The sequence below is a fragment of the Lonchura striata genome, chromosome Z, assembly GCF_050655825.1.
Source record: "Lonchura striata isolate lonStrDom1 chromosome Z, ASM5065582v1, whole genome shotgun sequence".
NCBI lineage: Eukaryota > Metazoa > Chordata > Aves > Passeriformes > Estrildidae > Lonchura > Lonchura striata.
In genome coordinates this window covers 85,746,721-86,194,838 of record NC_140740.1, presented here as the reverse complement: position 1 = coordinate 86,194,838, position 448,118 = coordinate 85,746,721, and the positions used below count along the sequence as shown (strand labels likewise).

At 44.3% G+C, this 448,118-nt stretch overlaps 6 protein-coding genes, 3 long non-coding RNA genes and 2 other non-coding genes across 31 annotated transcripts; 9 read left to right on the top strand and 2 right to left on the bottom strand.

The window, feature by feature from the left end:
* The first annotated feature begins 4,644 nt into the window (after positions 1 to 4,644).
* Positions 4,645 to 23,226, top strand: ACAA2 (acetyl-CoA acyltransferase 2). Of its 3 annotated transcripts, XM_085566996.1 has the most exons (11): positions 4,645 to 4,675; positions 6,842 to 6,984; positions 9,295 to 9,461; positions 11,019 to 11,147; positions 12,852 to 12,968; positions 14,314 to 14,461; positions 16,741 to 16,916; positions 17,861 to 17,990; positions 20,216 to 20,286; positions 21,164 to 21,318; positions 22,545 to 23,226. In XM_085566996.1, exons 3-11 carry the CDS (start codon positions 9,456 to 9,458, stop codon positions 22,627 to 22,629), a joined length of 1,017 nt encoding a protein of 338 aa, XP_085423122.1. In that variant the 5' UTR covers positions 4,645 to 4,675; positions 6,842 to 6,984; positions 9,295 to 9,455; the 3' UTR covers positions 22,630 to 23,226. The 3 variants fall into 3 exon arrangements, with proteins under 3 accessions (XP_085423122.1, XP_077646414.1, XP_085423123.1); XM_077790288.2 differs by lacking the exon at positions 6,842 to 6,984; XM_085566997.1 differs by lacking the exon at positions 6,842 to 6,984 and having other exon boundaries at positions 4,645 to 4,791.
* Positions 23,227 to 106,480: 83,254 nt separating this feature from the next.
* LIPG (lipase G, endothelial type) lies at positions 106,481 to 116,510 on the bottom strand. 2 transcript variants are annotated; one of them, XM_021545521.4, is made up of 10 exons: positions 116,229 to 116,510; positions 115,950 to 116,122; positions 114,782 to 114,961; positions 114,086 to 114,197; positions 112,744 to 112,968; positions 112,095 to 112,337; positions 111,561 to 111,681; positions 110,764 to 110,982; positions 109,615 to 109,707; positions 106,481 to 108,051 (listed from the first exon to the last, which is right to left on the bottom strand). In XM_021545521.4, exons 1-10 carry the CDS (start codon positions 116,314 to 116,316, stop codon positions 108,030 to 108,032), a joined length of 1,476 nt encoding a protein of 491 aa, XP_021401196.2. In that variant the 5' UTR covers positions 116,317 to 116,510; the 3' UTR covers positions 106,481 to 108,029. The 2 variants fall into 2 exon arrangements, with proteins under 2 accessions (XP_021401196.2, XP_085423958.1); XM_085567832.1 differs by lacking the exon at positions 106,481 to 108,051 and having other exon boundaries at positions 108,523 to 109,707; positions 116,229 to 116,485.
* LOC146763918 (uncharacterized) lies at positions 112,889 to 121,176 on the top strand. The gene is made up of 3 exons (XR_014951635.1): positions 112,889 to 112,999; positions 118,467 to 118,520; positions 119,001 to 121,176. It is a non-coding gene; the product is annotated as an uncharacterized LOC146763918 (long non-coding RNA).
* A 12,061-nt stretch (positions 121,177 to 133,237) lies between these two features.
* On the top strand, positions 133,238 to 137,782 carry RPL17 (ribosomal protein L17). 2 transcript variants are annotated; one of them, XM_021545524.3, is made up of 7 exons: positions 133,238 to 133,293; positions 133,639 to 133,691; positions 133,783 to 133,823; positions 135,026 to 135,160; positions 136,001 to 136,099; positions 137,040 to 137,231; positions 137,691 to 137,782. In XM_021545524.3, exons 2-7 carry the CDS (start codon positions 133,652 to 133,654, stop codon positions 137,736 to 137,738), a joined length of 555 nt encoding a protein of 184 aa, XP_021401199.1. In that variant the 5' UTR covers positions 133,238 to 133,293; positions 133,639 to 133,651; the 3' UTR covers positions 137,739 to 137,782. The 2 variants fall into 2 exon arrangements, with proteins under 2 accessions (XP_021401199.1, XP_085423966.1); XM_085567840.1 differs by lacking the exon at positions 137,691 to 137,782 and having other exon boundaries at positions 137,040 to 137,415.
* LOC116184651 (small nucleolar RNA SNORD58) lies at positions 133,493 to 133,561 on the top strand. The gene has a single exon (XR_004149402.1). It is a non-coding gene; the product is annotated as a small nucleolar RNA SNORD58 (small nucleolar RNA).
* Positions 137,299 to 137,368, top strand: LOC116184647 (small nucleolar RNA SNORD58). Its single transcript, XR_004149398.1, has one exon. It is a non-coding gene; the product is annotated as a small nucleolar RNA SNORD58 (small nucleolar RNA).
* Positions 137,783 to 138,154: 372 nt separating the features above from the next.
* On the top strand, positions 138,155 to 141,624 carry CZH18orf32 (chromosome Z C18orf32 homolog). Of its 3 annotated transcripts, none has more exons than XM_021545527.4 (4): positions 138,155 to 138,223; positions 138,609 to 138,695; positions 140,330 to 140,571; positions 141,255 to 141,624. In XM_021545527.4, the coding sequence occupies exons 3-4, from the start codon at positions 140,344 to 140,346 to the stop codon at positions 141,327 to 141,329; spliced, it is 303 nt and encodes a 100-aa protein (XP_021401202.1). In that variant the 5' UTR covers positions 138,155 to 138,223; positions 138,609 to 138,695; positions 140,330 to 140,343; the 3' UTR covers positions 141,330 to 141,624. The 3 variants fall into 3 exon arrangements, with proteins under 3 accessions (XP_021401202.1, XP_021401201.1, XP_077646366.1); XM_021545526.4 differs by having other exon boundaries at positions 138,171 to 138,223; positions 140,335 to 140,571; XM_077790240.2 differs by having other exon boundaries at positions 138,207 to 138,695; positions 140,335 to 140,571.
* A 4,836-nt stretch (positions 141,625 to 146,460) lies between these two features.
* DYM (dymeclin) lies at positions 146,461 to 356,178 on the top strand. 13 transcript variants are annotated; one of them, XM_085566102.1, is made up of 20 exons: positions 146,461 to 146,597; positions 167,442 to 167,494; positions 168,179 to 168,272; positions 169,025 to 169,249; positions 169,513 to 169,649; positions 176,238 to 176,310; positions 176,562 to 176,666; positions 187,947 to 188,072; positions 190,384 to 190,526; positions 223,753 to 223,935; positions 227,406 to 227,584; positions 233,644 to 233,769; positions 240,837 to 240,950; positions 242,237 to 242,331; positions 262,295 to 262,459; positions 289,926 to 290,028; positions 298,944 to 298,997; positions 312,196 to 312,378; positions 322,240 to 322,353; positions 353,688 to 356,178. In XM_085566102.1, exons 5-20 carry the CDS (start codon positions 169,586 to 169,588, stop codon positions 353,835 to 353,837), a joined length of 1,977 nt encoding a protein of 658 aa, XP_085422228.1. In that variant the 5' UTR covers positions 146,461 to 146,597; positions 167,442 to 167,494; positions 168,179 to 168,272; positions 169,025 to 169,249; positions 169,513 to 169,585; the 3' UTR covers positions 353,838 to 356,178. The 13 variants fall into 13 exon arrangements, with proteins under 13 accessions (XP_085422228.1, XP_085422219.1, XP_085422218.1 ...); XM_085566093.1 differs by lacking the exon at positions 169,025 to 169,249 and adding an exon at positions 157,524 to 157,701 and having other exon boundaries at positions 176,562 to 176,654; XM_085566092.1 differs by lacking the exon at positions 169,025 to 169,249 and adding an exon at positions 157,524 to 157,701.
* On the bottom strand, positions 152,484 to 163,589 carry LOC146763917 (uncharacterized). The gene is made up of 2 exons (XR_014951059.1): positions 163,335 to 163,589; positions 152,484 to 157,755 (listed from the first exon to the last, which is right to left on the bottom strand). It is a non-coding gene; the product is annotated as an uncharacterized LOC146763917 (long non-coding RNA).
* Positions 356,179 to 395,652: 39,474 nt separating the features above from the next.
* Positions 395,653 to 396,053, top strand: LOC144248199 (uncharacterized). Its single transcript, XR_013341593.2, has 2 exons — positions 395,653 to 395,794; positions 395,933 to 396,053. It is a non-coding gene; the product is annotated as an uncharacterized LOC144248199 (long non-coding RNA).
* Positions 396,054 to 396,674: 621 nt separating this feature from the next.
* SMAD7 (SMAD family member 7) lies at positions 396,675 to 423,180 on the top strand. 3 transcript variants are annotated; one of them, XM_021535540.4, is made up of 4 exons: positions 396,677 to 397,301; positions 398,209 to 398,262; positions 403,264 to 403,335; positions 421,905 to 423,180. In XM_021535540.4, the coding sequence occupies exons 1-4, from the start codon at positions 396,791 to 396,793 to the stop codon at positions 422,441 to 422,443; spliced, it is 1,176 nt and encodes a 391-aa protein (XP_021391215.1). In that variant the 5' UTR covers positions 396,677 to 396,790; the 3' UTR covers positions 422,444 to 423,180. The 3 variants fall into 3 exon arrangements, with proteins under 3 accessions (XP_085423315.1, XP_021391215.1, XP_021391214.1); XM_021535539.4 differs by having other exon boundaries at positions 403,261 to 403,335; XM_085567189.1 differs by lacking the exon at positions 403,264 to 403,335 and having other exon boundaries at positions 396,675 to 397,301.
* Positions 423,181 to 448,118: the final 24,938 nt, after the last annotated feature.

The window sequence follows — 448,118 nt, the reverse complement described above, 5'->3', positions numbered from 1 at the left end:
CACTCACCTGCAATATCTTTATTTGTTTTCACCTACCTCTTTTCACAATGAATGTCCTTGCAGTGCTCTGAATTTTGTTAGTTGTCACCTCTCCCTTCTTTCCATGCTCCAACGGTCATCATGGTTTAAGAATAAATAATTTAAAGCAGGATTCAGCCTTTCTGTGAGGTGGTTTAAACAGAGAGCTGTTGCTCAGGATTCATGTTAGGTCAGCACTTTCAGGCAGTTCAGGCCTCTACCTCTTTCTGATGTAAATTATTTGGAGTACAATTCCCAATGCATTGATTGAACCTATGCTTATCTCTCAGACTGACAGGTTGCTGCAGAATCCTCTTCTGCAGTGACTGTGTTGCTGATTACCACTGTAAAATGTGCTTAATGGTCTTCTAGGGGATAATGGTCCTTCACTGGCACTTTCAGGTTTGTAATTTATATGTTCTTTCTTAAAAACTCTTAGTATGTGTAGATGGGAACTGGGATTTAACATCTTGATCTGTGATCACCTAGTTTATCCACTGAGATCCATCTGAAAGAGAATTCTGTATGAAATACCTTTAATATATGTTATATTTTCTGTTAGCACTTTTTAAAATCTGTATTTAAATGTTAATTTAGTTAAATTGCTATGTTCAAGCATGCCTTCTTTCCTCAGATTTACACTTCTTTATTTAAAAAGCAAAATGAACACAAAGTATGGCTTAGAGAAAGCTGGCTCTTCTCCAGATCTGTCTTTATTTTTAAGTATTGATTATTATGTTTAGCATTTTCCCACTCTGTGCCTTCAGCTGTTTAATTCAACCACTCTTTCTCTGAAATAAGCATTAAAACAGTGGAATATATGTATTATTCTGTTATAGAAAAAGTTGTCTATGGATATAAAAGCCTACTCATAAAATCTTACATTGAGGAGGTCTGCAAAAACACTTTGAAGTTCTTGGGGAAAAAACCCAAACCATAGTGACCCACAGTGATTTTTGCAAATATGATGGCTTACATCTCAGAAAATCACTATTGGGAATAAAATAAATTAAACCATCAAAATGCCTGAATCATCAGCATTACAGAACCAACACTTCAAATATGAGTTGAGGCACATGCTGGCTGACCTACAAGAAGCATCCTGGACAATGTCCATGTTTCATTTTCACCAGAAAGTTCCTTTTCTTCTTCCTTTTTTTTTTTTTTTTAATTGGCATTTTGTAACTGAGGTTGCTTATCTGATGAACCTGCTGTAGGTGAATGTAGGAAAAGAACATTAGACCACAAGATTGAATTTTTGCAGTCTCACATTACAAACATTTTTTTGCTCATGCAGTTTATTCCACTGGAACTGCAAGAATTCCTTCATATTTGTGAAACAGTACCAAAGTGTGGGCATGTTTTAAGCACAGTGGCTGCTTTTCATCACCCTGCAGCTTGAACACTGAAGTCTTTGCAGGACATGATTCCTCATTTCTGTGATTTGCAAAAGGTGCAAATGAAAAAGCTGCACTTGAAATAATGTTGCTTTCCTCCATTTTCAATAGTAAATGAATAAAATTGTGCAAACTTATTAACTGAAAAAATAGCATTTTATTATTGAATATAAATAGAACGTAATTAAAACAAATTGCATGAACTTCCATGAAGCTTTTTCCTCAAACTTTATTGATTCACATATATATTACAATCATAAATTGATCTTTTTTTTTTTTCCTGAAAGAAATACTAGCAAGGTGTTAAGTAAAACAATCCACAAGACATAGCCCTGATAAGTATCCAAATTATTTCAAGGTGTGAATGCCAGTGGACAAAGACTTTCAGATTAATTTGAAATCAGAAATAAGTATATTAAAAAAGTGCTACTATATTGAAATCTTTGGGGATATTTTTATTTTTTATTTTTTGTGGCGTGAAGTGTCATTACCTTAAGGAGCAGAAGGTATAGCTGCTGTCAAATGATATACATGAGTGAATACTGTAGATTAAATACTACTGCTTATAAAATATTTTTCCATTTTGAACAAATCTGTAAACAACACCTTTGTATAAGAAAATGCTTGTAACAGTGACTGTAATATTCAGCTGGGGATAAAAAAATTTGTGAAATAAACACTTTTGAAGAAATTGTGGCTCTTGGTCAAAAATGGGAATGCAAAAAATAATCCCTTTCAATATATACTTCCATCCAATAGAAACATTTCTAGGTAATTTATAAAAAGAAATTAGGAGAATCACTTTTACTTATGACACTGGAGCTTTTAAAAGATATAACTTTATTTCAGAAGTGCTGAAATATTGGCAGCTAACAAGAAACTCATTGAGTGTGAAGTGTTATGGCCCTGAGAGCCATTATAAATGAGTGGAGAAAAGGAAAGGAAACTCCATCCATTGTGCATGTGCGTAAATCACAGAAACCCAGAATGGTTTGGGTTGGAAGGGACCTGAAAGCCCATCCACTTCCATCCCTGCCATGTGCAGGGACACATTCCACTGTCCCAGGTCACTCCATGACCCGTCCAGCCTGGCCTGGGACACTGCCAGGGATCCAGGGACAGCCACAGCTGCTCTGGGCACCCTGTGCCAGGGCCTGCCCACCCTCCCAGCCAGCAATTCCCAATTCCCAATGTCCCAATATCTTTGAGAGTCACAGAACCATGGAATGGTTTGGATGGGAAGGGACAGTAAAACTCATTTAGTACCACCCTCTGCCATGGCAGGGACACCTTCCACTGTCCCAGGTCACTCCAAAACCTATCCAGTCTGGCCTGGGACACTCCCAGGGATCCAGGGGCAGCCACAGCTGCTCTGGGTACCCTGTACCAGGGCCTGCCCACCCTCCCAGCCAGCAATTCCCAATTCCCAATCTCCCATCTGTGCCTGCCCTCTGGCAGTGGGAGCCATTCCCTGTGTGCTGTCCCTGCCTGCCTTGTCCCCAGTCCCTGTGCAGCTCTCCTGGAGCCCCTTGAGGCCCTGGCAGGGGCTCTGAGCTCTCCCTGGAGCTTCTCTTGTGCAGGGGAACAGCCCCAGCTCTGCCAGGCTGGCTCCAGAGCAGAGGGGCTCCAGCCTGGCAGCAGCTCCGTGGCCTCCTCTGGGCTGGCTCCAGCAGCTCCACGTCCTTGTGCTGCTGGAGCAGGGCTGGGGCAGCTCTGCAGGTGGGCTCTGAGCAGAGCACAGGGGCAGAGGGGCAGAATCCCTTCCCTCGACCTCAAATGAGGCTTAGATGAGGGAAGTCAATGGCAAAGGGAGAAAATACAGCAAAACCTAGACTCTTTTAGAAGGCAACTTTGCACGTTCACTGATTTATAGATTTATTAAATCATTGGAATTATGCAGAGAAAGTTGTTGAGAGATTATTTTAAATGAAAAATGGGAGTCTTCACAGGATAACATCTTTTTCTTCAAGAAAATTTATAGAACTTTAAGTATGTCCCTGAAGACATGGCAAATTTTATTTGTACACAAAATATTTTCACCGGCTTCCCTGTCTTCTGCCTGACAGCCAGGATGGTTCCACTGGAGCAATTATGCAGATAAATCATACCTCAATGTGCATTTCAACCATCAGAACTGTGGAGAGTGAGTTTTGTGGTGTAGCTTGGAGGTTCGGATTCCTGGCTGGGAGGGTGGGCAGGCCCTGGCACAGGTTCCCCAGAGCAGCTGTGGCTGCCCCTGGATCCCTGGAAGTGTCCAAGGCCAGGCTGGATGGGGCTTGGACCACTCTGGGATAGTGGAAGGTGTCCCTGCACATGGCAGAGAGTGGCACTGGATGAGCTTTAATGTCCCTTCTAATCCAAACCATTCTGGGATCCTAGGATATTCATACATGATTTTAACTATTTTATATTATCAGAGTAAACCATGGATCTGTCCTGCTGTCTGTTCTTGCAGCATCTATGGTGTTGCATCACCAAGACTGATAATGCGTTCAGTGCAGCCCACGGAGGGATCAGTTCTTCCCACTAGTGACCAGTATATGGCTGCAGGCTTTTTAGCCCTTTTATCCCCGTGTTTTTCTTGTCTGCTGTGCTGGAAAATGAGAGTATCCAAATGCTGGCAGGTTTCACCTCCATCCGTGTCCAGGGAAGCCAAAGCTTGGAATTAGGGGCAGCGCTGGGTCAGCCATGGATTGTGCACAAATTCAGGTGTGCGACCCTCCACAACCCCCTCAAGAAGGTTTATCGATCTCAGCTGCATCAGGGCAAGGTTAGGATGGACATCGGGAGGAATTTCCCCATGGAAAAGGAGGTCGGGAATTGGAGCTGCCCAGGGAGGTGCTGGAGTGCCCATCCCTGGAGGTGTCCAAGGAGGTGGCACTGAGTGCTGTGGGCTGGGTGACAAGGTGGGGATCGGGTGCCAGGTTGGACTCGATGATCTCGGAGGGAATCGATTCCATTATTATCTGCAATTAACCGTAACACGCTCTAATTACCTGCGAGGCGGGCGCAGGGCAGCCTCTCCCCTCAGCCACCACCGCCCGCCGCCGATTCGCCAAAACCGCCCGGGGGGGCCGAAGCAACATTTAAAAACAAACAAACAGAAGAACACCCACATTTAAAATAGATTTATTACAAAGCTAAAATGACGCGTAGGAAATAAATTTCAGTGAAGTGCCCGCCCCTCCCGGCGCAGCGTGGCGAATGTGCGGGCGGGCGGCACTCGGGCGGGCGCGGGGCGGCCATGGCGCTGCTGAGGGGTGAGGATCGCGTCCGCCGCGGCTCCTGAGGGCTCCTGAGGGCTCCTGAGGGCGGGCACACACGGCTTGCACGCTGTGGGGCTCCCAAAAGAGAGGCAGCTCCTGGGAATTACAAAGTAGAGCCCACCGAGAGGCGGTCCCGTGCCGGCCGGGCGGTCTCCCTGCCCGCTGCGCCGTCCGTGCCTGCGCGGGCAGAGGGCTGGGGGTGAAGAGGGAATTGCCAAAAACAGCGGGTTCAAAGAGTGGGAATGGGGTTCAGGGAATTGGAATGGGGTTCCGAGGGTGGGAGTGGGTTTTAGAGAATGGGAATGGGGTCAGGGAGTGGGAATGGGGGTACAGAGAGTGGGAATGGGGTACAGAGAGTGGAAAGGGGATTCAAAGAGTGGGAATGGGGTTCCGATGGTGGGAGTGGGTTTCAGAGAGTGGGAATGGGGTTCAGAGAGTGGGAGTGGGATTCAAAGAGTGGGAATGTGGTCAGGGAGTGGGCATGGGGTTCAGAGATTGGGAATGGGGTTCAGAGAGTAGGAATGGGGTTCAGAAAGTGGGAGTGGGGTTCAGAAGAGTGGGAATGTGGTTCAGAGAGTGGGAATGGGGTTCAGAGATTGGGAGCGGGGTTCAGAAGAGTGGGAATATGGTTGAGAGAGTGGGAATGTGGTCAGGGAGTGGGAGTGGGGTTCAGAGATTGTGAGTGGGGTTCAGAAGAGTGGGAATGTGGTTCAGAGAGTGGGAATGGGATTCCGAGGGTGGGAATGGGGTCAGGGAGTGGGAATGGGGTTCAGAGAGTGGGAATGTGGTCAGGGAGTGGGACTGGGGTTCAGAGATTGGGAATGTGGTCAGGGAGTGGGAATGGGGTTCAGAGTGTGGGAATGGGGTTCAGAGAGTGGGAATGGGGTTCAGAGAGTGGGAATGTGGTCAGGGAGTGGGACTGGGGTTCAGAGATTGGGAATGTGGTCAGGGAGTGGGGCTAGGGTTCAGAGATTGGGAATGTGATCAGGGAGTGGGAATGGGGTTCAGAGAGTGCGACTGGGGTTCAGAGAGTGGGAATGTGGTCAGGGAGTGGGACTGGGGTTCAGAGATTGGGAATGTGGTCAGGGAGTGGGATTGGGGTTCAGAGAGTGGGAATGGGGTCAGGGAGTGGGACTGGGGTTCAGAGATTGGGAATGTGGTCAGGGAGTGGGACTGGGGTTCAGAGAGTGGGAATGTGGTCAGGGAGTGGGAATGGGGAGCGCAGGATGAGGAGGGGGTGCAGAAGGTGAGGAGGGGGTCGGATGTGTCAGTCAGAGCCTCTGCGTTCAGCACTCTTTTCCGCAGTAATTCGGTTTTTGGCTCCCTGCATGCTCGGCTCAGTTGTGCTGCAAGCAAACTCATTGCATAGGGTGTGTGTCTGTCATGTAACTAGATATCTGAATTGTGTATCAGGAGCAATTTCTCCGTGGAAAGGGCTGTCCAGCCCTGGTACAGCTGTGCAGGGTAGTGGTGAAACCCCCATCCCTGGAGGGATTTAAAAGCCATGTGGATGTGGCACTGGGGGGACAGTGGTGGCCTTGGCAGTGCTGGGGACTGGTTGGACTTCATGGTCTTAGAAGTCTTAGAAATCTTTTACAACACAGATGATTCTGTAATTCTGTGATTCTCTGTTTATGTCCAGTGACTCTCAGTGACACCTGAACTGTCAGTGACAGGGAGTTTGTCACATTCACACCCTGCCTGATAGTGCAGGATAAACTCCTTAAGTTGCTACAGCTCCTAAGAGTGTTTGGTGCAAAGAAATAATTTATGCTCTACATTGTTTAAATTCTGTGACTCTAAAAAATGAGGTAAATACACCTTTTAATACTGCTCTTGTATGGAAACAAAATTAAAATTTATTGCAATAGGGCTTTTTATCTATTTGACAGCAGTTTGCTACTTGACAGACTGTACCTAAATAATAACATACATGTCAGTCATGGTGTGAGACTGCAGAGCTAAGGCCTGTGTAGTCAGCATTGTATTAATTCTGATGGTTTTGCTGAGCTGGGTAACAGAGAGGGCACTTTGCCCATAATAGTTTGATTTTAGTTTTCTGTGCCCACTGCAGGATTTTCTTTTATCTCAATCCATAACACTTTCATATACCATTCTTGCTTCTTGACTTCCTTTTTTATGTTATTGGTTGTTTTCTAGGCTTTCAAAATAGCATCTGATGAAGAATTATTTTCGTATCGAGTGCATTTGAGATATGTTGGAAGATTAAATAGTGTTTCAGTTCCCTGTTTGGCAGCAAGTTAACAAAACCAGTTTAAAAGATGTCTCAAATACAGTATTTGGTAAGGATTCAGAGTGATCTTGGCTTTCTTCCCTCATAAGTTTTCAGATCTCTCTGCGTTTGGTACTATTCTGCTCTCATGCAATGTTTATCACCTTGGAAAATTGCAGAGACTCTGGAATCTTTCTCTGATAATGTAGGACAGAGCTAATTAATGGAAATTTAGTAAGAGTTGTCAAAAGACAAAGAGTCCTTTTTCACTCAGGACTTCAGCCTCCCCTTGTTGCCTCTCCTGAAATTCTGGGGAGGGGGTAGCATCTGTAAGTGCCTCTCCAGTCAAGCAAAATTTGACAGGCTCTGGAGTTATGTACCCTAAGGGAGTGTCTGTGTCCAGGTTAATTCAACATAACAGACTGTGCTGCTGCTTCTTAATCTTCTTCTCGTACTGGTTCTGTCCAGTCTTCTCTCTGAGTCTTGAGTCACTGTACAGCAGCCAGAAGGTGATCTTGGGCACAGAACTGATCCAGGTGAAAATGTGGCCCTCATGTTCTGCTGAGTTAGTGTTCAGCTGCCTCTGTTGTGTGACCTGCCCTGGTTTATTGGCCCCGTGGTGCTGTTGGGAAGTGGGCAGAAGTGAGCAGCCTTCGTGAAAGAGAGAGAGGTGGTGTTGATGTGAAAGGAGTGTTTAAGGGCAAAGTTCCATCCTTGCCCCTGGACTGCTCGTGAGGCAATGTGACTGAACAAACAATGTGGATAACTGACAACCTGGCCAAAGAGGGAGGAGAAAGAATTCTTTTTGCTTGGTCAGGTCCCCAGGCTGGTCTGCAGCAAGGCTTTTTAATCAGTTTGGGTTGGCACAATTTGGAGTAGGCAGAGAATCAGTGGACGGGAGGAGTGGTGAAAAATGTGAGCATCAAGGCCTTTTTTGCTGCAGGAAAGATTTGGCAAGGAGGGAAGGTTTATGTTGGGTATTGGGAAGAAATGCTTTGCCATGATGTGAGCCACTGGCACAGGCTTCCCAGAGCAGCTGTGGCTGCCTCATCCCTGGAAGTGTCCAAGGCCAGGCTGGATGAGGCATGGAGCAGCCTGGGGTAGTGTCCCTGCCCATGGCAGGGGGGTTGGAACTGGATGATCCTTGAAGTCCCTTCCAAGCCAACCCATTCTGTGATACGAGTCTGAGCATCCTCCCTGCACATTTTAGATCTGTACACTGTGTTCAGGTCCTTGTCAGTGGGGAACCTTGACCTTGGCCAGTTTGGAATGTCCTTTCCTAGCAGTCATGCAGCCTGGGGAGCAAATACATGCGAGATGGAGGAGCACCCTCTCTCTGACAAAAATGCCAAGTAACACAGATCAGATGACCCAAAATCAGTGCTCAGGAGCAGCTTAATGAGCAGGCATTTTCATTTCTCTCCATTCTTTTATCTCTATGTATCCCTGCAGTGTTACCTAAAATAGCTGGGTGTTTGATGGGAGCTGTGGAAAAGGGGGTTGTGAGCAATACACGGTTCAACTGGGGGAAAGTTCACAGCCTGCCTCCCACTTGTTTTTCTGCACGTGGGAGCAGAGAGCCAGTGTGACAGGCAGCCAGGAGCTGGAATTTGTATTGACTGCTCCTGGCCCTTGCATTTGTACACAAGTGCTTGCACACGGTCTCCTGCCTAGTGAAAACTGGATTTTCTTCTCAGGAACCAGAAGATTCATACTAAAGCAGTGGCATATATATTTCTGGTGGCAGGAGCATGAATTTTTTGGTTAGGGAATGTTTTTCCTCTTAACCTAAAGTATTCAAAATTGAAATGCATATAAAAAACGTGTGGGGTGGGTTGTGCTTTATTGTTTGGTTTGAGTTTGATTTTCTTTTTTAATGGAAACTGTCTGCATATAAACCAAATATCTGCTGATTTTTCTAGGATGGGGGAATGGCCTCTGCTGAAAGCACTGTTCTTTGTCTGAGTTTTTCACAGGCATCTATTACAGGATATCCTAGATGTTTCTGTCATGCTTTTAGTGCATTAGCACTAATTTTTGATGCATGTGGCAGCCTACTCCGACTCCACATTTGTACCCAAGCTTACTTTGTTGTCAAACCTCACTGTGGAACAGGGGTATTTCAAGAATCTTCCCCGCTTTTCTTTCTGACTGTTAATTCTTCACTCCTTCCCTGTCTAAAGCACCATTGCATCATTCATCTGGAGCTTCCTGTGTTCATGTTGCCTAATACTTACAAAATTGTGTGTGAGTTCGGGGTGTCACCTGCTGGAGGCTGGCTCGGCGCTCTCCCGTGAGCGAGGCGCTGTGCCTGTGGGTAATTTCTGCCCCCGCTGTGGGTGTGTGAATTCACCGCGGGTCATTTCTGCCCCCGCCGCAGGTGTGTTCATCGTGGCAGCCAAGCGCACTCCCTTCGGCACCTACGGGGGGCTGCTCAAGGATTTCTCGGCCACCGACCTGACGGAACATGCCGCTCGAGCCGCGCTGGCCGCGGGCAAGGTCCCCCCCGAGATCATCGACAGCGTCGTCGTGGGCAACGTCATGCAGGTTGGTAGCCCAGAAATCTGCTGCTCGCTCGGGGCTGTTTTGGGCACCCTCGGTGTGGCCCGATAGACAGCCTCTTCTGGCTGGCAGCAAAAGGGCTGGAAGCAAAAGGAGTCAGTAGCAGTTTGCAGTCTGGTGTTTCTTGCTTGTGCTTGAGGGATCTATCCTGTGTGATTTGTGGTGATGTTGGGGCAAGGCGTAGCTTGTTTTTTTAGTGCCAGAGGTGGTTTAATCGAGGATGAACTGACCTCCTAGAAGTGTGTATCAATTGGTTAGTTGCTAATCCCAGGTATGTGTCCCTTGTTTTAATGGCTCAAGCTGTGTGACTTGGTGATCAGTGTTTTCTCACTGAGTTGCATAAATCCCTTTTAAGCCTGTAAGTGATTTGAGTCTACTTCTCTTGTGTTTTCTATAGAATTTTTTTTGAGTGAACGTGAGTTTCTTTTGAGCTGGAAGGATACATGCTTTGATTGGCAGAGACATTTGGACAATCATGTCTTTTCCAAAGAGCTTGTGAGGAGGATGCTGTTGTATGCATTGCAAAACTGCAGTTACCCACACATACAAATGAGGATCTTTGTTTTAGGCAAGACAGCAAAGAACATTCCTAGCTTTTGTTTTGGCTTTGTATTCTGATTTTGTGTTTCAAGGATGCACAAGAAACAGCTGACTGAGAACTTTGACAATAAGCAAAGAAACAGGCAGTATCCCTTCTTTGGATTTTCAGCCAAAAGAGTAATTTGAAATTATTTTGTTTCCTACAGCTACCATTTAAACTTCTTTTATTCAGCTTTTCAATTTTGTAAGACTTGTTTGTGGCCTAGGAAAGTATTGCTGCACTCAAATCACTTGTAGTCCTTTCACATAAGAAATAGCAATGTCATGATAAAGTTTCTTTTGGTTTTGAAAGTACATGTCTTTTCCTTTCCATCATACTTCCCCATCCCAGTAGGTTATTTTTTTTAATTCCAGTTTATTGATACTGTTTGATTAAGTTTAATTAACTCTGAATGTGTGACTATTTCAAACTCCCCTTCTTCAGCAGAAGTGGTTTGATTAATTTTAATTTTCTTTTCCTGAACTTGCATTAGTATTGTAGCATTATGCACGGAACTTTGTCTTTATAATATGTTTTAGCTTAGGGTATGTTCCCCAAGGGCATAGGTGTTCTCTCTGGTTTTGGAAGGGCCTTCCCCTGATGGTCTGAGCAATGTTAATTTACCTTAAAATAATTGCAGCTTGCCAGGCAGGATCTGCCCTTGCATCAGCCTGCTGTGTGGGTGCTGTGTTGAAAATAAGGGATACAGGGAAAAAAACCACAAAGCTGCTGACTTAATACACATTCTTTAAAATGCATATTAAGACAGTGGCACTTTCAGATCCTGTAGGATAGTGTTTTCTTGAACTGAATCAAAGTCTTCTGGTGAGTGGTAGGGTTTCTGCTGAACATACACCTTCTGTCAGGGATGTAGTTACACCATTCTGGCTTTCTATCAAGACTGTTTTTGCTTTCCAAACCAATGGGAGTGTGACAAAACCTCTTCCCTGTTCTTCCTACAGAGCTCCTCTGATGCCATCTACATTGCAAGGCACGTGGGTTTGCGTGTGGGAGTTCCCATGTCTGTTCCAGCCCTCACTGTCAACAGGCTCTGTGGCTCTGGCTTCCAGTCCATTGCCAATGGCTGTCAGGTACAAAGCTGTATTTCTGTGTCACTCCTAGCTTTTGTCACGCTGTTAACATGTAGAAACATGTCCTCTGTGTTTGGGATGAGTCTTGACATGGATTTTTGGTAGAGATTTTTATTGTCCAGCACAGCTTTTGCAGGAGTTCAGCCACCACAGTGCCACAACCATGTGGCTGGTTCTTAAAATCCAACTATTGTAGTAATTTTTAGTTTAATATGAGGACTGCAACATGTGTTAGCTAGTGAAATGGAGCTCAGATCCCACAATCCTGTTTGTATGGACTGGAATTACTGGACTCCAGGCATCTTTCATCTCTTGATCATTGTTTATATTCTTACCTGGCTAGCGGTGTAAGCAGCAGCCTGTGCTTTTTAAGTATTCTTTTGTTCAAAGATCCAAATCTCTTGTGGGTTAAGTAGTTTATTCTGTCACTTCTTTTAAAATAGAAGAGAATCAGCTTCTCTTTGAGGAGCTGGCCAAAACCATTGAGTCAGAGCACTGAGATTTTTATTTCATTTACTCATACGTTGATTTTATGAATACTTGAACAAGCAGATTGTTGATTTTGTGGGATTTTTTTTTTGTTTTGCTTGGCTAAAGAATTATTTTAGGTCTGATACTGTAGAAGGAAAAATGTGGAAAATGTAGAGTTAAGGTTATGTGTTTGCAATAATATCCACCCAACTGTTTTTCCTAGTGCTTTTTGCAAAGGCAATACACATGTTTTGTCCACACAGAAAAAATATGCTGCAGAATATGACCACTTTTATTGCAACTATGGTGGTGAGGTCCTTTTCAAAGATGCCAGTGCTGCTTAGGCGCTCTCGAAGTTTTTAATAACTGTAGGGAGCATCTCAGCACACATTGCTACACACAAGTTACTAACTAAAAATCTCAAATGCATATCAAGATCACAGAATCATGGAACTGTTTGGGTTGGATGGCACATCAAAGGAAACCCAGTTCCACCCCCCCTACCATGGGCAGGGACACCTTCCATTATCCCAGGTTGCTCCAAGCCCCATCCACCAACCTAGCCTTGGACACTTCCAGGGATGGAGCAGTCACAGTTTCTCTGGGGTAATTTAATTTTTTTTCATTCTAGTTCATATAACCTCAAAGTCCAGCTCAGTGAAGCATTTTAAGGAAGCAGTATTTTTGAATGCTCTGATGGTGCATTTAAGAATTGGGACTTTTAGGTTTCTTGTGCCATTGATGAATTAGTGTGTTTAGGGCACTTACTTTGGCAGCTAACTAGCTATTGTTTTCTAAAATTATTGTGTCCCATTTTTTTTAATTGTAAGGTCATATTTCAAGCTTTGAAATGTAATTTGTATTCCTTTTGAGAAGAGCGGGAGCTCAAAACCACAAGCACAACCATTTGTGAACCAAACCACACAAGCATGCAGATGCCTGATGTCTTTGTTTCTCTGCTCTGTCACGTGTGCACACCCATATTCTTTTCTTCCCTCGTGGTTACAATCATTCTTTGGTGAAAGGAAGAAAAAGGGACGTGGCACAAAGGAGACAGACCCCACCATTAACAGAAGGGTAAACCCTTCATGCATATGCACACATGGCTAAGTTTGGATTCATTCTAAGTTCGTTGCTTTGCAGGTGACAATTTCTTCTTTCAAAACAGTTGTTATTTTCTTACTGAAACAGCCAGCTAAATCCTAGATGTGTTTTGTTTTACTGTGTTAACAGGAAATTTGCCTGAATGAGTCAGAAGTTGTTCTGTGTGGCGGAGCTGAAAGCATGAGCCAGGCTCCTTACGCGGTTCGAAAGGTTCGGTTCGGAACCAGATTAGGAGCAGAACTCAAGGTACTTCCTTTGTTCTGTGGGAAAAGCATTGTTTATTATCAGGACTATAGGCACTAAATCCTTGCAAATGAAATTATGGAGATTAGATCCAGACTTTGTAGTTAAAAGCTTTTATCTAGTATTCAGACAGTATCAAAACAGTTGGTTCAGGCCATTTGGTGAAGTGTGCCAGTTTTCCAAAACCATTTTCGAGTTCCTGTTCCATGTTAAACATACCAATAAACTCTTGGAGACAAAATTTAGTTCACTTGGTACATCCTGTGCAAGTAGTATGTACAAAATGTCTGTAAGTGGAGGCACACACAGTTTAGGTAAGGCTAGTAATGTTGGCAGTAGGTAGATAGACTGGTAAAAAGCATGTATACCCCCAAGCTGTGAGCATATCTCAATTGCAAAGTAGAACCTTAAAGTTAAATCCATTGACAAGTAAGTTATCTTTACATTTTCTTCTGAAGATGAGTCCTGAGTGAATACTGTGGGAAATGTGCAGCAGGACAAATCACTGACATGCCACCACTTACTCAGTAGGTCATAACTGACATCAAAATGCAAAATTATGATATTTCAGTGTTTCAGGCCTTTGGGGTTTTTTCCCCACTCTGTATTTCCATTGTGAAGATGAGTGAATATGATGTCCTTGGTTCTGTTCTTGTGTGGCACAGGTCCTACAAGACAGCACCTTCACAAAGTTGCTGATACACCAAGTAGGTGCAGCTGTGTTCTTACCATAAAGATAACTGATTTACACAGTGGCAGTTGAATGAATGGTTTCTCTTGCAGAACTTTACTGCCAACACAGATAACAAAACCCATCTGAACTTGCCTTTATGAGGTTGAGTGAAGGTAGGCTTGGGCATCTTCTCCCCTGAGATGTTATATCCACAGAAACCTTTGACTCTAGTAAGGATCACTTTCTCACTAGTAAGGTGATTTTACCAGACAGCAGAGAAAGAGCTAAAGAATCAGTAGGCTGTTGTGTCCTCTCACAGTGCCTCCCATTTCCTTCCTGGCAACCAGGAAGTTTGCTCAGAGGGCTCTAATAAATAATTAATACAGAAGCTGAAATACTAAAAATCTATTTTTAAAGTTTTTCCCAAGCCTCTTGGGGCCACATGTGAAAGAATTGCACTAGAGCGCAATGGAGATTAATTAGAATAGCACACAAGAACTTGCACATTGTTTTTCAGTGTGTTCATTTTAATAAATCAGTAAATTATCTGTAGGTAACCTGAATTAATTCCACAAAGAGCCATTAATTTCTAAGAGATTGCTGAACAGTTAGGAGCTGTCAGGAATAAATACATTATTGCCCTGCTTTCTGATTTTCTTCTGTTGTTCTGTGCAGCTGGAAGACACGTTGTGGGAAGCCCTCACAGATACACATGTTAAAATACCTATGGCAGTGACAGCTGAGAACCTGGCTGCAAAATACAGCATCTCCCGGGAGGACTGTGACCGCTATGCGCTCAAAACCCAGCAGAGGTGCAAAGCTGGTGAGTGAGTTGAGGAGTGAAGTGTTTACATGACGCCAGTTTCAAGTCTAGTCAGTTTTGAGCATTGATACAAAGTGTTCTAAGGTTTTCTCTAGTCTGGTGTGCTTGTCCTTTTGTTTGCATGCTGTAATTTGTGGTTTTGTCGGCCCCCATGGTTCAAATGATGCACTCTTGTCGGGGTTGACTTCGAAAGTATGCTGTGAGGTGTTGCACTCCTCAGAAGCTTTAGTGGGAACCACTTTCCACTGCCTTGCTGTGCCTTCCTCAGGGACATTCCACAGCTGTTGAGGCAGAAAACACCGCTGCCCAGTAGCAGGTCAGCTCCTGCCTGAGCAGGATTCATGTTGGTGAATGTTATTTGTTGGTGTCCCTCTCGTGGGATGCAGCATTGTCCCAGGCATGGCTGACTGCACTCCTTTCTTTCCTCTGCATGGCAGAACAGTCTTCCAGAGTGACCCACATCCTCCTTGTGTGCCAGCATGTTCTGTAATTCATCGAAATCCTTCTACTTTCTTTTGCAAATTGAATGTTGTTCTTGAATGCTTGAACAGTTGGAGCACATGGAATCTGTAGAGGGGATGTTTGTTCAGGACCTGTGTTTTAAACTGTTCTCTGGCAGGTTAACATGCTCAAAACCATAATTCAGAGGCATTCAGCTCTGGGCCTCCAATGTAAGAAGGACATGGAGCTGCTGGAGTCCAGAGGAGGCCACGGAGCTGCTGCCAGGCTGGAGCCCCTCTGCTCTGGAGCCAGCCTGGCAGAGCTGGGGCTGTTCCCCTGCACAAGAGAAGCTCCAGGGAGAGCTCAGAGCCCCTGCCAGGGCCTCAAGGGGCTCCAGGAGAGCTGCACAGGGACTGGGGACAAGGCAGGCAGGGACAGCACACAGGGAATGGCTCCCACTGCCAGAGGGCAGGCACAGATGGGAGATTGGGAATTAGGAATTGCTGGCTGGGAGGGTGGGCAGGCCCTGGCACAGGGTGCCCAGAGCAGCTGTGGCTGCCCCTGGATCCCTGGAAGTGTCCCAGGCCAGGCTGGATGGGGCTTGGAGGGACCTGGGACAGTGGAAGGTGTCCCTGCCCATGGCAGGGTTGGAGCCAGATGGACTTTAGCATCCCTTCCAACCAAAAACATCCCAGGTTTCTGTGACTCAGTTACTGTGAAGTTTAGGCTAAAATCCAATAGAATGTGCACTGGCCATCCTGGGACTCAGCATACATTGCAGGCCAAAGGTGAACATAAGAAGGAAAGATCTAAGCATGGTTTTAGATTCTAATGATGGTGCATTTTAACAGCTGCACTCTTGAAGGAAGACTTCTTTATTTTTTCTAATGGCTGTAGAAGTGCTTTTTGTAAATTTTCTTCATCATTTGTTACCCTTCCTGCTTGTTCCTCTTGTTACCTAACTCCTGCCATTCTTGGAGCCTTTGCTAGAAAGTGTGTTCCTTGTTTTCTAGGATTTTTATATTGCTGGTTTTATTTTTACCTGTAGGACAAGGTCGTCTTATCCCACAGTAAAGAGAGAGCCCTGTGTATAATCAGGAAAGAAAAAAGTATTGAGAAGCCCAGAGGTAGCTAAACAACATCAGATCTGACAGTTTCAGTGTCTTAGTTTTAAATCTCTGTCTCATGTTATATTAGGCAATCTGGTTAGATTTTTTTTTGGGCATCTTAGATATCTACAGTGATTTGAATTGTTTTAGGTTGTTTAGGCAGCTGAATCCCATTCTGAGATCCTGGCTTGACAGTGAGAGCCTTTGGAGGATCACCTTGAACAGGATTTTGACTGATATACAGTATCTTATCAGCAGAAACAATGTGGCTCAAGAGGTTTTTTGCACATTCCTCTCTGAGTGAGATTTACATCTTGACCATCTGAGAAGTGACAGAGCTGTAAAATAAAGCACCAATAAAGGAAAATATGTATTAAAAATAAACCTTGCACTTTACACATACAAAAAAAACCTAAAAAACCAAAACCCCAAAAAAAACCCCAGAAAGAGTTCAGCTGTTTAAACCTGAAATAAAATTTCAATATTTCAGACTTTCGTTGGAGAAGTTTGAGAGTGTACTTCTACAGTTTTCACCCAATTTCTTAAAATAACAAAAACCACAAAAAAGCTCCAGCAATAACTAAGCAAAACAAAGCATAAGGGTTGCTGGCCCTGAACTTCTGGTTTGAATAGAGCAGGAAGCTGTGTGCACATGAAAATATGATTGTTGATCATGCTGGACAATCATCTTGATGTTTTTATCTTGATGTTTCCTTTTTGTGGTTGCAGCTAATGATGCTGGTTACTTTAAAGCTGAGATGGCACCAATTGAAGTGAAGACAAAAAAGGGCAAAGAAAGCATGCAAAAGGACGAGCACCCCAAACCCCAGACCACCATGGAACAGCTGACAAAACTCCCATGTGTCTTTAAAAAGGATGGAACAGTCACAGCTGGGAATGCTTCAGTGAGTGCATCAGACCCTTGGGTTGGGCATGTGTCCCCTCTGTGGTTCTCCAAATTTATTGCCACTGTTTTTACCTCTCACCGAGTTGGCTGTCAGTGGTGTCTCCTGACAAAAATGACTTCTAATTCTGCAGCTAAATGCCCCAGCTGACTCTCCCAGTCCTGTGCCAGGTGATCCTGGCAGGTGCCAGGGGATCCTTCACTCAGCTCCTAAGTCCTAAATTTGATTCTGTGGGTTGCCACTGATACTGCAGTGAGGCATTGGCATTTCCTCATCAGCCTCAAGTTGTGCAGTTGGTGGCTGCAGTGGCTGTGTAGCCACTCTACATTTTTTGGGGGGCAGTGGTAACTGAACTTACTTGCTTTAAACCTACTTTTTTTTTAGTGGGCATACTGCTGCTGTTTATCTTTGTACCACAACTACTGTCCCCTCTCCCCTAAACCACATTTTGCTCTTACCCAGAATATATTCAGTGTTTAGCAGCATGTCATTGTGGACTGCTCCTTTCACAGTCATTATCTTTATTAATTGATTAAAGTTCTTTGGGCCAGATGGAGTTCTGTGATCATACAGTCTGAATTCATGCCTAAAATAGATCATAGCACACAGTAAGTGTGCGTGTCTGTAAAGTACCTTTTATAATTAATAGCACATACATTATCCATTATTAATAGTGTTCTTGAAAGTCAGCAGAATCATATTTCCAATGCAGGAAAAAAATATTTTTCTTTTCTAACACATTGAAATTCATGAAACATATATCTATATTTAACTTTCTTTCCTCAAGATTGTTTTTTGTTGTTTTGAAGAAACATTGTTAAATGTTAATTATAGTACCTTAGACTCAAGCCCCTTTTGGGTGTTTAGATTAAGGAGTGTGAGGAATTTTTTTTTTTTTGTTTCTTTGTATTTTCTCACTAAGGAAGCTTCTCTCTTACTGCTAGGGTGTGTGTGATGGAGCTGGTGCAGTCATCATTGCCAGTGAATCAGCACTTAAAAAGCACAGCCTTACTCCTCTGGCAAGAGTAGTAGCTTATCACTCAGCTGGCTGTGACCCTTCCATCATGGGCATTGGTAAGTTGCAGTAAAGCACATCATTTTATGGCATCAAACAGCACCAAAATGTTCTTGTCATGGGCATTCTGAAGGAAAGGAAAGGATACTTCACTGAGCTCAGGCTGGTGGCTCTGATGGTGTTTGTGTGTCCTGCTGTCCATCCTGCTGCGCCAGTCCATCCCTGTTGTGCAGAGGGACAGATCTGCTCCTCGGTGTGGCTGGAAGGGTGTGTGCAGTGTCTGACCCACAGTAACAGCATGAGCAGAGTCCCCCAGGCTCTTCTTTCTGCCCCTTTTTTGCTGTCTCTTTTAGTCAAGAAAACAAACAGGCATTTTTTAAAAACCATTTTCTTGTAAAATTCACTTTCATTTGCTGTAAAAGCTAAATCCCTTTATAAAAGTGTAAAAGTGTAAAATCAGTTAAAAGTAAAAGTGTAAAATCAGTTAAAAGTGTAACTGAGTTGCTGATGGAGTAGTGTAACCTTTCAGCAGTTACTCAGTGGCTCAAGCTGCTTGGATCCCAGGATATGCATCTGTTCAGTTATTACTTGGAAAACCAAACCCTTTCTGGGTTCCTTTATTCCCATATTTTCAGTTTCCTCATTAGGTATCTCTTAGTGCAAACAGTCCCTCAAAGCCAATCCAGACACCACAGGATTTTTCCCTTCGCTTTAGTTTGCAGACTGCATTGTATCCCAGCACTGCTTTTCCTCTCTGTGTTCTGTTCAGAGGAGCTCTTGTTGGCAGGTTCTGTGTGTCAGTAGAAATGCAAATGAGGCATTGTCAGATTTGTTTTCCTGGTCAGACTGCCTCACTGACACAGCCTTCAAAGCAAATGTGGAGGGAGGGTTTTCTTCTCTGCACTTTGTGCTGGCATTGTGCTTCCTAAACCAGCCCATTCTCTCTAGTTCAGGCAGCTCTCCTAGCTTGTTTAAAAACTTCATAAATCATATATAGGATCACTTAGTATCCCAACTCCTTCACACCACAGCTTGTCCCCAGCAGCTCAGAGAGAAAAAGATGAGATTCATCGACATGGCAGCAGCAGATCTGACAAACAGGAGCTCAGTCTGAGCCACTGTTCTTTCACATACTGATAGAAAGTCCTGTCTCACAGTGTTCAGTGAGAGAATTAATTGTTTTTAAAAAGAGAGGGGGGGGGGAAAGTTTACTTGGCTGTCATTAGGGGTCTTTGTGTTGTCCACATGAGACCCTCCTGTTACTCTCATGTGTAACAGGCATACTAAAATCCTTCCCTAATAAGATGCACTTAGTCTGGTGTTAAGCTGCCTGGGGCTCCCTGAAACTCCACTGAGCTCTGAACTGGGCCCTCTCTTCTTTTAATTTTTCTGTCTCTTTGGTGATGTACTTATTTTTATGTTTTTATTCTTTGATGAAAGCTCTGTGTTTTCAACACCATTCGTTGGTGGAGTGATAGCATTTAGGACTGGTGTTTTAGAATTGAATGATCAGCCACCACCCAACATCTCAGTATTTTTCTCCTACAGGCACGTACCTGATTAACCCTTCCAAATTCTTTTTGAGTGTATGTTTCCTTAGGTAGCTGTGTTTGGGATTAATTTCCCTTAGTAGTTCATATTAGGTTATAGAAGGCAGCTTTCTTCCAGAGGACAGTATTGTTGCCAAACTCTTAATAGTCTGAAACCCAAAATCTTACTTTCTTCAGTTGTCCAAGGCCTGGGTCTGAGGGAGCATTTAATTGTTTGGAATAAACTAATTAAATGTTTGGCTTTTTACTAGAAGATTTTCAGATATGTTAAGAACACCAAAACAACATTACCCCTAACTAAGCACATGAACAGAAAATTCCAGAGCAGCCTGTATTTTTCCTATTTTATTTCCCTGGAGGCTGCAAGTTGTGAAGAAAGAATAAATGGAACCAAGAGTACTGGGAAGGAGAATGCCTCAAAACTATTGTGAAGTTGTTTTATTTACCTGGGGACTGTCACTTTTCTTGACTTGAAAGTTCTATGTGCAGCAATAGTGACACTCTTAATTTCGCTGGCTGTATGTTGGCAAGGAGACCAAGTAGTTGTGAGATTTAGGAGCTCTCTTACCACCTAATAAAGCAGGTGAGTGACATATCCAGAATTCACTGTCTGCACAGGGGCTCATGGGAGGGGTTCTCATGAGGCTTTATAAATTTATCCTATGTAAAACAAGTTTCTAATACTTAATATAAAATTTTTTAAATTTAACTAACTGCATATGATTTCCAAACAGGCCCTGTACCTGCAATTACAGAGGTTTTGAAGAAGGCAGGACTGACCCTGAAGGATATGGATTTGGTAGAGGTGAGATGCTTTTACAGGAGCAGTCCTTTTAGCAGAAGAGTTCCACTCATGCCATGTAGTGTTCTTGCCTGTCAGGAGCCTGCCTGACCTCTGTCCGTCCAGTTTCTGCTGCACAGTCACTACAAAAATCCCAGTCGTGTGGACACTGGAAATGGCGTGACTGCATTCCGTGGAACAAAAATACCCTCATGTGACATGACGTTTTGCTCTGTTGGCTGGACTGCTCACGTTTTTAATTATTAATACACGTGATCAGGGCCTTCTTCTGTCAGAGCAGCAGGCTCTTCATGGATCCACTGCCTCAGAACACACTCTACATTTTTTCAGAAAATACACCTCATATTTGCTTAGTATTTGAATTTAGTTGTGTTGGATTGACAGATGTGTGTTGGCTGAGCATGCTGTTATAAACATGGCATTTAACATTTTTCTCAGAAGGACCTGGAGGACCAGTTCACCTCTGTTGTTTTGAGTTTTAAAAGTTTGTTTGTTTTTTTTTAAGTTTAAAGGTTAAAAAGGAGAGTGTTTTATTTGAGTATCTGATATTTATAGAATTCTAGAGGTGGCTGTGGATTGGAGGATGGAATTACTACTTCTTCAGCTACACTGGTTAAACTAATAATCTATTAATATTCTCTCTTCTCACAAAGAATGTAAAACAATTATTATTTGCATGAACAGTGTGTGAGAACTCTAGTAGAAATATGTAAACAGATTAGAAGGTTGAAGAAGTTTTATGAGAACTTTAAGACTTTTAAAAAAACTATAAAAGAAAACACTTTTAAAAATCAGGACACCACGCCTCATTTGATCTTGTTTGCACACATACTGCTGAAAGCGGGTGTTAAAAGTTCTATGCTTTCTCTGGTGCTTTTAGGTAAATGAGGCATTTGCACCTCAGTATCTGGCTGTAGAAAAAGTGCTGGGCCTTGACCCTGAGAAAACCAACGTCAACGGAGGTGCCATCGCCATCGGCCACCCTCTGGGGGCCTCAGGCTCACGGATCACAGCTCACCTGGTGCATGAATTAAGGTATGCACACAGCAGCTGCTCAGCGTGTGTGCACTGCTGCTGGATGGATTCATGCCTGCTGGATGGATTTTGAGCACGGATACCGTGTGACTAAACTCTTCCAGTCAGCCAGCCTAAAACTCTTCTGGCTGGAATAGGTCATTTTCTATACGAATTTGCCACCTCTGTGCTGCAGGGGAGGTCCTGTACTCACCTCACATTCCATCCTGTTGTCATGACAGATTTGTTAGTTCACTTAGATCTGATCCAAGCCCACTGGAGTCTGTGGGAAGGCTTCCTTTTTTTGAAATGGCCTTTGAGCAAAGTCTCTTCTTAACATGGTGCATTTCATAGCATCATGGAGTCCTAGAATGGCCTGGGTTGGAAGAGACTTTAGAGCCCATCTCATCCCACCCCCTGCCACAGACACGCACACCTTCCACTGTCCCAGGTTGCTCCAAGCCCCATCCGGCCTGGCCTTGGACACTCCCAGGGATCCATGGACAGCCACAGCTGCTCTGGGCACCCTGTGCCAGGGCCTCACCAGCGTCACAGCCAGCAAATCCTTCCCAATAGCCCATCTTACCCTGTCCTCGGACAGTGACAGACATTCCCCCTTGCTCTTTCCCTCCAGGCCCTTGCGTGAAGTCCCTCTCCAGTCCTTCAGCTACTGGAAGGGGATGCTTTAAAAGACTTTGTTGTCACCTTCCCTCTCCTTTAGCCCATTTTCAGAAATTTTGGCTCTTTTGGCTTGCTTGATATGCTTATCACCATTTTAATCTGAATTTTCCTTTGTTTTTCCCTCTCAGGGCAGGGATCACTGTGTCTCTTTGCTTGTACTTGCAGCACTGTCTTAGTGCTCAGCCATGAAATTTGAGATCATTTGCACCTTGCAGAAATCTGTTCCTTGGAGTGTAGCTATAGGAAACCTAGCATTTAAAAACTACCTCAGCAGTGTTCAGGCAGATTAAAAACTATTCCAGAAATGTTCAGGTGGGGTCTAGTGGAAGATGTTTCTGCCTGTGGCAAGGACTGGAACCAGATGATGTCTAAAGTCATGGTTCAGAAATATTGCAACAGCACTTGAGACTTCATGGTATTTTGCTAGAAAAATAACAACCTACACATTCTAAAACGTCATCCTTACTGACACCCAGTTGGTAGCTGGTTTCCTCTCATAAAATCAGGATGGGAGCTGCTGTGGCTCTCTGCAGGTAACCAATCTTCCCTGTTGCTGTTTGTGACAGGCGCCGTGGTGGGAAGTACGCGGTTGGGTCGGCGTGCATCGGCGGTGGGCAAGGCATTGCTGTGCTCATTGAGAACACAGCCTGAAGCCTCCTGGAGCATTGCTGTGCTCATTGAGAACACAGCCTGAAGCCTCCTGGGCACACTGCAGCCTGGCCTGAGCTGCTGATTCCCCAAGAAACCTGCCTCCTCTGACAACACAGCATCGCTGCCTGCCTTTCCTGCAAGGTAAAGGAACAACTGAGAAGTCGGAATTCCGAACAAAAAAGATTCATTGATGTCTTTCTAACTAAAGGAAGTGCAGCATCAATGTAATTTCACACTGATGAAGTATTTTCTAAAAGCCTCTTTTCAATCAACGTATTTCTGTAGGCAAAATTATTTCCATTTCCTGAGGAAATTGCCTGACAAACTTTCACCCAACCTGCCTTAAAATAGCAGTCAGTGCAGCTTTTTAAGCAAGTATTGCTTAAACTTATTTCAGCTACTGACACTGTCTGGTACATGTGCCTCTTTTATTATCAGGAAATGTGAAAATGTAATCAGAGACTTTCTGAAGTATATATTGATTGTAGATTGATGGTTATTAACCTGTACCCTGCTGTTCTGCAAGGGAAAAGAACAGAAGCTGAAATTTTCATTGTGCCTACCAAAAGAATAATAAATACAACATATAAAGAAGAAGAGCTTGGTGTTCTGTTTGTTAGTTTATTTTAAAAGTGAATCACTGTGAGAATTGTTACTTTTGGGAGATCAGTGTTGGGTTTTGGAGAGAGTGTTTTTTCTGGTTGGAGAATAACTGATGTTTATTAGGTAGTTTCTAGAGAACTCCAGCAAATCTGCTAGCCCTCTGAGAAGAGGTGTGGCTGCATCTGGCCTGTTATCACACAGAAACTGCACACATTCAGCATCTCATTCTTAAACTTCCTCTGACATTATGACCCATATTTCTTGGGTCTGTTGGTGTGGGGCTGTTCTTGTCTAGTTTGGGAGGTGCAGCTCTGAGGAAGCTGCCTCAGAGGCAGTGGAGTTTGAGTCATGAATCATTTGACAGAACCAGCATGACATTGGGGTGAAATGAAATCTTTGTGCTCACTGGACTCCTCCAGGCTGCTGTGAACTGCTTGCAGCTTGCTCTGCTGGGCATGTCTGCATCAGGTACTCACTGGAGAGAGCCTTGTCAGAGACAGCACACACCTCTCCATAGCACTGGAACAGCAGCAGAGACTTCAGCCTTTAGTCTTGTTCATCCTCTGCCCACTGTCAAATATTCCTTACCTACAAGAGCTTCTTGCCACTCTGCTGGCATGAGAGGATTGTGGAAACCGGGCAGTTACTCAAACCTGTCTGCCTTGCCTAGCAGGAAATTCAGGTCAAGGCAAGTGTTGCTACAGCTAGTGGATAACAATTGAAGTATGCTGATCACCTTCCCAGGGGTTTTTATGGGTGCAATGATTTTAACAACTGTAGAGATATTTAGCACTGTTTATATGGATCAAGAAAAATCCCCAAGTAACCCAGCTGCCGTAGGGCAGAAAACCAGATGTTTATCTAATACAGTATCTCTTTCCCTCTCTCTGCTCTTACCGTAGTAAATTAGGATGACTGTGATTTCACCACTCAAAATACATTTGCCGTGTGGATTTTGCCACATCTTTTGCAGGAGGATTTTTATTTAATAACCCACAGTGCCTTCTGTAATAACCAAAAACTAATTCGTGTTCCTTTTTAGACTCATAGAAGCATGGAATAATCTGAGTTGGAAAGGATCCCCAAGGATCACCCAGTCCAGTTCCTGCCCTGCACAGACCCCCAGCAATCCCACCCCGTGTGGCAGCGCTGTCCAAAGGCTCCTGGAGCTCTGGCAGTGCCCATTCCCTGGGGAGCCTGGGCAGTGCCAGCCCCTCTGGAGAAGAGCCTTTCCCTGATCTCCAACCTAAACCTGCCCTTACAGAGCTTAATGTCATTCCCTCAAGTCTGGTCACTGGTCACAGAGATCATGGATGGCTGCTGCCCCTCTTGGAGGAATTTATGGGCAGTTCTTGACTGTGGATGATCACTGAATTCTCATTTTCAGAGAACTAGATAAGTTTTTCCAGGATCTCATCTCCATGCAATAACAGTTCTTTCTGAGCTCATAAATGTGTATTTACAGTAAATCCCCTTCATGTGCTTTATTTAGCGCATAATGTTTCATTTCCTCTTTTTATCACTCACATTTTTGAGATTCATGTGTAATTCTAGCCATGAGAGCTGCATTTGGTCATCCTGAATTATGGCATATTTCCTGCAAAATGCATCATCATGTCCACCTTATTTTCCAGAGAACTCTATGCATAAGCTACAGCTTTTAGATACCTTGACAGATGTGTTACCAGCACAGATGATGTGCATCCTCCTGCCAGTAACCTTTCTTTGCAGTGTGAGCCAACTGCTTATTCCCCTATCATTCCATTTTTATCCTGTTCATTTTCTGTGAAAACCTCTGCTGAGAGGCTTTGCCACATGTAAGTGAGGCAGTGAAAAATCCTTTCCCATGAACTTACTGGGACTTCAGGCAGTGCAGCTCTAACACTTGCAGCTTCTTCCACATCACCCAGCTGAGGTCAGCCAGGTCAGAGTGATGTATTTGTGGAATCATGGAATAGTTGGAAGGGACCTTGGAGACTATCCCATTCCAGCCTCTGCCATGGGCAGGGTCTCCTTCTGCCAGATGAGATTGTTCCAGCCTGGCCTTGGACACTTCCAGGGATCCAGGGGCAGCTCTGGACACCTTATGCCAGGGCCTCCCCACCCTCACAGCCAGCAATTCCTTCCCAATATCCCATCTAAATCTTCTTCGTGAAAATTAAACTGTTGGATGATTGAGATCAATGACAATCCCTCTGCATTCCTCTTCTGTAGTTCCTGATTTCACTTGTAAACCTAGAGCATGGCATTCCCAGAAGGCCAAAACCAGGTCCTGTGCTAGGCCCTGCACAAACATGGTTTGCTGTGGTTCAGAATACAGAAATACAGAATCACAGAACCACAGAATCACAGAAAGGTTTGGGTTGGAAGGGACGTTAAAGATCATCTGCTTTCAACCCCAGTGCCATGGGCAAGGATTCAAAATACCGGTTTTTTTTCTTGCTTAGTTATCATTAAAGATGAGCAGAAGCATTGATGTTTGATTCCTGAGCCAATCTTCCATATCACATAGGAGTGCTGAGCCTTGAGGCTTTGGTCTGAGCTTGTCTTTGCTAGTAAGCCCTATCATTTATTGCAGAATAACAACAGAAATACCTGATCCTTGTACTAATTCCCAACTATGTTCTCTGATTTCCTGGATCTAACAATGGTAGAACTGTGTTTCTGCCTTTGGGAAATTAAGGCATCTCTGCTGAGAGCAGTTGGGATTACGGGAATTTAAGTGTCCTGGAAGAAGCGGGAGATAAGAAATGTGTTAGATTTTAGAGGGATAATCACATACTTTTAGTGTACTGAGTGCATACTTTTTTTTTTTTTTGACCTTTTTAAGCTCAGTTGTATTCTTTGCGTGAATAGCCTCTATATGCAGTATAACGAAAATGTTAATTTCTTGCTTTTTTTTAACCGTGTGGGGAAAGAAAGGGCATGTGGGATTTATTGCCCATGTGGAACTGTGCAGGATTTACTTTTTCAGGCGGGTGTAGCTTTCTGCCACTGGGTGGAGCGTTTTAGGCACCCTGCAGCTGTCCCAGCCTCAAAGGCACCTGCACTCCTTGCAGTAGCACAGCCTTTCTCCTGAGTGCTTGATAGATTAAACCTTGAAACTGAAGCACTTTAAAATTCAGGCCCCGTTTCTCTTTTTGCGGTTTTTGAACAGGCAGCTGCCACAGCACCAACACTTCTGTGCTGCTCTGCACCCCGGTGCTGCTGGACTCCAAGGGCATTGGGAGGCATTTGGTGTTTCACAGGGTGGGTCCCCACTGCAGTTTGAGGGGAGATGACTGGAGTGCTGTGTCTGGCAGGAGACAAAGAGAATAGATTCTGTGGTTCCTTGGTCCAGAAAAAAGCTATTAAACCTTATTCCTAAACAACTGTATGTGAAAGAGGGAGAAGGTACAGAGGCCTGAGATAGATTTACCTGTTGCATTCCATTCTGGATTAGACATGAGTAGTTCTGCTGCACTGCTAGTGGAGCTCCAGGAATGAAGATGGGATGTTGTGTAGCATTCTATGTATAAAAAAGTTGCATGTTGAAGCTCCTAAAGTGCAGCTTTTTGGGGAAGTGTCACCTCATCGTGAGAGTATTTCTATTAAGCTCTTCCTCCATCTGCAAATCCAGACGTTTTCCATCTGGTGTGATGCTGTTAAGCTGGGCAGGGCTCTGTCTGGCCTTTCCACCTGCCAAAGTCTGTGCTGTCTGACTGGGATGCTGCAGGGGGATGCTGAGTGGGATCAGAAGGGAAATTAATCCTTCTGAGAGCTCAAAGCTAAGGGTTTTGTAACAGGGATGCACTTCCCCTCTTCTGGAAGCAGCTACAAGGAACCTAGTGCTGGTCATGTCTTTGCTGAACTTTGGTACATTTAAATGAAAAAGTAAATTCGGCAGGTGGGTTGGAGCATGAGTTAAATTTGAATTGCACATATGGTTGTTTGTTTAAGTTTTATACTGGATATTTCTCATGGAAGTGAGTTAAGATCAAAAGGTAATGTTTTTGGGCTTATTTGAGAGCACTCTTTGAGAGCAGGTCCAGCTCTAGAGCCAGTGATGCTTGGTCAAAATGCTGGAGCCATAGGAGTTGCAAGGCAGATCAGGTGTAATCTCAGGCTGCTAATCCACAGCTATTTGAAATTGCCATCATGATAGACTCCTCCTGGCAGGTACTAAACGAGAGCAGCTATTGATTTCCCTCTGCTGATCATGCTCTTGCTCTGATTCACCAGAAGCAGGGCTGCGTGTTCACACCCTACCTGGACTGGATGAGTTTTCTGTGAGATCAGGAATTGCCCAAATGTGGCATTAGTGATTGTGAAAGCAGAGCTTTAATCTCTGTGAAAATCAGTGAGACAGGGAGCTGTTGCACAGAAGCTGAAGGCAGCAAGCTCTGGGAGTGACCCTGCCAGTCGGGAGAGGTTGTGATGCCCAGCCTGGACACCAAGGACCAGGCACACCAAATTCCTTGCTGTCCCAAACACAAGACATCACACCAGGTCCTCCACATTAGCAGCGGGAGATTTAGAATTTAAAAAAAAAAAAAAAAAAAAAAAGAACAAAGTAAGTGTCTATGAGCCAAAACCTGAGCTATGTGGTTGTAGGAAGCAGGAGGAGGGGAAAGGCTTTGTGCCCTCATTTCTGTGTTGCTTCCTGATAACCTCTGTTAACCTATGAAATGTTTTTCATTCCTGTTGCTAACTAATCAGTTGATGGAGCTTGTAAGCACCATCTGAGCACATCTCAAAAGAAAATTCACACAAGTTTTACTTTGAGAGATTCGAGCAAGCTGGAAGCTCAGAATTTTTATGGTGTTTTTTAGATTCTTCTGTGAGTTCCTTACCATGTTGTAGCCAAACATGTTTCTTCAGTGTTGAGTGCATGTGTTCTACTTCACATATTTTCTCTAGCATTGTATTTAGCCTTTGACAGGGAGGGAAAAAAATTAATCCCTCTTTATAAACATTTAGCTCTAGTACAAGATACACATGATACAATCATTGGGCTTTTACTTTTTCTTGTAAGAGTATTTTACACAACAATGTTTTTCCCCTCTGATGTGGTTATTTATAAGTAGACATTTTTGAGGTCTTGCATTTGCAAAATCCAAGAGTGTGAAGCAGAAGACAATATAAGTTTAACACAGGAGGGAGAACTTAAGAGGTGGCAGAGCATTGAGAAGTTGTATTTACTGGAACACTAATTGTTGGATTGAGCATGAAAAAACTCATTTTCAGGACCCTCTTCTGACACTCACCAGGCTAAAGTTCCTTGCCCGTACAAACTAAAGATGTGCTCTTTTTAATAAAAGTATCCACCAGACTCCAGAAACTTCTAAATCACCTTAAAAATAATCATAAAACCATGTGATTCAGCAAATCTACAGTTGCTAGAATGGTAAAAAATATTACTAATTTGGAGAAAAGCATTGTGAGGTTGTGGTGAGCAAAAAGTAGAAAATTTATGACTACTTCTCTAACAGTGGCGAGTGTCAGTCTGCAAATAAGATCCAGGAGAGGTTGTAAGGAAATAGAATATGGAGTAGGCTGAGTATGGAGTAGAGTATGGAGTATAAATTGATATGGAGTAGTTTGAAGTTGAGGGAAAGGGCAAATGTGGATATGAGCCAAGAACTCACTGTAGCAGGTGTTGGATGCAGCTACACAAACAGCAGTATTTATTAATTAATGCTGTCTCTAAGGAAAGGGTGAGGTTCAAGTGCTGTGTGCCTTCACCAGGGGTGTCCTGCCTCTGTCAGCACCTGTAGCATTTTGTCCTGGGGATTAGGAGCCCCGGGTGCTGGTGGTCTGGGCAGGAGTGTGTGCTCCAGGGCTCTGTGCTGCTGTTTTCTCTCAGAACAGCTTCCAGGTGGAGGCCCATGACTCCTGCACTGCAAAGCAGGTGTGCCCCTTGCTCAGCTCTTCTTTCTTTGAGGGCTGGTCTCTGTCTTCAGCCTTTTCCTGCTCTGCCCAGCACTGGGGTGGAAGGAAGGGTCATGGAGTGCCATGGAAAAATGCAGTTGCAGGCCTAAAAATAGATTCCCTGAGGATGACTTGAGAACCAACCAAACCCAAGGAATTTGTGGTATGTTGCTGCCACCTGTGTAATTCCAGTCTAAATCACTGGCTTCAGAGGAGGATTTCACTGTGACTCCCCTGGGTAGGAAGGGGGGAGTGTCAGTGACTCCCATCCCTGCACATGTGGAGGATAAGCAGCTTGAGACTCTGACCATATAGAGATGTTCGCTTTTTCCTTTCTTTACACCTTTCCTTCCCTGCTCTCCCCTTATTCTCAGTGTGGTTTGAGCACTGGTGCAGTTATTTGGCACAAGGTTTGGAAGCAGCCAGAGTGACAGGGATGCCACTGCTGGAATGGGCCTCTCCATGAGATTGATGAAGGTGAACTTGCTCTCATCCCTCAGCCTGCTTCTCAGAGAGAGCAGGAGCCAGATTTTTGTGTATCAGGAGATACTTTGATTTGTTTTGACACTGCAGGTGGTCCCCTGTCATAAAATCAGGGAATGCGTGGGGTTGGAAGCAACCTTGAAGCCCACCTTGTTCCACCCTCTGCCACAGGCAGGGACACTTCCACTAGACCAGGTTGCTGTCTCCCACCCTGGACCTGAGGAATGTATTGCACCAAGTGCAAGAGACATTTGGAATTGAGGTGCAAAACTGCAGAGCCCAGCACAGGCACCCAAAGGCTGGGCTCTCCCCCTCCCCACTATCCCACTTCCTCATGCTCTCCTGGACACACTCCCCTTTGAGTCTGAGCTCAAGTCAGGAGGTTGTTTTTGCATCAAGCCCTGGATAGAATCTGAGAACAGAGCTATTAGGATGGGTAAAATCTGAACTTTAAAAACCACTGCTTTTCTGTGAAAAATAGGTAACAAAGTATGTTAAAATTCTGAAATGCCTCCCCTGTTTTAGATACCTCATCAAGCCATTATTTACCACTGCTTGTGCTGGAATAGACCATGGAATCACAGAACATTTTGGGTTGGCAGGGACTTTTGAAGGACACCTAATCCAACCCCCTGCAGTAAATTGGGGCACCTTCCACTAGATCAGGTTGGTCAGAACCCCTTCCAGCCTGGCTTTGGATGTTTCCAGGGATGGGGTATCAGGGATGTACCAAATGCCTGGTACAAAGCTGCATGCAGTGGATGTCAGAATTTGGTAGACCCTAGATAATGAGCCAAAACCTGGCTTTCAAGTTCATGGCCCTGATCTCATGTTCACCCCAACCCTGAGCCCATTCCTGGCTACATGACCCTTTCCCAAAGTGCTTCTGAGCAGATGAGTTCTCCTGTTGGCCCTGGCCACTACCAGGCTGCAGCTGGGGAGCTCCATGCTCAGCTCCTGACATTCCAGCCATTCACCTGCAGCATCCAGAGCTGAAGCAACTCCTGATCTGCGTCTGACAGGGATCCAGGCTGCCAAAAGAGGTGTTCAGTGCCCAGGTTTCTCATTTCCCAGGATTGGGGCTGGGGCTGTGCCAGGCAGGTAGCTCCTGTAGCTCTTCACTGTTCTGTGTTTGATTCATCTCTGAAAAACCTGGCACCTGAGCACCACAGTGCTTCTGGAGGAGCACAACTGCTGTGTGAGCACATAATCTGAGTCCCAGATGAGGGGAGATAAGGTTAAATTGGTGTGTGCTGCATCCACAGGGCCGGATTAGGAAATTAGTGTTCTCAGCAGTTGCTGAATGAGTGCATTTCACAGTCTGTTGTTTGTTCCAGGGGAAATTTTATTTATTACGTAAATTTATGATTTGTGAGCTCCTTTGAGGCCAGAAGAGGGGTCAGTCTGACATGTTTTGAAGTGCCTATCAGCTGCGTAAAGCGTGGATTTCATATAAATTAAACCCTTTAGGACATCAACCACCAGAAATATGCTGGAGTTCATCAAGGGTTTTGTTAATCTGCTAGTAAACTTGCAACTGGAGCTGCCTGTGCCCCTTTCAGCCATGAGAGTTTGAGATAGGAAAAAAAACCAAGGACTCTTCACAGGGAATATAACATTCTACAGTTATGGAAACTGTATTTCTAAAAATATTTTATGTGACTTAGGCAGCCTGTGCAGGTGTGTGCACAGTGCTGATAGCTTGGTGGCCATGTAGTGTGAGCTGAGGCACCACTGGCTTTTGCAGGTTGGTGGTGTTCTCCAAGCTCACCTTGTGCTGAGAAGTAAAAGAGGTCTTTCTCCTCCAAATTCTCCTCCAAACTGATGCCTGAATTAGAAGTTTTTGCAACTACTATTATGTTTTAATAATTACTATTATTACAGGTGCATGATTATGCACCTGTGTGAACATAGCTGCTGAGTGTGGTAGGACTCCTCCAGTCTCAACCCTAAGGTTACGTGGTAGCTGTGCAGTTCAGTGCTAGAATAAGGAAAATGACATGTGATTTTAAAGGGCAGTTTAGACTGAGCACCCTGCTCCTCCTGCCCTCCAGGGAGGTGTCAGAGGTAGTGGCTGTACTGCTAGAAGAAACCCTTTCCAGCCTGCTGCTTCCCCATGGGGCACGGTTCAGCCTGCTCATCTTCCTGTGGCACAGACAAGGAACCATCAGTAGTGAGGCTTGCACCCTTCCTGAGAGGCAGGGAGAGAAAAACCTGCGTTCCTTTTCCGTGTGAGACCCAAGTTATATCACTGTCAGTGCTCAGAGCTGGGTTTGTGTCAGTCCCTCCTCCCTGAGTGTGTGTAATAAAGACAACCAGAGCAAACATGTGTGACATGGGATCAGCCTGTGGCCTAAGGCAGCGCCTTCTCCTGGGCTTGATCTCTTTATTCCACTTTCCAGGTGTGCTTCAAGCCCTTGAGTGTGCACATCAGAGGTGCCTGCTGGGACAGGGCTGCTCTGCAGTAATCCTCGAGGTTTCAACAGCATGGACAAGCTGTTCCTTGGAGAAGTGGTTTCTGCTGCTGTTTGTTTTGGACTGTGCCCCTGGTCTTGCTCAGCAGCAAGCTCCCTGGCAGGTGGGGAGCACTGGTTCTACCTGCTCTGCTGCTCCCACAGCTCCCCTGCTGCAGGCTGCAGGAGGGATGGGGTGGAGCGTGCTCCTCCAGGCTCAGTGCCCTGGGGATGCTGCCCTCGCCCAAGCAGGGCAGCAGGAGTGCACTGCACTGCTGTCACAGCTGGCAGAGGTTCCCTGGGGTGACCTGGGAGAGGTGACACCTCTGTTTTATCCCTGAAATGCCCCAAATTTCCTGTGTAGCTGCTCTGGCAAGGCTGTTCATACCCGTGTTTGTCCACATGAGCACTCCCCAGGCCCCGAGTTGAGGCCCAGCTGTATTTGCAGAGCAGATGAGTATCTTGGGTGTACTTGGAGCTCAGGAACATGTCACATCTTGCATGGACACGAAAACTGTGCATGCCTGCACATGGCTGATCACTGACACAATTCCCTGAGACCCTCTTTAGGAGGGCTCCAGCATCTCCTCCAACAAAGAGATGGATCAAAGTCAGGCTGAGCTTTGCTGAGTTCTTGGGCAGCCAGGGACCATGCATAAAACCATCCTGGGATGAGGCTGTCCAACTCCTGAAGGCAACAGAAAGGGGTACCTGGCAAATAAAGTTTATAAGCCGTGGCTTTATAGTGTTTTGCCATGGTCTGGAGTTAATTTTTTTTCTGTACTCAATGGGACTGGGGTCGCATCCTTAGATAGCTTTTTGGAGTGAGTAGCTGCCTGTTGGGCCTTCAGGGCTCCCAGAGACTCATTGCTGTCCTTGAGATGATGTGTTTATGTTTGTTCCTAACTCCTTTTGAACAAGTTATGCAATGAATTCTGCAAATTTCATTTCCACTAATAGAAAGTCTCAAGAAGGGGAAATGAGGATGACAAGTGGGTCTTTGGGGATGGTGCTGTCAGGAGCTGAGAGACTCTGTGGTAATGTTGCAAGTAACAGTCCTGGGATGTCTGGTGCAAAATAAAGTGATAAGGGATTTTTACTCGTTGAAAAACTATGTTGTACAAGCCTGTTTTAAATTTTGTAGACAAGGAGTTTAGTGCTTGCATCAGGAAGTGGTAATACTTAAAGAACCCTTACTTATAAATGGCACTTATTTTAGTATTTATGTCGTTTATGCTGCAGCTCCCTTCTTTTTGCCCTTGCTCCTAGTTAAAGCAAGATCTTGGGGTTGGGAGGAGGAGAACAAAAGGCAAAGAGAAATATAAAGATTAAAGGATGTTACAGATCTCCCCAATACCACAAAGTATCTGTACCAAATCATACTTAATGCTTTACTCAACAAAGGCAAACGTGCCAACTCCTTCCAGCTGGCTCGCTGTGCTTGGCAGTGACACATCCACCCAGAGTAGGATTTTTTTGTGGATTACACCTCTCAGAAGACTGGACTGTGGTATTGTTGTCTGGCTTGGACTCTCTCCATCTGGGAGGACATGTCTGAGTTGTGGATTCAGCTCACAGCCTCCTTGCAACACGCAGCCAGCGCTCTGCAAGCCTGTCACTTTTGGTATGATTTCAGTTTGACCAGATTTATTCTGAAACACTGGCTGACAGAAAGGATTTCCCTTTGTGCTGCTGGTTGTATTGCACCAAGCTCAGACCTGGGTTGGGAAACTCGACGCCGCTCTTGTAAAGCAGCTTCCACTTGCCTCCGATTACAGCAGAAGATAAAACTCCTGCGAGCAACAGGAAGCGGAAAGCTCTGGTAACTGGGAGAGAAGAAAAGCAGAAACAGTAAGTCGTGACGAAATGTATATTAAAAAAAAAAAATTAAAAAAAAGGAAAATAAAATAAAATAAAATAAAATAAAATAAAATAAAATAAAATAAAATAAAATAAAATAAAATAAAATAAAATAAAATATAATAAAATAAAATAAAATAAAATAAAATAAAATAAAATAAAATAAAATAAAATAAAATAAAATAAAATAAAATAAAATAAAATAAAATAAAATAAAATAAAATAAAATACAAGGAAACGGTATGACTTTGCAGCTGAGCAGCATCCCCAGCAGGCCCAGGAGGACCGGGCAGCAGTGCCACGGCTCCGGTGCAGCTGAGGTCAGGCTCGCAGTGCCGCTCCCACGCAGCCCGTGGGTGCTGCTCCGTCTGGATGTGCTCATGCCTCCCTCCCTCCCTCCGGCACCATCCGCGCCTCCGACCGAGATTGGCTGCGGCGGAGTCAGCCCATATCTTACTAGAGGGAAACTTGAGACCCACCAAGCCCAAATGTCAAATGCTGCTTAGTCAGATGAATAGCAGCACTCACCAGCAGCCAGACCGGGCGCTTTCCACATTTCATCAGGGGCAGCGTTTTGCGTCGAAGCTTTGTTTCTCAGAGGAACGTGTCAGAAAAAAAAAAAAGAAAAAAAAAAAGCTTGTGTGGAGCTGGCAGCGTGCGTGGAAAACCAGCACCTGCCACGTAAAAAAAAAAAAAAAAAAAAAAAAAAAAAAAAAAATAGAATAAAAGCGGATAAGCATGGTCCCATCTCTGCTCCCACTCTGCTCCCCACGCACCTTCCCCCTGAGGCTGGATGTTCGAAATACGCTGAAAAAGGGCAGAGCCCTCGATATACAAGCCTTGCAGTGCAACAAAAATGGGAGCTCCTTTCCAGAAGTTCTCCCTCCCCTGCCTTGGATGCTCAGAGTCTCCTGGTGGTGCCTTTTGGGCAGCCAAGGGGGTTTCTCTTGCTGCTCTCCCGCTCCCTGGAACAGCCAGTGTGTTCCCCAGCACAGCTTTGGGTGGGACCCCTCGGCCTTGGCACCCAGCTGCGAGCGTGGGGTTCGTGTGGGTGCTGCTCAGGAGCAGGGGCTGCTTTGGTCAGGCTCTGCTCCCTCCTGGTCCTGTGCATGCACACAGACGTGCCTAAATTCTTTGTGTTTTATTTGTCTTCACCCTGTTAGACCCTCTCTGAGGATTTTGCTGTCGTTCCTGCCCTTGCACTCCAGAGATGCTCGTTCCAGTGCGTTCAGAGTGATGCTGCTCTGGCAGGGCTCAAGATATCTGACACTAAAAATATCACAGGAAAGCAATCTCAGCAGAGAGGTTGGGAGCACGAGCACCTTCTTCGCTTCCACTTCTGCCTTTCCATTTGAGCCCAGGCAAATGGGCATTGCTGGGCTGTCCTGAAGGGTGCTGGGTGCTGGCAGCCAGCAGGGCAGGTCACTCTCCGCGCTGACACAGCACCTCAGGTCAACCTGACCTCCCCAAATCCCTGAGCAGCAGCAGAAGGACTGAAACACCCTTCCAGGATTACAGCCGTGATTTTTCCAGGGATTCCAGTGTGCTTTGGATACAAGGCCGTGCATTCAGGAGTTGTGCTGAGGATGGGATACCTCTGGTTTAATTTCAGCCCCCTATTTAATTTTGGCACTTGAGTGCTTTCTGTAATCTCTGGGGAGAGAGCAGCGCAGACCTGCACATAGCAGCTATTTTCATCTGGGTTTAAAAAGAATCCAAGATGACTATCAGCATTTAATTTTTAGATGGCTTATGTTAGGGGAAATGAATCTCTTCCTTTGCATCTGCTACTTGCAGAATATAGATGCAAATATCTGCTAAATGCCTTCAGCTTCTCCTCTCTCCTCTGCAGGGGTGGGAGTGTGGGACGAGCTGTGCCTTTTGAAAATGTGAACTTCTTGAGTTAAAAATGAGCTTTCTAGACTTTTTTTTTCTGGTATTGTGTCTTATTTCTACAACTGTACACTCCAGAATTTAGTTTTTTCCTCATTTTATTCCTATATATTATTTTAGTGGGGTTGATTTACTGCAAGTTCTTGTTTTGTTTCTAAAAACTTGTGAGTGTGGAATATCAGCTCACGTGGTGTTTGATATTTAGTAACTGGCTTGCTTAAGGAGAAATGACCATGGATGCTTGCAGACTCCAGTGTTTCCAGGGTTAATGTCTCCCTAAAAGTGTGGCTCCCATTGGAAAGCAACTGGAAAGGGATGGATGTTGAGGATGGAATGAGAGCAGTGACAGACACTGGGGTCGCTGTCTGTGAGTGGGAGCAGGTGGCAATTTGGGATGTGTGGCTTTGGTGTTGGAGCACCAGTTTTAAAGAAAAAAAAAAAGAAAAAAAAAATAAAGAAAAGGAATTAATTTGCAGCTGAGCAGCATCTCCAGCAGCTCACCTCCCCTTCTATTCCTCAGCCTTCACCAGTCCTCCTTTCCAGCCTTGGAGAGCCCTGAAGGACTTCCACAGGGCAGCAGGACAGCAATGAGAAGTGCATTTTCGACCAGCTGGGGGCTAATCAACACATTCCCCTGGAAAAGTAGCATATTAAGGGACAGATATATCTTGTGCATCAAGAGAACATGAAATTCTAGGGCTGTGCCTTGAAATCCCAGTGAATTTATCAACCTAAGCCAGCAAAGAGCGTGGAATTTGTATTTGGCCTCCAGCTCTAACAGCATTGGAGCTATTTTCCTTCCCTGCAGTGTTCTTCTTGCCTTCAGGGTCTGTTTATGCAAAAAAAAAAAAAAAAAAAAAAAAAAAAAAAAAAAAGATTGGTGAAATTTGAGGGAGCTTTTACACAGAAAAGAAGTGTTGCAATTGGAAATGTAAATAACACAATGTGTTTCTGGAAATTCAAGTACAAACCGCTTGCACAGGGCTGCCAAATGATGCATGAGCTGTCCTTGTTTCAAGAAATCAAGAGAAAATATTTCTGTTTTGTTGGAAGAAAAAATAATTAAGATGTGATAGAAAGAGGCTGTAAAAATTATCCAACTGCAATCTTTAAAAATGAGGCACTTCATATGTGTTAAGTATGGACACGATGATGTATCCACAACTTTTTTAGTATAAAAATACTCTCTGCATCTCTTCAGGAAACTGACAGATCCTTTGCAACAACAGCAGTGACTTTACCAGCAGGTTTAAAAATGTGGAACAGACTTTCCAAAAGGGATTACACCTTCCCCAAAAATATCTTTAAGTTCTTAAATAAGTAAAATGATCTTTTTAAAAGCATTTGGTAGCTCTAATAAGTGCTGCATTTTATACTAGGAGGTTTAGGGGGTTTTTAAAATGATGTATAACCAGTTGCTTACAAAGGTGTGTGGCTTCTGATAACGGGTGGACGTGAGTTGTTGAGTGTTCTGGGATTCATTTACTCAAGGCAAGGTTTTCTAAATAGTTTCTGAAATCTGATTTTTTTTCTCTTGATAGCAAAATAAGTGGTCTTCAAGAAATTCTGCAATAATCTAAATAATTTTTAAATTTATTTTTTAAAAAAATATTGTCCTTGAAAACTCTTTTTGGAGAGTGAGGAGGATTATTTTTGGTGAAAACTGTACAAATATAACCTGTTTGATGCTGTGATCCCATAAAAAAATGCAGGGGCAGCTACCCTGATGGGCTATGACTGTCTAGTGGCTTTTTTGAGAAGGTTTTGAATACAGCAAACACAGCTTCTGCAGAGACAGGAAACACTGGGGAGTGTTCAGTGTGAATAAATGGGAACACATGGAGGAAAAAATAAGTTATTCATTTTCCATAGGTGCTCCAGCAGGAAATCTCCAAGTTTCATGGCATCACTGCCAAGCCAGGGCTTGTCTGTGCAGTTTGGCTTCCTCTGCCTCCAGGAGTGTGGGGTGTAGGGCTGGAGGGAAGGGGAGACCTCGGGAGGCTTTGAATGGGGCTTGGGGGCACTGTGATAATGTCTGAGGCATGACTGAGAAATCAGATTTTACATTGGGAGGGAGGATAAAGGAAAACTGAGCTCTGGCTACCAGCAGTCATAGATGGTTGAGTTACATCTAGGAGCAAGAAGCCAAAGAAATGGGTTGGTGGCATTCTGGAGTAGGAGCTCTTGGAGGTGACAGAGGCAGCGATGGGTGAATGGGAGGGAAGGAAAATGTCTCAAACAGAGGGAAAATGGAGAAATGGAGTCTGCATTTTAAAAGCTGGCAGAGCTGGGGCTGTTCCCCTGCACAAGAGAAGCTCCAGGGAGAGCTCAGAGCCCCTGCCAGGGCCTCAAGGGGCTCCAGGAGAGCTGCACAGGGACTGGGGACAAGGCAGGCAGGGACAGCACACAGGGAATGGCTCCCACTGCCAGAGGGCAGGCACAGATGGGAGATTGGGAATTAGGAATTGCTGGCTGGGAGGGTGGGCAGGCCCTGGCACAGGGTGCCCAGAGCAGCTGGGGCTGTCCCTGGATCCCTGGAAGTGTCCCAGGCCAGGCTGGATGGGGCTTGGAGCAGCTTGGGACAGTGGGAGGTGTCCCTGCCATGGAGTTGGATCATCATTGAAGTTCTTCCAACCCAAAACCTTGGGTTGGAATGATTCCGTGTTTCTATGATTTCAGTATCAAGCCTCCTTCCCTGGAGCATCTCAATTCTTACTCCACAGAGGGAGAGCCTCCACCAGCCCAGGGAGTGAGGGAGAGAGGAGCTGGGAGAGGCTGGACACAGAGGTGGGATTGGTTGCCTTTCGGCTGTGTATTGCTGAGGTACATGAGAAAAACACCTGGACCAGCAACTGCACCACAGGTACTTCCCTGCCCTGGTAGTAGAAGGGTCTTGCAGCACAGCCTAGAGCAGGTGGAAAGTGCTGAGCTGATTCCGGTGCCTTGTGCTGAGGGAGCTGCCACCAAAGCCACATTTTTGTGTTCAGGAAAGGGGTGGAGAGTTACAGCCAGGGGGAGGTGATAGAAAAACAGGCAGCAGTGTTGTGCTGGTTACCCTACTCTGGTCTCACCACGACGTGCCTGTGCTCTGACAGTGGCAGCTCAGGAGCCAACATAAAAGTTAAATCTAAGCAAGATGTCCCAGCTCACAGACTCGGGTCACACATAAATAGGTAGGTATTTTGAGTGTCAATCCCCCAGTCTTGGCCTAGAAACTGAGAGTCATTCTGGGCTCTTTCCTGCTCACTCATTAACAAGAATAATCCCATGGATGCTTCTTCATCCCTGCCTCTGGCAGAGGGAAATGAGGCCACGCATAAAATAGGAATGAAGATTAGCACTGGTTCTTTCCCACCAGTACAGATATGTGCTGCACTTGTATCTTTGCAGGAAGAAATTGCTGCTTATAACAAACATCTTTTTCTGATCCTATCAAAATTTTAGCACCTGGCCTTGGTCCTATGTTGGGCCAAGCCAAACCTCACTGTTGGTTTCAGAAAGTTCTTTGGGACAGCCAGGGATGCAAAAACAGTGTGGTCACAGCCACGTTGGATCGGGATCTAAGCTGCTCAATTCCTGCTCTCTGTGCCCTACTGCACAAGGTGTGCATAAAGTTGCTGGAAATGAGCTCTGGTCATGCAGGGAAGTAAGGGATGAGAGCCTAAATACATCTGTAAGGTAGGAAATATTATGTAAAAATACCTGAGCAGGGCTAGCTGAGACCAGCCCCTATCTGTGTTGGGCTGTAACCTCAAACATCTGCATTCATGGGCTAATCCAGCTGTTTACTAGCAGTAGCCAGGGACTAACTCTTTCTGGGCCTAAGAACCACTGCTTAGGCACATTTGGGCTTTGCCAAAGACTTCCCAGGCTTGGTTGTGTCACTGTGACCTGCACCCATCACACCTCACACCAGCTGAACCTGCCCCTGCTCCCCTCCTCCCCAGGGCCAGTCCCGAGGTTTATTCCCACAAAAGGCAACTGAGAGCTGTGATTGCCACGGAGCAGCCCCAGGCTATGCCAGGAATCTTCCTCTTTGGTGGCTGAAAATACCCAGGTTACTTTCCCAATGACAGCTGATTTCCTAGTTTAAATTTAGGGATTGAGATCACCGTGGGCAGGCAATGGGTGGATTTTTCCTAATGCAGCTTCAAGGGAAGAGGTTGTGCTTTGTGCTTTCCCTGGATAACCAAATTTTGCAGAGGTGTTTTTTGTTAATGCGGGTTTTACTCCAGATTTTGCCAAAACTGCTGCCCTCCTGGTATTAATAGGTGTTGATAAGACGGGGAAACCTGAGAGGGAGGTAATTTGTGTTCTTTGTGACATTTCTGTGATTCCCTTGCCACCTTACCCCTGACATCCCAGCCTGGGGATCTGCAGGAGAAGCTCTGCCCAAAGAGGCTGCAGTCTCCATCCTTGGAGGCTTCTGTGACTCAGCTGGATCCAGCCCTGAGCAAGCTGGTGTGAATTCATAGCTGACCTTGTCTGGAGCAGGAGGTCAGGCTGCAGACCTCCCCTGAGACCCATTCCAACCTGAATCATCCTACAAGCCTCACAAAGAGGTTGTTAGATGAGCTTGGTAATTAGCTCTAGGTCTCTCTCTGGTGAACAGCTGCTCACTTCAAATTTGTACAGTTTGGAAACAAGCTTTTTATTTCTTGTACCTTGTCCAAAAGAAAGGAAAAGAAAACCCTGTGAGTATTGCAGCTAGGATGCCTGATTTACCATGAGCTTGTGTCTTGATGTTGATTGACTTTGGTGTTGAAGAAATTAGGAGCTCTGATTAAAAGCTCTCTGATGGCCAATGCCTTTTAAGAGGTCTCTGGTGTGTGTGTTTCTCCAATATTTAATATAATGTGAACGCACAGATGGATTCTTACTCTGAATGGATACACTTACAGGGCCTTTTTCTCCCTCTGTTCTTCCCAACACAAACTTTCAGAAGCCTTGTAGAAAAACTGGTTCCTTGAGATCTCCTTTGTCCAATTTGCTTAAAAACTTGTCAGCCTGGGGCATGGTGGAAGGCGCTGGATCCTAAACTGCTCATCTACATTCACACAGCAAGCAGAGCTGCAGACAGACCCCAGAGCTTCTAGGCTGTCTTGTGTCCTCTGCTAAGACAGAATAGACACTGGCCTCTTTGGAAATGTGACCCTTGCTCAGGTTTGTGCGTGAGAGCCAATATCTGCCAGTTTCTGGTGTTGTATTTCTTTTTGTTGAGAAAAAAAACAAGCCATAATATGACCTCTGACTGTGCGAAAGTGGAATGGACCTTCATGATCAAGGACAAGATCAAAAGCAAAATGTTTTGTGTGAGGCTTGGGGCGCCCTTTAATCTCTGATCCCACTCCCCCTTTGTCTCCTCCTCTTCCTTTTTTCTTCTCTTTGCTGTCTTTGTTGCCTGGTAGCTCTGGTGTTCTGCTACCAAACGCAAAACTACAGTGTTGTGCACTGAAAAGGGGATGTGTAGAGCAAAGTCCCACCTTCCTTTTCCTGTGGTGGCTCCCCTCATCTGCACCCTGCCACAGGATAGGCTCTTAGTCACTAAAACACCATGGCAGGAGGGTCTGGTGTCTGTCTGGGAGCTCCCCTCATATGTGCTTGAAAGATTTTTGTGTCCCTCAGCCAAACCTTGATTTTTTTTTCCTGTTTATTGACTCTGTGGACTAAAATATGGGATGAGCCCTGGGCTTCATGTGGCGGGTCTGTGACTGAAATTCCCTGCTCCTGGGCCCATGGAGCTCCAGCCTGAGCCTGATAGTAGCAGTCTGTGTCTGGAAGGAGTGTTTTACCTCCCACCTCAGACACCAGGAGGTATCCAGACACCACTTTAGTGCCCCAAAGCGTGATGAGAGGATGATCTGTCAGCCTTCCCGTGAAGATTGCCAACCCATCGTCATGCAGGACAACACAGGACCCCACAGCGGAGGTAAAGGACAAAAGAACCTCAAGAAAGCGTGGACAAGGAGCAGGATAAGCTGGTTCTGGAGGCACTGCCAGCTTGCACCGTAGGCGTTGTGTTCTGTTCCAGATCCCCAAACCAGCTTAGTGGCAGTAATCTGCCAGGAGGAGGAGATGGCATGAAAACCCTATCTCAGAGAGGATGAAGTGCATTCTTGCCCTGTGAAATATCGAATGTTGGATGGCTTTATGTGAGGCATTCATGGTTCCTGCTGGGAAGGCTGGGAAGGAGGAATGCAGCTTGTGTTTCACCCTGGGCTTGGCCACGCTCTGGCTTCTGCCACTGGGGGAAGGCTCGTACCTGCTGATGGGCGCCAGGGCTGGAACAGCAACCTGCCCAATTTACATGTATTAGAAGAAGTATTGCAACAAAGGAGGCTGTGTTCTGGCTAATTCCTCATTCAGTGCCCTGGTCAGCCCCGAAATGCCATCGAGAAGATTGGCCTCGCCAGGGAGAGGTCACGACTACAAAGAGGCAGAGGCAAGGGAGAAGGAGCGAGCTCGACGGGATTTGTCTGAGTGCTGCACATCAAGGGCCCAGTCCCTCCGTGCTTCCCACGCTCTTTGTGTTTCACTCCCGAAAGAAATATGGTGCAGGAGGGTGGTGTGAGTCCAGTGACGTGGCCTGGAGCAGCAGTGGTGTGAGCAGGGCTCCTCTTGCTCTACCTCCTGCAAGCCATCAGGGAAAGCTCTCCGTGGAGGAGAAAAAGCCACGTTTAATATGGGAAATTATTATAATTGCTATGCAAGGGTACTTAGATGTTACATGCGGTAAGAGTTTCACTGTGAGAGACTTCAAAGCGCTGCTGGGCAAGTGCTGCTGGGCCCTGTAGCAGGTGGGGAAACTGAGGCACATGGGTTTGGTCCTTGCTGGAGGTGAGGAAACAGCTCAGTGCAGAAGGTGGAGATAGGTTTTCTGCCTTTGTCAGCCCCAGAGATCAGCCCAGGCACTGGGAGAGCCAGAGGAGTTGTCCCACTCTGCAGTGTGACCCAGCACAAAGCTCCAGTGCTCAACGTGAGATTTTGGTGTTAAGACCTGAACTTTAGCATTTCATTCCCCTTCCCATAGCTGCCCAGTGCTGTCTCCTGGCAGGGCCCTCACTACAGTGCATGGGGATTTGTGGAGCCCCTTCAGAGGCATTCCCAGCCCATTTGCCATGGCACAGCTCTGTCTCCAGACTGGTTTTGCAGGGAGCTTTTGGTGCCTGGCAGAAAGCCCAGGCTGAGATCTGAGCACCCCTGAGCTAAATCCAGTGAAATTCTCTCTTCTTCCGGGGCTGGACCCACACTTGATCTGATTTTTCCCTGGTTTTATGGGCTTGCTTGAATTTTATTGCAAACATAATGACTGCAAAAGGGCAGTCAGCAGCGTCTCCTGGAGCAGGTGGTGGCTTTCCAAAGAGTTCCAGAAATCGGCCCCACCTTGAAGAGCAAATAAACATATGGATCACAGAGTCCAGGTGGTGGGGGAAGTTAAAGGAGGCTAAAAGGACCTATCTGGCACCTCCTGCCTGGGGTGGGTTTGGGTCTTCCAGCCTGAATCCCACCAAAGCTTGCTGAGGTTTCTCCTGCTCTGAGTCAACAGGAAGACCTGAGACCAGGCAGAAAAATCCTCTGAGCTGGAAGATCTCTACCTGCTGCTCTCCTGACAAAGAAACCATCTGTGCTGCTTGCTGCTAGCTGGATCACTGCTTCTAAATTTGATCCTGGACTGTGGAAAAACTTGTCAACTCCTAAAGCAGCTGGCTGGAGAAGCTGGTTGGCAGCCTGCAGTGGGGAGCGGTGTCCAGCGCGCATCATGTTTTGGCATGTCCACCTCTCTTTCGAGCCGCCTTGGAAGGCTTCCAAAGATATTAGCTCTTTATGGAAAAGAAGAAAAAGGAAAGGAAAAAGAAAAAAAGGCAAACCCCAGTGGCTGTTTTGCAGCACATCCATAACCATCTCCCTGCAGTTCACGGGAGCAGCCCCACAGCACCACGTCGCAGCTCAGCGCGCTTGCCCTGGATTTCATCCAGCCTGTGCTTTCCTGCTCAGCCATGATTATTCCCCTCTGCCTTCTACAAACACCTTTAAAAAGAAGTGCTCTGACAACAAAATTACTGGAGCAGGCTTCTAGGAAAGCCTGCTGTGCACGGTGTCCTGGGGAGCCCCATGGCCTTACAGGGCAGGCAGCCTCGAGCGCTGGGAAGCCTGAGCTCAGTCAGGATATCTGCATGTGCCAGGTTTTCTGAAGAGAGTAGAGTGGTCTGTTCTTCTACCCTATATCTGATTGATCACTTTATCTCACAGGAGAATCGCAGGAAATCAAAGCCATGGCTTGGGTTCAGTGAATCCAGATGTTGGCACTGGCAATCGCTGACTGGAGCTGGGGTTTTTTGAGGCTTTCACAGCAGCTGGAGCCTGGTCCTATGGTCAGGTTGGCTTTTCACCTCTTTGCTTCCTGTATCAGCTCCTAGGAAGGCAGGCAGAGAGGTTCCAGGGCTGCCTGACATCATCTTGGACTGGCCAAGAGCAGGGGATGCTGGCTGGGGACCCAGGTTCTGGGAGTGTGACAGGTGAGGCACAGGGATGTGTCCCAGCATTTCCCAGTGTTGGGCACACAGGGATGGCTGCAATCACTCCTGCAAGCTGGATGACAAAGCTCCTGACCTCAGTGACCAAACAAGTGTATTTGTTTCTATTTCAGGCTGCTGCACTTTTTTTAGCCTTTTGACAGAGGAGGTCTACTAATCTGTGGTAAATAAGGATTTTCTCCAGTCCATGAGTATGTTGGTAAAATATCCATGTGCATAGAATTTTGCTCTGCTGACGTCTCAAGTATTTTAATGTGCATTTTAGTGCTGTTTGTTGAAGAAAAGGGTGTTTGCAAAAGATGTCAACACTGGAGTGAAGTTTGCCAATGCTGACGTGGTCACGGCTCATGGGGGAGCCAAATGTACTCTGCAAATAAAGAAGAAGTGGTGATATCAGAGACCTTTCCTGTGTGATAGGAATTCTAGGCTATTGCATCCGAGGTGGATGGAGAAGGGACTTCGATCCATTCATCCATCCATCCATCCATCCATCCATCCATCCATCCATCCATCATCCATCCATCCATCCATCCATCCATCCATCATCCATCCATCCACCCATCCATCATCCATCCATTCATCCATCCATCCATCCATCCATCCATCCATCCATCCATTCATCCATCCATCATCCATCCATCCATCCATCCATCCATCCAGCCATCATCCATCCATCCATCCATCCATCTGTTCATCCATCCATCCATCCATCCATCCATCCATCCATCCATCCATCCATTATCCATCCATCCATCCATCCATCCATCCATCCATCCATCCATCCATCATCCATCCATCCAGCCATCATCCATCCATCCATCCATCCATCCATCCATCCATCCATCATCCATCATCCATCATCCATCATCCATCCATCATCCATCCATCCATTATCCATCCATCCATCTGTTCATCCATCCATCCATCCATCCATCCATCCATCCATCCATTATCCATCCATCCATCCATCCATCCATCCATCCATCCATCCATCCATCCATTATCCATCCATCCATCCATCCATCCATCCATCCATCCATCCATCATCCATCCATCCAGCCATCATCCATCCATCCATCCATCCATCCATCCATCATCCATCATCCATCATCCATCATCCATCATCCATCCATCATCCATCCATCCATTCATCCATCCATCCATTATCCATCCATCCATCTGTTCATCCATCCATCCATCCATCCATCCATCCATCCATCCATTATCCATCCATCCATCCATCCATCCATCCATCCTTCCATCCTCAGGACTTTCTTCTCTCGCCTCTACTGACAATTTCCTTGTGCCAAATGGAGGAAAATTCTCCATACAGATGTTTGCTCTGGTAAGAAGTGTATGGTGACTGGAGTAACCAGCAGGATACACCAGGATACTGAAAGCACTTGAGAAATATGTAAAGCAAAAACCATGTTTGGAAATTAAAATTTAAAATTTAAAATTTAAATTTAATTTGAAATTAAAATGTGCAACAGAGTTCAGTGTTTTTTATTCAACATTTTAGTGTGTCTGGAATAAATTGGGAGGGAGAGGGGAAACAAGTACCTTTCAATAAAAGGAGGGTTGCTGAATATAATCAGCGTAGTCATATTTAGGGAACACCCTGGGGACCTGTAATTGGAAGGTAAGATAGCCCTGTATATAATGTTTTGGTAGGCTGTCAGCAAGTGGCTGTGCTCCAGACATTGGAGACATCCGAGACATTTTCTTTAGTGTGTGAGCCAGTGCTCAGTTTGGGGAGGACAAACTGTGGTGATATTAGCTTTTTATTATGTCCTGCTCTGCAGAGACTCCAGCGCCTTGGAGAAGACATTTAAGAATGCATTTACCTCTTGCCTGCCTGCTTTGCTCTGGGTTTTTCCAACGAGGCACTTTAACTGGTGTAAATGCGTCAGGGCAGGGAGCAGGTCCAGATTTGGGGGCTGATTTTTGCTGCTCTGGAAGGGCAGCCTGGGAGGTTGCCTGAGGGGCAGCCCTGGGTGGGAGATGGTCTGTACAGCGCTGTGAGTGCAGATGTACAAATAAACACACGCAAAGGAGGTGCCCACGGGCTCATGTGAATTGGTGAACTTGACAAACAGATGCTTGTTAAGAGGGTCAAATCCATAGGTCTCTGCAATGCCCCCCCTGTGAATAGTTTCCTCTTTAGCAGCTGAGCCCATCACCTGTGTTCAGGGTTTGAGTTTCACACCTCTGCCAAGCTGGACATTTCCTGGCTCTTTGTAAGCAGGAAATCTCTCCTTTCCGTTTTTCTGCACTAGCAGAGATTTGTGATGATGTGCATGAGCCTCTAATTGGCTCCGTGGATTATGTGTGCAGCACAGAGCCCGTGAGCCTGACCCGGGATCCCCCATCCATCTGCAGATCAGGGGAACAGGAACTTAAGAGATTTTTGTACAATACAGACATTCAATGGGTTTAAAATTGCAGCAACCCCAGCTCAGCTTAAATTGCCAGTGCTGAACTCTGCATCCATATTTATCAACTTTCTTCTTTATGAATCACTTGCCAAGCTCATATTTGACTGTAAAAATGTCACTAAAATGCATTCATCTCTGGCTGTACTACATTTTTCTGCAGGTCAGACACCAGCTCCTAAATGGGATCTGATACTGATTCAAAACACATTGAGGCTCTTCATCCAAATCCTTTTCTTTAAGTGCACCGTGGCAAATCTGGATGTTTAATATATTTGAGGAGAAAAATAATTTCTTTTTCTTTATCTTTCAGTCTTGCAGATAGCCTTACCCTGTAAAACATGTTGCAAAAGTAGGAAGTGTATCTGCACACATGGTAATTTCTGCTGAAGAGGGGGGATCAGTGTTTACTGTGAGGCTGCTCTGGGATGAATGAATGAGTATCAAATAATGTAATGCAAGTATCTGGGGTTACTGTGAGTCAGTGAACTTCAATTGCAGCATAGGTAACACCTCAGGCCCTCTCTTCCAATAGGAAAAAGAATTTCACAGGGCAAAATCAGGAGAGTCTGTCGACCAATGAACGTGTGCTCTGGGAGTGAGTCACATTCATAAAGAGTTTCAAGTTTGTGGTCTGGCAGATCCTGGGAGATGATTAAACCCACATAAAAGACCTTTATTAATACAGTTTCTATAGTTCTGCACCAATCTTAGTGCAGATGGAGCAAGAGCAGAAGGATGGAGGGGGGGAATTACTTACCCATGCTGGCAGTGTGAGTCACTGCCACGCTGGGTGAACACAATCCTAATGCTCCGTGGGCTCTGCATACTCTGTCTTATCTGAAAATTCCTATCTGGGCCACAAACAGAAGCTCTGGTAGCTGCAGTGATAGGCCCACAGGATTTTTAGCTGCAGTGTTTACCCTGGGTTGCTTGGAAGCAGGTTTTCACCTCCTGCTCCCGGGTACCCATGGCCCCAGCTGTGCTGCCTGTCTGGGATGGTGATCCCGGGACTCCATCACTGCTCAGCACTGGGATAAAGCAGAGGGGCAGGTCAGCCCCAAGATCTTATCCAGGGCTTTCCTGCAGTGGTGCCCACCTCTGCATGGACTCCTGACAAGATGCTTGTTGGCTCTCTCTTTCCCCCACTGGGAGCAATTCACAGGTTTATAGAATCCTTGTCCTGGGTTTGGAATAATTTGTCTTCATTTTTAATATTGATAAGATTTCTTCTCAACGTTTCTAGGCCTGGAAGTATTCTGTTAAAGAAAATGTCTCTCATTATCAGCTGTGAGATTGCTAGGTCTGGGAAATATTTCTGGTTTATATTACTGCCCTGGTGTACATGAGACGTCCCAGAACCATGAGATCCTTGTTCTATCTATAAGAACAAGATGTTACAGGGGGCTGCAGCCCCATCCAAATTTGTGTAGTCTGTCACTAGATCCTCTTCCCCTTGGGCACCCAGCATGGGGATGCCTGGGGGTGCCTGTCCCTGCAGTCCATGGTCTGCACCCTCCTGACCTGCCCAGCCCATTGCAGGAGAAAAATGGGTCTGATTCTGACACACCTTTGGTACTGCAGCAGCACCTGGCAGGGAAAGTGCAGGAATAATGATGGAGGCAAGGGGAAGAGGGGAAAATTACAGAATGACAACCTCTGGACATCAGGTCAGAAGTGGATTTGTGGTAAAGTACAGAGAGACCCACACGGTGTTTGGCTGAACCAGAGCACTTGTGGGGGGGGAGCTGCCTCCCTCATCTTGGAGAAAACTGCTTGAGATAATTCCCCAATGGAATCTGATGAAGACTTGGTCAGGGTGTGAAAGCATTTAGCAAGGTTTGTCCTGTCCCTGTATGTTTTTGAGGGGCTGTAAAACAGATTTACTCAGCAGCGTCTGTTTAGGTCTTCCAGGTGGGCTCTTCTCTACCTGAGGTGGATCTCCAGAAGGCAGAGATGTCTGTGGCTTCACACCTTCCTGGTGGAGCTGTGAGTAGGACAACCTTTCTCTACTAACAACTCTCGCCTTTGCCTGAAATCAGTGTTTTCCCCCCAATCCCACCCTACCGGGGATGTCACAGGACACTGGGCTCTTGCATGGCTGGGGGAAATGTGTCCTCTACAGCTGCTCACCCTGCTCAGGGGTTCCTCAGGGAGATGCTTTCACATTTCATCCTCTGGGGAAGGAGGGAAAAGGACCCTTTTATCACCCTCCCCATGGGCTGCTCTGCCAGGATAGTTGTTTTGCCAGTGACAGGAGCAGATCCCAGCTCAGGCCACATTATTCCTACCTGAGTACACCCTGCAATTTTCTGCCTAGATAAATAATCCCACACCAGCTTCAGGAAGGGCAGTCCCAGACTGAACTAAATATTTCTAAAAGCAAATACTGCTCCAGTATTTTTGGCATGAGACTTAATAAATAAGTGAATTTGCTGTTCCTCAGGATCTCGTCCACCTCTCTTCTGCAGCAGTGCCAGGTTGGATGTTATCCTGAGCTTTACCAGCACTGAAATAAGTAATTTCCCATCACATTTATATATTGAGAAGGATCTTCTCAGCTCTTTAGCTTCCTGCTAAAGAATCAAATTATGGCTGGTCTCAGCCATACTTGCTGGTTTCGCATTTTTAGGACTTTTCATATGGAAAGGAGCTAGAAAATAATTTTCCCAAATCTTCCTTGGAGGCAGAGCTGGTAGCAGTGACTGCTCATGGCTCTGCTCTGAAGAATGGAGGAATCCAGCTCATCCCACATCCAAGTGGAGCTCTGTACTGGTGTCCTTCAAGGTATATGACCTCCTCCCTGGACTGGGGGTCTCCTGCCTAAAGAGCTCCATGGATGGGGCCAGATGGGTTGACGCAGCTCACCATCAAAGCAAATGATGCATCCAATTCTTCTGCAAAGTACCTGGGTGGAGAAAGCCCTCTCTAATTACTGCTTGTGAGTAATAGCAGCAGCATTTGTGCTGAGCATCCTCTGCTCTGAAGGCACTCCTCATGTGCTGAGGAGAGAGGAAAACGGGCATCAAGCCAGCTCACAACTGCTTCCCTCTGTGGCTGGGCCAGCTGGGAGCACTTATCCAGCATGGATCAGCCGGTAGATTTGGCCAATCCCCCATTATTTGTCACTCTTCACGGTGGACAGTGACGGCGTGAAGCAGGGCCTGGTTGTTACACGTGGGGCTGGCAGGAGGGGCTCCAGGGGTTGGGAATGACCCCCAGGCACGCCAGGATCTCACTGGGGCACATCTCCTGTGGTCTGGGGACAGGAATGACCACCAGGAACAGCAGGACCTCACTGGGGAACATCTCCTCCTGTGGCCTGGGGGCAGGAATGACCACCAGGCATGCCAAGATCTCATTGGGGCACATCTCCTGTGGCGTGGGGACAGGAATGACCCCCTGTAACAGCAGGACCTCACTGGGGCACATCTCCTGTGGCCTGGGGACAGGAATGACCCCCTGGAACAGCAGGACCTCACTGGAGAATATCTCCTCCTGTGGCCTGGGGACAGGAATGACCCCCAGGAACAGGAATGACCCCCAGGAACAGCAGGACCTCACTGGAGAATATCTCCTCCTGTGGCCTGGGGACAGGAATGACCCCCAGGAACAGGAATGACCCCCAGGAACAGCAGGACCTCACTGGAGAATATCTCCTCCTGTGGTCTGGGGACAGGAATGACCACCAGGAACAGCAGGACCTCACTGGGGCACATCTCCTGTGGTCTGGGGACAGGAATGACCCCCTGGAACAGCAGGACCTCACTGGGGCACATCTCCTGTGGCCTGGGGACAGGAATGACCCCCTGGAACAGCAGGACCTCACTGGAGAACATCTCCTCCTGTGGCCTGGGGGCAGGAATGACCCCCAGGAACAGGAATGACCACCAGGAACAGCAGGACCTCACTGGAGAACATCTCCTCCTGTGGCCTGGGGGCAGGAATGACCACCAGGCATGCCAGGATCTCACTGGGGCACATCTCCTGTGGTCTGGGGACAGGAATGACCCCCTGGAACAGGAATGACCCCCAGGAACAGCAGGACCTCACTGGAGAACATCTCCTCCTGTGGCCTGGGGGCAGGAATGACCCCCAGGAACAGGAATGACCCCCAGGAACAGCAGGACCTCACTGGAGAACATCTCCTCCTGTGGCCTGGGGACAGGAATGACCCCCTGGAACAGCAGGACCTCACTGGAGAACATCTCCTCCTGTGGCCTGGGGACAGGAATGACCCCCTGGAACAGCAGGACCTCACTGGGGCACATCTCCTGTGGCCTGGGGACAGGAATGACCACCAGGAACAGCAGGACCTCACTGGGGCACATCTCCTCCTGTGGCCTGGGGATAGATTCCTCCCCACAGCTAAAAATAGCATGTTCCCATGCTTCTGTGTCCAAGAGAGGAAAAGGATTGCCCAGAGAGGCGGTGGGTGCCCCATCCTTGGAAACAGAATCCCAAAATCACTTGGAATGGAAAAGCCCTCTGAGGCCATCCAAGCTGTGCCAAATACCCACCTTGTCACCAAGCCCAGGGCACTTAGTGCCACATCCATTTCTTGGACACCTCCAGGGATGGGGACTCCAACACCTCCCTGGGGAGACATGTGCAGTTTTAAATCACCCTTTCTGTAAAAAAAAAAAAATCCACTGAATGTTCAACTTGGTCCTCCCCTGCTGCAGTTTGAGGCTGTGAAACATTCAAGGCCAGGTTGGATGGGGCTTGGAGCAACGTGGGATAGGTGGAAGGTGTCCCTGCCTATAGCAGGGGGTGGAATGGGATGAGATTTAAGGTCCCTTCTTGCCCAAACCATCCTGTGATCCTGTAAAGGAGGATGGTTGTTGAGGCACCCCATCAAGCCCCTCAGGACAGGGAGGGTCCCAGCGAGACCATGAACCAAATGTGCCATTTGGGAGGCCGGGCCTGCCTGCCCCAAGCCAGAACAAGCCATGTTTTACCCAACAGGTTGTTGCTGTTTGCATAAGGTGGGTGTTGCAGGAATGTACCTGGGATATTAAAGCATCCTGCCCTGCAAGCTGGAAAGGCTGGTGAGGTCCCCACTTCCTCCCCAGATCTTCAACTGGAGTTTATCTCCAGATCTTTGACTTTGATTTTATCGTTGCACAAGGATTCAAAAGGAAACCCCACTATGGAAACTTTCCCTAAGTAAATTCTGCTAAACTACATAACTGTTTTTCCTGGGAGACAGAGAGAAATTTCTCACTACAGAGAAATTTGCAGGGTTTCATCTTCTGGGAAGGTTTCAGAGCCCTCAATTGAGAGGGGGATTTTTGCAGAGAAAATTCAGCAGACATGGTCATGCTAAGCAGTGACAGAAGCTTTCAAAAAGTGCTGAGACACTTCTCATTTCCTTGAAATGTTAGCTGGGGAATTTGCTTTGCTGCCTTCAGCGGCTGCTCTTTGAAGGAAATCCCCAGTGCAATACCATATCAGTAAAACATGAAAAAAAAATCTCTTCTGGGCCCTGGTCCCATGCCTGGGCAGTGTGGGATGTGTGGCCTTGAGGAGAACCTGTCTTTCACATGCGTGTTCAGAAAACACATTTTTTAAAACCTATTAGTGTAATTTAGTTTTGCTGGTTGAAGCCTATTAAAACCCAACTTTAGTTTTGCCATTTCGAAGAAATCCACATCCTCAGTTATGATTTTTCCTCATTTTTCTTTTTTTTACCCCCTCTCTACACTTGTCTCTGTAGATGGACCATGTTTCTGGGTAGATGCTTTTTGGTTTTCAGCTGTAGCTGATTCATTGCCTAACAATACAAAATTGCCCATTCTAATGATCTACCTTAGAATTAATCCATTGTCTGATTAGAAACTCTGTAGCTTAATCTTCAACTAACGTGGCACCAGTACCTTTGTTGAAATAGACACTTTGCAATTATTTTGCCATCCCAAAAGTTAGAAAATTGCTTAATTTTGATATTTTGAAGACACAGAACCATTTTTTGGGGTGCTGGTGCTATTTTTCTCTGATTTTATGGAATTAGGAGAATTTAATCCTTAAAAAAAAATCCCTGGAAAAAAGTTCTTTTGATCTCAATTTGTTGGCCAGTTATTTTTCAGGGAGGTTACTGCTGCATGATAGTGTTCAAAAGAGAAACTGAAAATGTTCCTTCCCAATAGTACCTTTTGGTTTTTTGTGATAATATTATGTAAAAATACAGTAGAATGAGGACTACAGGAGCTTGTGGAGAAGGAAATTCGCTGAGGTAGTTCTTAGAGGTCTTGAACTTGGCCAGGACCCAGTTCAGAAACGAAAGTGCCACCTGAGGTGGCTCCTCCTCACTTTTATCTTTTAGAGGCATTTCAATTGTGTGTCATTTTTAGCCTTGGCTCTCTCTCCTATTAAATTAGATAAAAGTTAATCTCTTCCCTATCTCTTCTTCCCAACACAGAAAGCTGTTTGAAATCACCTGGCTTGTTTGAAACCCTGTATTCAGGGAGGCTTGTTTACTTTTTCACTTCCAAGCTGTTTGAGCACTGTTTCTAAGCACCCACTAGAAACAGCTTTTGCTTTTATGCTGGGGATAGATTTTTCCTGTTAGAACAGAAGCCCAAAACCTAAATTTTTAAAAAAACCACTGAACGCCATGAACCTGAGGGGGTGGTAAGAGTGAAGAAGACCGAGTCAACCCTGACCTGATTTATTTTGCCCTCATGGAAGGTGCCAGCCTGCTTTGGACATGCAGGGTTCAGCTTGTGGGTGGTTCCACCTCTTGCCTGTGCTTTCAGGTTATAAAGATGCACAAGGGAAACAGAGGTGTCTTCTTTACTGTCTGATGCCTGCTAAGTGATTGCAAAGGCCCCTTGGGACTGCTTCCAGCTCTGTAGGGGAATGTGATGCTGCTGATGGTTTTTAGCATCTGAAGCTGCAATGTGGGGTTTCTGTGTGGAGTGGGAACACTGCTGACATCCTGTCCAGGAGGGGGAAACCCCAGCCCCACACAGACCAGATATTCAGTGGTCCTGTACAACCTTTGTTGAACAAATAGGGAATAATTTTGGGGTTTAGTACATTTTAGTACTTTCAAAGGGAATCTCCAGCAGCACAAGGACGTGGAGCTGCTGGAGCCAGCCCAGAGGAGGCCACGGAGCTGCTGCCAGGCTGGAGCCCCTCTGCTCTGGAGCCAGCCTGGCAGAGCTGGGGCTGTTCCCCTGCACAAGAGAAGCTCCAGGGAGAGCTCAGAGCCCCTGCCAGGGCCTCAAGGGGCTCCAGGAGAGCTGCACAGGGACTGGGGACAAGGCAGGCAGGGACAGCACACAGGGAATGGCTCCCACTGCCAGAGGGCAGGCACAGATGGGAGATTGGGAATTAGGAATTGCTGGCTGGGAGGGTGGGCAGCCCTGGCACAGGGTGCCCAGAGCAGCTGTGGCTGTCCCTGCATCCCTGGGAGTGTCCCAGGCCAGGCTGGATGGGATTTGGAGCAGCCTGGGACATTGGAAGTTGTCCCTGCCCATGGCAGGGGTGTTAGAACAATATGGACTTTAAGCTTCCTTTCAACCCAAACTGTTTTAGATTTCTATTCTAAAGTGTCCCAAGCTATTATTTAGCTATAGTTTGACTTCCAGAACATATTGAAAATGTTAACATGTAAAATAACTTTCTACCCTGTTAAAACTTAAGGAATAATATTATTCTCTTAAAACTCACTGATTCATGCAGCTTGAACCCAACTATTGAAAAAGGAAATAGCAAGGGATGAAGGTATCAGAGAGGAAGGGTTTTATTGAATATGAATCTCTGGAGAACGTGCAGCAATTTGGAAATGGACCAGTGACATCTCTGTGTTGCCCAGTCCCATTCTGGCCTCTTGACCCAACTAGTAAACAGAAAAGGTGAGGGGTAGGTTACAGCCCTGAGTTGTTGAGTTGAAGACTAATAGATTTTTCTGGGCAGGAAATGAGGAATAGACCCAACAGGTGACATCCTAAGAACACACTGCTTCCTGGAGTTGCGTGTGAAAACCTTATGTTCTTTTGACTGTGTGATAAATAAGGTATTTTTGCATAAAATTATCTGCTGGGGCTTGGTGGAACTGAAAGACCTTTTGTGGGATAGGTGTTTCACATCAAGACAGATTGCAGGCAGGGAACTGAAACAGAAATAGCATTTAAAAGCTGAAAACTAGCTCTGAGCAGTATCAGCTGGTGCCACACACAAAATTAGCTGGTTTTTGACCTTTTCAGGGAGGCAGTCGAGCCCAGGAGTGCATGGGGGCATAGGTGGGCAAGGGTGATGTTCTTGCTGAGCAGTGTGAAGCACTGCACCTTTCTAAGGCTCATGTGCACATTCAACTGTCATGCTACAGGTCAGGCACCTTTTCTTGAGTTTTTTGGTCACTGGAGAGACCTTTTTCACTCCCATACCCGGTCAGCAGCAGCTCATGACCCAAGTGGTGTCTGACACGAATCATGGAACACCCTGAGCTGGAAGGGACCCCCAAGGATCACCCAGCCCAGCTCCTGCCCTGCACAGACATCCCAACAATCCCACCCTGTGCATCCCTGGCAGCGCTGTCCAAAGGCTCCTGGAGCTCTGGCAGTGCTCATTCCATGGCCCTGCACAGACATCCCAACAATCCCACCCTGTGCATCCCTGGCAGCGCTGTCCAAAGGCTCCTGGAGCTCTGGCAGTGCCCATTCCCTGGGGAGCCTGGGCAGTGCCAGCACCCTCTGGGGAAGAGCCTTTCCCTGATATCCCACCCAAACCTCCCTGGCACAGCTCCAGCCCTTCCCTGGGTGCTGTTCTGGTCACAAGGAGCAGAGATCAGAGCTGTTCCTCAGGGAGCTGTTGTAGACCTTGTTGAAGCCAGCCTCAATGCCCATCAAAGCAGTATTTTGGGGAGGTAGCACAGTGATTTCAAGCCCCCATAGCCCAGTTTGAAGAGCCTCCAACCCCAGGGCAGGAGAACACCTTGTTGTGTCTCAGCTCACACTGACACAGTTGTAGCTAGACAAGACAGATTAAAGGGTACATGAGGCTGAAAAAAATAGATTTGCAGTAAAGGAATGAGATAAAAGAAGAAAAACCAAGGACTCTTACTCATGTTATGGTTAATTACACAGATGGTGCTTAGCTGACTCATCTCTTCGACTGACATATGTTGCTCTTTTGCTGGAAAGAAGCTGGAATTGCCCTCTCCTTCCCTCAGTTACTAAGACAAATCCCACATCTTTGTTTCCTCTCATCTGAAAGAGGAAGAACATAAGCTTTCCCATTAATGAGCCCAAGTTCAGGCCCCCCTGGCTGTGTGTATTTGTTCAAAAAAAGCTTTACTCCTTATGCTCTGTGACAGCAGGACAGTGTATGGAATTGGGAGAGTGAAATCCTGTCATTTTTGAAGCTTTCTGCAAGCGTTTCTATCCTTGTTAGCACTTCACTGGCCTCTTTCTCCCTTTTCATCTGTGTACAGATGTGTCAGCAAGAATCCTTATATCTTGAGAATATCCCATCTTTTCCAGCCGAGCTATAACTTTTTTTGTTTGGGAGCACTCTATGGTGAAGTCCACAGTAGGGTCTGTGCAAAGTAAGGAGAGGAAACAGTGATGCCCAGAGGTGTTTCCATACACGAAGCCAAATATCCCATGGGAAGAAGTCACAGGCTCAGGAAGTCATGAGGGTTGAAAATGTCGGCCCTAGGGTTCAGCCCCATTAGGCTGAAAATTAACAGAGATGTGAAAACCTCAGCCCACATCTGCGCTAAGTGAAGGTTTCCAGCTGCACAAATTCCTGACGTGGTCTGGAGACTCCATGGGTTCACTTGAGGCCTGGTAGATGTGTTCAGAGCTGCTTTTCAGCACTCCCCCACATTATGTGAGACAAGCAACAACCCCACTGTCCTGTGGAACTCCAGGCTTGTCCTGTCCTGACATCCTCACGGCTAGCAAAACACGCGGCGCAGCCAGCCGGGGAGCTAAGGTATGAACTGTGAGTGTAAACTACTTGAAGAGCAGTGAGGTTTAAGATGGAAAACTCAGTGCTGGTGACACAGGTAGAGGCCAGCACAGGAACAGAAGTGCCTGGGATAACCTCCTGGTGATGGCTGTGTGCATCTGCTGGAGTTTACCCTGCATCCAAAGGCGAGCGCTCGTGGCTGTGTGCTGAGCCCTGTGTGCTCCCAGGAGATGGCCACTCAGCTGTCAGGTGGAGATGCTGTGAAAAAACCCATGAGCTTGTTTATAAGGCCTCATTTGGAAGTTTTTCCAGCAGAGTAAACACAGACAGGATGTCCTCAAAAGTCTTGACCCAGCTGTCCCCGAGGGCATCCTGCTGGAACATCCCCGTGCTGGAAGAGGGGGCTGGTTTGGGGAGGGAGCACCATGGCACTAAAATGGATTTTTTTCCATGTGAGAGGAAATATTTCACCCTTTCAATTTTTTGGTGATTAATCTGAAGAGGAAATTTTTTTTTTTTTTTGGTGCCACCTGCATTTCTAGGGAATTCCCAGAAGCATTCCAGTTTGCTGGAACCTGCCTAGCACCCAGAGCTGTTCTCACATCATGCCAGCTCCATTCTTTCCTCCTGCAATCCATTATCCTGTACGTGCCTAGCTGCCTTCATGCTTTGCCTCCCAACATCATTTACATGAGAGGAAAATTAGCAGCTTGAGTAATTATGAATAACTCACATGAGACAAAGGGGGCCTCGAGGCTGAATGTAGGCAGCCGGAACGTCTGGCATTTGCAAATCTTCTACGGCCAGGAAAGGATCCTTTTTCTTTCATTTGGAGTTTCTCAGAAATGCCCAGGGGTTTATGAACCCACATCCCATTGGTGTTCAGCAGGAGGCTGCTGTGGACGAGGGGAGTGCTGGGAGTGCAGATCTTCCTGGTGACCATGCGGGAATTTGGTCTGGCTCAGGTTTGTGGTTCCCTTTTTGGTGGGTTGGCCATGGGCAGAGCCCAGCCATAAGCTCACTGCCCACATCTCCAAGATATTCTAAGAGCAGGAAGCCTGCTCATCCCTGCTCGAGGGCTGGACAACCCTTGGATTAAAAGAAAAAAGATCAGAGACGGTGTTGGTGTTTCCCAGATTAAGGGGAAACGCACACATTGTGGAGATTGGTGCTGCTGGGATGAGCCAAGGATAGAAGCTGTTGCTAGTAAAAACAATCGTTGTTTTTACTAGGAAAAAACTACTTGCAGACAGCACAAAAAGGAGTTCTACTTGAGCAGAAGCTGCAGAGCCTGCCTCTGAGTACCCAAATATAAAAATAAATCTTAAAAGGACAACCTGTAAACACTTAGTGGTGCAGTCTGCAAGGCCTGAAGAAAATTAAGGAATCTATTTCAATTTTTGCATATATTTTCATCCCTACTTGCATAAAAATCAGCTTGCTGTTGCTTTAAAAATATACATGTAAAATACATTAGGCCTGTGGATGGTTTTTAAAGGGGTGTCACCACAACATCCCAGGAGGAACCATACCTGTGCCTTGGCAAATTCCTGTGCTGAAAAGCCTTAAGGAACAGAGCTGATATTTTTGTTTGTTTGTTTTTGTTTTTTTTTTAATGAGGTTCAATTTTGAGATGGAGAACCCAGAGATCACATCAGGACAAACATGCTGGCCCACGTAGAGTCATTGCCCAGGGTCCCAGCAGAGCCAGACTGATATGATCATCCTATTTTCACAGCAGCCCACAACAACCTCCACAGCTTCTTCTTTTTTCTCTTGCTACTTGTCATAAAAAGAGTGAAGTGCTTCTCCCACCATTTATGCATGGAAAAGGTCTGGTTCTGAAATTGTGCACTTCCCACTTGGAAACAGATGGCTGTTGAACAGCCTGCTGTTTTTCAGTGCTATTACCCCAAAACGTGTCATAGGGTGACACATTTCAAGAGCATGGTTTCTTTTCCTGCATCACAAGACCTATTTGAATTTAGTTTTCTCAAATCTATCTTCTGATTATTTCTTGGTCCTTCAGAAAACTTTTTTTTTTTTGTTTTGTTTTTTTTTTGTTTCGTTTTGTTTTGTTTTGTTTTGTTAATGTTTTCTTATCATTTTGATATGTTTCAAGGCCAGGTTGGACAGGGCTTGGAGCAGCCTGGGATAGTGGACCCTGCCCATGGCAGGGGTGAAATGAGATGAGATTTGAGGTCCCTTCCAACTCAGGACTTTCTGTGATTATGTTTTCTCCACCAGGATCACTATTTTATTCCAGCTGTCACATTTTTGGGGGGATTTTGGTCTGTCTGGCTGACTGCAGCATGCAGAGGCCAGAATAAAAGCTTTGCTTGGCAGAGGTAGATAGCTTCTCAGTGTACTTTACTGTACACAAAGACATCAGGGAGAAGAGATTTCCTTCTGCCTTTCTCTTTTTTCCTCCCTAATTCAGCCTCTTCTTCCATTAGACCTTGTACCCCAGTGCTGCAGCTTGATGTGTATTGGCTTAAAGATTTATGGTTTTGTGGCTAATTTGCTGGTTCTTCCATCCTTTTATGAGTTTGCTTCCTAAAAAGAGGTTTTAAACCTTTTTTTCTGAGGGCTTTTTAATTGATTGTAAGAAAGTGAAGGGATTTCCAGTATTTAATCACAGTTGCTTCCTTTTTACTTGCTAATTTGAGATGATATAAGAGGGCAGGGAGTTCCCCAGGTTATGCTCCATGAAGCACTGTGTGAAATCACTGCTGAACCCTTTGACTCACTTTCGTTTTGCTCTTCAATACTCCCTGTGAATTTTGCCCTCCTCATACCAGCTGCATAAAATCACCAAAAACATCCTCCTGTAATATTCGGGCTCCTTAACAAGTAAGGATTTGTCTGCTGTAAGTCCTTTGGTATATTTTACATTTTTTTCCCTGCAAAGATAATTTTAAGAAAAGTTGCAGTATTGCAGATACTGAAAGGTCATGGGAACTTCTGGCTAAGATTAGTCCAACTTCTTCCTATCAATGGCTGTAAGTGGCATTGGCTTTGTAAGAGGAGTACTGTGGGAGCATTAAAAGACATTTTTTTTCCCAAGTACACATTGAAAAGCACTTTTATCCCATGTCTAAGGCTAGGCACTAACAGGAGCTCTATCACTATGGGCTGATGTTTTCTATTCAGGGGCTCACAGAGAATGCATTGTTCCCCAGGGAGCTGAGCTGCAGAGGTTGGAACAATTTCATAAGCACAAAATTCCTGCAAGGTGTCTAGGAGGAGCCTTCAGATGGAAGAGAAACCCTACCATAGGGGCTGCTATGAGCTCTACTCTGTATAACTCTTAGAAAAGAAAAAATAAAGCAAAAACCAACCCAAAGTTGGCGTTCCCTTCATTCTGCTCATTTTGTAATTACCAGGAGCCAGGAAGAAACTTCGTACTGTACAGGGCAAGTCCTGTGTGGAGCAGCTGAGGGATCTGGGAAGGGAATGGAGAGTTCCTGAGGGAGCTGGGAAGGGAATGGAGAGTCCCTGAGGAGCTGGGAAGGGAATGGAGAGTTCCTGAGGAGCTGGGAAGGGGCTGGAGAGTTCCTGAGGAGCTGGGAAGGGAATGGAGAGTTCCTGAGGGAGCCGGGAAGGGAATGGAGAGTTCCTGAGGAGCTGGGAAGGGAATGGAGAGTTCCTGAGGAGCTGAGGGGACTCAGCCTGGAGAAAAGGAGGCTCAGGGGGACCTTGTGGCTCTCACAGCTCCTGCCAGGAGGGGACAGCCGGGGGGTCGGGCTCTGCTCCAGGAACAGGGACAGGAGGAGAGGGAACGGCCTCAGGCTGGGCCGGGGAAGGCTCAGGGTGGAACCAGCAGGAATTTCCCCATGGAAAGGACTGTCCAGCCCTGGCACTTGGCCCGGGGCAGTGGCGAGTCCCCATCCCTTGAACCGTGTGGATGTGGCACTTGGGGACATGGGGCTGTGGTGGCCCTGGCAGTGCTGGGGAGACAGTGGCATTCGATGGCCTCTGAAGGCTTTTCCAACCCAAATGATTCTATGATTCCATTAATTTCTCCAAGGATTTACCAACAAACCAACACCTTCCAGCTGGGACCATCCCTCTCTGGTGTGCTGGCCATTATCAGCTGGTCACAGCAGTGACACTGGCGGGACATGGACACATCTTTTTCTGAACCTTGAAAAGTACAATTCTAATTTGAGCCCCCTGCCCAAATGAATTTAATTTCTCAAAGGGGTACTTCTCTTTTTACTTTGCATCATCTGGAGCCTTTACAGGGGGAGGGTTGTAAGCTGGGAGCTCATCTCCAGGAGCTGCATCCAGGAGTGGCTGGGAGCCACCTCTTTAGATCTCCGTGGGTTGTCCTGGGCACACACACACTCCACACTGAGCAACTTGAGCACTCCTGGCAGATTATTACAGCTGGGTGAGTTTCTCCTAACACTGAGGGACAAATGTGTTTCTTGGTGTGTTTTCTGTTCCCTCCGGATGGTTGCTGGCAGCCCAAGCCACTGTTCTCATGCTTGCTCAGCCCTTACATGAGGAAACAGAAAGAACTTGGAAGGCACCGACTTGTGCAGGGGGAGGGTGAGAACATCAGGGAATTGCTGAGCATTCTGCTGGGCAGTGACGACAAACGTCCTGACACAACTGCAGTCAGACAAAGACATCCCTGACAGCATCAGGGCTGGTGCTGCAGGAAGAATAAGTTGTGCTTTGGGAGAGTTTTCTCTCCTGCAAAGGACAGGCCATTCTTCAGGGAATTCTTCTCGTCTTGCTTCCCAAGTGGTGCTTCCCGCTGAAAGGCTGGTTTGTGGTGCCAAAGGATTTCCTCAGCAGAAGAAAAGTGCCTGGTTCTTCCTTATTTCCCTTTCTTCCCTCCTGCCCCCCCATTACTATTCACACACAATAACTTGGGTTGGGCTGAAGGACACTTGAGGGAGGTGACGTCTGGAGCTGAGGACACCAAGAAATGCAGGTCTGTTTCCTCCCGTGGGGGTTGTCCCATGTGGTCAGTCAAGCCTTTGGAGAAAGGGAGATTTACTCTTACTTGCATTTGTCTGGCTTCAGGGCTGGGGGTTGATTAGTACCTGTTAATTATTTTCCCAGTCCAAGCACCCATAATCAGAGATCAAAGCACTCCTCAACCCTCCTTTGGCTCAGCTAGAGAAAACTGTGCCCTTGGACCACAAGATGGGTGGGATCTGCTGTGGGCAGGAATCCCAACTGGAAAATGCCTTCACTCAATGCAATAACTAAAAATATTACCACCCTCTCTGCCACGGGGATGCCCCAGCCCCAGCCAAAATTGTGAACTCAGAGTGGATATGGTGGATTGAATATGATTTTTATTCTCCCTTTTGATACAGAGACTTGAGAATACTTTTTCTGTCTTACACTAACTTCTCCAGTCCTATTTTTTTTTTTTTTTGGCATTGCTACCAGCTTCTTCAATATCACTGCAATTGTATCATCAATGCAATATCAATACAATACCATTGCATCTGCATTTTTTTTTCCAGCTGAAACCCTCCAGAACACATTTTCTCACCACACAGATAACAACTGCAGCTGCAACTTTCTATACAGCTCAGTGAAAATGGGGTTTGTCAGAACACCTCTGTCTGGCTCAAAGATCCCAGTGCAGTTGCCCTGCCCTCAGTGAGAGCTACCAGTGGCTGGTGCTTCCCACAGATTTTATCAGCAGGGCCATGCAGGTGTTTTTCAAAGGATCAATGATGGAAAATGTCAATTAGCATTGTAATATTTCCCACCTACAAGGTTAAAAAAAAATAAGAAAGTCGGGGGGGGGAGGGGGGGAGGGAGCGGGATTAATTCCAAATTCTTGAGATTCCAAAGCAGTGAGTGTCTTTCTTCAAAAGGAGAAAGGAGATGATGCTGCATGAGGGAAACTGCTTCTCAAGTTGGAAATTTTTATAATTTCCATCCACTCTGATACCTACAGGTATATACTCTCTCATCACAGTGCCTGTGGGCTAGATGCAGCCAGAGATGTGGATGAGGTTTTGGTTGCAGTGTTTCCTTTCTGTAGGATATTTTTTTCCCTGAGAGAAGCATGCCAGCCTCTGTAAGTGCTCAGTGGGCGTTCAACAGCTTTCTTGGTTTTTAGAACGTGTCAAAGGGCAAGAACAGACAAATTCATGCTTTAACAAATACAAAAGCTCTGGGAAATTCAAAGGTGGGTAGGTTTGAGGTTCTGCCCCAGGTCCATTTCTAGATCCTAACAGTTCATCCCTCAGCACTGTGGCTTCTCTTTGGAAAGTCTCCTGCTCCATCAGCCAGAGTGTGTGTGCAAGGCTTGTGTGCTCTCAGAAGGGTTGTGTTGCCAGTAAGAATATTTCCCACCCTGGGAGCCCAGGGTTGGTGGTGGGATATCTTCTGGCTGAGCCTCATGTGAGCTAACAAACCAGAGCAAATATTTAATTTATATTTAATATACACCCTCAGTGAAACTTTTGTGGGATGTGTGGCTGCTTGAAATGTAAACCTGAATTTCATTCTTCATTAATTTCATGCAAAAAAATTAGGAAACCACTCACAGTGTGATGTGTGTGACAAAAACATGGCACACCACAGGGTTGATATGGTATGGTATCCTGCAATGCTAGGTTTTTTTCCCCCATTAATTTCAGAGAGTGAACACTACACAGTTCTGGCAGTCTTGGTAGGAACCACCAATGAAGCGCCACTGCAACTGGTCTGGAGCATTTCTCAAAAGTATTTCTTAAACAGGCAGCAACAGGCCAAATACATTCACTCCTACGTATCAATAAAAACAACTTTGTGGCAACAGTGAAAAATCTGATGTTGTCTTGAGCTTTTATGGTGGGAGGATAAGATCATTTGTATGGAAAACAGAATGGATGAGGTTAGATGAAAGGAAATTAACTAGAACTCTCTTTCCATAGAGAGTGGGATACAGAAATTACTTGATTGCATTTTCTAAGGCAATGTTCTGCTTGGTTTTCTTTGCTTGTGTAGAGGGGACGAGAGAACTATGGCAAAACTAAGAGATTCTTCTGTCCATGGTGGCAAACTGACAGTTCTTGATCAGGAGGCTGATGGTGCAAATCAGTGGTCACGGTCAATCTGTTAAAATCATCACAGCATCCCAGGACAGCCTCACCTGGGCACCTCCTCTGTGCCTTAGGAAAATGTACATGGAGCAGGGTAGGAAAGGCCAGCTCCAAAACACTGGTGTGGCCCAGCCTGTGGAAGCAACAGCCCCAGGAAAGCTTCTGGTCTTTGCTGGCGTTTTGGGTGTTTTGGGAGCTGCAAACCCCAACAAACCCTGAACAGCAGAGAAGATGCTGCTTTGGCTGAGGGCACTGAAATAGTTGCATTCTTAGTGTGGCTGTGGTCCTCCAGGTTAACAATCCTGCTGTTTCCACCTTTTTGGAGGCTAAAGGCAGTGTTCTCTAGGTAATAAATGTGTGTTTCCCTACAGGAGCAAAAAGGGTCCTGGTAGCTCCCACATGGCTGTGGAACACCATTCCTGAACATCCTGTGCTGAACCCAGGGCTCCATTCCTGTCCCGAGGAGTCCAGAAAATGCCAAGGCCTGTCAGTATTTAAGACTTTGGCATAACCAAGAGGTAAGAAGCTTGATGGTCCTCACAAAAATAAAAAGTCCGATAGCAGAGGATTTGGCTCCCAAGGGGAGTCAGATTGAACATTAGGAAAATTTTCTTCACCAAAAGGGCTGTCCAGCCCTGGCACAGCTGCCCAGGGCAGTGGTGGAGTCCCCATCCCTGCAGGGTTTAAAGCTGTGCGGGTGTGACACCTGGGGACATGGGGCAGTGGTGGCCTTGGCACTGCTGGAAAATGGCTGGACCCAACGGCCTCTCAGGGCTTTTCCAACCCAAGTAATTCCTTGATTCTATGACCTGTAAATACATCCTGTTATTTCACTGTCATGCAGACCTTTCAACCTAAATATTGCACGTGTGAATACTTTAAGGACTCACGGGGTGCAGAGGCTGTGTCCACGCTTGCACTTATTCAGTGATCCTTTCAGGAGGATTTGAGCTGGGTGGCACCAGGAGCTGGTGCCCCTGGAGCCTGAGGGGCCAGGCACCATGCAGAGACCCCAAAGCCATGGTCCTGAGCAAAACCAAGCTCTGGTGAGGACCAAAGGTTGGACTGTGGTTGATGCAGATCCAGTGTGGGTGCACTGGGTCCCCCAGGTACTTGTCCTCCCCCTGGCCCGGGATCCCCAGCTCTGCTGCACGGGTGGTTAAGCTCCTGCACAGCAGCTGCTCAACAGCTGCAGGTTACACTTCATATATGAAAGAAACCCTAAATCTGTGTGAAATTTCCAGTGGTTTAACAGCTGCTGCCTGAGCCAGGCTGTCTGTGTCACACACACGGTGACACTGGAGGGGAAGGAGGCAGGACAGACAGCTGGGAGCAGTCATTTCTCTAGGCACTTAGTTTTAATATGCTTTTGCTCATGTCAGAGCCTTTTCAGTGAAAACTTGAGAATGGAGAAGCCTTTGGATTTATTCCCTCCCCCTTTTCTTACCCCCTGCCCCACAGTCACAGTGAGTTGAGTCAAACTCTGTCATTACAGGATTTTATTTTTAGGGGGACTTTTTAGTGGGATTCATTGCAACCTTAAATTCTCATTCTTGTGAATGGAGAGGAGTGGTTTCTCCATCCAGGAATTGGTAGTTCAGCTGAATTAGCGATTTGATTTAGACAAAGACAATTTGCTTTGAGACTTCTCTAACTCTAAAATTTTTTTTTTTTTTGGGGGGGGGTGGGGCAGCAGTGCTGGGGATAGATCCCACAATGTACTGGGTCTCTAGAGAGGAGAAGGTGCACTGGACAGATGAGAAAGTCCTGAAGAAGTGCCACTAAAGAACAGGAAATTTGTTGTGTGCATTGAAAATCCATGTGGAGCAATTTGAGAGAGGATCTGGAGGGTGATTAAAATATCTGCATATTAATAGGCTGTGGTATGACCAACTGACTAACATTGTTTGCCTGTGGAGAGGGAGGGTTTTATACCCAGGATGTAGCAGGGAAGAGTTTGGGTCACCAGAAGGGCCTCATTCACCTCAGTCAACAAAAAATTACAGGATAAAATCTGTGGTGTTGCTGGGATTTATTTCAGAAACACCTGATGCAAACAGTTGCTTTCATTTCCCAGTATTTTGTGTTCCCTCTGTGTTTACAAAAATAAAATGACCTATTAATTCATAACTAAAACCAGCCCTTAATTCCAGTTTTTACTGAAATTCTATTTATGCCAGGAATCCCTTATTTGCTCTCAAATGCAAACTCAGGTTAACCAAAAATGATATGATTTTTAGCTGTGGGAAGCCCTGCTCTCAGCAGAGGTGATGCCACAGAGTTTAAGCACTTAGGGCACATGCTGAGGATCTCCTGTCTTCCCCACGCTGCCTGCCTGGATTTTAGCTGGATTTCCCTGGATTCCTTGCCCAATTAACCTTTTGTGATGCCTCTTCATTCCATAACTATAGGAAGGAATTACCTCTGGCTGGAACAGGGTCTCCTGCTGAAGGGTTGGTGGTCAGCTCACCTCAGTGGGAGCTACAACTTGAGTTGGAGTTTTGGTGCAAGATCAAAACTGGGCCAAAATCAAAATCAATACTCTGGTTTGGGCCAGAGTATTCCTGCACCCCAAGTCTCCCTGCACATCAAATGGCTCCACAGGGATGTGGCATCAGGAAGGGAGAGGGACGGGGAGGTGCAGGGCAGACCTTGAGGTGGGTGTTGTACAATGGTTTGAGTCAGACAGGACCTTATGGATCAGGGCTCCCAAGGGTTTGCTGGTTCTTGTGAGTGAAAAGCTGGACATGAGCCAACAGCGTGCCAGAACCATAGCCTAGAAGGTCAAACACTCCCTGGCTGCATTGAAACAGCCATGGGAAGGCCAAGGGAGGTGATTTTTCCCCCTCTACTCTGCCTCAAGAGGACCCACCTGGAGCAATGCACCCAGCTCTGGGGTTCTCAGCACAAGAGAGACATGAGCCTGTTAGAGAAGGTCCAGAGGAGGCCACGGAGCTGCTGCCAGGCTGGAGCCCCTCTGCTCTGGAGCCAGCCTGGCAGAGCTGGGGCTGTTCCCCTGCACAAGAGAAGCTCCAGGGAGAGCTCAGAGCCCCTGCCAGGGCCTCAAGGGGCTCCAGGAGAGCTGCACAGGGACTGGGGACAAGGCAGGCAGGGACAGCACACAGGGAATGGCTCCCACTGCCAGAGGGCAGGCACAGATGGGAGATTGGGAATTAGGAATTGCTGGCTGGGAGGGTGGGCAGGCCCTGGCACAGGGTGCCCAGAGCAGCTGTGGCTGTCCCTGGATCCCTGGGAGTGTCCAAGGCCAGGCTGGACAGGGCTTGGAGCAGCCTGGGACAGTGGAAGTTGTCCCTGCCCATGGCAGGGGTGACACTGGATAAGCTTTGATGTCTCTTCCTACCCAAACCATTCTGTGATTCCACAATCACCTCATTCCACCCCCTGCCATGGACAGGGACACCTTCCCCTACCCTGGGCTGCTCGGTGTCACACCAGGAGAAACCCTGCATGCCCCATGTCCTTCCCAGCAGCTCGAACACAGCTTTAGTGACCACCACCAAATGCTCCAGCAGCAGCACAAACTCGGGTTCCTTGGTGCTGTCTGTGGGCTATGAGCTCCAGATCTCCTACCCAAGGGTGAGTGGGGCACCCAGGAAAGCTGGAGACCCCAAAACTGGTGAGAGTTGTGCTGGTGCCCAGCTGCTGTTGGACCCATGGATATGTTCCCCATGGAAGGGACGGGAGAAAACTGGGCTGATCATTCCAGACTGGGACATAGCTGGCAAGGAGCCTGTTTTTCCCTTCCCCAGCCCCTGCACAGGCTCTGGCCAGCCAAAGCCCTCTCCTTGGCACTACAGGGTAGAAAATAAGTTCCCATCATTGTTCCCTGCTTCCATGACATGGTCACTGTCCCACCAGGGAGCTCGGGGTGTACAGGACACCCCACTTTTGGGATGGTCCCACTGTGGGGCACAAGTGGATGCCCCCAGGCATGGCAGGGGACAAAATGAGCTGTTCACTCCCTCCCTTCCCCATCCCTGCATTATCCCTGCCCAGAAAAGGCTGAGCAGAAAATGCCAGGGCTGGATGGGCGATGGTTTGGTTTTGTTGTCTTCTTTTAAACAGCTCCTGTGAACAACTGTTGTGCTCAAGGGGCGGGAAGGGGGGTTACCATGGCAAAATGGGATTTGCTGGGAATGAATAGCTTTCTTTTTCTCCCCTGAAATGAATGGGTCGCTGAGACCTCCCTGCATATGAAGGCTGTAGGTGCTATGCTCGGTGGAATGGACAGTGAGCAATTATCCCCCCTAGCCTCACGTTATCCACAGGCTTCTTAATACAACTCAGTGTTATTGCACACAAAAAATGTGATCTCAAGTGTGGATTGAGAGAGACAAAATGTTCCCAGTGGGATCTATCCGTGTCTCTTCCCCAGTCCCCTCTGACAACAGGGATTAGCAGCAATGTTTGCACTGACTGTAACTAGGACATAAAGACCATGGTTCATTTCTTCCCATTCAGCTAATTCTTTACATTGCAGACACTACAGGATCCATTTAGGGGTTGGTTTTTTTTTTTTTTTTTGTCTCTTTTGTGGAAGTAGGTTGGGGTGGGAGGGGGTAAGGGGGAAAAATCTGCCGAAGAAACTGTTGGCATCTCCAAAGAAAAGTATCTTTTCAACCCTCAGGCTGCAGCCCTCAGCCCTCCTCTGCTGGGGATGAAAGAAGCCGCAGTGCACATCTGATGTGATGCCATTCACAGACAGCCTCACTTCTAGGTGAAGGCCACGATATATTTGCCAAGAATGGCAACTTTTAAGAAATAAAGTGATTTAAGCTGGCAGATTTGACCTCCCATATCAAGCTCTGGGATTTTTTTATCTTTTTAAACAAATGGGAGCACTTGCTCCCAGCCATCTCTCATTCCTGACACGTTCCCACCTCTAAAGCAAACTACAGCACCAACTTTAGGTATGTTTTTTTTCCAGGAGAGCTTTGGGAGGCAGAGTTTGAGCATGTGGGAGGAGCTGGGCCAGAACCCCATGGTGAATATTTTTGCCAGCTACACAATCCCTAATATGTACAAATGAGGAGTGTTCATGTTTTGGTCCTTTCTGGGAGAAAGCTTCACCAGCAGCCAAAACCTGAGTTGTGGGACACGAGATTTTTGCAAAGGAGATGTGAAATATACTTATGTGCTGCACAGTCACATCACTGCCTCAGTCTGTTCTGGGGAAGGGACAGCAGGGCAGTGGCCCTTGGAGCATCTCTGTGCAGGGTCTGGACTTGGTCCATCCCTCTTGTGGGTTAGGGGCGAGGGCAGAGATGGTTAATATGGTCAGCATGCCTCTGTTCCAGTGCCATCCATCAATCTTCCCTTAACAGACAAGTCCTGCTGACTCACAGCAGGTTCAGGGGAGGTTACGTGGCAAAACCGAAGGATTATGAGATGAAAGAGGGGCTCATAAATCTTTCTGAGGTAAGGGCAGGCAGGGCTGTGTGCCACAGGCGGTGCAAGGACACGGTGACCCACCTCTGCCCCGTGGTCTCTCCCTTCTCTCTGCTACAGGTAAATGCTGTAGAAATAAAAGCCCCAGAGCCAAATTCAGGCTTCAAAATACTGATTGTGGGGGTTTATTTCCTTATTTGATTTCAAACATTTAATCTTGGAGATGAAAAGTGTGCAGAGGAGACACATCTCTTGTCTGAAATTTGGTCAGCACCATCACAAGCCACAACCCATGCGAGGATTAACCCAGATCTGTGCACAGACAAGAGAGAGGAAAAATGACCTAAAATTGCACTGTGCTTCTCAGGTGACCCCAGATAATGCGCCCCAAATGTGTGTGATGATATATCTACTGCCTATCACCTCCATTCCTGGCGTGGGGAGGGAGAGCAGATGAATCTGAGCTGAATCTGAGCTGTCCTTGGGGGGAACACAGACTTGCCAAGGCCTTCAACACATGTTTTGGAGAGCAGTAATGCATGTGCTCAGAGTGCAGGATGATGCCTGACTATGTTTTCCTGCAGCACTAGAAATATCCTAGGAATGGGCAAGTACTTCTGTGAACGACATATTCCTGGGCTCCTTCCAGTAAAGGGAAGATGTGAATGATACCTTGGAGAAAGTCACCTCTCTGGCACCTCAGCTCTTCTCACAGATGGTGTTTTTTTTGGTCCAGACCTCCCAGGATATTGGTGTTGAGACCAATAGACAACACATGTTGCCTGCTGGTTTATATGGCGGGGAATAACAGAAGTTTCACAGAGTTCTACCTGAAATCTGCATGAGCAAAGTGGATCATACAAACACAGAATCATAAAATGGTTTGGGCTGGGAGGGACCTTAGAGACCACCTTGTTCCACCTCCTGCCTTGGGCAGGAACACCTTCCATTGGACCAGGTTGCTCCAAGCCCCATCAATGTGGCCTTGAAAACTTCCAGGGATGGGGCATCAGATCTCAGATGCTCTGGAGGGAGCTCAGATCTCTAGCACACATAAGGACACCTCCATTCAGGCCAGGGCTGAGCCTTGTTGGCACTCACACAGACTCCTTTTGTTCTGCTGGCTGTTACTCCCCAAAAAATACACAGGACACTTGGTCTGCTCATCCCAGGAATGGTTATGGGGGTGCCCACCATCACTTAATAGGGTGGCTGTCCTGGTGAGCTTTCCTGCCATGGAGGGATGTAGGTTTGGTAGGTCAAAGGATGTTATTTTGTCAAAATAAAGGCATTTCGGAGAGCGTGCACTCATACTGACATATCCATCTGATGCTAATTAATACAGACAGGAGATACGTTGTCAGGTTCAGAGCTGTGTGTTAGCTCTCCCCTCACAGCCCTGTGCTGCATGAATGATGTGTACCTTTAAACCTAAAGAATTTGGAAAGAGAGTTGTGTTTTCTTCGATGTGTACCTTTAAACCTAAAGAATTTGGAAAGACAGTCATGTTTTCTTCCCATGGGGTTACCACCAAACTCCACTTGTTCTAGTTTGGTTTCTTCTTCTAAAGCCTGAAATAAAGATGGTTTAAGTTCATTACTGTCAAGTGTAAATGATGCTCTGACTTCACAAAAATGAAGCATATTTCTAAAATTAGTGTCATCCTGTTAAACCTTCTTCATGGTCACATTGTGCAAGCAAAGAGATCAAATATTTTTGCTTGCCAAAACAGAAATGTTTCATGTTTGGGTTAAAGTTAGGTGGATGTGTATCCACACAGTGGATGAACTGCTTTGTGTTTAAAAATCTGGTGGGAAGAAGAGCATACTTTGATATTAAGAAATGTTTTGAACCTCAGAGGACTCCTGAAACATGCTGTGGAGGTCAAAAACCTTTGGGATTTTCTGTTGCAAAGCAGAAAGCCACAGTGTAGCCCGTAGCATAAGCGAAAAAGTAAAATATGCAGGACACGAAGTAACCTTTTTATTTATTTCAACCATCATCAGACTTCACCTGGGGCAAAGCTGAAGCATGGATTTAGGTACTACCTGTTCTTGTTTGGGCTGGAGGCATGGACTCAAAAATCCACCCTACCTGATTTTAAAAATTTTTTAATAGCGATTCTTTATTTGTTCAATGAATATCACCTAATGACCACAGGAAGGCAGCTGACAGTTAGTTCCAGGTGGACTCCTTCAGTTGTGAATTGACCTGGAGGAGTGAGCCAGAGTTTGTGCTTTCACTCAGCAGGCAAATCACCCAATTAATGCAATGACGAAGCTGCCGTGAGTGCTTGCAAGAACTTGGAGCAATTAATTACCTGTGTCTTTCCTCCTATGGCAGGAGCAGCACTGGCTGCTGGAATTATCTTAACTAACACCAGTTGCTGGAACTATCTTAACTAACACTAACAAATCTGGACAGTCTCAGCCGCCCAGAAATCACTGCTGGTTCCCACAGCTGTCAAAGTCAGTCACAGAATCATGGAATTAATCACAGAATTACGGAATAAGATGACCTGGAAGGGAACCATAGGGATTATTGAGTCATCTTACCTTGGTGTAAAGTATTTTCCATCTCCCTCCAGTGCAGTCTGGCTGCTGGTGGCCCTTGTCACTAAGAACATCTTCAGAATTGTCACCAGGAGGTGCAGCTCACCTGTAAGGAGAAATACTGCTGGCTTCTTTCTGAAATACCTGCTTTTTTTTATCCTTTTCTATTTTATATATCTTGTTATTCTCAGAGAATTCAGCATGAGTGTATGCCTGTCAGACAATATGGATGACCTACTTTGAAAAATAAGGGACTGTTCCATTTTAAATAATTTATGAAAAAAACTTTCATCACTACAGAATGAATTCTTCTAGTTTTCAAGAATATGGTTCACTTATCAATCTTTTCCTGGATAATTTAAAATCATGCTTACTGTAATTTTAAACAAGCTTAAACATATATAATGAATATACATCTTCAAATTTTGAATCAGTTCTTGAAATTATGACACATTAAAATCCACTTGAAGACCAGTTTTAATAGAATTATTTAAAGAAAAAAATTCATTGAGTTGTGTTTTTATAAAAGTAGAATTCTCTCCTCTCTGGGACAGGGAATGTAGACGGCAAATTCCATCAGTTTTACAGAACTGAAGAGATGGGATTTCTGAAGATGAAAAGATGAGCTCATTTCCTCACTCGGGGTCCCATGGCACTGCACATTAATGAATCTCCTGACATGCAGTGTTCTGCTTTCAGGCACACCCTTGCCTGAAATCCTTCCCGTATTTTTCCCATTTCTCAGCACTGTGTTATTGGATACACCTTCTATTTACAATAAATTAATCTCTGATCTATTTTCTGTTGTGAAGGTGAGCTGTGTCTCACTTGGCTGCTGAAGGAGGAACATTAGTCATCCCAAGTCTCTAGTTGCTGCAGCAAGACAGCTTCAGGAAGATAGTGGCTTTTGTTGCCTCTTTAGATTTTTGTCTCTGGGACAAGACTTCACAAAGTCATCTTCCCATGCATTTTCTTATGTCATGCTTTTTAAAGTGAGATCACCCTCCTTCTGGAAATACTCCTCTGCTGGCTCTAGAGGAGGTGCTTCCTCCACCAAACTCAAGGAATGAAAATGGGTGTTAGAGGGAGTTGAGTGGAGTTTCACCTCATGCTCAAGACCTGCATGAGCATTTACACCTGCAGCTTGGTGGGGGATTGCAGTAGCTGGGATGGGGACAAACTTTGAGGGGTAAAAGCCTCTGGTGATGGCTGGAGGGAGGTGAAGCACCCCTTTCTGTCCTGCTCACAGCACAGCACTGGCACCAGGAGCAGCACAGGTAGGGCTGCTCTGATTGTCCAGCCTGGACGTCCCTGTCCTGTCTCTTCCTGGAGATGGGCAGGGCAGAGGAGGTGGGGATGAGGGAGAGGGCAGCATGCTTAGGGCTTGGAGGATCAAAGTGATGCAGCAAGCCAGGAAGGCTTTCAAGGAGTGATCTCTCCATCCTGCTGTCTCAGCTCTGGGACTGGAGCTCTTTTGTCACTGCATTCTGATCTGGTTGTGCTTTTTATGCACAGACTCGAGCTGAGGATGAGCAGCCTTGTTCAGATGAACAGGCAGCTGGACATGGCCCAGGTGCCCTCCAGCAGGTTTGCCAGATCATACAGGGAGGGGAAAGGGAGGGTTGTATGGCTTGTGATATGAATGAACTTGGGGAAAGGAAGGAGAACATAACCCCAGATCCTGTGATTTTCTCTATTAGATTACATTTGAGGAGATGTGTTCTGCCACAGCTCCTCCATGATCAGACAGAAGTAGGAACTTGCTACTTCTGGCACATTTTGGGGGTCAGCAAGACCCTCTTTGGGGACTGTTTTTTTTTGCATGGGAGAGTGAGGGAAGCATTTATGCTCATTTTAAATCCCTTTTGTGGAATCCCGTGTGTCTTTCTTCTGCCAGAACCTTTTCCTTCAGCATTTTTCTTTCCAGGCATGTGGCTGGTGTGGACCAGGGACCAAGGACAGGAAGGACAGATGGACATGTGATACCTGGGTTGGGTTGGAAGCCAAGCATGAGAGCAGTGCAGTCCCTTTGCTGTGACTCCGCAGGGGCACCAGGGAGACTTCAGAGCTCCCAGACCTCCTTCTCCTCACATGATTGACCCAAATTCCCCCAGGATGGAGGTCTGTGAGAATTTCCTCCTTGCTGTCTATGAGCAAGAGTGTAGGTAGGTCCAGCTGCAGGGCAAGGTTGCCAAAAACAGATAAATTAAAATAATTCCTTACTGTTAGGGACATTATAAGTGGGTACTGATATGGTGATGCTCTGAAAAGCAGGGTGATGTCTTGGGCCATGTAGGGGGGACAGAAAACAGCCAGCAATGAGAGTGTTCCAGCACTCTCACATTTGGTCTCAGAAAATGCAGCTCAGTGTGTTTTTGGGGTTTGTTTTAGTTATCTTGAACAGTTGAACTTACTAGAGGTGAAACCACTTGTGGTTTCCTGTTTTCATAGTATGGCTTTTTTATTGTAGATCAAGGATGTTTCTTAGAAGCAGAGTCAAGTCTTCTGGCCCACTTCAGCAGGTTTGGGGCTACCATGTAGGTAGCATGGGCATCCGGGGCTCCTTTGTAAGTTTTGGCATCCTTTAAGAGGAAAGCAGCTCTTTAGGGTAAAGAAAAGGGCAAAGAGAAGTTGTGTGAAGCTCATCTTGTTACAAAGTCAAATAAAAATCTGGTTGTGTGTTTACTCCTGTTGTGGATATCCCCAACTCCTCAGCTAGAGATTGTCACCGAGTCATAATGCTGCAAACAAAGCAGGAAGTAAAAAAGCTGTATAAATGTACCAATTTTAAATTGTTAAGTGCTGAGCACTCTTACAGGAAGATGGTGCTTTTCCTCTTAGTATGTGTGTATAACTTAAATAACAAAGAGCATGTACTGGGCCAACTCTTCGACCACTTTTCCCAGAGTTGACTCTACAGGGAGGAACCAACCCTGTGCTTTTCCACCAAACCCCAGTTATACCCAGTACTAATATAATTGTTCAAAGCATCACAGATCACAGAATCCCAAGATGGTTTGTGTTGGAAGGGAACTTCAAGCTCATCCAGTTTCACCCCCTGCCATGTGCAGGGACAGCTTCCAGTGTCCCAGGTTGCTCCAAGCCCTTCCCAACCTGGCCTGGGACACTTTCAGGGACGAGGCAGCAACAACTGCTCTGGGCACGCTGTGCCAGGGCCTGCCCACCCTCACAGGAAACAATTTCTTCTTCCCAATATCGCATCTATCCCTGCCCTCTGGCAGGGGGAAGTCATTCCCCATTTGCCTCCCCTCTTACTTCTCTTCCAGATTCTTGAAATTTTCGAGAATTAGTGGGGGTTTTGCTGGTCCACATCATGAGGTAGAGGATGGCGCTCCTGATGGATTCTCTGTACAAACTTTGATGAAGCTGAGAGAAGCACAGTGTAGTGGGGCATTCTTGTCCCCGGGCTGGTTCAGCAGCAGTATTATCTATGTCCATGAGTTAAGAGAAATCTGAGAATGGGACAACATAGGCAAAAATTGTTCCAGCATTTGGAAAGGAGCCCCTGCTCCTGCAGCCAGTGCCACAGAGCTGAAAACATAGCAGTTAATGAAGTCTTACAAATGGTGTAATATCTTTCCATGCCCTGTTGGGTTCAGCAGGAGTTCTGCTGCTCTCTCGGGCTGATTCTGGGTTACGTCCTTGGAGCCTGTGAAGGCCAGGAAGGAGAGGAGTGCGCTGGTCTCCTCCTCATTTCCCCCCATCATCTGTCAACCCCTTCCCAAAACACCTTCTCGCGTTGCAGCGGCATCGCGATGTGCCGCGGGTGACCTTCTTCCCCAAACACCCACAGACAAACTCAGCTCTCCATCTCCTTTCATCCCCAGGGAAACTTCTCCTTTTCATGAGCTCTATAGCTGAGTCCTGGAGGTCAGCACCGACGGTGGGTTTTTGTCGTGTTTCCTGGAAAGTTTGGTAATTTATAGCACGAGATTTCTTTTAGGAGAGACGGAATAGTTCAAGTTGTGTAAACTTCTGCAAAGCACTTGGAGCTGTAAGTGCTGATAGAGCCACGCTGCACCAGTTTACATTCTGCAGATGGCTGATTTATGGAGGTGGCAAGTTGGTGGGGCTTTTTTCCCCTTCTAGATGCAAGGCAATTTCCTGAGGTTGAGTGTCTGTGACATGTGTCCTGCAAGAAAGATTTTTTTTTTAAAAAGACATCTCCAAAATGAGAGAATTTAATTCCCCCATTTGTACCAATTTTACAGAATTTGTACCATCATGTTCTCAGTCCTCAGGCTGTGGCTGAGGGAAGATGCTGATGGGAACAGGGTGACTCCCTCCTGGTTCCTGCAGACCAAAGGGCCATCACTGCAGGAACACTTCACCAAAAACCAGCTGAATAGCTGAGAGCTTTAAACAATTATTTTTCCCTTGACAAAAAGTTATTTCTGTGGAATTAGAGGTGTGTAAGCAGTGCTGGGTGGGAAATGCCACTGGTGCTCATTCTGTGGAGGTTTTTATGAACAGCCAGAGTAGCTCCCTGCAGCAGAAGACAGCTGAGTGCACTTGAGAATGCTTTTATTTATCTGTTCTACAGCTCAGCAACAGTAAACACTGTCTCCCCTTCACGAAAAATGGCTCATCCATGTTTATACCCATAATAACATGTCCATTTCCAAATGCTCCTTTGAAATTTCATCTGCTTGAAATGCCACAACTGGATTAAAAGGTTTGGGGATACATCTGAGCTGACCTTCCTTGCAAACATCAAACCTCCTTGGGTAAAGCAAGAAGAGCTGTCTGTGGGTTTGCTTTCTGGGAGCTGCAAGTGTCCCATTTATTTGGGTTACCCTTGTCTTTTTGCTACCAAATTCCAGGAATGAAACTGGGTGTTAGAAGGAGTTGAGTGGAGTTTCACCTCATGCTCAAGACCTGCATGAGCATTTATACCTGCAGCTTGGTGGGGGATTGCAGTAGCTGAGATGGGGACAAACTTGGAGGGGTAAAAGAGTTTTGCTGGAATTTCCTACCTTCTAGGTGATCCTCTTGCCCCAAAAAATCTGAAAAAAATTTCTCTAAACCACTTAGCAGTAGCAAGAGCTCAGCTTTGCCTATAGTGGATCACTTAACAGAGCTTTTCAGTGCTGTCCTGCCCTGTGGTCTCCTTCTGGTTCTGTTTCCCCTCTTTCTATGTATATCAGTACATGGATTATCTAGATTTAGATGTCCACCTGGCTGAGATCCTTAATAAGGAATCAGTGGCACTTCCCAGCTGTGCACAGGCCCCTGCATGTGTCTGCAAGTCCCCAGGAAGAAGCTCTGTAGGTATTTTCAGCTTTTTTAAGTGACTGAAATTTAGAAAGCTCTTTGTCACTGTCAGCAAATGACAACAGTAACACCTGAATGGCAGGAAGGAGAAAGGAAATGTGGTTTTTCTTTCACAGAAATACAAATTCCAAGAAATAGAAAAAAACAACGAGAATTTGACAGCAAATTAAAAACCCAAAATGAAATAAGCCCATTCTGGGGAGTTAAGATTCTCCCTTTACATCCAAAAATTGGTTTAAAAAAAAAAAAACAAACAAAAAAAAAAAAAAAAAAAAAAACAAAAAAAAAAAAACAAACTACACATCTTCCCCAGTGAGAGGGAGAATATTCCTGGCCATCCCTGCCCATCAGCTTTCCAGTAATCTGCATTATTTTGGCTTCCTTTATGCTCAAGCTGCAGCGTGCAGATTGCAGGGACAGCTGTCTGCAAACAGTTGATACTGGGACTAAAGCTGGTGAAATCTGGAATCGTGCCTGTTCTGCAGCTTCAGTGCTGTACTTCTGCAGATATGCCCTGATGGAAAACACAGGGAGCACTCCCAAACCATAAAAAACAACAACAAAAACCTCCAAAGCACCTGCAGCCTGTGTGCACCATCAGTGATGAGGCTTCACTTGCCACTGAAATCGTGGTCACATGTTGCTCAAAGACACACTGGTGATGGAACCAGTACAAAAGCTGCACTGAAAATTGTTTTGGAAACATCTTGGGCATGAAATGCTCTGATAAAGAAGAGTTTGTTCTAACATCCCTGACACTGAGTGGGGGAAACAAAACTGGCTAAGAAAAAATGTAAATATTAATTCAGATAAAAATTACTCCTTGCAGAGGACACATCTGGAAATAGAGCAGCTTCATGGTGTAGTCCCCTCATGTTTTCATGCAGATCCTCTCTGCAGGCAGCAGAGCCTGAGGGGTTCTTCAGGAGTGTCCATTCCTCCCTAGGAAAAAGGATAAATACGAGACAAGTGCCCATTATCTTCACTGACCATGAAAAGCCTCTGGCTGAAACTGTAATGTCAAAAGTTTTAGCAGCCTTAGAGCACCAAGGGGCCTTCTGCGTCCAGGCTGGATGGTCCAGCTGGCCCTCCTCTCTCTGTGCTGCTCCAAGTCGATGGAAATCTCAGAATAATTGAGAGGTTTAGGTTGGAAAAGCCCCCAGACCATGGAGTCCAGCCATTCCCCAGCCCTGTCCCATGCCCCCAGGTGCCACATAGACACGGCTTTTAAATCCTCCCAGAGATGGGGACTCTTACACTGCTCCAGGCAGTCTGTGCCAGGGCTGAACAGCCCTTTTCATAGAAAATTTTCCCCAGTATACAACCTGAACCTCCCCTGGCACACCTTGAGGCCGTTTCCCCTCGTCCTGTCACTTGTTCTGCAGAAGACACTGATCTCCACCTGGCTGCCCCCTCCTGTCAGGGAGCTGTGGAGAGCAAAAGATCTTAATTCTCCTTGCTGTGATGGCACCTGGGAGAGCTGGGTGAATGCAGATCCTTCTCCTTTAACAGGATCTGCCCGGGAAAGTGTTTGCTGCAGCTGCTGCCTGGATACTTGGGCAGGCTCAGATTTCAAGCCTTTTGTCTGCCCCAAATCGCATTGTTCTCTTATCCATGCACTCCTGCTCATGAGAGACATCCTCGTCAGGTTTGGCAGCGCATCTGGTGGGGCACCATGACTTTGCTGGTGGTTTTGGTGCAGTTTTAAGCGCTGGGGTGGAGTCCTGGGAGCGTGTGTCCTGTGGGAATGAGGTGGGCTGGGGTTCCTGCGCTCCATGGATGATCCCGTGAGTGAGGGATGGTGTCAGACCCACGAGTTACATCCCTGAATTACTGTGTGGTGCTGTGGAAACAGGAAGAGGAGAGGTCATCTTAATTACACGGCAAAATATGAGTGATTTTGTAACAGCTAGGAATGGATCTGGATAAAGCCTATTCATTCAGCTTTTGCAAGCATAGGAAGAACGGGTCCCTAAGTATCCTTCAGCAATTTATTTTGAGTAGTCTTCAACTGCTCTCTCAAAAAGTTTCTGCTGTCTTTAATCCCTTATTGCATTGAGAAGCATCTCCTCTGCCTTGGAAAGTGGCTTTTTAAAGGGGACAGATAGTGGTAGGACAAGGAGCAACAGTTTTAAACTTAGAGGGGGAATTTAGCATAGATGCCAGGAGGAAATTCTTCCCTGTGCGGGTGAGAGGCCCTGGCCCAGGGTGCCCAGAGCAGCTGTGGCTGTCCCTGGATCCCTGGAAGTGTCCAAGGCCAGGCTGGACGGGGCTTGGAGCACCCTGGGACAGTGGAAGGTGTCCCTGCCATGGCAGGGGCTGGGATGGGATGAGCTTTAAGGTCCTTCCAACCCAGACAATTCTGTGATTCCCTCTGAAATGCTCTCAAAACTCTCATTCATAAGAAAGGACCTTGACTTGCTGGTGATCTTTGGATCATCTTTTTCTCTTCTCAGCACCCTAATTATGTAATGACACGCCATCCTGTAGCCGTGGCAGCTTAATGCTGGTCCCCTCTGGTCATGGCAAAAGATGGTTTCATATTTGGGCTGGGAGCACAGAACTTTCTGACTCGCCCCTGGTCAGGGAGCTGTTGAAACATTTCCATGTTGGAGCAATTCTGTGGAAGTACGAGAGTGACTTGTAACCTGCCCTGTGTGGCCAGTGTGTATTCTGTTGAATTCTGTTGAATAGCCAGGAAGTTCTTCCTGCCATTTTGACTGGAATATGGGATTTTCCTGCCCTAGTTCCCTGTTAAACAGGTGCTTTGTATCATCTGGAAATAGCTGTGTTTCAACACGAGGATCAAGTGGATTTCACAGCGAGGCTGAGATTTGCTTTCAAGCCCGGCTCATGTGACATGAAAAGCTGCTCTGCATGTAATAACCACTAATATTATTAAAGTGTGCTTCAGGGTGGGCACTCTGACAAAAAATACCACTTTATCACCAATGCAAAAGAGAAGAGTGGGGATTTTTTCCAGTTTTGGGGGGATTTTTGTCTTTCATTATTGTTCCAAACCATGGTGCACTTGATCTAACCCACAGTAATAAAAAAAAAGATTATCTCATGGACAGTAAGCTCATCACCACCCTTTGCTGATAACAGAAAACAAACACCACTTGCATCTCAGTGTGTTGGAGGAACAGGCTGCACTCCCTCCCTCGCCTGGATCAAGTCAAAGCAGGAATCTTGGCTATGTCTGGGAAAGAAGGATGCCAAGAGATTTTTTTTTGTTTCACTTTTTAGTTGACTTATAACTCCACCTGCAAAATATTCCCAAACTGACATCTTTTTTTTTTCAGCATTGTCATGATACACAGTAAAATAGGATCATGATTCCCAGAGAATTAAGAGGTATGGTGTGCTTACCTTCTCTCTTTCTGTCTCCCTCCCCAGTTTTGGGCATTTTTTTTTGTGAAAAAGAGAAAGAAAAGTGAATTCCTATTTGGGATAGTTTCTTACAGAATGAGTTTTGTCAGTTGTGGTAGGAAAAAGGATCTGAAATTACAAAACACTTAATGTTTCCATCTAGCCCTTTTAATTTCTGTTCCTTTGCCTTGTCCTGGCTGTGTCAGTGTCCTCTGAAGCCTCGAGGAGCACGCTGGGTGAATGCACAGTGAGGGGAGGGTGTCACTGCCAGCATTACGTGGGCCTGTGGCATGTCTCCCAGCATCACGTAAACTGCAACAAATCCTTCATCTCCTGTGCATCTCACTCCTCCATGCTCAAAGGCTTTCATTAACTCTGGAGGCAGTAAATTTTTTGATAAATCCATCTGAAGGCCTTTTTCGGGTGCTACTGTCTGGTGCTTCTGCTTCCCAAACACACCTTCCTGCGTTTTGTAATCATGGTCTTTGAAAGATCCCCAGGGAATACAGAAACTGGGCACAAACACAAAACAAATGGAAGTAGGGAATTCACTCTTCCTCTCTCAGCTGCTGAGATTTTCCTTTCTTCCAGCTGTATTAGGTTTTAAAAGCTGATGTCAGTTGTACTCAATTTTGTGCAACAATCCAAAAACTGTGATAAAAAGTTTGTGAAGGCAGTCATACATTTTCAAATCCAAGTAATTTTCTTGCCTAAATGACAATAAGTAGAACAACTAACCAAATGAACTCAAGCATTCATAAGTAAACCTCTACCTACCACCATTCTTTCAATTATTTTGACCACTCCATATTTTTCCTGCTCAAAGTATAGACTTTTTTTTAAACTAAGGATATTTTATGCTGTTGATACAATGTCTGGATGAGTTCTGAGGAGGTGAAGAGGTATCTCACAGTGTAATAGTGGCATTGTTCTGTGGGTGATTTTCAGGGAAAATGAGGGGCTAAAGGCACTGAGGAGCTCAGGGAGGATTAGGAAACCTCTAGATGCAGGAGGTTGGACCCAGGATGCAGATGTTGGACCCAGGAGAGACCCTGGCATGGGAGAGCACTGGAGCTGTCAGAGCATCCTTCCAAGTGGAAGTCTGTCCCTTCTGCACATCGAGCAGATGCTGCAGGATCTCAAGAGTCTGCAGCCTCCATCAAACAACCCCCCTGCCTAACTGCCCCGCAAACGTCCTCTGGAAATTCCTGCACATTCCCTTTTCTTTTTGCACCATGGATCCGTTGCCAGGCTGCACACACCCAGGTTTGGCAGGGCTCCACCACCCACCACGCTCTGGCGACGAGTAAGAGCAGATTTCCCATCTACTCTGAGTGGCACCGATACTCAGAGCTGGAAGGGTTGGGTAAGGAGGTGCTCCTGGTTTCTCTCAGTTCCCCAGGAGCCACCAGGGCTCACATGAAATGAATTTTCCCTAAAGCACTAACGCTGCTGTGAAACTCATGGGATGCCGTGAAACTCATGGGGTGCCATGAAACTCACTCATGAAACTCATGGGGTGCTGTGAGTTTTGGTCTCTTGTTTCAGCTAGAACACCTGGATCTTTGGAGGACCAGGTTGCTTAGGAGACTGCTGAGGTCCCTGCCCTTCCTGCATCTCTGTTTCACCTTTGCAGCTACCAAGGCAGGTTAAAAAGTGCAGTTGTGGTTCTGAGGTGTCATTACTTCAATGCATTGAATGTCTCCTGCCTAGCAGGAAATACTCAATTTACTTTCTTAGACCTTTTCTATGAGGGTAGAAAAGGCTGAAAGAATTGGGATTGTTCAGTGTGAAGAAGAGAAGGCTCCAGCAAAACCTAATTGTGTCTGTCCAGTGCCTCAAGGAGCCAACAGAAAACATGAAGAGGGACTTTTCACAAGAGCATGTTGTGTCAGGACACAGGGAATGGCTCCCACTGCCAGAGGGCAGGGACAGATGGGAAATTGGGAATTAGGAATTGCTGGCTGGGAGGGTGGGCAGGCCCTGGCTCAGGGTGCCCAGAGCAGCTGTGGCTGTCCCTGGATCCCTGGAAGTGTCCCAGGCCAGGCTGGACAGGGCTTGGAGAAACCTCTGATAGTTCAAGGTGTCCATACCCATGGCAGGGGTTGGAATGGAATGAGTTTCAAGGTCCCTTCCATCCCCAGGCTACCCTTCCATGATTCTGTGATTCTGTGATTCCATGACCAGCTGTCAGACACACTAGGAAGGGCATTCCCAAGCCAGCAGCTTTCCTGTCCATGGGCAGGAAGCTTCCCTGTACATTCTGCACCTTCCTTGGCTGACAGCTGAGACACACCTCCCTCAATCCCCATGGATAACTTTGCCAGGAAGGCTGTGGGAAACACCTCTTGGAGGGAACCTGAGGAGCCATATCTCCTCTGGGAGCTGTTACACCTCCAGGCAATCTAGAAAACACCATTTATTATTTCCTAAGAAATAATAAATCTTCCAGGTCCCCTTTCTCATTTTGGTTTTGTTTGGTTTTTATTTTAACCTTACAATTAAGATGACCAGGAACTTGTTTATTTACTTAACAAAAGCTGAATTTCTCACAAACATAAGAAACTGGGATCTAGAAGAGCATCACAGAAGCAAAAAGAATTGTGAAACACACCCCATGGCCTGGCAACACTAGTTATATACAGGAATTATTGCATTTAAGAAATTAAGATTTTGGAAAACACATATATTCAGAAACCCTGTCTTTTAGAACCAGCTTTGAATCAAATGAAAAGTCAAATAGTTGAGCAGCAAATCTATTAGATACCAACTTTTTTGGCTTTCACCCTCACCGCATAAAAATACATATTGAACCTCCATATAATTAATTTTTCCTATCAGGTATTTGTCCTGTTTACAAGAAAAAATGACAAAATGCACTAAGAGAGTAACCCAAATCCTGGCTGTGCCATGCTTGCCCAAAGCAGCATGAGTCAACAGGCAGCAAACACTCTTGAGAAGGTTCTTGTTGGCACTTGTGACTTCAATTCCCATTTTCATGAGAATCAGCTGAACTGAGCTCATTCTTCCTCTTAACATCACGTGGCTTTTGCCAATCTTTAGCACTGGTATCAACAGCTACAAATATTCTCAAATGAGGCATCTGCTTGTGCTGGGTTTGAATTCCCACCATGATCCCTACACATCAGCCTCATAGCTGCTTAAAAAATGTGGCAAGGAAACAAGGAAACTGCCTTAAAAGAAAGAAGGGTGTTGTGGCTATGGCTGGGACCAGAGGTTTATAGTTATCATCTGCATGGATAATTAGGAAGCACATGTCTAAATACTCACTTTTTTGTACAGCATTAAAAAGCATGTTGCAGGTCCCATTTTGATGACCAGTCTGCCTATTTTGCATCCGCACTCTTGCAGCCCAGCTGCAGGAGCACAGAAAATTGAACCACCAGGTAGAAGCTTCAAGAATTGTGTCAAGAGAGTCTTTTATATCACAGAATGGGTTGGGTTGGAAGGGAGCTTTAAAGGTCATCAGGCACAATATTTTTTCATTGGTTGCCTCATGAAGCTGTAAAAAAAAACATGGACATGATGACATTGGCCTCAGTGGGGACAAGTTGGGCAGGATTAGAGGTTTTCAGGGCAAGATTAGAGAGTTTTAAAGCAGTAAAGTCTACCCAAGCTGCAGATGATATCTTGGGCTCAGGAAATCCCAGTGGTGCAGTTTGCAGCAGGACACGGCTGCAGAAATGTTTTTTTTTTTGTTTTGGACTTTCCTGGAGATCTGCTGCATCTGAGCACATCCATTTGCACCAGTGCCACAACCACACAGCGTATGAAATGCAGCATTTGCAAGCTGACAACACAATTACCAGCTGTTTGCTGCACACCCTGCCTTCCCAGCCGCCCTCCCTGCTGCTCACAGCTGCTGCCTCCCTGTTTATGGGGGTCGATATCCTACGTAAAAATGCCAAATTGGAGACTTAAAAAAGCCTTTTCAACAGGAACATGTCTCCTTTCTAACCCTCTCCCTGATGTGGGCTGGGAAGACCAATGCAAAGCAGGGAAACAGAAACAATAAAATATGTTAATCACTCTTTTGCCTACCAGAGAATCGAGCTGGGCCCCAAGGGGAAGTGACATTTTCAGTTTTATCTCAGCAGCACTATTCCCTTCAGCACTGAAAAAATCAGTGCTAGAAACTGCTTTTTCATTACAGATATCTGAATATTCAACATGTCATTTAAACTGGATCTGTTCCCATAGCCACTCCTGAGGAGTGAGGAGCCTGGTGAGGATAAACTGTCCAGCTGATATCTCACACCAGGTTGTTTTGTCTAAGCCCAAAAGTTTCTTTGCCTTGTGAAATTAAAACAAGCCTTCTTGTTTCGAGTGACTTTCACTTTTTCAAGGGAATTTCAAGCATAAGGATAATTCTGCAGAACTCTTGTTGTACATAATGACCCAGAGAGCAGTCTGCTTAACCACAAGAAAACCCTCTTTCCCCCCAGAATTTGGGAGGACTGGCTTTTCATTCTGTTTTGATGGCAAGTGCAGCATCACAAGTGGAGAAAGACTGGCATTTGTAGTCTGAGAGGGATTTTAATAGAAGTAAACATTCATTTTAAAAAGAAAGAAGAAAGACTTGGAGGGAAAATAAACTTTCTGGGCAAAGAACTCAAAGAAAGACAAAGAAAGGGCCTTTGAAATCTGCAGGGTGTCTGTGTCCCTTACCCTACCCCCAAAAGGTACCCGTGTCTCCCTCCTTTTTTACACCTCTCCCCCAGCCAAGTTAACACAAACCCAAACATAATTTGGATGTTTATACAGAGCATAATTCACACCATGTTCCCAAGGGCAGCCGGAATAGGACTGAGCCCAGCTGGGCATCTGCTATCCAAGGCTGGGCTCAGCAGGGTTTCCGCCCACAGGCACACGTGCTCAGGACACCCAAGTAACCAGCAACAGGAGGAAACGTCCTTGGGTTACAGCAGAGCAGGTTTGGTTTGGATATTAGGAAAAACTCTTCATTGAAAAGGTCGTCAAACCCTATAACAGGCTGCCAGGGGCAGTGATGGAGTCCCCAGTGTCACCTGAGGACATGGGTGACTGGTGGGCCTGGCAGTGTTTTGGGGAATGGTTGATCCGATGAACTTGAGGGCTTTTCCAACCTAAAGGACTCCATGGCAGTATCCATGACACTCCCAAAGCCCCAGCCACGCTGCTGCAGGATGTGCCTCCAAGCTCCCAGAGCACAGCCCAGCCCAGCCAGGAAGGATATATCCCTTTTGGCTCTGAGACCCTGGAACATTTCAAGTGGGTTGAGGAACCAGGCTCAAATCCACCCTGTCCAGGTTTGTGCTTTGTCCTCTGCCCTCAGCCAGTGCCTCCTGTAGGAACAGCTCTCATTTATATGAAAAATTGTGTATTGCTTGAAGAAGAGACTGCAAATCAGTGCTCTTTGATATTTCAGATGAGTGGTCTTTCCACCAGAGTACTAAATAGGAGACAGACCCTATCTTGACCCGTTTTCATTAAAAAATGACTATTACCACCTTGACTTAGTTCCACATCCCAAATGAGGAGAGTTTTTCCAACCTGATGGACTCCAAGAAATATTTCACCAGATTTTTTCCTCAGCTGAGCTCACCTCCAATAGACAGCCTTTCATCCTGGATAAATGGGAAGTCAATCTCCATATTATGAATTGTGAATATCCATTATCTCAATTCTGAATTTGAAAAAAGAGTACTGAATTGCTTCTTGTCTGACTGCCTTGGAACTTCTAATCTAAAATGTTTCTGGATCTTTTGCTTAGTTTTTTTCTTGCATTGCAGGATGAAATTACCATACTTTTACATAATGGATACTTAACTTTGGTATTGTTTGTCTGGAAACCCTTTCAGAACTGGAAATTTATTGCACTGGATGCTGAGGAACCAATTCAGAGATTCATATTTGGCACAAATAGCATCCCAGAGGTGATGAAAATGGCCTATATACTCAGGGAAATGCCTATGTACAGAGAATGGACAGAGATTTACATCACACATCTCTTGTGCTCCACTTGGTCAAATGGCTATCTGGAAATGTGATCCTGTGGCCTTGCTTGGGCCACCGTGTCCTTCTGCAGGACACCTGCCCAAGGCATGTGGTGGATTCAGAGCCTGAAGTTTGAAGAAGCATTTTTTAAGGAAAGGTTTGAGCTTGAAGTGATTAAAAACAATAAATATTTGCTGTGTTTCTGTTGGCATGAAACACTCACCATGCTAGGGGTGGGGGGGGTTAGTGGTCCAGCAGCAATTCTCCATTCCCTCTGATCTTTGATCCCAGCCCTAACGCATTTCTGGGGGCTCTGCTTTGGGCAATGTAAGGATTTGGCCCCCGTACAAAGGTGGCTGGATGGATTCAGCCTCCCAGAGTAGCTTCCAAATTGTGTGTAGGTCTGGCTCATGTTTGGATTTCATTGACTTTAGAAGTAAGAGCCACCCACGGAGATTTGGTCTAATTTTAAACTTTCCAGGAGTGTTGGGAAGATTTGACAGGGATTCTCAGCTGGGGGTTGAAGTAGGTGGATAGAATATACAGATGAGATCCATGGCCAGATAAATAAGATCCTAGCAGGGAAGGCCCATCATGACATAAACACATATGTTCCTTAACAACTAAATAGTCACTGGGGCTCTCGTTGTCTGTCTGATCATTGTTGCAATTATTGAAACACTCTGAGGTGTTGAAGGTGGTGAAGCAGAGTAAAGCAGAGATGCCTGGTTATCATGGCTCAAAATTACTTGAAGCATTCCCAGACAGCCAAGGAAAAGCTGGGGAGTGCCCACTGGAAATAGGCTTTTGGAAGGACCACAAGATGAAGGCTGGGTGAAGACAGACTTGTTGCTTTTGAGTTTCTGCAGGTTTCTCATAAACAGAACTTAGTGTTCCTGTTTATGTATCTACTCCTTGTGTATGCTTCAAACCCATAACTCACCACAAATTAACTTTTTGGCAGGAAAAAAGGAGCATCTTGACTGTTTCTAGGTTGTCAAAAACCCTTTCCTCAGGGTTAAGCTGTCTTCAGTATAATTGCCTGTAGAATTTTCAATGCTCAGAGACCTGCTAGGCAAAGTCCACCATGCAGCAAAAGAAGAGTCTCTGTCCCAAACAATTTACATCATGAATACAAGAAAAGGAAAGCAGGCAGAGAGGGAGTGCCAAAAAAAGTGAAGATATACCTCTAGAGACTGCAATAGCGAGCAATCCACATCTGCCAACTGCTAAACTCCCCTTGGCAAAGATTTCTGTAGCAGCTCTATCTGAAATATTTCTATCAATCCAAATTATTCTTCCCCCTTCCTCTCATGCAATCATTGTGATTTTATCTTTCTTTTTCCTCAGTTTTGCTGAATTTTGTCTGCTGTTCCATCTTTAGCATTCAGATTGCTTCCTCTGATCTTCACAGACCATATTTCTGGGTTTTTTTTCCCCAAGACTTTGAGAATGCAGGTTCCAACAGCTTAAAGTACATAGATGTCCAGACAAAGAATGGACATCTCTCAGCACAATTTCTGCAGAGTCTGTTGTGATCTGAGTCTTCAGCACAGATTCTGGATAACAAACTTTTTAGGGTGATGCTTTTAGATATGTGCAGAGCTGGGTAAGATAGCAAGTTCTTTAGCTCACTTATATGTAGTTCTAGTCTGGTTTGGGTTGGAAAGGATTTTAAGGATCATCCCACTCCACCGCCTGCCATGGGCAGGGACACATTCCACTGTCCCAGGCTGCTCCAAGCCCTGTCCTACCTGGCCTGGGACATTCCCAGGGATCCAGGGGCAGCCACAGCTGCTCTGGGCACCCTGTGCACCTCAGAGCCAGCAATTCCTTCCCAATATCCCATACACACCTCCTGTCTTTCCATTTAAAGCCATTCCCTCTTATCCTATCACAACAAACCCCGATAAAAAATTTGTCTTTGTAAGAGACAGACCCCTGCTTGTGACACGAGGTGGGCCGTGTTGGAAACCTCTCCCTCGGTCACCGCTGCCGTGGCAGGGTGCCCCAGGGAACAGAAAGCGAGGGAGACCCTAGGGAGGAGCAGTTTTGTTTGATGGGTTTAGCAGGGAGGCTGCCAGGTGGAGCCCAGCCAAGAGGCAGCAGACCATGACGGAGAGGCCCGCGCCATTTTAGACAGCAGCAGTGCCCAGGAGAAGGGCCGGGCTGAGGGAAATCCCCTCACCAACACACACAGAAACGTACAAATCCACACTCACACACACACACACACACAAACACACACACGGGCAGCACAGCCGAGGTCAGAGCGCAGTTTGGTACTTTATTACCCATGGAGGCCTTGTCTGGCTCTCAGGGCTGGGAGAATGGCGCTGTGCACACGCGAACCGCCGGCACCAAGAGCGATTTGCATTTGAAGCGAGTCACTGATCCCATTCCCAGGGGCTTTATTTGATGCATGGCTTAGCAGAGGGGCAGTTTGGTTTTATTTACAGCCGGGACTTGGCACAGGCTGGTGGCTCCACATTCGCCAGCAGCTCTGAGGGCATCAGCCTCGAGAGCCGCTCCTCGTTTCCAAACACCATCTAGAATGCTGGTCTGCATGGGAGTGTTAGTCCCTTAGGACTTCCTAGCCCCAAAACCCCAGCATCCCCTCTATATTTGCCACTCAAAAGCTGAAGGCTCTCCTGAGAAGCTCTGCCATTCTGAGCAGAGATTCCAGAATAGTTTGGGTTGGGAGGGACCTTAAATTTTACTCTGTTCCACCCCCTGCTCCAAGCCCTGTCCAATCTGTTCTTAAAAACTCCCAGGAATGGGGAATATCACCAATCTCAGTCAGTAGGAGCCAAGAAGACAGAAAATGATAGAACAGGTCAATCAAACAGTCCCAGGAGATGCAGCTCAGAGCTCACCAGTAGCAAGAGGCTGACTGAGAACAAGGGTGGAACCTGGATGTGGTCAATGCATGAAAAACCTCAACAGTAACAGGGAGCATAACAAGAGGGGGAGTGAGCGAGCGTAAAAATATAGGTTTATTGACTTCCTAAATATGTTTATGCTGAGTCAGATCCGTTCTCTCACCAGTCACCCTTGTGATAGAACAAATCAAGCACAGTCAAAATGTTGAGAAGGTGAGTTCAGCTAGGTGAACACTCAATATCTGGAAATACAAAGCTGTTTTTTTAGATGACTGAAAAGCCTGAAATAAGAGAGGGATACCAGGGGGAAAATAATCACTGATTCATCAGATGCCAAAGCATCATGGAAAAGTGGCCCCTAATACCAAATTCAGCTGCAAAGGGAAGTTACTTAGATACCAAAGTAAGGCTCTGAATCATGGGGGGAAGAAAAAAATACCAAAGGGAGCATAAAACTCTCTGCAAGGATGAAAATTAAGTTGCCTTCTCTTAGCAGCATAAACAGGACCTACACTTTTTAAAATCCATTCCAACTTGCAGTACTTGGGCAGCTGAAAATCCAGAAATCCAGGACTGGCTGTCACAAGGGGAAGGGCTTCTCCTCCCAAACCTAAAACCATGTGCAAATACAGAGGCAGAAACCTGATACACTCAGTCCTGGAGCCTGGCCAGCAGCACAGGCTCCAGGACTGAGCACATCTCCCTGATGGAGAGAGACCAGTCCCCTGAGCTTAAAAAATTATAAAGTGCTCTGTTAGCTTGCGGAATTTCTACCTGGAATGCTAATTTGGAATATTATCAGTTACACATGTTTGAGGGAGTCTGGTTGTTTAATAGACATCTGTTCTTTCTGGCATAGAGTCAGAGGTTTCCCACATCTAGCTGCCTCTTTCAGGATAGCATTGCTTGGGACAAGGTCTTAAGAACCATAACCTTGCACTAGCTCAAGCCCTGGCAAAACCAACCAGCTTCTCATATGGTGGACCACCTGATTCTGCAACTGGTGCAGCCCTAAAAATTGCTGCTTCGATCTATCCAACTGCTTAAATGCACGATGAGCTTTCTCTAAGTCTGACCTTCATTGCATATCCTCAGCATCTGAAAAATGCTGCCTGAACACACTCCAGAGTGACTGTGTCATAAAGGCTGGATCAGCATCCAGGAGCCTGAGTGCTCCAAATGTCATGAACCTGCAAAACTAGGCAGGAGAGCAGCCTTACTCCTTGTATCACTGATGTTCTCCAATTTTCCTTGGAATTGGCCCACAATGCAAAATATGGTTTCTGTACAGTTTTAGGTGTTTGGTAAATGCTGGCTGTGATACCCTCATCTCCATCTATTAATGTAATTACTGTCCAGTGTGTGTGTGTGTGTGTGTGTGTGTGTGTGTGTGCTACCATTAGGACAAGGGGCAATGACTTTCCACTGCCAGAGGACAGGGCTGGATGGGAAATTGGGAAGGAAGTGTTATCTGTGAGGGTGGTGGGGTCCCATCCCTGGAAGTGTCCAAGGTAAGTTTGGAGCTGGCTTGGAGCAACCTGAGATAGTGGAAGGTGTTCCTGTCCATGGCAGATGGTGGAATGAGGTGGGCTTTAAAGGTCCCTTCCAACCCAAACTATTCTACAATTTCATTCAACTTCTCAATCCCATCACAGTCCTTATTATGAGAAAAAATGTTTGCAGTGTTAGTGAATCCCACAGGGGATGTTTTGGAAGTGAAATTTCTTGATTCATATAGGCAGGGTAAAAAATTAGGTTAGGAAAGATGCCAGTGTTGGGTTGTGTGTCAATTTATTTGGTCTTTTGGGGTTTTTTTAAGGTTAAGAATCCCTAGGTGTACCTAACTTCTGTAGGATCTGCTGAGGGAGTTGTTTAGTCTCAAGAAAAGGAGGCTTAGAGGGGACCTCATCACCCTCCACAACTCCCTGACAGGAGAGTGAAGCCAGGTGGGGGCTGGTCTATTCTACTGTGGCTGAAGTGAGAGGACCAGAGGAAATGACCTTGAGACAGGGGAGATTCAGATTAGATATTAGAAAATATCTTTTCACTGTTAGAGCAGTAAGAGTGTTAGGGTGGCGTTGGATCAGTTTGCCCACAGGGCTGGTGGAGTCATCATCCCTGAAAGGTGTTTGAGGGGGAGCTAGGATCTGGTACTGGGAAATGTGGTTTGGGGGTTACAGTGTCAGTGCTGGGTGGGCAGCTGGGCTTAATGATCCTAGAGTGTCTTCCAACTCTGATGATTCTATGATTGTATGATTCTGTTTTGTTTAAAAAAATCACATAAATCTGGGGAAAGAAATGTGGCAAAGGCATTCTTCCTGGTGCCCACCAGTGAACATCCCAGGGGATCTCTGAAAGGAGCAGAGTCCCTCCAGATGAGTGCAGGTGTTGGCAGATGTTCAGCCTCTGCAGACCCCAAGGGATCAGCCCCTGGAGGCCTGGCTGTCAGCAGGGCAGCGTGAAGAAGCAGGTGCCTCACACACAGGGCTCATCACTCCAGCTCCACAACCAGCACTGAGTCCCACCAGGGGAATGAGCCTTCACTGACCCTGAGCTTGGAGCTGAAGGGAGCTTTTCCTAATAATTTCTGAGAACTTTGGTGGTTCAGGAACACTGTGTGGTGTACAAATGTTATATGGGGTTTTGGTTCAGGGAGAGACCTCAAGCTCTTGAGACTGCCTGGAGGGAAGCTGTGCTTCCTGGGGGTGCTAATTTATCCTGAGCACCTCTGCAGAGGTATTTAGTGGGTATGCAGAAATCTGGGAGCCACTGATGGGTATTGTGATCTGCCTAATTCACATTGCTGCTCTGGACCTTCATTTCCCTCCCCACATTCCTTACTGCTGGTTTATGCAGGGTGATCCCTGCCAGATCCCTGGCTCTTTATTTAGTGACTACCTGTACAGCACCTGAAAATATAAGACTCTGATCTATTTTAAGGTCTCCAAAATCTACTTTTTTTCCCATACCAAATAAATTTCTGGAATAAATTCTGCTCTATTATGCAAGGCAATCTACAGCCATCTCTTTATCTTCCCTTCACAGTGAGCAGCAGGAATAAAGAAAAACACAGAGAAAACAAATAAGCCCTGCCAGAGCCAAATGGGCTTCATATGGAGTTAATTCTTGTTTTGTTGTTGCACACACTGCAGTGATTTCTGCCCTCCTTTAATTTATCTGCCTCCCAGCCAAGCACGGGCTTGCACAGAGGCAGCTGAAAGTGGAACAAGGCCCATGGTCCATAAACACTTCACCCAAGATTAAAAGTACTCCATAAAGGCAGAGTATGTTGTTGTCAGCTGTTTCCAGATGAGGGGAAAAAATGGCTTATCCTTCAACTTGGTCAAGAAAAAGATCATATTGCACTGCCAGACTCTGGAAATCTGGTTTGAAACAAACCAAGACTGGTTTGAGGTACAAAGAAAAGTATGTTATCTTGTTATCTCTGGTAGCAAATAGGGTTCAGATGCTACAGTGTCTGACACAATTTATTCAGGATTTTTTTTTTTTTTTTTTTTAACCATGGAACATAGAGGTTTTATTAGCTATTTCCTTGTTAGGTCCCTGCCTGTTCTAAAAATTGAAAACGACTTTTACTCCCACTTCCAGTCTACTGCCAAGGCAGAGCAGTTCATTGTCCTAGTGAAGAGCTGGTCTTACCTGCAGGTGACAAATACCCGGCAGTGGCTAAAAAGTCAAGGGAAAAGTTGTCTTGTAATGGTGAAGTAGCCTTGGTCTAGGGAGCTGGGGAAGGGGCTGGAGCCCCAGGAGGGGCTGAGGAAGCTGGGAAGAGGCGGGAGGATCCCTGAGGGAGCTGGGAAGGGAATGGAGAGTTCCTGAGGGAGCTGGGAAGGGGCTGGAGAGTTCCTGAGGAGCTGGGAAGGGAATGGAGAGTTCCTGAGGAGCTGGGAAGGGAATGGAGAGTTCCTGAGGAGCTGGGAAGGGAATGGAGAGTTCCTGAGGAGCTGGGAAGGGAATGGAGAGTTCCTGAGGAGCTGGGAAGGGAATGGAGAGTTCCTGAGGAGCTGGGAAGGGAATGGAGAGTTCCTGAGGGAGCTGGGAAGGGAATGGAGAGTTCCTGAGGGAGCTGGGAAGGGAATGGAGAGTTCCTGAGGAGCTGGGAAGGGAATGGAGAGTTCCTGAGGGAGCTGGGAAGGGAATGGAGAGTTCCTGAGGGAGCTGGGAAGGGAATGGAGAGTTCCTGAGGAGCTGGGAAGGGGCTGGAGAGTTCCTGAGGAGCTGGGAAGGGGCTGGAGAGTTCCTGAGGAGCTGGGAAGGGAATGGAGAGTTCCTGAGGGAGCTGGGAAGGGAATGGAGAGTTCCTGAGGAGCTGGGAAGGGAATGGAGAGTTCCTGAGGAGCTGGGAAGGGAATGGAGAGTTCCTGAGGAGCTGGGAAGAGAATGGAGAGTTCCTGAGGGAGCTGGGAAGGGAATGGAGAGTTCCTGAGGAGCTGGGAAGGGAATGGAGAGTTCCTGAGGAGCTGGGAAGGGAATGGAGAGTTCCTGAGGAGCTGGGAAGGGAATGGAGAGTTCCTGAGGAGCTGGGAAGGGGCTGAGCCTGGAGCAAAGGAGGCTCAGGGGACCTTGTGGCTCTGCACAGCTCCTGCCAGGAGGGGACAGCCGGGGGGTCGGGCTCTGCTCCAGGAACAGGGGCAGGAGCAGAGGGAACGACTTCAGGCTGGGCCAGAGCAGGCTCAGGATGCATACTGAGGAAAATTTCCCCATGGAAAGGGCTGTCCAGTCATGACAGAGCTGATTAAGATGGTGGTGGAGTCCCTATCCCTGGCAGGACTTAAAAGCTGTGTGGATGTGACACTTGTGGAATGGGTCAGTGGTGGGTTTGGCACTGCTGGGGATGGTTGGATTTGGTCATCTCAAAGGGCTTTTTCATCCTAAACAATTATGTGGTTCCATAACCAAACCACTGGGGTGCAATTTGGGTGAGATGGAGAAGCCTCAGTTAAATTCCAAAAAGTTGGCTATTACATCCTCTGTGTTTAAGTTTGCACTAACTGATGCTTAAAATTTCATCTTGAGCATTTAAGTTGAATCTAAAATTTTGCTCTTATAAGAGCTGGAGAGTTGACTGTGATGGGTGGGGTTTTGTGAGGGTTATTTTTGTGGAGTTTTTGTTAAAAGACAAAAAACTTCAACACAGAAACTGCAGAGGGGTTATCAGGTGAACTGTTTTTATTTTTTCTTTTACTACTGGGTGTATCAATAGGTAGATAAATACTTCAGCTCCACAGCTCGCACTCCACAGGATACTGAAAACCTAGACAAGGATCTAAGTGCATGCATCTTCCCCTTTCTACCATGCCAGGTCTGAAAGCAGCCACACATTCCAAAATTCATCCCATGTTTTGCTTCTCTCACTTTTTGTCCCATATGCTGAGAGCCTGGGGCAGGACCTTTGTGGTGCATTACAAATGGGGTGGGAGGCACTCCCTGCTTTGTGAGGTACTTGGAAGGCCAAACACCTATTTAATAACCTGAAATCACTGATTTTCACACCCAAGGCAGTGCCAACAGTGGTTTGAGATCTGCCATAGTGTCCAGCTTTTCCAGGAGGTGCAAGGAAGTGATTGGGGAAGGGCTGGTTTTCAGTCCAAACCCTGTGCAGCAGGTGAGCACAGGTTAGAGACGAGGATTTATCTACAGATCTGGAAATGTGGAGTGCTCCAAGACAGAAATTCTTGAATATGTAGAAAGCCCTGTGCAAAACCTGTGTTTCTTGTCTCTTGAGAAGAGAAAGCATCCACCACAAAGTCCATAAAATGCTGAGTTCTAGCAGCAGTTCTTACAAACATGCTGGAGAACTGGTTTGGGGCCTTGGCTTTAGGTATGGTATGCTCTCCTCTGCTGTGGAACAGGCCTTTGTGCAGGGAGTATTACCACCTTAGACTTTTTTTCTGAGAGTTTTGAACAACAAGGGACACAGTAGCAGCAAATGATGAATACAAAGGAGATGCCATCAAGGGACAGGCAGGGAGGACACATCCCCTGCACAGCTAGGTGTGGCCTCTGAACAGCCCAGAAGAGCCCAGTCTGATCCCTTCTTCCTTGGGCACACAAACACCTTAGAAGTTCCTCAGGACCCTGAACTGCACCAATACAGCACTGCTCTAGTAGTACAATCATGGGCAGAGAAAAGCATTTTATCTGTGGTTTTACAAGCTCTTATTTTAGAGTTTCCTTTTTTTGTGTGTCTTTGTCCTCTCTGAGCTTTTTGTGTGATTAGGAAGTGGCTGAGCTGGAAATTTCCTTGCTTATTTTTCAGTGCTGCTGGTGCTCCAAGGACAGTTCAGGAACACCAATGGTCTGTGGAGAGCTACTCTGTCCCAAGTCTGTCATTGATCTTTGGCTTCCCCTTGCAATCTAACAGGAAATGGCTCCTCCAGTTTGATGCTCCACAGCCTGAGCACCACCAGACTTCTTGGGGATCACATCCCTGGGCTGCTGCCCAAGGAGTCTAGTCATGGATGAGTGGAGAGAGCTGGTTTTACTCCAGTGGCTGGTGGGAGGCTGTCCTGCAGCTGTGCAGGACTAATGAGAGACATCAGCAGCTTTCTGGTATGCTCCCTTGAGAGTGCAAGGAACATGCTGGGGACAAGATTTTGCCCAGAAACAGGGAATTTAAAGCCACCCCTTGGTGACCCATCATCAAGGACTGTTTATTCTGCAGATTCCAGTGAGGTGGGGGGTCTGATGTTCTACTGTTGAAAAAGGTTGCCATAATAAGCATGCCCCTTTCTTCACCCTTGGTCAACACTGGTCCTTGGCATTTTGCATGGAGTTAAGGGGCCTTTCTTCTTATTCTAACTTGTGCTTGCATTCAGCTGCATGCAGGATTGCCACATGGGTGGCTGGGGTCACTCTTGGCACATCATAAGACATCCCTTGGGAGCTTTCATACACTCTGCAACTGTCCTGAGTTTGCTGTGGATCTGCAATAGAATTGTCTCAGACCCACCAGCATTTCACTTGAAAGAAAAACCACAAGATCAAGATGGAGCCAGAATAAATGTTTGTCTTTAAATAGATTCCACCCTGGAAAACCACCTTCAGCCAGGCTGGGCAGCTGGTAAATGGCCTTTCCCACCTCTCACACATCAGCAAGCAGGTGATGTCCTAACCTGGAGCAGTTTCACCTCTCCTTTTGGGCAGCAGGTGCAGTGATCACAGTGAGTTATGGGGTTGCTGTTGAGGGATCTCTGGTCTCAGGACGTGGGTAGGCTTAAATCACCCTTCAGGAACAAAGACCAGCAACCTCATGGTCTGCTTTCAGCAGACTTCCAAGGGGTTTAAAGCACATTTGGTCTCTCCATGCCAGTCTGTGACCTTTGGGTTGTCCTTGAGTATCAGTGTTGATGACCAACCTTGGATCTACTTTCCAGTTCTGTGCTATAGCCAGAGACCCTTCTTGTGGTCAGCAACCCAGTCAAAACAATACTGAGCTGGGATTGCTACAGCATCATCTCCAGAGGCCCTGAAGAAGCAACAAGAGTCCAGTGGCCAGGAGAGGGCTGTTTGGGGTGCATTTTGCAATAGGTCAACTCCCACTGCAGTGGGTGCAGAGATCGTCTGCAGTTTAAAAAGCACTGGGAGTTTTTTGTTGGCTCTTGTGACTTTCCCTAGAACTTTCTGCCATGGAGCAGTGGATCAGTTCACAAAATTCAAGGTAACCTCTCCTAAAATCTGCAATCTTGTGGGCCCAACTGCTCTATCTTAGCAAATGTGTATGGGAGGACTACAAAAGCACTGGAGGGCGGCTTTGTACAAGGGTCTGAACAGACATGTCAAGGAGGAAAGGAGTCCCAGTGGCAGAGGCAGGGTTAGATGGGATATTGGGAAGGAATTCCTGGCTGTGAGGGTGGGCAGGTCCTGAAGTTGCTCAAAGCAGCTGCGGCTGCTCCATCCTTAGATGTGTCCAAGGCCAGGTTGGACAGGGATTGGAGCAACATGGGATAGTGGAAGGTGTCCCTGCCCATGGCAGGGGGATGGAATGAGATCCTTTTTAAACCTTTCTTGGATTCTACAATTTTTTCCCTGAAAGCAGGATGAAAAATGACATCAGTATATGCCAAAGCTTGGACTTGGTCCTTTGCTTTCTTGAGTATAGTCCCATTAAAACTACAGGATGGGGTGTTTTAGGCAAGGCAGTCTGGATAGGCTGGCACAAACAGCCTCCTGGCCATTGGAACAGCAAAATGCTGCTGAAACTGCATAAGGAGGTAACTCTGTTGGATTACAAAACAAATTTTGCTTCTTTTTAAAAGAATACTTTTTTTTTCCTAAATGGAAGTTAAAAGCTGATACAGCAAAACTGGGAGAAAACAACACAGCAGGAATTTATAAAAAAACAGCTTTTGTTTGTCAGCCAGAGTAGAACAATGTGCCTCTTTGTCTGCAGCATGGATTATGCAGGAATGAAATAATAAATAAAAGGGCTGCTGAATGGGGCTGACATTGTGTGCCTTCCGAAGGACACTGAATTACTAAGAGGAATAAATCATCCTTGGTTTACAAACAAACAGGCTTGCTGGTGTGCCCATCTCCCAAAGTGTAAATAGCCCCAGCTTGCCCCTGGCAGTGAGCAGCTGTTCCACCTCTCTGGCCAGGTCCACAGCTGGTGCTGCAGGTGGCTTCATCCTGGCTTTAAAGAAAAATCAGATTGATGGAATGATCGGAGACCACAGCCCTGCTGCAGTACAACCACTGCGGATCCCCACTGAGCTGGGGGATGACATGGTCCTTCAACCCAAATTCCCAAAGTGACCACAGATTTAGGTAAGGGCTCGATATGATCATATCCACCAGCTGATGGTGGCTCAGAAGAGCATGGGATGTACCTTGGGAGGATGCACCTTTCCAAGCTGCTGATACCAGAGCAGAGCACAGGAACCAGCACTGCAATCCCTGCCTAACTCAGCATTCTCCCAGGAATGGCTGATGCTGCCATGAGTAGTAGTTGCTTCTTCAGGATGCTCACTCCAGGATTCATAAAGATATCAAGGAGGGAACCCTGTAAATTCCTTTGAGGTTTGGAATGTGTTGTTTGGCTCCTGCAGCAACTTCCAGCAACAGGAGGGTTGATCCTTGGCAAAAAGCCTGGACTTCTGGTGGCCTCCAGCGTGGCTGGGTGCATCATGCCTGCTGCTGTTATCACAGCTCCTGGTGGGAAGTTCCACACTGCCTGGAGGGCTTTTGTTGTGCTGGGTTCACAGGTGACCTCTGTGGGCCAGCAGCAGCATGTCCCAGCCAAGAGGGACATCAATGCATGTGTGTAATGACCCACATGGGCCTTACACCTCTCTCTGGAAGCTCCACAGAGAGGGTTTCCTTTATGAGATACAGGTGAGGGGGGCCTGCCAGATGTGTTTCTCCTGAGAGGTCCTAGCAGAGGTGGAGATAGAGCTCTGAGTGCCTCTGCACTGGGGCTGCACCTCTTCCAGCATCGCCAGAACACAAAGGTTAAAGGCACCAGATAGTGGCCTGGCTGGAACAAGTTCTCCTCTATCCTTGTTTAACAAAAAAAAAAAAATGAAGTAATTTTCCTGATCTCAGCTGCTTTGATGCATGGATTTGCAGGGACACAGAAAGCCCATTCAGCTTTTTCTGTTTCTAAGGGAATATCAATTGCTCATCTTACCTTGGTGTGTTACAGGGGTTGTGAGCTCCTGGGGTTTCTGCTTCTGGGCAGGGCAAACTCATCCTCAGGTACTTCAAAGCTTGCTTCAATGCTCTGCTGTACCTCTCCACTGCCCAGGTGAGGATAGGCAGAATGCTTAGAGAATTCCAGGAGTTACATGTTCAGGAGGCTGCACACATGTGGGGGAAGAAGACAAGGAGGAGCTCAGGATTTGGGGGGGGTTGGGATGTGTGTTGCCTTTGGTCAAGCTCTGTGCTGTGAGATTGCTTCTCAGCAATTTTGGTGGTGGAGGGACCACCAAGCCCATCCTGTTCCAGCCCCCTGTCATGGGCAGGGACACCTTCCACTGTCCCAGGTTACTCCAAGCCCCATCCACCCTGGCCTGGGACACTCCCAGGGATCCAGGGACAGCCACAGCTGCTCTGGGCACCCTGTGCCAGGGCCTGCCCACCCTCCCAGCCAGCAATTCCCAATTCCCAATCTCCCATCTGTGCCTGCCCTCTGGCAGTGGGAGCCATTCCCTGTGTGCTGTCCCTGCCTGCCTTGTCCCCAGTCCCTGTGCAGCTCTCCTGGAGCCCCTTGAGGCCCTGGCAGGGGCTCTGAGCTCTCCCTGGAGCTTCTCTTGTGCAGGGGAACAGCCCCAGCTCTGCCAGGCTGGCTCCAGAGCAGAGGGGCTCCAGCCTGGCAGCAGCTCCGTGGCCTCCTCTGGGCTGGCTCCAGCAGCTCCACGTCCTTGTGCTGCTGGAGCAGGGCTGGGGCAGCTCTGCAGGTGGGCCCTGAGCTGAGAGGAGTAGCTCATATTTGGGTGCAGATATTGATCCTTTGGAGGACAAACATGAGCTCACTGATTCTCTAAATTAGGCAGCAGTGGAAAGGGATAGGCCAATTCTTCTAAAACTTGGTAGAAAAAGCAGTGAGGGACATGGATATGAATCTATGGGGAGAAGGAGTGGATCACGGATGGGAGCCAACCCAAGGATGCAAATGGAAAATATGGGTGCAGCATGTCTTCTTTCACAGATAATGATTATGCAGAATTACCTAAAAAAATCTGTCTTCTAAATGGCTTCTGGATATTAATGATGAAGAGCAGAACATGCCTTTGGCTCCAGTGATATGTAGAGGGTATGACTTGAATTAAAACAGTTTTCATTAAAATGTTTAGGGTTTCTTTAACATTCAATTTTAGTGTGAATGAAAGAGTGGAAAATTTTTTATAGTTACCTTTCCAGTTATTTCCAGTATTAATGATTATTATCTTAAGGAAACAGTATTTATTTAAATATCCTAAAACTATCTGGTTTTGTCCTTTTTCCCCCTCACTACTTAACCACTTGTTATAGAGCTAAAGGAAAGAAAAAACACTGATGGGCTTTTTGGTTGGTTTTTTGTTGTTGTTGTGTTTTTTTTTTTTTTTTTTTTTTGAAGTCTTTCCCTTTCTTCATTTTTTTCTTGATTTTTTGGCAGCATTTCATTTACACAATCAGATTTGTTGTTTTGCCCATCTAGCTGTCAGGTTTTCTCCACTTATTTCTTACAGTCTTCCAGTTGGGAAGGGCAAAAAACTTTAAAGAGCACCATTACAGGGCAGCAAAATTTAACTCAAGATCTTTGGATCAGACTGAAAAATGAGAGCCTCCTTTGGCTCATCCCTGTAAAGATGAACTGGATCTAAAGTTCATCGTGTCCTGTTGAGTAGCTGTTGGCCAGAACACAGGATTGGTCTAGGTCAGGGCTTTGATGTTGTTACTGGAGCTGGCTTGGAGGCAGCGTGTGACTTGGATTCCAGACAAGAATTTAGGTCAATAACTGAGGATGATGAGCAGAAGTAACAGGACAAAAGCAAGTACAGAGTTTTAATTTCCCTAAATTTATGCCTCTTTTAATACCAGCCTGGCACAGCACAGAGCATGCTCCTCACCTGGGTGTTTCAGCTCAGTTTCCTTCCCCTTCCTGCAATAGCATCTCATGTCTGCTGAGATCCAAGGGAAAACTCCTTCAGATGTCCAAGGTGGCCCAGCTGGAGCAATTGTGTGTGCCCTGAGGTGAGGTCCTGCCGGGCAGTGCCCCTCTGGATCACCCTGAGCCTGAGTGACAGCGGCTGCTCCATGCTCCCGACACAAGGAGGAAGCTCTGCAGACAAAACTCCCAGAGAAGCTGTCACATCCCTGCTTCTGCAACCTTGGCTTTGGTTATCAAAAACGAATCTTCAAGGGAAACTTGTCCAGTGTGTAAGTGTGCTGCTGCTCTCCTGGGGATGGATGCACCACCATGGCAGCCTTTGAGAGTTACAGAACCGTGGAATGGTTTGTGTAGGAAGAGACATCAAAGCTTATCCAGTGTCACCCCTGCCATGGACAGGGATAACTTCCACTGTCCCAGGCTGCTCCAAGCCCTGTCCACCCTGGCCTGGGACTCTTCCAGGGATCCAGGGGCAGCCACAGCTGCTCTGGGCACCCTGTGCCAGGGCCTGCCCACCCTCCCAGCCAGCAATTCCTAATTCCCAATCTCCCATCTGTGCCTGCCCTCTGGCAGTGGGAGCCATTCCCTGTGTGCTGTCCCTGCCTGCCTTGTCCCCAGTCCCTGTGCAGCTCTCCTGGAGCCCCTTGAGGCCCTGGCAGGGGCTCTGAGCTCTCCCTGGAGCTTCTCTTGTGCAGGGGAACAGCCCCAGCTCTGCCAGGCTGGCTCCAGAGCAGAGGGGCTCCAGCCTGGCAGCAGCTCCATGTGCTTTCTCTCCCTTTAAATTATCTGTTTCATTCCTCTTAATTTACCTTCATTTACCTTCATTAATCTAATGTGGATTAGGCCACATTAGACAAGACTAGACTAATAGAAGAAAACTCCTATAAGCAAAATAAACTCTTCAGCTATTTCTTTTTGCATGAAAACTGTTCAGAAATCTATTAACAGTTCTGGTTTGTGTGGAGAGCTGTTAACTAAGATGAAGGTATCTGAGTTTTCTCTCTCTCACTGACTCCTGGAGTGCTTTTAAGGCAAATCTGTTAATCTTATCCTGCTATCGGTCAATTTTAGTGACTTTGAATAGGTTGTTTTTCCTCAGCAAAAAGACAAAACTAATTAACACTTTATAAAGAGAGCAGCAAGGTTTTTGAACAAACTTAGTCTACTGCAAACCACCCAGATACAGCAGTCTGAAATTTAAAGATAAATTTGAAGCTTTACAACCCGATTCTGAGTTCATTGGGTATTCCCTCCATTGTTATGTGTGAATAAAATGTTGTCCAGCTTTTCCATTGAGTGTCTTTGGTGGGTTGTTCAGTTGCAGGTGTGGCTGTTTCACAGAGAGAGCAGAGCAAGGATCTTCTCATTAACATCTGCAGGTTTTAGGGCATGGGACTATGATTGTTTCAGTGCAGTTGCCTAGCTCCAGCCAAGCTGGTGTGGCCTTTCTCTTCATAACTTTGTACGATATGTCTGTTGTCAGCCAAAACAAGATACAGAAAGCCACATGGAAAGGTGGGGGAGAAAAATCAACCATATTTACTTAAATGTTTTGTCCGTCTTGTATCACTTCTTACTTTGTCTAAGCTGGTTTGCCTGTTTGCACAATGAGGAGAGGTGGAACAGCATGGCCTGGAAAGCCTTGTATTATTGATCCATCTTCCTCCTTTTTCAATGTTATTGCAAGTCAGGTCAGAAGAAGAGAATTTTGAATGTTTGCATTTTGTGTCGTCTTTATACAGATTGCATGAAATTATTTAGTTAACCTTTCCCTATGGAAAGCTCAGCAATGCCTGAATGGAACAACCTGGGACAGTGCAAGGTGTCTCTAGAGATGCCTCCAGTGGCAGGGAGTTGGAATCAGCTGGAATTCAAATGTCCTGAACCTTTGTGAAACAGCTGCAAAACAACCTGGAACAGAGAGGGCAGAGACAGGACAAAACCAATCATCAAGCAATAGAAATTATCTGATCTTTAGTTTTAAACCTGGTTTGGTTCTGAGCTGAGCTGCTTTACCCATCTCTCTGAGCAGTGTGAAGTCTCCAATGCCTTTGCATCAATGTGCAGAAGTTGCCAGACCCTTTGTGTTTGCTGCTGGGCTGGATGGGACTGCTGGGAAGGCAATGAGCTGTATAATTTATGTTGGAATGTCAGCATCAGAACAGGCATAAAATTACAACTCGCTTGCACAGGCAAAGGAGCAAGATCTTGGGTTTCCTGGACTGTCACAGCCATCTCTCGGTGAGGCTGCTCTTGGGGACCACTGGAAAGCTTTACTTGCTGGAGTGAGATTGGGTTATGGTTTCAGTTTGGGAAGCCAGCAAAAAACATGCTGTCCTTGGTTTTGGAAGGACAGGTTGGTCTTTTTCATCCCAGACAGATCTTTTGTGCCCAGAGCTCTTGTAGATTGGGAGAGAGATAGCTGCCACCACCTGCATTGGGGACCTCTGCTAAACCACCTCAGAGCACTGTCAAAGGGAGATATTACACTAGGAAATGAGGGAAAAGCACACTCCATATGGACTTTGTGCTCAAATCACCTCCAAAGAGGGATGCTGGGATGTGCTTGACAGGCTGGGTTTGTCCCAAGACCCTTTCCAGCTCTCCTGGAGCCCCTGCCAGGGCCTCAAGGGGCTCCAGCAGAGCTGCACAGGGACTGGGGACAAGGCAGGCAGGGACAGCACACAGGGAATGGCTCCCACTGCCAGAGGGCAGGCACAGATGGGAGATTGGGAATTAGGAATTGCTGGCTGGGAGGGTGGGCAGGCCCTGGCACAGGGTGCCCAGAGCAGCTGTGGCTGTCCCTGGATCCCTGGAAGTGTCCCAGGCCAGGCTGGATGAGGCTTGGAGCAGCCTGGGACAGTGGAAGGTGTCTCTAGAGATGCCTCCAGTGGCAGGGGTTTGGAATGAGATGGAGTTTAAGCTCCCAACCCAAACCATTTTGGGATTCTATGGTGCTCTGATTTTATGGTAATCGGTGAAACAGTGCTCAGCTGCTGCTGCTTGTGAGGCTGGGGCAGCCCTGGATGGGGGTTGAGGAAGGTTATAAAGCATTCCCCATGCCGGTCCTATTGTTCTTCAGAGAACAGCCTGACCTTTGTGGGGACCCAACTCTAGGGGCTGAATGCAGTGGCTGTGAAAAAGTGACCCCAAGGAAACCTGGGGGAGGGGTGCCAGGCAGCTGGGGGCACAGTTGTCCAACCTCAGCCCTGCCTGGCACTGATTTGGGTTGTGTCTACTCTGCCAGGCCTAAATTCCTTAGAGGTTAAAAAAAAAAAAAAATCTAAATTCATTGAAAACGTAAAAAAAAATACCCTCTTCTCTTTGTTTTCTCACTTGTCTAATCACAACCGAGCTCCCAGCTAGGGGAGCCATGCAGGGATCTTGGTGTGCCAGCAGGTGTGATCCCTCAAGGTGTGGAGCAGCAGGAGCGATGCATTTGGGAGCTAACATTTGGTGTGTGTGAAGGGCTAGACACCTGAAGAGGATGCCCACAGATGTGAAAGAGCTGCAGTCTATTTCTCCTCTCTTGTGAGCTTGTATTCTCCCATTTCCTTTAGGGCCAGCTCCTGCTTGTCCTTGCAGGAGACTCACCCTGCAAGAGGCACCAGCTCTTATGCTGCAGCTGTGTCCACGGGGTAGCAGCCAAAAAATGAGTTCCAGATATCTGGAATGACTTCTGGTGCTTGTTCCCCCCACACACTCGTTTCAGAGGGTGGAAGGGAGCCCCTGATGTGCACAGGAACACATCAGAAAACAGCTCCAGCTCTGGGGTGCAGAACAATCAGGGGCCCTACAAGTACCATATAGCTCTCTGCCAAATCCACCGAGGTAGTTTTCCTTACAGACAGGCAGTGCTGAGCTTTCCATAGGGAAAGGTTAACTAAGTAATTTCATGCAAATCTTCCTTAGCTCAGAGGTATTTACTATGTTTGCAAAGTCCTTCTGCTGCTGCTGGATTTGTGCCTCAATTTGTGTCAGGCACAGGCAGAGAACAATAAGAGGCTTCCCTTTAAATTCAGTGGTGTGGTTGCTGGGAAAAGCTGGGAAAACTCAGTTACTGATTAGATTTGGGTAAGTTTCCTTAGATGTGATCACCAATGGGTTTGTTAATAAAGTCAGGCAAAGGTGAATAATTTCAGGCAAAATATAAGTGACATTTAATGGAGGAAAAAATAATTAATGGAAGAAATCAAAGGAAAAGAGGGAGATTGAACTTGTCCTGACTGGCCTGGAACAGCAGCAATGGTCTTTCCAGAGCCCGCTGTGCTCACTGCAACCATAGAAAGTAACACAAAATTCTGCTGTTGCCCAGCCAAAAGCAGCAATGGTATTGCCATGTCTGAAAGAAAGAAGTACGGCAAGGAAAGGTTAATGGTTTTGGTAGAGCTCCCTGCTGAATGTGGCTTATGGTCCCTGTGGGGAAGGGGAAGCCAGAAAATCCCTCTACTGCAAACCGGAGAAGGATTTTGATTTTCTGATGCTCACTCTGCTGAAAAAAGATTATGGTACTGGTACTGTTGAAATCATGTCCTCACTGCTGAGCTAAAACTGAAATAAACCTGTAACCACAGAAGGGTTTGGCTTGAAAGGACCTTAAAGCCCATCCAGTCCCACCCTGCCATGGGCAGGGATAACTTCCACTGTCCCAGGTTGCTCCAAGCTTCATCCAGCCTGGCCTTGGACACTTCCAGGGATCCAGGGGCAGCCACAGCTGCTCTGGGCACCCTGTGCCAGGGCCTGCCCACCCTCCCAGCCAGCAATTCCCAATTCCCAATCTCCCATCTGTGCCTGCCCTCTGGCAGTGGGAGCCATTCCCTGTGTGCTGTCCCTGCCTGCCTTGTCCCCAGTCCCTGTGCAGCTCTCCTGGAGCCCCTTGAGGCCCTGGCAGGGGCTCTGAGCTCTCCCTGGAGCTTCTCTTGTGCAGGGGAACAGCCCCAGCTCTGCCAGGCTGGCTCCAGAGCAGAGGGGGTCCAGCCTGGCAGCAGCTCCATATCCCCCCATCTCCTAATGTTTTGTGAGGAGCATCTCTACAGGGCACTTGTAGATCCAGAGTGACTTTGCCCCATTCCCGAAGGCCCTCAGTGGTGGGAGCATGGAGAGAACAGCTTGGACTTGGCCACACAGAGGAGCTGGGAAGGAGGAGGAAGGAGGGTGCGTACCTGGCTGAAGGTCTCAGTGCAGGGAGGAACAGCTGTCATAACTGTTCTGGCAAGGGATGTCAAAGCTTTTGGTAGACTGCTCTGCACAGCTCCTGACAGGAGGGGACAGCCAGGGGGGTTGGTTTCTGCTCCCAGGGAACAGGGACGAGAGGAGAGGGAATGGCCTCAGGCTGGGCCAGGAGAAGTTTGGGCTCGAAATTAGGGAAAATTTCTTCATGGAAAGGACTGTCTTGCCCTGGCACAGCTGCCCAGGGTGGTGGTGTAGTCCCTGTACCTGGAGGTGTGTGGATGTGGCACTTGGGGCCAGGGCTCAGTGATGCTCTTGGTAGTGCTGGGGGCAGGGTTGGATCAGTGTTCTTGGAGGGTCTTTCCAACCTAAGTGATTCTGTGATCAATAATAAGACCTCACTGATTTTTACAAAGCCCTTTATTTTTGATCTCAAGGCTCATAAAAACTGCTACTCAAAACCAAAATGTTTTAAATTTTACATATGTACAATATGAGAAATAAATTATGCTTTAAGTCATACAAAAACCACAATATACAAATAGGGCTTTGAAACTTCTCTAAGTATGGCATGGCAACAACTCACCGATACTTACCAAAGGCTTCCGTTTTCAAAGTCTTTGCATAAAACCATGAAAAAAATATCCCCAAATGTGCTTGCTTTGGTTGGAATGAAGTTCTACAAAAACTGAAGAGATTTGCAGGCTTCAAAAGGACTTGCTAAGACTTCAGAACTCAGTGCACCACCATTTTTGAGATTGACTTTCTGCAAGCCAAAAGCTCAAGGGTGGCTATACCAATTCTCCTTCCAGAAAAAGGAAAAAAAAAAAAAAAAAAAGGGAAAAGCAATAAAAGAAAAAAGCAAGCAACCAAAACAAAACTTATTTCACCAGCTAACCAACTGACAAAGGCCCAATCTGCTGTAGCAAACAGGACAGCTGCGGAGTCTGTCCAACTCAAAGCCAAGCCAAGATCACCTGGGACCAAGGAATCCAGCTGGGGTGTTGTGACAATTGAGGGCAGGATGTTTGGCACTGAAAAATAAGGTCTCAATTAGGCATTGGTACTACAACAGCTCCTGAGCAGAGGGGAGCACATTCTCAGAGGTTAAAAGGAGTGGTGCAAAGCTCTCCTGAGGCAGCATGGTGTTTTGCCTTCCTCCATTCCTGTGGTCAGAACAGGGGCAGCTTCTCTCTGCCCCTTAAAAGGAGATCCCCAGGACAGCCCCACTGGGGACACTGACCACGCAGTGAGGAGCAGCTGCCACCACCACCTGCACCACGTCCTGCCCCAGGCACAGGGAGGACAGAGCTCTGCCTTCTCATCGGGCCATATGTCAGGCAAATAGACATTTCAGTATCAGAGCAGATTCTTTTTAAGGCAAGCAAAGGACAATTTGAAGTTAAGTGGCATTGTGCTTATCCCCAGCCCTTCCCTGGACAACCCCACACACCTGACCTGTGCTGGTCTCACCTTCCCACAGCCCACAGTGCTACAGGACCGTGGTAACCCCTACCCTAGGTGCTAATTTGTTCTTGGCAGCTCTGTCACCCACAGTCTGATGGGTAGTCAGCATGGTTATTTGTCTTCCCAACTCCACTGGCAGGCAGACCAGAAGATCATTGCTGAGGTCTCAGTCTGTGAAGATCTCATCCATAGTCCTGGTTAATGGGGAGCAGGGAAGGGAAAATGCAGCGTGTAACAGGTCATGGTAAGGTTAAATGCACAAACCAGGCTCCTTGGGAAAGGGAAAATAGAGTTTTAGTTATTCTAGGTCTAGGACCACAGTTCATCAATTGCTCCTCAGTTTCTTGCATCCAATTCAAGATGTTCTGTCCTGAAGAGCTAATTTCTTTAAGTGCTACCAAGCCAGGCTTCTCCCAGAGCATCTTGCCACCTGTGTGGTCTTCATGCATCTAGGTTGCTTGGTTGTGAGTCTTTAAGGAAGCCTTCAGAGCAGATTTGAGACAGACCTGGGGAAAACAGAGAGGAAAAAGACACCTAGTTAAATGCAGAAATTGATAGGAGTAATGAAGGATTTCTAAGAACTCATGGAATGCCAAGAACAGGTTTGGACAGCACAGGCTGGTGTTTTATTCTGCAAAAGCTGCCCTTTGCCCAGTAGCTACTCAGTGAGAGTGTGCAGCAGACATTATGCAGGCTGCAAGCAGAAATTACAGGGCTTGAGCTAGACCCTGCCTGTGCAGCTCCATTTGGGATGGACAGATGTTTGCAGACTCAATCTCTAAGGAGGAAGCTATAACATTGCACTGACTTGGCAGAAACAGCCGAACAACAAGTAATCACTCATGATTTCTGGAAGGAAGGCTCATTTCCTAGAAAAAATGGTGTGCTGGAACTGAGCTCAGCTCCTCTGCCTCATGCACAAGCTGCACTGCACGAGAAAGCAGGAAGGGCACATCTGCCAGCAATTCAGTTTTATGGGGGGTTACCAAGTAGCATATCAAAACAGCCTTTTATTGTACCTGCAGGAATGTTTACTCGATCTTTTGAGACTCATGGCAGAGCAACAAGTTCTTGCACAGGAGTTTCATTCACAGAATTGTTTACTACCGTGGATAGCACAGCTTGCTGGTTTCTGCCAAACCTGGAATGAGACCAGCTTGCATTTCTGAGCTGAGTTCTGCTGCCCAGGAAGGCTGTGCAAAGCTCGACTTCCACAAGGCTCTGCTAGCCCTAGCAAGCACTTTGTCCTCTGGATTAGAAGTGACAAAGCTCCAAGTCTACAAACTGAAATTTAAGAGAGGGCAAAAGGCTGGGCTGAATCCAAAGGAAAGTATCATTTAGTCAAATGAACAGGAATTCATTCAAAACATGACCAGAGGCAATCAGGTTGCCACTGCTGGGACCAGACTTTCTGGAAGTCATGCTCTGAGGGGTGTCCTTGTGTCAGGGAAATTCCCTAGAGGTTAGGCAAGGTTGAGCTGCTTTGGCAGTGTCAGTCAGCACTCTCCTGAACCGGGGGAGATCAGCAGGCCTGGAGAGGAAGCTGCAGGAGTCAGGGCTGTAGCACCATGGCAAGTCCTCGCTTGAGTCTTCCTCATGCAGTTGAGCTCAAACTTTAACCAGGTGATTTCTTGGCAGCCCAAGGTCTTCCACCAGAATTTGAGGCAATGCCCTGCACTTCTCCCAGCTTCCCCCTGTTTTACAGGGCACTTAATAAATGACTCTGAGTTACCTTTCCACTATTGCACAGATCTGGGGCATTGGTGGCACCTTAGTTTAGCACCTACCACAATTAGGAGCAAGGACAGTGATATACCCATTGTGCAGTAAACATGCAAAGGTACAAGATGACAATCCAAGGTCAGAAAGAAGAATAATATCACCTACTTAGCAGTAGATATGGCATACATGAAAGTTAAGTCTGATAGCTGTGAATCTTAGGCTAGGGTTTCTTATATTTTTTGAAAGAAAAAGAGCTATCAGGAGTCCAAAAACACAAAAAGAAGGTTCCACTTATCCCAGCCAAGCCACATGCATCATACAGACTTTCTCTTGACTGATTTCCATACCTTTTCTGCCATTCCTCTGTGCACTTCACAAACCAGAGCTCTTTGCCAGGAGATATACTGGTTAGCTGGGAGTCTTCCACACAGAAAGCAAACCTAGGAAGAGGAGGAATCAGAAGTCAAGGCACTTGTTGTCTCCTTGCTTAGCAACTAACAAGTAACAAGGACTGCAAGATTACTCTAGGACAAGTTATTTAATTAGACAACCATCCCACAGAACATCTTATACACCATCACCCCCTTGAGTCGCTGTTTTATTTTCTGCTTCAATATTTTACCTGGGGATCTTTGCTTCTACTACCCCTATGTTTCATAGACACCAGGATGCAAAGTACCTTACAGATGACAGGTGATGCTTATTTAAAGCACTGAGAAATGTGGGAAATTGTCAGATTTTGACACATCTGGGTTACCTTCAGAACAACATTAACAGAAGACATGGGAGTACTGTGCTACATGCCTGGGAATTTTAACAATTTTTGGATGCTCAGGTAACTTTCCATTTGCAGAGAATCATAAAATCAGAGAATGGTTTGGTTGGGATGGGACCTTAAAAATCATCCCTGCCATGGTAGAGAACCTTCCACTAGAATTTTATGGTCAATTCTATGTTCCAGGGGTATGGGCTGGATTTGGAAAGGCCCTTAAAAATCCAGCCCCACCGCCAGATTCCAGAATTAACAATGCAGTGCTTGAGGGGTTGGTGTCACCATGTTACTGGTTGCAGTTTTAGGTCCTGCTGGTTGTGCCAAACCAGCATATTAAGCCTGTAAATAATAGCCATGACCATCCATGTTTCAGTACTTTTGGTGCTCAGTACTTTAACGCTACATGTACAATCTAAACCAGCTTGAAGCACATTAATTTAGTCCCCAGTGGATCCCACAGTATCAAAATAAAGCATAAGAATACCCCAAATCTGCTCTGTGATGACCAGTTTTGCTTAAAGCCTGTTTGCAGTGCTGGACAGTAACCTGCTCTCCTACACCACGAGAGAGCAATAGCTGGTGACACCAAAAAGGAAAGCAGCTCAGGATACCAACTGGGGACCATCCTGGATACCAACTCAAGATTCAAAGCACTGCCTTTTTTTTTCTCAGCTCTGGGTTGAAGTTTCAGGGCAGTTCACATGCAGCCTAGGACAATTATTACCTCAGTTGTGTTTCCCCAGATTTCACACGTATTCGTCTGATGTGGAGCTCCTGAGAGGAATTCACAGGCCTGTACCAGTAGCTCCTCAGCTCTTTCCACAGATCATACCACGACTGAGATGTCCCTTCCCAGGTGAGCTTTATTTTCAGAAGTTCACCCATGTCCTCTTCAGTATAGACCAGGAAGGTGTTCGTAGCATTTAGGCCAATTAGATCAAGCCTGGAAGAGAGGCAGAGACTTGGCATTTTTTCCTCATAGAAGCATGCCAGATGCTCCTTTGCTCCATGCCAGGAGTTTAACAGAGCCCCTGCAGCTTATCAAGTGCTGCACATTCAACTGTCACCAGTTAATTACTGATTACACCGACGGGAGCTCAGATAGCTGGTTCCACACAACACAATGTGTACTTAGCTTCCATAGCTTAAAGGTGGGTTTTGTGCCTGGTCTTTCTTTTGGGAGAGGCTAAATGAGGTCAGCAGTGCCTCCAGAGACATTTCAGACTACGTCCAAATGGCAGGGGGCAAAAACAAACCAACCAACCAAATAAACCACACACACGAAAAAGCAATGAGCCATGAAGGCTAACAGGGGACTGGGCACATTAAAGTGTTCTCAATTCATCCAGTAATAAATTATAATTAAGCTACTGAATGAAAAGCTTTTTGGAAAGATGATGAAGTGAGGCTTCTAGGCTGGGATGCAATGCCAGTGTTAGCAGAAGAAAAAGAATTCTGCCATCCTGTGTAGTCCCTGTGACCTTCATACTTGGGTAAAAACACAAATGGCAGATTACTTACATTTCTAAGGAGAGGGGCTCAGAGTCTCCATTGGTGCCATGGAGAGTGACAGAGAAGGTGGGATCAACCTCTCCCAGGCCCTTATAGCTGAAGACGTGCATTTTCATCTGGTAGTGGTAGACTGGAGAGAAAGAGAGAGCAGAGATGGAACCAGCTGTGCAAAAGGAAATGTTGCTCAGCACTGCTCTGTGTGAAATAGTGCTAGCTAGCAAAGACCAGACCCTTCATTTAGTGAGGCAGCGCTGATCACTTTTTCCTGCCCTTACTGATTACAAATTTGAGTTTTACACAACACCAGCAGCCGGCCCACCCTGAGGACAGCTCCCCAGACCTTACATTGCTCTGAGGCTGAGTTTTGCAGGTGAAGCACAGCCCTGCTCAGAGGGCAGAGTGTTGTTGCGGGTGGATTCTGCAGAGAGGAAGGAGCACAGTGATGGCAGAGCACGGCTCTGGGGAGATGCTGCTCCTCCACCTCTGCCTCCTTCCCAGCACCGACTCTGGGAGGCTGTGCTCCTCCTGGGAGGGGAAGCGTACCTTTGAAGGGCATGTCAGCCCTGGTTTTCAGGTACATCTTGCTGTTCCTCTTGTGCCGGATCCTGCGGGCGTTGTAGCCGATGCCGTTGCAGCGGTTCTTGCGGCAGCTCAGGCAGATTCCCTTCTTGAAGCGGCTGGAATCGGTGCACTGAAACGCGAAGCTCTGCTTGTCCTGGTTCACCAGGGAGTCCACGAAGAGGTGCACAGACCGCTCGTGCTCGCATTTTACAACTTCTCCAATTGCTAGAGAAGCAGAGTTGTAAGGGATACACTTGATTTAAGCAGCTGTCTCCCCAGTAGCCCATAAGATAAAGTGAGCTACCCCTTTCTGCAGCCCGGTATGAGCTGAGCAGGCCAAACTTGAATAGTTTTCCAACAGCAGCAATTCAGGAGATCAGTGGGAGATGCTCATTTAGTCCCTCCCATTAAGAGCTTTAAGAGGATCCTAGTCCCAGCATAAGACCATAGACTATGATCAGGTGTTGGGATGGGAATGTGCTTCATTGTTAAAAGCATCTATAATTTCTAGCAACTATCTCCAGAAGTACAGACAGTTTAGAAGGACAAAATAGTTTTCTTTCCATCAACCCAAGTCTGTATGTGAGAAGTCTATGCTTTTGACCACAGGCAAAAGGTAAAGAGAACTTACTCCCATAGGCAATGGCTCCCAAGACATCACTTAGGCCACAACCAGGCTGGAAGTCTCCCCCGTTGGGGTAGATGTCAAGGTGTCCCACAGGCATCTGGATCCCAATGCTAACACCCAGTGTTTCCCTGGTGTAGGTGTGAAGGACATCCACAAAGTTGGCATCATCAGGGGAGAGGCGCCTGCTGGGGTCCACTCCTTCAAACATGGGGCCGGCAGGATCCAAGCCTGAAGTCAGAGACAGAACACAACGGGCCAGGTAAGAAATTGGGCTGTTTCATACAGAATATGGCCAGAAACCTGCTGCTGGCAAGTCTCCTCACCAGCTGATACACAGACAGTCCCAGCCTCATTGTTGGTAGTGTCCCTCAAGATGTCTTCACCACAGGCTCACTGAGGAACCAAATAAAGGTGTCTCACTCCACTTTTGGGACAATACAACCCAATAGCAGCACCATGATCAGATTGCCTGTTGGAAGCAAAGAGCCTTCACCAGGTGATGGTGAAGAGATGATTCAAGAGACAGCTCCAAACACCAGAGGAGGTTTAACACCCCAGGGACAGCTGGCAGGCCAAAGCTGTCTCAGTGACATTCAGTCTGTTTTCAGGCTGCACATATGAAGGGACTAACAATTTAAGCAGCAGCCAAGAAATACCTGCATCTGAGATCCCATGATGGGTTTGGGAATGCTCTGTTAACCCCTGAGCCTCACCCCTGACCAGAAGCTGTACTCCAGAGCATTTCTACCACTTGACTGTTAGGTGATTTTTTTTTTCCTCAATTAACTAAATACAGGTATTTATTGCTAGGCTGTGTGCAATTCTCACTCCCAGGGTCACATATAAATCCTTAATGTAACTCCTTGTACTATGCCCTAAGTTCTCACATATTGAAATCAGCTTTCCTCTGGAGCTGGAAGCAAACTCTTCAGATATTTCCAGAATGACTTGATTAGACTTGATTTTTTTTTTTTTTTTTTTTTTTTTTAATCAGACATCCTCTGGGACAAACAGCACCCAATAGCTCTCACTTCCATTAGCTTATAAGCTATAATTACAAAAACACTATCACCCAGAGGAATAGCATTTGGATAGTAAGAGCTTGAGCTGGGCTTGTTTTGAACCCGCATTTAAATTTAAACAAAGCCAGGACGAGTTTGTCCTGGGTAAAGTTTTTTCACCGAAGCCTTGCTATAACTGATGTGAAGAGAACTGTGCTTTCCACTGCTGCCCCAAGTAGAAAACTTATCATTTCTGGAAGAAAAACACCAAGACAACATTGTAGCAACACAAGAAACTCACTTCCAGGAAGGACAGGGGAGAAACTGCTTAAAAAGCCACTTGCCTGTAATTCTGCCTATAGTGCCATGGACGTGGTTACCAGCAAAGCCAGCCACATGGGCACCCAGGCTGTACCCAATCAGGTGGACATTCTCAAGCTTGAACAAGGGGTTTTCCTGCAAGGGAAAGAAAATGTGAGAGTTTGATCCCCTCTCTTTCACGGCAGCTGGTGCTGCTTCTGTCTGCAGGAATACAAAGTCTAGTTCTGAGAAGGGATTGGAGGGAGGGAGCAGATAAGGACGTTTCATTTTGTATTTCATCAAAACAAGTGGAACGGTTTGGATGGCACTCGTGGCTTACCCGTTTTCCAGCCCCGATTGTGATATTCTTTATCACCAAGATTAAAACTTTCCCGTGGGAGCTGCCCTGGCCTCAGGTGCCAAGTGCAGCACCATGGAGCTCTCCTCTTTCCCTGCCCTCCTGCCGGGCCAGTGCTGGCTCTGAACACCCAACTCCCGAGCCCACATTGCTCAGGCAGCACTCCCAAACCTGAATGCACTTCAGCACCACTGACCCAAGCACGCTGCAAGGCAGCATCTCCAGGAGGCAGGGCAGCAGCACTGCAGCTATGAGCCTTCGCCTGGCCAAGCCCTGGGCTGGGTGTTTCAGCACAGCCTGCCCTGCTGCTGAACGCTCTGCAGCCTTGTGCAACAGTCCCTCAGCGAGCATTACAACAGAGGCTGCTCTCAGCTTGCACTACCTGTAACCAGTCAAGCAACCTCGCTATGGTTTTTCCAACAATCTGCGTGTTGTTCACGGCATCGGTGTAGAGCTGGTGGGCAAGAGAAAGCCAGTCCACCACGACCACGTTGGCATCCTTCTCCCTCTCCCGCAGAGCGGACACCAAGCTGTCAAGCCAGGTTTCGAACATGCCACTCATCTAGAAAGAGATTCAGGTGTCAGTTTCCAGCTTGCAGGACCAAGAAGACACATCCACAGTCTCGTTATTTGCATGGCATTTACATTTGCTGCTCCAGCTGCATGCTGCTCCTCTGCAAGCCCCACTACCTCTCAGCAACGCAGTAAGAGCATGCATGCAATGGAGTAAGAAAAACAGGTTTTGAGAGACTCTGGCTGTAATTACCCAGTTGCCTTCTAGGGCAGAAGGGAGAGGCATTCGTTACGTGCCACCTTATCACACTTTTTCTCAAGAGTTTCAGAAATTCTGATGGATTGCAAAATTATTCACCAGACCTGGCAGTGCGGTTTGCATAAGCCCTGGCAGAGCTGATAAGCCCTTGTGCCACACACTCAGCCTCATCAAATTTAGAATTAAAACCTTGATAAAGTCTGTGTGCCCTCTTGCTTCTTTATCAAGGAGTGCACATAGCAGACGTCAGGACTGGGCACTCAGCTATGATTACAGAAGGGCTACACACATGCCTGTCAAGTCAAGTGTCACATTCATAGTGGTCAGTCAGTTGGATTTTAGTGCCATGTTCACATTATACAGCTAGGAAGTGATCTTGAGCAATTATGAATGAGTTGGGTGATTTCAGAGTTTCTAAGCCTGACCCCGAACACTTTGCTCCAGCAATCTCAATAGAGGTGCATCTTTTAAGAGACCATTGTGCTCAGAACATGAAAAGTTTTCCCAAATTCCTGTAGTCATAGAATTCTAAAATGGTTTGGGTAGGAAAAAGACCTTAAAGATTATCAAGTTTGAACTCCCCTGCCATCGACAGAGACATCTTCCACTAGACCAGGTTGTTCAAAGTGCCATCCAGCCCAGCCTTGAACACCTTCAGGGATGAGGCAGTCACAGAAATTCCTGAAAATAAATATTCTGGAGACACAGCACATTTACAGGGCAGTTTGTTCTCTCTGAGTGGGCAGACTAAGCATTGCCCAGGATTCTTCACACTTACCGTCCAGCCGTGAATGATGAAGAAGGTTTTAGCTGTCACGTTGAACTTGCAGTCCTCCAAGCACTGGTGCTGGCCGATGGCGAGCGTGCAACCATCCTCACCGGCGCCCGGCGAGGAGCGCAGACCGAACTTCACCCTCGCCTTCTGCGCCGGCACACGCTCCGCGCTGCCATCTGCGAGCCAGCGGGAGAGAAGGGTCAGCAAAGCGCCTCGGAGCCCGCCTGCCCCGCGGGGGGACCGGCGGCTCCGCCGGTCCCGCGTGGCACCGCGCTCACCCACCTCCAGCCGCGGGCAGCGCCGCCTCCGCGCCCCGCGCCGCGATGCACCAGGACACGGCGCTGCACAGCAGGAGGAAGAGCCTCCTCATGGCTCGGGAGGGCGGCCGGACAGGGAGGGCTGGAGCAGAGAAGGAAGGAAAGGATGGGTGGATGGATGGACGGACGGATGGATGGATGGATGGACGGATGGATGGGTGGACGGACGGACCGACGGACACACGCGCGCCGGCGGCGGCGGCGCCGCTTTAACAGTGGCACCATGGCGGGGCGGGGCCAGCGCGCCGCTCCGATTGGTCACGCCTTCCTGACGTCACGGATGGCATGAATGGGAGGCCACGCCCAGAGGGGGCGGGGCCACGGGGGTCCCCAAAGCTGGAACCGCGAGGGGCGCGGGGGACATGTGGGGGACACAGGGACCCCGAGGGGCACGGGGGACATGTGGGGGACATGTGGGGGACACAGGGACCCCGAGGGGCACGGGGGACATGTGGGGGGCTCGGTGGGGTCACAGGGACCCCGAGGGGCACAGGGGACATGTGGGGGACACAGGGACCCCGAGGGGCACGGGGGACATGTGGGGGACACAGGGACCCCGAGGGGCACGGGGGACATGTGGGGGGCTCGGTGGGGTCACTGGGACCCCGAGGGACACAGGGGACATGTGGGGGACACAGGGACCCCGAGGGGCACAGGGGACATGTGGGGGGCTCGGTGGGGTCACAGGGACCCCGAGGGGCGCGGGGGACATGTGGGGGGCTCGGTGGGGACACAGGGACCCCGAGGGGCGCGGGGGACATGTGGGGGACACAGGGATCCCGAGGGGCACAGGGGACATGTGGGGGACACAGGGATCCCGAGGGGCACAGGGGACATGTGGGGGACACAGGGACCCCGAGGGGCGCGGGGGACATGTGGGGGACACGTGGGGGACACAGGGACCCCGAGGGACACAGGGGACATGTGGGGGACACAGGGACCCCGAGGGACACAGGGGACATGTGGGGGACACAGGGACCCCGAGGGGCACGGGGGACATGTGGGGGACACAGGGATCCCGAGGGGCACAGGGGACATGTGGGGGGCTCGGTGGGGTCACTGGGACCCCGAGGGGCACGGGGAACATGTGGGGGGCTCGGTGGGGTCTCGGGGGACATGTGGGGGGCTCGGTGGGGTCACTGGGACCCTGAGGAGCACAGGGGACATGTGGGGGGCTCGGTGGGGTCACTGGGACCCCGAGGGACACAGGGGACATGTGGGGGGCACAGGGACCCCGAGGGGCACAGGGGACATGTGGGTGGCTCGGTGGGGTCACTGGGACCCCGAGGGGCACAGGGGACATGTGGGGGGCTCGGTGGGGTCACTGGGACCCCGAGGGGCGCGGGGGACATGTGGGGGACACAGGGACCCCGAGGGGCACAGGGGACATGTGGGGGGCTCGGTGGGGACACAGGGACCCCGAGGGGCACAGGGGACATGTGGGGGACACGTGGGGGACACAGGGACCCCGAGGGACACAGGGGACATGTGGGGGACACAGGGACCCCGAGGGGCACGGGGGACATGTGGGGGACACTGGGACCCCGAGGGGCACGGGGGACATGTGGGGGGCTCGGTGGGGTCACAGGGACCCCGAGGAGCACAAGGGACATGTGGGGGGCTCAGTGGGGTCTCGGGGGACATGTGTGGGGCTTGGTGGGGTCACTGGGACCCCGAGGGGCACGGGGAACGTGGGGGGCTCGGTGGGGTCTCGGGGGATATGTGGGGGGCTCGGTGGGGTCACTGGGACCCTGAGGAGCACAGGGGACATGTGGGTGCCTTGGTGGGGTCACTGGGACCCCGAGGGGCACGGGGGACATGTGGGGGGCTCGGTGGGGACACAGGGACCCCGAAGGGCATAGAGCACATGTGGGGGGGTCACAGGGAGTCACCCCGAGGGGCACAGGGGACATGCAGCCCTGTGTGGGGAGCTGGTGGGTTTTTGGGAAGGGTGCTCAGTTGTGCTGACCCCTCATGCTGCAGTCCCACATGCCTGTGGGGTCTCTGCTTTCCATCTCCACCCCCAGGGACCTCCAGATCTTCGCCACTTGGGCCCTCTGGACCTAACAGGCACAAGATGCTTCCCGAAGGGCATTGCTCGACTTGCAGCCCACTATATTCTGCAGTATGTTATTGATATCATAAATAATTTTGGACTCAAAAATTAACTGTTTATTTCTACTTTTTTATTACTTTTTACCAGTTGCTGATGTGTGATAAGTTATTTCACTTTATACTGCTGCTGTCTCACCACACTGTAAGATCATGCTCTGGGGACAGATGATTTTCCTGCTCTCTTTTTCATCCCCTTCCTCATCCCCGTGGCCCCTCTTTCTCTCCAAATTCACAGAAGAAATGAAAGACAGAGCAGCCGGGTAAAGAAAAAAGGTGTAGGGCAATGATGGGCAAAGATCAAAGATGTGTAGTGGAGCACCAGGATCTGTGGATGCTCATGGTCAAAAGGAGAAAGTCAGAGGATCTGCAAAAAGTTAAAAATTGCACACTTGACATGGGAACTGGTGTGTTTGTCTCTGGTTTTGGGAAGGAAGGAAGGAAGGAAGGAAGGAAGGAAGGAAGGAAGGAAGGAAGGAAGGAAGGAAGGAAGGAAGGAAGGAAGGAAGGAAGGAAGGAAGGAAGGAAGGAAGGAAGGAAGGAAGGAAGGAAGGAAGGAAGGAAGGAGAGAGGGAGGGCCTCTTTGGGGATCAGTCCTAGAGCCTCTTCATTTCTCACTTTGCAGCATGAATACATGTTCTGGAATCTCCTCAAGCATACCCTGATTCCAGAGGCTGGAGATGATGCTCATGGTCCACAGGGAGCATGGGATTGAGCAAAATGTCCTGAGGATGCAGCCTCTTCTCTGCAGCTGTGTGGTCCCTCTTGAGAAGCAGCATCCTGGCAGCACTGACCTAAAATAGAAAGGACCAAAATTTTTCATCTGCTGTCCACTACTGGACTTACTCCTACAGGAAATGAATCAGCCAAGCCTCATCACCAAACACCTCATCATTTAAAACATTTCTGGTGCCGACGAACCCCTTCCAGACTGCTGACCACCACGATATTATCATGGTTTAACCACGATGTCTTCTCATTCTCCTTCTGTTGTCTCTTGCTATTGTAAAGCTCCTGCTTTTGTCTGTGCAACTCCAGCCTCTGGGAGGGGAGTCTTGGTCTTTGGCTTCCAAGAATGACAGTAGCAGTGAGAATAGCTTAGCAACAGCAAGGAAAAAGTGCATCAAAATAATTCCTGGCTGCTTGGGCTGAAGGGTGATGATCACCTGGGGAGATGCTCAGGGTCTGTTGTATGGGCATTGTATCAACTCACAGAGTGTGGCTCGGCACTGACCCCTATGTAACCCTCGTGGCCTGGGGTGAAGGAGGCTCCCACCCAGAGCTGCTTGGAAAATAGCAGTCCATTAAGCCAAATAATTCTAAGGAAAAATTCCTAGTTTTGATTAATTTTGCACTGGAAAAGATGTCATGGCCCCCAGATGGAATTTCTGGATAATGTAGTAAGTAATAAATAATAAACCTGGGTGAAATGATAGTAATCCACTTTACAAGATATGGAAGCTCAGGAATTACAGCACTTGTAGGGACGTTGGAGATTTTACCTCAGCAGGTGTGAGGGGGCAATGCCTGCAGATATAGTGGCTGCTCTGGAGGTGTCTTTCTGGCTCTCTTCCTCTCTCCCTGGCTCCATTCCTATGTGATTTCCTAAAGGTCTCAATTCAGTCCAAAAGCAGAAGAGGAATGTTTTTGAAATCATGAGCATTTTCATAGGAAATAGAAAAGTGTTTCCACTCAGCTGTAGTCACAAGCTCTTTGCAGGTGGGTGCTGGGTGGCTGAGTCTGGTTTCTTCTTCAGCACCAGACATGGTGAGTCAGGGCAGAGTCATGAAATGTGGAGGTAGAAGGTACATGAGAGGAGTCAAGCTTCTTTTAGTAGCAAAAGCTAAAATCAGTATGGTAGGTAAATTAAGATGCCCAAATATTTAAAGGTCTGAAGTCTGCGGTGCTCTCAGAGAAAGATTAGACAGGTTTCACAGCAGCAGCATTTAATTTGAGAGGTTTCCACACCTATGCATCCATCAAGGAGATACTTTCAATGCTGTTTTTATACAAGAGCATCTCAAACCTGGGTTGTGGTCAGTGTCTTCTGCAGGAGCTCAGCGTCCCTAACAGAAAGGCTTTCAAGGAGACTGAAGTTAGAAGACTTCTGCAAAATAATTGTCATTAATGTCTCTTTTTCCCCGTCTTTAAAATTAGCATGCAGACACGTGCTTTCCTTGCTGAAATGACATCACCATTAAAAAGCTGAGCATTAAAGGAAAAGGGAAAACCCTTCATCATCATACCACCTCTTTAGAAACCTGCAGAGGTAGAGTAATTCTGATGTGAGTGGTTCTGGAGATAACACGGAAAACTCACAACAGCCTTTCGCATGAACAGCGCTGCCAACGTTGCACCCCTCATCCTCCCATGGATGACCTGCAGTGGAAGGAGCAGCAGGGAGAGAGTTTTGCAGCCCGGGACAGAGTACCCTGCTGATATGAGTGGCTGCAGGAGGGATTTGTACAGTATTCCTGTGGCTAGGGCTGCATCCTCTTGTGTTCACATTGCTGGGAAGGCACAAGTGGAACACCTGGCCACACCTGTCAGGGAAAAATTGTGACTCCTGGGCTTGTGAAGTGGTTAGGGACAACAATGGCATACCACCAGAGTTAAAGATGCTCCTATTAAAAATTTTTCATTTTGAACAAGCTAAAGAGAGATGTCACAACTTTAGGTCAGATCTTCAGTGTCGGGGTGTATTTAAATACCTGAGAGTGTTTTACCCACTCTCCATCCTTCCTGCCTGGTTCTTCTTTTCTCCAATAAAAGAGCAAGTACGATTTACAGGATAGGAGGAGGGGAGAGACAGGGATCTCTCCCTCTCTGTGTTTTTTTTTTTTTTTTAAAGTTATAAAACAGCTACTATGTTCAATTACAAAACACAGGCAGTATAATCCAATGGAACTAATGCTAGTTTCCCACATGGCTCCTTCTGTCTGATTTGTTTCTGAGATGACAGAGGAGGAGAAGTAGTGAACAGAGAGAGGGAAGGGCTGCTTGGATGGCAGCAGCCTTGGGGTGTGCTGAGCTGGGGCAAAGGCCTGGCAGGACCCCCACATCAGATGGGGATGCAGAGGTGACTGCACCCCCAGAGGTCTGATATTCTGGAGACGCAGCTCTCCAGTGAAATATCATCCTGTGTTAATCCTTGTATCACCCTGTGCCTGCTCAGCCCTGGAACTCTTGGTTTGTCATCATCCCATCACACCACAATAATTTTATGCTTAATGCTTGCTGCAGAGGGTAGGGGGACATATTATTTCTGCATCACAGTTTCTGCTCTGGTTGTTTTTTGTTCTGAGAGTGTCAAACTGGTGTGAAAACAGGCCATGGTATCTTTGTTTCACAGCCACCCCTTACCCCACAAAGTTTTGCCTTTCCTCCTCAGCCTTTCAAATATATCCCCTCTATGAACACACTTTATAGGACCAATACTTCATACCCCTGTGTAGGTTTGTTTGCTTACAGAAGAGGCTAATCTCCACCAGGTTATGAAATCAGCTCACATGCTTCAGTGGCCTTACCCACTATTGATATCCCAGTTCGATCCCCGTTGAGCTCTCTTTGTTGGAGGTAACCCCTTCTCCTACTTCTTCTAAGCTGATTTCTTAAGCCACCTCATTCAAGTCCCACATCCCCATGGTATTTAGATGTAGTAAAAATGACTGGGAGGAAAATAAATGGCAGCCAGCAAGCCCACTAAACTGTCTGACTATTAATGGTCCTGTTAGTTGCAAATTTACTTTACCACAAAGCCCCCAGCATGTAATCCTTAGATGAATGCCTTTGATTGTGAGGGAATATTTACAGCTGACCCTGCCAGCAGTCTGCAAACCTGCAATGGGCCTCCTGTCCCACATTAAATCCGCTGGCATCTGTTCCTGGGTTCTTATCAAACACATGCTCTGTTGGTGCAGTGTTTGGGCTGTAGTGCTCACGGATATGGTGGGCCTTGAAGAATAAATCCCCGCATTCCTGAGAAATGCTAATTCTTGTGAGCGTTGTCACACAGGGTTACAGTTTGTACCTGTCTCCAGGCATCGCCATCCACTGGGAGGTTTCCAGGAGGCTTTGATCCCTGCTGGCTGCCCCCTCCCCATGGCAGGATCCTGGTCCTGCCTCTGGACCACCCTTCACCAGAGACAAAATTCTTCTTCCTTCTTCAAAGTTCTGCCATTTTGCCAGACATATATATAAGCAACAGGAATGATTTTTATGATGGCTTTTATCTCTTTTAGCCCCTGACAATGTCTTGCATGAGTCCCTGGGATGCTGTGAGACTCTTCAAGTGATCTTGCCCTCCTTTAGCCCTGGCAGGGCTGTGCAGGAGCTCAGGCTGGAAGCCAGAGAGAGCTCTGTGTGTCCTGATGCCTGTTTGCTGTGTCCAAGCAGACAAGTGGAATTCAGCTTGTCATTCCCAGCATGTCTCATGGTCTGTGAGACAGATCCAGGCTGCTGGGCTGCTTTGTGTCAGACAGAAGGCCCGGTGGTGTGTGGTGGGCCTGCTCCATCCGCTCTGCAGACAAGGATGCCTTTAGGTCCGTGCTGAGGGATGACACATATTTCTCTCTTCTTACGCTTTTAAGCAAAATTCACAGTTTTTCATCTAAGCTGGATGAATGCTGAGCATGTCTGGGCTTGAACATGGACTTGGAGCCAAGTCCATTGGCAGTGCAGAGGTGTTGTGGATGGCCAGAGGGATATTTGTTTCTGCTGCTTTCTGAGGTCCTGTTTTGGTAGGCTTGAAGAAACATCTCAGAAGTTTGTGATTACTTGATCCTTCAGCTGGTGGATAGTGAGACCCCAGCAGAGCTTCTGCTTTAAGTCTCCTGCATCCAGCAAAGAAAAAATACTAAAATAAGAGGAGCCTGGGACAGCTAGAGAGTCCAGAGAGGAGTTTGTAGGGCAGCTGTTTGCTTTAGGGATGATTTTAGAGTGCATATCCTTATCCAAAAGCTTTTTCTTCAAATCTGCAGGAATGTTTGGTCCAAGTGTGGAGTGGATGTGGTAGCAGCACCAGTGAAGTACACAACACTCAGCTGGGCTGCAGCGCCAGCAGAGACTGTAAGAGCAGGCAGTGGCTCTCCTACCCACTGAGATGGGTCTGTTGGACGGCAGAACCCTGGATTTGGGATTAGTTCTCTAATTAGCAGGAAAAAAATCTTGGCATTTGGCATTTTGGCAGAATAATGAGTAAACTGACATCTCATTCTTTTCTGAAAACTCTCCAGACTAACTAACGCCCAAACCAGTTGTCTGGAGGCAGGTTGGAAAGGGCTTGGAGCAACCTCATCTAGTGTAAGATGTCCCTGCACATGGCAGGGGCTTTGCAAACAGATGGATCTTTAACTTACACTCAAACCCATTCTATTATTATATTATTAATTTTCAGCATTCTTAAATCTACTTTAAATCTATTTCAGGCTTTAAAAACTGATCCTGTAAATCTGGATGGACACCAAACTCCTGGATCTCTGAGCATGACACTCCAGTTCCAGTGGCTACTGGAAAGAAGTTTTTTATTAAAACCAATTAATTTGTTACTCACTTTAGCAAAGCCCCGTAAAAACATATGTTAGTTCTCACCATTATTGTTAATTTGTCCCCAGGCTTTATGGTTGCAAGTCTTAGATAATTGTTCCTTCCTGGGTGGTTGCTGTGTTAGCTCACAGAAGTTCTTAATCTATTTCTGGTCCTGATTGCTGATTCAGCTGGTGTTTAGAAGACCTTGTGGCAGTATTTCACCGTGATTCACACACTGAAGAAGAATCGTATTTTAAACCACAAACATAGACTTTACGCACTAGCTTTTGTGTGAAGAAAAAGGGTGACAAACAGCTTGAGGACAGGGATAAGCTGCACAAGATGTGGCTGTGTATCATCAAGGTCAGTGTCATTTGCTCTCCAGCACCCTTTTCTTCCTTTACCCTCCCCTTTGAACCATCTGTCTTCTCCAATCTGTGCAGAGTGTAGAGATGGGATCTGCCTGAGGTAGGGGAAAGCCTCAAGTGGAAATACATTGGAAATACAGGGAATCTCCTGCTTTCCTCAGAAGTTGGCTTTACACATCAACAGTATTACTCATTTAGGTTTTCACCAGGTTGCACATTTTACTTCGACAAATCATTGATTAGCCCGTTCCTGAATTCAGTCTTATTACTCAATGTCTCAATGAAAAGGACATTTACCACATCTGTTTGCAGACAGGATGATGGGATGCTGGTCCTCATCAGGTTCTGTTTCACCTTCTGGCCATTTATTCCCAATTGCCTAACTTCTCTCATTTATTGTGTATATTGAGTGTGTGGAGCTTATTAGGAAGAGTCAACAGCTCTGTAATTAATTAGGAAGAGTTTAGGGCATTTCTTAATGCCTTGAACTTATGTTGCTGTCTGTATTGTACAGATACTGCTGACATTCATCCCAGGACTTCCCAGTCCAAGGTCAGACAGGCAGAAAGACTGCAGTGAGGGCAGGGGAAAACCAAAAGGGCTTCCTCATACAGGTCAACTATACCCTGGGCTGCATCACCAGCAGTGTGACAGGCAGGGCATGGTGGGGCATGCTGCCCCTCTGCCCCTGTGCTCTGCTCAGAGCCCACCTGCAGAGCTGCCCCAGCCCTGCTCCAGCAGCACAAGGACGTGGAGCTGCTGGAGCCAGCCCAGAGGAGGCCACAGAGCTGCTGCCAGGCTGGAGCCCCTCTGCTCTGGAGCCAGCCTGGCAGAGCTGGGGCTGTTCCCCTGCACAAGAGAAGCTCCAGGGAGAGCTCAGAGCCCCTGCCAGGGCCTCAAGGGGCTCCAGGAGAGCTGCACAGGGACTGGGGACAAGGCAGGCAGGGACAGCACACAGGGAATGGCTCCCACTGCCAGAGGGCAGGCACAGATGGGAGATTGGGAATTAGGAATTGCTGGCTGGGAGGGTGGGCAGGCCCTGGCACAGGGTGCCCAGAGCAGCTGTGGCTGCCCCTGGATCCCTGGAAGTGCCCAAGGCCAGGTTGGAGCCACCAGGGATAGTGGAAGGTGTCCCCACCCCAATGGCAGGGGGGTGAAATGAGGGGATTTTTAAGATCCCTTCGAACCCAAATCATTCTGGGATTCTGCTTTATGGTACTTTAAAGAGGAAGGGTGGCATCCTCTAAGCAGAGGCCTGCTGGGCAGGTAGGACAGGTGAGCAGTAGCAGCACACGTCCCCAGTCTGGCATATGGGCGCAGTACCCATCCCAATAACCAGCTCCCTGAAGGGAACTCTCCTTGTGCAAGCCCTTATGCCTGGCCTTCCGTGCCTGAAGGATGCAGTCCAGCACCTGAGTGAGTCACGGGGCAGCTGATGGGTGTGCTGGGGGGCAGCTGGAGGTGCACTGCCTCCAGGGGCCCCCTGCCACTGCCTTGCCCGCCAGTCCCTACCCATCATATGACCTTCCCAAGCACCGCATGTGACTGGGCCACACTGCAAAAGACCAAGCAGAGCACAGGGGAGAGGCTGGAGAGGGGGAGGGCAGCGCAGCTAGAGAGGATTAATAAGCTGGAACAGATAGGGAAAGCTTTGAAAGAGGGAGCTTGTGTCAGAGTTGTTGCAATAGCAAAGAGGAAAATAGCTGGATGACTGGAAAACAGCCATGGAGCAAGCTGGGAGGGAGGGATGACCTCAGAGGTGACATTTGGGATCCAGGTTTGCGTCTTGTAGACAGGAAGACACTTCAATCGTCAGAGATGGAAGGATCAGAAACTCAGGAAGAATCTCTGACCAAAAGAATTGTAAGGAATGACCACAAAAGCCACGCACTGAGATGAAAAATGAAGATGCTGCAAAGATTGCTATGGATATGAAGTTTAGATATTCAGGGCTGTTGCTTCTTGCTGTGCCATGAACAGAAAACTGTCTGCTGGCTGAAACTCCGGCACAGGTTGTGTTAATAGGCATCATGCAAGCTCATCTCCCAGCTCTGAGCAGAACTGTGCAAAGCTGAGTCCTGTCTGTAAGGGCGCTCCTATCCCAGGTCCCTGCATGCTTTTTCTGCCAGAAGGGGGGTGGAGAAGCCCCTAGAAGAGAAAAGCGAGTTTGGTTGGGGTTTATAATTTGATCCAGAGGAGCTCATGAGCAGGGCAGCTGCAAAAACTGCCGACAGAGTTATAGAATCGTGGCATCACTTAAGGGTGGAAAATATCTCTAAGGTGATTGAGTCCAACTGCCAACCCAGCACAGCCACATTAATAATCATGACTGTAACAGAGGAGAGGAGGAGGAGGAGGATTCTTTGACCCATTTTGTTTAGGAGATGCAGTGCAACAAAGGGAGTCTGAGGCTCTGTTTCACAGTACAGGGCACACTCAGCTTTAGAAATATTGACAGGATTCACAGATCAAGAGAAGCTGAGACTGGAAGGAGCCAGAGGAGGCTTCCCAGAGCAACCCCCCTGCAGCTCAAGGCAGAGTCAGACAGAGCTGATTGCCCAGGATATTGCCCATGGCCCACCTGCTTCAGAGTTCAACCATTCTCTTTTATTTAAACAGATAATTCCCCATAGTTTAATTTGTGACTAAATTGTGGTCAATATTCCTGATTCCAGGGATAATTTAGGTTTCATTAATCAAAAGCACATTTAAAGCAGTACTTCTTGGTTATAAGCTAGACAGACTAGGATAAATATACACCCAAGATTTAATTTATCCCAGAAAGTGTCTGTGATCAGACACTTACATGATGACTTTATTCTCATAATGAAGATTGTCCATTCCTGGCCATCAAAGCGAGGAACAAGCAGTTATAGACCTCCACAACCTGCGTAAATGGGTTTGCTGTCAAAAACTGCACTGAATAAACACAAACTCTAGCTACAAGGTTATTTAATCACACAGCAGGTTTGTTTTACCAGTGATTCCGTTCTAGCTGGGTGTGTAGGGGGTGGATGAACCCATAGCTCTGTACAATATGCCAAAAAAGTTTAGTATTAAGACAACATCAGCGATTGCTGTGGTTTGTTTTTTTTTATTGTTTTGACTATGCTCCTGGCAGGCAGGTCACTAGCAGCATGGGGAAGGTGCTGTGGCTACTGCGTCACGTTCCAGCAGCGGTGATGGCGAGGACAGATATTCAGCTGATGCTGAGATCCCCAGCTCTTTCCTCACCCCTGCTCTAGGGGTGTAGGTACAGCATACACATGACGAAAATTATTTAAACAAGATGTGCAGCTACTCTCTCCTTGTAAAGAACTGCCTGTGTTTTAGGAAAGACCAATAGGGAATAAAAAACATTTCGGTTGTTCACACTTAGGATGAGTTATATATGTACATACAGATATAGGCACATAAATATATGCATATAAATAACTTATCTCCTTAAGTAAGATGCTCCCTATGGAAGCATCTCTTCTTGAAAGACACAGGGTGGAATAAGTAATGTAATTGAGCTCTCCAAGTGACCCAGACATAATTACTGATGCAGAGCAAATTTCTCATGTAGGTCAGTCCATCTTTTGGAGGTGTGTTTGCCCCTTTTCCATGGAGTGACACAGGGAATGGCTTCCCACTGCCAGAGGGCATAGATAAGGGATAGATAAGATTTTGGGAAGGAAATCTTCCCTGTGTGGGTGGGCAGGCCCTGGCACAGGCTGCCCAGAGCAGCTGTGGCTGCCCCTGGATCCCTGGAAGTGCCCAAGGCCAGGCTGGACAGGGCTTGGAACAGCCTGGGACAGTGGAAGATGTCCCTGCCCATGGCAGGGGTGGCACTGGATGGGTTTTCAAGTCCCTTGGAACCCAAACCATCCCATGACTCTGTGATTCTATGATCTTGCTCCTGTGATTCACTGCCTGGGTCAGTAGATTTTAAGATACTTGTGGAGAACCCTTTAACTGAATAACTTACCTACCATGTGTCCAAATGCTGCTGTTTTGCTGACTATGGGAGGAAAAGGCAAAGAGTGGGGGTGAGTTGTGCCTCTGGAGGCTGGTAGGCCGTAGGCTGGTCAGCAGAGAGGATTTCACAAAAGGAAGTACAGCTGGCTGTCTGATGGTTGGAAAGCCTCAGTGTTTGCAGCATTCAAGCTGGTTTCAATTTAAAATGTCTTTGTCTTCAAGATTTTCTGCTTAAATATTAGGACAAGGAACCATTTGTGTGTAATTTTGGGAATGACAGTTTAATATCCCCACATAACCCTTGGACTCTAAAAGCTGGGTCTCTAAGAGAAATGCCAAGATACCTACAAAAAGATTTGAGGAATTGCTGTGCAAAGAACAGGTCAGGCCTTCCCCTGTAGAAGAGCAGCTACAAGGTGTATTTTAGCGAGCTGGAGTTAAGCTTGGTCAGTCAGCCCCAGTGTTTCTGTGTTTTACATGGGGTTTAGCACAGCCCCTCCTGTGGCTATTAGCCCCTCTGCTAGAAGTGACAGCCCCAAGCCAGGTGTGTGCTTGAGATGAGTGTCAGGCTGGAAGGTGAGCAGGAAGGTCCCTTGGCTGGAAATTAACTCCATGTGGTTTTAGTGGTGCCACTAACCCCAGACCGTGACAAAATAACTCCAACTTAGAGCTCACCTGTCCTTCTGGTCAGGAGGGATAATGACTGTCAGGGACATTGCCTAATTGCCACATTTGGCTCCCAGTAGCACTGATAAGGCTGCTTGCTTACTCACAGCTAAAAAGGATTTACGTGAGGCAACTCTCCAGTATCTGAACATTCCCCATTGCCCACTGGGCCTTTCCACCCCAGGATAAGGAATATAGCCCTGTTCCAGCCCCAGGAACACAGTCATGCAAGAGAATAATGGGATCAATGAATGATTTGAGTTGGAAGGGACCTTAAAGCTCATCCAGTTTCACCTCTGCCATGAACAGGAACAACTTCCACTGTCCCATGCTGGTCCAAGTCCCATCCAACCTGGCCTTGGGCACGCCCAGGGTTGGGGCAGCCACAGCTGCTCTGGGCAGCCTGTGCCAGGGCCTCCCCACCCTCATAGCCAAGAATTCCTTCCCATCTATTCCTGCCCTTTGGGTGGGAGAAGCCATTCCCTCTTGTCCTGTCCCTCCAGCCCTTGCCCCAAGTCCCTCTCCAGCTCTCCTGGAGTCCCTTTAGAAGGCTTTGCTTGGAGCCTTCTCTTGTGCAGGTGAACACCTCCAGCTGTCCCAGCCTGGCTCCAGAGCAGAGGAGATGGCAGAAACCTCCGCTGCCTTTGTGATCAACCATTCACAGGAGGATGTTCCCACCAGGAGCTCCCAGAGCAGAAAGCAGAGGCTCTGCTCGGGTCCAAGCACAGCTGGGTGTTTGCTGTCCACACCTGCTGGGACAGCCAGGCCTCCCAGGGGATGCACAGCAGTGGCACTGTGGCTGGGCAGACCGAACAGGGCAGCAGTGGAGTCTGAAGTAAAGTCCTGTGTATTTCAGGTTCCAGTACAATTTGCAGGCAGCTGCTTCTGACACAGGAGTTTTCAATAATACAATTTTGGGTTTACCTGACTGAATTTTCTGCTTAGGATCTGAAAGCTCTCTTGGAGTCAGCTCATAAAACCCAAATATCCCAGGTAGGTGGTGCGGTGGGGGGAATAACATGGTGAAATCCCAACTAGGGCACAAGCTCAGCTGCCTCTGCCCTGATCCCAGCACCAGGAATGTGTTAGGCTGCCCATGAGAGCTCTTGTCAATCTCCCAACAAAGATGAAAATGTGCATCTCAGGGAAGGGGTCACAGTTCCAAGGGTGCCAGAGCTCCAGGAGTGCCTGGACAATGCTCTCAGGGATGCACAGGCTGGATTCCATGACCCTGGTGAGCCTTGTCCAGCTCAGGATATTCTGTGATTCTGTGCTAAGCTTCCACCACTGCAAACCCTTAGAAGCTGAGCATAACAGTTCCACCTGTAGGGAAAAAGAAAATTTGGGGTTTGGTTGGATTTTTGATATTTACTTCGGGCTTGATTGAGGAACACAGGTGATAATCCCCATCATGTGTCAAGTACTTGTGTTTCACACCTCTCCTCCAGCTTTCCTTGAATGTCTCCTTGCTTTTGTGCACTGCTGCCAAGAAGCAGCTGTGTGTAAAGACCCAGCAGAAAACAGAGGAAGGTGCAGAGGGAAGGGAAGAAAGGATAAAGAGCTGCATTCAAGTATGTTCAGAGAGGGGATTCCCACAATATGGTGGGTAAGGCTGTGGAAGTGTTTGAGGATCTCATCTTTTGCCAGTTTTAATTTATTGTACCTAAAGACTAATACTGTTCCCCACAGAAGCTGCAGTTGCCTCTGGATCCCTGGAAGTGTCCAAGTCCAGGATGGATGGGGCTTGGAGAAACCTGGGATAGTGGAAGGTGTCCCTGAAAATGGCAGGGGGTGGGATGAGATGATCTTTAAGGTTCCTTCCAAACCATTCTGTGTTTCTACAATAAAGAGAAGAAATATTTGCCCACACCCCAGCATATTTCAGTCTTTGAGATCAGTGCTTGAAAGTTGCTTGGAGACTTTGCAGAGAGCTTCCCCAAAAGCAAAGAAAAAGACACATTTTAAATGGAGAGCTGCAGTAACAACTAGACCTCTTACAGTTCTTAGCCATGTAAATATTTGTGATAGCTCAAATGTTTTCCTCTTCCCATCTGGGGGAAATCCTAGCTGCAGAGCTTTGGGGCTTTTTAGCCCTAAAAAAGAGATCCAAAACCAGCCTCCTGTTCATAGCATTTAGATGGGCAGCAAGTTCTTCCTCTGCTTATTTCTAAACTCAGAGTTAAACCCACACTCTAATGCTGGGGAGGTGCCTACACATCAGATTACTACCATCTGAGGAATATGTCTCTTCATTTTTTTCCGCCATTCTGTCATTTTTTTCTCAATGAGACTTTTGCTGTAGCTGGGCACCACTTTCAGGAAATATTTTGCTTTTATTGAGCTTCTTCCCCAGCAGTTCTAGTCACATATGCTGCGCCAAATAGGAAAAAAAATACTTTTATCACATAAAAGTCAGTATGTGATTATTTTGTAATGGTGCAGTTAATACCAATTGAGGTCTATAAATATGAATTTGAATGAATCTCTTCATTCTGGTCTCTGGAACACCTCTGTGAGCAATGTGCTGCTTTATTTCCATCCTGAGCTGCCATCTAATGGTGAACATGGTGGTGGCTGCTGGGATCAGAGTTAGACTCGGTTCTCTTAAAGGTCTTTTCCACACGTGACAATTCTGTGCTCCCACGGGTTGGGTTCTGCTCCCTGAGAGCAAGGGACAGGACAAGAAAAGGTCTCAGGTGATGCCAGGGGAGGTTCAGGCTGTACAGCAGGAGGAATTTCCTCATGGGAAGGACTTGGAAGGGGCTGCCCAGGGAGGTTTGGAGTCCCCATTCCTGGAGGTGTCCAAGGAATGCCTGGACATGGCACCGAGTGCTCTGGGCTGGTGACACGGTGAGAATCGGACGCAGCTGGGACTCGATGAAATCTTTTCCAACCTGAATGATCCTGACTGACTGAACCACCAGAATATCCTGGAAAGTACTCACAAAGACCAAGACCATTGAGTGCCCAACAATCCCACCCTGTGCATCCCTGGCAGCACTGTCCAAAGGTTCCTGGAGCTCTGGCAGTGCCCATTCTCTGGGGAGCCTGGGCATTGCCAGCACCCTCTGAGGGAAGGACCTTTCCCAAAATCCTGCTTGACCTTCCCTGTCCCAGTTCCAGGCGTTCCCTGTGTCCCATCAGTGGCCACCAGAGAGAAGAAATCAATGCCTGACCTTCCCCTTCCCTCGTGAGGAAGTTTTAAGTGCGATGTGTCTCCTGTCCATCCAGCTGAACAGACCAAGTGCCCTCAAGGCCCTTCACTGCTTCCGTAGCCATCGTTTCCATAATTTTGGCGCTAGCAGTTTAACATCTTTCTTATATTGCAGTGACCAACGCTGCTCACAGCATTCAAGGCGATCGGCGCGGGCAATCCCCTGCCCTGGGCGGGTGGTGCTGCTGTGCCAGATGCACGCTGATTTCCTCACTAAAAGCACCTGCACTGTGAAAAAACTCATACTTTATGATTGTTTTTTTGCAAATGTTACAATGAATATTATATGTGTAATGTTAGAAAGTTATGCTGTATTGATCCTCTTAAGTAGTGTGCGAAATACAGTTTTAGGTTACAACATAATGTTAAAATAGAAACTCTGTGGTATAGGATTTGTTACAAGTGAGAAGATGAGATAATCAAGAAACTTCACAAAGATGTCAGGGAAGTGGGCCCATAAAGAGTTACAGCCACCTTATCATAAAGACAAACATTCTTCCACCTTCTCTCTGTCTCTGTAGAACCACCAAGATTAAGGAGAAGAAATTGACAAAAACCAGAAAAGTCCTTAATTTTCAAGGAATTTATGCATCATGTATGAGATGTATGAATATGCAACAGGCTATTCTTTTTAAGGTTATTTCTTTGTTCACATGGTATGCTTTTTGTGACTTAGTGTCCAAGAGCATCTGGACACCTGTAATTCTTTGCTTTTTATTGTCCTGTAATTGTCCTAACTCTAAATTTTATTACTGTAATCGTATTACTAATTTTATAACCATTTATTTTTATTATTATTAAACTTTTACAAATTTTAAAAACCAAGTGATTGGCGTTTTCCACACGCACCATGAGCTGAGGGTGAATACCGCGGTGCGTTTCCCCACGGCACCGTGGCTACCGCGATGTTTTATTCACAGGATCAGCGAGGGAGCCGCTCCGCCCTCACACAGCGCCCTCACAGCGGCACCCGCCGCCATCTTGGGGGCGTGGCGGCCGCGGGGCCGTCCCCGCCGGAAATCTCGCGAGACGCGCGCGCGCTGGCGGCGCGCCCCGCCTTTCCACCCGCCGCCATCTTGGGGGCGTGGCGGCCGCGGGGCCGTCCCCGCCGGAAATCTCGCGAGACGCGCGCGCGCTGGCGGCGCGCCCCGCCTTTCCTCTTCCTCTGCGGCCGCCGCCCCGAGGTGAGGAGCCATGGTCGCGCCGCTCCCGCGCCATCCGCCGCCATCCGCCCCCACCCCGCCCCATCCCCGCTGCCAGCGGCGTCCCGGACACCGGGATCGCTACGACATGCCCCGCGCCCGCGGTATTCCCCGGGATGGCGCGGGGGAGGGCGGGCGCGGATGTGGGGGAGGCACAGGCCGCAAATCCAAAAATCTGTGGCTGCGATGATGACTTTCTTAGGACACCTTTGGATGTAACTGTGAAAAGAACGCGTAATTCCTGAGCAGCTTTGGCGGTAAGGGGAGTAGTTCAGGTCCTGTGTGGCAGTGTTAGAAGTTTAATATGTTTTAATTGGTGTTTTTCAGCTGAGCTCTCAAGATGGTGCGCTACTCCCTGGATCCGGAGAACCCCACGAAATGTGAGTTATTGTTTTAGGAGAGTTCGTGTGGGATTTCCCGGAAGCCAGAGATGTTTTGATTCTAAAACTTGATCTTTTTTCTCTCTTTCAGCATGCAAATCCCGGGGGTCTAACCTGCGTGTGCATTTCAAGGTAAGAAGTGTGTTTAGCAGAAATCGCAAATTCATTTCCTGGTTTACGTGGTTTTTGTTAGTTTTTGTTGTTACTTTTTAAAAGAAGCCCAGACTGGTTGGGATTTAAAGGTATTGTACGGATAATCTCTTCTCACCCTCTGCCGTGGTTAGGGACTAAGCTCCCGTCCAAGCGTGGCCCTGGAAACTTCCAGGGATCCAGGGGCAGCCACAGCTTCTCTGGGCATCCTGTGCCAGAGTTCCTCGCCCTCACAGCCAGGAATTTCTTCCTAATATCCTATCTGGCCCCTTTTTAAGGAAGGGTCTTTTGCTCTTTAACCACTGAAGGACTGCTGTTAGTTGCTTGTAATGGTCTTCATCCACAAAAAATTAGTCTTGATCCTAAAATTGTCCTTTTGTAATTCAGATGACAAAATACAGCAGCAAAACAGTTGGAATAAATTTATCAGACACCGGGCTGGTGTTTGGTGTGTAATTTGTTTAATTTCTCCTACTCTTTTTGATTGTGTGGTTTTTGGCACAAGGACCTCAGTTCCTTGGAAAAGGCAGAAAAAAATTTAGGAGTGTTATTTAATCATGAAACTACAACTTGCAGGTCATTTTCTGCTTAGTGTAATATGAAATTCGCACTTTGGTTTCCTTTTCTTTGATTATAGACAGGCAGGATTATAGTTAGAGCTGGCTGGCTTACACAATTTGTAAATGCTGTCTAGAAGACTGACCTTTTATCCTTAATTTTATTTCTGAGCCTTTTTTTCTGTTAAAATTTTTTCAGGGAAAACAACATTGTTAACAATTGTCCCAGTGTTTCTCCATCAGGTCCTGTGAGGTGCTGTATTTGACCTTTTAGTCAGAATTTATCCATCCAGATCTTGCTTTCTTAAGAGGAGCTATGAGCAGTATAAGTTCTTAAATTACAACTCCATTAAGAGCTACAAATTTTCGTGTTGGATTTAGCCACTGGGTTAAAAAAAAAAATAATAAAAACCTGTGCTGGAGTCACAAATTTAGTAGTGGCAGTCATACCGAGGGTTAAAAAAGTGGTAACAAAAAAAAGTGTTAGTTTTAGACTTGGGTCTTGTTTGGTGTTTCCTTTGTAGCAGAAAGAATTGTATCCAGGGAAGACAGAGTATTCAGGTTGTGCTCATGCTGCCTCCTGGAAGGATTTGCTCAGAGCATCTTTTCTGTGTCCTGTGTTGGCAGAACACCCGAGAGACGGCGCAGGCCATCAAGGGCATGCACATCCGCAAGGCCACCAAGTACCTGAAGGATGTCACCCTAAAGAAGCAGTGTGTCCCCTTCCGGCGCTACAACGGCGGCGTCGGGAGGTGTGCCCAGGTGAGCTCCTGGGAAACTTGCATTAAAACACATAACCACAGGGTGGTTTGGGTTGGAGGGGAGCCCAGAGCTTGTCTAACTCCCATCCTGCCATGGATAGGGACATCTTCCACCAGACCAGGTTGCTCAAGAGGGAGAAAAGAGTGGCTGTTAATTCCAGAAGATGCATCTACGTGGAGTGTTTGCATCTAATTGGCAGCATGGAGTCAAGCGATTAAATTTTGTTAAGTTCAGTGTGCACCAAAATAGAATATATTGTAATCCATTCTAATCCATATGATATGGAATCCTCAGCGCAGGATGGACATCAGCCTGTTGGATCCAGCCCAGAGGAGGCCACGGAGCTGCTGCCAGGCTGGAGCCCCTCTGCTCTGCAGCCAGCCTGGCAGAGCTGGGGCTGTTCCCCTGCACAAGAGAAGCTCCAGGGAGAGCTCAGAGCCCCTGCCAGGGCCTCAAGGGGCTCCAGGAGAGCTGCACAGGGACTGGGGACAAGGCAGGCAGGGACAGCACACAGGGAATGGCTCCCACTGCCAGAGGGCAGGCACAGATGGGAGATTGGGAATTAGGAATTGCTGGCTGGGAGGGTGGGCAGGCCCTGGCACAGGGTGCCCAGAGCTGTCCCTGGATCCCTGGAAGTGTCCCAGGCCAGGCTGGATGGGGCTTGGAATAACCTGGGACAGTTGAAGGTGTCCCTGCCATGGCAGGGGGTGTCACTGAATGAACTTCAGGGTCTCCTCCAGCCCAAGCCATTCTGTGATAATGGCAAGTTAAAGGTGTATAAAAGCTAACGGGAATGGACAGGCCAAAAGCAGGAGTCCCATTGTTGTCCTCTCATTCCAGGCCAAGCAGTGGGGCTGGACACAGGGCCGCTGGCCCAAGAAGAGCGCAGAGTTCTTGCTGCACATGCTGAAGAATGCAGAGAGCAATGCTGAGCTCAAGGTGGGTGTTACTGAGCATAAAGTGGTGTCATGCTCTCTGTCAGCACCCCTGGCTTGGGTATCACTGACCTGGGGAGCCACTTCCCACCTGCTTCCTCCACAAAACTGAAGTGCATGGAGGGTTTGGTGTGGCTCCCTGTTTAAAGCAGGCTATGTGTGTTCTTCAAGTTAAATGGCAGCAACAGTTTTTCACGGAAAAAAAATCTAAATTTCAGACAAAAGGGCTGTTAAGATATTGCAGAATCTGTGAAATTGACATCTGCAGACTTGGTCAGTCACTATCTTTGTTGTTATAGGCATAATTTGGTAGCTTTGTTGGCAGTGTTGGAGTAATACATGTCACCTTTGCATAACCATGAAATAACCATAGAAAATGAGCCGTCAGCACAGTTTTAAACTATTTGTGGTGTGTGAGGGCTGGTCTTTGTAATTTTAAATGGTGCTTGCTTTGGAAAGTGCTCATCTCCATGACACTGCCAAGCTCTGAACTGTCAAGTTCCATTGGTAGATCCTTGAAAAACCCTGAGCTCCATGGCATCACCAAGCCTGGCTGTGTCAGAGGTGAATCCTTGGGAAATGCTCGGGTTCGTGGCACAGCCAAGCCTGGCTGTGTCAGTAACAAATCTTTGGAAAACCCTGAGCTCCATGGCATCACCAAGCCTGGCTGTGTCAGAGGTGAATCCTTGGGAAATGCTCGGGTTCATGGCACAGCCAAGCCTGGCTGTGTCAGTAACAAATCCTTGGAAAACCCTGAGCTGCATGGCACAGCCAAGCCTGGCTGTATCAATGGCAAATCCTTGGAAAATGCCCAGCTCCGTGTCGCCACCAAGCCTGGCTGCTCCATTCACCATCAGCGGTGTCTGGGACGATTGCTCACGTTCTTGCTGCAGAAATTAATTCCTTTAAGATGCACATGGCTCACAGATTTTGTTCCTTGCCAGGGTCTTGATGTGGACTCCCTGGTGATCGAGCACATCCAGGTGAACAAGGCTCCCAAGATGCGCCGCCGCACGTACCGGGCGCACGGCAGGATCAACCCCTACATGAGCTCCCCGTGCCACATCGAGATGATCCTCACGGAGAAGGAGCAGATCGTGCCCAAGCCAGAGGAGGAAGTTGCCCAGAAGAAAAAGGTACCAGTGTCGTGTGCTTGCTTCTGTAACCCTGTTGGGAGAGCCGAGGGTCCGGCAGAGAGAGGGGTTGCTGTGATGACTATCTTAGGACACCTTTGGAATGCCCATGAAAAAATAGCATTATTTCTCTGAGCAATCCCTTTTCTTAATTTTAACACAAGTATTAAGCACTTGAGAACCCGGAGAACCATTTTTTAATTTCACAGAGAGTTGGTTCTTTCTTCTGTCAGAATGGTTACAGCATTCTCAGACAGTGCGAACCCTGGGCGTGTGCAATAAAATGAGTTTAGAGCCTGCAAGCAATGTAGTGCTTGCAGGGATTCCTGTTCATGTGCAGGTGTGATAAATGTATCATTTGTGAGAGAATTCCTGACAGTTTGCAGCACTTCTAAAAGATAACTTCAGGATGTTTTGGGAAGTCTCATTTCACTGTTTTTTCTTTCTTTCTGTGCTTCCCAGATCTCCCAGAAGAAGCTGAAGAAGCAAAAGCTAATGGCTCGGGAATAAATCTGCAAGGACAGATGTACATAAATAAAATTTTAAAGTTTCGATTGATTGTGTTGCTCTGCTACAACTTCTGACTTGGGGCTGGGCGTTGCTGTGGGACAGGGGCAGTAAATATTACAGAACCATGGGGTGGTTTGGCTGGGAAGGGGTTTTGAAGCCCATCCAGTGTTGCAGGGACACCACCCACTGTGTCGGGATGCTCCAAGCCCGATGCAGCATGGACTGGAACACTTCCAGGGATCCAGGGGCAGCCACAGCTGCTCTGGGCACCGTGTGCCAGGGCCTGCCCACCCTCCCAGCCAGCAATTCCTTCAGGTATTGCACCTTCAAACCGGGCCATCCCACAGTTCCCCCTCCTAAATCCGGGATAATCTGGAATCCTGTCGGCGGGGCGGGGCCTGGCGCGTCACGTGACGCGCGCTGCCGCCTGCCATTGGCCGGAAGCGCCGCCCCGGAAGCGCGGGGCCGTTCCGGTGCGGACGCAGGTGGGTGCGGAGCCTCGGGAGCGCCGGGAGCACCGGGAGCGCCGGGAGCGCCGGGAGCGCCGGGAGCAGGGAATGATCCCTTCCCCACATCCCTCCGCACCCCGCCCGGCCCGCGCCTGCCCGCCCCGCCGGTAGCTCACGGGCTGCACCGGCCCCAACCGCCCCCGGAGAGCAGAACGGCAGCGCCTGCCATTCGCCAGCCTCCTGGCTCGCTCGTCCTTTACGGAAAACAGGGAAAACCCGGCGGGTTTTCCTTGTGGCGCTTTCCGGGCGCTGGGAACAGAGCCGTGCCGTGCCCAGGATCGCCCGGCAGTCAGCGAGCTGCGAACCTGCCCGGCCACCTCCTCACCCCTCTCCCTTTTTGTCTCCCTTCCTTGCTAACCAGCTGGCGCAGCATCGCCAAGTCACCGAAGGAATCCATCGGGACGGTGCTTCTCGCTGATCCCGGGGGTCGCTGCTGCATCAGGCGGAGGTAGGGATGATTTTTTGGGGAGGGATCTTTGGCACGGAGCGGCTGCAGAGGCGACACAACCCGTGCTGTTTCGCTGGGAGGGAGCGTGGAGGGGCAGGACACAGGGAATGGCTCCCACTGCCAGAGGGCAGGCACAGATGGGAGATTGGGAATTAGGAATTGCTGGCTGGGAGGGTGGGCAGGCCCTGGCACAGGGTGCCCAGAGCAGCTGTGGCTGTCCCTGGATCCCTGGGAGTGTCCCAGGCCAGGTTGGATGGGGCTTGGAGCAACCTGGAATAGTGGAAAATGTCCCTGCCCATGGTAGGGGATGACACTGGATGAGCTTTAAATGTCCCTGCCTGTGGCAGGGGATAGAACGAAATTATTTTGAAGCTCTCTTGTGACACAAATTATTCCATAATTCTATAATGATTCTACAGCCTGAAGTGTTCCCTCCGGCAACTTTCTTCAGCTGCTGGATGAATCCACATTTTGCTGGAATTTTAATATTTAGGAAGTTCTGGTGGGGACACTATCTGAAATATTTTTTTTCTTTTTTAGTAAGTTTAAAGGATTAACTCACTTGTGTTGTCTCAATGTAAGTCTCTCAAACCTCAGAGAGTAGATTTAAACTGCATTTGAAGCAGCCTAAACAGAATCTGGAAGCAGTCTACTGGAAATTGATACTCTGCTTTTTTCACAGAGCTAAGAATTCTGAGGATAACATAAAATATAAAGCAAAACTGGTCCCTAGCAAGCTGTGCACATCTGCCTCTTCATTCTCCATCTTGGAAAGCTTTTGTTTTGCTTCTTGACATGAGAATTGAAATGTCAGCAGCCTAGAGAGGGGGACTGTGAAGGGCAAAGTTGTGTGGCAGCAGAGTGTGTCTAATATATTGCTTGTCAGCACTGGCAGGGACAGGTCTAGCCCTAAATAATTGCTTCCTCTCTGAGCTGAACCTCTCTGCCTCCTTGCTTTGCTTTTCTGCTTTTTTTTTCAGCATAGACTTCGAGATGTGAATTTTGAGGACTTGTGGGGTTTCAGAGAGTGGGCATGGTTCATTTTTTAATAGTTAATTGCATAGGGTTGGTGTGGGATCAAGTGAGGGCAGCAGGAAGAAAGTAACCCATATGCTAATTCTCTCAAACCCTCATTGGATTTTTTTTCCCCTTTCCTACTATCATGCCCTTCAGTGGTAGCAACCCATTGGATGGACTGGCTTTCTTCTGTCTATTTTCTCCTTAAATAAAAATGGATTGAGCAAAACAAGCCCTTTGGGCTCTTAATGTAGCAGGAACTGGGCTAATATTGGCGGCTTGCTGCTTAAACTCTTTTTGTGCGATTTAAGCAAAAAGTCTTCTTTCCTGAATTTCTTTTCCTTAGTTTCATCTGTAGGACTGATGAATTAATAGCAAATTGGTTTGGGTTTTTTGTTAAAATGGCAGGAATGTTTCCTTTGTTGGAAGCTTTATAACATTGGAACACAGAGCATTTTTGAAACCTTAGCAGATACTTTATAATTAAGGAATAATCTATGTTTGGATATCAGATACGGTTTTTATTTACTATGTAAATACTGCTTTTCTCAGCTGGTGGCATACAAATGCTGCCACCCCAAGCTATTTTTCCTCCCCCCACACCATCTCTGTGCCAGCACAGGAGGGAGCCATGGTCTGCATTCCCTGCATCGTGATCCCTGTTCTGCTCTGGGTCTACAAGAAGTTTGTGGAGCCCTACATCTACCCCATGATCGCGCCCTTCATCAAGCGCATCTGGCCCAAGAAGGCTGTGCAGGAGCCACCAGGCACCAAGCCGGGGCCAGGAGGCAGCACTGGGGACCCTCAGGGACCTGCAGCCGCCAAAAGAGACCAGGAGGATGGATCTGGAAGCCATAAAGTAAGATTAATTCACCCAGCCAAGCGGGGAAGCTCCGGGATGAGCCACCCAGTGATAGGTGGCTCAGGAGGGTGAGCAGTTGGGTGTGTTTACAGGTATTTTGGTGGCTACTTTCGTAGAAACAGCAACTACCACTACTGTGCCAGGTGGGAGTAGTTGCTTCGAGAAATAGTATAACAGTTGCTTCTTCTGGTCTTGGAGGAAGAGGAATTGGGCCTGTGTTCTAAAACAGTTTAATTCTTTTTTTTTTTTTTAACAACTGGCAGAGGCAACACAACACAAGTTTTTTCTTCTTTTTTCGAGAGGACAACAGTCAAATATTTGGCAAATCACAACAGATGTATGAAGCAGAAATTAAAAACAGCCCCTCTCTTCAGCCAGCTCTGCCACTTATAATGGGGGAGGATGCTTAGTGCATATAAATTATGGTTTTATTTTTTATCTTCTATCACAATGCAAAGACTTGTAAATGTTGTCACTGCCCTCATTCCTCTCTTCCCCCTGAAGCAATAATTATTTGTAAATCTACACTGACACCACCACATTTGGTTCGTGCTCTATATTTCTTCATAGATCTTTACTGGCCTTGCTTCTAAAAGCCATTTTTGTCACCAGCTGTTCCTGTTTTAGCTGTGAAGTTCTAATTTGACATCTCATTAATGATACTGTTTTTTTATTTGCAGTCTGAGAGCAATGGCATTGCAAATGGAAGTTCTGCAAAGAGATCCACTGCAGTCTATGAAAAGAAAACAGCTTAAAGGAGTTAATTCCTAAGGATTTTATTCCCTCATATGCAGTATGAACTGCTGATATTCCTCTCAATTTGAGACTTTTTTCTTTGCACATTTTAGCTGAATAAAAAACTTAATTGCTTGCAGGGCAGAGTCTCTTTTGCCACTAAAATGGCAGCTGGCACATTTGTTTATGTAAAATATTTGAAAGCTGATGTTCTTTTATTTTTCTCACTGGAACTACTTTTCATCTGCCATCTGCTTGGTGTGATTAGACTTTAGGTTAAATAATGTAAGAATAAATCTGTCTATGGAAGGTAAATGTATCTTAGCATCTTGATGTCATCCAATGCTAGTGCAGTACTTGAGGCTTTCACCTTAAAGGCTTTATCTGTTCTTGGTGAAGAACTGTGGACTGCATTGTGACAACAAAAGCTCATAATTTATTTAATTTAAGAATTTAATTTTTTCATGTCAAGTCTATGGATGAGCTAAAGGAGTTATGCTACTTACAAAATTTACTTAGCTTACTAAAAGCAGAAAGTCTTGATGTGATACTTCCCTTAATTATTTTCCTTGAAATACTATGCCTTTTTTTTTTTTTTCCTGAGGCATGATGCGAGAGAATGTTGCTTTATTTGCTGTTGTAGTGATTTATAATGGCGCAGTTCTGGCTTTAAAAAAAACCCAACATCCAACTAAAACCTCTTTATCATGCTTGTGGAATTTTCATTATAATAAACCAGGATTTTACTTAGAAATAAGTATCTTCATGCAATTATTACACAGAATCACTAAGGTGTTCAGAGCTGTATCAAGTGGTAGCGAAATCTTTGAAAACCTGGAGACAGGTCCCAGGCAGAAGGAGATCCTAGAATAACTGAGTTAATGATAAAGTGAACTGGGCAAACTTTGCCTCTTCCTGGGCAGATGGATTCTGCTGCTGACTTGCATCCCAACTATAAAAGGGTTTTAAGTGTTCCTGTGCTTAGTAAGGAATAAAAGTGGTATTTCCTGCTTTTTCCTTTCTGCCAAACCAGAAAGCTCTTTAAAAGATTCAACACAAAACCATCCCAGCAGTTTTTGATTGTTCTTTATGATTTGATTTCCCTGAAATCCTCCCTCAGGCAGGCCTAAAAATGCACCTTTTTATACAGGCAGTCCCTGAATTGTCACTGTGGCCCAGTGTTATTCTTGTGACTTGATTTCTCTCAGAAGTTAATTAATTACTCTGGTATCTAATTTTGCCCAGTGCCGCCGGTGAGGTGCTTCATTTCCTGCCAGGGCCTGGTTTGGTCAGACCTGGTGTGAGTTGCTCTGCAGCGCTCACAGATGTGCCCCTGCAGCACAGCCACGACTGCAATGAGCTCAGGCACAGACACCTCCGTGTCAGACCTTGGTTAATGCTGTTTGCTCTTCCTTAAGGAGCAGCTCTGTTCGGACCTGGGTTTGGAAGTGCTGTTTAACCAGCTCTTGCCTCATCTTTGGAACATAATCCCCCATCGATCACAGCTTCCTCCTAGATCACTGAATCCTAGGGTCATTTAGGTTGGAAAACACCACTGAGTCCCACCTGTGACCAATCCCCACCTTGTCACCAGCCCAGAGCACTGAGTGCCACATCCAGTCATACCATGGACTCCTCCAGGGATGGAAACTCCAACACCTCCCTGGGCAGCCCCTTCTAATTCCTGAGCACTCCTTCCATGGGGAAATTCTTCCTGATGTCCAGCTTGACCTTCTTCTGGCACAGCCTGAGGCCGTTTCATCTCCTGTCCCTGTTCCTGGAGCAGAGCTGTCCCCATGGCTGTCCCCTCCTGTCAGGAGCTGTGCAGAGCCACAAGGTCCCCCTGAGCCTCCTTTTCTCCAGGCTCAGCCCCTTCCCAGCTCCCTCAGGAACTCTCCAGCCCCTTCCCAGCTCCCTCAGCCACTCCTGGGGCTCAGCCCCTTCCCAGCTCCGTTCCCTGCCCTGGACACGCTGCAGCCCCTCAGTGTCCCTCTTGTTATGAAGGGCTCAAAACCCAAAACTGGACACAGGACTGGAGATGCCTCAGTCATGCCCAGTCCAATCTGCAGCTCTGCAGCTAAACAAGAATACATGTTCTGACATCCTGAGCATTGCTGAAGAGATTGTCCCTTCCATGCTGTTTTAATATGCTGGGCATATCATAAACAGGCCAGAGTTTTAGAGTATATCCACCTCTAAACAGCTGGGAACACAACAAGAAGTAGAGCAAGAGCTTTACTGGGTCTCCTTTAATTGGTAAATTTATTCAGTCAATTTGCGAAGTCTGTGTAATTTTTTTTTTTGGTTATTTAGGATATTATTCAGAAGATAATGCATTGAACAATAACACAGAAAATAAAGTGCATGGTAAATTAGACTGCAGGCTGCACCAGGCTTCCAGCTGTGTGCCAGCACCATATTTAAACACCAGCCCTTCTGAAAAAGCTGCAAAAACAAAAACAGGCAGATAATGCAAGTAAGATTACGTGTTTATGGCCTTTGGAATGGCGTTACACTGCTTTTATTAGCTGCAGTTAAACCCTAAAGGGAGCAATCTACATCACAAAACTTTCTGTATGGGGCACTTCACTAGAAGTCCTATCAGGAGATTTGTGCTATAACTCTTCTGCCCCTGTTCTTTTTCAGGAATAGGTCAATAATCCTGTTGTGTTGTGAATAGTTAAATAAAAATTGAGTGAAAGCAAAGGCCCAGGTCTGGGCTGGAGTGCATGAGATCATCTGCTGGGATGCAAAGGAGTGCACAAAGCCTTCTTTAAGAAAAACAAGCAGGCAGAAATTATGGAAATCCTCATGTGATGGAATAATATTGATCAAGTGAGTTGAATTTAACCGAGAAAATTCCCATGTGCTTGTTACTCCCTAAAAACAAGATTTACAAAAGGTTTAGGCACCTGATGGTGGCACATGGACATCTACCAGAATTTACTAGACCAAGTAGCAGCTTCATTTACACTGAAGGCTTTTAGAAAATTTCAGACTTGGCATCTTTAGGGGACCAAAGTACTGCAAATCTAGTCCTAAGTTCTCCAGCATTAAGCCTGTCTGTCTTAATTTAAATACTACTGAGGAAAGCTGAATAAATCAATATTTGGAAAACCCCCATTCAAATAAACTAATTCAAGTATTTTTTCTTAATGAAAAGTCTTAATGGGATGTGGCACCTTCTGTGTGTTGATTTGCACAAATTGCTGGGTGCCAAAAAGTTGGCTGAAAAACACATTTTAAAAAATGTAAGTAGATGCCTGAAAGACTTAAATAAAATTAATTCATTTTATGCTGCTGATTATTTTGATGGCCTGATCCTGAAAGGAAAAAAATTCTAGCATGTTAAATTGCACATGATCAGTTGCTAAGAATGTCTAAAACCAAAAATAAAGTTAAATTCTGATCTAATGACAGGAACACATTATGCTGTTATTACCCAGATGAAGCAATCATGTCCTAGTTCCTGGACATGCTGCTGAGGTTTGGTCCTTAGAGTAATTCCTTCATGATTTCTGTACAATGGAGAACATTACTGCTGAAAGAACAGTGGCTTCAGAGGTTGCAGGTAAAGGAAATGAAGAGAAATTTAATTTACACTTAGGTTAACTAAAATCTCCTTCAGTGAGAAATAACTGTTTCATTAAACTGCGTAAGTCATGAAAAAAAGGATTATCTTCTTTGTGCAGTTTTCTGATTGTTAGAGCAATGCTTGCTGATCCAAATCATATTTTGGTTGCAACAGACTGCCATTATTCCTGTTTTCAGTGAACTTGGCTGCAGTAATTTAATTGAAAATGTCTAGAAGGCCATGTTAGCTACGGTGATCCTTTTGTGTTAGAGATGCTTTTGGATAGCAGTGCTGTATCTTCCTTTCACTGTTGTTTTAGAATCACTGAATGGTTTGAGTTGGATGGGGCCTTAAACCTAATTCTGTCACACAGGCAGGGACAACGTCCACTATCCCTGGTTGCTCCAAGCCCTGCCCAACCTGGCCTAGGGATGCCAGCAAAATGTAAATCGACATGTTGTGAATAGATGTGTTTATACACCCACAGGCGTAGCAATGCTTGGTTTTGGCAGGGGTTTTGTCTCTATGAAACCTTTATTTTTTTGGCACACAGTGTTTCGCAGCCGTGCTGTTGACCACGCAGCAACCTCTGTGGCTGCAGCTGTTCCAGTCTGAGGCAAAGCCCCAGAGCAGGATGCTGCTGTAACGTGGCAGTGTTTACCCAGGGTTACACCCCACTGGTGCTGTTTGCAGACCTGCTGCTGGCATGCACAGCCCAGCGACAGGGATGGGCAAGAGCCCGGCTGGGGATGTGCTGTCATCACACACCAAGTGCAATGTGGGAATGAACTCAGGACTACACTGGGAAGAGTTTCCCTCTTAATGAGCCAGCAGGTAGCTTGGAAGCTGCTGCTGATGGCGCAAACCCCACTTGGGAAATTGCCCTTGGAGAAGCAATGCTTTATAGCAGCACAAGGGCAGGATGGGGCCGGGTAAATCCTCCTGCCCTCAGACATTCACTGTTGGTCCCATTTGCTGGGCTTGCCTCATGACCCACTGAAAATGTGGGATGCAGAGTAGAGAATCAGAATGAATCATGGAATAGTTTGGGTTGGAAAGAACCTTAAACCTAAACTAGTCCCACCCCCTGCCTTGGGCAGGGACACCTTCCACTGTCCCAGGCTGCTCCAAGCCCTGTCCAGCCTGGCCTGGGACACTTCCAGGGATCCAGGGACAGCCACAGCTGCTCTGGGCACCCTGTGCCAGGGCCTGCCCACCCTCCCAGCCAGCAATTCCCAATTCCCAATCTCCCATCTGTGCCTGCCCTCTGGCAGTGGGAGCCATTCCCTGTGTGCTGTCCCTGCCTGCCTTGTCCCCAGTCCCTGTGCAGCTCTCCTGGAGCCCCTTGAGGCCCTGGCAGGGGCTCTGAGCTCTCCCTGGAGCTTCTCTTGTGCAGGGGAACAGCCCTGAGCACAGGGGCAGAGGGGCAGAACCCCCCCTGCCCTGCTGCCCACGCTGGGGGATCAGCACAGGGCAGGGGGCTGTCATGGCCGCCCCGCCCGCCGGGAACTACAACTCCCGTGATGCCCTGCGCGCCGTCCCGCGCGGGCTTCGCGCACGCGCAGCGGGGCCGCGCCGGCGACGTGGAGGCGGGCGGGGACCGTGAGGGGCCGTGAGGGGACCCGGGAGCGGCGCGGGCCGAGGCACCCCGGCACCGACCGCCACCGACCCTGCCACCGACCCTGCCACCCACCGGCGTCCCAGGACGCGGACGGTAAGCGCGGCCTCGGCGGTGCATTCGAGGGGCATGGGCGACGGGTGGACCCGGCGGCCGCCGGCTCCCAGAGGGGCCCCCGAGATCCCCCGGTTGCCCCGACGTCACCGTCCCCTCGTGGCGCGGGCCTGTGTCGCGATAGCTGGAGCCGTGCCTTGCGTAATTCGACACCGGCGCTGCGGAGCGTTGCCGGCCCCCGCCCGGGCTGGGGCATCTCCCTCACAGGGCTCCCGGGCTGTACCTGGCTCCCTTCGGGATCCAGGGATCGATCCCGCGCTGGGTCCCATGCATGTCCTTGTGTCCCTTAGGGATCCAGGGATCCCTGCCAGCGTTCCCAGAATGTGCCTCTGTCCCTTTACCCAGACCTTGAGTGCTCTCTTACAGGGATCCTGCGATCCCTCAGGGTCCCTAGAATATCCCTGTGTCCCTTTAAATGCGCTCAGGACTGGAAAGACAGAGATCTAGACCTGTATTTTTCTTATGTGCTCTTAATGATATTTATTGTTCGTGGCTAAGTAATAAGTCGATTTATTTTTCCGTCTGGCTCTTGAGAAGCAGAGGCTTTTCTATTCCTCTGCAGCATCTCAGATCTCCTGGGGCTCACTCTGCCTTCTCCTACCACACTGTATTCACACTTATAAATGATCATATTTATCAAAAGTGAGGGATATTATAGTTTAAAATTGAATTGGTATCTCACCTTAGTCCCCAGGCTTTGCATTTCCCCATATGCCTTCATGCCAAGCACTGTTTGTTTATTTATTCATTCTTTTTAATCTCCTGTGCTGGAGAGCTCAGGGAGTTCATGGGGCCATAATCTAATTTTTTCCCTCTCCTGTGCTGACGGATAACGTGCTGGGCTGCAGTTCTAATCATTGTGGGTATTTGCAGAAGTAAGTAAGCTGTTGATATTTCCATTGTGGATCACTTTCGGAGTGCAGGGGAGTGGAAAGAGGCTCCTGGGTGGCTGGGTCCGGTGTCCCAACGCAGGGTTGTGTAATCCCACATTGTGTCAATTCCCAACTGACAGAAGTTCGAGGTGCTCCAGCTGGGTCGACTAGAAAATTGCCATTTCTCCTTAGGTTGCCAGGAGCTTGGGAGGGCCTCCTGCTGTCATTTCCATGGGCTGTTTTCTGTTTCCACTGCTGCTGCATCAGCAGAGGCCCATGGACAGCGCAGGGAATGATGGACCCAGCTCAGCACTGTCACCTGGCTGGAGCATCCCGCAGCTCCTCCTCTTGCAGTCCCATGCTGATGTTTTACTAGCAGAGCTTCTAATCCATCATATTTCCTGCTAAACCAGTAAAAAAAAGTACTTGTAACAAATTACTGCTAAACTCAGATGGATCTGGTGCTTCCTCCCAGTGATTTTATCAGATTTAAAGGAAGATTTGGAGATCGCGGAATCCCAGACTGGTTTGTGTGGGAAAGAACATTAAGGATCATCCTGTTCTATCCCCTGCCATGGGCAGGGATTCCTTCCCCTGTCCCAGATTGCTCCAAGCCCTGTCCAGCCTGGCCTTGGACACTTCCAGGGATCCAGGGGCAGCCACAGCTGCTCTGGGCACCCTGGGCCAGGACCTCCCCACCCTCACAGTCAGGAATTCCTTCCCAATATCTAATCCAAATCTGCCCTCTGGCATTTTCTGACATGCTGTGTTTTTAAGACCTTGAGATGTTTTTAGCATGCTGATGACTGACAAAAGTCACTAAAAGCAAGAAATCCTGTTTGGTGTCTTCTGAATGGATGCCACAGTAGATGATTTTAACAGTATTTTTCAAAGTGTATTCTCTAGAGTGGAAAGTCTATTGCATCTTGAAGTAATCCCACACCCTGGCAAGTATAACTGAATTTGCAGGAGATCCTGAAGATAGGTGATATAAATCACGGTGTGTAATATAGTATAAAATTATTACACATACAGAGCAGATGCTTCTTTCTGCATAGCATCATTTTTTATGCTGTAGTAAGACCTTCAGCTGTGAGAAACTTTAAAAGCAGAGACAAATAATTCTGTTGCAAAAATAGGGCTAATGCCCAAACTGTGGAATAGCACAGAAACCAAAATAGTTATATAAGCTTTTACATATAGCAAAATATACCAATATTGAAACAAATGCAGGCCTTTCAATGAACATCTGAGCATCTCTTTGAAGCTTAAATGGTGTTAGAATTATCTTTTTGAAACATCACTTTGGCCTTTATGCAGATGTTACTTATGTCTTAGAGTGAAATAGGGAGGAAATACTTGTGTGTAGCAGGAATTTTGGCATCCCTTCCATATAGAAGCTACTTGATTTACTAAATCAATCTGTGTTTAGTCTGACTTCTGTCATATCCAACCCACCTGTCCATTTCAATTATGGTAAAAACAGTTAATTACTGTAAATTGATTTTTTAGGTAAGTATACTGAGATTTTTTTTTTTTTTAAACAGAGGAAAGGGACAAAGTCATCAAAGCATTGTCATATTGAACAAAATTTCCAGCACTATAATCTATCATAGATTATCAGCGAGTTGGTGTAAAACTTTTTGAAAACCATTGCTGTATTTGTAGTAATAAAAGTTCCTTTTTGGCCACTGGAAGAAGACGATGTCAAACCAGCAGTGTTGGTTCTGATATGCTGTCTGTTCTTAATCTGTGAAGGCAGCTCTCAGTATGGGTTGTGTGCATTCTTGATTTGTCTTTATTTTTAAGCTCCATATCCCTTTGATATTCTTGTTTAAAGTTCAGTTTGTTGTTCACATTTTATAGTTCCAGCACACCTGTCCTGGCTGGGAGCAGGAATCTTACTGGTGAGAGCAAACAAAACCTGTACAGAAATACCTGCCCACTGCAGAGAGTGGAGATAGTATTTGAATTTTCACTTCTTGAAACTTTTGAAAAATGTGTTACTTCCCTGTAATAGTTTTGTAACAGGTGTTTTACACAGAAATTACAAGGTGTGCTTGACCCAGCCTTCTTCCCTTCTCACAGTGTTTACTAATTGGATTAAAGAATTTATTTCTGCATGTACTCCAAAAAACACTAGCTGTGTTTGAGTGCTGACCTTTTCTTGGGGTATTGGAATGTAAGAATAAGGATAGAGGTACCTTTCTTCATAATTAAATTTTTTCATAATTGCCTCCACACAACCTCTCCCTCCCCTCTGTGACAGGATGTTTTTGAAAAACTGATGCTGTCATTCTGCTCTCAGATTGGTAGGCTTGTTGCAGTATTCATTTAATAAGTTATTATGTAGGAATTTCAACAGAAAAGTGATCTTTATAGTTTTTGTAGCTTTAAATTTTGTTAACTCTTGCTAAATTTTATATAGAGAGAGGCTTTGAACCTTCAGGGAGATTTGGCCTCAAGTATTATGTTTTAGTATGGGAATGTAACTGCCTGCACTAAAAATGAACAAAATTGAAGACTATCTAATTGATCTTGTGGGATTTTGTATTAATGGACTAGAGATACATTTTGTTGCATAAATTGCTTTCTTTGTAAATTGGACAAAGAAGTCCTTAAAGGCTCTAAATGCTTATTTACCTGTGAAAGTTGAATAGGAGCTCTCTGAACTTCTTAACAGGAAGGCGTTTCACACGCAGGATTCAGCGAAAGCTTCCTCACGAGGTTTGGCACCTACCTGCTGCCCTGCCCTGACAGAACATGGTGACTGAGGGGATAGAGGACAAAAAGCTTCATATAGTTTAGCTGTGTCACTAATTGGTGTGTGCTAACAGAAAGGCCAATACGTGTTGGGTGGAAATATGATGATTTTGGGGTCTAGTTTGCCACAAGCCTGTATTTGCTTATTGGTGTTCAAGGCTATCATGTGAATTTTTAATATTTTTATGTATTAGAATATTCTGTTATGAAGTGAAAGGTCGGAGTGGCATTTCTGTGTAAATTATTTTTGATCTCTTGTAACTTTAGAGAAAAGCAACTTGAGCAAGGTGTTTTTATTCTCCTGTGCTTCAGTAGATCCAGTTCAGGACCTGGATTTGAAGGCGGCCTGTGAAGGTGACTAGTAGTTCACTTGAAGTAAGGTATTCTGAGATTAGTAAGTGGGCATCTGCTTAATAAAATTATTAGATTTGGTGATCAGAAATGAGTAGAGTGGATCACCAGTAACCTGGTGGTTAGAGATTATAGAGTGTATGAAAATGTGTTAGTTTTCTGAGATAGTGCTGAGAAATATGATCAGTATACCTCAGTCTCATTTATAGAATTTAGGTTTTCATTTTTCTGTCATCTTCTTTTAGAATACTTTATTAAAATGTGACAAACTGTGTAGGGTGAGCTGTCAAAGACAATAGCATCCCTTGTTGAGCAGTTTGGGGAAACACCGCAACATCTGGGCTCACTCACATCTGAATTCTTCTGCTTGAAATAGTCTGCCTCACCATGAAGGTTATGAGAAATCCCTTCTTCAGCTGTGAGTAGAACAACTGTCCCGTAGGTGGGGCATGAAGAAAGCAGATTGTGCTCTTCAGAATTAGGCTTTTATTGATGACTTACTCCCATGAAAGTGTTGTGGAAAAGGAACTGGAGCAGAAAACACAGCATCATCACTCATTTTTTCAGCTGCTTGCCTTCCCTGTGAGAGACCTTCTTTGCCTGCAGTAAATCTGTTGAGTTTGATCACTTCTGCTACGTTGAAGACTCTTCAGGCTTCAGTGGAACCCAGAAGGACCATTCTAATATCACTTCACTGCTCTTCGATTCAGGTTCTTGCTGTGGAAGGGGAAGGCACTAGAACAGAGCAGGAGAACCAAAAGAGATGCTGTGTTTGTTCATCCAGCTGAGTAAACAGTGAGCAAGTGAGATAATTTATGTTGAGAGCTGCTTAAAGACCTTAAGATTTTTTTTTTTTTTTATATTGTTCTTGTTCTTAGGCATTGTGGGGACCACTTTATAATTCTGTTGCATTTCTTACTGCCATCCAAAAATGTTTCTGTCCTGATGTGGTGAGCTTTACAGGAAGACGCTTTGGTGAATAGTTAGTGTGCTGGGCTACTGCAAAGCTAGGTTAGAGGGTTGTATCATGATCCCTGACAGTAGCCATCAAACTTGGCAGTGTCTGAAAAATAGTGGAGAAACAGAGGATTATTAAAATAGCTATGAGAGATGGCATTGGTGCCCCAGCTGCAAAGATAGACCCCGTCAGGGTCAACCAGGTTCTCTAAAAGAGCACTTTGTGTTTTTCACAAAAGCAGCTTGCCTATCTGCTACTTCTCATAAAACTGTGTTTTTTGTGATTTTGGTGGGGTTTTTCCTGGGGGGAAGGGGATTTGGTATGTATCTGAACAGTTTCAGCATGCAAAAGTAAAAGGTGTGAGTCAAGGGAACCGAAGAAAGGAGTGGCTGCCAAAAAGGCAGTAGAAAAGGGGAGGGAAATTACAGATCAATGTAAAGTGAGCAGAAACAGTCTTTCCTGCTTAACTCATTAACTTTAAAACAGTAGGAAGCTTTTCTAATTGGTCATGGAGGATGTGCTTATTCCATTCTGAAATCTCTCAGGCTGCTTGGTTGTGGCTGGTTTATCAGAGAAGGTGAATTTTTAATAGTGATTTGAAACTGTTTGAAGATTGCTAAGCATTAATAGCTGGAATATTATGCCTCATTAACATGCATTAAAAACAAAGGCTATTTCAATGTTCTTTTCTGATTTAAAATGGCAAAAATTCCTAAAGTCTGAGGATTGTAAAGATTTTTTTTTTTCTGAAGATCCCTTTTACTGGCATGAATTGTTATTACCAGGTACTTCTGCATCATTAGTTTTGCTTAACAAAATCTTACCAATTTAATTAGTAAAACTAAAATTCTTACAATTTTGGACCTTTTTGTATGAAAATTAGTGAGTGATTTCTGAGTATGACTGAAGTATTTGCATTACTGCTTTTTGTCTTTGTAGAAAGATAGAATCTCATTTCTTGGGGTTTTTTTTTTCAGACTTTTTAACAGCACCAAAACTTCCCCAAAACAATTCCCCGAGCAGCACAGATAAATAAACACTTAATGTGCCTGGAAAGCTGCAGAGTTGCTCAGAGAAATTGTGGCCCCATCTGTGGAAGTGTTCTGGCCAGGTTGGATGAGGCTTGGAGCAACCATGCATAGTGGAAGATGTCGATGCCCATGGAAGGGGTGGAATGGGATGGCCTTTAAAGGTCCCTTCCAAAATAAACCATTCTGTGAATCTGTGAAATATTACTGTAACATGAGTGAGTAATCAGAATTAAAATATATTGTGTGGACAGTAAAATCCAAATATTGGAGTTAAACAATACATACTGTTAATCTAATTTGTGTTTTCTCTTGTATAGAGAATTACGTGTAAGTATGTTGCAGTAGTCTCGTGCCTCTGTGGCAAGATTTAGTTTAGGATTTTGTGGGATGCGTTAATGTCTTATGGGTGAAAGATGGTCTGAAACCTGCTGTTCTTGGATACAAATAGGAATCAGCCAAAAACCTCAGTGCAGTGCTTTGGTAATACTGAATGAGCAGTGTTACATCTCATATTCTCATCTTTATAGTGATTGTGGCTCCTTTGCTTGGAAAGAAAACAATGTTCATTTTCTTTAGTTCATAAAGCTGCAAACTATGAAGATAACCAAATTCCTGCTATGTATAGAAGTTGGATTTTTGTTAGGTTTTAAAATGTTTTCAGTATTTTTATGTAGTTGTGTTGAAGACTCAATCTAGTGACCAGATTTCAGATGACATTGTAAAATCGTGTGCATGACCATCTCAAATTCTTACACTTCAAAGCAGTAATTTAAAAAAATTCCATAGCTATATGTAATCTATATTATTCAAGATGTCTGCAGACTAAGCCAGATGATCCTGGCAAGTGTAGTTTTGGAAGGTAGCAGTTGGCTGTGTTGGACAGATAAAATTCCAGTATTAGCAATTAAGTTGTGAGACCAGTAAGAGATGTAATCCTGAAAGGAGCTCTAACTAATTGTGTAAACTTTTAAAAATAGAAGATATATAGAAGATGACAAATTTTTCCCAAGTTCAACAGTATACATCTGTACCTTGAGTTACATTTAGGAGCTCATACATGGTACCTATCTACTGCTGATTTGCTTTTAACTTGCTTTCAGAGGAAAAATTATAGTCTTGTAAGCCTTGTTATAATTAATACTAAAATCTTTTAGAAGAAACAGTAAACTTGGGATTTATACCTACCCCTAGCAATTTGAGATTGGAATGAGTCCTGATGTGCAAAAAGACTCCCTTGTGTTGCTTTAAAACCTCTACTGCTGCATCATGGAGCCAACTTCTGGGACTAAACAGATGCTGGGTTTAATAGAGAATGACACTTGCAGACCAGGCTATGATTCTTTGGGGGTGTAATAACACTGAGTTAAACTAAATGAGTAGCTAATAAGTTGTGTCTGGTTTTTGGTTTGTCTTTTTTTTTCCAGGGGTTCGGGTGGCAAATAAGTAGATTAGCTTTTTGCAAAATCTTATTTTAATGAACCATGCATTTATTTATTTAGCATATTTCAAGAAAAATAAAAACAGATTTCATTGGTAATTTACTGCGAGAGTAAGGACTGAACTTCCTGGAGTGAAAGGGGATTTCCTGTGGTTTGCTGTTTGTTGGGGCTGTCCCACTTCAGCATGTGAGGAAGCAGAAACTGTTTAACCTTGTTTCTTGCAGTTTCTTTGGGATCCCCTTTCTGTGCAGTGGGGGCTGTTAGGAAATTCAAGTGCAGGAAAAATCATGGATAAATAAATAAATGTTTTAAATACTGCTTAAATCATACTGTTGTAAATCTGTTCCAAGTACTAATGAACCTTTTATATTTTCCAGTGACTTGAACCTCTACTGTCTTAACCGCATGCAGGCACAGAGGCAGTGCCTCTTAATCAAAAGCAGTGTGGACATTTAAGTGATTACATGTTTTATTTGAGTGATCTTTCCAGCTAAAGGCTGAAATGAAATTTCTGAAAGAAATACTTGATAGCGTGTTTGAAAATTATTTAAGGTGGTGACTGCCATTTAATTTAATATTGTTTGGTGGCAGCTGAATTGGAAATGTGTTTGAGATCATAACTAGCATGTAATCAGCTAAGTTAAAGCATTGGGGTTAATCTGTTATTATTATTAAAATGCCTGGAAATAAAAGATTGATTTTTTTGTTCCTGCTTAAATTATTTTTAGGCATTTTTCCAGGATATTCATGAACTCTGAAGAAGAAACTTGTTTTCTGGGTCACCTGATGGCTGGAGTTCCTCAGAAATGTCTTAGTTATGTAAAGCAGGGCCTGTGGTCAGACTGTGGGAACTGAAGGTGCTCAGGCTGCATCACGAAGTCATTGCACAGCACTTCATCAAGTTTTGGGATAACACAAGTTCCTGATGGAAGGGGTTAGCTTTGTGTGTCTGTAAGTGTAGTCATCTACAGGAAGGATCAGTAGAACTTACTGAGATTTTTGCTTCAGAGGGGTGTAGTGAGTGTAATCTACTCAGGAGAGGAAAGAAACCACCTGGGCTGTAGGAGAGAAAATATGTGTGTTTGTTTGATTTTTTTGGCTCTTGAATGAGTGGAAGTCAAAGCTTGCCAAGTCTCCTTATCTACAAACTACTGTCATGTATTTAAAGCTCAAGCAAACAAGATTATTTTGATATTTGGATGGCTGTATTTCATTTAGAGGAGAAAATAATCAACCAGTGCCTTATTTTTCTGTTGCTATGCGGAAGGATTGTGGAATGAAAAATGTTCTTTTCACTTTGGAGGGAGCCAGCTGGGCATTAGGGCAGGAGGGCTCACAAGGGGCTCCACAGCTGTCATGTTGCTTGGGAGCATGGCTGTGGAACTGGGCACATTCTTGGGCACTGTGATTTGACACTTTGAAAACAGACAATAAAATTTTGCTAAGACTTGCTGTTAAAGCCCTCTGGGTTTTGTCTTATGGTATTGAACCTGCTGGCATGCCAAAGGAGAAATCTGAAAAGCAAGCATGACTCCTTTTCAAGAATTAGCTTGAAACCTGTTCCAGTTGCTGTCATATTTCTGGGAAAGTGGTTTAAATCTGGGGGGCTTTGGGAACTGCAGTGATCTGTAAGAGTAGCTTGTAAATAGAGAATTGGGTGACTCAAGAGAACAGGCTAAGGGTTTTGGGTGCTGCCAGTGCTCTGGCATGGAGAACTCAAGAGTTCCAGGTGAAGGTGGAGGCATTTGAAGGCAGGGCTCCAGCTGCCTCTTGGTTCTCTTCACCATTAGCTATTTGTCTTGGAGCAAGTGAGCTGGAAAACATGAGCAGAGAATGGGAACTTGAAGCAGACAAGAGACTAGACTTGTTTTTTTCTCCAAGAAGTAAAGGTTTAAATGTAGGGCCTTTAAGTCATTTAAAGGCACAGGGATGGGACTTGTGTCAAAAAATAGGTCCAGGGCCAACAGCATCACTGTTGGCTTTTGCAGTATTTGAACATGTTGCAAACATGTCAGGTTGGATGAGGCTTGGAGCCACCTGGTCCACTTCAAAGTGTCCCTGCCTGTAGAGTCTCCTACAAATAAAACTTATAAAATAATCACCAATTTTAAATTTTTTTTTTTAGGATTCGTATTTTAAAGATCTCCTTATTACTTAATATATTTTATATTCTCCTGTATGACTGTGCTGGCTGTTTGTTGTTTCTGACATATTTGGGTACTTTGCAGTTGCTCTAAATCTCAAATATGAATTCTTCTGAGAATTTCCACAATGGCTGCTAATTTTGCAGCTTTTTGTTGCATCTACTGTTTGTTTTTAATAACCTTTCTTCCTATTCACACAGCTCTTTATTAATATTAATTGCTCTTATAAGTGTCTTTTCTGGAAGTCGTTGCTTCTGTGAAGTTGATGAGTTTAAGAGTATCACTGTAGTTGTGATTCTGGTATCTTGTATCTGACACTTCACATCTGAATCTTTGTAGAAACCAAGGGAAAAGTTGCTGCTGGGTAGTAGCTTACATCTTCTGATACAGCTGTGCCTGTTCTTACAGCTTAGGCCAGCTCAGGAGTGAGTATTTAGGTTACACTAAGTGTTGCACAACACTTTTTTATCTTGACAGCGATGCCTTTTTTCATACAAACTTTTAAACCAATCAGTCACAGTTATTTTGTCCCAAAAGGTAGAAGTTTGGGATCATACCTGGCACGTAGTTGATAGCATTGTGGTGTTTTTCTTAGTTAATTAAATTCTTTATAAAGATGAGAAGCAGCATGAAGAATTTAAAGCTTCCAATTCTTCATACAGATCAAGTACAACACATATAGTAAAGTTTGGAGTGCAAGCTTCTGCAGTGTTCCATCAAAAAGCAGTTGTATTTCTAATGTGTTCATTTTATGTCTTTCTCCCATTGAAGTAGTTACCTGGAAGGAACCATGTTATTTTACAGATGTCAGGAGATTCATGTATGGTCAATAGTACCTTTGCTTACTTGATAAAAGCATGATAAGAGCTGTGCTTACTCTGGAAAGGCAGGTGTAAATTGTTGGTGGCATGCAGGAATTAGCTGCATTTTTACAGAAGTAATAATTTTCTATCTGTGCATGTTCAGTTTGAAAACATATGGCTGAATAGTATGTCAGCTTGACACCCTCATTAAAATTGTGAATTCTGTGTAGTTTTTCCCACTGCTAGCAGCCTTGTCACTGATATAACTGAGAAGCAGTGTTTTTGCTGAGTGTAATTTATTAAAATATAAGTGAGATGATGACTGAAGGAATAGCACAAAAACTTTTATCTTTCTTGACCAAAGATATTATAGTCCAAAGTTTGTTGAAAGGAAATCTTTCCAATATATTCCTATGTGCCTGATTCCTACATCTCAGTAATTTTTCAAGAAGGTGATCAAAAGCTTTACTGATAACTCGGGGTCTGCATGTTCCTTATTTGTGCAAAAGAGTTAAAATATTTATTTCTTTTTTTTTTTCCCTCAAAGAAATGAAAATTTAGAAAAACATTTGCCAAATAAAGAAGATGGGAGCAAATAGCAGCAGCATCAGTGAGCTTCCAGAAAATGAGTACTTACAGAAACTGTCAGGATCAGAGCCCATCTCTGAGAATGACCCGTTCTGGAATCAGCTTCTGTCTTTTAGCTTCACCACTCCAACCAACAGGTAAGAGGGTGTTGAAGAGCTGGCTTTGATAATATGTTTATAGAAGTGACCAGTCTGAAAGCAAATGAGTGGTTATGTTAATTATTCCTGTTTTAGGTAGCAGAGGAGTAAATGCCTGTGTAAAATAGGCTGTTGTTTCTAAGTTTGGAAGTGTTTTCCAACACCTCTTCCATTCCTGTGGGTTTCTTTCTTCTTCATAATAGCTGTAATTGTTATTCATTCTCCTGGTAAAGATCAGAAATAGGGTCTGTAGTGTTGGGGAAACCTTTTTTCCTTGTTGTTTTAGGAAGCTTTTTCTTTATTTGTTATAGCCTTTGGGTGGACTGGATTTGCTGAAGATTCCAGTGTTTGATGTTTCCTCTCAATTTAGAGTCAATTGTACTTATTGCATGATTTAACTCTAAGTTAGCTTTTGAGTTGCTTAATCTATATGGCTTTTTTTCACCCTCTTTGCATCTTGAAAAGAAATTTGGTGTGTATTGTCATAAAAATATTTACTAAATACCTAAAATACAAGCTTTGATTCTAGAAAGTGGTGTGGGTATAAGTAAAATCAGTATTTTTTAGAGGATCCATAGCACATCTCCAGAAGTAGAGAATTTAAGTTCTTGTAACTTCTATTAACCCAGCTCCATTGCTAAATTCCTTGACCTGTGTGTTGATTATCAGTCTTACAAGAACAATCTGATATTAATACCTTCAGGTGTTACTTAAACTATTTTTACAGTTTTCAGCATAAAACTGGTGCTTCTCTTTAAGTGAAAGTTTAGCAACTGAAAAATGGAAATGGAAAATGGTTAAGCTAAATAACTGGGAAGCATTTACCAAGTGCTATTTTGTAAAGAGTGAGGAAGAGGAAGTATTTTGGCTTCTGCCTGGAGAGAATACCTAGAGATTAGGAAGAAAAGGGAGAGTGTTGTGGAGGGCTGGAAAGCTGGTAAAGGGCAGTAGGGAATTGGAATGTGTGAGCAGTTGTGTTTCTAAGATCCCTCAAGACAAGAATTATTTACAGCCTACACATGACTAATAAGATTGACAGTATTCTAAAAAAATATGTAATACTCTTGTTGTTTGAGTTAATAATAATTCCATATAAAATCCCACCAATTTATTTTGGTTGTTCTATTTTCCTTCATTCCCCCATAAAAGTTAAGGAGTTTTTGTTAGCTTGTTTTGGATCTTTTTTATGCCTGTTTCATGGAATTCAGATTCAGTGCAGAGTAAATTTGCTAAAAAAAAAATCCCAAATCAACAGAGCAAAAACCTAACCAAACAAAAAACCTCAAGAAAGAAAATAATTAAAAAGACAAGCAGTACAATAAAATTATCCAAATGCAGGTTGAAAGCTTTAATTAGCTGAACACCAGATGGTGCTCTTGCCTGGGAGCTAGAGAAGAAATATTTTTAGAATCATCTTTTCTGCAGCTTACTATTGGAAGGAAACAGAAATTTCCCATTTAGATGCATCTACCTGAGACAACCTTTGACAAGTGAAATCGGACTATGTTGGCTGCACAACACCCTTAGCATTTGTCTGTATCAGATAACCTTGCCTGCAGGAATGGAACAATGGAGGTCAATGTCAATTTCTGAGATTGAAATCTTCCAAATCACCAACTTAGCTCTTTTTTAAATGAGGCTTAAGTGCCAGGAGCAAGATGCTTGTTTGTGATTTGTGGAAGGGAACCAGTTTTCACCTGTCGTACAGGACAGAGTTTTGCAGTTTTCTTCTCTTTTTAATTCACTTCTTCTGTTTTTTTTGCTGTGAAACTAGTGACTGTTTGCAAGTGTTATTGGGAGCTGTATGTGTTTTATGTTGTTTTTTTCTGGAGACAGTTGGTGATACTTCAGAGTAGAAGATATATTTCCTGAAGTCTTTGCAAAGATGGGACTGATGTGACCCCAGAGAGAAGAGGGCTGTCTTCTCTGGTGCTTCTCTGGACATAATTCTGTTCTACTTATGTCAGTACCATAGGGGAGGAGGCAGAGAAAAGCATTAGAAGAGAACGTGATAGAAAACTTCATGTTGGTAGGAAAACAATCAGCCAAACCCAAGCAAAAGTGGTGGGGCTGGAGTAGATATTCTCCTTTCACAGATGCCCAACAAATTTCCCTTGTTGTCAAGCATTGGCCATAGCAAGGAAACAGTATCTGCAGGGAAGGGTTCCAAGGGAAATCTGAATCAGTGTGTGTAAGAAAGTTCGTGGGGTTTTTAATGCTTTTCCATGTATGCTTTTTCTGGTAGGAACTTATGACTAGTGCGTTGCTTTACAGAAGCTGTTCCAAGTTAGTCCAGATACAGTAGATCCCAGGTGTCAAACAGAGCTGGATCTTCTGTGAACAGCAGTCTTTGTGCCTTGGCTTGGGCGATGGGAAATACTGTCTTGTTACTCTGAGAAACATGAAGACATGATACCAGATCTTAAAATAGCACCACTTTCTGTGCTCTGCTGTCTTCATTTTCTTAATGCTTTGTGTCTTGGCACTTTGAATTTCTTTATTTGTCCTTGTTTTGCTTTTCTCTCTTTCTCTGTTCAGTTTGGTTGATCTCTTCCTCCTTTTATCCATGTCTCATTTTCATAGTTCTTTGGGTTTTTTTTCTGACCTCTACCCAACTGAATGAGTTAATCTCTCTTTTTCTGGTTCCATGTGAAATTGTTTAGCATTGCTCATTTCCTCAGCCATGCATTCTTTACTAGGTTTTATTTTTTCAGTCCTGTTGACTTTTTGGTCCGTGTCTGTAAAGAACACAAGGTAGTTTTCTGTATGGGATAGTTTGTTTCTGTATGGGAAAGTTTGCCAAATACCAGTGCTGCCGACTGCAATGTTGCTGTATCTCTGTCAGCAACATTGATGCAAGATGCTCTTGCCCTTGCACTATCTCTTCCAGTGTTTATATTGTTCGTCTGTAGGTTTAATTAGGAGCTAATCTATCTGGAAAACACTGCAGAAGTGTTTATTTTTTCAGCCAAGGTAATTCTCTACAATGATTCATAGCTTGGCCCCACAAAACAATTCTGGCATGATGAGGGATTGACTTTTTGGGGCACACCAGCCTATTGAGCTAAAAAGTAGGATTGCTTAAACCTGCTTTGCCATCCAAAAATGAACAGTAGAGTGTGGTCGAAGCAGAGCTGGTTATGATGAGCTAATATTCTGCCTTTCTGGGCTGCTTGTTCCTCCTCTCGTACTGTTGATTTTCTTAATAATTAGGCAAATACTGAGAGTCACTATCAGCTGTCAGTAATCAGAAATGAGCTGATGGTGAATCCCTGCTCGCTGCCTGGGTCTCCCCTGGCATGAGTGAATGGTAACAGCCAGAGCCAGCCTGGGTACATGGCACGTGAAGAAGGCCACCAAGGCATCTCACCATCTGGGAGTGGGAGCAGATGAGTGGTACAAACATAAGGGACAATCCAAGGAACAGCTTCCAGCAGTTTAGTTTTAGGTTGCCTCGTGCTTTTCACTGTAAAAAGTTTGTTGCTGTATCATCTTCTGTAAAGCAGGTCATGCATGCTAAGCAGGTACTGTTGAAGTGTCTACTGAGACATTTCTGGTTTCAGCCATTAGGAAGTACTTGGTACTCTAATTTCACAATCCTGCATGTTCATGTTTTTTTTTTTTCTTCATGGAAAGGAAGGAAAATTATTTGTTGCACAGAATGGACTTGTGGGACCTGAATTAAAATTGCATCAATCTGCCACTTCTATACTTCAGGTGACTACCGTATCAATCCAATAGTGTTTGGTTATTGCAAAAATTAAATACAGCTTTTCTGGATGACTTTTTAAGTTACTGTCAGGATTAAGAGCTATGAGGTTTGCTTTGGAGTGTTAGCTCTCAGTCTAGGCAGACTTTGTGTTTGTCTGACTTTTCTGTGATTTGCTACCAAAAATTCAACCTCCTCCTTAGTGGTGGTATTAGTTACAACTATTTTCTGATGGAAAGCTTAAAGTTAACTAAAGCAGAACTTGCTGAAAATCATGTGCTTAATATTTACTGTTCTGCTTTGTTCCTTCCCCAGAGTTATTAATGAGTTGGCAGTTCAAGAATAATGTGCATGGGCCTTTAATGGAAAGACATAAAGATGGGAAGCTTTTATGTTGCCTTAACATGGTACATTTTTTTAAACGGTACAATAAATCATATGCTGCTTTATATTCTTTGATGTCTGTCCTCCAACTAGTCCATTAAAATCAGCATTCCCACAGTATGAGTTTAGTAAATGGGCTGGTTCTTCTGTTTTGTGTTCAATGGCAAAGGAAAAAAAGCCTTACTATGAGGAAAAAAGCTGTCAGGAAAGCTGCTTGTTTTGTTTTTCCCCCCTCCTTTTTAGAGGGGTACTTGTCTGCTTTGGTTTGTGTCTTCTTCTTACCATACTAAGTGTGAGTATGTTTATATTTGCAGCTTTTAGACAGAATGCTTTCTCTTGTTATGTGGAGATACTTTAAGAGAAGCCACTGCAACTTTGAAATATCTTCTATTGTGGTGCTGTTAAAAGAAAAGTGGATAAGCCCACATTCTTCAAAATTGGCTGCTGTTAGGAAACAACCTTCACTGTCTTAATAATTATGGTTTTGCTGAAGACTGATTGTTACTAGATTTAAAGTAAGGCTGAATTGAACAATTTAAAAATAATCCTATTTTTAATGCCACTGTTTTGGTTTTTTTCCCCCTTTTTCTTTTTTTCCCCTTCCTTTCCTTTTTGGAAGTAATGTTTTTTACAAAAACATCCTGCTGACTGCAGAATCCTGCTATTGAGTTGTAAGAAGCCAGAAATAAAAATCTGCAGTCAATGAAAATGATGAAATTTTATTGATTAATAGACTGCTCAATTTGCCATTCTTTCCCATCTCTACTGAAAAGAGGTTTTCTTACAGAAAACTGACTTCCTGATGAAGAAACTCTTTGGGCTGTGATGAGTGATTGCAAACACAAAGTGATTAAATCCCAAAGAAATAATGATTATCCTTGATTACTCTTTATTTTCACCACTAATGTGTAATAGCTGCAGTCACACAGTTACTGCCCATGTCTAGAGCAGTTTTTAGTGACAATTGGCATGCAAAACATTCTTCATACATGGTGTTAAGATGTTAAAGAAAATAATCACTGCCACTGTAAAACTTCTCCAGTTTGGATACCTTTAAAATAAACAAAGACAAACCAATATTCTTAAACATGGCTGGCTGTGCTGTCAAGGAAGCAAATTGACTATTATTCATTTCGGTTTTACGCGTGTGGACTTAGCCTCTACATAAAAGAAAAGCAAATAAAATAATTTATTTTATTAAGTAATTTGAAAATGCTGACCATAAGATCACAAGATGAGGGAGGAACTCCTGTGAAGCCTGAATTTTTCCCTTAAGTATGTGGGAAGCAACCATGCACCTCAGAAATTAGCTTGTATCCAAGTGAGCTAGTAAAATCGGAATAGTTAAGAATATTCTGTTTTGAATCTATTCTGTTTGCCCCATATGTTCACAGCCTGTTTGAATCTCCACATCAGGTGGTACCTTTTGTTCATTTCTCAGAAAACTGTAGAACTGGTGAATATGTAAATATGTACTGCTCTGTGGAAGCGAGCTGGTTCAGTGCAGGTAGTGCCACTTGAAGTACACGTGCAAACTCACCTAGGTCACTGTGATCACGCTGTTAAAGGCCCATGGCTTGAAGCTGGTGTCACAGAAGCCCAGAACAGTTTGAGTTGGAAGGGATCTTAAAAATCATCCATTCCACACCCCTGCCATGGGCAAGGACACCTTCCACTATCCCAGGTTGCTCCAAGTCCTGTCCAGCCTGGCCTTGGACACTTCCATGGGTCGTGCAGCCACAGGTGCTCTGGGCACCCTTTGCAAGGGCCCTCCCACTCTCAGAGTTTGTTCCATATGCATGTGACTAGTTTCCATAGAAGTGTCTTGTCCAGGGCAGAGCTTCCTGGATGTTAGCAGAGTGCCTGGGTTTCTCCTGCTGATGCTCAGCAGAGCAATCAAGCAGCAGGCTGAGTTGACTTTTCATACTCACTGCCTGTTCATTATGAGCAACAGATAATCTGTTTCACGTTGTGAATATACCAAATGTTTCTCATAGAGCAGCAAATATTTTGCACTCTGTCCTTAACAAATCTGTCCTTTACTTTCATGTGTTCTAATGCATGTCACCAAGTGCCACACCCACACGGCTTTTAAATCCCTCCTATGATGGCAACTTCACCACCGCCCAGGGCAGCTGTGCCAGAGCTGGAAAGCCTTTTCCATGAAGGAATTTTCCCCAGTATCCATCCTGAGCCTGTCCTGGCCCAGCCTGAGGCCGTTCCCTCTCCTCCTGTCCCTGTTCCTGGAGCAGAGCCCGACCCCCCGGCTGTCCCCTCCTGTCAGGAGCTGTGCAGAGCCACAAGGTCCCCCTGAGCCTCCTTAGCTGCAGGCTCAGCCTCTTCCCAGCTCCCTCAGAGGCTTTTCATCAGACTTGTGATCCACACATGTATTTAACAGGTATTTGACAGCAAGGCAGTCCATATTCCTCAGGTGAGAGTTCCAATTCAGAGAGAATTGGAGCTTTTATTTGTGATCAGTGCAGTGAAGGAGCTTCACTTTATCAGTCCTTGCTCTTGTTAGAGCTGAAATACAATTCAAGTACTTATTAGCAATGTTCTCTGTGGCTTAATGAAAGGACAGATGTTTCAGTTTTGAGTTTCCAGTTTTACATTCATTCATTAACCAGATGTCATTTCCACAGGGACTGTAGAGAAAAGTTGGTACCACAGTTGGTTGTACCATTTCTGTTGTGCCACCTTGTGAATCTTGGCTCTGGCATCTTCAACCCAAATCTTAATGTAATTTACCTTCTGTCTCTTCACTGCACAGGAAAATACCCAGACAGCTTTTTCCATGTCTCTCAGTTCTCTTTCCTGCCCAATCAAAGGAAAGAAAGTCACTGCTAAGTTTGGCCCAAGGTACTTAGGAATGAGCTGCTATTTTTTTTTACCCCTTCACAATATTGTCTCCATGAGTCCATCCTTGGGGATGTATTTCACTGGTGTGTGTCTATTGGGGTGGTATTTCTGCTGCAATTCCCCTTCACTAGGTATTTCATTTGAGTGAGCTGAAATTTTGTAGTAGCTGTTGCCTAGTCTTGAGTGTGGCAAAATTCACTTTTGTGTTCTTCTTGTATGAATAAGAGGCTGTAGTTAATTTTTAAGCGTTAAACTTCATTTTAGTACCAAAAAAAATTACTGGAGTGTTAAAAGCTTTGCTGAAGATCTGAAAGCCTTGCTTGCTTGCCACTGGTTTTGATCCTGGCAACTTGTAGAAATGAAACAGCTCTGTGGAATTTTTTTGCGGACTTTGTGTGGGTTTTAGTAACTCAAAAGAGAAGAAAAAAGTCTGTAAGAATGCTATACTTTGAAACCTAAACTTAGAAATTAGGGAGAAAATGAACCATAATTCAAAGCTGAATGTCTGCATTTAGGATTTAAATCCTGGAGTAATTACAGTAACCACTCTGACTGTGTCCCCAGGATCTTTGGATAGTGGGAGGGGTCATGTTGTGTTGGATTATGATTTTTCAGTACCTAAAACTCTCTACTGAGTTGTTGTCCATTGTAATATTCACCCTCCCTGCCTGCCAGGTCTTGGGAAGGAATAAATCCTGATGACAAACAGCCAGCTGGGCAAGTTTAGAAGTTTTTGTTTTTTTTTAAAGTGTAAGGTCACACAGACCTAGAAAACTGTGTTGTTCATAGTTGCTGGTGGCGTGCTGGTAGTTCTTTTCTTGCTCAATACCATTTGTTTTTAATTACTCTGCATGTTTGTAGTACTGGAACAAGAGGCCACCTTTGAGACCAAGCCTAATGTTTTTAAAGTATATATCAAAGTATAAGTTTGTTCTTTCTGAGTCTTGTGTTTCAAAGCAGTTTGTAAGAGAAGAATGAATGCTGGTAATTGATATCAAGACAAGCCAATCTGTGTAATCTAAAATTGTCTTAGGATCTTCAGCTGTAGGTGAAGAGCTGTCTCAGCTGTCATCTCACTGCACAGTAAATTAGTCTGATATACAAGAAAATTTGCAGGCATCTTAAAACTTAATTTGACATCTCTATCTTGAATAATTTCCTGTTGAAGGGTTTTGAAATAATTTTTTTGACTGCTCTTTCTACAGTGTCTTCTAGTCCTCATGAGCTGGGGAACAGCTCAAACTCCACAGCTTCCAAGAGCATGGCTCTACAGGGTTTTCAGCACTGGAGCTGGTTTAGCAGCTTCCCACACAGCCCCACTGATAATCTCAGGTTGATGCAACAGTGTGCTGTAAACTGGATTACCATATAAATTTTAAAAGGATTGCAAGTGTTGAACTAAATTTTTTGACTGTCCTTTAATTTGTTGAACTTCATAAGTCCCTGAAGGTCTGGATATATGTTCAGTCTGTGTAGAGGCTCTACCATCTCTTCCAGAACACTGAGCAGAAGATATGATATGTTCATATGTTCATGATATGAGCAGTTCATCATATGACAAGAGGTGATAGTTTTAAACTAGGAGAGGGTGGACTCAGACAAGATAGAAGGAAAAAATTTTAATGACAGTGGTGGAACAGGGTGCCCTTTACTTATTAATATTCATATTGCTCAGTGTGTCACTGAACACGGTATCTGATGATTTGTCTTGTTTTCCCATCTGTTAAGGTTGTTTTTAAGGATCAGTTGCCCTACACTGGTAGGTCAGAAGTATGTGTTTGATGCAGCTGGTGTGGTTTCAGTGGTTGCTGTCAGGTTTTGCTTTAGTGCTTTATTGTTCTTTTCAGATGATGTTTTTCTGAGGCATATCACATGGCAATTAATGAAGTTGGGAACAATTTGCTGTATCTGATGTGATTGTTGCACTACTATAATAACATTGGTTAAAAGGAAAGAGCTGCTTAGTTTGAGATTGAGGTTTATTTTATTCATATTTTTAGAAGGGCATAATTTCATGTGAAATTTCTTGTAAAAAAAGATAAAGTTCTTTCTGGCAGGTGCTGTTCTATTTGTATTTTTGTGAACACCAAGCTGAGCATGGCAGCACTGAAGTTGCAAAACTAGCAGTAATAAAATGCTCATGGAATCACAAAATCCTTTAGGTTGGAAAAGCCCATGAAGACCATGGAGTCCAACCATACCCCAGCATTACCAAGGCCACTGCTGACCCATGTCCCCAGGTGCCACATCCACATGGCTTTTAATCCCTCCAGAGATGGGGGCTCCACCTCTGCCCGGGGCAGCTGTGCCAGGGCTGGACAGCCCTTTCCACAGAGGGATTTTCCCCAGTATATGACCTAAAACTCCCTTGGCATAGCTTGAGGCTGTTTTCTCTCATCCTGTCCCATGTTCCCTGGGAGAAGACACTGATATAATTTCATTCTAATAAACATTTCACTTTTGAATATTAGTCTCTTGTTTTATAGTTGCTGTGCTTCAAAAGGGTATTGCATTGCCTGATGTTAGGAAGACAGAGCATTGGAATGAGTTGCTCAGCGAGCTTGTAGGGATACTCAAAAGCCGCCTGGACACAGTCAGGGGCTGCTGGCTCTAGGAGATCCTGCTTGAGCAGGGAGGTTGGACAAACTGACTTCAATGAGCTAATGGATGACTAAAATTAAGTGCTTCATAGAAAGATGTTATTACTGTTTTGTAATGAACTTTCACTTCAAGTGCAGGAGCCCAATTGCTTGTGTAACCAGTTTTGTTTTTTTTTTCTCTTACCTAGTGCTGATTTAAAGCTCTTGGAAGAAGCCACAATCTCAGTCTGCAAGTCTTTAGGTGAGACCTTGTGCCATCTTTTTTCCATGTACTTTACCAGAAAAATTGGGAAACACCATCCCTTTGCACATTCATGATTTTAGCATTCTATTTGTATATGTTGCCCTACTAAAATTAAAGCAGTGTAAAGAGTGTGTTTATGTATACCCAAAACCTTTACTTCCATTGTCAACTCTTTTACAGAACCTGATATGACTGCAAAGTTTAAAACAAGTATTTCCATCTCTACTATATTTTTTTCCTTTTGCCCTTTAAGCTGATCAGTAAGGGGAAGGAATTAGAGGATGAAAGGAAGGGATGATACAAATGTGATCAGTGCTTTTGTGAGAACGTGAAATGTAGTTGTGAAGACTTGCCCAGTTTTCTGATGGGAGACAAGTCTTGGAAAGGAAGCAGTATGAGTATGAGTATCCCATGTTTGGGATATTTTAAATGTAGGATTAATAGTATTTAGAGAAAAATTGTGGACTAAATAAACCACATAACCCATGTACTAGAGAATCTTGAAAGAAGAATGCTCGTACAGAAAAACAAGACATATTGTGCTTTATTTAGAACTTTATTAGAACTTTATTTAGAATTTACTTAAGACATTGAAATTTGGGGGTTTTTTATATATTATTTGCACTAGATAGTGTCAGCTTATGCATACTTTGTAATTGTATCTTGTTTTTCCTCATCTAGTTGAGAAGAATCCTCGAACAGGAAACCTTGGATCTTTGATTAAAGTCTTTCTTTCTAGAACCAAAGAGTTGAAAATTTCAGCAGAATGTCAGAAGTAAGTGCCCAGAAAAGAGCTGTGTGTGCCGTTTAATTTTATACTGCTCCTTTTGAATTTTTTACATTGCTAATTAACATGCTCACAGACCGAACCTTAGAATTCTCTTAGACTGCTGTTTGAAACAGAACAAATGTCTAGTACTTCTCTAAACACAGAAATTAAGTGTAATAGGTAAGTAGATTACTGGGCAAAAATACATATTTTTGTGTTAGATGAACACATTTCTATATAAATGGTGTAAACTATGGGTACTACTGCCTTAGAAATTTTTAAGAATTGTCTGAACTTTTAGGCTGAACTTAATGTATGAGCCAGTATTCTGTCTTGAAATATTATAAATATCTATATCTATAAATATTTAAATAGGTATGAAAATTCTGCTTTCCGGTTATGTCATGCAGCTGCTATTGGTTTTGTTGCCCCTTTCAGCAGCAGGAGAGAACTCCCAAGAGGTTACTTGTGCAGACTGGGGTTTTTTTGCAGGAGGCTTTCTCTAGTTGTTCCCTTACACCCACAGATAAATGTCTAACTTTCATCAGATCTGGGGCTGGAATTCCTCCCTGTTCCGAGGACTGCCAAATTTTTTGTTGCATCTAAAGTAAGAAGTTATTTGTGCCCAGATAGCTGTTGCTGTTTTAATCCTAAGGTACCTTGAAAGTGCAGCTTTGGGCAATAGTTGCATGGGCTTCTCAACAGTTGTTTACTGGGACTCAAAAAATTTTATGCAGATGTATTTCCCTTTCATTCAGAAAGCTTGGAAAATATTTGTGTGTGTTGCATAAGAAAATCCCGCTGTATGGTGCTCATGAAGTCCATAAATGCCTACTGTCATCTGAAAGCTGTTCACCCGGGAAGAGGCTAAGGTTCAGGGAACCAGGAAGCTTTCAAGCCTAAACCTGTTGGAAATTTTCAAGTGTTTGTGTGCCTTGAGTCCATAGTTTCTAGAGATCTCTAGAAGTTTGCTGAACTGTTTGGTGAGTTCCTCAAAGAGTTCTGTCTGCTGCGGTGTTTTTAATGGCACAAATGTAGTTAGGGATAATTTTGTATTTTCTAAATGACTTTTGAATACATTCCCATTATGTTTTCTGTAGCATCAACTGCAGACTCCCTACTTAAACACTATGGCTTTTCCTTGCTTCAACTGTAGAACATTGTCTACTCTGACATTTATTTTCTTGTGGCTTTTGATGCATGTTTGCTGGTGAAGCATTACTGATTCTTGTTTGTTCTTTTCTAGCCACCTCTTTATCTGGCAGGCTCACAATGCACTATTCATTATTTGCTGTTTGCTGAAAGTATTCATCAGTCGAATGTCAGAAGAGGAGCTGCAACTTCATTTTACTTATGAAGAGAAAGCAGGACCAAGCTCATATGGTGGGTACACACAAGTGCAAGTGAAACAAACATCCCATTGGAAACTTAAATGTTGTAATGTCTGTAGATGTGGCATATGGGGTTTAGCGCTGGACTATTGAATTAGGTTAATGGTTGTACTTGATCATAAGGGTCTTTTCTCTCAGATGCTTTAGGTCTAAATACTTCTATGATTCTATGGGTTTTTTTGACTCACAATCCCAAACTTTGCTTTGAAACCAGAAATTAAGTGCTAGAGAGTTTGATTTAGCTTAATCTGTCTTTTTTGAGCAGTTGTTGTAATGTGGAGCTGTAGATCAGCCTGAGCTTTAGTGATTTTCATACAGATTAAAGGGTGGTAATGGTCCTATTCAGAGTAATTGTGGTGAAGGTGGCCATGTACTAACATTGGAATATTGATATTGCAATTTAATGCATCTTTTCACATTTTTTTTATAAACCAGCAGTGGCCACAGATTGGAATGAATACTATTTTTAGGGATCTAGTGATCAAAAGTAACAGTCCTATGGTTAGAATTGACCCCTTGAGAAAGCAACAGCTAAAATGTAATTTGGGGGCAAATTTTCCCCTCTGTTTTGTAACTACTTTTACTATACTATCTAACCCTTTGTGACTGCTTGTTTCACCTCCAAAGCTGGTAACTCATTCCATGGCTCAAACTCAAAATCACAGCTGTTTGCAGCTGCCTGCCAGGGTCTAAAATGCTTCTGACCAAGGCCTGGAACCTCTAAAAATGTCTGAGAGACATTCTGAGTTCCAACAAGAGTACAGAATTTAGGCAGAATTACTAAAATGGGCTCATGTCCAGGAAATGGAGTATGTGTTATACAAGATGGAAGATGGCAGGAGAGATGCTCTTTGAGTAAGAATAATACAAATGTGTTCAAAATTAGTTGCACTCTCTGCCACAAATCTTTGTGTAGCCCTATATCATGATGCTCTCACAAATGATGGATAAGGCTTTCACGGTAGCCTTGATTTCTTTTGCTTTGGGGTAAATCCTGGAATCATTTTGGCTGGAAAAGCCCTCTAAGGTAAGATGATCAAGTCAACCCAGCACTGCCAAATCCAAGTCAAAGTACTGTTCAGTGTTTAATTTTATGTTGTTCGCTGCATGAAATCCAAAAAGTCTCAGAATACTAGAGCAGTGTGAGTGGATGGTGTGAGAACAACCAAGAGTGCCTGACTGTGGATTTCCTGCAATGAGGACACATGTTGAGGGCACCGAGTCACTGCTTGCTCATCGAGCAGTGAAAACTGTTCATTAAAATCTGTTTAACTCCTTGGCACCTGCCAGTGCTCTGGGGAAATCAGAACTGTGGTGCCAAAGGATTAAGTGCTACATGTTGAAATTATTTAATGCATTTAAATTGTGATGAGTGATCTCCAGGAGGGAAGTCAGCTCACTGATACACTGGAAAGGAGTATCTGCTTGTGTGTAAGATATCCCTGCAGACTGCCTGTGGGTTTATTCTTGGATTAAAAAAATGGCTCACCTCTTGCTTCAATGTACAGCATGCCACAGGGGGATGGGTGGAAAAGCTGAGACTTTTATCAGCTGGAACCCCTGTGATCTTTATTCCTTGCACTGGGAGTTCCTCACAGTGTGGTATGGAAAGTGATTCTTGTCACTGGGGTAGACCCAAGTTTATCCCATGTCTAGTAGCACTTGACTGTAATTTACAGTGACATTTATTAGCAATAATTCTGTGCATATTAATAGCAAATGTACTTAGCAATTACCTCTGAGCAGATTGTTCATGGGATGTTGTTGATTAGGAAAGTAATTGTGTGTGGTCTGCTGGTGAGGCAGGAAATGAGCTGCTCCTTGCCTCCTCTTTGGGTTTCCAGTTGGAGATGGTTCCTGTGAACTTCTTCAGGGTGTTGAGGTTCATAACATGCTGAGGTTACATAGCCATTAGTTTTGATTCCTAAAAATCTTACTTTAAAATATCTACAGAAGGTGGTAATAAGACATATACCTTCCTATAGTTCTTGTGCTCAGCTATAGGAAGGTGAAGTATCATGAATGAATTGTATTAAACTGTAGTTGTGCTAGGGCCTGTTAAAAGTAAGCAGAAGAAAATGAAGTGTTTTGTTGTTTGTATTTTTATAATTAAGTGTAGCTTTCTTGAATTTTTGATGTCTACTTTTTGGAAAATAGAATATTCGTGTAATTATTATGTATAAATTATTATAATAATATTAATTTCTTATTATAATATTATTATTCCTATATTCATCTTAATTTTACATGGATTCATTAGTATGTTTACAGAAATTTCGCTATCTTTGGTGAACATGCTTTTTAAAAATTAAGTTCTTAGTCATCCATACTGTTTTTTCATTTGCCAGAGCTTGGCATTATTTATAATTCTTCAATTGTGAGCATAAAACAAAGCCTTATAAAAGACATTATTATATAAACTTTGTGATGTAAATAAAATATCCATATTAAAAGAAGTTTTAATGCAATGTCTGAATTTTGAAGTTTCTGTATTTCCTTACTCCCTGGTCAGTAGTCATTGGAAAGAACAGTGCAACACCCAACAACACAAACAGCTTCTTTATGCTGTGGTCCATTTTCATATGCTCTGTTCAGTCTCTTAGCCTTCTGAGAAAGGTTATTTTCTTTTCAGGATCATCTCACAACTCCTTTGGAAGTCACTCTGTGGTGGTGTTTGCTTCCCTATGAATATCACATTTTTATCCTTCTGGTTGGACATTATCTTCTGGTGCCATGCTCTCAGATTTAAGTACAGCACCTGGGAGCTCAGAGCACTTCACTGCAGTGCCAGCACATCAGCATGCTCACACTGCAGTCAGCACCTGCTCTGGGGTATTTGGTGTGTCAGGGAGAAGTGTATAATTATAATCTGGTGTATGGAAAGTGTCCCTGTCACTGGCTGTTCAGAAATACAGGCTGTATATGACATAGTCACGATTGTTCAGATAGCATGTTTTATAGTTGCCTTGTCTGGAAGAATTCTTCTCTCAGATTTTGCAGTTCATATGCTTTCACTTTTTCTGAATGTGCAGTTCATACTTTTTGCTGCAACACTGTGCTTTAAGCTCAGAAGAAAGCTGTGCAACTGTGCTTTGTGTCATAAAATTGGATTTTTTTGAGGTTTGAGTGCATGGGTGTACTTTAGCCTAACAAATAAATTGCCCTGGATTGAGTCCCTGCTAATAGTGCTGTTATTGATTTCCTTCAAAAGAAGGCCTACCATTAATAGAAATGTATTCTTTTTGAGGAGTTTCAGATGGTGCAGCCTTTGCCTCTTCATCCATAATTGGAATTTGCTTACAGTTTTTGAGAATATTGGAGAATTTTGATTGCAGGAAAGTCCACAGAGAGACTAAACCCATTTAGTTTAAGATTCAGTGAAAATGTCTTGATATGAATAAATCCTGAAGTGGGGTCAGCATCTGCTCAGCTGAAGTTGGAGTTAGTGTCACTAACACAAATCATTCATTTTTCCTATGTCTGTATGCTGTAATTTCTGCAAAGTCTTTAACTGTATTTTGACTCAAAGGTGCAGGAGAGCATGTGCTGAGTATTGTATTTTAAATCAGACTGTCAATTCATTTAAACTGTTCCCTGAGCTGTAGTAGGAAGCTTTATTAATTATCTGTACAGGAGTTTTTAAACACAAGGCTACTAAGGGCTGTTTGTGAAATATTAAAGCAAATAGGAGAACACAGCGAAGGGAAGAAATAAAACCACATTTACTGTGAGCCTTAAATGATTTCATGAGTGTTCAGCTATCACATAAAGGAAATGAGGGAAGGCAATCAATTTAAGTACTCATTATTATCAAGTAGAAGTTGTAAGTTTTTGAGGGTAATTAGAGCTGAAGATCAAACCACAAAACCTGTGGAAGCTCTAAGTCTGTTTTGCAAGGAATTATTTATTACTTGTATCCAGGTTCTGTATGAGCAACAGGGTAGAAAAACAAGTAGCATTTAAGATGAGGCTATACCTTGTTATGCCTGAATATCTTACTGATGTTGATCTTAAGCACATCCACCAGATCAGGTCTTACCAATGTAGTAGTTAGGTTCTTGAGAAGATGGAGCTGGACTGGTTTTAAAACTGGGGCCTCCTGGCATCTCTACGTTCCTCTGCATAAGCCATTTTAGCTGTGTAGTGTGTGCTAATCCAGTGGTGGGGGTAACTTTGAAAAAGTAAAAACAAATGAAAAAATTGCATTACAAAAAAATTTTAACAGTGTATATAAATATGTATATATATGCTTATATACATATATCTTTGTATATATATATGTATATAAATCTACACACACACACACACACACATACACACACACACACACACACACACACACACACATAAACCAAACCCAAAACAAACAAACCTCACCAAAAAGTCAAAATCCATTAAATTACTTGCAAAATAAAATAATCCACATTTGAGGACTTAAATATAGCTGATGAAAAAATGGTACTTCAGCATAACTGGACATTTTAAAACCTATGTAATAGCAGTCACATCTGCAGTGGAGTTCGGAAGATACACCTATGATTCCTCTCCCTTCTCTAATTTTATCTGGACAGGTTCACCCTGTACTTATTTTCCCCAAGGCTTTACAGGTCTTTGATCCAAGTATGTGATCTATTAATGTGAATGAGTCTTGTGTGTATTGTCTTTATCCTGCTATTGAAAGAGGCATTGTTTATGAAAACACAGAGTGTTCTGTGTTTATAGCTCTCTCTCACGTTATAGATTTGGCTTGCATCCTCCTCATTGTCTTGGCAAGATGAAAATTAAACAAGAATGCATGTTCTCCAATTGGGAAAAGGATACATTAATTACTGTAGCTGAACGACATTGATTACGGCAATTAAGCTTTTTTTTTTTTTTTTAATAACATCTTTCATTCTATGGGACTGTACTAACCCAGTCTTTTCTTCCGTTATTTTGAATATTGTCTTGAGGGAAAAGCCTTCTTTCATATTCAAATAACCTTATTCTCTGTTCAGATGAGTTGTGCATACAATGTGATGGAAAATAGTTATGTTTTAAAAATGCACTCACTTTACTTTTTTAACCTTTTTCTTATCTCTTTTTTCTGTTAGGAGGAAAAATAGGTAGTTGTTGGGAACTTCTAGCAGTCTTGCTTTATAAGCATTTTCTAGGTTCAGAAAGCCTTAGGAGAATGTCACATTCAAGTTACTTTAGAATATATTATCTGTGCTCCATTATTGGCTGTGGTTTCTGTCCAAGGTTAAATACCCTGAGCAGTTCTTGGTTTTACTCACAGGAGCTGCATTGTGTTACTCATGGGGGATTCTATATAAAGGAAACCATGTTTCCGTGATAAAAAACTGATTTCCTTTAGAATATGCAGTTCACTAGGTGACAATTTTTAATGTGTTTTTAATAAACTGATTGTGGAAAGAAATAATTTTGCTTTATAGTGAATATTCCCCCTGGTGTACTTCTTAAAATTGAGTTCTGTATTCAAGAACAAACTTGGGTTAAGCAGAGTAACACCTCTGTAACCTGGCTATAAAGCTGTGTTTATGGCAGGACTTATTTATTTGAAAATACAAAATAAACAGGCATTTGGGTAATTATTGTGCTGCAATGCTGTAATGCAGGGAATCAGCTATGCCACTTTTAAGTCATTCAGCACTATAAACCCCTCCACTTCTTTATGATGTTGTAGGTTTCTCATCATAATTTTATTTTGAAAGCAGAATAAATCCTGAGATGAGCCAAGAGATTTATCTTCTGGGGTTTTATATAACTTCAAGTGGTTTAATGCGTTTTTTCTCAATAAGTCTTGAAAGTCTTTTGTTACAATTGCTTTTAAAAATTACTGATGTAAAGTATGAACAGTTTTATTGCTTAGAATATTTGCAAGTTTTTAAATAATTCTTAATCACTGCATGCATTTTATCACATTATATATGACTAGAGAAAGATTTCTGTTCCCTTAAAATGTACCAACTTGTCATTGACAACTTCCCCAATGAATAAATGTATATCCATGAAAACATTGTATCTATATTACTCTAGAGCAGGGGCTACCTGTTTAGTAACCACATTCTTTTGATGTTCTTTTATAATGTTGCTCAGTCTATACTAGGCAAATGAAACTGTCTCTGATTATTCTGCGCTTGTGTTTGGAAAACAAAGTGGGAAAATATGTGAAGTGCAGGGAATTTTGAGAGGGCATTTAACTGTGGGACAGTGAGAAGTCACCGGTGATTTGTTCAGCTGTTAGTAATAACACTGTTTAATATGATCTTCTGTACTAGCAAAGGAAGGCTGGATGTGCTAAATATTAGCACATTCCCACAACAGCAACATCTCATTTAATTTATGCAGTTGTTATTGGTTACTTTTTTATGCAAAAAAGAGAAGGCATCACAATTTTCTCTGTTAATAATCTCAAGTGCTTTCTATTTCAGGAAAATGTCCTATCTCCTTTAACAGCTAGAACTTCTAATTTTTGTTCCTTAATTAAGATACTGATCATCTACACTTGTGTGTTTGAATCTTTGCTTTGTTTTGGTATTTGAAAATCCAGAAATTCTTTGCTGTGTTTCTTTTTTAGGAGCAGAGTGTGAAGACCTCATAGAAGAGTTGCTGTGTTGCCTTGTCCAGCTCATTGTTGAAATTCCCCTCTTGTAAGTAGGCTTTTTTCTTTTTTTTAACTTAGTCTTCTTTTATAAACTAAGCATTTGAGAGGATATGAAACTTGTAGTAATGAGTTTATAATATTTAAATAGTTGTATTTGAATGTTCCATGTGATGGAGCAGTACAGATAATGTTAAGCTGCTGCCAGTGCCAGCCCTGAATATTCTCTTGGAAGAAGTACATGATGAAGGTCTCACACGCAGTTCAAACCATCAACAGAAGTTATTCCGTTTGTTTCAGGTACCCCTGTCAGCACACAGACAGTAACTGGTGGAAATGGTTGTGCTCATGGTACAGGGGAAGGTACAGTGGAGGTGTCACTTCAGCTCTGGGGTATGCAGTAAGGTGAAAACTAAAGTTCTTCTGCAGTTCTGTGGGGGTTTAAATTGCAAAAATAAATCATACTGTGCTATTTAATACTGATTTCTAAAATTCCAGTGAATTGATGTGTGAAGAAGGGACAAGAGAAATTAATAAATGGAATGTTTCTGTAGATCTCCAGATTTGTTTACATGGCTTTTTTTCATGCATCTGTTGTATTTGAGAAATGTTTGATTCCACGTATTCCGCGTCTTTTTGGGAAATGTGTCATAAAACATACTTCAGTGTTTTATGTAGGAGAGCATGCTTTGTTCTTTGGGGAAAAAAGTGTTCTTTCACTTTTCTGGAAGTGTTCTGATGACTTTTGACTATTTTCCCCATGATAAACTTTACTAAAAGTAGAGTGAGCAGTGTTAAATTAGTTGTTAAATTGCATTGTAGTCTGTGTCTAAAATGTAGTGCCTGAGCTGAAGTGTGGCAGCTTTGGAGGAGTTTCAGATTGTCTGTTACAGTGTAGTGTAGAGCTCTGCTATCTTGTAGCTGGGATTGTTCTTTTTGCTGGAAAACTGACAAAGATGCCATGTTTTTTGAAACACTGCTGTTATTAGATGCAGCTCTGTCAACGTTAACGTGAGGGATTTGTGTAGGTAGAGTGTAATGAATTAGTGGTGTGATTCAAAGTGTCAGTTCACAGAGCTTGTCAGGACTTCCTGGAGCACATACAAGCTCTGTTTGGAGCGGATTAGAGGAAGTACAAAGGGCTTAGAGGACTGTGATACACGGGCAAGTTCATAAATCCTGCAGGGTTTTATTTTTCTTTCTTGGAAGTACCTGTGTGTGTGTGTAGTCTGGTATCCTTTATTCTGCCTTTCCAGCAGGAGAAATATGCCAACATGATATTCCTCACCCACTTTTACAACTGAACCTCTCAGCAGCTGTTTCTGTGTGATGTGGCTGCTGCAAGTAGAAGCAGCTGCTGAAAGCAGTTAGATTATTACAAAATCTAATTCTAAAATGGCTTATTTAAAAAGCAAATTATAAAGTCCATCCATAATTTGATATTCAGCTATATCAAAAACTTACATTTCATAAGAGAGAGATGTGGAAGACTTTTGTTTTGTGGTTGGTTGTTCTTTTTTTGTGAAATAAGTTATTTTAGCTAAACTTCTCCTGAAACAGCATGTTGCTGATTGCTAATAAATACTAACACTTACAAAAATATGTATTACTGTCTTGTTTATCACTAGAATATGTTTAACAATGTGATAATGCCTTAACTAAGAATTTTGTTCCCATATAATCAAAAGGGAAATAGATAGGGGAAAGGACATACTGGAAAACTTGTGCTCTCTAATACACAGTCCAGCTGTGTTCTTCAAAAAGGTGTTATAAGGTATTACTTTATTTTAAATTTTGTTCAAGAGAGTGATGAGGATGGTTTTCATAGTGAGTTTCCTTGCTTACCTCCCTCTCCCTGGTCAGGTATCACTAGAGATTCTTTGCCTGTTTTGTTTCAAGGGACTAGTCCATTTTTGTCTTTAGCTGGTACGAATCAAGAGAACTGCAAGCCTAGTATGTGAATTTGGGGAAGGAATTTATTGAGTGGAGTACATGAAATATTCAAAATTGTAATGATCAAACTTGTAGGATCACCTGTGAGAGAGCAGACAGTTCTGGCAGCTTGCAGTGGCACTGTAAGAGAGTGTCTATCTGTAAAGATACTATTAAAGATGATTTTTTTTTTTTTTGTGACAGATCATTAAAATCTCCATGCTTAGCTGGTCTTTGAAGCATATGTCAGAATAGCAAAGATTTTATTAGGAGCATTCAATAGCCTAAACAGAGGATTTTGACCATTAGTGTGTCCCTTGGGTTCTGTAGATGCAGTTTGGTAAAGGAACCGATACAGCTGGCAACTGCTGTCTGAATATATTACTTGCCTGCACCCGTTAAAGCTTGTATTTTTCATCTTCTCTGAAACTGTAACTTTTTTTAAAGCATGGAAAGCCATCTCCACCTTCAGAATGCAGCAACAGAGGTACCTATGCAGCTGTTTTGCACTGCTTCCTTTTGAACATGTTCTGAATGTCATGTCAGGTGCTTGGGTTACCTGTGTGTGGTATTTTGCAGACAGATGCACAGTTGTTCCAGGCTGGTTGTAGAGCAGCCTTGAGGAGAAGGATTTTGGTATATCCTGGTTATATCCCAGAGGTTGTGAGAGGCTGAACATGCCCCAGCCATGTGCACTAGGAGCCAGAAACCTCCTGTGCCCTGGGCTGATCCCCCAGCGTGGGCAGCAGGGCAGGGGGGATTCTGCCCCTCTGCCCCTGTGCTCTGCTCAGAGCCCACCTGCAGAGCTGCCCCAGCCCTGCTGCAGCAGCACAAGGACGTGGAGCTGCTGGAGCCAGCCCAGAGGAGGCCACGGAGCTGCTGCCAGGCTGGAGCCCCTCTGCTCTGGAGCCAGCCTGGCAGAGCTGGGGCTGTTCCCCTGCACAAGAGAAGCTCCAGGGAGAGCTCAGAGCCCCTGCCAGGGCCTCAAGGGGCTCCAGGAGAGCTGCACAGGGACTGGGGACAAGGCAGGCAGGGACAGCACACAGGGAATGGCTCCCACTGCCAGAGGGCAGGCACAGATGGGAGATTGGGAATTAGGAATTGCTGGCTGGGAGGGTGGGCAGGCCCTGGCACAGGGTGCCCAGAGCAGCTGTGGCTGTCCCTGGATCCCTGGAAGTGTCCAAGGCCAGGCTGGACAGGGTTTGGAACATCCTGGGACAGTGGAAGTTGTCCCTGCCCAAGGTAGGGGGTGGTACTGGATGAATTTTAAGGTCCTTTCCAAACCCAAACCATTCTGGGATTTTAATGGTAATAAGCTTGGGCTTGTCAGGGACACTGAATTCCTGAAGGCTCCAGTCTTTTCCTGAATATGGGCAGATGTCACTCACCCCTGAACTTGTTCTAGTTACCAGCCTTGGCAGAATAATCTCTGCGTACAAGTCAACTTAGAGCATATTTGGAAGTTGCAGTTGGACTGTCTTTCTCAAAATTAATAAGGAAGGTGTGGGATGTAGAATAAGATAAATGTCAAATTTCAGTCCCTTATTATGAAACTTTTTTTTTTTTTTTTTTTTTTTTTTTTTTTTTTTTTTTGTTAGGAAAGGCTGCAGAGCCTTTCTGGGAGGCAGAGTATTTCTGTAAGTGTCTGAGGTTTTTACAGGGAATTTAAGAAAATCTTTTGCAAAGTTGGTTTGTATTGGAAAAGGCAAATGTGCTTTAAGGCAGAAATAGGTTGCAGTAGGGGCTCTGGGACTCTGCAATATTGTGGTGCTGTGTATGAGAGTTAATAAAAATATCTTGAATTACCTTTCTGAAAAACAGGCTGTGCTGCATTGTACAAAATGCCAGGGATAAAGGTTTCAGGTTTAATTTTATAGGAAATACAGTTTTCAACAATTAGACTTGTGCAGTCCCTTATAACACTTGTGTTACTGAATGTTGATGTTTGATTTATGGTTCCTTTGGGTGTGCTATGGATACTCTGCTTTTTCTTTGGTTTTGCTAATGTTAGCACTCAAGAGTGTACATTAATGATTAGAACTGCATAGTTGGCAAAAAGATACAATGTTAGTATTTAATTGTATGACTTCTATGTAGAAAGTATTGGTAACATTTTGTTGCAGGATGGAGCTCCCGAAGCTTTAAATTATAAAGGCTTCTTTCAGCAGCTTGTTAAGAGCTGGTATCCATAACTGAACATCTGGTTGTTATCAGTGCATTTTCACTTCATTAAAAACTATAAATGCATGTGGAGGAAAAATGAAATACTGTGATCTAGTTACATCACTCCTAAGTAGCACCCTGTGGTGCCAGTACAATTTAGCTGGTATTTCTATTACATTCCCTTATTTTCTCTAGTTATGGTTTTTTTAGGGTGCAGTCTTAGTTGTTTGGAAATGTTGACACTGTTGACAAAGTTTTGACTCATTTACGGATGCTCGCTGCATTTTATGGGAGCTTAAAAGTCAAATGTAGGACAAAGAAAGGCAATACAATTGATTATAAAGCTCTACAAAATAACTGCAGTGTAGGATAGGTGCCGTGTATGGATGATGAGAAATGTTTAGATTTTCTTTTTCGCCAGTTGTGAACAGCAGAGTGATTAAGAAATGTTTTCTGTTCCAGCTAAGGAGTGGGATATTTTAATTATTTTTGTTCCTTTCAAAAGAACAGGTCAGAATAGTTCTTTTTATAAAGAGTCTATTCAAGGAATTTTTATCAAGATTGTAGTAGCTCCATTATTTGGAAAACATGTGACTTTTGCATTTTTGGCAACTTTGTCTAATCATCAAAGGCAAAATTCCATCTGTTGAAACTGAGGTTGAAGGTAGTGAAAACATCCAAACTGAGAGAGATTTGTGTTGCTTCACTTTGAAGAGCCTCGAAGTTTGAGACTATTGTGCTCTGTTTAGGAGGGAGCTGATTCATATAAAGGGAATTTTATTTTCTGCTGCACCTTGGGGTGGTAGGAGAACCTTTATCTGTATCACATATTCTCACTCTGTTCTAGTTTAATTTTTATTTTAGACCTAGATCAGTATTTTTCTATGACCTATCTGTTCACTAGGTGTGCTTTAATTTGTAGCAAACTTCCTCACCTCAAAGTGCAGTATCAGAGGTCTGTACAGTTTTTTCTACATTATACTGTGTATCATATTCCTAATAATCTGCTTTCATATATGGTTTTCAGCCTGTTTTCACAAAATATTATGGGTGTTTGAAAACCTCTGGTTGCAGGTATTTGTGTCTCAATAGTAAAGACAGGGAGAGGCTGTGAAGATGGTTTGCCTTTCACTTAGGCTGCATCACTGAAATGAAGGATGTGATTCCTGTGGTCTGGATTTGTGTAGAACTCTCTGATGGTCTAATGTAGTTGTTTGATCACCTGGGCCATCTCTTCTTTCCTAGGGGTTGGATGTTTCACCTGGGAGTCTCTGTGGCTGTCCATTTTTATAGGAATTTGGGCTGCTCTTTTGTGTTCTGTTTTTTGAAAAGTAATGTATTTTAATTCGTTTTAGTGGATATTGGTAACAAGACTTGGTGATATGAAAAGTAAATTGAGAATAATACAACTTCTCTGTGCAATATTTAGAAGTCCAGAATTTCTTCTAGTATTTTTAATCTGTAGAGAGAAGAAATAAGTATCAGTGAGGTGAAAATACACACAGTGACATAGTCTTAGATGCTTTAGGAACAGTCTGTGAAAAAAAGCTCCCAAGTTCAGCTCTCATGTTAATCCCTTACATACTACCTTTAGAATATTTCCGTATTGTTGATGCTTCAGGGGCTAAAGCCCCTCTGCTCTGGAGCCAGCCTGGCAGAGCTGGGGCTGTTCCCCTGCACAAGAGAAGCTCCAGGGAGAGCTCAGAGCCCCTGCCAGGGCCTCAAGGGGCTCCAGGAGAGCTGCACAGGGACTGGGGACAAGGCAGGCAGGGACAGCACACAGGGAATGGCTCCCACTGCCAGAGGGCAGGCACAGATGGGAGATTGGGAATTGGGAATTGCTGGCTGGGAGGGTGGGCAGCCCTGGTACAGGGTGCCCAGAGCAGTTGTGGCTGCCCCTGGATCCCTGGGAGTGTCCCAGGCCAGGCTGGACAGTGTTTGGAGGTTTAGTGGGAGGGGTCCCTGCCCATGGCAGGGGGTACAATGAGGTGATTTTTAAGGCCCCTTCCAAGACAAACCATTCTGGGATATTTTTTTCCTCACCCTATTCTCCAGTTCAGAATACCCAGCATGGGGAAGATGCAGTATGAAATATCAGAGATGTTTTCTGCTTCCAGTGAGTGTTCGCTGAGTGCCCCCTTGGAACATCTCCCAAATGTCTGGAGTCAGCTGTAATGAGTATAGAGCATTATCAGCTGCCACAGTGCATGTGTGCCATCAGTGAGTGTAAAATTAGGAATGTTTCCAAGAGGAAAGATTATGTTCTTTTTGAGTTGTTGTACTTGTATCCTGAGACTGATAGCCAGATATTGTATTTGCTTTTCAGTTTTCAAAACTGATCCTATTCTCTGTGGTGACTCCTCTTTCACCTTTCTGGTGGGCCCTCAGGAAGCAGGAAAATGAAACCTGGTTCCTGTATGATTTGAGACTTTTTGTATGAATCAGCCCTTTTGGCAACTCTCCTAAATTAGAAAATGGGTTACCTTTTAACCTTTTAATACTCGGAGTAGACAGCTCTGGCTGGGTGAAAGTTCAGGAAAATATTTGAACAGGGAGGGGGCTTGGTCTAGGGGTGGGAGCTGAAGTTTGGAGTTTGGTTTCTGACTGTTCAGGCTGTTTGCTCTGTAGGTGTGAAATAATTTATGAGCTCTCAGCCTCTGTGTGCTGATATAGAAATAGCTGCATTTCACTGACTAATTAAAGTGTTTACAACAGCATGTGCCTTCAGAGTGTTAATTGGAGTTTGCAGCTGAGATTTTGCTCTATGGTGCCTCTATGCTTCACCTCAGTTCCTCTGTCACAGACCTCTCTCTCACAGGCAGGGAACAAAGCTGAATGATTGGGAGCACAGAAAGCGCTTGTGAGCGGTGCTTGGCCCTGGAGAGAAGCCAGCAGCAGCAGGATGGTGACACATAGGTAGATTGTTGAAGTTCTTGGTAGGTGATGCTGATAGGAGGTCATCCACGTGGTTTTGAATGGATAAAGCAGATGCCAGGATACTGGGGAGCTGTGGTTTTAACAGGACCATAGTTCTTGTTCTGTGTGGGGTGATTGCATCATTTGGGAACAGTATTTGGGCTAAGGTTGGATGGGGCTTGAAGTGACCTGGACTAGTGGAAGGTGTTCCTGTCTGTGTCAGGGAGTGGAACTAGATGAGCTTTAAGGTCCTTTCTGACACAAACTAGTCTAGGATTTGATTATTCTAATTTACAAGTTTGCCACCAAAGTTAATATATAAAATAAATCAACTAAAATGTATGTTCTTGGTGGAAGACCAGAAGAGGAGTGATATTCTCTCCAGCCCATATCCTGGAAGAATTAGGTACTGCACCAATTTCTTCTAAAGCAGTACTACTGTATGTCTAAATACATAGAGCTGAAAAGAGACAAACAGCTGTAGAGGTCCCAGAGGAGCCCAGGATCTCTACCTGACAAAGCAGATTAAAATAGAATGTGGTCTGACTCAGTGGAATTTATTTCCCAGAGGTTGTGAACTTTTCATCCCTGGAAGTGTCCAAGGCCAGGTTGGGACACCATGGGATAGTGCAATGGGACTGGATGAGCTTCAAGGTGCCTCCCAACCCAAATAATTCTGTTATTCTAATTTTTGTCTTTTGATTTAATATGTTGTTATCAATGATTACTATAAATCATACAACTCCTTCATTGTTTAATTTAAAAGTTTTTATTGAAATGATCTGGCATCATTTGCTTTTGGAAGGAAAGAACTGATGTATGAGTTTTTCATTGAAATGTAGACACCAAACGTGTTATACACACACACATTTGTTCTGCTAGTATTGGGGAATCTTGGATTTTGGAGCTCTGCATTCTATGAAGAATCCATAATTTAACATAATATCAGATAGATATAATATGATGTGTCTTTTCTTCAGAGAATACATGTTTATGTATAAGGTTTGTTGCCAGAAATCAATTTTAGCTTGGGTGTCACATGGGAGAACCTGGCCTGCTCCATCTGGTCCAAGGATGTCACTGCATACAAGGTATGGTACCAGGAGGACAGCTGCCTGGGATAAGAGGAGAACCCAAATGCAGGAGAGAAATGATTCCTGTGAGTTCTGGACTTCAGTCTATCTCAGATTCTTTCTGTGTGAAAGATGTGTGTTTCTCAAGATGTCTTTTGAGACAGACCTGTAGTATCTGCCAACTTGTCTACCTGATATGGGAATGTATCTCCCTTTGGAAAGGAGAGAGAATAAAATGAAAACATTTAGAATAACTAATGAATATCCAAAAGAGAAAATCCAAAAGAAGAGAACGAAAAGACTTCTGCATGTTTGGGTACATTGCTTTATGAAGCCTATTTACACAGAATGTGAGCTCTATCTGTGGATTTTTTATTTGTTTTGCAAGACACTTGAGAAGTAAGAAAAAACCAAAAGCCACAGAAGCTCAAAACAACATGTAGTTGTTCTGACTTTCTGAGAGAAGTAGCTAAATAATTTTGACATGTAATTGATACATGAGTTCATTATTTCTAGTTTCCTCCTTATCTGCAAGCAAACAGTTTTCAGGGGAAGTTGAAGATCAGCATAAATTCCATGTAAAGTCATTCTGTATGACTGATAGCTTTGAATAAAAAAAAAAATCAAAACCAAGACCCTCTATTATATAGTCTCTCAATATAAATAAACAATGTGTTCTTTGAAGTTGAAAGAGGTGCTGGTAGTTCTTGTGATCCTTTAGAAATGCCTGAGTTTCAGAGAACCATATATTTGACCCATGGTGGATAAAATAATTTTGCTCTGAAGCTTTATCCTTGTGCGGATAAATTAAGGGCCACTGGATCTGGGGTGTTACTGCAGATATCAGGACCCTGCTTCTGATTATGACAGAACAGATTTAATTTGAACAGATTCTACATGTCTGAGTAGAGTGTTTCTACAGTTATATGTGTCCTGTCTGGGTTTTGAACTTAGAGAAAATGAGAATAACTCACTTCGTCGGACTGCTTGAATTTACCTTTCTGTTTTGGTTTTTTTTTTTAATCTGGGTTATATAAGGATATTGAAAGCAGACTTTTTTTCCTTAGTACAGTACAGTAATATCTTAGTTGGTTTTTAATGCTGATTCTTATCAAAACAGAAAATTATTTTGTAATGTTTCCTCAAATTTGCTATTCTACTTGTGTGGGTTGTAATAAGAATAAATGATTGAATGATTGAAATTGAGAAAAAGTGTACTAGACCCCGAAATTTGTTTCCTCTATGAATACTGACCCAGTGCATGCTGTAGTATGTCATGAAGTTATTACCCTTTTAATTAATCACCTTGGAGTAGGAGACATTGTTCTTGTATGCTCAGCCTTTGTCATAATAAGTTCCTGAATGTTTTTCTTATAATATCAAAAAAGTATTTCCCCAAACTGTTGCTTTTATTTTGATAGAAAAATATTTTTTTCTTTTTATTTTTTTTTTTTTTCTGGTGACTGAACTTTGATAATTGATATGTATGCATATAAGTCCTCTTTGCTTTGATTGGATGTGTGTGGGTGGCGGATTGCACAGCTCCTCTGGTTTGGAGAGGGAGCAGGCACTGTTCCTAGTGCAGGCTTGCTTCTGGCTCAGATGAATTTGCAGTGGAACTAGATCAGAGTGTAACCTCTGGCCTGATCTAATTATCAGCATTTACACTGGCGAACTTCCTCAGGAGTGGGCAAAAAGTCAGGTAACTTGCAGAGAGTAAAAATAATTCAAAAGGACATCATGATTTTCAGGAAAATGTTACTTAGGCAGTATGTCCTTTCCCAACCCTTCCCAAAACTTCAAATGTTTGGGATTCAAATACTCAAATGAAGTGAGAGAAAATAAAAAACAGTGAATATGCACAACCTTCATTTTTAAAAACATTTTTGTATGAGAGCTGGTGCAGTTCTATGGATTATGATCCAGGAAATTGTGATTCCAGTTTGCTGTTGGCTTTGGGTAAATAACTGCACTCTGGAGAAACTCTGGCCTGGAGCTGCTGCAGAAGAGCTTAACTTAAGCTGTCTGTGCATTGTGATGCGTGAAATTCTTATTTTCACACTTCACTGAAATGCATGCTGTTTACAACATATCTGGCAACACACTTGAGAGTATTAAGCCATTTGATTGTGTTAAAAATTAGACTGATTTAATCTAAATAGAATCCTGTGTATTTTAGTGAGGACCACAACAGCTGTGATCCTGAGACTAGTGAAAATCTAGTCTTTTCTGGGGTTAATTTGTTTTGCTTTGGGAAGTTGCACTGTAGTTTTCAAGTCATCATTTTTTCAAAGAAGCATTTAGTTTTATGCTTATACCTTTTCTAACTATTGATAATAAAACTTTTGGAAGGCAACATTGTAACAAAGAAAAATTTAGCACCACTGATTAAACAACATTGATGTTGATTTGTTCTTTGGTATTTTTATTTTTTAAAAAATCTTAAATAGAGGTACTATTAAATATTTACGTTTGACAGTATTAAACAGATTTTGAATTTTCAGTAGGTTCCAGGTCAGAAAATCTTGCTAACTGTTGCAGGGAAACCATAGCAATACTGGATTGTGAAGCATACTGTGAAAATTAAATAGTTACAGTGGGAGAAGCATTAAAAGGACTTGTGGTAACAATTACAATACTTCATAACAGTATTTCTGATAAACTGCAAGATGGTGCTGTTGCACCAAATGAAGTACCTCATTTTGGAGGATATAAAAATTATCTTTGGTTGAAAGTAAGAATGATAGTGGTTCATGTCCAAATCAGTTCATTGTGTTTTAAAAGGTTTCTTGCAGTCTGCAGTTTGTTACTGATTAAGGAGGCAAATGCCGTTTTTCTCTCTCTTTTAAAAAACAAGATTTATAACAAAGTCATTAGAGGCAGAGGTGGGAATGGAAAGCAAAAGATAATTTTAATAGTGTGCCTGTCATCTGTTCTGCTGCACAGCCTTTCCTAGTCAGCCTGTTCTAAATGAACTCTGCTGAACTGTCTTGATGTCTGTATTTAAGCATTGCACTCATTCTTTGTGATTATCTTAAATATCTTGTAATAGGTTGAAACTTTCTACTTCTGTGTTACCTCAGAAATCCCATTTAAAACTGGCCAATGTATGCGGTATCCTGATACCCTGAACATTTTGTACACTTGAGCTGGCATTTGTGTATTACATTCTTCTCAAAGGGATCCAGTTTTCTTGGCAGATGGAGCTGTGTTGGACTAGCTGGACATTCATCCCCTCACTTAGCATAATGGTTGTGTGACAGTTTTGTTTAATAGTACAAAGGACACACTTTTGAGAGATACTTATTATTTTGAGGAAGAAATACAATTTATCAATTGCAACTTGAGTGCTATGAGCAATACCTCTTTTTACATTGTTTTGTCCTTTGGTGTATGAAAAAAGTGCTTATTTCTAAGAAAAACACCCATTTTTGGTATGGAATTATTCTGAGTTTCTTGAATTCGCTGTTTACATGTTCCCAGTCGAAACTCTCTGTGTCACACAGTGTATAACTTCAGGTGAAGCTGCCAAGTATTCTTGGAAATCACCTTGTAAGCAACACAGTAGATTAATCTCTGTAATTTTCCCTTTATTCTGCAGAGATATTACATACAGCATTTCTTTGGAAGCCGTGACAACTCTCATTGTGTTCCTCTCCTGCCAATTATTCCACAAAGAGATTCTGCGAGAGAGCATCATTCACAGATACCTGATGCACGGTCGATGGTACGTCCTGCTCTGGGGTGCTGCCTATGGGCAAAGCAAACGCTGCTGGTGACTTCTTTAGGTTGTTTGTGCCTGAAAACAGAAGGCAGCAAAATGTTATCTTGATAGAAAATTTGTTCTGCTCAAAAGAAAAGAGATCACAAAAGCAAACATCTGTAAAGGCTCTTGGAGGGATTTGGGTGGAAATCTCACAGCCCAGACTTCAGTAAAACTAATTTGGAAATAGTTATTATATTTTGAGGGTAGTTTCACTAGCTTAAAACAGTGTTTACTTTTCAGGATGTTTTTTTGATTCAGCATTGAGTCTTGTAGCACTGTAGCCTAGAGAACTCAGGTCCCTCAGAAATGCTAGCACTTTCTTGCCATCAAGTCCTTGGAAAGATGAAGACACATGCTATGCTGAGCTGAAGGGAACACTTAGCCAGGGGTAGACTTGGTTCTGTGAGTAATACCACTTGTTCTGGCAAGTTGGTTGTTTGTGTTCAAGTGCTTTCACGGTGGCTTACATGCATTTTAGTCAGGCTCCCATTCATCCTCTTTCAGCTTCAAGTTCCATGTGGGCAGATTTCTCATAAATGTATTTATTCTCTGGTTTCCTGAAGTTTCTACTAGGTTTAAGAGACAGATACTACTCCGACATTTAGGGAAAGGAGGGACACCCAGCTTGGAGCACAGGGCAGACTTCAGCCTGAAACATCAGGAGGACAGAACCAGAACATCAGGATGTGTGGGGTGTCCTGGTACTTCAGTCTCTGGTCTGAGGAATCAAGGGTTTGGGGAAAAATGGGGAATGTTTGGAGGAAGACTTAGTATGTGGTCTAAGAGGTCTGATTTGGGAGTAGGAGGAGCCTGACCTCTGGAGAGAGATATGGGAATTTGGTGGCTGTGAATCAAGAGCAATGTGAGGGGTACTTGTGTGGCATCTCACCCCTAAGGAGAAGGAATCACCCAGGATTTGTAGATGTTAATGATGGAAAGAAATTACAAAAGTCAGAGGATCTGCCAAGTTTTATTAGTAAATTACACACTTGTCATGGAAAACAGTGTGTTTGTCCCTGATACCCCAGACTAAGCACAGTGGGGTTTGGATAAAGGTGGGGTGGCTGTAATGGAAGAAAGAGAGGGACACAGAAAGAATTGGATCAAAGAAGAGGAGAGAGAAAGGAAGGAAAAAAGAGAGAGATCTCTAGTCCTGCTTCCAGTGTCGGTCCAGTTAATGGGATGTCCTGGGGCCCTGGGCTTTGTGGGGCACATTTAAATCTTCCACTCCCTGGGGAGAAGTTTCCCACTTTTTGTGCAAGTCATTCTCATTCGCAGCAGTTCTTTCAGATCTGGAAATGGGTTGGAGGCTTTGGGGTCTCGGATGGGCTCGTTCCCCACTACAGTGCCCGATCCCTCTCAGTTCCATCCCTGCACCTGTGCTGAGCTGGGTTGTGCTTTTCTGCAGGAGCCACAACCAGTAGATGTGTCCCAGAAAAGGCTGCCCTGCCTCCATATGGCCCCTTCTCCATCCCATCTCTTGTGTTTTTACCAACAGGCCTTGTTTGTTATTCCCAAAAATCCTTGGTTGGCTCCACACCACGCAGCTCTTGGTATTTCAGACATACACATTAGCCCCTCACCTTCTGGGCTTCTGCAGATGGTCAGAGGGTCCATCCTAATAGATCTCCTTCTTTTCAGCTCTGAATCAAATGAGAATGGGAGCCAGCTGTTTGCTTTTGTGGAAATGCTACTCTGTTTTGGAAATACTGTAACCTTTTAGTTAAACCAAACAAATTCTACCGCCAATTTTCAGATTCACTGATGTGAGGTTGTTTGTTTCATTGGTCTTTGCAAATTCCTAGACTTATGGAATCCTTGAGGTATGAAAATTTGTTTAACATTAGTTCTGAGCTGCACACACAGACAAAAAAATTGTGTGTGTGGAGAGGTGCTGTTGTTACCTGTACTGTGTTACTAGAACATGAAGGAAAAACTGGAAAAATACAGAGTTTCTTTCCATTGCATAAATATTTTTTACCATTGGTGTATTGAGGTGAATACAATGATTCTACAAACTAAATGGTTTATTTAAAAGTAGTATTAAAAAAACAAAAACCAAAGGCAGTTTTCATTATCCTACTGTGGAAGATGCTCCTTCAGACCCCTGCTGGAGTCTGGGCAGCTTTGCATGGGCAAGACCTTGGTGTTCTTTCCCTTTCCAGTCTGGTCAGCACTGAGAGAGTTACTGACCATCTTTAATGCCAAACACTAGCTAATTTTTGTGAGTTGTGAGTCAACTGAAGTTTTTTGTATTTCTTTTTATTTCCAGTCTTCCATACACCAGCAGACTTGTGAAAACTTTACTGTATAATTTCATTAGACAAGAGAGAAGCCCTCCTCCAGGGACCCATGTCTTTCAGCAGCAAACAGATGGAGGAGGACTGCTCTATGGAATTGCATCTGGGGTGGCAAGTGAGTCTGATTTTCTATAAATTGTACTTCAGACCATATGAAGTATTGCCTTCTGTGTGCCCTCTCTTGCAGACACACCTGTAGCCCATTTCTTTTTCAGCAAGTGATACCAGTGTAAAAAAGCTGTCCACAGGCCTGCATGGCCCATCTTGAAATGTGTTAGAATCTGAAGTAATTATACCTGCAGGACAGCAGATGGTAAAAGCATCACCTAGCCCCTGTTTTTTTTCTTACTGACACATTAAAAAACCTTCAACCAACCAAGTAGTGCCCTATTTGATGAATCACATACTTCAAGTTACTTAAAATGTTGCAAGGAATAGTTTTATGTACAGATTTTATTCTTTACAATTACTCTGTGCATGTGGTGACCTGCTCTGTGACTCTGCTTGAGCAAAAGGCTGGGCTAGGTGGTCCCAAGGGGTCCCTCCTAGGAGGGTTCTTTGATGTAAGGGAGAAACCTATATAGGAATTTTTGTAAGATATTGTGCCTTTCCCAGTAAGTTGACTAATGTTTTTTCCTGATAAGCATGACTATATTCTGACCTTTCCCAGACTGTTTACTGTAGAGAAATATTGCCTGAAGAATAGCGAAGACTTGATGCCATTTGTTGTTCAGAAAAAGGTTTCTCATTTTTGTTGTACTATACACTCTGTTTTGGTTGGTGGCTGCTCCCTTCCCCACACCAGATGTGTTTTACTGGTGTATAAAAATCTGTCCTGGAGGTTTTTTCTTTTCCACTGAATGAGAATAAAACATAATACAGTGCTAACAGCAAAGGTAGATATTATTTTCTTACTCCCCGATAAACTAGAGAACACTTTGCAAGTCAGTTACTGTTAAAACCGATACTATTTATTTAGCTCTTTTGTGAAATCAATTCACTGGCAGCCTCCTGAGGGAATATTAAAGTTCAGGCCGCAAGGGGTCTGCCAGAATTTGCAGTCGGAGGCAGTGCCCGCGTCCCTCCTCACGGCGGCAGTAAAAGCGCACGGCTGCTGCACACAGCTCCTTCTGCGCTCCGGGCTACACCCTCCAGGGCCGTGCCTGGCTTGTGTCCCTAACCTAAACCCAGCAAAAAGTAGTGGCTTGCTTTGCGATTCACTTACACACACGCCTGATTAATTAAATTGTTCCTTGCAGGAGCAATTGTTTTATTCGAGAGTCCTATCAGGTATATTCTTTTCCTGCGTTTCAATTGCAAGGGGAAATTGCTCTTAACATGCTTTTCTGAAGCAGTTTCCAGAATCTGTTTTGTAGTTTTTTAGTTTTTACTGCATATTTTGGTACATATTAATACCTGAGTAATTGCTGTTACTTACGTTATTATTAGTTTTGATCTCTCTATTGTCTTTCTCTATTGTCTCAGTGATGCCACAGGCAAAACACTTCTTCCCCTCTTCTGGCTACTTAACTGATTTGTAAATCCATCCATATTGCCACCACTTGAGCCTCCGTCTGTAACACTTCTTACATGATATCTCCCATGACTTTTTACTCGTTGTATATTAAGTTTCCATTTCTTAATGCAAACTCTTAAGATTTCAGCCTACATCTGTTCTTGTCTCTTCCTACACTCCCACCTCCTTCACTGCTCTTGAACCATTCCCTTAGCAACTACCTTGGCATACGCCTACGCTTGTTTTCTTGCTTCTTTCATGAGTACCTGAAGTGCCATCTCTTAGCCCAGCAAATTAAGTGTCTTCATTTAAGGCTTTAAGAAGAGGAACCTTTTTAAAGAGCTTTCTAATTTCCTGCCTGGGAAAAGGGAAAACAGGAGTACCACATCCTGTTAAAAAACAGAAATATTTTTCTGTTTTTATCCATGCCCAGACAGTTGCTTGAGATTTTTTTTAAAATTGTTTGCCTATATATGATGTTGGACTATAGGGGAAACATGGGCACAGTAGGATTGTAGAGTAAATGGCATATTTGCCTGTCTTATCTCTGAATTAACTCTTATCAAATCAATACTTTGGTTCATGTAGCCTCAGGTACATACATGGAGCGCAGCACCAATGAAGATGCAGCAACACGAGGTGATAGTCTGTTAGGGAGCAAAAGGGAATTTTGAGCAATGAACAGCTGTGTGAAACTTTGATGTGATTTCTGTATTTTACTTCTGTGTGTTTTGTAATCTTTACATGATAGAGATTGAAAGAAGAATGGAAGAATTGAAAACTCACTTCTGTGTTGCTCAGTGCCTTTTAAATACCACATAATGCTTAAAGCAAGTTTACTGAAATAGTCTAAATACAATCTACTTGGGATGAAAGGAAATAGGAGCTTGGTTAAAAAAAAAAAAGTGGCTTTAATATGACATTTTGAGACTTAAAATAATTATTGTACTTGTTAATTATTTTACTTGATATCACAGTCATATAAATTATCATGTACAGTGTTATTCCTATTTTGTAGTCACTTGCACTGTAATAGGAGATCAGCAAACTCTTACAAGCATCGTATTTTAGATCCACCCTCCTTTTCCTTCCTTGTGATTCAGGAGGAGTCATAATTATACATGATATGAGCAGAATTTTACCCTTTCCCACAGTTAACCTTCTCCTGCTTCTCATCCTTCGTAGCCTGTTTTTCTTCCTCTCATGAGCTTCCTTAACTCTGAAACCACAAGCCAACATCCTTACACCAATTACTTCTGGGTTTGGCTTCTGACTGGATCCAGGTTACGTCTATGCAAGGACCTTTTTCTATCCTGGATATAAAATACCTGGATTGGATTGTCCTGCCAATTCTGTTATGCTCCAATAATTAAAGAAACAATGGTAGTTTTGGAAGGAGGGGAAAAATAATGGTATTTATTTTTGTGCCTTCATAAAGGAGATTTTTCTCTACTGAGTCAACTTTGCTTTGTCTTTGTGGTCTTTCAGTAGGTGTGCAAAGTAATTGTAAAGTGCTGCTAGATCTGGGGCAGTGTTGTGAAGCATAAATGACATTAATATGCATGGCAGTAGAATTTAGATATTAGAAACTCATTTATTGGAAACCAGAAATTAATTATTCTTGGTTCACAAAGCACATTGAACCAACTTACCCTCAAACCCTATTTTTTTTTTTGTTGGCTCTAAGTTCCCTCTTCTTTTTTGTTAAGATTTCTTAACATTTGCCAATTCATAGTCTACAGTCAACTAAGTTGAGACAACTTCTTGTGGACAAGAATTTTTTTTTTAATTAGTCATTTTATTGCTTGCAAAATAAAATCCTTGTTAGCGTGAGGAACTGCCAAGCAGATGATGTGCTAAGACAGGGAAATGATAGTGCTACTCAAGACTACTGAAAAAGAAGTCAGTTTATATAGTTTCCTTTGAAATAGTTGGTTCAGTTTATACTTTGCTATTAAAAACAACTCCAGGCACTAATGCATCTGGCAGAAGTAAGGAGTTACAGCAACAGTGGGATCTAATTGACTTGGTTTTTGCTGTTGGGGTGTTTATAGATGTGAGGGGTACAGTTCTGTATCTGTACGGAACTAAAGTGGAGTCAGTAACTAGATTCAGCTTCGTTAATCACCCAAGTCATCATCATAACTAATCTGCCACACAAACATACTGTTATAGCATTTTCAGTGTATAGAGGTCAGCGATGGCTTTTTTTCTCTCCTGTCTGTATTCTTTGGTTGGAACTGGTGAAATATTCCTGGCCATTAATGATGTTATATCAGGCAAGTATGTCTTTTACTCTGCATTATACTGTTCAGCATTAGGATACTTGAAGGTATCACACTCCTGTTGTTCATCTGTGATTTATATACACTATAACTTATTCTAATTTTTTGGTGCTAATTTCTGGTTAATAAAAGCATTTGAATGATAATTTTTAATTTTACAAGAAAACTGTTTATTAATATTTAGTGTTTTTTGTTAATACATTTTTCCTCTTCAATTTTGTGTAGCCTGATTTATAATATCTACATAAAAATATATCAAAGTAGAGAGACGCAAAAAGATAGTAACAATGTATCTGTTGTTTCTTATGATTTCACCAACCTTTACATCTGCTAACAAATGCTTCACTCTGCTTGCTTCTACTTTCTGGACTCTTTTTGTGATGTGTCACAGATCTGGTGTCTGTCTCTGGTACTTAGTCAATGCTTAATTGCCTGTTCATACCCACCACAATGGAAATGTACATTTGAGCTTTCTTTTCCAGTTCTGTCTGTTCATGTTCCTTCTTGCTTACAGTCTGTAAGTGTCATCCTCTTGATGCTGTAACTATGATATTTTCCCCTGTCTGAAAGGGAAGATTGAGGAAGTTTTGTGATCTTTAATCTTTTACTTAGTTCCTGTGACAATGTGCCTGACAGAGCAAAGTCTGTGACTGCAGTTCAAGCACAAGTACTTTGAGAATAAATAGTTGAGTGTTCTGGTCATGTAGCTGTGGCAGGGGCAGTCTACAAAAGCTGCACAGCAAATTGGTGCCAGAGTGGCTTCATCCTAGCCAAAATCTGTGCTTGGATGCTACCAGGACCACAGAAGCTGGTTTGAAATTGAGTTGCTGCTGCCTGAGCAGTGCCTCAGTATTGCCTTTGAGAGTTTTCAAGTTTTTATGACAAAAACTCACCTTCTGCCTTAAGCAGGTTGGTACAGAAATACATTGTGTCTGATTGGTATCTCTGCAGACCAGAGATGTACTAGATGTCAAGCTCTTAGACACTTCGTTTGACATACACGGTGTCATGTATGTTCTGTTTCTTGAAATGCAATTTATCTTTGCGTATTTGAATGATGTGAGAGTATAGAATGATTCTACAGCAGTAGTGCTTCTGGTGGCATTTGGCCCCAGCTCTACCAAACTCTTGGGACTTTGAATGACAAGGATCTGAAATCAGAACAATTGTAGTATAATTAAGAAATAATGCTCCAACGGCTGGAGCTCCTCTGCAGCTGGGGCTGTTCACATGCACAAGAGAAGCTCCAGGGAGAGCTCAGAGCCCCTGCCAGGGCCTCAAGGGGCTCCAGGAGAGCTGCACAGGGACTGGGGACAAGGCAGGCAGGGACAGCACACAGGGAATGGCTCCCACTGCCAGAGGGCAGGCACAGATGGGAGATTGGGAATTGGGAATTGCTGGCTGGGAGGGTGGGCAGGCCCTGGCACAGGGTGCCCAGAGCAGCTGTGGCTGTCCCTGGATCCCTGGGAGTGTCCCAGGCCAGGCTGGATAGGGTTTGGAGCAACCTGGGACAGTGGAAGGTGTCCCTGCCCATGGCAGGAGGGGATTGGAATGAGATGGTTTTTAAGGTCCCATTTCAACTCAAACCATCCTGAGATTCCACAAAATTCTTGATCAGTCCTGTTAGCTTCACCAACATTATTTTGATAAGTAAACCACCATTAATCAGAACTAGCTGTACAGATAGCATGGGCTTTGCTCTTTGAGCTTTGCTCTTTGCACATGCACTGATGGTAGTGACAGCAAAGCATTCTTTCCCAGAAGAGCAAATTATGCTGTCATTTCCTGGGCTTGATAGTTCTGAGAAATCTTTGATTGATTTTGAAGAGATTCATCAGTATCTGCAGGGAGGTGTCAGAGCATGGGTCAGACTCTGCTTTGTGGGATCCAGCAATGGCACCAGAGGAACTGATGCCCAGGCAGATCCACCTGGACTCCCTGTGCAGTGACTGAGCACTGAAACAGACCACAGAGAGTGTGGAGTCTCCCTTGCTGGGGGTATTCCAGACCCATCTGGACAACAATCCATTACTCTGGGATGACCCTGCTACAGGAGGGAGCTGGGACCAGATGATTCACTGTGGTCCCTTCCACTCTTACCTGTTCTGAGATTCAGTGAAACTGTAAATTTTTCTTTTATTTTTGGAGAGGCTGATGTTCCTGGTGACCCTTGACTGCCACCACTCCGCCCTTGTGACAGTGACAACATTTTTCGTACTTAACATTGTGGAGGCTTCTGTGTTTTTAAAGTCTGTAAAGCCTGTTTTCTGTGAGGTCTTCCTGGCACTGCCCAGGCTTGTGTTGTGCAGGGAGCTGTGCCGTAGCTCTCTGTAGCCTGTCAGCTGTTTGGAGCAGGGACCATCAGTGCACAGCACAGCGAGGCTGTGGTTCATGACTACAGCTTCTGATTTCTGTGGTCATACAAACCCTAATTGTAACCATATGCTTCAGCTTGTTTACTGAGAGTGCAGCAGCAAGTTTCACGAGGTGTGTTGGTGATTTATCTCCCTGACATTTATCCTGATATTCCAAAACCTGAGCAGCTTCAAATAACCCATTATAAAAGAGAAGAGAAAATCTATTGGCTCAAAAATGATTTTTCTTTAATTCTTTAAGGGAAATTGCTTGTTAAAGGAAACCAAGAAGCAAGCTGATGTATTGTAACAACGTTTTGAAAGTTGGTACTTTGCAAGTATTAGGGCTAGAAAAAAGGATTTTTATATGGCTGAGAAGGAGGTATTTCCTACTTTCCAAATTATTCTTGGCTCTAGAGAATTATGGAAATGGAAATTGAGATAGAAAATATTTATAATTAGAAAATCTCAATAATCAGCTATGTAAAAAAAAAAACTTGAGCAGCAAAACCAGCTATGTTTGACTGTTTCTTAAAGTCCTATAAATTTCAACTAGTGGATGGCAAGAAATCCATTACTTTTTACCTTATAATTGAGTGTCAACAGGAATGTTCATTTCCTACCTAATCTTTATTTTAGCTGTAAATGTGAAACAGCTTTAAAAAGTACCAGTATTTTTCAAGTTCATTTTTGAGCACTTTTCAAATGACAAAGATGCTTGACCATCCATGCTGTCTAAGAAACAGTCCAAAATCTGTGAGTTAAAGGTTCGGTACCTTCTTCCTATGGGCTGTTGCACTTCTTGTACAGTGTTCACAGATAACTGCGCTCAGCTGAGGGCCCACCTGCAGAGCTGCCCCAGCCCTGCTCCAGCAGCACAAGGACGTGGAGCTGCTGGAGCCAGCCCAGAGGAGGCCACGGAGCTGCTGCCAGGCTGGAGCCCCTCTGCTCTGGAGCCAGCCTGGCAGAGCTGGGGCTGTTCCCCTGCACAAGAGAAGCTCCAGGGAGAGCTCAGAGCCCCTGCCAGGGCCTCAAGGGGCTCCAGGAGAGCTGCACAGGGACTGGGGACAAGGCAGGCAGGGACAGCACACAGGGAATGGCTCCCACTGCCAGAGGGCAGGCACAGATGGGAGATTGGGAATTAGGAATTGCTGGCTGGGAGGGTGGGCAGGCCCTGGCACAGGGTGTCCAGAGCAGCTGTGGCTGTCCCTGGATCCCTGGAAGTGTCCAAGGCCAGGCTGGATGGAGCTTGGAGTACTCTGGGATAGTGGAAGGTGTTCCTACCCAAGGCAGTGGGTGGGACTGGATGACCTTTAAGCTTTTCCCTTCCAGCACAAACAATTCTGGGGTTTTTTGATCTTAAACTTTTTGATGGTCCTCCTTCTGGATGGCAGAGCAGAGTTTGTATCATTAATGACTCAAATGATTAGGGTTTTTTGCACTAATATGGGATGTTAAAATAACACCTACAACTTACAACTCCATAAGGGATTTATTCTTCATAGTTTTGAAAATACCTGCACTAAAGGGCTCAGGCTGTTGTGTTTTGCTGCATGATTTCTCATGAAAATGATTGGATACATCAGGAAAAAGGGTGATGTTTGTTTCCAGATACACTGGATGCCATGTTATGAAAGGTTTAAACTTGATGTCTGATAATTGACAGGTTGGAAAGTACATGGATAGGAGAAACTGAGCTGCATTGCAAGTTGGGATGAAGTGCATTGATAAAGCACAACAAATTCTTTGGCTTTCTATTGTTCTTTCTTAAAAACTGTTTTTCAGGTCTGCTCATGGATTAAATCCATCTGAAGCTGCATTTGTTAATAAATTACATGTTACTGAATAACACATTAACTGTTTCCCCTTCATTGTCCTGCCAGATGTCTGTGCCATATTTTGGAGTGGGAGTATTCAAACATCAGATCACTAATTTTAACCATTGTCCATGCTCAGCAGAGCAGGGGAGTTACATTGCTTGGCATGTGAAACTCCTTTTAACAGTTAAATTTTGTGGGTTGTTTTTGATTGGTTGTGTTTAAAGACTAAAGGAATGAAAAGGCAATGCTGTGCACTGCCTGTCTGGAAATATTGGTTAGCTAGCTCCATTTTCTGGGTGTTCTGTTTCCTCCAGCAGGCTACTAGAGTACCAGTTCTGTGAAGTTGTCATGTTTTTGTGCATTTTTCTTTAAGATTTTATATTTGTTTTATTATTGATACATTATAGGTAAAATAAGGGAAGGGGAAAGGGTGTCTGTGCTTTCTGTTTAGTTCCTTGTATCGTTTCACCTTTAGCTTCCTGCTCCTTCCCTGAAATAAATAGATTTTATTTAGTACATCTGCAAGGAAAATCTGTATTTTAACCCATTCACTAAGTAACTCCTGAAGTCTGGCAGACTTTTTGACCCATACAAGGTGAAAGAGAAATTTATGAAATATGTTCAGCATGGAATTGAATTCATTATAGGAGTGGCATATTTTATATGTGGATGTTCTATGTCATGATCAAATTAGTTCTGAAACAGTTTTATTTGCCTTTCAATATTTTTGTCAGGGGAGAAGCCATAATTTGTGATGTCAGTTTACTCAACTACAATGCTTAAATATAAAGAGTAGTTTACTTAAGGAGCCTATGGATGAATTTAGTTATAGTACTTATGAGACAAGAATATTCCCTGCAGAGTGGTTCCTGTCTTGCCAGTGCTAAACACCTGTCCAGATGGAGATGGGTAATTAACTACCTCCATAAACAAGTCATTAATGCAACTAGAAATTGTCATTCTGGCTTTTGAATGTGCCTAGTGTGAAGGAATACTGTGCTTCTAGGAGATTACTGTGGTGGGTTTTACTGGATCTCTGAGGGAAATGAAGGAAAACAAAAATGTGTTGTGGAAGCAAAACTTCGAAGAGCACCAAAACCCAGAATCAGATGAACACTTGACTCTCTTTAATCTGTAGTGAAAATATCTGTGTGCATTTCTGCAAAATTGCAGTCTTGTAGATCTGTACAGAAGCTTTGCTCCTTGACTCTTAAAAGCCTAAAACTCAAAACATCCTAAAACTGTGCTTTTCCTAAGCAACCTTGTTTTAAGTTGCTTATTTGCATTTTTTATTGTGGCTGGTATGCAAAGAATACATTGAATTTGCAGAATGTGAGACAAAAATATTTTGAAGGATAAGAGAAGTCCCATCCCTGGATGTGTTCAAGGCCAGGCTGGACAAGGCTTGGAGCAGCTTGGTCTAATGGAAGGCATCCCTGCCCTTGGCAGGGGGCTGAAACAAGAGGAGCTTTAAGGTCTTTTCCAACCCAAACCATTCTGTGATAAGAGGAAATACTGTGAAAATCTTGGTTATAATTAATTTTGTAATTTTGAGGTGCTACAACCTGACTGGAGGTTGTAGCATACACCACCTGGATGTGGCTCAGAGTATGTTTTCCCTTGAGCCATGTTGAGTATGTTCTTAAGAGCACAAACTTGCAGTATTGCTTATATGGACTGAAGTGTTTGACTCTGATTTTGAGGGTTGATTTCACAAATAAATTCATTTTCACAGCTATAGTTTCTAATGAATAATTTTTGTTAAAGAGGGGAAAATGTTCTTCTACTTTTAAGCATAAAAAAACTTGGAAGTCTTTCCATCTTTCTTTTATTTCTATGGATTATAGTTGTACTTCCTTGTTTTTGTAGACCCACAGTGGAGCTAAACTCTGCACAGAATGATCTAAGATTTAATGAGGCCTTTGACTAAAATCTTTGTCTTAAACCAACAAAGACAAACCCTTAATGCGATTATACCATCGTTATTTTTTACCTAATGTTCTAGAAGACCCAGTGGTAATTGAATGTGTTCTGCCAAACTGTAGTTTCCAACACAAGTATGAGATTTTTACATAACCTGATAAATGGCTATTTTTCCTTTTGAATAAGCCATCAAAAACTTTTTCCGTCTTTCTGCGAAAGACTTCCCAGCCAAAGCAGAGCAAAGCCAAACAGATCATGTGCTTAGCAGTGTATTAGTAGAAACGATTTTCACAGTTGCAGATTTAAGTTTTATTTCCTTGTCCTGAGGCCAGTTACTATTGTTGAGTAATTTGGTTCTTTCGTGATTGAGGTTTAAGTTATTGGTATGTGGTAGTTGTAGCACTGAGCATGAACATTCATTTCTGTGACAGTTGGGGTTGTTTGTCAATTTTTCTCTTTTAAGCGAATGGCATTTTCCAGAGTGACTCACTTTGGGGAAAGAAAAATACTATTAACAAGAAAAGAATGTGGCACCTAGGAATAGACATCCTGGTTGAAAAGAATGGATTTCCATTATTGAAAAATAAATTTCTGCATTACATGGAAATTCAGTTAGTATTCTTACAGGAAAGTGTGAATTTTTGCTTGCTTCTAAGTAATTAGATTTTTATTTGGATTTTGAATATATATGAAGCCCAGAGCTGTGCTGCTGTGAAGCTGTCAGTTGATGTCTGGGTGATGGTGATTGTCACAGATGAGGGGATGTGGCTCATGCTGGAGTGACATGCTGCTTTTGTGCAGACTGGCTGGGTGAAGGGCTGAAGCAAAAGGGAAGAAATGTTATCAGCACCATAGCTGGAATGTGACTTTATTAATTTTATCTTTCATCCAATATTGGATATTAATAACACTACACACTATAAACTTAAGAGCTGTGTGAAGTAAAAGGAAGCATGAAATAGATGAGAAGCTGGAGGGGCAGGCACAGAAGCAAATCCCTTGTTACCTGAGTGTCCCATATTGTCTCCTGGTCCTTTCTGTCTTTGTTGCTGTTCTGTAAGACAAAGAATTGGGGCGGGGGGGAGAATGTGGAGTAGCTGTATGTGGGAGGATGACTGACATCTCTAACCCAGGTATGACTTGGCTGGCTGATATGAAAGCTGGTGCTTATATGTAAATGGCTGTTGTGATGCAAACTCATTCCTGATGTGAATGTATATCCAAGAGATAATGTAAAAAAATTCCTTCACTGGACTGTTGTTAGGGGCCTGCTTATGCTCAGGGGAGAGCAAGCTGTTCTGATAGGTTCTCGCACGTTATTTTATTTAGCAAGTTAAGCAAATGCTTTCATATTTGGCCTTTCTAGATAGTATTTTGACCAGTATTTGTGCCAAGCACTGCTCTCTTTCCCCCTTAATTTTTGAACTTTTTGTGAGGTTTGAGGTAGACTATTACCGGTAGAAATGCTGCAGTACAATGGACAGATTTTTCTTGGCTGGGATCCAAACCCTGTATTCCTTTTGTGGATATTAATAATGACAGAGTTGAGACCTTGTCACTCTTACGCTGAATTGTGTAGGAAATAAATTTAAAACTAGGTTTCATAAGAGAATTGTGGTCAGGAACAGGATAATATTTTCTGTCTAAATGAAAAATTTCAGAATGAGTCTGACTCTGGAATGTAATTGTTAAAAGACTGAATTTCATAGCATTCCAGCTAGTATTTTGGATTTTTGTTCAGCAGTATGAGACTCTGTAGCTGATAAATACATAAGCCTATACTCTCAGCCTGAACTGAGAGTTTTTACTTTCCTATTGGTCTTAATTCACTGAAAACATGTCAGGAGGGTCGTCTGAGCTGGTCTTCCTGGTCCCTTACAACCCAAACCATTCTTTGATGTCTGTCATACAGCTAGGTTTGAACCTTTGGGGAAAGGTGGATTTATAGATTCATTTAAGCCTTTAGTACAAGCTAGGGCTTAAATGAACTAGGATTTTGGGGGCAAGAAATAGCTCTTAAACAACTAGTTCTTATTGTACCACCCATGTAATATCTGCCTGAATACATTGCTCTGTGTAGTGAGATTAAAAAAAAAGTGGGGAGAAGGTTAGCCAGTAGAATAAGAAAGAAGTGAATGATTTGTTGAGAACCATCTTTGTTCTTTTTTTCTGTGTTCTCAAGGAAGATCCTGTATGCAGTTATCAGGATTGCAAACTTCTTTTGGACTGGCAAAGATCTTAAACACAAATTTTACTAGAGGTTGCATGTCTAAAGAGTAATATTTTCTAAGTGCATAAGCTGGTCTTGCATTACTCTCTGAATACTTCTGAAGGTTTTGTGTAAACATATCAGAATCTCTACCATTCTTTGGAAAGAGGGCAAACCCCCAGGACTGCCATGAATCATAAAATCACAGAATCACAGAGTTGTGTTGTCAGGGACCTTAAAGTGCCACCTCTGCCAGGACACCTTCCTCGATCTAGGTTGCTCCAAGCCCTGTTCAGCTTGGTTTTGGACACTTCCAGGGATCCAGGGGCAGCCACAGCTGCTCTGGGCACCCTGTGCCAGGGCCTGCCCATCCTCACAGGCCATAATTTCTTCCTAAGTAAAGAATTTTTTTGGAGATGATGATAGCAGATTGTGTGGTATAAAAGTGTTCATATTCCTCTACGTGGCAAAAGATGTGTATTTATAGCTTTGCAGTGTGTGGTTCTGGGGTCTGGTTATGCACAGAGATATTGTGTGCTTGTGCAGAATCCCAGTAACTTCAGAGGAAATCTTGAGATGAGACCCTGAACTTCCAACCTGTTAGTTTTAGCAGTGGTACAAAATGCTCCAGGGAAAGAAGGGACACTTCTTGAGCGTGCTCTGAATTCATAGTGATGGAGGAAACAGAGGAGCATTTAATTTTTCATAGAGTAATGGGTGAACTATGTTGGGTTTTTTACACAGTTTATGCTGAAAACAATTAGAAAACCAGTTAGAAAAAGTGCATAGTTAACATATTTAACCATTTGAAGGAAAAAACATTGGTGCAACATTCCAGATGCAGACCAGGTATGTCATGTGGTACAGCACGCGCAGAGCACATTGATGTCTGGTGGGAGTGTTGAAATAAAATGTCCCCAACCACTTCCAGTCCTGAGGAAATACATCACATCTTTCAGATGAAAGAACTAAAACCTTAAGATATAATTTTAGAATTTCTTTATATCTAGTTATTTAAATAACATCACAAAGAACTTTCATTTCTGTGGTTAGCAACAAACACTCTTTTGTGTTAGGTGTTTTTTCACAGAAAAGTGTGGCAAGAGGAACAAAATAAGTATAAAGAAAATATTTTTACTCAACAGAGAACTGCATTATTTTCAAAATATAATATTTGGAACTACACTGGATTTCTGTAGTGCCAGGGCAAGCCAGAAATTCATAGGAAATTACCTATACAGGAAACCTATGTTTTAGAACCTCTGAAATTATAAAAGAACAACTCCTATAAAAACTCATCTGGAAAATCAAATAGTAATTGTCAGTTTTAACAATGTAATGAGTTTAACAATAAATTATATAAAGAGTACTTGCTAGGCTATAATAGTAAACTGTTTATGATCTTGGTGGTGGTGACAGTCAGACACAGCAGCTTGAATGTCTGTGACAGCTCTAATGGACAGAATTTGTCATCATACTTCTGAGACCTAGTGACTAGTCCAGAAATTATATGTATAACTGCAGGTGTCTAACCAGAAACACCACCTGTACTGTGGAATGGATTAAAGATTCCTTTGGGTTGGAAAGGCTCTCCTTGAAGAAAAAGTAGTATATCTATAAGTAAACTGCTAAAAACACGTATTCCAAGAAGGTTTTCTTGGAAGCCTTATGTCCTGCTATGGAATATATACTAAATTCTAGAAGGAGGGTTTGTTCCCAAACATCCAATCCAAACAGCTAATCAGTGGATGTGGAACAGATGCCCTCAAGTTCTATCACCTACAATGTCCTGGAGGAAAAAGTAAAAATAAAAGTTCCCTTTCCTAGTAATTGGTTTATTGGCCTATGGTCTCAAAGTCAGATAAATTGAAATTTCAAGTGGCTTGAACAATGATTTTGGACTTCTTGATATTAGGACCTGGTTGAAGTTGTGCAGGCTTGTTGGCCCAAGAGACCCTTTAGGCACTGGGAATGAAGCAAAGCCACTGCTTGCCTTGCTGAGCTTTTCCACATCACATATGGAGAACAAGACATGGACACACAGCATTCTGTCAAAACGTGTGTGACTGACTTCAGAACTTTTCAGACACTAGTCCAGACTTACCACTATGTTCTGTCTTCACCGAGGAATCTAATTTGGTGGAAATTATGGATGTTGGAAATAAGTTCTGTCCTCGAAAGCTGTTAACTTTCTGTGAAGAGAAACAGAATGGCTGATCTTCGTGGTGAGTCACTCTGAGTGTTAGTATGTGGCTGACCCCCCTGGAAGTGTCCAAAACCAAGCTGAACAGGGCTTGGAACAATCTGGTCTTGTGACAGTTGTCCCTGCCAGGGGCAGGGGTCGAACTGTCACAAGTGATGATGTGTGATCCTGAAGGCCCCCTCCAGCTCAAACCATTCTATGATTCTGTCTGTATCTCCATATAGGAAAATAATTTTTTGTGAGTTTCCTCAATGATCCAATCATTTAGTCTCAAGAAAAATGAACAGCAACAAATTCATGGTTGAACTTGACCTTAGAGTTCTTTCCAGCCACAGTGATTTGATGATCTGTGAAATCTGGAGCAGTTTTTTAAAGTTAAAAAGCCCACCTGATAAAGCAGAATCCTTAAAAGAATATGGCAAGTCTAGGACTATACCAAACAGACACATTCCCTTTCTTGACTAAATAGGGGACTTCATTGCTACTAAATCTGACCTTACTTGTGATTCTCCATGAACTTTCCTGTTGCCAAACATTTTGTGAAATGAATCAAATAGCTGTGTTGAGAAAGCTTTTGCGATGACTTCTAGTCAACCTCTTTAAATTGTCTTGTGACCAAGAACTGAGAGGTGGCAAGATGTTCTTCCATTGCCATTTCCAGAAGCAGCATTGGTCTTCCAAGGTTTCTCTCAAACAGCATCTGGAGCATCTGCTTCCAAAATCAAAGATCTGCACACAGCAAGTTCTAGTGGCAGGCCTGCTGTTTCAGCCAATCTCAGTAATAGCTTAGTGATCATCGAGTGGAGTTTGCCAAAATGCTTAAAGATAATCTGACTTCGCTATGGAGAAATCTTTAGTGGTTTCAGGCTTTTTTCCCTCTCCTTGACTTCCTCTCCCGTTTTTCAGTTCAGGGATTTTGTGTGCTGTCTTTTCTGTAAAAAGTTAAATTTGGGACTTGTTGCACAGCATCACCCTCAAGGTGGTGTTTGTTGTTTCTTGGTGCAAGCAGCCTGGGAGATGGACAGAAACTATAGAGCCTCTGATTGTTGTCACTGTTGTTTTTGGACAGGAATCACATGTAATCTAGGTTAGAGAACTGCTTGTTATGTAAAGGCTTTATGCAATTGGAAGTGCAGCATTTTACATTTTTGCAATTAAGAGAGTTGTCCTGAAATAGTCTTAGCCTAGATGGAAAATGTGCTCATTAGCCACGTTCCTATTCTTGCCCAATGTTCTGTTTAATTTTTCTACAACCTTTTAACATGCTGTGGCTGCTGTCAGTGCATTTTTTTGTATAATTGCTGTATTGGTTCAAATTGCTTATTAATGAAGATTTATATAAATTTTTCCTTTTTTGAGATACTTTTGCCTTCCCTATCCCCAGTTCGAAAACATTCTGAAACTTTGCAGAATTTGTACTGTTTCCCAAACAAACAATTTTAAACTGCTGTAGCAGTCAGAAAACAAAGTCCTGGTGACAGCACTTGGTAGAGACAAGTGATTTAATTGCAGCATTAAGATGAACAAATGCAGGGAAAGCTATTGTGTGTGGCTGGTCTGGGTGTGTTTGCCATTTATGCTGGTGCTGCTTTATGAGTAGAAAATACATTACATTTAATATGGACTCTCATGGGACTGTGGAAGTTTACTTCAAGTAAACTTGTGCATCAAGTGACACAAGGAAAATAAGCAGTTAACTATTACTCTTGTCTCTTCCTCCATGGTTGTCCTGTTCCCTTGGTGCACTCTGTTGACTTAAAAATGTTTTTTAGAACAGAAGGTAAACTTACTTTGAACAATGCATAGACAATAAAATTTAATAATTATTTTCCTGAGTAGTCAACTAAAATGATTTAAATGTAATCCTGTGTAGCTTGTCTAGTCAGGATAATGATTTGTCATATTATATGTAGCTACTTGGGGAATTTTTGTCCTTGCTAAATAGAAAATGTTTATCTTTGCCATTTGGCTTCTTAGTATTTTCACTGGAAGAACAAAAAATAACCTTATGAGCTTTTGCAGTTTGTGTATTGGAAAATAATGTGTTCTCAATCACTCTTACAGTGTTTCTCTTCCTGTCTTTTTAATAGTATCTTTTTTTCCCTTCTATGTTTTGCACTCTCTCTCCCCACCACAGCCACCACGAGTCTGCTGAAACTGATGGCATGCTCAAATATTTGGAGTAACTTTTTAAGTCATTCCAGCATCCTATTGGTATGTCAAGAACTGGCATATTTGCAAATTGTAGAAGTCAATTTTTAAAGGATAGAAGCTTTGTAGAAGTTAGCTTCGGCATGTATGTAGAGTTCTCCAGTTAATTAATTTTAAATTAGATTTTCACTGTGGTTTGGCACATATTTGAGACAAGCACAATGCAATTACTAACGATGGAAAATGAGTACTAAATAATCATTTCACCTTATGTACAAATCAATCCCTTTGTCTTGTCACTTTTTCTGCCTTAGGAGGCATGTTTTGAAAAGAAGTAATGACTGTGTAAATTAAAATATATAGTTCTGTCTGGTTAGTATGGGTATTGTGCTCGACAGAATTCTTCATGGAGTGTGGTGTCCATAGTGGAGCTGTCATTGTGTCCTTCCACAAGTGTAGGAAGAGATTTTTTAATAGGATAGAGTGCCAAATTCTTTCAGCTAGAATTAAAAGTGGTCCACTATGCATCAATTGCAATCATGTGTGTGTATGTGGGGGGGTGTCTTATCATTAAATTCTTATGTCTGTGTGAGAGGTGTGGGAGGAAATAAAAGCTTAGAATGCAATAGTTGATATATTGTACATTTTCTTTTTCCAATTTGTTCTGGATATATTTTGGAGTTCTTTAATTCATGCTTTCCTCAAACAAATCAGTGCTGTGCTTGCTTAAAAGTATATTAATTAAGCAGTATCTTTATTTTTGGTTTTTCTTTTGGGCTTGTTTCAGATGATAATTAATAATTAGTTAACAAAGTCCATAGATGCTGCTTGAATGGGTAAGGCATATTTACTCAAATTAATGCTGATTTTAGATGTTTGAGTTAAAACTAGAGCTTTTACTGTTATAACTAGGTTGGACTATTCCTTAATTTGGAGTTCAGGTGTTTCTGCAACTGCTGATGCTTCTTTTAATTACTCAAACTTCAGCAAGACAAGCTTGGCTTAACTATAGTTGTATTTGTGGTGAGGATTCTTAGGTGTGAAATTTTCAGGGCTTAATGTGGGTGTTGAGTCTAATGGGACAATATAAAAATACTGCATTTCTTAAAGAATTCTGCATTTCCCCCTGAATCTTATCCTGATCCTTCAGTTGAAGGCTGTTGCTCCAAAGGCAGCCTCTTGTTTGGCCTGTGATGTCTGATGCGTTAGGGGAAGGAGGCCCCAGATATTCGGGGTCAGAAGGAATGACAAAAGTCAGAGGGTCCACAAAAGTTTAGGAAGCTTTCCTCATGAATTACACACTTGGCATGGAAACTGGTGTGTTAGTCCCTGTTTTTCTAGTATAAGCACATGGTGGTGGATTTTGGATAAAGGAGTAGAGTGAAAGGGAAGAGGAAGAGAGGGGTGGATAAATGAGAGGGAAGGGAAGGGAAGGGAAGGGAAGGGAAGGGAAGGGAAGGGAAGGGAAGGGAAGGGAAGGGAAGGGAAGGGAAGGGAAGGGAAGGGAAGGGAAGGGAAGGGAAGGGAAGGGAAGGGAAGGGAAGGGAAGGGAAGGGAAGGGAAGGGAAGGGAAGGGAAGGGAAGGGAAGGGAAGGGAAGGGGCTATGTCCAAGAAAAGTGCTGCCCTTCTTCCGTATGGCCCCTTCTGCAGCCACATCCTGGTCATCTTTCTCATGCATGTTCTTACCAACAGCCCATTACTGTTCTTTCAAACAACTGACAACAATCTTGGTTCTTGGCTGGCTCCACAGCCATCCAGATATTGGTGTTTAGGACATACACATTTGCCCCTCACCTTCTGTGCTTCTGTGGAACCTTCAGCTGCTGGAGGGGACCTCTTGCCAAGGGAGGACAATGAAGCAGTTGGTGTTGTGTTTGCAGTTGCTTTCACTGGTCATCATGCATCAGATCTGTTGATGGAGTGTGCAGAAAGTGTTGGGAAATGCACCCAGAGTAGTTCATTTGCCAGAGCCTGACCTTCCCAGAGTGCTCCCTAAAGGCCTCTATGGCTTGTTGGCCTCTTTGAGGAGCTGTCAGATTGTTTGGAAAAGCTTTTACTGTTGATTTTTATACCTTTAGCAGGCTGTTCCCAAATTACTTTTGGCTCAACTTGGTCTGGTTTTGCATTGAACTTGCCAAAGCTTATATACCTTTTTTTTTCTCCTGATTTGGAAAAGACTTAATCTTTTTACATTTTGTAGTCTCCCTTCTCTGCAGTTGAGTCATGGTGCTTTTTTGTCTGTTCAGGGTCTTTAACAGAAACATCCCCTCTAAGCCCTAATGTGGTGACTTGAAGTTGTCTTGTTGCCACCTAGGAATTCATAAGCGGAACTGTTTTCTTACCTGTTTCTTAATCCTTAGGATAAATGCTAAAAAAGCTGCTAAATGGGAAAATAAATCCCATTTTGATATGAAACTTGGAAACTGGAAGAATCCTCTGAATGTTTTATAATTAAAATACTTGAATTATGAATTTTGGACAAATCTGTGTGGGAGACTGATGGGTCTTTTTGTTTTTAGGGAAAAAGTCAGCTCATAGAATTGTAGAAATCTGTAAGTGCTTGGGTTGGAAGAGACCTGAAGAATAATTTTGTTCCACCCTCCTGCCATGGTCAGGGACACCTTCCACTAGACCAGGTTGCTTCAGAGCTCCATCCAGCTTGATCTTGGACACTTCCAGGGATAGGGCAGCCACATCATGACCTTGGAACAAAGATTTTTTTCTTGTCTGCAAAAGAAAGGAAAGTAGATATATGGGAGGTTTCAGCAGTTTACTCTCAGCTGGAAGGTAAATCTGGATCCAGTTAATTCTGCCAAGAATGAGAGATGTTGTAGACACCACAGCACTTGACAGTTATTTGGTACTCACTAGTTCTGTGTGTGGATGTGTATGTATATAATCAAAGAACTATAAAATACAAATAAAATACAGACTATACAGAAACATATGAACATGCTTATGTTTAATAATAGAAATATATATGGCCCATTGTACTGTATCTATATATTTAGTGTATTTATACAAAAATGTACCATTTAAATATCAAAATACCTAGAGATATAAAAATAAAATCTGTAAGTTACATATGAGAATAAATTGTTTCATAAATCTAAAATATATTATATCAATATGACATTTAGTTAGGAGTCATGCTGTTTGCATGTGGTAATTTGTAAGATTCCCACTTAAACAATTTCAAGTGGTTTTATAAGATCTATATACAACATATACAAATATGACATGTAAATACATTAAAGCAAATGTATATGTAAAAATGTAGATAATACAAAATACAAAAATATTCCTAGGAAATAATATTTTGGCCTGCATAATTTCAAGTTTGGCATTAGGTTTATTTGTCTAATTCACTGCTGGCTTCTAATTTCAGCTTCAGTAGTTTATATTTATTGAACTGCTTCTCTCAGCAATTGTCATTCTGAGAGGGTCTGTCAAGCAAAGATCTGTCTTTTTATATATCTATATAATTATATCTGTATAATTGGACTTGTCCTATATATCTATATCATTAGCTAGCTGTGTGTAAATACACGAGTGTGTAATCAGTCCCAGTGTGTATATAATCTGCTCTGACTCTCTTCAGTGGGTCAGAGATCTCTTAGGAAATTGGAACATCAGCTCAGGAACAACGCACATTCAGGCCAAGGGCATCAGGATGTAAAGGCCCTTATTAAGTAGAAAATTCTAATTTTTATAGATGGGGGAAAAAGAGGAAATAACATGCTTGAAGCTTGGCTAAAATTACACAATCAGTTGACATTGCAGCTGGGAATAAAATTCCACTGTCCTGATATTTATCCCCATGTTTTAACTGCTGGACCTTGCTTCAAGGTTAATAAAACATGCTGTTTGCATGTGATAATGTGTGTAGGATTCCCACTTATCAAGCAATTTCAGGTGGTTTTATAAGATGTAAATACAGCACACAGAATATTTCTCATTGCCTTACCTTGCTAATTGTAATTGTTTTGCACAAGGCCTTCTCACAAGATTTTGCTGTCAGTTCTTGCCAGGCAGTTTGGTGGCATTTGTGATTTTCCATAAAGTTTACAGAGTAATTGTTGTGGGAATATTGAGTGAGTTTCATCCTGGAGGAGAGATGGCTCCATGGAGATCTCAGAGCCTTTTCCAGGGCCTCAAGGGGCTCCAGGAGAGCTGCAGAGGGACTGGGGACAAGGCAGGCAGGGACAGCACACAGGGAATGGCTCCCACTGCCAGAGGGCAGGCACAGATGGGAGATTGGGAATTGGGAATTGCTGGCTGGGAGGGTGGGCAGGCCCTGGCACAGGGTGCCCAGAGCAGCTGGGGCTGTCCCTGGAAGTGTCCAAGGCCAGGCTGGATGGAGCTTGGAGCAGCCTGGGACAGTGGAAGTTGTCCCTGCCCATGGCAGGCAGGGATTTGGAATGAGGTGGTCTTTAAGGTCCCTTTCCTCCCAAATCATTGTGTGATTTTGTGAATGTTTGGGATATCAGAAATGTTTTTTATGAAAAATACTATAATATTCAAATTATCTACTCCACACGTGTTAGCCTAAAAAGGATGTCTCTGCACAGGGAGCAGCAGCTAATGATGGAGGCCTACAAAGCTTGTGTGCATCATAGGGCTTGCCTGGGTTACCTTGGGATTGCCAAGGAGCTTCCACATAAGTGAGATCTACATGCAAATCTGGAGATGGTGGTACCAGGTGTCACCCTTGAGGGCAGTCATGCTGCTCAAATTTCATTTTTAACGTCATACTAACAAGTTATATTAACTCCTTTTTCTCAGGCATGGGCATAGTCCTATTGTAGGTGATGGCAGAGAGGCAGGAATGGCTTGTCCTCACTATTTCCTAACTGTGCTCCCAGCGAGCAAACTTCTTTTCCCTTTATGGCTTGGCGCTATTGCAAAATGCTTAGGAACAGGAAAAGCCCAGAGGAGTCCCTTGCCCTGTGGTAAAAACATTTTTGGGTACTGAAGATGAAATATTATGGAACTGAACGTGCATGCTAGAGAAGTGCCTCTAAATATATTTTTTCATATAAATGAAAATCTTTATGTAATTCATTCCATAAATTAGCAAACCAGTATTTGGAACAAAAACTTTCTCAATACTATATATGTAATTTTTGTCTTTAATAGTAAAGTTGATGAGTGTTAGCACATGTTTCTGTATAATTTCAATGTTAACTATCAGTTTTTGCTGGGAAAAAATATGCAGGCAGAGTCAGTAATACTTAGTCAGCCTTTTTCTCCCCCCATAGTATTCTGTTTTCATAGTCAGTAAATTTGACACACTAAAACACTATCCCCTCCACACTGGCCATCAACCCAAAAGAGAGGGAATTTGATTGGTGTTGGATCCATAAGAGGGCTTCAAACAGTGTTCCGTGTGTTGCAGCCCTGTTTAGTTGGTGTGGCTCCAGCCTTGGTGTCTGGTGACAGAAACGTGTTCCTGTCTGATGCCGCTGGAGTTGATGTCAGTGCGAGAGCAGAGCCAAAGGGCAGGTGCTGACATAAAACAGCTCGTCAGCCTTGGCAGGAGCTCACGCCCTGCTCCGAGAGGGAGCAGGGATGCTGGCTTCTTTCAGCTGAGGAGGCATTTTCTGCTAGTCAAGATAATGAAAAGTTTTGCCTGTGGCATGCTTGTTCTGGGGGTAGAACTTCATTCCTCAGCACTGCTGCTTTCCTCAATTCTTCATCATTAAAACTGCCACTTTAATAATGTTTGTATGGCTGGAGCTGGTATTGATGCCTCAAGATAAGCTTATCGAGCACTTTCTGTAGTGAAATCCAATTTTCAATTGCTTATAGTTTTTTGGTTTTTTTTGAGACTTCAGTTGTTTGTGGTGAAACTTTTCATGCTGAGTATCTTCCTTAGGCTCTTTTTTTAGATTTTTTTTTTTTTTTTTTTTTTTGGCATTGCTTTAATTGAAAACAGTTCTTCTGTTTCTGAGAATGAGGTTAGGGAAAAATGTTACTTAACCAATGCTGAATTCTTACATCTGTTTTATTGAGGAGTTTTAGAGCCTTCATGCCTTGGAACAGGCTCTTGAGATTTGGGAATCGGGGCTTAGGGGAGTGAAGCTGTGGATAGAGATGTGCCATTTACAATCCCTCTTAAAGTTTACTGAGTCTGGCCAAGTTACAAGGTCCCAAAACTTGCCGTTTGCATACATCGAGCTGAAACTTGTTGAAAAACTGGCAGCAAGATTGTCTGAATGTTGAGTTTTCATGAAGTGTGTTCCACAGAGTGTCGTGCCAGTGAAGCTTGGGATGCAGCACCCCTCATGAGGTCCATGAGGCTGTTCCAGTATCCTGGGGGAACTTTCCCTGCTCAGTGTGGTTGCTGGTGGACCAGGTTTCAAGCAAAAGAATTAACACTTTGAGTTTTCCTTGTCCTTGGAGTAGCAGGTAGTGTAGAGGAAGACTTACCTCACACAAACAAAATGTTACCTCTTAAAGGAAAAATAGGGGTTAAGAAATGCTTGCTGGGTTAAAAAGTAACATGCCCATTGTGCTGCAGAAAGGTGGCAGGCTCCAAGGAGTGTCAGCAGATTTCAGGAATACGGGTGGCAGCCAGAGCATTCCTAAGCTGTGGAACTCCAAGTTTTTCAGCTATATTAGGAGTTTTGTTTAATTGTTTTTGAATGCTCTCCTGAAGGCTGATAGAGAAGCTGACTGGAAGTGCTGAAGGTACCACTGGTGAAGTGCTTCACAATATCGGAGGAGTGAAACTTAGGTCTAGGAGGGAAGCAGCAGGTCTGTGCTGACTTTACTGTGCTGGCTATTCCTTGTTCCTCTTATAGGGAATATGAGTGAATTGAGTGCCTGCAGCCACAACAAACCAACAGAAGCAGTGTGCTAAACTCACTAACTGATACAAAAATCTAACTGCTCTGGAAAAGTAATTTCTTGGATGCCTTGACCTGTCTAGCAACTTTACAGGTCATTTCTTTCATTGGTTGTCTGGATTTCTTCTTCTCCCTTCTCTACTGTGTGTGAGGATGAAGTTCTCCCGAGGGTCCTACATAAAAAGCATTAGTTAATATCAATACCCTGATTAGCACTATTTAAAAATAATACTGCCAGGATGTTTATTTTATAATATGTTTCTGTGTTTGTTTCTGCCTCATATTTTGCTTGATAGAGTCAACAGATGTTACTGGAAGCTCCACAATTGGTTGAATTATACCCATTCACTGTGTTCCCTTGCATTCTGACAAGAACAGTTATATTACCAGGATGGTACCCTGGGGAGCAGCCAGAGGAGTTTTCTATTAAAAACAAAAATAATTAAATAAATAATAATTAAAAAATAAAAGTCTGAACAAAATCCCTCCAAGAACTAACCTTCTCTCCCCAAAATCCCATCAAAATAACCCAAACCAAAAGAAGCCCCTAAAGCCCACCATACAACAACTCCTTTTTAATGTCTGTATGTGAACTTGTTGTTGGCATGAGGTTTGCTATTCCAAGGTTGATAGATGATTGAGTCAGACAGTTCCTCTAAAATTAAATACAACGCTGGGTGGATTTGCAGTTTTTCCCACATTTCTCATTCGTTTTCCTCTCTCTCACTCTCTTCAGGCATGCACTTAGTTTCCCGGGTTCCAAGTAGTCATAATACTGTGGTATTTTGCTCTTGTATAATACCATAAAACCTTTATTTATTTTTTCCTGATATTGTGGTCACATTTGCAGCTTCAGTTATACTGGGCAGTCTTCAAATGTGCAGCAGGAATATTGTTCCATCTCAGAAGATGTATTATTTGTGTCCAAAGGAGCCAGCAACAGACCAGGACTTGGTTTAATAAAAATGTGAACATTCCTTGCTTTAGATGTTCTCCTCCTATAGTTATTTTTAATGTATTTCTAAAAGTGAATTAATGGTTTGTTAGAGTTATCCCCAGCCTTATTTGGCCTTTTGATTCTGAAGTATTTTATGTAATTTGCTTTGCTTAATTCTTCAAGGTGTCTGTCTCTGGGTATTTCTACTATTCATACTCCAACTACATATAATAAAAATGTCATCGGGGATTTCCAGCTAATGAAGCTAGTTTGTGCTTCAGCATCTCTGGACAAATAAAAGAAGTAGACCCCATCTGGAAATGTTAAATTTATCATAGACTCATGAAATCATCAAGTTTGGGAAAGACCTCGAAGATCATCAAGTCCAACTGTAAATAATATATAATATAATATAGTAATATAGTTATAGGTAATATTATTTTACTGAGTTTACTGGTACTTGCTTTGGTTTTGTATGCTTTTGTAATTTATCAGATTAAATACCTTTTGGGGGGATGTCTTCTACATTTCTGATTCCTCTGTGGTGTCAAAAGCTTTCATGAGAATGCAAGTCTGTAGCTGAGCTTCATGGTCTTGTCACTATATCCTGAGATATAATGATAAAAAGGGAGATGAGTGGTTTAAAGCTAAATAAACACTGTTTTTGCAGTGAAATGAGGGATATACTTATTTATCAATCTATGCAATTTAGTGTTTGGAATCTTTTTCAGTTCCATGACATTTGAAAGGTCGTGCAAAGTATTGGAGCTGGGATTAATTGCAGGAAGCAAACTGGAAAAGACTTTAAAAGAAAAGAAAGAAAAATGTGTGTATGTAATTTGGCTGGGCAACAAAGGAGACCTGACTGTGCCTTTTATTTAAGGGCTATAAACACTGAACTGGGGCAGAAATGTTTTATGGTATTACATAGAACCACTTAAAGGAATAAGTAGATGAAGCTGAATAAAGTAATGTTTAGCTGAATATTAGGAAAAAAATCTTAACATTGAGGTTTATTAGATTATGGAACATGCTTCCCAAAGGATGTGGTTCAAGCTCCATTACTAGTCCTTAAAATTAGTCTGGATAGAATAACAAGCTGTACTGGAGGGAACACTATTGCATGAATAGGGGATGGACACAGTTACCTAATACATCTTTGCATTTCACTTGCTTCCATGATTCATTTCCTGAAAAACTGCTTCCAGAATGTGTTAATGACATCACAGCCCTGGGCACCTCAGGCTCATCAGTGCTTCTCTGGCTTTAGAGGGTTTATGTAGAGATTTCCTGGTCTGTCTTTTCCCCAGTGCCTCCTCCACTTCACCCCAGCCATTCGCTGTGGCTTTCCTTTCCTGCTGCAGCACTGGGAGCAATGGTGACATCAAAAATTCAAATGCTTGGGATGTGTTTGAAATGTGTGGCTACAGAGACAGGAGCTTGGCTATTTCTGGAGAGGCTGTGCCCCGGAGTGGGGCAGGCAGGGAGCTGATGTTGCAGAGCTTGGCTCCACAGAAACAACTACCTTCTGCTGTTCTTGGCAGGGAGGATGAAATACTGGTCTCCTTTACAATAGTGTTATTAGGTGTGAAAACCCTCAAACAATTAAGTCATACTCAGTCATGTATTTCAATGAGCCAGTTGAAATCTATGAAATATAGAGCAGTTGTTCTGTTGCAGTGATTTGTTGAGAAGAAAATAACTTGGTTTTTAAATCACTTCTATAATTCTTTTTGACATTTAAAGAAGTAATCTAAAACATGCATTTAATCTTTCTATAGCATTTCAGTCACTTTCCTGTAGTATTTAGGAATTAAATACTTAAAATATAGTAGTAAAGCAACTGAAATATAACACAACACCTGAAATAAAGCCATGGCAATCATCTGTGTAAATTGTATGACTCTGACCTTGCACTAAGGACTAAGTCATAGTTCAGTGGGATTTTAAGCCTGAATATGGAGTTCCAAGTGATCACACATTTACTCTGACACACATCATATGCCATTCCTGTGTTCCAAACAAGAAATAGAGTCAAGATGGATTGGTACATAACTGTTGTCTCAAAAGGTGTTTAAATGTAGTGTCTCCCACTTGTGAATTCTTGCTGCAGCCTGCTGATGACTTAGAGAGCAGCTAGAAAACCACTATTTAAAATACAAATTTATTTTGCTACACTGTCTGACACCCAGAAACTATTCATTTATTGCTGTTTGTAGAACTTCTCCTATGTCTCATGCTAGTTTAGGTTAATCCTGTTAGTCCAATGCTGGACAATGAAGACCATGAAAAATATTGCTGAAACTTAAAAATTGTTACTTTTGCCATTTGTATTACCATGCCAGGTGAAATGTTTCAAAAAACCTATCATTTATGGGAACTTGGTCCAGTTGGAAAAGTTACTGCAATTTAAAAGTGACGGCAAACAAAAAGTTGCTGTAATATTTAGGACAGCCATTTTTGTGCTTCTGAGTTTTTACAATTTCCCTAGTTAAAAAGTCTACAGTCATCAGATTGACTTTTTCAATCACAGTTTGTAGTTTGTGTGTCAGTGTGTTTATGCTACAGATGAGTTTAATGTTGCTCAAGAGTGGAATATTTAACATGCAGATTCATAAACCATGTGAAAATGATTCCATATTTCCTATACTTCAGCTTTGCTAGTTTCTTTCTGTAATGAATCGTCCCGAGTCTGCAGTAGGACTTCCCCTAAAATTAATGTAGCTTCTGTTTTTATAGTCTCTTAAGCAAGTGTACTCCTGGTTCTTCACAGTTTGCAGATTAAGTTCCTTAACTAAAGATCTGAGATGTTGAAGATGTGCTTTATAAAGTATAAAATGCCCCTGATACAGCAGTTGCCTCACTGATCCCTATTCATGATTCCATGGACCTCTTTTTCCTCTCCCATTCATTATCACATAACATCCCCGTGGCAACTTGAGAAATTACTTGCATGGAAAAGTAATCGTAGGAAAGTATTTATGTATTTTTAGCTTTCTTCTAACACAATGTAGCAGCTGGAAACAAGGACAAGAGCCAGCACAATGTGAACTGCCAGCTCTCCATGGGCCACCAGAAAGTGTTCATCAGACCACAGTGTGAGAACTATTGAATTGACTTAAGAAAAGTGACACACATAATAAGCGTTAAAAAAACAACACTCAAGTTCCCAGTGCTGCTGCTTGAGTGTAATAAGAAATAAACAGTAATTGTAATGTTTTTTAATAATATGCTATTTGCTGGTTTTAGTGGAAGAACTATATGATGGTACAATTAGATGCAGTGAAAATCACTTTTGCTTTAATTCTTCATCATTTCTATTTAGTGATGCTTTGTATTGGACAATCTTTAAGCATTGCAAGGATTGGATAATCTTCTGGTTGCTAAAAGTTTCAGAAATAAGAAAGCAGAATGTGGAGCTAGGACTTGGATGTATTACTAACCATAAGTTAGATCTCTTCTGTTTTGGGCTTTTTTTCCTGTGGTTGAGTTTTCTTTCTGATATTTAACACTGGCTTTGCCAGCTTCTGTAGCCTCATCTATTTGTGTTCTTTCCATTTTTGCAACAAGGGAGCAGGATTGTTGTTTTGGAAATGTCAAAATGACAGGGAGAGATCAAGAGACTTTTTGAAAATCTTCATGTCTACTAAAACTCTTTATTTTGTTCTATTCAATCTCAAAAGCAGCCTGAGGGCAGCACCTCAAGTTGGTGCCCTCAGCAAAATACTGTCAAAAGCAATAAAAAACTCATTAGGAGGATGCTAAATATGTTTGAGAGGATGTGGGTTATGTGATGGGGAATGAGGGAAGGATCTGCCCTTTTACCAAGCTCCAGTGAGGAGAGACAGGCTCAAAAAGGCTTTGCCAGTATTAATTGCAATTTAATGCCTATATTTAAATGCAATGAAGGATGTTCAAAGGAAAGGTTGAAGTTCAGTGATTACTTTAATTGAATTTTTGAGCTACTATTAGATTAAAAAAAAACCCTAAACAATACTAATTTCCTAGAAAGAAACTTGGAAGTAAGTAACTCCAATTTCCTTGGCATTAATTTAATGCTCTGTCCAGCATAAGAAGTCAGAAAGTTTGTCTTCTGAGCCTTGACACTGAAGGTTGAAAGGTGAATAATACATTCTGCAGAAGAATTACAACTAGTTTAATAACTAATCCAGGAGAGCTCAAAAATCAATTATAGCTCACAGTCGGTTGATCTGCTGACTTCAATAATGGTAGACAGTGTTAGAAGTTGTTGACTGTAAGCTGCAATTCTTTATATGAGTGTGATAAATTTTTAGAGTATCTTCTGCACTCTTGGTTTCAAAGTCAAACTCTTAAAATTCTTTTTATTATTGTGAAACTATAAATAAGTATGTTTAAACTTTTTTGAAATAAGTACAAACATGAACCTTACTTGTATCTCATTGTGTAACAGAGACCAGGCATTAGGCTGAGATTTCTGCAGAGTTGTGTTTACATCAAATAACAGTCAGGTGAAAGAAAGTTCTATTTTGATGTCTGTGTCATAACTTCATTTTGCCATTAAGTGTTGTTTCACAGACTGTCAAACTAGATTAAAGTCCTGGGTTTGTTTTCAGGGCTGTAAACTGTGTTTCCAGCCATCTCACAGAAAATCTCAGCTTCACTGTTGGAAAATAATATATTTTGCTTTTATGACCTGCTTTTCTTGCTCTGCCTTACATAGAGTTGTATGAACAGGGAAAAAAAGCCTGTGGTTGCTTATTTAGTGGGAGAGAGGGGCAAAACGAATCTGTTAATTTGGTTTTAAAGGTTAAAACAGTTGGTTCCTTATTAAAGTATTTGAGTATTTTCCAGAAATAATTAGCAGAATTTTACAGTTCTCCAATTCACAAAACTTCTAGCAATGTGGTTCCATGTGGGACTGAGTCAAGAAATAACGTTAAATCAGTGTATCCCAGATCTGGTCAGGCTGGAAGGGGCTACAGTGGCACATCTGCTGCTCCACCTCCCTGCTCCAGCAGGGCCATCCCAGAGCACAGGGCACAGGATTGTGTCCAGAGGGCTCTGGAATATCTCTGGTGAGGGAGACTCCACCCCTGTCTGGTCTCTGTTCAGGGCAGAAGTTGTGCCTCCAGTGCAGGGGAATTGCTGGGCTCAGTCCCTGCCCGTGGCTCTGGTGCCATTGCTGGGCCTGGAGCAGAGCCTGGGTTCTGCTCTGCCCCTCCCTGCACCCAGGGACACCTAGGGACATACAGGGACACACAGGGACACCCAGGGACACATAGGAACACTCAGGGACACAGAGGGCTGAGGGCCCTCTCACAACCTGAACAGCCCCAGCTCCTTCCTCCTCCCCAGCCTGTCCTCCTTAGACGCTCCAGGCCCTTCAGTATATGTGTCACTTTTCACTGGACCTGCTCCAAGAGCTCCATGTGCCTCTTGTACTGGAGAGCCCAGAGCTGGACACAGTTATAAATTATGGACAAGTATTAGAGAAATGCAATTGAAAGTATTCTGCTGCAGAAAATAGTAAACCGTGTAAGTGAAGTTTGTGATCCAAATACCTAAATGTTTGTCTTGGTTTCAGCTTGGATACTGTTGCAGTGCTGGGCAATGTTGATACCACCCTGCTGTTTTAGTCCTTGTTAAATCATGCTTATGCTGCATCAAGGACTTGTCAGCTTCTCATAATTTCGGAAGAAATCCTTGTCTGTGAGGGTGGGAAGCCCTAGCACAGGTTTCCCAGAGCAGCTGTGGCTGGAAAACCCTGAAAGCGTTCCAGATCAGGTTGGACAGGGCTTGGAGTAACCTGGGATAGTGGAAGGTGTCCCTGCCCATGGCAGGGGTTAGGATGGGATGAGCTTCAAGGTTTCTTAAGGCACAAGAAACTGGGAGGGGACTCAGTCAGGACAGCTGACCCAACTGGTTGAAGGAATATCCCATATCCTGTCACGCTGAGCAATAAAACAGGGGGTGTTGCCTCAGGGTCTGCAGCAGGTGGTAAGCAACTGCACTGTGCATCACTTCCTCTGTATAATATTTTATCATTATTGTTATCATCATCATCACCATCATCACAATTTTCACTTCTTTTTCAGTTCTATTGAATTGCCTTCATCTCAACCCACGTGTTTTGTGTTTTCTCTCAGTTCTCTTCCCCATCTCACCAGAGAGGAGAGAATGATTGGTTGTGTGGTATTAAACCACAACAACATTGAAGAGACTGTTTCAGGGTTGTGGATTATTGACTTCATCAGACTTTTAATTGGGACCAGAAAGGTAGTATTTAGTACTGTAGAGCCTTTTGAAGATTTTATAAATCTTCAGAAGCAGTGTGCCTCATGACACTGTTGACCCTTCCCTCCTTTTTGCAGTTTAGTGGTTTGGTTTTGAGAACCCTAGCTTATCTTTGCCACCTCCCAGAGATGTAGAAAGCTTTACAAAAACATCTGGAATTTGTATTTCTCTTGTGGTGTATTAAAAAAATAACAAGAGGATAGAAGTAAAATAAAAGAAACCTCAATGTGAAAGAAATCCAGTTTATATGTTATAGCATTTAGGCAAATTTCACTTCATGCCTGTAATGATGCCAGGCAGAACTAATACTGTTGCAGTCATCTGTGGCTATCCTGTTGGCTTAAACAGGAATTTTCATGGAATCATGGAATCGTAGAATGGTTTGGTTTGGAAGGGATTTCAAAGCACATCTCATTCCCACCCCTTCCACTATCCCAGGTCACCCTAAGCCCTGTCCAGCCTGGCCTTCATCCCTTTTAAACATGAAATTTTCTTCCTTTTATCCTGTTGGTTTTTTTCCTGTGATGTTCTGAAGAAGCAGAATCTGAAATATTATTCTGTCCACACTGTATCAGTGTCTATTCTTCTGTGTTTTCTGTTAACTTCAGATCTGAAAAGAATATAGTAAGGAAAGCTTCTAAGAGAGTGCAGTATAAGTTACTTTGTTTTGCATGTTAAAGAAGTTAAATACAGTCTTGTAATTTGAAAATATGCATAAATATAAAATTAGGTTTAATTAAGTAATATTTCAGATATTGTGAACATACTGCTACATACAGCTAGAAACTTCCTGTTCCTCTATCTTCCCAGGCTCTTTACCTATTTAGCATTTTAGTGTGATGTTTATGATCAGAAGTAATATTTTCCTTTAAAATGTTTTTAACTTGAGTGTGTTGGAAACATCAGCCAATACTTAGCACCTAATGTGACACTGCCCTTGCAACGGAAAGGAATGTTATGAACCTGTTACATGGGGTTGGTTTTCTGGAGGACTTGCCAACAAACAAGAGAACTTCAGGAGGTCACTTGGGCCACATATTCATGTGCAGGTGTCTCTTGCACATTGTGACTTTGTTCTCCCTGGTGGAAGATTCAGATTAATCACTGATGTTTTGGCCATATCCCTCTTTTCCTAACTATTGAGGAAAGGTGTAATGGCAGATAGTAGCCACAGAAGGATGAGTTGGTAGAAAATTAAAAACAAGAACTACACTAAGAATGGAAATCTGATTAATTTTAATTTCTTTGACATGTAATGATAAATGTACAGTTGTTTCAGGTTTTTAAAACAGTTTCTTTGCATGTTACCTCTTTGGTTTCATGTGGAAAACTTAATGGCAAACATCATTCATTCTGGTAAGAACAGTGGATGAAAAACATGGTGATAAAGGGTTACTAATATAACATGAAATTCTTGCTAAGAAGGCTGCAGTCATAGTACTTTTTATTATAAGAACTCTCTCAAGCTGCTTAACACTGAGTGGCATTAGTCCCCTTGCCTATGACTTGGCAGTAATTGTCCTTCATTTGTCCTAATGAGGGAGCACTGGTTTGTTACATAATCTGACTGTATAATTACATTTGAAGAAAAATGCTCATTGGATGGCTTGAAATTTTATAGGGCTAAATGCTCATTGGATAGCTTGAAATTCTTTTAACTGGTTATACTGTAGTATTTTACATTCAAATGGCTTACTAGTTTTTATTATTCACACCTTGAATCTTAATGACAAAAAGACTGTTCTTAATTTTTCTGTTTTCTTTAGGAAGGTGTGTTGTATTTAATTTTTGATTTAGACATTTATTAAAAGAAGAAATAAGGATTTACCTTTCTTTAAGTAGAACTTACTATTTTTTAACTCAAAAGCTTTGACCTGTTAAATGAATATTTTGATGAAATGCTTAGTCTCTGCCATAAAATTTCAAGATACACTCAAAAAAATGAACTGTTAGCAGGCATTTGGGGATGAATCTAATACTATGTGTTTGGGAGGGGCTGCTTATTATCCCCTTGTAATGAATGTGTCAAGAGCCCAGATGTGATAAACATAGAGGTTTTATCCTTTCCTCTGACTCTGAACTCCAATAATGCTGAGTCTGCAGCATCTCTGTTTCAGTTTTGGTGTTTTTCTTAGTTTTTTTCAGTGCTGTAATACACTCTCTTGAGCAGTGGCAATGGTATAAGGACTAATGGACTTGCTATAGAGGGATGATGGGAGTCCTTTAATCCTTCTCTGAGGCTCCTTCTCCTCTAATCAGTATTTGGGCATGTAGTTGGTCATTTGGTTTCACCAACCCAGCTGTAATTACAACAGGAATTTCAAATGCAGTAGTTTGGTATTGTAGTTAATTATTTTTAGTGCTGTAAGTATGAAAATTACTCTGCATTTGGGGCCCAATCATTAAAGTTTAAGCGATGTGATAATGAGAGTTTTTTCAAGAAGCCTCTGGGGACACTGCATTGGCTTTATACATTATGCCTTACTATTGGAGCTGTATGTGCACAATGTAAAACTGTGTGGAATCAGAGAATGGTTTGGATGGAAGGACCTTAAAGCCCATCCAGTGCCACCCCCTGCCATGGGCAGGGACACCTTCCACTGTCCCAGGCTGCTCCAAGCCCCAGCCCGCCTGGCCTGGGACACACCCAGGGATCCAGGGGCAGCCACAGCTGCTCTGTGAAACCTGTGCCAGGGTCTCCCCACCCTCACAGGGAAGGATTTTGTTCCAATATCTAGTCTAAACCTACTCTCTAAAATAGCCTTGTTTATTAAAATATGACCAAGCCTGTTATTTGTTGGTTTTTTCTCTGCAGCTGGCCTGTGGACAGTGTTCACGCTGGGTGGGGTGGGCAGCAAAGCATCAGCCCAGCTGGAGCAGTGCTCCCCTCTGGCGAGCCAGAGCCTGCTGCTGCTGCTGGTCCTGGCCAACCTGACTGACACTCCAGACACCCCAAACCCCTACAGGCAAGCCATCATGTCCTTCAAGAACACGCAAGGTTTGTATCTGTTCTTACTTCTGAGCCTGAACTGATGAAGCAGAGTTTTAAGATGCTGTGATTGCTTAGAGGTTCTCTGTCCAAGATTTTTTGTCCTTCCAGCCCACCCATGGAAGAACAGTATTAACATGTTGTCGCATGGGAGTTTTGAGGTGCAGTTCCTCAGCTGCTGGAACTAGTGGTGGGGGCAGAGGAATGATACTTTATTCTTCTGACTTGAGAAATACTAGAAAGCTTCATAATCCTGATCCAGTTTGCTTCTGGACTAGAAGTCCTTGAAGGTTTCTACTGACCTTGATGATTCTGTGACTCTATAATTTCATAAAATATACATAAAACTAACGTATAAGTAGATTGGTTATCCAAGGGTCTGCAGAAGTCCCCTAAAAATGTGTAGCACTTTTTGCCCTGGAGTCATAGTCCTTAGAGAGAAGGTAAAAAATTAAATTGCTACTTGGGTTTGCTGACTGTATTCTTGTATTTCAAATGCAAGAAAAAAATGTTTAACATAAACATTGCCATGAGTTTTGTATATATATGAGAGGTTTCAGAGTTGTTTCGGTGCATGTCTGGGTCTTGAGAAGGCAGGTTCCAGTCTATGTGACAGGTAACTGCAGGTACCATGTAGCACTGATTCACAGAGGGTCATGTTTGGGACATGGGAGTGCTCTAACACAGCTTGTGCTATCTAGATAGCTCAGGATACAGCCTGTGCCTTTCACAGGATTATTTAGGTTGGAAAGGTCCTCCAAATCCAACAATTCCCCACCACTGCCAAGGCCACCACTACCCCTTGTCCCCTCGTGCCACATCCACACGGCTTTTAAATCCCTGCAGGGATGGGGACTCTACAATTTTCCATGTGTACTTTATCCATACTTAAATCTCTGAATCTGAGCCATGTGGTTTTACCTTTCATTGGCTTTGTGCAGGTTGGCACCACACACAGGGCTCAGGAGCTGTGTGACAACCTGTGAAGCCACAGTAATATCCTGAGTTATGCACTTTATTCTGGGGAATTTTTGTATTCCTTTATCCATTAAGTTTTAACCAGGTTGAGCTCTAAATTAATTCACCATCACCTAGGAAAATTTATTGGGTTGTGAAGGTGGAGGATTGTTCTCATAAGAAGAATTCTGAGTCCTAACATGCTTCTTTGATTTATTTGATACCATTTACAGGTGGTTGAGATCAAATTGTTGATAAAGTTTTTGTTTTGTTCTGTCTTTAAACTGCAAGCTTTCTTTAATGTTGCATTTTGTATGGCTTTGTTTCATGCCATCAGTAGCCAGTAATGTATTTCATTAAAGCGTGCTATACATATATCATTATAAAATTTTGAAATAACTTATTTTGTGTCAAATGTAGCATGAAAAGCTATATTTTCTCTACATGTGTGTGTTGATAGAATGACTTATTGTTTCCCAGAAACTTGTTCCCACTAGCAATACTCATAACTGAACTTAAATTTGATTTCTGTGAACATTCTAAGGGGTTTGTAAGAGGAAAGTAATGTGGAAAAAAAGAGGCTGTTTGCAGTCATAATATATATTATAAAAGTAAAATTGGCATTTTAAAAAAATAATTTCTATAATTTAATTGGGACAAAATGAGAAGAATTCAGGATATTTTTTTTTGTACATGGTTTAGAATAGTTTAATTTTTCTGTTAATCAGCTTAATGTTCTGCAGAATAATACAGCATATGCTGGTGTTGCTGGTAAGTTTCTTTAATTCTGTTTAGATTTTTATTTTACTGGGCTTTTTAGTATCCTTTAATAAAACTGATAGTGGCACAGCTTAAACATCCACAGAAATGAAGGTGCAAAGCCAAGGGGAGCTTCTCAGCTAATGAGCTGTGGCACCAAGGAACTAATTGTTCTGATTTTGCTGTCTACATCCAGGTTTTCCCTCCTGAAGGGAAATTCCTGCCCAAAGCAGGAAGGTTTTAAACCAACTGGTCCATGGTCACGGTCAGTAGTTGAGGTTGGAGTCTCTCCTGCCCCTGCGGGTGTGTGGTTTTGGGACAGGCAGGGCTGCAGGGCTGCATTGCTGCGAGGCTGCATCTCTGTGGTTCCCAGCTCCTGCAGGCAGGAGTTCTGTTTGCTCCAGGGCCTCCTGCTGCCTCCAACTCAATGGCTGGAGCTGTCCCCCCTTGCCCTGGCCAAGAGGATTGGTGACTCCCCAGCACGCTGTCTGCTGGGCCCCACAAAACCAATGGCAGCCAGGGCTCCTGCAGGGCTCCTGCAGCAATTCCAAGCACTTTTTCCATCCAAAGTGGGTGGAAATGTTGTTCAAAATACATGATGACTGCCATGCTCTTCTGTGCTGAAAGCTACTTAGCAAGCTTCAGTAAGAATATTGTCTTAAAATCATAGAACCACTGTGTGGTTTAGGTTGGAAGGGACCTTCAAAATCACCCAGTTTCAACTCTCTTGCCTTGGGCAGGGACACCTTCCACTATTCCAGGTTGCTACAAGCCTCATCCAGTCTGGCCTTAGAGTCTGCCAGGTATCCAAGGACAGCCACAGCTTCTCTGGGAAACCTGTGCCAGGGCCTCATCACACTCACAGGGAAGAATTTCTCCCTGATCTCTCATCTAAATGTCTTCTCTTTCAGTTTAAAACCCTTCCCCCTTGTCTTATGGCTATTTGCCCATGTAAAAATTCTCTCACTCTCCATCTTCTTCAAAAGCCCCCTGTAAGTATTAGCTTTTTCGTTTTCCACAGGGAATTTCTAGACCTTAGAGATCTGTGCAGATGGATGTTTTTATTGAGGCTGGTAAAAGTTCTGTGAGCAGAAATCTGTTTTATTTTCACTTCCAGCCCTGGCACAGAGTGTATTGTGATTATGAGCAAACTGCTGTTACTTTGAGGGTTTCAGACAACGTGATGTGATGTTTTACGTCACTTATTTGACCAAGCTCCCCACCACACACCTCTAAAGTCCTGACATATACGTTTCACTGAGATATCACAGTAATCTTGACCTGTGCACATCCACCCTTTATACCAAGAAAGGGATGGATAGGAGATACTCTGCCTTAATGCCAGAGAACTAAACCTGTATATTTGATGTGCAGGGTTTGGAAATTTATCATTGGTACATTGTTTCCAGAGAAGACCTTGTGGCTGCCCCCCTTCCCCAGCAGATCCTGGGATCACGTTCCTTCTTAGCAGAGGAAGCCATATGGAGGGACAAAATTGTTTTTTGAAAAAAGATGAATGTTCTGTGCAGGTACTGGGGCCTTGCTGAAACTCATATGGGAGTACAACCTCAGCTTTTTGGCACAACTGAAGCTTTATGAGACTCTATTGTGTTTATGACTACTGGTAATAAGAGTCATGGGTGACTTTTGTTTCCTACTTTCTGTGGTGTATTAAATATTTCCTCCAGAGATTTTATAAAATTAACAAATAAATGGATGATAAATGTATTTGTTAAAAACTTTATTTTATTTCTTTATTTCAGATAACACTGCTTTTTCATCATCAAATCCACACGCTTTCCAGATTAACTTTAACAGTTTATACACAGCTTTATGTGAGCAGCAGAGATCTGATCAAGCCACTCTTCTCTTATATATGCTTCTGCATCAGAACAGCAATGTGCGGACCTATGTGTTGGCACGGACAGACATAGAAAATCTGGTGAGTCTTGCTCTGCCTCCTTTATTCTCCTCACGAGGCACTGCCCTGCAAGCTTGGGTATCACCAGCTGCCAGTGTCCTCTCGTCTGCAGTGGGATCACTCATTTGCCAGTTCTAGCTCACTTACTCATTTTTGTTACATCACCTCAGGAGTGTGCTGCTGAACATGTCACTGCACTCAAGGGTGGTAGTGCTAAAGGTGCAAGACCATCTTGGATTCCCTCTTTCTCTGTGCCACTATCATGACCCAGGTCAAACCTGCCTACTTCTGATCATTCTGTAGAGAAACTGGTAGCAGATATCATTCCATTCATTATTTTATTTGTCTCTTTTGGATATTCAGGCCAAAAAGTTGCACAAGCTGTCTCTGTGCTTTCAGGAGTAATAGTTAACAAAATGAGCTGTAACTGGACTAACATGCCAGATGTCTTACAGGGTTGACCTAAGACTGAAACTCCTCAAGGAGCAGCTCACAGATTTTATAGAAATACAACTGTAGTGCCTTTTTAGCCACTTAAATAGGATTGTGGTTAATGGCCAATATAACAGACACCTGGTATGGTTTTGTAGGTTATAAATTAGCTTATGTTCCCCACTTTAGTAATGTCACAAACCACTTTAACAAATCTTACTTATTAAAAAGCATTCCTTTAATAAGATAATGGCTGTCTAGGGGAATTGGTAACAGAATAGAGGACCCATTCCATTTTAATATTTGAAATCTTGCCAGGTCATTAGATCCCTTGCCTGTTTGATGGCAGATATGGAGTGAGTTTGGTTTCAGTCCAAGTTCTAGCAGATGTATTGCTAAAATCGGAGTTGATAGACGGCACTGTTGGCAAACTGGGGTAAGGTGGTTGATACTGAATTGATTCAAGACTGAACTCCTGTGTCCACGGCAGATCTTACTGTAGGCAAGGGCTGAGTAATTTTGCATGAATTCTGTGAACAAATGGCCACATATAATTTTTGGGGCTGCTAGCGTGTGATATGACAAGTTAACAGCTGCTAACCATAACAATTTGCTGCATCTTTAGACTCACAGCATAGAATCCTAGAATGGGTTGGGTTGGAAGAGACCTTAAAGCCCATCTTGTTCCAACCCCTTGCATGTGCAGGGATGCCTTCTACTATCCCAATATTTACTTGCTCTAGAGAAGTAAATATTAGGTGTGTGCATTGTTTTATAATTATGTTGTCTGATACACTGTAAAGCTTCCAGAAAAACAGTGCAGTGCATCTGTCAAAACAAGTCAAGATGCAAGTACTCAGATACTCTGCAGTGTAGAATATTTTCGTCAATTATCACCTAAAAAAATCAGTCAGAAAATCCCAGAAATTATCAGCAACTTTAAACACTTCATGGGGAAAGCTGGAAAAATTCAGAAATGCATCACTGAAAAGCCAACAGTATGTTTTTGTGGGTATTTTGATTTTTTTTTTTCAATACCAACATTTGAAACTGCTCTTATTTTGCTCTTCATGCTGCTTCTTTGTGATCTCTACTGACATCTTTGTCCAACCCTCTCGTTTTTATTGGACCAGAAGATAAGGATAAGCAGCAGCCAACTGAGAAGAGCCATTTTAATTGCTCGTTAAGGCAAGCTGAGCCAGACCCAAAAAGAATTGGGATGGCCGGGAGGGCTACTGGACAAAGAAATCATGACCTCCTAACTATAGTCCTGCAGTGAAAAAGGGTAATTCAGTCTTAGACTTGATAATGAGATAAAGGGACTTGAGTACTGGAGCTGGCTGTCCTTCACTCTATGGCAAGAGTGGTGCTGATACACTGTGTACTATTCTGGTGTACTTCCAGACTGTACTTCCAACAGTCTGTAACTAAAAATAGTTACAGACTATTGAAAAATGCATCCATGTTGAGAAACATGGAAGGTTTTTTTGCTTTAAAGTTAACAATAAGACTGTGAGAGGCCTAGGAAGCTAACTCTGCCTGGTCAGAGGAGTTTGGGGAGCATCAGAATGTGTATGTGCCTTCGTAAAGGGGAATCCTTGAAAAAGCAGGAATCTCTGCTTGCAGAGAGGGATGATAAGAATGAAAGCCTGGAGGTTGATTCCCACCATCTGGAGATACAGGAGAAAACCAGAAAGGTCATTAATCTGGAATCAAAATTAGCTTTGAAGGAGGGTGGAGAAGGGTGGTGTAAATCAGTGGTCTCTTTGTACAGAGGCAGTTGGATGAATGGGGTGTAAGGTATACAGGTGCTGTGTGAGAGATCACATCCACAGGCAGCTCAGAGCTTATCCTAAACTTCAGAGGGTTTTGCAGGTTGTTCCTGTTTCACTGCACTCATTTCATCCCATATGTTGTGTTTTCCCCTATTTTAATTTGTCTCCATTTCTGTGCCCAGGAAGCATCACCAGAAGGTACTCTGTAACATTTCATAAGGATTTTTTGACATGTGTCTCTGCTCTTTTTCAACTTAAGAGTAACTTGTAAATTAAAAGTTTGTTTTTCTTAGCTGGTACAACAGATACTGTCTCAGCTCACGTCCTCATTTGTATGTATCTTCCTCTACCAGTTATAGCTAAATACCTTCACCTTCTGTTGGGCTTTGTGTTTTATTGTTAATAAAGAACCTTTTTTTGCTCTTAATGTAATTCTGCTTGGCAAAATGAATAGGATCTTTGTGTGTCCTTCATTACTTCATTTTTTAAAATAACTGGATTAAATATCTGATGCTAGAGAGAGAAGTTTACATCTAGTATTTCCCTGTCCTTTTCAAAGTGCTTGCAGGGATCCTCTAGAAAGTGAGGGGACAGATTAAATAGAGGGCAGTTAACACATTTTTTGATGGGAGACTATCAAGCCTTCTTCTGTTTGAAAGAGCAATTAGCACCAGTATTGCAAGTAAATATACCAGTCAGATTCCTGCGTGTAAGAAATGAGCTATTTGATGTGTTTTCTTTGGCTGCTGAGTTGAGATTTTGTTGCTGCTCAACGTGATTGGAATGAAATAACATACATGATGATGTATTTGTATCAGCTGATGCTACAGCAATGTTTTTTCCTGTAGTATAAATTTGTCTTAAGCAGGTTGCTGCTTGTATTTTGTTGAGTACTAAAGACAATCTATTTTTAAACTTTACTGGGGAAACCAATCTTGGACTGGATATAGCGCCTGCAATTTTCAGTGTCTGCTTTTACCTGCCACTTGTTTTGGGGATTAAAAGTAACTTGTTAATGGTGGCTGTTTCTTGCCAGCTGAAAGCTGCTCCTGAGGGAGGAGTGTTGGTAGTGGTGCAGTAGAGGTAGTATGATGGCTGTGAGAAAAGGTTCAGCAATGCAAAAGAAGTGGTGGCTGTCTTCTCAATAAAGGATTGCGTAAAACCATTGTGTAAGAAGATAGGTATAAAAGTTTTAATGTATGCATGCAGCACAGAAGTATAGAAACATATTTTGGTTGAAAGTCTAGATAAATTTTAATATAATTAAAATATTAATGGAGAAGATTCTTCTCTTTTGGAGGACTCTGTCTCTTCTAGAATCCTCCCAAGACTCCTTCCAGATATCTCTCAGGGATCAATTATCTTTGAATTCTTCTAGAGACCTGAGACCCAGGCTTCAGCCCCAGACTTCTTCAAGGAAATTACCTAAAAATCTTCCTCTTTTGAAGAAAACTGTCTCCTCCAGGTTCCACCCAAGACTCCTCACAGGCATCTCCCCACAGTATTTTGAATTTTATATTTTCATATGATTAGAGTTTTAATTGAATCTTTATTGTAACTTTTTTATAGAATGGTGGCTTTGTTAACTAGTTTTTGTTTAGAGAACAGTAATACTTGTCCTAAAGGTGTGTGTGCACCACAGCAATCAATATACATGTTGTAAGGAGGAAGGATTATGGAAAGTGTACTAATTGATTCTGGTTCTATCCAGAAACGGCACATAAGAGAGAATTAAGTTGCCATATGCCTCCCTGAGTTTTGTCCAGTGTGCAGGTGGCACAGAGCCTGCAAAAGGAGTGGAAAGGGAAACATGGCCAAAGGAATGGAGGTTTTGGAAGCAGCAGAGGTTTTTTTGGGGCAGGAGGACCGATTGTCATAATCTGGAGTGCCTGACTACTCTTCAGTAGCAAGTATGAAGCTTTAGTAACAGCACTTTCACATGCTGGCTTGTAGGGGAATGGCTGCAATGTCTCAGGATCATGTATTTTTAAATGTAGTTTGTAGCCATACACTTGAAGGACTTGGAGCACTTGAGACCCTGAATGGACTTTTTCAGTTACAATTAGCATTAATGTGTGTAGACAGAGGAGATATTTTGGGCTGTTCTGAAGGAGTATGTTTTGCTAGAGTGGTTTGTATGGTTTAACACAACCAGACTGAATCACAATTATCTTTAAAGGTACCTTCCAACCCAAGTCATCCTGTGCTTCCATCTGGGATCTGTCTGGAAAACTAAGAAGTTGTTCCAGTGGTTACCTTTAGCAAGGCTTTTGTTGTTCTCCCTGCAAAGTTGTAAATACAATTCTTCATTATTTTTATGTTGCTTCCAGCTCTATCCAGCTTATTATAATAACTCTTGGACTTGGAAATGACAGAGCTTTTACAGTACAAAGTACATGTAAGTGTTGGAGATGGAAACTATTTGAATGATGGACCAACACAGTGATGTTTGCCTCTCTTTCTCGCCAACCAACGAAAAGCACCATTTTTTAAAATCTATATGCTAATTGGAAGTTCTGGGGAAAACCTGGTATTTACTCAAGACTAATATTCAGAAAACACAAAGATGATACTCTAGTTTCCACTGGAGAGAGAAGTTTCTGAAGAACCCTTTGAGATGGCAAAGGATGTTTGCAATGTGTAATTTTTAAAAAATATTTTGTTTTAATATTTGTTTAATATTAATAAAAATATTACTGTAAGTATATTTTTCCTCTGCTTCTGTTGTCATCTTGTCTTGACCCTGACCAAAGCATGTGTCAAAATGTTTTGGTGGCCTGCAGCATTCAGATCAATCTCATTTCACTCTTAATAAAAACTGGTTTCATATGTCCCAACTGTTTTGAGGACAGTTGACTGTAAGAGAACATTTTGGTAACTTCAGAGGCTTGTGAAGCACTTGGTGTCCTGGCTGCTCACCAGAATAGGTTTCACATGATTCATCCAGCTGCATTTGGCCTGTTTTGAAAAACAGCAAATTTTTAGGTGTCTAGAAGCTTCTTGGAACTGAGGGCTTTCTCCAGTTCCTTTTTCCAGGGTTTTTTTTTTGTGATTTCAGCCTATTTCTGCAGCCCAGGGAAGCCACATTGTTCTGAGCCAGTAGAAAGCTAATTTTCATTTGGTAAAGAGACAGTGTTTGCATCTGGATTAACTTTAGACTAGCATTCAGGTATGCTTGCTGTTGCAATGAAATCTCATTTTCGTTATTATTGCAAGGCTTTGGCTTAAGCTGTTCATCCTGGTGGAAATGTTGCAAGACCTTGGGCTGAACTCTGATCATAATGATCAGTCAGTTCTCTTTGGCTGCATGTTATCTAAAATTGGAAAAACAGGCCTCTTCTAGTCTTAACCCAACCCAAACTGGTTTTTTTTTCTGGTGTTATCTCCACACACCAAAATAGGATTTAACTTTCATGTCTCAAAATGCCTCTGTTCACCTCAGCTTTGATGTGCTTGGCTAGGTTTGAGGAGGAAAGGCTTTTCAGAGAAGGCTTGTGGTAGCGCAGATGGGTAGAAACAACTGTCTTCCTGCTTGGACTGGTGAAAATCTTGTTTAACAATTCTCTTTTCCCTGTAGTGTAGAGAGGAGGACTGAAGTGTTTGGAGGTTATGGTAACTGGTATGGCTGGGAATCTCATTTATTAGAGATTGAAATTCCATTTCTGACCACAAGAAAACATTTGTTTAGACTCTCTTGTGACGCAAAATGAAGGAGATGGAAGGTGTTTGGACACTGTATGTCACTGCTCAGGGGTGGTTGTTTCAAGACGGAGGAATTGGTATGAATTGTCAAGGGCAGGGCAATACGTGGGACTTTTAGAGGCTGAGATATTTGAAGATGAAACTGATGCACCCATTTTTCCTTTCCTAAAGGTTCTGCCAATTCTTGAAATTCTGTATCATGTTGAAGAAAGGAATTCACACCACGTTTACATGGCCCTGATCATTTTGCTGATCCTCACAGAGGATGATGGCTTCAACCGATCCATTCATGAAGTGGTGAGTTGCCGTGTTGGTAAATAATCCTTTGGCTCTAAAGATAATATAAATATTTACTTCTGAGAAGATAGATCGGCAAATATGTTCCCTCAGCAGAGGCTGTATGAGCTCATCCAAATTTGATGGCATATACATCTTTCTTTTGTAAGAAGAAGGAACTTGAAGACTGCTTTCAAAACTTTTCCCCAGTGAAATGAAGGAACACACTCCCTCCTGTAGAAAAACTGCTACAAGTATCTCTTTTTCTGTCATTTTTGGTGTTCCCTGTTACAAATTAGCCTAGTAATAACTGGGCAGGCTGCCTCAAAGGTGCTGAATGTTTGCCATGGAAGTGGAGGGCCTTGAAAAGAGGAAAAAAAACACAGGAAACCTTTTTTTATTTCGCTTGAAAATCTTTGCTTAACTAGTGTGATGCAGCTTTTAGCTGGAGTTGTATTTTCCATACTAAATGTTACTTCCTTACTTGGCACTTCTTTTTCTGTCTCTCTGTTAGATTAATTTCTGTTTTATGTTGTCTATATAACAGGATCCAAATTTTTACTAGTTTTGATGGACCTTGACCATCTGTACAGAAGAGTACCTTGGACAATTATGTCCTAGTTTCCCAGCTTCTAAAACTAGGATACTCCATGAGATATTTGCACTGTTTTACTTTAATTTTTTGACTGGGACACAAATTCTCTTTTGGGGAAATTATTATCATTGTGAAATTATTGAAATGCAAAATGCCGAAAGCAAGTTTCAAGGTTCCTAAACAGAACTGTCTCCCAAGTGAATTTCCAGGTTTACATTATTTTTTCTCTGAAAATTCATATTATTTAGTATAGCTCTGTGTGTAGAAAGCAGGAAGAGATTATTTAAATGCAGTTTCCTGGGAATACCTGTTTGGAAGCAGCTTTTAAGAGCACCTATACTAACCATGCAGATGACTGAAATATTTTCTTGAAGCTTTTTCCCGCCTCAACTTTGTGTGCCTTGAACTTGTACATGTGAACCAGAGGTGTACATGTGTGATGTGTATTTTTAGGTTCCATGTCACTGAGTCATTTATCCTCTCTCATAAATTCGGCTTGTTGAAAGTCGGAATTCAACAGGCAAGGTGTCATTCCTGCCTCAGTCTCTTCCTCTATCACTCTTCGTTCATTTTAGAGGCTTTACACAATAAATAAATTCAATAAGTCTTCCAATAAATTCCTTACTGGATGAGTAAAAGTGGAAGATTTTCCTAAAATTCCTTAATGAGGATCCAGCTGTGGAATGAAAACATAAATCAAGTTTTCTTATCCGGTTTATCCTGCCTTTCAGCTGACCCTGCCAATAGAGTTGTAGTGTTCACTTGCAATGTGGATATTGGTTTACTACTTGTATCTTAATAAAAACACAAACCCCACCTTGTTCCTTTTACCCTGCACTGATATTTTTTTCAGTTGTGCCTTTGCTCCTGCCATTTTCTTCACAGTTCTTTTGATTTTACTTCAGATGTTCAGTAACTGCTTCTTTTCCTCTGTGGTTGTGTTTCCCTGCTCTGTAGTGCCTGGTTCCATTTGTTAATAGTGCTGTGTGTCCAGAGTTTTGCTGGATTTGGTTCTTAGGTAGATAATGAGAGGTGGCTGTGAGGTGCTGCAGGCCTGTCTGTGTGAGCTTCTCCTACACATTCCTGAGGAGGGAAATAAGTAAGGGAAAAAATGCTTCAAAGTCATACATATAAATGCATTCCCCTCACTCATATCTTTGAATTAATTAAATAGATGTTTTCAGGTATGAATGAACAAGTTACTGTTCAAAAACTCTAATATTAAGTATGAAATTAGTCTCATACTTGCTTAAGTATTGACTCCACATCTCCTAAAACCTAAGAGGGTATTGTAGGTCTGCAAAATGATGGGAGTCAGAAAATCTGTGTAGGCCTTTCTGTAAAATGTAAGCATCTAGCATCAGTTTCATTAAACCTCATGCATGCAAGTAAAAACCAAATTTTAGCAGCTACAGGCACCCCAAGATAGAGGGAATTTTTTTATTCCTTCTATCACCTGGGTAAAAGATGAAGAAAAAATGTGCTGCATTTTAGATCAACCTGGTTTTCTCTTTGCTGTGTATCCTGTACTGTTTTTATAAGAGCCATGACTACAGTTCATTTATAGGCTGTTTTCCTTTGTGGAATTTAACCCACATTTATTTATTGATTTTTAGGATTAATTTTAGTGTGCAAAGTTTTATAAATCTGGTGATTATACTAACTGGTAAGGAGCTCAGGAAACCACAGAAACTCTTTTTGACCGCTGTAGGATGCTGAAGCATTTTTTTATTTAAAATGAATGTGGTCTTAACTGCCTGGAAAGTATGATCAAGCTCACAGGTCCTGTCACTGCAATTGCTTTAATACATTTGGGTCACTGTACCCACACAGAACTCATTTTCTTTCACTAATAATAACAATAATTATAATAGCAGAGTAAACAAGTAAATGTTAGAATTCCCCAGAGGGACAAGTATTGGTGATCTTTTGTCTCTGATTTATGAAATTCTAAATAAAATTACATCAGACATCAAAATAACATCATATGGTATTTTATGTAGCAGTAACCTTATTGTGCTACTGTAGCACTTTATGCTATAGTAAATGGTGATACACTGTAAATCACAATTTAACTGTGTTTATTTTTAGTGTGTTAGAAAATATCTCATGAGCAAAGTTGTGGGAAACTGAGAATCTCACTGCTTGGTATATGTAGAACGGATCCCCTGCTCTTTGCACCTTTGCAGTTTGTGCTCCCTAAATTGGAATTATCCAAGGGCCTGGTATCAGAAGAATAATCAATCAAAACATTTTAATTTCTTTAAAATTATTCTTGCAAGACCACCCCAGGGACTAAGCTTTTTTTTTTTTACCTTTTTAATGTTAACTGCAAACCAATGAGATTAGTCAGTGGGGGCACTGGTTCCAGGTAAATGATTTTGAAATTTAAAGTATTCTCATGCTTCATGCCTCTGGAACCCAGAATGGATGGTGGTGGTTGCTGTTGTTGTTTTTGAAATGGCCATTTCACTGCCTACCAGCTCAGGCTGCTTTCCCTTGTGTAGAGGAGAGGTAACAGGTTCTGGTATGTAACTTTATAACAGTGAATTTATAGATTTTTTTAAGAGTAGTGTACTATTTCAAGGAATAGTTATCTCAGTAACTGTCTTTTTTCCCAGGTTGGTGAAAACACTCTGGTGTTTTCAGAATTTCAGAGAAGGTTTCACTGAAGGTTTCTGGAGTGAGACTGGAACATTAACATGTCTTTGTCCATGCTTTCAGTTGTCAGCATGTTATTCAGTGAGCCCTGGTAACTTCATGTCTTGCATTAGGAATCTGAAATTTGGCAGGTGGCCTTTGTGCCAGGGCTCTGCTGCTGATAATATGACTAAATGTGACCAAATTATCAGTCTCTGGGCACGGGGAGCAGTCTGTTTCCATCTGCACAGCAGAGACGTAGCCGGAGGTGGCCTGACGTCTGTGGAAACTGAATATTCTCATTTTGTTGCTTCCAGAGCCATCTGGGCTGTGTGCATCCTCCATGCCCGGGGATCACATTATCAGCTGAGATAGGCAGGGACGAGCTGCAGCTTGTGCAAGTGCAGCTCCCAGCTACCGTGGGATAGGACTGTGCTCCCAGGGATATTTCTGCTGCTGTTTGCCAGGGGTTGAAACAACTCAGAACCTTGGAAAAGCACTGCAAGGCTGTTGAGTCCAAGCATTTCCACAGCACTGCCAAGGCCACTAATGACCCAAGTCCCCACGTTGAAGAAAATGTGTAAGAATGGGGTCCCTGATGTGACAGCAGTTGGGAGAAATTTGAAACAGGTTGGGACTGGCTGTGCATGGAACATGGAATGGCGCAGTAGGGCAGAGGGACAAGAGTTAAACAAGAAGTAGGTAGGATTTTGGGATGCTGAGAAGAGAGATGAATAAAGAGGCAGGATAGGAACAGAGTGACAAAAGTTGAAGGTGAAGTCAGGCTTATTTTGGATGAGAGACTGTGATGGGCAGGGTAGGACAAAGGAGAGTAGCTTCACCCTGACAGAAGGCAGGATTAGATGGGATATTGGGAAGAAATTCTTCCCTGTGAAGGTGGTGAGGCCCTGGCACAGGGCGCCCAGAGCAGCTGTGGCTGCCCCTGGATCTCTGGAAGTGTCCAAGGCCAGCTTGGAACGGGCTTGGAGCAACCTGGGATGGAAGGTGGGTTGAGCTGTTGAGCACATGATGGAATCTGCTTTCAGTTCCAGCATAGAGTGAATAATGAACTTCCACTTTGGCTGGTGAAGTGCAGGGATGTGCCCCACAAAATAGGACCAAAGAGGGTGTGAGGAAACATGAGGATTGTTTTATTTGTGGGAGGAGGTTGCTTTGCTATTTCACTCATAAATCAGTGACTTCAAAAACTAATTTACTAGAAATTTAATCAGTTAAGTTGATGGTTATTTGGCCAGTATAAGTGTATTTTGTCTAAGAGGAAAATCAAAACAAAACAAAACAAAAAACCAAAAAAACCCCAAACCTAACCCAAACTCATGGGTATCATTTCAGAGCAAATTGAAATTATTTCTTCAATAGTCATCAGGAAATACATCCCTTTATGTACTATTGTTTTCAATTTACATTGTGTGTCATGTCAAAATAAATAGTATTTTATACTAGTCATTTTCATAGCTGTATTTTGTCTTTTAAAAAGTCTGTTGCATTTTCAATAAGCATTTAAAAGTCAGAAAATTACATGTGCAACCACAACTTATCCCTGCTATATTTATGTATTACTGAGAGTAACCATTATTTAATGATCATATACTGTATTCTTATATAACATATATAACAATATGTTTTTCTTCTGGAAAATTCCAATGCTGAGCTTGAGATATTTGTCAGAGTGATTAATTTATTTCTTTATATAAAATCTTCTCTTGAAAATAGGTATATTCACATAGTCATAAATAAGCTGTTATTAAGAAATTACAATTAAGGCAACCAGGATGAATGTCTACACTTAAGTTAGCATTTTGCATTTGTGAAGTAACCCATGAACTTGCTATATCTTACCATATGTTTATGCTTAGCAGCCTTGGGATGATCAAGTTCTCCACTAGCAGAGTATCTTCTTGCAGTGAAGTTCGTACGTGTGATTCATTAATTACAAAAGCTAACAGCTTTTGAAATTTTCAGTTGCCTTTTTTTGTGAGAATATGTGTAGATTTTTCTTTGTCTTTCAGGCATTTCCTGTTAATCATCTATGTTGTTCATCCTGACTAGTTCTCCTTGTTTACTGAAACTCCTTGGATTACTTGTTTTCATTTATACCATCATCACTTTGTCTTAAAATAGTATTAGTGACTTGTTATAACCAGAAATTATATTGGTTTCCACAGCCACTCATCGCCTGCTATTTGTGGAAACAGTTCTTGTAGTGATTTCATGTTTCCTATTCGTTCCACAGCCTTGACCATTCTCCCCTTAAATACCTCTCAAGTCTTTCCGTCTTCCCCGTATTCTGATTTTTGATCCTTTTAACAAAGTTGTTTACTACACCTCAGCCTGTACCTGGGGATGTTTTGTCACCCTTACCATAAAATAGTGTTTTCCCCATTCATAGGTTACAGTCACGGACTTCATTTTAGCTCCCTTATGGGAAATAGGAAGATGCTGACAAAGACACAGCATGTAATAATGGAGATGCTTTTAAAAAAAAAAAAATTTAATTTATTTCAGGGATTGGAATTTTTTTTATTCTCTTAATATATAATAAAAAATTATTTTTATATGTCAAACTTTAAGCTTGAATAATTCAATAAACATTAATCATAATAATGATGCTATTTCAAATGTTTCTTGTACTGTGAAAGAGCTTCCAGAGGTACAGACTCAGAGAATGGTTTGGGTTGGAAGAGACCCTAAAGTTCATCTTGGGGTTCCACCCACTGCCACGGGCAGGGACACCTTCCACTGTCCCAGGTTGCTCCAATCCCCATCCAACCTGGTCTTGGACACTGCCAGGGATCCAGGGGCAGCCACAGCTGCTCTGGGCACCCTGTGCCAGGGCCTGCCCACCCTCCCAGCCAGCAATTCCTAATTCCCAATCTCCCATCTGTGCCTGCCCTCTGGCAGTGGGAGCCATTCCCTGTGTGCTGTCCCTGCCTGCCTTGTCCCCAGTCCCTGTGCAGCTCTCCTGGAGTTTCTCTTCTCTCTCTGAAGTTACACAAGGCGATAGTTTGTGTGCAGTAGTCCTTGTTAAACATATTTATGTTTTGACTTAGAATAACGCTGAATTTATAGAGGATCTTTTCCATGTTTTTAGGACAGTTCCTGTTGAGTAATTTTTACCAGTCCTTCAAGGCAGGGTGTTGGGTACACGTGTTTCCTCCATGTAGGTTGGCTGGCTACAAGGAAAGAGGGGATTGATTTTCTTTCTGGAAATGGTGATTAACTTCATCCACCCTGATAGTGGAGAGCAGTGAAAAACACAAAACACTTAATCTAGTGGATGACTTTCTCTTAGTATCAGAGGAAGAGACTTCGTACTTTTCAGGGGAGAGGCCAACACACTCTTGATCTGCCCCTGACCTTCAGTGTGTGTGCTCTTGCCCATCAGTCAGGGCTCCTGTGTACCCCCTCTTGCCCAGACAGCAATGAAGGAAAATGGCAAGGCTTTGGCAGAATTATTAAGGTGTCTTGGATGTAAATGGAGACTTTACAAAGTGTCAAGGATAAAGATGAGTATATAAGTGTGGTGGCACAGAGCATAGAATTTAGCAAGGTGCCAAATATAATCATTTTTCTACGCTTGCTGTTTTTCTATATGACTTAAAGTTGATGAGATCTACTAGGTAATAATGCTGCAGAGGTCTGACTTTTTTTTTTTTCCCCTTTTTGTTAATTGTATTTTAATTATGCTTTGGGGTTCAAAAATTAAGTAACATTTGAGACTGGAAACTAATTTTAATGTCTGAAGAAATGTGAGACTCCAGACAGCTTCCTATGTTCTTATTCAGACCTAGGTGCTGAAGACCCTTTTTATTTTATTTTTTTCTTCTTGCAGATACTGAAAAACATTACATGGTATGCTGAGCGTGTCCTAACAGAGATCTCACTTGGGAGTCTTCTGATACTGGTTGTGATAAGAACCATCCAGTACAACATGACACGGACAAGGGTAAGAGTTGTGTTGAGCACTCGTGAATTCCTAACCTCAGCAGCTTGAATTCAACTTCAAGCAGGGAGTGGGATTTTATTAATTCTAGTGCAACCAGTTGATGTCTGGTTTTGCAGGAAGGAAGAAAATAGATCAGCTGAGTTAACTAAGTGTTTGTGAGCTTGGAACACAATTTCTGTGTTGTCTTCCAGTTCATTGAGTATGGTTCATTAAAGACCTTCATTCAGGCATCAAGTTCATCTTCAGATGAGAAGAAAGAGTTTGTTCGTTTCATGAGAATAAGTGATTCTTTATAGGCTATTTACCTCTCAGGTGACTTAAAAGTGGGAATTTCAGGTCTATTTATTGTCAGTTTTTTAGGAAGTGTGACAGGGACTGGTCCAGAAGACCTCTTTGAGCTCTGGCAATGCAAAACTGCTTTAACTTCAGAGCCTTATAGCCTAGATTGATACTGTGCATTTTTCAATGCAAAATAGGTTTTTCACATTTTTGCAAACACAAAGTGTCACACACTTCTGAATATTTTCAACAATTAAAGGCACAGAATTTTTTACTTTGAACAGTAGCCAAATATTAAATATATTTTAAACTGCAACAAATAAAGATGTTACTTTTATCATAGAAAGAATTAGAAGGAATGGTAACAAATTTGGCATATATTCATAGTATTTAGAATCTGTTATGTTATGTAAATGAATATTTTAGACTTGAATAGGGAAATTAATCCCCTTTGGATTGGATAAGTGGATAAGTTTCATTCTGTGAGAACCCTTGACTTTGAAAAGGCCACCAGTTAAATGCTTATCTGGCCAAATGATTTCAGGGATGCTGAAATGGGGACTAGTGCTCTGAAGTTAGGTATGGTTGTAGTTGTGGGATATATGGAATGGTATGAAAGAGTCAAGAGGGAGATGAGTTATGAAAGAGGAGATTTTAGGATTAGACTACAAAAGGGAGAGAGAGAAAGGTAGAGAGGAGGAAAATGTCTTTGTGTATATGTTAACAGCTGTGGTGCAACTGTAAATGAACACTGAAAGACAAATACAAACATATCTATACATATATGTATACTCTGAAATTTGTATGGAATCACTCTTTTATAAGCCTTATATTTTAAGAAAACACGTTTGAACATCACCGGGTATACACTCTTTGCATTTCTGCCTGTGCTTTAAAAACAACATATATTACTCAGTCTTTTGAATTACTCCTGCCAGAGGTGTCAGTGCCTATCCAATGAATAGTTTGATGTGTTGTTTTTTTTTCTTTCCTTTCCTTTCTGACAGGACAAATACCTTCATACAAATTGTCTGGCAGCCTTGGCAAATATGTCAGCACAGTTCCGCTCGCTTCATCAGTATGCTGCTCAGAGGATCATCAGGTAAATATAAAGACTGCTGGAAAATCATCTTTACTGAAACTCTTGAGTAGAGAAGTTTGAATTTTGTATGCCTTACTAGTACAGAAACATTAATTTTATATGCCTCAGTAGATATCAATGAACTAAACAGCAGAAATGATAATTGAGTAACTAAGTAATCCCAGAATAAATCTTACTTGCTCTATATTTGAACCTGCTCTGAATGGATAGTAAAAATACTAGTTTCTCTGTCTGAGAAGCTTCTGCCTTTTGATCATCATGACAGAACAGCTCAATAGCTGCCTTCAAAACAAAAGGTTTTGAGGGGTTTGTGTGAATTACAAATTCAGTCATGTATTCAGTTATTAAAAAAATGCACTGAGTGGTGGTTCTCAAGTACTATACAGCATGAATTCTCTGCTTATTTCTTCCTGCATATCTGGCAAAAGGTCTATTTTTAAAATCAGACATAATTAAATTATCATTTTGTGACAACACCCTGCAAATATGGGCAATAAAGCCTAAATCTATGCTTTCCAAAAGATTAAGTTTATTATCCTGTATAGTAGCCAGTAGTCAGTATCTGGTCTGACTCTAAAACAAGGCCATAACTTTGAAGAAGCAGATACTGAAGTTCGTCCTTCCTATTGTGTTTCTGTGCTGCAGAACACATTTTAAAGGCAGGTAACCCTGCGCCAGGCATCCTTCTCATCTTGGCAGCCAGCCCTACTCCACGCTCCAAGGGAAACTGGGAAGGTCCTTTTTAATGTGATCTGGAATAAATTGTTACAGGGCTTGTCAGGTACAGACTGCGTGCCAAAAATAATAATTGTGTACCTGAACACTTTGTCAAGGACTGGGTTAACATGACACACAGCTTGTTCTTAAGGATTTAATTCTCTCTAAGACACTTCTCCTTTGAAAATGGTTGGTGGCGTAAGTAGGACAGGTTACCAATGAATACATTGTGTTGGTGCCTTTCACCTGCCTTGTACTTGCCCTCTTTTCATACTCTTGGCAGAAGTAAAGAGGGTTCAGAGTTTGAAATGGAGCTATTTTCCCCTTACTTGCCACAGACATTGTCTCAAATATTTGCTTTGCTCATTTCTCAAATCACAGACGAGATGTCTGAGTTTTTCAAGCCTTTGAAATGTTCTGAAATCAGAGATCCTGGTGTGGTATGAGATACAATTCTCCAACTCAAAAACTTAGTCTGGTTCTTACTGGTTTGCCATTTTGGAGCTTGTTCGTAGAATCCTGGGTCCTGATTTTGTTCTGTTTTATTCTTTAGCTGTTTCTGCAGTCCACAGTGAGATGTGTTCCTCTGGGTATATTAGGGGCAGGAAGCAGTTACTTGCTCGTCTCAAGACCAAAGAACTTCTCTTTTACTCATTTCATACAGCATTTTATCAAGATCCTCTGACATTTGGGAGCCTTATTCCTAATGTCTCTCGACCTGCATAGTTACAACGTAACTTTAACATTACTGCTTGATTTTTGGCTGTGATATTCTTTTTGGAGGTAGACAGAATTGTTCTTTCTGCTGCTTGACACTGATGAATGTAGAAAGATGGCAAAGGGGTGAATGGCAGAATACGGGGACAGGAGATTCTGTCAGAGTGGAAGATCATCAAGTCCAGCTGTTGTAGTCCCCATCCTGGAGGTGTTTAAAAGCCATGAGGCATTTGGGGACATGATTCAATGGCAGCCTTGGGCAGTGCTGGGGGAATGGTTGAACTTATTGGTCTTCAAGAGCTTTTCCAACCTAAATGGTTCTGTAGGTCTATTCTATGATTCTATAAATCAGTCTGAGATCTCAGTGCATTTGGAGAATTGCAGATGTGTTAGTCTGGTAGCACAGCAGAGAGAAGGATGCTGGCTATTCCAGCCATTGGGTGTTGGCAGTGTTGGAGCTGTATTGTTCTGCCAGGAAGTAATGTAAGGGTTTGTAGAGAAAATGGTCATACTCATCAACTGAAGACGCAAAACAAAGGCAATAAGATCTGTATTATGTATACTATGGCATTCTTATGTAGTACAGAGGCATTCCTTGCTGTTGCTTTTAAGCTTCTGTCTTACTGTAGCCAGGCACTCCATATTATTATATGTGGAAATTGAAATTAAGGAGGTGACTTGAGATTTGAAACAGAACCAGCAAAACATGAGGAGTATTAGGGAAAGAGGATCTTATTCTGTGCATCTGGACAATAGGCTAAAATGACCACCAAGACTGGAATTCAGTTTGTCGCTGTGATCATGATTGATTGTAAATCAAAAGACAGGACCTTAAAAATGTATTAAAATCTGTTCTAAAGTGTCCTGTGGGACTAGGACATTGGCAGGCTGGAAGGAAGAGCCAGTTCCAGGAGCAGCCTGTCTCCTGTTAGACTTTACTGCATTTTCTTCTCAGAAACTTTACAGCCCTGGGTTCCTTGGCAGCTTAATCACAATCAGGGAAGTATTTTAACCTGATTTCCTCTCAAAATACACTAGATTTGCTGTGAAGTTTCAGTTACCAAGAAAAGCAGTACAAATACATGTGTTTCTTAAGGGGCTAGTTTTGAGTCATATATGGTCCTTCCTTTTTCTACCTGAGGAATTCTGTTATCCACAATTTCTCAATTTAACCAGCAGTGATGGACCCAGTTTTGTCCATGATGCTGAAGTATAATATATATATTTATGTTTTTATTCTGCTTCACCATCAGATACAAGCATCTTAATCGGAAGGTGTTTTCTGTGAAGGAAAAACAAAATAGTACTTTATATTACATTAAGTATTTCAGTTTTTTTTTCAGTACTGTAGGTTTCTAAATTAAGTAGCTCTGAAACACTTAAAATCTGCTTAGCAATACAACTGAATAGACAGTCATAATTTAAACCTCACCAGATGCTCTAATGACTCCTTCCTTAATGTGAGAATTAATTCCATTTCCATGCAGGCTTTTTCCTAATCCTATTCTGAGCAGAGACAGCCAATTGTTTTAAATTCTGAAGACTATTTTCTGTGAAAGAATGAGCTGGGAATATTCAATGTAGTGCACTTAAGAGCTCAGTAAAATACAACTTCATAATGTTGGGTAATTTGTATCATGTTCCAGCAAAGCATGAAAATTGTCAGATTTGTGTAAATCTATCACAAGCAGCTGCTGGAAGTTAAAAATAGAAGTAATAGATGTTTCCTAGTAAGATCCAGGGTTCACTTAGTGTTGGATGTCCTTTGTTGTAGATTGCCCTGACTTTGAAATAGTTGCTTTCTCTGATCCCTGTATGGGCCATTCACTGAAGAGTTGGACTCAATGATCCTTGTGGGTCCCTTCCAGCTCAGAATATTCTGAGATTCTCTCTGCACTGCTACCATGGGTTTGTGTTTAATTATTCAGAGCTTTTTTATCAGCAGATTTCTGAGGGTAATACTGCACTGCACTGTGGAGTGCTGCTGTTTGTAGTATTTTAAAACTATGTTTAAATGTACCTGCTTAGTAGTGCAGGTATTCAGTTTGTCACTTAGCACTGCAAATCAGTTGGCAGTAATTCCTTTAACCTATTTGGCAACATCTTTCATTCATGATACCTGGCTTTTCTGCAGCTTGCCCGACTGCTGTAGTATATGTAACACCTGGAGGGTCTTCCTCAGAAGATCTGTGTGATCTCCTCTCCATGTCATTCTAATAAAATTAGTGACCAGAGGAGGGCTGATCACTTCAGGCAAATGCTTTTCCTGTAGCTTCATGTGTTGGAATGTTTGCTATTTCCTAAGCAGGCATATGCCACTAGAGGTTGCCATGCACCTCACTAATTAGAAGAGGTCTTTTAACATCAAATGACTTCATGGGGCTAGAAACACCATCCAGTTCTCCTTTTTTTCTGCATTATCACCACAGCTGCTCATGTGCAGGGCTGTGTGAGACACTAAGAATTCTATTGTTTGCACTTGTGTTGATTTTCTTGGTAGTCACAGAGGTTTCAGTAAGATTCAGGGAATGACATGAGGAAAGAGGTTTGTGTAAATTCTCCTGATGCTGGTAGGAGTCAGATAGAATTAGAGAAGAATTTGTGCTTTAAAGGGGTACAGATCAGAGACCTGTGTAACTTGTGCGTGCTGTGGGATGCAGTAGGTTGTATTTGAGTGTCATCACAGCCCTGCTGTACTTGCTTGGAGAGCAAAGCTGGAGACCAGCTGTAGACATTGTTTTCTTCTTTTTTTAAGTAAGTTGTGAGTGGTGTCCTTAAACATCAATACTTGTAAAGTCTGATTGCATTGCTGTAGTTCCTCACATCTGAAAGGAGGATGAAGCCCTGAATTCCCTTTTTACTCTTCAGTAAAAAAAGTCTTCATCTTTTTCTAGGGTTGATGATGTTTCCTAAGCTGCTGTGAAAATTGCTATCCTTGATGATATATACTGCTGTATTTGAGACGTTTCAGCTCCCCAAGCAAACCATTTATTTGTTTTATGGTTTTCTGTGTTAGTAATTTAATTTCTTTGGTATGGTTTCCTCCTACAAAAGTCTAATGGGATTTTCTGAGCAAAAATGTTTATGACTGTTGTTTAGGAAAAAGAGTACAGGATGTTACTTTTAAAAGTGCTTTTAAAGCCTGTTTATGCTGAACTAAAAATTGTCTTTAAGTTGTAATGTGTGATTTTCTACAGGAATAATCTATTGCTACTGCAACGTATTTCATACAATCCCAGAAGAGTTTCAGTGGGAATGGACCCTAAAGCCCTTCTTGTTCCACCTTCTATTCCATGGTCAGGGATGCCTTCCATCAGACTGGGTTGCTCAAAACTTGGTCCAATGTTTTCCTTAAAGTAACTGTGAATAAAAATTTTCCTTATACCTAATAGAGCCCTGCCCTCTGGCAGTGGGAGCCATTCCCTGTGTGCTGTCCCTGCCTGCCTTGTCCCCAGTCCCTGTGCAGCTCTCCTGGAGCCCCTTGAGGCCCTGGCAGGGGCTCTGAGCTCTCCCTGGAGCTTCTCTTGTGCAGGTGAGCAGCCCTGAGCACAGGGGCAGAGGGGCAGAATCCCCCCTGCCCTGCTGCCCACGCTGGGGGATCAGCCCTGGGCAGGGGGGTTCAGGCTGGGGCAGGTCCAGCTCTCACCCACAGCACCCCCAGGTCCTTCTCCCTGGGCTGCTCTTGATCCATTCTCTGCTCAGAAAAATTTGTGTGAATCACTGTGTTTCAACAAAGAAAAATACTTACAGAGCAGCAAGACCTGTGTGATCTGACCCGTGTATTAGAGGCCACATTGAGCTGAAAAATCTGAAATTGTTATTGTGTGAGTGTGATGAAATTAAAATTTGCCAATTGTTTAATAATATAATTTAGTAGTGCCAATAATGAGATGCAATTGCTGGCTCAAAATTCTCTAGGCTGCTCACACAGGAAGATAAATAAATTTGTCTCCCACACAACTTCAGACTCTGTGAGCTTTCTGGTTTTCCTGCCTTTTTTTCTTTGATGTCCACAGTGCTTTTGGGAAGCTCTTTAGCAGAGAGCTTCCTCTGCCATTGGAGAATAGCAATTGGATAGAACTAGTGATATGGAGTTCATAAAATCAAAGGTGCATCTTAAGGGGAAAAACTTGGAAGCATAATCCAGGTTGCTGCATGAGTCCTTCAAACTTGTTTGCTTTCCAATTTAATTCTCATTTGGAAATGTGGTATGGAACAGAAGTGTTTCTTCTCATTCAGGAGTTGTAACTTTTAAATTATAAGATTTGAGCTAAATTGGCATTTTAGCTTTCAACTGAGATGTCTAAATTGAGCAAATAGAATTAGGTGAATAGAGTATGCTGTAATTTTGTTAAACTCATCATTCTGGCATCTTTCTTACAGCAGGGAAATGAAAGGGGTTAAATTAGAGCAGTTTTTCAGACTAAAAACTTCCTAGAATTGTTCCAGATTTGGGAGTTGAAGTCCTTTGACTCTAGGAAACCTTATTTTGAAAGTCTCTATAATTTCAGAAATGTCAGCTTTCAGTAATCAAAAAGCAAGGTAACGCTAGTAAGATGTTCAGCGATTGATTTATAACCTATACATTTATTAACACATAACATGAAAACTGATTCCACCCTCCTCTATTCCTTCTCCATTGGTAGTGTTGGAACATGGGGTTTGTGTTGCTTAGAGCTGCACAGCTCTGGGGATGAAACACAGGTTTATATCACACCGTGGACACCAGGAGCCTGGGCTTGGGTAGGCTGTAATGGTACTGCAGGAATGATCAGCAGGCAAGGGTTTTACAATCTGGGTTCAAACCTTCACCTCTTAATTGGGCCATTAAATTAAATCTCAGTTTACTGATCTCTTAATCATACCAAAGAAGTGTTCACAATGGCAGGCCTGGAGAAAAGAGACTGCTCCTGCTCCCATGGCAGCAGACATTGAGAGACTTCACAGGTTAAAGTATAACATAATAAATGATGAAGCTGCTTGGAATTAGTGCCCTGTGGCCAGTGCTTTTAAATACTGAACCCTCTAAGCATCAGCTTTGTACTGCTCAATAGTGAACCCTCTAAGCATCAGCTTTCCCGTTCCCTATTTAACCAAAAGAAAAGAAGAAATTGAGGGTAATGCCAGTTTCACTAAAGCAGTGAAATCTGCTCTGCAAATAACGTGAGGGGAATAGTAAAAAATCCCTGGTTTCTGATAGTGACCTCAGGTACCTCCAGTCTGAGCAGTTCAAGAGTAGAAGATAATTTTTGTCCTCTTTTGAATCACATATGTGTTGTTCTAGAAAGAAATTATTTCAATGATAGTTAATTACAAAGTATGGCTATTTTCTAAATTTTCTAAATGTGATTTTTAACCTCAGTCATATGTTAGTTTCACTGTCAGTGCAGGAAACCCCATAGCCCTACTCTTCAATTCTATGCTTCGGGGGAACCTGTTGATAGAAACAGTAGCTTTTAGTCATTCCTGTCCCTGATTATTTCCATGCAGTCATCATGTCACTGAGGTGAACAGGCAAAGAGCATTTCTGTGAATATGGCTTCAGGTTATTTATCTGCAACTTAACCAGCTTGTTTAATTTTCTGTGTTTGCTTTAAAGCAGTAGCTGATGACCTGTTCATCCCAACAAACTTTTGTTGCCTTACAGTACTTGGACTGGTGAATTTGTTACTTTGAAAAATCTGTATTGATTTTTCTCTCCATCCTTCACTTGGGTGGTATTTACCATGTGCTGGAAGATATAGGTTCTGGTAATAAATTCTCTTCAGAATGGAAGGCTGCTGAACTGACTAGTTGACTTTGCCTCAAAAATAAGAATTAAAATCCTCAATGACAATATAGTGCTTCTTGACTTTGAAATAGTTTGTAACATTTTTATTCAGAAAAGAAAGCATTTATTTTCTAGCCTGGATATAAAATGGCTTCCCACAGCTAGAGGACCAGGTTACATGGAATATTGGGAAGAAATTCCTGCCTGTGAGGGTGGGGAGTGCCCAGAGAAGCTGTGGTTCCTCCTGGGTCTCTGAAAGGGTTCCAAAGCCAGGCTGAATAAGGCTTTAAGCAACCTGGGATAGTAGAAGGTGTCCCTGCCTATGGCGGGTGATGGAATGAGATGATCCTGAAAATCCCTTACAACACAAGCCATTCTGTGATTCTATGATAAAATCATGCTCTGTTTATGAGAAACTGCTTTATAATGAGATTTTTTTTTACCCCTATGTAGTGCAGCAAAAGTGGTAATCCCATTTTTATTAAGCATTCCAAGCAGAGTGAAAACTAATGTCTTCTCAGAAAAAGAGCCTTCATGATATTCTCAAGCTCAGGCCATGTTTGAAAGAGGACACTGTGGAAATGGAAGATCAGGCAACTTCAAGCCCCTGAGCCTGAGCTTTGCTTTTCACCTGTGGGCTGCCAGTAGCCAAGGTTGTGTGTGCAGTAGGACTCCTGGAGACAAGATTTGAGTCACCTGGTGAAACCTGGGGAAGCTTTGCCTTCTCTTCCTTGAGCTCTCCACAGGCACAGGCTGTCTACTCTTTTTTATACCCCACATTCTATGCTCTGTCACTGTTACTTCTCAAACCCACAGAGGGTCTTGAATCCCTGGGGTGCCTTTTATTGAGAGACAGAAGCGATTTATAAAGGTCTCAATACCGTTAAATAAAAGAAACATATGCTGGCCTTATTAGTAGCTTGTTGACCTAGATTAACTGTGGGGAAGCTTATAAGCTGATCAGCCATTCCAAAATTGGGAGGTGTCATTGCAATTAGTGGGAAAGGCTGTGACAAAAGGGAAGACAACAATCGTTCTGACAAGGAAAAAGGGAATATTAGTAGCAAATGGGCTCTTGCTGGTATGACTTAGGGATGTAAATAGAATGAAGTTATTTTTTTAAGAGGAAAGAAGCATCCTTTGTTACTAAGAGTTGAGTGTATTTGTGGTCAAATGTACTAAAACGCTGCTTTAGCTATGTCAACAGCAAGAGCAGTACCCCATGTGTGCTTGCCTGTTTTTGCCTGTGTGTAACATATGGAGGTGAGGTTTTAGGCTGATATCAGCTGTTTCCAACATGGAAATGTCATTGAACTTGGTTTAAGCCTGGTTGAACCTGCTGGGGATTCTGAGTGGGCATCTGATGGGACAGTAATACCCTTGTCCCCCATCTGGCATGAGCAGTTGAGTGCCCCACGTGCCATTGGAAGTGTTTGCAACCAGGACACCCAGCTCACAGGTCATAGAAGCTCCCCACATGGACAGATTGGATCAGTGTGAGCCTTGGAGGGATACTGGGGGGGCAGTTTCTTCTCTCTGTGTCAGGGTTTTCTCACATGGAACAGAGCAGTTAAACTATCTTATCTTCTGCCAGTTAATGGCCACAGGACTCCTTAAAAATGACAGTTTGATTGCTGATTTGGCTTTAAAAGGTATTTAGTATCAAAAATATGCACCACTCTGAAATCTCACCTTTGTACAAGGTAGTTTGCTTTTCCATTGACCACTTTTTGTGTCTCTGCTGACAGAGTAGGCAGCAACCAGCAGGATAATTCTGTCATTTTTAAGGGGGCAAGACGCTACTAATTTGTCTTCCACCATCCAGAAAACTGTGTTGTATTTCAGTCTTACAAACTGCAAGTTGCTGCCTGGCAGGATGTGCAATTCAAATCAGCATAGAACTGAGGTGTGTTGAAGCCTTGATTCCTTTTTCAGGGCATCCAGAGCATCACACTTATCACACAGAGCTGGAGTTAGGAGGGAGAAGGCCCCACTGTGACATCTTTAATTATTATGAACGGCCCTTTCATCATTACTGTGCCACATAAGCTCTTTGGAAACAGTATAGATAAAGTGCTCAAACTGGGGAATCAAACTTTTATTTTTTGGTGTAACCTTGAAACTGTTGATCTTGTGAATCTCTTCTGTAAGCAAAGAAGAAATATCTGAGAAAATCTGTCAAGAAATAACTGTTTTTGTGGTAGACTTCCAGTGTGGTTATACAGATGAATTTGCAGAATAGATTGCTGAGGTTGTTCTGAGTTGTGTCACCTAAGTTTTCCTGCATGTTTAATGCTACAGGAAGCAAAAATGAGAAATCAAGTAGAATTATTCCAGTCCTGCTAATACAATTTTGATTTCTTTTAGCTGGAAAAAAAATTAAGGCCATTGAAATATTTGCTGGGTTGTGTCCCACTGTATTATTTAAGAGTTGGATGTCTAATGTGGGGGTCAAAGAATGGTTGAGTTAGAAGGGACCTTAGAAATATCTAGATATGATCTTTATAGCTTTCATGTTATGGAGACTGTTTTATACCAGTAAGTTGTCATGCATAAGATTTTTCTGAGATTTAAAAACCAAGGGAATTCTGATAGTCTTTTATGAACTATTATTTGCCATTCTGGTGGAATCCTAGAAACTGCAGTCTTGTCTTCTCAGTTTGTTTTGAATGGAACATACTTATAGGACAGTGTTCCTTAACAGAAATAGAGGTGACTCAAGATAATGACTTGCTTGAACCTGCAATTTACCCTCAGTTGCAGGGTATTTGGCTCATTAATGCTTTATTCTGGTACAACATGAACTCTTTCCTGTTTAGAAATTTTCCCTTTAGAAAAAACTGCACTGTGATCTGAAGAAAAGAATAATGAACTTTTAAGGATTTATCTGACAAACTAAAATGGTTCTAAGTAAACATTAGTATGGAACAAAAATGTAGCCAAAAATATAGCATTAATTATTTTTTTTTCCTTGTCAGGTTGCTGCGTATTTCACATTTTAACTGATGTCATTATATATGTCTAGTATTTTTCCAGCTCTGCACTTCAGTGAACTAATGTCCCTCTCCACTTGTGTGAATTTGGGATAGGTATGAGTAGCTACAGGAAGGGGAGCAGGGCTGTGTAATACCCAACTGACCTGCTAGGTCAGTGCCCTCCAAATGCTTCCTTCCTTTCCACCACATATGGAAATTTTCAGTTCAGTGAGGATTTTCAAATAGGCTTTCTAATGGATTTTGGGAATAGAAAATAACAAGCTATGAAATTTCTGAGTCTCTTAAGTACTCAAACCGAGGTGTTTCTTACCACCATGTATTTTCACTGGCATTTTTGTGGCTCTCAAAGACGATATTGCACATTGAATTGTCTGACATTTGTAAATGTAGGGTGAAACTATAGGTACAGGCAAAAGAATCAGGATTTAACAACTTTAATGTGCAGCAGGTCTTTATAACCATTGAATGACTCAGCCTATTTAATGGTAATGGCCTTCAGCGAGTTTAGGAAATAACAGGCTTTTAGGTAAAGTAAGTGCACTTAGCTTTGTAATGAATAAACAAATTTACTATGAAGTTTTGCAGAGGCATACTGCTTTGACTTGTTAGTTGTGTGCTGAGGTCTGTAAGTACCCCAGTTAGCAGGGGCTCGGATGGATGGATGGATGGATGGATGGATGGATGGATGGATGGATGGATGGATGGATGGATGGATGATGGATGGATGGATGATGGATGGATGATGGATGGATGTTGGATGGATGGATGGATGGATGGATGGATGGATGGATGGATGGATGATGGATGGATGGATGATGGATGGATGGATGGATGGATGGATGGATGGATGGATGGATGCTGGATGGATGGATGGATGGATGGATGGTGGGTGGGGCAGCAGGGCTCAGACACTGCTGCCCTTGCATGCCATGCCCTCTCTTGCTGCTGTCTCCTGTTGCAGGATTCTCCAGGTTCAGGCAGACGGAGATGCAAATGCCTGTGTTAATGAGGGTGTCGTAGCATCTCTGTAATCCCTTGCAGAGCCTGTGAATTATCACAAGTGTCTAGCCAAAGGATAAAAGCACAGGAGGTTTCCAAAACAACATTCCCATAGTAGCATCTCTTAAGCTGCTGGGGATATGTGCCTTCCAAGTAACCAGTGCATCTGGGTGATTAAAGCCTTTGCCTTTGTCTGAAACATCAGAACTGAATAGACACTTCCTCTGAGCTCTTTTAGATCTTTTTTGCTTATGGGTCATCAGTTATTTCTGTCTGCTTTTAATATATAAATCCTTTTGTTCTTTCTGATAGAACTTCATCTGTACAGAAGTAATTTGGCCTTTCTGTAGAAGAATCTCATATATTTCTCATTTTGTTTTCAGTCTATCGGACATCTCCAGAACTTGTTTGGCTTTCATTTCCTTGCCCTCCTTCGCTATAAATACTTTCATGCATAAAGATAATACTCCTCTTATAAGCCTGTTGTGTACATTTGGCCAGTACTGTGACAGAGTGCTGCTTCAGGGCATGGGAACTTACATCTGTAACACATTACCACAAATAATCGCTTCTTAAGCATTTAAATAATTTTCATCCTTTTCTATGTTGTTATGGCACCTTTAACCCCATGGTGACCCCTCGCCACCAAACTGCTGTTTTGCAGTAATGTAATTTAAAATCCTGTCATCACTTTATGATGTAAGATATAAATTTAAGGATACTTGTATCTGTAAAGAAGGCCTTCAGGAATTAAATATTTTTAGAAATCTATGAGAATGTTACTTAGAAGAGGACATTAGTTGGGGATCAGGGAAGAAGGAAAGTGTCAGCAGTGGAAAAGGATCAAGTCAGGATTACTTGAGAGCTGACATATCCATGTCCACAGGACCTGGTAAAACACATCCAAGAATGCCATGCGTGTTGACTTGTGCTCATACAAGATCACTGTGTTGGATTACATCTGAAAAACTGCATGCAGGTTTTGGGCCCCTAGGCATAGCAGAGGGTCTGCCAGACTGGAAGGAGTTCCATGGAGGGCTGCATGAGGGCTGGGAGCTGGCGTGGGAAGGTGGGCTGAGGGCACTGGGCTTGTTTAGCCTGGAGGAGAGAAAGCTTTGGAGCAAGGCTACAGTAGGAGGTTCACAGAAAGGGTAAGCAGCATTCACATGTGTAAGAGAAGGCTGCTGAGAAGATGGAGCCAGGCTTTTTGTACAGAAGGATGTGGCAGGAAGATGAGAGAGAGAGTGGTCAGGACATTCCAGGCTGAGGGGAAACTACAATTTTCATGATCATGGCAGAATTAGCAGAGTGTCTCTCCCTGATCACCTCTGAGACAACCAGATAAACCCCTGCTCAGGTCTATATATAGTTTTAACTTTGCTTTGAGCAGAATGTTGGGCTAGAGACCCCCTAAAGTCTCCTTCATATTAATTATTACTCTAAGAATAATAATTCAAAAATACTTAAAATGTGTGAAAAATGAGGAATTTTTTCAGTAGTTTAACTGTGCTAACACCACGGTGACAGAAACTTGCCCCAGAGAAGCCCAGACCATCTTGCCATTAACATAGGCATGTCGATCTTTCAAAGTGTTTTTGGTATAAAAACAAATAGATAATTAGATTTCTGCTGTGGTTCATCAGTACCATAGTTCATCATGCCATCAGTGGCAGTGTACTAAACAGAAATGAAAAGTTCAATCCAAAATTCTATTTTTGCCTGATGTATATGATGTATTTTACTGTTGCAAGAATCACTGAATCCTAGACTGGCCCATGGTAAGAAGGGATCTTAAAAATCATCTCATTCCAACCCCCCTGCCATGAGTAGAGGCACCTTCCAGCAGACCATATTTCTCCAAGCCCTGTCCAGCCTGGTTTTGATAGAGGCACAGAGATTATTTGCCTTTCAGCTCTTTATGCCATATGAAATAACAGTAATTGGTGATATTTCAGGCAGAATAGAAATCAATTCTCATGGAGTGGATGATCTAATAAGTTGTTGTTATCATCTACTTGGTGTTTGAGTACAGAATGTATTTCAGTTGGGCTTGGCTTTGGGAACAGAGGAGTAGTGACTAATAGGACTTCCTAGAACACAAGTTATCAAACATGAACAGTAATAAAATGCTCACTGCATGTCATGACGTTCTGCCCACGTGTACAGAGGTAGTTTAGTGTGTTGACTAACATGTACTAGTTTAATTAGCTTATACTTTGATTTATTTTTTCTCTTGAAGACTTTCATATTGGCTTTCCTGTAGAGTCGTGTTGTAACATAACTGCCTTTTGAAAATACAGTGATTAAGTCTTCAGGCTCAGGGAAAGATGGTATTTGCTGTGCGTTTATAAAATTCTGCCACAGAAACAATATGACCTAAATATTTAATCAGGCTTAGTAGAATTGGCTTTTTTTATTGCTGCAGATTAATCTAGTTTCTCTGAGCTAATACACATGGCATGTATGTCTTCAAAACCTTTCTTTTTCTCAATAACATTAAAGATTTATAGCTTTCATAAAATCTGGCATGTGCCAAGAGGAAGATTATTAATTACAATTACTTAAACATTAACACTGGGATTTTTTCTTTTGAATCCTCTATATTCTGTTTCAGCCTAGGTTGTATTTGTAGAGAGGTTAGTGAACACTGGTTTTATAGCACTTTTTTATACCCTGCCCAGTTTGCTTCCTTTCTGTGTCATTAAGATGTTGGCCTGGTGCTGTTTACATTTTTGCCTTTGATATACTTATTTTAAAATAACAGTTGATTTCACTAGAGAAAATATCAACATTCTAGTTTAAACAAATAAGTGGCTTTTCATGTTTTGCTTAGTGCTGTTGTCTTGTTAAAGTCTTAAATTTTGGATGAAGAAATGAATGTAAATGTATAATGAATTTCCACAGTTTTTATTTTCAAACTCTTATTTTTGTAGGTGTTTAGTCTGTGGCTGTAGCCTTATGTTCACTTCTTGAATTTATGTGGAATTTGAGTTAACTGTTGGAAGTGATATAATCACCTAAACCAAAATAATTTCACTGGCCAATTAGGGTGTTGAAATTTTCAGGGAAACTTCAGAAGAATCTTCAGCAAAGTCTTATTTATTGATTGATTTTGAATATCTGTTGGTTTCACACAAGGTGCTTGGAGGGCTTCCACATGAGCAGGGGGATAACTAAGCTGTGACATCCTTCTGTGCCATGTCATTTCCAGAGGGAAAACCGCATGGTGGCCTGCATCAAGCACAGCAAAACCAGTTGGTCAAGCAGTTGGGAGGGGATTGTCCCACTTTGCTCAGCTTTGTTGCAGTGCCGTTTTGGGCACTGTGTGCAGTTCTGGACACACCATCTGAGAGAGATGGGAAGGTCCGTGGATGCATCCAGAGAAAGGGAACAAAGCTGGTGAAAGGGCTGGAAGAAATGTTCTGTGAGGGGCAGCTGAAGAGTCTGGGCTGGCCTAGTTAGGAGAGAAGGAGGTACAACCTCAGTGCTCCCTGCAGCAGCTTCCTGAGAAAGGGAGTCACCTTTTCTCCCTGGGATCTAGTGATAGGATGCATGAGAATGGTTCAAAATTGTCCAGGGGAGGTTCAGACTGGACATTAGGAAGCATTTTTTTCCTGAGAGGTTGGTCAAACCCTGGAACAGCCTTCCTAGAGAGAGGTGGTCCATCACGAAATCCCAGAGTGTTTTGGGTTGGAAGGGACCTTTAGTCTTATATAATTTCAATGCCCTGCCATGGGCAGGGACACCTTCCACTAGCCTAGGTTGCTCCAAGCCCCACCCAAAGCCTGGGACACTTCCAGGGATCCAGGGGCAGCCACAGCTGCTCTGGGCACTCTGTGCCAGTGCTTTAGCATGATTTAACTTGGTCATCCCTGAACTGGTCAGGCAGTTGGACTAGAAAGCTGCAGGTCCCTTCCTACTGAAAGTATTCTATTCACATAGCAACCTCCACCTTCCCTCTGTCTCTCCACATCAAATTTCAATACATTTTAAAGTGTGTCTGATGCTTTTATTTAACTGCTGGCATTCTGGTAAAGAATACCTTTAGTGACTGGGGTAAGAAAAAGAAAAGAAAACTTTTCTTTGTATTCATCAAATCTGCGCTTAATTGCAAATATATGTAGATATACTGGGTTAATTTTTGTATGTGTGTAGAAATTGTGTTTCCCCTACATGTGCCTAGGTGTCAGGCAGTGAGCAGTGAGTACAGTAGTGGGTCTCAGCCTTCATTTTAACTACTTCTGGTTCAGAAAATTTAAAAAGCTCTCAGGCAGAGGACCAGAGCTTCAGGGTTACAGAAGATTTGGATAAATGGGTGAGAGAGTATTCTCACAGCAGTCAGATGAAGGCATTCACCTCTTGATGAGAACAGGCTGCCCTTGCAGAGTGGCAGAGGAAAGGACAGCTCAGAAGTTGGGGAGGCTTAAAAGCAGGACCAATTATCCCTTTAAGCAAATTAACTTTTTTTTTTTTTTTCCTCTAGGAGGTTGATACAGCTGACTGATGTGGTTTATTTGGGGTTTTTTTCCTTTTTTTTTTTTTTTCTTTTCTCTTCTTTTTTTCTTTTGTCAGCCAATACTGCAGCTTCCTCCTTTTCCCTCTCAATTTATACCAGCTGCTGGGCAAGATTAGACCATGCCATGATCAGAGAAGGAATCACTAATGGATGCCAGAAACACAAGTAGAAAAAATTCTCAAGTAGCAGGTAGTTTACAGGCTTCTTCACAGATGTCAGGTTCCCTGTGCTGTCTCTTACAGTATCAAATTACTTTAGATATATTTTTATTCCAAATTTCATATTATTGATAGTTAACAAGTGAGCATTTTTATGGTAGTTTTGGTGTTTTGTTCACTTTTTGTCTCTTCCAGTTCTCCATCCTCAATGTATAGTAGAGAAAGTAAAAAACAAACAAGAAACCTATAAAAATACCTATGGGATTAAATCCTTGGAGCTTTCTAAATGCTGCTTTCTGACTTTATAAAGACTGAATTTGGTGCTTTGCCATGATGCCTGTTAGTTTTGAGCATGTTCTGTTTTCTTAAAGAAGTTGTTTGGGTTTCCATGTTTACGTTTCCATCCAGCTGATATTCTGGAATCACAGAGGGTCCCAGCTGATCCAATACGAGAGATGGGAACTAACAGACAGAAAGGATCCTGGCACTTTCGTCTCCAAAATACTCATGCTGTTCTTTGTTGCTTTGGATCTAAAAGTTTTGCGGTTTGTGGCTTTCATGACAAATAACTTTAATAACTTGAAGTTTTAACAGAGCATATGGAATTTTTTCATAATTTAAACTTCTGTTGAATGTCGCTGTGTATTTTGTGTAGTAAGAAGGCAAGAGAGTAGTTTTATTATTTTCATTACCATGAGTAAAGAGAGTGATAACTTACTGTTATATATGAATAGTTACCTTTTTTTGATTGCAATAACTTAACTCCACCCTAATTTCCCTAACAGAGTTTTGTAACAGGGCACTCTGCTGTTTAGTTTTTAGAAATGGACACTGTCATGTTGTCATATCAGAATTCAAAACATTGATCAGATGGCTTTTTATATGAGGGGATTACAGTCTTTTGAAGTGGGATTTTAGTACATCATGAATTACAGTTGTGTCTTCCAAGTAAACAGGATACCTGGATAGTACACATGCACACACACACACACACACCTCTGAAATCAAGTATGATTGTCTTTGGTTTTTGCAGCAGTGCTTTTTCAAAAATTTCAGTACTGCATTGTAGTTGAAGATTGACTTTTGCTGTAAAGTAAAAGAAATGTACCCCATAAAACATGCAGAAAACAAAAATTCAGTACATGTAGCTGGAAACCTCATTTCTGGTGCATCAAATGAGCTTATTTCAAACTCACAAGTAGTCAGTGAAAATTGATGTCAATGTCTCTTAATGTACATTGTTTTAAATGAGTTCTGCTCTTAAGCCTAGATTTTATTCTGATTTACTTCAGAGAATTTAATAACAGAAATGCTTAGTCTTCAAATTCATGTAAGTTCTGCTGGTCAAAGTGGCTATGAACAGCCAGGGAGTTACAGATTGCTCTTATTGTGGATTTAATATCAAACTTCTCAGTAGACAAGCCCAGCTTTGGAAATAGGAATGGCCTATGAAGGGCAGTGCTGCTGGCACTTTGTCACGCTGGGTGCATCTCCAGAACCTCTGGATGATGTTTTGGCAAAACTTCTTTTCCTCCACTGCATGCTGTCACCTCATCTCACCTTAGGTCAGTTAAGCCTAAATATGGTGATGCTGATTAAGGGATGAAGTCTTGTTCTTCCCATTTATGGAGAATGTTGAAAGGGGTCAAAGGTAGTTGCTATCACTTTCCCTGTGGAGCCAGCCTGGCAGAGCTGGGGCTGTTCCCCTGCACAAGAGAAGCTCCAGGGAGAGCTCAGAGCCCCTGCCAGGGCCTCAAGGGGCTCCAGGAGATGCACAGGGACTGGGGACAAGGCAGGCAGGGACAGCACACAGGGAATGGCTCCCACTGCCAGAGGGCAGGCACAGATGGGAGATTGGGAATTGGGAATTGCTGGCTGGGAGGGTGGGCAGGCCCTGGCACAGGGTACCCAGAGCAGCTGTGGCTGTCCCTGGATCCCTGGGAGTGTCCAGGGCCGGGTTGGGTGGGGCTTGGAGCAACCTGGGACAGTGGAAGGTGTCCCTACCCATGGCAGGGGCTGGAACAGGATAACCTTTAAGGTCCCTTCCAACCCAAACCATCCAAACCATTGCAGAATCCTGGGATTCTACAATGGATGACTTGTTCAATTTCTTGATAAATCTAACAGGACTGAATAGCTGGAAAGAGTTTTCTAGTAAGAGGTCTGGTTAAATACAGCAAATGGTAACAGTGGACTTAGAACCACTTAAATCTTCAAAGCATAGTCATTCGAAATTATGCTATTTATTCTGGTTTCGGAAAAAATTATGTGGCCTCTCCGGGTAGCTGCAAGTGCAGGCTTGTGGGTTGAGGGTTTTCTTTAGTACAGGACCCTCTAAATCTTGTAAATGTTGTCCATCCCTGGCCTATGGATTGAATAGAATAGCCCACCTTGCTCACAGCTTGCTGTGGTCAGGAAAGCAGAAAAGGCATGAAAGCTTAGGAGGTGGTGTCCTTGAAGCTTCTTCATCTCCTGACAATTATCATGTCTGCAAATGAAGTGCCAAAAGAGATCTTGTGTTCTTAAATTTCCAGAGCAAAGATAGGACTGATTTAACTCAGTAGTGAGTGTTGTTTAAAGCAAAGCAGAGGGAGGTGTTGTTTTTGATGCAGTCTTGGGCTTAGAACCCCACTGATTGCACAAATTAGCTGTTGGTGGCACTCTTTTTTGTCCTGTTTTTTGCCCAAGGTATACAAATTTCTCAGGAAAGAGTATTTCAGCCACATATGACTATGTCACATAGGGATTCAAAGAGACACTAGCCTGTGAAATGCTTGTGGTTGGGTGCATAACCCCTGGGCCAAATTTCCACCTATGAAGCCATGAAACAATGGGGTTTTTTGATTTTGTGAGAATGTTGGAGCCTAGAGTTCAGGTGTTGTTGGTTCTTGCCAAAGTCAGCAGAAGAGACTTGATTTCATAAATTTCCATGGGAAATTTTCCCAGTTTAGCACTCCATGGGTATGTCTGTCCTGGAGAGAGCCATGTCGCCTGGCTGCAGATGAGAACAGCAGAGCCTGGTAGGACCATCATGAGCTGACCTTTTTGTCTCACAGTATACAGGGCTGGTTAAAGCACTTTATGGACAACTTAGAAGCACAGAATCATTAAGGTTGGAAAATACCTCCAGGATTACCAAGTCCAGCTGTAGGATCACTGGGACACATCATCACATCACATCATCATACTTGGCACACCCTAGGCTGTGCACCATTCTGCAGTGAAATACAAACCCTATAACAGAAAGTAGTTGAGGTTATATTTTCTATGTGCCTCAGAGTTTTCCAGTGATGCAGGTTGTTGCAGGTGAACTATGCTAATGAATTTATTTTGTTTTCCATTATGAGTGGGAGGATATCCTGTGCATAGGCATAGGCAATATATCTCTTACTCAGGTGCATTCAGGGTTGCTTAATATCAATTTTAAATGTTTTATTGCTTGCTCTGTAGTTACTTCACAGAAGTGACTGTAGTTCTTCATGGAAAGGCTGGCCAGGTCTTAATTGAGTAACCCTGTTATGATTAAGCATTGCATTTAAGCAACTTGAATTAAATGCAGGAGTGCTCTACCACTGGAACCCCAACTACAAGAGCAGTTCACACTGATCAATAATTCGGTGTGATTTTTTTTTTCCCTTTAAGTCAACTGTCAGTTTTCATGAAAGGCAGTTAAACTTTGTGAACGTTCTTAGGTCTTTTTTAAAGGTAGCCTTTGAAAATCAGGGGCCAGTCTCCTGCATTTATTGAGAGAGATAAAATATTTCTTAAAATGATACTGGGGACAAAAAGTGGGGGGAGGAGGGAGAGAAATGACACACACACCCAAAAGAAGCCCAAATTCTTGTGTTTAATGTGTGAGACTTGACGAATTCCCTGTGCAGCAGTGACAGAACCAGCGTGTGGGCACAGGGGCAAACAGATCCCTCTGTTTCTTGAAACTGTTTGTTTTATGTCAAACCGCTCCATTGCTTTCTTGGCATCTTCCATTGACTCTTGTCATAAAAGCTAGGGATGTTAAACCGTGACTTAGCTTTCTTAAAGGAAAACACCTCTTTTTTCTGTTTTGTCTCCCTCTACCCTTGTCTTTCAGTTATACCTGCCGCCACTTGCGGAGATATGTTTATGTCTTGGACAAACTGTATTTCCCCCACTCGCACTGCTCTACGCTGCAGCATTGCTTCTCGACCCTCAGTGACAATGGAGAGGAACTCTTGTCTTTAACTTGTTCTCACATTCTCAGATCCTATGCTTCCAGGTTATTAACCTCTCCTCTCCATTTACTGCATGCTGCATGCCCTGTGACTGCTCTGTGCATGTTTTCAGTTAACTGATGAATAATTTTAATTTCTAAGGGGATAGTTCGTGTCTTTTTGACATCCTTTATGTATATTCTAAAAAGTGTGATAGAAATGGGAGTCTACTAATGGTTTGGCTTGTCTTTTTAAATTTAGAATACAAATTCTTTGGCCTTTGGAAGCTTTAAATGCTTTTTATGTTAAAGTATTTTGATCCATTTCCAAAGCCTTTACATAAGAACTTGAGCTGTGATTCACAAAACTTCCATTGCAGTTGCATAGTTTGTTTGGAATTGGTGCAGAGGTTACATGCAAGTGTCTAATACTTCTTGACACCCATTGTTTTATTTGTAACATTGTCTATATAATTTGCTTTTCAAGAATAGAAATTATAGAGCTTTTGCCTCAAGTTCAGGAAGTTTTCGTGGAAGTTAATCACAGGATTGTTTGTGCTGGAAAAGCTGTCCAAAATCGAGTCCAAACATTACCCAGCATTGCCAAGGCCACCACTGACCCATGTCCCCAAGTGCCACATCCACTTTTAAATCCCTCCAGAGATGGGGAATCCACCTCTACCCTGGGCAGCTGTGCCAGTGCCTGGCCACCCTTGGGGTTAACAAATTTTTTCCAATATCCAATCTAAAACTCCCCTGACATGAGTCCATTTCCTCTTCCATTGATTGTTACTTGTGACAATTAAAGATCTCTCCTTTTTTGTATGTCTGATTACTTTTAATTATACATAATAAGAATTATGAGAATCCATCAGCCCCAAATCGTTGTTTGTGGTAGGGAATTATAGATGCTTTACAGAAACTGTCAAAAGGGTGAATTCAAAAGTACGTCCTACTTGCCATACCCAAAGGATTTCTCTTAGCTGTTTACTCCAAGTAAAAATTAAAGTTTTACTATTTCATTCTTGATGCTGTGGATAATTAAATATATTAACCTAATCCCTAGAAGCTTTGGGAAAACAAGGAAAAAATTGCGTGACAAAATTGATCAGAACATGGAAGGCATCCAGGGTGGAAATGCAGCTTCCCAGCTAAGCCGGCATACAATAGCAAGGGACCACACAGTAAACATAAGTAAAACCAGCTTGATTGTCAAGGGAAGAAAATCCGGCATGCAAGCTGAAATAGCTCTTTTTGTACAAAAGAAAAAAATTATAGTAGTACATAATGATGGAGAATTACTCTGAAGATCTCAACAGGACATGAAAATCTAGCTGTCCCAGGGGCATTCTCCAGATTAATTTGGAACAGGGGTATGCTATTAAAATAGTCAGAAGCCTGAGATTTCAAAGACTTATTTAAAAATGAATACTAATAAGTACAGTCTACACTACAGTCTTCTTTCAGATGTAATGTTTTACATGTAGACATGATATTCTGAAAATGTAAAATAAATAGTGCCTTTCTTCCAGCTTGTTTCCATGAAATTTTGGTAATTCTGTACAGCAACAGTGCTACACATTGAGCTGACAAAATCACCCTTGGGAGACTAAGTGCTTCTCCATGGATATTGTATCTTTCAGGTGTTCTGTAGATGAAAATGAACACTCATAACACTGTATGTGTTTTCATGCAACAAGCTTGTGAATTTTTAGAGCAAAAGCATTCATCTGGTTACTCCTCAGTTACCACAACTGATGGAGAAATTTTTTACTGCTATCACTTTCTGAAATGGGGCTTATGCATCAGTTGAGGTATATTAGAGTACATCAGTCTGAGAGATTGTAAAATCTCAAATTTTCATTGCAGGTTTTATTTTTCTGAGATAGGAGGAGAACAGAGGATTTGAAATAGAAATTACAGCTGTAAAAATATAGAGGTAGCATTTTTTATGGCTAATTCTCTATTGTTGTTTTGATATTGGATGATTAGAGAAGTATGCTCAGGAAATTTGCCTAAGTCTGTAAGTAGCATCTAATACAACAGCATAATTGAAGTGTCAGAAGCTTTTTGTTTGACTCCATGCATCCATCCTCTATTAAATACTACAGTGTTTTATTGTGTAATCAGCCTGTTTAGAGAAGAGATGGAATTTACAAATTACTAAAGGCAGAGGATAATTAATTACGGTGATTCATAAATCACCACCCCCTCATCCAGTATTTCTGGCAAAGAATATAAATTTTAGTCCAGAGCAGCAGGTCTCCAACGATGCTCTAATACCCACAGGTGGTGTTGCCTGTCTTTATACTTATCAAAGAATTACAGTTTTCATTACTATTTTGGAAGATTTTATGTGCAAATATATTAATGTTTGTATTAAACATGTTCAAAAGAGCATGGGCAACAGGGGAGAGGGGATTCTGCCCCTCTGCCCCTGTGCTCTGCTCAGAGCCCACCTGCAGAGCTGCCCCAGCCCTGCTCCAGCAGCACAAGGACGTGGAGCTGCTGGATCCAGCCCAGAGGAGGCCACGGAGCTGCTGCCAGGCTGGAGCCCCTCTGCTCTGGAGCCAGCCTGGCAGAGCTGGGGCTGTTCCCCTGCACAAGAGAAGCTCCAGGGAGAGCTCAGAGCCCCTGCCAGGGCCTCAAGGGGCTCCAGGAGAGCTGCAGAGGGACTGGGGACAAGGCAGGCAGGGACAGCACACAGGGAATGGCTCCCACTGCCAGAGGGCAGGCACAGATGGGAGATTGGGAATTAGGAATTGCTGGCTGGGAGGGTGGGCAGGCCCTGGCACAGGGTACCCAGAGCAGCTGTGGCTGTCCCTGGATCCCTGGAAGTGTCCAAGGTTGGGTAGGGCTTGGAGTCACCTGGGCTGGTGGAAGGTGTCCCTGCCCGTGGCAGGGGTGTGGTAATAGATGCTCCTGCAGATCCCTTCCAACACAAACCATTCTGCATTTCTCAGGTTTTCAGTGTACCATGAATGTGTGTGAGAACCTGGTGGTGATGTGGCACAAGCACACTGCACCCCACACTTACTGGGCAGCCAACACTGGTTAAAGCAGGGAGGAGGGAATGCAGAATAGCACATATTTTCTTATCCCACAGAGAGCAATCCCACAGCCCCAGTTTTCTAGGCAGCTTTCATTGGGATTTAGTGCCAGTGTTGCTTTCGGTCTCTTGCAAATTCTAAAAACATAGTGGATACAATACCCATTTTTTTATGCACAGCATTAGCATAGCATAAATATTGAGCCTGAGTTTGTAATGCAAAATTCCTAATATCTAATAATTCTGTTGTGACTGCACTATGTATTTTTTTATTTCAGCAACTGTGTTTTCTGATGTGAGATACATTTGCCACGATTACTGTTTCCTTTTGCGTTTCATATTCATCGTGTGATGTTTTAATGCTCATGTGTGTTCCCGTTTTGTTTTAAACCTCTTTGCGTTGCAGTCAAGCTCAGGAAAATTGCTTTTGAAGGCAGACTGGCTTAGGGCATGTACTGGCAAAGAGGCAGCTAACAAGCAATGATTAGTTCTGGGATGCTGAACAAATTATGGACAGTTTTGGTTTCATAGCAAGCTTGACACTGTGTGAAAGCAGGAAATACAGTTTTGCTGAGCCTTGTAAATTGGGTAAATATGTCTTAAAGTTGCAGAGGTAAAACTCATTGTGGATTAATTTAAATTAGGGAGTCTTTTCCTAGATAAAAAATACCAAGAAATACAATATCACATTGACATTCAGTTTACCCATTTTGCTTATCTTTTATTAGTTAATGCTATGTTTGTTTAAACAGCAGAGTGTATCTCATAAGATTATAATGCTCCCTTTCAGAAGTGTTCTGGCATTGTCTGCAGCATATGGAGAATGAGCTTTGCAGCCATCCTTCTCCCATGCCATCAGAGTCAATGGAATTACGCAATTAAATTAATTTAAGAATGTGCCGCCTTAGCAGGATCACTGCCTTGGAGGTTAGCTTTGAGGAATGCTGCTAATTTACTAGAAATGGTTCTGTTGTTGCAACCTGATGCTTAAAGCCAATTTGAATTTATTATTCAGTTTCCAGTTCTTTTTCCTTGGAGTGTAGCTGTTCTGGAGCACAGGACTTGGATCCCAGTCCTGTGTCCTGGTATGGATTACTGACCTGACAATGCAGGAAAGGTTTCTAGGTATCATCCTCAAAAACAGCTTAAGCATTTGCAACTCTGACATATTTTCTTTGGCTTTAGTCTGTGAAAGTAAAATGAGGAAAAACATGAGGCAAACATGTTTATTATTGAACCTTAAATGGCTTTTGCTTGGATTAATGCTATGTGGAGATGTACAGCAATTCATATTCTTTCAAATGAGGCTTGACAGATGTGAATTCTTTTTCTCAGATAATCCTGAGCATTTGTTGCTATTGAGTTTTTAAGCAGTTAAGTGTAAAAAACTCACCCTAAGTTAGTTCAAGTAAAATAGTCAATACATCAGCCTTGCTTAGAGTCATTAAATGCTTTGGGTTGGAAGGAACCCTAAAGTTCATCCCATTCCACCCTCTTCTAGGGACCAGGGGCACCTTCCACTATCCCAGGTTGCTCCAAGCCCTTCCAGCCTGGCCTGGAACACTTCCAGGGGTAGGACAAACATTGATCCTTACTTTGCTGTGAGCTTAACCTGTCAGAGCTTTCATAAAATGGCCCCTCATTTGTCATAGGGTTAAAAGTAGAGTGATGAAGATGGCAGAATCTGGATCTGTCACAGGCAAGAACCAGCTTCACTTCATTTATCACTAAAGCAAGCTATTTTTGGAATGGTAGATAGCATAGTTTAAAATATTTTTCCCCAAAGAAAAATTTATTTCTCCAATACATATTAAAAAATGGTAGATTTAAGCACTTTGCAGAAATAAACAAGCTTGGGTTTTTTGGGATTTTTAACAATACTGGGTAAAACATTATTTTTCTGCAGGATATTTAAATAAGATTCTGCACTTTGCTTCCAAAGCTGTCATTTTACCAATGATCTTTTTCCTTCTCTTTTTCCTTCCTGTTCCCACAAACACCATTCAGTGATCTCTGCTCAGCATCCTGGCAAGCTGAGAGGCTGATGGGAACTGGATTGGTACCATTCAGGGACTGCAGTGTCAAAGCATTAGCAGAAAGTACCATTATGGTTGAGCTGGGAAATTTTTCTTGTTATTGAAACATATGGCATAATATCTTCAGCTTTTAGTGTCAGAGTTGGAAATGGTACATTTTTTTGACAACAAACAATTTTTTTCGTCTTAATGCTGTGCCACTGATAAATTCTAACTGCTTCCATTACCAGTGTTAAACCTGACTTCTCAAAGGTGGTCTTTTTCCTACTGGGTTTAATATGCACAGTTTTACTTTTTATTTTCGATGCCTGTCCAGTGCTATGAGTGGTTGTAATAGTCAACCAATAGTCATTGAGTTCAGTGGTTATGGTGTATTTTGAACTTCAGTCTTAGGCAGACCATGGAACAGCTGACAGAATTTAAATAAGTCACTTAAGAAGTAAATAGAAGCAAGAACAATTGGAAAAAAAAAAAGATAAAAGAAACAAAGACAAACTGTATTAATATTTCTTCAAAGATTCAGGCTGATTTGTTAATACCCATATGCTGAGATTTCTCTAGAGTGGCCTGTAAATTTCTGTGGAAACTCTATTCTCTGAGCTTCCATGCAAGATGGTTTGTGGGACTCAGTTTCTCAGCTGGGGGCACAGCTCAGGAGATGAGGCTTTTTTTTTGGCTGCTGCATTGGTGTGGATGATTTCCCCAAAATCCAGCTCATTTGATACTTTTCCTTTGGGGTGGGAAATATAATTTTTAAAAAATAAAGGTCAGAGGTCTGTTGAATTAATATAATTTAATATGTTATTGCTTTGTGATTGTGATTTTTAGTCAGCTGCTCATAATTTTATTGAAGGCTCTGAGTTGTTTATTATGGAAGGATCACTTTACACCCAACATCAAGTGGCTTGGCAGAGCAGAATTGTTTATAAATAATTTATATTATTTATCTTTGTGCTGCACAGCATAGTGATCAAGGAACCAGTGAGATATAAAATCAATGGTGTGGGTATTCATTGGATGAAGAACTGCCTGGCTTGCAGGTCTCAAATACAGTTTAGCTGGATGCTTATCAGGTGGGTGCATGTCTATTGGAAATCCTCTGGACTGATTTGTTAAGTCCTACCCTATTTAAAATTAAGTATCAAAATTAGTTTTTAGGGAAGGAGTGATCAGTGAAGGGGAAAGATTGCTGATATAAAAATGTAATTGTCTCAGCTTTCTTGATGAAAGGAAGTTGTATTTTCATAAAGCTGGTGGAGTTCCACACACATAGATCATGCTACAAGATAAAAGGAGCAGGTTGACTTTGAAAGAAATCAGAAGTACTCTTTGGCATTTTTATGAGTTTGCTCCTTAAATTATTTGGAAGATTAAGGGTAAATAAATCCTTCAATAAGGGGGCTCTTTAATAAGATTTGTCAGGGAAGGTTTAGGTTGGAGATCAGGGAAAGGCTCTTCCCCAGAGGGTGCTGGCACTGCCCAGGCTCCCCAGGGAATGAGCACTGCCAGAGCTCCAGGAGCCTTTGGACAGCGCTGCCAGGGATGCACAGGGTGGGATTGTTGGGATGTCTGTGCAGGGCCATGGAATGAGCACTGCCAGAGCTCCAGGAGCCTTTGGACAGCACTGCCAGGGATGCACAGGGTGGGATTGTTGGGATGTCTGTGCAGGGCCATGGAATGAGCACTGCCAGAGCTCCAGGAGCCTTTGGACAGCGCTGCCAGGGATGCACAGGGTGGGATTGTTGGGATGTCTGTGCAGGGCCATGGAATGAGCACTGCCAGAGCTCCAGGAGCCTTTGGACAGCGCTGCCAGGGATGCACAGGGTGGGATTGTTGGGATGTCTGTTCGGGGCAGGAGCTGGACTGGGTGATCCTTGGAGGCCCCTTCCAGCTCAGGGCATTCTGTGATCCTATGCAAAAGTACAGTGCACTCCAGTAGCTGGAAAGCAAACCCAGCTGAGACTGGTCCATCTTTTTTTTACATGGTATATGAGTCACTGGAATAACAAGGGCTCTGGATTTCCCTAGATTGGAATTTTTAAATGAGATTGGATGTTCTCCTAAAAGATATGTCCAAATCCAAGCAATTGAAGGAGGAAGTAGCTGAGGGAATTCCTATGGCTTGTGTCAGATGAGGGGATCGAAGTGGCTTCTTTTGGCATAAAAAAATGGAAGTTACAGGCAGATTGCCATGCAGGATTTTGTTCATTTGTTTACCTTACAGACTGCTTTAAAAGGCTGCATTTTGATTTGGAATCTTCCCATTAAAAATGATATCTGCTCAGGTTCCCCAGGTGATTTGACCCAAATAGTACAAAACAGAACAGGTTGCCAAAACTCTATATTCTCACATACAGAGAATGAAATTAAAAGGGGGAAATTGCAAGAGTGAGGTTCTTTTTCTATAATAATCTTTATTCCTCCCACCCTGGTAAAAATCTATCACAGGCATGTTCTAGATGAATTCTCATGTGAAGCTAAAACACATCTCGATCAGTTGGAATTATTTTAAATTGGATGCTTATGAGCCCACATCCCATGAGATGAAACTGGAACAAAACGACTTTCACACATTTCCATTGTAGCAGTATGTTTAGAGACCGGGGGTTTTGTGTTCCTACGTAACGTCTGGCATTTAATCAGCATTGGGAGGGTGTCTTATTCTTTGGTAAGTATGTAAATGAGCTATTGTTTTGGGAGTAAAAGGAGAAAAATGCCATAACTTGTCTGAAGAGTTCAGGAGAACGCTAACAAAATGCATGTCAGTCTGAATATGCTGAAATGGCTTATAGCAGAAAGGAGAAAGAACTTACGCCCATCTCAGCCAGTTTTATCTTTAGACTAAAAAACCTTGCTGAGATCCAGTGCCTCTGTAGTTTCTGCTAACTTCCCTCCAGCAGCTTCCTTAAGTCAGTGCCACTGGCAGCTGGGAGTGCCCTGCAGGTATTCTTGGCTTCTGCATCTATGTGGTGCACTCGTGTCTGTTTTGATTTCGCAAACAGCATTGCATGAACTTTGACTAGTAAAAGCAGCTTAGTAAAATATTTAATTAATGCCTAAATATAGAAAATTATTCACTTAGAAAATAACAAACATATGTTACTGATTCAAAACGTCTTTCAATTTGTCAAATTAAAGAAAGTATCGACTGCAGCTAGAGTTGTCACAATTGATAATTTTGGTTAAGATGTTCCAGTCAGAATGCCTGAAGCATCAGAATGTATTTTTTCCCCTTTTAAGTAGGAGTATCTACATCTAGGTATCAGTTGAGAGCTAAATATTTAAACTACATTCATGGGTCTCTTGAGAGAGATCTGGGTGTCTACCCAGAACTGGGCAGTATCCTCAGTACTAAAATATCTCAAAGAATTTTGCAAACCTTGAGTAACAAATAATTCACAAGAAGAACAGTGCAGCAAATATCTTTGCAGGTGTCTCCTGGAGACAGAGATGGATGAGCTTAAGGGATTCAAATCATCCATATAAACAGTGGTGATGAGGAAAATTTTAAATTTTGATCCAGCACTCTGAAGAACAGAAGCAGCAAGAAATTAATCTTGTTAATGTAGAGGGTAAGAGGTTTAAAGTTTTGTGCTTTTAAGGTTGGATGCAAAGTGTTCCACTTCATAAAATATATAAAATTTTAGTTCAATAGTTATTTTTAGTCAATAACCTCAAGAATCAACAGTGTAGTTAAAAATAAGAGATCCACACAACATACTCATAGCTTCCTAGGAGGCTTTCACTTGAAACGTAATTTGGGTAGTGGGATGTTGTGCATAAGAAGGATACCTGAGTGGTCTGTTGATGTGGGGCTGGTATGTTAGTTTAAAAGTGATGAGTCCAGGAGATGAACCTTATACAGTGAAACCCAGGGTGCTTTTCAGTAAGCCCAAGTTGTCTCAAACCACATGTTCTGATATGTGCTGCAGAGATATTCTGCACAGGAGCCATAGAGGAGACCTGCTTAGTGAAAACACCTGAGAGTTTATTTTCTTGGAATTAACTGCAGCTGTAGATAGTGTGAATTTGAACTTTGGTTTCTTTTGATTTAAAAAAAAAAAACAAAAAACAACAGTATAAGTGATTAGAGGCATCATCCGCATGATCTTCATGGTTCTCCTTCTGAAGTAGTTCTGGGTAGTCTCCCAGCTGCTCAGCTGTTGAATCTAAATCAGTGATTCTCCATCAAAGAGGCAGGTACCACTAGTGAGGAGTCATAAGAACATTACAACAGAGGCTGCTGTGTCCTGCAGACCTGGCCTGGCTCCCTCCTGGAGAAGGATTGGGGGGAAAGGAATAGGGAACACTGCTGACCTGCTTATTGAAGGTGTAACACCTGAAAAATTGGAAACGGGCATCCAGATCCATTCAAACTGACCTAAGTGACCCAAACCATTCCAGATTTGCAGAATTAATGATTTACTATGTAAGAACAACTCTTTCTGTTGTTTTCATTTCTGGCTTCTATTGAGAACATCTGAAAACAACTATTATGTCCTCTCACATTTTGGTATCACCCTTCCTCACCACAGCCTATTTGACCAAGAAATGCAGAGAGAGGCTTGGGGGCAAGATTTAGTCATCTCTTTATTCCAATCCTCCAAAGGATTGATTTAAGTTGTGTAAGGAGTTTTTGGATCCCCACTCTGCAGCAGGATGTAGGGGGTGAGAGCTGTGAGCTATTCTTAAGTGGTTTTGTTCTTTCGTGTTTGTAAGCTGAATTTATGAGAAAACATTGATGAGAATGCTCCCACTGCAGCAGCCACAGATCAGAAAAAGCAGTGGGAGAGGAAAATAAGAACAACCACAACTGGTTTCCAAAGATGACTAATCCTCCAGCCTCAGTGTAACCTCCAGGACAATGATTAGCATTTGGCATTTCTTCTGCTGGAAAAGTTTTCTGGGGCGTCAGCCTAGCTGAAAAGTGGTTCAATACATGTAACTAATGAAAGATTTTAAAGTTCCCATTTAATGTTCCTGCCTTTTTCATTTGATTACTTTAAATACTTCTAGGTGCATGATGTGCATTATTACATTTTGCCTGTATTCTGTATTAATTGCCACAATATTTTAGAAATTAGAAAAATCTACTTTTATAGATAAGATATAGTAAGGTACATCTTAAGGACCTGTTAGCAGCAATGTGATAGAGTTTTTGACTTCCAGTTGGTGAAAATTCAGTGATTGCTCCTCAGTTTTGCAGAAGACCTTTAAGGGAATCCAACATGGATATTTCCCTTTTCCCCAGAGGCCAAAAAAGACAAAGTCCTTGCTTTTAGTGTCACATTCACTAGGCAAAAATTAAAAATTGGTGTCTATAAAAAACTTCCAACCTAATAAATAAAATCAGATTTTTCCAGTGGTGCATTCTTGTAATTAATCAACACTCCATCCTCTTGCTACTGCAGGATTTTACCCTGAAGTATGTGTTCTGTATTTCCCAGAGTGCTCTGTAGTGCATTTGTAGCTTTACAGGTCTCTACATTGACTTGGTATTCATTCCCAGCAGACAGTTTTCCTTGCATTTTGTTGTTCATTGAGTTGTGCTCAGTGTTGGTGTTCTGTGATTTCAGGGAATCATCAAAGTGCCTGGTTAGGAAGCACCTTTGGAGATTGTCATGTCCAAGGGCAGGGTCACAAAGAGCTGCATGCCCAAGGCTATGTCCAGTTGAAGTTTAATATCTCCAAGGGTGGTGACTCCACAAGCTCTCCGTGTAACTTGTGGTTTTTCTGTTACAGTTAAACACAATTTCCTGTATTGCAATTTGGGCCCATTTCCTTTTGTCCTTTCTCTAGGCATCAGTGTGTCTGGCTTCATCATCTCTAGACCTTCCCATCAGAATCACAGAATCATCTGGATTGGAAAAGACCTTTAGGTCATCAAGTCTTACCTATGATTTACCACAATCTCATTACCTACCAGATATTTGTATGTTCTGAGACCGCTGTGAGCCTTTTCTTCCCAGGCTAATCACAGGTCTCTCAGCTTCTCTTTGCATGTCAGACACTCCAGTCCCTTTATCATCTTTGTGGTGCTTTGCTGGACCTGCTGCAGTGTGCACATGTCCCTACTGCTGGGAGCCCAGTGCTCCAGGTGAGGCTTCCCAGTGCTGAGCAGAGAGGGGGATCATCCCCTCTTCAGTGGGCTGGTGCTGCTGTGCCTCACGCAGCCCAAAGTGCCCAGGGCTTTCTTTGCTATGAGGGACAGTTGCTGGTGTAACTTCAATTCTGTGTTCCCTAGGAACATGGGGGCCCTTGCTGCAAAGCTGCTTTGTATGTGGTTGACTCTCAACACCCAGGATCTCATGCATCCCTTCACAGCTTCACAAGGTTTCTCTTGGAGTGTTTATCCAGCCTGTCCTTGTCCCTCTAGCAGTGCAACCATCATGTGCCTAAGCTTCTCCTCACAGTTCTGTATCACCTGCAAATTGGCCAAGACTGCAGTCTGCCCCACCAGCTTGGACATCAGTAGAGGTGTTACAAAACACTGGTCTCTGAATCCCAGAGTGGTTGGAAACAATCTCTAAAGGGCGTCTTATTCCAACCACTGCCATGGGCAGAGACAACTTCCACTGTCCCAGGCTGCTCCAAGCCCCATCCAGCCTGGCCTGGGACACTTCCAGGGATCCAGGGGCAGCCACAGCTGCTCTGGGCACCCTGTGCCAGGGCCTGCCCACCCTCCCAGCCAGCAATTCCTAATTCCCAATCTCCCATCTGTGCCTGCCCTCTGGCAGTGGGAGCCATTCCCTGTGTGCTGTCCCTGCCTGCCTTGTCCCCAGTCCCTGTGCAGCTCTCCTGGAGCCCCTTGAGGCCCTGGCAGGGGCTCTGAGCTCTCCCTGGAGCTTCTCTTGTGCAGGGGAACAGCCCCAGCTCTGCCAGGCTGGTTCCAGAGCAGAGGGGCTCCAGCCTGGCAGCAGCTCCGTGGCCTCTTCCAGAATCAACACATGGGGTCCACCATTTCTGGCCGGGCTCCAGCTGGACTTTGTACTGCTGACTGTAGTTCTCTGACCCCTTGAGTTTAGCCAGGTTTCTGTCCATCTCACTGTTCATTTTTCTAGTCTCTACTTCATCACTCTGTTACAACTTGGCTTAATTGTAAAATACCATGGTCTGTGTAGTTGTTCACATTTACAAACTGCTTCAGTATCCGGGATAGTTTTGGCCTTACATTAAGATTTCAGATTATACCACTAGGGTTGGGAAAACTCATCTGTGATCTGTGCCAGCACTGCTGAGGCACCTCCAGTGCTGGGGACAGCTCTGGGCCCTCAGGACAAGAGAGACACGGAGGGGCTGCAGCATGTCCAGGGCAGGGAACGGAACTGGGAAGGGGCTGAGCCTGGAGAAAAGGAGGCTCAGGGGGACCTGGTGGCTCTGCACAGCTCCTGACAGGAGGGGACAGCTGGGGGATTGGGCTCTGCTCCAGGAACAGGGACAGGAGGAGAGGGAACGGCCTCAGGCTGGGCCAGGACAGACTCAGGTTGGACACCAGCAGGATTTTCCTGATAGAAAAGATGCTCAGGAATTAGAATGGGTTTCCCATGTAGTCCCCATCCCTGGAGGTGTCCAAGGAAGGCCTGGACATGGCACTCAATGCTCTGAGCTGGTGGACAAGGTCAGGCACAGCTTGGACACTGTGATCTCTCAGGTTTTTTCCAACCTAAATGATTCTGTGATTCTGTCTGTCACCTGGGTAAATTGAAATCCAGACAATGTTTGTACATGCCTAGAAAGACTCTTACTGTGTCTCTTCAGAATATCCCATTGCAATACAGTTTATGTTTGATCGTTTGATCCTATGGCCTAGCATGTGTTTCCCAAGTGGGAGCAGAATTAACATGCCAACCCATGGTGGTTGTACTTGGTTTTTGTGCAGTATAAAATATGAAATTTGTTAGTGTTTGCTTTATCATCATGAGGTCAGTTCCTGGAAGTGTTGTCTTAAGTTTGGGAAAAACAGAGAGTGACCTGGAACATCACAGAAATGTGCCTTTTTAAAAAGTGCATTTTGGGGAGGTCAATGTTTTGGAATTTAGGACGATTTCTGGATTGATAGAGGCAGAAAGAAGTACACAGCACAGTAAGATTTATAAAACTGAGTGGGAGGTAAAGCTCAACGTCTTTCTCTGTGGGAAGGAGGTTAATTTCCAAATAAATTGAAGACAATGTAAATTTAATTACTGTGCAGCTTGACGGACTGGGGCTTAAAAGCTATCATGTTAGTTTTTAAGATGGAAAAATATTGCACAACTTCAAGAACACTGAAATAAATAACTAAATCAAATCTGTGTTAGTTGTCCCACCAGTTCTGAGACTTGAGGATGTCTGAAGGCAATAAAATAATCTCTGTTCAGAATGACAGGTTCAGCAGTGGGCAAGGTAATTTCAGATGACAGTGTATTTGGGAAATAATGACATATTTCCTACTGAAAAGTAATGAACAATAGCTTTAAAGCTTTTTCTAAATAAAATTTGCTTTTTCTTAAGAAGGGTATTCATGCCCATGTAACATTTCTACATCTCATTGGTGTTGTCTGTAACACCTTTTTCACTGAAGAATAAAATTGAAAATATTGACAGGCAGACTAGAGTGAAGAAACAGGGTTTCATTTCAACTCTGTCAGGGTTGGATTGTGAAACTTGGGTAAGATGTGACTTTTGCTTGATATGGAAAATATTTTAATAGAAGATGTGGGGATGGTCCAAGCCGGGGATCCTTCAGGATGCTGACAAACCTTTTCCTGCTGTGAACTATGGTGATTTTGATCACACATGTTTGTTTGGGAGAAGAGTGGTGGTGATGGAGACAAAAGCTGGGAGAATCCAGTGCTCCAAACATTTTTTCCTTCCTTAAAGGCTTCCAGATTATCCATTCCAAGATTGTCATCTTCCGGCAACAATGAGTAGTTCAGAGAATTTCGAGCTGTAGTGTATTTCTAAGTGCTTTTGTACATGCTGGAGACCATGGTATATTCTTGATACCTATATGCTTTTACCTGGAGTTGTGTTTTAACCTTTCTAGGTCCTTGCTCTACATTTGATGGAATCATTTAGGCTGAAAAAATCCCTCTAAAAGCATCAAGTCCAACCATTTCCCCAGCACTGCCAATGTCACCACTAACCCATGTCCCAAAGTTTCACATTCACAGAGCTTTTAAATCCCTCCAGCAATGCTTCACATGTTGTTTCCCACCACCTTTGTTTGTTTGTTTTTTGTTTTGCTTAATTTTGTGTTTTCTTATGAGCTATAGAACAAGGGAGAGAAAATCATTAATCACTGTGAATTGAGATGTGATGTTACAGAGTTCAACTTTACTGTTCATAATAAAGAGACATAAATGGCAAAGGAAGAAAGTGAAAGGCCCTGGCACTATCTCTCAGACATACATAGGAAAGGACATGGGTTTTCTTGAGAGGCTGGAGCTACCAAGAAGAGAGAAATAAAGAAAATAAAGAGAAATGTTAAATAGCAGGGATTAAAAAAATGCCGTGGGCTGATTTCCCAAGAGGTTGGCACAGTATTTACACTGAACTGGGCAAGGGCAGGCTAGGACTTCCTAAAGCCAAGTTAACCTCCTTGTAGGTCATTAACTGTAGCTTTTTCCATAGTGACTTGCACTCTTACGAAATTCTTCATTATCCCTTGTTTTGTTCAGCATTCACTGCAGCTGGGTTCTGATTGGATATTAAAATCCCTTACCAAAAATTTAATATTCTTGATAAATATTTTCTTTCAGTGATGCAGTATTTTTCAGGATGAAAATACCTATCTTTAATTTCCTATCTATTTTAACCTCAATTTTCCTTTGAAAAGTGGTTTATTTATTACAGGCTACCTTTTGCAGGTTTATTTCTAAGAACAGAAATTCACAGAAATGCATCAAAGGGGATGATGTTGACATTACAGGGAAAGATATAAACAATTTTTGAGATACATATTTTTCAAGTACTGTGTTGTTACAGCATGTGTTTAGTAATAGATAATAAACTTGGTCTTGTATTGAAAAACACTTGATCTGTTACATTATTTGAAGTTATATTATTTGACATTATCCTGTTTTTTTATTGCATTTTTCCTTTTTTCAAGTACTACTATGCCTTCATGTGTTTCTGAAAATGTTTAAGCATTTAATCTCTTGGAAAGGGAATCAGTGTTGCTGTTAAGAGGAGAAGTATTTCCAAAAAATACCACAGGAGGAAGGTGTGGGTGTTTTATGTAGGTGCATACACTCGGTCATAGGATCCCGGAGTGGTTTGGGTTGGAAGGGACCTTAAAGCTCATCTCATTTCATCGCCTGCCATGGCAGGGACAACTTCCACTGTCCCAGGCTGCTCCAGGCCCCGTCCACCCTGGCCTTGGACACTTCCAGGGATCCAGGGGCAGCCACAGCTGCTCTGGGCACCCTGTGCCAGGGCCTGCCCACCCTCCCAGCCAGCAATTCCCAATTCCCAATCTCCCATCTGTGCCTGCCCTCTGGCAGTGGGAGCCATTCCCTGTGTGCTGTCCCTGCCTGCCTTGTCCCCAGTCCCTGTGCAGCTCTCCTGGAGCCCCTTGAGGCCCTGGCAGGGGCTCTGAGCTCTCCCTGGAGCTTCTCTTGTGCAGGGGAACAGCCCTGAGCACAGGGGCAGAGGGGCAGAATCCCCCCTGCCCTGCTGCCCACGCTGGGGGATCAGCCCAGGGCAGGGGGGTTCAGGCTGGGGCAGGTCCAGCTCTCACCCACAGCACCCCCAGGTCCTTCTCCCAGGGCTGCTCCCTCTGCTCATCCCCAGCCTGGGCTGATCCCGGGGGCTGCCCTGACCCCAGGACTGCCCTGACTGCAGCTCCAGCCCTTGGCCTTGTTAAACCTCAGATGTTTCTATGGGCCACTGCTCGAGCCTGTCTGGATAATGTGATACCAGATATTGTAGTGTGAATTTTGAGTTCATTATCAAGTACGATACCTAAAGTCCTCTTCTTTATTAACTTCAAAGGTATTTTGTGCCTGGCATGATTTATTCAGAAACGAATGCATGAGCAAAACTTGAAAATTGAAATTCTGTATGTACTGGTTTGAATACACATGCCTTGGAAATTGCAGTTTGTGTACCAAGATTGAACATCCTGTGTGAAATTCCTGGTGAAGGTGTAGGGGAAATGATTAAAATTCAGGTCCAGCTTCAGCATTATAGTAGTGCAGCTCAAACTATGTAATTTTTTATGTCTGGAAATTCAGTAAAATGAGATATTTGAGCCAAAATCACTAACATGAAATGGATGGAGGTATTCCATTGAAGGAGGTGCTTATACACTCAATATATTATGCTTTTTTCATATTTTATATTCAAGATTGACTTCATCAATACTGGAATTTGACTCAAAGTTCAGGAAATAATAGATTAAGGTTTTATGAGAAGTTTTAATTCACCATCTTGGTTTCAAAAGTGAAACACAATCTTTAACTAAGTGATTGTTCATTGTGCTTTGTTTTGAATGTAGAGTTATTCACTGGTTTGGCTTTTTTTAACATTGTCTTTTCTTTATTCTTTGTGTGGCCGCAGGCACACTGAATGCATGCCATCTAACTTTATCCAGAAGACAAAAAATGCTCATTTCCTTAATAACTGTTCTTTTTAGAGCCCGTGGTACTCATAAAAGTTCTCAGTGGTTCGTAAGTGTTCACAGTGAAAATACAAATTATTTATATATATGGATTTGGGACAAAAAAATTTCTACTATAAACAGTTATGGAAGTTATCCACAGATATAAATGTGCTATCTTTAAATTTTTTTTCCTTTATGGGACACTGGAAATTTAGAAATGGCCTTATTGCTATGCAAAAGAGAATCCTTGCATACAAAATTATGTTTGGGAGAGCATCTTAGTTGTGACACTTATGTCAGGTTTGAATTTTTGGTCATTTCTGCAGTGTCCTTAGCAATGGTTTTATTGTAAAGTTGATTGATTGAACTGATTTTCTTTATTTCTTTAAAATAAATGTTTCCAGTTTGTTAAAATTTTAGAGGTTTTATGTCAGTAGGATAACCAAACAAACCGTAGTGATGAGACAGAGACAGCTAGAGGCTTTCCATGCCCACTAGCAGAATCAGTATGGAGGGAGAAAGATGTGATCAGGAAGGACATCTGGACAAAGACATAGTCAGTCCATGAGGAAAGCAGTAAAGTCTTTCCTGTAGAGCAAACAGGTCAAAGAGACCTTCAGTTCATGGAATGAAAGAAAGGAGGGGGAAAGAAGACAAAGGCATAAGACAAAAATAGTGTTCTCTGCAGCATATTATGGGTCCTCCTTATTATGCCCTGCTTCAACACTGAAATTCAAGTTTTATGAAGTTAGGTCAAAGCCTGGAGAAGAGAAGCTCCAGGGAGAGCTCAGAGCCCCTACCAGGGCCTCAAGGGGCTCCAGGAGAGCTGCACAGGGACTGGGGACAAGGCAGGCAGGGACAGCACACAGGGAATGGCTCCCACTGCCAGAGGGCAGGCACAGATGGGAGATTGGGAATTAGGAATTGCTGGCTGGGAGGGTGGGCAGGCCCTGGCACAGGGTGCCCAGAGCAGCTGTGGCTGTCCCTGGATCCCTGGGAGTGTCCCAGGCCAGACTGGATGGGGCTTGGAGCCACCTGGGACACTAGAAGGTGTCCCTGCCCATGGCAGTGGCTGGGAGTGGGATGGGCTTTAAGATTCCTTCCAACCCAAACATTCTATGACTCTGTGATATTATTTCCAAGTTTCAGAGGCGACTGCAATTAATTCATTGTAACCGTGCCAGGCACTAAAAAGCCAAACTCACGGAGCCCACGGGGCTGTGTAAGGACAGGGTGGTGCCAGAGATGAGCGCCGTGAGGGCTCCAAACACTGAACCAGGGCTCCAGACTCATGTTCTGCTTATATCTTAGAACAAAGAGGGCTGTTAGCAACACCCATACCCTGTGACCTTCTGCCTGCAGAATGAGTCTGTTGTCTCCTGAAGTGGACCCAGATTCTTTCCTGTCAGAATGAGTGTAGAGGGCACAGCAATTCTCTTTCCAAGTGTAGCAAGCACCCAAATACATTCAAGTACATATAAATGTGCTTGCACCGCCAGAGTGTTGGAGCAAAGCTTTGCCAAATCTGAGCTGCTCAAAGGACAGGGATTTGGACCTGAGGTTGCATGACAGCAGTGTATTTTTAATTTTCATGTTGTTATTTCTTTGTTTGGAGTCTGTTGTTGGGGTTTTTGGTGAGAGTTTTTCTCATGATGCTTTCTCCAGCAATTTCATCTGATTCTCACCTACAGAGTCTTACCCTCATTCAAGGCAAATGTCATCTCTCAGCAGCTCTTAGTCACTTACCCTTGTTGAATTAAGTGCAAGTAGATAAAATGGAAATATTGTGGACTCTGCCCATTTGATAGTCTTACAAAATAGTAACAGGACAAACACAGGGATCATTGAGAGGAATTGCATGCATACCTTGAGACACCTAAAACAGGTTTGAGGATTTTTAGCACAGAATAGGCCTTGTATTTAATCTGAGCTTTGCAAATACATATTCTGTTTCTACTGGATTACACTGATTTTCCTCCCTTAGCTTTCAGCCTTTCAGAATTTAGTTTCCTGATTGCCACTCTCTTGAAAAGTACAGGAGAGAGATGGTGCTCAGCCCTGTCAAGTCAAAATCATCATGTTCTGTAGGATTTGCCTGTAGGAATTCAGTCCATGGTAGGTCACAGCCTGCTTATTGAGTTTCTACTTCAATACAACCTGGAGTTAGGTCCTAGCCCGCCTCTGACCTGTAAGAGGAATTACGAGGATGTTATTTGGTATGCCAGACAAAAGGGGAATAAAACAATTTGTACCAAGATACAGGGGAAGGAATTTACTGCTTTCTGTTCCTTTTACTTCTCTAGCAATAGGAGCATCCATTTCCCAACATTGGCTGGAAAGTAGCCATGAGATGCTGAACAATTTATGCCTTCAGTTGAAAAATACATTTCCTGGTCTCTGGAAATTAAACTCTTGGCTTATTTTGTAAATATTTACTTTTGTCTTGCCACATCAAATTCCTTTCTTCAATATTGTTTCTAGTGTCATTGTCTTTCTAACTCCATTTTGGCAGGAAATCCTGTTCGTTAATGCAAAGCCTCCCTTAATTGTTCTAAGTTGTTTCTGATTTTGCTTATATACCTACAAGTGTATTATGACTTCTTGTTTTTCTACTTAAAATAATAATATTCTAAATAATAATGTTATCCTCTGTGAGGCAGAATATAATATGGCTTTATAGCACATGACTGAACAGATCTCTGCTCATATGTAAGCAGCGGCAGATAAAAGGGCATTGTTTAAAATTAATGAGATGTTTTCTCATGAAGATATCTTGAAGTATATAATTTATTAGGATCAAGTTTAGGATTGTAGAATTAAAAGACTGGCCTTTTCTGTTTGCTGTTTAACAGGGAGATTAGATAGAAATAATTTTTTACCCACGCTGCACTAAAACTATTGGTGATGTCAGAGAGCAGCTCAGGTGAATAACTTTTTACATGGGCAGATACCAAGAAGACAGCTTTAAACAGATAGAGGGCAGGTTCAGATTGGATATTAAGAAGAAATTCTTTTTTTAGGAGGGGAGTGAGGCCCTGGCACAGGGTGCCCAGAGCAGCTGTGGCTGTCCCTGGATCCCTGGAAATGTCCAAGGCCAGGCTGAATGGGGCTTGAAGCAACCTGTGATAGTGAAATTGTCCCTGCCCATAGTAGGGGTTGGAACTGGGTGAGCTTTAAGATCTCTTTCAACTCAAATCACTCAGAGGCTCTATAGTTTGGGATTTGCCCTGAAATAGCTGTCAGCTGTGGCGCAGTGCTGTTTCCAGGGGACACAAATGTATATTTTTAAGAAGGCACAAGATAAGAAAAGCAGAAAAAGGTCTGATCACTGTCCAGCAAAATTGGAACATGGCAAAACCCTCCTCGTGTGAATGTTGTACTGTCTGAGAGTTCTTTTCATTCCCTGATCCCTTGAACCCTCTTTGTCCATCACTGTGGCCCATGCAAACCATGTTATTTACATCCATGATGTTTGTGGAGTCTGCACACTGTGAGTCTCTCGATTTCACATCATCTCCACAAGCCAGATGGACCTAACAGTAAATATAACAAATCTTGATTCAGCAGAATTTAGTCGTGTTTCAATTTACAAGATCAGAAAGAAAGATAAGAAGTGCATTCTTAATTTCTGCTTATTCTGTTATTTAATATTTTAATTGGGTAGGTTATGTTTCGTGGGGTCCTAAATGTCTCCCAGGCTTTAGATTTGATCTCCAATAAATAAGAGCAATGCCCCTCTATGGAGTAAATGGCCCTACAAAGGCCTTGGAGCTCTCCATGGCTGTTGTCTCTCTTTATTTCTATTTATGTGCCACTGTAGCTTGGATCATTTGAATGCAAAATGCCTCAAGGGCTCTTTAGTAGACATGAGCACAGGGGACTTAGGGATTTTTCTCTGCATTTATTGGTACTAAATGGATTTCTCCCAGTGCTGTGTTCCTTAAGTGCTCACAGAGCACTTCTCCATTGCCCACAGACAGGCACTTGCTTACAGCCTGTCCCCCATACAGGTCTATGGGACAGTGCATTTATTGTATTTCAAGTGGAGCGGCACAGTGTACTTATTTTGTTCTGATGTCTCGTAAGACCCTTCACAGACCCTTTATTTAACCAGATGGGCATTTCAGGTTGTCTGCTTGGAGATGTCTGTGCTGGGACATATCCATGTCTAGAGTTCTTGTGCCACAGCACACACTTTATTTGCTGTACTCCTTTTTAAAAAATAGGTCAAACCCGAGAAGTGTTCCTTATATTTACAGAAATCAAGGTATGGTTTTAACTTTTAGATGTCAGGTTCTGAAAATAAAGTATTTGTAGAGCTTTTTTCTAATCTGATTGTTACATTGTGAAATCCTTTTGTTTAAAAGGAGTATTTTTAGTGTAGCAAGGTTTTGATGTTTAGAGCTTTATATTTAAGTCTTTAAAATAGAGAACAATAGTACATTTGGCATGTATATAGGAAGATTGAGAAAAACCAGCATAGAGTATTGCTGAATTGTTTGAGAACATTCATCCTCAAATCTTTTGATCCATGGAACTGTTTTTTTCCATTACCAGATAGTGGTTTGTGTTTGGGTGCTGTTCAGTTTGTTGGCAGCACTTCTGAACTAGGAGTGTGAGAATAAAAAATTCAGAACATCTGAATTTCCAAACTTCAAATAAATTCTGTGAAGAGGCACTTTGGTCCTCAAGTATTCTTTACTCAGCACATATAGAATATTTCTAGATATTCGGATAAATGAAAATTCACCTTTAGAAGCTCAGTAATGATTTGAATTGTGAGAAATCCAATCCTTACCCTTTCTTGCTGCCATATAACATGATTTGATCTGACTTTGCTCTGCTAATGCCAACAGTTTGTTTCTATCTGTGCCTCTTTTTTTCAGACTTCCATCTTTTTCTTTGTATCACACCATCAGTCTAAGCTCATCTCATGCCCTAGGTATTAAGATTGTCTTCTTTCCTCACAGGTTTTACTTCCCTCTCTGCCATTGCTTTGACAGTGCAAATAGGAATTTATTGCACCTTGAGCCTTCCTCCAGCCTCCTTTGTAAGGGGGTCTGTGCCCATGTAATGATAGTTAAGTTTCTAATAACTCCTTTTTTTTATTATTCTGGTATCTTGTAAAATACTCTGTAAGCAAGCTTCCTTTCTCCATTTGCATATTTTTGGTATTTTGGTCAAATCACGCTTCTTTTCTCAAATCCATTGAATAAAATGAGTTTTCAAGGATTTTGTGGAGAAGTATGTTTTCTGGTTTAGAGCCTGTGCATTTTCATACAATTGTTTCAAAATCTTTCATGCAGGATGCCAGGGGTACTTGCTGCACAGCACAGTTTTACTGGATATAAAATCATAGAATTGTTTTGGTTGGAAAGGACATCTGAGTTTGAGTCCAATCCTGCTCCCCAGCACTGCCTGGCTCACCACTGCCCCATGTCCCCAGGTGCCACATGCACATGGCTTTTAAACACCACCAGGGATGGGGCCTCCACCACTGCTCTGGGCAGCAGTGCCGGGGCTGGACAGCCCTTTCCATGGAGAAACTTTTTCTAATATCCAAACTAAATGACCTGGCACAACCTGAGCAATTTCTGCTTCTCCTATCACTTGCTACCTGGAATAAGAGACACACACCCGCTTGGCACCAGCCACTTCTCAAGGTCTGTTACCTTCTCTGGACATTTTCAAGCGCCTCAATGTCTTTCTTGTCATGAAGTGCCATACTTTTCTTTAAACCAAAGGCAAGTACTCTTTCAGCAGCTTTGTTGCATTATAGGCAGCTGTTGCTGTCTGGTCATCCTTAGTTGCTGCTCCCAGGGTGAAATCCTTCATACTTAGGGAGCAGCTTGTGTTGCTTATTGCTGCATTAAATCTCAGCAAGTTTATTTTGTGTCCAGCTTCTTGAAAGGTAAAGAAAAATTTAATTAAAATGCTTTTTCTCTTTTTTTATCAATCCTGTAATGACCATGCCACTTGGAAAGTTTAATTGTAGTATTTAATGGAATCACAGAATACCCTGAGCTGGAAGAGACCCACTAGGATCACCGAATCCAACTCCTGGCCCTGCACAGACCCCCAACAATCCCACCCTGTGCATCCCTGGCAGCGCTGTCCAAAGGCTCCTGGAGCTCTGGCAGTGCTCATTCCATGGCCCTGCACAGACATCCCAACAATCCCACCCTGTGCATCCCTGGCAGTGCTGTCCAAAGGCTCCTGGAGCTCTGGCAGTGCTCATTCCATGGCCCTGCACAGACATCCCAACAATCCCACCCTGTGCATCCCTGGCAGCGCTGTCCAAAGGCTCCTGGAGTTCTGGCAGTGCTCATTCCCTGGGGAGCCTGGGCAGTGCCAGCACCCTCTGGGGAAGAGCCTTTCCCTGATATCCCACCCAAACCTCCCTGGCACAACTTCAGGCCATTGGCATTTGATTACTGTTGATGTGTATCGATATAAGTCACTTTATATATTCTCTCTGTATATTGAAAGTATTTTGATAGCTTGATCAAGTATTTATTAGCTTTTGGTATTTAGATGGCACAAAAATGTATTCCTGTTTGGCCCTCTGAAGAATATTTTTCAGACTGTTGGGATGTCTCACCTTCAGTTCATATAATGCATCCCATGTTACTTTTTATTATTCAACTGTATTAATTAAAAAAAAAACTCACACGGAACAAAGTAGTATAAATTATTTGTAGAAGCCTGTTACAACAAGGGTACTATTGTGCTTTATTTTACTTACAGTCTCATTGAAAGACCATCAACAAGGTATATTTTTAGCGTTGGTGATACTCTTATTGTAATGAGTTTCACGATCACTGTTCCAGTACTATGCTCAGGACAAACTAGCATGTCATTATTTTGGAGCATCCTATTCACTTCCTTAAAATAAAGTACACTGCTACCTGTCCTTCTCATTGTTAAAAGCTTTCAGAAAAGGTTTTGGAAAATTCTAACTTCCAATTTCCTTTCAGGTTCTAATTTTAATTCCCATATCTTTTTTTTCCCAGTTTTTTTAGTTATAAAAGCTGCATTTTAAACATTTGGGTTTTTTTATGTGAAATGTGGGCTTTATGAGCTGTTTCAAACTGATGTAAATTAGACTTTTTGAGGCACTTGCTAAATTATTCTCGTTATTAGCTTTTTTTTTCCTGTTGGGATCTACAGGCTTTGTGGAGCTGACTTTTTGAAAGTGTTAAGTTCATATATTACTGGTTTGCATTTTACTGTGTGTGCAAATAGCACTTAATCAATTCACTGATATAAGCAACCATTACTATTTAGTCAATATTAATTGTCATCCCTGAGTTAAATTAAAAGCTGCTGTGTAAAGGGAGGTAAGAAATCCATGTTGTTTTTAATTCCTTAAAAACAAACAACCACAGGACTTGAGATTGTTGTTCAGCCTTTAGTCTTCCTTGCTGGCTGAGCTCATCACTGATGTGATTTGATGGTCTGTAATGGTGTGGGTTGCAAAGACCTTAAAGATCACACTGTTTGTGGTCAGGAGCACCTTCCTCCAGACTAGGTTGTCCCAAGCAGGTTGCCCCAGCAGGTTGCCCTGTCCAGCCAGGCCTTGGACCCTGCCAGGGACCTGGAGACACAGGTTCACAGCTGCACACAGCTTCTCTGGGCACCCCATGTCAGGGACTCACCTCCTCACAGCCAGGAATTTCTCCTGATAATGCCAGCTGATCATTCCTAATCTTCCTAACAGATGCCAGCTGTTACCTCATCTTGCTCTTATTCCAACTTACTGTTTTGCTCACTATGCATTGGCCTGGATGTATTTCTGTGAGGGAGAGATGAGTTGAGATGAGGGGTACCAAGATGATTTCATTGCTCTAGACATAGCTCTTCATTATTATAAAAAATCCATAATGGTGAGATTGAAGGGATGTCAAGCTCCATAGCTTGCCTGAAAGTTAATGGAGACGAGAGGATGAACAAGGACAAATATTCCAGTAGAAAAATCCATATTCTTGTCAGCCTGTGCACACTGCCCTTGGTGACGACATACTACATGTATTTTTCTGTTTGATCTCAACTTGGCTTTTAGTTGGGCAAAAATAGATGTGTGATGAAGACACATGAGGGAAATTTGGGAGACAGTTGCAGCTTCCACTTCTGGACCTTGTACCTTGTTGTGAAGAGGGGAACAACCTTGTTGTAAAGGATCTTTGCTTTTTTAAAATTGCACTATCCATGCCTTGAAAATCAAAATCAAGCCTAAAACATTACATATACTGGAGATATGACTGCTGCAAAATCAAGAAACTCTTTTAGAATGCAGCATTTGTTGGTGATGAAAGGTATTTATGAGCTAAACTTCATACAAATGCCTTTTGAGGGTTGTAACTAACTCTGTGCTGAGACTTTAAAAATTAGTCTGATATTTATGAAGGTGGTTTTCAGAGCTAGAGATAGAGGCATAATAATAAGTGAATGACCTGGAATTGAAGCTTTGTGCCAATTTAGGGGATAACAGTATTACCTGGGAAGCTCCAAATCCATTTGTTAAGTATAATATCTGGCCTTGATTTTTTTTTTTTTCTTCTGTGTTTAGCTGTAATGTTTTTGTGGAACTCTTTGAGTTTGCCGTTCTATGCATCTTTATTATGAAAAATTCAGTATGAAAAATCCTGCCATGTCTCCCTGCCCTTGTGCTTATCTAAAGGATGGCCCTTGGGGAAGGATTACCAATGGATGGAGGAGAAAACTGTGTTGAGTTTTTTTTAAGCTGAATATCTGTGTTATGGGAAGTGGTCCCACAAAGAATTGTCCCAGCATGGTGTGAATGGCATGAGTTCATGGCTGGAAAGAACTTTGCAAGGGGGAAGACAAGAGTATCTGCACTACTGCTTTGTAACTAGAAATCATCCACCAAAATCTTGGTTATGCATAAACTCTAATTATAGTGAACTTAATCATAAAAAAAAAAAAAACTTAAGGAATATATAAAGAAATAATTTGTCCATTATTTTCCTTTCTGCTTTTCCCCAATTCTCTACATTTCTGTTGAAATAAACAAATTTATTTTTTGCTATTCTGCTTCTGTGCAGAATACCATTGTATGTTCATTTTCCTCTTCATATGCATTGAACTCATGCACTTTCCAAAATCTTGATCCTTCTTCATTGTTTATATTTAAATTTCCTTTAAAACTAAAATACTTTATGTATTTTAGAGAAGAATCTACTGGCTGGAAATCTGCTTTACTCCAGTTTTTTTTCTCTTTGTGAAATTATCTCTATCTTCTGGAGCAGACACCAGATTTAACCTGCTTTTGCTGCACCCGACCATAGGCATCTCCAACTTGGTTTTAACAGATTGTTTTGTCTCCACAGCACTAGATGGTGCTGATGACAGTATCTCTGAAATCTGAGTGTTCCAAGATACCCATGGTTGCGGAAGTAGTGCTGCTGTTTCCTACCAAGGACCAGTTTGCAGATCCAGTTATTAATCTAAACAAAAATTTCAGTCTATGAATGCAATAACAGAATATGGGAGGAGGAAAAAGGCAGAAAGCTACCAATATATCTTAATTTCTGTGTTGCTTCTTCCCCTTTCAACATGGAAACAGCTATTGACTAATAGCTGTGAGCTAGTGTAACTGATTCCTCATGGCTGTCAGGGGTGCTGGAAAAGCCTTTTCCTAAGGCTCTTGACTGGAATGGGGTGACAAGAGCTGGTGACAAGCTAGCCATACAACCCTCTGAAACACACACAGTCACCCTAGGAAAACCTTATAGGAGTCCTGTAATGCTCCAAAAAGAAGTAAATAAGTTCAAATTATGTGTTTAAATGCAGAAAGCCTAAAAACATCTGACACCGAACAAGAGGAAACGGCCTCAGGTTACACCAGAGTAGGTTTAGAATGGATGTTAGGAAAAAAATTCTCCATGGAAGGGGTTGTTCTTTCACAGGCTGCCCAGGGCACTGGTGGAGTCCCCATTCCTAGAGGGATTTAAAAGCCACTATTTAAAATTCGATGTGGCACTTGGGGACATGGGTCAGTGGTGGCCTTGGCAGTGCTGTGGAAATGGTTGGACTCAATGGCCTTAGAAGATCTTCCAGTATGGGGATGGGTTCATCTGTTAATTGATAGCTATATTTGAGCTATCCAGGGCTTCAGAGGAGTATCTGACTCCTAGCTGCTGCTGAGCATGGTGGCCTTGAGCTGGTGGCCCTTGCCCAGTGCTGCTACTTCCACCATTCTCCTTGTAAATCAGGTTACACCATCCTCTGTGAGTCTCATTGCCCTGCTTTTTTCCAGAATACAAAAAAAATAGTTTCTTTCTCTGTATGTCTATGTACCTCTGATTTAACAGATTATAAAGCTAAGGTAATCCTTTTTTCATTGACTTAGGCTAAAATAAATTAGAAAATAATATGTACTAGTAAAATGCAATAACTCACCCTCAAAATGCACAAAGCTTTGTCATATATTTGGATTTCTCCTGTCTAAGCAATACATTATTAAAATGGATAATATATGAGATACTTAAGTATACATTACAATGTATTGCATGGGGTGCTGCACTTAAAAATTGCATTCTAGTGAACACAAACTATTTATGAACTAAAATTGCATGTATGCCATTCCTTCTGTGACAGTTTGACTTCTAAGAATTTTATAATGAACAGAAAATGTTTTTCAGAGCATATATTGTGTGGAGTGTTTCTGATTCAAACTCTGCTGTTATTTACCCAGATGTTAAATAATTAAAAAAATAATACAACTATTGTATATTGCATTCTAAAAATTTTGTGTATATAATAAGACTTCTTTCCTTTCTGAACAACCTTAACTATTTCAGGACACTCTCGTGAAGTTATTTTAATTTCTTTTTCCCCCAGTCTATTTTCTCTGTTGTCTAAAAAACACAACAAAGTGCTGGAGCAAGCCACGCAGTCCTTGAGAGGTTCCTTGGGTTCAAACGACTCTCCACTTCCTGATTATGTGAGTATCAAAATGAATGTTGTAACGGGTACTTCGAAATTCAAGTCATACATCCCTAAATCTGCAAAGAATTCTCAGAGTGTGGCAGCTGAGCAACCACCAACATGAAAATACAGGAACCTGTATGAATGATGTCATGTCTGAAACATCTCTAAAAAACAAGAATTACACTTAGAAATGGCAGAACAAAACCACAGCTATGCAGAAGGAAGAGACTTACTGTCAACTCATGCTTTTCAAGCCATTTGTAATTCAGAATATTTAAATCACACAGTTGAAAACGTCATTTTTCAGAACTGGGCTTTAGCAGAAAAGTCCAGTTTTCTTTCGACAGAATCTTAAAATGCCTAAAAATAATTGAAAACAATTCCCAGTGAGCCTCTGAGGGAGTATTGGAGTCATGGGGTAAATGAGTATGTTCTGAATACATGGATACTTACAGTTACCTTCAGTTTTCTCAGCCAATGCCCACAAGCAGGCAACAATTTTGTATTTAATTGCATAGCTTGTTGGGAAATCTCTGCTTTGGGTGGAAGAAGGAGACGTCTTGAGGGGACTTGAATAATATATTTGTGCTGCTGAAGTATCTTTGGTATGTACTCATTGGAACCCTCACTGCAGTACTGTGTGCAGGAAAGAAAAGTTGATTTATCATTTGTTTGGGATTTCTGAGGATGAAAAGGTATCAGGTGTTTTATTTACAGGGCAAATACATGATTTAGAATATGCCTGTCTGAGAGTTTACAAATCCTATTACTCTAATAAATATAAAAATACCAAAAAAATATAATTTGATATAATATTAAATAAGGAAACAGCATGGTACACATGCCTGCAAAACACATAGGCACACATAGGCATGTGCTAACGTACATATGAAGATCTATATTTTAGGGTGTGTTAGAACACAATGCTTGAAAAATATTTTATAGGTTTTGAACTTTTGTAACTCGCTGGATGTAAACAGTACAGCAGTTAAGGAAAGGCCCAGGGAAAAGCTTTCTGTATGAAGCTGTCCCCTTACATACAGAGACAGCTGAACAACACAGCTGATAGAGCTGGGAAAGCTCCCTGGAGTACAGCCAAGAGGCTTAGATACTCCACTGAATTTTTTTTCTTTTTACTCTTGGTATGATGTAGGGATGGAAGGGAGAAAAATGAGCACTTGGAAAGATTAATGTAGGGGAGAGTAAATTAAGTTCATGGCCTGTATTTTAAAACAGTAAGGTAAACTATTAAGGCATGGCTTTCTGGTCCTTTCCTTTTTCTCTCCAAATTGCTCATGTTACAGTTCAGTCTGAAACATAGGCAATTGACTAGAAAAAGTTGAGGCCAGATTTCATCACTTCAGCATATTCTGCTTCTGAAAGCCTGTGTTTATGTTGTGTGTAAGAACAAGGAGGAGTGGAGGGGACTAAAATGTCAGAAGTCCTAAAGCATGTTCTCTGTATCCCAGCGTGGAACTAAGGAAAAGGGTGATTCTAATATTGCCTGCTCTGCGCAGGTTTGTTCATTGAGAGGTGGAGGTTTGCCTAATAAACAGTTCTCTTTGCAGGTTCTGTTTGGATCAAGTATGTATTTTAAAAAAATGCCTTTCTCACCATTTTTTATTCACTTTAATTTATACATTATTCATTTTCTCACTGTGCTCTGTAATCCAAATGGGAATTTGCATGGAACCTGAATCCAAGGGTTAAATGAAATGAAAGTAATCTAGGTGATGTTTTAAGATATTTGTCTTAAATTCTGGGTGTTTGAACCCAGTACTCTTTATATTCTAGTAAGTTTTTGACCCAATACACAGTACCTAAGCTTATACTCACTGATGGTGATTGGAATATACTGAGTTCTACCTTTACAATGTTTATTAATGTTCTTTTTTTGAATTATCTGCTGCAGTCTGCCATCAGGTATGTGGTGTAAAAGCAGAGATGGGAACTGGAGTAAGGAACTGACCCTGTTGGCCTTGATACTGTTCTTGCTGGGGTTTTCCTGGTTTTTACAAAATAAAACAGCAAGTTGTTTCATTTATTGAGGCTGGACCAGTGTCCAGGTCCTTTCCTGATAAACTCTTGTCAGTGTGGTGGATTCAGGAGCAGGATGGAGAAGGCAACAGGACAGAGACAACCAACCCCTGTCATTATTGCCTCAAACGCATGATCCTTTGTTAGACTAATTCTCATGCTAAGTAATTTACTTGTTGTTTCATAAGCCATAATATTATTTGTTGTTTTTTTTAGCAGCATTGACCTCTTTTGAAATACTACCTATGATCCAATTGGAAATGGGAAGAGTCCACTTAAGTTTATCTTTCTTGCTTTCTTGCATTCAATGAAAGCATATTTTCCAATGTTTTTAGCAAACGAGAAAACTGGTAATAAAATAATTGAGAATTTTGCTTCTTTCAGCTCAAATCAAGACATATTACTTAAGTAAACATACCAATGATTTTCTTGGTAATTTGATTACAGCCTAATGTAATTTATCAAATCAGAGGTACTTAAAGCATAACTAGAGACATGCTAACTTCTCTTGGGAAGTAGCACATCAGATGTGTTGTTTGAGCTACCATCTACCCCAAAAACCTCTCTTTTCAAGCATTTCATAGTACTCTTTATGTTTTTTGAGTGCTTCCCCTGCTTGTTGAACTACAGCTGGTAACAAGAGATTCTCCTTAGCTCTCACTATGGAAAAGAAGAGAGTAAATTTTGATTTTTGGCAAGTCTGTGTCATTTTCTTGCTGATGTGAGAAAAAAACTCAATTTCCTTAATGCAAAAATTGAGGAAATTAAAAAGCAAATGTATGTATAGTATTAGATTCAAGTAGTTCGGCAGACATCATCATTTAAGTCTCCTAAATTTTGGGTTTTAAACTAAATTGTTCTAGCCAGAAGCAGATTAAATGGGTTAGGAAAAATTCTAAAAATAATCCTACTTAGTGGCAATATATTCAGTTATTTAGTACATAGCATTGTCATTTAAACAGCACGTCAGTGGTGAATGAAATTTGGGATAGAAACCTTGTAGTGTAATATCAAACTTTTCATATTAATAGATACATTAATCCATATATGGAGGGCCATCCTTTAATCCTTTGTCCAGAATCTGTTGGGTTTTTAGCATAGGAATTAAAGCATGTTGGCAACTCAAAGGGAAAAATGTAAAAAATATAAATGTTGTGAGCTTTCTGTGTGCATTTATATGTATAAAAATATATGTTATAATATGTTGTTATATATATATAAAGTCTGCAGTAGCAAAGCCTGGTGGTACTGGGACAGTTTCCAATCAGAGCTGACTTTTCATGACTCCTTCCCAATCCAGTAAATTCACCCACTGTGCAAAGCTGGCTTTCATGGAGGGCTGGAATTCTGCAAATGTTGATGAGTTTTTCTCTCATCTTGATAACCAGAATTAAACTTCACATCTGGATGACGCGATTTCTGTATTATTTTCTTTTCCCCCTCAGTTTGTGCTCCATAATGGGCTAAATGAATTCCAATATTTAGATTCTTCTTTGATTTTTCCCTGATTTATATGGTAAATAGAAAGCAGCTGTCTGTTTAACCATCTAACTCTTGAAACTCCTAGGCCCCTCAAGCGTCATCTGGAAGTAATGTAGCTTGTAAAACAAAGCTAAGAAGAAAAAGCAATGTTTGTTTTATGTGGGATGAATGACTTCAGTTGGGGTCCCTCTAATTCGGCCATTATGGGGGTTATTAAAAAGCAGTATTACAAAAGTGGTTTCAACAAAAAAGAAATTTGGGGGGGTGGGAGCTTATATCTTGTTATTACATTTGATTATATTCAAACCTCCAAGTACTTCATAAATAGTCCTTCGTTTGAGTTTCCCCAAGAGAAAACAGCCCAGTCTCCCCCCTCTACGTCAGTAGATGTAAAAAGGTTCCCCTGCATCAATTACTTCCAAAGAAGAAGCTGTCTGTTATAATTAAGATATTTATCTTAGAAACATGAAAATGCTAAAGAGTAGGTAAAATCAGGTCTATGAACTGCAGTATTTGTTGTCTTTTAAACATAATGAAACAGATCTAAAATCTATTAATGTTCTAGTTTCAGTTATGTGCACAGAAGTTAATTTTTAATCCAGTATGTAGCAAACAAGTATTTTATTCACTAATCATGTGAACAATTTGGCCTTTAAATAAATGTTGTTATGTTTTGGGGCTTAGAAGGAGAAGATCTGTAAGCCCTTCCAGCCCAAATAATTCTAGAATTATATGAATCATAGAGCCATTTGGAGTGGAAAAGACCTCTAGGTTCATCAGGTCCTATAATATGTTCTGTGCTTGCATATCTAATATTACCTTAGGTATTCTGCATCTCTATCTGATTTTTTTAATTATCTAAAGAACAGTTTAATGCATAGCTCTGCCATCACATAGAAGTGTTCTCCTATAAACGTGTGCTATCACAAAGAAATGGGAAATCTTCCCCACAATCATCTGATGACTCCAGAAATGATGCAGAAATGAAATTAAACCTACTTCCAAATAAACTGGTCGGCCGTAATAGAGTTAGTGTGATGCAATTAATGTTGTTCAGCTGGTAGTCTGTAAAGTACTGCTTGGTGGTAACTGCTGAGAACACAAAAAATATGTAGAACTGGATCCAATGTTGCCAGAATGGGAAACTTTTGCCAAATTAAATCAAGACTGCTGACTGAGATATGTCCATATTTGTCAAATACTGGAGTGAGGAAAAAAACCTAAGGTAGTTCTGTTTTGTTGGGTTTTTTTTTTTTTTTTTGGTCATAATGTTTCTTTAAAATTCAGAAACCACCTACTTACCACCCAAAGCACTGCCTAGGTCTCGTCAGGAGCTTTCTTCCATTTCAAAATGTCAACAAGAAACCCATTTTAAGATTTTTTTTTTAATGACTTAGCCATGCATCATTAATGGTCTAAAAAACTTCATTTTTCTGTGTGAATTTTTTGTTTCTCATGTTGTCTAGAGGAATAAACTTAAAATGTTATAATACAAGAGAATTTTTATTAGGGTGTTATTTAATGAAAGCATATGGTAAAGCAATATAGTACTGGGTGGGTTTTGTAGAGTATGTGGATTCTAGCTGTTCAAGTTGCACTTAATAGGAGAGTCACCTTGTTTTGCACTATAATACCTTTTTTTGATTACTCTGACTTGATGGCTGATGAAGTAACATTTTCAATATCAGGTTATTCTTGGGTTTGCCTGTCTCCGATATTGAGCAGAGGGCCTAAAAATACTTTTTCTAAATATTAGTCATGCCCTCCTCCAGATGAATTATAGTTTATAGAATATTACTCCTACCTAATCCCCCTATTTTTATATCACAAAAAAATAGCTATTTCAGAATAGACTGAAATAGCCAACCTAACCCAAATCTAAAGCAAGCTTTTCTATTGAGTAATAGCTGAATTCTGCAGTTCTGTCTGAATTCTTAATCAGTTCTTTCCTTTAAATGAATTTAAACTTTCATAAGAAAATGCTGCATAAATTATCTTTAAACAGAAGAACTATCCTAAAATCCTTTTGAAAAGATGTCAGTAAAGTTCAGTCTTTTAAACTTCTGTATATTACTATGAAGTACTGATAGTTATTTGCAGCTGGTTTTTGCAACTATCAGTATAACTATATAACCAAGTTTTTTGGTGTCTTTACAAATACATTACTTGTGGTTGAAAGTTTTTTAGACAAATACATTGAAGAACATGAAGATAATATTCTCAGAATGATGATGGTCTTTCATCACCCAGGATTTCCACAAAATTTTCAATGTGTCTGGTATTTGTGTCACATAGATGGTGTTAAGCCTTATTTCACTTAGAAATTCTCATTATTTTGGGAAATAAGGATGAAAATTTATTTGGTTTGAAAGAACATTTATTATGGCAGAAGCATCTTATCATCACCTGATTGAAAATCTTTCATTCTTCAGGTTTATGGGAAAGGAGAACAAGTAAGTAAAAGAACTTCTGACATTAGCAGTGCAAACACCTACTAAAGTAATTTCATGACCTCTTGTTTTGCTTGTTAGAAACATTTGAAATAAACCAAACATGAACATCATAATTTTTTTTACTTCTTCTTCTTCTTTAATAGTTGTAGACCTTTAGGACATTGTCATTATTTAGCAGTAAAGTGTATGAATTATGGTATTTGTGCAATATCTGCACTCAAAACCCATGTTTTTTGAGAAGAATGCTTAAATGAACATTCTTAAAGGAGAGGATGATTAAACTGTCTTATAAAAGGGTGAGATCTTGGTGTTCCTTTGCACCTCTGTAAGTTAAACAGGAGAACTTTGTGTGCTGATTTTTCTCCTGCACAGCTGATTGGGGTGCATTTGAGAGAACTGGAAGCCTGGGAATGCTGGTGTTTTAGAAGGGTCTTAGGTGTAGCTGTAGATAGAAAATGTGATACATTATTAAGATAAAGCCCTCATAAGCCTCTCTATAAAACTGTTACTGCCATGTAAATCAACATTTGTTTTATTCACACTAATGGCAAGTATTGAAGTGTTTGGATGAAAAAAGGAGCAGTACTGATCCCCAAAGCACCCTTCTTTGCTGATTTGGTCATTAGATGCTTTTCCTGCTGCCTCTTTCACATGAGTGGGTTGTTCAGGGTTTCTCAGAAACTAATTACTCACCTGGATGGTTCATCTTGGTCAGACGTCCACAGACAAACAGAACAACCTAATGCAGTAGCTCTCCAAAGAGTAGGATTTATTTTTATAACAGCAATCTATTTCAACAATGCATTAAAACAATTTTCTGGTGTTCCTAACGCAAGGTTTTGATTGAAAAATGTAGTGCTTAAAAACCATAAGTATGTGACCATATGTTATAAACATCCCAGTAATTCTTTTTTTAAACATGCAGCCATATAAAGTAGAGGAAATGGATGAGGAAGAAAGTATGTACCAAACCTTTTAGGCTGTTTGGTACTAAATATCTAATTGTAATTGGAATTTCTGTGTGCTGCTTTTTCTCTATGAGATATTGGCGGAACATGTTGTACCTTTCATTTCCAATTTCTCCTCTTCATATTTTTCAGGGACATTTACAGACTAACCAGTGAGGTTTTCGTACATTTTTAGTTGTTTAAAAAAAAGCTATCCATTTCTATCAAAGGGTACTAAGAAATTATTTTAAAAGTAAACAAACAAAGATCTTTAAGCTCCTCCATTGCAGATATCTGTGATTTGGCACTGGAAAGACAAAGAAAATAATAGAAATTAGGGTAAACCAAGACCTGGTGATTTTGAGAAACATGCTCTAAGAGGAAGATGGTGTGTTTCACATTGGATAAAATAATGGAAGAAGTTATTCACCTGTGGAAATGCTGCTCAAACCTGTCTGAACTGAAACATCCACAACTTCAAATGCTGGGGACAGCTCTGGCCCCTCAGGACAAGAGAGACACGGAGGGGCTGCAGCGTGTCCAGGGCAGGGAATGGAGCTGGGAAGGGGCTGAGCCCCAGGAGTGGCTGAGGGAGCTGGGAAGGGAAAAAGAAAAGGAAGGGAAGAAGAAAGGGAGGCTCAGGGGGATCTTGTGGCTCTGCACAGCTCCTGACAGGAGGGTACAGCCAGGGGAAGAGTCAGGCTTTGCTCCCAGGGAACACGGACAGGAGGAGAGGGAACGTCCTCAGGTGAAGATGAGGTTGGATATTGGGAAAATTCCTTAATGGAAAGGGCTGTCCTGCCCTGGTACAGCTGCCCCGGGCAGGGGTGGAGTCCCTGTCCCTGGAGAGGTGTAAAAAGCATATGGATGTGGCACCTGGGGACATGGGTCAGTGGTGGTCACTACCCTTGGCAGTGCTGGGGTAATGGTTTGACTCCATCTTGGAGGGCTTTTCCAACCTAAACAGTTCTGTAATTCTATAAAATGTTGAAACAAGACCATTTTCTACCTCTGCAGAGCCACATTTATTACGAGTTGTGTCCATGTTACTGAAGCAAGTTAATCTCACCAGTTTACAATTTATCTTTTTGGAGAGGTCTTGTGCCCCCTGAGCAGCCTTTCACAGTGTCATGCTGAGGGCAATTCTCCTGCTGGTGGCTGTTGTTAATATTACCTATAATGTTACACAACTGCTGCTGATTGGCAGTGTGGGTGGCCAGGAGAATGAATGATGGGATGAAGGCAAGGAGAGTATTTTAAAGGGAATGAGTCAACCATATTAAAAGGCAGTCTTGGTATGAAGTGAAAAAGAAAAAAGTTTGGATAAAAAAAATTATTAATATAGACAGAAATCCAAAATCAAAAGTGGATTTTGAAAAAGGATTGGCTCCTCTCTGCTGCTCATATGAACTATCACACGGAGCAAAATAAGCCTCTTAATGAAAACTGATTTCCTCATCACCTGTCCTGAAAACAGCATTAAAGAAATGTAGAAGGGAGAATTTACATTTTGTTTATCCCCATTGATAGGAGTGGACTCTTGTTCTCTGTGAAATACCTTCCTGAAAAACCTCTCCGAAAAATTAGAGAATGTATTTAGAAGAAACAGAAATTTATAAGAGTCTGTTACTCATTTTTATTGAATCATATAGACACCCTAATGTTTATCACAAGTGTAATTGAAAAGATAAACTTTTAATTCCCTTTCATGTAATCAGCTATTTCTACTAATTTTCTAATTTCTTTGTTGATTAGGAAGTAAGTGAATTAGTGGAATACATTGCATAATTCATATGCTAAATCAGCTTTATAAATAGGAAATCTTCCACAGAATTGATTAATTATAGAAACAATGACCCAGAGTTTGGACAAAAAGTAGCAATCCTTAACAGTATCTGAATTAGAGGCAGAGAACTAAGGGATGTTCAGCCTGGGGAAGAGAAGGCTCTGGGGAAAAAAGCCTCTAATACATTGCCATTGTTTAATCATCCTATATTTGTTATCCCCAGCACTTCTGGGAGATGTCTGATTGCCTTCACTTCTCTGAAACAAAGTTGAGACACGTAAGATACTTTTTTTTTTTTTTTTTTTTTTCCCTTCAAATATGTCACTGGAATGTGGTGGAGCTCTTCCAGAGCTGCTCTTGTTCACATTCAGGCTGGAGCCCAAGCTGGGTGAGCCTTGGCCCACTACTGAACAACATATTCTCCAAAGACACTGTGTTCTGATGCATTTTTGTGTTGCTATCAAGCTGGCACGGTGTGTACAGAGCCTGTTCCACTCCAGCATTTGTGTGTGTGTTAACCCAAACCCTTGACCTCAAAGATAATGCTGGCTAATAACAAAAACCAGCCGTCCTGTTCTAGAGAAAATAAGATGTATTGTAACATTGCAGGTTCAATTTGCTTTATTCACTGCAATAGGACTCATTATCTGAAGTATATCTGTTCTCCCCAGATTAACTGAGGAGAAAATGGATGTTGCAGTTCCCAAAGGCAAGTCTTTCATCTACTCACTAGCAGATAATTTGTGGCACTTACAGAGAAGTAAGATGCTTACTCAATTCAGCCAAAAAAAGTTATCTCAACAAATAATGACAAGTTTTCCCATTCCAACACTAATCTTCTAGATTTTGATAAATTGAGTCAATAGGAAGAGTCATGTTACATTCCCATGGGAAAAACCTTTGTGGAATTTTTCTGATACATAAAATTATTTCTCTGCAATAAACTAGTCATCTTAACATGTGGTAAGTTAATTAAAGTTCGTTAGAAAACTTCATGTAAATTATAGGTAACCAGTTACAATCAGAAACAGGATTTTGGTGAGAGTTGAGGGACTCTGGGATGGTACAACATACCCAGGTGCTTCACTGTCTTTCAGCAGTAATCTCTCATCTTGTCCCTGTCTGAGCTTTATGAACCAGGCTAAACAAAAGTTTGATCCCAAAATAGACAAGTCTTCATAAATAGTTCAGGAAACTTTATTTAGTTGGATAATGCAGTTTTTACGTATTTCCATCAAGAGCATTTTGCCTCAAAATTTGAGAAAATACCATCTGCTGCTCATAGTTCATTTTGGAGCAAGTGCCTGTGTACATAGACTTCTATAATTATTTTCTGTGAGTTTTGGGTTTTCCACATCTCAGTTAAAGGTTTGTTTTTTGGCATTCAGGCTGCAGCTGCTCTGTGCTTCCAGAGCATTTAGCAGCATAGTGGTCAGCAACTTCTGTGTTTATCAGAACTGATGCAGTGTTCTTGTGACCAAATGTATTTCAGAAATAAGATGGAATGTAGTGAAAAGAGATTTAATCTAAAAGTTACCCCATTTATTTGGTTTGTTTGTTGTCAGCTTTCAGAAGGCTGTTTCTCATCTCCTTACAATTTCCATTTTATTCAGCTCAAGAGAGCAGTTCTTGAAATTTGTTCATGGAGGTTTTTCAGGCCCAGGTTAATAGAATAAATGATACTTTTACTGGCAGTGACCAGTTTTGAAGAATTGATAAGGTAAAAGGAAAACAAAACCACTTTCTTATATTTTATAATTTTAGAAGAATTTATCTGCTTTATACTGAAAATCACTTCAAAGCTCAGTAATGTGATTTTTCTGATAGGTTTCACATATCTTTGTTAAGCTATTCCCTTTAATTTTCAAAATATTTAACACCACTGACAGAATGAATATAGTACATGTGTTGAGTGGTGTCATAAAGAATTGCTTCTTTAACCATGCTGCTATCTTTTAATGTCTCATAAGAAATAAAATCTTTTTCCGTTATTTATCTTCAGCTCTGGTATAAAATCATGCCTGTAAAGAAACTTAATCCTGCTCACAGGAGTTTGGGAAGCTCATGCCATAACCCCTTGTCAGTCGTCAGCTATCTGGGACCTAACATTTTGTATCATGCACTGCTGCTGTTTAGTACTGAACCATCATATAAACTTTCCTGTGTGCACACTGTAACCTTCAATGTGAACAGCAACAAACTTGCTTAATATTGTTAAGAGGGTTTTTATTCTATTTTGTGGTGATTTTCTGTTGTTGTCTTACCCATCTCTGTGTCCCTTTGCAGGGATTTTTGGTGTTTGAGCAGAGCAGGAGTCTTGCTCTGTAGAAGCAGGGGCAGGGTGTGGCCTTAGCAGTAACATCATTCCCTTGCCTCCTTGGCATTCCCGGAATTGTAATGATGGATACGTCTGCTCTGCGAGCCCCTTCTGATTTTCTTATGGCTCCCTCAGAAATTTCAACAGCAATTCTCACCCCAAGGGCTGCAATACAAAATCTTTTGGCTGCTGGGTAGAGAGAAGCACTGACTTTTCCCACTGATATCCTGTGCATCATCAGGACTGGAAAATCTTCTACTTGGATAGTATGGAAATTATGGAAACTCTATTCAGTCTCTGTTTGTACTGAGGACTTGGATTACACAGTCTTGTGTGTGAGGTTTTTTCCCTTAGGTAGGGTTAAAATTATACAGATTCATACTTTCAGTGGGAGAGAACAGTTCCACAGCATTGATGGTTTTGCTGTGTCATAGCAGAGATGCTGAACCACAAGATCTGATCAGTGAGAAACCATACGAGAACCTGGAAATTCAGCTTCTGTGAAGGTGACATCTTTAGCCAGAGATCAGTATATATTCAGTTTGTTTTGGTACCTTCTCAATTAAAATCGCTTAGACACTGAAGGTGGGTCTGCAAGACCATAGAATTGTAGGATCATTTGCTTTGGAAAAGCCCTCTCAAGTCTGTGTTGGAAAAGTCATTGAGTCCAACCATTCCCTCAGCCTGCCAAAGCTCCACTGATCCATGTCCTTGAGTGCCACATCCACACAGCTTTTAAATCCCTCCAGGGGTGGGGACTCCACTCTGGGCAGCCTGTGCTGGGGCTGGACAGCCCTTTTATGAAAGAAATCTTCCCTAATATTCAATCTGAAGTTCCAGTGGCAGAGTCTGAAGCCATTCCCTCTCCTCCTGGGAGCAGAGCCCGACCCCCCGGCTGTCCCCTCCTGTCAGGAGCTGTGCAGAGCCACAAGGTCCCCCTGAGCCTCCTTTTCTCCAGGCTCAGGCCCTTCCCAGCTCCCTCAGCCCCTCCTGGGGCTCAGCCCCTTCACCAGCTCCATTCACTGTCCTGGATATGCTCCAGCCCCTCCATGTCCTTGTTGTCCTGAGGGGCCCAGAGCTGACTCCAGGATTAGTGTAGTCTGTAATTACTGAATGTTTTTCTTGAGTCACAGCAGGTGGTGCACAGGAAACATGCTAATAGTTGTATATATATTTTTGCAGACAGTGTCACAGTTGTTACTGCTAAACATAATATCAAGGATGAAGAAAATATTTGATAATAGAGTCAGGGATTATGCTGGGGTGATAGGGTACTGCTAGATAAATTACATTCCTGCAACTGTAGTGTATTGTATATAGTAAAGTTTGGGAGGTGTGAAGGAAAAACATGAAGAAAGCTGTTTTCAACTGCTAATTGGTGGGTTTTTTCTGGCCATTTGCAAGATGTGATGTTTTGCTATCTTACTCTTCTTCATTATAAAAATATGGGGTTCTGTACATTACTTAACATCACATAGGCTAAAAAGAATAAGAGCCCCAAAGAAGCATTAAAATACTGTACGTGTGCTTAAATCTGGAGTTAACTATGAACTGAAACACAAAACTGAATGCCTGTATTAGCAACTGTATCCTAGTAATTTGTTAAATTAGTTCCTTTTTGGAGAATCACGTAATTGCTTCAAAGAGGGTCACCAGAAATCATCTCTAAGATACACGTTAAGGTCTACAGATTTCATTAGGTACTATTTACATTGCTATTAATACTACTGTTAGGTTTAATGCATAAATTGGAAACTTTGTCTTATATGAGACCTGCATTGCTCCTGATGGGATCCTGCTAAGTGGAAAAGGACTTTTTACAAGAGAATGGAGTGACAGGACATGGGGAATGCCTTCCCAGGGCCACAGGGCAGGGAGAAATGGGATATTGGAAATTAGGAATTGCTGGCTGGGAGGGTGGGCAGGCCCTGGCCCAGGGTGCCCAGAGCAGCTGTGGCTGCCCCTGGATCCAAGTGTCCCAGGCCGGTTTGGATGGAGCTTGGAGCAGTCTGGGACAGTGGACGTTGTTCCTGTCCTTGCCAGAGGGGGTGGAGCAAGGTGGTCTCTCTCCCTTCCAGCACAAACCATCTGTGATGGTTATCTTTCCGTGATAATTATCAAGGTTTCCGTTCTTGCAGCATTTACTGCTGTGTAATTTCTCCAAACAGTTTTGCTGGTGACATTTTGCAGCTAAGCTGAGTGTGTAGGACTGGAATCAGAAGCTTTTTCACTTGAGGAATGTCTTTACACTCCTCGAACTCTCCTCAAGGTAGATTGGTTCTCTTAATTAAAGTCTGTATCATGATGATCTATTTTACTTTTGTATGGTGGAGTTGGGGTTGCATATAGAACTTGTTCTTTCTTGTTTTACCAGTCAAACTAAACAAAATCTTCCCATACCTCTAGGGAATGCTACTTGGTTTCATGGAGAAATGGAGAAATCTTCATTTCCTTGCAACAGCAAGAAAACCTCATTAATATTTCAAGTACAGTATGACTAAATACAAATTCACAGTTTTAATTTTCTTAGTAGGAATGCTGTCATCTTCTAGTAGCAGTTGCTTCCCAGGTTTTGTGGGATCTTAGACAATGATTGGGTTCAGCTTTACTAAATACGGTTTGCATTCTGTTGTCATTGTTGCATGTCATGTAGTTTGGGAATACTGTCTTGGAGGGTTTGAGTTCCCAGTTGGGCACTCAACTGGGCATTGTGGTGGATTCCCTTATGCTGAAGCTTCTTGGTGGGCTTAGACCAGCCTCTGAAGCTTGACCCTGGATAGATGTCTTCCAGAGTAATTGACCTTTTCTAAGGTAGTTTGGGTGAAAATCAGGTTATTTGATTTGATTCATGGAGTCGTGGACCAACCTGGTCTAGTGGAAGGTTTCCCTGCCAATAAATCTTCCAAACCAAACCATTTTTGGTTTCCGTGATTCTGGGAATTGCAAAATCCTCAGTAAACAGGTAAAAAGGATACAGGACTATGAGAGTGAAGCATCACCAAGAATCAGTAAAGCACTGAGGGAATCTAGGCAGTTTTATAGTAATTTTTGATTGATTCTGGAGGCTGACCTTGAAGGAGGTGAAGGATAAGTTAAAATATGTCAAAGTGAAGTGGTTTAGGATTGGAATTTCAAACACAGGAAGAGCATGGATGGAAGAAGAGATGAAAGTGGAGGGGTGACCAGGAGATGAGCAGTGGATTAGCTGTAGGTCAGGTGGATAATAAACACTGTATGGTGAAGTCATGTAAGAAGTGTCCATGAAGCACCTGCATCTTCCCTGGGTTATTCTCATGTCCTCAGAAGTGGCTCATTGTTTCCTGGGCCAGTGCAAGTTGAGAAAGCAAGGTTTTGGAGCAGGAAAGCAGTGGGCTTGCTGCCTTGGCAGGTGTCCCGTGGTGTGTTTTCCTTTGGAGCAGACTGCTCCTGGGCCTTTTCCTCTGGGACAGGACACATACTACGGCATTTCCTCTAGTGTAGCCTTGTCGTGGGCTGCGGTGGGTGTTGGCATTGGGATACAGGCTGGAAACCCTGTGTTCCTTGTGGGAAGTGTATTCCTTCATGGGCTGGCTCAGTGTGGGTGAAAAGCTGTACTCTCAGCTTGCCATTTGCTGCGAAGGCAGAGGAGGAGTCAGGATGGACAGTTTATTTAGCAAAGTGTCTAGCAACAAACTTTGGTTTTGTGTGACAGCTCTGCTTTCATTTCTAAGCAGTGGTCAGAGATGGCAGGGTTAATTCTTGAGCCTATAATCACTACAGGCCCTGCATTTTTTCACATGATACCTACTTTACCAAAAGTTGTCTGAGCTTGACATAGAACAGCCAAAGAGTATTGCCAGTAAAAGAGATAAAGATAAGATTCTGGTCACCAAAGGCTTGGCTTTGAAGTTGCTTTGCTCACTGAGTGTAAGAACAGCTTTCTTGTAAGCTTCCTTCATTCCTCTCCATTCTTCCACTCCTTTGGCAGAGCAAGTTTATTTTGTTGAAGGTTTTCTTTTCTGCTGAAAGTGCAGGAAATTCAGACAGCTCTCTTGGAAGCTCCCCAAAGCTAATACAAACAAGATACATATGCTTCTCTTAAATGAACTAAAAATAAAGTAAATTATTTGAAAATATTTTAACTATAGATATTCCCCTATAAAGACAAAAGGTAAATTTACATCATTACAATTGTAGATGTTGATAAATTATGTTATCAAGGTGAAATTCCCTATAGCATCTATTGTTTATTCCTCACCAAAGATTGAGTAGTACCACCCTGAAATCTGGAATAGTTGCATTACAGACAGAAGTAATAACTACTGCATGTCCAAAAGTATAATTCATTGAAGTATTCTTTACCATGTATGAACCCAGATAAAAAAAAATGTAATGTAAAATGAACTGAAACTGTCTATTCAGCTATCTATACTTTATGTGGCTGCAGCTCATAGATCTGGAACAGTTTACCAAATTTTTCTGCCAGTTTCTCCATGGTAAAAAAATCACAGAACTTTTCTGTTTGGGGTTAATTTGGCATTCTTAGTCCTTTTGATATCTGTTAATAGTGCAGGGTATGTATGCTTTCTTTTTCCCATTGCTGACAAAATTGCCTTTATAGTCATATCTGCGTCATGAAGGAAGTACTTGTTTATGACTATAATTTTTTATAATTTATGTTCGCAAATTGTTGAATCTCACTGAAAATATTACAGATGAAGAACTATAGTGAGTCATCATGGACAGGGGCTCAGCATGGAGAACAGCCATAATTACAGTTGCCTGTGCATACTCCACCCTCACCTGCTCTCTATTCCTACATCAATATGCGGCCTTCAGCCTCAACTCTGAAGATGATGGGTGGTCCCACAGTATGGATGCAGCAACACAGACATGGTGCCGCCCTCCCTGACATTCCAGTGCCTCAGGGGGCTCCAGGAGAGCTGCAGAGGGACTGGGGACAAGGCAGGCAGGGACAGCACACAGGGAATGGCTCCCACTGCCAGAGGGCAGGCACAGATGGGAGACTGGGAATTAGGAATTACTGGCTGGGAGGGTGGGCAGGCCCTGGCACAGGGTGCCCAGAGCAGCTGTGGCTGCCCCTGCATCCCTGGGAGTGTCCCAGGCCAGGCTGGACAGGGCTTGGAGCAGCCTGGGACAGTGGAAGGTGTCCCTGCCCATGGCAGAGGGTGGAACAAGGTGGGTTTTAAGGTTCCTTCCAGCCCAAACCATCCTGGGATTTTCTGAGTTGCAAAGAGAGGCAAAGGGAGCAAATGTCCTTAAGGGGTCACTCAGAACTAGCAGAGAGAGTGGTGAGTTCAAGATGGTTTTCCTTCTGTGAATTGTAGAGTTCCTGGGAAGGAAACTATTACATCATGTCCAGCTGTTTTAAGTAGCTGCTTCACAGCTTTTGCACACTGTGTGCACTCCTGGCTCTGCTGGAGAGGGACCAGAAGTTTTGGTCAGAATGAGCGAAAGCCACCAAGCTTTGACACAAAGCAACTTGCACTTTTGAAAATTCAAATGTCAAAGCATTTTAGTACAGGCAGCAAGTTTCCACTCACTAAAAGCCATTCATTGTCATAAGCAGTTAAGATCAGAACTGTGTTTCCACATGGTTTTTTGACAGCCTGCATTTCCGTCAAGTATTTCTTTTGCAGTTACATATGACATTTCCATTTTATTTCATCAGGTTTATTTTATTAAAATTTCAGCACAGTGTGTTGTCCCGTTGTCTTCTTTTACCCTATTTACATTGTGCAGTTGTAGCATATTCCCATACCAATCCCTGCTCAGGTTTTGCTTTTTTTAGGCAGATAAGCTTCTTCCTGCTTATTGTGCCAACTATATAATTAGCAGTTATTTAGCTGAATGTATAATTTGGCTGGAAAATTGCTGTGATGTGAATGCACAGTGAGAAATGTGGCTTTTTTTAGTACACACAAGTGACCTGGGTGTCTGTGTCCATTGTCATATGATGCATAGCACCATTCACATGGATCTTGCCACAAAGGAAAAGTTGCTTTGTTAGATCTCAATTTTTTTAAGAAGTTAGAAACTAGACCTCTTTAAGCTAACAATTATTCATTGCTTTGGATTAGGGTTTACTGTACATCCAGATAAAAGGGAGGAAAACCAAATCATTGCATTTAAGTGAACTTCAGCTTGCTATAAAGAAATACATAATCATATCTGTAATGTATAATCTGAAGCATGTAATTGTCATGTGGACATGACACAAGACTTAAGTTTGTTCACAAATGGTTCTTAGAATCATGGAATAGAATCCCTGAATAGTTTGGGTTGGAAAGGACCTTAGAGCTGATCTTGTTTCACCCCTGCCATGGGCTGGAACACCTTCCACAATCCCAGTGTCCCCATCCAGCCTGGCCTTCTACACTTCCGTGGATGGAGCAACCACAGCTGCTCTGAGAAACCTGTGCTAGCTGTGACTGAGTGTGCTGCATATCTTCCTGGGTTAATGATCAAAAATGCAAAATATCATTAAGAAACTTGTCACCATCCATTGCTGTGCAATACCCTGGGTTCCACTCTGAAAAAGGGCAGTGCTTGATTTCCAGTCAAAAAATGGGCTAATCAAGGAGCTAATTTCATCATGGAAGAGAAATTCATGTCTACCTTTGCTTATTGATGCCATTTCATAGCATCACAAGTCACAAAAATTCTGATTTTTCAACCAGCTATTATTTTCTAGATAAACTAACTTGAGAGGAAAGAAAACAGAAAGCTGAAAAATTTTGTCTCTGTTTATATTAGACAGTACAAACCACGAGGGATGGTTATGCAACACTAAGCTGAATTACACAAGACATGCCTCCCTTTATCTCCTCAGAATTGGTAAACATTTAGAGGGTGGAGATTTGCATTCATTCATGATAAAACTTTTCAAATCAGTTTTTTATGGTCACAATAATTAAAATAAATTCAATGACAAATTAAATTAAAAGGATGAGCACTCAGAATGTTCTGTTGTGAGAACCAGGAGATGTGGCACCATAAATTAAACAGGTGTTTGCTGACACTGAGTTTTTGCATCCTGTCCTGACAGTGATTTGTTTTTTGATGGGTAAATATTTCTGTAAGGAACTAACAGTGAGCAAATGCCTGGGGTTTCATGGTTAGGCTGCTTGACTTCTCTTGATATTTAAAAGCCATATACTTTCCAAGTGGTTTTACACATTAGGATGTAAGTATTGAATTCTGTGGACGTTTGCCCAGGAGGATACCATGCTAATTATTAATTGTATTGCAGTAAAGAAAGCAACAATATTCCAAGATGGTCAGATCCAGGAACATCCAGCTCTGCCCATCGTTTGCCTTGGCTTTGAACTTTTGTGTGTTTCTTGATCGTGTTTATCAAACTCAAATTGTTTTTCCCCAGATAATGTTCTCATTCATTGTGTTTTCCCCTGCATCCTCTCAGCTTATTTCCATTCTCTTTTTCCTGGCATGATTACTTGTTTTTTCCTTTTAACAAAAGACTACCCAGACATGTACCTGGCTGTCTTTTAGCTGTCATTGGCTGTTTTATCCCTTGTGCATCTAGAACAAAACCGAACATCTGGTTTTTTGTCTTAAAAGTTAGAATCTCTGCAAAAAAGCACCACATTTAACTTCTCTCCTGAGAAGGAACATAAAGTGACTACCTAGAATTACCCACAGTAATATGAGGGCTGTGCCTACATTCCCATCCCCTTTGCAGGCATGATTTGAGTCTCACAGAGTTGGTATTGAGCTTTTACCTTCCACTTTTCTTTTTAATGATGGTTGTAACTATTTCTATGAGAATAAACAAAAAAAAAAAAAATAGGTGGAGGAGGACTGGTACACGTCGATGTTGACAGAGGCATTATCTAAGCCCCGTTTTGTAAAGGAATATTGTAGTAATTTTAAATGTGAGTGCCACACTGAATTTGTCAATTGTAAGCAACAGGAAACTTTTAACTCCTCTCCTTTAAAAAATGTACTGTTCAATAGATTGAAGCATGTCTGTTTCACAAACCAATATTTGACTTCTATTTTCATATAACAGCTAATCCAGTAAAAGAAATATGGTCTTACAAGGCTGCTGAGGATGATGTGTTCATCCTTGCCTTGGCCACACACATTCAGCGTTTCAGCTGTGTTCAGCTGCTCTGAAAGTAATACACAAGGTGATAAACTTCAACAACAAAATGTTAATGTAACTGTATTTATACCTGTCTTGATACTATGTCTGCATGAAGTAGGTCTGTAGCTTGATACTGATGATACAGAGCAACAAAACCGCATGACATTTTATCAGCATTTATCCACTGTCTCATCCAAATTCTGTCCTTGGATTTATGCTTGTTTTTTCCTTTGTTTTGAAAACTTTTAAACCTTTAAAAATTATTCAATCTCTAATTACAGGAGCAGACAGTTCTGATAATGTATGTGCAATACAGAGATCAGTGCCACTTCTCTGTCTTTTATGGAGATAGTTCTTCTTATAAATTATTTTTTGTGTAGTCCATTGTGAGTAAAAATCTTCACTATATCTCCTGTTTTTCTTCATGGGGGGGTCTTAGGTTCTGCACCTGCAATATAGTAGCTGAAACACAGATCGTTGTTTCTGTCCATCAGCTCTTAAAAATGTTAAATTTAATTACTGTGCAATAACTGCTGAACCTTTTCATTGATTGAAGCTGACCACTAGCAGAGTCTGCAACCTATTGGAAGATGGTTAGCAATGCTTTCTGTTTCAATTAGCTGTATCCCTGGGGTTTAAGGTGAATATCTTTTATTAAAAACCATTTAGTTTTTGAAAAGTAGGTGCATGGTTTGTTACGTTTCTGGTAACTGGATAGATCTCACTTGATTCAGAACTGTAGTAGTTCTGTGAAAGTCATCTTGTCTGTATTTTAGGATAGTGTCTTGGTCACTAGCTCACCCTGCTGCACTGGAGTCAGAAGTATGCCAGTGCTCAGAGCTTTTAAAGATATACCATAATACAGCATATTCTGCAGTAAATCTGAATTGATAGGCAAGCACCATTCCCCAGGTGAGTTAGGTCTGGATTTTTCTTCAGATGCCAGCTGAAGCAGTTATTTCTATTTTTGTCTAATATTTTCCATTACCCTTGACAACACTTACCTGGGATGCTGTTTCATAGCACAATAACTAGGTAACTACAGGCAGAGGAACCACCTGTGTTTTGAAAGTAAAGATGATTTCTATCATAGAAGAATGTGATCCCATTGACAGCAGTCAGCTTTGTAAGGGTTTATGCCATCATTTTTAGCTATACTACCATGCTAATTTAGGTGGCAAAGTCATTAAAAAATAAGAGATACTTACATTCAGAAAAAAATCTGTAACCTTCACTGTCAGGTATCATTGCTAAAGAAGGAATTTTAATAGAACGTATGCACAAGATACTCCTCTTCAAACAAGAGCTCCAAAAAGCTTCCACTTAAATCTCCCTTGTACTCGTAGAAGACAAGGGGATAACCAGATTGTAGTGTGGGAATAATGATGGGATCTCACTTCTGCGTGGTCCTCAGTGTCACAAAAGAAATGGAGCAGTAGGTTAGAGGGATGGTGCTGCCTTCTGCAGAGCCACATCTAGGAGAGGGATTTGGGATGAGGGGCAGAGAGATTGAACAAGAGGGAATGGCTTCCACTGCCAGAGGGCAGGGACAGATGGGATATTGGGAATTAGGAATTGCTGGCTGGGAGGGTGGGCAGGCCCTGGCACAGGGTGCCCAGAGCAGCTGTGGCTGTCCCTGGATCTCTGGAAGTGTCCAAGGCCAGGCTGGACAGGGCTTGGAGCAGCCTGGGACAGTGGAAGGTGTCCCTGCCCACAGAAGGGGTGGAACAAGATGGGTTTTAAGGTTCCTTCCAACCCAAACCATTCTGGGATTCAGTGAGCTACACTCTTGGAAGAAATACACCTTGCCTTCCATGAAAGCAGCCAGAGCAAAGTAGTAGCAAATAATTTTACTCTTTTTGAATCTAAACAGGGTAATGAAAATTCCTCTGTTCTCTCCTGCCTTGGAGAGAGCATACATCTTCCATGTGACAATTCCTACAGTGCTGCTTAATAGTAGAAAATAACTGTGTGCAGATTGAATGACAGCCCAACAAAATGCTCTTAAGTACTGCCTTTTTGTGAAGAATTTAAGTGCCTTATCATAACTCAGAAAGTGAACTTTGTGGGCAGTCAGCAAAAGGAAATGTCAGTGGTTTCATTGTTCATACCTAGCAGAAAAACTCAAGCTGGCTTAGTATGGTTCACATTCTTGCTAGACCTGTAAAGTCTGACAGTCTAGTGTTTGCTGTGATGGAGACAACATAAATGATACAAACGAGGTAGAAGAGCCCTTTTTTTACCCTATTCCAAGGTAGGACAGACAGCTCTGCAGTCAGAATAACTGTATTGGAGATATCCTGATGGATATCTCAAGGAGATGGATATATCAAGGAGGGAAATCCAGGCAGCTGGCAGGAGCTCACATGCCAGCTTGTTCAGCTTAGGAAGCTGGAGCTGTCAAATGCACTGACAAAATGAAAAGCTCTACAAGTTAATCTTAGACTGAAGACTTAGTGCACTACAAAACAAGGTTCCTTTTTTCTTTTGTTATGAGTGATCTTCAATGCCAAGCAAATAATTTTAAAAAAGAGTCAAAGGAGAAAAGTCTGGTAACAGTGACAGATGTTGAAGGTGCAGTGATGTTTGATACAGTCAGTTTTCCTTCTCCTGTCTTTGCTTTTCTGTTTCACCCACTGTTTTTAATCTTTTTCTCTCTTTTCCCTATCCCTCCTTCCTGCATAGGGGCTCAACAGAAAAAGTAATAAATTAATTATATGCTTTTACTTAGAATAGGAAGGGTTGCAAAGACTGTGTTCACTTAACCCTGATGAATTTAACTGATTACAATAAGGTAATGCTTTATGTCATGGCTCCTGTTGGGAGAATCAAGCTATGAGGCTGAATACTAGTATGATGCGTTTCAATTAAAATTTTGGTGATTACTGGAGAAAACAGATTCCTTTCGAGACACATGGATGGAAGATTTGCTCACCATAGAGACATGACCAGCTAATAGCTTTATTAGTAATAATTACCTTTGCACTGCCTTTATTACTCATTTTACAATGGAAAAGGGCACACTGACCTTTCACTCCTTTCTTAAAGGCACAAGACCTGAATGTGATTGAGGAAGTGATCCGAATGATGCTAGAGATCATCAACTCCTGCCTGACCAACTCCCTCCATCACAACCCCAATCTGGTGTACGCTCTGCTCTACAAGCGCGATCTGTTCGAGCAGTTTCGGACTCACCCCTCCTTCCAGGACATCATGCAAAATATAGACCTGGTGAGTGATTCGTGACCTCAGAGATGGTTACACTTCCTTATGTGAGCTCTTCTTACTCTTGAGAGGTGGAAAATATTTATCACCTCTTAATAGTCTTTTTTTTTTTTACATGTTGAATTTTTCTTGTCTGTTTTTTGGGCCTGCACATGCCTTCTGGGCAGCATAGAAACACAGAGTGGTTTGGGTTAGAAGGGACCCTAAGGGTCATTTAGTTCCAACCCTCTAATTTCTTTAACAGCCCTTTCCCACATCTTTGACTAAAGAGAATCAGAGGGATTTTGAGATGCCTCTGGTAAGGAATTCCCAAGCTGTGACACATCTTTCACCCCCGAGAGGAGAACAATGTCAACTTCTCTTGATTGAGCTTTAAACAATGTCAGCTTCTCTTGACTGCCCCTAGAAATATACCTTTCAGGGGAGCAAAAGCTAATTTTCATCATTAAACAATCATTTTTCTTTTACTCCTCTCACCAGCCTATTAATGATTATAGGGAATTAATTTTAAATAACTGAAGAGCAGGCATTCAGCTAGCTGTCTTATTCCCTGTCTGCATCTGAATGTGTGTTGTTTCCACCTGCCAAGTGTTCTCTTCACAGCAACCTTCCCCTTGCATAGGGAAGGCAGTTTAGAAGAAAACAACTGTGGTTAAGAAGCAGTTACCAGTGTGACTCTTTGTGGAGTATGACTTTGGGAAACAATTGTTAATTATTTCTGCATCTAATAGTAGCTTTAATGTTCATATGGAGAGTCTGAGCTTCTGCTAGAAAAATTTGAAGCATTACAAATTTTTCTCTGTCTTCTAGTCAATATTTGCAGAGCTGAGCAATGTTTGAAGCCATACTATGACTACTGGGTGCAAAATGCTGGAAGGGAGGGCTGAGCAGGGTACTGAGTTTCTGAATGCAGTGAATGACATATTATTGTGCCTAATAATCTGCAGAGTTTTTTAATTACAGGAGAATGACAGCTACCTGATTGCCCATAAAGGAAAATAATTTAAAATGTTGAACTGAAATCCTGCTCTGTACCTCTTTGTTGCTCTTCTGTTCTCTCTCACATTTTCTGGTCAGGCAGGAGTTTGGGGAGTGGAGAACTTGAAGCTCAAAATTCTCCAAACTTTCAGCAGCTGCAGACTACAGGCAGCATGATACTGTCTGGATGATTAGAACAAGATGTCTTCAAGTTGTGTAAAGAGGCTTTGGTGCGCTGAAGATAACAGTTGTCTACATTCCTGACTGAGATAGGGACCTTCTCTGGTTACTTGCCCACATCCAGGATAACTGATGGTGGCCAGATCCTTCTGCTTGCAGCCCTGTGCCTCCCACAGACAGCAGCACGTCCTTTCCTTTGTAACAGTTAAATGTAGGTTTCCCTCAACAATTTAAACAATTCCTCCCCAAAACTATTTAATATTGGGTTACAGCATAATGCCAGTTACATTCAGAAACTATTTAAAGCTTTCCAAGGGAGCATGTTGAATTTTTAAATAACTCCTTTGTTAGAGAGGTGAGGACGTCAAAAAAAGAAATTTTAATTTTTTTTTTTTAAATGTACCTGTCACCATCTGGCAAGTGGTAAGAGCTGTCAGGCTTACAGATCTGAATAAAAGATGAGATTCATCTGACTTCTAGTCTACCCTGTCACGTCCTGCACTTCATACACAGTACTGGCAGCACCATAAACAGCCAGTCTTTGTTGTGTGTGCTACAGACAGAATGTTCTAATTGGTCTTGCTGTCCCTTGAAACAGTGGCAAATCTGTACACGTTGAAAGGAGCTTGCCTGGGAGCCATGTGGGCAGGATCTGAGAAAAACCAAAAGGAGTTTCTGTCTCCCAAAAACTTACCAGACTTTTCTCTGCAGTGGTGGAGCTGCGACCTCCATCCTCACAGCTGTATGGAACACTGTGGATGTCTGAAATATAGCTGTGCTCTGAAAGGAGTCAGAAAAAAATCTTAAAATATTTGTCTCAATAAATTTCTAAAGTGTATGTTGCTGAAAGCTGGAGGATATATGCCTGGGGAGGATCTCCCTATTCTTGGCCTACTCTTACATTCTTTCAGCATCCATCCCAGCCTGTTTTCAGACAGAATACTGAGTTGGCCAGGCTCTTTCTGTGGCCAAGGCTGGTTATTCAGAAGAAGATAGATCCACCAGCTTCCTGTATACTAGGGAGCTGTGTTGGCTTTCAGGCTGTTGTGATCAATTAAATTTTGTGGCCCCAAATTGTGTAAATTGTAGGTAGAAATGGTAAATGTTGCAACTTTTGGTAATGCAAGAGTGGTCAAGAGAAATTACCTTTCTGAGGCTCCCCAAGTATTTCTGCAAGGGCTCTGTAAAACCTGACTCTCCCTCTAGGTACTTTCTCTGGTCATAAACAGCAAAGTATGTTTGGATTATCTGTACCCATGCTGCAGTGGAACCAAGAGTGTAATTTTTGACAATGGCATGTAGTGACAGGACAGGACAAGGGGCAATGGCTTCCCACTGCCAAAGGGCAGGGATAGATGGGATATTGGGAAGTAATTCTTGGCTGGGTGGGAGGGTTCTGAGACCCTGGCACAAGGTGTCCCAAGTTGGATGGGGCTTGAAGTAAACTGGTCTAAGAGAAGGTGCATTGGGATAGGATAAGATAGCCTTTGAAGGTCCCTTCCAATCCACACCATTCTGGAATTCTATGATTCCAATAATCACATAGGCCTAGAGATTCACGTGAGCAGCAGGGGCCTGTTACACCGTGTGTCACTCTGACATCCCCCTGCTCCGGCAAATTCTGCCCACCAGCTGATGAAAGTTTCTCTGACTGGAAACTTTAATCCAGATTTGTATTTCATAGAGAAATACTAACAGTGTGGTAATGTTTAATGCTGCAGAAATCAGACCAAAATGCCGAGCATGTAAAGTCTGTAATGAGTTTTGGACACCAGAACAGTTGCCAGTTTGCCTTGTCAAGAATGTATAAAATAGATATGATGTGTAAATACTTAAATGCTTATTATTTTTACTCAATTGGACATAATGTACTCATCAACCAAAAGGAAGCATGGAAGAGGTGAAAAGGCTAAAAATTTGAAGAAGAATTAATTAGAGAGTGTACTGGGGATGTAATTGATGGTGCAAATAGAAAAAGGCATCTGCTGCAATTCTGTATGTGTATACAAGCAAAGAATAACCCAGATATGTCCTCTAAGCCCAACACGCTGGTGACATCTTAGCTGGATTATTCTGGGTTTAGAATCTCAGAACCATTTGGGCTGAAAAATACTTTCAAGACATTTCATTCCAACCATACCCCAGCAATGCCCAGGCTACCACCATCCCATGTCCACAAGTGCCACAGCCACACAGCTTTTAAACTCTTCCACAGACTGGGGACTCCACCACTGCCCTGGGCAGCTGTGCCAGGGCTGGACAAGCCTTTCCCTGGAGGGATTTTCCCCAGTATCCACCCTGAGCCTGCCCTGGCCCAGCCTGAGTCGTTCCCTCTCCTCCTGTCCCTGTTCCTGGAGCAGAGCTGTCCCCCCGGCTGTCCCCTCCTGTCAGGAGCTGTGCAGAGCCACAAGATCCCCCTGAGCCTCCCTTTCTTCTTCCCTTCCTTTTCTTTTTCCCTTCCCAGCTCCCTCAGCTGCTCCTGGGGCTCAGCCCCTTCCCAGCTCCGTTCCCTGCCCTGGACACGCTGCAGCCCCTCAGTGTCTCTCTTGTCCTGAGGGGCCAGAGCTGTCCCCAGCACTGGAGGTGTCTCAGCAGTGCCAGCACAGGGACGGGCACTGCCCTGGGGCTGTGTCACACCCTGGCTGGGACAGCCCAGGGGTCACTGCCCACCTGAGCACACCTCTGCTCATAATCAGCTGGCACCATGAAAGAAATTCCAGGTTTAAATAAGAGCTGTAGAAAACAACCTCTGAAGGTGCTGATTTGCTGAAGTGATGTGGTATTTTTCAAATAGAATGCTGCTTTGAAGGGAAATTGAATAATCTCTTTGACATATTTGTGGGTTTTCAGGTCATAAGGAAAGATTTTTTCCAAGGTTAGGAATAATGAAGCACTATGGTAGGTTTTCAGGGACTTCAGCATTGGAGACCTCTGGGGTTTGGCAGTGTGGCACCAGGGCAGAGGACAGACCAGCATAGATCTACAGGCACAGGTAGATGGGGATGCTTCTGCAGCAGAACAGGAATTGCCCGGGTTACCTTCAGTAGAGACCTAGTCACAATAGTTCTGGGCTGTTTCTCAAGATTTGGACCATTCCGTTTATTCTGGAGTTACATATAATCTCTGTGTGCTTCATCATGGCGCAAAAATAGGTGAATAAGGGTATCAGTGTGTAGGTATAATGGTCATCAGTATATTGATCACTTTTTATTGAAAACTACTTGTTTGCCTCTGTGTATTTATAAATAATCTAAAAATCACTATTGCCAGCTGAGTGGGAACATATGGGAACCATTAATGCTGAAATAAGAATAAACTGAAATCAAAATACCTTCTGCTTCCATTACTTTACCTTTCATTTTAAAAAGCCTTTTTAGTAGGAGATAGTGCATCTTGTTTATCTCAAATGGGATATTCTTATTCTGAATGGTGAACGAAGAGGAATGCTCTGGTTCCTCCTATGGCCTTGCGTAGACATATTTCATCTGGGAGCTGTCTATATGCCTCCACTTTAGAGGTGGTCTGTAATTTGGTCAGCTGCCTCAGATATGTCAGGAATTTGGTGGAGACTCTTCGCTTATCATTCCTAAAGATGTGTTTGGTTCATGGCCATGGTGAGAACTCCTTGGCTTTCACTGCTCTCATATTTCCTACAAGCGAGCAACTGATACCAGGTGGTGGAACAGGCCTAACTAGGAGCTGCTAGAATTTTGTTTGCTAAATAGTCTGATAGACATCAGGAGGTTGGGAGCAGTGACTTAGTGATGCAAAGGATTCAATTGATGCAATTTCCTACAAGGAATTTAATTCTTCAAAGACATTTCCCTATTGGATTTAAAATCAATCAAGTTATCTTCACTCTGGCATAGCAACCCCTGTTGTAAGACCTTCAGGACTTAAGAACTAAGTTTTTTATGGCTTTCCTTAAAATTAGAAAAACCTTGATCATGCTGATAACCAGAGCCTGGCTAAATACTCTTAAGATTTTGTGCGTTTGGGTTGGGGTTTTGTTGATTGTTGTTTGTTTGATTGGGGGGGCTCTTTTTGCCCATTTTTTTCTCCTCACTCCTAGAAGTGGAGAGCAGAATACCTGGAAAATCTCGTATGTCCTTGGACATGCTCCTCATTTCAAGGTGGTTCTGAAAAATACAGTACTTCAAGTTTCTGATTAATCTCGTGTTTCTCCTGCTATTGAATCACCTGAAGTGATTTTACCCCTTCTTAAATCAGCAAAGGTTGGCTTTGCCTCTCATTGGCTTCAGCTATGACTACTGGATACCAAATGTAGCTGTGATTTATGTTTCCCTATGGAAGTTAAGTAGTTGAAGTGCTAATCCTGTGGTACTTTACAGCAAGAGGTTTGTTTTCTTCTTTTCTTCATCATTCAGTTTGCCATCAGTATACCATATTACTCTCCCAGTAGTGAATGTGGCTGGAAATAAAATTCTCAAAGTGTTTCTTTCTATCACTTTCAAAGGGAAGCAAAATTGACAAAAACAGGTTCAAAACTTTTTGCCAAGTGATTTTACTCACTTTTTGCCAAGTGATTTTTTTCTGCTGTCTTTCAGAACTGACCTTTGCAGTTGCAGGCAGAGGAGGCAGCAATGTGTTGTACTGTTATTTTTAGCTGGAGGAGAAGGAGAGGAGTTGTCATGTTCATTAGGCAGCAGCACTGCCTGGGCTGCCGCCGGCCTCACAGCACTTCAGCATCTGCTGACAGAATCCAAGTGGAGAAAACATTTTGCCCTTGATAGCTCTGCTGTTGGCATGCTGTAAAGGGAAGTATTTTGTTACTTCAGCCTTGCAGCCCAATTGAAAACAATAGTTGGGTGAAATAAAAATCTCAAAAATAATCTCCAAAACCTAAAGTATTACCTTTAAGTGAAAAATGTTTCTAAATCATTCTAATTTTGTAGGACTTTTAATCTCTGGCAGTAACTTGTAAGTTTACTGTTCAGAAAACAAAAGGAGAAAGTATGAATTTCTCATGGAAAATTGATCTCTAGGAAAAAATTCTCACTGCAGGGGTGGGGAGGCCCTGGCCCAGGTTTCCCAGAGCAGCTGTGGCTGTCCCTGGGTCCTTGAAAGTGTCCAAGGCCAGGTTGGATGGGGCTGGGAGCACCCTGGGATAGTGGAAGGTGTCCCTGCCCATTGCAGGGATATGGTACTGGATGATCTTTAGGGTCCCTTCCCAACCAAACCATTCCATGAGTCTGTGATTAAAACCCAGTTTTATAAATCACTATGGAAAACTACAGGTTTTTTTTGTATAGAAAGATTAATGGTATTTTACAAGAAGCCCTGGCAAGGCCTGAGCTGGAGGTGGCCAAGCCAGGTCCCCTGTGCCCATCGTATGACAGGTCTGACTACCTTAGGATGGACTAAGGTACAGCCAGGATTAGACTCTGCACAGGCCAAGGCTCTCCATACGTTTTATCTAGACAGGGATCAGATATTCCTGATGAGGGGTTTTCTAATCCTGGATTAGATGTGCCTTTTAATCTCTGCTAATGTGGAAGCCAGACTGGAGAGAGAGCTCTTAGAATGGGTTATGTTGCTTCAAGGACAGGCCTTTCAGTGCTCAGCATGGCTAGAGGAGAGTAATTCACAGCAACTTGTGCAGTTTCTTCTTACTCTTCTTTTTAAGCAGTCTTTGCAGTTGTTTTCTTAGACCAGTTGCCCAAATAATTAAGAAGAAAGTTGATTTTCAGAGTATCAGAAATACTCTTTGATCATTGTTTATTTGCCCTAAGATCTGCGATTTTTCTACTCATACAGTCATATGCTCAGTTGGTTTTAAAACATGTACTAAAACCTGAAACTCATTTAATACTATTCAACCAGCTTATTTTTTTCTGGTTCATTTTACTTTCAATGGGACAAGGAGTGGAAATCTGTTAATTTTCATTTTTATTTTAAATTCACCTCTGTTATTGAAGTGTAGAAGATAATTAAAGCTCTTTCAAAGGAAAAGGCTACTCTTCCTTAATATGATGTTAAGCTTTTATATTTTTATATCTGACTACATTAGTAGGAAAAGTGTTGGACCCTGCTACAGAGGTGGGAGTTTGGGCATGAGAGATGTAATATGGATGCTTTTTGATTTTATTCCTGATCTGGAGTTAATAAGAAAATGCCTTCTTTAGGATCTCCTAATTAATCTTCTATTTTTTATTTTTGCTTCTGTTTTCTTACTTCATTGGGATACTCGTGGGTACCTCACTGTCTCATTGGGCTATTGTCCTCTCAGGATCCAGAAGAGAGGTACTTCATTTTTATTTTGTTTGAAGTAGCAAGGCAAATAACTCCTAGAGATAAGTACCATTATTAAAGTAGGTATTTTTAATTTTAGTCATCAACTACACATCAAAAATAGCCATTCTGAGTTCTCTAAAATGCTGACATAGCCTGAAAATACTGGAAGTCTGTCTTGCTTTTGTTCTTTTGAAATATAACCCAAAGAAAATTAGTACCTTTACCACAAAAACGTAAGCCTTTTAAAAACATGTTAAGATTGAAGGGTTTGACTTCCCAAAATAGGAAACATCATAATTCAGGGAGTATCTGTGAGCTTCATTCAGTTTTTTTTACATGTTTGCATTATGATAGTATTTTATCCTTTTGGTTAAAAGCTAAATATTAGATTTTGCTTTTATTGTGGTTTAGCAGAACTTGAGCTAACAAGGCAGTGCCACTGGGATGGATTCTCTGCAGGAGCCTGCCGTTGGCAAGGATGGGTTTCACCAGTGATTACTGACAACAGAGGAGTGTTGAATGCAGGAAGATGTTTTTTTCTTTCAAAGTCTGTGGGCAACTTGCTTGTTCCTCTGTGAGCCGTGTATCTTCCACCAGCAATTTCTCCTAAACTCTATGCCAAAACCGTGTCAGCTTCACTCCGAGGTCCTCATGCTCTTTGCACAAGCTGCTTCTTGCTGTTTTACTCTGTTATTTCTGGTCCCTCCCTCCAGCTCCTTTGCTTATGAACTCAGCACATCTTCCTACTCATTTTTTTCTAAGGATCAGAGATCACAGTGCTCAACAAGGTCCTTATCTGTAAAAGCCTACCTGCAGCATCTGCCAGAGGTAGTGAAATTCTCCCTTTCTGCTCAAGTATGGAGATAATCATAGGGATAACGCAGAAGATTAAACCTGAATTTTCTCTTGACTGGTTTGTGTACTTCTGTTGTTAGAAACAAAATAAAACAGAGAAAAAAAACAAACCAAACACCACAATCCCATGACAACCCCAAAAGCAACTTCCAGCAACTTTAGTCTGCCTCTGTCTCATTCACTTATTGCAAGATTTTCTAGAGATCCCAGCAAATCTTCCAGCTCAAAACAAGGGTTGGGCTTTCCGTGGGGGAAGTCACAAACAGGAACAACAAATTTGAATCTCACAGTAATCAAGCCATCAGCTGTCTTTGTTTTATGAACAGCAGCTGAGCTGGGAGGCATAATTAGGGTAATGGTTTCTGGCTCCAGCTGTGTCTCACTACAGAACAAAGAGAGCTCAGCAGAGATTTTGTAGTATAATACACTTTTCCCCCCTTCTACTTGAGAGAATTGTCGAAGATGACTCGATGGACTGGGACTGTGATTCAGATACAAGTGAACATCAGTATTTTTCCACAGTATGTTGAAAGCTCACAGGATTTTGCAGAATCTGTCATCAGCACTGTGCTTGACTCCAGCCCAGGAGTAGCCAGGTGCTCTGGTGTAGACAGACTCTACCAAGTGCCTCTTGTGGTACATCCAGAAGATTCTAAGTAGGTGTTGAAATTTTTCCCCAGACCCTTTTTTTGCTTTGATTTCTGGATGCCTTGTGAGACTAAGGAGTTTCCCTGGGATAAGGGATGGGATTTGCAAAGTGTGTTCTTTTTGGATGACAGGAGCTATAGAAATGGAAGTTTTCTGATGTCCCACATGGGTAACTGCCGGTGGGATGTCTGCTTCTGCTGTGACCCACTGAGCTTGGAGAGGGATAAAAGTTAAAGTCTGACCTGAGTTCTAGCTAACAAGGACCAGCTGTGTCACAGAAAAGGGGGTGGGAAGGGAAATATGGGGAAAATCAGCTTGGCTTTACCGGGGGGATGTCTGGAAGATGACAGGGAATTTGCAGGATTCCTTAGGCCTAGAGTCCAGGATGTAGAAGGTATGTGCAGCACTTGGGTGGATACTGGGTGGAAGAGGAGCTTTGTGAACTTCCTTCTCACCATCCACTTGCTCTGGCTTTGAGTGCTACACAACCCCCAGGAAATGTAGTCTTTCATACTGAGATACTTAATAGTTGTGTTGCCTTTTGTCCAGAAGTCAGTGGAACTATAATGATTTTACTTTAATACTTTACAGTGTAAGTAAATTTCTAGCTCAAATCATTGAAAGACTGGAAGAACTCAAAAGCCTGATGGGCAGAACTGACAGAAAGAAATATAAGCATATGTCAGTGCACAGTACTTGAAAATGTAAATTTATTAATTCAGCTGTGCGAGTTATGTTGTAAAATCATCTGTCTGTTAAAAATGACTGCAAGAGGATGCTGAGAGTTGTGCTAATTTGACATTAACAAAGTCTCCCTGGCTGTGACACAGGCAATAACGTGATTATTCTTTAAGAAGTACAGTGGTGCCAAAAAAGAAGATGACAGCTTTGTGTATAAATTGATCCGAAGATCTCTTCTATTTATTTATGTGCTGTGATGTTTCATTTCAGGTGATCAGCTTTTTCAGCTCCCGATTAGAGCAAGCTGGAGCTGAGCTGTCAGTGGAGCGAGTTCTGGAAATCATCAAGCAAGGAGCTGTTGCTTTGCCCAAAGACAGGCTGAGAGTAAGTGCTCAAGACCTCATCACTTAAAGTATACTCTTCCTATCAATTACACATATATGCCCTTTATATCTGTAACTTCAAAAATTCATCTCTCCTCTCAGTAGTGACTGATCAGTGATTACACTGTCGATTGCCATATGTGTATGTTTTCATTTCAATTCCTAATTTCTGCTAAGTGTTTGGGTGAGTTTTTGTGATTAGTTATTAAATTGAAGTGTGTGGAGGAATTAAAATTTGCTGAAGCTAAGGTTTTCATCATATCCTGAAGATGCAGGCTCCTCTCTCCATCTGTTGTTTAATTATGCTATAACCAAACACTGGTAATTCTCTCTTTTGATTAATTTCTTTTTCTGTCTCTAGTGTTCTAGTGCACCTCTGTCTCGGTCTATATTAAATACTATAAAGATAAATTTGGAGGGCTTTAGTTAAACCTAGTGAAAATCAGTTCAGGACCTGTAAGTCTGGTCAACATGATGATGAGCTTTCTGTATAATCCTGAGCAGTCCCTTGCATTCCTTTCTGAGAACCTCTCAAATCACTTGAGGGATTTACCAACTTGACAAGTTTTGTGAGGCTAAAATCCATTAATGGCTGTGTGATGTTTAAATACTGCAATAAAGAAATCTGTGTAAGTGGGTAAGTAAGCAAATGGGAGCTGTGTGTGTGTTTTTAAACACAATGAATCTTGTTTCTCCGTTATGCCAAGTGTATTTTAAATACTGTCTGTTTTCTGCAGAACTATTTTTGTTGCTACTCTGTGATTAGAGAATAAGAGCACCATTTCTTTGGTGGTAACTTTAGTAAAATATCCTCTGATAAAGTACACTGAGTCTTTACAGCCAGTGGCAATGGCTGGTAATTTATTTATATGCTGGTAATTTTAAAACACCCAGTGGGAATTTTCTAGCTGGCTGCGTATACTAATGTCTTTCCTGCAGTTCCCTGTGTCCCTGGGATGTCACATCTTCAGTCACTCAGACTGAATTCCTTCAGGAGAGGTTGGTCTAGGGTCTGAGTCCTGAGCCGCAGTACAGGAATAGCCTGAGTAACACCAGAGCAGTTGTTGGGTCCAAATCCATCCCTTCAGGTTGTCCTTTCAATGTGGCGATGCTGTGAATACAGAGGAACTTCGGCGGTTTCTATGACAACTTGTTCTGATGTGCATATAATTAAAAGCTCTTATGTTGAGGCTACACCCTTCTTGACATAGAGCCATCACTAAATCAATTCACTGCTTAGGAAAAAATGAAGGTTTTCTCAGTTGCTGAGTGTGCCACATTGACTGATATGTCAGGCCACAATTTACAGAAATGCTGTTTCTGGAGTGAGATCCCATCAAGTTTAAATTTTCTGCACTAAGAATATACAGTATTCAAAATTATATGTTTATATTGCCACTTAAAGCAACAAACCAGCAGTTTTTGGCATGTGCCAAGCTCTGTAATTCCTCACCAAACAGTCAAGTACTTGCAGTTTTAAGGATGCTTAGTGTTGCTTGGAGCACGTCCTTTTCCTGGAGCACTGGAGTTTTAGGACAGACTTACGAAGAGAATACAGCCAGCCTGGCACATCAGTCTTCTATACTGACCACTTACACCTACTGGGTTTTGTCTTTTTGTTTTCCTTTGGTTTCCTCTCTTTTTCTTTTTTTTTTTTTCACTTTTTTTCCTTTTATTTATCTTTTTTTTTTTTTCCTTTCTTTTTCTTTTCTTTCTTTTTTAATACTTCTGCTGAGCAGCAGTTTGGCCAGAGCAAGTTACTTTTCCATGTAGAAAAGGTGACACTGACCTTGGGATGTTTGTATATATATATAGATATATATGTTGTATTGTCATGCATCAATTTGTACATGTAAATAACATCCTTCCTTTGCACAGGTAGTGATGAGGAGTGGCACGTTTCCCTCCTACAGAAAGGGCATTGTGAGTCTTTGTGCCCTCTGTCTGTGTGCCTCTCTCTTGGGAGTCTCCCTGTTCCTCAGGTCTTCCCACTTAAGGCTGAGGTTTTCAGGGGAAGCTATTCTAAAGCTCGACAAACTCATATTAAGATCAGACTGAAGATATAGTTACACAATAACTCTGGCAACTCTGAGGCATTTCAGCAGCTAAATAAAGGAGAAAGCTTTAATCCTTAGGTCTTTAATGACACTCTCTGGGCAAGTCTGGATGGGTGGGAGCAGCCCTACCCTCTCTGGCTTTGATGGCACCTTTCAGGGAGCTCTGCAGAGCCACAAGGTCCCCCTGAGCCTCCTTTGCTCCAGGCTCAGCCCCTTCCCAGCTCCGTTCCCTGCCCTGGACACGCTGCAGCCCCTCAGTGTCTCTCTTGTCCTGAGGGCCCAGAGCTGTCCCCAGCACCAGGGACAGCTTGTGTTCAGCCAGTTTGGACAATGTCTGGAGGAATTGCGAATCTGGCACAACCTGACGTAATTCCAATGTGCAAAGCTGTGGAGTTCAATCCCCCCCCCCAAAAAAAAAAGGAAAAAAAAAAAATATGTATATATGTGTCAGCTTTGCTGTTAATTGCTAACTAATTTTCAAGCCATCCTTGCCTTTTGCCACAGCATTCTGAAGTGCTGTAAAGTACAAGAGACCCTGCAGAGATATTATTCCTGCCTCCTAGAAATAACCATCTTCAGCTGAAGCACTCTGGGGGAGGCAGTTGAAATATGGATATGATTTGGAAAATGAGGGCTGAGGCAGAGCTTTTACTCACTCACTTCCCTGCAGCTCAGACAATGGTGTTTTTTCTCATGTGTACCTAATGTATGCACAGATGTTTTCAAGTGAATGTTTTCAAGTTGCTTATCTTGGCCTTTGTCGAGGAAGTGAGCATTCAAGAGGTGCTACATGTATTCAGGTTCTGAGTCTGTTGCTTAGCCCATAGTTCAAACATGAATCAACGTCAACTAAAAATAACAGCACTTAGAGCCACGATCCTCATCTGCATAATGGAGTTTATCAGTTTGGGAGCACACCCTGGTACTCCTGCTCTCTTCCACTGTAGGAAGCATCATGGGATGCAAAGTGAGCATGTGTGGTAGCAGTAGGTCATGGATAAATATATATATGTATGTGTGTGTGTCTGTCTGTATTAGGAAAGATATCCTGCCCTTTCTTAGCAAATAATTATTGGGAAATGGGAGATCTAACTCAGATTTTCCTTCCAGTCCTGGAGCAGTCTGACTGGAGACAAACAATATAATTAACATTATTTTAAGCATATGCTTTTAGCTGTGTACTGTGGAAGGCCAAGAAAGTCCAAGCTGAGCAATTAGCCTTTTAGAAGACTTCTGCACAAACAGAGAGATAAAGGGCAGGTGCTGAAATCAAGAGCTGGTTATTTCTCCCTCAGTCTGTGGGAGGAGATAAATGAAGTTAATATGCCCAGGATGGAGGCAGAAGCCATGGCGTGGAGATAGAGCTGTCTCCTTTGGAGACGAGCAGCCCACAATCCAGGCTCCCTGCTATATTGCAGAGGCTTATTAAAGGCAATTTAGAGATCATAGTGATAGGTGAAAATTAGCCTCATTTTTTCTTTCTCTTTATTTTTTTGAAAGTTCTCAGGCTGCCTTCCTTCCCTTTGGTGACCTATCTGTACTTTCGGGACTAGGAGAGTGAGAGAAGCAGGACCATGTCTGGAGCCTGTGACTTATCTCAGGATTTCAAGGGGAGTTAGCCAGCAGATAGCAACAACTCTTCTGCAATAAGTGGGAAAACTTGTTTCAAATGCCAGCTAGTGCCTGGAAGCTGACATTTGGGTTCATGGAATGATCACACTTGGGAGGCCACGTTTAATGCTTTATAAAAGAAAAGTTCCCATTACCTAAGCCACTTAAGATGGAGATTTGTTTTTCATGTGCATTTTCTGATCTGCTTGTGTTTTTCCCCCACTCCTTTTCTCCCCATGTCAATGAGTATTTTGTCATCAGTGTGCACTCTGTCAGATGTTCTTTGTGTGCTATGCAGACATGCCATTATGCCATCAACTCTCACAATTTTGATATGGTACAAAATTTAATATTTATTGAAGTGCATTTGAGTTCGATAGGCATTAAAATTTCACAGAATATGTAAAAGGAGCAGAGGTAAAAGCCTTCAGTCTCTTGACAGAACAAGTTTCACTTTAGGTGTTAAAAGCACTTCTCATAGGTTTTCCCTTCTATTAACAATGTACTTCCAACTCCATCAGCTTCCATTTGTTTCACTGAAAAAAGCTGCTAATCACTGAAGCACCAGAGCACAGGGGAAGAGTAAATTGTCATGATGATGGCAGATACTGCCTGGGAGGTGGACCAGAGCAGCTTTATACCTCTGGCACATCACCCTGGGGAAGAAGCACCAGCACCACTAGAAGTTTAGCTACAAAAACATATCATAAAAATAAGATGGTTGTTGAGTGAGGTGGCAGTGAATTTGGCAGGGGATGTCAAGCACAGGTGCTTTGGTAGAATTACTGATTTATTTAGGCTGGAAAAGCCTTCCAAGAGCACCAACTTCCACCATTTCCCCAGCACTGCCCAGGTCACCACTAACCTGTGTCCCCTAGTGCCACATCCATATGGGTTTTAAATCCCTGCAGGGATGGGAACTACAACACTGTCCTTGGCAACAAGGGATTGACAGAGTTTTATGTAAAGAAATTACCCCTGATGTCCAGCCTGACTGTCTCCCCTGGCCCAGCCTGAGGCCATTCCCTCTCCTCCTGTCCCTGTTCCTGGAGCAGAGCCCGACCTCCTGGCTGTCCCCTCCTGGCAGGAGCTGTGAGAGCCACAAGGTCCCCCTGAGCCTCCTTTTCTCCAGGCTGAGCCCCTTTCCCATCTGCTTCAGCTGCTCCCCATCAGACTTGAACTCATGGCAAATCAGAAATCAGGAATGGCCATAAAAGAAAGTTCATGTCAAGTCCCCAAGACCAAAAGAACCTAAACTATTTCTTGGCTTGAGTACTGAGCTCTCTTTGGAAGAATTTTCTTGCTCCTGCAGATGCTCCTCCTAGGGAGGAGACATCATCTGTTGAGCAGTCAGTGGTGCCATCACACCTGCAGAGGGACAGGACACGGGCAACCCTGCATAGCACTCCAGGTGGCAAAGAAAATTGGTAGTATTCAATATATATGCACCCTGTTGATCCGAAACCATCCATTGCCCCATCTTCTTTAGAATTGCTCCTGATTACAATTTTTTTTCCCCCCACAGTCCTGCTGCTTGATATTTGGCCACAGCAAGATGCTGGATTCAGGATCCAGACCAGTGGTCTTTAATAATCCAAATTAAACCTTGGGGCAGATGTGTAATTGCTTTAAAAGCTATGTACAGCTTCCTTGCATTTGTTTTACTGTTGTGACACTTTTGCTATGGAATTTTTGGTGGAATAGTTCCCAAATTTAACTCTTGTGTGACACCTAAGGGGGTAGGGACAGCAGAGTTAAAGAGACCAGCAGCTCCATTATGGAGTTCTAGGACACAGCACTAAACAAGAGAGACCAAAAACTTCCTTAAAAATAAATTAATCCAGTTCTTCCTGATATTTATCTTTTCCTTCTTTTTTTTTTTTTTTTTTGGTCTAGCTCAAAGGTCAAAGGTCTTATTACAGTGGAAGTTGATTGTGTCTAATACATCCTTAGGTCTGACGCTAGGCAGGCGTCTACAACACAGACTTCCTTTTGCTGACCCTCAGCTGCTGTTAACCCTTACCCTGAAGAAGATCAGATTAGTGACAGAAGTGTAAGAAAGTCTTAAACAAAGTGCTTTTTGGGCCTTTCCAGAACACTGACCATATGCTAAGAATAAGAGTATTTATGGATTGTATATTTCCTTCTGACAATTTATAACCTCAATTAAGATGTCAGACTTCTCTGCTTCCGTGAGCTGACCTGTAAGTGATGGACAATAACTCATGTTTCTTTTGAAGGCATTTGTTTTAGAGGTCAGCTTCTCAGAGACCTCGAGTAGAGAAGAATATACTCTGCTTCCCTTGAGAAATATTATTTTGGGTAATCAAAATTCCAGGGGGAAAAAATGATCTTGAAAGTTTTGATGGGCTTTGTGGTCAGAAAATAACTTATCATTGTGAAACTGTGAGCAGTCAAAGACATGTCTGCACTCAGCTGACTCTGGCTAATCTTACAGTGGGATTATAAACCTGTCTGTCTGTCTGAGCCAGGGCAAACCCTTATGCAGGTGCTTTTCTATTAATGTAAGCCTCACTACTTAAATTGGTGAGAATGAGTTGAAACTAAACTGGATGACACCACTTTATAATAAGTATGTCCAAGCAGGAGTTTCTATCATTTAAATCTGTTTAATTAAATGGTGCAAACTTGTGTGTAGGCAAGATCTAAAGTATGTGAAAAATACTATGGAAAAACTGTGATTATTATAGTGCTTGAAGTTAGATACTTGCTGACATAATGCATTGTATGGTAACTCTTGGCTTTGTAGTTTGAAACCTTACAGGAAGAAAAATAACGGCATCGTCCCAGAAGGGAACAAAAGCTTTGGGGGTTTAGTTCAGAAATAAATACCACCCTCACTTTGAAGCATTAATGTGATAATCCACAGAAATGTGACTTTAGTAGGAAGTAGGGTTCAGTAGCTAGTTAGAATACATAGCATGTTAACAAAAAATTAGCTCATGTGCCTGGTTGCTTTAACACTGAATAAGCCAATGGCCAAATTCACTTTGCCACCCGTGGATTCAAAGTCGTGGAATCACAGAATTGTTTAGATCAGAAAAGCCTTCTAAAATAAATTCCCCCAAGGTGGCAAGGCTACCACTAATTCATGTCCGCAAGTGCCACATCTACATGGCTTTTGAGAATGTAAGTGTTTAGAAGTCTTTGAAACATGATGACTCCTGTTGTTCCATGATTAAAAGTGGATTTTAGCAGTCTTGTTTGTAGCCTTGTGTAATGCAAATACAGCTGATGAGTTGATTGAATCCCAACAACACTTCATTTTCAGAAGCATCCTTCAGGTAAAATGGAAGGAATCAGTTAACTTAGAGACTTTAAGGAAAGAGAAATAAATTCTACTGCGGTCCTTAGCAGTGTAGTTTGACTTGAAACTTGCTACCTACAAAACTTATATTCATATTGCTGAATTCAAGGTGTTTGAAATGTTGGCATAGGCTGGCAGTTATCAAGAATTTATCAAGCATATTTATTTATTTTTCGATGTTTGGTTTAATATTTTTATATGAAAAAGAAAACCTAACAAGAACTCTTCATACAGTTACCCATTCCCACAAGTGTTTGCATGGATTTTGACTGTCATACATGTCAAGATTTGGGTTTCTTTGATGTGGTGTAAGGCAAGTCCCTTTGCATACAAGATGTTAGTTACAGCTGAGTATTTTATCTGCTTGAGTGTTGCCAGGCCTAGCAGCAGTGGTGTGCACCATAGCACTGACAACCTCTCCCTGGCACTCCCAAAGAGAGTTCTCTCATGCTGTAACTGACACCATATTTACATGTTACTCTTAAGGCTGTTAGAAAAAGGGATGTGCTTTCCACCTTTCCCCAGTTGTCTTACAAGTGTGAAAATTATACAGTATCACATTCTTTAAATTATTTTTGTAGCATTATGGGGAAAGGAATAAAAAAAAACCAAAAACCACCTGTCAAATGATTCCAGGAAACTAAATTTTTCAAATGTGAATGCTTTTGAGAACCCAAACAAGTTAGGTTTGCTTTTACACAGCAGCTGTCAGTCAATTTTGGGATTAAAACCAGCTTTTTAACTTGAGTTTACTTCAGTGGTTATAAATTCTTTCATGGGGGCGGAGAAAAATAAACAGCAATTTTTGGCATTGTTGACTAGAACAAGAAAAAAAACACAGCTATTTTATTTTGCTTGTCTGCCTGGCACACAGTTAAAAACATATTAATGCTTTTCTGACACCTCCCTATTGAAGAGTAATATAAACATCACCGCAGCATCAACATAGGAAAAAAAGCATTAGCAAACTTTTGAATCTGATCTTTAAACTGTTTCTCATGTAATATCAGTTTCTTATTGTAAAGCACCCAAAAATCCCTTTGAACAGAAAATAGTAATCATGCTTTCAACTTAGACCATTTGTATAACAGCTTTTCTTCAGAGATGAAGAATAAACTGAGAACTTCAGTCTTGTTTTCTTCGTAGTCATTGAATCATTCATTTCCATGGGGAAAATCTTGCTTCCACTGGAAAGTTTTGCTGATAGCTCCAACGTTCTCAAGGTTGTCAGGCTGTATCTTCATGCTTAGGAGATGGTAGCAGGCATGACACAAGCAGGACACCAGGCAGGCCCCAAGGCTGTGTGTGTGTCCCATCGTGGAGAGTGTATGGTTCACAGTTTCATGTTCCCCTGCCCTGTCCCTCATTTCCCTGGCTGCTGCTCTTTGGGGATCGCACTGATTGCATGGTAGCTCAGAAAATGGAGCTGGTGCCATGGTCAGCAGCCTGGTGAGGATCTCGTGCCATGAGAGCTGTGTGTGAGCAGAGCACCAAAACTGCATCTGTGAGCTGCAGACCTTCAGCCACCTCAGCTGGAGTGGATTGAGAGAAGCAGCTCCAAGGAGCAATGGGGTGGATGAAGGTAGAGCTTTGTTAGCAGGTGCACAGTCAGCTCAAAGAAGCTGCTAATTACCCACATCAAATCCATCAGCTTTTGCTCACTCTCGTCCAGAATAATTTGAATTCTGTCACCGTTCTTGGTGAATAATTTCTCTTACACAGATTACAATTCAAATAAGACTCTGATGTCTGAATCCCTTCAATGTACCTTGATTGTTTGTTGTAAGTTTAGGTTAGATATTGGGAAGAGATTCTTGGCTGTGAGGCTGGTGAGGCCCTGGCAACAGGGTGCCCAGAGAAGCTGTGCCTGCCTCTGGATCCCTGGCTGTGTCCAAGGCCAGGTTGGATGCAGCTTGGAGCAGCCTGGGACAGTGGAAGGTGTGCCTCCCCATGGCAGGGGGTTGGAAAAGATGAGCTTTAAGATCCCTTGCAACTCAAATAGTTCTGCAATTCTATAATAGAAATATTAATCCTGTGCTGGGCTTTGCTTCTGTCAGCCAGTCTGTGGCACTCCATACCTGCAGTGTTATCCTCCACTTTAATGCCACGTCCTGAAGAGAGCAGGAGGAAGACTTTTTCTTGCTGCAGTGTTCCTTGCTCGTTATGCAATGCTGTGCACAGAATCATTGCAATCTTTGGTAGAAGCGTAGCAGCAGCCCGAAAAGGATCAAGGATGCTTTAAAGGCGGCAGAGTTGTGGATATCAAAATACCTGATTAGATACAAAAATCTTTTTTGTATCTCCTTCAGGTATTCCCACTGCTTTTCTCATTCAAGGTTTAAAGCATGTGTTAATTAACGCGAGGTAAAGTCAGGGAAGGAGCGGCAGGAACAGGGAGTTTGTTTGGTCTACGTGTGGGTGTTATGTCTGAAACAGTGCTCTGGTGTTCCTCCAAGGCCATGTACCTTCTTTGCAAACCTTTGCAAATAGAGAATGAAGAGAACTGTCATGTTTTTAGCTTGTATTTGCCACAGCCGTGAGCAGAAAGCGCCCGAGATCCCGCAAAGGAATGAGTAGTGATGCTGTGATAAAGGACAGACTTAACCAAGTCTCTGGCATTTTCTTTCAGAACAGGAAAGAATGTATCGTGGGCTTTCCAAAGAACTAGAACATGCAGTAAAACTAGATTCAGACACATTGAGAACAAGCATAATATTTCTTTAGTTTCCCTGCCTTCCCGTTTATTATTTTGTTTTTCAGTGATAGAATGTTGTGCATCCCCGTAACTCCAAACCCACAGTACTTTCTCCCTGTCACTGAGACATCTGGTTGTGCTGGGGGAGCTAATCAATTGCAGACATAGTTGCTATTATAAGCCTGCAAGCCGCCTGAAAACTTACCCAGGATTTTGGTAATGAAGGGCCTGAAGTTATTATTTGAGCTTTTTTTTTTTTTCTTTTTTTCTTTTAACTTCCCTTCAGGGGTCATCAGACTGGCAGTATTTTTATTCTTTTTTACAAGCTCAAATTTTAGACTTTTGAAAGTTCAATTCTGTGTATGTCAAGCTACTTGAATTTCCTGTAAAAATGTTGGAGTTGTGACTTGATTTGTAATAATATAAAAGTGAACAAACATCCAGGTTAACTGTCTGAAAAGTTGGCACATTTGTCATTTTGCTATTAGAACTGATATTTACTATTAACTTCCAGTAAGACTATTTGTTGCATTTATAGAGATAACTTTTAAAAAAGAATTTGTAGCTCAAAACAACAGTTTAGAACTTAAGAATGACGTTCAGCTCTCGAGGAGACGCACCCTATAGCTCCAACTGAAAACCCCTCCTTCACAGCCTCACTGATGCCAAAATCTAACCAATAATGAATGATTTATCATTCTGTATTTGGCTTTTTCCTGTTGGAAGGGTGGGGGCAAGATCCTCAACTCCAGAATACCGAGTCACTCCTAGCACTTGGCTCTGAAACACATAAACAATGCGGACGATTACAAGTTCCATCCCAACGCCCGTATTACACGGCCATGTGTTCTCGGAGTTCCTAGAGCCTGATGTCAGGCATGTGCAGGGGCTGGTGAATTTTCTGGGGGTCTCACGTGCGGCTGGAGCGGCTGTGCCGCGGCCTGGGCTCGCAGCGCGGTCTGGCAGCACCGGCGTTGCGCTGGTGCCGCTCGGCTGGGCGGCGATAAGCAAAGAGACAGTCTGGCTCCTTCCAGGAGCCTCTCGGTCATGTCTGAGCACTCGGCAGTTCCCAAAGCCTCTGGCTGACTTTCCCCTGTGGACCGTTCATTTATCAGGAAATGGAATTGGTTACAGGATTTCGCGCGCTGCCAAACCTCACTGACGAAATCGGCCCCGTTCCTGCTCTCAGAAGTAGGAAGAATGTGTTAACTCTTTGTGCTTTGTGCTTGTTTTTAGTGCTTTTGCTGAAAAAAAGCCAGGTTGCTTCCTAATTTTAAAGGTTTCTGGAAATTGCTGACACACTCTCACTCTTGATGAATGTACTACTAATGCAGGATAATTTTGCCTATTACATTTAGCTCTTTGCATCACAGTTACCACTGTATTTATAAATATTATTTTAGGGCAATTGAGTTATGTTAATGGGAGATTTGCCTACTGAATTCAGTGTATTCTTGCTTTAAAAAATGTCTTCTGAATTAGAGGAGTGAAAATTAAGATTTATTAAAAACATAAACAATGCTTTGTTGTCTAAGGGAGGCTTTAAAGCCTAAGTTACACATTTAACTTATACATAACTTGTAGGAGCTGAACCAGAATTGAATAGAAATATGTCTTTAATTATGTATGTAGAATGACAACAAAAAAACCAAGAGCAGTTCTTTTTTACTGTGTTGCTGTCTTTGCATATAGTTACAAACCCAGCTGTGTAATGGCAAGGTAAACACCACTCTGTTTAGATCCTATTTGGAGGTCATTGTCTTTCATTATGGATCAAGTTTTCAGCAAACTTTAAAAAACAAGTGCACCTTTAAAAATGCAAATGCATATTTTTTTGTGACTTACCAGAGTCCAGATTGCTCTGAAGTTTTCAGGGCAAAGCTGGTTGTCAATCACAGAATCATCTGGGTTGGAAAAGCCCTCTTAAGACCATCCAGCTGTTCCCCCAGCACTGCCAAGGCTACCATTAACCCATGCACCAAGTGCTGCATCCACACAGGTCTTAGCCCCCTCCAGGGATGGGGACTCCACCACTGCCCTGGAAAGCTGTGCCAGGCTGGTCAACCCTCTCAGTCAAGACACTTTGCCTAACGCTCAACCTAAACATGAGCAAATTCTCAGTTTTGCAAGTTGCATTAAGAAACAAAGAGCCAATTTAGTTTTATTAAATTATTTATATTGGTAGGAGGTACTCCTGGGTATTTTTCATTTCTGCAGTGGTCAACATATGTGTCTTAAGACCCCCTAATATTGTCCCTAATCAGCTGAGCACACTCCTTTTGCAATACTCTTTCTGTGTCACACACTGTGTGTGTTTTAGAGAGGATGGAGAAATGACTATTTGCGGGTTGTCTGCTGGTGGATGCAGGTGTCTGTTCCTGTGCCACTTAAATTATTTTAGTTTGTGCAATGGTGTGTTGCACTGGGAGCAAGTCTCTCATAGCACATCAGTCTGTTTTAATGCAATCAATAGTTGTAACCTCCCATGTATGAAATTACTAAGCCCAGAGGTAAAGCACAGTGCACATATGGTAATTATTATGTCTGGAAGTGGTTGCTGCATTAATTGATAACAGTAGCAAGTAATGCAGCCTCACTTAATTTCATCACTTCTTATACAAAAATCCTGTAAACAGAATCTTTGCAGTCTAACATGGCAGAGTGTTTTTGCTCCTTTTTATTATGAGCCAATCACTGTGAAAGTATTTAGAGCTCTCTTAGTTCATTTAGCTTCATGTCAATTTGTGTTCCATAAACAAAAAGTGACTGAAAAAAGCTCATCCACAACCTGTGAAAGCACCATGTAAACCTCATCTGCGCTTTCTGAGATGTGACTGGTGTTGCAGGAGCTGCCTGGGGCTGGTGCCAGCGAGGGACCCTGGTCATGGCCTGCACCCCGTGAGCCTGAGCCACTGCAGGGGAGGATAAGTGGGTGATTTGGCCTCGTTACCAACATAACTGAGGGCTCGTAAAATTCAGATGTTTTCCAAGCCGTGTCTGCAGCTCAAGTTAACGTAAAAATATTACAAATTGAGCATTCCTTGCTTTTAAAAAAATGTGATTTAGTAGTATAAATATGATTTTCCATTTTAAAGTAATATGTCATAAATACTTCTGAGAATCGTAAGAATGTTGGTCCTTTCCATTGTGAACAAGGAAAGCCACGATGGCTAAGGGCTGTGCATGCTTGGAGATCTCTCATTCTGTCAGTGAGAGGCTGATGATGATCAAGGCCATCAGAGTACCAGTAACATTATATGTTAAAAAATGAGTGAACTTGTCACAATCCCAAAAAGACCTTTACTGTCATCTGGGGAAGCTCCAAATCCTTTAGAACCATGGTTTGGGTTTAGAACCAAGCCAGTGGTTTGGGTTGAAAAGGCTTAAAGCCCATCCAGTGTCACCTTCTGCCATGGCAGGGACACCTTCCACTGTCTCAGGTTGCTCCAAGCCCTGTCCAGCCTGGCCTTGGACACTGCCAGGGATCCAGGGACAGCCAGAGCTTCTCTGGAAGATCTGAGCCAGAGCCTCGCCTTTCTTGAGTGCTTGCTTAAAATCTTCATTTTCTTGAATACTTACAAGAGAAGAGACTGGGTGAAAAAAGACAATTTTGGAATAATAGGTAGTAAAACTAAATCATATAAATGCAAATATGGAAAGCCTCCTTACATGTAGGGTTCTCAGAAGCACTGGTGAGGGTTTCATTGGTATCAGGGTTGTGTTGGCAGTTGTAGTTTTAAATCAAGTAGGTTGCCTGTTTTTATTCTCTCCTTTATGTTTTACTTGTAGTTAGATTATAGTTCTCTTGGAAAGATGCATCCTGTTCATACAGAATGCTTGTTTATCTTACTGAAGTCCAGGGAAGCACATTTCATTTGAGGATGAAGGAATGCATCAGAGGATGGGTATTGCACAAGAATCCAAGGTAGCTTGGGAGGGTGGTGCTTGGGTGAGTGACTGGAGTACAGTGATTCTGCAGTTCAGGAATGAGGTGCATTGGCCAAAATGAGGATGAAGGGTGGGCTAACACAGGACACTCCTATTCCCAAGCTGCTGTCTGCATGGAGACTAATATTTACATGGAGGCTTACTGTCTGTCCCCTCCACCCCTGAAGATTATTCCAGTTACCTTCTGGAAGCTGCCTTCTGGATTCAGTCACTTCATTCTCGAGTCATTGCTTTCTTTGCAAAGCCCAGCAATTGCACTGGAATGAAATTACCTTATCCTGGTTTTACTATAGCTGCTTCCAAAGAGCTATTCCATAATACTGTTATGCAGGTTAGTCTCCTGCAGAAGGCTGGGCAGTGTTTCGGCTATCCCAAAGCAGTTTAAAAAAAAAAATAAAGTTTAAACAAAAATGTGCAGATAACAAGGTCCTACCTGCCCAGCCAGTACTACCATGGACTAGGTAACAGTAACAATTGAATTGTATAAATGCAAATGTAATAATATCAATACAGTGATACCTACTGTGATTCTGAGACTTAATTCTTCAAACCAGTAAAAATGGGAAAGGAAAAATAAACCGATTCTGGCAGCAGGCTGATCAGCAGTGCAGGAGTTCACTGTTTCTCTCTCATGGTGCTCTTCACTTTGCCATGACTGGAGTTCATTGCTCTGCAGAGCTGTAACTGCAGTCACAGCCCTGTACTCAGCTGAGCTGAATAATGCCTCAGCCTTGGCTGTGGCACTCTGTGGGTTGTAATTAACTAGCTCCCATTAAGGCAACAGATGAAAAGTCATGCAGTTACATGCAAAAGCTTTAGAAGATGAAGTAGTGTAATGTAACAAGAGGTGTTAAAGGAGGCTTTGTTTCTTTTTTTTTTGCTCAGGATAAGGGTAAAAAATTTTAAACTAAAAGAGGGTAGATTCAGAGTAAGGTATAAGGAAGAAACTTTTTATAATGAGAGTGGTAAAATACTGGTTCACATTGCCTAGGGAGGTGAAGGATGCTCCATCCCTGAAAGTGTCCAAGGCCAGGTTGGGTGGGGCTTAGAGCAACATGGGACCTGTGTCCCTGCCCATGGCAGGGGGTGGTGCTGGATGAGCTTTGAAGGTCCCTCCCACACCATTCTGGGATTCTATGACTCTGTGAAATAATTATGTAATTCTTTATGCTACCTGTAGAGAGCAGAAAAATATTTCTGTAAGGGACACAAGGGAAGTCTACTGCAAAGACCTTCTCCTTCCTTGGATCAGAAGAATCTGGTTGTGCTCTACTGGTGACACAGTCAGGGTGCGAGGGACCCATTCAGCATCTTCATCTCACATCCAGTGAAAGGTGCTCCTGCTGGTTCTTAGCCATGAGAATGCTGTTGGGCTGTGATGAGTAGAAACCATTGTTAGGAGTGAAGTTTTGGAGGAGAAGGATGTAACTGGTAACATTTTCTAACTGTCATCCATGATTAGGAATGTATACCATCCTGTTGCTGTCCATGGAAGAGCATCCATGCACAAGGCAGTAAATGGTGAAGAGCTAATGTTAGGTGGTCTGCAGGCTTTGTGAAGGGGAAGGGTCAGGAGATGACACAAACTCCAGTCACCAAATGGATTGTGGCTTGCTGAAAGATATTAGTGAAATACTTCTTTATCCACAGCTGAACTCTGGCTTTTTATTGGAATGTGAAATAACCAGAGAGGGTAACAGTAAGCTCTTCATGTGAGCTCTTCAGACACTGCATTGGCAGTCCATGCATCTATTTTAACTTAATTGTGCAATTTAAAAATAAAAAAGTAGTCCCGAAATTTAATTTTTCAGTGGCTCTTAGAAAGGTAGGGTAATTTAGACTAGAAGAAGAATGTTTAGACTAGGTATTAGGAAGGAGTTCTTTACTATGAGTGTGGTGAGGGCCTGACACAAGGTTTCCCAAAGAAGCTGCTCCTAGATCGTGTCTCTGCCCATGGCACGTGGTTGGAATGGGATGAACTTTAAGGTCCCTTCAAATCCAAACCATTCTAAATTCTCTGATTCTCTTACTTTGTAGGAAGGGAGGGCACCAGTAAGAGGCTTTGAGCAGAAAAATTTAAACTTTACTCAGATTATAACATGAAACAGTCTGTGTATCTCTTGTTTGACACCAGATACATTAGATTGTCTGATTTCATTGGTTTGAGGAAACTGCTACAAGAAAGAGATACCAAGTACAAGGCAGAAAGCAAGCTCTGGAGAAACAGGAGGATGGGAAACCAGTGCAAGAGTTTCCAAGTCACTCCCCATGGCAACAGAGCTCTGACCTGGGTAAACAACTCTCTGCACGTGTATGTTTTTCAAAGCTACTTCCATTCTGCTAACTGCTGGCCTGCCACATCATTTGAACTCTCTTAACCTTCAAGGGTGATCCCATTTTTTCTGAAAGAGAGAACAGAAGAGCTTCCCTGCCCAAAGCTGCAGAGCTTTGGCTTTGCAGGAGATTGGCAGAAGCCCCACACTCATGAACTGCCCAAAATTCCCTGTCCAACACATCTTACAGGAGGGCTCCCAGCCAGAGCCCAGCCCCTGCTCACTTCAGAGCTGTACAATTGCTCAAGCTAAATAACATTCCCCAAGTTTTCCCTCCCTAGAAAGCCTCCCTATACTTTTATTGCGTTTTTTGCTGTGACTAAATCTGCTTCACATGTGTTGTGCAGCCTATCCTCACTCCATTGCATATGTTGTGAGTCCAATGAAAAGTACAGTGCCAAAGGCACTGCATTCACATGACGTGTTGTTTCCAAATATCTTGCAACTTTGGTCAAAATAAAGTAAAATTACACTGAAGTGCCCTGACCCCTTTCTTCCCCTGCTCAGTTGAAAGCTATTTCCAACCCATGTGTTCTTTCTCTACTGCAAACCTTCAGTGTAGGCAGAGTAGCTGAAAAGTATAAAAAGTTGCATTTAAAATGAGTTTATTCATTTGTTTGATGAACAGTCCCACATTATCTCCCCTCCATCAAGAAAAATAAGTATTAACCACTTTTTAAATACAATATAAAATAATGTGTCATAGGCCAACAACTTTATCCCAAAAGGTGCAAAATTTAATGAGTTATGACAACTAAATACAAGAAAAGGGAGGAAAAAATCATGTAATTTTTAATTATGCTGATCCAATTGCTCTTTCCCTTTTAAGGTTTAGCTGTTTTTTCTGAATTAGTCTTTTGAATTAAGTTTCCATAATATGTGGCAGATTGAGAAAAACAGTCCTCAGAAAATTTCTGCCCTGGATGACAGATGAACTAGATAATGGAGTATAATCTCTTCCATTTTCATGATTTTGACACATTTTCACTTCTGTGTGTATGTTTAAATCAAGGAATCAAAAATAAGTTTGAATACAGAATATAAATCCCAGACAAAATTACAGCTTTCATTGCAGTGTTGGGTTAAATGTAAACAGCAGGAATGTTACAGATATCTTCTAATTAAATGCATAAATCAGAGGAATGTCTTGAATATTTACAGCAACTGCACCAAGAAGTGAGAATGAGGAAGAGATGTACTTTGTCAGCTGATGGCTGCGTCCGCTGCATTCCCATACAGAGTTTAATTTTGTCACAACCTTTGTACAAGTTGCAAAGCTTCTCTCCAGTTGATTTACAGGCTGTTTGTTCCTGCCGAGGATGATTAGAGATGAAATGGCTTTTTCCTGGCCAAGCAGGGGTTTTCTCTTATCTGTCATCATCACTGCTGAGGTCTCTGGTGTTAGGAGGGCAGCTGGTCTAGACCACCCTGCCTTTTTTGTAGCTGTAGATGTTCTGAAGTATCAGATGATAATATTGAATCTGTCCACATGGATTTAGGCTGGGTTTATGATAAGATTTAATTCTAAACCCACAATCTGTTGAGCTCACAAAAGCTCAAGGCTGATTTTTCTTGACTGGGTCCTCATGTTGACTCTTGTGCCTTAACAGACTGTACTGTGCTCCCTTCTACCCAGGTTTTCTCCTTGCCCTATAAGCTGGAAAACCCCTCTTAGACCATTGAGTCCAACCATTCCCCAGCACTGCCGAGGCATCACTGACCCTGTCCCCCACAAATGCCACATCCACACAGCTTTTAAACTCCTCCAGGGATGGGGCAGCCACAGCTGCTCTGGGCAACCTGTGCCAGGGCCTCACCACCCTCACAACCAAAAATTTCTTCCTAATATGCCATCTAACCCTGCCCTCTGCCAGTTGAAAGCCATTGCTCTGATGTTTAAACTGTGGGGACAGCAACCAACCTGTGGGTTATGAGCTGGGGTTTGAGGACAGGCGTGTAGCAGTGGGATGAGAATTTCCCATCTTGATGATTCTGCAGCAGCAGCATCCAAAGCTCCACAAGGAAGATTTCCCTTCCTTCACTGCAGCATGTGAGCTATCAAAAACCACAGCAAAGATTGTTTTTATAGATGGGAAACCAGAGGCTGGATAGTTCTGGGTAGGGAAGATAGGGAAGGTCTCTCAAGTCTACAGGAGACTGGCAGCTCCAAAACATAGAAGGAAATTTTATATTTGTGGAGTAGAGCGGGAGGAGAGCACAGACCTTCAGCTTACATGTTGTCCTTAGTGTAAGACACATGAGATCCAAGTGGTGCCTGTAGTTCTGAGCACAGTCAGGCAGCAAAACTTTATTTGAATTCCTGGTGCTTATCTGCCTCACCAGGACTTGCCAAGCTCCATCCTCCTGAGCTAAGACCAGCAAAGGTTGATTGCTGTCTCCAGGGTAAAAAAACCTGGCCTGAATGCACAGGGAAGAAGGGGCAGATAGGTTCAATAACAAAGGAGCATAATAGCATTTATGAAAGAATTCCCCAGCCTGAGGTGGGGAGTTCTGTAGAAATGTTTGATTCATGTCCTGAAGACAGTCTTTACCAGAATAAGTCTAAATACAAGTGAAGTGTCAGTGAAGGCAAACAAATATGGAAATGCTGTGTCTAAAGCACAGTGAAACAGAAAACACAAGTAATTTTCATTCATGATTGAAACAGCAACTCACTTGGGCCCTTTTTTCAGATTTTGGGTGATTGTTTGGATTAGGGAAAAAATGCAGTTTTACAATAGGAGAGTGCTACTTTAGATCTCTTTTGCAGTCAGCTCCTGTACTCACACAGTCAAAGAGATTGCCCAGTTGGCCAGGTTCAAAATTTGTAAAGAGGTCTTAACACCTTGAAGGAATCCTTGTCCTGCTCATACTTAGCCTTTCTCCTTTATACACACTGTTTGCCTGTATCATTTATAAAGGCATGTTTTCAATGCCTAATTTGAAATTGCTATCACAATCTTTATTATTATAATGGAAATATAGTATAAAATATAGTATAAAATATAGCATAGAATGAGCAACCTAAAAATCCATTTCAGAAAAGGCATCCTGGTTGTTTGTTGAGGTCAGATTAACACAACTCCCCTGATTTTGGTTTGTCTTCACAGGACTCTTGGCATTAGAGCATTTTTTTTTTATAAAGCTGTGAAGTCCACATTCACAAAATTACTGTGCAAACATACAAATTTGGCACCAGCTCCTTGGCTGGCAGTTCTGGCAGAGATAAGGCTGCAGTCTGGCACTGTGTGCTGTGGCTGGAAAGGTTTTGCTGTCACTTGACATTTCACTCCTCAAGACAAATAAATGGGATTTCCTGCATGCAGCGGGGCAGCACTGCTCATCTCGCAGCCCAGGCTGTCTTTTTGCAGAGGCTTGAAATACTTAAGAAGGGAGTATATCCACTGGGGTGTACATTTTCCAGTTTGGGGAGATTAGGGAGCCAAAGGTCTGCCGGCTCAATAAGGGTGTTAGTCAGCACGTCCTGAGCTTCAGGCAGATAAGGGTCCACTTCCTAGGCTGCCCTGATCTGAGAGTTAACAGTTGGTGACAGTGAGTCTGTCTCTGTTCTTAAGTCATTGTTATAATTTTTTGTAATATTTACAGGCCTGGCTCTCTCAGATTAAAAAGTACAAAATCAAAAGGAGGTCTTCCTCCGTGGGCGCTGGGGGTGGGGGAGGATGTTTGGGCTTGGCATGTGGCCCCACCGCCGCGCTGGGTGGGAGAGACCGGAGCAGGATGTCGGCGTGGGCCTCAGTTCTGTGGCTGCTGAGAAGGAAAACTCAAACCTTGTCTAACGACCTTCCAGGAGCCCTCCACACCACGAAACATGCTGTAAATGTCAGCCCCCAGGACGCAAATGAAAGGTGTTTAGCTCATCTGGGAGAATGGACCTTGTTTCTCTGGTTGATGCACGAAGCCAAGGTCTAGGCAGTGCATCAACCCTTGTACAGTGATAACGGAGAGGAGCGTGGTCCCAGTTGTCTGAAGGAATGTTCTTTTTGGCTTGGCGGGATGTTTTGGAGGCAGTGTTGAACCAATATGTAGTGAAAGCATGTCTGGGACCTCATCACTGGAAAAGTATGCAAACTGAATCACTGTGCTCTTCTCCTGCCACCTTTTGTGTTGGGGGAATATGTGCTACACAAATAAATGAGAAAACAAAACTGTGACATGGTAGTAACTCTAGATTTGGGGTGAAAGAAACAGGCAAATGAAAGCAGCACTTTGACCTCTCAATCCTTTGTGGTTCTGGTGGATTATCCAAGATTGTATTAGAGGAGGAAAAGGTCATATAATAGTTGCAAGAGGAAAAATCCTAAAACTGTGAAATTAGTGGGGCTTATTATTGTGCTTCAGTCCCTTCCCAACTCAGATGCTGAAGAGCTGAGAGGTGAGTGCTGGAAATTCCATAGATGGGTCACATTCTCCATCAGCAAGCACCATGTGGGTCTGAGTCAGATGATAAAATCTCCAGCTCCTTCTCTGGGTGGAAGAATAATCTAAACCTGGGCATGACAGTCCTACGGGAAAAAAAAAAAAAATAAAGGAATGTGAAAAGGGTAATATTTATATATTACTGGTTACTGGGTCAGGATATGTACATTGTCCATAGAGGGTTCCCAAGGTGCATCCCTCTGGCATCAAGGCAAAGTGCCAGAGTGACCTTACCAAAACGTGAAAGTGTGGGTCATGTCCTTAAAGTCCAGTAGTTTTCCTTCACTATCACATGTATATCCAACACCTTCTGCTCACTTTATGTTGCTGATTTTGCACAAAAGCTGGATCTCTGGTGGGAGTCAAAGTTGGACAGCAGGGAGAGGTTTATCTGGGGTTTGTTTCAGGACGGTGGGATGGTGCCGTAGCCTAGGTGGGGCAGCCATCCGTGATGTTATCTGGAGCACAAAGCATTTCCATGATAAACAACATTCCTTGTATTTTGGACTAGTCTGCTATCAAAGTCAAAACAACTGCTCTGGCTTAAACAGTAGCACTCACTGCTTGAAATGTAAAATATGTAATTGGCTGTAAGATTTGTCTAGAGCAAATTCTCCATGTCTTTTAATATATAGCTACACATATTAGTATACATTCATTATCTGCAGGGTTCTTTTCTGCAAAGCTTCCATTGTTCATGCACTTCATAGGCCCATTTAAACCCTTTCCAGTGAGTTTTTCCTTATTGGTAGAAGTTTAATAAATTATATCAGTTAGACTAAACGTATGTAAACATATGTCTTGCTTTTCAGAAAATAATTAGCAGATGGTTGTCTCTAACATGAGAAGTGGAATATTGTTGGGCATTTATAGTATTGGCTTCGTGTTTAAAAAAGGCTGACAAATATAGATCTGAAGATAGATCCGAATATAGAGCTGTCATTTTTATCCAGAAATTGAAGCAGACTTTGTGCAGATACACAACTTAATTCTTCTCTACTGCCTTCACTTACAATATCTTCAAGAGCAGACTTTGCTTTCCCAACCCTGCTTCACCATCCTTTGAGTTCTTCCACATTGTTGCAAATAATCAAATTGCCTGGGAAGAATTATTTTGGTGTTTGGCAAGTCCTGAACCATAAAACATGGTTGTTTATTTATTTGTTTTAAATAAGGGTTTCCCACTAACCAGGTGATATTGGTGCTCTGAGAACACCACGAGCTTTTTTCTGGAGGCAGCAAGCATCTCAGGATCTCACAGATCATAGAATCACAAAATCATTTGGGCTGGAAAAGTCCTCTAAGACCATCAAGTCCAACTATTCTCCCAGCACTGCCAAAGCTACCACTGATCCATGTCCCCAAGAATCATATCCACACAGCTTTTAAATCCCTCCAGGGATTGTTATCTGCTCCAGATCTGGTTGACTGCAGAACTGATCTTCCCCTGCCTTCTCTTACTTCCTAGATTTTATAAATACCTTTTCTGTCTTCTGCAGGGTGATCCAAACAGTGCGTGTGCATGTATGGACTTAGGACAACTTGAGCTTTTGCCCGATTTGAGACCTTCAAGGAGTTGTTCCTCATGAGATGTTCCCAACTCATTTATTGCTGCCAATTTCTTAAACTTTACCTTTTGCGCACTTGAAAAGTGGCAGAATTCATAGAAACACTGAATGTTTTCAACTGGAAGAAACCTTAAAGCTCAGCTTGTTCAAACCACCTGCCATGGGCAGGGACACCTTCCAGGTTGTTCCAATCTCACTCGTAAAATTCTGGAAAGAAAAAAATACAGCCTTGAATCAGCTTTGTTTGGCAAGTGAGTGGTATTTTGGGGTTTAGAAGGTCTACTAAGATGTGGGGTTTCATTCTGAGATTTTGGAAATTTGTGTATTTCTAAACCCTTCTTTGAGGGCACTGCTAAAGCATTATGGTCTTAACTGTGAGCTGAGGCATCTAAAATCTATTCTAATGTTGTAACCTTTTCTTAGTAGGTCTATAAGTCTTCTATATAAAGATGTCAGTGAATGAGTGATTTAAACGCGCTTCAGTTTTAACAAAAATGTTTGCTGAAAACCTACTGTTTTTCATGGTTGTGTAAAGCCTTGCACATTTATCTAGAGACGAATGGCTTGCAAGCTGAAGCACAGGAAGCCAGGGCTTAAACTTATTTGCATCTTCCTTATCAGTGGTAAAAATAGGGACTGCTCTTATGAAATGTGCATTTTCTGCAAATCTCGTGGTAGGAAAGGCTTATATGTCCGCTTCATATCCATAAAAGTTTTGTTTGTTGATAGACTCATCCCCATATGTGCTTTGATGCCCTTTAATGCCACTGAGAAATGGGTTCAGGGATTATTTGGTTTTTCAAATTTTAATTCCCTAAATTCAAAAGCACACAAAGGATTTTACTTATTTATCTGAGTGATTGGTGTATGTACATAACAAGTGCTTGAGCGAGGTCAGGACTAGAACTGTTTCTGTCAGCTGGGTCAGTAGCTTTGTTCATTTCATGTGTTTAACCCTCTTCTTGATAAGGTTTTTTTTCAATGTGAAAAACATCCTTTGTTTGAATTGTTGTCATTTTGAGGTTGTTCATATTTTGCTCAGACCAATGTTCTTTCTTCTAAAAGGCCACTGTATTGTAGAGTTATATTTTCTGAGAATTACTGTTCTTTCAGGTTAAGCCCTGAAGTGAATGAAAGTTCTGTTTTTTGTTGATGGTACCTCATTTACACATCCTGCCTTCATACTCATGCTTCAAGTGTAATTACATACATCAGTCACTTTCTTTTCTTTTTATTTGGTAAGGCCAACATGTATTGTATTTTTCTGCAGTGTTGCAAATGTCCTCATAGTGTTCCTGTTGTTTTCTGTTTTCATGGTCTGACAATAAGTCTGGCTCCTAGTTTTTTTTGAGCAGTCCTCTTGGAAATGTTCTGGAAAGACCTGTGTCCATCTAGACAACATGGCATTGAGAACAATCCTAACAGGGAAAGCAAATTCTAATTAGAGCTGTGAATCCTTGGACTGTGACTATAAACGTATAATGCATAAAATGTATGTAGAGATTAATGATACTTAACAGTGTGTGATACACAGGTTTGGTTCAGTCATTCATCTTGGTTATCTTTCTCTCATTCCAAAATTTATCCAGGAAGACACAGAATCTCTGAAGCTGAGCAGGGATATCCCTTTTTCCCAAACTAAGAGATTGAGGGATTTTCACAGAATCCTAGACTAGATTGGGTTGGAAGGAAGCTTAAAGCTCATTGCATTTCAATCCCTGCCATGGGCAGGGACACCTTCCACTGTCCCAGGTCACTCCAAAACCTATCCAGTCTGGCCTGGGACACTCCCAGGGATCCAGGGGCAGCCACAGCTGCTCTGGGCACCCTGTGCCAGGGCCTGCCCACCCTCCCAGCCAGCAATTCCTAATTCCCAATCTCCCATCTGTGCCTGCCCTCTGGCAGTGGGAGCCATTCCCTGTGTGCTGTCCCTGCCTGCCTTGTCCCCAGTCCCTGTGCAGCTCTCCTGGAGCCCCTTGAGGCCCTGGCAGGGGCTCTGAGCTCTCCCTGGAGCTTCTCTTGTGCAGGGGAACAGCCCCAGCTCTGCCAGCCTGTCTTTATAGCTGCTGACCAGTGGTCCAGTTTATTTTCTTGTGCTTTCTAGAAGTAGCCCAGAGTTTCTGGGTGTTTCTGGTGTGGAACCCAGCAGATCCTGAAATGGGTACCTGACCTTGTCCTAAGCTCAGATATATACATTCATATATTGCTTTTGGAATCCATGCAGATAACAGCCTGGTATGAAGACAAAAATGGCACAATCTGGGGTATTGACATTTATCAGCAATACTCCTTTCCTGGAAGGAAAAGAAACAAGTGTATGTATGTTTGTATCTCTGAATTTCTAGGACTAAAGCTCTGATTATTTGCCATTCTATTCCAGACAGAAAAGCAGCCTTCTTATGGTACCCTTGCAAAGCTTTGTGCCCTGGCAGGTTTGCCACAAATATTTAACTCGTTAAATCGTTGTGTTTTCACCAATAATTATCTAGGCAGGACTGTTTGATTGATTTTTCCCAAAATGACCTGACTTCTCAGTACTCTATGAAAAAATGGGTAATTGCTGAACTCTGACCAGAGGCACGTCTGCTCCTCTGGCAGTAGTTCACATTTGACACTGAAAATTCACTGCTGAGCATTTGTTTTCCTGCAGCTGTAGTTGTACAAACCTTTACTCAAAGAGATCTGAAAACAAAAATCACATATGAATGAAACTTGCTGAAACAGTTCTCTCTGTAGATTAATTCCCCTACCCTCCTGGACCTGGAAGATTGTGACCCATTAGAATGTGGGTTACTTGTATTATGGAATTTTGCTCCCTGGGAACAATGTTGTTGTCTACTACAGTTTGTGTAGTTCTGTAAACTTTCATAATTCTATTATAATAAATAATACTGCATTTAATATGTATTTATTAAATAATATGTAATATACTTATTATATTTAGCTTGTGCACAGATGGTTTTGAACTTCTTATTACCCTGAGTTTGCTATTTCTTTTTCCACCTCTCTGCCATGCTCTGAGCCCCCGTTTTCTTTACCGCCTTTCTGTTTGCACCTATTCCTTAGGCAGATCTCTGAACAAGATGTGTGGCTCACACTTAGTCTAGCACATTTCCTGTTTGCTTCCTTCATCTCCCCACCATCATCCTCTGTGCTGTGAACCCTAGGAGGAGAAAAAGATGGTATCAGGCAGGTGTGGTGTAGCCCATAGAGGTACTGCACCAGAGCCACACACTTTCTGTCTGAAGTCAAAGAGAAGCACCACAGACAACAAACAGAACCTGAGCAAGATTAAACAGTCTTAACACCCCACAAGAACTAAATAATTGCAAAAATTCAATCTGTCAGTATCTTGGAGCAAGCACTGAGACATTTTCTTCCACAAATTGTAGTCTGCTAAAGAACTCAAGTCCTTCTATTTATATAAAACCCAAATATATCAATGTTTCCATATATACCTATGTATCCATACCATTTACAAAGTGCCAGGCATGCTTGTTGAGTTGTTTTCAAGATCCTTAGCCATTAATTTGACTTAGATTGGTATTTTGGGGACCAGAGTTCCAAGTGGCGTTGAGGACTTTGAGCAGTCAAATACAGGTGTCATTCCTCTGCCCAAAATTCTCCCATATTGGTATGTTTGGTGCAAGGCAGGTTTTAGGGGCAATCCTTGCTGGGGTAAATATTCACTATAGACCCGATAATAGAGGCTTGGTACAGTGCTGAACCTGAGCCCTCTTTTTTTCCCCTGCCATTTGATGTATTTTGCTAATGAGGTCCAATCCTACAGATGCTCTACAGGCAATACTGCTATATTTAGCAGAAACTATATGAAACACGTAATTTGCCATCAAGTCATTAGGTTACCAAACAGGATTCATGGTAAGCCTTTCAAACACAGAGAAATCCCATTTTCAGAAAGACTTTGAAGCTTTGGATTGATGTAAAGTTCACATGAATTTGACTCTCAAATGTGTTCAGACTCCTTTGAAAACAGCACTTCTCTGCTCAAAGAGTCACCTGCTTTTGAAAACACTGACTCGTGCTTGATTGCTGTTTCAGAAACCAGAGTTTCCAACCAGAACTCGAGGAAAAGAGGGTTCTCCAGTTTTTTAATTTCTCCAGCTCTTTAATTTCTTTATTTTCCACAGTGACTGCCCCGTATCTTTGATGAATGCTGCTTTTCATCCAGCAGAACATCTAGATCAGGGAAGAAGCAAAGACATTGCTCTTAAAGCAGCTCCATCTGCCCTTGCCTGCGTTATCTGAGTGGAGATCTTCACTGACATAATACTGTAGCCTGAGAGCAGCTCTGAGGGTTCATTTGGAGGGAAGGGGATGTTTTATTTAATGTATGGCTCAAGCCTTATAGCTCAGATGCCACTGAGCTGCCTGGAGCAGGGCCAGGTGCACTGGCCGTGATGTTCCCTTCCTCAGCGTTAACTGAAAAAAAACCAAACCAAACCAAACAAACAAACAAACAAACAAAAAAAAAAAAAAAAAAAAAAACCAACGAAACTCCCCAATGTTGTTGAACCTCTGTGGTGGGTGAGTTACAGCACTTCAGTTCTGTGTCTGTTCATAGGACTTCCCGTGGTTTTTCATCTAATCATGTGATTGACAATGCAGACAGTCTGCAAAGTTCTCGGTCTGTCTCGTTTGTACCCTCATCCCAACCACAAAATCTGACTTCTGCTTTGTCTGGCAGAAGAAAACAAGATAGGGTGATGTGGTGGGGTGATTCACCGGAGCTGATAAGTGATGTCTGTATTTAAACTGTGCCGTTCAAACCGTAATGTTATGTCTGTCTCTCGCGTTTTCAAGGACTTTCTCAGGCTGGTTTATTTGAAAATATCTGGGGCTGTTGGTCCCTGTATGGGGTAGAAAGAAACGCAAATAATAGCTCCAATGGACCTGTTTATGTCAAGGCAAGGAGTTCAGTAATTTAAATAGTGAACTTTGTTGTATATTGGATCAAAACAGGGTTTGGACTGGGAGAGACCTTGAAGCTCATCTCATTCCATGCCCTGCCATGGGCAGGGACAACTTCCATCATCCCAGGTTGCTCCAAGCCCCATCCAGCCTGGCCTTGGACACTGCCAGGGATCCAGGGGCAGCCACAGCTGCTCTGGGCACCCTGTGCCAGGGCCTGCCCACCCTCCCAGCCAGCAATTCCTAATTCCCAATATCCCATCTGTCCCTTCCCTGTGTGCTGTCCCTGCCTGCCTTGTCCCCAGTCCCTGTGCAGCTCTCCTGGAGCCCCTTGAGGCCCTGGCAGGGGCTCTGAGCTCTCCCTGGAGCTTCTCTTGTGCAGGGGAACAGCCCCAGCTCTGCCAGGCTGGCTCCAGAGCAGAGGGGCTCCACCCTTCCACACCATCCATCCAAATAAACAGGGCAGTGAAGGAAAAAAGGGATGAAATTCCAAGGCTTTTCCTCTATCAATAAGATTGCCATTTAAGATGCCTTAGCACAGTCTCTCTTTTTAAGTGGTGCTAAAAATCTGGTTCATTGGAGTGTCACCAGCTAGGGTTCCAGTGTTTTTCCAGAAGTAAGTTGGACACAACAGCAGCAAGGCAGAAGAAAATAGATTTGTGCACTGCAGGTTTGACATGCCACTTTGGCAATTTTGTTAACCATTATAAAGTCCACACCAGTGCTGGCTGGGTTATTTCTGGGGGTGCCCTGAGACCCATGTGGCCTGGTTGCTTTACAGTGTCAACTCCTGTGTGTCTGCAGCTCTTGATCTCTCCCTTGAAGCAGGACATACAGGAGACAAATCACACAAATATGAATTCAGACATTCCTCGGACTGTCACCTGAAAATCTTGAAAAGCTTTTTGAAAATCTTAAAGCTTTTTCACATTGATCAAGCTTTTTACCTGGTGTTTAAATCCTGCTATTACAAATAGTTTAAAAGTCATTCTCATAACGAAGAAACTTTTGATGATTTTGTTTGTTAACAAATTCTGTTTTCAGTGAACACCCTGTTAGTTGAAACAGTGTGCATAGTTTTTTATCTCAGCAGTGGATGGCTGCCATGGTTAATCTTGCAAGTTACATCATAGAATCATTGAGGTTGGAAAAGCCCTCTAAGATCATCGAGTTCAAACATTAACTCAGCAGGACTGTGCTCACTACTAAACCATATTCCCAAGTGCTGCATCCACACCCCAAAGATACTGGTGCAGTTCTCTCCATGAGAAATCCTCTAGGATTTCTCATTTTAAATTAATAAGAAAACATGGCCAGCACACAGCTGTGGGTCATTGCAGTCATCTAAAGAATGTGGGTTTAAATTGCTGGCCTGGAGTTCTAAACATGGAGTTTTCATGTCTCATCAGCAATGCATTGAGCTGTCCTGAGCCTGCCTTCAGGTGGACCATCAAAAATCCATCGCTCCTAATGTTATCTACATTCTTTTTATACAGACTCAATCAAAACTGTGTATATGTAGTGGCAGTGTGTATTACTGCTCTCCTTAAAAATCTCATTCTCCTTGTCTGCATTTCCAAGACACCCCCCCAGGCTGTTCAAAGGATATGTTGAGTGTCAGAGAGTCCAGGCTGACTGCAGTGAGTTACAGCCTTTAATCTGAAATTGATTATTAAATTGCTATGGTACGATTGCAATAAATGGCATCATTGATCAGCCTGAAGAGAGGCTGAATAATAAAATCAATGCATGACTTATTGCCTGAAAATATGAATGCTACCTGAGCCATTTTATGCTGCCCTTCTAGCTGAGAGATAATGGGATAGCAAGACCTAATCATCTCAGATGCAGCTGTTGGAATTTCTGATGTAATTTTGCCTATTGTTCTAAGGCTGATGATGGTTTTTAAGCTGCCCAAGAGCCCAAGAACAGTCCCAGGCTACTGCCAAGAATGTTTGCAAAGCCAGTAGCTGCATCTGTGACCTGAAGGTGAAAAAGCAAATAGTGTTTAATTCAATTCAAATTAAAATCTTTAATCACTTTCCCCTCCTTCCCTCCCAGAGGGCTACCATGGGCTGCATCCCTGTTGTGAAGCATGCCACTCCTGGGGTGAAGAGTGGCAGCTGTGTAAGACTCCTCTGGCTGGAAGTGTTGCCATGGTGTAATCGTGAGGTCGAACCATTCATTCTGCTGATGCAGTGCTGAACAGAACATGCTCCTGTCTACACTGACCACAAGCCAGGAAGTTTTGGAAGGAAGTGGGGAAGATTACACTGAGGATAAACAGAGTAGAATGTCAGGGCTTTTCAAAAAAATAAATACTAATGAAAATATACATGAGGGCTCAGTTAGGGGGGTAGCAGAGGGGGAAGACAGGGTCAACTTGAGAACTTGGAGCTGAGTTGGGAAGGGATAGAGAATGTTAATGAAAAGGGGGATCTCACAAGGCCAGTGAGAAAAGAAAGGTTGGGCGAGTACAAAAGAGAAAAGTATGCTAAAGAGAGAAGATAAGGATGCAATGGAAGGGAGTTGGTATGGCAGGAGGCTGGGAGATCTGAAGTGAGAGGTGGGGGTGAGTATGCCTGTAAGAGTGAAAAAGCCAAAGTGATGCAGAAGATTAAACAGGCTGGTGAAAACAGACTTGGAGAAGAGAGGTTGCAGAGAGGTGCTAGAAGGTGGTTTAGATGCACAGGACAGCTGTGGGAGAGTTCTCTACCACAAACTGCGTGTCTGACACAGGAAATTAAACTTGCTGATGTACCTTTGAGATTCTGGGCTTTGAACTCAACAGGGGTTAGATGCAGAAGAGCCTTTAACAACCTTAACTTTTAGCTGCCTCAGTTCCTTGAACAGAGATAGTGCAGAATCCTTTAGGTTGGAAAAGGCCTCCAAGATCTTGGAATCCAGCTGTCCTCCCAGCACTGCCAAGGCCACCACTAACCTATGTCCCCAGGTGCCACATCCACATGTTTTCTACAACTTTTCTACAAGTGTGCATGTTTTCTGACTCCAAGAGTATAAATAACATGGGAGCATAGAAATTAAATACCTAACCCTGAAAACCAAGTGTCCAAGAAATGCCCCCTCAAAGGAGACTGATCCAGCCAGAATTCTTGTACCCTTAAGGAAACAGGACACTGAGCTCAAGAAATAGGATAGGGAATCCCTTCATTATTAATGGGCAAAGAGGCTCCTTAGCCATTGCTGTGCTTGTTCTGATCATGTCACACAGTGGAGTTTATTCTTAGTCTTAGCCACAGCCTTATAAATAATAAAATGGGTCATGTTTTATCTTACCCCAGTGATCATTGTAATGCGGCTTTTGCCTGAGACTCTGCCAAGCTCAGACACAGGCAACATTTAGAAGTGGATAAAGTGAGGAGCACAATACAAAAGTAGACTCAGCTCTTTCCAAAATATGCACTTAACAACAGTGAACCTGGTGGGTTTGCAGTGTGCACTGCTTTGGGAGGGAAAAAATGAGAAAAATGGGAACTTGAGGTTGCAGCATGTCTGTCTCTTCTCTCTGGTGACTGGGGACAGCACCCAGGGAAGGGCTGGAGCTGTGCCAGGGAGCTTTGGGTGGGATATCAGGAAAAGGCTCTTCCCCAGAGGGTGCTGGCACTGCTCAGGCTCCCCAGGGAATGGGCACTGCCAGAGTTCCAGGAGCCTTTGGACAGCGCTGCCAGGGATGCACAGGGTGGGATTGTTGGGATGTCTGTGCAGGGCCAGGGAATGAGCACTGCCAGAGCTCCAGGAGCCTTTGGACAGTGCTGCCAGGGATGCACAGAGTGGGATTGTTGGGATGTCTGTGCAGGGCCATGGAATGAGCACTGCCAGAGCTCCAGGAGCCTTTGGACAGCGCTGCCAGGGATGCACAGAGTGGGATTGTTGGGGGGTCTGTGCAGGGCAGGAGCTGGACTGGGTGATCCTTTGGGGTCCCTTCCAACTTGGGTTATTCTGTGATCTTATGAGACCATAAACTGTGTTTACGCTTTCAGCCTTTTCAGAGGATTCTCCTGCTAAGGAGCCAAGTACAATTAATCACAAAATTTTTTTTAAGGGAAAATGCAATAAAGACTTTTGTACATGCACAAGCAAGAAGGCTTTTGAAGGGCTGCTAAAAATGAATTTTCCTTAAGACCTCTGTGCTTTGTAAAGGATTCACGTGTTCAGTCTGTTAACAGGCAGATGGATTGTGACCAACAGTAAAAGGCTCGATTACAATATGCTAATGTAGCATTTGATTCAAAGAAGAAATTACAAATGATCTCTTTATCCTATAAATATTTTCCTTGGGTTCTAATGGTTTAGTTCTTTCCATTATTTTTTACATCAAACCTCTTTCTTCAGTGTTTATGTGGGCCGTGTGTTTGTAAGCAGACATGCAAACCTTCCCTCACTGAACTCTGGCTTCTTGTTGCAGAAGTTCCCCGAGCTGAAGTTTAAGTACGTGGAGGAGGAGCAGCCTGAGGAGTTCTTCATCCCCTACGTGTGGTCCCTGGTGTACAACTCTGCTGTGGCCCTGTACTGGAACCCCCGTGACATCCAGCTCTTCACCATGGACTCGGGCTGAGGGATACCCCGGCCAGGCCAGCCCTGCTCCATCCTACAGGAATTGAACCTCTGCTCCCCTTCCAACCTGACCCCCTCCAACTGCCCCCTCCGACCCCAGAGCCAGTGTCCAGCCCAGCCTCATGCTGGGACAGACTGGTGTGGGGCACTGATGGCTTGTAGGCAACCTTGTGTTTATAGTCCGTAACCTAGAGCTTGTCTGATGAAAATGAGGCCTTACACATGGGGTATGATGTTACTACCAACCACAACCTGATCGTCCTTTTAACGTAACAGGCTAAATGAGATTGCAGGCTTTGACTTGGAAGCAGTGTTTGTACTTTTGGCTCTTCCGAGCAGGCAGCTTCCTTGGGTCAAGCTTTTTATGGTCTCTTGGATGCTGCCGTGGGGTGGTCGTTACCTAATCCTTGTTTCCACTCACAGCCCTTCGTTTCTGTGGCACTGTCAAGGCTGCAGCCCTTAAATTGCTGTCTATGCTGTCATCCCAGGGAACTAAGCAAACAGCATCCTAATCAGGTTAGCTCCCAGGCAGATTCAAAACACTTGATTTAGATGTTTGTGGGAGGATTTTCAATAGCAAGTCTTTCGTTGTTGTTGTTGTTTGACTGACAAATACTCTCCAGAGGGCAAGAAACACCTGCTTTTGGAGTCAAGTCCCTTACAGACTTGTTTTTCTGTGCTCCTGTGCAAAATTGTTCCTGGAAATTGAACGTGTAAGGAAAGAGGTGAAAAAATAGCCCAAAGAAAATAATTGCAAGATTGTAAAATAGACCAGTGTCCTGTAAATCTGTGCGTAATGGTGACAGTGTGTTTTGGGGATCCTTGACAAAACTCTGTGTTGAAAACCTCCTCTTGGCTTTTAAAGTTTTATGGCAGAAGTATAAATTTATCTGAATGTAGAATAATACTCTCTTTTTTGGTTGTTTTCAAGTGCCCTTTCCTGATATACCTGTTTCAGCAGTAGGAAAAGCAAAAGAAGTGGTGTGATTTTGAAAGAAATCTCATTTTTCAAAGTGGGGATCATATTTTGGGGATGCCTGTTGCACACATGTGCACCCACTCTCCTCGTCCCACGTGCTGCTGTGTGGGGGACTGTCAGCAGTGCATTGCATGCCAAAACTTCAATTTCAGTGAATTAGTTCTTGAAGATGCGTGGCAACCCTCTGTATTCACTGCCTGCTCCAGCATGTTCTGTTTGTTGACCTGAGGAATTGGGTGCGTTTGCTTTCAGAAAGTCCTTTGAATGGCTTTAAATAGAATTTCTTGCACCGTTTCATCCCTCTGAAGGATGTGCTAAGATTGTACTTCCCTTTTATCTGCTTATTTAGAGACAGAAGTCCATTTGAGTCCTACACAAATGGAAATGCTGGCTTATTAAAAAAGAAAAAAAGGCTTTCCAAATTTATTTAAATATAGCTGCAAAGGGATATATAGAGCCCATGAGCATTTAGAACTTTGAAATGGCAGAAGCTTTTGAGACAAGACGATGGTAAGACTGGAGATGCAGTGTTTTCTTAGGCAAATAGGAGAAATTAATGAACCATGACTGAGCTGCACATAAGTTGATCTGTATTTTGGATTTATTCTGTTTTGTTTTGGTCTTTAAGCAAACGTCAAAAGGGGATAACTATTCTTGGTTACTGTAGTGATTTGTAATTTTGTCTTTATTAAAAGACTAAGAGTGTTTGTGAGTCAACAGGGCTGCCCAGATTTGGAAAGGTCAGTCTGAAGATGCACTTTTAAACCGTGGATCCTAAAGCTGCTGGGCTGGCTCAGTGTTCATCTGTTTCAAACACTCCAGGGTGAGCAGAACCAGAGAGGCCCTGCCAGGGCAGACACTGCTCAGCCAGGTGTCAGGCTGCAGAAAACCTGATGTGTCTGTGAAAGGGCTTCTACAAGAGAGGAGTGCATAAAGCAGCAGTCTGATAGAATAGGTCTGACAGCTGTGGAACCAACATCGGTGTCGCACAGAAAATTCTCTCTTGCTGTCTTCCTGTGTGGTGACCCTAAGGTGCAGAGGGTTTGTTCTGATGGCGTAATTTCCCTGTGTGTTCCATGAAACACCCTGCTCCTGGGTCCCAGCTGGTTTGGAACAGCTGGAGTTACCATCTGAAGCCAAAACAGCAGAGCCAGACCAAGATTTAGGCAGAAAACCATGCTGGCCCCGTTGGCTCTCCCAAGAGCTGGAGCGTGACGTGGGCCTGGCAGTGTCCTGACATCTGCAGTCTGGTAGAGTCACAAATACTTCGTTTTTTTTCCTTCACCTTAGGGATCCTTTTCATTATTTTGTGTGAAAGATTTATTATGCATAATTACAAAAATAAAAAATATTAAAGCGTAAATACATGGTGGTGTGTTTTATGTCACGGGTATTGGCGTGGTCATCAGGCCCAACCTGATGGAGGTTTTATAATGTCCTCCATGATGCACAGCCAAGAAGAATGTAATTTTATTTGTTGTATAAAGTAAATCAGTGTTCAAGTGAGTGTCTGGTAAAAGAAGGAACATGTCATGCTGCAGTGTCATGTGGAATGTCACCTCTGGCCAGCTCAGCTTTAATGGTCAGTGGCCATGGCCAGGAGGGGCACTGGGAACACACAGTCATGGGGGAAGCAAGGGAGGGACAGGGTTGTCCACACAAGACCAGACCTGATGTGTTGCTGCACCCTCAGATTCCCTTTCCTGTCCATTTCAGTTAATGGTGTCTCTGGTTTTGGGGTGTGGGGTGGGTGTTGCACCAGGACCTTCTCCTGACCACAGTCATATTTGGGGTGCCCTGACTGTGGCCTTCAAGTACCTGCATGTAGGGAGGAGACAGCTGGAGAGGGACTTTGGGAAGGACAGAACAAGGGGAAATGGCTCCCACTGCCAGAGGGCAGGGACAGATGGGAGATTGGGAATTAGGAATTGCTGGCTGGGAGGGTGGGCAGGCCCTGGCACAGGGTGCCCAGAGCAGCTGTGGCTGCTCCTGGATCCCTGGAAGTGTCCCAGGCCAGGCTGGACAGGGTTTGGAGCAGCCTGGGTTAGTGGAAACTCCCTGCCCATGGCAGAGGGTGGAACAAGATGGGTTTTAACCCAAACCATTCTGAGAATATATTACAATATTCTTGCTCTGAGTGCTGATCACTGATGTCACCACCAGCCTGGGCTCCCTGAGCAGCTCTGGAGAAGGAAATCCATCACTTCAGGGCTGGGCAGGAGAAGGCAGGTCTGCTCTCAGGACCATCCCTCCCAGAAGACCAAACAGGCAGGAAACTCAGCTGCTGTGGAAGTTGTTGGTGAAGAGGGAGTTGTGGAGCCTCATGCACGTGTCCCTGGTGAGGCAGAAATCCTCCTCCCTCAGGCAGAGGAGTGAAACTCTGATCTTGCTGTGAAAGTGAGACGGCGGTGGGGGGGGCTGGAAGAGATAAATGCATTGGGCATCATTCACTTTGCCAAAGCAGTCCAAAAACCTGACAGATTTCCTGGCGTTTCTTGACCCTAATAGCCTAAAACCAAAGAGTATTGGCAAGGTACGGGGAGGAAAAAAAACCCAAGCTGTTTTGTACGTGCCACTAGATTGTTGATCTACCAGTTAAACAGGAAAGGAAGAAGCAAACAACTCCCCTCCCTTCTTTGGAAACTAAAGATTTTGTACAACCTTTTCTACTGGTTTTATCATTGCATATGTTGTCTAATTCAGCCAAGTAAAGGTCAAATCACATATTTAGTCAGCCCCAGGCTCTCTTGTAATTGACTGGGCTTGGTCTGCAAAATCTCCACCTTCTGTGCTGGAAGAGCAGGAGTTTTCTAATATATTTCACTTTCTAGAATCACCTGACCACTGAAAATCCTTTCCTATTTCTACCCATTTCCCCTTTGGCCACCGTACCTTAAAATTCATACCATTGGAACTGGCAATACTGAAAAATCCAGCATCCCAGCTGCTGTTGTGCTGGATTGTTAATTTTGGGATTCAAGGGAGTTACTATTACCATATTTATTGTCTGTTATTGCTAGCTAGCAGTGCTTAAGGTAACAGCTGCACATCTGAGAGCAAGACACAGCAGCCTCATCCTGAGCCCTTTGATTCTGCAGGCTCAGCTCTGGACAGGTCCTGGCAGAAGCCGTGGTGGCTGTGAGCTCTGGGCATGGTGCAGGTGTCCCTGGAGACTGACCTGTCCGGGCAGGGTGTCCCGGATGCCACACGGTTGGTTGTGGAGTTAGGCTGGATGGGGCTGGGAATTGTTCTGGGCTTGGGCAGAAGGCTGAGTTTTTAACTCTTAGGAGTTACTCATTGATGGTGCCTTTGCACAGGCGAATCATGACACCCAGATGTGTGTGAAGGGTTCAGCGAAAGGATCACCAGGCTGGGAGTTTCCCTGTTCTTTTCACTTTCAGAGAAGGAGCCTGTTGGCAGGACATCCCCAGGCTGCTGTGACATCACCAGAGGAGTGCTCCAGGCCATCCTCCTGCATGAGACATCAGCACACGTCACCAGCAGTGCTCATTGCCTGATAACAGCTGAAGATAATGGTGTTTCACAGACAGAAGGGCAGCTCTTGCAACCTCCACTGACCCCAGCGGCGGAGTTGAACTTCCTGGTGTGACTTTGGGAGCAGCAACTCATAGGGAGCAGGGCAGGGAGGTGCCGTGGGCAGTGGAGATGGTAATTTAAAGTAATTACAGTGTTTGGGTTAGAAGGGAATTTAAAGATCCCAGGGCTGGAGCCCCTCTGCTCTGGAGCCAGCCTGGCAGAGCTGGGGCTGTTCCCCTGCACAAGAGAAGCTCCAGGGAGAGCTCAGAGCCCCTGCCAGGGCCTCAAGGGGCTCCAGGAGAGCTGCACAGGGACTGGGGACAAGGCAGGCAGGGACAGCACACAGGGAATGGCTCCCACTGCCAGAGGGCAGGCACAGATGGGAGATTGGGAATTAGGAATTGCTGGCTGGGAGGGTGGGCAGGCCCTGGCACAGGGTGCCCAGAGATATTGATGGGGCCATGGAAATGGCTGCAGAGTTGCGTGGGCTTACTCAAAAGCAGCAACCCATGATCTGCATCCCTCCTTTGCAAGCCTCTGACTACAGATTTTGGTATCCCTTCACTGGGAATACCGGGGGTGTCCCTGGAGGAACAGCTCTGTAGAAATGCTTTGCACTTTGAGGGCAGTCAACCCCAAACTGCGAGGTTCCAGCTGAGACTACAGCTCATATTCATTCATTCATACAGCTCAGGTTCATTCAGTGCTGGGTTATCGCTGGTGGGTGCATTTCGGATGTTGGGGCTGTGCTGCCTGCACGTGAATTACCCCCAAGGAGTGTTTGGTGTTGGATGCTCTGCCACCCATGGAGTGTGACAGCACTTACACGTACTCAGATAAATGAAAATGTCACTACTGGTGAATCCCTTCAGATCATGACTCCAAAGCACCGTGGAGCTGCCAAACTGGGACAATTTGAATGAGAGACTTAAAGAGGAGAAATTATTCTTTTTTTTTAATGCTGCTGAAGCGCACGGCATAATCCTTCATCATCACTTTAAAAATTGTCTTAAAATTAATCCAAAATGAATATGTCTTGGCAGACGTGATGAAATGTTCAGCTGTACATAATGTTTTTGCCAGATGTCTTGGCAAACTAAATGGCAGACTTCAGTCTTCTTTGCAGTCACTTTGTGCTGCTGAAAGCCCTGAATGTGGTGGCACCCAGGGACAATTGAGGATCTGGAGAGGAGCAGTGACAAAGTAGGTGACGTCCCGATGATGCTACCCTGGCCCCTCCTCCTATTTATGAAACAACAAAAAAATGCTTTTCAAAGAACAAAACAGCTTATTAAAAACTGGGAACTTAAACTAGGAACAGCTGTCCTTGGCCTGCTGCTTCTATTTTTGTACCTGGAGCTGTTGTCAGGGTCCATCCCCTCTCCCCTGCATCCAGTCTGCAGTGCTCCCCTCCATGAATCCTGCTGGGTGTAGGGCTTGGGGTGCAGGGGACCAGTAGTGCTCTGCCCCACCAGAGCTGTCTATCCCTGTTTATGGACTGTATCAGCTTGAGAATAATGGGAATAAACCACTTGGGCAAAACTGTGTCTGCAGATTCAAAGCCTTTTACAAAACAGGTTCTTGAAGGCCTAAAAATGTGGGGGTTTTCCTAAAACAGCCTTGTGTGTTGTTTCGTTGGTCAGGTTGTTCCTAGAGGGAGGAAAGCCATCCTTCCTTGATGTGGGATATTCAGTGTCCGTTATATTTATTGGGCTGGGCTTCGGAATAAATGTTCTGCTTGGTGCCTTGTGTCCTGTCCATGTCTCTGCATGGTGAGCAGTGGAGCAGAGACAACCAACAGAAATATTCTCACCCTGAAATGAAACTCTTTGTGATGGGTCCAAGAAAAAACCTTCACCTTCCCCCGCCCCACACAAAAAAAAAAACGTCTTGCAAGCTTCTCCCAGAAGAAACACAAAGTGAAAATTAAGTTTAAATTATTATCTTTCTCCTAAATCAAATCTCACAGGCACCAATTGCCCTTTAAAAGGTCAAGCTTTTAGCCCACAAAATTGTAATCAATATATTATTGACTTAAACAACAGCCATAAACTACAGGCCACCTTTGTCTTCTTGCTTGGCTTCTCCTCCTTCCTGGTAGAGAACATTTGGGCCAGGAAAGTGTCCCTGGTGAAGGTGGGATGGAGAGGGCTCATAAACTGCATCCTTCCTTCCTTCCTTCCTTCCTTCTTTCCTTCCTTCCTTCCTTCCTTCCTTCCTTCCTTCCTTCCTTCCTTCCTTCCTTCCTTCCTTCCTTCCTTCCTTCCTTCCTTCCTTCCTTCCTTCCTTCCTTCCTTCCTTCCTTCCTTCCTTCCCTCCCTCCCCACATCCCATATGTATGTGCATATTGTGCACATGTGTATATGCAGTACAATTACACAGAGACAGGTATTTACACATACACATGCCAAAATGGCACATCACTGTTATTTATGATTGATTTTATGATTTATTATCTATAAAATGAGCCCCTTTCTGATGTACCACCCTGTGTGATGGAGGGCCCTGAGTGAGATCACAGCGTTGCCAGGGTTTGGGTGTGTGCCCTGTCGAACACCACCAGAGGAAATGGACACAAAGTAGTGGCCACAAGTGACATCTCAACTGCATTTGGGGCAGGACTTTGAGGTGACACGAGGTTTTTGCAGGCTCTGGGGTGTGCAGGGGGATCAGGACAGCACATCCCGAGCCTGGAGGCTGCTGGTGCCAGGTTCACCTGCTCCGTTACCTGGTGCCACGTGTTTTTGTTGTGGCTACAAGCATTAAGTGGGGGCAGATTAGCTGTGTTTGTGCAGCTACCAGCCTCGCTCTTGTGACATTTCCATCTGCCCCACTGTTGTATAACCCTCTGCTCCTGATGAAATTAAGAGCCAGAAAGAAATCCCTTCCTTCCCCAGCCCTCATGCCAGAGCAGCTCAACCCCAGCCTTGGGCATCAAGTTCCAAATCTTTCCCTCTAACACAGGCCTGAAATCCCCTGTCTTGCCCTGTGGCCTTGGGCTGCCCTGCAGTCAGCAGACAGCAAAAGCTTTGTTTGTACTGGAGTGCTCCAGCATCACACCTGGCTCTGGTGATCTTCAAGGGCTGACAGTCTTCTTCAGGTCCAAACAATTCAGAGCTGGTCCTGGGAATCCCATCTTTCACTTCTCTGGTGTGCAGCAGCAGCAGCAAGAGGAGCAGCTGCCCATGCTGTGGCAGACCCTGACCCTACGTCCTACCTCAGAAAAGATAAAGTGGGATGGAGAGCATCCCTCAAATGGTCTAGATCACGGCCTGCAGAAACCTGGCTGGCAGATCTAGGACTTCTTCCTTTGGTCTGGAGCCCAGATTTGGGTTCATGAAGTAGGGAATAATGGCCTACTACACCTCCCCAGTCAGTGCCCCAGCCCTGCGATGTACCCTTGGGGACCAGAAGTTGTCCATTGTGTCCTCTCGATTTAAGAGACTCAAAAGAGGATTTTCCACTTTGCAACTTTGCAGTTTAAGGCCAGGTGGAGGGGGGTGAGGCTCAGGAAAGGTGGAGGGAAGTTGGGGTTTTTAGTGATGCCTTTGCAGCACTGCCCTTCCAAGTTTTAAGAGTGACTTTGCTTAGTAGCTTTCTCCTACCTCGACAGTAACCCTTGGGATGGCAACTTGGTGGGGTGCGTGTGGGAGATGATGAAAGACAGGGAGATGAAGAAACTTGTACTAAACACTGTTGGCTCTTGGCCTGAGACGCTGGGCCTGCTCAAGGCCTTGCCAAGATCATTTTCTCTGGGAGGATACGCTGATGTTGACAGCCAGGTATTTCTTTGATGCAATTCTGCGTATTACTGGGGAAAGTACGCAAAGTCCCATTTCCCCGAACACCGCGGGGCCACGTCGGCTGCCACAGCCTGGAGCCCAAGCCCGAGCCTGCCTGGAGCCACCCTGGGTGCCTCCCTGCACCCTCGCCTCGCACTGCATTTCCCCAGATCCCTTTCTGGAACCTCCCTGGCACTTTGCTGGCTTGCTCTTTGCTTTCTCATCCCTCTGACATACTTAGAATACGCACACACCCCCTTTTGTGCAAGCAATTACAACACAGCCAGGGCCCTGGCAGGATGAGTAGTCTCTCCTCCATCCTCTACAGAAATTCCCAGGGAAATTTCTCACTTTTGAGTGATTTTGAGCCTTTTCCATGGTAGTTCAAGGCATGCATGAGTTCTTCCTGCTTTCGCCAAACAATGGTGAGAATGCCTTCCTTGTTTGAGTTCCAAGGCAAGGTAGCAAATTGGCCAACTGGATGCTCATCTTCAGCAGAGCAGGCCCTCAGATAAAAGTGAGGACTGATAGTGCCACAGCACTTGGAGGAGAGGAGGTGTCTGCAAGGTGCCTGAGTCCTGCCTGGTGGAAAGGATTGCTGGTCCCCTGCTCACAGAGCAGCCCCAGGGGTGTCCAGCCCACACAGACCCTAGGCATGGAGCAGAACCAGTCAGGGGATTCCTCTGGGGTCAGACAGCACTTGTGACAGAAAAAATTTTTTCCCAGATGCCCCTGGATCCCTGGAAGTGTCTGAGGCCAGGTTGGAAGGAGCTTGGTGCAGCCTGGGATAGTGGAAGGTGTCCCTGCCCATGGCAGGGGATGGGACTGGATGAGATTTCAGGTCTCTTCCAACCCAAATTGTTCTGGGGTTCTGTGGTTTTATGAAAAAATCTTTCTCAGGGTGGAGAGGAAAACCCAGGGAGAGGTTTGCAAAGACCAGACCACCCAGAGGCTGCCCAGAGCTGGGGGGAGCAGGAGCCTGTCTAAGCCATGCGTGGATACTGTTCTGGATGGATGCTCAGAGGGAGACAGGGACCAACAACAGTAGCAATGCAGTGAGGGAGAAAAGGGAGTTAGTTTGGTGGGGGGAAAAGTACCAGATTTGGGGTTCTGCCCAAGATAAATTTGTTCATGGGCTGTCAGGCAGAAAGAGGAACACAGGGAGCCACTCGGGGCATGGAGTGGCCCAGGTTTCCACCACGCTTCTCGCGTGACTTGTTTTTCCTGGGAAAATGAATCCTTCTTTTGCAGCATTCATGAGAGTGGCCCACGCACGGAGCAGCATCAGGAGGGAATGGCCTTTTTTGGCCGCTGTGCTGGGGACAGAATGTCTCGGAACAAAATGAATGAAACACAAATATGTGAGCGGCGCTGCCGCTGCCGCATGTTACCCCATCAGCATCCCGGCGTGAGCGGAGGGCCACGGCCAGCACGCTCACATGTGGAGCAGCACAATGGACATGGAGACCTCCTCTTCTGCATGACAGACCCCTGTGGCTCCTCTGTGGGCAGCGCAGCAGACACTGAGTGCACAGAAAGCACCGTGAGAGAGAGCAGAACATCTGGGCTGCTGTTCAGGAAACGAGACGTGGGCAAGTCTCGCCCCTCCAGATAATCTCTTGTTCAAAGTGAAAGCTCGCCACAGAAATTTGGAAAAGGAGGTGGAAGGAGCAGGGCAGGACTCCTATTATGCTTGGAAACTATTTAAATATGTCAATATTAAGGGAGCGTAATTACCACTCAAGCAATTCCAGCAAACAAAGTCGGTAACAGTGCCTGCTTTACGGGAAGTGCATTTCCTCTTGGCAGTCTCCTGGCTGGGGATTATTGAGTGTGCAGCTCTCCCTCCATCCACTTCACTGGGGAACCAGCACCTCCCAGCCAGGCAGGGCTGCGGAGCAATGGGCTGGGGTACTGTGACATGAGGGACCATAAGGGTCAACCTAACCCCCTTGCAAGTGATGCCCCACCCCTGGCAAGGTCTGCTGCAGGTCTGAGGACACTGAGCAGCCTCATGGTGCTGAGAAGCACCACCCCATGCTGTCCTTGGAGTCAGTGGTGACCATCACTTCTGTGGGCAAGGCTCCAGCAGCAGCCCAGCACTGCTCTGCTTCCCAGAGCATCACCTGGATCTTCCATTGCAGCCATGCTGTGGAAAGAGTCAGAGAAAGGAGAGGACTGTGGTTCAGGGGCTGGACTGTGTGCCCAGATCTCCTGAGTCAGCTCCCAGTGCCACCACCCGTGTCCTTGTCATGTCAGACAAGTCACCTCACCTCGGTGACACCAGCTCCAGCCTCAAAACCCTCCTGTGGCCCAGCTGTGTGGCAAGGCAGGGTCACTCTCTGGCCTGGGGAAGCTACTCAGGGCCTCAGACTCCTGGTTTGAAAACACTGAACCCAAAAGTCAGTTCCTTGAGCCATTAGTCACTGAAGACACAGCAGCTTCCCAAAGCTGCTGAGAACCTGCCCAGAGCTGCTGGGGGGAACAGCCTCCCCCTCCTGTCGGAGATGCTCGGGGTGCAGGCGGGCTGGAGACCATCCAGAGAGACACTGAAGCTGCATCATTCCCATGAGCAATGGGAATGATCTCATGGGAAAGCTGCTCTGTAGAGTGGCCACCCTGCAGCTATCCCCTCTGGGATCACACACAGGTGCTGCTGACCACTCAGCTACCCAATGCCATTTACACAATAACCCACTCAGGACACAAAACCCCCCAGTCTTCAGCTAAAGAGCTGCAATTAACCTGCACCACTCATTAGAGAGGGCCTGTGTATAATCCTCATTACTGAATCTGCATGTTTTCCATCATGTCTGTCTGCTCTGCAAGGCCTTTCATCTACACGTTGCAGATGGTGAACCAAGATCTCAGGAGTGTGGAATGAGAGGAGCTTTAAGGTCCCTTTCAACCCAGACTATTCTGGGATTCTGTGATTTTGCCACCCCTTTGACTAGTTTTGAATTGCACTGACTCAGCAATGCCCAGGATGTTCTTTACAAGCCTGATGTGAAGTGTACGAGTGCTCATTATTGTCCATAGCACATGGACCATGGTATGAACCCTTTTAAATTCGTTAAAAGCACTTGAATATTTTTAATTAATTCCTTTTCTTTTTTTTTTTTTTTTCCAATACCCACCCAATTTGAGCCCTAATCCCATCTCACGGCTGCAGAGGAGCTATAACAAAAGATTAGCTCATGTTTAATGTCTATTTAGTGCCTGAAGGGCATCTTTAAAATGTAAAATGACACAGAAATGCCCAATAATCATATTTTGTTGTCAACACTCCCCTTCAGCAATCCCTTAAGGGTAACAAATGCTTGCTGCAAGCAAAGCAAATGTTCCTCTCCTTATTTTTGAGCAATCCCACCCCCTGCCCTGAAATTTGGAGCAGCAGGATGATACCTGGCCAGCTGGGGACATAATTTTTTCAGGGGTTTGGGGTCTCCCCACAATTTCAAATCTCAAATTTCTGTTGCTCAATTGCTGCTCACAGTAGCTTGGAGGAGCCCAGCATGTGAGGGGATAATGTGCATGCCCCAAACACAGACGTGCACGGCTGTGGAGCCAAGGGTTGTTGGTAAGAGCACACGTGAGGAACACCAGGATGTGGCTGGAGATGGGGCCATATGGAGGAAGGACAGCTCTCTTCTGGGACAAACCTTGTTCTTGCTCCTGGAGCGAAGAACAGCCTGGCTCAGGGCAGGAATGAGGTCAAGAAGTGGCCATGGACTTCAGCAAACCTTTGTCTCTGTCTCCCACTTCATTCTCCTGGAAAAGCTGCAGCACATGGCTTGGACAGGTTCAGTCTTAGGAGGGCTCAGAAGAGGCTGATGGCCAGGTCCAGAGAGTGGTGGGGAAAGGGGCCACAACCAGCTGGGGCTGGGCACTCATGGGGTTCCCCCAGGGCTCAGGACTGGGGTCACCCCAACCTCCTGCAGCTCCAGGATGGGATGGAGGGGCTGAAAAGGTGGGAAAGGCCCTGGGGGTGGTGCCAGCAGCTGGACATGAGCCCAGGGTGCCCAGAAAGGGCAAGAGACCCCTGGGCTGTCCCAGCCAGGGTGTGACACAGCCCCAGGGCAGTGCCCGTCCCTGTTCTGGCACTGCTGAGACACCTCCAGTGCTGGGGACAGCTCTGGCCCCTCATGACAAGAGAGACACGGAGGGGCTGCAGCGTGTCCAGGGCAGGGAATGGAGCTGGGAAGGGGCTGAGCCCTAGGAGGGGCTGAGGGAGCTGGGAAGGGGCTGAGCCTGGAGCAAAGGAGGCTCAGGGGGACCTTGTGGCTCTGCACAGCTCCTGACAGGAGGGGACAGCCGGGGGGACAGCTCTGCTCCAGGAACAGGGACAGGAGGAGAGGGAATGACCTTGAGTTGTATCAGGAGAGTCAAGCTGGATATGGAGGAAAATTCCTTCTTGGGAAGGGTGGTCAGGCCTTGGAAGGAGCTGCCCAGGGAGGTGTTGGAGTCTTCAGCCCTGGAGCTGTCCAAGGAATGACTGGATGTGTCACTCAGTGCTCTGGACTGGTGACAAGGTGGGGATTGGTCACAGGATGGACTTGATGGTCATGGATGTCTATTCCAGCTTCATGGATACTGTGAATCTGTGACTGTAGAGGACACGGGGCCACCCAAGATGTCTGAAACCTCTAAACCATTTCCAGAAAGGTTCAAAAGAACTGGCTGTGCATGAGAACTGATTTGCACATAAAGTGAGAAGCTTCTCTCCAGGTGAGGAAAAGTTCTTTATGAAAGGTGTCCCCACAAAGTCTGGGAACTCCCAGGACCCTGGACATCCCATCAGCTGGATGGATCAGTGCTGGAGCCAATACTGGGGACTTCTATTTCTCCCTCCCTCCCTTCCTTCCTCCCTGTCTTCAGTTTATCTCTCTCTTCCCTTTTACCCTACCCCGTTATCCAAACCCCACAGCTGTGTGCTTACATCGGGGCAGCAGGGATTTGCACACCAATTTCCACGACAAATGTGTAACTCACAGAATTTTGTAAGATTTCACAGACCCTCTGACTTTTCTCATTCCTTTGATCACGATCACAAGTCCTGGGTGATCCCTTCTCCTTAGGGCTGGGATTCCTCAAAGCTGCTGCTGTGTGAGGTCCAGCCCCCAAAATCCCAGCAGAAAAGTGATGGACAGGATTCCCCATTCACATCTTTCAGGGGGAAACCTGAGCTGAGCTGCTTCATTTTCCTGTGTTTCACCCCTCATTAAGTGTGTCCTTGCTTGCGATTGTAAACTCTTGCTGAAAAGCCACCACTGGGAGGACAAATATTATTCAATGTTTTGTATTTTGCCCACTGGCAGGGGCCGGGGTAGGCTCATCTCTGCACTCAGAAGGCACCACACTGCATCATTTCTTTTGTTGCTTACCTCAGATCATACCCACTCATCCCAAAGCTGTGATTTCCTGCCTGTGATTTGCTCCACAGACAGCCCCAGGTGACAGAGTTTGGGGCTGCCAGTGCTGCAGGATCAGCTGCTGCCTCCTCCAGCACGACACGGTGTGCCATCGTCTGCTCCCCACAGCTGTAATTTGATAAAATAATGCCTGGAGCCCAGCTTTGGGATCCCATGGATGGCTCCCCACTTGTGCCAGGCTCCTTGCTGTGACGTGGGGCCAGGACCTGTGGTGTGAGGAGGGAGAGTCTCAGTAATGCGCTCTGGGAGTCAATTGTTGGGAAAAAAAACCCAAAAATCCTGAGGGGAAGCAGCAGAGGAAGGTCCTTCCCCTTGTCTGCCCTGCTGCTGTGGGGTGTGAGTGAGGACGGGACCTCACAGCCACCACAGTGCTGGGCCCATTGATTGTGGAGAGTGGACAGCAGCAATTCCTCGGCATGGGAAAGACGTGGAGCTGTTGGATCCAGCCCAGAGGAGGCCACGGAGCTGCTGCCAGGCTGGAGCCCCTCTGCTCTGGAGCCAGCCTGGCAGAGCTGGGGCTGTTCCCCTGCACAAGAGAAGCTCCAGGGAGAGCTCAGAGCCCCTGCCAGGGCCTCAAGGGGCTCCAGGAGAGCTGCACAGGACTGGGGACAAGGCAGGCAGGGACAGCACACAGGGAATGGCTCCCACTGCCAGAGGGCAGGCACAGATGGGAGATTGGGAATTAGGAATTGCTGGCTGGGAGGGTGGGCAGGCCCTGGCACAGGGTGCCCAGAGCACCTGTGGCTGTCCCTGGATCCCTGGAAGTGTCCAAGGCCAGGATGGACAGGGCTTGGAGCATCCTGGGACAGTGGAAGGTGCCTCTGTCCAGGGCAGGTGGGACAGGATGGGTTTTATCCAACCTGAACCATTCAGTGTTTCAAACCCTGAGTGCCTCTGTCAGGATGGAAGGTTCCAGACACAGAGAGGAGGTGCCCAGTGAAATGAAGACAAAAATGTTGGAGCTAATGGTGGTGCCTGGGGACGGAGCTTGCTCCTGGGTGGGGTGGCAGGAAAGATGCTGGTGTTCCACAGCACAGCCCAGACTGTTCTGATCTGATCCCCTTTGCTCATCAAAGTGTCGTAATACTGCCTGGTCACTGCAGATGAGGTGGAGGAGGCAGGAAAGAACAGCCACAGCTGTCCCAGCAGCACATCCTGGGCTGTCTCGGGGCTCTCTGCAGCCACAGCAGTGCAGGGATGTGGAGAGCCATGCCATGACATCCATGCCAGCTGAGGGGCTGGTCCTGGATGTGAGTGTCCAAGGCTGTGCTGGCCTTGTCCCTGTTGTAATTTAAGTTGTGGGCGATCACTTCAGCCCAGGGTTAAATTTTTAGATAAAATGAGGAGAGGCAAACCCCAGCCAAACCATGCATGTTTTGGCCCTACAGAATATGCTGTATATCATATTGCACCCCACCAAGCCATCCTGAGAAGAGGCTGGTGCATCCTCTTTGCTCCACCTTCATCACTCCTGGGGCCACAGGAGTCCAAGACAGAAAATGTGAATTGCTCACAGCTTTGTCTGGCTGACAGCTCCCTGCAGCTGCCTCCTTGCCCTCTTCTTGTGGGACACATGTCTTGGGAAGGATGGACTTTTTCAGGGGGAGACATTTGTGGTTGGTGGCTGAAACGGAGCTCCTGAAATTGAAGGGCTGTTAGGGAGAGCCCAGCCAAAACCTAATGTGGATCGAAATACAGGAGCTGGAAGCCTGAATCCTTTGAGATCAGTGAATCCCTCGAGGCTGATGATAAAAATGCTGTTGTCTTCAGCAGGGCCAGAGCACAAAGACAAACCCAGCTGTGCTAGGAGGAGAAATTGTTCTCCCAAAGCATCAGGTCACTTAAAAGAGTGATTCCTGGCTGCGAGCCCAACAGTATTGCACTTGGAGAGAGGACTGAGACACTAACACTGAGCAAGCTTGATACTTCATGTCTGGTTTATTTGTTTGATGAAAATTTTTCAAGGAACATATGAGAAAAGTCGTTCTTATTTTTTCTGCTGCATGAGTGTTGGAGAAAATAATTTCTCTTCCCTGTAATTACCGTTGGGGAGGAACTTCTGTGATGGGCATTTCACCCCAGCTGTCACTGAGAAAGATGGATTGGAAGATGTAGAGGGAAATAAGGAGATTTAAAAATAATCTAGATTCCATTTCTCTGTCAGATGTAATTTAAGGAGAGCCTAACTGTCCACATCTTGCTGCCTGCAGACAAAACACGGTGCAACGTAGATCCCTTTAGAAGCACTTGAGGTGATTAAAAGGAAGGCTTTCAAAGAACATATTTCCTTGAATAAACACCACTCTTAGTCCCAACTTCTGCCCCATGTACCCCACCACAGTGATCTCTGCATCTCCCAAAATGAATGGGAGGGAAAAAAACCCACAACCTGTGGGTGCAAAACACCAAGGAAAGAGGATCGTCCTCCTAGGTTGCACCAGGCTTCCAGGGAGACATGCAGCCAGCCTGGTTTTCATGGAAATGTTAAATATCCAGCTCTGAACAGCCTCAGACACCCCTGGCCTGGCAAGACCTGCAGAGGCAGAGCATGCTGCTTGTGCCATGTTTTCATATGGATGCAAGCTTGGCTTTTAACCACAGTGTCCTGATGGAGATTAAACAACTCCACAAACAGCTGCTCTGTGGTGATATCAGGTGGGGACTGGATGAATTTATCAGTTTAGATAGAACTGGGGAACTTCTGCTAATGCACTTGAACAACAGAGGTGCACAGATGGCAACTGAAATGCTTAGGGAACTTCTTAAGAAAAATCCAGCTGAGCCTTGTAAACAAATGCCCTTTGTAAAACAAGCATCTGAGGAGTGAGGGAGACTCTGTCTGAACCACTTTAATTAAAATATTAATATTTTTGCCATCAGGGACCTGCCTGAAGCGCGAGATGTTTAAATTATCAGTATGGCTGTAGGGAGTAAAAAGGGAAGGTAAGATTTGCATGTGGCCCATCAGTGCTTGTTAAGGGAAGGGCAATTGAAAAAAAAAAAAAGAAGAAAAATAAGATAAACCAGCTTTATACAATTCTTTCCTGCTCATTTTAGTGCAGGCAGAGGTGCTTTGTGCAGGCAAGCACCTTGTATGCATTCACAGAGGCCTTTGAAGCTGCCCAAATACAAAACATCAGGCCAGTGGAGCTCGCCTCGCCTGACACACACACACACGGGTGAGGGCAGGCGAAGGCAACAGCTTGGCTGGTGGCTTTGAACTCATGCATGTACTTTCCAATTATTTAAACGGCCTGGCCAGATAAACATCAGCACCCAGGGATGCACGTTAATATTCACCAGAACAAATGTTCCTGGTTTTCAGCCCATAACTTATTCAAACCAGTTGGTGGGGACAGGGCTGCTGAACTCGTGTTGCCTTTGCACCCAGAGCATCCCCAGGAAGGGACTGGGCTGACCCCACACTCCTGCTCGGGGGCTCTGAGGGGATTGTGCCCACTGCCCCACCCGCAGGGCTGCCTCCAGCCCGGGGTCCCAGCACAGGAGGACGTGGAGCTGCTGGAGAGAGCCCAGAGCAAGCACCAGGCTGGTCAGAGGGATGGAGCTGCTCTGGTATCAGGAAGGGCTGAGAGAATTGGGATTGCTCAGCCTGCAGTGGGCAAGCTCTGAGGTGACCTAACTGTGGCTTCCCAGTGCCTGAAGGAGCCAGCAAAAACATGGAGAGACTATTCACAAGGGCTTGGAGTGACAGGATGAGAGGGAATGGCTTCACACTGCCACAGAGCGGGTTAGAGTAGATAATGGGAAGAAATTGTTCCCTGTGAGGGTGGTCAGAGCCTGGCACAGGTTTCTTAGAGAAGCTGTGGTTGTTCCAGCCCTGGAAGTGTTCAAGCCCAGGCTGGACAAGGCTGAGAGCAACTCGGGATAGTGGAGGGTGTCCCTTCCCATGGCAGGGGTGGAACTTTAAGGGATGGGCTTTAAAGATTCCTTGAATCCCAAACCACTCCGTGGCTCTACAATATATGAGCAAGGAAAACTGCTGGGTTTAAGTGATGCTGTGTTTGAAAGGCCTGCAAGGGTGCTGCAGCATCAGAGAGCTGCTCTCCTGCAGGACCTGGTTAACCAGGGACAAGGGGTTTATATTTGGCTGGGGACTGGAGCAGGCTGCATCCTTGGCAAGCCTCCATCCCTGCTCCCATTCCAGGGTGAACCAGCCCATCTCCACCTGCAGCCTGTGTTTCAAACAGGTCCCATTAATGCTGGGATGATGCTGCTGTGCCTCGTGTCTCCTTGGGTGATCCCTCCTTGGGCTGTGCACAGATCCAAGGGCAGCCAGACCCTTCCAGGGGCTCTGCAGTTCTTGCTGCCCACAGCAGGGTTTGAGGCTGAGGGACTGCCTGAGGCACTGATGAGTAAATGCTAATTAAATATAACTCATATTCTGGCCTGTGGCTCAGCAGGACAGCCAGAGGTGATCTCCACCCCCAGCATGTGCCATCAGTGGAATTGGCAGCTGAGAGCTCATGCCAGGAGATGTGTCCTGGGGCAGGGGTGAAGGGCACACATTCCAGGGTGATGTCCAGGGGCCCAGCCTCAGCCAAGCCCACAGTGAACCCCTGAACCAGCTCCTCTGCTGGCCCAAAAGGCTGTGCCAGGCTTGGTGGAGGGATATGGAAGGAGGGAGGGGAAGGTGGGCTCTGCAGGGCACCAGGGGGAAGGGTTTGCTGTGGGTTACCAGAGTTGCCTTTTCCTTCCTGTGCTGGTTTTGCTGACCTTGGCAAACCCAACCAGCGAGGACAAAACAAGAACACACTGAAATCATGGAACCATGGGATGGCTTGGGTTGGAAGCGACCTTTAAAGGGCGTCCAGTCCTGCCCTCCTGCAAGGAGCACAGGCACCTCCAACTCACTGAGAGTCCCTCTAAAAACTGATTTTGCTATGCTTTAAAATGACACAGGCCAATGTCAGGGATGCATACCAATGCTTCTGAAGGCCATGTGGCATACATTGTGCAGGGACTGGGGCCAGTGGTTTGAATTTTCATGGGTTAAGGAGTCTGTGCCTTCACTGCTTAATCACAGACAGCTACATGTGGACAACAGGGACATCCTTGTCTTCTTTGGAGGTATAATAAAAATCATTCGCATACTGGAAGATGGATGACTTATGCCATAATAATAAAAATTACTATATGCGTTGTCCCAGTCAACTTCCCCTTAAAACCAATCCCTGCCATGTGCTTTTTTCCCTGGCATTCAATTTAAAAAGCATTTCCCATTAATTTTTTTAAATCAGGACAGAAAGTGCTGTCTTGTCAGGGACAGTCAGGTGATGCTTTACTGCACAAAACAAAATAATTTCACTTCCAAAGAGCCATGGGAGGCCCTGCATCAGGTGCTGTCCTGTTACCTGGAAATCAGCTCAACAAAAGGACTCCAGTTTCTCAGTGAGCAGGAGTAATGCACTTGGCCTTCCTGTCAGCTTGCTACAGAGATTGGAGGCATTTCACAGGATAGGTGGAGGCTTAAGGAGAAAAAGACTTATATATTGATGCTCAGCTGTTTCATATTTATATGCTAATGTATCAAATGCAGCATAATGGCCAAGAGCTGCAAACCTTGGCTCAAGCCAGGGCTTCCTGAGGCCCACAGAGCAGACCCACTCACACCAGTGGGAGGCTGGGGCTCTGCAGGAACCAGAGAACAGCTCAGAACACAAACAACTGAGAGAAAAACTTTTCAGCAATCCATTAAAGAAAAGGCTGGTGCCAAATCAATAAAGACTGCATGACGGATTAGCTGATGTATGAAACAGGAAAGAGTGAGTTGTGTGTTCACCTTTCCTGCACTCACTTTTGGCACATCCCACCTGCCCCCCATGGCCTGGAAGGAGATCAGGCAGATTTGTGGGTGCACAAAAAGTTACCCCAAAGGACGGGACTCAGTGGTTTTACCACAGTTTTTTTTCAATTGCATATAGTCACAAATCGATCCTTTCTCTTTCTTTATACACTGAGCTGATTCAGAAGCTAATTCACAGGGTATTTAGTGCAAATAGTTTCTGACAATAGTCAGAATTCCAATTCCATGGCAATTCTTACTTGTCATATCTAGTATGAACCTAATACCACGATCCTACTCTTGCACTTAAATCACAAAGTTTATACTTGGAAAAGGCTTTGCAGGTTTTAGGAACACACAGTGGTTGGCCTGATCTTATTTGCCAGCCATTCTTAGAAAAGAAGAAGATGTATATAATATTTTGCTGTCTAATTATGAGGTCCAGTGTAGTGGTCTGTCTGCTGCTCTCATGCACTGATGCTTGTATTGTAGTAAAAACTGAAAAATGCCTTTAGAGTGCATTGTCTAGTGAAGCAGAGGGATGAACTGGCCAAGCCACTCTGCACAGAAGAATTGTCCACCCAATCAGGCCACCAGTCCCCATTTTCTCCTTATCTGTCATTCCCACACAGTCCCCCTCCATATTCTGGGCTTCTTTGAGATCTAAGAAACCCCCCAGATTTTATCCTAGGAAGGAGGGTCTAAGCACATGGGTATATCATGTAGCCATGGAATAATAGAATTATTTGAGTGAGAAAGAGCCTTAAAGCTCATCCCATCCCACCCCCTGCCATGGGCAGGGACAACTTCCACTGTCCCAGGCTGCTCCAAGGCCCATTCGTCCTGTCCTTGGACACTTCCAGGGATCCAGGGGCAGCCACAGCTGCTCTGGGCACCCTGTGCCAGGGCCTGCCCACCCTCCCAGCCAGCAATTCCCAATTCCCAATCTCCCATCTGTGCCTGCCCTCTGGCAGTGGGAGCCATTCCCTGTGTGCTGTCCCTGCCTGCCTTGTCCCCAGTCCCTGTGCAGCTCTCCTGGAGCCCCTTGAGGCCCTGGCAGGGGCTCTGAGCTCTCCCTGGAGCTTCTCTTGTGCAGGGGAACAGCCCCAGCTCTGCCAGGCTGGCTCCAGAGCAGAGGGGCTCCAGCACTATTACAAAGGTCTGTATTTGTTGGGATTTTTTCCCTGGAATGTATTGAGCCCAGTTCTCATCTGTGTTTCACAGAGAGATGCCATGATCCAAAGACATTCAAGAGCCTCCCAGATCTAGGACAGGTTTCCAGGAAAGAGAGTTGAATTCCAGAGATGCAGCAATGGAAACAATAATCCAGTTTGGGATTTGGCAGACGGACAAAGGCTTATGTCCAGAGACAGGGTGGAGGCACGAGGGGCTGATGCCACCCAGCAGGGCTGCCACTGCTCCGAGAGGATGGGGATTGTTTGCTCTGGCTGCTTTCCAGCGTCATCCCGATGACTCGGAGGTGGGGGGATTTCAAGGAAACATTTGAGATGCTCATCCAAACCTTGTTTTAAAACATGGCTCAGCAAAATGACTTCTTGTTTCACATGGGAATGCTTCTCACTGTGTGGCAGGGCCAAGTGCTGGAGGCAGAGCAGAGGCCATCAGGTTTCTGGGGCCACCAAAGGCCAGCAGGATTCTCCAACACCCTCCACCAGGTGCTGGAAGGAATAATATGAAAAATCTTTGGGGTGCAGCATGACCTGGTTAAAATAAAACATAAAACAAATCCTTAAGTAACTCTGCTATTAAATGTCCATCCCCTTCTCTCGAGGAAGGATCAGCATCTTCTAGGAGGGATGCTTGCTAATAAATCAGGAGGGCTTTGTTCATCTGCCAGCTCCCTCACAGGCTGGCTGGGTGGTCTTCCTGTGAGTTAAATCTCTTTAACCTCAGTATTTCTATCTGTGAGATGTGTAGGAAAAATATATATTTCCTATATATTCCCTTTTCCCCTTTAATGTCCAACTCCAAAAGAAATTTAAAACAATTAAGAAATTTGAGGTGTTGCTGCTACTTTTTTTGCATAGCAAAAGCCAAAACTCCTGGGTAAGGAGTTCTTTTAGCCTTTGTTGCCATAGAGATTTTTTTTAAATATAGAGGGGATCCAAGAGGGGAGAGGGGCAAAAACTGCCAGATCCTGAATGGGTCCCCTTCTAAACAGGATTTGGGCAGCACTCTCCCATCAGCAGTCTGGTAATCTCCTGCCTAGACAGGATGTCAGGAACTGTCTGGAAACATCTCATCCTACCTTGGGTACAGCAGGCACAGGAACACCATGACCTGCAGTGGACAGCCAGGCTTCAGGGTGCTTATTAAACCCACTCAAGTTTCCCAGTGCTCACTAAGCCACGGCTCACTCAGTTCTCCTTATTGTTGTATGGTTTTACCTGATCTTGGATTTTAGCTGATTGCTTTTTACCTTTAATTACCTGGACAAGGTTTTTATGTAATAGTTCTTGCTGAAATGTAAAACATGAGAGAAGGGAACATGGGCCCTGCCAGTTGGTACTTAGGTGGCTCTGGCAAGAGTGTGGTCAAGAACATTGTACAAAATGGCAAATGTGAACATCCACAGTGTCCGCTGAGTCAAAGAGCTGTGGCTTAAACCACAGAGGAAACCATCCAGAGGGAACTGGATTTGTTTTGCCAAGTAGCCAGTCTAGACATAATTTTGCCACTTTGCACCTTTATATTTTCCTGCCCCCCTCTTACTGTGTTTCAGGGAAAATCTCAAGATTGCATTTTGTTGTGTTCTATCATCAACCCCACAATTTCCCAATGCAAACTGCAAGGTGTTAGCAAACAGTGGAAACAGAGAAAATGCTTTGCTGCTATTGTGAAGGCATAGGTATAATGTATCTTTTTGCTGAATTACAGAAAATTCCTTTCCTCCTGAAGCTGAGTGTTGGCAAAATTGGTCACTTAATTCTGAAAGAAATCATTTCTCTCAAAGAAAGTAACAGCAATTACTTCAATGTCATGGCAACACACACCAGCACTGTGAGAGAAATGTCTCTCACCATCTCTCACTGCAGACTTTCCCTGGAAATACAAAGGGGGGGCGGGGGGAAATCATTTTGGCAGCAGTTTAGCACTGGGTGTCCTGGGGAAGTGTCACCCATGGTACCAGGTCTGCTGGATTTGGGGGAGCATCTCCAGTGAGCACCATTGCCCCTGCTCTCCTCAGCCCAGGACTGCCGTCACAGGAGGCTGACAGCACCTCCCTGATGCTGCCAAAATCCTCCCCAGACATGCACAGAGCTTTTCAGAGAAGCAGCCTCTGAAACAGCACAGGACCAGCGTTTTGTGCCTCTCACAGGACTGAGGGCTTCGAGGGGCTTTTCTGGGTGTGCAGGGATGCACAGTGTGCGTGTGGGGGCCCAGGCTTTTGGCTTCCCTGTGTGAGAGTAAATGCAAATTATCTTGCTCTCCAAGCTAATGGGAATAAAATCCTTACAGGCCATAAATTACATTGAGTCTCTCTAGGATCCACAGCTCACCCTCCAAAAAATCAACTCTCTTGCCTTCAGCCAGGACTCAGTCAAATGTATGGGTGGAGTACGGGCGGGTTCCCAATGATATCATGGAAGGATGTGGGTTTGCCTGCAAATTCCTGTGTCTTCTCCTGAGCTAATTTCTCTCTTTGTTTACTCTTATCAGGACTTCTGCAGCCAAGAATTAATTAGCAGCACTGCCTTAGTACATTGGGGTCCTACCAGTTCAAGTCATTGTATGCACACAAAGCCAAGAAGATTTGCACAGCCTAAAACAATTTTTTAAAAGGAAGTCACTACTAAGCAATATTACTGGTTGAAAAATCAGCTAATTATACCAGCAAAAATAAACACTGAAGGAGAGAGCAACTCTCCAGTTTCGCCATATATAAAGCAAGCTGTGCTGGTAGTTTGGAAGAAGATGCTTTTGTAAGGACTTTGACATTTTATTTTAGCTGCTGAAGAGCTTTCTGTCTGCCTGCCCTCCACCATGCCGGGTACCTGAACAAGTCAGGCCAGATAGCCTCACTTAATGCATTGTCTGGGGCTCTGCATTTTTACTCTTATTCTGGTTTTTTTATTGTTTTTTGTGTGGCGGTTTTTGGTTTGTTTTGGTTTTTTTTTTTAATTTTATTTTTATTTGTTGGGAGTTTTTTGTTTTGTTTTGTTTTGTTTTGTTTAGGTTTTTTTTCCTTCTTGTCGGTTTTCTTAAATTATTTGTTTTTAAAGAAAGCTAAAAAGACTCCAAACAGAGTGATACTTTCTCACACAGCACTAATTCAGTTACTTGAAGTGAGACACGCAGAGGCTATTTGCTTCCTGTAGTTACTAAGTAAATAAATCGCGCGTAGATTAAGTGCTGGGTGATGAAGGCAACATTGTACAATATCCCCCTGCCGACGCTTACATTTCCGAGATAAGATACACGGCCGAAAAGGCTGATGAACTACAGGCTTTCACACGAAACTACTACAACTACCACTACTAAAAATATCACCTAATCATACTCGCTAAAATAAACATTTATATGCACAGATAATCCCCACGCCTCGATGTAGAAACCAGCGGGTGGGGAGCTGCAGGGAAAAGCTGTGCCAGAGATGCTGTACCTGCCAGGGCTCTGCTCCGGCATCTTCCCAAACTATTGACAGTGGCCGGGACACGTCGGGAATTGGGAGCGAATTCAAGCTGCACATCCCAAAACAACCAGCAAGGATAACAACAGAAATAAAGGGCCACGGAGCTGCTGCCAGGCTGGAGCCCCTCTGCTCTGGAGCCAGCCTGGCAGAGCTGGGGCTGTTCCCCTGCACAAGAGAAGCTCCAGGGAGAGCTCAGAGCCCCTGCCAGGGCCTCAAGGGGCTCCAGGAGAGCTGCACAGGGACTGGGGACAAGGCAGGCAGGGACAGCACACAGGGAATGGCTCCCACTGCCAGAGGGCAGGCACAGATGGGAGATTGGGAATTTGGAATTGCTGGCTGGGAGGGTGGGCAGGCCCTGGCACAGGGTGCCCAGAGCAGCTGTGGCTGTCCCTGGATCCCTGGAAGTGTCCCAGGCCAGGCTGGATGGGTCTTGGAATGACCTGGGACAGTGGAAGGTGTCCCTGCCCATGGCAGAGGGTGGTACTAAATGAGTTTTACTGTCCCTTCCCACCCAAACCATCCCATGGTTCTGTGACTCTCAAAGATATTGGGACATTGGGAATTAGGAATTGCTGGCTGGGAGGGTGGGCAGGCCCTGGCACAGGGTGCCCAGAGCAGCTGTGGCTGCCCCTGGATCCCTGGAAGTGTCCAAGGCCAGAGCGGACAGGGCTTGGAGCAGCCTGGGACAGTGGAAGTTGTCCCTGCCCAAGACAGGAGATGGGATGGGATGAGCTTTAAGCTCCAATCCAAACCGCACTGTGATTCTATGCAATTTCTTTTTTTTTATTTGTTTTAGTAAAATAAAAACTTTAGTAAATATTTTCACATCATAATTTCCATGCCAAAGAGAGCATCAGACCAAGATAACAGGAGTCTCGTTTCCTCTTAGGAAACTGAATGAGAAACGAGGCTTGGGAAGAAGCTCCTGAAGTCAGCTACTCTGTCACCCAGCTCCCTGCGGGATTGCCCACAGGAATCATGGTTTCCCTTTCCTTCACCTACAATGTGCTAGGAAGGTCTCCTGTTAATTTCTTCTTGAGACAAAGGCCGTGTCCCATGTGTGGTAGATAGGCAAGTTGAGCCATAAAGGTGTTTCAGGCCTACAAAAGGCATTTATTTGTTTTTCTGAAGTGTGGGAAGATGGGACATTGGGTGGTCCTTTGCCAGACAAAATCAGGTCCAGAATCCAAAGCATTTTAGTGTGGGACACCAGAAGCCAGTCAAGCAACTTATTAAAGTGTTCTATGTGATATTTTGAGTTCCAGACTGCTTAGGGTGGAAAGAGACCGTAATATCATCACTGCCATGGGCCAGGACACTTTCCTCTAAACCAGGTCACTCAAAACCGTGTTTCTGCTCAGTCAAGACTATGGATATTGTTTCACTTGGGTACTTTGCAACATTTTGACTCTGTTTTTCTGCCTATTTTTTTGTGCCTGGGGTGGGAAGACAGCACCATGGCCTCGAGACAAAACAGCATGGGCCTCTGGAATCTGAGATGAATAGCTCCAAGTGCATACACAAGAAGGGCTCACCAGGTAGCTCTGAATGAAAACCAAGCCAAAATCATGTACTGGAGCTCATTACATACAAATCTCAGAATAAAGATAAGCCAACCTAACCATCTGGATACAAATGTCATACAATAGTACATGCAATTTGGGTTTTACTCTTAAATCCTGTCCCCAAAAAAGAAAGTGAAGTTAACTCTAAACATGTTTCTTTTTCTACTAAAAACATCTAAATTGGAAAGTCCTTGAGCAAGCTGTTCCTTCTCTATTCCAAATCTTAAAGCAAATAAAATTATCAATGTCCCCCAAAAGTTAACAATTGAATTGCAAGAAGTAAATGCAAGGAGACAGGTCACTCTTCAATACTAGGTATTTATTTTCCTGTATTAAGTGTTCCTAGTAGACAAGTGAAAGAAAATAGCTCAATTTTTGCCTTCCACAATGTCACTTCTAAGAATCATTTTTGCAGTTCCAGGAAAGATCAATCACATTATTGCTGGCAGTAAGTAGCACTCCCACAAGCTGTTAAATTCTTTACCTGCAGACAAGTGGCTCTTGAATAGCTAAAAAACCCTGTTTCCTGCCTTTTGAAGATATGAAAGACACTCAAAAGGATTATGAAATCACTGTAGCAGATAACCTTCAGACAGCAGCATCATCAAAAGGCAAGGATAAACAACGAAATTCATCCAGCATCCAACTGTGTAATGTCAGTAAGTCCCAACTGGAGAGGAACAGCCTTCAGCAAAACCATGGTCTACAAGGAGTATTCTTGGTGAGTATAAAGAAAGGATGTATCATGAGTGACAGCAGCAATATAAACATTAAAAAAAAAAAAAAATGTATATATATATACACACGTGTGTCTTTAACAGTACATGACACTTCAGAGGAAAGAAACCACAGATCTGGGGTAAAAATTTTTAAAAGTGCCAGTGTGATACAGAAGTGTATTTCTCAATTTAAAACAAAAATATCCTGCAGTCTAGACTGAGAGTCTGGGGTCAAAAAACTCCTGGGGTCACCTTGTCCAGAAGAGACAAGCTTGCCTGCAAGGAAGTGCAGAAAGGGTCTGTTTGTTGTGCATATCCACAGTCACATATGGCCACCTGAAACTGTGAGATTTTTGATTATTTGCTCTTTCCATAAAGTCCTGAAATCCTCTGCACAAGGTATGCACTGGGACTGAAATTGGGCTGCCCCTCTTTCTTCCCTGGGCTTTCTCCCCAGGATTTTTCCCTTTGCTGCTCATTTCCCTCATAGCTGGCCCATGATCACCCATCTTCCAGCAAAGTCACCATGAGGGAAACAAGGTGCCTGTAGTGTTGCACAGACACCAAACATAAATGTCCAGGCAGGGACACCTCTATCTTTAAAGGTGTTCTAGCACAAAAGTACTTACAACAAAAGCTGTAAGTACTTTCAAGCTCTCCCTGATGCCAGTAAAAATTGAGGTTGCTCTACCTCCCACAGGAGCAAGCCTTGTTTCCAGGTGTAATAAAAGTGCTTTAGGTTATTTTGACACCTCATTTTAAATAATCTCACTGGGCACTTGTTTTGACTGTGCATACTGGGTTTGCACAGCATTCCACAAAACATGGGGGTACAGCATGAACACCAGGAAACTCAGCCTTCTGCTTTTGTCTTATCTCACCCATAACATTTTGAAAATTCAAAAGAAAATCATAATTGGTGTTATTTATGATCTATCAGTGTTAGCACCCCCACAGTCCTGGAGGATTTCTTCTTTCTCAAGAGGCAGGATTGGCCTCTTCTTCTCCCTCAAGAGGAAGGATTGTTTCATGGATTGCTCAGCATCCGGGTGGGTGGGCATGACAACAGAAGGCCAGGGACCAACACCTTGGAAATGAAAAGGAGATGGTCAGCTGGTCAGACTTGAGGTTTTACTGGCAGGGCTAATGAGTATCAGCAGAAACACCCCACCAGTAGTGTGGACTTTGATTTCCAGCACAGACAGATCATCCTCCAGTAATTGATTGTGACACTTGGGAGAGAGGTTTGAGCTACACAGGAGGAAGAGTTTAGAAGCAGTACCAGAAGAAGTTTAGAAGAGTTCAGAAGTCAGATCTATTTCCTGAGCAAGAAGTATCTGGGTGCCATGGTACAGTTCTGCTGCTAACTCCTCTGAGCATAGACAGCACCAATTTCTGCCCTAACCAACCTTACCTGGAAGGCTAAATCTGCTGAAAAGGTATTAATTAAGAACTGTTCACCTGGAGCCAAACTTGATAAGTGTTTACCCCAATGACCAAACCAAAAAAAGGGCAGATCAGGCACTCTGCAAACTCTCTGTGAGCAGAGCTACTCAGGGCAGTGAAACACATGACGGCAATCAGTAAATTTTCACATGTCCTTGGATCACAGCTCAGATGCTGCTCTGTGTCATCCACATCACTCCGTGACCCAGCTCTGGATGAGTGAAGCTGAGCAAAGGACAGCCTGTGCTTGAGTTCCCAGAGGATGAACCCTGTATCAACAGGTAACAGCAAGCCAAAAATTTGAGATTAACATTCTGATGGCTCATATTTTGACTGTCATCACTGACAAAGCACTTGTAGAAAGATGTCTCACCTGCAGTGACAAATGAACTCATGCTTTGAAGCTAACAGCTTCCCTTGAATTGCTGTCATTATTCTATACCTTAGACTTCCAACATTGTATGTGCATCTTCTTTTGAGCGAAACCTACCAGAACAACTGGATTTTATATTATATCACAAAGTGGCAGGATGAGATAATGATACGTGTCCCCTTCACATGCCATTTTCCACAAGGCCTAGAGGGGATCATCATACTTTATTTTATGATCAACGGGTCATTCATCTATATCTGCTTTGAAGCTACAATGGACTTTTTGCCAATCACTAATAGAAACTAAATAAACACAGCCAAACAGTGTCATCTATCTGTGTGGTGAGTAATTGTGAGGGGCTCCTCTTTAAATAGATGCTTAAGTAAATATAGAAATATCATTTTACAAATGAGGGGTCAAGAAGAGGTGTTGGGGAACTACAAAGAAGGGACATCTCACTTAGGTATGTATTATAGAAGTGCAAACATGGGCCTAATGACATTATCAAGCAAATACCAAAATAATTTAATTTGGCTTTAATTGCCCCCTGTGTGTGTTCTTCAGTGTTCACCTTGCTCATGATGTAAAAGTGCCTTTCTATTTCCAAAGCATCGTTCACAAAAGTGACCTTTTTATTGAATGTTTTCCTTCTAGCAGGCAGTACTTTATTTCCCAAGGAGGTTGTTGAGGGACTATTTCATATAGAAGAGCTTGTGTGAGGGTTACAACGCATATGATGACGAGTTATAATGCAGATGTATGATCTTTCTGGACCCTCTCTCTGCCTCTCCCTCCGTCTGTGTTTATTAATGACCCTGTAGCTGTGAGACTGAAGCACTGGGTGTTCTGGCTGACGCAAGTTATTTTGCTCTCAAGGGCAATCCTCCCTCTTGTGTCCTTGGGGCACAGTATTCACCCTCACCTCTACACCTGCCATGTCAGGCTGTGCCCTGGGTCCAGAGGTGTAGGTTTCTCGGTGCCATATGGAGCTCCCTGCTACCTGCAGCACAGCAATTTAAATATTAAGGATGCATTGGTTTGGCAAGTTCAGCTCTCGGTGAGCAATACTCAGTTAACTGCAGGAAGAGGGAAGTAGAAATCGGGAAGAGGAAGCAATGGGGAATCATAAAGGGTTTCAAATGCTTTTGTAATTGTCTGCAGATCAGACACGGGGCTGGTGACTCCCAGTGTTGCCTGCCAGCACAAAACCACGAAGGCTCACCCGGCCACCTGAGTGGGACTGAAAGATTTATCTCCAGACAAATAATGGAGATGGTGGTAGAGAGGGAGCAGGCAGACATGAAAGACAGTGGGGCACAGGAAATTGCTTCCAGGCAGGAAAGTTTGGCTCCCAGACTTGTAGAAATACGGAAACAGATCTCCTAGGGTTTCTGGTGTTTGAGCATTGACTGTCATTGTATTTCTGCTGTTCTTCTTCACTTCCCCTCCACTGCTCAGTCCCTTCAACCTCTACAACTCACAGCCTCCTCCATTCCTATCAGTAAAACTCTTGAGTTAGAAAGGAAGAAAAACACAGACCTTTGGCAATACCACTGCCACTGCAAAAAAAAAAAAAAAAAAAAGAAGTTGCCAGTAGAAAAGGGGTCAGGATTCCTCAGACTTGCACTCAGAGAAAGGAGATGGCAATAGGACACAGGTCTTTGCAAAAGGACATCCTGATTTCTTCAGCTGCCAGGGGCTCGGAGCTTGGAGGGATTACATGTTGAAATGGCACATCATTCTTTGTGCTCTATCAAATGCGGGAACTTTTTAAGCAAGATGGCTACTCTGTGGCACTCAGTGGGAGCTGTGGCCAGCTTAGACTGTGGGCAGCAGGGCAGGGGGGATTCTGCCCCTCTGCCCCTGTGCTCTGCTCAGAGCCCACCTGCAGAGCTGCCCCAGCCCTGCTCCAGCAGCACAAGGACGTGGAGCTGCTGGAGCCAGCCCAGAGGAGGCCACGGAGCTGCTGCCAGGCTGGAGCCCCTCTGCTCTGGAGCCAGCCTGGCAGAGCTGGGGCTGTTCCCCTGCACAAGAGAAGCTCCAGGGAGAGCTCAGAGCCCCTGCCAGGGCCTCAAGGGGCTCCAGGAGAGCTGCACAGGGACTGGGGACAAGGCAGGCAGGGACAGCACACAGGGAATGGCTCCCACTGCCAGAGGGCAGGCACAGATGGGAGATTGGGAATTAGGAATTGCTGGCTGGGAGGGTGGGCAGGCCCTGGCACAGGGTGCCCAGAGCAGCTGTGGCTGCCCCTGGATCCCTGGAAGTGTCCAAGGTCATTCTGGACAGGGCTTGGAGCAGCCTGGTCTGGTGGAAGAGGTCCCAACCCACAGTAGGGGGTGGAATGTGATAATTTTCAAGGTCCATGGCAGGAGGTGGAATGAGATGCTCTTCAAGGTCCTTTCCAACCAAAACCATGCTGACCCCATGAAAACAGCTGCTCCCAGCTGGGCAGTGGCACCATCTCCCCTGTGCAGCTGCAGACCTCCATGGATGCACTCATTTGTTGGGGGTGCCCAAAACAAACCTGTCTGAGCTGCAGTGCATCCCTTACCCCATGTCACACCTGGACCACCCAGGTCCCCGGGCATCCCCTGGGGATGAGCAGGCTTCCTACATGGGTGTATCACCCACACTGCAGTGGGTGACCAGGAGAAGGGATTGTACTCTGAAGGTTTTTTCTCCTCTCAGAGACCCTCAGGAGGTGCTAAAAAAATTAGAACTCTAGCTTTCTTCTATCATAATATATGTGGGGTGAGTACCATCTAATCCAGCCAGGCAAGTGCAAATAGTGAAATAAATGTTTTCAGTCAGTGTCAAATGGTGTATGAGGCATTGCATTTTTCCTATCCAGCCTGAGCAGATATGAAGTGCCTTGGCAGATGCTGGAGCAGAAATCCACACTGCCCTCAGGGGCACGTATAATGGCATGGGATTTCTGTACATTACAGCATTCCTTTAACACCATGTCATCTAATGACAGACTTTCTTCTCTTTTTTGGGTGGTAGGGAGATAGAAATTAAGTTTGTTATATGGTTTCCTCCCTTTTAGCTGTTTCACGGTTTAGTTTTCAGATAGACCGTGGATTATATGTTAACTGTGAATAAAAAAAAATTAGTTCTGCCTTGGAGTGGGTGCTCTTTGGAGTCTGGGAGGGGAGAAACTGAAGCTTCTGACTGCCAGTAGCTGACCTGCGCTGGAGTAATAACACAGAGGGGTAAAAACCTGGTAGTAAACACAGTCATAGCTGGGTAAACTGAGGAACAGGGTGGCAGAGGTGAAAAAGAATATTGTGGAGCAGAGTGGGCACGGGATGTGCCAGCATGGAGGTGGCAGCGTGTGGGGCTGCTAAGGATGAAGGGTGGCAGGAAGGGGAGAAATAGGAGGATGACAATGAAGAGGAAGAAGCAGCAGGGAATTCCCAGCCCCAGGGCTCCCACTGCGGCTGAGACTGTCATGGTCTGAGCATGACAGCACCAGAGGCTGAGAAGTTCTTGTGTGTTCTGTAATGTCCCCTGTGCTGGTAATACTGAGGCACCTCCAGTGCTGGGGACAGCTCTGGGCCCTCAGGACAAGAGAGACACTGAGGGGCTGCAGCGTGTCCAGGGCAGGGAACGGAGCTGGGAAGGGGCTGAGCCTGGAGCAAAGGAGGCTCAGGGGGACCTTGTGGCTCTGCACAGCTCCTGACAGGAGGGGACAGACAGGGGGTCGGGCTCTGCTCCAGGAACAGGGACAGGAGGAGAGGGAACGGCCTCAGGCTGGGCCAGGGGAGGCTTTAGTTGCAAACTGGTGAAAATTTCTTCCCTGAAAAGGGCTGTCCAGCCCTGGCACAGCTGCCCAGGGTGGAGCAGGTGGAGGACTCCAGGTGGAATCCTTGTCCCTGGAGGGATTTAAAAGCTGTGTGGATGTGGCACTTGGGGACAGGGGAGAGTGATGATCTGGGCAGTGCTGGGGCAACAGTTGGACTCAAGGATCTTGGGAGGCTTTGGCAATCTAAACAATTCTGTGATTTTCATTTTCATATTTCCCATCGTTCAACTGCAAGTGGCTCCAGAGCTGTGGCATGGCTCACGTCCTTTATCCCAGAGCTACACCCCAGCCAGTGCTCTGTGAGAGCCCTGATGGGGACAGGAGGTGTGATTTGCAGCAGGACTCTGTAGGCAGGGAGGTAGCACTTAAAATACTTCAGGTGTACAGAAAATGAATCCTTTCTTCTGAGACTCTGCCTAGTTTTGTGTTCCCGGTAAGTAAAAGCAATTAAGAGAGCTTTCTGGCTTTACCTAATCTAATTTACCACATTTTTCTGTAATGAATATGTTGCAGAATAGTTTAACTAGTCTGGACCAAAGGCACTTTCAGAGCAGTACCAATTTAGCTTACCTGCCATTCTGCAGGTGATGAACTGAGACTCAACTTGTGGCTCGCCAGAGGGATGGGGACAATGTGGCACGATGTTTCTTGCTGTGACCCAAGAAGCTGAGACCTTGCTGTCTGTCCTTTTTATCATGGGAAGTGTCCAAGGCCAGCTTGGATGGGGCTTGGAGAAATCTGATCTAGAGGAAGGTGTCCCTGCCCATGGCAGGGGGTGGGACTGGATGGGCTTTAAAATCCCTTCCAACCTGAACCATCCCAGGATCCTGGGATCTTCCCAACCTACCGAGTGCTGGTGGAGAAGCCCTGAGAGCTCTGAACCCCACTGACAGGCACCCTTTGGAGGTGAGGCTACTCTTGTGACTTCCTAGCACATCACCATAAACAGAGAGTAGTAGTAATAATAATAATAATAATAATAATAATAATAATAATAATAATACATTGTACGTAAGGACAATACCTGTCAGGGCTGTGAATGAGGTGGCTCTTGCAAAGCTCTGTTTATGGTGCCTGTGATATCAGAAAGTCTGGCAGGAGGTGTGCTGCTCGAATTTCTTAAGGGCTTTAGGAGGTGGTAATTGTCTCACTTTTGCTTTAAACACCGTGTTAATTATGGTTTTAGACAATGGCTATAAACCATCCTTTAATTCTTTGTGAAGTGCTCTTCCCTGTCTCTGTGATTTGGGAGGCAGGTGAGTGTTGGAAAGAACTGGGATGAGGTCACAATTAAGTACCCTCACTAGGACCAGCAAAAAAAAATCATTTTTAATTTTGCAGATGGTAATTGATACAATTTAATATCTAAGGTCTTTCTCTGAACTTGAAGGCACAGATAGCCTAGGACCCATTACAAAGAACTTTTCCCCTTTCCTGTAAATTAGTTTTAAATTAGTTTTCTTCTCTATTCCATATTTGCTGTTGGGTGGTGTGACTTTGTGTCATTAAATGATGCCAGCAGACTCCTAAAAAATCATAAAGTTAAAAAAAGTCTCCAATACGCTTTGGATATTTCAGACCTAAAATTACTTTTATGTCTTTGAAAAAGACCTCAAATATTAACACATATGGGAGATGGCAAGCCATGTTCTGCAATCTCTAGAAGAGCCACAGGTATCTCAGTTAGTACAGCTGTTTTTACCTCCTCACAGAATATGTAATTTTTCCTCTTAAATGAAGAGAACAAGTCTGGGCCTCCTTTGGATTAATCATTGCTATCAGATGGCGTGCCTTCTTCCCTCCAGATAAAATGAATGTGCAGGTTTGGGTAATGTGCTTTTGAAAATCCAATCTTTAAATTACACTTTACTTCTAATACTTCTTTTTTTTCTTCACTTTATGCAATTTGGATTGTGAAATCGGGGAAGTCAGTTCCTGCCCAATCCTATATTTCTTGTTTACCTGAAACTCCCTTAGATGAGGTTGAAAGAAATTTTTTCATCCTGAAGGCAGTGACTATCAGACAGAGTTTCAGTTTTATTTTTTTTTAGTGCTAGCTACTTTCCCATTCTCAAGCAATTTCCATCACTTGGAGATTTCAGAGAAAAAAATCAATTCCCAGCAGGTTGCTTTTCCTGGAACTAAGCCATGTGCAAGACTGTCATGAAAGCATTTCTGTTTGGTTTAATATTTGTAAAAAGTTATTAAAGAATCCCAACCCTACATTTAGACAAATGAGAACTTTTCAATTATCTGTTTTAATGCACTGGCCCTACTAATTCATAAATTATTGGGTATGAAGAGCTATTCCTACTGTCTAGACTACCCACCTGAGTAACTCGGGGCAGAAAGACTCCCTGCACCCGTACAGGTTTAAACCAGCTGGAGCTCATCTGCTGAATACCACCAAAACCTCATTTCACAATTATTATTGACAAAACATCCACCACAACCAGTGGTTAATTACTCCACCTGGATCATTACTGCTGAAAAATGGTGCTTCACTTCTCAATTGTGTCCTCCTACCACAGCATCTACCTTTCCATTTTTTTTTTTGTTTGTTTTTTTTTTTGTTTTTTTTTCAGCCATGCAGGTATTTTGTGACTAAGTCATTGCAGATAAAAGATATTGCTTGCCTCAGCTGTCCTGATTTTGAAGCATCTTTTAATTCTTTGCATCTTCTCCCTTCTCTCTCAAATGCCCCAAAAAGACATACCCTATGTAAGTCTAAAATACTGTAATCTAGACCTATAATGCTCACAGACAGCTGCAATATGAAGAAGCATCTCATAATTTTGTTATTTTAAGTGAGTATTTGTATTGAATTTTTGGACAAGAAATCCAACTGTGTTCCTTGAAGCAGACTGTTTTGCAGTTTTGGTACTCCAAATGTAAAAGGTCAGGGCTTCATAAAGTCCTTGATTGCAGATGTCTGATAGTTGGCTTATTTCTTTATGTCAAGCTGTTGGTCAGAAAGAGGAACACTGATGCTGAACAACTGACCATAAACATGAGAATTTTCTTTTTACAGCAGGCTGTTCCCTGTCTCTGACTGGACAAAATTCCCATTAGTGTCACTGGGAATTTTGCTTGGTAAAGTCTGTGAGAAGCATAGGCTGTTATATTGCCATCTGTGAGGACATGACTAATGTTTGAGGGAGAGAAATCAGCTCCATAGTGCATCTGGCCAGGCCACTGCAATAAATACAGAGAGACACATAAATGATGGTAAGGTTATGACCTATCCCATTAAAAAGGAAGGAACTCCAAAATTACACCCCTACCTGACAGCAATAGGAAATACAGAAGCTGGAGCTTTTCCTCTTGCTTTGCCTGCTACTCTCCCATCCCTTTTACAACTGTTTCCTTCTGCCAAAAATGGTTTGGGGTGGTTTTGTTTGATTTTAGTGAGGGTGTTGTGGGCTCCTCCCGCTGCTAAACTGATCTGCAGGGCAGCGACACCTCAGTCTCCTCTCCTGGGTAAGAGGAAGGGCACATCCCTGCCTTGTGACTGCACCTGAGTAGCCCATCTCTTAGAAGCTGATAAATCCCCCTAAAGCCAGAATTCAGGGATTGGCATGATAACGTTAGGACTAAAAACTGCTGCTTTTAAGTGATGGACACCCCACCCTTCCCCAGCGTTCCTGGGCATTGGTATTGCGATGTTATATATGCCGGAGTCCAGGAGGCAGTGGATCCTCACTTGGGATGCACCCTGAGGTCCTGGAATCATGGAAACACCGAGTGGTTTGGGTTGGAAGGGATTTTAAAGATTGTCTGGTTCCAATCTCCCTGCCACGGGTAGGTCTGCAGGCAAATGTGGCTGAAACCAGAAAGCCTGGGTCTCCTCTGAGGTGTCAGGAGGAATCATAGGGTAACAAATACTCCTATTTCTCATGTCAGCCCCAGCTCTTTCCATGCACCCTGTTGTTACCCCATAGCCAGCTACAGGTTACTACAAATAAAACATTTCAATTCATGCAAATGTACTTACTTGAAATAAAGAGGATTTTGATTTACACTACTGAAACTGAAATACTGAAAGAGGGATACCAGCTATACTGTCCACTTATGCTTATCTTTAAAGTGTTCCAGCATAGCCATTTTGCTGTTACACAAAGAAAAAAAAATAACTTTTCTGAGATCTTACACACCAAAACAAATAAAAAAAAATTATAATACTGATTTGGACATCTGAGACAAAGAAGTACAGGTACAGTACAAGTGAAGAGTCACAAGGAAGGTGGTGCATTAACATCACATATTTTATATTAACATTGAGTCAGACTCTGCTATATCCTAAGGAGCTAGGTGCAGGCAGACGCCAAAGGCATGGGGATCTCTAGGCTGGACCGCTGGAGGAAGAAGCCAGCATAGCACATTCCAGCTAAAAGGATTGTCAAGCTTTCCTTTACCAGTAAAATCAAATATCGCAGCTGCCTCCATTCCTCCACTTTACATCTTCCCTCCAGCAGCCCTGCATCTCCTCTGCCTGGCCTGTGGCTCCCCAATGACACTGTTCTCTCCTGCCCAGCTCCACCATCATCCCCTCCCAGACTGTCTGACCTAAATCCCTCTCACCTCCTGGTCATAAATCCCACTGACACAGGAGCTGGGCTGACCCTTGGGCCCACTGGTGACACAGCACTGCTGCCGTGGGGTTGTTTGAGGGACAGAGGTGTGGCAGCTCTGTGGACACTGAGTGTGTCAGTGAGTGACCCCCAGAGAGGCCATGGAGGGCAGGCACTGCTCCCATGGCCCACCTTGGCTTGTTATGGCCATGGGACACCAGATGCTTTTTGCCAGCAGCACTTTCCCTCTGGCAGCAGCCCACATTCACTCTTCCTTCCCCTGCAGCACAAGGGTCCTGATCCCTGCAGCACCTACATCATCCCACTTTGATGGATGGAGCTACGCCAGCATCTTACATTGCAAACAGCAAATTCTCCTACTAAAATTAGGGAAACACGGAGTTTTAATATGCTTTTATATATATAATTTCCTTTACGTTGGCATAATGGAGACTACCCTGTCTTTAACCACTTTCTAGCTACCCACATAAACACGGCAACAGCTGTGTAGTCAACTCATAAATCTAGCAAAATTTCAGCCAGCAAAGCGCACAGTCAGAGTCAGGCATGTGTGAGTGCCCTGGTGAATCCAAGTATTCCCATGTTGGAATGAGCTCCCCAGGACATCACTGGTGGACATTTGATGAGGATGGTCCAACCCCCAGGGCTCAAGAGAGGAATGGTTTTCCTCATGGCTGGTACAGGAAAGGCAACATCTCATCTCACCAGGCTTTTTCCTCATTTTTGTCACCAGAATGGTGTTGGCTGGAGGAGACCTTAAAATTAATCTCATTCCAACCCTTGCTTTCATGGGCAGGGACAACTTCCACTATCCCAGGTTATTCCAAACCCTATCCAGCCTGGCCTTGGACACTGCCAGGGATCCAGGGACAGCCACATCTGCTCTGGGCACCCTGTGCCAGGGCCTGCCCACCCTCCCAGCCAGCAATTCCCAATTCCCAATCTCCCATCTGTGCCTGCCCTCTGGCAGTGGGAGCCATTCCCTGTGTGCTGTCCCTGCCTGCCTTGTCCCCAGTCCCTGTGCAGCTCTCCTGGAGCCCCTTGAGGCCCTGGCAGGGGCTCTGAGCTCTCCCTGGAGCTTCTCTTGTGCAGGGGAACAGCCCCAGCTCTGCCAGGCTGGCTCCAGAGCAGAGGGGCTCCAGCCTGGCAGCAGCTCCGTGGCCTCCTCTGGGCTGGCTCCAGCAAGCCTGTGTCCCTCTGCACATCCCAGGGGTGGGTGCTGTGAATTCCCCCTTGTACCCACATTTTTTTGCATCCTTTTCCAACAGACCAGCCTTGGAATGGCTGCCAGCAGCCAGAAGCACCTGCACTGAAATGGTGATTTTAGCTTGCAGGGCTGTGTGACAGCAGTGAGCACGGGATCCTTGTCTCCCTGTGCCACTCACCACACAGGGAGGTTGCTTGAAGAATGTTTTTCTTTGCAGACCTTGGGTTTCAGCTTTAATCTGCTCTCCTGAAATGAGCTGCTGGAGTGGAAGGAGACTGGCTACAGCCAAAACGGCTTCACAACCCAGACTTTGAGCATTGCTTGAGAGCTCTGCTCTCAAAATAATGCATAAAAATAGAAGCAGGGCCACAAGCTTAGCTATTCCTAATGTGCACAAAAGGATGGGAGAGTGCCAGGAGCCAGCCTGCGCTGCCTCTGCCCCTGCCTTCAGCCTGGCTTGTTCTCTCCTACCTCCCCTGACTGGCTTTTCACTGCTGTGAAAAGGAGAGACATACCCCCAAAAGAGCAAAGTGTGTTTGTTATTGACCCTCGCCTGGAAAGTGTATGAAGAGGGATCAGCTCTGTTTGTTTGTACCCGGTAATGATGTCAGGAAAAGGGCTTTTTTTTTTTTTTTTTTTTTTTCCCCAAGTCTGGTTTTATCCCCTTTGTTGGAAGTGCCTTTGGTGAGTCTCACACCCTGGTGCTGTTAGCAAAACAATTAGGTTAACAGTGCCTTGGCTCCAACTGTCTGTCAAAGGTTGAATTGCAATGCAAATCAACCCGGCTTTAGCTCTTCAAAGCCAGCTGGGTTCAGCAGAGGTCCCCAGAAACCCCCGTGAGAACGGAGGTCTGGGGCTGGGGAGGGTGGGCTCGCCGGGATTTTACATCCAGGACCTAATGTGTTTGGCAGGAGGGATGCAAAACGTTGTGCAAACACATTATACAAATGTAACACATTGTATAAATCCTTTCAACACTCAAAAGGGGCTTAAACCGGGAGAGACTTTTTTAGTAGGGCCTGAAGTGTCAGGACAAGGGTTGATGGTTTTAAACTAAATTAGGGGAGATTCAGACTATGTAGGAAGAAAAAAATCCTTGGCTGTGAGGGTGGGCAGGCCCTGGCACAGGGTGCCCAGAGAAGCTGTGGCTGCCCCTGGATCCCTGGAAGTGTCCCAGGCTGGGTTGGACAGGGCTGGAGCAACCCGGTCTGGTGGAAGGTGTCCCAGCCCTGACAGACGAGGTGGAACAAAATGAGCTTTAAGGTCCCTTCCAGTCTAAACAATTCTTGAATTCTATGACTCAAACATATTTTATTTCTCCTCGGGGATTAACAGTGCCCTTCATGCATTTCAGGACAGGTTTCTGGCCCAGGGTGACATTTGAGCAATGCATCCAGAGCAGGGCAGGCTGTGGGTATCACCCTGCTTTCCAAGCGTCCCCTCGGCCCAGGTCCCCTTCCCAGATTTATCGGCTTCATTATGCTTGTTTCTGTATTTTCCATATGGGCACATACATATGGTCTGTTTAAACAAGTTTTCAGGGTTAATTGGAAAGCAGTTCTTTATCAGTTATTTAATATTTAGCAATTCTGGGGCAATTTCCACTGCAGAGATCACAAAACCAGGCAAGCGCTGATGGCCCAGCTGTACCTGTGGGAAATCAGAGGTGCCAAAGCCCGGGTCCCTACTCACAGGGAAAGGCAGGTGTCCCAGGTCACCTGGAGAACCTACGGCAGGGACAAAAAATTATATTAACTCCTGGACCCCATTCCTGTCCTCCACCTCCTCACATCACACAGCATACTGTACTTTTTGTTGCTTCCTTCATGACAAAAGTAATTGTAGCTGTCAGTGATGAGGCAAGTGGAGCTGCAATGGAGAAAATTTAAAAAAGGAGATTTTAATCTCATTTATAATAGCCTGGCAAGTTTTGAAAAATTAAAAAGTATAACGTATGGATTAATGAATGTGTCCAACATGTCTTTCACCAGCAAATATTGGAATGAGAAGGAACTCTTTTTTCCCCCCTCCTGATTTTCTATATTCATCACAGGGAAAAGAAATTGAGGTTCTCTGAGGAAGTGAGGAAATCAGTTTCAGTGTATGTGAGGTCACTCCAGAGGCTGTAGGACAAAGTGTTGAACTAAAAATATTACCCAATTTCCATTTTTCAGGGTGCAGAAGGCATAATTTTAAAAGCAATGGGACTTTTTTTGCAGGTACAGACCCAAATGCTGTTGCTATTATGATTTACCCCAAGTTATCACCTAAAGACTGTAGAGCTGCGCCCTGGACTCCGCTCCCACCTTTAATTACTTGGAGGTGAAGGAAGGAGCCAAATTGCCTTCCTCAAACTCCAGCTTTGTAACAAAGCTTCCTAAATTATTCTTTCTGATGCCAGCAAATAACATTCTTTCCTCCCCAGTGTTTTTTCAACTATTTATCTGCATTTTGAGCAGATTTTGTACCTGGCTAGGTATAGTGTTGTTAACATTTAACAAGGCTACGCCCAAATCTAGCCACTTTGTGACTAATTTAGGTGCAGATTCCTCAAATGCCAGGCCCGTTTGTGGCATCCCCGACCTGCTCATGTGAATATATGCGCAACTGGGTGCTTAAATTATCCCTGCCCTCCTGCCCACCCCAAATTTAGGGATCCAGAAGATACACCCCAGGGATGCCCTGCCTGCACGGGACGTCGGTTTTATATGTGCTCTACCCAGCGTCACATTTAGCTGGGTGCAACATTTGTTTTGGATGTCTTTGCCTTTGGATTTGAGCTCGACTTGGTTACAGCAGCCATGATTTAAGAGTCCCAGCTCCTACTTCCGACACGATAACTGCCTCGGAGAGTGACCTTAAAGCAACCCATCCGCCCGCAGTTATTCTGTGAAAAAGGAGCTGCTCCTCCGTGGGAGTGCGTGCAGGACGGGGACCCCTGGGGACTTCTGCTGCCCTGCCAAGCCTGGCGCTAGGAAGTCTGGCCGGACTTCCCAGCCCGGCCGCAGGGCGCAGCAAGGCTGGACGAGAGCGCAGCCTCTTGGTGGCTCAGCTTTCCTCACCCTCTGCCGGTCCAGAATTGGAATGGGGGAAATCTGTGGAGCGCCCAGGGTGCCAGGGGTTGTTACCGCTTAGTAGCACCCGTAACGCGAATACCGGAGTGCTACTCGCCCGTCATTGCTGCTTCGTGTTTGGAATCGGAGCGTACCGAGCCTCCATGGTGTATTTTCCTGTCCTCCTGGTGACAGGTGCTGTAGCAGCACAAATTATTATTATTATTACTATCATCATCATCATCATCATTATTATGACTGCTTTTTGTGATGCGCCCTCGTTCTATACCCAGAGCCATATCAATTTTTTTTTAAATTTTTTACGCTGATTTGGTTTAATATTCCAATGTTTACAGCGAGCACCGGCACACCCCAGTCCCGGGAGCTCCCCACCCTGTGCCCCGCGGGGTGCGGGGGGGACACCCCAGTCTCCCCGCACCCCCCACCCAGGAGCAGGTACGAAGGGAAGCATCGGGAGCGGGGCGCGGCGGCGGTGGGGTGAGCCGGGGAGGGGACGCACGGACCCACAACCTCTCCGCAACCCGAGCCGCCTCTTGCGCAAGGCGGTTGGAGATAAATATAATATATAGATATATTTATTTATTTTTTTTTTCCCCCGGAGCGACACGGTGTCTAGACGCCCACGTGACGGGGCCGGGCCGGGCCGGGCCGGGCCGCTGCGCACTGCGAAGCCGCCGCCGGTGCGGGGGGGCCGGGCGAGGGCGCAGGCACCGCGCCGGCTCCGCTCCCGCCCCGCGCCGCCGCCGCCGGGGGAAGGCGGAGGTGCGGGGAGGGCGGCTGACTGCGGAGAGCGGAGGGGCGGGAGGGGTGGGGGGGAAAGGGGGAGGAAAAAAAAAAAAAACCCACGAAAGGAGGAGGAGAAGTAGGAGGAGGAGGAGGAGGGGAAGGAAGGCAGGAAGGAGGAGTGAAGAGCAAAAAAAAGGCACCGCGGCAGAGGCGCCGGCAGCAGGGAGAGGGTCGGCGGCCGGCGGGCACCCCCGCACCCATGTAAGCTCCGCCGGGAGCGGCGGGCCCGGCTCGGCCCGGCGCGGCTGCTGGGGAAGGCAGGAAGGAAGGGACGTAGCCCCACTTTTCTCCTTTTTTATTATTTTTTTATTTTTTTATTTCCTTTCTTTCTCTTCGTAGCAGCCGGATCAAGACTCCGTGTGGATTAAACCTTTGGAAAGAAGGAGGGAAAAAAAAAATAAAAGCCCACCCCGAAACCCCCACATCAGGACGACCTGGGCTTTTTAAAAGGGATACAACACTCTGGATGCGCTCGTTCGCCTCTTTTGTGACAGATGCTTAAACCGACGTCCAAACCTTAGGGTTGGTGTTTTGGGGCTCTTTTTTTTTTTTTTTTTTTTTTTAACATTTTTTTTAATAGCCTTTTTGGCTCGCTCTTTTTGTTTTTGCCTGCTGGCTCTGCCCTGCGCCGCATCCCTGCCGCCGCGCCCGCTCCCCGGCGTGGCGGGTTGATGGGCGCCGCGGCCCCGGGGCGGCCGAGGCTCCCCCGCGGCTCGGGCCGCGCTCCGCACCCGCGCACGGCGGCGCGGCGCCGGCAGCCCCCGCCCGCCTGCCCCCGCGACGAGCGCCGCGGGCTCTAGACGGGGATTTTTTTTTTTTTTTTGGTTTTTCCTTGCTTTTTTGGGCAAAGCCGGAGCAAGCGGCGACTCTCTCCCTTCCCTTCCCCCAACCTTTATTTTACCCCTCCTTTTTTTTTTTTTTCCTTCTCAGTTTTGAATTTTTTTTTTTTTTTTCTTTTCAATTCGATTTTTCTGTAAATTTTCTCGCAGCGGGCGGAGGCGCGGCCGGCGCATCCCCCCGCGGGAGGCGGCGGGACCCGCGGCCCCAGCGCGGAGACTGGCGCATGCCACAGCCCGCCTCGGCTCCGCTGCCCCCCGCCGCTGCCCCCCGCCGCCGCCGCATCCCGCCTGCCGGCCCCTTCATGCTCGGCGGACGACATGCCCGTTTTGTAGCCGGGGGCCCCTCCTCTCGTCCCGCATGTTCAGGACCAAACGCTCGGTGCTCGTCCGGCGGCTCTGGCGGAGCCGCGCGCCCGGCGGCGAGGAGGAGGAGGAGGCGGCGGCGGGCGAGCCCGGCGCGGCGGCGGCGGTGGCCGAGCCCCGGGCGCACTTGGGCGGGGGGCGCGGGTGCTGCCCGGGCAAGGCGGGCCGCGGCGGGCGGGCGGCGGCGGGCGCGGAGGCGGAACTGAAGGCGCTGACCCACGCCGTGCTGAAGCGGCTGAAGGAGCGGCAGCTGGAGGGGCTGCTGCACGCCGTGGAGTCCCGCGGCGGGGCGCGGACCCCCTGCCTGCTGCTGCCCGCCAAGGCCGACTCTCGGCTGGGACAGCACTGGTACCCGCTGCCCGTGCTGCTCTGCAAGGTGTTCCGCTGGCCCGACCTCCGCCACTGCTCCGAAGTGAAGCGGCTATGTTGCTGTGAATCCTACGGCAAGGCTCACTCCGAGCTCGTCTGCTGCAACCCGCACCACCTCAGCCGGCTCTGCGAGCTAGGTACGGCGGTGGGGATGGCGGCGGATGCGGGGGCTGAAGGGGTTAGAGGTGTGTAGGGCTTGGAGGGATGTAGGAATATAGGGGAATGGAGGTCACACGAGGTTGTAGGGGATTCAGGGGTGCAGGGGCTGGAGGGCATGCAAGAGATGGAGGAGATGCAGCGGCGCGGGGGCTGGAGGTGTGCAGGGGATGGACGGGATACAGGGATGTGGGGAATGGAGAGGCTGGGGTGCAGGGGATGGAGAGGATGCAGGAGTGCAGGGGCTAGGGATGATCCAGGGGCTGGAGGTATGTAGGGGTTGGAGGGCATGCAGGGGATGCATGTATGGAGGGGATACAGAAATACGTGGATCCAGCCCCACTCACCTCCCGGCCCACAAAACTTTTTTTTCCCCCTTCTGGAGGGGAAAAAAACCCCAACAAACAACAAACCAAAATCAACCCACAACAAACAACAAAACCCAGAACACGCACAAAAACTTTCAGTTGCCGTGGTTTATGTATTTCATTTTGTATTTAGGGGAGGGGGCGACGCCCCCACCTCCGGGACCCCCTCCCCTCCCGGGGGCCCCGGCGCTGCCTCCCCGCCGTCCCCGCGCGGTGCCGGGGGATTAAGGGCCGGGCGGCCCCGGCGCTGCCGCGGCTCCGCCGAGCCAAGGAGGCCCCGATCAGACAGCCCGAGCGGCAGATAGCAGGGAGACTGGCGCCAGACGGCCCCTTTTGTTTATCTGACAGCTAAATATCAAGGCAATCACCGCCTCGCTGCCCTGCCTCCAACCCCCAGAGCTAAGACAAACAGTTTTGCTAAAAGAATGCCACTGTTATCATAAGTTCCTATCTTTTTTCTTTTTTTTTTTTTCTTTCTCATGGCTCTGCCTTTATTTTCTCTGTACTTCTCTAATTCCAGAGTCTCCCCCTCCACCCTACTCCAGATATCCAATGGATTTTCTCAAACCAACTGGTAAGTGGATTTTTTTCAATGCAAGTGTAAGAGATAAAAAATGGCAAAATAGTTCCTTTATCGGGGAAACAGCCTCCTGCCTTTGTCATGCATTTTGCTTTTGGGTTGCTTGTGTGCCGTGCCTCCTGCTACCCCTATAACAATTAGCATATAATTTGTCTAAGCCACCTTGTGCACAAAGTAGGGGTTTAAAACTATGGCAGTAAACTTCAGAAGGGATTGCAGCACAGTGCAGGCCTGTGCTGCTTGAATCAGCCAGGAAAACCATAGGCTCCAGTTGGAAATGGCAGTGCTTCTTCACCCCTGGGTGAATTTTTAGGGATTTAGGCTGGGATCCAGCACAGCATCTCCCTGATGCCTGGGAATCCCAGTGAACCTTGACAGATGGACTGGTTGGTTAAAAATCTCTCTAAGTTTTATAGAAGCCTAATACTACATCATCTTGGAAAAAAAAAAAAAAACGGGAAAAGAGTTTGAAATGTTGTTTTTTTAACCTTTTTAAAATTTAAATTTCTTAGCACTGCTGTGCATGCCTGTCGCTTGTAATTGAATGTCAGGGTGCCAGGGGAGAAGCCCATTTGAGGCTGGCACCAGCTCTTTTGCGGTTGTCTGCATAAACTCTTGGTTGGCAGCGAGCTCGCTGGGTGTGAGATAAATGAGGCTGGGAGAAGGAGGAGAGGTGGGGAGAGTCGGAAACGTGGGGAGCTCGGGAGGAGCAGCTCCTGGCTTCCTGAGGATTAGTGGCTCTGGAGTGGGCTGGAGCACGGTGGTCTCTGCGGTCGCGTCCCGCGGTCGTGGCAGACAGGGGAGGCACGGCACTGCAGGGTGGCAAGGGTAGATACACAGATATTTCTGAAGAAAAGCATCAGAGTGTTTGGTTGGGGTTTTTTGGCCAAAAGAACAGTGCCTGTGAAATCACCTCTCTGCAGGGTCTCAGGGCTAAAAGAAACCCCAGCCTTGAGGCTGCTCTGGTGTGGTGGTGGGGTCTCATCCTGCCAACTGCTCCCCAGAGGCTGGACTGTTGTTTTCCCCCTCAGCAAACTCTTTGGGAACACTAAGGAGTCTTTTTTTGCCTTGTGAAAATAAAGAAAGCTGTTTAACAAACAATTGGGTTGCAAAGCATGAACTATCTTGACTTGTGAAAAAACCAGGAGATAAGGGCTGGTGAATGCAAGAGGGACATCGGAAGTAGGTTCAGCATCCACAGCATGTGCTGGGATGCAGAAGTGTTGTTCTGCAATAGACTCTGAGGGTCTGCTGGGTTCTTTTTGTGGGTTTTGCATAACTGTGGCTGCATCCCTGCAGTTCTCCCCCAAAAGTTCCTATTTTTTTTGCCTTTATGGCTTTTCTCTGCACTCATTGATGATCCTGGCATGGGATGCAAAGGGGGTTTGGAGCTGGAGGAGACAAGGGTTAAAGCTTGGTTTTGCTTTCCTATAAAGATGTTAGGATAAAATCTATTTGCAGGATTTAAACATCCAATCTGCCTCTGCCAGGATCTCATTTTCAGTTAGCCGAATGATATATTTATTCATTAGCAAGTGTTGACATAAGGTAGCAAAATGTGTGTAAACAGAAAAGCCGCAGAACATGAATGTGCCATTTCGAAAGGAAAAGTTATTCCTATCGGCCAATAGGAAGTGATTAACGCTGCCCATCGGAAACACAGAAACGACTGGGTTACTCACCAAAAAGTCCTCCTTTTTTTCCCTTTTGAAAGAAAAATCCTCTTGGCAGCTGAGCTCTGACTAATGGGGCTGTGACAGGCACCAGCGGAGCCTGGAAGTCTGTGGTGGCAGGTGGGTTTTGCAAGCTCAGGGTTTCTCAGCATTTCCTCTGCTGGGGGACTGAGGGTTTCCCATCCCAGCCTCGGTGCCATCTCCTGTGGCTGTTCCCCAGCTGCATGTTGAGGACTGTGGGAAGGTGTGAAGATTTTTTTACCTGGCTGGTGCCCATCAGCCGCCTTCTCAGCTGGGGCCTTGGGTGGGAGCAGTCCCTGTGTTTAGGCTCTGCCAGTGGAGCTGGGAATGTGCATCCAGCAGGAAACTTCTGTTTTTCCATTAAGCATGATAGTGGTAGTAAAAGTTAAGTGCTTAGCACTATGTCTTGTAAGTGCTTCATATGGAGAGACAGGCAGATAATAACCCTGGACTGGTGTGGGCTCTGGCAGAGGTTGCCAGATCACAGAATCAAAAAAAGGATTGTGTTGGAAGGAACCCTAAAGACCATTTAGTCCATCCCTCCTGCAATGAGCAGGAACAACTAGACCAGTTTGCTCTGAGTTCCATCCAGCCTGACCTTGAATGTGTCTGGGGTGGGTGATCTACCATTTCTCTGGGCAACCTGTGCCAGTGCCTCACCACTGCCTTCATTAACCATTTCTCTCTTCAATCTTGTCTAAATCTCTCTTCTCTTTTTGTTTAAAACCTTGACCAATGGGGATTAAATCAGTTTTTCTGGAGGTGATAGAGGCTGAGGCAGGCTGCAGTACAGGGTGTAGGAAAGCAGGGTTGGACAAAGAGCTGGGAATCCGCTGCAGGCAATGAAATGCCACATCAGGCTGTGTTGGTAGGATAGAGCTGGTAACTGTGTACTTGTCATAGAACAGAAAGATGTGCCCTTGATGGCTGAGTTACCTGAGGGAAGGCTGTGGGTCAGCCTGGCTTGCTCATTCATAGAATCCCAGAAAGGTTTGGGTTGGAATGACCTTAAAACTCATCTCGCTCCAACCCCCTGCCTTGGACAGGGACACCTTCCACTACACCAGGTTGCTGCAAGCCACCTCCAGCCTGGTCTTGGACACCTCCAGGGATGGGGAGGACTTTCACCAAGGAGAGAACTTTCCCTCTTCCTCACACAGGATGTTGGCAGGGATGGATGATGGAGGTGTGTGGGTGCTCAGCATTCCTAATATCCCTGCTGGAGCTTCCAGCTGTGCTGAATGTGAAGCGGATAGTAGCACCCTCAAATAATTTGGGCAGAATTTTGACTGAGCTTTAAGTGGGACAAGTGGCTCCGTTGTGCTCTGGAGTGACTGGACTTGGTGCTGCTAGTGTATGAGAGTGCAGGAAGCTCGCCGAGATGTCGCTGTGGGGCCGAATGCCCTCCTGTGGTGTCAGCTTTCAGGGGAGCTGGAGGTTTGGCAGCTCCCAGGAGCTATTTGACACCTTGCAAGGTTGGGCTGGTGGCCACAAGGAATAATTGTGTGTCTCCGCAATGGTTTTGTGCTGTGGGAAGGCAGTGTTGGGAGGAGACTGATGTGTGCCAGGCTTGGACAGATGTCTGATCCTCCACCTTTACCTTGCTGAAGGTAAAACGAGCCCCAGTGCCCCTGACTAATGAGAGCCCCCCGGGCAGCTCTGTGGGTGGTAGGACGAGGGCATCAATGAATCCAGCCACGCACAGGGCATGGACCCCGAGAGGGTTCTGCCCTTGGGCTCATCCCACGCCTGACTCTCTGGTTGGTCTAGAGTTGAGCTGCAGCAGCCCTGAGTTTTGGAAAGGGAATTCTGGGGTGATTCATGGGTGAGGGGAATTGTCTTCTGGGTGATGGGACATGGGAAGGGAACTGAGGAAGAAGTGTGATAGCACATTGCCCCATTGCTAGGGTTATGTATTTGAAGTCTGGATAGGAATCTGTTCTGCCTGATGTGGTAACAGAGAACCTGGTCATGTATGATCTCTGCAGCAAGACAATTATGGCCCTTATCTGCAGGGAACTCCTCAGGGTGCTGTAGCTGCAGGCACAGGGAGCCCAGGGCAGGGCAGAGTGGCCCAGCCTGTGTTCAGAAAGAATCTGTAGCTCAGGCAGTTGAAGTGATCACAGGGGAATGGCGGGGAAATCGCCTGTCTGGACTAGAAAGAGTTAAAAAAAGTAAAAACTCTATTTCTTTAAAGCAGAGAAAGCACGACAAGGCATTTAGAGAGCGTATCATATACAGTATTTCACAAGTAAGTCTATTTCCTGTCTGCCCTATTGTTTTCAGTTTGATTAAGTATATCCTGTTAAACTGTATATTCCTGTTAAGGCTTTTACTTTACTGTGATAAAATGAGGTTATGCAGACAGGAATTTCTTATTCACTGGTATTTCAGGGGTGGGATCTGGCAGAAGTGCTTCATCAGTAGGGAGAAAACTCCTCTTGGCTCTTCTGGTGGTGGTCCTTGCTTTGGGATACAGATGTGGAAAAAATGAGGGCATAGAGAGCCCAAATCTGGTGAAACACAAAGTCTCTCAGGACCAGAAGTCTACATGAACTTCACAGGTCTTCTCATGCTTTTTCTTCAGCTTGTGGTCCCACATGGTAGTGACCAAAAGTTGGAGTTGTTCTGTAGGACCAGGAGATTGGTGTTGGCTTCTGACTGTTGTCACCTAGAAGAGCAGGCTTGGGATAGAGAGGTTCAAATCTTGATCTCCAGCACCTGCATGCATCAGGAGAAACCTCTAAAGGAGAAGCCAGTCTTACCCTGCCCTTTGGTGGTGCACAGAGGCCTGGGTCCCCTTGCCCAGGAGGTGGCAATAAGGTCTGCCAGCTGCTGGTGGTGACGAAACTTGAGCAGGGCACCACAAAATCAACCTGTTCACTGCAGAAGGGCGGCAATGAGATGTTTCCCTTTCTGTTCCCATTTTGGTGACTTACAGGTTTTGACTAAATTGGGTGCATAAAGCCACGATTTAAGCATTTTTGGAAGCTCGCTTGCATCAGAACGGCGACAACCTTGATCTCCTTAGCCGGTGACTTGTCCAGAGAGGTGGCAGCCAGCCTGTAATTTTTGCCAGTCTATAATCAGCACTGGCTGGTGATGAAGCGCAGCCTTGACTGAGACAACGAGTTAGGGTGGATGCTTCTTGATGAACTACCGTCTCTGCACGGACAATTAGTAATCGCTTCCTGCTAAGCCCTTTGGAATGTGTGTTCTGCTTGGGGCGATGCTGGGAGCTGGCAAAGAACCACCTATATACTGACTTTTGTTTTTTTTTTTCCTTCCTCTGCTCCAGCAGATTGTCCAGACTCTGTGCCTTCCTCCACTGAAACAGGGGGAACTAATTGTCTAGCCCCTGGGGGGCTCTCAGGTAAGACATCTCCTGCTGCCCTTGATCTTGGCCGTGGATCGTGTTGGCTGAGGGTGTTGACAAAAGGCGAAGTGATGCTGGGGGAGTTTTGGGAATGCAGATCACTGAGAAGGGCGTGATCAGAGCGGGAGTTGGGTTTAATTTCAGTAGCAGCCATGTACCTGTTGTGCAGAGGATGTGTTGAAATCCCAGACAAAGTTCTCCATCCCTGAATGTGTCTGTACTTCCTTTGGATTCCAGCCTTTTGCTCCATTCGTTTTTGGGCAAAGGCAGGAAGAGGCAAAAGGACTGAGGCGGGGGAAGGCTAAGCAATGTTGACCATTCATTCAGGTGTGTGGATTATGGGCGCAGGTGCAGTTGTACCTTAAAGAAGGATTTGGTGTCATATCCTTGACTCAGTGGTGAGGGCCTTTTGTCTCTGGGATGAGCCCTGCTCTGAGCCCTGGTCAGGTTTTGCTCACGGTAAGGTCACCAGCATCCCTGGTGCCTGGGGAGGAAAGGTGGCCTGTGTTTTTGTAGAGGATGCTGTAGGGAGAGCTGGTGATGCTTTTACTCCTTCCTGATAGATCCAGTGATTTCCACTGTTTTCCTATTTGCCATCTCCTTCAGCCTCCAGTTGCTGTTACAGGATGGAGGCTTGTAAGGGACTTTCTCCACTCCTCTTGGAGTTTGTGTAGAGACAAAGAGTGGATTGGGTTGGAGAGGACCTTTGAAGGTCATCTAGTCCAACTCCCAACCCCATTTCCAAGGTGTGATGTCGCCAGCACCTCATCTTCCACCCCAGACCAGCCACCTCAGTGTCTCTACCAGGATTAAAGTGTCTGAAACCATGTACCTGCAGGTAGTGGCTGATGTTTGAAGGTGCTTGCCTTTGTGGGGATGTCTCCTTGATTTATGATTTATTCATCACCCTGAAACTGGAATTCGGAATTAGGTCGGCGGCGGCTGCACGCGCGCGTGCATCTGCCCCTGCCTCTCTCCAGGAATTGCGTTTGGTGTGGATGTGATGTCTTTAAGTGAGCCTTGTTTGTTTTTCTTTGGGTGTAATATATACCCTGTCTGTTATTTGAGAGGGGAGCATATTGTTTGTTCAAAGGCCCTAATGAGAATTAATCAAACGAAGAGGGAGAGGGAACAGGAAAACTTGTTGCTGTTTGGGGCTTTTTTTTTTCTAAAGGCAGAAGGATTTGCATTTTTTAAAATTTTTTTGCCATTGGAGCCTATAGCTTCAGGGAATTAAAAAAAAAAGGGGGACTGTAGAAAGAAAAAAGACAAGAAGCAAAACAACACAATAAGGATGTTGTTAGATCTTTTTTTTTTTTCCTTTTTCCTCCTGAAATACACCCGTTGCAGAGGGGAGGAGAGAGTTCAGTTCCACAGGATACCACATGAAATAAGCAGAGGAAGTACTCGCTTTTAAAAGGGGGCTTTCTGTAAGGTTCAGCCTATTGATAACATCTCGTCTGGCAGCTCTGCTCCCGAAGGGAAGGCAGGAGGTGGGGGCTTAGGCTGCAGGAAATAACATGGCTCGTTCCTGGTGCCTCCCAAAAGGCTGCGGGAAGGGGACCCCCTAGCTCCTTAATTGAGCTTCTTCCCCAAATGAAAGCACATTTCCACGTGAAAGTACATTTTAAACTTACTTTATTCTATTGCTATTATTTCATTGGATTTGATTTTTTTTTTTTGTCTCCCTTATCAAAGGTTCCCCCCCTCCCCAAGCCTGGAAACAGAACCTTTTTACGATCATTAACCACTCTTTTTTCCTCCCCAAATGTAATTGTAGCCATTTAGTTTAATGAGGAGCTGATAGGAGAGTTGACTCTTGAAGGGATATGGTTAGCTACCCAAGCCCTGAAACAAAGCCGAATGCCTCCACATGAAAGAGCATTTGTTTTGAATTTGCTCTGATTTACTGGCATCTCCCTTCCGCGCGCAGAAGTGCAGTGCTGAAAATTCCCAACTGGAGAGACCCAGTCAAGAAAGGAAAATAAACGCACTTTGGAGCAATCCTCCAAAGCTCACTTTCTCCTCTTTTTTTTTTCCTACCCCCTCCTGCATATTTTAGTTAGCAGAAGAGTGTGTTTGAAGAGGGCTTTAATGAGTTATTGGCAGGGTACATGGCCAGCGCTTTGGCTTGGTCTTATCTGTGTTTGGGCAGATAGGGATGGGTGATGCTGGCTGGAGAATCCAGCATCCCTCCTCCCCTCCAGACCTGTACAGAGTTGGATTTGCAGCTCCTTGGTGAAAGGATGGCTTAAGAAAAGGGGAAAAAAGAAAGTAGTTATTTTGCTAATTTGGAAACTGGAGTGGGAGTGTGAGGAAAAAGTACATCACAGGTGGTTGTTGTTGATGTTGGGATCCTGCAGCACTGCAGCCTTTGGTCATTAGTGATGTGTGGTGGATGCTGGTGTAGCAGCAGGATCAGTAGACCTGCTCTGATGTCTTACAGAGCAGGATTTGTCAAGGAAGATCACTCTCAGCAATAAAAATTTGGGAATGAGGCCACCCTGGGGTTCATGGTCGCTCCGGCAGGGAAATGCATGAAGAGAGGATGGTGGCAAGGGGAGCATTGAAGGGGCTCAAAGCAAGTGTTCTTGCAGCTCTTTGTGAGGAGACTTTGATGAGAAGTCTCAGATCAGCCACTGCTGGGGTCTGTCTTTGCTGGGGCTGCAGGCAGTTGTGCTGATGGATACCAGAGGCTCTGGAGATGTGTGGCTGGGGGGACGTAAGGGGAGTGTTTCCCCCTTGTGATAACCGCTCTGAGCTGCTCTTTCCCTCCCTCCATCCTTCTTCTTTCTGTTCTCCTTCATGACCCAGGAATGCAATCCTGGGTAGTCCTTCACACCATGCTGGTGTCCCCTTCTCATCCCACCTCTGCTCTCTTCCCCAGCCATCCCCTTCTCTGGCTGATGTACCCCTCGCTTCCCCTGAGGCACTGGCTCTCGCTTCTGTATTCTTGGCTTTATTTATTTTCTTATATCATCTTTATTTTTATCGGTGGTCAGCCTGTGGGTAGGTCAGGACTCCTTGCTCACGGTTGCTCCCACTGACATGGCTGTGCTCAGGTATTACTAGCCAGATCCTTTCTGTCCTCAGCGTGGTTAAAGAGCAAAAATATCCCATTGGGGATAAAAATAATTCTCGTAAGTAGGAGACAGAGGGTGGTTTTCCTGTGTTTTGAGCTGACTTGTTCTCAACAGATGTGTTTGGTTGTGACTTCTTTCAAACAAGCAAAGCCACGCTTGGAGTGCCTGAAGGTGTCTGGCGCATGGTTTGATGGCATCAGATTGGTGGGAAGCAAATTCCTGTATGACCCATGGAGAAGACCTGCTCCAAGGGTAGAAGTGAGCTGGTGGTGTTGGTGCTGGGTCTTCATGGAATGTGATCCATCAGCCCTGGACATCTGTGTCCTGACGCATGTGTGGCGTGGGGCTGGTGGCTCTCGGCTGGTGGAAGGTTGTGGTGCCCAGGGTGGGTAAGGAGGTGGCCCTCCAGCAGGACGGGTGAACAGTGCTGGATCTGCTGGCAAAGCAGAGCTCTCAAGAAGTCCAGAGCTTGTCCTCAGAGAGGGAGAGCAAGTTGAGCTGGCTTGTGTCCTCGCCACATCCACACTGAGGTTGTTCCTAAAATACCAAACCTGAGAGGTTATCTGGATTTTGGCCCAATTCTGCTGATTTGCCCAAACTCTGGAAGCACCTCAGGGTTTCCAAGAGCCAGTGGATGTTAAGTGATGGTGCTTGGTGTGTGCTGGGTGAAGTTCTGCAAGCCTTGAGTCTGGGAAACCAACAAGGCTCTTCTGTAGCAGGCACAGACTCAGTTTCTCCCTCCCAGCTCCACACCAAAAACGCAGGGAAAAGACTTACCCAGGCTGGAAGAGCATTGGCATCATTCCCTACTCTGACTCCCTGTGCTGTGGGACCTTGTCTGGTTTAAGGGACCTCTTGGATGATTGACATTTCATTCCAAAATTGCGGACAGGCCGGGAATGTTTCACTATGCCTCTGATCCCTGCTGGTATCTGCTCAACGGGGAAGAAGCACCTTGTCCAAATCCGGAGATATTTGCCCCCCAAAGAGGCTTCCCGTCGCTCTCCCCTTGCCCATGTAAACAGGATCCTGTGCTGTTTCTCCGCCAGAGCCCTGCCTGTGTTTTCCCGTTCCCCCTACTTCCACCTCCCTCCCCTACGGAGTTTATAACCTCCTGTGAAATGCCTTTATTTACAAATTGGCATCCTATTATAATCTGAAATTGAGACATCTTCCTGTGGAACTAGGATTGTATATTTGTCCCAGGGATAAACAATTGCTTGGGAATTTTTTTTTCTTTAAGTCACTTATTTTTGGTTTATTTTTGAGCTTACGTCGTTTTAATATTTTTCAATTTGCTTTGAGCATCGCAGGGCGTTGCACCCTTTCCTTCCCAGCCACACTGGGAGACATGACCCCCTTGCTCCTTGCTTACCTAAAAACCACAGTCCCGTCCTGGAAAGGACAAGGTTATCAGGGGTTAATGCCAGGATGACAGCACTGGAGCCTCTGGAGCAGAGCAGGCTGCCTGCCAGACTAGGAGCCTCCCGGCTCGCCTCGCACATCATCTGACCGTGGCCGACTGGGAGGAGGGAGCTGGTGCTTGGCACTGACCCCGGGCTCTTGGCTTGGCCACCCGCTCCAGTTCCTTCAAGCCTCGTGAGGTCTTTTTTTTTTTTTTTTAAGGGGGTTCTCACCCTGTGGGGACCCCCTGGGATCCTCCTCCCAGCTCCGGGCGTTTCGCCGATTAAAATCCTTCCAAAGCAAATAGAATTCGTTTAATAATTTCTTTTAAGTGCTCTAGAGCCTCTTGAGCCTTTCCTAGATACTCTTGTACAATGTGTTTTATAGAAGAAATGATAGCAGAGGTGCTGCCCCCATTAGATGGTTTCAATCCATACCTGTACAGCTTCATTGAACCCGTTTTTCCAGACGCCAGTAGATTTTCCCAGCCAAAGATTGCCTTTGGAACAGCTGATGACAAAATGCAGAAGACCCCAGAATCAGCAAGTCCATCATAGTGGGGACGGTGGTGGAAACAGTGATGGGGGACCATGATGGGGTCACCTGCGTTTTAATCCCACAACATGGCACGTTTTAGGGAAGAATGAGGCTAGGAAGGTGAATTTTGGAAGTTGAGTGTTGGTTCAAACCGCGCTCCGCTCACAGTGGCTGTCCCGATGAGCGCCGGCAACTTGATCACTGGGGACATTTAAAGCTCGATGGGACAAAAACACTCGTAGAGGAGCAGCCCCGGGCTGGCAGGGATGTGGCTGCATCGTTTCCATGCCCGCTGCCTGCCAGTGGGTATCACTTACACTAAAGGAACCAGTAACATTAGCCACACGCATTTCCCTGCCATGGGCACGGGGGGATGCCTGTTTCCAGCCACGGTGGCCAACACCCTAAACCTCCCTGCTGGCTTACAACGGGGTGCAGCACGTTTTAGGGTGTCCAGGAGGAAACTGTGTGCAAGGACCCTGTCCCCAGCCCTCGCTGTGCTCCAGCAGGGTGACGGGCTGGGTGGTGGGTGGGTGCCAACCCCTCTGCCGTCCCCCGCCGGCGTGAATGACCCACGCCGCAGCCTGGCCGCCTGCCTACTGTCACAAAGGAGCTTCCTTCCCAGTTTATTTTCAGTGCTGGGATATTATTAACCGCTGAGGCACAGTCTCTGTTCTAACCACCCTCGCTTTTTGCCTAAATCGCTTTGTTTTCGCCCGCCGTCGGCGTGCCGGGGCTGCGGCGTGGCCGTGGTGCCGCCGGGGTACCGGCTGCGTCACGGCTGCTGTTGAGGAACAGAGGGCACGGAGGAGCCTGATCCTGCACGGGGCTGAGGGCGGGCAAAGGAAGGAGCTTGGCGGCTCACAGGATTTCCGCCTGCTGTCTTTGGATTAGCCCCTGGGTTTTCTTTTTTTTTTTTTTCTCTTCCTCTATTCCTCAACTTCTTTTAATAAATGCAGCATCTTGGGTGTTGCTGTGTACCTCTTTCTCTGCAAGTTATTTTACTTTATTTTATTTCTCTCTTTTTTTTTTTTTGCCTTTTTCCTTCCATTTTCTTTTCCTGTTTTCCCTCTTTTTCCTCCTTCTTCTTCTCCTTATTTTTCTCCTTCTTCTTCTTCTCCCTCTTCTCCTCCTTTATTTTCTCTTTCTTCTTCTCCTTTTTCTGTTTTCTTTCTTTTTTCTTCTTTTTCTTCTTTTACTTGTTTTCTTCTTCTACTTGTTTTCTTCTTCCTGTTTTCCATCTGCCTTGTTTCCCTTCTTCTTTTATTTTCCTTCTTAATGCAAGAAAAGAGCTTTTCTGGGCAAGCATTGCAGGGATTTTCCATCTCCATCCAGGGGAGGGTGGGGGCTTGGATCCCCTGTGCACGGACCTGCTGCCACCCTTCGGGGGGTCTTTGCCCACAGACTCAAGTCACCAGTTCCAGAGAGCTTTTTCCAGGGTATTTTGTGCTGCTGGGGATGTGATGTGGTTCTTGCTAACAGACAGCAAACTCTCTCATTTCTTTTTTCTTTTCTTTGTTATTTTTCCTCTGTTTTTTTTGGTTTTTTTTTTTCCCTCCCTTCTTTTGGGTTGCCATTTAAATGCATGATGATAACTTTCACCCTGTTAATTAACAGGAAACATTGGGACAAGACAGGAAATTACATCAGTCTTTTATGAGGAAAGAGCCAAGAAAAAAAAAAAGCAAGAAAACATAGTTATTAGTGAAAGGGAAGAAAGTGCCAGGGGAGGGAAAAGAAAGAAAAAGAGCAAAAAGGAGGAAAAAACACTGTCTCATAGGCCCTGCTTTTCCAAGGGAGGCTGCTCCAGTACTTGATTTTATTTTTATTATGTTGAAAAATATTTGACTAGCAGGGTCACCTTTGCTTGAGCGCGACGGTCCAGCTTCCCGAGGAATTTTTTTTATTTTATTTTCATGCTTTTTCTCAGCTTCCTTCCCCAAACTGTGAGGCCTAGGAAGCTCTTGGCCGGGAGACTAATTTTGGTTTGGCTGCTCAGCCCTTCAAATTGGTCCCCACCCAGTGTCATTATCTTGGTTTTAACTTGCAAGGGAAAAAAAAAAAAAACACCACCCTGTAAGAGCTGGCTCAGCCCTTCTCTACCCTTTTAACCTCACTACATAAAAAAACCTCCTGGCTTCAGCCTCTCTGGTTGGGCTGTGCTGGCAGTGCTGGAGCACCGTGGGCTGGTGGCAGGAGGCCCTGGTGATGCTCTTGGTGATGCTCCCCATGTGTGGTGACCTGTGCCTGGCTCCGTGGTCCTTCCTCCTCCTCCCTCAGCCATCAAGTGGGACCCCTGTTGGGATGCTGGGGTTTGGCTGAGCCAGCTTTGGGGTGAAGTCCTGGCTCCCCTGACTTTGACCATTTGGAAAGGCAAATTTTGCCATTAAAGGAATAATTCAGTACTGCTCGGGCTCTTAACTCTAGCTGCAAATATGTATCTTGCAGATGTATGTAATAAGTGAGACTGTAGATGGTTAAATATTGAGCCAAATCTATTCAATCTATGTATAGGTTGAATATGTATGGAGATAATTTATTCAATATTATATATATATAACTATGTAAGATATAATCAGCATATGATGTATATATTCTATAGATAGATAGGTTGAATATATTCAATTTATTCATTGTATATTAAATATATAAATATTAAGTTTATATATATAAATATATATATATTAAATATGTTCCATATTTGTATGGAATTCTATATAATACTTACACAAGTTAAAGATATTTTGTTCACATAAACCAAAACTTCACCAATAAGAGGTGACTTTGTGGTAGACAAACTCAGCTGTTAGGAAGGTGGTGGAAAATCAGACATCTGTCACTTTTGCAAGTGGTGAGGCTGGCTGTGGATCCAGTGATTTTTGGTGATGAAGGCTATGGATCAAATTTATGGCTGATAAAAATTACCAGGTGTCACTGCTGAGAAGCCCCCACTGTGGTGGGTAATGCAGAATAATACCAGAGCTGAGCGTCTGTTTGCACATCGGTGTGCAAGGTGAGGTTTTGAGTAGAAAACCAGGGAAAATGGCAAAATAGTCAAGAAATTAAGCCATGGGATGAGGGTGTCAGTGACCTCGTGGCTGGGCTCTGGCAGCACCTTCCCAGGCAGAGCGGATGGAGTCAATAACTCCATAAAATCATTCTTCAAGCAGGAATCAAGTAACAGGAGTTTTATTTGGAAAAGGAGCTGGGAGCCTGAAGTTACATCACTGCATTTGAACTGATGAATTCATTTTCTTTGGAAGCCAGTCTGAGGCTTTTTAGCTCATGATAAGGAACAAACCCATAAATCATAAGCAGAGACCTGTAGTTTTACTGTTCTTTGTCACAGCCAAGTGTGGAAAATGTATCCTGGGTGTCAAGAGCATGAAGCCTTGGCTCACCTGAGTGTTGCACTGCAGTTATGTTCTGGAGAAGCTGGTGTGGTGCTTGCCAAGCCCCAGATTCCCTGGGCTTTATCCCCATGTGAGGATGCTCCTGGGTTTTAGTGATGCCCAAATCCCTTGGGTTTCAGCCCCATGAGAGGATGCTGCTGCATCCTGATGATGCCCAGTTCCCACGTGAGGATGCTGCTGGGTGTTGGTGACACCCCGAATCCCCAGAGTTTTTTCCCCACGGGAGGATGCTGCTGGGTGTTGGTGACACCCCAAATCCCCTGAGCATTGTCCCCATGGGATGATGCTGCTGGGTGTTGGTGATGTGATGCCACCCTAGTCATGGGTGACATGGTGGGACATGGCTCTGCTGCTGCCACCAGAAGTGGGGTGAGATGAGCCACGAGGAGTTTTGGGGCTTTTTTTTAACCTGTGAGCTGACAACCAGCCCCGTTTTATAGCCCAGGGCAAACCTCTGCTGGCCTCTGTCTGCAAGAAGGGGGTGCCAGCTCCGCCGGAGCGCCGGGAGGGTTAATTACTTAATGAATATAATATTCTCTATAATTGCTGTGCGTTATTAATCCAGAGCAAAGTGAGAGGCGAGGGGAGGGGTGTGTGTGCATGGCCAGGCTTGTGAACTCCTTCCCAACGCCATCCATCCTGTCTGTCCATCCCTTGATTGCCCCCTGCCCGGGCTGGGGCTGGTGCTGTCCGTGTGTCCGTCCGTCCATCGCTGGGCGGTGACCCTGGGATGTATATATTCCATGTTCGGCGTGCTCCGCCGCCTGCTCTTAGGAATAGGCGTGATTAGATTATGAAGGCAGACAGAAGTAATGATTAACTTTTTCAGTCTGCCTGCTGTCTCCAGTCTGGCGCTGGGTGTTTTTTTTTCCCCCTAAGTAGGCCCTGGCCCCGCGTCGACAGGGTATTAGGTTGTAAAGAAAGCCAGGAGGAATGAAGGCAAGGGAGGGAGGGGAAAGGGGAGGGAAAGAGCCTTTTCCATCGGATCCGGGACTGGAATTTATTGGCAGGAATGCAGTAAATGCTCCAAATGCCAGCCCAGCTAAACAGTTTTCATAATTGTTACGGAGCGGGGCACGATGAACGTGAAAAGGACTTTTGTTCCTACTCTGCTTTTTCCATGGGTTTACATCCCTGCGAGGGAGATGCTGCTCTGGGAAAAGTTGCTAGGAGAAGTGGGCTTTTTTTTTTTTTTTTTTTTTGGTGTGGGGAGAAACATCTATTTATGTCTGTTTTCAGTCTTTAGGGGAGAATTCTGGGTCAGTGTGCTGAGGGAGAGGGTAATTTTTTTTTCTTCAGTATTGGAATAAGAACAGCAGTGATGCTGCGTTGTGTGTGTGTGTGTGTGTGTGTGTAATGTAGTTGTTGGGGGGGAAAAAATCCTAACACACATCTGTGTATTAGGTATCCATTTGGAAATCCTGAACTGCTCTACTTCAGTTTTTATTAAGGTTTTAACAAGGTATTTAATGTGTAACCCACATGGCTACCTGTTGTCAGTGGAGAGCTGTGGCTTTCCTGGGGGCTGTATCCCTGGGTGCTGGATGACCTTTTCTGCCTTGCAACAGTGAAGCTTTATTTTTCATTGCAAAAGCTTTTTAAGGTCATCCTCTAAACCCCAGCTGGGTGACTGCATTGAGGGGGGCTGTTACCCCATGGCTAGCACGGCCCTTTGGCCTCTGGTGGCTTCAGCATCTGTGGTGTGATTTATCCCAGAAGGGTGATGGGCAGGAAGCTGCCACAGGAGCCTCCAGCACAGCCAGAGATTCTTGGCAAGCTCATCCTCGGGTCTGATTTGCATCGCAGTAAGTCAGGAGCCCTTTGTGTGCTGGTTTCTCTTTCTCAGAAGGTTTCTGGTTGGGATCTGGGTTGGGTTTGGGTGGGGAAGAGGTGTGTCCTGGTAGCCAAGGCTGAAGCATGGAGGTGGCTGCTCCTCTCTGGGAGCTGGGGCTGGTACCAGCCCTGACTCACCTGGAGCTCCCAGGGCAGCATCTCATGAGTGCTGGGCTGTGTTTTCCAGACAATCTTGGCTGATTTGTTACAAAAGTGAGATTATTTTGGGTTGCCTCAAGGAAGGGGAGAAGGTTGGAGAGTGCACAGGGCAGTGGAGCACCTGCACCACCTCCTGAGCCAGCAAGCCCCCACAGCACATGCAGCAAAAATAGGATTTCTGGGAGGTTTCCACATGGATCTGCATGCCCTTGTGACTCTTTGGATGGCCTGGGAGTGTTAAAAACCCCGTGGATTTTGTAGGCAGGGCTGCTCTGGAAGGGTCTCACCTCTTGCAGCATCCCTTTGTCCCACCCAACTGTCGAGTTGGAGCTTGGGGAAGGGATTCCCGTCCTACTGCTTTTTTGAAACAAGGGAAAAGTTTTCCCACACCTTTGAGGGGTGCAGAAGGAGAGGCAGATAAAGAAGGTTCTTTAAATTAAAACTTCAAAAATAATTAGGCTGACTGTATACTAAACAACAGCAAAGAGGCCCATTTACTGTAAATATTATGAATGGATTTGGCTGGCTTCTTCATCCCCACCCTTCCTCTAAGGCTTTTCTCTGAGCTGAGTCGAAATTCGGCCTTCAGACAGCACGGTACTCTATAATTTGCATGGCTGATGAGGCCTGAAGCCTGGTATGGAGGAAACTGGAGTCAGCTGGCTCCTCTAACCACTGGAGACAGGCAGACAGGCATTTTTGGTGTGTGCCTGCATATTTTCCCCCCCCACCCCACCACCTTGTAGCTCCAGCCTTGCTTGGCTTTTAAGGAGAATGGTCACAAGAAAAGGGTTCTTCTCTTCTAGAGTCATTTTTAGCCGTGGTAATTGATTAATCACTGTAATTAGACAGTAGCAGTGACTAATAGGATGTTTATGAATCAAATTTCTGGTTTGGTGGACTCCATGAACTCGGCAGTTTCACTTGGGTTCTTTCTCTGCCGTCCTGTAAATGCAGGGGGCATGCATCACCCCATATTTTTTAATGTATTTTTAAAATATTTTTGGACATTACTCCTGGTTCAGACTTGGCATCTGCCATAGTGGTGTTTGCTCTTGAGCCTCTGAAGGTCTGCAGCAAGATGCTTGCAGGGCTTCTCTCTTTCTTTCTTTATTTCCTTCCTTCCGTCTTTCCTTCTCTTTTTCTTTCCTTCTCTTTTTCTTTCCTTCTTTCCTTCTTTCCTTCTTTCCTTCTTTCCTTCTTTCCTTCTTTCCTTCTTTCCTTCTTTCCTTCTTTCCTTCTTTCCTTCTTTCCTTCTTTCCTTCTTTCCTTCTTTCCTTCTCACTTTTATGTTTTTGCTGAATTAACCCTCAGAAAAGGTCAGCGCTGAGTCCCAGGCTGGGGGAAGGCTGACTCAGGGCACCACTGAGCAGGGGTGGGAACCAGAGGGGATGTCCTCAGGGGTGAAACATCTCTACCCACCGTCTCACCTGACCTCATTTTTGCCCTAATTTCACAAGGGGGTTCTCAGCCGTGTGGAAGGTGATGGGAATTTTGGGTTGGGTTACCTGGGGACTGAGCAAAGCCCTCCCAAACCTTCAGGTCACCATTAATACAAACCTGAACCAAAGCCCAAGGAAAATGGGGAAATATGAGACTCCTTCCCCTGATGGCTTCTGCCATATTTCATCCTGCTTGACCTCATCAGGCTCAATCTTAGTAAACATCAGCAAATTGAAATCTTGTGGTGAAACTTAACATTTATTTTCGTGCAAGGTTGACTGATTTTGCAAGGAACAAGGAGCCATTTGAGTGATTGATTGGACAACTTGCTAATAAATTAAAAAAGTAATCTTAAGGCTCTTTAGCCAGCATGACTACCGTATATGCTGAGCAATAACAGCCATCTAATTAGACATAGACACAAATTTATGGTCTAGCCTGTCAATCCACGGATTAAGGACTGCGTAAGTACCTACTGACACGATGGGCTGTAATGGTTCCTGAAGAGATGTTATGGTCTATCATGTCAATAATCCGCAGATTAAAGGCTCCCTAAGTAGGTGTTGATGTGATGGACTGTCTCAGCTCTTGGGGCTCTTCTGCTGGGGAGGTGGAGGGACCCCCCAGGCCCCCCAGGTGGTGCCATCCCTGCAGAAGGTGAGGCTTTATTTCTTCTGCAAGCTTAGCACAGGAACATGCTTGAAATTAGGCTTTCAGAAACCGTCCCAGCCATCAAAAGCAGGGGCTCCTGATGGAGGTGAAGCTGTCTAGCCCATGTGTGCTGGGAGGTACAAAAGGTTTGGGGCAAACACTGCTATGGGTGGAGTTTCCATGCTGCCCACAAACTTTGTTAAAGGCACAAAGCCCCTTTTCTGCAGCAGGATAGATCCTTTAATGTGGATTTATCCTTTAATTTGGACATTTTTTTTTTGCTTTGCTTTTGCTGAATGTACCTGGAAATCTGGCTTTTAGAAATTTTCTTTGTTTTGTTCTTTTTTTTTTTATTATTTTTTTTTTATTTGGTTTGTTTGTTTTTTGGTTTTTTTTGTTCATTCTTCCACCCTGTAAGTCACTTGAGAGACCAGAAAGGAAGAGGGATTACCCTTTTGGGTGCCCATTTTTCTTTTTTTTGATGAGCACACTATGCTCTGTGTTCTCCTCACCTTGATGTAATGCCTTTCTCTTCTCAAGTAAGGGGTCACAGGGTTGTTTTTTCTGAGATCCTACAAAATTAGCACCTGCCAGTAACCGGGGGGACAAAACTGCAGCTGGAGAAGTCCTGAGGACCCTCCAGAAGAGCATTTTAAACCCCATTAAAACCTCTAGGTTTTGTGTCTCCATCTCTTGCACCTCCAAGAGTAGGAGAAGATGAGGGTCATGGCACTGTCCCGGACACACAAATGCCACTTAAGGTCAGCCAGGAGAGATTATCGGGCGCGAGACGTGCTGAGCTTGGTCTCAGCCCTGGCCCCAGCCAGACACGTTGTGCTGACACCAGTCCAGACAATTTTTTTTTAAGCACAAATACCCTCCATGTGCGCTGGTGGATAAAGGAGCAAGGACTGTGTGTGCTCATCTGCTCCTTGGCAGTGCCCATGGCACTTCTTTCCCAGCTGAAAGCTGTCTCCTGGAAAGCCAGGCAGGGTTCTCTCCAGGTCTTTGAGATTCCCAGCAGCACAAGGACGTGGAGGTGCTGGAGCCAGCCCAGAGGAGGCCATGGAGCTGCTGCCAGGCTGGAGCCCCTCTGCTCTGGAGCCAGCCTGGCAGAGCTGGGGCTGTTCCCCTGCACAAGAGAAGCTCCAGGGAGAGCTCAGAGCCCCTGCCAGGGCCTCAAGGGGCTCCAGGAGAGCTGCACAGGGACTGGAGACAAGGCAGGCAGGGACAGCACACAGGGAATGGCTCCCACTGCCAGAGGGCAGGCACAGATGGGAGATTGGGAATTAGGAATTGCTGGCTGGGAGGGTGGGCAGGCCCTGGCACAGGGTGCCCAGAGCAGCTGTGGCTGCCCCTGGATCCCTGGAAGTGTCCAAGGCCAGACTGGACGGGTCTTGGTGCAACCAGGTCTGGTGGAAGTTGTCCCTGCCCATGGCAGGGGGTGGAACAAAAGGGTCTTTAAGGTCCCTTCCAACCAAACCCTTTTTGAAAGTGAGACTTTTGTTAGCAGATCAGTGTTAATGCTACCATGGTGAACATTGTGCCAGGGCTGATGGGAAATCCAGACCCAAGAATGAGGGAGAGGAGGGGGTGAGATGGTGAAAACTTTAGGAAGAGCATGAGAACATGCTCCAGACCAAAAATGCTTTTTGGAAAAATAAATGTATATGTATATATATTACAAAAAGTGTACATACAGAGTTCTGAATACTTCTACATTTGGACAGTTTAATTTGCCTCTAAACTTGATGTCATTGACAAAAGATCCTATTACAGCCATTTAAAATCCTTATCAGTAAGGCCATTTTATTCCTATTTTCATCTTTGGGTTGTCACAGATACTGGTGATAATTTTGACAGCCCTTGATATGGTCAGCTGGGAGCAATCCTGGTGGTCAGATAGCTCACTGTGTGCTAAACTTGCTCTTTTCTTTCAAGGTTGGTTGACTACAGGAAAAACTTTAGCTAAAAAAAACAGAACAAAACTCAAAGATCCCCAGCCTAGCTCCCCTTTACATTCATGAACCTGGCACTGGGACAAGGCTGAGATCAGAAGGACAGCAGGGATCTAAAACAACCCCAGTACAGGAGCTGTGTTGTTTTAATTTATTATTATTATTTTTAATTCAATTTTTCTAAAATGCTTTGGTTCTCTGTGAATTAAAAATAGAGAACTTTTTCCTCCCAAACTCCTAATAAAACTGCTGGAGCTTGGAAGAAAAAAGTATGGATGACATGCTTTCATCAAATTAAAACTCACCATGTGACACAGAGAAGAACCACACCAGAAATTTCCTGTCACTTCCATGCGAGGGGAGGTGTGAGTCCTTCTGCCATAGCTTGGAAGAACCAAGTGTGGGACTTGAAGAATTTGGGTGTTTATGTGGTGTGAGTGTCCCATACCCACTGCTGTTTCTGCAGCTGTGAGATTTTTATGGAGTTATTGATTCGGTATCCCATCCTGTTGGATTTCCGTATGGATGAAGCATTTTCAGCAGGAGCAGGACCATGCTCCGAGCCCACAGACAGCGTGTGCACCCCCAGTGTGGAGAAATCCTGACTGTGGGCTGTTATTGAGAAAGTTCAGGTGGGACTTTATGGTTTTGCAGGTCAAGGCAAGTGCAGGGGACCCTCATAGCCTCCTGTGCTGATTGGTGAGTTGAGCTTTAGCTGGGATGATGCTTTTATGGACAATGGATGCACTGGCAAAACTGGGGCAGCCCCTGAGAAAAATCCAGGAAGGTGTAAAAAAACATGGAAAAAAGTAAAGAGTTTTCCAGTGGGAATGGGATATGGTGTAATTTGGCTGTGCTGGGGCGTCACTGGTGACGAACCATCTACACCAAAATTACAGAAGAGGTTACTCCAGGGGCTTTGGGATATTGCCTTGATTTCTTCCCTCTGTGAGGAGCTAATGTGAATGGCTGTTCTCTGTGGACCTGACTATGAGTGATCAATACAACTAATTCTCTAAATTCCTGAGGGCAAACTCACTTTATTTTCAGTTGTTCCTATACTATTATTTTTTCACTATGAGCTTGCACAACACGCTGAGGGGAGCCTGCTGGAGCCTCAAGGCAGGCTGTAATGGAAACCATAGAAAATCCTAATAACCCAGTGATAGCAGCAAATGGAGGGATCCTTAATACTGAAATAATAGCGCAGATGTTTATAGCATTAAACATTATCATTGTTTGCTGGGACATGGGAACGTTCCCAGTTTGCTGGGAGTTTTCCAGGCGTTTAGAAAGGGATGTGTTTGCACCGAGGAGCTCGTAAAAACCATGCTTTTAACTCAAAACAGGGATCCCAAAGGGTTTGCAGCCGTCTATGGGCTGTCGCACACGAGGATGTGTTGAGGAGGATGTGGCAGCTATGGGTTTTCCTGGGATCTGGGTTTTTGTGTGAGTTTGCAGCAGGCAGAGATGGGAGTTGGGTGGTGGGTGCCTGCCACGACCCCAGGTTACACAGGGTGAACCCAGCAGGGTGTTTTTGGGCATAATACTTCTGTTTGCTTCATTTGCCCAGATCCATGATTATTGCCACCAAAAAAAGCCTTTTGGCGAAAAAAAAAAGTCTGTCACTGTAGGAAGCATCTCTTGAGTCACTTTTTCCTTCTCTCCTGCCATCTCCTTTGCTGTCGGAGTGATGCCACTGGCTTTTCCCTCCCCTTTTCCTGGTGGATGCCAGAACCAGGGAGGTGGGTGGGAGCCAGGGGGCTCCTCTGGGGTCCCAACAACTGCAAAAAGCAGCTTTGGTGGTGGCTGGCAGGGAGGCCTGAGCCTGTTTATCCGAGCTGAGCCCTTATATTCTCATGGATTTTTGACTAGACATGCAGTCAACAGCTGAAGCCCGCAAACGGAAGAGGCTCTGGCATATTTATACTGTGTGCTGGCATCAGCTCCTTAAAAAACACTCAAACATCCCAGATTACCTAAGATTCGTCCTTGAGGTCTGGTCACCCCATGTCATTCAGAAACCTAGTGGGATTCATTCATGAACTTCCAGCCCTCCATAAAGGTCCGTTGATTCATCACCAAGGCAGTTTTCTATTTTTTCTTTTTTTTTTAAATTTTAATTATTGGTAGGTTTTTGGTTTTTTTTTCTTTTCCCTAAATGCTCTAGCAATTGAATAGCTCTCTGTAAGCAGCAGTGAACTAGTTGTTGCATGGTCTTCACTAATGCAAGCACAAATGCCAGGTGAAAAAGTCCTTTTTTTCCCCCTTGCCACCTCCTGAAAGGGATGGTTTTATGTTCAAATCAATAAAAACCTGTAGGAATTTCAGCAGGGGTCCAATGGCTCCAAAATTCCCCCAGCTGCTGTAAAACAAAACCAAAAAGGCTCTGAACATCACTGGCAGGATGACAGTGAGGAGGGAGGTTGTGGGTTGTCAACAGAGATCCCCTTTGGATTGAGGAGCATCTTTCCCCTGGATCCACAAGTAACCCTCCCAGATTCTCCTCTCTCCCAGGCAGGTGGTAGAAACTCCATCCTGGGGGTGTTTCTTGCCCCTCTGGATGCACTTTTGCATGGATGGCACCCCATCTGTGCTAGTGGGGAGGAAGTAACCAAACTGTCCCTCCTGCCCCTCCTCAGCCCCAGGTTTCAGCAGGACATAAAGTTCCCCACAGCAGAGTCTTGTGAGGCACCAAAAAAGGGAGTGGGAGGACAAACTGGGGTGCACCTTGACAGATGCTGTCCCAGGGAGTACCCCAGCATGACCAGAACCCCCATCCCTGGTTGAACCTGGGAATCAGGGTCCCTATTTTGAGACATCCACAGTCAGGCCCATTTTTAGTAGCTGCCTCCAGCAACTGGAGAAATATTTTCCTCGCTGGCATAGAAATGAGGAAATTAAAAGTGTGTGGCTGGGCTTTTTTTTTTTTTTTTTTTTCTTTTCTCTCCTCTCTTAAAAGCACAGCGCAAGGCTTGAATGAGATGGGAAAAAAAACTGGGGAAAACGGGTTTATCAATAGCAAAAAACAGAGAGAGCAGGCAGCCAGCATGTTGCCCTGGGGAGGGAGGGGTTGGGGGGGGTTGCAGGAAGAGTTTTTGGTTGCTGGGTCACCCACCATCCAAGCTCCAGTAGTTTCTCTCATAGTTCAGGGGATTATTTTGGTAGTGCTCACTAACTTGCATTCCCAACTTGATTTTTTTTTTAAATACTATTATAGAGATGAATAGTTCCCAGGTCTTAACATGCCTACTGAGGCTGGAAGGAATTACCCGCCAAGCCAGTGCCAAGCTGCTTGGGATCCTCCATCAGGAAAAGGGGCTTTCTCACATTTTTACCCCTCCTTCTGCCTTGCTTTTTCCTCCTACATCATTGCTATGCTGCATGGGGTAATTATGGGAAAGGGAGTTGAGAGAAGGGCCGCACGAATGAATTCCTACTTTTTTTTTTGCAAGTTTTTACGCTGTTTTTTGTTAACCTTTGTGAGATTTTTTTGGTTCCCTCTGTCTTTTGGTGTTCTCCATAGGTTAGGGTGGCATCTCATACTGTCCATCACCCAGGCCCTGCAGGCAGGGAAAAGCCCCACACACCAGGGCAGTCAAGTTCTCGTCCCCTCTAGTTCCATGGGCTGACTTTCAATATCATTTTCCTAGCAGCATCTAATTTTTAAATTTTTTTTCTGTGCACATTACATTGTCATTTATGGAACTAAGTCCATCATTCAGGAGGTGCAAATCAGGGGGTTCAGGTGTTTGGTTGCACAAGCAACCAAACCTCTCCTGTTGGCACTGGAGGCGGTCCTGGAGTTGGTTTGGATGAGGGTGGCTGTGCCATTGTCACTGACTACGTCATTCAGGACCTGTAAATCTAACCAAAACTAGGCACTGAAACGACACAGGAGTGCCCCAAACCTGGAAATATTTTTTTTTTTAAATAGTGGATGCCCTGTGGGCATTGATGTATTCGTGGAGAGGATTGTGTAGATGAGGGCAGGCAAGGTTCTGCCGGTTCTGTGTCGGTTTTGGTTTGTATTGATTCTCCTGTTGCTAAATCTCTCCTTTTTTTCCCCCCATGTTGTTCTGCAGATTCTCAAGTTCTTCAGGAGCCAGGGGATAGGTCACACTGGTGTGTGGTGGCATACTGGGAAGAGAAGACACGTGTGGGTCGGCTGTACTCTGTCCAAGAGCCCTCCCTGGATATCTTCTATGATCTACCTCAGGGGAATGGTTTCTGCCTCGGACAGCTCAACTCAGACAACAAAAGCCAGCTGGTGCAGAAGGTGCGCAGCAAGATCGGCTACGGCATCCAGCTCACCAAGGAAGTGGACGGCGTGTGGGTGTACAACCGCAGCAGTTACCCCATCTTCATCAAGTCGGCCACACTGGACAACCCCGACTCCAGGACGTTGCTGGTCCACAAAGTGTTTCCAGGGTTTTCCATCAAGGCTTTTGACTACGAGAAGGCGTACACCTTGCAGAGACCCAACGACCACGAGTTCACGCAGCAGCCATGGACAGGATTTACCGTGCAGATCAGCTTTGTGAAAGGCTGGGGCCAGTGCTACACGAGACAGTTCATCAGCAGTTGCCCCTGCTGGTTGGAGGTCATTTTCAACAACCGATGACTCAAGACAGAGTGAACTCATGACTTCTATACTACTTTGCTGCTATTACTTCCTTCTGAGTGCTTGCTTTTCATGCAGACTTTTTTTTTTTTTTGGTTTTTTTTTTTTTTTGTTTTGTTTTGTTTTGTTCACCCTTCTTCGTTTTGAGAAATAGCTTATGAAAGATATTTTTTGTTGTTGTTGTTGTTTGTTTGTTTGTGGGTTTTTTTTGTTGTTTTTGCCTTTGGGGTATTTTGATAAATATATGTATTTTTTAAAAGTGTGAATGACCAATAACTCTCAGAAGGGCGAGAGAAGGGTGCAGTGGGGATAGATCACATGAGATAATTACTTCACGCCTCTCAAAAAGGATTATTCAATGGGGATCGATGGATTTGAAAGCCACTAGCTCTATGTTACAGCTCCTTCCCTTGGACAACACAAGGAGATGACTGTATTTTTGTACGCACCACCTTCCCAGTGACGGTGACACCGAGACCCCTTCCCCAGCAGTGCTGAACCCCGCGTTGCCGCCGAAGGATGGTGCAAAACCTTCCCAGACAGGTCTTTTACCGACCTTTTGTGTTTCTCTTGTTGCTGGGTTCATGTCTTGTCACTGTGTTTGTTGTTCCACTGCTTTTTCTATGTTTTTTATGATCGTGGATTGATGTAAGAGGGAGAAAACAACAGTGGAGGGACTCCGGGCATGGCCCGTGTTTGATCGTTTGAGCTGAGATGCGAAGTGACAGAATTCTAAACCTAAAAAAAAAAAAAAAAAAAAATTAATGAAAACTAAAGAAAAACAAGTGGGAAAAAACAAGAGAAAAAGTGTTCACAACAGTCGGTGTGTCGTAACCTGCTTAGATCAGGTTATCCAGGTACCATCTTATCTGGAAATGCAGTTGTGCTTTCATTTCTTCTTGAATTCATACACGAGTATGATACTTTTACACTGTTCTTAGCTCAATGAGCATGTTTAGACCTTAACATAAGCTATTTTTCTAAATATAAAGGTTTAATTGAACAAGAGAGCATTCTTCTTGGAACTTTAGCATTGTAGTGCTTTGGAAAAACACCCACACAAAAGAAAGGACTCCTTAAAAAAACCTGAGATTTATTAAAGAAAAAAAATGTATTTTATGTTATATATAAATATATTATTACTTGTAAATATAAAGACGTTTTATAAGCATCATTATTTATGTATTGTGCAATGTGTATAAACGAGAAAAAAGTAAGAAAGATGCACTTTGCTTTAATATAAATGCAGATAACAAATGCCAAATTAAAAGAAAAAAAAAAAGAGAACACAAGATTGGTGTTTTTTCTATGGGTGTTATCATCCAGCTGAATGTTTCTTTTTCTAAAGGAGTCTATGTTCCATTAAAAAATAAAAATGTACACTTGATCCCAAACTGTGCCAAGTGGCTTTTTTGGTGGTGTAGATGAGGGAGACTGGAGAGGTGCTGCTCTGAGTGGGTGTGCGTGGGGTCAGTGGTGAGAGCACCCACAGGACCCACCCCAGCCCTGAGTGGGGCCTCTCCTGGGTGGGTAACATCTGGGCTGGGATCATCCTGAACCTTGGGCTTCGCTGGCCTGGTTTGGTGCCCACAGCTCTCAGCTGCCCATTTTGGATGCACCCCATCAGCCCTCCAAGGCTGAAGGGACTGGCTGCCCAAAATCCACTGGGTTGCTTTTGCTGTTCCTATTTCTCCTGATTCCAGCCTGAAAGAACCCCAGTGCTGGGGACACAGCTCCTGTTTGACCCTGTCCCTGTCTCACAAATACTGGGCCAAGCTTGTGCTCTTTGCTGGGCCACAGGCAGCCTGTGCCAGCAGCTGAGGAGGGAAATACCAGAAGGAAGACAGTCCTTGGGTTTTCCTTGGCTATATCCTACCCTTCACATCTCCCATGCCTGTGGAAATAAAGGTGGCTGCTCCTTTTGCCCCCCTCACCCTGCCTTTAGGCATTCCCTGCTCCACATTCCTTGCACATGTGCTCTGCCAGGGGAAAGTCCCTATAAATTGTTCCTGCCTTCTGTGGAGCAGGATGTTGAGTGGAAACCACCGGAGTCTGGAGACTGAAGAACATGGACAAGAAGAATGTCCAGATGGACTACTGAAGTGCGTGGATCCCAGGAATGTGACTTCTGTCCTCCAAGGGGTGGGTGGGCATCCCAGCATGTCAGTGAGCATCAGCTCGGTGCTGTGCCTTCTGTCCAGCACAGATGTGCCCTCCCCAGAGGAATTTACTGACACACAGCATTTGGGTGTTTCCAAATGGACCGTGCCTTCAGCTGGAGCCACGGCACATGAACCAGCTCCAAAAGGGGTTTTGATCGTGGGCGAGTTTCAGTTTCCAGGCTCTCTCCTCACCCTTCAGGTGGGAGTCAGCATGGAAAGCTGAGGCAGCATGGATGCACCCATCCTGTGTCACCTGATGTGCACTAAGACACGCCTGGGAGGACAAGAGTTGAAGCAATCTCACCTGTGCTACAATCTGGCTCATTTCTGTTCTGAGCCACCAAATGTGAGCCACCCAAAAATCACACGATACCGGCGTGGTGCAGTGGGCCAAGCTGGCAGTGATGGCATCCATCAGAAGTTCCAGGATCGCCTTCAAAGGCACTGAAGGATGAATAAGTGCCTCACAAAACCCTTTGGTTACTGCTCTTGAGTTTTGTAGCACTGATCTGTGTGAGCAGGTCTCTGTGGGCAGCAGGACCTGGGTTGGAAAGATCACTCCAAATCTAGGTATGTGACCAGGTGCAGGGTCGAGTTGGGGTTGCAGCTAGCTGTCTAAGAATCACAAAAATCAGAAAAAAACCCATGAAATTATTTGGTTTGCAGGGGACCTGAAACTAGTTCCAACACTCTGCCATGGGTAGGGACACCTTTTATTATCCGAGATTGCTCCAAGCCCATCCAACCTGGCCTGGATCACTTCTAGGAATGGGGCAGGAACAGCTGGGTGGGTTTTCCTCTGGATTAACCAAGAGATAGGGAATATATCACTTGTGCTTCTCCCACCTCCAAGCTGGGCTGCTGGGTTTTAAGACAGAAAGGATGAGATGATAACTTTGAACCTGAGGCATGACACCAACTGAGCCACATGGACAACCACAGAAATCTGCATTGCAGAGGTGCTCTCGTGTGTTTTCACCTTGTCCCATGAGGTGCATACTGTGTCTTGATGGCTAAGGCCCTGAAACCAAATTGTAGCATAGATGTCTTTGTCCCTTGAATTGAGATTTGATTTTTGTCCCTGCTCATTAGTCCATGAGATGTGACCAAATCATTTAACCTTTCTGTTTTCCAGGACTTCCACTCATAAGGTACATAAGTTTGCTCATCCTGAAAGCTGAAAGCAAAGGATGAAAGTACTGTACCCCTGAATAAACTCTTCACAGCAGCTTTCCAAAATACATCAGGTCACAAAAATACTCCAAGGGCTGGAGCCCCTCTGCTCTGGAGCCAGCCTGGCAGAGCTGGGGCTGTTCCCCTGCACAAGAGAAGCTCCAGGGAGAGCTCAGAGCCCCTGCCAGGGCCTCAAGGGGCTCCAGGAGAGCTGCACAGGGACTGGGGACAAGGCAGGCAGGGACAGCACACAGGGAATGGCTCCCACTGCCAGAGGGCAGGCACAGATGGGAGATTGGGAATTAGGAATTGCTGGCTGGGAGGGTGGGCAGGCCCTGGCACAGGGTGCCCAGAGCAGCTGTGGCTGTCCCTGGATCCCTGGCAGTGTCCCAGGTCAGGCTGGACGGGTCTTGGAGCCACCTGGGATAATGAAAATTGTCCCTGCCCATTACAGGGGGTTGAACAGGATGAGTTTTTTAAACTGTTCTGTTGTTCTATGAAAATGATCCAGCAAAGCCAGAGTCTGTCTGTGGAGATGTGCCCGTGATGTGGGCTGGGCAGTGCTGGTGGGCTCTTGTGTCATTTGCAGGGTGCAGTGAGGGTCTGGGAAATCCTCCACAACCTCCACTTCACACCTCTCCCTGTGTGATTTCCCCTGGCCATGGCTGTGACACACTGAGCTGCCTGGACCTCCAGCTGGATGTGCCTTTCCAGGTCAAATATTAAAATCATCTGGAGAGTGACCTGAAAAGCCTGGCAGATCACTTTATTCTGTGACAACTTTGCTTGCATTCATCTGTCAAAACACAAGGCCAGGCAAGGCTGTTCACAGTAAGAAAGCTGAGAAATAATCAGCAAAACTATGGCTTTTCAATACTATGACAGTTTTAGCTGAAATGTTCCAGCCCTCACCTCCTGCTGTGCTAATTTTAGCCCTCATTCAACAAGAAAATAAAAAAGAACATGACAGAAGGATGCTGAGCACCAGTTCATATGTGTTCCCATTCTCTCGTTCAGCTCTGGGGCTGGTGGATGTGGGGCGAGTGGGAGGTTAAAATAGAGACTAGAGGCTAAGCAAGGAAGAATTTCCCCTTGTCAAGAGTTTGCCAGTGCTGTAATTCCATCTTTAGGGCTCAGCAAAGCTGCAGCCTCACAAAGCAAAGTGCTGACCTGGTATAAACCTGGTCTGAGCAGAAACACAGATGAAGGAGCTGTGGAAAAGGACAAAGCCAGCTCCTTCCAGAATGAAAATGCTGATATCCAAGTCAGTCCTGGACAGCAACATAATGTCCTTCTTGCTTCAAGCCTACAGCACCTAAATTCAGGCACACCCCAGCTCCATGGACATCTTCCAGCAGAGCAGTGGTGGGCCTGGGACCTCACCTATCATCGTGCTCTGTACAGCTTATCTCTGGATTCCACTCTTCCCTCCTTGGGAATCACCTTAGAGAAATCTCATCTGCTTAAGAGGCTCAGACATGAGGTGGTTGAGACAGTCTGAAGTCCAGATTTACCAGCGGATGGCAGGACGTGTCTCCCTCCTCTCCTCCTTAGAAAGAATTTCTCTAGAAATTTGGGATGACTGAAATCCGTCTGTTCTTGATAACTGTATTTTTACTTTGGACCGTGGCTCCAGAACTGTAAGTGCTAAATATTCTAACAATACACTGCAACATGTTAAATTACAGCACAGTTGGACCTTTTTCCCCCAGTGTTTCTGAGCAGTAATTGAAGAGTGCAATAAAGAAGGGTCAAAGAATGCAATTTTTGTCCTAAATCACACACGAAATGTTGCCAAAGTGTCAACTGCTGAGTTACTGCAAGGGAAGGGGGTGAAATTCCACCCTCTTCAGATCATAGTTTTCAACATAGGAAGGCCATTTGCAGGAGGTGCAAAGCCATGATCCCAGTCCCAGGTGATGCTCTGCAGCCTCCTCACTGCCCATCCTCCCCAGGGCATCTGCAAGCCCAAAAGGGGAATGAGTCCTTCTGCCCATGCAGCCCTCAGGACAGTGTGGTGGTTATGGTCTGGCTGCTCCAGGCAGCTCAAACCCATGGAAAAGCTGATTCTTTGTGCTGGTTGTCTTTTCACTGGTGTAAAGTTGGCCCAGTAGATTTTACCTCAGCTTGCAAATGGTAGCTCAGCTGAGAATTTGTCTATATCTATCTATCTATCTATCTATCTATCTATCTATCTATCTATCTATCTATCTATCCATCTATCCATCTATCCATCTATCCATCTATCCATCTGTCTGTCTACCTATCCCCTGGTCTGAAAGGTCTTGTGGAGGCAAACTGGAGAAAAATTGGCTTAAGAGGAATTAATAAGGCACATCCACACAAGCATTTTCTTTGCGTTGTCTACGTGCATTTAAAAATTCAACTTGTTGTATTGGGCACATGTTGGAAAGAAGATACCAGGGTAGGGACACACCTCTGGTGGCTTGGGGCTTGGACAGCCAATTGTGAGAAATATTCAGAGCAAGAAGTGAAGATGGAGCTACTCCCATGCAGTTTATCTGTACAGTATCATGGACTCACAAGGCCTTTTTTTGACCAGGTATTTTTGTAATTTTGCAACAAGCAGCAGTGAGAGGTGCTGTGTTGGGGGGTGGACAGCAAGACCAGGACTGGCCCTGAGTAACCATTGTTGAAGAGCCAACTCAAGGCTGGAGAGGTCTGTCCCTCATGACCTCACTTTGTCACCAGACTTTGCCAGGAGCCCTGCTCAGCCTTGTGCAGAGGAGGCAGAGGAACATCCCCAGCCTCTCCAGCGACTCAGTACAAATTTTGTGTGGCTTAAAGATGAAATGAAGCACACCAAAATGCTTGTGAGGCTGTGGTGGTTGTTGTGGTTAATGGGGAAGTCACTACTCTGTAATATTTGCCAGCCCAGGTCCCTGCCATCAGCTTCAGTGGAAAAGCCCAGGATGCTTCTTGCTGCTGGGTCACCACCATAAACTGCCAAAGTGCTCCTGGTGATGAATTTGACCTTCCCCTTGGGCTGTTTTTCAGACACTCTGGTTTCTGAAAGCCAGGAGGCTCCAATGCTCACACACTAGGTCTGGCTGCCAGCTGCACACGAGGCTGGACTTGATGGCCTTGGAGGTCTTTTCCAGCCTTGAGGATTCTGTGATTCTAAATGTCTCCTGAGCCTGTTGACAAGGTCCAAATCTGAAAACGTGGTGGAAATCTGAGTGTGAATTGAGTTCCCACTTCCAGAAATGACAAAGGCTGGTTGGAGGGAGGAGACCTGAATGAGCAGCTGTCCTGCAGCAGAGCAGCTCAAGCTGTGCTGTAATTCCTCAAAGGACCCCGCTGTGGGAACGAGGGTGTGCTTTGTCTGGGCTGGGGCAAGGTGCTTTGGTGTCCAGGCTTTTGGGATGCTCACTGGGTTGGTGAGCAAGGAAAAGCAGTGCTCAGCAGGAGCACAAACCTGCTTCAGTGGTTAAGACATTGTGCAGAGAGACATTGGAGTTCATGTCCTCAGCCTGTGAGTGCCCAGTGCCATCTGCAATATGACATATCTACATCTGGGCTGAAAGAAGAGGTTAAGGGTCCCCTTGCACCCTTCACACACAGCTCAGCCTGTAGGCACCACTGGGAGGTTGTGGGAACTCTGAATTCCTTCAGCCAGGAGGTGTTGAGCCCCTTTGAGCTTGGCTGTGCCCCTGCTCAAGGCTCTTGGCTCCATCCCTGCACCTGACCAGGGTCAGGGCTGAAGGGAGGGCAGTTGAGGTCCTCAGGGTTTTAGATCCGCTCTGAGAGTCAAATCTGGGTGGTTTCATTAGCTTTCAGCGTGGTGAAGTGTTTGCAGCCTTTTTTTGTACCAGACAGGAACAAAGCAGTGCGAGTCAGACGTGGTCGGTGCGGGTGCTGTCGGTTACCAGGGTTACAACACGCATGGGAAAAAGGGAAAAAAAATCCCACATATTGCAAGAAACTAAGTACTAATTTTGCTGTTGAGGCGATACATAGGACTGGCATTACCATGGATGTATTTATATCCTCTGCCCTGTAGCAAATATGTAAGTTATTCTGAGGCATATACGTACTCTGTGTTTGGAGCTGGACCACCAAAGACCTCCAGGGAGTTATTGTGTGAGAGCTGAGGGGGGTCTCTTGTTATTCCCTGCAGCTGCCCAGATGAGAATGTCAGCATGAATACGCCTAAAATAGGAAAAAACACATTCTAACCCCAAAGATATCTGCTTTGCACAAGGCATGCTGCAAAGAAGGGAACAGGACAGCTCTGGCTCCAACCTTCAACCAGTGAAGGGACACAACTGGGCCCCAGCACCACAGCTATCCAAGTTGGTTAGCTCAGTTTAGAGACAATTTCCAGTGGAAAATGGGCCAGAAAATAAGTTTTGCCTCTCATCAGCAGGGTAAACCAAGGCTTACAGGAGGAAACTGGAAAGTGAAGACAATGCAAAAAGGGTCCAGTGAAAGATAAAGATCTGATGAAGGTGAAAGAAGGGAAACCAACCTCTTGATGAGCTGGGTGGTGGGGTCCTGCAGAACAGTGGGTGGGCACAGTGCTCACCTGCGGGGGCTGCAGAAGCCACGGGGGACACTGGCACAAACAAAACCAAACCACTGGAGCTGGTCCAGCACCCCAAAATGCCCTGCTGGAAGTGGTATTCACTTCTTCCCTGGAAGCGTGGGCCCTGCGGTTTGGTTCTTCCAGCCCGGCGTGCCATGGGGAAGCTGGGATGAATTTCATGGTTGGAGAATTTTCTGGTTTTAATAATTGATCAAGAGCAAGCAGTGGGATGGAGAGGCCTCGTGCAGCGATGTGCTGCTTGTGGGCTCACCACTTCCAGCCCATAGACAGCGTGGAGAGGGGCTGGAGGCAGGGAATTGCCTCCATCAGAGGGGCTGTTCAGCCTCCACCACCGGGCAGAAGGGTTTGCTTTCATCTCCCTGCCTACAACATCTGCAGCCTGGCCTCGTAAAACTTCCAGTGCTGTTTTAACCCTTCAGGCTCTTTTTTTTTTTCTTTTAGGGTGTTTTCTGGGGACAAAAGGCTGCAGTTGAAGCATTAAAAAAACCCCATGCAGCAGCATCCCTAGCTGGAGGAGCTGCCAGCTCTGTCTGCTGCCCATGGAGAGAAGGGAAGCAGGATCTCAGCCCATAACTGGGATCATTCCCTGGAGGCCTCTATCCTGAGAGAGACTGCTGGACTGGGACAACACTGGCATTTTAGTGTGTATACTACAAAAATAACTTTTCTTGGGACTTTCTTTTACAGAGATGCATCACCACTCTTGGCAGCAGCGAGGCTCTGGGTTTGGATTGATTTTCAGCACAGTCAAGCTCAATACTCCTAATCCAAAGCCTTTCAGCTCTTGGGGGTCACTCTGAGTTCAGGAGGCAAATTTCTCACCTGGGGCATATTTTTGTTGCAGGAAAGCAGATCCCTAGATAGGGACCGGATTTGTTAGAGGAAACTGATCTCAGATACAGACCTGCTCGTGGCTTGGGAAAATCCAGGGAAATGGAGCCAGAGTGACTCTGGCGTCCAGAGCTCAGCAGCCTCAAATACACCCACCCCCTTCCAGGGGAGATGAATAGTCCAGTGAAACACCCTCAGCTGGAGCAAAAAGGGGCACTGGAAAATGGTAAAACCTGAGGAATGTCTAAAAGAAAGATGGAAGTGGAGTTGGGCGACATGAAGAGCAGGAAACCACAAGGAACAGCAACAGATGTTGGTTATACATGGCCATCCAAAGTCTCATCTGGCTTTTGAAGCTCCATGAGAAGTTCCCACTTGTGGGCTCTGCTTGGGGTTTCCCAACTGGGTACAAGAGTCTCACAAGCATCTTGTGAGCTCCAGGAGTCATGTAAGAGTAAGAGAGTGCAAAGCACAACTGTGCAGTCCTCCAAATGCAGGAGGACTTTGGCAAGTGCAGGATGAAGACTTGGAGCCTGGATAGGTGAAACGAAAAAAAAAGAGGTTATTAGGAGTTGTCATCATTTTTAAGTCAGCTGAAGATTTGGGTGATTCTTTTTTTTTTTAATGATTGGGTTGGCAGGTCTTGGCTGGGCCCTGGGACTCCTGCTGGGAGGAGCTGAGGGACATCCCCAGGTTTGACATGCCCAGGGGTGTGCAAAAGCTCCTCCATCAGGCACTGAAACATCCAAACCTGGACAATGTGAGAGATCCAGCTAGCCCAAGTAAGCTATGTGGGGCTAAGTGCTGGGGGAGGAGGAAAAATGGGTAAGTTGTGGTGGAAATTGATAGAAATTTCCTTACATAAGCATCATTCCCTGGAACAACAAATTTCTGTCCCTTTCTGGCTTTGCTTTAAGTAGTACATCAGGGTCTAAAAACCCCAGGGTTTTTTTTTGTTTTGTTTTGTTTTGTTTTGTTTTTTTCTTAAAGTTCCAAAACCCTAAAAGCTGGACTTTAAGCTTGGATTTTGGTGTGTGGCCCATGGATGCCATCTCTCTCTCTCTCTCAGAGTTGCACAGTGGTCTGCAGTCCATGCTGGCCTCTTCCAGCTGCTGCAGCCTTCCAGGTACACCCCTGGGCTTGGCACGTCACAGAAACTCTCTGAATGACCTTGGGCAGATGGCTTCTGCCTCAGTTTCCCTTTCCTCTCAGTCACCAGCCCCTGTGCCTTTGGCAGCATCTGGAGTGATTTTCCTCCATGTTGTGGTTTGACACGGAAAAAGAATTTTCTCGGAAGGAAGAGATCAATTTGGATATTGACCAATTGAAGGTGGACACGCCTCTGAGAACACAGAGGGATTAAAAGCAGAATTCCCAGGAATTCTCAATTACATTTTGCAGCATTCAATTGAGAAGTTACATTTTCATGAAAGTGCCAGCATTGTGCCAGTGTCAAACCATGACACTCCACCAGCAGAATTTAATTTGGAGGCTGGGGATGGCTTCTCCTTTTATACCCCCATGGCCTGAGCGAGTTTGGGAGAGGCAAGCTGAGGGAGAGCCCAGCACAGGGAGAGGAGCTGCAGCTGGGACAGCAGTGCCAGTGTTTGCAGCACCTCCACAAGCCAGGAGACATCAAAGAGGGCATGGCACCCTCAGCTCCCAGGCAGCGGGGAGCTTAAGTGCCCTTCCAGTTCAGGCACGCCTCACCGTTTGCTAAAAAAAACCCCAAAAAACCCAACAAAAACCCGCTTCTTATTAATCTGCGATTGAAACTGTAATTATGTCATCGCTCTCAACAGCCCCATGGACAAGTTCGGGCAGGGGACGGGGCTGAGCCGCCTCTCCCGCACCTCTGCCGGCCCTGCCCGGGCTGGCACATCCCGGCCCGGGACACGGAGTCCTCTGCAGGGAAACTGAGCCCTGCGGGGTGGGCAAAGCTCCCGTGGGGATGGGGCACTGTGTGCCCTCCTGCACTGCTGCTTTGTGGCTGTCCCCACCCTCGGGACACAGACCTGAGGCTGTCCTGGGTGCCCTCACCAAGGTCAGGCTCTTCATTCCTTATGGGCATCCCTTGGGAAGTGCCGGGCTCAGCTGCTTCCGCAGGGGGTTTTATCCAGACAGCAGCCCCCCAGTGCACCCAGTGCCTCCGTGGGGTCACAAAACAGCCTCAGTCTCTCATGCTGCTGGTTCTCTACCTCCATAAATGTCCCCTGGGATGTCCCTGCACTGCCACAGCCCCAGGAGCCTCTCCCACACCACTCTCATCCGCGCTGCAATCCTCCCAAAACCACTTTTCTCTCCCCAGAATCTTCCACCTCTTCAAGTGCCCCCCCACCCCCCATACCCCAGCCCTCCTCTCCCAGCCCCACACTTGCCTCTGTTTGCTCCAAAAATGCTGGTTTCAGCTTTCATTGCTCTCAGATGTTTTTTTGGACCCTATTAAATAACATTGCAAACGTTGATGTTAATTAAAATTCCTCCTAACCACTCCCTGCTCACCCTCCTCGTGTAACCCCTCCTTAAAACCTCATTCATTTTTGGGATCTTCCCAAACAGAGGCTCTCCAGGCCCAGCTTTTTTTTTCCATGCCACATCCCTCCTCTGTAAATAAACTCTGGGGTGCAAAGCACTGCCTGCTTTTTCTTTATTGCCATTTCCCCCATCATTTTATCCGCTCCTGGAGCTTAAGCGTGAGGAACTTCAAAAGGATTTATCATGTTAGGCTGGTCTTGTGCCAGGGATGCTATCAACAGACACGCAGCATCTCATGAGAACAAATCTCCTCAAGGCTGGTGTATCTCTCTGGAAGATAACATTTTAGGAACTGAGCTCACGCCTGTCCAGCACTGGACCTTGAATATCTGGAGCAATGTCTACTACATCCCCGGGTTTTGCTGTTAGTAATCCCTCCTCCAGGTTTGTCGCACCCCTTTGGATATTTGCTGTCCTTGTTGGAGGGGAAGACATCCTCCTTGGAGGAGGATTGCTCTGAGAAGAATGCCAAAGTGAGGTATCATGTTAAACTTCAAAACACAACCCAGTCAAGGAAGCAAAATAAACCAAATTTATTGAAAATGGTGCTGGAAGATAGCACTTAAAATCAGCTAAACCCCTGCTAATCTCAAGGACAATCCAGACATCCTTAAACCACCTGCAATTGGTGTTTTTCCAGCCTGTTCTTAGAAATCTTTAGTGCAGCCTTACTATGTTTTTTTTCCCCAAGCCTTTATTATCTGTCTGTTATTATTATTACCCAGGCTGCATCTTCCTTCCTGCAGGTTAAGCCCACAACTTCTCAGCCCTTCTCTTGTGGCAATGAAGGGTTTATTTCCTTTCCCTCTGTGGCTGTGATTTATGATTTACAATATCCCTTTGTCTTTTTTTTTTTTTTTTTTATTCTATAGACTAAACATCTCCAGGTCCTTCAAGCTTCCTTTTTGGGCTATCTTTTGATTTTCTAAGCACTTTGCACACCATCTTCAGACTCCCTCTGTTACCTGTATTATCAAGTCATTATCCAGGATTCATTAGACACCACTTATTCGGGTTAAATGTTGTTTATTACTATATCTTTTTTGTTCTCATTACTCCAGAATGCAATAGCTGTCCTCCAGCCATCTGCCAGTCCTTCATGGCTTTGCAGAGGTGAGGGAAGGGTGTGTAAGGGCAGCTATTCTCAGCACCAGGGCCACAAGGATTTGACAAGGACCAGCCCAGTGGTTCCCAACTTCCCAAACATTGCTTGGATGTCTTTGAGTACCACATTCCCAAAAAGATGTAAACACCCATCAGAAATCTGGGGTTCCTCCGAGGTCACTATGGTTTTGAAACCCTGGACTGGTCCAACTCCAGCTCACAGGATACTGTGGAAATTCAGAGTGAATTCTCCAGGTTTGTGCTGGGCAGGGAGCAGCCTTGCCAGGCATTAAATTAAAATGGGTCAACATGACAGTTTTATCCATTCTGAAATGATGGGTTTTCTCCCACAAAGACATTTTGTCATATGTCACAGCATTTTGTGCTATTTATTACAATCATCTCAGAGGGTACAGTTGATTCTGCTGAGGATGAGGAGGACCCTGGAATTCCAGGAACAGCATTACCAGTGAGATAAGCATCAGCCACAAGTGATCTGCTTCCAGACAGATGACATCAGACCCCCCAGAATCTCCAGCCTTACACAGGCATTGCTGGGAATGTTTTTTCCAGTTGAAGACCTGGCCTGGGATCTGTATGGCAAAACAGTGAAAATTGTGCATGAGCTGCATGTCTGCTGAGGGAGTTTTAAATGCAAGAACAACACAGCACACTTATTTTCTGCTTGAAAAGTCTGCACATGTTGCAGAGATTTTTGGTCAAAGAGCTCCATTTACTCTCTCGCATGTTTTAATTCAGGCCGTTAGAGAATGAAATACATACTGACATAAATTTAATTGTATTTTCATGAGTGTTTAATGGTGTCTGCTTCATCAAGGGTGATGATCAGAGAAACAGAGAGTGTTTTGGATTGGAATGGACCTTAAAGACCCTCTCATGCCATGGCCAGGGACACCTTTCCCTACTTCAGGTTGTTCCAAGCTCTCTCCAACCTGGCCTTGGACACTCCCAGGGATCCAGGGGCAGCCACAGCTGCTCTGGGCACCCTGTGCCACACCACCCTCACAACCAAGAATTTCTTCCCACTTTCTGATCTAAATTCTAAATGTTCTTGAATCCAACTTTCTGGGGCTCGGTTTCAAGCCCATCATTGCTTAAAACAGTTGGACAAAATGAGGTGCGCAGGGAATGGACATCACTCTGCAATCAAGACACCTCCACTGAGGATGGGCAAGGTAGGGAGTTTCCCAAAAAGCCCTGCTCCTGGAGCAAAACATGCTGGCTCTGGGAGGAGGTGACTCCCAGGGGAGTTTGGACATCTGTGGTGCTCAGGTGTGTCCTGTGAGCCCCTGGGCTGAGAGGGAGAAGATGCTCTGGCATTAGGGAAATGGAGGGGAAATGTGGGGATTTAGGGGTGAGGAGCAACATGAACGTCCCTGAGGCATCCTGGTGGTGTTTCCACTCCTTGTTTTACCTCCTGTCTCTTTTTTTCTCTCTTTCTTCCTCCCTCAGTCCAGGCCAAGGTCTTTTCTAAGTTGCAGACGCCTTTGTGAAGTGACCCTTAGACCAGGTTGTTTGAGGTGAGCAGAGCCCACGCCAGCCACTGTCGATTAATTATTACTTCCAACCTTCTGCTTCTCAACCTTGGGAAACTGCTCTGTATTGGGTAATTCTTCATTTTTATCTACCCCCCCCCCCCCACACACACACACAATGGGCAACAGTCAAAATACAACTCGGTTCAAATAAAACACCTCCCACCAAAGCTGCAGGTCAGAGGCAAGAGCCCCTTTTGCCAGGGGGTCCCTGGGTAGAAGGGTGTCCACGGGGATGTCCCTCCTCAGGGCACAGGTTCAGCAGCACCAGGGCCAGCAGTGCTTGGGAATAAGGTCTGTGGTAATGCTGGTGCCCTGGCAAAGAGACAAGGTGGAGTCTGGCTGTTTCGACACAGCTCTTCAGCCCTCGGCACGGTTTCCATTGGCACCTGTGCCGGCAGCCAAGGGGGAGACCTTTGCTCAGCTTCCTATTAACCATTTCGTTTTAATTACAGGCATTCATCAGTCAGCTGCCACTGACCAGCTGGGAGGATAAAGGAGTGGTCCCCGACCATCATGGCTTTCTATTTCTGTCACTAATCTGGCAATTTTTGGTATTGCAGGGAGGGGAGGAGATGGGTGCAAGGGGGTGCTTTGGGAAAAGAGGTGTGAGGCTGTGCTTTTGGGGAGGAAAAGGAGGAATCCCCCACCCTGCAGCAGGCACAGGGGTGAGAACTGAGTTAGGCAAAGCCCATCTTAGTCCTGAACTTGAACCCTCTCCCTGTATATTGCTGTGAATGACCACTTTTGGTTGTGCACACCCCAGAAGGGGGATGAGTTCACCCCCTCAATCTCCCCCAAGTGCTTCAGTCGTTGTACCACTGAGCTGTCCCAGCAGGCTGGCACCCCTGGCTGCCCCTGCCATCCCCACCCACCCGTCCAGGGCTGCCACTGCTGCTCTGACAGCGTCCCCCACCTGTGAGTCAGGGTGCCCAGCCTGCTGCCTGGCCCTTATCTCCTTTCATTGTCTTATCTCCTTCCAGTAGAAATTGGACTGGGATTGGGCGCCCCGGGAGCTCCAAGTGGAGCAGCCGATGCAGGCAGCTGATAATGGCATTTCCTGGAGGCAGAGCTCTTGGGCAAGCACTCCTAGGAATAGCTCACAGGGACTGTGAGGGCAGGGCTGAGATGGGTGACATGAAAAAACCCCTCTGCAGCACTGGATTCCTCTTCTCCCCACAAAACAGCCTGTGCTGAGATCCTACTGGACACCTTGGAGGAAAAAAGAGCTAGGAGAGACCATGGGGACCTGGGATGACCCCACCAGGCTGAGCAGCACGGACGATGCTGGTGGCCAAGCTGCAGCTCACACGAACTGGGGGTGAGCAGAACATCTCCTGCATCTGGAGCAGCACAGGGGCGTCAGTCACAGCTGAATATCCAGCCTTGCCCTAAAAAACACCCACCCCAAGGCAGCTGCCCCTGGGGTGAGCCTGGTGAGAACACCTGGTGGGGAAGCACGGGAATGGTCCCTTGGGAGCAGCGGTGCAGGCACAGGAGGGATTCACTCCAGGCTGCCCACTGCCCACTGCCATCATCCCCTGCACAGCTGGCGGGCTCACATCCCACGTGGTGGCTCCAGCTCGCCCCACCAAGATTTTGGGGTGACGTGGGGTTGGGGTTTGCATGCACAAGGGTGGCAGCAAGGGACAAAGGCCACCAGCTGTCCCCCAGGGAAGGCTGAGTGCCCTGGGTGGAAAGCACGGCGGTGCCCTGCCGTCTGGGCTCCATTCCAGGCTCATCATGGGACTCCCAGCAAATCCCCTGGGGCAATCTGATCTCCTGGACGCCAGGCACCTATCCCTCCCTCTGGCACGTCGGGCTTTCCACGGTTTAAGGTGCCAAAGTTCATTGACAGTGGTGGCAGCTCAGGCACACCCACAGCCCGTGCCACCCTCCACGGGACAAGGCAGGTCACCCCGCAGGAGGAAGGAAAACAAGGTGCAAAGGGATAAAGTCACTTTGCACCCGGCTATAAAACCTTGTTGGGGGGAGAAAAAAATCACCCCTGTGATACATCCCACATAAACCCCGGGAGTTGTAGGGCTGCTGGTAGACATTAGCTAGTTTTATTTCACAGAACGGTCAGAATTGATGATGAAACTCTGTCTGAGGCCTTACAGAGACAAATGACAAGTTTCCCAGTACTCCTTGAATGGCTATCAAATGTGTCATAGTTAGAAGCCAGCCTGGAGGGACTTTTCCTCCAGTAGATCGTATTCCAGGAAACTGGTCTACCCTACACATTCCCTAGATTTGCCAGTGATCTAGGAGGCATCTTTATTTAAAAAACTGGTGAAGTTTCTACAAACTCTTGAGTAACTTCGGAGGTGAAGATCCATGTAGTAGAAGCCTCCTGTCTGTTCTGGGAAGGGATGGTCAGCAGGGAAACACAACTGGCCGTGGAAGGATGCAGTGCCTCTTGTCCCTCTGCAGCTGTGCCATGGGTTCAGAGTGGAACCTCCACCACCACCACGTCCTTGTGCTGCTGCCTGACCCACCTCCCCTGGCCCAGAGGGGACTGCCGTGTCCCCAGAGCGAGTGCAGGGCTCTGTACGTGCTCCCTGCACTGCCCACACACCTCAGCTTGCACAACCCACGGGGTCAGGGACGGGGAGCACAGCTCTGCCTCACGGGTCCCACAGCGTGTGGCCAGGCGAGCAAATCCATCTCCACTACGGGGTGGCCACACGGAAAATACAGATTAGGAGAAGTGTCGGTGGTGGTGCAAGGTTGTCTGCAAGCCCAGGTGGTTGGCATGGGACAAAGACGTGCCCAAAATCCCTTCAAGCACCTCCAGTGCAGAGTGCTTGGTCCTTCTGCAAGTCCACTCCCAGTTTTCCCCTTTATCTTCTCATCCTTGGCTGGGCTGGGACAGACCCAGGGCTGAGATAGGGGAAGGCTTGATTGGCCCTGCACTACCCCAGCTGCAAACCCCTGAAATGCATTAAATCCAGCCTGAAATGGAATACATCCTGTGGCAGCATTTGAGCCACCACATCAGCACCTCGGACTAGGAATGCCATGAGAAGAGCCTTTCCAATGCGAGAAGGCAGTCAAACTGCAGTGAAACCACAGAAAGAGCAAGTTAAAATAAAATAATGCAGCGCCCCCCACTCGTCTCCCTCCCTGGGAACTCTACTGAACTTTGAAAACTAAAACAAAACAGGGCTGAGTTCAGCCTCAGTTCAAGCTGTAGATAAAGTTCAACCTACTTCTAATTTTGTCCTGACAATTCCCACCAGAAAATGAGCCCCAGCACAGTGCCCTGGAGGTAAGCCAGCCCTGACCCTCACCAGCCCCCCTGGATGTCCCCAAAAATTCCTGCCCAGCTGCAGGGGGGACAAAAAGCATGGGGCCAAGTGTCCCAGACCCCCACAAGAGCATCCCCTTGGGGGTGGCCATGGTGCATCACCACAGGGCTGGCTGTCCCTCTCCCTGTCTGGGCAGGGCCACCCCCTGCTTGTCAGACTGTTTTTTTCCCCATTGCTTCCCTTCGGAATCCAGCACCACGGAGCAATTAGGAGGGGAGAGGAGGGTAATTAGGGGAGGAACTGGCAGACAAGGGGCTGTGAGTGGAGGGGTGGGGAGCACAAGAGGAGATGAGGCTCCCTGCAACCTCCCCCTGGCATTTACAGGAGGGTGGTGGAGATGATTCCTAGGGGGATTTTGGGATGCAAATCCAGTGCACCCCAGGGAAAACAGAGGTTGTGGATTCCCCACCTCTGGAGGTGTTGCAGGCCAGGTTGGACAGGGCTTGGAGCAACCTGGGATAGTAGAGACCATACCCACCCATGGCAGGGGGTGGAACAGGATAATTTTGAAGGTCCCTTCCAACCCAGACCATTCTGCAGTTCTGTGATTCCACAGTGCTTGCAGAAGGTGTTAACAAAGGGAGAAAACCCTTGCACAAGGCTCAGGGGACCCAGATGTGAACTGCAGGGACCCAGGATGGTCCCCAGATCCCAAAAAGGTGAGGGCAGGTGGTGACTGGCAGAAGGACAACTCATCTTTCCCAAGAAGGAGACACCCTCAGCTGAGAAAAGGGAGCTGGGGTGGCCAAAAGTGACAGCACAGAGCTGGAAGCTTGCCTGCAAACACAGAGGGAGCAAAGGGAAATATAAATTACATGACAGAGAGAAAATGGAGGAAAAAAAAGTGTAAATTCAGCTGAAAAACAGAACTCAGGCAGCAGCACTGGGTTATTTGGGTTTAGTCCTTTTGGGAGAGCAGTGAGCCCCTGCAGCACCCTTCAAGTGCTCAAAAAAACCAATGGAAATGCAATTTTATATAAAGAATATATACAGCAGGATGTGTCCACGCAATGATTGTAAAAATTAATTGCAGTCACCACATGAGAAACAATCCCTGCCCCAAAAGCTTCATCACTCCCCCAAAAACAAGACTGCATTTATCTCTAAGAAATCAGCACAAACACATGGTTTCTAACAAATACCCTGCATTTTTTTGTGCCTGAAAAGAAGAGCAGAGCAGCCCTGCTAACTGGGGGTTGGTTTCTTACACAAGTTGTAAAATCCAGCCCTGGGGAGAGAAGTTACCTTTGCTGTAAAACAATCTGCCGACTGGATTTCACAATCTTTGTCGTCTTTCTCTCCCCATAGCAATATTTTTACGGTGTTTGCCCTCAAACCAGTTTTTCATCAGCCGACATGTGTAATTACCACCAGACAGGTTTTGGATAACCCATCCCCCGGTGCAGTTTTTCCTCCTACCCTAATCTGCCCAGTCTTCCAGCATTGCTTTGAAAACTGACCTATTTTGGACCTCAAAACTTTAAACAGCAAAAAAGGTAAATTTGAAGTTGCTTTCTGAGCTTGAACATTGCCAATCCCCAGAAATGTCCAAGGCCAGGCTGGGATGGGGCTTGGAGAAACCTGGGATAGTGGAAGGTGTCCCTGCACATGGCAGGGGGTGGAATGGGATGAGCTTTAAGTTTTCTTCTAACCCAAACTATTCTGAGATTCTGTGACTCTATGATCAAGACAGGGAGTAGTAAATGCTGAACAGGATTTACTTTAGGGTTTTATCCTAAAGGAAGGAAAAAAAAAAAAAAGTGCCAGTGTCAGATAATTTGTCTGTGGTTGACAGATGGGACCTGGGGAAGCCCCAGCTCAGTTGACACCTGGCCATGGTGCTCTCATGACCCACCTGGGCACGGCACCCTGGATCTGCTCATCTGATGCCAGAGCACAGGAGTCTGTGCCAAGCCAGCTCAGGCTCCTGCAGGGCTCACTGCTGTAAGTTTTAAAGGCAAAAGAGCGCTGCTTGCTGCCCACCTCCATCCACAGGACAAGCCAGAAGGAACCCCTCCCTGGCGCCTGCATGAAGCAAGAGCAGATAGGATTTTTCCCTTGGATTTTATTGGGAAACCTGGCTGCTCCATCTGTACTTTCAAGCACCCTCCAAATAAAACCCAGCCTTGGTGCTGCCTGTGGAAGTGTGGAAATGGTCTTTGTAACAACCCACTTGGCCCTTGCACAGGTCCCAGATGCCAAAGAATCTCATGGACCACTGGCTTGGCTTGCCCATGGCAGGGGGTGGAATGAGATGATCTTTAAGGTCCCTTCCAACACAAGTTATTCTGTGATTCCATGACCCCTCCTGCCCATGCAGACCCTCACTGCAGCCCAGCTCCTCAGACAGCTGCTCCCACACTTCCCCCAGTTGCAGGGATCTGCTCCAAGCCCTGGTTTCTGCCCACAGCTCCACCACCAGTGACTGCCCAGGGGTCACCAGCAGGATCTGTGCAGTCCTACCCCATCTTCCCAGGCCCATTTTGGTTGGGAAAACCTTCCAAGAACAAGGAGTCCAACCTGTGACCAATCCCCCCTTGTTACCCAGCCAAGAGTGGCATGTCCACTCATTCCTTGGATGCTTCCACGGATGGGGACTCCACCTCCTCCCTGGGCACCCCCTTCCAATGCCTGACCCCCTTTTCCATGGAGAAATTCTTCCTGATGTCCCATTTGACGTCTTGGCTGCAAGGCCAAATGTGTCAGGCATTTGGACACCCAGAATGACAGGGGGGGACAGAAATGCTGATGCATTTACCCTGGCAGGGCTGGAGGAGAGAAGCATAGGCTAAGACAAGCCTAGGACCATGGCAAAGGTGGTTTCTCCCATCAAATCATTGCCATCTCCTGGCGTTGCTTCCCCAAAGTGGAAACTTCTGATGGGAAAGCTCTGTGGGAAGTTATTGAAAAGGCCTGAGCTAATAAAATCCAATTTGTTTAAATGTTATTGCTACAGCAACACAACATACATTGAAACAAAACACTTTGCTGAAAAACTGGGATGATTTAGGACAGAATGCAATTCTGAAATCCTGGCATTTCTCTTGAGAGGGACTCTGCATTTTTTTCCCATTGGTTCTGGGCAGACAGAGCCAAATTTGGCCCCAAATTTCTGGGACCATCCATCCCTGAGACCCCACACTCACCTGTACCATCAAGGATAACCACAGTCACTCCTCCAGGAGGTAAAGGCAGTGCCTGCATTCCTGAAAATGTTTGCATCAGTAATTTACAGACCAAGGATGCAACATTTCTTGCAGAAATCTTTCTCCAGGATTACAGAGAAATCCTGGGGAGCAGGATAAACACCAAGCTAGGCTCAGCAGTCACATTTATGCAGCCACACAAGTCTCCAGCTTTATTACTGGGGATCACAGTGTAGGATACAAGAGGAAGTGGCTACAGTCTTGTAATGTGCATTATTGTTTTAATATCGCTGTTTTTCTTGCATCCCTAGCAGTAATCACTTAAGGTACAGTTCAGCTGGCAAACAAAGGACCAGTGTAGTTACATTTAGGTTACTTACCTTTGCTGCCCATTTTACCACCAGCAGGAGCATGTAAAAACTCCCCTTAAAACTCAGCAGAGATATGGAGCTGACGGAAGAGGAGAACATCCTGCATCCTGGCTATTTGCAGGTTTCCCATGTTTTAGGGAAGCCAAGCAATCTTACTGTGATCCACAGAGTCTTGATTTGCTGCTGTCTGGGTTTTTGGCAGACATTAGGAATTCACAGAAATACTCCTGCATCTTGAAAGCTTCTGCTCTGTAGTGATGCCCACCCATCTGCTCCTAATCTGGTGTTACTGCAGGTTGTTTTTCCATTTAATACATCTTGGTGGTCCCAGGGGCCCCAGCGATTGTCTCTGCTCTTGGCTTGTGTGCTCCCAGCCCAACCTCAGTGCAGATAAACTCTTCCCAGAGCTGGTCCAGATGCTCAAACCCCTGATTATGAACAGGCTGAACTCCAGCACACCCCAGAGCTGTCGGGTCTGGCTGCAGGTGGGGGCTCATGATGGAGATGTTTAGGGTGGAAAGGGTGGCACAGGGTCAGATGTGCTGTTTCATAGAATCACAAAATGGTTTGGCCTAGAAGGGACCATAAACATCCCCTTTTTTCATGCCCTGCCATGGCCAGGGACACCTTTCCCTACCCCAGGTTGTTCCAAGCTCTCTCCAACCTGGCCTTGGACACTCCCAGGGGTCCAGGGGCAGCCACAGCTGCTCTGGGCACCCTGTGCCACACCACCCTCACAACCAAGAATTTCTTCCCACTTTCTGATCTAAATTCTAAATGTTCTTGAATCCAATTTCTGGGGCTCGGTTTCAAGCCCATAATTGCTTAAAACAGTTGGACAAAATGAGGTGCTCAGGGAATGGACATCACTCTGCAATCAAGACACCTCCACTGAGGATGGGCAAGGTAGGGAGTTTCCCACAAAGCTCTGCTCCTGGAGCAAAACATGCTGGCTCTGGGAGGAGGTGACTCCCAGGGGAGTTTGGACATCTGTGGTGCTCAGGTGTGTCCTGTGAGCCCCTGGGCTGAGAGGGAGAAGATGTTCTGGCATTAGGGAAATGGAGGGGGAATGTGGGGATTTGGGGGTGGGGAGCATCATGAATGTCCCTGAGGGATCCTGGTGGTGTCTTCATTCCTTGGATCACCTCCATCTTCTTTTCCCCTCTCTTTTATCTCCCTCAGGCCAGGAAAAGAGGCAGGCACTTCAGTTAGCCAAAATTTAATTGTCTTGGGCTTGAGAAGGGAGGAGAACCTGGAATAATTTTCCAGAGGAGACCTTGGAGTGATCCTGTTTTTTCTGAAATTGGTAAGTTGGTCAGAGCATGGTGCTGGTAATGCCCACATCATGGCTTCCTCCCTGTATGGGCCACTCACTGAGGAGCTGGACTTAATGGTCCCTCTAGGTCCCTTCCAAGTCAGAATATTCAGTGATTTTGTGATAAACATCTTAAATATCATTTTCAAGGCTACTTTTAATGGGCAGCAGTGGTTGGCAAGCCCTTGTTGCTGCAGCACGGGGTGGAATGTATGTGATTAAACTGGGGAGGGTCCTCTACCAGACCCCCAGGCCCAGCTGAGGTAGGACACAAAGAGGTGGGAAAACCACTTTGGGAAGAGGATGGGGAGCAGGGGAGTGGGCAGATCAGGAAACAGGCTCAATCCATCATCCATGGAGCTCTGAGCCTCTGCACCACTCCCACAAGCTTTCACCCTCGCTCCTGTGGGGAGTGACAAGGAGAGGGACCAAGCCTCACAGGGGGAGCAGCAGGATGTGACTGGAGCCAGGAGCACTGAGCCATCCCCACAGAGCCCCCCCGAGCTGCGTTTCCACCACCAGGGATATTCTGCTCCCACCACCCACATCTTCCTCTCCTTCCACCCTGAACTAAAGGATGGTCCCTCCCAGAGCAGGAGAAGCGACAGCGCGTACCCACAAAGAGATGGGGAAATGTCAAGCTTTAAACATTTATTACTCAGATGATGCATTTCATAGCATACAGTGGGTCTGGATGTTCTATAAACAAAGACTGAATTGCCACAAAGAGTTATGAGCTCCCTTGTTTTAACAGTCTCTGAAATGCTGAAAACAATGAGTTTGTGATTTCTCTAAGTATGAATATCTAGTCTTTACTCTTCCCAAAACCTTTTTCCTTTTTTTTTTTATTTTAAGATTTTTTTAAAGCGCTTAGTTTAACAAATATGATTAAATTAAAAATGTTGCTTTTTCAAATGCAAATAAATACATTAAAAAAATTGCTAGCATTAACTCAGTGTTCTGCAGGATACTGCAGCTCCCTTGGCTATTGACAGTGGACTTTGCAACCCTTAGTATAATTTCTTCTGAAAAAATACTGAAAATATCACCAGGACTGCTTAAGAGCTACCACCAAGAAGAGCAAAATTAGTGTAAAGCCATAAAATACCCAGCAGGGAAATTAAAAAAAAAAAAAAATCATATTTAAGATTTTGAGCGATTTCCAAGTGAGGGGTGTTATAAAAATAAGCATGAAAATAAATCATAAGTTATTCTGACAAGTTTTCTTTCAAAGCCATCAATCATGCCAAGAATAGATACTAATTAATCTCCTTCAGGGGAAGAGGGGAACCAAGCAAATCACTTACTTCTGCTGTTTTTTTCTCCCCATTTTTGTTTCACCTCCATGTACACGAGACTTCTCCGAACAGCAGTGGGATTCCTCATGGGGGGAACCAAGCAAATCACTTTCTGTATAGCAAAACTCGTCAGTTTGGAAAGATTTTTACCAGGAATGAGGTGAATAAGCTGGGGAGCCTGGCAGGGTGTCAGCAAACCTGCTCTGCATCCCAGGGAGACGGGCACAAAGGTGATGCTGCAGCCACTCGCCTCCACACCACCCTGAGGTTTGGCCCCACACACATTTGGCCCGAGGGGTTTTTATGTTCCCCCATTGCTGATGTAGTTTCATGGGGACAATGCAGTAAAACCCCACACAAACACTTTTATTGAGCAGCAAAGATGGAACCTGTCTGATTTAGGGAGATGTAGCTGGTGGCTTTGCACCCAAAAATTCACGTTGGAGAATTACGCTCTTTGTGTAAAGTAAGCCAAAAGATTTAAAAAAAAGTAATAAAGGAGAGAGAAGAAAACACTCCAGGATCCCCAGATGCTCTCACCCCCAAAAATTCCCCAAAACCGTTCCCCATCCTGCCCATCAAATGTCCTCATGGTACCCCTTTTCCCAACATGGTACCCTGGTGAATGATGTCATGCGCCTGCCAGCTTCCTGCTGATGGACTTCAGAAAGACACCACTGGCAGCATGTAATTTTTGGGGAGAAACCCCCATTTTTGGTCAACATTTTGATTCTCGGACATCAACAGAGTGACTGATGTATCAAAGCAGTTAATGGCTGGATGAATGTATGCTAATAGCAGAGATAAATGGCAAGACATTAAAAAACGACGAATTTCACATGAAAGTTCTTCATTTCCAGTGTCGGAAGGGAAAGTCATGGGCCAAGCCTGGTCAGTGCGGGTAGCAGGAGTGCCCACAATGAGAAAATTGAATAAGCTCTCACAGCAGGTAGGGGTAGGGAAATGCTTTAGGAGAAACACTGCCCTGTGGCTTGCACTTTGACTCTGTATGCCTCCTGATGCACTGATGGGTGAAATTCAAGTTTTTAGAAAAAAAATCCCCAATTATCTGTGTTTTTATTTTCTTTTTTCTTCTTTCATTACATCCCAAGAAAATATTCTGTGGGAAGTGAGAAGCTGCAGGGGCCAGAGTGGCAGACTGGATCACTGCTGGCAGGATCCCTGGCACCCCAACCCATCAGGTTGCTGTCCCTGCTATAGGACTTTGCTGTTCTTCAAAAAAAAAAGAGAGAAAAAAAAAAAAAAAACAAGACAAAACTGTTTTTCAGGCCTTCTCCCAGAAGACTGGCACTCTGCCTGAGTGCACTGTGATGGGTGTTATATCCCCTTCTCCTCCACTCCTTGAGAGTTCAGGGAGCAGAAAAAACAAAGAGCAATGGGCATAGCCCTGAGCCTTGTAATACTGATGGGCTTTGCCGTCCTAATGAAGTTCATCTGCTCATTAATACTATCAAACCACGTTGCTACTAATGAAGCTGACCCAACGCAAGGCGCCGTCACTGTGCGAAGCTCCTGGGCTCGAGTAAGTGAAGCAAAAGTTAGTTCTTCCAGACAATTCTAGTGAACTCAGCCATCATTTTGCTGCTTGCTAGGTAGAGAGGAAAACTGAAGCTCCTGTTTCAAGCTCCTCTTGCTCCAAGTGCAGAATGAAAACTGGATCAGCGGACAACCAGATGAAAATTTGGGTAATATTGAACTGCAGCATCACGACTCTCACCCCCCTTGCAATGCATCTTCTGCTGAAAATTTCTGGCCTTTAAATTTTGCAGCAAAAGCTTCCTCCCCATCGCAGACAGACCAACACATTCATAAGGCACCCAAGAACATACTGCACATCCAAGGAGGTCAGGGTGAAATCTCTTTTCTCTACAAGCCACCAGAAATGCAACGTTTCCAAAAACAGGTTTGAGCTGCTGAGCTCAGGCCCAGCCTGCCTGGTCCAGGGTCCATGTGCACCATCCTTATGGCGTAAATTCTCTTATCATAAAAGGAATAAATTGAACAGTGAGAAGAAACCATCATGGGCTGACGGCATCATGCCTTCCTTGGCACCTGCAGGCAGGATGGGGCAGCCTGCACCTTTGCTAGGTTTCACTGGAAAAATCACCTGGAGGGACTTTCTAAGTCAAAGTGTTGCTAGATCAGCAAATTAGGAGCCTTCCACGTCTTCTTCATGATTCATGTGTTGCCCCAGACCAGCCTCTCACCCTCTGGAGGCACCTCCCCACTGTCCCCCACAGCCATCCTCTCCCTTGGGATGCTCCAGCACGGAGCCACGA

Coding starts and splice junctions, on each gene's coding strand:
- DYM (XM_085566092.1), top strand. CDS start 157,562: ATGGGAGCAAATAGCAGCAGCATCAGTGAGCTTCCAGAAAATGAGTAC. Junction 242,332..262,294: donor GCTGCTCAGAGGATCATCAG/GTAAATATAAAG, acceptor CTTGTCTTTCAG/TTATACCTGCCGCCACTTGC. Junction 262,460..289,925: donor CTCAGATCCTATGCTTCCAG/GTTATTAACCTC, acceptor TTTTTCCCCCAG/TCTATTTTCTCTGTTGTCTA.
- LIPG (XM_085567832.1), bottom strand. CDS start 116,316: ATGAGGAGGCTCTTCCTCCTGCTGTGCAGCGCCGTGTCCTGGTGCATC. Junction 114,198..114,781: donor GGTTGCTTGACTGGTTACAG/GTAGTGCAAGCT, acceptor TTTCCCTTGCAG/GAAAACCCCTTGTTCAAGCT. Junction 111,682..112,094: donor GGCTGACATGCCCTTCAAAG/GTACGCTTCCCC, acceptor CTTTCTCTCCAG/TCTACCACTACCAGATGAAA.
- SMAD7 (XM_021535539.4), top strand. CDS start 396,791: ATGTTCAGGACCAAACGCTCGGTGCTCGTCCGGCGGCTCTGGCGGAGC. Junction 398,263..403,260: donor GGATTTTCTCAAACCAACTG/GTAAGTGGATTT, acceptor CCTCTGCTCCAG/CAGATTGTCCAGACTCTGTG. Junction 403,336..421,904: donor AGCCCCTGGGGGGCTCTCAG/GTAAGACATCTC, acceptor GTTGTTCTGCAG/ATTCTCAAGTTCTTCAGGAG.
- ACAA2 (XM_077790288.2), top strand. Junction 11,148..12,851: donor CCATTGCCAATGGCTGTCAG/GTACAAAGCTGT, acceptor CTGTGTTAACAG/GAAATTTGCCTGAATGAGTC. Junction 21,319..22,544: donor CACCTGGTGCATGAATTAAG/GTATGCACACAG, acceptor TGTTTGTGACAG/GCGCCGTGGTGGGAAGTACG.
- CZH18orf32 (XM_021545527.4), top strand. CDS start 140,344: ATGGTCTGCATTCCCTGCATCGTGATCCCTGTTCTGCTCTGGGTCTAC. Junction 140,572..141,254: donor ATGGATCTGGAAGCCATAAA/GTAAGATTAATT, acceptor TTTTATTTGCAG/TCTGAGAGCAATGGCATTGC.
- RPL17 (XM_085567840.1), top strand. CDS start 133,652: ATGGTGCGCTACTCCCTGGATCCGGAGAACCCCACGAAAT. Junction 133,824..135,025: donor ACCTGCGTGTGCATTTCAAG/GTAAGAAGTGTG, acceptor CTGTGTTGGCAG/AACACCCGAGAGACGGCGCA. Junction 136,100..137,039: donor AGAGCAATGCTGAGCTCAAG/GTGGGTGTTACT, acceptor GTTCCTTGCCAG/GGTCTTGATGTGGACTCCCT.